A 563,289-nucleotide genomic window follows, 5' to 3' on the forward strand; every position below is an offset into this window, starting at 1 on the left:
AGCTGGGGGTGTTGATGACCTACAGGAAGCTCTGGTGTGGACTGCTCCATGAAGTCACGAAGAGTCAGAAGTGACTGAACGAATAAACAACAATCCTGTTTACAAGAACTTTGAAATCAGCATCACAGGTCTTAATATTTTCATGAGTTAGTTATTAACTGATCATATAAATATGATAGACAACTATATTAAATCTCATCACAAAAAAACATTTGGATACTAACTCAAAAGTATCTCTTGAAGTTAAGATTAACGGAATAATACTTTTGACTTACATGTTCACAGAAAATCAGAAACAATTCTTGAAAAACTTTTTAAGTAGGGAAATTTTCCAAGGCTTGGGGATGCTTGCCTCCATCTCAGCAACATCAGGGGAATAGGCATGATTTCTAATACACTATTAAATTGTTGGACATTTAATTTATGGAAACAAAAATCGTGTGAACATATTATCATTTCAAAGTACAGTAAATGAAAACATTTCTGCCCCATTTTTATTCAGTCTCAAAACTTGCAAGATCAGTCTGTTTTACATTTATATTTTGCAAGAATTAGATTTCTGTGGAAATGTACAAGAAAATAACAGTTCATCTATATGAAAAGAAGCTCACAGTCTAGCTCTCCAATGAACATCTGTCACAAGGATTCCTTACTTAAAATCTCAATTTTTTACAAGTTAATGTTATAGCACCTTCTGCATTGGCTTAAAGCTGTTCAGGTTATAAATCAGCAATTAAGAAACTGGGATTATATTACTATAGTTACTATGAGCCACAATAACAGTTCTTTTCCATTGTTCCAAGCCTGCTGATTAAAGGTACTATATCTTTTCCCATTTTTAATATGCAGTATTTGGAGGGGAAACTGGAAAGAGGAAACTCTGAAGCCATTTCATTGCAAATTTATTTGGACTTTCAGAGATCACTGAATTTGTCAAATGCTTACATTATTTTAAAACAATAAGGACATTATCTGGACAAGAAAGTACAATTTTGACTTTGTTATTCAGAACTGAAAACCAGCAGATCTCATCAGTGGAAAGGAAAAAGTAATTTTCACTCATTTTCACCCTCTGCAATCTTCCATATTGTTTCAGAGGTCATTTCCCCACCAATGGCTTCTACAATCTTTTAGAGTCACCCAGTTATTGTTACGCCAAAATAATAGCAATGAAGACAGTCTTTATATTACTTCAGGATGGATGGCAGGCAGGCAGGCAGGAAGACATTGTAAGTCAGTAGGTGAAATGACTCCAAGTCCTCTTGAACAGATTCATAGGGATTATAAGCAGCCTCAGGAAGATAGTGACGTCTGTTACTATAATCTCTTTTCTTAGCAGGAATGTATCCTTAAGTAGAACTCCAGTCATGCAACATGCTCCAGACAGTTGAAGCATTCTCCCACTCTTTCATAACTTTTTAGAGTTAACACCATGATCAATGAATAATTAGACAACTCTACACATTACAGCTAATGTAGTGTGGTTGGAATAGTGCTTTCCAAGTTTGTTAGAGCTGATAAAACATGCCACTATGGCTGAGGAGAGAGAAATGTCTGTGTGGTAGTAGTATTAAACTACTATGACACTACCCAAATGCTGATGGAACATTGACAATGCAATTAGTCTCGCTTTTACACCAAAAAGTGGATGGAGATACAGAAACAGTATGACAGAGATACTCAGACTGTTTGATTTGGGGGGCAGGGGATGTTGTTTTACATTTGGTTTTGAAAAAGGCAGCAAGACACGAAGTATCTTATGAATGAAGGAACGTTCTGAATAATTTACTTTTGCCTGCTCATGTCCTGTCTTCAATGTACAGGATATAAGGCAGATGTTTCCTGAAGTGCCAAATCATGACCCCAGACAATCCATAATAATAACTGCACTGATGTGCCCAAAGCTTTAGTATAAAACGTAGATAAATTTTGAACTCTTCCAAAAATACTTCTACTGGTATCACCTATGTCTTCCTCATGATGCCATTTGCTTTGCATATTTCTAACAAATTACTACAGCCATTGGTTGGATTCACCTGTCAAATTAGGTGGTTTGCATTATGTATGCACCTATCCACAGATGAATTGTTTTGCAACTATGGGACTCTCCATGGAGAGAATGCCTCACAGTTCTGGGAAGTGCCCACAATTAATGTAATTTAGAGGCCAGTTACATCTGAAAGATCCATATGAACTTTCTCATTACCTATGCTGGTACCTAGTGTCGTGCATAGACTGCAGATAAGATAAAAGGCACTAAATATTAGAAGTTTGTGAATCAGCCAAGATCTGGTTCTAAATTAAGATTGAAATGGCATGATTTAATTGTAATTTATGATTTGAGATTTAAAGGCAATTCTGTTTGGATAATATAAGATTCCATTAAATAAAATGTTTGACAAACTGTATTGGAGAAACATCAAAATGCTATAGCTACCTCCTTTTTTGCAAGGGGCAAGAATAAAACAGGATGAAAATACCAGGGATGGTAGACTCTTTAGAACTCATCTGCTGTATTGCAGTTTCCCTTCCATTTATGGGTACAACTAAAGTGGAGTTTATTTATTTATTTGTTAAATTTATATGGTTTATGTAATGGGATAGGCTGTATGATGCTGACTCAAGCAGATAGCTTCAAGGATTAACAGCAATACACTTTTGAAATAGTTTTCCCAACATCTTTCTTAATGTAGACACAGCAAGGAAGAGGACAGGACAGCACAGCAGCTTCCAAACTGTCCAGCCAAAAGCCCATTTAAAGTGGTTTTGAACCAATACATAAAATATCCTATTCCAACTTAAAAATTGTTCAAAAATGGTTGAAAAAATAGTTCTTACTGAAGATTGAAGATAATCTTTCATTTGCATAATCTTTTAACTATCTTTGCTTGCTAGACCCATTCCCTTGTATATTCAAGTCTCTAGTTTGCCTCCTATCCTATCCTATCCTATCCTATCCTATCCTATCCATTCAATTTCTATTCCTGCCCATCTCAAATTCATGACTCTTGATGACTATCAACAGTTTTGCCCTTTATATGATGATTGCATGCTAGTTATACTTGAGTTTTCCTGAGCAGCACTTCTGAAGTCCTTCCTTGCTATACCCATGGCATCCTCCCCATTCCTTGTTTGGAAATGCTAATCCCTCATCTCCATCTTTCTGTAACACAATTATTGGTATTAGACATGGTATACTGGTTCATATGCTAGGGAATATGTAGCATTCTTCTTTTTTGAAAAATATTTACAGTATGGTGAAATAAAGCTTTGTTCATTGTCAGCTGATTCTCCCCCATTCTGAAGTAGCGGTTTCCCTCTTCTGCTGGAGTACTGAACCTCCTATGTGCTTACTATACCATTTTTTCCATGCGTATCATGAAAGGTTTGCCTACTTCACTATGTTTTACTCCCAAACAGATAATCCACTGTTTTTCTCCAGTACATGACCACTTTCGGATTGCCAAGCAGAATGCTTCTGCATGCATAATCCAGTATGCATACAGTAGTTTCTCTTCTGGATGCATAATCCAGAGAGAAGTATAACCAGCAAGCAATTTTGTGATTGGTGGTTTATGTTTGATGAAGGATTATGTATTCATTTTTATTGTTGTTTTGCTACTAAAGCCTCTGTTATGCTGCTGCCTCTGCTGCTTGATAGACAGAGAATTGTGATATGTTATGGCTGCACTAACCCTTGATTATTGGTTGCCCTAATTAGTGAGATAATAGGATTATTTTGACACACTAATTTTCATTCATATGCTTGACCATGTAATGTGAGTTGTTCCAGGGATTTTAATGAAACAATTTGCTTGCATTTAAAACTGGAATAAGTAAGAATAATGGTGCCCTGAGGTACAAAGTCTGGGGAAAGGAAGGAATTTTTAATTTTTTATAAGGAAAACTATCATGATAGCAGTTCAAAACAGCCCCTAGATAAAGAAGCAGGTGGCAAATGACTATAAGAGCAGGAGCTGCATTTGAACAAATTCCACTTTCTTGTTTGAAATGTTGAATTGTCTTTCCAAAACTATTATATAAAATTTCCTTTGCTAAATATTCAATACACTTCCTTTCACAGTAGTTCATTGATGGATATTGTGTATGCCAACCTGGATATATTAAAAAAAAAAAAGAAAAAATCATTCTTTTTGGACTTTATTAGTTTCAAATATCACTGTTCCATTCTATCAATTTTAATGCTATACGTGTCATTTGTTACTCTTTTGCTGTACATAAACTTATATATTGTGACAAAAGCTGGTTTTCAGTTTTAAAACATATTTTTCAAATAGTGCAAGTGCTGGATGTGGGGGGAACCCAATGTCTCTCTTACAGTACATCTCTTGCTATTGTAGTAGACATATGGAACACTTGGAAGTCATGAGTACCATTAGGTATTCAGCTATTATAGTTAGGCATGTAAGTTTACAGTTAGGTATATAAGCTTTTGTGTTACCCAGTTCTCTAAAAAAGCTGTTGGGATATGTGTATGCAGTCTTGTCAATAATGATTAGCTATTTGAGAGAAGCAAAGGGCTGTTTACTATCTCCTGGTCATTGCTGAATATAAGAAGATAGAGATCCATCCATCTATCCATCCACCCATCCATCCATCCATCCTAGTGCTTTTTTACAATGTCTGGAAAAAGCACTCCCAAGTTTGAATGCTTGAACCTGGTATCTTCTTCATGCTAAGCATGTGCTCTACCATCAAACACAGCACTTTCCCCAAATCACTGATACACATTATTGTGTATTTGGCCTGAGTAATGCATAAACAGCTGGGTTGAATCTATTATTTGCATAATATTCCTGTTTTTGTGTGTCTAATTTTATGAACTTAGCTGCAAGAACATGAAACAAAACTGAAGAAATTAAGAAAGATGTTGATTGGAAACTTCATTATTATAATAAAGAGCAGAACATGTCTTGGAAAATTATAATAAAAAATCTAATGCAAAACTTAAAACTGTATTCTGTTCCTCCTTTTGATATTTAGCTCCCCTCCTTGCTAATTTTATCTTCCTCAGACTAAAAACATCTTAATAAACTTCACTTGCGGAAAGGATTGTTAAGGAAAATAAGTTTCAGTATTTGAAATATGGTATTTAAAAAGTAAAACCGAAAATAGGCTGTCTTTAATATTCAAACTTCCTAGGAAATCTTAGTCACAATAGCTAATAATATGTATCAAGAATAGAAATCTAATTAAAATCTACTTTTAAAAAAATCAATTGAAAGATACACATTTGAAGCTGGAAAAAATAGCAAGCTACACATTAAAGCAATGAAAGTAAGGATTGAAAAAGTCCATGGGAACATGAATAGGAAGGCCACTAATGCATTGCCAAAAAGAAGGTATGAACAAAAAAAGGACAAAAGAGTGCATAGATTTGCATAGATTTTAGTATACATAAATGCAAAACTTAAAATTGTTTCTTCATTAGGTAGAAATACAATATCACCAGAATAGAGGGGTTTTTAATGTTTCTCAGTCTGGTATCCAGGCCTCTGCTCTTCCTCCTCCTCTTCATTACGTTTGAACTGGGTAATCCGTCAAATTGAAGACTGACTTAGATCTTCAGAACGCTTACTAGGTAGTTTCTTTTTTTCCATCTGCCTTATTTCATGACTACCTAATTAAGGAACAGAGAACTCTACAATGCTGAACCTGAGAATTCTTGGCACACGATGATTTTCCATATGGCAGCTATCCAACAGTTCCTCATCTCTTTAACACAGACCTTATATTACCTCATATAATATCTCTATATTCATTGTTGCAGGTGATGTCTGGAGGTAACATGAAAGGGGCATTCTTCTTTCCCTCCCAAATGGCAACAACATTACGAATTAGCATCCTTGGAACTTTTAGCCTACCCAAAAATATCACCTCTTCCATATCTGCATCTAGATTCATAGAATCGTAGAGTTTGGAAGGGACCATAGAAGTCATCCAGACTAACCTGCTCAGTGAAGGATGTATTAAACATCTCTGACAATTCAGTCTCTGCTTTAAGACCTCTGAAAAGTTCCAGATAATTCCTTCTCCATATGAGAAAAAGAAATGAAAAGTTTTTTAAAAAATAGTTGAGAAATCTTTTAGGGTAGTAATATGGCAGGCATTAACAACAAATATGTATCCTTTTTGTGTTTCTATAGATGTACACATTTGGGATTGTGCACCACAAGCCAAATGTGGGAAAGTTGTAGAGTCTGGAAAGAAATCAAGGGTACAGATTCCTGTTGTTCTAGCTGGCACAACACCAAAAGGCAGGATAGTAATTTTCCATTCAGTTCAGTCCTTATAACTTCAGAAAATGTAGCACACTGACTTTTTATTTTGGTATATTTTACTTTGAACTTGCTTTGTGGATGTTTTTACGTTTTACTTACTGTTCTTGGATAAAGTTAGCAAACCCATTTTATGTAAATTCTGCAATGGTTTGCCTGGACCATTGGGCCTAATCTTGTAAAGAAAATGCTGTATTTATCTATTTGTTACTGCAGTATAATGTTTCTGCTTTGCATTTCATCTCTTCTTAACCAATTAGGTCAGAGGCCTGGTTCTGCTATTGTGTATTGGAAGAAGACAGTTTTAGCTAATGTGGTTACAGTTGCTATGAAAGGGAGGCTTCAAGCTAACAGTTTTAAAAAGACTAGAAGGAGCAGCTGCCCTTTGTTTACATAGCTACCATGCAGGCAGATAGTGTTAAAGAAAAAGCCATTTGGATTGGTCCAGGGATTGTGAAGATCTGGATTTGTCAGAACTTTGAAACAGGGTTGGGTTGGGTTTTTCAAAGAATAGATGGAGGTTGTCAGTTAACTGTGAGACGTTTGCTTGCTAGTGGTTGTTGTTAAAGGGAGTAGAAGTTGTGATGGAAGAGTAAGCTGCCCAAGCTGAACAAATTCTAGAGAAGTTTGAGGCTTCAGGGAACAAGAAACTGTTGTGGGATTGGACTGAAACTTCCAACAGTCCACAAAATCTAGCATCAGAAGGTTTTAGGAAGAGGTCTGAGCATAGGGAACAGCATCAATAATCTGTACATGACTGTGGAAGTCTCTGTTAATGCTGTGTGCACAGTATTAATTAAACATATTAAAGTACATTTAAGTAACAATGTAGTATATGAAAAGTGACATTTCATGCCACTGTGCCATCACCATAGGAAATTAGGCATTGAGATTCTAAGTTTCAAAAGACTTGATTTAGTGGCATCATTCAGGGTGCATTGCTTAAATGTGACCTTAGTTTGAGAACTTCATCTTTTAAAACACAGCTTTTCAGTTCCGTGGAAGCCATCTTCAAAAAAAATTTTTTTTTTAAAAGTGGGGGGTGACATTGGTAGAATATGTAATTGTTCCACCACAATTTTTATGAATCATTGCAAACTGGATGTAAACATAGGATAAGTCCATCTCCCAAACTATGGTTTGGCATCCTTTTTCTATCCAGGGCTTTTACTTTCCTTGTTTCTATTTTTGGGACTTCAGAAGTAAAATGTTGACATCAGTGAAGTGTGTATGACTGAAAATTTCAGCTTGGATTCTTTAAATTTTATATACCATATGTATGTATGTATGTTAATATTCTCAGAGGCTTACTAAAGCTATTTTAAGCGTTATATGATAAACATAAGAGAAAAATCACACTGCCTAAGACAGCTCTGTTGCCTCCAGATTTCAGCAACGCAGTGTTTGAGATCCTTGATGTATGACTAACTTTATCCACTTACTGGGTACTAGGTGTAGATAAACTTTGCAGAGGGACTTGGTACTTTTGACTTATTTCCCGGTCCAGAGGACTTCCTTTACATGTCTCTATGTAACAAGCTCCTATTATTTAGACTGATAAATTATCTCTGGGCTTTTATCACTTCTCTTCCCTTTCGGCTCCATTCTCTTCTTCTATCTTTGACCTCTGCAGTTCAGGTTCTTAACTTGACTCGTACTCTCCATAATGGAGAAAAGCAAACTGTAGACTCTCCACTGTAGATAAAATAACTTGAGTTTTCAATACATTCCTTCCTAAACAAGAGTCCCTCCTTGTGGGGGAGATGGGTAGTGATAAATTTGATAAATAAATAAACAATGTTTCATTTCGTTCTTTTTAATTAAGAAAAAATGAGAAGTGCAGCAGTGAGTTGTTCAAAGTAACTCAGTTATGAATGTTTTCATGGAAAACTATTTAATTTTTGAAATAGAGTTAAAAATAGAGACTCTGTGTATAACAAGATACCTAAAGAAATAAACACACGGATTTTAAGTATCATGGGTATACCTGTGGCACAGATAAACTGAATCAGCCTAAGGAATAGTTAACAATCTAAGGAAGTCTTGGAAAATATATACTGTAGGTATGCATGCATTATTCACACATACCCATCAACCCACACATATATAGAGCCCTATACATGTGTGCACGGAGGGTACTTGGAACGAACACTAGGTATCGACACCAAAATAGAATTAGATCTGGCTTAAGGGGAATTTCCATAAGAAATTAATGGAAATGGTAACCCTGATGTTGTAATTCTTTATTAAAATGGTATTTATTACTTGCTGAATAAATCTGCATCATCATACCCCCCCCCTTTTATTTGCATGCTGTACACAGCATGGGACTCCTAATTTTGCACTTGCTGTTGGATAGCATCCTGTGTCCAACGGAAAAAAAAAAGATCCATTTGAGCCCTTGTGCTTTTGCATTACAGCCAGGATATTGTCAGCCAGAATAACGTGCAAAAGCATATGATTTAAGTCATAATCTTATTTCAATATCAATTTATGCAGAACTAAAGGAAAACTTTATTGAGGTTTTGACCTAAGTAAACCACATGCTTCACTTTTCTTCCTCTGCCTATCACAAGATATGTGAATGATTCATAGGGGGAAGAGGAAGAGGAAAACCACTATTGAATTTTCCCTAAATGTGGTTGATCTGACAAATTCACCACATTAATCTTGACAATAACCTCAACACAAAGTTTAAATGAAAGCTGTTCTCATCGTAATGGATGTATTTGTTAATGTGCTATAACTAATTTTAGTTTGAGTCTGAAACAAAATAGGCATTTGTTTCAGTTATCTTCCCAAATAAACACACACATGCAAAGAGACACAAATTTACTAATTAAATACAACAAACATACATACATACATATATATTTTAAATTCTAGTTCAAAGGTCTTAAGACCACAGAAAAATCACTAGGATAAAGATGCCCTTACAGGGAGTTTTAACAACTAGAACTATCCAAAAGGACAATCCTTCTGCTAAATTAGTATCTTATAGCACTTTCCTCAAAAGCAATGAGCTGTTAGTTTACTTAATTTGTACATGTTTGAAACTAGCTAAAGTAAGTAATTTGTGTTTGTCAAATATATTGAGCTGTTGAATAAAGACTCAGATGAGGACTGAAAGTTCCATTTTAATAAACACCTCTGGATAAAGGCCTGTAGAAAATAAATTGACAAATTGCTGAATTTGTTTATTGTTATTTTACAATAAGATGGACAATACATGAACAGATTATTCATTTTTCTACATACTCAGTGTTTTTGGAATGAGATTTCTTTTTTTCCTATGTCTTACCAACTAATTAAACTATAGCATACGGTTTCATATTTTGTTTTGCTCCTTTGTGCTGAAGCCCATAAATGTTTGCCAGGACTGGGGTCATACAGCAGGCAAAATGTTGAGGTTAAGCCTTAACTCAGCTTGAGGCCCACAGGCTCAGTCCAGCAAGGATTCATCCAGAATCATGTCATAAAAACAGCAGAAACTTTTTTTTTCTATTACTGAACAGTTGGAGAAAGATTTGCAGTAGAGATTTACTTTGGGGCTAAAAAATCTGGCTTGCAAAAATTACAAAGACCACTAGATGGGAACATAGAGATTTGTTGCTTTCTAGAGGCTGTCTGAATTTTTTCAGTTTAGATCTGTTTGTCCTAGTTTATTTAACATTTAGAAGTGAGCTGAACAATGAAATTTATTGCCTAAGATCTCTTCATTTCATAAAATTACAACTAGGATTGCTCCTGAAATTAATTCAAGGTCCAAGTTTAAACTAGATCTTAAACTAATATATTAATTACATTAAATTACTTACATTGATGCACAATTTTTATATGCCATAATGGCCTTATCCAGACAATGCAATGCCATCAAGTCATATATTTGCTTTTGTCTTGTGTACCAACACCCAGTGTGGCTTATTATATGTGAAAAAGGTGACTAAGGATCATTAAACACAATATGACTTAAATAATATTGCATTACGTGTGAATATGGCAATGACTTATGCCATTTCCCACCATAAGTAAAGGTAAAGGTTTCCCTTGACATTAAGTCCAGTCATGTCTGACTCTAGGGGGCGGTGTTCATCTCCGTTTCAAAGCCGAAGAGACGGCATTTGTCCATAGACATTTCTGTGGTCATGTGGCCGGCATGACTAAACAGAACACCGTTACCTGCCCGCTGAAGCAGTACCTATTAATCTACTCAGATTTGCATGTTTTCGAACTGCTAGGGTGGCAGGAGCTGGGACTAGCAATGGGAGCTCACCCTGTCATGTGGATTTGAACCGCCGACCTTCTGATCAGCAAGCTCAGCAGCTCAGCAGTTTAACCCGCAGGGCCACTGCGTCCCTATTTCCCACCATAGTATACTAAATATCACTAGTGAAGACTAACAGCCCATATTCTTGCTACTTGAACTAATCTAAACTAGGTTAGTAAACTATTCCTATTCAGACTTCTGGCTGGAAACTCTTTATTTTCAAGAGCCTCCATGAAAATTCTAAATCAGCATGAAATCTCAAATAGTGTTCTTCCAACTTTGGGAACTGTGCAATTGTGCCACTGTGAAAATGCTCTTGACTAGATAGAGACAAAACCGTATTTCTTTCTTCAGTGAAAAAAATGAATAAACTTTTTTGTTTAATTCTCCTTCTCCACAACCATTCTCTTTCATAAGCAAAAAGTGAGCTTGGGGAAATGGACTAGGAGATAGCAGTATTTTCCCACAGGGCTGTTTTCCTCATAAAAAATGCTCTTTCATACACTGTAATTTGTCCCATTTGAAGACATGCTTAAGTACCATTGTCTTTACAATAAATACCATCAAGGGGATGATGGTTTTGTTTTAGAAAGCCATGCTGAATAAATTGTTACATATTCTTCCCACAATGTTTGGGAAGTTATCTAAAGGAAGAGCTTCACAGGTATAATTTGAATGACAAGTTAACAGTCCTGTCAACCCTCATCAATTTATCTAATCTGGAAGCACAATAAATTATTGGTTTTAGAAATAAGCAATCCCATCTGCATTGCAAATATGCAGATACTCACTAGGTGGTAGCAAAGAGTGGGAGTTCTCTGCATCTTTTTGCTGCCATGTAGTGCTCATGTGGTTTATGGTACATTATTAGATCTGTAGCCCTAAATTAGAATTATACAGAAAATGGGAAATAGGTTTCTTTTGAACCCAGAGCTAACTATAATAATCCAAAAGTTCTGCTGACCTATTTTGGATCAGCTCTGGTTCAACAGAAACAAAACTCAGAACATTACAGGCTTTGGCCAAAACAAAACCCAAAAAGATCCCTGAGGAGTCCATGAGTGATTTTATGAGATGAGCAAAGCAAGGCTAATGTGTATTGTCCCCTCTCCCCCCTCAGTAGTTCCTAGTGTCTTCCCTTCCCTCATTGTCTCAGTCACTTCCATTGCTTTAATGGCTGGTGAGTTTGTTCCTTACTGTGATGGTCTCTGCAGTAAGGAATAGACTCCCACTGCAGCATATACCACCAACTGTCCTGCCCACCCCTTTTCTTCCCAGCACATTCCCTTCCTTCCCCCTTCCACTCTCAGTTGCCACCACCAATATCCTTGGCTTTTTCCTACTTTTATCCAACTACTTCTGCCAAAAAGAGCTGCATTTGGGTCCATGTTCACAACAAAACTGCCTAATTTCATTCTGCATGCTGACCAAAATATCCAAAAGACACATGTTTCGGTTTGGGCACAGATGACCCAAAACTAGCTACATGGAATGGTTCATGCACAGAATGTTTTGAACTTCTTTATACTACAGGGATCTCCAGTTCAGGACCTCATTCAGCCCATTGCCATGGGATGATTAGTAGATAGCTTTGCACAGAAAAAGAATGCATATAGGTAGAAACCGTAATGATAGGAAAGAATATGTGGAGTTTGGAACACTCAAGTTTTTAAGACATTTTGATAGGACCTAAAGATACTAGCATCAAGGTAGCCATGCACTATATAGTCTCCAGTTGCCATTCCAGAGTATTTTCTTACAGAGAAAGACTTGTGACATAGCAAATTGTTTAGTGCCTGAATAGAAACCCTAAATGAATGACAGTCTTCATTGGCTGGCCAATGATATGCATTTAAGTATCTCTTTGACAGACAGTAAAAAATAAAAATATGAAGTATGGCACAATAGCTGTAATCTCCCAAATATTTTTGTATGTATGTTATATTATGCAGCACCATATGGTTTGGCAAACATGAGATACTTTGAAACTTCCATGCTAAAATGCACTTTGCTGGCCATTTTTATTCATACTCCTATGTATCACTGTCCATTCCTCATAGATAATATGAAGACTAACTTGAAAAACAGCTGAAGGAACTATGTGGATGATGGCCTAACAATTGTTAGATAACCCTGGTATGGCCTTCCAGTTCTTATCCCAGTACAGTCTTTGACACAAGCCTGCATTTCACTTTACAGTTTTTCTTGCTGCACAACTTCCATTCACCTGAAATCAGATATATACTTATATACGGATGAAATACAGAATGAGTGATCTTTTCCAAAGGAATAACAAGCTGTTATTTCTTTGCCTTCCATTTTCATTCACGTATAGAATGGAAATACAGTGTTCAGTTCAACCTTTTCCTTATATAGATCAGAGTCCAAATTCCCTCAAAATGTTATGCAGTTTCTAAGGGGCAGAGTAACAACATAAGATTCCCAGTTAAAATTTAGGGTATTTATATTCAGCTCATAGAAGTTACTGCTTTCATCATGGGGTGCAATGTATTCTGCCCAGCTTTCTTTTGTTTTCTACCCCACTTCCTCTCTTCCCAGTTATTTTCACTAGTGATGTCATCATCATAATTAATGCTTTCACAGCCACTGCCTGGGTATTAGCATTTTTCCTGGGAAAGATGTGAGACAATTGCTAACTGGCTTCCTGGAGGCTTTTCACATATGCACATAACAGATTTATATAGTGTTTTTCCACAAATGGGAAATCAGTACCTCTACAAACAGAATTCACCAATTTAAACAAAGCCATGTTTGCAGGTATTTTTCAGGTACACCTACAGTATATAGCCTCACCACATTACAAAAAGCAACATAGCTGTGGCTGCCACCAGCATATATGCTTGTGTTGAAATAATAGATTACTGTCATTCTACTAATGCCTATGAAGAGTTAACTGAACATTTCTTCATAAGAAAGGCTGAGAGCCCTCAGAGAAGCAGTAAGAGAAGAAAGAGGCAGTTGACAACTGGGCAGAATGAAGATGAAAAGAAAATGAAAAAGACTATGAAATTGGATAATCATTGTATAAATGTTCTTCTAAATAGAAACAACTTATATCCTATGTTATCTGCTCACACAGCGTTATTGTGAAATAAAGTTTAAATTGCTCATAATCAATGGGTCTTCTGAATAAACGATAGAATATAATCCCTCATGCTTAAAATATTACACTACTAGGAAAAGAATTGGTAAGAGAGGATATATACTGATATTAAGAACTTAACATATTGAGATAGTAGCAACAAGATTTTAAAGTATACTTTTTTATCCCCAAAATAAGTTTTAGATGGAATTATGCCATGTTTTTCCAAAGAAATCTGGTTTCACAACATTGTCGTGTTCAACATTGTAAAAAAAAGCAACAGAAAAAATAGAGATAGAAGGTAGTATTTGCATAGGGAATCAAGAGGAAGGATTTTTTGAAGTTTTTCTTTTTTATAAATTAGTTGTTTTCTTTGAAAAATATATTTTCTCAAAACATTTGATTTAGCAAAAAAAGACATTTAAAGCAACTCTTCTATTTTATGTTGCATCAGTTTTATAAATATTTTTGGTCCTCTTGTTCTGGCTGTGGAATTATCAAAGAACATGAGCTTGGAGTGTATTATTTTCTTTATTGTATATAGCACATTGATGAGTGCATGCAGGCATCAGGACTTTCCTTGTATGCTAAAAGAACTGACATTTACCCCACGTTAAAAAAAATGTCCAGTGTCTCATGAGTTGTTAACATTCTTATGCAAGATCACATGAGATCTTGGAGTGAGATTGCCAAGAATTTCTGAGACTTTGTAGGTTCACAAGATATTTATTTATGGGAATCCAGACAAAGTTGAAATACAGTAGTATCAAATCATACTCCTTACTTCTCTTGAATATTATTAGAATTTTAGTGTGTCCATCGTTTAAATAATATGCAGTCATCCACATGCAACATGGATGTTTCAGCAGATTTCCAGGAGACAAAAGTATGCAGATATTATTTAAACTTTAATTGAAAAATCGATCGAATTATCCATTCAGCCGTATCCGACCCTTGGCAATTCCATATGACTGAATGAATTGAAAAATAGGTTGGAGTAAACAGGAATATTCCACAGCACAGCATTTTTTGCAAGACTGATCTGTATATATTGACTGTTGTGTCAAGCTACTGTTACCTTATGACATCAGGGTACCACCTTTTTTAGTCCCAAGGGCCACATATTGAACATTTGGAATGGCAAGAAAAAATTGAATGTAGTCCAGAATATTCCCATTATTTTCCTTAAATCCCTACCATCTTTTCATGATTATTTCTGCATTTATTTATTAATTTTATATCCCACTTTTCATCCAGGTGCACAAGGCAGCTTACATGGGAATCTCACTTCATTGTACAGCCATTTAGTGGCTACCTCATTTAGCAAATACGACAGTCCTTTTTTTTTTAAATCATTTTCTGACCAATGCACACACTTACAACCAAATTTCTGCACCTGACAACAGCACACACCAGAGTGAAAGTAACACTGGTGTTGCTGCATGAGAGTGTCCTGCTCAGACTATGAGATGGCCAGGCAGTGTAATGGTTGCCTAATCCCAAATACTCAGTCTCACAAGCTCAGGCTTAAAGATAACTGATTTATTAAAGGAATAGTATGCAAATACAGAGAAAGCTGAGAATGAGCCAAAGCGCGCGAAATACAAACTTAAAAGCCTTGCCTTCAATTCAGTCCCGCCCCAAGCACCCGTCAGCACGCACCCCCTCCCAGGTGCTCGGATCCGTTACACGCGCCTGGGAAAGTAACCTTGAACAGGAGTGCAAACCCAAACATACATTCCACAGTTTCAAAACAAGGCAGAGCGCAGGAATGGAAAAACCCAGCCATGAGCAATGCGGGTATACACGGAAAATGGTCTGACATGTGAAACGTTACGATGTTAACAGAACATTGAAACGGGGAACATGACAGGCAGAGTTACTAATAAAATTCTTTATTGAGTAAACTATTTACAATAGCAAGTTCTTGCAATAGATTAGAGCATGTAACTCCATCAAGTCCACCCAGGTGGTAAGGGACACGTAGGCAACACTGCAGGGTCAGGCTGTGGCAAGGCAGCAAGGCAGAACTTAGCCAAATCTCTGATTGAAGCTGCAAGGCTGGAAGGAGCTAGGGTGCATGGCAAAGGAGAAGCTGAACACTCAGATTTGTGCCCTGGCACGCAGGCTGGATCAGGCTGGTACACAGAGCCTAAAGAAGGCTGGAGTATCTAGGCAAGGCTTGGTTCTGGAGACAAGACTGAACTGGGCTGGAACGTTTGGGCAAGGCTCAGATCTGGAGACAAGGCTGGACTGCACTGGAGAGTCTAGGCGAGGTTCGGCTTGGAAGGCAAGGCTGGACTGGACTGGAGCGTTTAGGCAAGGCTCGGATCTGGAGACAAGGCTGGACTGCACTGGAGCATCTAGGCAAGGCTTGGCTCTGGAGGCAAGGCTGGACTGGACTGGACTGGACTGGAGCATCTAACCGAGGCTTGAATCTGGGGACAAGGCTGGACTGCACTGGAGAGTTTAGGCAAGGCTGAGATCTGGAGGCACACCTGGATTCTGCTGGAATGATGTGGCAAGGCTTGGAGCTGGACACGAGGCTGTGCTCATCAGGGAAGGCAAGGAGAGGCTCCGAGTGGAGTGACTGATGCAGGAAGCAGATCTGCGATGGCAGAAGCAGCTGGCACTGGTTCCACGCTGGCTACAGGCAAGGCTTCTGACACTGGTAAGGACTCTTCCGCAGGTGCTGTGAGCTCAAAGCAGCTGTTGTCCCTGGTAGCTTGCTCTTGGTGGACCTGCCTTTTTATTTTCTCCTTTTTTGCACCATTTTCCTTTAGCAGCCAATCAGGCTTCTTTCTCTTTCTCATGCTTCTCTGCTGTCCTCTCTCGAGCACTGATTGGAGGCTTCAAATCTGTCATGAGCACTGATGGTGAGCAGGAGGGGGCCCCTATCCAGGGGGGAAAATGCATGCATAGTACTGAGGAGTTGAGCAACCATTCAAAGAGACACAGAACAGACCCGCCTTGACTTTTGGGGTTTATCTATCTGAGTTTTCCCACGCTTCTTCAGTTTGTTAGGCTTTTCTGTCTTATGTAGCAGTAATAAACACTAGAGACCTATTCCTCGTCTCAGCGTGGTTCCTGACTGTTAGGACAAAATCTTTCTCCAGAGTTTGTCCAATCAGAGTCTGCGATTTCTCCCGCTCTTCTGAATCACTTCTCAGTTTTGATTCTTCAAGACCTTCCTGTAAAGTTTCGTTTTCCCCTTCTGACTCTGAATAAGTGTCATTTTTGGAGTCAGAAGCAGGCTCAACCTCACAGAGGGACCTTTATCTAAATGAGGCAGCAGCAACCAGTGATCTTTGCAGCATCTCTCTGTCTCTAGTCGTGTTCACTTAGCAACCATCTCGCTTAGTGACCATTTTGCTGGAACAGATTGTGGTTTTTATTTTATTTATTTATTTATCATATTTTTATCACCGCCCATCTCCCCCACATGGGGGACCCTGGGCAGTTCACAGTAAAAACAATTTAAAACTCAATAAAAATAAATAATACTAATATTTCAATAAATATAAAATACAATAAAATCCAAATAAGGGCAGATCAAATTCAGCCCATAAGGGATAAGGCTGGTCCCTGCAGGGCTAGGGAACTAACCAGCCCCAGAATGGCTCCTCCTCTCCCCACTCCAAGCACGGTGACAAAACCAGGTTTTCAGCTGTTTTCTGAAGTCCAGAAGAGGGGGAGCTAACCACATTTCCCAGGGAAGGATGTTCCAAAGGGCAGGAGCTGCTGCAGAGAAGGCTCGCCTCCTGGACCCCACCCCATAGCATGCCCTCTCTACATGATCTGGTGGGACGGGTTGATGTGACGGGGTGAGACAGTCCCTTAGGTAACCTGGACCCATGCCATGTAGGGTGATAACCGTTAACAACTTGAATTGGACCCGGAAGCAAACCGGCACCCAATGCAGCTCATGGAGCAGCGGAGTTATATGTGCTGATGTTGAAGCACCTAAAATCATCAGCACGGCCGCATTTTGGACCAGCTGCAGCTTCCGGATACTCTTCAAGGGTAGCCCCATGTAGAACGCATTACAGTAGTCTATATGGGAGATGACCAGGGCATGAGTGACCAAAGGCCCTCTCGCTCCAGGATGGGGCATAACTGGCGCACAACACAAAGTTGTGCAAAGGCCCTTCTGGCCACGACTGCCACCTGTTCTTCAAGCAGGAGTCTTGAGTCCACAAGGACCCCCAAGTTATGCATCAGGTCTGTCTGGGGCAGTGCAACCCCATCCAGAACTAAAGATGGCAAATTCCTGGGAACCGAGGGGCCATTAACCCACAGCCACTCCATCTTACCAGGGTTCAGTTGAAGCCTGTTGTTCCCCATCCAGACCCCAACAGCCCCCAGGCAACTGGAAAGGGCAGCCACAGCATCACTTACTTCCCCCGGGATGGAAATGTACAGCTGAGTATCATCAGCATATTGATGATACCTCATCCCGTGGAGATGGATGATCTCACCCAATGGTTTCATGTAGATATTAAAAAGGGGAAGAGAGAGTACTGAACCCTGCGGCACCCCACAAAGGAGGGGCCGTGAGCCCGATCTCTCCTCCCCTATTAACACCAACTGGGATTGACCCTGGATGAAGGAGGTGAACCAGCGCAAAACTACGCCGCCCACCCCCAACTCCCTGAGCCGACCCAAAAGGATACCATGGTCAATGGTATTGAAAGCCGCTGAGAGGTCAAGGAAAGCCAGGATGGATGCACTGCCTCCATCCCTCTCCCACCAGAGATCATCCATAAGTGCAACCAATGCCGTTTCTGTTCCATATCCTGGCCTGAAACCTGACTGAAAGGGGTCCAGATAATCCACCAGATAATTGCTAAATGAGGAGATGGTGTATACAAGAATACGACTGGCCCAAAGTCATCCTGTGAATTTTCACAGGATGCCACAGTCCTAGTCAAATACTTTCAGTTCTATCCCATACTGCCTTCTCTTTTCTGTTCTCTGTTGTAATGATTGCCTAAACCCAAATACTCAGTCTCACAAGCTCGGGCTTAAAGATAACTGATTTATTTAAGGAATAGTATGCAAATACAGAGAAAGCTGAGAATGAGCAAAAGCGCGCCAAATACAAACTTAAAAGCCTTGCTTGTGGGCAGGTCCCGCCCGGTCGCCCGTCAGGACGCTCCCCCTCCCAGGTGCTGAACGCTGTTAGATGCGCCTGGGAAAGTAACCTTGAACAGGAGCGCAAACCCAAACATGCATTCCAAGCCCTCAAAACAAGGGAGGGCAACAGAATGGAAAAACCCCGGGTGAAGGGATACGGAACAGAGAATGACATGTGAAACGTTACAATGTTAACCAGACATTAGAATGTGAACATGACATATTGCCCCCCCAAAAGAAATTAGGGAGCCGGTTTGTCAGGATAGGCAGAGTGAAATTGGGCCACGAGACGAGGAGAATGCACGTCTGGAGCAGCAACCCATTCAGGATGAGGGAAATGTTTCCAGCGGACGAGGTATTGTAGAGTAGAGCGCTGGCGTCTGGAATCGAGAATAGATGCCACCTCGAAGTGTTGCTGGTTGTTGATCATGAGGGGAGGTGGAGGAGTGGGTTGCGGATGCCAACGGTGCGATGACAGGCAGGGTTTGAGCAAGCTACAATGGAAAACAGGATGTAAACGTTTAAGGTTGTGAGGTAAATCGAGTTTAAACGTAACAGGGTTGAGCTGAGCAACAATTGAAAAAGGACCGACAAATTTAGGACCAAGTTTCTTAGAGGGTTGTGGGGACTTGATAAACTTAGTTGATAAGTAGACTTTATCCCCGACTGCAAAGGATGGTTCTGGGGAACGCTTTGCATCAGCATGGCGTTTATAGGCAGCTTGGGCATGTTGGAGGGCAAGTAGAATATTAGACCATGAGTCTTTGAGAGAGTCCGCCCAGCCAGCGAGGGTGGCTGGGAGCGGTTGAGGATGAGGAAGTTCAGGAATGGGAACAAATTCACGTCCAAAAACTGTTTTAAAGGGAACTTGACCAGTGGTTTGATGAATGGAATTGTTGTAAGCGACCTCAGCAAATGGGAGTAGATCGACCCAGTTGTCTTGCTGGTAGTTAACAAAAGCTCTGAGGTATTGCTCCAAGGTAGAATTAACAGCCTCCGTAGATCCGTCCGTTTCTGGATGCCAAGCAGTAGAAAGTGATTGTTTCGTACCCAGAAGTTTCAAAAATGCGCGCCAAAATTGTGACGTAAATTGTGTGCCTCTGTCACTCACCAAACGGGCGGGGATACCGTGGAGACGGTACACGTGGATGAGGAAGAGGCGTGCCAGCTGTTGCGCGGTAGGGATAGAAGCGCATGGGATAAAGTGGGCTTGTTTGGAGAAAAAGTCTTTGACGACCCAAATGACAGTTTTGCGTTGACTAGGGGGTAGATCAACGATAAAATCAATGGAGATATCCTGCCAAGGGACCGACGGAGTGGCTACGGGTTGAAGGAGACCCTGGGGTTTGCCCGGTTTGCGCTTTATCGCCGCACATACAGGGCACGCAGTGACATATTCTTTTAAGTCTTTGAGTAAAGTTGGCCACCAGAATTGCCGGCGAACGAGGTGCAAAGTTTTCACGTAGCCGAAATGCCCAGCTAGCTTGTCATCGTGGCAGCGCTGGAGTATGGTTTTTCGCATAGCTGCGGGTATATAGAGACGATCGTTGCGCCAGGCAAGATCATCGGTGAAAGTTAACATGTGTCTGTTGGCTTGCAACCAAGTATCTGTTTTAAGGTGGGAGAGCAACTGTTGTTGCAAATCGGAGGGAATTGACAAGGGAGGTGAGCTGCTGGAAGGCTGAGCGGATGGAGGCGGAGCCGATTGTGCTCGAGTCTGGCTGCGAGTCACTGCTGCCAGACTTAATTGTTTGTCGGTCCAGACGGTGCCTTGGACCGTTGGCCCTGGGCCATCATCTTGGGGTCTGCGCGAGAGTGCATCAGCCAAAAAGTTTTTCTTGCCTGGTATAAATTTAAGAGTGAAGTCAAAGCGGCTGAAGAACTCAGCCCAGCGCAGCTGTTTAGGACTGAGTTTTCGGCTGGTGCTTAGAGCTTCCAGGTTTTTATGGTCAGTCCAGACTTCAAAAGGGTTGGAAGTACCTTCCAATAGGTGTCGCCACGTCTCTAAAGCCGTTTTTACAGCAAAAGCCTCCTTTTCCCAAACGTGCCATCGTCTCTCTGTTTCAGTGAATTTGCGAGAGAGGTAGGCACAGGGTTTTAAAGCGCCAGATTGGTCAGATTGTAACAAAATTGCGCCTATGGAAAAATCAGAAGCATCGACTTGTACAACGAAGGGTTTAGAGGGGTTTGGATGCTGTAAAATTGGTTCTGTGGTAAAAAGTTGTTTGAGCGTTTGGAACGCTTGCTGACAGGCTGGAGTCCATTTAAGGAGCGCGCCTGGGTTCTTCGAACGTCGCGTATCCCCCTGTCCTTTGGTTTTTAACAGTTCAGTAAGGGGGAGGGCGATTTCTGCAAAATTTTGGGCGAATGCCCGATAGAAATTAGAGAATCCAAGGAAACTTTGTAATTGTCTCCTGGTACGGGGAGGCTCCCATGCTACAATAGCTTCTACTTTTGCAGGGTCCATTTCAATGCCCTGAGCTGAAATTCGGTAGCCTAGGTAATCAATTTGCGACTGATGAAACGCACATTTTGACAGTTTTGCGTACAACTCTGCTTTTTCCAATTTAGCCAGTACCTGACGCACCAAGTGGATATGTTCTGACATGGTTTCAGTATAAATCAATACATCATCCAAATATACTAGTACCCCCTTAAATAGGTGGTCATGCAAGACCTCATTGATTAACTGCATAAAAACCCCGGGTGCCCCAGATAAACCGAATGGTAAAACTTTATATTGGAAAGCCCCAAGAGGACAGTTGAACGCTGTTTTCCACTCATCCCCCTCTCTTATGCGAATGCGAAAGTAAGCTTCTCTCAAATCCAGTTTTGAGAAAATTTTGCCTCTGGCCAGATGTGATAACATATCTTTGATCAGGGGCAAAGGATATTTATTTAATATTGAGACCGCATTGAGCCCGCGGAAATCGGTACAAAGCCTTAATGACCCATCCTTTTTTGGCCTGAATAGGACAGGAGCTCCTACCGGGGAATTAGCAGGCTCAATGAAACCCCTAGCCAGATTTTTGTCAATGAACTCCCTTAGCGTGGTAAGCTCTTTGGGAGACATGGGGTATATTTTTGGGTGAGGCAATTTTACATTTGGTAAAAACTCAATGGCACAGTCCGTTTTTCGGTGGGGTGGCAAGCGATCTGCTTCCTTTTCCCCAAATACTTCAGCAAAATCTTGGTACTGATTGGGTAGCCCCTCAAGAGGTTGAAGCGTTTGCACAGTGGTATACGCTACCCCTCCACCCACCATGTCCTCCAATAGGTCCTTTTCGGGTACTTTGTAAAATCCATCCACAAACGTCACAGTTCTATGCAGCCAGTTGATGAAAGGGTTTTGTTGCACAAACCAAGGCATCCCCAAAATTACCAGAGGACCCCCCACTGGAGCTACCACAAATGGCAGCTTTTCCTGATGGGAGCCCATCTGCAAGGCGACCAGTCCCGTGGAAAGATTGACTGCTTTCCCTCCCGCCATAGTTCCATCCAACTGGGTGAAAATCATGGGTCTTGGCAAAGGGAACGTGGGCAGTTCTAGAGCCGCTACGACATCAGGGTGCATTAGAGAACGGGAGCAACCCGAGTCTAGCATGGCCCACACTTCCACCGTTTTGGTTTGTGAGCCCAGTTTAACTTTAACAGTCAGTGTGGGAAAGTTTCCACTCACCGAATCATGGTTACGCCCGGTTTCTTCCACCTGCCCTAGGGCGCCCTTCAGGGCAGGTGGTAGGCTTTTCCCGCCGGCTGCTCGAATTGCAACTCTTCCTCCTCTTCTCCGAAGGGTAGGTCGGGGGGGTCCAGTTCCGCGAGGGCTGCCTTCAGTTTTCGCGGTGGAGCAGGAGCAGGCGTCTTTATCGCGGGTTTCGTCTGTCGTTCCTCTGGACGGCGTCTCGGGCACGACGTGGCTCGATGCCCTTCTTTCCCACATCGGAGGCACTGACCCTTGGAGAACCGTTGCTCCCTCTCTTCTTCCCAGGTTTTCGGTTTGGGGCGGCTGGCAAGTCCAGATGCGCGCGCTCCTCTAGCGAGACGTGTTTGTCTAAGCTCTTTGGTATGGGCATAGGTTCGTAGGGCATTTTCTGCGCTTCCCGCCAACTGAATCCACCCATATAGCGTTTTGGGATCATCTCTGCCCAGAGCCCATCGAAGGATTTCGGGTTCAAGCCCCTGCTTGAACAATTCGATGATTGTTGGCTCAGACCAGTCTTCCACTTTTCCTGCCAAAGCTTTAAACTCCAACGCATATTTGGCAACTGAGAGGGACCCTTGGTAAAGTTTCCGCAGGTCATTTTTAGCCGTTTCTTGAGCTAGGGGGTCTTCGAAATGCTCTTTAAGTGCCCACAAAAATTCATCGAAGTCCTCTAACTCAGTTGCCTCAGCTTGGCATAGTTGCACATACCAATCCGCTGCCCTTCCTCTCAGCTTGTTGGCAATGAAATTGACCTTGCCGTGTTCAGACCGAAAGCTCCGACCCCAATCTTCCATATAATGCTTGGCATTCGTAATAAAGAAGGAGAGCGTTGCGGGATCCCCATCAAACTTCACTCCAAATGGTGGGAAGGTTCTTGCCGGCTCAGCTGGCTGTGGCAGTGCCGCGAATGACAGCGTACGCCGAGCCCCCACAGCTGGTCGATCCCTAGGAGGTCTTGCCTCTCGCTCTCCCCTTTGATGGGCTGATCGAGTCTTACTTCTCCCCCGGGTCGACAGGGTGCTGTGCCTGGGGTACTGTGACGGCTCTTCCTCCCAATCCTCCGGGGTGGGCTCTGCCTCTCTGGGCTGATCCTCTCTGGGTAGATCCTTGAGGATCGTCACTATTAAATCCATTTTATCTTCCAATGCCCTCATACGGGCCGGAGTGACCGGCTCCTCCGGGGGTTGGTTGGTTATCACCACCTTCGGTGACAGAGGGACTTCGTGCTCCCAGGCCAATTGGGGAGACCCCCTCCCCGTGGTTCTTTCCATAACAGATCTCTGTTCACTCCTGAGACTCTCCTGTATGGATGTCAACAGCTCGTCCAATTGGGTATCTCGCAACTCCCGACGTGCTGCTCTTTGCGCTCTCGAGGTTAGCGCTGGCCGGCTTTTGACTACCTCCCGCTCTTCTTCGCCTCCCTCACTTACGCGAAGTTGAGGTTCTGTCATCGCTAGCGTTCCCTCTTATCCAAGGATTGGATGGGGCCAGCGGAAAATGGAAAAAATGATTCTCAGCTTTATGTAATGATTGCCTAAACCCAAATACTCAGTCTCACAAGCTCGGGCTTAAAGATAACTGATTTATTTAAGGAATAGTATGCAAATACAGAGAAAGCTGAGAATGAGCAAAAGCGCGCCAAATACAAACTTAAAAGCCTTGCTTGTGGGCAGGTCCCGCCCGGTCGCCCGTCAGGACGCTCCCCCTCCCAGGTGCTGAACGCTGTTAGATGCGCCTGGGAAAGTAACCTTGAACAGGAGCGCAAACCCAAACATGCATTCCAAGCCCTCAAAACAAGGGAGGGCAACAGAATGGAAAAACCCCGGGTGAAGGGATACGGAACAGAGAATGACATGTGAAACGTTACAATGTTAACCAGACATTAGAATGTGAACATGACATCTGTTTTCCACTTTCTCCAATTTTAAAACCACTAAGTTCCTGAAGAGTAGAATAATTATAACTCATTTTCAGCAATACATTAATGAAACAATATTCATTAACATTATAGTATGAATTTTTTTATGGTAGGAATGAATTCTGAGTTATATGGTACCAGTCTATGCTTGATTATTCAGGAAGTGGGAATTCTGGACCAAACTGACTACAATGAAGATGATGACAAGACTCACATGGACTTCAAGGACACCCAGCTTGCTCCTCATGGTATTGTCATTATCAGTATAGTGGTTGTGTGTCTCAAAAGAGCTACCCTGGCTTTTTTCCAAAGCAAATCTTCATTGAACCCATGGCCAACAAACATTGCTATAGCAACCACCACATGCTAACAAAAGTCAGTTCATGTATAATCAAGTGTCTCTATAGCAACAGCAGCTTCCAGGAAGAAAAAGAAAAGAATTCTAAAAGTGCCCTTGAATGAAAAGAGTTTTGTGCAGAAATAAGATTGGTCTAAAAAGGTTGTGGAGATAAAGCATGAGGTTAAAGCAATGAAAAGTGGATGTTGAGAATGTGCAAAAAGAATGGTTAAAAGAAAGACAGTAAAGAACAAAGTGCAGACAATGGGTTCCAAGTTAAACTGAAGAAAATGAGTTGAAATCAAAGAGGAATAATATGAATAAACTCTGGGGAATAGGTATTACCTTGGAAGCTGAATCTAACATGAGCAAGTGTAATTCCTTTATTGTTATTGCCTGCTCCTGCAAAAAGACCTAATTATTCAATATATTCTGTGAAACATGCAGTTTGTCACAAACTGTAACATAGGAATGAGTCTAAATTTTGTCTCTGAAGAGTCACATGTTTTTGCTAATTATTCCATGGATCACAATCAAAATCATCTTTCATCTCCTATTCTTTCATCACTGTACCATACACCTTTTATTATGTTTCATGGTAATCAAATTTTCTTTTAATAGAACTTTGTTTGCAAAATGTGTAAATGGATAAAATAACAAAAACGTGTTGTGTTTTTCAGTGCTGTATGTGTGTATGTGCTTCACGTTACCCAATTTTTCATACTTTTCAACATAGTTTAGCTGTCATCTAAAGATTACTTTCATAACGAGTAGGATTAATGTCTGTTTTTGGAAGTACGCCAAAATGTCTGCATTACTGAAGAGTTCAATTTAATATAACAGTTCCTGAGTTTCTAGTTATCTGAAGATGAACTGCAGGAGGAAGAGGAGGAGGAAGACAATATTCTTTAAAAATCTACCACAGGATTAGTATATGTGTTGTCTACTGTGGGACAGGTATTTGTTACATGTTTGTTACATGTTCTACTTGTTTATTTATACTTAATAAAATATCGCAATGATCCAATGCGCTTGCTCACAAAAGTAACCAAATGCTTTTGTATAACCCACAAAACTTGAAAGTGAGGAGAATGAAATCTTCATTTAAAAATTTCCATTGATATGGCAGGAAAAGCTGTCCCTGGTAAGTGGAGCCAAAGATGATTTATCCTGTTTCTAGCTAGATGGCTTTCCCTTGTGGACTTTGGTATCTTGGATCCAGGGAACAGAATAGCTACTCTTTCAGTTTTAAATTGGGACAGAGACTATGAGCCCAAAGCTCTTGGGAGAAAAGGTTCATGGCATGGTTCTGTAATTATATTTAAAATAGAACATAATTAATGAACACGTATATTACTGAAATGCAAATTTAAACAGATGTATTATTCATAATAAAACAGCAAAGGAATCAACATACCAGACAATATGTTTTGACATGTCTGTTACCAGGAAAATAACTGTACCTCTTTAATACCTTCTGGCAACATATTTGGAGACTGAAAATAAATTTATGATCTTCACAAAAATGTATTTAGTGTGTGATCCCAAGCTTGTTTAAAACCTATTTGAAGAAAATACCTTTTCCTTCTGAAATACTGGAAGGAAAAAGTGGGAGGCAAGATTGCAAGCAATTTGGATTTTTATTTTATATGCAAACAGAGCCCCCTAGTGGAATATTTCTCCTTGTTTTTTGTTACATTATGTCACAATTTCATACTGTACATCATACTAATACATTTACTTTTCCTGGTACAGCAGAACAACAGAGAAAAATAAGTGCAAGTTAAGAGCAAGGTAGTATGAGTGAATGGTGCTGCAATGATAGACTTGCATTTTAACAATGCAATTTTACACATTCTCAGAATTAAACCGTGAGACTTGCTCCAAGTTTAGTATAGGATCGCCATCGAAGTATTAACACAGATCCAGAAGAAACTTAGAGGTTGATGAGGACAGCAATATTTAAAGGGTAGAAATAAAGCCGGTGTGCCTTGGGGATCCCAGGTTGATGCAGAGCCCATCAAGTGATTTGTTTGAATTGTGTTGTTGCTGCCAGGCTGGTGGGGGTGTGGTGGGTTTTGTATTGGGAGTTTTATTTTTGTAAACCACCTGGAGTCACCAAGAGTGAGTTGGGCAGTCATATAAATCTCTTTAATAAATAAATAAAATAAATAAAAGCTGGGAAAATATTATTCTATGATGCTTAGAATTTGTTTACTTGTTATTTTATTACTATTGCTTTAGTAGAGTACAACATATAAATTGAATGCTTGTATTCATGTAAATCTTTGCCATATTTCAGAAGACACCAGGGATGCCCAATTCTCAGATGATGCATGGCAGCATGCAAAATGAAAGGTGGACCTGTGGACCATTCAGCCCCTTCTCCCTCTACCCACCCCATAACTCACCACAGATCAGAGCTGGAATCTGTAGCTTTTAGAAGGGACATCAAGATGGTACTGTTCGCATTTTTTTTTTTTTTACTGTCTCAATGAATAGCAACAAGTTAACCCCAAATTTGTAATCACACAGAGCAAAAGGTAAGCAAATGTTTGGAGTATCATACAACCCCATGCTATAATGAAGAGCAATTAAAGTGGATCCTAAATATAAATCCCAAATAAGATCAGAAAGAATAGCTTCACAATAACATTATAAACTTGTTTCCTTCTTAATAACAATCATGCTCTTACGCTGTAAAATAAAATAAAGCAAAACACACTGACCTATTCTGATGAAAGTGAGGAACAGGCTACGCCCCTAATTCATTTCAAATACACCTTCAGAAAAGAACAATGCTCCAATTCAATTGTCTTTCTCTTACAGTTAGATCTGGGAAGATGCCATTATTTCTTCATTTCTTAGCAATATCTATTTTCTGTAAACCTGATGATATCCTCTTTTGGTACCATTTCAGCTATTTGCTTCTAAACATAAAAAGAACAAGAAATTACTGACTAGTGAAAATTAGTGGTTTGCAATTGCTGTTATACAGAACCCTGTCATAAGCAACATTGTGGAAGAAGATAATCACATTCTCTGGAAGAGTGCTTTGGACCAAGTATCACTTTTTAAAGGAGTGAAACAGACACATCTTTTTATTTCCAGAGATCTCCACAAGCATATACATGCACAGCCACTTCCCTTTTTCCCAATGACGTGTCCATGCACATGTATGTAGAGACAGCTGCAAGCAACTTCCAAAGCAGCTGTGTGAGCTGGAAATGATTTGAAAAGAGGTGTTTCATATGCATAGTTTGGAGGACCATAGCCATATGGTTGAACAAACCATAGGAGTGGTGGTGTTTCCTTCATATCTTGTCTGTAGGGATAAAAAGCTGCCCATTCTGGAAAGCGTATGGATGAGATATCAAATTCTTATTATAATTTTATTGCACAGCACACCAAATTCTTTTGGGCTGTTCCTGAGCATTCAAAATAAAAATAAATACTATCTATCTATCTGTCATATAAATTGAGATGTGGTGTATCGAATCACTGCCAATATTAACAGATTGGCATATTCAGTTCAGCCTACATTGGTCTACCCATGCTTTGTGTATGTATATGTATGGATGTGTGTATGTGGACAGAGAGAGAGAGAATGCCCATTCCATCACATTTCTATCTCATTATGGGAGTTTTTAAAACCTAAAAAATAATTAGAATTTATGTTCAGTTTATGCATTTTGGGGCTCCAGCTTTGAACAAATGTTGAACTCACAAAACCTGGAAAAATTAAGTCTTAAGGATAATTGTTCTAATATGCACTTCTCAGCCTACAATACAAATTAATTACCAGAGATATGGATCAAATTAAATTATCCAACTTCCCTAGGTGCCTATAACATTCGAATGGGACACATACATTCATTAAGGTACATGAAATTTATTTATTTATTATTAGATTTATATCCTGCCTTTATTCTGTACCACCCAAGGCAGTGTACATAATATTTCTGCTTCCTATTTTCTCCACAACAACTCTGTGAGGTAGGTTGGACTGAGAGAGATTAGCTGGCCCAAAGTCACCCATCCAGCTTTGACCTCTAAAGGAGGACTAGAACTTACAGTCTCCTAGTTTCTCATCCAGCTCCTTAATCAGTACACCAAACTCACTCTCAGTATTAATTGCCAAGAGGTTAATACATTCAGCATGCAAAAATATAACAAAGTGTTATTGGATTTTGCATGTTGAATATATTAACAAAAACTCTTTTTCTTGGAGAATTGTGTTTTGACATTCATAGTGTCCTTACATGAAACAAAAATCATAGGTGCAAAATATTGTTTTACATATGTCTGCACTGTGTAAAAATGACTTTCTGTTCCTAAGACATTTAACACCAACTTGTTTTGAGTATTGGAATATAAGATATTTCTGAGTTTATTCTTCAGGGAAATATGAAATAAATGTTATTATACAAGAGAAGAAAACAGGCAGTTATCTCTGATTCCAGAGAGGTAGAAAAGATAAGATTTGGACAGCTATAAAGAGTTTAAGGCCTGATTGTAACTCTGTGTTGTTACTCCAAGAGTAACCCACATTGTCAGGTAGCCGGCTCAGGTTGACTCAGCCTTCCATCCTTCTGATGTCAGTAAAATGAGTACCCAACTTGCTGGGGAAGGCAATGGCAAACCACCCCGCGGTAGTCTGCCAAGAAAACATTCTAAAAGTGGCATCCCCCCAAAGGGTCAGACATGACTCGGTGCTTGCACAGGGGACCTTTCACCTTTCACCTCACCAACATCTGCAGTAGCTAACACTTTATAAAGAAAAAACAAAGGAAGAATGAAATTTAATTCCTTGTCTCTTCTTGTTCTTCTCTTGAACTCAGTGATTAGTTAGACAAATCCTTTCACCTTCCACCTTTTATCAGCTATTTCCAGTATGTCAACAGACAGCCATTTCACCTTCTTTGGCTTTTTCCTTTTCAATATATTTCGTTTGCTTCATCTCTAATGATGTCATGAATTTTAGTCTAGAGTTCTTAAAGCATTCTGTTATTCTATATTAGAACTACAGTAGATCAAAAGATCTAACAGCACCTATTTAACTAGGATTACAATTACATGATCTGGCATTTGGTCTTTGATAGTAATCCATTACATATTTCTTTAAAATTAAAATAATAATACAGAGGAAAAGCTTTAATGCAAGTGAATGTTTCCAATATCTGAATCAAATCCGTATTAGTACAGTAGGATACAAATGTTCAGAAAATAGTAAGATTCTGTGTGGTTTAAGTATTTCATCCAAACTGTTTTATAAAATCTCCTTTTTTTTAAAGAAAAAAATTATATATTCAGCAATTGCCAGTCATACATAAATAACTGACAAACTGGTCTTGTAATTATTTAACATCTTTCTAAATTAGCTCTTAGTTTTCTTTAAGAATTTTCTTCACAGGTAAATGATTATTTTTTTCTGATTATGTAACAAATAGCTACACATAAAAGCCTAAGGAAATGTCCTTTCATTTGTTATTTCTCTTCTGTTCTGAAACTCAGCGGTTGGGAATAGTCAATACATCCTTCTTCCAGGGCCAAGTTTATCACTGTCTTGCCTCTCTTCAATATTCCTCTACTTGTAAAATTCTTCTCTCACCCCTGTAAATCTATACATGTATTGGCATTAAAAAAATGAACATCCAAACTTGGAAAGTGCAAGCTATTTCCAGCTAAATCCCAAATCATTTATGGAAGAGTTAGTTCTGGAAAAAATGAACAGAAATAAAGTTTCTTGGCCAATATTGCCTTCTATGCTAGATTTGGGGGGAGTGCCAGGGGAAGGACTTTGTATACTGAGGGAAGACCTACTTATTTCTCAACTTTGTAGTCTAATTTTAGGAGTTTGAGACTCAGATATTCATAAATTTCCCAAAGAAGAGATGAGCTTATTTTCAATGGAGAGCTAATCAGCAATGGCTGAACTTATATTCACTGCTTAGGAAAAAATGCCTAGGAATGCAGCAAATGTGTATTTAGCCAATGTCCATTAACTCCCCATATGGAGGCTTGGAAATAGGCTCCAAATTCTTCTTTCAGAAGCTCAGAAAATAGTTTCATTGGTTCAAATCCAATGCTGAACTTCAATGTACTCTATGATATCATTGAAAGCATGATGAATTTCAGATCGCTTTCAATCTTCCCGAAGTCCAGCAATTTATATGCCCAACTGTCTGCCTCCTCCAGGCTCCTCCCCCATTACACTTAATTTTATGTTTGCTGCACTGGTGATAACTATGGCAGCAAAAGGGAAAGATCCAGAATGTACTCATTCCAATGGTATCATTAGAAGCAAACAAAGAGTTTATCCACCCTAAATTCTCAGATGACCATCTAACAGTCCTGCGCACTCAGTTGACTGTCTTCATCAAGCTCTTTCCCCTATACTCACTTTTGTTTTTGATCCAGTGGAATTTGGTAAAAAGGAAGTTTTTCCTAACATTCCTCATTTTTCATGTGCTGGTATGCTTTTGTGACTTTAGACAATGCAAACAAGTAATGTAGATTATGTGCTATTTTATCAGATGGTACCTTCCTATATACCTTTCCCAAGGTACAGATTAATCCTTGGGGAAAGTGTTATGCTCTGGAAAGCAGACCAATGTAAACTAGACTACTGAATCATTCCTTTCTTGTACTTTGCACTGTATTTTACCTCCAAAGAATTAGCTGTGGAGAACTTCCTGAAATAAGGGATGGGTAGGAACTGACCTTAGCAGGCACTCTTTAAGTTATTCAGATCAGATGGACAGATTCAATTTTGATAAGTGCCTCGTTCATTCTGCCGCTACGCTGTATACAGTTTTATAGATGATAACTAGACTTCTACATTGAGTCCAAAAGCTTAATTATAAACAGTGTTGTGATCTTAAAATCTGTGTTATCCTACACTGGTAAAGTTGCCCCACCAACAGTCTGGCTGCTGCATTCTGAACTAACTGCAGATGTTGAGTCATCTCCAAAGCAGTTCCATGATGAGTCTGTTACAATTGTTCAACCACATGGTACCCAAGGCCAGTCACCAAGGCATCCTAGTCTGGGTAGGATCATACCTGGTGCATCCTCTGTTTAAGCAGAGGACCTTGCAAATCACCAGCCAACTTCTTTGAGAGAAGTATATCCTCTTTATAATAATTGTCCAGACAGAGATTTTCAAATTCCCAGATGTTCAGTGACAAATAGCATCTCTATCTTGGTTACATTTCATATGACCTTGTTTTGCCCCATCCTGACTGATTCAGGCTTTCCATGGCTTTTCCAATTTAGCCCAGGATTGTGATATATAATTGGGTGTCATCATCATACTACTTCTCACCCAGAACCAATGATAACCTTTCCCAGTGGTTACAGAGATTTTAAGTAACATAAAAGAAAGCACTGTTTCTGCAGAACCCCACATGAAACCAATCAAGGTCTCTAGAGCTGAGCCACCATCATTATCCACTTGGATGTCTTCCTCAGATAGGAACAGAATCACAGTAAAAGTTATCCCCAACCCTTACAGACAGTCCAGCAAGATACCAGTATATTGTGTGAGTCCAGGCCTTTAGACTAATTAATTTAACCCAGGGTTAGTGTATTATGAGAGACAACACTGAAGACACTGAATTCAGGCTTCCCATTTGTATAACTGCAGGAGAAGAGTTCTAGAAATAATTAACCAACATTAAGTTTTCTTGCTGGGTACACACAGCAAGATATGATAAAATATCCCTGGCTCAATGCTTTTGCAAATTCAGCCGGAATACCTATTTTTTTTAGTTTATTGTGTTCTGTAAACACAGCAACTGGATTAATTCAGTAAATCACACCAAGGTAATCCATGGATAACCATGTTGTGTGAAGACAGTCTCCAAGGTCCTGCTTTAATGTTAATAAAACTTTAAAATTTAAAACAATAGTGGCCACTATTTTTTACTTAAAATATAACAATTTTATAATATACAGTATTTAGTGTTTCTTTACACTTTATTTTCTATCTATCTATCTATCTATCTATCTATCTATCTATCTATCTATCTATCTATCTATCTATCTATCTATCTATCTATCTCTGTTTGCAACAGCAAACACAGCCAACCCCTCCCTTCCTAAAGGAAAAAAGAAAACATTAGTGAAGCTTCAAGATAAAAAATGAGACAGGACAGCTTTAAGAAGAAAACAGGAAGTTGTAACCAGAATCCAGTTGAATTCTGAGCTGTGGCAGTGTGCCGAGAGGCTGCAAATAAAGCAGATGTGTTTGTTGTGCTTTTTTATGTGTCTAGACTTTTCTTTTACAAAAGCAGGCATTCAGTATTTAACCTGTGGAGTTTTCTTTTGTTTCCATTTTTCAGCTATTTTGTTAAGGAAGTTTATAGAGTAGTGCGAATAAAGCAAGATGAAGTTGAGGAAATTGCAGTCAATAAAAGATGAGGAACATTTTTATCATCAGGGTGCTGTGGAGCTGTTGGTCTTTAATTTTTTGCTCATCCTCACGATCCTTACAATCTGGCTGTTTAAAAATCACAGATTCCGCTTTTTGCACGAAACAGGAGGTGCCATGGTTTACGGTGAGTGTTTTCACTGAAAAAGCTGTGCTTTAGCATTTAAACTTTTTGCACAGAGGGCTTCATTAAATGTTTAAACTTATGTGTGAATAAAATCTCCAACAAGAAAAATGTGTTAATTTAAAAGTTGCAAGACTATTAAGAAGTAGAAGAAAGAAAAAAAGGCAATTCATCCCTTCTGTCTCTTTCACTCTCTCTTTTTTCTCTCATACGAAAAGTTAGAAGAAATCTTGTCAAGGAATCAAATGTCATGCACACACTGCCAACAAAATTGTTTTTGCTGAACATACTAAATTTCCAAACTAATTACTTACTGTAACACTAGTCCGGTTTAAAAAGACTGTATGTTTTAACAGTATGATCAAGAGTATTGGGTGACATTTGTCTATCATTATAACAGATGGTGGCAAATCAAGTCTTTATTAGAAGCAGGGAGAATTTTCTAGGGTTCAGCTTCATAGTCTGATGTAGTTTCAGAAATGTGAACATCTGTAGTGTTGTTGCTTGCTTGAAAAAAGACAGTGAAAAATGAGACTCTCCAGTTAGTTTTTACTCCCTCTTGCCTTTTGTAGCTTACTTTAAAAAAATGCTGTGGGTTTCCTGTGTTTCATGTGGAAACCGTATGTAAGGATCTTCTTCGAACACCACAGCTAAGAAACACATACTAAGTAAGTATAAGGTCTTATGTGTCATAGTGCGATGTAGATTGATTTTTAAAAAATTGTTCTTATGTTCATTTCCCTTTGTGGTGAGAAAATGAAGTCTTTTGCAACCAGCGAGATCTCAGCCTTGATAAACATATAAAAGAAGACAATAAAGTTCATGCATGTCTATGTATATATGAACAGATAGATACAAGCCAAGGATGGAGACTCTGGACCTCCAGCTATAGCTCCCAGCATGTTGCATCATTAGCCAGGCATCTAGAAGTTATACTTTATTAGCATCTGAAGGAACACATGTGCTCCATCCATATAAGCAATATTCAGTAGGTGCTTGTAAATAATTCACTGAGATGAAGTGCTCCCATAGATGCACTCATTAAGAGTATGGAACATCACAGCCAGTTAAATTTTGCAAGATTGCTTTGAAGAATTCCTGAAATTTTCTAGCTATGTGTATGAATGCCCCAAAGACTCTTCTACTAAGAAGGTGAAGTGTAGTGTCTTCTCTATATGCAAAAATAGCTATAGCTGTTTTATTGTTTCAAGGTGCAGGTCTAAAAGAGCACTTTGCTCCTTAAATGAGCAAATAAACCAATGTGAGTCCAAGAGCTCAGATCTGAGAAGAACTAGGAGAGCAAATACTGGTCCTATGCTGCTCTTTTTGGCCCTGTCTCTTGTACATTTTGAAGAAATTCTGCAGAATAGGCCAAGAGAAGGATTGAAGTATGTTCAACTGAACACACTCAGAACCTCCCTTCAGACTCATGCTCAGGGTATCAGTGGTGAGGGCTGATCTCAAGGATGGAATGTGGAGCTCCACAACCCATACCTTCCCCTTCCCCAGGTTAGCATCTACCACATCCTAGGTTTTCCAGCCAGCTTGGAGAATTGTACTATTCTGGGGTTTGAGTATTTTTCATTCTTCCTTTCACATAAGTCTGTTCAGTTTGGTGATATGTAATATACAGTAGATTTCAACATACCATTTCTCTAAGCCAACATGGCTGGGGAATTCTGGGAGTTGAAGTCCACACATCTTAAAAATTGCCAAGGTTGAGAAACACTGCTCTAAGCCCTCAGAATTTGCTACTTGGAAATGCATGACCTGGCAGCATTGCAGTATACCAAGCACTCAGTAGTGTTTGACAAGCAAGAAGGTGGTGTTGATGCTTGGAGGGGAGGGTTAGATCAGAGCTTGCAAGCAATCATGCTGTACCAAAGGCTGAAAGTTTTGGGGCCAGGGCCACATCTGGAACTTTGAAAGCCCATAGTGGGTACACCCACAAAATGGCTACCAACTAGTCACAAGCCAGTCATGTATCAAAACTCAGACTAGCCCCACTGTATGCTTTCTGCCATCCTAATTGGATGTTATTAGGGCCCAGAGGCATTCGTGAAAGCAAATATTTCATGTTTTTAATTCAAAGACTGGTGGGCAGGGAGCCTGACAGCATCAAAGGAGGTGTCAGGGAATACATAAGTGCTTGTAGAAGCAATGTTGCCTCTATACACAATAGTTTGTGGCTGAGTTCAGGCACCTTGCTAAATCATGATTTGTTTAAACCTTAAACAGCATGGTTTCTGGTTAAGTAATCTGGTTGATATGTTAGTTTACTGACCAAAATAACTGAATGCACACAATGCGTTTTGTCAAAAGTATATCACATTACATCTAATCCTCATTTAACGGGACCAGCAACTTGGTCATTAAGTGAGGCAGTTGCTAAGTGAAAAACCACATGACCATGCTTGTGCTTATGATTTTATACAGGACAACGTGTACTGACTGACTATAATGGCAAGCATGTGACTGAGAGAGATGCTGTGAAGGTTGTAAATGTGGGTGTTGGTTGCAAAGTTACTTTTTTGTCACCATCGTAACTGTGAGCAGTCACTGTCTGAGGCAGTCACTAAGCAAGGACTACCTGTATATATTAGTTCAGGGTGACAACACTTCCACAGGTTGGAGGGATGGATGTGACATTACCAAAGGGTGTTATATACAGGAAGTAGCAGAACTGATTGTTTTATGTACTTTGTGAGTTTTTCTAAGGTTTAAAAGTTGGGAATGCTTCCATTTGTACACTTCAGAATCATCCAAAATACCTGGAAATGACACCACTGAAATTCAGTGGCAAAATGTTTGAATGTTTGTCATGGAATTAAGGGGGTATTAAGGGTAGAAATTGAAGCAGTTTGCCTCCTAGAGGCCTTCCACTTCCATCCTCATCCTGACTTTTACAACAAAAAGTACCTCACTGAAAATTCACCATTTTGCCACCTAATTTCAAGGGCACAATCTTTGCCCTTGGATAGTGGGTCGCCACCATGGTCTTAGTGCAATGTATTAATGGAACAGAAATGTAACCATGCAAGACCACAGTCAGGAATATATTCATACTGGAATATTTTATGAGTCCTATTAAAGAATAACGTCAGTGCAAATAAGTTCATTAAAAGTTGATATTAAATAATTGTTTGCAATTCACATCTATTCTTTCACAATTGTTCTGCTTGAATTATCTTTTAACAAAGGGTTGTTTTTCATAAAATATATTATCCTTTTTATTTCTTGTATGTTATTTTTTTAAAATAAGTCTCTCAGTTAACAGTTGATAGAATTGTTGATATTCCACTGCGCTGACTACAGAAGTGTTTAGGCCTGAAAATTTTCATTTTTCTTTCCAAATTCAACAAAATATCCCAGATCACTGACTGTTGCATCCACATTCTTGTCTCTCTGAAATATTCATGAATTTGATTGGGTTCTTTTACAATATGTGAGGTAATGTAAGCAACCATTAACACTGGCCCCACTTTAAATTTTACACAAGGGAGATTTTATCAGCTGAGGCCTCCTTTAGTTTGCTTCCATTGCAAGTCATTCCTGGATGGAGCCCAAGAGTCTATGAATATCACACAGCATATGCTGTATCCCAAAACCAAAGGATCACACTTGATCCCCACATTTCTGAAGAATTTACTAGATTAATAGGAAAATATAAAATGACGTATTTAATCTAATCCCATTGTGTCAGTCACCTGACACTTTTCAAGCAGCACTGTGGCAGATAAGGTTTCATCTTTAGCTAAGTATCCTGGGGATAAAGCAGGAATGGCTGCTCTGTCATATAAACTTCTAACTTTAGTCTGTTTCCTTTGATCAATGGAACGTTACACTGGAGCTGCAGAATGAAAGAAACTATAGCAGTGATGAATAGCACTGCCCAAGAGGTGGCCAGCTGTAGGGATAAGCTAGAGCTTCTGCTAGGGTCCAATCCACATTGCTGGTTATCAGTGGCCCTCCTAGAGCTCTTCAGCTTCCTCACTGGGCCAGTGTTGTAGTTGCCCAGGATTTCAATGCTTTAGAACTCATGCCTTAGAAGTAGGGGCAGGGATGACTCAGGATTTCATGGCTTCCTTACTGACCATGGGTTGTACCAGTAATCTCAGCCCCATTTAATGAGAATGGACACACACTGATCTGATTTTCTTTTCAGACCAGATGAGATGTGATATGAAAATGAATCAGACATAACCATCTCTCCTTTGCTCTGTTCGGATCACTTTCTGGTCAAGCTGCATAACCCCCAAGGGTGGTGTACTTATTAGGATGATCTGCTCCCAGATGCCTAATAGATAGTTGCCTAAACTCTGTGTGGGGAATTTCTCATCCACATGATGGGCAGCTCAGTTCTGAATCTGACTGACCTCTGGTACAAGGAGACAATCAGTGCTCTTGACAAGAGTGCCCCTGTGAGACTTCTTTTCACTTGTTGATCTTATCCAGCTCCCTGGTTCTCAGAGATAAAGTGGGTAAAAAAATACAAAGAGCAATTGTGGCATAAAACTAGAAGTGTTTCTGACTGAGCACTGGCGTATACCTAAGTACTGTAGTGATAAGAGTGATGAAGCATTTTTTCCATTTGTATTCCATCTACAAATTCCCAACAGGAAGCCTTGTTCAGGACAGCCTGGATTTCATTGGGGAAGGATGAGGAGGATGAGGTGCCAGCAAGCCACTGTGACGTTCTGTGGGTTTCTTTGCAGATAAAATATTTGCTCAAGGTTAGACACCAATTGAGCAGAACCAGGTAAAATGAATAGGGCAACATCTTCTAACGTGAGCTAGGAGTGTTTAGAATTGTGGAACCCAAGGAAGTGGTAGGGAGATGTATAGAGAAAGTGGACGTAGTATAAGCTTCTCCACTTGTGGATTGTGCTCATGCCCACCCTGGTTTCTTCAGACAGAAGTGAGGGGTGACGTCAGCTGGATTTGGAATATGATTAATCTGTTCTCTCCTAAAGAGACCATTTCTCAATCCAACCATTTTGGACAACTTCCATTTAGACTCGTACCTTCTTCTCTTGGAAAAGGTCATTGAAAGGGAAAAGAAGAATCAGTTACAAGGGATTTTTTAGGAAACAATTTACTTTATCTAGATCCTTTTCAGTCAGGATTCAGGCTTGGACATGGAATGGAAAAAGTATTGGTCATTCTGGTAGGTGACCTTCATCGGGTTCCTGTTGGGAGGACTGTATCTCTCCTTGCTGTATTGGAAGTCTCAGCAGTCTTCAGTACCATCAACCATGGTATCCTTTGGGTACCAACTGTGAGGGTTGCAGTTGGAGGCACTGTTTACCATGGCTCCACTCCTACCTTTTTTGTGGGTGGAATTGATTGAATGATTGATGAACTAGGTACCACCAATCAATGGTTGGTATTGACTCTTAGCAACCATAGATAGGTTATACCCTGTTTAATGCAGGGTTTGGTAACATATGACCTTTCAGTTATTGCTAAAGTACAATTCTGAGCATTGTCATAAATGGCTTTCTTACTAATGAAATTGTACTTTGGCAAACTCTAGAGAATCATTTTGCCATCCCAGTTATGCTGCTTCATGAATGATTTGAACTCAGGAATAGAGGTGGAGGCTGAAGGCTGTATTTAATATTTATGATGAGGACAAACATCACATTGTATGGACAGTTATAAAAAAGGAGGGTGATTGTCTTATGCAGGTAAGTGGGACTGGGGTTTTCCATTTCTTTTTCCCATATGGTTGAGTCATTCCTTTTTAGTCTGCGTAAAGCCTATTTAGGGTTACTCAATAATGTTCTTGTCTTTTGTATGACAATGATGGGAAACCATACTCCTAATTCTCAGCAATTGCACCACGGAATTTTGGAGGTGGCTTTCAGTAGGGCACAATGGGTACTCTGCCCAGGACCTAATTAGCTCCCAAAGGCCTATGAAAATAATTTAACTCTGATAATACAAAAATGAAAATGAAAACAGCTAAATCAAACATTATAATTTGTCTTAATTGAATTACTTTACACCTTTTTATTAAAATAAGCATTTATTGTCAGGGATATGAATATGAGAATATCCAAGGTCCTTGAAGATTTTATTCTAGCACTTGCTCTGAGGGCTACAGAAAGTGGGGCTGGGGCTGCTTGCAGCCCTGAGGTTTCAGGTTGTCCACCCTGGTTTCAGTGAATGTGAGCAAGAGCCTTGGCTTGCTCCACCCCTGCTATGTGACTACATGAAGAAATGTAGTCTACTTGGACTGATATTTATTTTGTTTAGCATTATATTTGAATTGGGAATTCTGATTTAATTGCTCCTGTTACTATTATTAATTTAGCCTAATACTGTAATCAAACACATTCCAATTAGTTTAATCCAATTTTTCCTTTAAATCCATGATTTAATGCTGTCTTATTTAGCAAATGATCAGAGGGTAGAAAAAGTTGTCCCTGAAAACATGTGAACATTATAAAAAGCAAATGGATTTGTCCATGCCTGATTTTCTGTCCATTCTCCACTTATCTGTAATTTTTGTAACAGAAGATATAACTGGTAGCTTGGCCCTAGCTTCTCAGGAACTTTATGTAGTCATTCTTTGCTCCTTAACTCTCCCTTATCCAAACAATATTTCTTCATATTAATAAAAGTGTAATTCTATTTTTCATAATACTTTCGTATCTCATAATATAAAGCTGATCAATCAATCTTTTACCAAGAGAATATAGTTCAGTAAACCTTTGTACGTGGCGAGTTGCTGCACATATTATTTCAAAAGTGTCCCTGAAATATATAGGATTTCTCTTTTGCCTGTTATAATAGCAGTGATTTTCTTAGTAACTGACATGGTCCAGAACAAATACTGTACTTCTACCATGTGGATACAAGAAATGGGATGAATGTAAACTAAGATGTTTTCATGAAGACCTATAACAATCTTATTACATATAACAATAAGCTGAACTTTGAAGCAGAAAGGAATTGATGTGCTGTTTTAAAAGTTCAAGTCTGTTACTGATCAACCAGAAAGAAAGCATGAAAAAGAAATTAACTTTTTCATTTGGAAGTGAAATCCTTGTACTCGATCAAAGCCAGAATAGAAAAGTACATCTGGAGATTACTCACAGCACAACTAATTTGTCTTTGGGCTGTGCCTTCCTTGCAATCAAAATATAAATCTTATTTGCAGAGATCCCAATCCACAGACATACTGTTCTATCATAAGAATTGTGGAAATACATATAAAATTAGTACAACTTCTATATTGATCCACACTTTGGCATTTTCTTTTTTAAAACAAGATGGATGGAATAGAATTTTTATTTTGCCATTTTACATGATTGAAACTTTTCAGAAAACTATGGGTTGGTTACTTATTTAATTCCATAAGATAGGCAACCTGAAAGCAGAAGAAAGTACATGATGTGCAACCACATCAAAAAGAGACAAATCAGTGTTTTCCACAACCCACTCCCTTTTTGTAGTCTTACACTACATGATAAGCATTGAAAGCACTGCTCTGGAGGCCGCAGTCACTTCAAAGAAAGAGCCATGTGCTTCATAATTTATGATGCATGGGGGCCATGCCCAATATTGACTGGTAATGCTGAGCCACAGTGAGAATAAGGCCTAGAAGGCCACAACACTGCATTTATGAAATAACACTTTGGTGAATTGCAATACCTTTAAGAGCTATAAGAACTTTGGTAATACTTCTGCTTGGCATTTGTTTTGAATCAACTTTTTCACACATGTGATTAGATATACTGTAATACTCTCCTCCTCCTTCAAAATCAGAGGTATACTTTTCACACTATCTACCTTTTACTTCTATAGAAGACACACACATCCACTGTAAAAATGCTTGTTGTTTATTCGTTCAGTTGCTTCCGACTCTTCGTGACTTCATGGACCAGCCCACGCCAGAGCTTCCTGTCGGTCATCAACACCCCCAGCTCCCCCAGGGACGAGTCCATCACCTCTAGAATATCATCTATCCATCTTGCCCTTGGTCGGCCCTTCTTCCTTTTGCTTTCCATTCTCCCTAGCATCAGCATCTTCTCTAGGGTGTCCTGTCTTCTCATTATGTGGCCAAAGTATTTCAGTTTTGCCTTTAATATCATTCCCTCAAGTGAGCAGTCTGGCTTTATTTCCTGGAGGATGGACTGGTTTGATCTTCTTGCAGTCCAAGGCACTCTCAGAATTTTCCTCCAACACCACAGTTCAAAAGCATCGATCTTCCTTCGCTCAGCCTTCCTTATGGTCCAGCTCTCACAGCCATATGTTACTACAGGGAATACCATTGCTTTAACTCTGCGGACCTTTGTTGTCAGTGTGATGTCTCTGCTCTTCACTATTTTATCGAGATTTGTCATTGCTCTTCTCCCAAGGATTGAACGTCTTCTGATTTCCTGACTGCAGTCAGCATCTGCAGTAATCTTCGCACCTAGAAATACAAAGTTTTTCACTGCCTCTACGTTTTCTCCCTCTGTTTGCCAGTTATCAATCAAGCTGGTTGCCATAATCTTGGTTTTTTTGAGGTTTAGCTGCAAGCCAGCTTTTGCACTTTCTTCTTTCACCTTCATCATAAGGCTCCTCAGTTCCTCTGCGCTTTCAGCCATCAAAGTGGTATCATCTGCATATCTGAGATTGTTAATATTTCTTCCAGCAATTTTAATCCAGCCTTGGATTCCTCAAGCCCAAGGCTGGAGTTTGTTGCATGATGTGTTCTGCGTACAATTTGAATAGGTAGGGTCAGAGTATACAACCCTGCTGTACTTCTTTCCCAATCTTAAACCATTCCGTTGTTCCGTGGTCTGTTCTTACTGTTGCTACTTGGTCATTATACAGATTCCTCAGGAGACAGACAAGATGACTTGATATCCCCATACCGCTAAGAACTTGCCACAATTTGTTATGGTCCACACAGTCAAAGGCTTTAGAATAGTCAATAAAACAGAAATAGATGTTTTTTCTTAAACTCCCTGGCTTTCTCCATTATCCAGCGGATATTGGCAGTTTGGTCCCTAGTTCCTCTGCCTTTTCTAAACCCAGCTTGTACATCTGGCAATTCTCGCTCCATGAATTGCTGAAGTCTACCTTGCAGGATCTTGAGCATTACCTTACTGGCATGTGAAATGAGGGCCACTGTTCGATAGTTTAGTGTTTCCCTTTTTTGGTATGGGGATATAAGTTGATTTTTTCCAATCTGATGGCCATTCTTGTGTTTTCCAGATTTGCTGGCATATAGCATGCATTACCTTGACAGCATCATCTCATAATATTTTGAACAATTCAGCTGGGATACCGTCGTCTCCTGCTGCCTTGTTATTAGCGATGCTTCTTAAGGCCCACTCAACCTCACTCTTCAGGATGTCTGGCTCTAGCTCACTGACCACACCATCAAAGCTATCCCCGATATTGCTATCCTTCCTATACAGATCTTCTGTATATTCTTGCCACCTTTTCTTGATCTCTTCTTCTTCTGTTAGGTCCTTGCCATCTTCGTTTTTGATCATGCCCATTTTTGCCTGGAATTTACCTCCAATGTTTCTAATTTTCTGGAAGAGGTCTCTTGTCCTTCCTATTCTATTGTCTTCTTCCACTTCCATGCATTGCTTGTTTAAAAATAATTCCTTATCTCTTCTGGCTAGCCTCTGGAATTTTGCATTTAATTGAGCATATCTCCCCCTATCGCTGTTGCCTTTTGCTTTCCTTCTTTCTTGGGCTACTTCTAGTGTCTCAGCAGACAGCCATTTTGCCTTCTTGGTTTTCTCTTTCTTTGGGATGTATTTTGTTGCCGCCTCCTGAACAATGTTGCGGATTTCTGTCCATAGTTCCTCCGGGACCCTATCTACTAAGTCCAGTCCCTTAAATCGATTCTTCACCTCCACTGCATATTCCTTAGGAATATTAGTGAGCTCATATCTAGCTGATCTGTGGGTCTTCCCTAATCTCTTTAGTCTGATCCTAAATTGTGCAAGAAGCAGTTCGTGATCTGAACTACAGTCAGCTCCAGGTCTTGTTTTTACCAACTGTATAGATGTCCGCCACCTTTGGCTGCAAAGGATGTAGTCAATCTGATTTCGGTGTTGTCCATCTGGTGAAGTCCATGTATAAAGCCGTCCCTTAGGTTGTTGGAAGAGAGTGTTTGTTATGCAGAGTGAGTTGTCTTGGCAAAATTCTATCAGCCTATGTCCTGCTTCGTTTTGTTCTCCCAGGCCATGCTTACTTGTAATTCCAGGTGTCATTTGACTGCCCACCTTAGCATTCCAGTCTCCCGTGATGAAAATAACATGTCTTTTAGGCGTGTTGTCCAGTAGATGCTGCAGATCCTCATAGAACTGCTCTACTTCAGCTTCTTCAGCATCTGTGGTTGGGGCATATATTTGGATCACTGTGATGTTAGATCTCCCGTGATGAAAATAACATGTCTTTTAGGCGTGTTGTCCAGTAGATGCTGGACAACACGCCTCAATTTGAATTCAAATTGAGATCATTCTATCATTTTTTGGATTGTATCCAAGCACTGTTTTAGCCACTTTACTATTAATTATGAAGGCTACTCCATTTCTTCTGTGGTCCTCTTGTCCACAGTAGTAGATCTGGTGGTCATTTGATGTGAAGTGGCCCATTCCTGTCCATCTCAGTTCACTGATGCCCAAAATGTCTATCTTTAATCTTGACATCTCACCAATAACCACATCCAATTTGCCCTGGCTCATAGATCTTACATTCCAGGTTCCAATGGTGTGTTGATCCTTAGAACATCGGATTCGCCATTCACCACCAGCACCGTCAGCCTCTAGCCGTCCTTTCGGCATTGAGCTAGCTGCGTCATCACGTCTGGGGCTAGTTGAACTCATCCTCTGTTCCTCCCCAGTAGCATTTTGACCATCTTCCTACCTGGGAGTCTCATCTTCCAATGGTATACTGACATATCTCTGGTTGTACTGATCCATTTAGTTTTCACGGCAAGAATACTGGGGTGGGTTGCCATTACCTTCCCCAGGGATCACATTTAGTCTGACCTCTCTGTCATGACCTTCCCATCTTGGGTGGCCCTTCACAGTTTAGCTCATGACATCAATGAGGTGCTCAAGCTCCAGCACCACGACAAGGTAACGATCCTTTGCTGAAAAATGCTATGTTGGTTTATTAAAAGCATTTAGGAGAGTAAAGTTGAACATATAGCTTGTCATCCATTGAAGTTGTCTAAGGTATGGCTTACCTTCAATAAATTATACAAACAAAAATATGCTCTACCTTTTCTTCTTATGTGTCTTTCATGCCTTTTTTTTCTCTTTTCATTAATTCTGGTTAGCCATATTTGGCAAATCCAGTATTCTGGGAAATAGAGAGCTGGCATGGAGAAAGTCAACACTGTGATTATGGAGTTCTTAATCTTTGTGTGCCATGGACCTCTTTAAAAGTCTGGTGAAACCCTTTCTCAGAAAAGTGTACTTTTAACTGTACACTTTAACTGTACTTTTTATTTTAACTGCATAAAATAAAATATATACAGATTGTATTACATAGGAAACCAATTATGCTCAAATGAAGTGTGTTATTTATATATATATATATACACACATACACTGTATGTGTGTGTGTGTATAAATAATATAGGTGGTTCTTTATTAATTTCTTTATTAATGAATAACAATACAGTACCCTTTTCTGGGGTATAATTATTTTAGATAATGAGATTTATTGAAATTAACAAACATTTTTGGAATTTAGAGGCCATGCATTACTTTGTTTCCTACATGCATTATTGAACAAAAAGCTAAAATTCAGTAGAGGTTATTGAAGAGAAAGTTGTAATTTCTTTCCCATCCAAGTTCACAGACCCCTGAAATCTATCAATAGACTTCTAAGGTGTTCCTGGATGTCAGGTTAGGAACCCCTGCAATTGCGTAACAGAAGTTAATATTTGCAGTTTTTATATCCAGGGCAGGTAGGTTGATGTGTATATTGCAGTTCCATAATTATTGTTATGCAAGCACAGAATCTGGCATCCTGATGATCTCAGCTTTCACTTTTTTAAGCAGCCTTCTCCAGCTTTGTGCTGTCAAATATCTATTGGGACTACAACTCCCAGAATTCTATGCTTTTGGCCACACTAAGTTGGAATTTTTGTTTGTAAGTAATGCTTAATAAAATTTCAAAAGAAAAAGGCAGGAAAGGAGTTAGCCAGTATTCAGAAGAAATGGCTTCATTATTCAGTATTTCTAATGCAGTTTACACATGTTGTGACATGCTTTTTTTAAGAGAATGTGTGCTTATTGGCATTGTGCTTTGATATGCCATGATGCTGTGCAAATTATTTGAAAGAAGTACTTCAAAATGTGTGGGACCAGCCACAAAGCACATTAACTGATACAAAGGGTGGTGTGTTTTGTGAGTGTCCCATTAGCTGCATCATTTTCTAGGCTTGAGTAGCTGCTTCAGAAGCTGCTCCCAGCTGTCTCTCATGTATGTGCATGCACAGCCATTTTGCTTTGGGGAAAGACCCCTCTATTTTTAATGGGCTCTCTCTTTGCCTCTCTAGGTCTCATCATGGGATTAATTTTACGATATGCCACAACACCCTCTGATTTTGAAATTGGAAATGTCTATGACTGTGACAGGCTGAAGGCTGGCTTGCCCACCTTGCTTGTCAACATCACAAATCAAGTGTATGAATATCAGTACAGAAGGGAAATCAGCCAGCTTAATATCAATGCACACCAAGGGAATGCAATGCTGCAAAAGGTAAGATAATTGTCCTCTCAGTGTAGATGACCTTACATTAGTATTATTTCTGATTGATCATAATGCTCCTAAGAAGAAAACCAGAGTAACTTAAATGTATGGCCCAAGCAATTTATTCCCCAACTTGATTAATATTTACTTGCAATCAGAAAATAAGCAGATCTATTTCACCCCTGCTGCTTTCACACTTTGAAGGCTGCTATGAATATGAGAGGATTCTACATGGAAGTCATGTCATGCAAAAAAATGAGAAACAACCTATCAGTCTCTTTCTCAGCCTTCATAGCTTCAGTTCCACCATTCACTCTCTTCAGAAATCTGCAACCCACCAAGATAGAAACAGAAAAACCCACTTTGGGTTCCTAAGTCTAAACCACTCAGAGGCTTCTCTTTCTATTGAATTGCTCAGTTATTTTCCATGATGCATCCAGAGTGCTCTACCTTTGCCTGATTTTCTCTCTGTCTTTTCACTGTTTCCTCATTTTTGTAGGAGAATCACTAATTTAAGTTACTTCTACTTGCCACCAATGGTAAGGGCCTCTCTCTCTCTCTTTTGTTTGTTCATTAATTGATTACATGCCATCAAGTCTTTGTCAACTCTTAGCAACCACATAGATATTCTCCATGATTATCTATCCCTAACATGGTTTTTCAGTTCTTCCAATGGCACCTCCATTGCCACTGTAACTGAATCCATCCATCTTGCTGCTGATGGTCCTCTTCTTCTCTTTCTTTCTACCTTTCCCAGCATTACAGCCTTCTCCAGAGAGCTTGGTCTTCACATACTGTGTCCAAACTTGCTCATTTATGTAATCAGCACAGATTTTCAGTGCATGCATATCCATAAATATGCACATACGTTTAAGACAAGCACTATCTAAGACAAGAGAGCCAGTTTGGTGTAGTGGTTAAGGCAATCAGGCTAGAAACCGGGAGACCCTGAGTTCTACTCCCGCCTTAGGCACGAAGCCAGCTAGGTGACCTTGGGCCAGTCACTTTCTCTCAGCCCTAGGAAGCAGGCAATGGCAAACCACTTCTGAATAACCTTGCCAAGAAAACTGCAGGGATTTGTCTAGGCAATCTCCAAGAACTGGACACAACTGAACAGATAAAAAAAAATCTATGACAAACAATTCTTATGGAGATAAGTATTCTCCAGAATTGTCATGTATTTGATGTATCCCAAGTTTACTGCAGTTCACATGTGACAGAAGGCGCTAATTGCATACATATTTTGCCACTTAAATTTAAGTTCTACAACCACTAAAATTTTGCATGTAGTTGTATGCATGCACAATTCTATCCTGAAGAAAGTTGAGAGAATCCTTGGTACACTAACAATGTTCTATGCATTTTTGGAGACAGGAAGAGAATCTGCAGCATAAAATGAACATTCAGATACTGTTTTTCTTTTGCTTGGTCATTCTTCACTATGCTGTATTTGTGGCTATGACCATGTTACAACCTTTGAATAACAAGTGTGTCATTACTCTCCCCCAAGTTAGAGCAGAAAGGTGAATAAAATGCTTCTCTTGGTTTAATTTCTAGGTTAATGTACCATTTGAATGTGCCAGTACAAAACCCTCTAAATTATAAAGGTTCTTGCTCCTACATTTCCTCTGATAAAGTTGCCAATGCAGCAAAATTTACTTTTGCTGTTATTGCCCCACTAGTTGACATTAGTTTAGTAATTCAAAATAAGCAGAATAGCTTTAAAAAAGTGCTGAGCTTCCACTTCCTGTTTATCACTCAAGCTATCTGCTGGACAAAAGAAGAAGGAAGTCATTTTGTAGTCAGACTATATTGTTACAGAACTAAATAATTCATCCAGGATCATAACCCCATAAAAAAAAGGCACTTTATGGGAACAAAAAAGCTATAGATCATTTGGCTAATGACATGTTCATGCTTTTAAAGATATTAAATCTAGCAGAAACAATTGAAGATACAGTTGAATCCAAATCCTCATAAAAAGTTATTTTATATAGTGGGTTTCTGTTTTAGACTGTACAGTGATTACTAAAACTAAGTTTTAAAAAATGCAGTCTGCTGGCATAAAAATGCTGAATACAAGTATGAGTATATGGATTGCACTAGTAAACATGATATCAAAATTATTAATGCATTCATTAAAAATTTCCCATTCTCACCAGTGTTAAAAGAAAAGTAAAAGAGAGTGTGACTGAAGATCTCTAGATTTAAATTTCCCCAATGAAGGCTTAATAGTATCTGGCAACTAATACTCCTAGAAACAAGACAACATCTTTTAAAAGAAGCATGGTTTAATAGTTTGCAATTAACTAATGTAAATCCCATTGATTTTATTAGATCTATTCAAAGTATGACTGAAGTTTCTGGAGTAGGAATCTGTGACAAAATCACATATTTTAATGCAATCCAGAGTACTTCCTGTACCATCTGACGTCTCCTTTCCATGCTCTGAAACCTAGATATATTAGAGTTGATTATTACTTCCCCCATATGCTCTTTGGACTTTGGTTCTTTTCCACAAAACCATTTTAGATAAAACCGCTAATTTCCTTTATCATTGGCATCCTTGAAAAACCTCTCTCCCTCCTCCCCATAGAGGATCTTACTGTTTTGTCTAAGTGTTATTATTTCACAGCTCTTTGAAATACAGCAAACAGCACAGCACTTCTCCTTTCCCAACTACTGTTCACTCTAATTTTTGAAAAATCACTGGGAAAATGTTAAGAACATGAGATTAAAAACATAGAAGTTGCAAGGGAGAGGTTCACAACATCTAAGCAGGAGACCAAGATGCTACCTTCAAACTAACTTTTCTAAAATTAATTTACGTATCTTAGCCTCAAATTTTACTCAAGTAGATATCATTGATTAGCCAAATTGCACTAATTTTATTCCTTTTATTTGGAAATCTATGTGTGGGGTTCTTTTTTTAATTCTTCCTGCTTTTTCCATTTTTTTTCCAAATAAATTTTGTGTACGTGTGTCTGGATATTGTGCTGCTTATTTTAAAAATGAATGATGTAAACACCTCATGTGGAAGACTTCACAGTTGTTCTACAATCACTTATGTTATTTGAAATTTCACAAGATTTTATTAAATTTTGTGTTTCTGAGGTTGGGAAAGAAAAAAAAGGAAAATGAAAACACTTCATTTTTCTAAGAGTTAGCCTGAAGGGAAAATCCATTTGCAGAAGGCCTCAGACTCACCCAACTGGACAGACTAAGATGTGTCAGGAGATTCAACCTGACGGTGATTACTAGCCATACTTCTTTTTTACTAGAATGCCATCAGTAGGGAAAATCATCTTTCCATCTCAGATGCTTAACTGAAACTCTCTTCAAATGTCCCCTTGATAGTGACTAGAACATGGATCGTGAGCACAGACTCCCTACAATCTCCAACCTCTACATGTTCAATCAAGTTCTGAAGAGTATTTATCTTTGTGTCCATTCTTTACCTACTCCCTTATGCATTCTAACACGTTCAGACATACTGTATGTCTGAAGAAACCTAGGGAAAAGCAGGACATAATATCTTAAATGTTCAGGGTTATTTTACCAGATTTCTTAACATGATATAGAAGACAGTAACCTGGTTTATACATTGCACTATTCTATGGTTTGTTTAATCACAGGTAGCTGGGTTCACACAATACACTAAGCCGAAACCAGACCTCGTTATGATTTGCTACAATGTATGAACTAAAGCAAGTCAGTACAGATTAAGAAAACAATCTAGGTAACTGATCTGAAACATCCTTGCAATAGCCTGCTCTTTATTTAAGTATCTTGAACACTAGTAAGTGAAAGGTCCTTAGAGACAAAGAGGTACCATTGCCATAGTACCATGCATTTCCTGTTGGTCCAGGTGGGAATAGAAAACATAACAAAGGATTTTATGTTGCTACTAATGAGTAGAAACACTTGTTACTGAAATTTCAACTAATCTCTTTGTTAAATAAAATTTATTGACAATAATACGAACCTTTGGAAGGCAGAGTTCTTCAACTTTTACTCTCTCTGATAAGTGGATTTTAGGGACTATTTTGATATGTTGGGCCACCATCATTTCCATGAAAATTAGAGAAATTGTAGTCCAGCAAATCTAGAATGAATCTACTGGGGACATTATTCTACAAAAAGATCAGTGGAACTGAACAAACCATCTAGCTTTAAAGATCTTCATATTTATTAAAACCAAAATCTTCCCTTGTATAAAACTTTCAAAGCAAATAATCAAGAAGTGCTTCCTCATGATGACTTCCGGTGCGGACATGGCGGTCTGAACAGCTGTGTCTGCAGGCTCCGTGTTCAGAACTGACAATGTGGCAGGTTTTTTTGGCTCAGGCAGGTCTTTCCTGATGCCCTGGAGCATTTTCCTGGACAAAGAAAATGCTCAGAATTATCCCATCCATCCTCCAGAACTGTCGACTTGCAGCCGGAGGATCGCAAACAGCATTCGCACTGATCTGGTAAGAGTGCCAGGTGGCTGGGATGCCACCATTTCCAAGCCACACTGTAGCCTTAAAGGGACACTAAGACTGGCCACCCCATTTCTAAATCACCCAATTTATGTACCTTGAGAGAGGTTTTCTACAACAAGGGGAAGAGATCTCTCTTGGTGCTTATCATTATTTTTGGGATTAATTTTTTAAAAAAATCTTTTTAAGTTTCCTATCTAAATATTAAGGAGGACTGGAAGGAAATATTTGTCTCTCTGTTATTATTTTTGGGATTAATTTAAAGATTTTACTATTTTCTTATGTGTTGAATCTGCTGTTTTGAACCTTCAGCTTTCTGTTGCTATTTTTTCTGGAAAACTGCCTGTTACCAGACTCTCACTTTTATAAACACATTCTGAAAACTTTCCATTATCTTCTACTTTTGCTGGTTAAGTAGTTAAGGGGGCGCCATTATTTCCATGTGTGAGACATGGAAGATTTCAAGTGGACTTTCTCAGAGTTCCATTGAGACCTCAAACAGATCCTTTTGGATTCTTGTCAAGTTATTATGCAAGATATTTGGGACATTGAAGAAAACATTAGTTCTAAAATGTGTCATCTGGTTGGGGATGTTGTGGAAGAAACTGAAGAATTTAACAGTGATAGAAATGTCTCTACTAACAGCAAGATTGAGGCTTTTGCTGAATTGCCAGATTACCAGGCAGTCGACTTGAAGAAATTAAAGGGACAGACTGAATTGCAAACCATAAATGGAATCATCTTTCTGATGGAATGTTATGGGAAGGAAGGGGTTGTTATCTACAGATGGTTTTCTGCTGAGAAGTTGAAGTTCTTAAGGGAGGCAGGTGGGCTCTTTGATCTCTCTGTGAAAAATGCCTTGTGTTTATTGTGGAGCTACAGTATGTGAATGCTTTGGTCTATTTTGAAGTGGGGTAAGGGTTTGAGAATGTTTATCTGGATTGTTTTTAAGGCATGTTTGATGTCATTCTTTTGTAAGGATTTGGATTAAGATTAATAAGGTAAATAATAAATGTTTGGTTTTAGGTTTAATATGATTAAGTTTGTTATAATTGTAGTAGTATTAATTATAAGGGCAGAAAATTTATATGCTTTTTAATTTGATTATTATTATAGTGGACAGAAATGTATAGAATAATGGTAGGAAGGAAATAATTAAATAAGTGTTGTTTTGGGGGGAAGGCGTTTAGGAGGTTTATATGAATTCTTTTTCTTTTAATATAAGGGGAGGGAGTAACTGTACTTAGTGATTTTTATAATGTGCTAAAGGGGAATGATTTATAGAAATAATGTGATTTTGGTTTAACATAGAGTAAGGGATTAATTATGGAAAATTGGAGAGCCAGTTTGGTCTAGTGGTTAAGGCAACAGGCTAGAAACTGAGAGTTCTAGTCCTGCCTTAGGTATGAAAGCCAGCTAGGTGACTTTGGGCCAGTCAGTCTCTCTCTCAGCCCAACTCACCTCACAGGGTTGTTGTTATGGGAAAAATAGGAGGAGGAAGAAGTATTAAGTATGCCACCTTGAGTTATTTATAAAAATAAAGATGGGATAGAAAAGAAATAAATATTCTTGCTGTTCAAAGTTGGAAGTCACCTCTTTATGTAATATTTAAAAAAAAAGTCTTGTTGTATTTCTACACCTTTTTAGTGTTTTTCTTCTTTTTGTAGCTTTTTTCTTTTTTGTAGTTTTTGTCTTTGCTCTAAACTTAATAAAATTCTTATATATAAAAAAGAAATGCTTCCTGATGCAAAGATGGCCAATGCATTTTATTTCAAGTCTAGACATTAAGATATTTTTTTTAATCCGTTCAATTGTGTCCGATTCTTGGAGGATGCCTGGACAAGTCTGTGCAGTTTTCTTGGCAAGGTTTTTCAGAAGTCTTTCAGAACAAAAAGAGTGGTCACAGCATCACTTAAATCACCCAAGATGGAGATGTATAATTGAGTATAATCTGCATATTATGCTTGTTTCTGTGAAAATAGTAGCGGTCCTTATGCTTTACATATGGCATGAACACTGTGAGCTATGGCCACAATTTGTTTTATCACAATCACAATCCAGTTTGCTAGGTTAACAGAGCTAATGCTGTCAGTTTTTAATAGTATGTACTGTATGTCTGCAATAAATCTAATCTTATCCATGATTTAATTGTAGACAAGAGGGCAGATCTGGCTATGATACTGAGACTTGCTGGACCTCAGTGTGATCCATCCAGCCAAATTATATATATTGTATCAATCCTATCTCCAGGATGCAGGGGGTTTAGTGGAAATTGTGTATCAGGAGACCTTGGTTGTTGTGAGGAGCACTGTTCTACAGGTTATAGATGTAAGGCTATATTTATGAGTTTTGACCTGAGGGACAACCTTGGGGGTGCTGCTGTTATGCCATCCACTCCCTTGCATCCCTCTCCAATCTGCTTGATCTCATTGCAGGGATTTGTCCAGATGGATGGTCTTGGATCATTTTAATCTCCCCTCTCTGGGGTCAGAGTCGGTTCAGGAATTCATGGCTGCCACTTGTCCCATCTCAGATTGCTGACCACGCATTATATATGGCTATTACCTGAGAGCGGAAGTAATATGAACTGGTACTAGGAGACTTCTTTATCAGTCCCTTATTGTAGACAGATCACTTTCTCATAATAATTGGGTTAACTGAGCCAAGTGAGTTACCTGGAGCAACCAACCTTCACAAAAAGGAGGGGCAAATTAAGATAGCCCACTCCATTTACCTAATAGATCTGGAAGGTTTTCTGAAGGTGCTTGGAAAATTTCCTTGCAACCAGGAGAGCAGTTACGTTGGCACTTTGCTAGCCTGTGGAATATAGAGGTGACCAAGGGGCAGATATAATTGTTCCCAGGTGGACTCTCCCTACCCTCTGATCCTGAACAGCTCCCTGATTTTCTGAAGAACTCCAGAAGGTGAAATAATTGAAGATATGCCTGGGGCAACACTTATAGAAAATAACAAGCAAGTATGATTAGGCATGGGTATAAGATGACATTTGAGCCTATTCTGTAGTGAAAGGGATGTGCCTCCAACTCCAAACTCTTACTGGTAGCTCAGAAGAATAACATAGATAGCAGTACTGAAAATGTTTGAGAGGTCCAGAAGGATAGGATGGCAAAGTATTATTAGTTCTTATTAGTAGTAACGGGTTGTAGGGCCTGGACAGACAAAAAAAGGCTCTGATCAATCCAAGCAAGAACAGCTGGCTGAAAATTTCAGCAGGTGTAAAATGCAGCAGCCTGTGTACTTACTGGCCTGCCTTCTTAACCTTGGGGATCCATGGATAGATTTCAGGGAGTCCATGAACATGGATGGGAGATAAGTTACAGCTTTATTTTCACTATTTTATTTTATGCATTTACATACATTTTTCTGAGAAGGAATCCACAGGTTTCAACAGACTGTCAAAGGGGTTCATGTTACAAACAAGTTAAGAACCCCTGCTATAAAGACTCCTCTCCTCTGGAGCAGCTTGGTCCCCAAAGCAAGGATGACTCCCACTTTCCCAGCCTTCTGGAGGCTCATTAAAAACTTCCTGAGCTTTTCTGGAGGTTCAGGATTGATTCAGTATGAAGTCACTGGTGCCAGAAAGGTTTTTTTTTAATTACCATGTATATTATTTTATTGTGGTATTATTTTTATTCTTAATTTGTATTTTGTACATCACCTAGAATTCATTTTGGACTAGGGCAATAAATAAATCCCAAATAAAGTGGTTGAGAAGTTTTCTTTCACCATTCTGATGTTTCTCTCGCTCTCCATACTCCTCCATCTGAAAAACCCCAGTGGGAAATTTCCCCTTCTAATGTCTTCCCTTGGGATTTAATTGCTACTGTGTTGAAATAAATTTCAAAAGCAGTTTTTCCTTCATCACATTGAATAAGAACCAGTGGAGAAAAAATGGAGAACTTTTCTGCATGGCACAACTCTATACTGCAGTGTTCATGCACTCGTCCACTAGAGCAGTGCTTTCAATGCGTATCATGTAGTGTAAGACTACAAAAAGGGAGTGGGTTGTGGAAAACACGGATTTGCCTCTTTTTGATGTGGTTGCACATCATGTTCTTTCTTCTGCTTTCAGGTTGCCTATCTTCCTTTAATTACGGAATTAAATAAGTAACCAACCCATAGTTTTCTGAAAAGTTTCAATCGTGTAATATGGCAACATAAAAATTCTATTCCATCCATGTTGTTTTAAAAAGAAAATGCCAAAGTGTGGATCAATTCTTGGGCTTATACAAGAATATATATGCACATGTGGGTAACACATCAGCCCCCAGGGATGGAGCAATTACATTAGGCAGCAAGTGCTGAGTTACAGGCAACATCCACTCACCAAAAACACTGAGCCACTCAAGCAAGCTTGCTGCCCAGAATGCAAAAGAAACTGTCCTATCGCCAACACTGGAATAAGAGTCAGCAGCTACTATAACTGGGTTCTGTACATGAATAGATGAAGCAGCAACATCATACTCTTTGCCTTAAGTAGCAAAATATATCACCCTGGTTCCAGGTGCCAATTACTGGCAACTCATTTATAAGTAGCACCTGGATCATACCAAACTGCAAACTTCCAGAAACTCTTGCATAACAGTTGCATAAAAATGGAGGTTTAGCTGCTATAGTTTCACTGGTTAAACAAGAGTTGCCATAGAGTGGTTTAAACAAGTTTGCCCTAATCACCTTCAAGTCAAGATTTGCAGAAAATGAAATATGGCAAGATTCTTCTTCTTACTTTTGAATTTCATCTGAATAATTTGCTATTTTGTCATTCCATGGCTTATATATTTTTTCCTTCACTAGTATGAGTAATGGGCCAGAAGACTAGATTTTCCTAAATATTGATCAATGTAAATTAATGATGTAAAATGTGATACTTGAAAAGATCTAATTCTTAGTGAATGTTTCATGTTTCTTTATCTGTTTCTTCTTTCTGGCAGATGACCTTTGATCCTTCCATCTTCTTCAATGTTCTATTACCTCCCATTATATTTCATGCAGGATACAGTTTAAAAAAGGTAAATGGTGTCTTTTAACAATAGCAGACAGTCTGCTGCAGTTAACTGGGGCATCAATAGAACCAAAATGTTATAATTTGACCAGAGAGATCAAAAAAAGGAAAATAAAAATGTTTCTAACTACAAATTATCATTCTGATTCTTTTTATTGCACAGGTTAATCTTGTAGACTTTCCCCTCAAATGCTTAACTAAGTCTGTGATACAAAAAGTAGCAAAGCTACAGACTTATTCACCAAAAATTACAGGTTCAATCATGAGTTCACAGGCTCAATCCTGGCTGCATTCATTGACTGGATACTTTTTAAATCACAATATTGCAATACTCTAAACTCTTCAAGGCATTGTCTTTCTCGGGAAAATCACTCAGGTTTTCTAAACCCAAAGAAAAAGCAGTCTTCATAACCCAGAAAAGTGTCTCACCTTTCAAATAATACAACAAACAAACAGTTATTATTATGAAACTGAATTAAAGGTATTTAAATTTCAATGCAACACAAAATGCTACATCCTTCTTAAAATATTGAGACTATATAACCTGAGCATCCTTTAAAAAACATTCTGGATTCCACACCTGTTGCTATCACTTTGTGAATAAGTCAATCTTCAAATTATAGGAATTTCATAATGACATCATCATTAATAGTCCAGATAAATTCCTTCTAACAATCTTGCCTCTACCAGCCTCCTAGAAGACGTAGATAAGTGGCTTATCACAAAAGTGGACAGCTGTGTCCCTTCCATCTGTAATTCAAGAGACGCAACTGGAAGAAATGTGTTTTATTGCCCAGAAGCTTAAAGATGTATTGGAGAAGACATTTCTTACTTGTTGGAATGAAAGCATTCACAATTATAATTCATACTTAAATATAAAAAGTGGGTTGAGACCAGTATGTTTGGTATAGGATTTGGTAGACAGCATACAATAACATGATAAAGTATGCAGCATTCACAAGACTGTTTTTTATCTTTTTTTGTTTCACAGAGACACTTTTTTCGCAATTTAGGATCCATTTTAGCGTATGCTTTTTTGGGGACAGCTGTCTCTTGTATTGTAATAGGGTAAGTAAAATCCACTTTCCATTGTGTGCTGTGATGTCAAACTGGTACATAGCTATGTGGAAAATCTGTTTGAGGAATGCTTGTTTCAGTTCCACTTTTGAAAAATTACAATCAGCAAACATACAGGTAGTCCTCACTTAGCTACCACAATTGGGACCAGCAACTCTGTCGCTAAGCGCCATGGTCACTAAGCGGAAAATCACATGACCGTGATGGACTTATGTCACTTCCCATTCAGTCATTAAGCGAGTCACCATAGTCATTAAGCATGACATTTGCTCTTTGCCAACTGCATATAAAGTAACTAAAATGACAAAAATTGTTCTCACACATTAAGTATCGAGCAAAAATAGATGCAACAGGAGACATCAATTTCATTTTGATTTATTCATTTCATTTTTAATAAAATTGCAGTTTGGAGGAGGCTAGCTGCCAAAAGATGGAGGGAATCCTTTTGTCCCCAAAATATTTCTCCCTATTCAGATTGTATGCATGGGATCTTTCCCACTGAGTTCAAGTATGAGTAAGCAAGATTATATCTAAGATTCTAGTGGGACCACAACGAAGAGGACAATGATGTGTGTTTTTTAAGGATTTCCAGGAAAGTTGGTCTTTTGAAGGAATGGATAGTTGCTGCTGCTGCTGCTGCTATTGCCATTTTACAATGTGTTAAGCCTATTTTAGGGTTTCCGAAAGGCTCTAAAGACATAGCTCTATCAATGTGCCTGGGATCTGGTTATGGTTCAGAGTCTGCTGGATGCTTGTATTGATTGATGCTTGACTTGCACTTGCCTGCAAATTATGTTTTCTGGTCTTAATTTGGTTTTAATCTGGCTTTAAAGGAGTTATTGTTTTTACTGATATTTGTATTTTGTTTATTGGTTTGGTTGCTTAATTGTTTAATTATGTGAGCCACCCGAAGTCACAAATGTGAGATGGGTGGCTAAACAAATTGAGTAAAAAAATTCCCTTCTTATCTCCATGGTATGTGCCTTCCTCAACCTCAGATCCTCTACCAGAGGCCTGGGAGGGAGGGAGAATACACCCACCCACACAAACGTGTGTGTGTATATATATAAATAAAAACACTTCTTGGTGCATCTCAAACCTCAGAATGATAGGAGACCATACTACTGATTATTGACAATAGTGCACTAGTGTCACGGAAATTTGCTAGAGGCTCTAAAGGAAGGTTCAAGGGCCACATGTATTTATTTTTAATTATTCCATAACTTAAATTGTATTAAATCAGTTGATTATAACTCCTTCTTTTATATAGTCCACAGTATTTGCAAAGAATGAGAGAATGTATCCAGGGAAAGTACTACGTGATAGTTTGCATTCAGCGTGAAAGCACAGAATACTTAAAGAAGCTTTGAAGAACAGCTGTCGGGGATAAAATATCCCTATAATATTTTCAAATGGTAAAATGAGAGAGGGTGTATTTTGGCACTGTACAAGGGGAAGGAATTCTCAGCTTTTTGAAAAAGAAAAATGATGAACTTGTTTTCATAGCTAATAGCAGCCATATGTTTATCACCCACAGTTCCTTTTGTGTGTGATCCTGTGTGATAGAATGCCATCTGTCTGAAAATAATTACTATGGCAGCAAAGGGAGGCATCTCTGTTTGCACAAATAATGTAGAATAGTGTAAGGAAGGAAGGATTTCCTCCACTCACAGATATTTGCCCCAGAAAGTGAAACTGAAAGAATCAATATAATCTTACATATGAACCAATCTATTCTCTCCAGCTGCTTCCAGCCCTTTCATATGTCAGTGAATACCGAGAAAATGTATAGTTATTCATTTATCAACCTATGGCTGCAGTTTTCAACTATCTACTTAATGCTTGATGTTCTTAATTTTTTTTTGAGTTCTTTCCCTTTAGTTTTTCATTTTTGTAACTGCTGGTTACCTCAGACTGGCCACATTCTTTGATTCTCAGCTCTAGGTTTCAGTTGGCTAGAGTCTGGAAATCTTGAATGATTGCATAGTTAGGGCAAAATAGCAAGTGGGAGAGATTAAAAAAGAAAATGATTCAGATGGAAAAAGTTTTATCTTCTCCCATGCCTTGATCCCAATTAATGGGCCCAGTGTTGCTATTTGAAAACTTGAAAAAAAAAAAAAGAGAATATATGTGTTTCACATGACAGTAACTTTGGCCCTAAGTCAGTCCTAACTACATAAGTGTAAAATCTGTCACTGAAATTCTAAGTGAGCATTAGTCTCTTGTAACTGATAATCAGACATGGCTCTATGATCTCCAGGTCTTTCTTTATGGTATCTTTAATTTCTTCTGTAAAAGATTGCCACAAAACTGAATTCTGAAGTCCCTAGTCTTGGTTCTTTTACTAGTTCAAAATTTCTCTCCTGGTCAGGGATATAATAGAAGTCCACCACAATGCAATTGCAGATGCTTTTGAGTCACAGATGGGAAGCACTGAATGGAATTTATTTCAAAAATGGCACAAAGGAGCATATAAATGGGAAGAATGTACACAAAAGGAGATTATGAAGAATGAATTCATTTTTAAAGTATATAATTTATTAGCATAACAAAAAGCATATATGAAATACTGAAAACCTGAAATACTAAAATGCATTAGGGTGGCTTGACTAGGAATGAGTGAGAAAGAAATATGTAAATGTAAATTTGAGATAGCTCCATTCAAGGCTATAGTATAATTTAGGACAGAAGTGAATGAATGCAGATTTTCCAGCTTTAAAAAAAACAACCTTGGAAAAACAGAGTGATGGGCCAATTTTAAACTGATTTATACATTCCCTACTTCCAGGAAAATCTTCTAAAACATTCCTCACTGGATTTAATTGCCTTTCAGTGACAGAACTTTATAACTTTAGAGTCCCTTTTTGGGGGGGAGATGGGCGGTGATAGAAATTTGAAAAATAAATAAATAACAACTGCTTTATTTACAAGTATATATGCAGAGTATATTGACAGAAATGGTATCTTATAGCTAATCCTTTTATAGGCACCAATGCAGAGCAACTACTTGCATCAACCAGCTGCTTTCAGGCCAGATAAACTAGCATCTACACCTGCCTCCACCTACTACTTTTCTTTCTATTTGCTGTTCCTCTGCCATAAACTCTGATCACTGTCTCATTTCAAAGGCAAGAAGGAGAAGTTTCCATATAAGCAAAGAAAAAAATTCCCCAAATTTTTAAAAAGAGCATTATTTAACGAATGCCTGATTAGCTATGTGTTTGTCAAGTTAAACTGTTTTACCAGTGCTTTTTTGCTGCTTCAGACGTTATAAGTCACTTTGGCTTACAAACACAACATACAAATGCATAATAATAAAATAATCAAAAATTATTAATATATTAAACAAATACATTTGATATTGTATTAATATGTTAAACAAGTACAGTTGAATTATTCCAGAGTTCAACTGAGTTCTGTACTTATTGAGATGTGTGGGCTATACACAAAGACAGTCTCATATAGAGTATATCATAATAAAGCCTGGAAGTTATCAGCAAACCTACTCTTGTAAAGTTAAGTTCTTCCAGGAAGTGACACCTATCCAGCAAAGGTGATGTGATGAACTTAACCCTTTTAACCACGGACTTCAGTTCATTGCTGACATGATGAAACTAAGGGTACTTTTGCCCTGATCTTAAGTATTAACTTCAGTGTATGATAGCTATAAATGAGCCAAAACATGGGGTAGACACTGAGCATGTAGAACCAGATATTGGAGAAGATAAATTGTCCAATTTTACTGTAAAAAAGACAAATGACTAACATACTGTAGTTTTAGTTCTGTCAAAGTCAGCAAAGGATTGTTACTTCTAACAAAGTTTTAAACATTTATTGCCATTTAGGAAGACTTTGTTAGGAAATACTTTTTGGTAAGGATTTCCCAGCAGTTCATTGTTCAGTAAAGAGTTTTAAAAGTTTTCTTCCTTTACCTGAAAAAAACTTCCAAACTAAAATGCAGTTTCAGTGGGTTTCTTGCTTTCATTCATCTCTGAAAATTCAGGTCATATATAATACATTCAGAATTCTGGAGTACTTAGACTTCTTAGTATGCAACCCTGGTAAGCACCCAGGATATGACTTTCTAAAGTACTTTAGTTGTTTTGTAACTGTTAGCCATTTACAGACATGTAAAATAGACGTGCATATTGGCTGAATTTTTTTTTCTTTTCTCTGTCCCTCTCTTTCTCTGCCTTGGCCCAAGCATATAAAATTGTGAAATCTCACAACTATGGTTTTAAGCAATGTGTATTATATAAAGCCCATCCATTTTGCAATGAACTGGAAACCTCCCCTCTGTTGCTTTGTGCAAATGTTTTATTTTAGCTTAAAACTCTAAAAAAATAGATATTTTTTTTTTCCTTTTTGCCTCTGGAACATCCCCTGATTTATCTTTGTCAAAAAAATTTCTGATTCAGTGAAGATCCAGCTTGCATATTAAATGCACATTAAGGGAACAGTTTTATGTACACTATTACACAATTGGATAGTCCTTTATAGACCATGTAATCCGACCCACTTGTGCAGAAAATGCAAAGCTGGAGATGGCTGTTCAATTGTCTATTCTTTGTGTTGACGATAATCAGACTATTTTTATAGCCAAAAAGATTCTCTTGCACAGCTCATGAATACTTGGTGCTCCACAATGCTATAAAACCTGAAAGAGTGATTGGCCTTGTTCATTCAATTTAATGCAGCATTTTTGTTTTGTTTTGTTCTGCTTACCATGCCATGTGATTCCAGCACTGTAGTTGATAAGCCATTATTTATAGTTACCATTAAGGTGAATCCAGCAAGCTATGGTTTATTCAATACATCATGATTAAGCATGTATTGAAATACATGTCTACAGAAAAAAAGACAATTGTTTGACCAATCTAAATGCAGTTACATATAAAACTTTGCTTGTTTATTTTACTTACAAGGACTATTGGCTGCTCCAATCAGTGACTTTGAATGCTGTATGCTTGCCAAATACATAACTTTGGATTAAAAAACTAGTGTATAATCAAATTTGAAAACAAACCATACTTTGTCGTTGGATAAATTAAACTGGAAATCACATTCAGTACAATAAAAACCAGTTGCTTATTTGGAAGGATAGTCATAACAATTCAGCCCCCTGTAACTCAAGAAATAGCCAGGTTTTCATCAATTTTCTAAAAATCAGGAAGGGGGGATTCAGATATCTGGCTCCTGAAGATGACAACCCTAAATGCAGGGATACATAGACAGCATATCCTACTAGAGTTCATCAGGCAAGTGTTGCCAGGAGAAAGTGGCTATGCAGATACCTGGCTCCAAAATATGAAAGGCTTTAAAGGTGATAACGAGTACCTTGAATTGCACCCAGAAGCCAACTGACAACCAGTGCAGCTCTCAAAATAGAGGTGTTTCATGGGTGCCTTAGAGTGCTCCCATAAGTATTTGAGCTGCTGTTCTCTGGACCACTGTAGCTTCCAAACTTTCTTCAAGGACAGCCCCATGTAGAGTACATGGCAGTAGCCCAATTGAGAGCTGACAAAGACATGAGTGACTGTGAGTAACACCTCCCATTCCAGGAAAGGTTACACTTGGTGCACAAGACAGAGCTGTGACTAAATAATAGTTCTCTCCCAGAAACTTTCAACCCATCTGTTTCTCAGCTGGAAACTGGGAGAGGAGGAAGCATGTCTGCCTCTCCAGAGTGCAGGTCTGGTTTGAAATAGGTTTTCATTTGCTAATCCGTCTTTCCATCACTTTGTGAAATAGATTACTCAAGCAAAAAGGTGGGTATATAAGCAGCCGGAAAAGCAGTCTGTTATGGTAGGATACCTCTAATGGTCCAATCTTTAATTCAAAGAAAGGGGAGTTGAAGCTACACTTCCATGCACCCCTGCATACAACACAAACAAGCCTTAAGGTTGAAGATTAGAATGCATTTAGCATCAGTAGACCAATGTCCTCAGGGCTGGTTTCTTTCCCTCACAGGGGCGTGTTTATTGCAATATGGAGTGAGAGACTGGCAGGGAACATCCTTTATGCACCAATATTTGCTTTGTCAGAAAACACTGGTAACTGGAGTAAACAGAAACAAAGAAAGAAACAAATAAATATAGGAAAATAATGCAAATTAGTTACAATAGACAACAGGGAGAACTCACCCATCTCTACTTTTCAGCTGGTTGGAGGCTTGGTGTGTGGCAAAATCTTATTTCTCTCCCACCTTCTCTGAAATTTTATATTACATGCGTCTTGTGACTCATCAAGGTCTTTGGTCGATAGTTTGAGCACTTAAAAAAGCAGTTCTAATTTTTTCTATAATTACTCTTTAAATACATGTGTATATACCTATTTGGCACGCTCAGTAGGAAATTCTAAATGGAATTTAAAGAGGCATACAATGAATGAGTACTGGGGGATGTTAGAGAGAAAATGAAACCCATCAGTAGTTCCTAGTTAAGATTTAAATCCTTATTTTGAGTACTTTTTTAAAGGAGAGATACAGTACAATGGAACCAATTACCAAGAGGTGGTGGGCTTCATTTCATTGGATGTATTCAATTCACAAACAATATGAATGCTTTAATTTGGATTTCTGCACTGTTTGGGGGGTTGAACTGCCAATTCTATGATTCTACGACATCTAAAAGCTCTTACTAAGAAAAGACAGGCCATTTAAAAATAAATGTTTACAATAATCCTTTACCACCTACACCGATACAAATAATTACTCCAGGGTTGACATGCACAACGTGCTAATGCACTTTTAACTGACTACAGTTTGAAAATGTTTCAGCTCACATCCAGCCATGTTTATTGGGAACAAAGTTGACATAAGCAAGGAGGACAACTAGTATCTGGCAAAACAATGAGGATAAAATTAACTGCTTGTTAATGGGAAATCTCTCATTTATATAAAGATTTGGCTGAAGGTAGGATTAGAGAGTGCTTATTGGGAGGAACGTTTAAAACTGAATATGAGCTCCATTTAGTTTGGCTTCTTCATTTGGCTTCTATTATTTTGAGGTAAACCATCTCAGCCCTGGATTTTCTCCAAGCTCTTGTAGCAGGTTGTATCAACAATGATAATATTACACATGCACTGAGAATAGTGACATCAGAACAGTGTTTATAGTCAAGCATCTGCCTGTTCACACCTGACATCAGGGTACATTTGAGGCCCTAGGCCTTAAGTGGCTCCTACCAGCTTTGGATGCAGTCCTCAGAATCACTCCCAAAGCTCTACTGACTTACAATTTTTAAGGTAATAATAGGAAGTAATTATTAAATACATAGAAGATGAATTATACTGACCATAAATGGAATGGAACTAAATTAAATCACATTTAATTTTTTTATCCTAGCTCTACCTATTTATGTGTTTATTATTTATTTACTACTTTCATATCCACTTTTTTTTTCCTCCATTAGCTCAAGGTGATACACCTAGCATTTCTTCCCTTCAATTTTATCCCATGTTGAGGTAGGTTGGGCTGAGAAAGAACAAGTAGCCTCATGTCACCCAGTGAGTTCCAGGGCTGAAAGTAGATCTCTCTGGCTCTAGTTTAACATCATAATCACCACATCACATTGGCTCTTGTTCTCACCTCACTTAATTCCATTAAAGGCCAGATGCACCCTCAGTCAAGAACAATTACATACACCTTCGTGCACTATATTCTGCCAATGTAGAATTCAGGTTTTTTTTTAAAAGATTTAAAAAATGCCAAGTATGAACATGAAGACAGGTTTTGAAAACAGATGTATCATATAACTATTGTATATCTATCAAAAAGGGAATGATTTACCAGCAGTTCTCTGGTGGATGAATGCTTATTGGTAAATCCAGCTGGGCTGCCAGACTACCTGTTGGAATTCTACCTTTTTGAGATATGTTTCACAGAATCTGCTGCTGACCCTTCAATCAGGACTTTTTAATGATAGGACCTGAGTACTCTTTCAGTGAAGATTTAGTAGGCTTTCATCCAGTACAAGGAAAGGATGATATGATAACAATAGCAATAACTTAAAATCCTCAGGTTTTATTTCAGAGTCTCATGCTCATGAAGGAAGAACTCCAATTTTAGCCTATACTTCAGCAATTTCATCTCAGGAAATGCTCCTCATCAGCATTTTTTGAACAGGCCCTGTAGTGGTCTCATTAGTCCATTCATAAACAAATGTAGGTCAAGCTGTGCCTGCTATTACCTCCTATGTGGATGCCACAAGGAAGCTTCACTTGACCCACCCCTTGAACAACTGCCACCAGTCAACTTTCCCTTTCTCCTCCAAAGGTCAATCAAGTTTGCACAGATGAGGGTGGAGATTTACTTCAGTGATAGCACTGAGGTGACAGCTGCATTTGTATGACATGCTGAGATAGGCTAACCATAAATCTAGAATGTCATGTGAGCCCAAGCCATGGTAAAAAACCAAAACCAAGCACTATTTTTATTCAAAGTTAATCATAGGTTCACTTATTCTATATATGGTTTCATGAAGTTTAATCTGTTAACATTTCTTTCCAGTCACCAGATGCAGAGGCAGAAGATAATACTGGCCACAAAATGAGTCTGCTGTAGCCACCAAATCTTCTGCTGCCTTTTTAAAACTACCCTGTGCTAGGGAAATGAGATTCTAAAACAGTAGGGGGAAATAAAGTTTTACTTCACCCCATCCATAATGGTTCCAAATTCAATCAGGCCACTATTAATTTTTTGTTACAATTGTTTAAGAAGTGTCATTAGGCCAACTCCTATAAAGTTGACAAGAATACTGGTCATGGTTTCATTAACAATGGTTAGCACCAGACTAGTTTTGAGGTGTTGTAGGTTCATCTCTTACAAGTCTTTTTCCAAAGTTAAATAGCACTACATGCCAACACTGTCTTTTTTCTGTCCTTTTCTCAAAGTTAATGCTAATAGCACCACATACCTACACTATTATCCCAGCCTAATCCAAGCAATGAGCCCATAAAGCAACAAAATAGGTCAGTGCTTCAGGACCATGGATAGTTCCAAGTGCCCAATTTTGCTCCAAGAAAGTTTGGGGTATTTTTTAAGGTCTGCCTTTAGTCAACCCATTTTACTTCCCACCTGCTTTACTGGAAAATTGTAGCCTCTTAAAAAGTTTCTAATATGGATATAAATGTTTCTCTTTTGACTTCCACTGATGTTGGAATAGTTTCTTGCTCCACTGCAACTCAATGACTAGATTCACATATGGCACTCAGCCTGCCTTGACATGACTTTTTTGGTTATTGGCCTTTGAGTGGCATGCTAGGTGCTAAAATCCAAACCAACCAATGAACAAACCAACAAACAAACACTGGCCACATCCAGGAAATTTGACTGTATTTCCTTTAGATTCAAGTAAAATTTAATATAGTTACTATGAAATTAATATGTTTCCCTCTGTTATGTTGAAAATTACAATTTAGTAACAACCTATTAAGATCTCTGAGATCTACAACCAAGCATTTAGAGTGCGTCATATTTGGCCCTGGTTTATTTAATTATAGTTTCTTGAATAAAACACAATTGGTTATGTTCACATAATATTAGAATAATATATTTGAATATTAGCTTATTTATTTATTTGTTTATTTGTTCGTTCATTCATTCATTCATTCATTCATTCATTCATTCATTCAATTTATATAGCCACCCATCTCAAACCAGTGACTCTGGGCAGCTAACAATCATAAAAACAGTTAAACAATTAAAATAGTACCAAAAAAAAAAAGTGCTATGGTATCAGCCAAGGACTCTGCTTCTAATGCTGCTATTTGGATGTGCTTAGAATGTTTACATACACAAGTTACCAGGTTTATACACTGAGCTAAGCTATGGTTTGGTTGTTCTGTCATTTTTATTGAATTGGTGGGATTTGCACAATATGCTAAGCCATAAACAAGGGTTTTAGAAGACTATGACTAGATTTATATATTTTGCTAAGCCAAACCAATCCCCCCACTAAAAAAACCAAATATGCATTACCATGATGCACAAACCAGGCCAACAGCACTACAAAGTTTTCTCTATGTTTTTTTTTGGGGGGGGGGGGTACAGTTTATAATCTCATACTGGCCAAAGCAGATAAGTTTCCTGACATTTTGGATATCATTGGTTGATTCACAACTGTCATAGCACATTCATCTTCTTTACAGAGCCCACATAACATGGCCTTCTATCATGTGAAAGATCATCTTTTCAAGAAGGAATATTTTCACAGACTACTGAAGCATTAGTTCAGTATTACAGCAGCATCATTCCTGCTTATCAGTAAATGGAGAGATCTGTCAGCTCTGTAATTCACTACAGTATGTACTTTAAGACATGGCCCAATTTCTTACATTACTTAGATGTACTTTTCAAGAGTTGGACTTTATATGTTGTCACTCTTATTGCTACATTTAAAAAATAAACAGTAGGCAAAGAATATCCCAAAAACATTGAACAGCTGAGCAACTCTTTTTGTGTACATCCTTTCCAGTATAGCTAACCAGTCAGGACATGCCTGCGTTTGCTGTTGAATTCCCACTTAGTATAGAACCAAGTTGCAAAGCCTTCAACCTGACAAAGTAATAAAGTGTTTATTAGATAAAAACTGTCCCCACAGCAACACCTGATCATATCTGAGAGTACATTCACACAATCTAATAGCAAATTAAATAATAGAGCTATTTCAGATGAGGAACTTTCATCCAGACTCATGCTCATACAAGGATGCTGACATAAGGAGAGTTCCCCTTTATCTTTGAATCCCCTGAATTCCCCCAAAGTCACAGAAGAGGATAGAAAATCCTTCAGAAAGTCTGCAATATAAAAGAGAATCAGGGAAATTATTAAGAGGCAATTTCCCTCTAGCTATACCTAAAAGGTGACCTCAGAGGGATTTTGGAAAGGGGGTCAGGAATTAATGTTACTTTAGTTCCAACCCCAATATACACAATTCAGTATATATTGCCTCACTTCATATCCTTTTGAACTTCACTGACCAAGGTTACAATTCAACAGCATTTCCCCTTTATGCAAACTTTAGAGTAGGATTCAGGAAAGTGGGGCCCTCCAGATGCTGTTAAGCAACAGTTTCCAACATCCATCATCTGGGGCCACACTATCTGGAACTACTCGGACTTTTTTTTTATTTAAACAACGCCTGGGTGAAGACCTGCTATTACATTTCAGGGCATGGTTTGAAAGTATGTGATAAAGGCATTTGCTGGAACATGGCTGGCATGGAACTACTTGATGCCCATATGTGAGACCATATTTGAACATTATGAGTGGAATGAAAGACTACTTTGAGGTAAAAATGTTGTGCTTCTGATTTCTGACTACTGTTTTAATTATTGCTATCTTGCATTTTGTTATTTTTATATGAAGTTTGTGCATTCAAATAATCACCACTATTGCCATCATCATCATGGAAAAGTAGCACCAAGAAAACCTATACTCATCACTCTACCAGGCACCTACACTTCTTGTATCTCAGTTCTTGGCACACTTGGACCATTCCTTCAGCCACCATGCTTTGTGATATTTTGGCACTGATAGTTCCACTCTTCCTTAAAATGCCTCCTGGTTTTCCAGATCTTATCCAACCTCCACCACCACAAGTCTCTTAATCTCATAGTTCTCACAATAGCATTTCACTGGGCCAAAATGATATTTATCCCTTCACCACAGAAACCAGATTATGAATAATCTGTTTCTGAGTTTGTTTGTTTTGCCTGATCATTTCATCCTCAATTCTGTAGAACTGTCATGGCCTAACATGGGAAAAAGGGGGTTTCAGGATAAGCCCTCACCTGACATTGCTGCCCATGCTGAAGATACATAAGAGGACTTCCATTTTTTGCTAAAGCAGCAAGATCTTTTCCAATTTGTTCCTGACTTTTTGCTTCCTCCTGAATCCTGCCTGATGGGTTGGCTTTCAATGCTTACTATAGTGGCCCCATCTGAGACTGCTGCCTAAGCCCAGTCCTGATGTGTGACCACTGGACTGTTTGTGAGGCTGTGGGTATCATATGTTTTACAGTCACAAGCCCAGATACATAACATGGAGAGGTCGTCATTTTTAGTGCTAAAGGAAATATGTCTTCCTTGGCAAATCCACTAGATGGTGCTCATGCCAAAGGCAGGCAGCCATGCTTCTAGCAAAAATATTTTCCTTTTACTAAGTGGGTGATGGGGTGGCGGAGTGGGTGCGTGACTGGCTGAATTGAGGATTACCCACAATTCACTCAGAGTGAGGAAATAGAAATCTGATCCCAGAAGTTCTACATTTGAAAAGTCAGTGATAAGTTAGAGAGGATCCATTGGGAAATTGGGAAATTGATTTAGAAGAGCTATAAAAATAAAGTGAAAAAAAATGTCAGGTTGGTTGTTTTTTTATATTTTGCTCTGTTAAAAAGCTCAATAGCAGCTCAGAAGAAGGATGCAGACAGGAAAAATTCCTTGGCTTACCATCTGTGAGGTATTGTTACTTCTTTTCAGTGCTGGTGCAGCAGTTCCATTGTATGACTTATTTCAGTCTGAATCTTCCTTCCCTGCAATATTTTATTTTCTCCTCATCCCCACCCTTGCCAGTGTTCTCACTGGCAGTTTTTAAATTTTAAACTTTGTAATGTCTTGTCAGGTAGGAAAGGGACTCTTGCTTGTTGAATTTCAGGGAAGTGCATAACCTCAATTTACCATCACTGTTTGCAGCTTATGAGTTGCTCATGTGTTTCAAGTAGAGTTGTGATCCAATCTGGAGCACTGAACTCACTTAAGATGGAGCAGGCATTTCTAATTTCCTCCATTACTTACACAACATATTCCACAGGATCCCTTCTCTAATATGTCAGTTAGTGTACTGGAAAGGGCAGGACATTAATGAGAGATGCAGTTCCTTAAGCAGACAGGCTTTCTCTTTTAACAGTCAATGTCAACAGTTTAAACTGTGTTTAGTAAGCAATTTGCACATGAGAAATGCTGGAGTAGAAGAGACAAAAATTGGAATTAAAATTGCTAAAAGAAACAACAGTTTTGTCTTAATATGTTGTGCATTATCGAGCCCATGTGCTTTATAACCCAGGGTTTATGCTAAACATAGCCAACTGTGGTTTATGCAATATCAAACCTTGGTTCAATAAACTATGGTTTTGCCAAATATGTGAGCCAGATAATTATGTTTGCAAACTTCCCAAAGATCTTTACTCAGTGAATATTGGAAACAGAATCCTTGAAATAGACAGCATTCTATTCCAGAGGAGTTTGCTCAGTTATCAAACAGCTCATATCATTTCACTATGTTCAGTGAAAATCCCTTTCCTTAAATTCTATAGGAGCAAAGAAAACAAATTTCTTCTGTTACCAATAAATACATGTGTATTAGAGTACCAATTATTCTTAAGGTTTCCTCTTATCTGAGTAATATCCCAGTTAGATATGTATAAAACATTTTGCATTTAAACCATTTGGAATTCAAAACTCCTTGCCCCAATAGTTTTGAGAGCAAAACAGACTGTTCATATCATTTTAGAAGAGTTTCAAACCAGAAATAGCCTTAATCAAACAAACAGGTCAGTTGGGTATTTTTCTATTTAAAAATCTGTTTAAAGTTTGCTTGTAAGTAGAGAAAACAGAAGGAATCCATAAATACACAAACACTCAAGTCCCCGCAGCTGTTCTCTATTGTTAAAATAAATTTTGAAATTCAGGAATCAATCAAGACGAGTCTAAAATTCAGGCAACTGTATTTATATCATTGAGGTTTAAATGTTAGTTTTAATTCCTGACTGTCTTTATTTTAATTGTTGTGAACCGCTTTGGACTAAATTTCATAAAATCCAATAAATAAATAATCAATTTCAGATAGACAGACAGACAGACAGACAGACAGACGATCTGATCTCAAATCCCTGATGATAAACTATGAAGATTATTGGGTGACCTTGGACCAATCATTGTCTGAGTCTATCTTTGTAAGATGTACATGCCAAGGCATGCGCGTGTTCCTAAAACCTGGGACACTCACGGTATGAGTTCTGGAAGAGTGAAGCTGATCTCACAGCTTGACTTCTAGAGGTGATGGCCTCTTCTACAGGGGTAGAGTTGGTCATTATTATTTTGTGGTGACTTTTATTAAATTTCATAACATCCAGATAGAGATTTAATATTCAGTATGTTATATGATTATCAGTAACTTGTATCCAGCTATAATACATTCACATAAATAACACCTTGAGAATCAAATGGTTCATAATATCAGACATGATCAGCCCTTATTCTTAAATCATCTGTGGATGATTATTCAAAACTTCACCTTCCCACACATCAAAATCTAGTCTCCTGTTTCAAAATGAAATTCTTCTATATTGTTTCCATTAATCTGTTTGGAGCAAATGTCACAAGAAATATCATATTTTCATTTGTCAATGTTGATCTTAATTTCTCTGAACAGATATTGCAAGAGCAGATGATTTTTCAAACATGGCAGATTGGGTTAGTTGTGAAGAATGCCTAGAGGTAGGTTAAGTTACTTTGAAGCAAGGAGTCCCTTTTTTTAATGACATGCTGTGACGTGCTTCAGGGGAGAAAAAGAGAAGGCGACAGAAAATGCAGAACACTAAACTGCGATGTAAAAATGTCTGCATGTTCTGAAGTTTCTTTCATCTACACATTTTTTTTTGAGGTGTTGTTTAGGAGGCTCGTAGCAGTATTTCCATCAAATATAAATATGAAATATTTCCATCAAATATAAATATGAAAATCCCGCTGTATAAATAATATTTGAGTGATGTTTTATTATCTTGCAAAGACATTAATTGCAATATTACAAATCCTGACTTTAGACAGAAATTCTGTTGGTTTTTGCCCTAGGTGTTTCAGATTAGGCTTTAGATGAGATCTTGGGTATTGATTTTTTTCCTGTTAACTGAGATTTTAGTCAGACTTCCACAGTCATGTTTGTAGAAAGGAGAATGGGCAGGAAGGGTCAAAGCTCTGCATGGACACAACAGCTTTTTAGCCCACCCATTGGATGAAGTCTTTTCAAGCACCGTTTCTAAGACTACAGGGTTTATTCACCTTTAATGAAGATAAAACAGGCTCTTAAGAGAGCTAACTGGATGCTGACAGTTTGAATAGGCACCGGCATTAGAATTCAACACAATCACTTTCCAAGCTTGAACATCCAAATTCAGTAGCTAGCTATAACACAACTATTTCTAAGCAACCTATTGATGTACTGAAATGTGGGCATAACCAGCCAGTTATGAGTTGTTTGCTTGCTAGGCAGGGGGCTCACTTTGCTTCCTGTGCATCGCATCTCATCATGCCTTCACAGTATGAAATTTTCATATCATTATTTCACCCATGTGAAAACTGTGCTGAACTTCAAGGAGTCATTCTATAGCTGGATTTTCCCCCCCTATAGACTCCCTTTACAGATTAGATTGGTGGAGGCTTCAACCTGCTGCAAGTTAGCAAGTAAAATACAGGGTTTCCTATCATAATCTTCAAACTCTATTTCTGTTTTGCCTGCTCTTGACCTGTGTTCCAAGTGTATTTCTTTTTCACTTTTTCTGTATAAACTCTGCATTTCCAGAGTTTTGTTTTGGCTTTCCCAAAGTAAGCATATTTGTCATATGCAAGCTTTAGCAAAAGTATTCCCAGTATTTTTGAAATATGTATCTTGAAATAAATTAGCAGAATATTAAGAAACGCTGTAAAACCCTAACCGCCCAGAGTTCCCCTCTTTGGGGGAGATGGGTGGTAATAGAAATTTGAATAATAAATAAATCAATAAAACAAATTGAAACAAAGCATTGATTTCAGAGCACTGGTTTAAGAAAAAGCATATTACCAGTCGTTTACAAAAAAATTGCAAAGGGCTATAGCAGAATAAATACATTTATATATGTCTTTGAATAATGGAGCAAAGGAAAATGTAATTTTAAAGATAGTGTTTCACATTTCTGGAAAAAACAGTTCAAAAGGCAAAGCTATGGATGCAATTCTGTTAGCGGTTAAATGGGGTTATATTCTCTCAGCTGATCCTAGTCCTAGGAAAAGAACCATGAGAAATAGTCAAGGAGATTAAGCAAACTCTACATCTATTTCCCACACTAAATCTGTACATCGACAGTGCAAAGAGGAAGGACAAGGGAAATATCCTAGTGGCTGGGTTCAAGGGCACTTATCAGGCAAAATAAATCACAAATGTTCCAACCTCATAATGGCTGTTTCAGTTGTTCTGAGTGCAGAAAAAATGCATAAGTTTAGAGAGTTTTGTTTCAAAGTGAAAAGCAATTTTTTTTTCAAATGTGGCTGCTTTAAACAGCATTATTTTGAGTGTTTTGAGTATTCTCACCGCTGTAATTGAGCAGTTGTTTTGAGGCTAATGAATGGGTTGTTGTTGTTTTCAGATTCATTTCAACCTAGCCAATTTGGCGGCAGAGGCAGTCATATCTCTGATTGTGACTGGTTTAGACTGGATGCTCATGTAGGCTCGGTGGATGCTCTGATGACCTGTTGATGCTTTACATGAAAGTGCTTTTAACCATGCAAAGGTTATTTGCTTGTTGGAGCTGGTTTGTTAAAATTTGGCGGAGGGGGAGGGTCTACCCCAAGCATGCTTGTGTGTCTTGATGAGGCGGAGCTTTTTGGGTGGATTTAAAAATGCAAAGGTTTTTGGGGGTTAAGCCATGATTATGTATGTTTTTGTGCATGCTTCTTGTAATATTGTTATTCATGAAGTTAAGATGCTCCAGCTTCAGCAAAGGATCATTACCTTGTTGTGGTGCTGAAGCTTGAGCACCTCAGTGATGCCATGAGCTAAACCGTGAAGGGCCACCCAAGACGGGAAGGTCATGACAGAGAAGTCAGACTAAACGTGATCCCTGGGGAAGGTAATGGCAACCCACCCCAGTATTCTTGCCATGAAAACTAAATGGATCAGTACAACCAGAGACATGTCGGTATACCATCAGAAGATGAGACCTCCAGGTCGGAAGATGGTCAAAATGCTACTGGGGAGGAACAGAGGATGAGTTCAACTAGCCCCAGACATGATGACGCAGCTAGCTCAAAGCTGAAAGGACGGCTAGCGGCCAACAGTGCTGGTGGTGAACGGCGAATCCGATGTTCTAAGGATCAACACACCATTGGAACCTGGAATGTAAGATCTATGAGCCAGGGCAAATTGGATATGGTTATTGGTGAGATGTTAAGATTAAAAATAGACATTTTGGGCGTCAGTGAAATGAAATGGACTGGAATGGGCCACTTCACATCAAATGACCACCAGATCTACTACTGTGGACAAGAGGACCACAGAAGAAATGGAGTAGCCTTCATAATTAATAGTAAAGTGGCTAAAGCAGTGCTTGGATACAATCCAAAAAATGACAGAATGATCTCAATTCAAATTCAGGGCAAACCATCTAACATCACAGTGATCCAAATATACGCCCCAACCACAGATGCTGAAGAAGCTGAAGTAGAGCGGTTCTATGAGGATCTGCAGCACCTACTGGACAATACGCCTAAAAGAGACGTTATTTTCATCACAGGAGACTGGAATGCTAAGGTGGGCAGTCAAATGACACCTGGAATTACAGGTAAGCATGGCCTGGGAGAACAAAAGGAAGCAGGACATAGGCTGATAGAATTTTGCCAAGACAACTCACTCTGCATAACAAACACTCTCTTCCAACAACCTAAGAGACGGCTTTATACATGGACTTCACCAGATGGACAACACCGAAATCAGATTGACTACATCCTTTGCAGCCAAAGGTGGTGGACATCTATACAGTCGGTAAAAACAAGGCCTGGAGCTGACTGTAGTTCAGATCACGAACTTCTTCTTGCACAATTTAGGATCAGACTAAAGAGATTAGGGAAGACCCACAGATCAGCTAGATATGAGCTCACTAATATTCCTAAGGAATATGCAGTGGAGGTGAAGAATAGATTTATGGGACTAGACTTAGTAGATAGGGTCCCGGAAGAACTCTGGACAGAAGTTCACAACATTGTTGAGGAGGCGGCAACAAAATACATCCCAAAGAAAGAGAAAACCAAGAAGGCAAAATGGCTGTCTGCTGAGACACTAGAAGTAGCCCAAGAAAGAAGGAAAGCAAAAGGCAACAGTGATAGGGGGAGATATGCCCAGTTAAATGCAAAATTCCAGAGGTTAGCCAGAAGAGATAAGGAATTATTTTTAAACAAGCAATGCACAGAAGTGGAAGAAGACAACAGAATAGGAAGGACAAGAGACCTCTTCCAGAAAATTAGAACCATCGGAGGTAAATTCCAGGCAAAAATGGGCATGATCAAAAACGAAGATGGCAAGGACCTAACAGAAGAAGAAGAGATCAAGAAAAGTATGCAAGAATATACAGAAGACCTGTATAGGAAGGATAACAATATTGGGGATAGCTTTGACGGTGTGGTCAGTGAGCTAGAGCCAGACATCCTGAAGAGTGAGGTTGAATGGGCCTTAAGAAGCATTGCTAATAACAAGGCAGCAGGAGACGATGGCATCCCAGCTGAACTGTTCAAAATCTTGCAAGATGATGCTGTCAAGGTAATGCATGCTATATGCCAGCAAATCTGGAAAACACAAGAATGGCCATCAGATTGGAAAAAATCAACTTATATCCCCATACCAAAAAAGGGAAACACTAAACTATCGAACAGTGGCCCTCATTTCACATGCCAGTAAGGTAATGCGCAAGATCCTGCAAGGTAGACTTCAGCAATTCATGGAGTGAGAATTGCCAGATGTACATGCTGGGTTTAGAAAAGGCAGAGGACCACTTTGATGGCTGAAAGCGAAGAGGAACTGAGGAGCCTTATGATGAAGGTGAAAGAAGACAGTGCAAAAGCTGGCTTGCAGCTAAACCTCAAAAAAACCAAGATTATGGCAACCAGCTTGATTGATAACTGGCGAATAGAGGGAGAAAATGTAGAAGCAGTGAAAGACTTTGTATTTCTAGGTGCGAAGATTACTGCAGATGCTGACTGCAGTCAGGAAATCAGAAGACGCTTAACCCTTGGGAGAAGAGCAATGACAAATGTTGATAAAATAGTTAAGAGCAGAGACCTCACACTGACAACAAAGGCCCGCATAGTTAAAGCAATGGTGTTCCCTGTAGTAACATATGGCTGCGAGAGCTGGACCATAAGGAAGGCTGAGCGAAGGAAGATCAATGCTTTTGAACTGTGGTGTTGGAGGAAAATTCTGAGAGTGCCTTGGACTGCAAGAAGATCAAACCAGTCCATCCTCCAGGAAATAAAGCTAGACTGCTCACTTGAGGGAAGGATATTTAGGGCAAAACTGAAATACTCTGGCCACATAATGAGAAGACAGAACACCCTGGAGAAGATGCTGATGCTAGGGAGAGTGGAAGGCAAAAGAAGAGGGGCCAACCAAGGGCAAGATGGATGGATGATATTCTAGAGGTGACAGACTTGTCCCTGGGGGAGCTGGGGGTGTTGACCAACAGGAAGCTCTGGCGTGGGCTGGTCCATGAAGTCACGAAGAGTCGGAAGCAACTAAACGAATAAACAACAACAAGATGCTCCAGACTGTGCATACTAACCATCCTAGTATAGGTATGTGCCTGAATTTGCTAAGTAGATGGAGTGGCAGTACCTGCAGAAAAAAATGGCCAATAGGAAACCTCACAGGAATAGAAGAAAGGATCATTTGCTTGTCCAGTGCCTTTATCTTAAAGCCAGAGCTAGTTTAGAAGAGGTTCTAGTTAAAATGAACATTAAAGAGATTGGTTCTTTTGCCTTTTAATAAGTTGACTCAGCACTTCAGTTTAAAAAATAATGTTTGTTGAACTAAGAAGGGAGTAGAGGTTTTGGATAATGAATTCTGGCCTAAATTAATTGATTTTTCAATAGGTGAGAGCAGAACAGTGTTCCTATCATTTTCCCTTGGGGTGTGTGGATGGTTTCACTGCTTTCAAAAAGGTTTTCAAATCATGTCACTGCCCATTTTTCTGCAAGTTAATTGGCTGGCAGCAAGTATCATGGACAGCTATTCCATCATTTTTGTGATCTGCTGATGAAAAACAAGGAAAAGAGGGCTTGGCCCAAGTTTCCATTCTTTCTATGGCTGCATGAGAGCCAGTTCTCATACGTTCACAAGCAAACAGCCTGATAACCAGTCCATTACCAAAACAAAAGATAGGTGAGAATTGTCTCTCTTACTGAAAAGAGAGTGACTTCTAGCCTATTAAATATAGGCAGGAGAAAGAGATACAAGATTGAACTTTGATTTCATATATAAATTACATTTGATTTACAGCAGTCAGTGGAATTCTTTTGTAATGGGTTCATTAGATCTTCTACCATAAATTTACCCATCTGTGCTTTTGTGTCCTTGGATATCTCTTCTTTCCTAGTCAATTGAAAAAGCATGACAGGCTGAAAGACTAGTAACATCTCAATATTTTTTCTATCAGAAGACAGTCAACATGAAACATTTTGCTGGAATGTTTTAAGCTAGACTGCTTTGTTTCAAGTTGGAAACAAAATAGATTTCTCTTCACCTCTAATTGTAGTAGCCAATAAAATTGCTCAGGTGCTACTTTGAATATCTTTAGCTGTTGGGTGCATGGCAAGTCTTTGTGATTATTACAGGGTTTTTTGTTTTTTTGGTTTTTTTTGGCCAGGAAACATTAGATTGGGCTTTTTATTGTCAGAATGAAAACTTGGAGTCAGATTGCCATTGTCAAGGGCTGGAATCACTCTGGAAAAAAAAATTGAAAGAAGCAATCAAGTCATTGGAAGAAGGATATGCATGATAGCAATTGCTTGTAGTTCACAAACTTCCTAGCCTATATGCATTTTCCAAACAAAACTGAAATGTTGAGCCAAAATGTTTGCATAATACTAAATAAAATACACTGCATGAGATTAGGGAACCATCATGGCTGAGCAAAAGGAAGAGGGGCCGACCAAGGGCAAGATGGATGGATGATATTCTAGAGGTGACGGACTCGTCCCTGGGGGAGCTGGGGATGTTGACGACCGACAGGAAGCTCTGGCGTGGGCTGGTCCATGAAGTCACGAAGAGTCGGAAGCGACTAAACGAATAAACAACAAAAATGGCTGAGCTCCATTGTAACATAAGGTGAGATAAACAGATCCCAATCTTGCAGGATCTACTTTGCTTTTAGTAAAAGTCCAAGATTAGACAACTGGACAGTGGCAGAAAAGAAAATTTGTATTCTGAGTCCAAAAATTTGTTTGGCATATCAAAATAGTGCTAACAGACTCTCCATACATCTACTTAGCCTAAGCTGTCTTAATTTTACCAGTATAATTTATAATACAAGAAGATAATGTCATTGTATTGTTCCATAATCAGGAATCAAACATCCTTGTGTATATACCATTACTCACTTAGATATTTAATAACAGATCTAAATCTATGTTCTGTTGAACCCTATAACAGGGAATAAAACCATGGCACATACCAGGACTCAACTGGGTAAACACACCTAGGATTATGCTGTTGGTATATACAACTTCCCTGACAACATTACTTCCTTTTAAAGAATAACTTGAAAACCAGCCTCATTCCCACATCTTCAGGCTCCAAATCTTTGGATCTGGTATGGACCATACATTTTATATTTTCCATATAAGCTATCCAAATCAACTGTCAAGTTCTGCAACACACCTAGGATCACAGGCTTGCTGGGGTAGTTGCTTAGTATTCTTCTTGAAACAAAAGAATAGCTTTGAAACATGCACTCAGTTTAAATTCTACATCTGGAATTCTACATTTGTTCCTATTCCTACTAACTTGTGGTAGGGAGTTGCAGATGAATTCTGTCATCACTGTGAAAACATACTGGTAGATAAAAGACTCACAATTCTCTCATTTCAATCAGATGTGGGTTTCAGAAACTTTTTTTTTTTACATTAATATTTTAAACTTTAGAGTTGCTTTTCTGTGATCTGGACAGAAGATCCCAGTGTGGCTATTGTCCTTAAAACAAGAAGTAGCTATACAGCATGATTCCTTGAAAAGTGTAGCCATCATGCTGTTTGTCATGGAATGGATCTGTAAAATCTAATTCAAAGCCGAAGGGCTTCTCATCTATCATGCCAGATCTAGAACTTGATCCTTTTCAATGGGGCATCTTCTGAAAGAACAAGGGTTTTGTTTGTCTGTTCTAAAGGAGTATCATAAACTGAAAGCCAGATTAGGGTCTCTCAATCTGCCTATTAAGAAAAGGGTGTTTGTTTGTTTGTCTGTTTGTTTAAAAGACTTATATGGCCACCAATTTTATATACAATAACCCTAGGCTGTATACAGAATAAATTTTTTAAAAAAACCCGAACAATAATACTAACAACAAATACTCTACACAGATGTGTTAAGACTGCCCATCTCTGTTAACTGCTACATGTCTGATACAGCTCAAACGTGTATCAAAATCTGGGATATATAAACCAAAACTATAGATTTCTTTCCTAGAAATGTAACATGATCATCCACCACATGTTGTTGTTGTTTTTTTTTAAATGCTGGATTTAAGTCTTACTTACAAACTTAATTTAAATAAACCAGAAAGATTTTCTGTGATGGACAATTATTTATCACAATATGGTTTTTTTCCCCTCAGTCAGTATGCATGATTAGCAACTACCACCTATTATCCTTCTTTTGGCAGTTTGATTTTATGAAATAGCTATCACTGCCAAAAGGCATATGAACCAGGAGAAAATACTTTGCTTTATTAACTTATTCAATTTAGTTTGCACCTGATGTTTTAAGGTAAAACACTTTCAAAGCAATAAGTCCTATTGAACCACGTATCATTAATAAAGCAGTATAATAGACTTCTGGGGTAGAAATGGCAGAAGATGGCTCTGCACCTTCTATTTTATCTTTTTATTCTATTTTGTTGGTTTATCATTGCAATTGTAATTTTTAATAAAATTACTATTAAAAATAATAATAAAGCAGAATAATAAAACATACTGAGTTGAAAAAAAAATGTACCTGGAAGATATTTCTGACCTGTACTGGATAGAATAATATAAACTTCTGAGTAAATCTAACCCTTGTTCCAACAGGTAATGTGAGTTTCATATAACGAATATGTTGTATAATGTTATATCTGTTATGTTGTATATATCTTCATATTAACCCTGAAGCACCAGACTGGTGATTAGGGTGGTACAAACACTCTGAAAAAGGTGCTTCTCAGTGCACAAATATATCCACAAATAATGTGCCTCTCTTCAGATCATCCCTGTCCTGTATATGCGTGTCATGCATATACCATACATTGTCTCTGCATATGCATGTGGAGACAGCTGAGAGAAGCTTCTGAAACAGCCACGCAGACCTGTAAAGAGATGTAACTGCATATCCTTACCAGTTACATATGCTTTTATTGCATATGGAGACCAAAATGCCTTTTCTGCCAATGCTGGGATCATGCAAGTGGCAGCTTCTGGAAAAGGGATAACTATGTTTGAGAACATTTACTATCTAGCAGTAAACAAGAAGAAATCCCTGCCTTGTTTTAGGCTTTGTCTCTTCATCTTTCACTTGAATAATTCTTTGGACCACCCTGAGAACATTTCTTAGAATAACTTTTCAATAGTTCCATAGCATTGCTATATTTTGTATCATCTCAAGGAACGGATACCTAAATGCTGTTTACTTATTGCTTGACTCATTGATAATTTTGTCAGTTTATACACGGCCTTTCACCACAAGCAGCCCTAAGACAGCTTACAACAAAATACAAATAAATACAATTAAATATACAGTTTCATAACAACCATGGACTACAAAATAAAAGCAGCAGACAAGCTGATAAAAACAGCCATTGCTACAGATGAAGCACTTCAAATATCATCAAAATAGTAAGAGAAGGCCCAACAGATTCATGTGGGAGAAGGCAGTCTTTTTGACATCAATTTCACAGAGGCAGGAGAAAGGGAATATTTCTTCAGATGTCCTCCAAGGCTGGAAGATTTATACCTGTCACTGGTTCCATTTAATTAATTTATTAGATTTATATCCTGCCTTTCCTCTATTTTTCCTTCACAACAGCCAAGCTGAGAGATTATGACTAGTCCGAAGTCATCCTAACTCTAATCTTTTCTGAGCATAAATCTGAACCTGTCAGCCCCACAAGGTAGATCAGAAACTGACTCTCCAGGAAGGCTATAACTATATTTACTGTTAGGGTATAGTAACGGAATCTTGCAGGTCTGCTTGTATTTTACCTTTCCTCCCTGCCTGAGCCTCCTCCTAATACTATTTTCTTTCCCAGGGCTTAAAGAATACTTCTTGTTTCTGTAACAGCTTCTGAATATTCCCTTCAAGGCCATCTCCATGATGCCACACTGGCTTTTTATGCCATTTGCAGATCTCCTAATCAAAGAACCAACTTTGTACAATTTGCATCTTTGTAGATTATAATTCTAATCTTGTATGGAATTGGAAATGGAGACAGAGACCACAATCTTGATTTTCAGTTTGCATTCGTTTTTTTAAAAAATGAAAAAAGTGGAGAATATGAGATTTGATTCCAATGAATACTGGACTCATGAAGCTACCTGATGGGATAGTTTATGATTAAAATAAATGGCTAGATAGTTAATGTGAATCCCTAAAAGACAAAAGAGCTTACAGGTAATAGTTAACTGCTACCAAAAGTTTTTCTCCTGCAAAAAATGTGGTAATTCTGGATATTCCTAACAAGAATCAAGGCATTCTGAAGCTCTAAGCTGAGTTCAGAACAGTGGATGACTGAGCAGACCGATCTACCAAGAACTGCTTGGAGGAAGAGAAGATCGTGCCCCTCGCCATCAACTTTGCTTCCGTGCTGTCACACTGGAGACTCTTAATGCTCTATCAAATGTTTCCAGTTTCCAGAAGAGCACCAACCTCCTTGGAAGGCAGGCCTTAAGGTTCTTTTACTCAGTCATTCTACACTGTGGATAAGATTTGATCTTGGGAGTGGCTAAGGCTTCATATGGCTTATTCAACTGTAGGCATTATAAAGAGTGTTCTAGAGAGGCAAGTCATTTTTCATGTTACAGATTTCCCAGGTTTATATCTCTTCCTCTCTCTTTCTATCTTTAAATATGCATCTGGTTGTTTCTGCATCTAAAGACTAAAAGAATATTGCCAAAGTAGCAGAATTAATTCCAGTCTAGGTCTTTTCTTTTGATCATAGTATCTTCAGCAATTTTACAGAGTAAAACCATGCAAAATTCACATGGGTCTTAGTCCTATAATGCAACCTGTCCTTACTAAAAAAGTTGTTCAAAGCATCCTTCACTGGCGCCTTTAGCCTCAATTGCTGCTGCATCACATTAATGGCCTAGGCCCTCTGGGAATGAATGTAATAAATAGTAGTAAAAAACCACATAGAGGTGTACGTTACAGCATAACCATGATTTACTCTCCAGTGATATATATCTTTCTAGTTTTATATTCCTGTATAAAATACCTGCATTTCTTTTCCTTTATATGATGAGATAAAATAACACTTCAGAAGTGTGTAATGAAAGCAAAGCGTGGTGCTGTCAGGTAGCTCAATTTAGTTTTTATAAACAGATAACTCTGCAGAGCATTCTAGTGTGTTTGGTTCAGTCCACACAAATAATAGAATGTGGAAACAATAGTAGAAAATGTCAGTTCCCTTCTGACTTATTTTTAATCCTGCCATAAAAATGTAGAAAAAGCAATAATTGCTGCTATTACAGAGAATAGACTGATTTGCAATTCAGCAGCCCTCCAGTTTTAACAGTGATGTTGTCTTTTGTCAGAAAAATCATGACAGTTTTTAGCACCTATTTCTACAAAAACTGTTTCCAGATTAGATACAGCATCACTATATATCTATCAACTGCGTAGTATTTTCAGTTTCAGTGGATGGATTTGTGCTAAATCAGGGCAGCGCTGTAGTACACAACCTTCCCGACGATGTCCCCAGAATCCCAACCTTAATTTAAAACATTTTTAATTTAAAATGTAAAAGAATTTGAAATAATCTATGACATTCTAAACCTCATGAGATTTTGATGTTCTTCTCAGAAATCTTGGAGATGATAGTATGACAATTTTATTTTTTATTTTTTTTAAGTATCCTGAAACTGAAAAGAATACCAATATTTGCTCTGTATTAGAATGTGTTATAGCTTAACATACGGTACTGAATCTAGCCTTTGTGGCATGGAAACAGTGGTTTGGGCTTAATGTATAAACACCATCAGTTGTGGTTTATTCAACAAATCATGGGTTTGTGAACCAATTGGTATGGTTTCAATGCATTTAAATGCAAACTTTGACATAGTGAGTTTCTGGAAGTCTGAGTCTTCTGACTTGGGGCATGGCTTTATCATAAGGACAAAGGGGAAATCATTCATCCTATATTATTTTGCAAAAGGCTAAATATAGCTCTGACACATGCTAGTAAGTAAGCAGGTGTGGAAATACTGAATTATCTCACTTTTAATAAGGTAGATTAAATATTGGATTTATACTGGATAATTAATTTCTACGTGACATATAGATATTAAAGCCAAGGGAGACTTTTCTTCTACCTAAAGTTACTTCTTGAGAGCCAGTTTGGTCCAGTGGTTAAGATGCTAGACTAGGAGTGGGAGAATCTGAACCAGTTCTGCCTTAGGCATGGAAGCTGGCTGGGTGATTTCAGGCTAGTCATCTTTCTCAGCCCTAAGAAGGTGGTGATGATAAACCACTTCTGAAAATATCACTGAGAAAGCTGCAGCCCAGCAATCCATAAGCCAAGCATTCCACTAGTCAGAGGACTAATATTCAGATGGGACCTTTAACCAAGGATGTTAGAAGTTTCATAAAATTTCATTTGTACCGTAACTGATCCATTCTGCATTTCCTGAACTACTGTGTGCATGTTGGAATGCAGTTATCTTTTGGATTCCTAATTTCTAAAAAATTTATGAAGGAGTTCTTGGCTCAAAACTGCATACAGAATGCATGTATTAGGGAAAATAGTGGACCAAAAAAGTATATACTAGGTATGTACAAAATGCATCTGTCAGAAAAAATTGCATATGAGAATAAAGGTAAAGACCCTAGTATAGTAGCATGGGCCTGGATTCCTGTAAAAATACCTCTGACATTATTTGTTTGATGTTTCTTAATTCATGAGATTCTCCATTTCAGATTCATCTTCTGATAACGATTCTTTCAGAGGGCTACAGGAAGTAGAATTCAAAATGTGCAATTTATTTACTGATTTGGTATCCTGACATAATCTCAAATTGACTCCAACAACAAAAATGAAACATTAATGGGAAAAGTAAAACCATATAATAATTATAAAAGTACTGATGGAAAAACAACCAAACAGTTCCACCCCAATAATTTCCCAATTTGGGGGGGGGGGGAGTTCCATTTTAACCCTTTTCTGAGAAATTAAAAGAAAGGAGATTAATTTAACTTCTGGAGGGAGGCTATTCCACAGAACAGGGACTATCACCAAAAAGCAGTGTTTGGGGCTCTGTCCCCACCCCGCAATTTTACAAATGTAGGGAACTGCAAGCAGATTTTCCCAGAGTATAAATACCTGGTGGGTTGATTCCTGTTGGAAATCACAGTCCTGAATGTAAGTGGAAACCAAGCCCTATAGGGCTTGTGCAAGCTATTTTGATATCCATTGCTTTTAGATTTGGAAAACTGCATACTAAAATTTATTTGTTTAAATTATTCTTACAAGATTAACTCTGGTCAGGGTACAAGAGTAAAACATAACCATATAAACCATGATGCCTGAGGTCAAAACAATAAATCCAGTTCATAAAAGAAGCATTACCAGCAGAGCTTATCTAACCTCCTGACAGAAATGCCTGGAGGAACAGCCAGGTCCCCCTAGCCTCATGCTACTCTTTGGCAGGAGCTGTGAATCCAGAAGACCCCAAATTTTGCACCAACTCTGGCTGGGGACGTGCACCCTTTGGCAGAGTTAAACAATGGCAAATCTCCAGAGCTGGGGGGTGGGGGGGTGGAGTTTTAAAACCCACAGTCACTTAGTCTTGCTAGGGTTGAGCCAAAACCTGGTATCCCCCATCCAAGCCTATACAGCCTCCAGGCACTGGGAAAGGACCAGGCCTGGATGCTGGTAGACCCAACACAGGATATAATCAGCATACTTAGGATACCATACCCAGCACTGATAGATGTCACCCAGCTTCATGTAGATGTTAAAAAGGAGTGGGGAGAGGGTATCTCAAGGAACCTGCCCACTTTACCAGGACTTACAGGTTTGAACTCTTCCCATATAACTGGGCGAGACTGAGCCACATGCAATTGCATAGTGTCATGAGTGAGGATGGCGAGCAGGGGGCTCCCATCCAGGCTGTAAAGCGCATGCGTAGTACTGAGGAATTAGGTGGCCATTCAAAGAGACACAGATCGGGCCCGCCTTAGTCTTTGGGGTTTATATGTCTGGGTTTTTCCCACGCTTCTTCAGTTTGTTAGGATTTTCTGTTATGTAGCAGTAATAAAACACTAGAGACCTATTCCTTGTCTCAGCGTGGTTCCTGGCTGTTAGGACACATAGGACCTGTACAGCCAAATTTCAGCTCTGAGCAAATCCAACCAACTTATCCAACAGCTGTCTAGAATAGTCCTCACAACAGCCCTGCAATTAGTCCTGCAGCCCCTCCTAACCCAGAAAGAACAGGATTACCCCCAAAAGGGAGCCACCAGTTGACCTTCTGTGGTTGTGCCCTTATTGCCACAAGATAATCTTGAAGGAAGTCTCTTACCTGTGTTTATTCAGGTTCATTCTTTGTTTTCCTCCAATGGCACTCTAGGCATTTCTTATGCCATTTCATCACCCGAAGCATCTCTGAAAACCATGTGAGCTTCTGGCATCCATGTAAGAAAGTTCATATGAGGGTGATCCAGTCCAAAGCCAATATTTGTACATTTGAGAGCATTTCTCTGTTTCACTGCAGTCTCTGTTGCTATTTCACCATGAGTGCTACTGTGTTTTTACAGTGGCTACATAATTTTAATAATGAGTTCAGACTATTTTCTAGGCACATGATCTCAAAGTTCCTGGTTCTACTGTTATCTTCTTCCTATTTCTTTTCCTTCCCAGATACTAGGCACTCCTTCAGCAGAGGGAGAGAGAGAGAAAGGATATGAAAGAGTGAAAAAGAAAAGACTATATTGGGAATCCTTTATCTGATTCAGCCAATCGAGTTTCCATCATCCTTTGGGCTTGGGAGAATCTTTCTTCTCTTACGTATTGTTTCCTGTAGGAGACAATTATGCATTATTGCATATTGTACTTGATAACTTGCTAAATGTTTTAACTATGTGTTTTGTTTTATGTTATACAGTAGATTGAGTAGCCTTTGCTGACTGAGGGCTGCACTTAACGTTTGGGAGGAGTCAGAGAGTACATAATAATAATTCAAATGGCAGGCAAGAAGTTTAGCTTTGTAGTTAGAGCTAGGGTTTGGGAAGAATAATAAGGTTTTTAAAAAGATATGTTAAATTATAGCTTAGCCATAGTTTGCATGCCTCCTGTCTCAAAATAAGGGGAGAAGAAAATCACGTAACTGTTCATAGCAACTGTAGTCAGAATGAGTTCTAGGTGCCCACCCTGATGTATAGTAACCATTGGACATGCTGATTGACAGTCCTGAAAGTCATTATCCCAATACATCTGGAGGGCTTCAGGTTGTCAAAGGCTGTAAAAAAAAGTGTGTAAAGACCTGTGAGGGTTCTTTGCTTTCCAAGGACTGGATACACCACAGCATAGCAAATTGTACACAGTGCTTTATTGCAGCACACATCTTCCCCAACAACAGACTATTTGCTCTCTACCCATCTAGGACTTGCAATGTGATGTTGCTATGTAAATATGTCTTTAATACTCAGTCCTTTAATACTTCATTCAAGCAAAAGTCTATAAGTCTGTAAAGTGGCAGACAATCTTCACCTCCTTCCAAACATTCTTACTCTAGTTGGCATGAGGTGCTGCTTCAGTGTGGTTGTTGTTCTTCTAGTTGCCACTGAGCTCCCAGCAAAGCTCCAAGCTCCAGGCAGGACTCCCACCAGGATGTGCTGCTCACCATAACTTGAGCAGGTGAATGATAGTCCTGTGGCCTGCTTGTAATAGCTGCCAATCTCCAGACCTCACCTCCGCTTCCCCTTCTGTATGCCGGTCGCTCATCTCCTTTCCTCCTACGCACATCTCCCAACTCTATCTTAGCATTTGCTTTTGTAAGCTAAGAATCTGGGGTGGGGGGGTGAGGCTGACTCTGGACATCAGCACGTCCTTGAAAATGCCAGGGTGTGGCTCAATTATTACAGGCAGCTAGAATGTCCGCTTGGATGCTTGTGAGTAAAGTTGTGAGTTAATGAATGAATGTATGAGGGAAATGGGGTGAGAAGCATTTCTGCCTGGCTGCAGCTACTTTTCCCAGCTTCACTCCCTCACAAGAGCTATGCATGGAAAATAACCTTGGGGCTGGTGTGTTAATACATTTAGAGCCATTATCAGGTAATCCATATTTATACTTGAAGTGCGTTAACTAGATTTCCATTCTTGTATTGCCCAAAAGCCACATATTGCAAATTGTTCACAAAAACTGTTCTAAAAAGAACAACATTTTGTCGAAGGAATATAAAAATCCTTTCACACTTAAAAAAAAACAACTTGATGCATATTGTAAATGCTTGATGTAAAATACAACTGAAGTCTCGGTTGCATCTCCACTTCATCTGATTTAATTATCATTCATTTGCTTCACCCAGGAAGCATTTATGGCAATTTTCCACTTAATCATTTCAGCCAAAAAGGTACAGGACTAATGTAGATTTTAAAGATGCTTAAGTCATCAGAGCACTGAACTGTGCATTCTAATTACTGTTTAAACAAAATATATACCTGGTCTTACAAATTCAGTAGACTCAAGCTAGATGAACCCACAGGTGAATAGACTTAAGGTTGGCATAGAACTCCACAGCACAGTGACTATTCAAGAGAGTTCTGGGGATAGTTTCTCATGTATAATTGATTGTGGCTGTTTTAAGCAAAATGTGCACTGCTGGAAAAATGACATTTACATAAAAGGAATAATGCATGATGGCAGCCTGTGGGGAAAATATTAAAAAGAAATGGCATATAATTTGAAGTGGTTAGAGGAAGAAAAGGAACACATCTAGAGAGTATGGGCATTTACAGGAGAAATCTACTTATACAGGACTAAAGGCCATTCCACAGAGCTGTCTAGAATAGAGATTATTACCCATGACAAAATGGGGAAGCAATTTGTGGTTCCATAAATATATCCATATATAAACAAAGATACGTGTTTTATGACTAGGTTTCATAAACAGTCACAGATTATGATACACAGTCACAGCCATGCATGATTCAACCAACCCCTTTTCATAGTGAACTGGCTATGTGATAGGATATTGTCATAAAATTGGGGGTGGGAGGTGAACATTCCTAATAGTTGTTTCTCTGCCATTTATGTTGAAGCTACATGAAAAGCCACAGTGTGAACTGGACCGAAATTAATAATTCTTTTGACATAACTGGATATAATGAGGGAGGAGGTATGTAGGTATCTTTCCACTGTCTAGTGAAGGGTCATATAGATCTAGACAGCTTTTTTTTTCCCTCATTGGCATCCAGTTTGCTTTTTCCTTTCTACTGACTTTCTTTCCTGGTGAACTTACCTATTTCCCTTGTCCTACCTCCATTGTATTTTCTTCTTTTTTGTTGTTTTTTTCCACTGGAAAGCAAGTCGGGGGAAGTGATATGTGCTTGCATTTCTGTATAAAAGAGTAGGTTGTGTATGAGCCAGGTATCTCCATACATGTACATAACATAGATGAGAGTGAAATCTCCAGGAACTGGCTTCAACTGGAGTTGGCAATCCAAGACTGATAAGGTACAGAAACCAGGCATTGCACAGGACATTTGTCTGGAGATATCTATCTATCCATCCATCCATCCATCCATCCATCTTACTTCCTTTCCAGGATTGAGGAATTAAATTCATGATCACCTGCTTTTCAGTTAAGTTTGCCAGTTTGGTCTAGTGGTTAAGGCAACGGGCTAGAAACAAGGAGTCTGTGTGTTCTAGTCCCCACGAAAGCCGGCTGGGTGACTGTGGGCCAGTCACTCTCTCTCAGCCCAACTCACCTCACAGGGTTGCTGTTGTGGGGAAAATAAAAGGAGGAAGGAGTATTAGGTATGTTTGCTGCCTTGAGTTATTTATAAAAATAATAAAGGCAGAATAAAAATTAAATAAATAAATAAATATAGGACATGCAAAAAAATCTGGATTCATAGGATAAATGTTACATTTAGCTGTGCTGATAAACTGCTTCACTACATGCCTGCTTAATGAAGTTGGATATCAGTCTAAATTGAAAGCCAGAATCCGTTAAAAGGAAAAAGGCCAAACTAGTCCAAATGGCCCTGTGAGTGCTTGGCCTGCCTCCTTAGACCCCAGCTATGTCATGTTGAGGGGCAAGGTCAAAGTGCCACTATATCTATATTCATCTGAATGTAAGAAATCCCTGGGTGAGAGACAACCCATAATACTCAAGTAAATATGAACAAAATCCCTTGGCACAGCTTGTCCTTCAGCATTGTCCTTCAGGAACAAGAGGCGATGCACAGTAGGTCTTGAAGGTAGGACTATCATGAAGGTGAAATTAGTCAGCTGGAGATTTGGTGGAAGAGCACCCAGCAGATATTGTTTGGGAAACTGAATTCTTAGACATAATATTAAACAAACACCAAGGTGCAGTGCAACTCCTTTAGTATAACATTGGTGCTAGATTTATTTCTATTAAGTCAAAGTTCTCTTAAATTGGACACAATTCATCAAATATTAGTAAGATACCATTATAGCAGTTTTATTATCAATGTGTCTTTTTAAAAAGAAAACCATATTTTCTTATCAAGAGAAGGCCAATTAAAGATGTCAATGGAAGAGGAAAATAATCCATCCACCACAAGTTAAATAACTGCATCTTTAATTCTTGCTGTCTGCTAACTGATTCCTAATTAATATTCCCATGTCCTGATATGCTTTAATGACATTTTGTCTTTCAAATTTTCATTGTGTCTTTGAGTCTTATCCTCTGCCCTCATCAACCTCCATTGTACTTTTTATTTTCAAGAATGCTTCTGGCCCTGCATATTCCCTGGAGACTTTTTTAAAAAAATGTTGAAGCGATGGAGCTCAATATTCTTGAAAACAGTGTATCTTCTCAATAAATGTTTTCTAAATGACTAAGCCCACAATGGCAGCCATTTTATGGAAATCCTCATGTCATGCTCTCAAAATTTAACATATGTCCAGTGACGTATGAATTAAGAAAATAAGATGAAAGAGATCAGCGTTACATTCATGAATATGAGATGGGCAGCCTATGATTTTATTAAATAAATTTTGCATTCACATAAGCCTCAGGGAGTGGGGCAAATTGAGTTTCTTCTCTTTTGGCAGTATCAGCAGAAAAAAAAAGATAGAGTGACACGTTATTCAGGTCTGTAGATCTCTAAACAGGTTTTGTCAGATGCAGAGTGCTTTTTCCAATTGTTTTTTAACAGGGTTTAATTTTAAGCCATGGGTCATGCATGGAAAACTGAACCTCAACAGTTATTTTCGGTGCTAGTTCTGGAATTTTTGAAGAAAAAAAATACTCTGAAATGGTCACCAAACTGTTCCATGCATTTCTCCAACCTAAGTATTGAGGGAATATTTGTACATATAAGGGATTATGTAAATGACTCAAGTTGGAGGGGGCTTCTGAGTGTCATATCCATATCATTAGACTAGTCTTTGTCAGCAAAAGGGCACTGCACCTGAGTTTATCAGAAATATATATTCTAAAAGCTATTTGTTTCCAGCAGCTTTGGCAGAAAATTCAGATGTCACAGGAAAGAAGAGCAAAATGCTATTCTTCTTTAGGAGAGTTCCATACAGCTTGTGTTGTGTGTGTGTGTGTGTGTGTATTTATTCCATAACTATAACCATAAAGTATCTCTAAACCTTAACCATGAGGCATTCACACCTGAAGGCTATTCCAATATAATTCTGACACCCTTCTCCAATCCAGATATGTTATTGAGATTGCAGTTCCAGTTTCCCAGCCAATTGTATTGCCAGAACTGGAAGGTTTTGAGTATCATTGTCTCTCTTCCAACCTTCCTGATTCCCTTTTCATTTCATTCCTCTGTTCCACTGCATAAGGGAATCAGTTGGCTTTCTTTTAAAATCTCTCACAGAACAGATTTTTGGAATCTAGCATTCTTATGAAGAAAGAGACAGAAGCCAGCAGCAGTTTAAAAGGAGAAAGAAAAAAACTGAAGGACACTTTCTGGGGGGCTTCTCAACCGTGACTACTCTGGATCTATACCAAGTGATCTTACAATATAGTCCTAAGGGTATCAATGTTTCAAGCCAGCTTGAAAGCCATCTGGCTGGAAATTCTGGGATTTACAGTTGGGGAAGTCTGAGTTACAGTATTCAGATATATCCATATTGCTTCCTTGTATGATGATAACAATGATACCCACAGGGAAGAAGTTCCTGCAATAATAGGGATGTGTGAAGGGTGCTGCTATCTTATTGACAGTATCAATAACCCCTCTGCATCTGAAGGAGAGCTAGTAGTACAATCAGAAATTGAAGTGGGATAAGGCATAATAGAAATGAATGTAGAGCAAAAAGCAAACCATATAGTAATTGGGGCACCAAGTTATAGAGCTAGAAGAAACTAGTCTATGATGGGATGGGAAACAGAATGAATAGGCATTTAGAAACCATCTGGAACCAAAGAGAAAGGCTCTGACAAAGATGCCCCATTGCTTAAAAGGTTCTCTAATTGCCATACTGTAACTACTTGGTTATTGTGATAGCGCCTCAAAACTACTGTTTTGCTGGAATAAATCAAGAACTTAATGAGCATTATGCAATTACAGCATTCTTAATTTTCTTCACTGCTGTACTTTTTATAACACAGTTTATAGATTTGTCTCCTACATAATCAACTCATCCACTGGGGAATGCTTTCAAACATCCACAGGGGAAAAGGGAAATGCCCCAAAGCAACAATTTTTCAGTAAGTGGAAAGCCACCATGGCAGGCACCAGCTTTTACCTGGTACCTCTGCCTGGGAGATATTCCAGTGTGCAGTTTCAAACTTAATTATCTAACATTTGGCACTTCCCAAATGCCCCAACATGTTTCAGAGTTGAAAAATGCATATGTTGTGGGAGAGAGCCATTTTTAGAATGAGAGATGAAAGTATATTTAAATATGAATGATTTCTTTCTTTTTACAAAACTGCAAATTCTGGAAGAAATTAGCTGGTCCAGATATATGGATGAGCACATCTGAAGGTGGCATGAATTCAGATAACAGTTCATACTCCCTCAGAAGTATATCAGCTAATGGAAAGAAAATCTGTATTTCTCTTTCCGATGTGCTGGCCTGTAAGAATGTCCCATGGCTTCTCAATTATTTGGAGGGTGAGTCAGATTTAGTCATCCTGTCTATATATGTAGATTTAGTAATGGGAACATAGGATCACCCATCTAATTATGCAGGTGCCATAATCTATCACATTTTTAGAGCATCATACCTATCCTCACAACACTGTGACCTAAGCTGATAATGAGAGTCTAAAGGCCTATTAACACACATTGTGACTAAATGGTAACCTTATTCTCCATGTTTTTATCAGACCCTTCAGCATCCACACTTAACTACAATAAAACACTTGGTCATCAAACTCTCTAGGTGGGGGTTACAAGTAAAATCCTGCACGTGCATCATTTTTCTCATGCAGATAACTGATATTCCAAAATTGCTCACATGCTGTGGAGATTTTGAGAACCGCAGAGTTTGGAAGAATCATTTACAGATAAACTTTTTCAATAGAAGAGAATGTATGTAGCTTAGGGTTGAACTGTGGAGTCCTTGGTGTTCTCTCATAAACTGCACATTCGCTAGCACTGATGATATTACCTAGTCAGGTAATGAAATGTCTGCCAGCAAACAACCAAGCTCAGAGAGCACCAAGGACCCCAGAGAATACATTTTGTTGATGAGAGCTGACAGAAGGCAGTATTACAGTCTAGGTGCATAGAATCCTACATTATTTGACTAACTTATGGTTCTAAGATATTATCGTTCCTGGATTTTTTTTAAGCTGCACAAAAGAGCTTGGAGCCAATTGACATTACCAGGAGATAAAATGAATTCCATCATTAGGCTTAATTCATGATGGCAAAAACGAGAGCACACATTATATATTTTTCCCTAATTGTAAAAATTATTTTATATTGCTAGTAAATTATCTCTAATCCTATCATTTGTAACATCTCTCATAATAGTTAACATAAATTATCTAGCCATGACCTTGTAAGGTCATCCTTTTAAAATATTTTCTTTAAGTCATCCCATTTTCTAGTCATTTTTCTCTCTTATTAATGTCTCTGTGCTGTTTAGTTAATCCAATAAAAAAAATGAAAATAGGGTCAAACATGTTTTTATGGTTAAATTCATGCCAGATATTACAATGAGCTATTCCCTAATCTCATTTTCTATTACTCCAAAAGTCACAAAGTGATCTTAATTAGCTCTTTATGATAGTATAATTGCATTTTCCAGAAATAGTGGGGTTGCAATATAGCCAGATCTTGTTATAAAACAGCAAAAAAGTCCATTCCAGAGCATTTTGAGTAAAAATAAATAGGCTAGGTTTTAATAATAGGCTATTAGGATGTATAAAGTTGCAGATTCCTTAAAGTAAGCTCCACTGAATACTGAACTCTAAATCAGAAAAATATATGTATTTAACATAAACAGTAGTTGTGTAGTAAACCTATTTTAGCACTGTTTCACTTCAGAATTAGGAAACTGATTATTTGCCCATAGGAAAAAGAAAAGTTATAACACAGACTGGATTCACACATCATTCTTAACCATGAATAAATCATGCTAAGCCACAGCTTAGCCAGCCTCGTTACAACTTAGTATGTTATATGAACCTAACCACAGAAAACTGGTATTTCAGGAGAAAGCTAAATAAAACCATTTTGGCCAAAATACTTCTTACGCTGAGTACCATGGACACTGAAGGGAAAATAAGGTTCATACTCACTGAACTAATGGTCACTAGTTGGCCGATGGTTCTCTGTGCTCAATTATTGGTAAAGAAAGTTGAGTGGTGATTGGCCGTCAGTTCTCTGTGAGGACTACAGACCCATATACATATAAAGATACCCATGCCTGTAGCATCCAAAGTTCACAATAGTCTAACAGCCCAGATCGATTCCTGTTGCACTTTAAAGTGCAATCAGAAACTTGGGAAATAAGAAGAAAGGTTTGTTCTTTAACATTATTAAGGATTCCAGAGTCACAATAATTTGGTATAAAAATAAACCTAAAGGAGGGCAAATAGTTCTGTTTGATTCAAGTCTTCTTTTAACAGCTTTCTGAGACCTCTGTATTCTATACTTGACCACTACAAAAAACAATTCACTGATAGGGCATGGTTCCCATCAAGAATTTAAAAGGAATTCTACAAGTATTGGCAGCTAATCCAATGTTGGAGCAGGATTTGGACTTGAGAGGCACTTTGGAAAGCAACAAAGGAAGAATATTCTATTCTGGTACATAAAGCATACCAATCTGTTGGATTCTGGGTTCACACAACATGCTAAAGTATAGTTTGCTTCACAGTAGTTTAATGAACAGAACACACTCAGGCAAAACAGTACCAAATGTATCCAGGCCAAGTTTAATGTGTGAAGGCTATCTGAGTTACATAGGTGATACATTTATAATAAAAGAAATTGGACAGAGGTTGGGACTGAGTACTGGGTTCAAGTGACCGAGTGAGATGCATCAAAGTACTGTCAGCAATTTTTTTCAGACACAGTTTTATATAGTATGGATCTTTTCCAGTACTTACTGTTTTGAGAACCTGTCCCATCAAGGCCCCTTGAATTAACAAATTAATAAGATCATTTCTCAGGGCAATTTTTAAAAAAATTTATTCATCCATTCATTGGAAATGCATGCCAAAAGGTTCCTGAAGGTAGGTAGGTAGGTAGGTAGGTAGGTAGGTATTTATTTAATCTGTATGTTGCCAAATCCAAATAGACGCATAGTGCCTTGCGGAATAATAAAACATTTGCCACATAAACATCTATAGCACAACAATAAAATGTCCACAGTAAGTAACATAACATTAAAACAACCAGCAATAAAAACCCACAAAAACACTCTGAATTAACAATGAATAATATTAGTGTAATAACTCAGAAACAGTCCCTGAATAAAACTTATAGTGGTAATTTCACAGTTTCATTCAAGAGGACACTTCAGTCTCAAAGGACTTTCAAAAAAACTGTCTTTACCTGCCATCGCAGACAGGGCTAACCTAATATCTAAGAGGACAGTATTCTATATTAGGAAAGCCATGACATAAGAAGCATAACTCTGTGGCTTCCATTTCCCCTTACTTCACAAAAAGATAGGACCTTTAAGAACTTTTGGCCATGATGACCACAGCAGGTGGGTTGATTCTGGTTCGAGAAGGTAGTCCTGGAATTACCATGGCACCAAACCATATGAGGATGTATAGGTCAAAACCAGCACTTTGAATTGCACTTGAAAGCCTCTTGGCAACCACTGCAGGTGTCCTGACAGCCAGGAAACACACTGAGACAGGGAACTGTTCTCTAATATTTATTGCTAGTACTTAACAGGAATCCTAACAAACTGAAGAAGCGTGGGAAAAACCCAGACATATAAACCCCAAAGGTTAAGGCGGTCCCGATCTGTGTCTCTTTGAATGGCTGACCAATTCCTCAGTGCTACGCATGCGCTTAACAGTCTGGATGGGAGCCCCCTGCTCGCCATCCTTACTCATGACAGCAGGACCTTAATTACAGGTGTAATATGCTTTAAGTGGTAAAAACCTGCCAGGGTGCAGACCATACATTTACTATCCACTTCATCAGAATCTGCAGGACAAAAGGAATCTAAAATGTTGCTCCAGTCCCTAAAACAGACCCAAGAAGAATCAAGAACACAGTGAATCTGAGTTACTTTTTCAGCAAAATACTATGCAAATTGGTCCACTAGGGCCAAGCAGGAGAGCTATTTGTTCATTTCTCCCAAGAAAGCCACTCACATATTTAAACAAGATTGCTGGCTGATAATTCACCAGTGATGGACTCATACCTTGACTTGGTCAAGTTTGCTTTTGGCCTTCCTTCACTAATGCTGTAAGTGTCTCTTCTGCCATTTCATTTTTTGGAACTCCTTAATAAATCATTAACTCATTAATAAACCATGAAACCAACCAAGTTTGGCATGCAGTGAGATGTTCCTCAGGAACAATCATATTAAGAAGTTGCCGGTGGTTTCAGGAACTACCCTGGTTGCCATAAAACTCCAGGCTGTCCCAGACCCAATTACAAGGCATGGAAATTGAAGTCACTTCATACCAGAAGGAAAGGTGTTACCAACCCTGAGATCAAATCCAGGAGACTAGGTGTAATGATTGCCTAAACCCAAATACTCAGTCTCACAAGCTCGGGCTTAAAGATAACTGATTTATTAAAGGAATAGTATGCAAATACAGAGAAAGCTGAGAATGAGCAAAAGCGCGCCAAATACAAACTTAAAAGCCTTGCTTGTAAGCAGGTCCCGCCCCGTCGCCCGTCAGGACGCTCCCCCTCCCAGGTGCTGGAAGCCGTTAGCCGCGCCTGGGAAAGTAACCTTGAACAGGAGCGCAAACCCAAACATGCATTCCAAGCCCTCAAAACAATGGAGGGCGAAAGAATGGAAAAACCCCGGGTGAAGGAATACGGAACAGAGAATGACATGTGAAACGTTACAATGTTAACCAGACATTAGAATGAGAACATGACATATTGCCCCCCCAAAAGAAATTAGGGAGCCGGTTTGTCAGGATAGGCAGAGTGAAATTGGGCTACGAGACGAGGAGAATGCACGTCTGGAGCAGGAACCCATTCAGGATGAGGGAAATGTTTCCAGCGGACGAGGTAGTGTAAAGCGGAGCGCTGGCGTCTGGAGTCGAGGATAGATGTCACCTCGAAGTGTTGCTGGTTGTCAATCATGAGGGGAGGTGGAGGAGTGGGTTGTGGATGCCAACGGTCCGACGACAGGCAGGGTTTGAGTAAGCGAATCATGGTTACGCCCGGTTTCTTCCACCTGCCCTAGGGCGCCCTTCAGGGCAGGTGGTAGGCTTTTCCCGCCGGCTGCTTGAATTGCAACTCTTCCTCCTCTTCTCCGAAGGGAAGGTCTGGGGGGTCCAGTTCCGCGAGGGCTGCCTTCAGTTTTCGCGGTGGAGCAGGAGCAGGTGTCTTTACCGTGGGTTTCGTCTGTCGTTCCTCTGGACGGCGTCTTGGGCACGACGTGGCTCGATGTCCTTCTTTCCCACATCTGAGGCACTGACCCTTGGAGAACCGTTGCTCCCTCTCTTCTTCCCAGGTTTTTGGTTTGGGGCGGCTGGCAAGTCCAGATGTGCGCGCTCCTCTAGCGAGACGTGTTTGTCTAAGCTCTTTGGTATGGGCATAGGTTCGTAGGGCATTTTCTGCGCTGCCCGCCAACTGAATCCACCCATATAGCGTTTTAGGATCATCTCTGCCCAGAGCCCATCGAAGGATTTCGGGTTCAAGCCCCTGCTTGAACAATTCGATGATTGTTGGCTCAGACCAGTCTTCCACTTTTCCTGCCAAAGCTTTAAACTCCAACGCATATTTGGCAACTGAGAGGGACCCTTGGTAGAGTTTCCGCAGGTCATTTTTGGCCGTTTCTTGAGCTAGGGGGTCTTCGAAATGCTCTTTAAGTGCCCACAAAAATTCATCGAAGTCCTCTAACTCAGTTGCCTCAGCTTGGCATAGTTGCACATACCAATCCGCTGCCTTTCCTCTCAGCTTGTTGGCAATGAAATTGACCTTGCCATGTTCAGACCGAAAATTTCGACCCCAATCTTCTATATAGTGCTTGGCATTAGTAATAAAGAAGGAGAGCGTTGTGGGATCCCCATCGAACTTCACTCCAAATGGTGGGAAGGTTCTTGCCGGCTCAGCTGGCTGTGGCGGTGCCGCGAATGTCAGCGTGCGCCGAGCCCCCATGGGTGGTCGATCCCTAGGAGGTCTTGCCTCTCGCTCCCCCCCTTGACGGGCTGATCGAGTCTTGCTTCTCCCCCGGGTCGACATGGTACTATGCCTGGGGTACTGTGACGGCTCTTCCTCCCAATCCTCCAGGGTGGGCTCTGCCTCTCTGGGTAGATCCTCTTTGGGTAGATCCTTAAGGATCGTCACTATTAACTCCATTTTATCTTCTAATGCCCTCATTCGGGCCGGAGTGACTGGCTCCTCCGAGGGTTGGTTGGTTACCACCACCCTCGGTGACAAGGGGACTTCGTGCTCCCAGGTCAATTGTGGAGACCCCCTCCCCTGTGTTCTTTCCATAACGGTTCTATGATCACTCCTGAGACTCTCCTGCATGGATATCAGCAACTCGTCCAATTGGATATCTCGCAACTCCCGACGTGCTGCTCTTTGCGCTCTCGAAGTTAGCACTGGCCGGCTTTTGGCCGCCTCCCGCTCTTCTTCGCTTCCCTCACTTGCGCGAAGTTGAGGTTCTGTCATCGCTAGCGTTCCCTCTTATCCAATGATTGGATGGGGCTAGCGGAAAATGGATGAAATGATTCTCAGCTTTATGTAATGATTGCCTAAACCCAAATACTCAGTCTCACAAGCTCGGGCTTAAAGATAACTGATTTATTAAAGGAATAGTATGCAAATACAGAGAAAGCTGAGAATGAGCAAAAGCGCGCCAAATACAAACTTAAAAGCCTTGCTTGTAAGCAGGTCCCGCCCCGTCGCCCGTCAGGACGCTCCCCCTCCCAGGTGCTGGAAGCCGTTAGCCGCGCCTGGGAAAGTAACCTTGAACAGGAGCGCAAACCCAAACATGCATTCCAAGCCCTCAAAACAATGGAGGGCGAAAGAATGGAAAAACCCCGGGTGAAGGAATACGGAACAGAGAATGACATGTGAAACGTTACAATGTTAACCAGACATTAGAATGAGAACATGACACTAGGTAGGCATCTCAGGAGGAGCAGGGAAGATTGTACATATGTATAATTCCCAGCTTGTCTCAATTATGTATCAGAATGCTTTATCCAAGGAACATAATTTGATGGACAAGTGCAAATGAAGATTTAAATTATGTTGTATGAATGTGTATAGATATTTAACCAAGCAGTTTATGTTGATGAAGCATTTTCATATTGGTGCACATCTGGGAAAACCAGTCATTGTTCCACATTGTTACATTGTCACTAGCTTTTAGGTAATTTATTTTACAGCTTCTTTTGCTTTTCCTTTATTCTTCCTCTATGGAAGCCTTTCCAAATGCATTATTAATTGCTTGAGCTATAGTTGTAGTCCAAATTAGGTTCACTAGCTCTGATTAATTTCATTAGGTTATTCATTGGTCTGTATGAATGTTCTCTAAAAGTTCATTTAGTTAATATGTATATAACTGGCTCCTTTGAAAAATGTGAGGAAGCTTGTCTTGTGTTTCTACACTTTTTTAGGTTTTTTTTCTTTGTAGTTTTTTGTTTTTCTGTAGCTTTTATCTTTGTTTGAAACTTAATAAAATTCTTATATAAAAAAGAAAAATGTGGGAAAGCTATATTAGTAATCAAGGTAGGCTTTGATAGTTTGATTTAAAATTCAAATGATTTGGAGTAACGTGAAAAATTCAGCAACATGAAGTTTTGAACTGTCTACAGTTGATAGTGTTTCATGCTTCATTTGTCTTGGTAATTATGAGATTTCAGTCATTATTTAGAGACCAAGTATATATTCATAGCGGTACTTCAGATTTTATGTATATACTGAAATAAAGTCTCTAATGTAAATTGAGCTCCAAACCACTGTGTTCTTCAACTTGGCTTTTGTTCATTTACAGAAAAGTTTCAGATGTATTAAGCAGAACTCTACTTTTGACCTAGTATAAATTGATTTTCATATTCTTATCTAAAATGCTGCCAAAAATTTATGAATAGTAAAAAAAATAATCCAAATAATTTTTAATGTACAAAATATGGCCGTTTTATACCATGTGTTTAGGAAAAGTCTAGCCCTATTGGCTGAAAATGTATAAGGACTGATTAGAGCCTCCTGATATCATATCTGTCTCTCCTCTTATTTTCTCCATTCATTCATTCATTCATTCATTCATTCAAATGTGAGGTCTGAAGAGAAGATATAATTCTGTTGATTTTCAGTAAAGTTCTCTGCATGATTCTTTCCTAGAACTTTCTTTATTAGAAAGCTATAGTATGTTTCCCCTTCATTAGAGGCAGCAAAGAGTCCCCTGCCATCTGGGGGTCATCCAGATTTTCGCCATCCAGATCTGGTAATTCTACCCTTTAGACCAATTCCTTCAGTGCAAGAAGGTTGGTGAGAGCAAGAACCTACCCAGTTTGAAGCCATCACATTAAGAACACAGCATAGTGGGTCAGCTTATAGGATATTTAAAGCATGGACGGCCTGCATTCAGTATATCTGAGCAGGTAAATTACTCATAACAAATTAAGGTTTTGGGGGGAGCTACAGGGACATGGTGGCGCTGCGGGTTAAACCGCTGAGCTGCCGATCGGAAGGTCGGCGGTTCAAAACCGCGCGGCGGGGTGAGCTCCCGTTGCTTGTCCCAGCTCCTGCTCACCTTGCAGTTCGAAAACATGCCAATGTGAGTAGATCAATAGGTACCGCTTCAGCGGGAAGGTAACGGCGTTCCGAGTCGTCATGCTGGCCACATGACCCGGAAGTGTCTATGACAACGCCGGCTCCAAGGCTTAGAAATGGAGATGAGCACCGCCCCCTAGAGTCGGACACGACTGGACTTTACGTCAAGGGAAACCTTTACCTTTACTTTTTACTGCCTAACTGCTCATGAATATAGGAGTTATCGGGCTTCCAGTGGGACTGGAGGACTGAATGGCTGTGCCCACTGTTTTGGCGGGTGGAGCGGACAGCGCGGCAGCTTTTTTTTCGGCTCAGGCAGGGTTGCCTGAAGCCCCGAAACATTCTCTGGATCAAGGAGAATACTTGGAATTATCCCATTTGTCCTCCAGAATGGTGTCGTGCAGCCAGGAGATCGCAAACAGCATTTTGCAGTCAACGGTAAGAGCGCCCAGGAGGTGGGGACATCAATATTTCCAAGCTGCGGTGTATCCTTAAAGGGACACTAAGACCGGCCACCCCATTTCTAAAATGTTTTTTTTTAAGTATGTGTAGCCCAAGAGAGGATTTTTACAGTGAAGAGAAGCTGGTTCTCTTGGTGCTTAATTATTTTGGGGATTATTTTTTATTTATTTATTTTAGTTTTGGATTTCATTTTCCTTCCAAAAGAAATTTCAAAGATTGAGTAAATAATTGTCTTCCTGTTATTATTTTTATATTAAATTTGAAGATATTAGCATTTTCCTACACATTGAATCAGCTGATTTGAACCTTCATGTGAGGTTTGAGTCTGACCTTGACTCTGAAAATGAAACTTATCTTGAGCCAGAAGGGGAAAAAGAAACTTACTGGGAAAGAGTTGGGGAAATAGAAACTAGTAATGACTCAGTAGAGCGGGAAAATTCAGAGACAGTGACTGGGCAGAATCTGGAGGGAGGGAATTGGAGGGAATCCAATTAGTGCACAAGAGAAGAGAGCAGAGAAGCGAATGAAGCAAAAGGCAGCCCAATTGGCTACAGAGGAGAAATAGTGCGAAAAGGATCACATAAAAAGGCACCAGCGCCAGGAGCAAACTGCTGGAGACAACCGTTCTACTGCGCTTATGCTTCAACAGGAGAATCCTCACCAGGTAATGGAGCCTTGTCTGTAGCTGACACAGAATCAGTGCCAGCTCCCTCTACTGATGCAGATCTACCTCCTTCGCACCCAGATCCAGTTGCCTCCAGTACTGAGCTTCGTCTTGCTGTTCCAGCCAAGCCCAGTCTTGCCTCTAGTTCCAAGCCTTGTTTCATCATTCCAGCCAAGCCCAGTCTTGCTTCCAGTTCCAAGCCTCACCTTACCACTCCAGCTACGTCCAGCCTTTCCTCCAGTTCCGAGTCTCATCTCGCTGATCCAGCCATGCCCAGCCTTTCCTCTAGTTTCAATGCTTGTCTTGTGGCTCTAGCTAAGTCCAGCCCTGATTCCAGTTCCAAGCCTTGTCTTGCAGATCCAGCTAAGTCCAGCCTTGTCTCCAGTTCTAACCTTTGTCTTGTTGCTCCAGCAGAGTCTTGCCTAGTCTCCGTGGTCAAGCCTAGCCTTGCCTCCATGCTGTGTCCTGCAATCAAACCTCAAGCTACCTCTAGCCACGCCCGGTCTTGCTGATTCATTGAAACAGTTAGCCAAGTTCTGTCTTGCTGTGTTGCCACAATCTCCTGCTACTCTTGATCTTGAAGCCTTGCCCTGTGCTCCTCCATTGCCTGGGTGGACTTGATAGAATCATATTGCCTATTAATAAAAACTATTTTCTGTTGTAAATAGTTGGTTATAAATAAAGACTTCCCTTTTATAATCCTGCCTCGCCATCTCATAGTCTGAACAGGACACTTCACCTTTCTGTCTTCACTTTCCCTTGAGAACAGTCTGCTATTCACTCTCACTTTGTGTAAACAACTTTCAAACTTTCCCATATCTTCGACTTTTGCTGTTTATCTTCCTAGGGGGCACCATAATCTACTTGGTGAGACATGGAGGATTTCAAACAGATTCTTTCTGACCTTCACCAGGACTTCAAACAAATATCTTCTGACTTTTATCAAACCTTTATTCAAGATATCCAGGACATTGTGGAAAATATGAGAGCTAAAATGTGCCATCAGGTTGGGGATGTGGTAAATGAAATTGAGGAATCTAAGAGCAATAGAAAGGTTTTTTTTTTAAGAGTGAGATTGGGAGTTCTGTCAAGATACTGGATGAAGACTGGATAATGGAGTTGGAGAAATCTAGGGGAGAGAGTGATCTGCAAGTCATGAGTATGGTCAATCTCCTGGTGGAATGCCATGAAAAGAACCTGGAATTTTGGAGTGGGGGGGCAGCTGGGCTGTTTAATTTTCTTAAGAAGAAAGCTCTGTGGATATCTTGAGAATATGTAACTGCTCTAGTTTATTTTGAAGTGCAATAACTGTTGAAGAATGTTTATTTGGTTTGCTTTAAGGATCTGACACCAGGCTGCTCACTTGAGGGAATGATATTAAAGGCAAAACTGAAATACTTTGGCCACATAATGAGAAGACAGGACACCCTGGAGAAGATGCTGATGCTAGGGAGAGTGGAGGGCAAAAGGAAGAGGGGCTGACCAAGGGCAAGGTGGATGGATGATATTCTAGAGGTGACAGACTCGTCCCTGGGGGAGCTGGGGGTGTTGACGACCGACAGGAAGCTCTGGCGTGGGCTGGTCCATGAAGTCACGAAGAGTCGGAAGTGACTAAACAAATGAACAACAAGGATCTGACTGATGTTATTTGCCTTTAAACATTTGGATTTACTGTTTTGAATTGGCTTTGTTTTCTGTGTATATTAAGATTTTGGGTTTATTAAGATTTGGATTATTAAAATTGTTATATCATTAAGTTTAATAACTGACAACTTATGTGCCTTTCAATTTGATTTTTATTATAGTAGACAGAAATGTATAGAATAGTGATAGGGAATAATTTTTTTTTTTGAGGGGAGAAAAATGTTTAGGAGGTTTATATGATTTTTTTTCTTTATTTTAATATAAGAGGGAGGAGTAACTGTACTTAGCAATTTTTATTATGTGTTAAAGGGGAATGATTTATAGAAATAATGTGGTGTTTTGGTTTTATATAGAGTTAAGAGATCAATTATGGAAATTTTGTACATCCTTGCTGTTAAAAGTTGGAAGCCACATCTTCCTGTAAATTTTTTTTTCTTCTGTTGTGTCGCTGTACTTTTTTAGGTTTTTTTTTTTTGTAGTTTTTGGTTTTTATTGTAGTTTTTATTCTTTCTTTGAAACTTAATAAAATTTACTATGAATACAGGAGTTATCTTTTGGCAAGTACAATTTTTAAAAGCTTAGTTATCTTTTGCCAGATAAAACTAGCAATCTAGACTAGTGACTTCCAAAGCAAGAACAGGCAACAAGGTACTTACTCATAGGCACAATATGTTAAAAATCCCTCTCTTATTGCCCTCAAGTCTCTTAAGCTAGTATCTAGGCTCTGAGCTATACAAGGTATAGAGGTGATAAACAATACGTTGAATTGCATTCAGAAGCCTGTCTATTTGCCCATTAAAAAAAACAAATTGTTATACTGCAGTGACAGTATATGGGGGAAGGGTGGTGGTGATAGGGAGTGATGATATCAGTCTGCCTTCTGGTAAATAGGTCTTTTTACCAGACATTCCAAACATAACAACCATTTTATGCATCCACAATCACCCCAGCCAGTGGAAGCCATTTTGTAACATGCCCTTCAAATTCTAAATGTGCCTAATGGCTTGAGTTTGCTTAGCCTTATTGTACAAAATGAACAAATATCTTGTCCCTATATTGCCTCAGTTTTATTGTGTTATGTTTGCTCTGTACTGAGATAACAAACAAACAAATATTTCAACATATCTGAGTGTATGTTTTCACATAATAACAGCTATAAAGAAGCCTTAGGCTACACAATAATCATGTTCAGGAACAGAAAAATGCCTGAGGGCATCTTATAAGAGCAGAATACAATACTGGGTTAGAAAATACATTGGGCAACTGAGACGTGCATTAAAAACTGTGAAGCACACAACTCTGTTTAATACATTTTTAGTACAATCTAAATCCATTAAAGTTTTAGATAGATTACAAGAATAAGATACTATTTAACAATGGTTATTGCCTCTCCTTGACATACAGTCAATATATAGATTCAGGTGTCTGAACAAAGAGCATTCGGTGTGGTTCAACAGTATATAGAACAGACCGACATCTAAACAAAGATGTCAGCTCAATTTTATTTTTTTCTCTGTGGTTTTAAATGAATGCCAGCTTCAATACTGTGCAATTACTGTCTTCAGCTGAAAGAATTCAGCTGCTGGCTTTATTTGGTATTGCACCCTCACATAGTAAAGTCCATTTATTTTTAAACACAGAGAAACAAGTGAAGATGCCTCAGCTTTTTCTTAGCCAGTACTGAGAATTTATACAGATGAGTATAGCGTATGGTTCAGTGTGTTGTGTGAACTCAGTCAGTTGGGTTAATTAAACCATAGTTGAGAAAATAATCTGTTAAGTATATTGTGCAGTATATCAGTCACTTTGCTGGCAACTTGTTTCCTTGTACATTTAATGGAGGGAATACATATGATTCTTGCCTGTTAATTATAGTGTCCTTAATGAAAGAAAGAATAATTCTGTGTTGGAGACAGAGTCATCCAACAAAGAATTCAAAAAAGTCAAGATGGTGGCTATAACCATACTGTCATGTTCACTGTTTCAGTGTGCACTGTACATCGTAACGTTTCACATGCCATGGTGCTGACGCACGTTTCTGTTTGGGAGGGAGTTGCTGTGAAACCTTGTGCAAGCTCTGTATCTATGTTCATTTCAATGGAATGTGTTTGGGTTATGTGCTCTGCTCAAGGACTTTTCTCACGGACCATCAGAAGCCATTAGGAGCACCTGGGATTGTGAGCCTGGGAAGATTCTACGGGGGGAGGGATCTCATTTGTACCGAGGGTTTTTAGTTTGCATTTGGTGCGCTTTTTTCATTCTCAGCTTTCTTTGTGATCCTGCATACTATTCTTTAATAAATCAGATATCTTTGTGATCCTGCTCATGAGTCTGATGGTGTTCTAGAACAGGCAATCATTACACATACAATCAAAGCCCCTTCCCTGTTCAATGCATGTCTGGAGGGTCCCTTCTGAGATATTTACCATGCCCACCTTCCTGCTGCAGGCTAAGCTATCTCTTATCCAGCCATTCCCCTGACTGTGGCTCTTCCCCTTATCTCCCAAAGTCATTCCCCCATACCAAAACAAAAGTTCTAAAAAAGACTATCTCAGATATATACTACATATTAAAGTAAACCACAATTATATGTCATATTTATCCTTCCAGTGTGGTATTGTGTTTTGGCTACCCCTTCCCTTACATACAGAGTCTACATTTCTTAATGTCTTAATAATTTTAAACTACTGTGGATATACTCAAGAAGGCTATATGCATCCATGATAAGCAGGGGTGGCTCTGATATCATGCTTTGAGTTCTGTGAATTTTAATCCTAAATACTGCAATAGTAGAACAAGCCCAAAGAGTGAATGCTTCAACTTCTGAACTGTATCTATAACAGCAAGGAGAATGCAATCAGTCTTTACTAAACATTTACTCTGATGTACAATATACATAAATGTTTTGTTGTATCAACTATATTTTAATAGCAAAAGAGACTAGTTTCAGATTTTTTTAAAAAGCAATCTTACCAAAACAGGACATCAAAGTACACTTTTCCAAAGGTCACATAAATGTCGAAACAACAGGCCTATCATTGGTATGGACTCATCAGAAACTTATTGATATCCTTTCCTTCAGTGCCCTGGCAGTCTTACAAGCAAATTATTTATGTATCAGCATCATCAGTCCAGTTTCCAATCCTTTGCTACTTGCTGTGATCAGTTAGATTTGGAGGTCAAATTTCACTTCAGTCCTGAAATTATCAATCTTGTCTATACAGCCATGAATATGTAAGGAGGATGGGCAATATTTTTCTGGGAAAAAAAAAGATTAGGAAAAGGTGGTTTGTATATCTTTTAATCCCATCCCCAAATGTTGTTTATTAATTTCCTTCCAGAACTTGATGCTATGCATCTATCTGCTATGAAATATGCAATTATGACCTAAATAAATAAGCACAATATTAAATCTATTAAAGTTCTTTTAAACATTTATATTAGGGCATGATTAAATATATGGAAAGCTTTCACTGAATATGAGACAGAGTTTTTAATTTACCCTATGAATTACTAAAAGTAATTCAGTGAATCAACCCAATACAGATCATCTACAACTCTTAAAAACGTGTCTAAATTCCATCAGCTTACAGGCCAGATTCTAAAGTGGTGAAGGGACAATTAGGGAGAAATTTTCAAGGTATAAAATGGGGATAAAAAGTTGAAGGTATAAAATGGGTTCCTTAAGCATATGCAAGGTTCAAGGCATCCATATTATCTCTTAGACACACCACTACAAAGCAGAGTCCAAAATCTGATCCCTCTCTGAGGACTTTGAGTGCCACAGAATGGATGATGAGAGGCTGCACTTTTGCACCCTTATTCTAAGTATACAACAGCAAAATAACTTAATTCAACATAATTACTTTGGAATAAATATACTTAATTTATTCCAGCTGATAGATGATCAAATACTGGTCCTTGGTGAAGGATTAGATGAGGGTAGGTGGTAGGAATGAACAGCAGTAACATCACCTGCTATTCCCTGTGCCAATCCTGAGAAAAGCAGGATTGTATAAGGCATCTCCATTTCCCAGGGGGGGGGGGCTCAGGACTCTGACAAAGTATGGGCTAGGGATGGAAATAATGAAACAGGTGGCAAGACTAGCTGTATAAACCAGAGCAATCAAGGATGCTGACATCTTCCATGATAGGTCCTATGGGGCATGAATTCTGGTAGTGTAGCAATCCTTGCTAGTGCCCAGTTCTGTGAAAATTGTTTAGGATACAACAGGAAGAATTTAAATGCAATATTTACTTCCCTGGACTTCAGAAAGAGGCTAACTTTTGTCAGGTTTAAATATATTCATATACTCAGAAAGTGATAACACAGGAGAAAATAACATTAATAACATTTGTGTCAATCAAATGACCTAACTGCAAAAATTTTCTATTAGTGTTAAATGCACATTTGCCTTTTATCCTTCTTTCCCACCTTTCTGAAATTGGCAAGATTGATGTACAATTTTCAGTACTGACTTGTTGGTTGGTTGTTCTCAGAAATATTTAAAACCTATTTTTAGTGCCAAGCTTTAACACTTTAATATAGCCTGTACTTGTATCATTAGCATAAATAAATCAATAAAACACGAGAAGTTGCTAAAACAACCCTTTAGAGGCATCAGAAGTCATCAACACAACACCTCATGTTTTGCTAGTTCTGTGAAAGTTCTATAAGATTGGACAGACTGTCCCTGGTAATCTCTTCTTCAGTTTGCTTCATATTCTCAAAAATAAATGCTAAGTATATTATCATCTGTCACTAAGTGAGGAAACTGATAATAGTGAAAAAGGAGATTTGTTTTGGGGTTCTTTTGTTTCCCAAATGTCTAGAAAATTTTGATACAGTATTTCAGGGGTAAAATAGAAGTAGATTAATATGATAGTTGCAATTTCTGTGACAGCAACAACTGTACTGATAAGAAGTTGAAGAGTAGAACTTCATAGTTTAAACAGAAGTTTGTAAAAAGAAGAGCATTAAAACATGTCTTAATTGTTCTCAATAGCTTTTTCTTCTTCTTCCCCAATGCTGCAGGTTGATAATGTATGGCTTTGTAAAGGCTCTGGTCCATGTCAATCAGCTGAAGACTGGTGATTTTCACTTCACTGACTGTTTACTATTCGGTTCTTTCATGTCTGCTACAGATCCAGGTAATTATATATAATATCACATTAGAATTTTAGTCCACTATGATCTTCTGTTGAACTGAATAGGAATATTGATCTAGCAATTCTTTGTAATTTTCCAAAGTAAATGTATGCTGAGCTGATCAGGGATTTAGTTATCCAGTTCCCATCTTCCAGTTGGTACCTCCTTGAATGTTATTGTAAGAAATCAGAAATTGGAAAGTTGTATCCGTGTTTTAGGGTTCCAGTCAATTATCTTATTTGTCTAAAATAAATCAAGTTGACTTTCATCTCTTCCTGTATATTACTGAGAAACAGAATCAATCTCAAAATGCTTTAATGCAACTAAATGCAATGAGTTGTTACCTTAGTAAAGTAACGGTAATTTGGTAATGTGCAATTATTCAAAAGTGGAATAGAATACAGTTTGTTTTCTATCACAAGTTTGCTATATACATTTGCTATTGTTATATATTGAGAGTCTTCTCTGTATGTCATATTCAGGTTTTTCATTGCATGTATTTTTTGAAATGAAAAACAAATTTTATTCTTTTTATTTTTATAGTGCTACAGTAACACATTTTTTGAGAATATTAGTACCTTATTTATCTTGTTTAACCAGGAGCTCAATCTAAAGCAGTTTTTTTCCCAATATGAGATTGTCTAGCTCTGTTAACTTACTATTTCTATCATCCTCAGCAACACTAATTGAACTTTACGTTTGGGCTATATAATTAAATATGAAGACCTTGATCCTTAGTTGTGGATAGAAGCCATTTGTTATATTGTCTCTCTTCTTCCACCTGCTCCAAATAATAATAAATAATACATTTTAAAATTTTAAAAAATTTATCAATTAGTCAGTTGACCATATCGAAGCAATGGGTATCAGCCACAATAAGATACAATAAAACAAGATAAGGTAAGATACAGCAATGTAAGATAAAATAGACTAAGATAAGATAAGATAAAAAGATAATAAAGATAATAAAGTAAAATATAGTAAGGTGAGATAAAGATAAAAGAATGATATAAAACAGTATAAGATAAAATAGAATGTAGAGACACAAAATAAGATAAATATTAAAATACAAAACAGCATGTGTTTAGGTGAATTCATCACCTTTACATGCAACCTGAATGTGTTCTATAAAATGAGTTCTCAGTTGGACAGCCTTCAGCAAAGGATCGTTACCTTGTCGTGGTGCTGGAGCTTGAGCACCTCAATGATGCCATGAGCTAAACCGTGAAGGGCCACCCAAGACGGGAAGGTCATGACAGAGAGGTCAGACTAAATGCGATCCCTGGGGAAGGTAATGGCAACCCACCCCAGTATTCTTGCCGTGAAAACTAAATGGATCAGTACAACCAGAGATATGTCGGTATACCATCGGAAGGTGAGACCCCCAGGTCGGAAGATGGTCAAAATGCTACTGGGGAGGAACAGAGGATGAGCTCAACTAGCCCCAGACGTGATGATGCAGCTAGCTCAAAGCCGAAAGGACGGCTAGCGGCCGACGGTGCTGGTGGTGAACGGCGAATCCGATGTTCTAAGGATCAACACACCATTGGAACCTGGAATGTAAGATCTATGAGCCAGGGCAAATTGGATGTGGTTATTGGTGAGATGTCAAGATTAAAGATAGACATTCTGGGCGTCAGTGAACTGAAATGGACTGGAATGGGCCACTTCACATCAAATGACCACCAGATCTACTACTGTGGACAAGAGGACCACAGAAGAAATGGAGTAGCCTTCATAATTAATAGTAAAGTGGCTAAAGCAGTGCTTGGATACAACCCAAAAAACGACAGAATGATCTCAATTCGAATTCAGGGCAAGCCATCTAACATCACAGTGATCCAAATATACGCCCCAACCACAAATGCTGAAGAAGCTGAAGTAGAGCAGTTCTATGAGGATCTGCAGCACCTACTGGACAACACGCCTAAAAGAGATGTTATTTTCATCACAGGAGACTGGAATGCTAAGGTGGGCAGTCAAATGACACCTCGAATTACAGGTAAGTATGGCCTGGGAGAACAAAATGAAGCAGGACATAGGCTGATAGAATTTTGCCAAGACAATTCACTCTGCATAACAAACACTCTCTTCCAACAACCTAAGAGACGGCTTTATACATGGACTTCACCAGATGGACAACACCGAAATCAGATTGATTACATCCTTTGCAGCCAAAGGTGGCGGACATCTGTACAGTCGGTAAAAACAAGGCCTGGAGCTGACTGTAGTTCAGATCACGAACTTCTTCTTGCACAATTTAGGATCAGACTAAAGAGATTAGGGAAGACCCACAGATCAGCTAGATATGAGCTCACTAATATTCCTAAGGAATATGCAGTGGAGGTGAAGAATAGATTTAAGGGACTGGACTTAGTAGATAGGGTCCCGGAAGAACTCTGGACAGAAGTTGGCAGCATTGTTCAGGAGGCGGCAACAAAATACATCCCAAAGAAAGAGAAAACCAAGAAGGCAAAATGGCTGTCTGCTGAGACACTAGAAGTAGCCCAAGAAAGAAGGAAAGCAAAAGGCAACAGTGATAGGGGGAGATATGCCCAATTAAATGCAAAATTCCAGAGGTTAGCCAGAAGAGATAAGGAATTATTTTTAAACAAGCAATGCGCAGAAGTGGAAGAAGACAATAGAATAGGAAGGACAAGAGACCTCTTCCAGAAAATTAGAAACATTGGAGGTAAATTCCAGGCCAAAATGGGTATGATCAAAAACAAAGATGGCAAGGACCTAACAGAAGAAGAAGAGATCAAGAAAAGGTGGCAAGAATATACAGAAGACCTGTATAGGAAGGATAACAATATCGGGGATAGCTTTGACGGGGTGGTCAGTGAGCTAGAGCCAGACATCCTGAAGAGTGAGGTTGAGTGGGCCTTAAGAAGCATTGCTAATAACAAGGCAACAGGAGACGACGGCATCCCAGCTGAACTATTCAAAATCTTGCAAGATGATGCTGTCAAGGTAATGCATGCTATATGCCAGCAAATTTGGAAAACACAAGAATGGCCATCAGACTGGAAAAAATCAACTTATATCCCCATACCAAAAAAGGGAAACACTAAAGAATGTTCAAACTATCGAACAGTGGCACTCATTTCACATGCCAGTAAGGTAATGCTCAAGATCCTGCAAGGTAGACTTCAGCAGTTCATGGAGCGAGAATTGCCAGATGTACAAGCTGGGTTTAGAAAAGGCAGAGGAACTAGAGACCAAATTGCCAATATCCGCTGGATAATGGAAAAAGCCAGGGAGTTTCAGAAACACATCTATTTCTGTTTTATTGACTATTCTAAAGCCTTTGACTGTGTGGACCATAACAAATTGTGGCAAGTTCTTAGTGGTATGGGGATACCAAGTCATCTTGTATGCCTCCTGAAGAATCTGTATAACGGCCAAGTAGCAACAGTAAGAACAGACCACGGAACAACAGACTGGTTTAAGATTGGGAAAGGAGTACGGCAGGGCTGTATCCTCTCACCCTACCTATTCAACTTGTACGCAGAACACATCATGCGACAAGCTGGCCTTGAGGAATCCAAGGCTGGAGTTAAAATCTCTGGAAGAAACATTAACAATCTCAGATATGCAGATGATACCACTTTGATGGCTGAAAGCGAAGAGGAACTGAGGAGCCTTATGATGAAGGTGAAAGAAGAAAGTGCAAAAGCTGGTTTGCAGCTAAACCTCAAAAAAACCAAGATTATGGCAACCAGCTTGATTGATAACTGGCAAATAGAGGGAGAAAATGTAGAAGCAGTGAAAGACTTTGTATTCCTAGGTGCGAAGATTACTGCAGATGCTGACTGCAGTCAGGAAATCAGAAGACGCTTAATCCTTGGAAGAAGAGCAATGACAAATCTCGATAAAATAGTTAAGAGCAGAGACATCACACTGACAACAAAGGTCCGCATAGTTAAAGCAATGGTGTTCCCCGTAGTAACATATGGTTGCGAGAGCTGGACCATAAGGAAGGCTGAGCGAAGGAAGATCGATGCTTTTGAACTGTGGTGTTGGAGGAAAATTCTGAGAGTGCCTTGGACTGCAAGAAGATCAAACCAGTCCATCCTCCAGGAAATCAAGCCAGACTGCTCACTTGAGGGAATGATATTAAAGGCCAAACTGAAATACTTTGGCCACATAATGAGAAGACAGGACACCCTGGAGAAGATGCTGATGCTAGGGAGAGTGGAAGGCAAAAGGAAGAGGGGCCGACCAAGGGCAAGGTGGATGGATGATATTCTAGAGGTGACGGACTCGTCCCTGAGGAAGCTGGGGGTGTTGACGACCGACAGGAAGCTCTGGCGTGGGCTGGTCCATGAAGTCACGAAGAGTCGGAAGCGACTAAACGAATAAACAACAAAAAGTTGGACAGCTCTGACTATAAACCATTCTAATGACTATGTGTTTGTGCCCTGAAGGAATAATAATAATAATAAGATAATTTTTGATACAGTCCCAGTATATGTTTTGTCAAGTAGTGTCTGTAAATACTGAGCCATTGCTGGTGCAAATAATTGACAGTTGAATAGGACATGCACAATGTCTTCTATTTCTGGTGCTCCACAAACACATGTTCTCTCAGAACATGGCACTTGGTGGAACTGTTCTATGTAACCATAGAATCTAGCTGCTCAAATCTTGCTCTAGTAAGGGCCATCCTATGGTATTGAGCCAAACCCATTGTCAGGTATTTTTCTGTTTGAAAAGACATTTTATTTTTGGCCAGCCATTTCAATGACTGATGTTTGCAAGTGACTCAACATCAGTTTGGACATTAACAACCAAGACTCTTTGTTTGAATATTGCCTTGGCCTGATGTCCAGCTGAGAGTAGATATTGTGTTGAGAAGCCAAGCTGTGAAAAGATTTGGAGAAGTTTATTGATCCATGTGATAGGTTGAAATGTGCCCATCTGTTCATCAAGGCACATTTTTGGTAGTCTGTCAGGTTCCATTGGGAGAATCCTTCACAGTAGTTAAAGACTGATTACTATTAGACTATAAATGGAGTGTGTTAATATGTTTTCTACTACAGATTAAGGTTACTACGGTAACTAATCATTTTGGCCAGGTGAAGAGGTTGAATTTAATTGTCCCCCTTTCACGTGTTAATGGTTGCATTGCCTAAGGGAGGAACTTGCCTGAACTTGTTTTAGTTTCAGTTTCCCTTCTGTGTAGGCTTGCAGAAAGTATGCAGCTGAGAGAAATCTCTCCTCTCAGCAAACAGCCTTTAAATATGTTTGTTTTCTGTAAATAAAATTATTTTTATAGAAATGCCTGGTGTGTGGCTTTTCTGATCTCTCCTGGGCCAAATGCTTTCCTAGCACTCTGCCAACAGAGTGTCTGTTTCAGCTCTTACTACTGCTGCAGGTGTAGTCCTGTCAGTCGCCAGAACAGATCTTAAAAAGTGTGCTTGATTTTGTTCAAGTAGGGAGGCCCTTGATAGACCCCACAATTCTGCGCTATATGTTAGCACTCATGTAATTTTTGCCTGGTGGACCTTTAAAATGGAGAGCAGAGTACTTGGGCTGAGCAATAACTGAGCAATTTTGTCAATGTTTTAAAACTTGCTATGGCCTTTAATGAACTTTGTTTGAAGTGGTTAACACAAGGCCCTGTATCTATAAAATCTACCCCTAAATATGAGAAAGAATCTGTTTGTTCTATAGGCTCCCCACCCAGTTGTATCTGGCTCATCTTTTTCCAAAAACCACACTTTGGATTTAGTCTTATTAATATTCAAAGAATTAGAGGTGCAGTAGGCACCAAATTTCCCATCAGTCTTCTCAGGCCTACTTGGGAGTGTGCCATCAGAACCATGTCATCTGCATACAAAAGGATGTTGATATGTCTGTTAAGGCTCTTTGGCATATGAACATCTGTAGAGTAGAGGAATCCTGGGATGTAATTGACATAAAGGTCAAACAATATTGGGGCCAAGCTGCATCTTTGTCTAACACCTTTGTAAGTGGATATGTTCTGTGGGAGAGAGCCATTGACTCTGGTATGGACTTTCAGGTATGTATTTGTACAGAGGGCCTTTATCAGGTATAGAAATCTGGGTACCATATTTAGCTTGGCCAGCTTCTTCCATAAGGTATCTCTGTTTATGGAGTCAAATGCTGCACTATGAAAGATGTAAACAGGTGTTTATCATATGTTGAATATTTAGTAATAAGATGATGTAGAATGAAGCAGTTATCTATTCTCTATTTTTCTGAAATAGTTTCTTAATGTGTAACACAGATCGGCATACCGGGAAAAAATCCATTTCGGTCTTGAGTGGATGTAACAACCATTTTCAACCAGGACAGCTCTCTCAGAGTTCATAATGCTAGAAATTGCCTTGGTGTCCATTTTAGACCATTTGAGCCCTCTGGCTTGCCTCACTTCAAGGTTAATGAGTAGCCTCTTATCATGTGGTATGGGTAGTCTTAAATCAGAACTGCCATAAAAGTTAACCGCAATTGGTTGATGGTCACTGTCTTTGCTCACATAAACTTGAATGTCTGAGAATAAGTTGGTTTTGTCTGTTGAGACACATATGTAATCCAAGACACTACTACCTTTCCCAGCATGGAAGGTAAAGAGATATATGAAGTGACTGCCTGCTAGAATATGAAGATTGCATTTACTGTATATGTCCAGGAGATCAGTTTCGAGCCTGCCTTGTTCCTTTTAGAGTCTCTCGAGTGCCAGGATGGGTCATTGGATAAATAGTCCTCAGGTATGATGCCTAAGTGAGCATAATCATGCAAGGAAGCCCCCACCCTATAAGTCTCCCAGTAGGATCACAATGGTTTTGGGATGTCTTATATTTATCTCTAGGATTGTCTTTTCTAATTGCACTCAGATGTGAAACAGGGACAGGAATATGTGGATAGGTATACATTCAGTAGCAGAACTTCAGATAATTTGTATTTAAATTGAATAACTAGAAGGTAGAAGGCCAGTTCCTGCCCTTGCCAGCCCAATTCTGCCTTCGCAAGTATACATAATCCCCCTGAGGCCTGCCATTTAATCTTGAACTTACATCCTGGTGTGGACCAGGATCTAAAGCTTTTTCCTCATGAGTGGTCAACCATGTCTCTTGGAGTGCTATAATGTCAAACTTGGAGAGGAACTCCAACAGATCTCCATCTGACATTCTATTCTTCCATCATGTCAATAGCCAAATAGAGCTTCCCTGTTTATTGTCAGAAGGAGTAGCTGGAAATGTGCTGAGCTCTGTGATTGAATGGTGTGCCTCATGCAGTCATTCTGAAGGTGAGATCCAAAATTCCTTCAGTATCTAGACAGGCATACTGGTTGAAATTTGGCCTACCTTTTCCACTCTCTTGCTGCTGGCTGGGGTCAGGTAACTTTTGGGATGGCTTGCAGATAGGATGGTGAAAATTAGCAAATTGTTGTTTCATGTCTATGTCAGTGGCCAGAGGGGTTGTCTCAGCCCTGGGTGGTGGTCTTCTTCCTGCCTCAGAGGCTGCCTTTGTCATAATTTCCTCTGGTTCCTGGAGCAGAGGTTTGCCTGGAGAGCTGGAAAGCATACCAGTTATTGGATGTGTTAGGCTGCAAATATCCATCTCCTATTCCTGGTGTGACCTACCACCTAGCTCTAGTTGTAGTTCGTGGGCTTTTAGGCAGTCAAAACCTTCCTTTTGTCTATCAACACCATCCAACTTTTTGTTCTTTGAAGTTCCTGAGTATTGTGCTTTTTAACAGGGAACAAGGTGGAAGAGTTTGGATCTGCTCCAGGGGACTCTGTGTTGATGATCTGCATGTCTAGGTTCCACAAGGCAGGGAAAGGGGTATGGGTGCCAACATGTTGTTCCTCAAAGTAATTGCAGTTGCCTTGAGTAGTTGGTAAAACCAAATCAATTAGTGGTTCAGCTGCTTTGTGTGTTGCCACTAAAGTCTCTCTCAGATCATCCAGTCTTTTAATAATGTCTGCTTGTTCCAAGTCTGACAAGGCACTGGAAGAGTTAATCAGCTTTCCTTTCAGGGGATCATCTGTGCACTGTCTTGTTGTAGGTAGCACCAACTGTTTGCCTGGGCAGTCATCTCTCGGGGAATTGCTGGTGAGATGTCCTTGAGGTTCTCTGAAGTCGAGTTGTCACATTTGTTCTTTAAATGGGCCATGTTGGCTTAGCAGTGGGCTGAGTTCCTCTGAACGAAACACATGTATTAGGAAAATGGAAAAGGCCACATTTTATTTATTTTTTAAATTATTATTAAGAACTTTATTCAATTTCAACATATATAGTTAGAATACAATATAAAAAAATATAGAAAAGCAAGAAAAGATAGCTAAAGAACAAAGAAAATGGGAAAGGGCCTCATTTGAAACAGCATGCTAGAGATTGTGGATTGCCTGAATGTAAGTAAAATTCCCTCACAGCCTCCCCTGGATGGAAGCCATTCAGCCTTCTGTAAATCAATCAGCTGCTTTTTGCAGCATAGTAGTTGGCTTAAGAGTAAGATAATTACTTTTTTGATCTCCATCATCCTCTATTTCCTCTGTTATTTGATATTTGTGGAGTGATTTAATTAGGCTGTAAGTAATATTTGCGATTTATATGCCTCTCTCCCTTAGTAACATAACCACTAGGCACTTGCTTCTTACCCTTCCCCGCATGAGTGGTCTGCTGTCTCTGATCATTTCTCTTTCTCTCGGTGTAGGGGTAAGGTTGCCCATGACTTCCCTGCTGATTGCTTTTACGGCACACTTCGTGAAGGAGATTTGTGTTTTAACACTGTTGTCATTTGGTTTTCAATAAGCTTTACCAAGGCCTCTTTCAAAGAGTCCACTTCGTTTTTTACTGTGGGCAACAACTCAAAGATAGAGAGAACAGTTTGTGCTGTCAGCAGACTTTGCATGGTTAGAAAGTCTTCATTCTTTAGGTTTATCAAGTTTGTATTCACACCCTCATCCTGCAAAAGCTGTGCAGCTGCAGAGCAGATAGCAGCAGTCTGTTTGTGGGGGGCATCCTCTTCCATAGAAGAAGAGAGATCTATAAATTGTTGGCTTTCTATCTCTGTTTGTAAATCCCACTTTAGCTCATCATATCCATCAGAGAGATTGGAAGGATTGGATTACTTACAGGAAAGGGCTGCCTGCTTGTTAGGTAACTGTTGACTTTCATGTGCTTGGATGTAGCTTGTGTTGCTAACAGCACAGAGAATCCTGCCCACTTCCTTGGAAGTTATTATTCTCCTACCTGCAGTCTGATGTAGTTCTGGAAAAAATAGATCAGTTACTATCTTTAAGTAACATCATCCTTAGGGTATTAACCTTCTAGTCTAGAAATACTTCACATGGTTTTCACTTTCTTTTTGACATTCAAAGCTTAGAAAAAAACATTTGCATCAGGAAAGGTTTGCTGAAGCAGAACTGCTTTAAAACTACATGAACCTTCCTACCTTCATTAAGGCGGATGTTCAGAATACTCTTTTCTATTTGGTGTTTCTATGGTTACAGCTGTACAGCAGTGGGTTGTTCCTTCCTTGGAATTCTTTTTTTCCAAGTCCTACAAAATAGCTGAAAAATATTTGGTAAGTTGTAGAGGATGGAGAAAAAAACAAATAGCTTAGTAATTAAAATGCTTTATTGATGTTTCCTTTCTTCAGCAAAGCCTTGAGTGGGATGGCTGATTAGCAGAGCCAGGAATCTATAATTACAGTTTGAACTGTTATTTTTAGTATGCAGGTTTTCAGCATGGCTGGTTAAGTTGGGAAGCTTTTTATTCCCATTAGTCATTGAATTGAGCATTTTGAGCATGACTGATTGTTCTCTCTCAACTATAGATTAACAAATCAATCCCACTGTAAATTCCATTAATTTCAGTCATGATTGGTATCACTGTTTTAGAGGTCATGGCCATACTTTTCTTTTTCATCATCCTTGTACTTCTTGGTAAAAGAGAGAATTGAGGTGTAAATAACCATTGAAGGTACTGCAAGCAAGCAATAGGAAGCACTTTCCAGGTTCCACCAAAAAAAGCTCTTACCTCGACAGCATATGTCAGCAACATGATGCATATTGGTCCCTCTGGACCCCTAGACACTTTTGTGACCCAAAAGGAGGACCTTGCCCCATCTGACTTTTTTTAAAAAAAAAATTGAAGTGAATGAGGAAACCCCATTCCTTCAGGCAGGGCATGTTCAACCCTTCCATCATTCACTCAGCCATTTATCCAAGCCTGTGGTGCAATTATGCAAAATCCACATTCACCCAATACACATATCCCAGATGCCTGAACAGACAGGAAAGTTCATAATGACTACAAAATCCAAACCTCAAGGGTAAGGGAGGAAGAAACTTACCTGGGCTTGCCAATAGAGTCTCCTCAGTGCTTCTCTTGCCGGCAAAAAAAAAAAATTGTCTGGAGATAATGGGCAAGGAGACAACTGGACAATGTTGCAAACTAGCAAAGCTGCAGATACAGATGGCATAACTGGAGAAATACTGTAATATTAATATGGTTGCTTATGAAGTGTCAGTGCAAATGGTTCAACATGTATGTGAAAACAGGATTTGTGCCTGGTAAATGAAAGAAAGTGGTTATTGTCCCCTTAAACAAAAGATAAAGCAACAAAAGTGAATACAAAAAAAATAACCTGTAGGAAGATGAGCTTGTTAAATGTAGGTAAGAAGGGGGTTGGCAGAATTCTGATTAAAAGGGTAGAGGAGGTACTAACCACCAAAGTGTCCTGCAGCTTTATGCTAGGCAGGGGGTATGTAGACCATAGTTTACATCAGTCACTGAGAAATACAGTATATGAAATGAGAAATATTGTTTATTGTACATTTGTTCATTTAGAGAAAGCATATCAGAAAGTGAATTATAGAATATTTTATGTGAATATGGGGTTGAAGATTGGTTGTTGAATGTGATAGTTGAGCTTCTGATAGAAGTAAAGCATATGAGAATAAATGGTATGCTTAGTGAACAGTTCAACACTGAGCAGGGAGTATGACAAAGAAGTGTGATATCCTCTTGGTTGTTTAATATAATTATGGGTAAATGTATAAGAGATGCTAATGGTAACATTAGAGATGTGTTAGCTCTGAATCTGAATGCGTTGTAGCAAATGTTAGAGTTTATGATGCAGTGTAGAATATAGAACTAAAAATTAATGTATCAAAGACCAAGGTAGTTGTGTTTGACAGGAAAAATGACTGAGCTGTTGCAAATTACACATAAATAACAAAAATTAGAGCAAGCCAGTGAATTTGTATACCTTGGTAGGATGTTTATTAAAGATGGGAAAAATGGATGGAGAAATCTTAAGGCATGCAAATGCTGCTAGAAAATAGTAGGTAGAATGTTTCTACAAACACAACATGTTTGTTGCGTTTGTAAAAAGAGATGTTTGTAGATAGAAGCAAAAAATGGCCATGTATAACAGCATGCTTCTGTGTTATGAAAGTAAAAGTTGGGTATGTCACAAGAAACATAAAAATATACTGAATGCAGAAGAAATGGGGTGCTTAAGAGGTACATATGATAAAACAAGAAGAGATATAGTCAAGAATAAATGGGTGAATACAAAAAATAACCAGTACAAAAGGAATATGTTGAATTAGTTTGGTAACATAGGATAAATGAGGATCAAACTGCAAAACAAATATAGGAAGTAATAGTGAATGGGTAAAGAGGAAGGGGAAGACAGTGAAAGTCATGGTCAGATAGAGTTGATGAGATCCTCATAAAGAAATAATTGAAAAGTTAAAAGATCAAAAAGAAATGTATAAAGCAATTATATGGACATGGGGTAAATAACAATGGTTTGCAAAAATAAAAAGATATCGAGTGGTATAGAAAAATGTGCTGGTATAAACTAGATGTAGCTGCATTTCTTTTTCCTATCTCATAGATTTAATTTTGCTTACTTCAAAAAGGCATAACATGATTGGTATGTATGGCCTTTAATTCATTTAGTCGAAAGAAATCTGAGCATAACATATTTTCTTTTTTTATTTCTTCTAGTGACAGTCCTAGCTATTTTTCATGAGCTTCATGTTGATACAGATCTTTATACTCTCCTTTTTGGAGAAAGCGTCCTTAATGATGCTGTGGCTATAGTTCTCACATAGTAAGTGCAAAGTCTCTTTTGTTAAATTAAGTCAATGATTGATGCTTCTCAATGTTTCTGAATTTTTCTTTTCCTATACATTTAGAAAGAGAAATTTCACTTGTTGCTAAAAAGTTACTCATACTGTATATTAACACTCACTGTTCGTGTATGGTGCCTTTAAAGTAATATTTTTATTTTAACTCTGTCCTGATACCTCATTAAATATTTTATCTAAACTTAATGAAGCTGCACTGATTCATACTTGGCCATGCACTCAAATTTCCATGGAGTATCTGCAAAATAGATGCATTGTTTTATTTTAAATGCATAAGTAAGTGTACACTGATATGCCTTTAGACCATTAAACTAATTGTGAAATCCACTGGTGAAAGCTACTTCATCATGGGAAATCAGTGGATCAAAATAAATGGGGCTAAATAAAATATGACTGCTCCTGGTTGAATATTTTCTTGAATACTTTGAAGCATGTTCACACATTTGTTTAAAAAATTACTAAGCCTTTATACATAAAGCCATTCCTCATAGTCAATATACCTGTGTTCACACAATGGGCTAAGATATTATATGGCTTATTGGACTTTGCTTTAGTGTATTAAATTATCTATCAATATTTTATTTATTTGTGGTTAAACAAACTATGGCTAGATATATTGTGTTATCCCAGCCATAATGTGTGAACATATGCTTGTATGTGTTTTTTAGGAGATTTAAATAACAATATTATAATATTGCAACAGAAAATGAGGATTTTATGCTGACAGTTTTATTTGGTCTACGAGTAGAAAAATGCTGACTAGAATGTGATCTCCAGATATCTTGTTCTCATGGGATGTTTTCTCCTTTCCATGTATTAGATATCCACAGGACAGGGGCAAGGGATGTTGGCTGTGTCAACATAATGACACAGATTACAGAAATTACATACTTGCATCATTTTGTATCATGTTTTAACATAAAATTATGAAAGCATATAATTCACATCATTGGCATGGTGATGTCAGTTTTACACATTTTGAGGTCATCATAGCATCTATCAGACACTTGTGCTTTTACATACAGGGCTTCTGAAATACTATTCCCCCAGCAGCCAGGTTTTTAATTAAAAGAATAACAGAAAGATATGAGGTCCCATACCTTTTGTCTTTCCCTTTCATTATAGTTTTTAAAAGGATAGTGGGTAATATGGTTTGTTACAAATGGTGGGCAATGTGGATTTCAATACTGGCCTTCAAATGATTCTCTAAACAGCAATATAGACTATTTCCATTCTTAATGAGTAACTTTGTATGAGATTAATTAAAGTAGGAGAGGGTACCAGACCCTATTCATATCTGTCCTCAGTGTCAAAGCTTCTGTGATCAGAGACTTCTATCCACATTAAGTGAGTGTAAATCAAGATGGTTTTCAGTACAGTCATATACAGAATTAAGAAAAAAAAAACAAAAATCAGATGATTCACATGTGCAAAACGGCATTTCTCTGTATTTTTTTTCTTCCTAGCATTTTTTTCCACAAGTGCAGGATCTGCTTTTTTCTCTGTTTTTATTGTCATCTAAATTATATAATCTTACTTCAGAAGAGAGATTCCATACATTCTTCTAATAATACATTATGTTACAATGGGACAGCATCATATATTACTACATAAACTTTATTTGGTTCATCATTCCATTCCTGATCTCTTTACTATAAAAGTATTTTGAAAAAGTATAAGAAGCTGACAAAAATGAAAATAACATTTTAAATGTTTCTATAAATTTATCTCAAAATTTCCATATGCATCCAGAGATCAAACATTTTTACTCAGCCTCTAACTCAGGAAGCCATCAACATAATTAATACACTTAAACAGTTTAAAGTGTTTTGATTTCTTAAGAAAGGTTAGAGTAAAATGTAATTCTATAGTGCTGCAGTTCAAGGGCCATAAAAATAAGACCTTTGCAGTGGAGTGCAGGAAATACTCCTGAGTGCATTTTGAAGCTTCCCTAAAAATGGTCTGTCCCACATTTAGAATATTTTACATCCTTTTATTCTTTATTATTGTTTCAATTTTTATCATAAACTATCAAATTAATCATACTTTTAGATTAATTATTTTGCCATTGGTACCAATCTATGAATTTCTAATTTTGTACACACTACAACAATTCATATTTTCTGACATACATTTCAGCTCTTTCATTCAAAATTAAAGAAGGCAGTGGCAAACAACTTCTAAAATCTTGCCAAGAAAACTGCAAAGACTTGTCCAGGCAGTTGCCATGACCCCCCCCCCCAAATCACAAGCAATAGTTTATCAGCCACAGTTGCTGGTGATTTCCCCAGAATTACAGAAGTAGGTTTCCCTTCCACTGCCAGTGATATAATCTATCATGAAAAATGATGGGATTTTCAGCACTGTGTACTGAGATAGCTACAGAAGCCCTATCATTGCCTTGAGCTTGCTAACACTATACCTATCCTACTAGAAGAAATATGGGCTAATTATCCAATCAGAGGACTTACAGTAAACTAAGTTATACCGAAAAGGAGGATATCTAATGTCCAGTGCAATCCATTTGTTTCTTTGAAATGCTCATTCATTTAGAAACCATTGGAATACGAGTTAAATCGGTTTCTCGCACACCCAAATGGACACATTCTATCTGCCTGGACTTTGGGAGAATTTATCCCCACAATATGGGCAAACATGCTTTGCAATAATAATTATTTTGCACTTTCCAAACCTCAGTAGGTTTAACAAGCTAAACCTATGCAATCAGAAAGCAACACTGTTGAATTAAGTGGAGCAGCATGTATACTATAAATTTGTTATGCTATAAAGATTTAGTATAGCTTTGCTTCTGAGAAATCATGGGATATTCTTACAGCAGTTTAGATATTCTTTGAAGTTATGGTTTGTGCAAATAGGAGCTTCTGCACAAAAAATGTTATCGTTACACTACTAGAGGCAGCTTTAAATGGCCATCTTTCTTAATGGCCAAAACTGCCACAGAGAGTGTGCTCTTTCATGAGCATAACTCCTCATTTAGACAATCATTATTTGTACAACTGGAAAATCAAGTTGTGTGTATGTGTGTGTGTGTCTTTTTTTTTCCTAAAAGAGCAGGAGATCAGACAATGCCATCCAAGTTCACATGCTTCAGTCTGGGAATGGTCCACAGTCCTTATTTTTAAAAGTAGCACATCACAATTGTTCTGTACCAGCTCTATAACAGAAAGTATGCAAAATTGAAATGTATAAAAGGTAAAACTATATGAATCAAGTATCACTTCCTTTGATTCATATTCACAAACAGTGATCTTTTAAAGTGCATCTTAACTGATGTTGCCAGAGACCTAACTTGGGATCACAATATCAAAAACTTAACTGATCTGTCACTGAGCATTGGTCCTCCTCTCTTAAATAATGGATTTTATCTGATCAGATGATCAAATCAATCAAGATTTTTTGTTTTATTTTTGTTAATTTAAGGATTAACAAACCAACTATTACCTATCACCTGCTATAAAAATGTTCACTTATGGGTCTTGGCAAAGAAAATAGGAATGAACATGCTGTCTACTCATGGCAAACAGTCCTTCATATATCTTTAAAGTATGACAATTTAAAGTTTGAAATAGAATAATCAAAATCAGTAGGAACTTTGCCACATAGAAAGTGAACTGTCAATAGAAGTGAACTGTTACTTCTTTTGTCAGGCTTTAATTCCGAGTCATCTTTTGATATCATAGATTTAATATTCATGATAGATTTTCCCTTTCCAAATATACTTAAATGCTTCATGATTTGATTCCCATCTCTGTGAAATGGTAGTTTTTCTACATTCTGTTTCTAACCTACTGAAGAAAAGTTCCCAAGTTGAAGGACCTTGTAGAATTCTTCACAGACTCCCTCAATAATCTTTATATCAAGTATGCTCATTAAAATAGCAAAGATTTATATAGAAGCTAACAACTAATCTCCAGCTGCAAATTTGAAATCAGAATGTATTCTTTCAACTTCTTGCCCATCAAGTGCCAGTAATAAATACTCTAAAACTAGAACTCAGCTGACAGAGTTCTGATGATAATTGCAGCTAACTCTTCTAAAAGTATATAGGTTCAGCAGGGAAGTTTCGGAAGTGTGAGTAAATGCCTTGCAAATTCACAAGGAGTCAAATCTGGGCAAATAAAGACAAATCTGTCTTTCTCAAGTGGCCCTGATCATCAGGGACATCCCCATCGGATAAGCAGTTTTGAATTTGATTGCTTCCATTGGTCATGCTCTTGGGCACAATATCAGCCAAAGATTATTGTGGTAGCTACCAACAGTGCGAAATATTCAAATGTTGTGATCCTGAAGGATTCATTTATTGCAAAGCAAATAATGTCTAGGAATGGGTTTCTGGAATGATGGAAGATTTTGATCCAATGAAGGCTTCCAACAGCAGAACAGGGAGGAGTGTTTTCCAGTATTTTCTTTGAAGTCTCACATCCTCCAACAACCTCCCTGGAGCTACAGGGAGGAAACAGAATTGGTGAAAATTATATTTCTCCTTATTCTACTGACAAAAGATCAAAATTCTCATTTCATCTATCTCATAACATCACTGTTTTTTAGAACACAAAACCCCTAAACACTAGTGAAACCAAAGTTATTTTTCCTAAAGATAAAAACATTTTGTGCAATCTTTGGTTCCTCATGAAGCAGTATTTTTTTTTTTCAAAAGACAAAAATATGATAACCCTTCCTGACAGCCTTTCTGGTAAGAATGGAAGAATGCTACATTTCTACATGACAATGAATTTCACTAATACTATCTAGAACAAGCACAATTTGGTCTAGTGGTTAAGGCAACAGGCTAGAAACCAGGAGACTGAGAGTTCCAGCCCCACCTTAGGCATGAAAGCTGGCTGGGTGACCTTGGGCCAGTCACTCTCTCTCAGCCAAACTCACCACACAGGGTTGTTGTTGTGGGGAAAATAGGAGGAGGAAGGAGTACTAGGTATGTTTGTCGCCTTGAGTTATTTATAAAAATAATAAAGGCAGGATAAAAATTAAATAAATAAAATAAAATTTGTTTGTTCTCCCTCTATTTCTTTCCATGCTGCAAGTCCGATATTTCTTTGGAAAAGCACACCATGCATGACATGGTTCATATGTCCAACATTTCACAATATTGCTTGCTTGCTTGCTTGCTTGCTTGCTTGCTTGCTTGCTTGCTTGCTTGCTTGCTTGCTTGCTTGCTTGCTTTCTGATGGTGGTATTTCTGTGAGTCATGTCCAATGAATTCATCCTCTCAGAATCTCATTTATAACAAGTTCTCTTTACCAGATGTCACTGGGTGATCTGATTCAACTTGGAGGAAGCAGTCTCAGAGATATCCAGGCCCCATAATCCAAGCACATTCTCAACAACCTTCCCTTAAAAGTTTCATCAGTCCCAGGACACACACATGCTCAGATGAAAGGAAGTAGGGATCTGAGGATGGGCAGCAAGGTCAATTGTCCATTGAGCAATTAGAACGATAATCAGTGGTTGTTTGGTGTAATCAGCAAATGTCCTGTTTCCCAGCATAGAAATAGATATCTAATGACAGGTCACAATAGTAAGAAATGATATGGACAATGCAATACTAACATGAATAATGTTTCTCTGTGGTAGCACAGATTTGGATAATGACATGGTAGTTATTTGGAAGGGCTCTGAGTCTTTCCATTACAAGGCCTTTCACTCCTCCTTGCTTCCTATTCTGGAGGCTTTTGTGCCTTATACACTGAAGTGTATTAAGCTTTTAAGCAATTATCATTATTTTGGATTTTTAAAATATGAGAAGAAAGATAGATACAGAGGTACATCACACTTATAGTTTTGGGCTAATTTATCAATTCTACTATGAACAAGAACATAAAGAGATAAAAACCTAACCATTCATATACATTATAGAAGCTAGGATCATTTCACTGATTATCTGCATTCCTGACAGATTTTCAGAAACATATTTACCTCACATAACAGCTAGAGAGCTTTATTTTGCTCATAATATATCCACTAACAAAAAATAGTGACAGCCAACATGCAAGTGTCTGAAATAGGGAATCTAACAGGAACATTATCTTGAGGATATGATGCCCACAAAATTTGTTAGGCTAATAAGAAGATGTCACATTGCCTCCTTTCTCTATTATATAATAACATCATAAATGGATAGGGGAATCTTAATATAGCAGCTGAGGACCCCTACAATAGGGATATTTTGATCATGCACTATCACTGTATTCCATGAATTTTCACTCATTTCTAGTTTTGGTATTGACGGGGGAGACGTTGAACCCTCAGTCCCTCATCTGTGTGGTGGCTGAGGGACTGATGCTCTCTTCCCTCCTGTTTAGCATCTACATGAAACTACTGGGGGTTATCTGTCATCTGTCACTTCAGTGTCCAGTATCATCAATATGCAGATGGTACCAGTTAGTATATAAGCTGTCAATCTCCTGCCCAAGTGTCTAAAAGCCATACAGGTCTGGATGCCAGAGGGCAGAGTGGGACAGACTCGGGCTCAATCCTGCCAAGACTGAGTGCCTGTGAATATTTGCCCCCCACCCCCTGCCTCTGCCCCAAGTCTGGGGACTTTTCATCTTTAGTCTTGGATGGGGTTGTACTGGGGCGCAATATGGGGGCCACCTTGGATTCACAGCTCCTGCTTCTGCTCAAGAAGGCCTTTGCACACTTTATTAAACAAATGGATATGGCTGCCCATCTACCAGTAGGAACTCTTGGCCTCAAACAACAATAAAAACACAATACAATGATTAAAAAAAAATAAAGGAAAAACAGCATTGAGGCTCCCACAAAACTCACATCCCAGAGTGCCATCTAGTGCACCAATTGTGCCCATGCCTAGATTGGAGAGCCCTCAAGACAGTTACTCATGCCCTGGTCACCTGGACTATTGCAATGCGCTCTACATGGGGCTGCCCTTGAAGACCACTCAGTCATAGCTGGTCCAAAACACAGCAGTGCAGGCAGTGATGGGCATTCCTTGCTATGCCCATGTGACACCACTGCTCCACAAGCTGCACTGCTGCCAGTGAGTTTTCAGATACAATTCAACAGTAATTGCCTATAAAGCCCTACATGGCATAGGGCCAGGTTATTTGAGGGACCATCTATCTTCCATTTTTCTGCCCATCTGGTGAAATCAAGCAGAGATGGTCCCCTCAGTCAAACAACACCATCTGTTAGGAGCATGTGACTCCCACCCTGATAGTGTTCCTGAAGACTTGGCTGTTTTTAGGGTCCTTGGGTTAGGGTGGTTGCATAGTCTCTATTGGTTGTGCTTTTTGTGGGATATATAATGTGTTCTATCTGGCCATACATGGCTCTTTCATCTTTTTTTTTTCCTGTTCTTTTAAGGTGTAAGTCATGCAGAGTCATTCTAGGCTGTGTTGGGCAGCCTTTAAGCTAGATAGACAGACAGACAGACAGACAAACCCTTCTTTATAATTCACATCCTTGGTGTGCCCAACCCTTATATAAAATGAAAGAAGAAAACACAGGGGACAAATCGAAAGGTTTTGAATATTTAAAAGGATGTCAGAATGGTAAAAAAGAAACAATTCTGCCTATTGTAAGAGCAATTATGTAATGCAATAAAGTGCAGAGGGAAAATCAGTGATGGGGGGGCAGGGTTAGGCAATTACTTACCACAAATGTTTGAAATGAAATATAATCCTGTGTGATTCCTGATGTGCATGGTGTACATTCCAGAAGACATGAAGGGTGTGTTTCCCATGAAAGAAAGATTGACAGCCAATCTGGAATCCAAAAGGGTTAGTCTAGAACCATGGGAACCTTAATGGCTAGATCACCAGGATAGATTCAGGATAAGCTTTAAGTAGTGGTTTTTAATTTGTTCAAGTTGTGATGATGTCCATGAAACTAAATAGCTTCATAGTAGTTAAGTAAATTCATAGGGTAAGTTCCAGGATTAGAAGCAATGTGCTTCTGCATATCAGTTATTTGCCAAGAACAGAAGGCTGCTATCTATTACCATCATGGCATTTTGTGGATTTCCCATAGATATCTGTTTCACCATTGTGGAAAGAGCATCCTGGACTAAATAGTTCTTTCCTTATTTCTACTGTGTTTTGAGAAAGAGAATGTTATGAAAGAGGGGACCAACAGGAGTAATGGTGAAAGGCTTAAAAATACCAATTGAGTTAACATTGCAACAAAATCATTTTTCTATATGGTTAATGTAGCATTTTTAGTATAATTAAACTTAAGACTTTGGAATCATGTTATTTATTTTTCTGAAATTATGCAAATATAACAATCTGTAATTTCACATTCAACCTACGATCTGTAAACTAAATGGGTGTATTCCACTTCCAAATTTGACATTTCAGAAATACTATCAAACAATTTCATTTATGCATGTTTTGGGTTGAGGGGAGGTATCAGCCATTTAACAAAGTCTAGGTCAAGAAATACACACCACATGAAATACTGGAACTCTATTGTTATATGATACAGAATTTTGAAAGCCTGCCAGAGATTCTTCCAACAACCTAAGAGACGGCTTTATACATGGACTTCACCAGATGGACAACACCAAAATCAGACTGACTACATCCTTTGCAGCCAAAGGTGGCGGACATCTATACAGTCGGTAAAAACAAGACCTGGAGCTGACTGTAGTCCAGATCACGAACTTCTTATTGCACAATTTGGGATCAGACTAAAGAGATTAGGGAAGACCCACAAATCAGCTAGATATGAGCTCACTAATATTCCTAAGGAATATGCAGTGGGGGTGAAGAATAGATTTAAGGGACTGGACTTAGTAGATAGGGTCCCAGAAGAACTATGGCCAGAAGTTCGCAACATTGTTCAGGAGGCAGCAACAAAATACATCCCAAAGAAAGAGAAAACCAAGAAGGCAAAATGGCTGTCTGCTGAGACACTAGAAGTAGCCCAAAAAAGAAGGAAAGCAAAAGGCAACAGTGATAGGGGGAGATATGCCCAATTAAATGGAAAATTCCAGAGGTTAGCCAGAAGAGATAAGGAATTATTTTTAATCAAGCACTGCGCAGAAGTGGAAGAAGACAATAGAATAGGAAGGAAACCTCTTCCAGAAAATTAGAAACATTGGAGGTAAATTCCAGGCCAAAATGGGCATGATCAAAAACAAAGATGGCAAGGACCTAACAGAAGAAGAAGAGATCATGAAAAGGTGGCAAAAATATACAGAAGACCTGTATAGGAAGGATAGCAATATTGAGGATAGCTTTGATGGTGTGGTCAGTGAGCTAGAGCCGGACATCCTGAAGAGTGAGGTTGAGTGGGCCTTAAGAAGCATTGCTAATAACAAGGCAGCAGGAGATGACGGCATCCCAGCTGAATTGTTCAAAATCTTGCAAGATGATGCTGTCAAGGTAATGCACACTATATGCCAGCAAATTTGGAAAACACAAGAATGGCCATCAGATTGGAAAAAGTCAACTTATATCCCCATACCAAAAAAGGGAAACACTAAAGAACGTTCAAACTATCGAACAGTGGCACTCATTTCACATGCCAGTAAGGTAATGCTCAAGATCCTGCAAGGTAGACTTCAGCAATTCATGGAGCAAGAATTGCCAGATGTACAAGCTGAGTTTAGAAAAGGCAGAGGAACTAGGGACCAAATTGCCAATATCTGCTGGATAATGGAAAGAGCCAGGGAGTATCAGAAAAACATCTATTTCTGTTTTATTGACTATTATAAAGCCTTTGACTGTGTGGACTATAACAAATTGTGTGCTTTTGAACTGTGGTGTTGGAGGAAAATTCTGAGAGTGCCTTGGACTGCAAGAAGGTCAAACCAGTCCATCCTCCAGGAAATCAAGCCAGACTGCTCACTTGAGGGAATGATAGTAAAGGCAAAACTGAAATACTTTGGCCACATAATGAGAAGACAGGACACCCTGGAGAAGATGCTGATGCTAGGGAGAGTGGAGGGCAAAAGGAAGAGGGGCCAACCAAGGGCAAGGTGGATGGATGATATTCTAGAGGTGACAGACCCGTCCCTGGGGGAGCTGGGGGTGTTGACAACCGACAGGAAGCTCTGGCGTGGGCTGGTCCATGAAGTCACGAAGAGTCAGAAGCGACTAAACGAATAAACAACAAAAGCCAGAGATTCTATCTCTCCCGTCTAATATAAGAATCAAGAATCAAGAGGAAGTCTTGAGTTTTTGTCCTCACCCCCTCCTGTCTATCTGGGCTAAGTTGATATTTACATAAAGGTTCTTGAATTCCTTCTTTAAAGCTATGTTTTATATATATTATAAAAATTATATATATATATATATATATATATATATATATATATATATATATATACACACACACACACACACACACACACATACACATACATACACACACATACATACACCATAGTCTGTGTGTGTTTGTGTGTCAGTGTGTGTATAATTTTATATATGAATTATATATATTAAAGTATATTTTCTATATTTTTATATTGGAGGACACAATATTCAATCAGGTTTACCCATATTTGTTGAGTCATTACTGGTGGCTGTCCAAGATTCATTTCTAAACTATCATTATGCTATTGCTTAATTATATTGAGCTTTCTGGATAGATCAGATTACAACTCTAAATACAATCTAAATGCAACCATATGCTGCTGGATTACTTGCTTGTTAAATAAGGATGGATTTCAGTGAGTCCTGTCATACAGTTTTTCCTCAGGGTTGTCTGAAAATATAATTTAGCTTGAATCAGCCAGAATGCATACAGTTGCCATGTTCTATTGAATCAAATCAGCACACAGGTCTATCTATTTACTTATCCACACATAGATGGACAAACATTTTAAAATATGAAATTGCAGGTTAAGAATTTGGTATGCCATTTTGTAAGGCTTATGGTTTACCTCCAGAAGTCAATTATTTAGCAATATTTTAGTACCACCAACCATGTTGGCATCAAAGCTTTCTTCTTTTAGAGATTTCTGCTGAGAGTACTTCAAAACTCAAGTACAATCTGCTTTAGCTGAGCTTGTTTAGGAAGATATTTTTTTTCCCATTTCCTCTCCTGTGTTCATGTATTTCCAGACTTTGTTTTGCTTTTTTAAATAACCTTTCTTCCATAACATGGCAGTTTTTCTAAGACTAAGATAATTTGATATGGAGTTTAGCTCTACTGCACATTATTCCTACTGGGTCCGTAGAAGATTGAAGGATTCTGTAGTAGTTTAAGTAGCCTTCCCCAGTGAGCTCTTTAATATTGGTTCCTAGAATTAATATTCATAAAGGCTTGCTACTCTTTTTGACTGAAGAGATTACACATAGACAGATAGTTTTCTGTTTTGATTCATTGTTCTTCTACCGATAGCATATCTATGCAGTGTCTTAATGGGGGCAAGTAAGGAAAATCCATGTTAGGGGGCTGTAAGGCTCTGTCTACCATCAGGTCTGTTCTGTCTAGCCAGTAGAGCTGGGGGTGATGAAGCAGTTATGCACTCAACCAATATTTGATACCACCACATTTTTTCCTTCCCATCCATGTTATAGAAGCAAGTCCAAAAGAAGAAAAATAATTTCCCATTTCTGCTAACTGAGAACCACAAAGGAACCTTAAGCCAATATACATTGTCTGGAGAAGCTGAAGCTTTCCCAGGTATAATAGCAGATTGCCACTTCCCAAGACACAAACTATCAGAGATCTGTTTATTAGAAGAGAATATACATACCTCAGGGTTGAACTGTGGAGTCCTCTGAGCTTGATCGTTTGTTTGCAGACATTTCATTACCTAACTACGTAACATCATCATGGCAAAGAAGTGTGGGGTTTGTTCCCTGTTTATATACAGTGCAGGTAGTCCTTGTTTAATGACCACAATTGGTTCCAGTGACTTGGTCATTAAGTGAAGTGGATGCTAAGTGAAAATCACATGACTGCATCTGTGCTTACAATTTTACTTAAGTTGTCCTTTGCTTTCTAGTTTCAGAAGGGTAGGAAACCAAACAGCCTGGTGAGCCCAAACGTCGGAGAAGTTTTCTGGAACTCAACTCACAAGGAAGCCATGTAAAAGGGCAAATCTTATAGTCCTTTTCCCCCACTCGCCCTTTGGAATGCTCACCCTGGCACTGGGATAATTAGCAAGAAGAGAATTGATGTTTGTATTTACATTCGTTGGAAAGGAATGGATTACAAGAGAGTAGGCAGACACACACATTGAAAGGAATGTATTAGTGCCAGCTGTTTGCTTAGTGAGTCACTTAGGAGGCAAAAGAAAGCCTTTAGTGTGAAACCGATTAAGGTCTGGTCAATTTCAGGCAGCAGGCCATACTGGAGGGTTCTAATCAACTAATTAAGGCCGCAGAGCTGAACTTGTTAACTTGCCCTTAGCAGTTTTTACAGACCCACTACAGAGAAAAGCAGCTCAGGAAGAGATAGCTTGTTTAGGCAATCTCTCCACTCTGTGAGGAGGGGAGAAAAAAATGGGTCAGGCACAGGACAACATGTACTAACTGACTATAAGGACGAACACGTGACTCAGACAGAGATACTGCAAAGGTCAAAAATGTGGGATTGGTCACAAAGTTACTTTTTTATCACCATTGTAACTGTGAACATTCGCTGTCTGAGGCAGTCACTAAATGAGGACTACCTGTATACTAATTTAATAATCACAGCCCTGATACTATAATCCTTATATTCTTCTAGAGGGCCCATTTGTAAGTAAATATGTTAGCTGTTCTTTAATCTGAGTGAAGATTTATATCACATGTTTTGAAATTTTGTTCTGAATACTTAAGCCAGAAATGGTGGAGCATATTCTTGACACAATTCGAGTTGATTGCCATTCTCAAAAAAAACCCCCCAAAAGATATTTTTACTTTTATAAATGCAAAGCTAATACATGACTCTTATGCATTATTGGTTTTTGCATTAATATTGTTTTCTCATGCCAGTATTTTTTTAAATAATTTTTTTTCTTCTAAAACAGATAAGGCTAGATAACATAGGGAATAGCATGTGCTGAATACAAATAAGCATCATATTAGGGATTTGCCTTTATAAATTGCAGAAATCATGTCTAAAAATAACAATAACCAGAAATCTGTCTATATGTTATCTGAATGGTGATCATTAACACTGTACTGCTCAAAGGCTAAAAGTTAAATTGAAACTTTCCATTGGAAGCTTAGAGCATTTACTTTCCAAATGACACACAGCAAGACTTTTAACTCTTAATAATCTTTGCTGAATTAAAGTCCAGATACTGCTTTTATGTCTAGCATACTTAAACTATGGTTAATGCAATAGACCTTTGTGAGCTGCACTAAATTGAGAAGAAAAAATCTGGTTTTACCTCTGTCAGACAGATAAATATGTTCCTTGTTACCACTTAAACCCCCTGACATATTTGTTATGCCAAATTGGGGCTCAGAGTATATCTACTTTCTTCCATGCATACAGTACATACATAACATACCTCAGATCCTATAATAATCTGAACCTCCCAAAGTTTCTCCTCAGGTATCTAACATTTAGAATGGATTTTTCAGTCAACCGTGATTCTGGGAATATACCTTGGCTTTCAGGGTATCCACATTAACAATAAGAGTCCATCCATTGGCTCCAAGCTCCAGATGCAACTATTGAGAAGTCCTGCCTTTATTAGGGATTCATCAATCTAACCTAGGCTAACTATGTAGAGGTGTGGGGTCCTTCAGTTAACTGCCAAGAAATCTTGCATTTATTTTATCTTACATATAATCATACGGTTGATTCAATCAGGGGCATGGCCATGCCACATTTACACCCAAATTACATCCCTCCTTGGTTCTTTGAGTAAGTTTTGAGCATGAGAATTAAGAATCAGGCAGAATTTAATTCTTGTTTCTGTATTTGGCTGAAGAAGAAATTACAAAATTGAGCATTTGAAGTTTGGTCAAAATTGTAAAACTTAATGTCCTAATCTAAGAAGAGGAGGAGAGGAGAGAGGAGAGCATGAAGAAATGTCTCTAAATGTGTTTCTAATGTGGAGTGACTTCCTTTCTGCATTCTTTCTGATGTTAAATTCTCACCATCTGTCACACTTCAGTCTCTCAGAGGCAGGGTCTGGTGAAGAAGTGGGAAAAATGGGGACCTACAGAGGTTTGGAGCACAGTTGTCCTCTTCTTCTCCCTTGCCAGGTATCCCTTTTTAATTTGGGTATCCAATGTCCCACTTCAAAGCCATTCCACCCATTGGTTCTCTGTCCTTCTCCAAATACAGAGCACCCTCTTATTTCAGGACTCCATTCTTCTCCTATCTGAGCAAGTCATCTTTTGCTAGCTGTGCAGACTCCTTTCCTAGTAACAACTTGTAGTTAGCTACTTGTTTTGTGCTTTGGCTTATTGTGGTTAATAAGTATCCTGTTTTTTAACTGCAAAATCTATAGAAAGGGAAGATAAGATAATTCAGGTCCTCAGGTACTTTTGAAAAATTGTATCAAAGTAAGAATTGATGTTTTTGAAAATGATTTTGTCATGAGTAAGGATGGCGAGCAGGGGGCTCCCATCCAGACTGTTAAGCACATGCGTAGCACTGAGGAATTGGGCAGCCATTCAAAGAGACACAGATCGGGACCGCCTTAACCTTTGGGGTTTATATGTCTGGGTTTTTCCCACGCTTCTTCAGTTTGTTAGGATTCCCGTTATGTACTAGCAATAAACATTAGAGACCAGTTCCTTGTCTCAGCGTGTTTCCTGGCTGTTAGGACAGATTTCCTTCATTGCTTGTATCAGGTCATGAGACCAGGGTTAACAATGCTGCCTGCAAAATAACAACCAAACTGTCCAATGAAAAGGTAGTACTGCAATCAGTAGATACTGTTAGTATTATCTTACCTAAATTTGTTGAATCCTCTTTTAAAATGTGTCCAACCTGGTGAGCTACATATTGTGGGAGTGAATTCCCAGAAGTACAAAGACTTGTTTCCTTTCCTCTGTCTTAAATCCTCAAATGTTGGCTTTATGGGTAATAGAATATGGGGGGGAAAACTATTCCCTGACCATTTTCTTAAGCTACCTCCCCATCACATACACCCCAAATATTGCAGCCTTCCCTTATAGAGGAGCTGCTCCAAGTCCTAGATCATTTTAATTTCTGCAGTTATAAGTAATGAAAAGTACTTAGTGATTTGAAGAACTGAATGAAAAATATGGCAGAGATATTTCGCATAATATTTCATAAGGATAATTTGCAAGAGGCTATAAAGCTTCTATCCCATTTTAATTTTTGACTTACAGTCTGAATCTGAATATCCATCACAAAGTCTTTGCCGTCCATTCTGCTATTTTGCTATTATACAGAGGCCAGATCAGGCATCCATTTTTAAATTCATGCTAGAAATAAGAACATAATCTACATTCTTGTGATAGCAGCTGGTTTTTATGTCTTCAGTTCAACACTTAAAAAAAAATGAATTGCCATGGCAACAGCTGCAACCATATATTATAGAACTGTGGAAGTGGAACTAACAGTCATGAAGGCAGGAAGACTGTTAGAATAGCACATCATGCAGACAACGCCAATCATTTTGAATAAAATAGCCTTGTTTCTTTATTACGTACAAATATCTTTTAACATTACACGTAGATGACCAGAGATAGGCTGGTTTAATAACCTTATATAACTAGGGTCGTTTTTCCTGGTCCATCCCAGCACCATCTTGTCAGTTGTGGCTGGACAAATAAGTTTTAGAATTGATTTGGTATATCTGTATGTTATATGTGTGCACACACAAAACACAAAACAAAGTGAGCAATTCTGTATGCAATTTTGCTATCTCACTGCTCTTTTCAAGATGCAGAATTCTATTTGCAGTGGCATCAATCATCACAATGACAGTTCTTAGTGAGTTGTGACCCAGGGTTCCTCCTGTTATGGCTGTACTATCTAGAACACAAAATTCTGGCCTTGTTCCATAGTACCTTGGGTAACAAAATCCTTTGAAAAATCTCCACCCTGCATGTAAAAGGAAAGGGGCTTTAAATGTTTTAGAGCGGATGCAGGGTCAAATGTATAATAAATTTTGATCTCTAGTTAAAAACTGGCATATTAGCACTATTCCATGCCAGATTGTTTTATTATTTTATTTAAAATATCTATCTATCTATCTATCTATCTATCTATCTATTTCATCTATCTTCTTTACTAAAAAGTTCAAATCAAAAAACAAATAATATAAATAAAATTAAATGAGAACAATGAAGCCCTGTTCACATAAAAGCAGCAAATCCTACTTTAATCTCCCTCAGTATTATTTATTTATTTAAATTTATTATAGCCATCCACTCCTACAGACTGCCATAACATTGAGAGATTTAAACATACCAGTGTGTATCTTTGGGTTATCTTAAATATCTTAAATAAAATTTAAAAATAAAATTATTCTTTAAACTTTTCTCAGAAATGTTCAAATATCTTTGACATAGCTTACATGGCTCATTTATTTAATTTACATCTGGTTTTATATTTAAAAATAAGGCAAAAAGACACAGAGTTAAGCTTCACCTTTATCCTTAAATAGGGCAAAAACACACATCCTAGAACTATCCTTGATTGTGGTAGAGAGCTGAGGTGATTATTTTGCAAAAAAAATGTAAATCTAATAGTAAAATTTAGAGAGAAATACAAATCTAAAAGTAAAATGTGGAGAGAAAGATGCACGATATTTAACAACATCAGGGACAATATAATGGTTTCCATTCTTGCTTCAGAGTCTTCACACCAAGTAAGAAGCATCAATATCCTTGGCAATGGCCTTGAGTATGAAAGGAACTAAACTATTATATTATACAGATAGTGCTGCTCACACCATCTAATCCTATCTTTCTGTTTGTTCAAGCAGATTCAGGTACAATTCTCCTTTGGACTTCTCAGAAGTCAGAAAGAATAACAGGCAGGTCAATACATGCAGTCCTATTATTCACCCCCCTTCAAGCTTTCACACATTCAGTCAAATAAAGAGAGCTATTGACCATCACAGCATAAAATAACAGTAATATGTACTGTGGTACAAATTACTTCTACAGTCCCTTTTACCTTATAGGACAAAAGGGTAAGTTTATATGTCAAGTTTCAGATGCCTGTGAACCTTTTAAAAACAAGACACTTGTCTGTACACTCAAAGACCAGATGTCAAGAAAACAAATCACATTTTAAGAACTTAGATCACTCCATGTTATCTTCCTGCTCAGGGCTAAACTAGGCATGGCATGATGCTGTGTCCTGACTCCCAGGAAACACTCTGAGACAGGGAACTGTTCTCTAATGTTTTATTGCTCATACATAACAGTAATCCTAACAAACTGAACAAGCGTGGGAAAAACCCAGCCATATAAACCCTGCAGGTTAAGGCGGTCCCACTCTGTGCCTCTTGGAATGGCTCACCAATTCCTCAGTGCTACGCATGCGCTTAACAGTCTGGAAGGGAGCCCCCTGCTCACCATCCTTACTCATGACATGCTGAAGATGTTGTTGGTAATCATATCTATTTAAAGCCAACCACAAAAGCAGACATAGGAGAGAAGTTTTTAAGCAGGATTGCTGCTTCAAGGAAGAAGAAACCTATTCTCTCCTTCCCATCATGGTTCAGGACAAAGTCAAGCCTTCTGAACTGCAGTTAACTCCAGAAGGTACACTTTCACTGGCATTAGAATGTTGCTCTTAAGTAAAATACAACCTACAATGAAAAAGAAACTGACCTGGCCTTTGGCAAACTCTACATGACGTTGTAATAGTACCTTTTAAAGAATGTGATGCAAGAATTCCTGGGTAGTAACTGAGATGTAGGTTTAGTTCTATAAATAAAAATTCTTATGGTATATTATTCTGGGTTACTACAAGTAGTGTGGATAAGAGGTAACATTGATAAGAGATTATTTTACTTTATCCACTACTTTAGGATGATGGACTCTAAAGTTAGAAATCTATTGTAACATTAGGGAAAGCTGCTTCTTGTCCTGCTTTTTGCTTGTACTAGACATTTAAATCTCAATTCCTTTTCTCCTTGAGTTTAAGCTCTAATCTATACAGCAACTAAATTGTTGGGTTGCTTTGTTTGGAAATGAAGCTTCTAAAGTAACACAGAATGTCATGTTAAAATGTATAGATTTCATTACAGTAATTCAATTTTAAAACATTGATTTTCTCAGAATTATTTGTGGCTATGTACCAGCCTTTGAGCTTCCCCCAAACGTCCTCCTTTTCTACGAAATGAAAGAAATAGATGTGGATAGTATAAATGCATCAATTTGTTAAGGTAGCTGCTGCTGCAGAAACAAGATACTGTGCAAGGCCAAACAAGTATATTGTGTTTTTGTGATGCTGAATAAGGTTAAGGATATGTGGAATATTCTGTTAAGAGGAGTTATATGTCCGCCATTGCTATTGCACTCTGCCATGGAAAAACTTTCCAAATAGATATACCAATTGCCATAGTATAAAACAGAGCCATAAAGCATACCACAAGGACCATCATGAATTATAAAAAAGCAATTGTAAAATAGTTTATACTCTTTATATTCTTTATACTCTTAAAAATAGTAACATATAGTAACATAACAGTCCACACCTCTTTACACTCTTAAAAATAGTAATGTATAGAATAGGAAGTTGTAGGACTTCAGTTTCTTTCCTGGGTTTTGATTCTCTTAGATGTCAACCAGCTTTGCTGTCCTTCTGTTATATGCAGTTATTTGAGAGAAAACTTGGGGATCTGTCTGCAGAGACTGAAATTTTATTATATCCATGACATAATATAATAGTACATTTTCCACGACATGATACAGTTGGTATAGATATAAATGTATAGATAACATTTACAAGGCCAGGAACTGTAATGCCAAACAGTTAAATGCTCCAAGAATACAAATATAGAAATAATGAATGAAATGAAATAATGAATAATGAAAACTAATTTTTGCTGCCAGAAACAAAATGTCAGATAGCTCTTTCTCTCCACCAAATTAAGGAGCATAGTTCCTAAGGCCAGGCGAGTTATTTTGGTACCTGAGACAGATAATCTCACAAGATTCCCTTCTGTCCAGGGTAGTAAAAATGCAATAATTATAAAGTATTTTCCCTTCCCTTACATGACAGTCAGTTTGGCTGGCTGAGGCAGCTGCCCTCCTAGGCCTGAGAAAAGAGCTGTTGCTGAGGTCTATATAGGAATGTTAATGTATTTATGATAGATGAGGAGGCTGGCAATTGTCTGGTGCGTCCATGGCAGGCTTTTTGGGAATAGAATCCTCTGAGTCAGAAGCAGGCATGAAAGCTGGTGGTAAACCACTTTCTTATAATTGCCCTCTCAAAGTAGACTGACATCTTATAAAGTCATCAGTAGCTGAGCCTGACTCAAATGAGCCTTTCCTTTTGTATTTATATTGTTCATAATGGGGGTGTCTGCAGGGATGGTAAAAAAAGTTAAGAGGACAACAGACATAAAAATGGGCAGGGCTTCAGTTGCACCATCACAGCTGCCATCTTGTCTTTGTCTATCATACTCTGCAGAACTCCTGCTTTATACCAATTCTCAGACATTGCAAAAGGGCCATATCCAGCAGGCATACCTACGTAATTTTCTTTGGCCACACCTTGTACTGGCTTTGCAAGAGTGATGCCCAGTGTGCTTCTTCATGTTGCCTGTGGCCTTCAGCTGCATTCTGGCCTATAGCCAAAAACAGATCTGAAAGACAGTAAATGTTTACCTGTAGATTATTAATTTGGTGGGCTTTATTTGCCACTACTTCTGTTAAAATATTACTGAAACCCTTACTAACCCAGTACTGATAATGCTTATCTGTTTAGTCTCCTGTCCATAATTCAGTGAAGCCTAGTTCTAGTGTGTGTATGCTGTATTATTATTTTATTAAATTGCCAACTTTTTTCCTTAAATCCCTTTGGAAAATGTGAGAATTACTGACTAGCTAGAGGCAGAAATGTTCAAATTCTGAAAAGGGTGAGGTGCTTATCTTGTGCTGTACAAACCCTCTCCAGTAATCCCCCTGACTTCACAAACTTCCTTCAATCCATGAGGAAATTCCTCACATGGCCCCTTTTCAGACAAGGAAATGTGGGCCTCCAGGGAAGCTTCAGCTGCAGGAAAGATGTGCAACAGATCCAACACTGCCAGCTTCAGCAGTACAGTAAGTTCAAAAACACCACCAAGAGAAATCCAGAATTGTTCAGGCACTGAAGAAATAGCTGGAAATACAAAACAAGACAACATTTTTTCTTTGAGAAATGATGAAACCTTTGAGAAATTATGAAGCAGATTGTAGCACAACAATACTGTTTGTTGGGGGGAAAAAAACACAAATCTAGCGGCCCTGGAATTGCCCATTCCTTATCTTTTGGCTCCTGCTTGTTTCAGGTGGAAACCTTTTTTAATGAGTGGCTAAAGCTATTTTCAGCATTCATATATTTTTATTAGACAAGATCCACTACATATGTACATACTTAAAAATGCAAAAGTTAGATGAAACCACAATGAATGGTGACACTCTTTTTATTTCTGTTCATTTAAGCATGTGTTGCTTTGTAGCAGCATCAAAGAAAATTACACAGTTTAAAACAGTTACCTAGAAATGTTCTGCCAGGTCTCAGCTGTTTGACTTGCCCTCAATAATAAATTATATTAAAATGTGCTGCCTACTTTTGCTTTCTTTTTTCAGTTTTCACTCATGGATACTGACAAACACACCTACATATTTATATATTTGGGAAGATCCCCCTTTCTTGGGGGAGATGGGCGGTAATAGAAGTTTGAAGAATATATATATATAGAAAGAGAGAGAGAGAGAGAGAGAGAAGTGGCAGGAGATGGCAGTGACTCTCTTTCCTAGATTGGCAGCACAGAGCTGTGGGCATTAGAGCCTCCTACAGTACCCCTTAGTAGCACAGAATTATCTTGTGAGATCTTAGGGTTGAGACTGCTAAAATCATACATACATGCATGCACCTGCACACACACTGCAATGTGTTCAAAAGTTAAATATTGCAGCTACTTGCATTAAAGTTTGCATTTGGGGAATATTGGATTAAAATAGGAATATATTAGGGAAATTAACATTAAAAATGAAAATAAAATTGAATATATTTGGGTATTGCATTTATTGGGAAATTTGTAATACAAGATTTGCAGATTTTCTCCTGGTTGGGAAAATGCCCCCCAAAATTGATGACATAGTGAATATATCTGACACTGATTCTGATTAAATTTGACTGATAATTAAATTATTATTTATTTATTTCCTTCAGTTTAGGCGCCACATAACTCCAAACCAACCCTGGGTAGCTCACCATGTAATAAGCAATAAAATACAGTACAAAACAAAGCCAGATGGGGATTCTGTCCCTTGATACAAAAGGATAGATTAAAAACACATCCAGCAAGGGGTTCCATTCATTCTAATCCAAGCTTGGGAGAACAACCAGGCCTTCAGGACCTTACAGAATGCCAACAGGAATTCTGTATGCCACACAGCTTTCGGGGGGGGGGGGGTCTCATTCCAGAGGGCAGACATCATGACAAAGAAGGCACACTTCCTGGGTCCCAACAGATGGCACTGTTCAGTCAAACGAACCCCAAGAGCGCCAACTCTGCCAGCACATACCAGCCAAGCAGAAACCATGGGAGATTAGGGCTTATATCAGATGAAAAAGTTGTTCTTGTACTCTGAGAAAACTATAGATTAATTCTCATAGTATCTGCAGTGCAGGAATATACACTTATGCAAATCCTGATGTGAATCCAGCCAGTTGTTTTCTAAAAAAAGGGGAAATATAAGCTTCTCTTCCATTTCATAAAATATATATGTTTCTCTGATCTGGGGAATTGATTTTTTGCATGAGTCCATACTTGTGTAGACTTTTCCACATATTTAGTTTGAAACCCAGTGTCATCTTTACATTTAATTTGTTTAATTTTAGTCCAATTTTTTTCACTGTCAATCTGACAATATTATTAACATTCTAGGTCACTCATCTCTACTGTTGAGCAGGAAATTGAAATGTTTTGACAGATGATCTTCCCACTGCATAGCATTAATTTCCCATAAGTATATAATTTTGATGTCAACAGCCAAAGACTTGGGCGCAAAAAAGGAACTCTAGCAGAGACAACTATTTTCTTGCTTTGGAAGAAAATGTTTGATTTGTGTTTCCCTGGGGCTTCATACTGTGAAGCTGTTGACATGCTCCCAGTTTGGTTTATGAAGGGTAAAGCTATGAATGATACACCTGTAATAGTTTATAAGATCACAGCTAAAGATTTTATATGAACCATAATTTGTATTGTCCATGTGTGAGTGAGGTATAAAACTAGTGTTTTTATCAGGAGTATTTGTGAACATATAACTATTCAGAAGACATATGCCCAATAAATAATTCAAAGTTATCTAGCTTATCTGTAGATGTCTTACATACCTATCATGTTTTAAAGTCTAGTTGGATTGGAAATAATACTCTTTGTGATGTGAGCACAAAATATGTTTGTAGACCGGCAAAAAGTGACAGTGGCATATGATACTGCCTTGAAAAATAAAACCTTATTTCATCATGCCATGACATTTGGATTTAATAGCAGCCCCAAGGAGTAACTGCTAGTCTTTAGTAAAGTACATGCTTAAGTTCTTGATTTTAGTCTCTGTGCTATGTGATACAATGCATTATTCTTCTCTCCTTTTTGTCTTCATTTCAGTTCAATATCAATTTACAGTCCCAAGGAGAATCCTAACACTTTTGATGCTGCTGCCTTCTTCCAGTCGGTGGGGAATTTTTTAGGGATCTTTGCTGGATCTTTTTCTATGGGATCTGCCTATGCAATTGTCACTGCACTAATATCCTTTGATACCAAACAACCAAACTAGAGCATGTTTGGAAGATCAGGTGTTGTAAAATGCAACCGTTTCATGTTTCAATTTTTATAAGACTTCGTGTTTTAAGATTTTAGAGATGCCATAAATATAATCTCTTATGGCTCTATACTCACTTTTGGGATAAGTTGCAGCTGTAGATGAGCTTGAATACATATGCAGATTTTTTAATCTGACCATTGGAAGATGGGAAGAAAGAAAACCAGGGCAAATAGCCTTCTGTAATCATCTTCCACTTTCTTTGCCAATCACATCTTTCATGCACCCATTTCTTCTAACAACATGACTTTAGTCAATAACCACATCATGAATTTGTCCAGGCATAGTTAAAAGACTGGCTGACTTAAAGTAACTAACGTATTTACTCAATGTCTGTAATAAGCTAAACATTTACAGTGTTTGAAACCAAAACAGGTTCCTACATTTTTCTTGCTCTCCTTGCTCCTCATATTTCAGTTTTCCCTCAGTGCATGTCTCCTGTAGAAAAGGATGACATGTTTTGCCTTGAATTTGAAGTTTGTTTTTTGTTTTTATAAATTTAGAAGGTTTTTAATAAATAAACAAACCAATAAATCTGTGCTTCTTGGAGACACTTTTTCACAGAGTGCTCACATAGCAACATAGAATGAAAAATTGCTATAAGAGAAAGAGGAGTTAACAACTTATAAGTAACTTTTTTGCCCCTGTGGAGATAAAATCTGCTCCAAGGTAGGGTAGTACTTTGAGGAATGTGGATAAGGAGCGGGAGTTACAAAGCCTGTATAAGTATCTCCAGAGTAGCAATTTACAGCATCACCTGGGTATCACTGTCAATATAAAGCTTTCTTTAGGAAACAAAGGCTGGTTTATGCTATGAATTGCTAATGCAGAAGTTCTTGTGTGTTTTCCACTTCAACATATGGCTTCACTAGCTTTACTGCATTTTTTAAAAAGCAATAAAGAATCACATGGCACTGTAAAGACTAGTTTATTACCACTTTAGCTTTCACAGATCACAGTCCACTTCATCAGATGCAAATGGTCTATGATCCAGGAAAGGAAATGCTGCAGGGGCTCTTTTTCATTTGTTTGTTTGTTCATTTGCTGCAAAAGACTAAATGGACATTCCCCTGGAAACTATATTTTTTAAAGTCCCCTCAAAAATGCAATGGTTGTGCCTTTACCCTTCAGTAGACAAATTAAAACATTTTCATGCCAGCTCACCTTCATGTGTTTTGCTGCTATTTTGTCAACATTTATTTTTCTCCATCATAGTTTAGGAATGATTTTTTTTTTAGCTTGACGTTTTGGGGTTATATTGTTGGCTACCTTGGGTAATGAAGCAGATGTGCTTTTAAATTAAAAGTATATAACTATAGGCTCACCAAGGCAGGAAAATATTTCACAGCCCTTGGATGAATTATGTTTAAATATACAATGCATGGCTGTGAAATTTAACTGACATTACAAGTCTTTTCATTTTTTCATGCATCCTTTTCCCAGTTTATATTCTTCCTTGCTGGATGAGTTTCCTTTTGAAGAAGGAGCATGGTAACTTGACAGGTATTTAAAGGAATCATACAAGTTTAAAAGACATGCAGGAAAAGCAGGTATAATGAGGCTTCAGAGTCAGATGTCAAAGCCCCCCAACTGCATCAGCATCAGCATAAACATATCAGTTCTATACCTTTCCAAATATATTCTCAGAACAAGCAACTATTTTTATACTATAAACTGCTTATTGCTAAACCCCCTACTACTTTGTAAAATAAAAATAGAGAAGCTTGGCAAATAAATCAAAATCCATTTTATGATCATTTTTACAAGCTACAGAGAGAATAAAAATAAAAATCAATCTGTTCCATGTAACTGCAGAATGGACAATACAATAAAAACAAAGGAGCAGCAAAGTAGTAGAAGAAGAAACCATCTCAACACAAATACAGAGTCAACAAAATGAATGGAAGGGGAGGGATGGTATGTTGTCTCTTGTAAAAATGATGTCATCAAACAGAGGCTGAACATATAGGGCTGCCCGATCTGCACTGCAAAATCTAACTGCCACTATTTGACTATTAAACTGTTTGATCACTGCCAAAAAAATTTTAATCCAGTTTTGGTAGCCTTAATTAGTGTGTATCCTAGAAAGGGGATTTCATCAAGCTTAGTCTTCATCAGCTAATCTACAACAGTTCACACAGACACCGGACTTCAGTCAGCAAAAACAAAGCAGTAAAGGTATATTTTGGGTTGCTTGAAGCTAAGTCTTGTACCTTATCACCCACCAGATCATACCAAAATCCAAAGCCTTCTAGACCTTGTATAGATCAGTTTTATTTGAAGCTATTAAATAAATGTTAGAAAGCTCTTACAATCCCCTGAATACCTCCAGTTTGTACCACTAAAATTCAGCGGCAGAACTGCCAATTTTCAGAGGCATGATTTTTGGCTCTCTGCAACAGAAAAATGTGGTAAATTTCTATGAGTTGTTAATGCACTAATGTTTAATTTTAAATGCAAGCCAAAACTCCAAAGAGCAAACAGGCCACACAGCCACAGTGACATTACCATATTTTCATATAAAATGCTTACTCTTTTACACATTGCCATGTTGCCCTGGGCAATCAGTTAAGTGAAAGTAAAGGATTCTAGGTAATATATGCATCATGCTGCACAAATAATACCTTAACACAATGAAATGAATTGTCTCTAAACCAAATGTCTATATGCAATATTTCTTCCATTGATTTACTAAAATAAATCTTAATTCCCTTATTACTTCTTAAACTAATGCTAAATAAACTTCACTAAGCTATCTTGAAATAATATAATCCTTGAGCTCATTCTGAGTTGATCTTTTTTGCCATTTGACTTTACCACAGATGGATTTCTATGACCTGAAAACATTGAAAAGAGAAGTAGAACTAGACTTAGGTATCATATGAATTGAACTAATGCTGGGAAATTAAAATTACATCTAACCAAATCACTATAGTGATTTAGTCAACTATTTCAAACCATGAACAGTTACAAGCATAGCCAGGAATACTTTTCTTGAAGATGCATATGAAATAAATATTCATAAAGCATAATTAATTAAGTTTTTCCAGTACACTGTCAAAATCATAAACTTGCTGGAAATGGAAATTATTTATCACTGCAAATTATTTGTAACTGAAATATCTCCTTCCTTAAAATTCAAAGGGAAATTATCCACAGCATGAATAATTTTGTGACCTGGTCAAGACCAACTTTCCAAGACATGAGAAGATTTTTGTCCTATTTTTGTGTACAGTCAGGATTCTGAGAAACAAAAAGACTCATCAGAAAGTATTTTCCCTACTTGAGAGACTGATATACTAACTGCCTTGCACAGAGTCCCTTCCACTGTCCATGAAACAGCCACTGTGGAACATACACATTCAAATTGCTCTGGTTAGCTTCAGAGATCTAAATTAAAGTTCATTAAAATTTTGATGCTTCTTCCCTTTGCACCACTGAATTTATATTTTTCCACAGAAAATGACATATGAATTGGTTTACATCAAACATTTACTGCTTGATGTCCCCATCAAAGCAGCTCTCCAAAGCCCGCAGAACATCTACAAAAGGGGGCACCAAATCATAATGTAATAGTTGTGGACTACGTGGGAAATTATCATAATAACTAATTTAAAAGTATAGTCAATTATTTATTTTTATTTATTTATTTATCAAATTTCATCACCACCCATCTCCTCCAAAAGAGGGACTCTAGGCAGTTTACATTACATGTAAATTAATTAGAATCTAATAGAATCTAATTTCATTTATTTCTTGTTCTGTCCCTTCATACAGACACACACACACTTTGCAGTGTGACACTCATACCTCATATACCATTCAAAAGCTGAATATAGCCCTAAGCCCAAATAATATTGCACCCCCGTTTTCAGCCTTGGGTCCACAAATGTTTAACTACCATCCCTAATTATTTCAACCAGCATTACCAATGGTCAAGAATTTTCAGTAACATATGCAACCCAACCAATTGGGAGTCACTGGATGAAGTGAATTTTATGATGAGTTGTGTATTGAAGTGGCAGTTTGAACATCACAACTCTTAATTTTTAGTTCACTTCTGCAAAATTATAGAGCTGAGTTTGTAAGAAGGTTATTTTCTTCTCACACATGTACCTAATATTGTTAAGTCTGAATAAAATTAAGTCTGAAAGCTGAAATAGTTGCTTTTTTTCCTTACCATTTTTTTTCTTTTAGCACTTGACAAAGTTTACTAAGCTATGTGAGTTCCCCATGTTGGAAACTGGCCTGTTTTTCCTTTTGTCATGGAGTGCTTTCTTGTCTGCTGAAGCTGCTGGACTTACAGGTAAGTATTTCATGCCACTGAGATAATTAAGGGGTTTCAGTTCTCTGCTCTGTGACACAAAGATACGTGTGGAGTCGGAAACATATATTAAATGACAGCAAGGGATATTTTTTTATTTAAATAAATGGGGAAGTAATTGCAAGCAAGGAAGATGTGTACAACAGACATCTTATGCCTGAAACAGATCAATGGGCAGAATACTGTTTACGACTCTGGAGATAAAAAGCAGAATATTAACTAAGGAGGCTACAGGAAGTGTTCCATGTTGCTCATGTTTATTTTCATTGCAAAACTGTAGAGGAAATGCTTCTTTTCACCATATTCTTGATGCTACATATCCCTATATCACCTTCTTCCAACTTGTGCCATCCAATTGTGTTGAACTTTCACCCCCACCTCCCCCTATTCAGGCTATAAATTATGAGAGGTGAATTCAGTATATCTGGAGGACATCTGGTTGTGGTACATCATCCAATACATTAAACATGGCTAAAAGTCTTGCCAATACACAGAACTAAGGTTCTGTTGATAGGGTTCTCTTGATATTCTGCAGGATAAAAAGTGTCCCTTCAATTTTTTTATTCCATATATGAAGTCTCACCTCACTCCAAGCAGTAGTAACAGAAGGAAGAATATGTATATTTAAATAGTGAAATGCCTAAATAGGGCAGGTTTGGCTGTTTTATTTGTACTTTTCATTTTGTTTTTAAGTGAATGCAAAAACTACAGTGGAAATAGTTTGTTAGGTGTGTTTGGGAAGTTGTTTGCAATATTCCAACTGAAAGGGTACAAAAGATGATTGAGCAAAATTTGGGAAGTTCAGTGTGCTTTTATGACAGACAGGAGAAAAGCAGACCAGATTTTTCCTATTTACCAGCTCACTGAGAAATTTGTATATGTGAGAAAAAAATTATTATACATTACTTTATTTAGAGAAAGCATATAATAAGGCAAATAGAATTGAATTATGTAATGTTTTATTATATATGAAATTGAACGTTGATAGCTGAACGTGCTAAGAGCAGGAGATGCATGTATGAGAATAAAAGAAATACTTAAAGTGTTCAACACCGAGCAGGGAGTTACACGAGCACCTGCAATGTCCTCTTGGTTGTTTAGTGTAATTATTAGATGTATAAGAAATTCTTATACTAATGTTGGAGTTGTCTTCACTGGAGACATGAATATAAGAATAGTTTTGTCTGCAGATGATGCCAAGTTGTTGGTGAGAACTCTAATGATCTGCAGCAAATAGATAGAATGTATAATGCAACAATAAGTATAGAATTTGTGATTTATATATCAAAGTCCAAATTACTTATGTTTGACAGGATGCAAAGAATGAATAATTGCATATTATATATAAACAACAAAAATCTAAAACAAGTATATGAATTTGTGTACTTTGGTAGAATGTTTAACAAAGATCGAGAAATGGTCGGAGAGATTTTAGGATGTAAAAACGCTGGTAGAAAAGTAATGGTATAAATTAGTTTCAGTTATGTTTTATTTTTCTTATATCATGCTTTTGAATTTTTGGGGGTTGCTGTTTCTTATTTCTTTTCTCTGCTCTACATAACATTGCTAATCACAAAAAAGTATAGTGTGATGGGTATCTATGGAGAGAGAGAGAAAGAGATGTCTTAAGATCTAAAAATGGATTTTATGCTTACAGTGGCTGTACCTCCAGCAACAGAGAGATAGAGGTAGAGGTAGAGGTAGAAGTAGAGGTAGACAGAGAGATTAATCCATTCAGTCATGTCCAGTTCTAGGAGACTGCCTGGAGAAGTCCCTGCAGTTTTCTTGGCAATGTTTTTCAGAAGTAGTTTGCCATTGCCGCCTCCTGAGGGCTAAGAGAGAGGGACTGGCCCAAGGACACGCAGCTGGCTTTGTGCCTAAGGCGGGACTAGAACTCACGGTCTCCCAGTTTCTAGCCTGTGCCTTAACCACTCCATCAAACTGGCCCTCCTTGCAGATATATTTATTTATTTTATTTTATTATTTTATTTTCTATCCCACCTTTATTATTTTTATAAATAACTCAAGGTGGCGAACATCCCTAATACTCCTTCCTCCTCCTATTTTCCCCTCAACAGCAACCCTGTGTGGTGAGTTGGGCTGAGAGAGAGTGACTGGCCCAAGGTCACCCAGCCGGCTTTCATGCCTAAGGCAGGACTAGAACTCACAGTCTCCTGGTTTCTAGCCCAGAGCCTTAACCACTAGACCAAACTGGCTCTCATATACATACAATTAATTTCTTCTGATTCACAGCAAGCTAGGCAAACAAGTCTAGAAAATGACAAGTATTAAAATTAAGATTAAATCTTTTTAAATTTATGGAATAAATTGTATGAGTTGGATTAGTGGAATATTTGTAACTCATATAAAAGAACTAGTGAAGAGAACATAAAACTGACTTGTAGTAAATATAGAATAGAAACATTTATTGTTGATCTGATGTCAAGGTAAGCTCCTTATCTGGATTTTATATAATTTTTAAAAATCAGTCTTACCTCTGGAATAGAATATCTTTGTCTATTTCTGTTTTTTTAAAAATGCTTGAAAGCTTGGCCTTTCTTGTAATGAAACTAGAGAAGCTTTCAATGATAGTTTTGTTGCTGGAGGTACAGCCACTGTAAGCATAGAATCCATTTTTAGATCATAAGACATAGGGTACCACCAAACAGTATATAACTGGCAGATGTCATGTTTTCACACCCAAGTGACATACTGGTTTGGGAACTTTTTCCGGTTCACTTATGCTTCTGGAATAACAGTAATTTTAATTGCTACACTGCTCACAGATGGGTTTTGCATTTATATATCAGCTGTAAAAAATGTTTAGAAGCCCAGGTGTGAGTATTCCAGATCCAACTAGAAATATTTTTTTTAAAAAAAACCCATATGGAACATATGGATATTCAGAAATCTTTAGTCACTATCCCCTTTCATATTCAACCTATTTTACACATGTAGCATGCATTTATAGACACTATTGGAAGAGAATTGGAAATTATGCCACTTAAGACAGTATATTTCAGAATTAGATCTTGTGGAGGAGAGATTATGCCAGTGATATACAACTAAAGAGAATTATGATTCTCGTGTTCTATTCTTTATGGGACTGGGAAAAATCATTTATCACTTTGAAGTCCTTTCCAGTAGTATTCTTTTTATTCATGCTTTAAGAAAGTAATCCTTAAAACTTTCAGCTCAACTCTAGTACCTATATTTTTTATTTTACTTTATTTCTCCCTGAACTCACAGCAGTCAGAATTTATAATTCAACTTCCCCTGTGGAATCTATAACAAAATAGAACGCTCATCAGCTCTATAGACATCGTAGTGCGTAAATATGAGGGTGGTTAAATGAAGTGACAACACACCTTACAAACATAAACATATAAAAATTATCTGTATTTAAAGTAAGGGGCAGAAGTTGGCGCTCAGATGTGATGGTGAAGTGTTATGTCCTTATATAAGTGCCTGAAATGTTTCACTCAGCCACTTTCCTGATGCTTTTCTGGAGCTCTCTGATGAAAGTCTGCAAGTACTGTCAAGCTTTCCATTTTTCACTGGCACAGTTCAATTGACAAAAGCCTGAAAGCAATATTTTGTGTGAGACGTTCTAATTAAAACACTCCATGGAGATCTTGCCACCTTGGTTTTGGTGTGATACAAACTTGCCCAGAAGCACTTTCAGGTTATTTCAGGAGGACTTTTCTTACCCAGAAGAATCAGTCTAAAATTCCAGAGCAATGTATTTTCTCTTTTATAAAAAAATAGTTCTGTCAAACTTTTTCAATATAATTCTCATTTATAAGATTTAGGAGTTAGTTGAACCTCTATCATTTTCTTTTTCCTGATCATTTGTGGAGCCCAGAACAAAATTATTTTTCTGTTCTATTCTTTGATGGGGAAAAAAGATACAGCTAAAAATACCAGGTACTCATTCCAATCAATCAAGCCCCATGATTATTCAACAGATTTTTTTGTATTGTATATTTAGCACATTATTTGTTCTTCCACCGTGGCAATTCAACGTGGCACATACGTTTTCAGGAGTATCATAAGTTATGAATAACTCCACTACTTCGTCATAAGTAGCTTTAAGTGAATTAGACCTGAAAATCAACATCTGGGTCAAGCAGAGAAAGATCTAGAGTAGGCAATCAATGTGGATCAATTACATTTAACACTTCTAAGTTTCAAAAATGGATTAATGTTTTCAAGCTGAGGGCCTCACATCACTCCTGCATTCTAAAAACTAGACCAATAAAGGAAAAAGTGGTAAGTGAAACCAACACCAAAACCAGATTTTAAATTACCTTAAATCAATTAATGTAATTATAGTTATTATGTATAATTAGTACAATTAATAATACAATTTTAGTTTACTGCAGCAGAGATCTTGTCCAGGGCTTTCAAGGAATGTATGTGATCCTGTGTACTCAGAATTGCTTTAAGCAATTCTGAACTGGAATTGGAATAAATTAGCATTATTTGCTTTTTAAAGATTATTTCTAGGAACAATAATCTCAGTCCCCTCTTCTTGGAAACAGTGGTCCCAATTCAATAAAAGTAAATGTGGGTCATAACTAAATCCTACCTGAAAGCAATATTTTAGGTCCATGGTGAATAACCTCTGGTCCCAGGGCTGTGTATGGCCCTCAAAGACATTTTTGCAGCTCATGGAGTTACTTATAACAAAATTATAGAAGAGTGGCAATTATTTATTTATTTATTTATTTATCTATCATATTTTTATCACCACCCATCTCCCCCACACGGGGGACCCTGGGCAATGGTTTCCTAACATTTTGAAGTAGGGATGACACAAACATTGAGTGTAAGTACTATTATTTTAACATAGTCTTTTAGATGATGATGATGATGATGATGATGATGATGATGATGATGATGATGATGATGATGATTCTCTTTTTTCAAATCCAGGCCTAAAATTCCTGGCCACATCCATGTGTCTATGATTCGGTTATACATTTTGTACCCTTGTCCCACCTACTGTGGTCTTCCCCTCTCCTTCCCAGAATGGTTAATAAAGCCCTTGGCAACCAAAACATTTTCCTTACTTATTTCAATTTCTGAAAACTTTTTTTTAAAAAAGCTTGCAAAAATTGACTTCTCTCATCCTATCTCTTGTAAGAGAACCTTGCTGGGCCATGTGAGATAGGATGTGGGGATCGCAATGGCAAGGCTGAATTGCCCAAAGTCCAGTTGAATTGACCTGCACAAGCTAAACTAATCAAAACTCAATGTAGCATAGCAAAATCTTGAGAGTTAAATTATAACACAGTAATTTCAAGCTGCCTGCTTTGAAGAATTCTTTTCTTTTCTTTTGTGTATTGGGTATGTGTGATGGGGGGTTGGGTAGTCTGTCCTGATGAGATATATCCTTGGAGTGCAATGTTGCAGAAACAGCTGTGGAGGCTGTTTTTTGTAGGTGAAGCTAGGCGGTTAAGTGGGATTGGTGGATGATTTGTTGGCTGGGTCCATGGTTTGAGATTGGAATGACAGGGTATTTGGCAGGCTATAACATCTAGTTGATGGCAGACAGAGGAAAATATGGTGATAATCTAGGGGTGGCTGCATATGGGAAATATCAAGTTATGGTATCTTGATTGCTCCTTCTAGCCCCCAGAATTCAGCTCCTTCTAGCCCCTGAGGCCAGGTCACTGAGTCCTTGGTGGCCCCAGCCTCCAGTTGATGATGATGAATTATCCTAGATGAGATGATGACCTGGCATGTTTTACCAAGATTCAGGGGGTCTTCGAGGTTCAAGTATGGCACCAGCCATGAGACTGGGGCTGAATGGTTGGGGGTGGCAGTTGTCACTTGGGGAGCATTGATGGCTTCCAGAGGGTCTACACCACATATAACTGGATGTGGAACCCTTGGTTGAAGTTGGGCTCTAGGCAGCAGTTGGGCTTATTATTTCTGTACTAGCCTCTCACTGCCTGAACTGCTTGATTCCATTGGTGAGTTGGTGGTTGAATCCCCTAGTCTGATAATCTTAGATTTCAACCTCCCTTATGAGTCATTGAGTCAGGAGCAGCTCAAGAATTCTTGGCCACCATGGCAACCATAAACCTATTCCAAGTCATTGAGGATCTGACATACACAGGAAGTCATACTTCAGAACTGCTCTTTATCTTGGGGCAGTTCTGACATGATCTGAAGGTGAAAGACATTACCATCAATCTTTTGTTATGGTCTGATCACTCTCTAGTTACCTTTAAGCTTACTGGTGCTACCCTCCCCCACAAGGAGGTGGGGCCTATTAAAGTACCCCAGCCAGGTGCCTGGATTTCAGAGGGAGTGTGAGGTTTTTGCCAAGAATCTGGTGGGTATTTTGACTGAGGCCTTAGTCACCATCAAGAATGGACAGAGGCTGCAGCTTTGGACCAGATGGCTCCTATAGGTCCCCTCCTGTCTGTAGATCCTAAGGAATTCCTTGGTTTTCTGTGGAGTTCTGTGAGATGCAATGACAGACAAGATATATAGAGCACCATTGGAGAAAGACAGAAAGCAAATCTGACTAAACTCATCAGGGATTAAATTGTGCTGATACAAGAGGTGAAATTTTCTTCTTTCTCCAACATAACAGGCTTGCAGGTAGCTATCCAGTGAGATTGTTTAAAGTGATTCACTCCCTACTGGGTACAGATCCACAGGAACATCTGCAGAGTCATTGTGAGGAATATTCGAAGCACCCTAGCAGATAAAATTTCTTCAATTTGCTCAGAGTTGGACTCTAACTGGGCAAGTCCTGGTCAGTTAATTGAAGTTTCGTTTTGTCCTGTTATCTGGGAAGTGTCTGATCCTGTTACTTCTGAGGAAGTAGACAGGATTCTGTCAATCCTACCACCCATTTCTTAGACCCATGCCACTCCTGCTTAATTAAAGTATACCAGAAGGTGGCATGTAGTTATCCAGCTTGTGGTGGTCAGTGCTTTTTTGCCCTGAAAAGGCAGTAGTACACCCTCCTAAAGAAGCCATCACTGGACACAATGGTTCTGAATATCTTTCGCCTGATCACCAACCCTTCCCTTTTCAGGAATTTTGCTGAGAAAGTGATAAGGTTGCAGCTTTATAGAGGCCTTTTTTTGTTTATTCTTTCAGTCGCTTCCAACTTTGTGACTTCATGGACCAGCCCACGCCAGAGCTTCCTGTCAGTTGTCACCACCCCCAGCTCCCCCAAGGACAAGTCCGTCACCTCTAGAATATCATCTATCCATCTTGCTCTTGGCCGGCCCTCTTCCTTTTGCCCTCCACTCTCCCTAGCATCAGCATCTTCTCCAGGGTGTCCTGTCTTCTCATTATGTGGCCAAAGTATTTCAGTTTTGCCTTTAATATTCCATCAAGTGAGCAGTCTGGCTTTATTTCCTGGAGGATGGACTGGTTTGATCTTCTGGCAGTCCAAGGCACTCTCAGAATTTTCCTCCAACACCACAGTTCCAAAGCATCGATCTTCCTTCTCTCAGCCTTCCTTATGGTCCAGCTCTCGCAGCCATATGTTACTACAGGGAATACCATTGCTTTAACTCTGCGGACCTTTGTTGTCAGTGTGATGTCACTGCTCTTATTATAGAGGCCTAGTTAAAGTGAATGATCTGGATCCTTTCTAGTTGGGTTTCAGGCTAGGACAGAGTACCAAGCATCAATTGTCCTTGTGGATGTCCTCTGGTGGAATCAGGATGGGTTGGTTCTCCTTGATCTTCCAGCTTTTTTGAGACTGTTGATCATGGTATCTGGATCAGAATAGGAATAGGCAGAATAGGAATAGGCATAACCACCCAGAGTCCCTCTTTTGGGGGAGATGGGTGGTAATTAAATTTGAATAATAAATAAAAATAAATAAATAATGCAATGGTGCTTCTCCTTTTTGTCTGGTCAGTTCCAGTCAGAATTTTCAGGACGAGAGAGGATAAAACTTTGGCCCTTTGCTTGTGGGGTGTCTAAGGGATTAGCACTCTCATTTCTCCTGTTTAACATCTACATGAAACCTCTGTGTGAGGTCATCCACCAGCAGAGGGACTAATACTGGTGATACTCAGTTGTTCATCTCAACTCCAGGCCACCAGCCAATGATGCTGTCAAGGTCATAGCCTCCTGCCTGGAGGCTGTGAAGATTTGGATGGGGAAGAACAGGCTTAAACTCAACCCTGACCATATGGAGTGACTGTGATATTTCAGTTCCCCTTGTGCAGCCTCTCTAGGTTGTCCAGATCAGTAAACAGACTCCAGTCAGTCAGTCAAAGTTTATTTTGGTCAATGACCAGTGTAAAACAAAATGATTAACAAACTGTTTTAAAAGTAAAAGAGGAGGGGAATCACTTCCAATGAGGAATGGCGAACTGACATTCTGCGGATCATGGGCGACATTATGGCTGAAAAGGCAGCTGAATACTGGATATGGACTGTCGAAAACTCTCTCCAGACCTATCTATCGTCCGTCCATCCATCCATCTCTAAAAAGTGCAGAGAAAAACCAAAAGAAAAGAAAAGAGGAAGAAAAAACAGAAGAAACTTCCCCTTCATCCCCAGCAATAAATAAATGAATAAACTTCTATATTAGGTTGTTGTATTAGTTTTACTTGTTTCATATAATCCTCAATAAAAATTATTGGAGAAAATATAAAATAAAAGGGTCAAATATAAAACACAAGCTAAAGGAATAGTTCAGAATATTATTATCACTATTATTACCAGTATAAACTATGTCTCCAGAACTAAGAAACAGTGTGTTATTTATATAAAACTAAAACATGGACTAAAATTCTAAGATAGAGGTAGGATAAAATAAAACTAAACAAATTAAAATAAAATAAAAAAGATCTACTAAATAGACTTCACAAGCAGATAGAACTAAGCTTTACCAAGATAGGCTATATTAACAGAATCTTGCAAGCCTGACTGTTTGCCCCTACCTCTCCCCCTTATACCCTAATGAGTCAGAGAGGAGCCAGCCGGAGTCTCTTCTTAGCACTACCTCTTTTCCCAGAGCTTAAGGAACACTTCTGCCAACTTTTGAGCTGCTTGTCTATTAACAAAAATCCTTAGCAGGGCATTAGGAAACGTATTGTCTCATAAGATAACTCAGAGATGTCATTGTAGCAGTATATTTGTAGGTTATTCTGCTGGTTCCTTTCTCCTTGGTCTCATGTCATCTTTTGCAGGGGCAAATCCATTCTTTCAAATATATAATGCATAATAAAACATATTTATATAATAATAGCTATCGTCTTTAAAATCCCCACTTATTATCAAAGATGGTAATTTCACCATCTGAAAATAGATTGTTCATAAAACAATAAATCTTTTGATTTTCAAGTTGGGCAGGGGCAACTGCTTCGATCAGCTACAGTCAGTTTATATATATTGGGGGGGGGGGGTGCGTAAACAACAACTAATTAATTGAGAGTATTATACCTGCAGCCACATTTTTTTCTCCAAGTTGCCCCAATCAGTTCAGTATTCCTCTTAAACTGAACCTTTGGATTTTTTTCCTGAAAATGAACATGCAGCTTAATAAGATATTGTTCCCAATTGATATTTTTAGTTCCAGATACTGAAGGCTCCTCTAACTTCTAAAGAGAAAGAAACCAATGGATTTTTTTTTCTTTTGACAAATGCTATGTAGGCAATAGCATTTTGAAATAACAGCTGTAGGATGTCAAAAAATTTTTTTGAATATTTTCACTAATAAATCTTTCCATAAATATCTGCATATTTTAACTTTGCATGTTGTGCAAACCCAGTTCCAGAGTGCAATCTTACACATATTTACCTGAGAATGGATCCCAACGAAGTCAGGTGGCTTATTTCTGGATAGACATTGAGCAATTTCTTATAAATAACTAACTGGTATGGTGCAATAGAAATTAATCTTGGTGGCATAATCCTTTTTTTTTTTTTTCATTATCATTTTGTCATGCAATCTTGAATGTATCTACAAGAAGAACCTGAATTGTTGCTTTTGTTCAGGAATCACTGAATTAATTAGCACCAAAATCTGGAAAAAGCACTTCAAGAAATGTTTATTTTACCAGACAGCAGTCCTTCTGTTTGTATTAATAGTGTCACAGATATAAATATAAGAAGGAACCCCAATTTACCAAATGATGCATTATGCTGTTAAAAGACATCCTGATTAGAAAAGCTTGCCAGGTTTCCTGTGCACACTGCAACAGAGTGAGCCCAGCTGAAATACACCACACCCGCCTGTTATCATGTTAAAGGTCACTGTTGTATTTGGATGATTTCATAGTAGTTCTGAACAGTTAGACGTTCTTCAGACAACAAAGCCCTGTAGATGTATACTAAGCAGGTCACGTTACAGCAAGATGAGAGAGATTCCTGACCTCCAATTATTTTGATCAAAGCTGAATTCTAGTTCATTGAAGCAAATTATTATAATACCTTCCTTATGGCATTTTTTTATAGGCAGTTAATATTGTTTAATTATTTTTCAAGCAGGCAAATCCCTTCCCCTCCCTGGTCTTTTTGAATACACTCTAGGAGGAAATGAAAACAGCTAAATGTGTGTTGCTGTTGTTTTCTTTGTGTTTCAGGAATAGTGGCAGTTCTTTTTTGTGGAGTCACACAGGCCCATTATACGTACAACAATCTGTCAGCAGACTCCAAAATGAGAACTAAACAGGTAAAGTATGCAGTCTCCCAACTTTTCTGACCCCTGGCTTGCTTTGTATTTTCTGCAAGAGTAATTAGGTATCTCGCAAAGCTGACAATACAGCTGGAAGAGATTTCATTAAACCAAAGAACAAAGCTTGTATCTTTATTAAGGGAGAAGAATACCAACACTTATTTTTGCCAGGAAAGACGATGGCAGTTCTTCTGCTAAGCAAAATTTAAGAAAGGTCTGTTTTCCTTTTGAGGCCAGAAGCATCAAATGTCATTGTGGATATGAAGTACATAGAGCTGGTGATAGTTTTTAGTGCTTTTTATCAAGTCAGCCTGGGATTCTACTGGATATATGCTTTGCTCAAGGGCTTATAGCTTGATGGAGTTTCTGTCTTGTCTTTTGCTTGGAATCGCTGACACACATCTCCATGTCTTATCACAAATGGGAATTAAAAATCCTTCAAGTGAAGCGTGCTTTTCAAAACTAAGAACCATGGATTCATGGAACATAGCTCTATGGGTTTGTAGATTCTACTCATGAAGTGGATCTGCTTTGTTGCCAGAAATTGGTAGTGTGGTTAGGTAAGTTTAGACCATGTTTAATGATGTTGTGAGACCTAATTTGATGATAAGGTCTGTAATGTTATTTTTTTTCAAAATGTGGCAAGTCTATTTCAGGCACCTCCTGTTTATTCTAGCAACTTAGGCCCACTAAGTCCAGGTAAATACTACAGGTATCAAATTTTCAAATAAGGAAAAGTACAGGCCAAGGGGTTCTGTAGGGAATATAGCACGAGGGATAGATGAATTGTCTGAGTGTCCTCCAGGTCTGTCTCCCTTCATCTGTGTGTTGACACTTAATTTAGAAGTTGCAGTTTGGATAGCAAGGAAAGAGAACACCAAAGGAGATGCCAGGTTGGTGGTACATCTTAACAAAGATTTATTAAGAAATGCACCCAAATACTTACTGCACCAGGAGGATACGACCCCAAACAGCCAGGTGAGCCGAAACAGTGGGGAAGATTAATGCTCTGGAACTCAACTCACAAGGAAGCTGGGAAAAAGGTGTAGATCTTATAGCCCTCTTTTCCCCACTCCCCCACCCTTTGGAATCCTCACTTCAGTTCTGGGATAACTAGCAAGGGGAAATTAATGTTCGTATTTACATTCGTTGAAGAGGAAGAGATTACAGGAAAGTAAGCAAGTACACAGTGGGAGAATACAGACTGAAGGGCACGCCTTAGAGTACTCAGTGGGGGAACACCCATTGAAAGGAATGCCTTGGCGCTGCCTGCTTGCTTAGCATTCTGGCAGCTGCAAGCCCATAGCCATTTAAGAAAGCCTTTAGGGTGAAACTGATTAGGGTCTTTGTAAATTTCAGATAGCAGCACAAGCTGGCCAAGGGTGCTAATTAACTTGTGGCTGGCACCTTTTAGGGAAGTGCTGTGCTGAAGAGCAGCTCAGGAAGAGATAGCTTGTTTAAGCAATCTTTCCCTTCTGCAAGGGGGGCAAATTTGGGAAGGTAAAAAGGGTAAAGGTAAAAATACAAAAAATAGAAGTTAGGCAATCAACACAGGACAAGGTCCTAGAGAAAGAAAACGCTTGAAAATATAGGCTATTGGGGCAGAAATTTTGCAGGATCAGAAACTTTGAAATAGAAATTCCTATAATCAGTGAAAATAATGGGACACCTTAGTCTCAGTATCTAAGCATTCCATTTGTAACTCTCAAGTAAGTAACTGATGCTTTCCTTAGCTTCATTGTTCAACTTTCTTACCTTGTTAAGCTCTAGTGTCTTGAGTATCAGTTTTGATATGTCAGATCACTTCTAACTATTGCTTTTATAATCTTTTGGTTCAAAACCTATACCTGTTACTTCTCAGCTTTCTTTACTTTGTTTGGGAAGCAAATGTTCATCTTAATTGCCCATGAAATCCTGAACTGAAAACAACTTCATAAATAATTTCTCATGTGTTTATAGCTGGCTTTAGATTTTACAACAGAATAATCCTAAACTTCTGCTCCAAAGTCCTATCTTGACAGCAGCACAACAAATATTTCTATAGCTAGTCATATATCATCATCTTAGACTCCAATCCATGACTTCCCTTTCATAGGCTGAGTTATATATCCTATAAGAAGGATCAAATTGACCAGTATTATTTGGGGGGATTACATGAAAATACAACACTACATTCTGACCCAATCAAGCTTTGAGAATTAATCAAAGGCAAAGGCAATCTGTGTACAGTAAATTTTATATCTTTGTTACTTAGACCCATGTGTAGACCTGAGATGGAATATTATATAATAAAGCAAATGTTATCCAATCATCTGGCTTCATAGAAGTGGTTGGATGACTTGCTATTCCCTTATTTGACCACAGTGTTTGATCACTGCATCATAATTATTTTCTGAACTGTGATTTATCAATGTGGATACATTTTATGATGTGCCTGGTGGTAACTTAGAAAAGGATAGCAATGATAGTAGTGGCAAACGAAATATGTATGAATGGAATGGAATGGAATGGAATTCCTGCTCACCACTGCTGGGATTTCTTCCAGTTATAAAGCAGTGTATTTGATTCGTTCCTGGATAGCATGAACAGATTGTGAGATCACAGTCATCTTTGGTATCTGATTTCCTCTCTTGTGTCAAAAAATGCAGCCCAGCCAAACTATAGGAGATTGTCCATTAGGAGGTGAAGGCATCAGGATTCCAACCCTCAGCATTCTGTATGCCCTAACAAACATTGCTTTCAACTGCTTTTCTTCTAGTCAGGCTACTCAAGAATCCAGACAGCTATTCTGAAGTGCCTGAACTAGTAATATTTCAAAATATGTAGAATAAGTTAGGCATATAAATGTTTCATTACATGGAATAGAGAGCCAGTTTGGTGTAGTGGTGAAGGCATCAGGCTAGAAACCGGGAGACCGTGAGTTCTAGTCCTGCCTTAGGCACAAAGCCAGATGGGATACCTTGGGCCAGTCACTCTCTCTCAGCCCTGGGAAGCAGACAATGGCAAGCCAATCCCAAAATCTTGCCAAGAAAATTGCAGAGACATGTCCAGGCAGATGCCAGGAGTCAATACTGACTCAAAAGGCACCCCCACCCCCAAATGGCATAACATGAGGAGAAAAAATCCAACATGATAAAGGTTTCATTTTGTTGTCCTGCATAAAGTTATTTGGAGTCATGTTCAGAAGCCCGCATTTGACATGAAAGTGGGGAAAGTAGATAAAGTTATCCAGATGTTTCATCAAAACAACCACTTAGGGTGATTGACAACAGCATTAGAACTAGTAGATTCCTACTGCTCTTCCACAACTTCTGCTTTATTTGTTCTTTCATTGTACAGTGTGGGTATAATCTCTTTTAATCATGATCTTCTGAAAACAGAATTGGAGGTTGATATGATGCTTTTTCTGTGATAAAATACACAAATCAGGAAACTTATAATCACATTACCCATTTAAATTAAAGGCATCTAATTGAAATTCCATGAAAGAGACCATGGAAACGTTTTTTTAGCATCTGGCTGTAAAGAATGTTAGCCTGAATGTGGTAATTTCTTTGAGACCTTGAAATCCACATCAAAATAATACTAACATTCCACATTCTGTCAGAAGTACAATTTTTTGGAATGACTGTTCTAAGCACAACAGTCATTCATAGAAACTGTATGATAAAAGCTACCCTGCTGAGAGAAACTTATTGAATGAAATGAGTTGTAATGGATTTGCATCCTTTTTTAATATCTGTACTACATTCTTCATTTACATGGAAGTAAGCTCTTCTGAAAGTAGTGGATATGTATGTTGGATATTATTGTAATATACTACCATCTACCAATGCCTCATCTCCCTATCACTGGCTCAAGCTGACTTTTTCTTCAGTCAACCATTGAGAATAAGATAATTACATAAACTGATAGAATGTGAATAATAGTGTTATTTCAAGGATTGCTGACCTGGACAGTCAGTCTTTGTCGATCGCAGTGTGGTACTCTGAACAACTCTAAATACACAGACCCGATTTCCATTGAAATGAACACAGCAATATGCTCATGGATATGTGAGCCCTTACATTTGTGGCAGAGAACTTCAGAAAGGATCTATTTTACCAATTTTGTCATATGGGATTATTCAGTAGGAAAGGAAAGGACATTCCACATATATTTCAGTGAATAGTTTCAGAGTTATTATCATCATAAGACTCAGATCTTACAGCAGGGTTGAAGAACCTCTGACCCACCAGCCTAATCAGTCTGTGGAGTTTCTCCATCCGGCCTACAAAGAGGCCTTCTCTTCTTTCCTGAAATCCTGCACTACTGAAGATGGGATGAGTATAAAGGCAAAGGAGTAGCTATCTGGAAAGTCTGTGGCTGAACTACAGCTTCCAGCAGCTTAAGTCAGTATGGCCATTGGTGATTCAACATTTAAGGAGTCTTTAGTTCCCCAACCTTAATATACCGAAAAGGACAGTTCCTTTCTTGTTCAGACCAATGACTCTAAGATGGAAGACCTTGTGTAACCAAAATAATAAACTAAAATCACTAACTTCCTTGTCAGGTATGGCTAGGCTCCTTGAAGCTATGTACTTTGGCCAGAGCTGCATGGTGAATTTCCAAAGTCCTACTTCACAATCATCAATAAAGCTGAAGGCTTGATGTGGATTCTGAATCTGATAACTAGCGTTGACAGCTACTTCTTAGCATTAAGTATTTGTAAGAATATCCAAACAGCCATCCTTTTATATCTGGCATTCTATGGAATTATATGACATTTAGCTGGACAAGCAAATGGTCGTGTCTAAGACTGCCAAAAAGGCCTCATTCTTTTTAATAAAACCTTTCTGGACATGGTCCACTACCTTTTGCTGCAGTGCTAGATAGGGTAAGCCTTTTATAGACAATTAATCTGCCCTTCCCAAACTGAACAATCACCGCAATGTCAGAATTTATTGGTATTTATTGTACCACTGACTCTTGACTTTCAACAAAGTAGAAAACATTCTTGGTCTAGAGAGAGAATAAGGTGAAAGAGCTGATGGGTAGCAAGACTGTTTTTGCTGCAAGTAAAATATAGTTTATTATCTCCATGAATGAACTATTCATGCTGGAATTTTAAAGTAATTAATAACATCCTCAAATAGCTAGCATGCTTTCCTGTATGGATCAGAAGTAGAATGTTGCTATTGACTAATATCCACACTACGTTTTTAGGAAGGAAATGTAGTATAATAGTAGCAGTCTTTTAAAGAAATCAAACGTACAACATTCATTCATAGTCTTTATAAGGAAGGGCCACAATGAATTAACTTAGTTTAAGAAGGCAAAGAAAATTCAGCTTTCTACCAGTTCTTAATAAGAAATGCATTTCATAGTCATTTCTCAATAAAGCTTTATTTTGAATAAATATAGATTATTCAGTATATTAACATCTGAATTTGTATCCCTTTGACTTATTTGACCCTTATTCATTTCCCGTCTCCCCAGATATGTTAATATATTGATCAATCTTTTCTTTACTTACTGAAAATCAAGACCTATGTCAAAACATATTGTCCAAAAAATGTAATGCCATAGATTAGTGATGGCTCACTTCTATGGAGTGGTTTAGTCTGAGATATACTGTCCTTCTCAAACTTATTGAAAAAACTTCTGAAGGCTGTAGGCTTGGCTCTTTAGGGAAGTGTTCCAGAATATGGAGGCTTTAGCCTACCATAATGGGCAGTACTATTATGGTATATTGGTTAAGAATGATTTATGTGTTTAGATGTTTTTTAACCTATTATTTGGTACTCAGAGCCAGTGGGAAATGAGCATCATAAAAGCCTCAATAAATAAATAAAAATAAATTGATAGAATCAAATATGATTATAATAATTCAGTGGAGAGAGAGAGGGATAAGAGGTTCCAACGTAGCTTACCTTCCTTTATGAAAAAGAAATGGTGTAGCAAAGGAGGACTCCCAACTTCATTACACTGTTTCTTCTTTTTTTTAAGTATCTCTTTTAATCTATAACAAATGGAAACAAATAACCAAATACAAAATTACTAAATACAAAAAAAATAATACAAAGAGAAGGAAAAAGGAAGACACCATATGCAAACATTCATCAGATTTCAAATTAAATAATGAAGTAGACTTTGACTACATGGAATCATTATTTATCAGCCTTTGCAAGGTATCTGTAAAAGGTCAAGTCATCTGTGGAAAGATAACTGTCATCCAGGATTTTAAGTCTGGTGCAATAGTCTTAAGTCTGGTGCAATAGTCTTTCTGTCAGCATAAATGCTGTCTATACCAAAAAATAAAACCCAAAGTTCTTCATACTTTGGTGGGTTCCACATTTTCAGCATATAAATTAGCATTCCTTTGACTATTTGAACCTTATTCCTTTTTCCCAACTCCTATTTACAACCTTATGAACATTAAACCAAACTAATGTCAACATAAATAATCCTAAATATGTTAGTGTCCCTTCTGAAATATTAAATTTCCAACATAATAGAGGTTGAAATTCAACCCTTGTTACACATTCAATGGGATATTCTATAGATAAAAAGCATGGCTTTTAAATTAATTTCATCTTAAAATCATGCAATAGTAATGTAACATTCTTTAAAACTACCCACTGATATTTTAAAACAGGATATTCCATCTCATTATTCTAAACTACCTGCAAGTTTCCCATATGTACAGTATATTACTGGCCCATGGTCTGCCTACTTCTCAATTAGCCTTAAAAAACTGGTTCTTCCCCCAGACCTTGGGTTAATGTGTGGTTGTGCCCCTTTAAGTTTGGGAATGGGGTAAATGTTCTTTCTGATTTGCTTTTTCTTGGCAACTATTATTCTTTTATCTCTGTTTTTAATTGTGAAGCCACTCAGGGTCATTTTGGAGTTGGGCAGCTTAGACATTTGATGAATAAATAAATAATACCAACTAGGAGGTTCATGACATCTAGGAGTCTGTATGTTGTAGATTCCTTCTGAATCCTGTAAGTTTTCACCCCACAACTTTCTTTCTCATGGCCAGCTACTGTTAAAGGGGAAATTCAGAAGAACAAAAGCTTTCAGCAAGTCCCTACCTTATTATTTAACCTCAAGAAGAATTAAAGGTTGAAGGGATTAGTCTACTGGTCACTTGTGGGTACACTGTACTGTTGATCCAACACATACCTCTGGTACCTGCTTTGCTAGAGGTGCCTGTTACATCCCCCACATCTATGTGAAAACTCAGGATTAGTTAGAATCAAAACCAGCACAAATATTTTTGTGTTTCTAAAATTTTTGATTTTACAGAAAAATCAAATGAGCATGTTAATTTTAAGGATATATATAATAACAGGTGAAATCCTTCCTTCCCTGCACCCAATATAATCCAATCAAGAGGTGGCTCTTTACATAAGAACACAAGCAATGCCCTGCTGGATAGGACCCCTGGCCCATCCAGTCCAGCAGTCTGTTCTCATAGTGGCCAACGTACTGCACAAGGAAGCCCAATGGTCTCCCAGCATATGGCCTTCAAAGACAGTGACACTGCCATCGAGACTAAGAGGCATTGATCTCCATGATTTCCTGGAGTTGGTCCAAACCATTTTTGAAGCCAGTCATACTGGTAGCTAGTACCACATCATGGTAAGGCTCCATCTTTGAAAAAAAATCTCTCTTTGAATAGGACATCTGCCTTCCAAAGCATATAGTATTACAGTAATGCAGTCCATCTTTGTATTATGAATGCTACTGCTCCATAGATGTTAATGATGCAACATTCTGTAGTATATAACAAGAGCAAAGAAAACCTCTAGGCAGGCAACAGATAGCATTAAACAAGCAAGCACCTCAGTTGAATTTGGCTCACAGGAGGCAGAGGATATCCTCCTAACCTGAATTGCTAATAGCCTTTTTGTGTCAGACCACAATTTTTCTTTAAGGCCTTTGATTTATGGGAAATATAAAGATACCAGATGGCAAGTAGCCTTGGTAGCCCTTACGTTCTAACATATATAGAATTTTACCTAGAGCCAGGTAGTTTCACGTTTTATTTTAATTTCTTTTCTCTACAAAATAACATACTGAATAATTTATCAAGTTACAAAGATTGGATTTAAATAACCCATGTGTCTTGAATATGAGTAGTGTCTGAAATAATTAAAAACTTTGGAAATGATTTACTATTGCAAAGAAATTAGTCATACAATTTTTTGCTAGACAATTCTGTTTATTTGATTGGAAGGAGAAGAATGTGGATGTATGCCAAATATATCCTCTGAATAGATGTGCCAAAAGTTCTTAAGGAAACTGTAGTGATTATCAGAATCTTTTACAAAAAGTATGGGCAACACGTACTTTTTATTTTTAATATTTTAATATATATTTATTTTAACCAAAAATCCTCTTCTTGATTTGCCACCAGATTTTATTTATTTATTTATTTATTATTCAAATTTTGTTACCGCCCACCTCCCCCAAAAGAGGGACTCTGCGCAGTTTACAATAAAATTGATATTATAACAATAAACGTTAAAATCCCATAAAAGTAAAAACAAGTTACAAATATAAAATACAATATAAGTAAATATAGAATCCAATATGAATCTATGGTAACCTTTCAGTATCATGTACTGTATGAATTGCCAAAAAATTGTTTATATACAGTGATACACACACATTGCCATTGTGCATATAGAAAGACAGCACATTCAATTCAAGGGAGACAGCATATCTTCCTAAATGAAGAACTTGTCACAGTGATCTACTAGATCACTAAGGCAGTGTGGGATTAAGGGAACTCCGGTACCACTCAGAACATGCATATGCAGGAGAAATAATTAAATGTTGCTGCTGGTCAGATCAGTGCTTCCCAATTTTAGTACATTTTTAGAAAAAGTAAATAAAAATAGGAGGAAACAAAGTTATTGATGTGCTGGAACTGATAAAACCTAATGTAACCTTGGTACATACAATACGAAACATGTTATTCAACATGCTAGCCCCTGTAAGGATAGAATTTTCTGTTATTTTGCACAGATGAGGACTTTACTATAGCATAGTAGTATACCATACCATACCATACCATACCATACCATACCATACCATACCATACCATACCATACCATACCATACCATACCATACCATACCATACCATACCATACCATACCATACCATACCATACCATACCATACCATACCATACCATACCATACCATACCATACCATACCATACCATACCATACCATACCATACCATACCATACCATACCATACCATACCATACCATACCATACCATACCATACCATACCATACCATACCATACCATACCATACCATACCATACCAATATATTATTAGCAAAAAGCTATCTATCAACTATCTATCATCTATCTGTCTGTCTGTCTGTCTGTTATTGTCCATAGTATATAGCTTTCATGTCCAATCCATGGACTTTTGGTGCAATAAAAGGCTGGAGAAAAAAGTGTTGTGTACTTTTTGCCCAGTATAAAACCATAGTGCATTTCCCAAATTTTGTTCATTGTCACTTCTTGCACTCTTTCTGTCCTGTTCAGACTATGAGGCGGCCAGGCAGATTTACTATTAAATTCTTTATTTACAGTAACTATTTACAACAGCAAAAGTCCTTGTAATAGATTAGGCAATACAATTCAATCAACTCCACCCAGGGAGTAAAGGATGCCCAGGCAAGGCTGCTGGTTCAGGTTGTGGCAAAACAGCAAGGCAGAACTCAACTAGTTCTATTATCAAAGTTGCAAGACTCGATGGAGCTAGAGTGCATGGCAAAGAGGTGGCTGGAGGCAAAAGTCTGTGAATGGGTGTGCAGGTTGGACTAGGCTGGAACACAGAGGCTAGACAAGACTGGACTGGAATATCTAGGCAAGGCTTGGACCTGCAGACAAGGCTGGACTAGGCTGGGACATCTAGGCAAGGCTTGGACCTGGAGGCAAGGCTGGGCTGGGCCAGAGTGTCTAGGCAAGGCTCAGACCTGGAGACAAGGCAGGACTTTGCTGAAGCATCAAGGCAAGACTTGGATCTAGAGACAAGGCTGGACTTGGCTGGAACGTCACAACAAGGCTTGGAACTGGAGGCAAGCCCGAATCGCATTGAAACAACAAGATGAGGCTTGGAACTGGATGCAAGGCTGTGCTCAACAGGGATGGCAAGGAGAGGCTCGACTGGAGCAGCATGTGCAGGAAGCAGGTTCGCAACAACAGAAGGATCTGGCTCTGGTTCCACGCTGGCTACAGGCAAGGTTTTCGACTGGGGTAAGGACTCTTCCGCAGATGCAGTGAGCTCAAAGGATCAGTTGTCTCCGGCAGCTTGCTCTTGGTGCACCTGCCTTTTAACACGATCCTTTCTGCACCTTTTCTCACCTGCAGCCAATCAGGCTGCCTTTTGATTCGCGCGTTTCTCTGCTCATCTTTCACAAGCGCTGATTGGAGGATTTAAACCTCCCTCCGAAGTTTGTCCAATCAGCGCTTCTAGTTTCTCCTGCTCTGCTGAGTCACTTCTGGGTTTTATTTCTCGAAATCTTTCTGATAAGTTTCGATTTCCCCTCCTGACTCAAGATAAGTTTTGTTTTCTGAGTCAGAAGCAGACTCAAACCTCACACTTTCAAACAGAATTCTGCCAAAGACCTTCCCAAAGTCAGGCTGTACTTCCTATAGTTTTTGTATTCACTCTTGATTCCTAGGTGAAAAAAAATATTATTCTAATCATCTGGCACAGATGGAATCTTCACACACACATTAAACAACTCACACAGCCACTCAGTAAGCAGACCACATCCTTATTTTAACATTCCTCTCTATACCTGCAGGCATTTTAAAATATTTTTCCAGAGTCTTCATGACCTCTTTTTAATTTTATTCTTGGACACTAATACTTATAGCATTCATTTTGCTTCATTTCCAACTTTGGTATTCCAGTCTCCAAACACAAGCAGCACATCTTGCTTTTATGTTTTGTCAATTTCAGATTGAACTTTACCATAAAACTCACCAGTTTCATCTTCTTCTGCGTCAGTGGTTGAAGCATAAACTTGGATAACCATCATATTAAAGGGTTGTCCATGAAGTCTAATTGATATAATCCAGTCACTAACTAAATTGTATCCAAATATTGTTTTTGCTATATCCTTCCTGACTATGAAAGCAACACTATTCCTTTTTTCTTTTTATGTCCTGAGCAGTAAACAGTATGATCTTATAACTGAAAATATACTGTGCCAGTCCATTTCCATTTGCTGATGTCTAACATGTTAATATGTAATTGATTAATTTCATCTTCCACTGTGTTGAGTTTTCCATGTTCATGCTTATTACAGTCCATGTTCCCACTGCAATTCTCTTAGCAGCTTCAGGTTTTCTTTCCTGCATAACATCATCAGCAACTATATGTCCCAAAGGCTTTCATCAAATCACATCATAAGCATAATTGTTACTCTGAAAGATCCTCAGTTCTTCCTCAGTAGTACATTGGGTGCTATCTGACTTGAGAGGCATATCATCTGACACTATACAATCAATCATTTTATCTCATCTATCTATGTGGCTTTCTTGGTAAAATATAGGAGTGGATTACCATTGCCTTTTCCTGCATTGTATGAAATAATGCCTTTGCCTTTATCACTGAAGTGATCATCTGCCTCCAGCATCTACTTTATCACTGCTGCCCAATATAGGTCCCTGTTTGGTTTAGCTTAGCAGCTGGGATGAACTGCATGCCCGGCTGACCTGGCTGGGATTATATATTCTTGGCATACACTTCCAGCATTTTTTATTTATGCCTCCTAGGAAATACCTCCTCCACCCACCAGATGAAGCAACGTTTATTTATTTATGTTATTTAAACATAGCAGGATGTGGGGGGAGGAATAATCTACTCTCCTATACAAAGGAACATTGAAAACTGTCTTCTACCAAATGAGGTATGTTCAGCACCGGAAAATCATCAAGGGCCAGCAGAGGCCCTCCAGAGTTTCATGCAAGGGTCCTCTCACACCTACCTGTCCCTTGCTCATTCCACCAAGGAAAACCATCAGCTACCATCATAATGAGCAGCATAGTAGAACTTGAGGGAGTTTCTTTTCATGTTGGCATTTTAATTTTCTTCATCTGCACTGATTATTTTTTTCTTGAATAAAACAGGAAGCATTTTAGGTGCTAGCAGTCCAAAAAAACATGATGTCAGGTGCAACTGTTTCCAACTGGCTTTATAAAATATTTGACAATCTGTTTAAATACTTTTAAAAGTCCTTTAAATACCATTCTACAGATTGTTAAGGTGATAGTTCACACTACGGAAGTGGCAGACCCCTGTAGTTGGCTGGCAACAGTGAAATGTGATTTTTAAAATCTGAGCCATAGATGCTCAATTCATTTGTCATGACCAAGAGTGAAGGAAAGGCTACTATGTCCTTTCTCAATCTGAGTAGAGGCCAGCCTTTGGTGGGCTTATGCAGAGATTCTTAAAGTGTTGAAGTGTGATTGTAACATTGGTTTCTATGTGTGTACATATCAGGATGTGATTCATGCAATAGGCCATTTTTGCTGCTCCTCCTCTATAAACATCTTCTTCTTAAGCCTTGCCGAAGGTAAAGTAGCAACATGGCGGCTTTACTTTTTTGAGAACTTCAAAAGGCATTTTACCCAAAGCATCTTTGAAGAAAAGCACTTCTTTGAACCTTTGCACAGTCCTAGCAAATACAACACTCGACTACTGTCGATAGCATTATTTTATTATTTTATTTCTACAAATAGTTAGGACTGGGAAGTTTGTGTTTTTGTGGTTTTCCTGAGTTTTGAATAGGAGAAATCTTTAATTCTTTTTTTAAATAAGATTTTTGGACTTATATTACTGTGTAAATGTTTGTGTCTTAGAATGACAGAAAACTGCACCACCAATCATGGTCAGAGAAGGCATGAAAAAGGGGCTCAAAGACAGCTTAGCTGCCTACACCTGGCTTAGAAAACACCTAAAGAGGGATTTGCATTGTTTGAGTTGTGTTTGTTGAAGATTTAACTATTTTCTCATGAGTGCACAGATCTAACAACATTGCCCTTTTTATCTCATACATATTTTTAAAAGATAAAAGCACGAATTGAAATCCCGTTAAGTGCTGCTTCAAAGGACCTTGCATATTGGAAGTAGTTTCATGTAGAACTGTGACCTTTATTGCTGAGTGCTTCTTAAATAAATTGTTCTAAGCTGAATGTTTTCTTTCAGAATGATATCCAGCTTCTAAATGTTAAATATCTACTTTTAATATTAGAAATATGTTATGAGAAAACACATCTAAATCTGGCACTTGGAATGTCAAGATTATAAGCAGAAGTCAAAAACAAAGTCCAGAAACAACTACTTATAGCAGAATAACTTAGAAAACCATAAACAAGAATAAATTAGCTTTTCATTTGCTTCCCTGGTTTAAAAATAAAACTGCTTTATTTTTTTTGCACATAGCAGGACATATGGCTTATCTAATTGGGAGCTTTAGAGTTACCAGAGTTACTTTCAGATAATGTCCCTTTTCTATCATTTATTGTAATGGTTGCCTAATCCCAAATACTCAGTCTCACAAGCTCGGACTTAAAGATAACTGATTTATTAAAGAAATAGTATGCAAATACAAAGAAAGCTGAGAATGAGCAAAAGCGCACCAAATACAAACTTAAAAGCCTTGCCTTCAAGCCAGTCCCGCCCCAAGCACCCATCAGCCCACACCCCCTCCCAGGTGCTAGGAACCGTTACACGCGCCTGGGAAAGTAACCTTGAACAGGAGTGCAAACCCAAACATACATTCCAAAGATCCAAAACAAAGGAGAGTGCAGGAATGGAAAATCCCCAACATGAGCCAGGCAAATATACACGTAAAACGGGTTGACATGTGAAACGTTACAATGTTAACAGAACATTGAAAGGGGAAACATGACATATTGCCCCCCCAAAACAATGCTAAGGAGTGGGTTTGTCAGGATATGCAGAGTGGAAACGAGTAATTAGGCGGGGCGAGCGCACATCAGGAGCGGAAACCCATTCAGGATGAGGGAAATGTTTCCAGCGAACAAGGTACTGCAAAGCGGAACGCTGGCGGCGGGAGTCCAAGATTTCCGAAACCTCGAAGTGTTGTTGATTATCAATCATGAGAGGAGGCGGTGGAACCGGTTGGGGATGCCAGCGGTCCGACGGCAGATAGGGCTTGAGCAAACTGCAATGAAAGACAGGATGTAAACGTTTGAGGTTATGGGGTAAATCGAGTTTAAAGGTAACAGGGTTAATTTGAGCCACAATCGGAAAAGGACCGACAAACTTAGGACCCAGTTTCTTTGAGGGTTGTGGTGACTTGATGAACTTGGTAGACAAGTAGACTTTATCTCCCACAGCAAAAGTAGGTTCGCGGGAGCATTTGGCATCGGCATGACGTTTGTAGGTGGTTTGGGCATGTAGCAGAGCTTGTTGAATGCTTAGCCACGAGTCTTTGAGAGTGTCTGCCCAGTCAGTGAGAGAGGCTGGCAGGGGCTGTGGGTGCGGGAGTTCAGGGATCGGGACGAACTCCCGCCTGAAGACAGCCTTAAAGGGAACTTGACCAGTGCTCTGATGCACGGCGTTGTTATAAGCCACTTCAGCAAATGGGAGCAAGTCCACCCAGTTGTCCTGTTGGTAATTGACAAAAGCTCGAAGATATTGCTCGAGAGTAGAATTAACTGCCTCAGTGGATCCATCCGTCTCTGGATGCCAAGCAGTGGATAGGGCTTGCTTTGTGCCCAGGAGTTTTAAAAAAGCCCGCCAAAATTGTGACGTAAATTGCGTACCTCTGTCACTCACCAAACAGGCGGGGATACTGTGAAGGTGGTACACGTGAACGAGGAAGAGGCGTGCCAGCTGTTGCGCGGTGGGGATGGAAGCGCATGGGATGAAATGGGCTTGTTTTGAAAAAAAATCTTTGACCACCCAAATGACGGTTTTTCGTTGACTGGGGGGTAGGTCGACGATAAAGTCCATAGAGATGTCTTGCCACGGGAAGGACGGAGTGGCAACTGGTTGGAGGAGACCTTGAGGCTTGCCAGTCTTGCGCTTTGTGGCTGCACAGACAGGGCATGCCGTGACATAGGCTTTAAGGTCTTTTAGCAAAGTTGGCCACCAGAATTGATGCCGAATTAGATGAAGTGTTTTTAGATATCCGAAATGTCCAGCTAACTTGTCATTGTGTCAACACTGAAGGATTGTTTTCTGCAAAGCGTCAGGCACATAAAGATGATCGTTGCGCCAGGCAAAATTGTCAGTGAAAGTTACAGTGTGTAGGTTTGCCTGTAACCAAGTATCCTTTTTAAGGTGGAATAGCAACTGTTGTTGCAAATCTGATGGAATTGGCAAGCGCGGTGAGCGGCCGGGAGGCGGAGTGGCTTGAGGCTGCGTTTGGCGCACTCGCGTTTGGCTGCGTGTTACCACAGCCAAAGCCAATTGCTTTTCAGTCCAGACAGTACCTTGAATTGTTGGCCCTGGGCCAGCATCCTGGGGTCTGCGGGAGAGCGCATCGGCCAAGAAGTTTTTCTTGCCTGGTATGAATTTGAGGGTGAAATCAAAACGGCTGAAAAACTCAGCCCAGCGAAGTTGCTTGGGGCTGAGTTTACGACTGGTGCTTAGTGCCTCCAGGTTCTTATGGTCAGTCCAAACTTCAAAAGGGTTTGAAGCCCCCTCTAATAAGTGGCACCAAGTTTCTAAAGCAGTCTTTACAGCAAAAGCCTCTTTTTCCCAAACATGCCACCGTCTCTCTGTTTCGGTGAATTTGCGAGAGAGGTAAGCACAGGGTTTTAAGGTGCCAGACTGGTCTGACTGGAGCAGTAGCGCTCCTACGGAGAAATCGGAAGCATCCACTTGTACCACGAAAGGTTTGGTAGGGTCTGGATGCTGCAAAATTGGTTCGGTAGTGAAGATTTGTTTGAGCGCTTCGAATGCCTGCTGACAGGTTGGAGTCCATTTAAGGAGCGCTCCTGGGTTTTTTGAGCGCCGCGTATCCCCCTGAGCTTTAGTTTTCAACAGTTCAGTAAGGGGGAGGGCGATTTCAGCAAAATTTTGGGCAAATGCCCCATAGAAATTGGCGAATCCAAGGAAACTTTGTAATTGTCTCCTGGTACGTGGAGGCTCCCATGCTACAATAGCTTCCACTTTGGCAGGGTCCATTTCAATGCCCTTAGCGGAAATCCTATATCCCAGATAATCAATTTGTGATTGATGGAAGGCACACTTGGACAGTTTAGCATACAACTCCGCTTTTCTCAATTTAGCAAGCACTTGATGCACCAAGCGAATATGTTCTGACATGGTTTCAGTATAAATCAATACATCATCCAAATACACCAGTACTCCCTTAAATAGGTGGTCATGCAAGACCTCATTGATAAGTTGCATAGAAACCCCAGGTGCCCCCGATAAACCAAAGGGTAAGACCTTGTATTGAAAAGCCCCGAGAGGACAGTTAAACGCTGTTTTCCACTCGTCCCCTTCCCTTATACGAATGCGGAAATAGGCTTCTCTCAAATCCAATTTTGAGAAGATTTTGCCTCTGGCCAGATGTGATAACATATCTTTGATCAGGGGCAAAGGATATTTATTTAATATTGAGACTGCATTGAGCCCGCGGAAATCGGTACAGAGCCTCAATGAGCCATCCTTTTTTGGTCTAAAGAGGACAGGAGCCCCCACCGGGGAGTTAGCCGGCTCAATGAAACCCCTAGCCAGGTTTTTGTCAATGAACTCCCTCAGCGTAGCCAGCTCTTTGGGAGACATGGGGTAAATCTTTGGGTGAGGTAACTTTACATTAGGTAAGAACTCAATGGCACAGTCTGTTTTTCGGTGAGGTGGCAAGCGATCAGCTTCCTTCTCTCCAAACACATCAGCCAGATCCTGGTATTGGCTGGGTAGCCCTTCTAGTGGCGGAAGGGTTTGTACTGTAGTGTTAGCCACCCGACATCCCTCCATGTCCTCTAACAAGTCCTTTTCAGGTACTTTATAAAATCCATCCACAAACGTTACCGTTCTATGCAGCCAATTGATAAAAGGGTTCTGTTGCACAAACCAAGGCATTCCCAAAATCACCAAAGGCCCCCCCACCGGAGCTATGACAAAAGGCAATTTCTCCCAATGGGAGCCCAACTGTAAAGCTACCAGTCCTGTAGAGTGGGTGACTGCTTTCCCTCCCGCCATGGTCCCATCCAATTGCGTGAAGATCATGGGCCGTGGTAGAGGGAACATGGGCAGTTCTAGGGCAGCTACAACATCAGGATGCATCAGCGAACGAGAACAACCCGAGTCCAGCATGGCCCAGACTTCGACAGTCTTAGTTCTAGAGCCCAATTTTACTTTGACAGTCATTGTAGGGAAGTTCCCACTCACCAAATCGTGGTCGCGCCCGGTTTCTTCCACCTGTCCAACGGCGCCCTTTAGGACAGGTGGAAGGCGTTTCCCACCAGCTGGTCAAATTGTAATTCCTCGTCCTCCTCCCCGAATGGGAGGTCTGGAGGGTCGAGTGCAGTGCAGGCAGCCTTCATCTTGCACGGTAGGGATGGCGATTTTCCTGGCGCTTTCCCGGGTCGCTCTTCTGGTTGGCGCCTTGGGCACGAAGTAGCACGATGCCCATCTTTCCCGCATCTTAAACATTGCCCTTTCGCCAATCGCTGTTCCCTTTCTTCCTCCCAGGGTTTCGGTTTAGGGCGACTCGAAAATCCCGCTGCACGAGCCCCCTTTGCGGCTCGGGTCTGTCTCAGCTCCTTACTCTGGGCATACATTTGTAGGGCGCTTTCCGCACTACCTGCCAACTGTATCCAGCCGTACAACGTTTTGGGATCGTCCCTGCACAAAGCCCAACGGAAGATTTCCGTCTCCAGCCCTTGTTTGAACATCTCCACCAAAGTCGACTGGGACCAGTCTTCCACCTTCCCCGCCAGGGCTTTAAATTCTAAAGCGTAGTCTGCGACAGAGAGGGTCCCTTGGTAGAGTTTTCTTAGGGCGTTCTTCGCTCTCTCTTGGGCTAAGGGGTCTTCAAAGTGCTGTTTCAGCGCCCACAGAAACTCATCAAAGTCTTCTAACTCCGTGGCCTCAGCTTGGCACAGCTGTACATACCAATCAGCTGCCCTCCCCTTCAGCTTATTGGCAATGAAGTTAATCTTGCCTTGTTCAGAGCGGAAATTTCGACCCCAATCCTCCATATAATGTCTAGCATTGGTAATGAAGAAGGAAAGCGTGGCAGGGTCCCCATCAAACTTCACCCCAAAGGGCGGGAAGGTCCTTACCGGCTCCACCGGCTGTGGTGGCTCTGCAAACAACGTGCATCGAGCCGCCAGTGGTGGCCGGTCTCTGGATGCCCTTGACTCTCTTCCCCCCACTGGCCGGGGAACTCGAGTCTTGCTTCTCCCCCTAAATGACAGGGAACTCCGTCGGGGGGGAAGCAGCTGAGAGGGTTCCTCTTCCCAGTCTTCCTGTAGGGACCCCGAGCTTTTGGTGGCATCTTTGATGAGGGTCACTATCATTTCCATTTTGTCCTCTATTGCCTTCATGCGGGCAGGGGTGACAGGCTCTTCTAAGGGTCTATTGGTTACTACCACCCTCGGTGATAAAGGGATTTCGGGTTCCCAGGATGGTTGTGGAGATCCCCTCCCCGGTGCTGCTCCCACCTCGGGCTGGGGTTGGAGTATACCCCCTGTGGCACCCTGCACCACTGACAATAGATCATCCAGTTGGACATCTTGCCTCTCCCGACATGCTGCCCTTTGCGCTCTCGAAGTTGGAGCTATTAGGGTCCTCATCGGGTCCGGCTCTTCTTCGCTCCCTTCACTCTCGCGAAGCGGAGGTTCGATCATCGCTAGCGCTCCTCTCTACCCAACTTTGGATGGGGCTAGCGGAAGGATATAAATGATTCTCAGCTTTATGTAATGGTTGCCTAATCCCAAATACTCAGTCTCACAAGCTCGGGCTTAAAGATAACTGATTTATTAAAGGAATAGTATGCAAATACAAAGAAAGCTGAGAATGAGCAAAAGCGCGCCAAATACAAACTTAAAAGCCTTGCCTTCAAGCCAGTCCCGCCCCAAGCACCCATCAGCCCACACCCCCTCCCAGGTGCTAGGAACCGTTACACACGCCTGGGAAAGTAACCTTGAACAGGTTTGCAAACCCAAACATACATTCCAAAGATCCAAAACAAAGGAGAGTGCAGGAATGGAAAATCCCCAACATGAGCCAGGCGAGTATACACGTAAAACGGGTTGACATGTGAAACGTTACAATGTTAACAGAACATTGAAAGGGGAAACATGACATTTATTAATTTAATTAATTCAGATCTATACATCTTTTCTTCTCAGCCATTATAGAAAAACTATATGACAATACTATATCCTAGAATGTTCTGTGTACCCTTACTTTTATTAAAATTTAGGGTGGTTCTGGATCATGTTTTTGTACCACATTCACTTGCCTTACGCAGAACAATTTGTATGTGGGTATCATTATCTTCCCTTTGTAACTAGGAAATTTGGAGAAATCCATCACAGATCTTTCCAAATAACATAATTATTATCTGCTGAAGATGGAATATGTCATACCACAGAGCACTTCAAAATGTTGAATTCACCAAAATTTTAGAATTGCTTAAAATTATGTATAAAAATAGGCACCTCTGGAAGACCATTAAGTAAACAAATGTTTGTATTATAAAAGGATATGCATGCCAAGGAAAGTTGCATGTAAGAAACAATGTGGATTATTTTACTTGAAAAAAAAGCAGATAATGCACATTGAGCAGATTAAAATTGAAATACAGAAAAGATTAAGAATTGAATAGCAGAGATTATGAATTTGGGAGTTTGATAAAACACATGAAAAACTGGATATATTGTAGTATATCCGTGAAAAACTGGATATATTGTAGACCAAGATACATATAGTGCGATTTATAAATCCCTACTTGAGTGTTTTCCCATTTTATCAATATTTCTTTCCACAAGAGTGACTGAAAGAGGAGAGAGAATGTAATACCTCATCACTGTCCTCTAACTGGTGTCTAGGAACTCTCTATTTGAAATCATTTCTGACTGACACTGATTTTTCTGGCTTTGGATAATGCAGCCAATTCAAGTACCAAGCGTGTATGCAGCCCTGGTGAAATATCTTAGGCAGTTGTTCATGAGGTCACTATAAACTATCCTGTCAAGAAAAGAAGATAAACTCAAGTACAATATCCAGAAAAATTGAGAACCCAGACATATCTGACTGAAGCCTAAAATCCTAGGCACAAGCATGTCCCTTTGAACTGCGTGTGATTTAAAATGTAATAATATATTAGGAAATTACCTAATTGGGGGAAGAATCGTTCCAATAGTTTGCCTGTGGTACTTCAGCCTCTTTTCTATGGACAGTGTACATGGCTACTATGCACTTGGATGGATAATTTCCCTTTGATCCAAAAGTACATACATAATTGTGCATACAAAATTTATTCCAAATGTACCGCTTTCAGTCACCCCAGAATTCTCCCCATTCTTTGGATACACAGTATGGACTGCTGGAATAAACAGTGTACACATACTTACAGCTAGCACATGGCACCTAACATATACAAACAAACATACCAGGACATACATACTTCGTATGCCCCACTCCTGTTCCCTTTAGTGCTAGTTCAATATGGCATTTTCCTTTTCCTTCTGTTCATTTCTGAATACTCTATAATTAGCCCTTGTTATTTTCCACATTGTGCTGGTGGCCAATAGATGCCTTATTTAATGGCTTACATTAGGGGTGTTCATGCTTCAGAAAAGATTCAGAACTGCTTTGGATTTCACACAAGTGTGAGCACTGTGCCTCTCTGCTACTCATTAAAGCAGCCCACCGTTTTTTTTTCAAGCATCCATGTAGCCTGAAAAAAGAGGCTATTGTTCTAAGGCTTGAATTCACTTTAAAGAGTTGATTCCTTGAAGCAGACATTTGTGCAGAAGCTGAAAAAAATGAGCTGCTTTAATAAGTAGCAGAGAGATGCTTTTTCTGACATGAGGTCCAAATCACTTCTGACTCATTTTGTAATGTGCACAGCCTAATATTTGTGTATGTGTGTATATCATATGTATTTTTAAAAGAAAGTAAATTTCAATTTAAAATTTTAAAAAGTTACAATTAAAACTAAATAATAAATGTTTTAAAGGCCTCCTAAAGTGTGTCGCTTTGTGTGTATGTATGTATTCTTGTGTCCGTGTGTGTGTATACTATATAGCAGTGTTTCTCAACCTCAGCAACTTTAAGCATACTGGCTGGGGAATTCTGGGAGTTGAAGTCCACACATCTTAAAGTTGCTGAGGTTGAGAAAGACTGCTATATACTATAAAACTCTGCAAACAAGTTTCTCTTTCCTTCAGGCCATAGGTGAATATTCCTCCTAGCCAAGCAGACCATCCAATTCTTTAGAAAAATTGCATTTTTGACAATAGCTCCCATGCATTTTGTTGAGCATGTCTCTTTCTAAACACCACAGTAACTCACCCAGTAGTTTTAAAGACAGTAACAGGCAGATTCATCAAGTTTATTATAAGCTACTTATGTATAATAACCATGTTCAAAATGACTCACATCTTCAAAGAACATAAGTAATTGAAGTTGTGACTCATAACAAAAGTCAGTTCATGAACAAAATCATATATAATATTAAGGTAAATACACAGTATGTTATGATAATTACTGTATATCAAGGACAAACAACAGAAAAATATTGATTTTTGTGTCCAATAATACCCATAAAAGTCAGCAGTAGCAGACTTTATAGGTTGTGTCTAGACATCTCAACTTCCAGCCAGGTAAGAGCTGAGCAAGATGGAAGAGAGGAGACCAGGTCTATCAGAACTCGTAACTGGATGATTAGAAACAATATCAGAGAAAGTATGTCTCAGTTCCATAAATGAACAATATAAATAACTTCTAGATTTTTAATATCCACCCTCCTTTAATTCTTTAAAAAGCAATTTGTTTCTGAAATTTCTTTTAAAGGAAACTTTGATAAAAGTCTAATAGAAGAAATCTGATGTTCTTGCATTTATTTAGTTACAAAACAGCTGAAGGGTATAGTGTAATATGCAAGGGTGTCTGCATGGTATGGTCAAAAAAGTCAAGATGGTGGCCACTATGGTGCATTCGAAGCTTTGGCCAGTTTTTATGTGCACAGCTCATGCAACACAAATACACTACAAAAAAAGGAGTTTCTATCTCACCATCACAGTTGCCATCTTGACTTTTTTGACCATACCCTACAGATATCCCTGCTAATGTGTGAGTGCCATTTTTCATTGTACGGTCATGTTTTCAGCAGCCTGCAGCCTTCCTGGCTTCCTAGGCCTTTCAGGACTGAAAGACTATTAGAGCTAAGCTATAGTAATTTAGAATGTAATATCTATCAGGAAAGGAATCTTAGACTCATGACATACCAGCAACAGGTGATATCAGTGTTTTTAAAAATCAAGAAAACAAACTTGTTATCCTGAACTCAAAAGCTGTGGCATAGAATATATTCTGATATGTTAGACTGAAAGTTTTCCTTTCAGCAAATGGAAGGTAAATAAATTGTGTTCTATCTCTTCAGAAATAGAATTGATTGTGAGATGTTAGCACTATAAGAGCAAGTCACAAGAAAATGTTATATAGGGTGCTTGGAGAGAAAATGAGATTGATTTTTTTTTCTTTTGAACCATGAACAGTAACCTGTTCCATTAATCCTACTTTCAATGCAAAATAAAAAAGGTAAACATTTTTACCTTCTGGTCTTAGTGACTTGGGGGCAAGTGGTTTGCAAGGAAGACTTCTTTCTGGTGAACATACATATAGCAATGAAAGCTTCAGGCATTCACAGCTCCAACTGTCAGTTCAATGGCATAACAACCAAGAATTTGGCTTCAAATTATGTCTTTCGTTTTGCTGAAATCCACTTTTCCGAGCTCCCAAATCTCAAATAAGTGTATCCTTATATATATGTGGGGGTGTGGTAGCTCAGTGGTTAAGACACCAGGCTTGTTGACTGGAAGGTTGCAAGTTCGGTGGTTCGAGACCCGAGTGTCATGCATTGGAGTAAGCTTACGCACTCGCCCCAGCTCTTGCCAACCTAACAATTCGAAAGCATGCAAATGCGAGTAGATAAATGGGTACCACTCTGGCAGGAAGGTAATAGCGTTCCATGACTCTCAGGCTGGCCACATGACCGCAGAAGTGTCTTCAGACAACGCTGGCTCTTCGGCCATGAAATGGAGATGAGCACTTCCCCCTAATGTCAGACACAACTAAACAGGAACCTTACCTTTATTTTTACTTTTATATATATGCATGCAAATTGTGTCAAGTTTGACTGATTCCCATTGCATAATTCAGTTCCGCTAGCCCAGAGTCTGTTTGCTTCTGTAAGAAGGGTTGTGTGCACCTTTCTTCATAAATTGTAAGGAAGAACACCACAGTGAACAACTTTTAAAAGTTTGTGTGAGCATTCTCAGGTGCAAGCCATGTTGGAGCCTTCACATCACCAATTTGTCCCAAACAAACTGGCTACAAAGAAATTGAGTGAAGGAAGCCAATACCTCCATAAATTATTGTTTCCACTATTATATTGCTCTTACGGTTAGGAAGAGTTTTCCTAAGATTTTAAAAAGAATTACAGAATGGACCAATTGAGCAAGGAGAAAACCACACCCCTTCCAACACTGGCAGGGCTCACTACTGAATATAAGCAGGGACCAAACCCCACACTCACTCGCACTGAAGATGTTACCTCGTTGGGTAATGAAATGTCTGCAAGCAAACAACCAAGCTCAGAGGGCAACAAGGACTTTATGGAGCAAGTGAACAGAGTCTGCCTCCCATGATGTCCCAAGCATACAAGTTGTGCCTGGAACAGTTAAGTTTGGTCTGTAAAAATAGCTGGGGCTAAAACAAATAATGTTTTCACACAGGGAGAATCTCTCATGCTTGGGAAAGGAAAGAGGAGGTTGAAATGTGCGATGGACATAGCAGGATGGAAGCTGTGTCTAGATTGGGAGTAGACAGAGAAAATGGATGGCAAACCAAATGAGGTTTAGACAGTATTAGCTGCTGAAAATATGTGAATATAAAATGGACTAAAGACCACTGAAGATGGCTCCTGACTGAAGGGAAGAACACCAAAACTGGAAGAGGATCACACTTCAAGGGATCAGTCTACCCTGCACAGAATTCCTGAGGGAGAGGAGGATCTCAAGATCAATGTTCTGCTAGACATAAAAGGTTGGCAGCTAAGTTTTCCTGACTCCCTTGATTAATTCTAAAGGGAATTTAATATAGCTACCTATGACAATAACTTAGGCATGCTGACTTCAAAAGAAGAATCTCTTTGTAGACAGGGAAATAGTTAATCTCTGAATGGCAGAGCGATGAGAGTCATAAAGTAATTTGCTGCTTTTAGTACATTCTTTTTTATGTCAGTTAAGCCAGGAAAAAGAAAGGATATGTGAAGTTCTGGTTTTTTATTTGCTTTAGCTACATGCCACTTACAGAACCAACTAGCTCTAAAAGTAAACCTCTCAGAGAAACCCTTTTTATTTTGCAATACTATAAAGAAAGAAAAAAAATGAACTGGTTCACAAGATAGTTCTTGTGCACTGGGATCTTCTCTGTTCTGCACTTTAGGTTGATGGAAAAGTCATAATTTTTTTATGTCTGACATCTTTCCAGTTGGTTCAAAAGCAGTTTCGTATCCTCTTCAGTCTTTCTTTTTCAAGTGTAAACATGCATGTTGCTCAGAGCCTACAAGTTTCAAAGAATCTAGTGTGAAGCCAACATTTCCTCACTGCTGGAACCATAAGTATTCAATTGGGGTTGCTGAGGGAATGTTTTAATACCTATACACTCATCCCAGGGCATGGTGCCATATTTGACCAGAAATGGCACATTAGTAATTTCCCATTTCAGTCAGCTTGAAGAAAGCAAAGTGTGTTGTCAGCTTCCTGTTTGGGGGTCATTATTTAAAATCTTGCAGAAAATAAGAACTCTTAGATTGATAAAATTGGCTCTACTGGCTCTGAAGTTTATGACTGCTTCTATGCTAAATGGATGCATTAGTGACTTACTTCCTGGAATCTAGCCACTGTTGAATCAAAGTAGGTAAGACAAACTTCTCTAGGAATTAGTATAGTTTTCAGGGTTTATCCTTCAACCATAGTTTAGAAAGCACAGTGGCTGGGCTCATAGATCATACTATGTAATGAGGTGGTTTGTTTGATTTTTGCTTTGTCATTTGTGAATCCAGTCATGCTTTGTAAATCATGGGTTATAGTTTAGCAGTATATGTGAATCACATCACTGTAGCTTATTCAACAACCCATGATTTAAAATCATGAGTTAATATTAAGTGTAAATTTACTATTGCTTGGGAATAAGCAGTAAGATTTAAGCATGTGGGACAAGCATGCAAAAAGCTGGAGATTCCTGGTATAGTCCAGAAAACTAGCTGCCACCCAACATGCTGAAAAATTGGCCAAACGGTTTTTCAGAAAAATGTTTTTGAAAATATTCTTTAAAATCCCCATAGGAAACGGTTGGAGTAATTGTTTCCTATGGGGATTTTGAAAACTATAATTACAAAATAAAGTGGTTTGTGCTAGGCAACTAGTGTTTTCCAACATGATAAATCCTGTGGTAGTCAATACCATTTTAGCCAGCATACATAATGAATATATTGACAATTTTATAAGATTGCCCATTGGTTTTCTAACAGCACAGCTATACCTGTATTTTTGTCTGTTTGCTAAAACACTTTTACAGAAGTGGTATGGATTTTGAAGTGGGGCAGACAATGTGAGTTAATTCATAAAACAAGGCAAAGCTTTCACACATTTTTATTCATATACAAAGTACACCTGACATACGCTACAGTAGAAAATAATGGCTATTACTTAAGCAGATTTCTACATTTATCTAACATGACTGAGTTACTTGTTTGACCTCCATGTATTGGAGCTTAATGTTTTTAAAAATCTAAATTTATTGATTTGTGGATCATAAAATGAATGCCCAGTTCAGTATGTTTACCTTGTCTCAACTGATACTCCTTCACCTAGATGATAATTTTGTTTCTCTGTCATTTCAGTTGTTCGAGTTCATGAATTTTTTGGCTGAGAATGTAATTTTCTGCTATATGGGACTAGCATTGTTTACATTCCAAAATCATATTTTCAATGCTCTATTTTTATTTGGAGCATTTGTATCCTTTGTTCAAGTAACAGCAAAAATATACTACAGCAAACATATGGCATAAGGTATTTATTTTTATGATGTACAGATAAATTGCATAATTGGAGATATAAACCAGTATCTATTTATGCATGTAGAAAATAATGTTTCTGCTGTTCTTTTTTTCCTGTGCAAGAAAGCCAATTCTCCATCATACAGTTCCTAGGAAGTAAAGATACACTTTTGGCTTTACTCCTGGCATCAGGCATATTACATGTCCCATGTCTGGAGACCACTTTTGAATACATGGTCATTGAATAAACTGATATATGAACAGTTTCAACACAGACGTCTCTAGGTCAAAAATACCAGTGATGTGCTTGTGCTGTCGCAATGGTATGGGTTTTTTATTATTATTTATTATGTGCCATCAAGTCATTGTTGACTCTTAGTGACCACATAGATTTTCTGACCCTAACCTGGTCTTTCAGGTCTCCCAATGTTGCACACATTGCCACTGTAACTGAATCCATCCATCTTCCTGCTGGTGGTCCTCTTCTTCTCTTTCCTTCTACCTTTCCCAGCATTAGAGCCTTTTCCAGAGAGCTGGGTCTTTGCATAACATGTCTGAAGTAGAATGATTTGAGCCTGGTTGTTTGTGTGTTGAGTGAGAACTCTGGGTTTATTTGTTCAATGATCTATTTGTTTGTTTTCTTGGCTGTCCACAGAATTCTCAGGAGTCTTCTCCAATACCAAAGTTCAAAAGCATCAATACTTTTCCTACCCTGCTTCTTCAAAGTCCAACTTTCACTTCCATAGAGCATCACAGGGAATACCATGGTTTGCACAATTCTCATCTTTATAGGTATAGACACAGCACAGCATCTGAATATCTTTTCCATGGCCTTCATGGCTACTCTAGCAAGTGCTAATCTGTGGCATATTTCTTACTGCTTGTTCCTTTACTGTTGACGGTTGATCTTAAAAGCTGGTAGAAGCTATCTTATCAGTTCAATATCCTCATTGTCAGTTCTAAGGCTGATTCTTCTACCTGTTGTCATTAGTTTGGTCTTTATATTTAATTTTAGTCCCATTTTTTCACTTTACTCCTTAACTTTTATTACTAGAACTTGCAGATCCTTTGCATTTTCAGCTTTCAGGGCAGTGTCATCAACATAGCACAGATTACTGGTATTTCTTCCTCCAGTTTTAAAACCATGCCATCTTTTTTCCAATCCAGCTTTCCTTAATTCAGTATATAGGCTGAATAAATAAGGGGAGAGTATAGAGCCTTGTCTCACTACTTTGCCAATCTGGAGCCAGCCTCTGGCCTTCGCCATGTTCTGTCTGTACTGTGGCTTCCTGATCTGTATATACGTTTCCCATGTGGACAATGATATGTCCTGGGATTTACATTTTTTCTGAGCGTATTCCATAGCTTGACGTGGTCGTGTCATCCCTTGTAAACCAAACAAGAAACACAACTAGATGAACTAATTCTACTTTATTGTAATGCTACGTGGTGGCGCTGCGGGTTAAATCGCTGAGCTGCCGATCGGAAGGTCGGCGGTTCAAAACCGCGTGGCGGGGTGAGCTCCCGTTGCTAGTCCCAGCTCCTGCTCACCTAGCAGTTCGAAAACATGCAAATGTGAGTAGATCAATAGGTACCGCTTCGGCGGGAAGGTAATGGCGTTCCGTGTCGTCATGACCCGGAAGTGTCTAGGACAACGCTGGCTCTAAGGCTTAGAAACGGAGATGAGCACCGCCTCCTAGAGTCGGACTCGACTGGACTTTACGTCAAGGGAAACCTTTACCTTTACTTTACATTAACAGAATCCTGCAAGTCTGAAAGTCTGAAAATACAAATCTCCCACCCTCCCTATTTATTGCTTGAGTGGTAAGGCTGGGTCTTTCCTAAGTTTCTTCTTTAGACCATTACCCTCTTGTGGATTTCCTTTCACCTGATCATTCCCTAGGCAGCATCTCTTCACTCTGTCCTCCAAGGTCACCCTCGCATTCCATCACAGGTCAACACAATCAAAGCCCTTTCTGAAATGAATGAAGCACATGGTGACTTCTTTTTGATATTCTTTGCCTTTCTCGATTATCCAGCATGCATCAGCAATAATGTCTTGTGTTTCTTGGCCTTTTCTAAAGCTGGCTTGAACATTTGGCATCTCTTTTTTCCATGTAGGGCTCTAATCTGTGTTGGATGACTCTAAGCATTATTTTGCTAGCACAAGAAATTAAGGATATATTAGGATAGTTTGCACACCTGTTAAGTCTCCTCTCTCTCTTTCTTTTTAATTGGAATGTAGATTGACCTTTTCCAATCTGTTGGCCACTGTGTCATTCTCCAGATGTGGCATAGAAGCTGGCATAGCTTGATTAGAATCTTTACTGATTCTTCTTATTTTTATTATTATTAGATTTTTCTATCCTACCTTTTTATATATAACTCAAGGCAGTGAACATACCTAATACTCCTGCCTCCTATTTTCCCCACAACACCAGTCCTGTGAAATGGGTTGTGCTGAGAGAGAAGGACTGGCCCAAAGTCACCCAGCTGACTTTTATGTCTAAGGGAGACCTAGAACTCACAGTCTCCTGGTTTTTAGGCCAGCACCTTAACCCCTACACCAGACTGGCTCTCTTCTTCTTCTGTTTTGGTTTTGGTCTAAAGGGCCCCTGTTTTATCTGGAAAAAACATTTAAAGCAACTTTAGCATCAGTTACACAAAAGAGTAATGTGAATGCCAACCCAATTTTCTGAGTCTACAGAAATAATCAAAAGTGTGGGGGCAAACATTGAAGTGGAGAATATCAGGAAGAGACAGTATAAAACTCGAGGAAATAAGACTTTAAAATGTTCCAAAATACATTTAAGCTTTCTGAATTACTGTTTGAAGAAATAATATTGTTGGCAACTGAGCAATTTCTAGTGATGATTTCTCAGAGAGATTTAGGGACAAAGCATCTTGACGAAGATGGAATATGAATTCAGAGTGATTAAAATCAGGAGTTGGTGTGCAGTGTTCAAGAAAGAATTATAAAAAAAAGATTGTTTAAAAGAGTAGAATGATCATGGAAATGACAGACTGTGAGTAGCAGTGAGAATATTGTGTTTTTCCTATTCCACTGCCATCTAAACTTATCATTCTGCTTCTGATTTAAATAATATATTTGATTAATCTTGGTCTTGTATCATAGAGTCCTTTCTTATTTTCCTCAGCTTCTTATCCCAAATTACGTAGGTGGCGGTTTTCATAGCAAGAGCCTGTAACATATATCCAATTTCTTTCATTCTGAACCTGGGCCGAAAACAAAAAATTCCAAGGAACTTTCAACATATGATGATGTTCTCAGGTAAGCTGATTATTTCTACCATGATACAAAAAAAGAAAAAAAAACACTACTAGTTAGTACTAAATAATATGTTTTATTACTTGTAGTTTTCAAACTTGGAATTTTTTAAAAGGAACACAAACATCAACAGAAATGTTATCACTGTATCCCTTGCTTAAAAGAAGAACATGCAATGACAATTATACTTTGCTTGTAAGAAAAGGGGAGAAGTATGTTTTACTAGCAACTGAAAGAGAGCTGCTCTGTGATCTGTGGCATTCCCTTGGAAGGTTTATTATCATTTCAGAAAGGCTTGCCTCTGTCCTCTAATGATGATCTGCAATAATGATTTTAATCATTTTAATTAGCGAGGTGCAGCATGCCTATTATAAAAGTTTATGAAATGGACTTAAAAGTGACAGTTCAGTTGGGGAAATGAAATTCAGATGGTATAACCATATGGTTGTCTCATCTCTATTCTCTTGAGAACAGGCTTATTCATTTTGGAGGGTCTCTCTCTCATGTTAAAATAATGTCAGGTTTCCACTAGCTTTGATGAAATAGTCACCAGCTTAAGATTTCCTAGGCTATAATATGCTTTTAAATAATGCAAAAGTAAGCATGCATTTTTTTCACTCAATACACATTATGTAATCTGCATGCCTGTTATAATTATGTATTATGCATAATTATGTATTATCTTATACAACTGCCTAATATGTGTACGTTGTCAACCTTAGATTATTTTCTCACTTGAAATTAATATCTTACAGTAACACCCCATCTCTTTAAAGTGATGTAAAACCTATCTTCATTACTGTTATTTCTTTCTTTATCAGTATCAATCATACAGTATTTATAAGCTGTCACAATCAAAAATTACTCTCATCGGCTCACATAGAAAATACAGTATTAAAACAAACCCCATATAAAAATAAAAATACAATATATTAGTACAGTGATGGTTGGATAGCACTGTAAGACACTAATGAAGAAATGGCATTAAACAGAGCACATTTGGATATGGACCCCTGCGTGGAGCAATGATGACACACATTTCTTTGGAATTGCATTGGAATGCTGTGTCCTGTCAGGTGAAGACCTTCTCATTTCTCAAGCTTTTTCAAATATTGGTATTGCTTTGGCTTATGAGGTTGATTCTACTACCAATGGCCTATTTAAAAGGCCCCAGGCCCATCCAGAGTATAGTATAAGTCAGTATTTGAAATTATCTGATGGATGAATAGTGTACATGTTTTTATTCAAGTTAGGAAAATGGTTCAGTTGAAAGATCGTCCAGTTATTTCAATATTTCCAATTTCCCACACGTTCCTGATTATTCTGCTACTGACTTCAATGGAGAATAGGGGAAAAAATTACATGCAGCAACATGCAGCAAGATGAAAATTGAGTGGTGGACTATTCAAATTTTCTTCCTCTGAGACTCAGAGATTTTAAACAGCTACCACCACTGCTTTCAGCTTTTGCTTTGTTCTCATACTCCTATTCTTTCAGCAATGAAAACTTTCCTTGGCATGAGGTAACAGAAGCATATGTTTGCCTCTTTGTTTTTGTGACATATGGTTTATATGAGGGCCTAATGGGGATTGCAGCATTAGCATTGCAACAAATATTGCTTCTCCACTAGGTTGACAGGGGGAGAAAGAAATTGTCTATCTTTAAAATGTTGAATTCCAGTATCAACATTTTCACTGACTATCCCTCACTTACATCTAATTACATTTTCACTCAATGAATTAGAATACTCATAAGAGGATGGGGGGAGGAGGTCAAGATGTACCTCAAATATTTGCTGGTTACTAAAAAGCCCATTTATTTATTTATTTGTATTTATTCAATTTCTGTAGCTGCCCATGTCAACCAGTGACTCTGAATGCTGGTCTATCACAACAGGGTCTGCCAGATGAAGCTTTTTAAAGTTGTCTTGTTCTCCCATTATCCCTAAATCTTTTACAAAATCACAAGCTTGTAGAGGAAGACAAGTCCCATCACAACATATAATATTGTGAGAGTCTATATTTTCTTTATAAATCAACCTAAGCTCTTGTTTAGAAGAGTAAATTAAAAAAGACTCAAATGGGCCTTTGGAAGCAGAAATTATTACAGTCCAATTTGGGGGGGATCTATCATAGTTCGTTTTTGTGAGAAGGGTCTCCCAAAGAGGTGTTCTGTATCTAATGAAGGAATGGATAGAAGCCTTGTGGTTCAAGACCCAAATTCAGACCACACTCTTAGCAGATCTGGGATGAAAGATGCCTGGTAGAATGGTTACAGCCAAAATGTTAGGTGTAGTTAATGTACATTGTATTATCTATATATTAATGTACAGTTTTAAATAATCATTAATGATAACTAATGGTAGCTGAATTAAATAAAGATGGATGGATGGATGGATGGATTTGGGAAAGATATTAAATCCATAAAAGTTTGTACTATAATAACTAATAGTTTTTAAAGTATTCCAAGATCCTTTGTTGTTTTTGTGGTAGCAGACTAAGAGACTCATTTTTCTGGAAGTTTTAATGAACTTTGATCTTTATCATAGAATCATAGTGTAGGAACCATTTAGGCCATGAAGTTCAACTTCTGCCTTAGTGTGAGGACACCCAGTAAAGCTTCTCTAGGTGATGGCTTCCTGAAAAAAAAAAGGGGGGGGGGGTTGATGGCCTTTGGATATTTGCTGAAAAGCAACTGAACTTTGATTTCATTTTCTTTGTTTTCCAAAAGAGTCACATAAATTTTGTGTCAAATAACATAAAATATGTAAGAGATACAAGAAGAACTGCTGGTTCTTAAAGCAGTTAAAGCTGACAATTTTGTTCATTATTTATTAATTTTATATATGTACATTCTGAACAAAGTATCTGTAATCAATATATAATTAGATAGGATCTCACTAGGGCTATTGGTCATGGCTGTGTTTGTTTCTGAAGGAAGTTTCTAAAGTATAATAAAATAGTATGATTATATGAGGACAATGAGACAAAATTTAACCTATTCTGGGAAGCAAGGGAAGCAATGGCACTGCTAGTGGAACAAGAAAATACTTTGTAGATGTAAGTATTACAAAACCATGTCACCTTCTTTACCTTTCCCTTTTATTTTTTAGTTTCAACAGTAAGGAGAAAGAAAGAAGGTGGATGAAAACTGGAGGGGGGAAAATCATCAAAGGTTTTAATGAGATTGTACAATTCACTGTGTGTTTAGATAACCATTTTTGACAGTGAAGGCATGCTGTGACTCAGCTTCTAAACCTGGTTCTATGTAATAATGATGAAATTTTTCTCCTGGAAAACAATATTCTCCATGATGTGATTGTATGCTATGATGTTAAACAGATTTATTAGGAAGCATGACTCTTTAGCCTCCTAAAGTCCTTCTATGCTGCCTCATCACAATGCAGAGGTTGGAGTGTATTCCATGGAGAAATGAATGAAGAACACCAGGAGTATACGCCAAGAGTATGTATTCCCAGCTGAAAGCTCTAATAATGAAAATCAAGGATCACAGTGAAAAAAATGGGATTAAGATTAAATATAAAGGAGACCAAACTAATCACAACAGGTACAGCAACCACCTTAGAATTTACAGTTAAGACAGTGAAGTGGTGGTTAGCTTCTGCCTTTAGGATCGACTATCAACAATCAAGAAATACACCACGGATTGGCACTTGGTAGGGCAGCCATAAAGGTCTTGGAAAAGATATTCAGATGCAATGATGTGTCTATACCTACAAAGATCAGAACAGTGCAAAACAATGTTATTCCCTGTGACACTCTATGGAAGCAAAAGTTGGATTTTGAAGAAGCAGGATAGCAAGAGTATTAACACTTTTGTACTTGGTGTTGAAAAAGACTCTTGAGAATACCGTGGATAGCAAAGAAAAGAAACAAATGGATCATAGAGCAAATCAATCCATAGCTCTCACTTGAGGCACAAATGACAGGCTCAGATTACCATATTTTGGACACATTATGGGAAGACCCATCCTGATGAAGTGTTATTACAGTACCACCACCAAGTGGATTTACAAATAACTAATTTGCATAACACATGGTGTAACTAACAGAGCATCTGGAACAAAATTTGCCATAGCCAGATGTAGCACAGCAGCTGGCAGCCAGCCAATATATCTGCATCCTCATGGGAGTTTGCCAGAGAAATTCAGAGAAGCCCAGGATCGGTACCTGACTTTCATGTCTTAGTGTGAATTGTTTATGGTGGGTCAACCAGCATAATTTCCTCCAGATCACACCAAAGTGACTTTTTGTTCTGAGTTGGCTGTGCCCATTATTGAGAGCAATGATCCAGTCTTGGAAAATTACCAGAATTTCATGCAAAGGTTTCAAGTGCCATTTGACAATATAGCCAGAATAGCAACTGCAAAATGCAAGATCTGCAAGCTAGAGCAGGGTAACTGTAAAGAGTGTGCATATACAGTATATCAGATTTTCAACTTTTTGCCAGAGATATGATGTGGAAAGATTTGAGAAGCACTAGCTGATGAACTAAAAGATGAGTAGTAACTTAAGGCACCCCTGAAAACTTGTGTCTATTTGAAAGGTTCAGACATGGAGGAAATAGCATGAAATGAAAGGAAATGTATAGCCTCTCTTCACCACAGGTACACCTCCTGGTATCTTCCTTAGACTCCAGCACTGGATAACCCATGCAAATAGGAGCCAAAAGAGACTCCTGTCCTCAGCAAAGAAACAGAAAAAAAGATACCTCGGTTTATATTTCTACTGTGAAGCCCTCAGACATCTAGCCAAATCTTGGACTGCTAAAGCTCAAACCTCTGAATCAGCTGCTAAATGCCACACATGTGGAACTGCAGTCCATGTAACAAAAGTGCCCAAATTGCTCCAAAGACACGTGTTTGGGAAACTACACAGGCCCCCTTCTCAAAAGCTTGACAGGAGGCCCTCAGACAATTATGGAGAAGTCAGACAACTGACAACAGGCAACTGAATATTATTATTCCTCTTACTCAGCTCTTATAGACTCAGAGCCACAGCCAATTTCATAGGTGACATCACAGTGCAAAAGTTTAATTTACCCACTCAGGTACTAGAAACACTTGTGCTCATAGAAACAATTGACAAGCAAGTGCTTCAGGCTGATCTTGTGTTCCAACACACTACATGTCTATAATTGACAATACAGGATCACACAGAATTCTTACCTCTCTATGTTAGTACTTCCTTTCATGCTCCCATTGTGCTGAAGTTTGATGTGCACTGGGAGCAAGGAACCATTTCTTTCCCATTGCCAAAACGTCAACAGCACCAGTTGCAAGCTTTCTACTCTCATTCTTCATCCTCTTCTGCTCAGCTTGCTGTATCACCTAACTTGTTGGAAAAATACTTGGACTTCACCTATGTGTTTGGGGAGAAAGAAGCAACTGCATTGCCTCTTCATTGGATGTACTGTATAACTACACTATTAATTTAAAGCCAGGAGCCCAAATCCCAGCTAGGAGGCACTATCCCATGTCTACTCCACACTTGGCCACCTTAAACAGATTTCTAATGAGATTTGAAGAATGGATTTATTTGCCCTTCAAAATCTCCAGCATCTGCATTTCCATTTTTCATTCCCAAAACAGTTTATTCTTTGAGGGCTGTGAATGATGTGACTGTTAAGGACCACATCTATTACCTCTTATTTCAGAAGGCATTTGTTTTTACAAAATTGGACTTGAGAGGCATTTACAATTTGATCAGAATGAAAGAGGGCCACAAATACCTAACGGCAACTCAATATCAAGTATGACGAATTTTAACACACAGCAATACATTTAGCTTGGTGAATTGTGGGGCAGTCTTCTTCAGATTCATGAACAAAATATTTTCTGATATTTTGGGTTAGCATATAGTAATCTACATGGATACATTGCTGTTCTTTTTGGAAGACTGCATAAGATGCACATAAGAAATGTCATAGCCTCCTCAAATCCAAACTTTTTGCTAAGTTGGAGGAATGTGTGTTTGATCTTCCCCATATGGACCATTTGGGTTATCAGCTCTCTACAGAAGGAATACATATTAATCCTGCAAAAGTACAATCCATATTCTCATGGTGAACACCTACAAATGTAGAGGATGTACAGTGTTTTCTAGGCTTTGCTAATTTCTACGAAAAGGTAATTCCTAATTTTGCAGCCCATGTTAAGATGGTCTGCTCAAGAGTGAGTAACATTTCAGGAACTGAAAGCCCCTTTTTCTTCACAATCACTACTCAGGCACTTGGACTCCTCCCACTAGTTTGTGGTGCAGATGCATGAGACACTGCAGTAGGAGTCATTCTCTGGATAGAGACAGCGGGGAGGGAAGACTCTCCTGCCATGTATGTTTTATTTCAGGTTGCTTCTACCAGCTGAACAGAACTGGTAGTGGAGGCACTTCCTAGAAGGCACGGAACAGTAGTACAGATCATAAGAACTTGGAAAATCTAATTTAAAAAAAAATCCCCAACTTCTCATACCTTGACAAAGCAGGAGATGGGGAATGACTTCCCAGCAACATCTCTGTGCTGTAGGACTTGCTAGATAGACCTGGGGAGATACCAGAGGAAAATGGGGAGACTTAGTCCATCAAATTGCAAGAAAGGAGGGGGGACCTGCAAGATTTGCTTAGTGATCTGTGTCATGTTCACCATTTCAATGTTCTGTTAACATCGTAACGTTTCACATGTCAAACCATTATTCCATGTCTTACATGCTTGAACGTTTGCTGGTATTTTCCATTATTGCTGTGCTCTTTATTTTGCTACTTTGGAATGTATGTTTGGGTTTGCAACTCTGTTCAAGGTTACTTTCCCAGGCAGATGTAATGGTTGCTAGCACCTGGGAGGGGGTGGTTGCTAACGAGCGCTCGGGGTGGGACTGGGTTGGAAGCAAGGCTTTTAAGTTTGTATTTGGCGCTCTTTTGCTCATTTTCAGCTTTCTCTGTATTTGCATACTATTCCTTTAATAAATCAGTTATCTTTAAGCCCGGGCTTGTGAGACTGAGTATTTGGGATTAGGCAACCATTACATAAAGCTGAGAATCATTTATATCATCTTCCGCTAGCCCCATCCAAGTTTTGGGTAAAGGGGAGCGCTAGCGATGACAGAACCTCAACTACGCGAGAGTGATGGGAGCGAAGAGGAGCCGGACTCGACAAAGACCCTGGTAGCTCCAAGTTCGCGAGCCCAAAGGGCAGCACGTTGAGAGAAGCGGGATGCCCAATTGGATGACCTATTGTTGGCGGTGCAGGGTGCTACAAGGGGTGAACTCCAACCCGAGGTGGAAGCAAGAACGGGGAGGGAATCACCACAGCCATCCTGGGAACATGAAATCCCCTTATCACCGAGGGTGGTGGTGACAACTAGACCCTTAGAAGAGCCTGTCACCTCTGCCCGCATGAAGGCAATAGAGGATAAATGGACATGATAGTGGCCCTCCTGAAGGATATTCCCAGAGGGTTGGGGTCCCTACAGGAAGATTGGGAAGAAGACCCCTCCCAGCTGGCTTACCTGAGAGAGAGGTCCCCGTCACTCAGGGGAAGAAGTAGGACTCGGGCTTCCCGACAATCGAGGGGAAGGGAGTCGAGAACAACCAGGGATCGGCCACCACTGGGGGCTCGACATGCGTTGATGTTTACGGAGCCATCGCAGCTGGTGGAGCCGATAACCTTTCCACCGTTTGGGGTAAAGTTTGATGGCGACCCTACCACGCTCTCTTTTTTCATTACCAATGCTAGACATTATATGGATGATTGGGGGCGATGTTTTCGTTCGGAGCAGGGCAAAATTAATTTTATTGCCAACAAGTTGAAGGGGAGGGCAGCGGATTGGTATGTGCAGTTATGCCAAGCAGAAGCCACGGAGTTAGAGGACTTTGATGAGTTTCTGTGGGCACTAAAACAGCACTTTGAAGACCCCTTGGCCCAAGAGAGAGCGAAAAGCGCCCTGAAAAAACTTTATCAAGGAACCCTCTCCGTCGCAGACTACGCTTTGGAATTTAAAGCCCTGGTGGGAAAGGTGGAGGATTGGTCCCAGTCTACTTTAGTGGAAATGTTTAAACAAGGACTGGAGACGGAAGTCCTCCGGTGGGCTTTGTGTTGGGACGATCCCAAAACGTTGTATGGGTGGATTCAGTTGGCAGGCAGCGCGGAAAATGCTCTACAAACGTTCGCCCATAGCAAGGAACTGAGGCAAACCAGAGTTAGTAAGGGGGCTCGTGCCCTTGGATTTTCAAGCCGCCCTAAAATGAAAAGTTGGGAGGAAGAAAGAGAACGACGATTTGCGAAAGGTCAGTGCCTGAGATGCGGGAAGGAAGGGCATCGTGCCACTTCGTGCCTGAGACGCAGACCGGAGGAACGGCCAGGGAAAGCGTTGGGAAAATCGCCATCATTACCGCGTAAGATGAGGGCTGCCTGCGCAGAAGTCGACCCTTCAGACCTCCCATTTGGGGAAGAGGAGGAGGAATTACACTTCGAAGTTAAGGAAATCCTTGACTCACGCCGCCAGCACTCCACTTTGCGTATCTCATCCATTGGAAACATTTCCCTCATCCTGAGTGGGTTTCTGCTCACAATGTTCGCTCTCCCAACCTGGTTGCTCGTTTTCACTCTGCTTATCTGGACAAGCCGGCTCCTTAGCAATTTTTTTAGGGGGGCGATATGTCATGTTCACCATTTCAATGTTCTGTTAACATCGTAACGTTTCACATGTCAAACCGTTATTCCATGTCTTACATGCTTGAACGTTTGCTGGTATTTTCCATTATTGCTGTGCTCTTTATTTTGCTACTTTGGAATGTATGTTTGGGTTTGCAACTCTGTTCAAGATTACTTTCCCAGGCAGATGTAACGGTTGCTAACACCTGGGAGGGGGTGGTTGCTAACGAGCGCTCAGGGCGGGACTGGGTTGGAAGCAAGGCTTTTAAGTTTGTATTTGGCGCGCTTTTGCTCATTCTCAGCTTTCTCTGTATTTGCATACTATTCCTTTAATAAATCAGTTATCTTTAAGCCCGGGCTTGTGAGACTGAGTATTTGGGATTAGGCAACCATTACAATCTGAAAGAGCTGTCATTTGAGGGTGGGGGAGCAACTCTGTAGTTTGTTCCCATAACATTATTCCACTATTTTCTTTGTGCATGAGAGGTGAAACTGAGTCTAACAAGGGAGGTGGCATAGAGGAATACAGAGATGGCTTTGGAGGAGATATGCAGAGACTGTTAGAAAAACTTGAGCTCAGACCATTAGCAAAAGATTATCTCAGCCTGGGAAAATAAACGACATAAGAAAGAAATGTAGAGTTGGCCCACCTTGACTCTCTTTGGTATAGGAGAGAGGGAAGAGGAAATGTCAGACTTTCATGATTCTGTTATTACAGCCTACAGTAGAGTAGATTTCTAGTATTTCTGGTGGTACCTGTTTCCTGACCTGGCCTTTCTTGGAGCGCTGACACTTATGTCCTGATTCAGCAGAGGTCTTTCTACTTGCTTATGTGCTAAGGCATTCATCTGATGGGGATGGAGTTGTATGGATTCTATAGTTCTGAAACACGATTGAAATCTTTGTTACAATCTTCATTGAAAAAAACAAATGTTCACAACTGGGGGAATTTTAAATGTTTGGATAAGGGCACCTAATAAAAGGTTGATTTTAAGCTATGAAGATGCTTTTGCAGTCTTGTAACTAAGCTAAAGCTATACACCAATGCAGACAAAATAAATAAAATAGGAGAAAAATGTTGGGAATAGAGTCTGATCTATGAATCAACATTGATCCATACAATAAGTAAGCTAGGTGTGAGCCAACAGTGTGGCATATTTACAAGGAGCCTGTTGGGACAGAACCCCTCATGGGTTCTTAATATATAAAAGAAATGACTGTATTTTACACACGGAACAGGCCTTTTATGATGCCTACATTATTGTTTTCTGGAAGAAAATGTATGAAGGAAATTGTAATTTTAATGTAATGAGAAGTCTTCAAAATTAAACCAGTAATTCAAACAAGACGCTGAGATAACTTTATAGATATGTAGGGCTTAAAAAGAAAAAACGCTCCTATCATTCCACCAAGGAAGATAAGACCTAGTAGTTTGTTTCTCTAACCAATAAAATGAGCTGCATCTAAAAATCCTAAGGTGGCCCTTGAATATGCACAATTCTAAGATGAATGCCCATTCAGAAGAGGAAATAACTGTATCCAAATAAATGTCAAAGCACTATCAGGATACCTACAGTGTAATATTAATTCAAATTAAAATCTTCCTATAGAAAGAGATATATAAACCTGCTTTTGTAAACATGCTGTGTCCTTTCAGGTATATGCAGTGCACTCATTGTTGGACTTTATATTCACAAGAAAATTTCAGAAACACTTTGCCTTCAATTCTGTCTGCATGTGCCTTTGCTGTGCTGAAAAGCAGAACCATCGCAAGTAACATTAGATTCATCAAACTGTTTTATTTTTTTTAAATGACTTAAGATGAGTAGACCACAATAGGTTATGGCCATATCCAAGCTGAAAGTCTTCCTGCAATTCACTCTCACCAGAGGAGCAGGTAGCACCAATGAACATGTCTACATGCCCACTCAGGACTTTCATCCATTTTTCCCTGGAACATTGCCATTTATAGCATTTGTTTCATTTTATGAAACAAATTTCATAATCTAACCTTCAGCAAGCTAGATGACCTTAATTTATAATTTCTGTCATATCTTTCAGCCCCTTCATTTATAATTAAGCCAATACTTTCACATGTATTCACCAACTCCACTCAGGATTGCTACCTGAATTAATCAACATTCACTTCCATCTAATAATTTATGATGTTACATGAGGTCACTTGATTATATTTACTGCAGAATTTTTCTTGGTGTTTACAACAAGCCTCCATTTTAATAAAGGCAGCAGGAAGCTTGAGTTGTGGAATAGTTATGGACTATTAATAAAATAATTAACTGTGTTTATTTATTAGACATATTTCTATGCTGCCACAATCAAAAGACTCTAGGCAGCTTAGATGCAAGTTAAAATATCCATGGTACAAAATAAAAATGCACAACAATGAAAGAAATAAAAGAAATAAAAATGAAGATGGCAACATGAAATCAAAGGAAGGCTCTCTGAAATGGCTTGGCCTTCAAAAGTTTCCAAAAACCAGCAAAGAGGGAGCTAGCCAGATATCCACAGGGAGGCTATTCCACAGCATCAAGGCTGCCACAGGACAGCAGTACCTCCTTGTTTCACCTCTCAAAAGTGTGGTGCTGCGGGTAGGTATCCAGGTGCCAAATGATAAAGGGCTTTATAAGACAAAGCCAACACCTTAAATGGGACCCAGAAATCAATTAGCAACCAAAACAGGGTCTACAAAACTGATGCTATATATGCTGCTGATGCCAAGAGCCAGAAAGTGTGCAGGCTCCTGCATTTTGGACCAACTGCTGTTTCTGAATACTCTTTTAAGGGGAGCTCCAAGTAGAATGCATTGAAGTAGTGCTCCTTGCTTTATCTTGGCCTTTCTCTGGATTTTTCCACCCAAGCCTTATTTTCTCACCTTTATCTCCCATCCCTTGTCTCTAAGCCATCTCTCTCCTGTGTAATCATTTCTTTTCTCAGGACATAGTCTGGAATACTCTGCATTCTAAAATAAATATATATCTGAAACTTTGATCTTCTCTCCAAATTTTTAACAATACTTTTTATCCCCTTTCTGTTTTCTGAAGGTCTACGTGGTGCAATAGCATTTGCACTGGCTATACAGGACACAGAATCTCAGCCTAAGCAAATGATGTTTACAACTACTTTACTAATTGTGTTCTTCACAGTCTGGGTGTTAGGAGGAGGCACTACATCAATGCTTACATGGCTCCAAATCAGGTTAGTATTGTTAGTTTATAATCTCGTGTTAAAAAATAATAATTTGTTCATCCAACCAATTTTTTACATTTTTTCCTTTAGCAATACCCTCTTTTTGGAAGTCATATATATATATGAGAGATTGCCCTGAAGAATCCAGGGAGTTTTTTTTAAAAGGGATCTCAATATTGGTGGGTCCTGAAAGAGGCTTGAGCATGTTTCCTCTTCTCACTTACTTTCCCATTTGACTAGCTTTTCTGAAGTCTTTGTCTGGAGATGTGTTTCATGTAAATCAGCCCACTCCAGTTTGGCACCCCCAAGATGTGTTGGGACTACTATAGTCTCAGAATGTTCAGCTATTTTCATCCATTCTGGCTGTAGGTGCAGTACATTTGAAGAGTGCAAAGTTGAGAAAGACTGCTGTAAGCCAATACATTTATAGTCCTAATTTTAATCAGCATTGGTGCCACCTGCCAACTCTTTCAGAGTTAGATGACAAATTCTGTTTTTATTGCATATACTTTTCACATTGCTCATTTAATTTTCCTCTTGCTTCACACACAGAGCTGGAAACCTTAACTGACAAATCACTATTATTAATTGGTTAATTTATTAACTGTAAATTGAAAATGTGCCATTACACTGAGTTTTAATAGATGTTGTCTTTTTGAAGATGGAAGAGGTTTTTTTAGTAATGATTATGACATTGTATAATTTATATTTCTTGTAAACTTTAATTTAGATATATTATTCAGAATGACTTTTCTGATCACAAATCATTTGCCTTTGTTGTTTGGTAAAAACAAATCCAGATTTTAAAATGAAAGATTATCTAACTGAGTTATAGTAATATATACATTTCCTTTAAGCAAGGATAATTAATAGTGCTATTTACCAACCTTGCAGCAGTTTGGTGCATAGTTAGTTTTTTTTGGGGGGGGGGGTATCCTAGAAGACCCTGGTTCAATTCTTCTTACAAACTAGACCTATCAAACATTAGCTGCAAAAATCCAGATGTGGACTAGATGGCAGCAAAGAGTTATCTCTGTATCTCTTTGCTTCCATATGATGGTTACTTACATTCCTGTAGCCCTATTTAAATTCACTGGGTGGTTTTAAGAAGCCTGTTATCTTTTGGCTTTCACCCTCAATCTCACTTACACGGCTGTTGTAAGATATATATGATAACATGCAGAATACACTGTGTACACTTGGGGAATTTGTTTCATAGGTGTTAGCATATTACCTATATATGTTACCTATACTGAGTAGGTTAGGGACTTTTCTGACATGCAGATGATTTCTGTGGGACTTTGCTTCCATCCTACTTGTGTTTATGCCATTGAGGACCTTCCTTTGAATCCAGCTAGGAAATCTCAGCTTTAGAGAGCCCCCTGCAAGATGAATCTTAAAACAATATGACAGTGGCAACACAGACAATCCTTCAAGTGTTTAAATCTGGTTCAGACCAGCTGTCTAAAGCTTGGTGGTCATAGCTATCTAGCTGTCACAAAATAGATGTACCTCTGCAGCTTCCTGAAAGGGAAATAATACTTCTATTCATAATAAGCTGGGCTAGAGAGAGAAAACTTATGTCATTAACAAGCTTCTGCCTATCATGGTCAAAGAAGAGAACTGTTGTTGCAGTTCAGCAACATCTAGGGGATCACATATTCTATATACTAGACCATAGTTCACTGAAGAGAATAATGATAGCTATCTAAAACAGGATAAATATTTGGCAGTATTGTTGTTGCCCCTTTTCCTTCACGGTATTTTTGCAACAGAGATGATAATATCCCTTTTCTGTTATATTAGTATTTCCAGATCACAACATAATTCTAACCATCTCACATACACTGTCAGAAATGTTACAAGAGATCAAAAGTCTTCATTTCTGCTATCTCTCATTCAGAACAATTGAATAAAATTGAAGGGGCTAATGTTTCTGAGAAACATATGCAGAAGCATATGCTGTCTCATAATGCAGCTATTGAGATCAACAAATACCAGTGTTCAATGATACTGGATATATCCATAAAGGACTTTTTTTTAAAAAATCAGAATTCCTTTTTTCCCACTGTAACAGGTTAAGTTGAGAGATAGTGACTAGCCAAGTCACCCAGTGAGCTTCTTTAGCTGAGCTGGATTTGAAGCTGGTCTCTCCAGTCCTCGTCTAACACCGTAGCACAACATGTCTACAAATGAAATTCAATCAGCCTATTAGAAAGCAATAAAGAACTCAGAACAGTGAGAAATGTTGTCTGTTGCTCAGAGTGCTCCAACAACAGAGCACTGCATCATTTCTAAAGGCCTTACTGGCAATAGGGACATAGTGAAAAGTTGGTTCCTTCCATCATCCCATTGCCAAGCCTCCCCTTCAATGAGTTCCCAGTGTCAAGAGTTTTCAAGAATGGAAAAGTGAGCTTTAGAGACCAAGTAATAGGGAATTAGAAGCTGACATGAGTTTTTGCCTTCAAAAGTAGAGTTTAGATCATGGAAACCAAAGGATCCTGTGATTCCTGGGAAGCAGTTCCTGAAGCTATAGGCATACTGTATTGTTAATTAACTGATTAATCCAGAAGTTGCTTATAATTAATATTGTCAGTGTTTCAATTCTAGTGAAGTTGAGAAATAATTTTGATAAGAGTTTATGAAAAGAAAACAAGCAAGCCTTTGTAAACACAACCCATTCTTTTTTCCTTCTGTTTCTGATATTATTAAGCAACTGTTGCTGCACAGATCTAGCAGTATTATAGTGGTGATACATGGGAAGACCAATTATCATGAATACATCTCCTGTTTGTGTGGGAGGAAGAGGGAGAAAGATAATGATGTTGGGGTAGTAGAAATTACAACGTTGCTGAGTTTTGTTTGTTTCTGGTGGCAAAAAGGGACATGTTTAACCAGAAATTCAATATTGGCTTGGAACTTTAGTGGGATTTTGCATAATCTCCATAGGCATAGTATTATCATCTTCATCTTGCTTCAGTAGATAGGGCAGATTGAAAAAATGATAGATTAACTCTTGACTTTTTATACTCATATGTTTGAGCAGATATGAGCAGTGTGGTAAAGTTTGGCATAGTGAGCAACTTATGTTCCATTTAATATCTGTCTAGTCAATACTCCAAATGAAGTCAGCTGCTGACCAGAGTGAAGAAAGCTAACTGCATAGTTCTAGAAAAGGAAAAACATAGAAACATAGGTTCATTTTCTGCCTGGAAAAAGGATTTTTTAAAACTTGAAATCCATGCTTATTCTCTAAATCTGGCTTGGTTAACAGCAGGGAACTACCGTGAACTGAGCTTCAACAACAGTAATCATTCTATAACAGTGTGATCCTACTCTGATTCAGAATTGGAGACTGGATGACTTCCAAATCCCATTGAACCAACAGAACAAAATATATGGCTGTGCAGAGAAAATCAAACTAACAAGGTATGGAAGAGAGGGTGGCTAATAAGGGGATAGACAAAATCAGAGATAGTCTTCAGCCTGATATCTCTCTGATATGTTGGTCTTCAAATCTCATAATCCTTCAGACAGCCTGAGAAAATCTGGAACCTGAAGAAAAACACTTGTTGGGATCAACATAAATTGAAATTGTGAAAATTATGTAATTACATCATTTCAAGACACACATACAAACAAAAAATCATTTTTCATTCTCCCTGTAAAGTTGTGTTTATAACTGATCTATAGACAGATTGCTAGACTTGCTAAGTGGGCACAGTTTCTAGGATGGAGACACTGCCTGTTTCTATTGGCATAATGGCTCCCAGTACAGGGAGGAGACTGGGATATTTATCCAGCTGGTGGTCACTGCCTCTTTGACTGAATGAGAGGTTCCACCCATTCCACAAGACAAGACACCAGCCTTCAATATTAATGAATAAGTGTCATCCTATTGCCAACCTCCCCTTCTTGGGGAAGATCGTTGAGAAATGGGTGAGGCTACAATTATGACAGCTCTGAGAGATTCAAATTATCTGGACCCATGATAGTTTGGATTCAGGGATGGGCATGGGGTGGAAGCAGCATTGGTCACTCTCATTAAAGGCTTGTTGTTGGGTGTGATTGGTAGGACTAAGACCATCTTTGTCCTCCTGCAAGTCTATATACTATCAAACACAGTATCCTTCTGAATTGCCTGCAAGGGTTAGGAGTTGGAAACATCAAATTATGGTGATTCTTCTGCATTCTGAGTGGATGGATCCAGCTTGTGGTTGAAGGGGAGAGATCAGGCCCACAGTCAGTCCATTATTGGATGCCCCATGAATGAGCTTTTTCTCTAATCTTGCTTAATATCTGCATGAATTGAATAGGTAAAGTCATATGTCAATTTAAGGTGAGGTATTGTCAGTATGCAGATGATATCAGCTACATATTTTTACCACAGCCTGAATGGGAAATGGTTGAAATTAAGTGTCTTTATTATTATTATTGCCTACTGACACTTATCTTCTAGCTTAAAAACAGTTGTTGGTAGTACAACAGGATTGTTGATAGGGATATACAGTATACTGTATAGACAAGTGATGTCATGAGTACTGATGGTGAGCAGGAGTGGACCCCTGTCCAGGGGGGAAAACACATGTGTAGTTTAGAACTTTCCTTCAAAGAAACTCAGAGCGGACCCGCATGGGTTTATCTGTGTGGATTTATCATGGTCTTTCAGTTTGGCAGGATTTTCTGTCTACTAGAGTAGTTCAATAAACATTAGAGACCAAGATACTGTCTCAGAGTGGTTCTTCGCTATAAGTTAGGACACGTATGTACATTCATACATACATACATACACACACTGAATGCAGAGTTTTAAAACTCAGGCCCAAAGGGAGGAGTCTCCTAATCCAAGGAAAGAGGTAGAAAGTGTTTGAGGGTTTGAGATGGAGCTAGCTTATGGAGACAATTCCTATTAATAATAATTATTATTATTTTAATTAATTTTTAATTAAATTAAACATGTTAACATGTTAGTGGATTCTCTATTACAAAGGACATCATAGTCGGAAAATAGTGTTACAAAAGAGATAAAGGAAAAAACAAGTATAAAGAACATTGTTTTCCTAACCAGAACTCCATCAAAAGGAAGGGATGGGAATGTAGAGTTTCATGTATAACTTTTTTTTAATATGTGCCATAAAGTCAGTGTCAACTCTTAGTGATATTATTGTTAAAATATATCTGTGAACTCCAGATAAATCTAGCTATTTTATAGAATATTCAAGAAGTCATTTATATCATTTAATAGTGTCACCAAGGAAGTATGTGCTGGCATTACTGCCTTGTAATTCAACAATTTCTTAACATTGATTCTATATATAGTTCAAGCTTTGTTTGCTTGTTTACAGTCATGTCAGAATGTTGTGATAAAACACTAGCTGAAAATAACTGCATTGGAAGTATAATAAAGAGGCTTAGATAAACAACATGCTGACAAAATCTGGACTGGTGTAAAGAATAAACATAAATTGTCAGCACCCACATACTATGTATGAGAATTGTGTTCCTCGGATATTTTGATTGCTTTTTCTTATCTCCAATGTCAGCCAAGTTCATTGCAATTTGGAAATACAGCTCAAGTGTCCATCATCCTTATCAGATTTACCACAGTTTCATTGGACTCAGCCCATGAACCATTTCATTCATAGATAGATAGATAATTACACAAAGATTTAGCAGCAACAAAATCTCACAGCATCAAGCAACAGGCTTGCAAACAGAAACACAGCATATGAGTCTTCTGCAAATAGTTCCAGTAAACACTTTCATACGGGAGCATTTTATAGTGGATTTTCTTAGGAGATGCTCCTCTTTTACTATATTGTCACAAAGAATCATTCTTTTCCAAATGTTCTTCATTAAGAACTGGAGATTTCTTCTGCCATTACAACTATGGTTTTTTCATAAATAAACTTTTTACATCGTACATAATGAAGTATCTTGTTCACATCCTCCCTGCACACCACACCAGAAAATCTAATAAAAATTCACATAAGAAACTGCTCCTCCAAATTCTAAATATATAAATGTCAGATAAAATTTCCTTGTTTCCTTATAATCAACAATAGAATGTGTCTAAATTAAGACATTTTCTTTTGTTAACATGGTAATAGCTATCAATAGCTATCTGTCATAATTTTGTACGATACTTTATCTTAACAAACTGATGACCAAAGCCTCCATTGGTTTTGAAGTTAGTAAGGAAATATATATATATTTTTCTTATATAGAATTACAACTAATCAGTATTTTCAGTTAATGACATAGGCCTATACTACACTTAGACAGAGATACAGGTTGGATTGAACTTAAAACTGAATTTTCCTACCAAGTTATATTTAATTTTCTTCTGATTGATTCCTTCTCCATGAATAATGTTAAGGTATCAAATGCTGCCAATAGGACCAAAATGGGCACACTCCCCTCATATACAGTAGGTCACCTAAGGCTGTATCTATCCCATAATTGCATAGGTTCAGAACTGAACTCTTACGAATGATACAGTAAGTCACATGAATTTCTAGGGTGGGTTGTTGTTGTTGTTTACCATCATCACTCTAGGTGTCTTTTCAGTTGCTTCATTTCTCTAAGCATTTTGGTAAACCAAGAAGCTGGTTAGGATTTTTGACTGGGCAGAGGCCTCATAAAAGCATTCTCATCCAGCATTCTTACCATCTTCACTTTCCAGTAATTGAGCAGGTGTGAGATGGAACTGCCAGCCAATTTGTGTAATGGAAACTGTTGTACTTTCAGTGCCATATTTCACAATATCTCCCATTTCCCAGACATACTTTCTCCTTTTAGTCTTACCCAGACACTCTCAACAGGATTTCCATTTTCCAATTTATGAATTTCTGGGCAGGCATATACTGTATTTATGTCTTCTGTTTCCCATACTTGGTGTATGGATGTAGAAACATCTGAGACTGCAAGTGAAACTCCGTACTAGCCTCACTGCCTGAATAATTTCCTGCCTGAATAATACAGCTACCATAGAAACACCATGAATTTGACAATAGGAAAAGGTATGACCTGTGCCTACTTTGTGTAGTGATGTTGATTGGCAATTTTAAGTCCTTTGTTTTCCCTTGTTATGGTTCTTATATGTTAGCAAAGCATTTTCTATACCTCCTGGCTACCACCTCATGGTCATTCCAATTATGGCAGCCCAGAAAATTCTTTAGAGGATATTTTAAGATATAGTACTGTCTGAAAAAGGCTTCATATGGAGGGTATAAAAACATTTTCTAAATCACAAGCTGTATAATAGGGTTCCTTTTTGGTCCATAGAGTCTTTTTGAACCCTGCTTGTTGAAATGGTGAAATGACATCACAGAATTCAGTATAAATAAATCACTTTGTGTCCTAAATCAGAAGATATGAAAAATCAACAGCAAAGAACATAATTCAAGAACATAATTCTGGATATATTTATTGGCAGACATGAGTGTTTTCTTTGACAGATCAGGTACAGCTCATGGTTTTTAAAGTTATGAAGGACTATGAGCTGGAGAGAGCCGTCAGAATAGGCTTGGTTCAACAACATCACAGGTACCACTATAGCTGCAGTTCTAATTGCTGGATAAATATCTTGCACATTGCTCCTGAAGAGTTCCATTTTTAAGGGTTCATTTTGGAGACAATCTGGTCACACTGCTTCCACTGAATCAATGTGAGTACTAGCTAGCATTGCCTACACACCATATAAAATTTCTCATAATAAAATACTCCAGGCAGCATCTGAACTTAAAGCAAATAAAGGAGGGGTGTACATTTCATACTTCCAGTGCAGATATGAATTGTCCCCAGATGCAGTAACTTTGTCTCAAAGGGTTAACTATACACTTATCCTGCCAACAAGAGGTCATACTGGGTGCGCAGACAGGCTAGACAGTAAAATGGAGCAGCTATAAAATGCATTTTCATAGAGGAGCTCATGCTGCGAACTGGCAGGTTTTAATAGAGTTTGTGTATATTCACACACATACACACACACATACAGGATTTTATCCTGATCTACATATTGCATGCTATAGAAACTAAACAAAATAGTCATGTTGGCAGCATTTGGCTAACATTATTCCTCTGGCAGGTTTGTGGTATTTATGTTGATAAGAGATTTACCAAGCAATTCCAAATGGAGACACAGTGGGAAGCAATAAGGCAGATATCCCAGCAATTCTTTAGTATCTGAGAAATATCCATTCAATTTCTATTGCCGTCTTATTAAAGAAAGGCATAAAGGCTGTTGTTGTTTATTCGTTTAGTCGCTTCCGACTCTTCGTGACTTCATGGACCAGCCCATGCCAGAGCTTCCTGTCGGTCGTCAACACCCCCAGCTCCCCCAGGGACGAGTCCGTCACCTCTAGAATATCATCCATCCACCTTGCCCTTGGTCGGCCCCTCTTCCTTTTGCCCTCCACTCTCCCTTGCATCAGCATCTTCTCCAGGGTGTCCTGTCTTCTCATTCTTATGTGGCCAAAGTACTACAGTTTTGCCTTTAATATCCTTCCCTCAAGTGAGCAGTCTGGCTTTATTTCCTGGAGGATGGACTGGTTTGATCTTCTTGCAGTCCAAGGCACTCTCAGAATTTTCCTCCAACACCACAGTTCAAAAGCATCTATCTTCCTTCTCTCAGCCTTCCTTATGGTCCAGCTCTCGCAGCCATATGTTACTACGGGGAACACCATAGCTTTAACTATGCGGACCTTTGTTGTCAGTGTGATGTCTCTGCTCTTAACTATTTTATCGAGATTTGTCATTGCTCTTCTCCCAAGGATTAAGCGTCTTCTGATTTCCTGACTGCAGTCAGCATCTGCAGTAATCTTCTCACCCAGAAATACAAAGTCTTTCACTGCCTCTACGTTTTCTCCCTCTAAATGTATAAAGGCTGCATAAAGGCTACATTCATAAATACATTACTAAGTCATAATGTGGTTTGTTTCTTTGCAGTTTAGCATGCTTTGTGAACCTAGCTAATGTGGTTTACCAGCCTTGGTTTGTAGCTTAATGTGTGAACCGAGCAAATTAGATCTAGTTAGTAAACCCTTATTAAGCAAATTATATCTTACCATGTTATGTAATCACATTAGCTCTTTCCTTCATGAATATTTGGTGATGTGTATTCCCTATTCATTAAGGGAAAATAAATGTTTGATGAATAACTATGTAAGTGAGCATACATACATCCCTTTCAAGTCATCTCTCAAACTGACACTTTATACTTTATACTTGTACAGAACTTCAGATAGATTATACTTGATAGGAGATATAGAGTTTGGTATCTACCTAGCTGGCAAGTCTCTTTATAGCATACAAGAAATGTGAAGAAATTGCTACTCAGTTCTGGTCATGATAGAATTAAATGAAGGGAATACTTCTGCATGTAGGTGCCCTTATACTTATTATACCCAACTACAGGAATATGTAAACTAAGCAAATGTTGATGTCACTAGACACATTTAAGATTTTGAGAGGTAATTGTAGGTACTCTCATAGAATGGCTGCTATTGTGGATACAGGTAGTCTTAAGTGAATGTTTTCTAATAGAAAGCAAGTAGTAAATTACTCCATGTCACTCCCTCTTTTTAAGCATGCTTCTGATGTTCAGCTTGGGCCTAGAAACATTCTGGTAAATAGATTTGATTTTGGGAGATGACACAAACTTCCTATTTATTTATTTTTAATGTAAAAAGAAGTATTCCTCCAAATTTTTATCAGATGGGGCAGGGAACCTGCAAGCACCAAGAATTATATCTATGGTGTCTACCCCTAGATTATTAATACTGTGTGAAATAGTGGCTATCACATTTCAATGAAATGGGATTATTAATGCAATGCAACAAATGGAATGCATTACAGTATGGAAATGTTCCAGTTATCTCACAAAAGATTTCACTGCAACTCTCTGCCAAGTAGCTCCAGAAAAACAGTGAGTCTTTGATCTTTTTTGCTTCCCAGTCTCAAATTTGCTATACCGACCATACCGTACCATACCATACCATACCATACCATGTGTGTGTGTATTTGCTATACTGTTTATTTTTTATTTCTTTATTTATTTCTTAAAGAGTTAATGATTTATACATTCAGACTGGAGGAATCTTGTTGATTTCTTATAATTTGTTTTTGGGTTGATCTACCATCCCATGAATCAGTGGCATCAAAACCTGGTTTCAAAAGAATGTAAAGAAGCTTTGGATGTAATGTTGATAGAGCTGTAAGAAAATAGAAAGTGTGAATAACTCACTCACTATTCAGTCTTCTTCATCCTCTCTACACCTCTCACATCATTCAGCAGTCAACTATACAGCATGCCCTCCCTCCAGAATTTCTGTCATGTCTGACAGAACTCCCAGAGGGCTTCTTCCTCTGCTTTTGTTACTGCATGCAACTAGGCATGCCAGTAAGAAAAATGGGGAGGAAGATAAGCAAGATGCTAGGCAAGCATTCCAGGTGCTGGATTTTCCAGAGAGATCTGAATCTGTGCTCCAGAAAGGAGTTAGACATTTAATGTCAACAACATTAAATTAAGAGTATGGAAAGCCACTATATACCAGTATAAAATATAATATAGTGCAGATTCAGGCAGCTCTGCCTTACACTTAAACTTTATTGAAAAACTGTTGGAAGCACATTCTCTGCCACAAACTGTTTTCCTTCTCTAATTAATTGAATATTAATATTGGTTTTAGTAATAGTTGTCCATAGTAAAAATGTCCTGTATGTTCAGAAAGACCATGTTTGCATAACGCGCTTAGCACATAGTCTTGCAGTTTCACTAGGTAGATAATAGATAGCTTTGTAACTGCATATTTAAATGTTAATATCATACTTTAAATTCATCATATCCCTCTTAATAGAGATTACTTGATGTAGGCAGTAACTGAGCTGCTTAGAGTAATTCAAGCTTTGAAGTCCATCAGTGTTTTATATTCATTCTGTACTAAGGTTACAGGGATTCATGGAAGCTTTTCTGCTAAATTGAAAAGCAGTGGAAGAATCTCCTTTTAACAGTCTAGTGACATCATATATACTCATGATATTATTCCTTACATGGGGTATTTTCAAAACAGTCACATTCTAAATACTTCAGAAAAGAAAGGTTTTCCTGAAGACAGTTTTAATGTTCTCTTGGATTTTTATAAAAAGGGGAAGGGGGACATTTGTCAGAAGTAGAGCACATGATATGGATGCAAAATCACCACTGCAAATTTTATTTTATTTATTAAATACCACCAAGGTCTGTTTTAAAAAGACATAACCTGGGGGCCTTTTTAAAAGCTGACAAAGAGATTGTCTCCTCAGCCAGCAAGAAATTAATTGAAAAAAAACTGGAGCAGCAACAGAGAAGGTTCAACCCAAGTCCCCTCAAGAAAAATCCATCCAACCAAATGTGCATTTCCTCAGATGATCACAATGGATTAATGGGGAATTATACAGAAAGAGGTGTGTCATCAGTTACAGACCCAAATATGTTAGGGCTTTAAAGTAATACTCAGCATGTTCTCAAACCCTACCCCACTTCAAATAGTCTAAATAGCTTGACATTATTAAATGAAGGATTGAAATCATACCTCTGGGCTTATCTTTAGCTTTCTGCAGATCAGCTTCATGGGTAGCAGGAAAATCAATAATGATTTCAGATGGCCATAACAAGAAAGTAGTAATATTGTTAGATGATAATAATACCATCAAACATTTCAAATTATTCAGCAGTTCCTGCCATAGTTAATCAGCGATATTGAAATTCTGGAAGAATCCCACTTGAGCAATTGAGAAATAATCTAGTACTGCAGAAAGTTATAACTAGACCTGAATGGTTATTTTTTAATTTACTATCTTAGAGTATAGCATTAATTCTATGGTGGTGGTGTTTTAATTCCCTTATTTATGCTCTCCATGGAAGGCAAGGGAGATCAGTTATTCTGCAAGTCTCCTCCTAGTCTTGAAGAAGAATTCATCTGTGATCTTGCAGCTTGTTAACTAATTTTTTTAAAAAATTGTTTATTTGGTATATACACCATATTTATACTCAAATTTAAAGCAGCCCTTAATGTCTGGTCCTGAAGAGGATGTCATGGGGACAGCCAACCATCTCTCAGGGGATAATGTCATAATTGGTACTGTCACTTCAGGTGAAACAACTGCACTGTGAACCGAACCCACTGACAGAGCCCTAAGCAGAGCTCTCCAGCTGATCTCAGTGCATGAGTTAGATAGTATTGGGAGAATGATTTTTTAATTACTTAAGTCTTCAACCATATAGGGTTTTAAATTAATATCAACACCTTTAATTAATTAATTTAATTAATATCAACACAAGCAACTAATGCAGGATTTTCAGAACTAATGTTATATAATCCTATTTAGCCACTCCACTATGTTCTGAATGAGTTGTAACTCTCAGATCATGGCATTAATGCAGTTGAGGTGATATTAGGGCAAGGATCATTGAGACTAGCCTGATTAAGTCCAGAGAGAGCAGCAGTTGATTCATGGCTTCATTTGACCCTTTTGGCTCATCTCATCCTCCTGGCTCCTAGTTATCATATCCTGCTTTTAGCCCAACAGCTGCCTATAGTTTGGCATTCCAAGATATGTGATATCACAAGTGTTGCATGCAAAACTGTGATCTAGTCTATTCTTCTCCATTAAAAGGAAAAACAAAGCATCAAGCAATATCATTTATAATGAGCTAAAACTGATCAATGAGACATTAGTTACAAAACTCCTGAAAGTGCACCCAATTGTTTATCTTGTTAGCACATACTCATGTTTCCATTCATCATTATGAAGGAATGCCATTTTAAGAAATGGAAATGCAATTAAATGAGAGGAGATTTTCTTATAACTTAGTTCCATTCTCTCTTTCACACTTCCATTCAGCTAGTATCATTCTTCCATAGAGAGATGAAAAAATAATTTCCTCAGAATGATGCATACATTGATTTGCTATTGAAAAAGGAAATACTATTCTGGCTATAGTATTATATAGCAATACTATGTATGGCTATAATTTTCACCAACTATCACAGAGCAATGTCATTTTGATTAAATGCAATGTTTATTTAAAAACTGTTAACTGAAATTCTTATGTTATGAGCTTTTGCAGCACAATTCACAGTAATACACTGATTAATTTTCATTAAGTTAAAATCCTATAGAAATAGCTCAAACATCTTTCATACAAAAGATAGCACAAATTCATAAGCAAAGAATGTATGAACAAAGAATAGGAATTGAGATTAATAGGTGCTCCACATGAGCTTCTGTTTATTTGAGCTCAGATAAATTTGCAGATGAACCCACTGGATTTCTTTTCATCTTGCAGGTTACTGATCCATTTTCTTGAACCAAAACATATTCCTCACACTCCCATAAACAAGTTGAGAAATATATTCCATTAAACTCTCTTTAGTCTGGAATGTCATCTAGCACGATAAGACTCAGTTTAGTTTAAAAAAATCTCCCACCCCACTTTTGGTGCTTCAAAGATCCAGCAAAGCTGATAATTAAATGCAATGTGCCTAACAGTTAACACATTTGTTCTTTGTAGACCTGTAATCAAGACCAGACATGTGAATAGCTTGCTCCTGTAGACAGGAAAGCCATGCCATATTTTTCCCTATAAGGGTCTGAGCAGAGATACAATAAAAGTAACAAGGGGATAGATGGCTTGACCTGTTCTGTTTTATATATTTTTCACAGACTGGCTGTACTTATTGTTCTGTACTAATTGTTCAAAGACAATTTCACTAATTAATTTTGGAATTAGTGCCTGCCCAATATACCCTTGCCACAGCTTTCCATGTCTTCCATTAATGGCAGGGTGTTTTTCCCTTCAGTAAGCTATATGTATGAATGAAGTAATGCATATTAAAACTTCACACAGTTTTTCTTCAATTTTCAGCTTGTGATGCTGCTCATGATCATATCAGTGCTCCTTAGTAATGCCCATTTTACCAATTTCATTTCAGTTACACATTTAAGCTATGATTCATCTGTGGTTGCTTTTTGCTAACTTGCTAATCTTATCTTAAACAGAAAAAACAGCCAGAGGAGTAGATGCAAGAGACATCACCACAGTTAATATATACAAATCAACCACAAAGGTGTTCTATTTGAATATGGTAGACAGTTCGGTAGAACTATTATAGCTAAGCTAGGAAACAGTAAATAGATTACTTAAGAACAATTGTTAGGAATGAGTCTTAAGGGTTTCTTTGTATTGTTGGCTGAAATCAAAAACTGCTGCTGGAAAGGCAGAAGACTCAATAGACAAAGAAAAGTCTTTGGGTTAAAAAAGACTCAATGAAATGATAATTCAGATCTCTCAAGATCCAGTAGAAGAAGTTGATCAAGAACTGGCAGAGATAAAACAACATGACCAGACTACTAATCAAGTAGTACACGATTAAGACCAGCAAACTGGTAACTTGTTTCTGCAGCAATTTTCAGGCTCCAAACTAGAGATATTTTTAAAAAATCCTACCATGGATCCTTAATAGCACCAATGTGAGAATTTTATTTATATATATATATATAATTTTAAAAAGGAAGATAAAAACGAATACAAACTAATATAAAGTAAGAAAAGAAAAAAATCAAAGAGAAAACTAAAAGTGAAAGGGGGGAAAGTAAAAGAAAAATAGAAAAGAAAAAAGATACAAAAAAGTGGCTTCCAATCTTCTTTACAGCAGTTATAAGTATAATTATAAATTTACCTTTTACACTAAGGTTACAACATAACTCTCTTCTTTCTATAGTCTATCCTGTCTAATCATCAAAACTATAAATCATAAGTGTATTTTTTTGTGTTTTACACAAAAAGTCCATAAGGGGTTTTCAGTCAGCAATAAATGTAGACATTGCCTTTTCTCTGATCAAAGAAGTCAATTTAGCCACCTCAGCAAGTTCCATCATCTTCACCAACCATTTTTCCATTGTGGGTAATGCCAAATCTTTCCATCTTTATACATACAATAATCTTGCTGCAGTTATCATATACAAAAACAAAGTTCCATGACTTTTTTTCCCAACTGCTTGTCCATCAATCCCAAAAGAAAACCTTCTGGTCTCAGTTGTATATTAATCTTTAAAATCCTCATAATCAGTGTGTGTATTTGAATCCAAAATTTTCTAGCTTTTTTACATGTCCACCAAACATGATAAAATGTCCCTTCTTATTGTTTACATTTCCACCATAAATCTGAAGTGCCTTTATACATTCTAGACAATTTCTCTGGTAACATATACCAACGGTACATCATTTTATAAAAATTATCTGTAAGATTAACATAATGTAAATTTCAATCCTTTCAGCCACATATTTTCCCATTGTTCCATCTGTATCTTATAAAAAAATGTTTAGCCCACTTTATCATATGTTCTTTCACTTGTTCTTCTGTTTCAAATTTCAACAAAAGTTTATACATTTTTGCAATTACATGTTCATCATTTGTACACAATTCTGTTTCAAACTCAGTCTTAACAATGTTCAAAACCATAAACTCTTGTCTACTTTAAATCTTTCTAATAATTGTAAGTAAGAAAACCATTGGCAACTATATCCCTCTGCCACCAATTCTCCTGATTTTATTTTACATTTCCTTTAACAAAATTCTAGAATATCACAATAAGTTTAGCCATTTACATATGTTTGCCTATTATTTCTCACCTATAAAATGCTTCTTGTGCTGAGAGCCAGAGTGGTGTTTTCGGGCACAACCTGGATTTGGATCTATTCCATATTCTCAATATGGCATGTCAAACATAATGATTTCTAAAATCCACCTTAACCTTGAGTTTGTCATACCACAAATATCCATGCCATCCAAATCTCAGGTTATGTCCTTCTAACTCCAGGAGCTTTCTAATTCTCAGCAGCACTTACTCTTTCATTCAAACCAAACAGCAAGCTGTAAAATACAATTTCAGATCAGGTAGAGCCAATCCTCTCGTTCCTTTGCATTTTGTAACACCTTGTATTTAACTAACGTGAACATTTCAATGCATTGGGTCCTTGGTCAGCCATCATACCCTTGCTAAAACAAGACCATATTAATAATTCTGAGGAAAGCCAATAATGAGGGTGCCTGGCACACTTCCAGGGGCTGGGGGCCACTCAGGAGAAGGACAGCCTTTTTTACTGCAGCTTTTTAATTAAAAATTGGAACAAAAAATTGCCAGATCTGAATCTATCCCCAAAGTCAAACAATGGATGCCCTATTCCTCTAATCCCTATTTCACACTACAGCCTTAAACTATTCTCTTTGGTACATGCCTGATTGATTAACTTCTTATCTGAAGAGTGTAAGCCAGGCTGAATTGCTATAGTTGTTCATTTGCTAGCAAATTAGTGGGCAATGGGAAATCTATTCTACTTGTTATGCTAAAGTGAACAGTTGGTTGGTAGGTGTTATGCTGTGTGATTGATGTAATAAGTCATTCCATCAAAATTAATTTCATAGGCATATCAGAAAAGTCATAATTATTTATGGACTCTGAACTTGGACAGCTCCAAAACTCGTATGATAGATTTATTTTATGCTCAAAGCTGTTCCCGTGCATAATAATAAACTCATAAATATAGAGCCATGACATATATATTTAGGATTTTCATGAAATCATATGTATGCCCACATTAGCACACTAGCAAACATTGCACTTACAGTTTCCCTAACCACAAAACAATATCCCTTTCATAAATAATAATATTAATAAAAAATAGCATCCACATTCAGTTAGCAAGCTTTAAATTGATGAATCCAAATAAATAAAAGAGAATTAGTAGGATATATGTTATTATACAATTGTCACAGTATAAACTAGTTAAAATCAAAGTTTATCAGATCAGCAAAACTACCATTCTAGTCATATAAATACATTTTTGTACTCTTCCTGCTTTGATGGGAGGTAGGCACAGCATTTTCTGCTTCTCAGCCTACTCTTTCTTATTCCTTTTCAACTACACTGTTTTTTTAACTCCATTACTTTGCCCTCCTAAACAAGCTATGGTTCAAAGGAATTAGCTCCTGTGGACACTCCTGTTTTCCATGTGCCTTCCAGCTCTTTTTTTGCAATTTATGTTTACATAACTAGGGTTTTCTCCAGGTGTACATGATGGGATAATTACCATGTTTAAATAAAGCATTTCTAGGAATTTCTCAAGCAATTTCACCAATACCTTTTAAAAGCTGTGAATATGTCATATGTGTATGAAAATCCTTTGGTATTCCTGTGAATAAAATGTCAAGGTTTTTTTTCACATTGTTGCATTTATAGGAATTGTGGTGCATTTACAATCTATCCCCTTGCGATAAGGCCTGTGCCTTAGATAAGGTAGTGGGCATTGGTAAGTCCTGGGCACACTTACCAGGGAATAAGACTTACTGAATTCAATGGGAAGGTGTAGGATTGTACACTCTATAAATGATTGGATTATTGACTGAGCATATCTGCATGGTTGGATAAAGTCCATTAAAAACAATGGGGAAAAAAACAAACTCCATTAAAAACAAAAATTGTGCAGTACTGAGCACCATAAATGCCATACTGAATGCTCTAAAAGTTATGTTATCAAGCCTATAAAACTGTTCTATAATTGGCTGAATATAAAAAGGTTAATTAAGACAGCTCCTTAATAGGATACCTCTTAAAAACAGTCCTCTGTGGTGCAGGATGGATGAGAACATACAGTATAGTAAACAACTAATTATACTATAACATGGCATTTTATTGTTAATTTTCAAAGAAGTAAAATCTTGTCAATAATTGGTTAGTCAGTACGTTTGTGAGGTTTAAATGGGAAGTTACCTCTTGTCTCAGCAAGGTAGCACTTGGTTTCAGTACATTTAAACACAGCATACTAGTTGTGACATGTTCTTTTTGTTTATTCAAAGAGACATCTCAGTTATAGTATTTGTAGAAATGCAATCTTACAGGAACATCTGAAGTTCTTGGGGGTTTTTTTACAAAGTGCAAGAACATTCTGGTTTCTTTATTTTTCATTACTCATTGTTTGCTTTATATGGACACCTGTATGATCCAACTGGCACTGAAATCAAAACAGTGGTATGGAATTTAGCTCTATTATCTATTAACTTTTAGATTCAGTTTTCACTTCTTGAGGTTCTACCACATTAATGAGAAGGTAAATCCATATAGTCTTAATTGTAACACAGCTGATACAGTTTTGTTGTCACTGTGGAATATCCAAGTCTCAGCATGACTCATTTTGAAGGCTAATGTCATAAGAGATAAGCCTGACTTCTGGTTTGAGAATGCTCCCAGTGGTGTCCTGGGTAACTAGGCCCTTTCCCCAATCTTATTTCTTAATCAATGCAAGCAGCAGTAGCTACATCTTGATCAGCACAGGATAGGAGCACCATTTTAATTTACCACCATGTTCCCAAGGTAGTGTCTCCCTGGCATATATGGCAGAACTAAGATGGCTCTGTTCCGCATATATGGTTGAATTACAAGTTCTGGTATCCTTAGGAATCATGGTTAATGTTGAAGGTTGCTGAAAGCTGCACTTCCCATGTTGGGCAGTCTGGTCTAGAAACCATGATTTTAATTTCTCCCAAATTCCTCAGGAATAGGCACCAACCTGAGCCCAGCATATCCAGTTGCCTAATACTTGAGTTCATACTGGTGGGATGGAAGTAAAGGTTAACACCAAATTCCCACATTCTCATCCCCTGACATGGCTGCCTGCCCAATCTCTTGCCATACTTCCCCCCCTGCACCATCATTACCAATTTTGTCCCCTCCACCTCTACCCCATTAGCTACCTAACCCCATCTCTAATGTTGCCTTCATCCAGTCAGGGCACAGTGACACATGTCAGGTCTTATCCACAATGAGTGGCATACCAAGAGCAGGGCGATGGGAATGGTCAGCCCCAGGTGCAGGCAATAAGGGGTGCATTAGTCTGGTGACTTGGGGATGACAAGGAGGCTATCCAGAGGTGTGGAATTGGGTTGCTGCTCCCAGCACACCGATTGGCAGTTGGCAGCATGGTGCAGCAGCCATGGAGGAAGAGAGTATTTAAAAAGTATCTGTTCCAGGTGTCAAATATGCTGAATATGCTGTTGTTCACAATTAAATCATATTTGAGGCTAGATTTATTGCAGATAGACCTGGTGTTCTATAAGACTAGGGATGAATTTCTGCTCTAGTCATCCAAGGCAGGGAATTTGTGACTGCTTAACAGTACTAGGTACTGTTACTGGATCTGATTTAGTGCAGGCTTGCATGACATATGAGCCACCAAGCCAGAGGAAGCTCATCTGCCTCCTAAGTCGTTGTTAGTTTCTCTGTTTTTCAGCCTGTTTCTGGAGGCCATCAATGGCTCAGTAGATTACATTTATGTTCAGACTGCCAAATTGCAGGTTGTACAAGTCTGCAGTAGAGAACAATTGTGCAATCTCAGTTTCAGACTAATGTCTGACACCCTGTTGTAAAGAATATACTTTAAGTATTCTAACCAAATGCTTCAATAAAAAGATAAAGGCTTAAGAGATTGAAATGAAGGTGTGTTGTCAACCATACATTAGTGTCTCAGTTAATAAGTAGCATTTAACACGTGGTTGACTAAATTTGCTTGAGGGTGCTCATAAAAATGTGCAAGAACTGTTACGGGTAGTATAAAACTGACATGGACAAATGATCAGAAATAACTCCAAGTAAACTAAATGTAGTACAAATAAGAATTTCTGCTTTGTTATTAAAAAAAAAAAGTGATGCTTTATCCTACACAAGATAGCCTATGAATTACTGACAATATTTTTTCCTTAATATTTTTAAAAGATGGGCTTGTTCTACTTCATAAAGTATTCATCATGATCACAAATTATGATGGAGCATTATGTGGGCAGGCCGAATACAGTATCTGTATACAGGTATTCATCTGTATCTGTGTACAGCCTGGCAGTATCTTCCTTGTGATTTCAGGCTGTAATGGAACATGGCCAAGAAAGATTATTCTCCAGGGAAGACTGTTGGCAACTTCAGGGTTGTTTAGCATCCCCAACATGTGGCATGCTCCATTGTATCAGTTTTCAGTGTATATCTTAATAACTGTTCTCTGAAAAATGAATACTTCCAGCGCTAATGGTCTTGGTTTCTTCTGTTCCCTTCTTCTAGTATTTTTTTATTGATTACGTGCCATCAGTTTGGTGTTGACTCTTAGTGACCACATAAATTTTCTCCATAATGATCTGTCCCTATCCTAGTTTTTCAGGTCCTCCAATTGCTACTTTAACTTAGTCCATCACCTTACTGCTTGTCATCCTCTTCTTCTCTTTCCTTCCACCTTTCCCATCATTAGAGCCTTCTCCAGAGAGTCAGGTTTTTACATACTGTGTCCTGAGTAGGATAATTCAAGCCTACTTCTTCGAAATCCAACTTTCACTCCATAGAGTATCACAAGAAATACCATTTATTGCACTATTCTGATCTTTGTAGCCATGGACTCATCACAGCATCTGAATATCTTTTCCAAGGCCTTCATGGCTGCTCTACCAAGTGCTTGTCTATGATGTATCCCTTGATTGCTTGTTCCCTTACTGTCGATGGTTGATCCTAAAAGGCAGAAGCTATTTTCCATATGATTGTTATTTGAAAAGACAAGTTAATAATTTGAGTTAAAATGGAAGCTTGCATCTCAAATCACAAAATTATTATTACTATTATTGTTTATTATTATTATTATTAATTTAGTGATTCTTGATGAAAGATTCCATTTTTAGTACGTAGAGCTAAGGTCAAAAGCTGTGAGATGTAGTCCAGCCCTTTTTTCCAAAATAAATAAAAGCTGATGTCTCAAGAAATGTACATATGTATTTATTTTATTAATTAAATTTATATCACCGCCCATCTCCCCCAATGAGGGACTGAAATCTGTATTTAGAACTCATCAAGATTTGAATTTAAATTATTTAAATAATTAGCTAAGTTTTCATTAAAAAATTACCAAAGATGTTACCTAATCAGGTAATGAAACATCTGCAGGAAAACAACCAAGCTCAGAGAACCCCAACTCCACTGATAGGAATGCATGTTTAATGCCTTTCACATTATTTTTCAGCTGTGCACACAGTTCATGGTGGCAGGCACATCTTAACCATTTGTAAACTCTACATTCTGATTTCCTCTGTGTGAATGAAAAAAGATTGAACAAAGTAGAAGCAGTAATTTAGAAATAAGGGGTAGAGTAGGTTGTCCACACCTCATAATAAGTAGAATTGTCTATTCCGCATGGACTGTCTTGTACTACGTTAAGCTAGACTAGCATGCTGTTCTCACATATAGTGGTTAAAAATATTGTGCCATTGATAGAGTATTTAACAACTAATCTGGATATTATTCCACTGATCTTGGCCTCAGTCACATATAGCAAAATGACTTGGGCTTCCTCAGATGTAGAGCCTATCAAACTGGGAAGTAATATAAAAGAGGTTATAAAAGAGGATTTGTTCCATAATTATCAGAATTACTATATAACATGGATAGACATCCTGATCCCCTTCAGATATTTGCCATAATCATGTATAATTAAATATAATGGCTGGACATTATCAGAGCTGTCCAAAACATCAGGAAGGCACCCAGTTGCCCACTCCATTATACCAGAATTATATTTTGAACCTACAGATATAGAAGTGGAATGTCTCAAGTATTTAAAACTTCATTATAAATTATTTCAATACCCCCTTAATAGTTTTCCAAACTGAAGTAACTTTTGAAATAGTAAGCAGTATATGAACACAGATTCAATACCTAAGATATTAGTTTGCTATTGAATTCTGTTTCTTTTCATGTCCAACATCAAGATTTCCAGACCTGATTTTGAAAACGAGTGAAATAAATCTGCTTCAGAGTCAGTGAGAAAGCATGTATCCAGGACAAGAGAGTTGCATAAGCTTTGTAACCATTAACTTAATGAATATTCTGAATAGAATGTTTTTCAGTAATGTTATTCTGCATTTTCCCCAGTGCTGTCCATAACAGTTTTGTTTAAGATATCTGTATTCATGGGAGGCATCTCAATTATATGCTGTGCCTACCCAATTAAAGAGTCTTTGATTAAATCACAGCATTAGTTTTTGCTTTCAATTAATGCTGTGCTGTCGCTTTCAGACACCATCAGGAGAAAAGGAGGTGAAAGGATGTGGTCACCATTCCAGTAACCAATTATGATCTTGTTCTCCTATTTGAGAAAGGAAAGTTATGGAATATATGCAATGAGAATCTCAGATTTCTTGCACTGGGGACAGTCTCACCATTTCTTATCACAGAAGCTTAAAACAATAGCTATGATCTTTGTAACAGATCTTTAATTGTGTCCGCTGGATTGTTATAGAATTGCTAGTCCTGGTCTCCTCATTCCTGAGTTAGATAAGTATGTATATCTCTATATCATACTTATATAGATATATGATTGACATATGATTGAGTGAAAGTCACAGTTGAACAGTTATTTAAATACAATAACAGTTAAAATGTTGAATTATGTCAAACCAATTACAGTTCCTTTAAAGCCTATCAACATTTTAATGAGTGTAAGACAAACCAATATGTCAATTAATACCTAATCAGTAACACTAACATCATAAGCTACAATATTTATTTCAACAGTTCACATAGAAATCTTACAATAAGCACTCTTAATTGCACCATACAAAAAAAGATAGAAATATAAAGCATAAATCATATGTGTTCTATTTTAAGAAAGAAAAAAAAACATTCACCCTAACCTTCGTGAACTATACCGAACAATTCAAAGGCTTATCATGCAAGACATTAATGAAGAAACGTGCCTAAAGCCATTCATGAGTAGAGGTATAGTTTCCGAGCTGCTGTTTGAAGCTAGTTTCAGTTACTTTATTGCTTCTATATATTTTATAAATTTGGATGTGTGCATAAGGATTTCACCCTTAGTCGGGCATATAAAACATGCATTATTTTTAAAAATGCCCAGTCTCTAAAGTCAAATTAAATTTAGGACCATTTCAACTGTGACAAATTCTCACTCTAGGAGAGTACGTGTGAAAAACAGCATACTGAAATCAAAGTAAGGTTATTTATCTTGTGAAACACTGACAATACAACTGTACTGTTCAGTTAAAATAACAATACAATTTAATTGTATTAAATCCATTTTAATCCAATTTTAAAGAGAAGGGAAGGGAAACTATTTTATCAATCCTTTAAAAACATCTGAAAAAATTGAGGTCTGGTCAGATGCATTGAAAAGGCAAGAGGGATGACTGGGAAAGAGAACATTTTGCCACCACTAAGGTTGACTGAAGGTTAGAGAGGAGCAGTTCAATCTGTTTCTCATCTAGAACTGAATGTATCAATTCTTCATATGTTCACTCCTAACAAAGAAATCTATTCTTTTTTAATCTGCAAATTTGAAAATGAACTTTTCATTATGTATTTTTGAATGTATTTTCTCCAAATGTGCATTTCTAATTATATCATTTCAAAAGGTCTACTTTTAAACATCTCATCATGCATTTTTGGCTGAAACCTTCATTGCAATATTTGGGAAAGTGCAAACATCAGTGGAAATTAAAACATTCTAAATCATATTTTAGTCCAAATGATGCAGATAAGGTACGTCTGTATGATAATTTGCACTTGCTGAATTTCTCAAGCATCTTTGTATCAGATGCAAATGACAGATAAATTCAGCTAGTCAATCCAATAGAAATCTGGGATTATCTAAAGATTGGCAGAGCCTGTGTTTTTGGAAGCTTGAAGACGGGCTTTGCAGTAAAGATTGTAACTGCCTTTCTACATTAACTTATCTGCAACCCACATGGATTGTAGCTTTGCTTGCTTTGTAAACTTGCTCTCCTTGAACATACCTGCATGAAATATGCTAATCCTAACCTTGACCTTTAGCTTGTGTGCCAAATTTGAAGTAAGTAAAGAGTCAGCTGCCCCCTTTCTCCTGCCAATCTCCCAGATTCTGCTTTTTAAGGATGGGGGGATGGGCAATAGAAGCTGAGAAACAAAAGGTACAAATCCCTTCTTCCCACAAAAAAACTAAGGAGTTTGTCAGTTTCCAAGAAGCCATGCAGAATGGCTATTTATCTAAAATTCAGTGTTATTTATTTCTGCCTGCTGTTGTCTTTTTGTATTTATCCTTCTACTCAGCCCTAATCAAAATGACTATGAAAGGCAGTGCTGAGTGACCAGAGCAGAGGCAATATGCCTATACTAAAGTTAAGAAGTAGGCAAAAGTTGGGAAGAACTCAGATCATGAATGGATTAAAACCCATGTTGGTGACCTTATAGATGAGATACCACAGCTCATTCATATAGCAAGATGTGTCAGAAGAGGGAAAACACTATTTTTAAAATAGAACAGGTAAAGATTAATATAATTTGGCTATGTAGTGGGCTGGGAATGAGCTGAAGGCCATCTCATAGGCTTCAGAGCATCTTCCTGCCACAGCTAGATGGATAGGTGGATCAGCTTTCTAATATGAATTTCCTTCTCCATATTCCATACCCTGTTTCATATCTCCAAATAACTGAAAAAGGACAGTACTTGTGGCAATATGAAACTTCAGTGGTACAAATATAGTGAAAGCAGGGAGGTAACCATCTTAGAGCCTGAAAGCCTAAGAGGCCAAGTCAGCTCCCCTTGCTACCCACTCCTTCTCCAAGCCTTCAACAAGCTTTGCTGCAGAGACTAGAGCTACCATTTGGGAGCTTCAGAACACTAGAAGACAAGAAGTTTTCTGCATTTCATAGTTGCCTTGTCTTGTGGTTGTCTGGATTTTTGCTGCCCAAGTATGGAATATGAATAAGAGAGAGAGAGCCCTCATTGCTCCAGCTATCCCACTTTTTTTGTCCATTGAATTTCCCAAGTTAGTGGTCTCTTCAACAGCACCAATAGCATGTTTTGGCAATGAAGCCCTTGGAGGGCTCTACTTATACCCCAAAAGGCTGGTTGTGCATTTCTGGGGCTTCTGGTACACTAATCCAAGAGACATAGGACTAATCATATAGCTGTCTTTAAGGCTGGAGAAAGCATTCCAACTTTGGATGGAAAAATCAGATATCTGATCTGCCTTCCTATCTCCCTTCTAGCTTCCGAAGCTGACTTTTTCCAGCATTGGAAAGTTTCAAAATAAGTTATGGTTGGGGGTTGTGTGGGAATGCCTATGCTCGCCCTGCCTTCCAATATGTGAAGAAATGTTGACCAGCTTTTGTTTTCACTGAAGGGAAAGTTTTAAAAACATCTTGGCCAGAAAGAGACCAAAGAGACGAACATGTATTTCCACCCTCACTCTGGCCTTTCCAGTCTTCCATCAGCAGGACATACGTAGGAAATCTTAGAGCAGTAACAGTACTCTAAGTCAGGACCTCAAATTGCCTTACCCAGCTAATGAAGATGATGCCCATTTACCTCTTGCATGGATACTAATGCAAATTTTTCTGTTTTCCATGTTGCTATTTACTTTGGCTATGGCATACATGCCCATCATACTTTTCCCCTTTGGAGTAAACAACCTAATGCAAAATGCAGAAATGGAGGAAGAAATAATAATCCAAAGTTAATTAGGGCATAAGATATGAAAAAGGAAAGAAAATATATTTAAAACAGTTTGCACCAATACCATTCACTTTACCTCTCCATAACTTTCTATTCTTGCTCCTACGATGCCTAAGCACCTCTTCATACCTTGCCTTTTGCGCCTAAACTTCTCAATATCTTTTGCAGATCTCATCAACTCAATCCAGCTGTTAAAATAAATGATTTTATTGTAAAACTCTATTGTATACTTATTCTCATCTTCTAATACATATGTGTTTGATATGGTTGCAAAAATCATTTAACCTTTGAGGCATAACATCACATTGCTGATATTGTTTTCCCAGACTGGGAGCCCAAAGAAGTTGAAATTGGTCGCCTTATTTAAGCTAGCATCTCAAAAGTGCTTGGTGCATTTCCTTGGATTAATCATATCAACAGTAACATAATGCAGCTACAACCGCCTGGGCTTTCTTCTAAAGACTTGCTATTTTATATTCAAGAGAAAGAAAATACCCAAAGTGATTCAGAGAGCAAACATCATACAGTTTTAAAACAACTGACATAATTCACTAGAGGAATCTGTTAATTCTAAGCCAAGAATGAACTAGCATCATCTGTAGGGATTGTCAAAAATACATTGTTTTCTAGTGCTCAAGCAGATCTTTGTAAAGTCAGTCCTAATTTTTTCTGGCTGGTGAACCTCATTAGTAGTCAGAGTATGATGCCAACACAACAGCCTCTTTACTGGCCATCCCCCTCCCTTTAAAAATAAAATTACTGCATTCCTCTCTTAGTTCATAAATGCAGCAATTAGAACAATTGGGGAGGGTGTATTTCCTCACTGCATGTAAAAATTATTCTTCCTGTAGTATGACTGTGTTTCTGTCTATTTGCATTAGCAGAAAATGCATTTTTAATCATGCTTCAGATTGTCAATGTATTTTTATGATTAATATCATTTCAGAGTGGTGTATGAGAACATTTAATCTGTGGAATTACTCACAACACAAGGGAGGCCTTTGTTGTACATTAGCCTTTTAAAGCTTCAGATACAGTTGTTGCTATAGCTTTAAAGACCTTTTAGCATAACATGCTAAAATTATCCAAATTGCCTGACCCCATTTTAGCCTAAACCAGTGTGTTGGGTGAACCAATCCATTTTGCTGAGAAGTTTACTCTTTCAGTACTTTGCCCCAGAATAAATACAGATGTATGGAATGAACACATGTCCTTTTTATCACCAGGATATTTACTGTAAGTACACTTTCAGACTTCATGCATTCACAGTCAAACAGTTCATGGGACATTTGAGGCTATTCTATCAGTCCAGCTTGAATCAACTTGCAGTGAAGAAGTTCTGTATGATTTTGTTATCATGTCCTAGGCTGATGGGATGGTCCTGTTCAAACCCCATGCATGAAATTGTAACCTGCTGGATTCAGGGAGTTGAATCTCCCTTGGCTCAGCAGGTTTGATGATGCCAGGTAGCTGCATGGGTGACATATCAATAGATTGACTAGGTCTGAGTACCAGAGACATCTGGGCCAGTTGAGCGCAATCACTATCAGCTCCACATTCTGGTTTCAAACTAGTCTCGTGTATCTGAGGAAGACATGTGGCAACTCTTTGGACCAAGTGATGATGAAGAAGTTTGTTGCTTCTGTTCCCTGAGATGAGAAGCAGGAGATGAACTGTTATTGGTGGGAATTGCTAGGAGCTCCATCGATACAATTTGCTCCATCATGTTGCTATGATGGTGGCCACCTTGGCTAGGGAGGCTAGCCACTTCAGAATGTCCTAGCTGCACTGTAAGAAAAAGAAGTATCTTCTCTATGCAGGACAAGAGAGAGAGTCATCGTACCCCTCCCAGAATTTGCCCTGCAAGGAAAATATAAGTGCTAGAAGGATGCTTGAGGAGATAGGAGCAGATAATTTCCTTCTTTTATTTGGAAAATTTTTTTTTCACCATATAGGAGTGGGAATTAATTCCTCCTGCATGCAGCATCTTTGGGAGAAAGGAAGGTTTGAGGTATGGGATTTCTGAGCAAGCAGTTCCCCATCCCCATTCTTTCTCTACATAGTGTTTAAATTATTACAATGACTTGCCCAAGGCCAGTCAGAAAACTTAGTATTTTTTAGTTTATAAACAGAAAAAATGAGTAAATGGCCAGAAGAACAACATATTTACAAATGGCCATATCATCTAGATATAATACAGGCAGCTATTACTCAGCTCACTTCTATGTATAAAAATGCACTTGGAGGAATTTTAACTCGGGTTTTCCACCATGGATGTGATTGTGCTTAAAATATTTTCACCAACCCACACCCTATTCTGGATAAGAGTTTGGGAGGGCAATAATGGCAAATCTTATTTGTGCAAAGAAGGGTACATCACTCAGAATTCTGCTAAATTAAATACTGTACAGTGTTCTCAAAAGAGAAAGTGCTGATACTGTGGAGGACCATAGTATGGAGTTGTCACAGTCATGTAGAAAGGACTGGTGCTCCATGAATTCCTAATCCTTTCCTGAATATCTTTCAAATGTTCAATGGAGTTGCGTTAAGGTGATGCTATCAATGAGCTGAGTGTAGAGAAAATCCTAAAGAAGACAATGGAGAAGTTAGGTGCTTGGTTAGGGGACTCTGGGGAGTGGGATGAAGCACTGAGGAACCATCACTGATACTCCATGAGAGATCTGAGTTTGTCAGTTCCAAATGACAATGGAAAATCAAACGGTGTTCAAATGGTCTTTCAAAAATTTCATCTTTTTTGTGTATTAAAAAATATAGGGAAACTTTTTGTTTTGTCTTGCTTTTAAAGCACACTTCTCTTTTGATTATGAAAAATTCTCTAACAGCTTTTTAGTTATTCATGTCAGTACCCTAAAGTTATTTCTCTCACTTTTGCTGCTGCAAGTGTTGCTAGTTAGCTAATATTCTGCATGGTCCCCAGATGGGTCTGCATCTACTTCAAACAAGCAGTGAATTGGGTCTAAACCCACTCAGAGAAGGTGCTTTCTTATTCCTAGGGCCTGAAACTTTCTTAAGCAACTCATTAAAGCAGCTGTGTTGCAAAGAACAGCTGCATGATCCCAGAAGAAGATGCAGCTATTTAAATTGTTGCAAATGGGTTCTACATTCCTGCATCCTCCCAAACCCCTTTTCTGAATTATTTCCAAAGCACTGCATAGTCCTAGCAAGCTCTTGATATGACATCAGTTTGAGGACCTCTCAGAGCAATCACTATGAGACAACTGGACCACTAGAAAGAAGAAGGGAGAATGAATAGGAGAAAACACATTGGGGAAGAACTGCAGGTATAGCACCAGTGATAAAGTGGCAGATCCAGTGGTGGAATGGCAATGTGGCCTCATTTTAATATGCAGATTGTAGAACTCAAGAAAACAAAATTTCAGAGTTTTTTTCAGAATGTTTTGCTTAGAATGTAGTATACACAAATCCTTTTCCCATCACCCTGGCCCTTAACTTAGGAGACAATCAATATCAGATAGGTAGAGAGGCAGCAACTAACAGTAGCTGAATGTAGTTTCTTAAAGACACTTAGGGCTTTATCTTTCATAATCCAATCTCTACTTACAGGCCATTAAGTCAGTGCTTTATAAACCATTATAAAGAAATAAAAGAGCTGATTACAAATTTCCAGCTTCACGGTTCCCCTGATACATGTGCTATTTAACACTTTCTCACAGGCAGTAATCTTGTAATGGCAGCAGGCCAAATGACAGAATGAAGCCAATTACAACACCTGGCTGTTACTAAGTCACAGTGAAAGAAAGCAGGAAGACAAGAAGAAGAACAGGGTACTTACAGAGTGGCTTCACATATCACACTAAACTTAGCCACAGCCTGTTGATGTCATGACTTACAAGCCATAATGCTTGAAACACACAGCATACTAGACCAAAACCGAAGTAAACCACAATATGACTTAATGGAGTTAGTAAACCAAGTTACATATTTCACCCTAGTTAAAGCATGCAGCAAGTCAAAGGCCTATCATTGAGTTAGTCAAAGGCCTATTGACTTACATCAATTCTGTTAATGAATGGCAGTTATGCCCAACTGGTGCCCTTGAGATGTGTCCAGAGTATAATTTCCAGAATTCTGAGTCAGCATGTGGGTAAATCACAGGAGCTCATTCTGTGAATGCAAATAGAGCTCCTCTTTGGACCACCCATTCAAAGAGAGCAAGGAATCAGCAGGTCAGGATAAGGAAAGGGAAGGTCTAGTATGCGTAACTTCATACCCTCTAATGCAGAGATTCAGAGATAGGGAACTTTTAGCTGCAAGGCCACATGTGCCTTTTTTTCCTACCTCCCCATCCTCAAGCTCCTTCTGACCATCAAAGTTTGGCAGCACAATTGCTGAAAATCAGTGAAATGGTTCCCTGAAATGTTAGTGCCAGAAGCACAAAAAACTGGTAGTATTAGTCCTAAAAAAGATTAGTGTGGGTTAATTTCTTTAGAAAGCCCCCAATCCTCATCCTCCAATAGAAGGAGGAAAAAAACCCTAGATTGCCCACATATATGGTACAACCTCATTGAGGTTTGCATCTTTGCCTTGTCTATTGCAGTCCTTGGCTATTGCCCCACCCCATCATTCACTGCAGTCCCTAGTCACAAACTGTTGTCCGCCTTTGAGATGGTTAGAAGTCCTTCCCTCCTCTGACAATATTAAACTGTGTTTTCTTTCATGTCTCTTGATGAAATTAGTATTGTGTCTTGTGTGCTGCCTGGACAGCAAAATTGTGGGGTAAACTACAAGGAAGATAGATAAGCTGCCTGCCTCCCGCCCTCCATTCTATTACCCTCTAACTAATATCTAAGTAATCCCAGTTCAGAAATACCAATATGGTAATCTGAATATGATGACAACAGTTCCTATTCCCAACATTTGAACATTATTGAAAATAGTTCCCTCTTTTGTTATAGTCTACCCTTCCAGGTTGGATAACTTCAAGGTTTGGAGGGCATAGCTAATCCTCTTCTGGAAGGGTAGAGGATACCAACTCATGATTCAGTGCTATCACTTGGTAGGAGCTGAAATTGACCTTTCTTTTTAACTTTTAGAGTTTTAAGATAGAAAAAGGAAGGAATTTCTAACAGCTCTTTAGATTTCCTCCTGCTGCTTCCCTACTTACTTAGAAACCATCTTAGTATAAGGCAGGAAGTCTTTAAGAAGCAAACTATAGCTGTTTTTCAGCCTGCTGAGAGGCATTTCAAGAAAGAGGAGTGAGTTCTATAGGAAGGAAACTCCTACCAAGACTTCTCACTCTTAAATCCCACCTACCTGCCTCAAAAGGCCAAAATCATATTGCTCAAAGTCAGTATTTTGTCACTAATTCCAGCAGCACAATTACAGTTGTATGTAATCCACAGGCATTCATATCTAACCACAATGGTATGAAAATGACAAAACATTTGCTGTGATGTGACAACACAAGCTCTGCCATTTTGCCTTTTTGTGTTTGCACTGCAGCTTGGTGGTACACCATGTGTTTGCTTGAGGAATAATTTGAACTTCCATTTCTTCTGGTATCATTGCTAATAGCTCTTTAGATTTCCTCCTGCTGCTTCCCTACTTACTTAGAAACCATCTTAGTATAAGGCTTAATGTTTCATATTGCCCAAATCACATCATACCTACTGTGTTTTACTAAACAAATAATTTTCTTTTACGATCAAAGACTTTGGGTGTGTTCTTAAGAAGAAAGCAATGCATCTGATTGGAATTTAAGCAGTTCCTAATTTGGGGAGGCGATTCCAAAATATATGATAATATAGCCACTGTTTTGCTAGAAAAAGGTAGACCTCAATCTTTCTTTATTCTTTTTATTGCTTTTTAATTACAGAAAATTACAGAATAATTTTTATAAATTAATAATTACAGAATAATTACAGAAAAACAAAACAAAAAACAATAGACTTCAATCTTAATACAAGGATATGATAATTTGTGTTACAGATGCAAAGGAAAGGATTATTAGAATTTAAATAGCATATCTCACATTAGGACAGTAGATTAATACATGTCACCTCTTGACTAGGTTTATTATTAGATTAATTTTTGACAGCAATTTCAGTGTCCCAGTGGAAAGAGTGAGGTTGGCAAGGCAGGAATGAATCATTCCCATGCCAGAGAGAGCCCTTATCTCAACACAGAGCAGGTGCCTCCCAAGGCCATCAAGAGAACATCCAAGTGTCTGCAGCCTCAGAAAGACAGGAGGAAAAAAGCCTAGAATTTCTGCTAATTAAACCAAGTCCTGAATAAGGGTTTACAGGATTAGAGAGCTGAGATTCACACCTATGCATGTCTGAAGCCTGCATTCCTACACTGGATTCTTTATCTTTAAATGGGACTTTCAGTACAATATTAGCTTTGAGTATAAAACTAAACTCTATAGCTATCAGTCAGCTAGCTTCAGGGCTGAATGGTAATTTGAGGCTAGTTCTTGCCAATCCTGGCCCAATTTCTAAACTTTTTAGTATCTCACCAAATACTATGGAAGTTTATGCTTTTTTATACCACATTTCTATGTCATACACAGTGCAAGATACGGAGTGTACCTGTAGCCAAGGTACAGTTCCTGGCCCAGAAAGTGGGAAGACAGTCTACTGTGCATGATGTTGTATTCCTTTGAAAATAACAGGTGCACAACTTTGGAATATTATTTGATCTAACTTTATAACTGGAGTCCCAGTTGGACCCAGCAGTAAGGATAGTCCACATCCATTACCCTTGAGATTGTTTGGAGCCTTCAGTAGGCGCAGAACACCATCATTTAGTTACTGAAGTTACATTTATTTTCCCATGATCTGTACTGGAAAGCCTACTTGAAATAATGATTAAAGTTAACTTATAAAGAATTAAATGATCGTACACTTAAAGTCATAAATAGCCTCCTTTCTTCCAATGTGAACAAGCTCAACTTTTTGTGAGCTTTGAAGTCTCTGTATTTGGTAGCTTCAGTATTTTGGCTTCATCAGCTGTTACAGATGTACCTCTTCACTTGGGTCTTTAGATCATTTTGATGTAAAAGACTTTCATCTTTACTTTTCTGAACAGTTTACTTTATTTAGCGCTTGCTGCTGTTTGGACTTGATAAGTGTTTCATTTAGGTCTGTAATTTATATTAGAATTTGTATATCTTGTGACTGTGAAGGGGAATATAAGTTCTAATAATAGGAGTAGTAATATAGTCTTTCTTAATCTGGTGCTGTCTAGGTGTCTTGGGAATAGAAACGTTGAGAGTTCGATTTGCAACACACGTAGATGTGCTCTATCTGTGTTGCAAATTAGAGAAAGACTAGAGAAAACTGGTAGAATGTAACCACAGTGTGTGCTCAAGGTTGTCAGATCCCTTCTAGCTGATGTCACAGTCTTGTCTACAGATAATGCAATATGCCAAAATAAATAAGAGTTTTGTAAAATGATAGTTTCTTCCCCAGCCTTTAAATGAAGATACCAGACAGAGTTAAGAGTTTAAAAGAATGGGGAATATACAGCCACACCTAGGGAAGATGCTTTATGCGTTCTTTATTTATAAATTTACAGTCAAGGATCACATTAAAGCTGAGGCCAAGGTACTCCAGGTCAAGTTATGCTGGCCTCCAAAAGAGGCTATTACAGTAATGGAAATGCCTGGGTAACCTAAACTTCTGTTTTCTGTGGGCATACCCCCCATGTCACACAAGCTTAACACAGTAGAACCCACCCATCCCCACAACTGCTTAAGCCAGAAAGGGAAACACCGCCTGGCAGCCAGTCCCAAGTATTCAGATCAGGGTGTAAGTATTCAGGTCAGGGTGCCACATTTCACAAATGTGATTCTTAACAAAGCTGCAGCTGAGATGAGCTAAACTTTGCTCCAATGATCCCAGTGCATTCCATGATTTAGCTGGGACAAACTAAAGCAAATTGAAACAGGAAGGTCCCCTGACCCTGTGATTAACCATATGCCCAAAGCAGAGCTACAAAGGCAGCAATGAGGGAGTAGAAAATAAAAAAGACAATGAGCAAAAAAAAAAAAAATAGCTCAGAACTGGTATATGCTCATGCCACTGAATTAGAGGTGGGAAGGGCTCCCAAACAATGCATGGACTACAATTGCATGCTCATTTAAATTGCCCAAAGAGCTAACAAGTGTCTCTTTGCCTGAGTAGAAAAGGTATTTATTTATTCTTAGCAAGGCCTTCCAAATGCTTCTGGCATCAACCCAGGCAGGCAGTCCACTGAGTAACATATAGGGATATTTGGTGGGGGGAGGTATTTGATAATTTGTGCTTTCATGTCAGAAGATTTTTCTCAGATTATATTAGGATGTTTCAGATTTTGGAAACTATTAGCCTTGTTTGGAGGCCTTTGGGATCTCTCCCTGCTTTGAATAAAGAAGGAGCTTCACTTTGGTTTTGTGGTCAGATTTGGCTACTCGCATCTAGCCTTTAGTAGGACTTGAAGCTCAGTTCTTAAGCAGCTTGAAATCTACTGAGTTCTACGAGTTTCCTAAAATTTAATTGAATCGTACTCATTCTCTCTTTTTGGTGAGGATCAGAATTCACCATTTTAGTTTTAAATATTTCCAATTTCTTTCTGGACAGTTTTTCTACTAGCACTTTCTTGGATTCAGTGCTTTAAACTGGGAGGGAGGGTATAATCTGTCCATTCCCAACTGGGATAGATACTTGTTCTGAGACCTTCAGATCTGGTTATTTCCAATTTTCTTCTGAGTCCACAAGAAGCCTCTAGATTTTTAAATTTAATTTTGTTTTATTTGGGGGGTGGGGGTTCCATTGATACTGCAAGCACAGTACATTCCTACCTTTCATATATAGAAAAGTATTCACTGTTTTCCTGCTTTGAATTTATAAATAAATGTTTGAAATATAGTGTATATGTTCTGGACTATATTATATTCTCTTACCTACATTTTAATATGTGAGACACTGATAGGACTTCTGAACTATTTTTCTTTTTCTTTGGGTTTACTATTGAGGTTTTGGGAATTAATGATACATAGCCAGAGCTGTGGATGAGAGTAAAGGTGCTTAGAGCCTGAGATATCCAGTTGATATGCTTTGATGCAAGCTAATTTGTTGAGGATTGCTTCTTTCTCTTTTAAATTAGATATTGTTAAAAATAGCAACAAGAATAAAACCAGAAAATGCCAGTGTAAAATACTGAACACAATCAACTGCTTCCTTGAATCAAGCTGAACTCTTGGTGATTGCATCAATGCAGTTTTCTTGGCTTGGTTTGTCTAAAATATATAATTTCAAGAAAATTATACCACTGCCTTCCATGGGTGTCCACAGACGGAGTCAAGAGAGCAAATGATGGAATGTGCATGACAACATCATCATGCAAATGTCACAACTTACATACTTGCATCAGACACCGGGATGCAAGTACCTTACAGTGGCATTTACATGATGACAACACTGCATGTCATTTTGGCATTGTTACAGTTTTCTGTGGATGCCACTGCTGCTTTTTCCAAAACAGTGGAAGATTAGACATTCTTTAAAAAAAAAAACAGCCAGAGGCAAAGAAAGGACAGGAGTGAAAGGAAGCTACCTGCAAAGAGAGAATTACCTGTCTCAAGTGAAGACATGACCGTTGTAAAATACAAATAGATTGCATTTCCCATTTTGTTCGCAGCTTCTATTATTTTTAAAAAACGTCTTAACTATTTTGGTTTTGTCTCTCTACTAATTAAGATGAGTTCCTTCTAAAAAGTTTTAAAAATAGAATTCAAATAATAATTATTTTACATATAACTTCTACATACCCAAAGGCATTTTTTCCTCTAAGCACTAAATGTAAAAGGTCTTCTAACAAAGCTTCCATATGTGGACAATCAGAAGATTTCCAACCTTTAATGCAGATACACTGAACTTAATGCCCTCCAGAGATATTGTTTGGACTTCAAATCCCATGCCTTTCCAGTCTATCAATTATTTAAAGAATATAAAATCAACCAAATAGTGTAATTTTTTTAAATTTTAACCGAACACATAAGTAACTGCCTTATTTCTGGTAATTGCTGTGCCAAAATCCATCTTGCAGGCTCTCAGATATTTTATACTAAAAAAAGGAGGCTCTGTTTTTCTACTTTATTATCAGAGTGTGTGAGAATCTCTGTCAAATTTATATTGCTATTTCTGAGCTTAGTTTTTTGTTAGTGATGGCAGAGGATACTACTGTCTGTGGGTTTGGGCTTTTTTCATGTGACATATTGTATCTTCCCATCAATCTGAAATATCCCTGGCTTCCATGCTTCCCAATCTGAGCATGCCCAATGGGAGGAGTTATCTCATTAGGTCTTCCCATGGGATTTAATTCAAGCGTGGGAAATCATGCAGAGAGCAGGCCACAAGAGAAAGGATTGCATCATGAAAGACAAGAAGTTTACAACATGGCCTTTATAAGAAATCTGGGCCCAATGCAATACCAGATTGAGAACCCTTTCCCTCCATACACACAGCCCTAGATAAAAGCTGCAGAAGGAGATGTTAAAAGAAAGGAACGCCCACAAAATCAGAACTAGACATTAACAATATATCTAAAGAAACATATTGGATACAAAGTCAAAGTAGTCACTAGTGAAACTTTATTCTAATAGACTAATTGGGAGGGTGTCTATGATTAATAAATGTTAAATTAGAGAATACTCATGTACAGTGTTTTGTGTCATTTGTATGATGCAGTTGTGCAAATGACACAGAGTAGATAATTTGTTTCCATTTATGTCATTTGCATAATGAATTCAACTTACTTTTATGATTCATTTCTCCCAACAGATCACATAACTGTTACTTATATTAGTATTTCCACATCCTAAAACTTCTCCATCCATTTTCCCCTTCCTTAATAAATGTTTTACCAAGATACACAAATTAATCTACTTGCTCTTCCATTTATGTATAACTTGCAATTGTTCTCTCCATTTTCCTATCAAACACTTTGGCTTTTGTTATATGTATTTTAAGATCCACATTCCTCATTGCATCACAGTCTATCTAATATTTGCATCAAATAATTTGGTTCTAGTCCAATAACATAGCATCATCTGCATACACATAAATTCATATCCTCAACCAACACATTTCTACTGTTACCCCAAGCATTCCTTACATTTATAAACAAACAGGGAGGGAAATCACATATTCTTGTCTTGCTCCCTGGTCAGTGATGAACCATTTGCTAAGCATACTGCTTATTTTTATGCATGCTTTGCTTTCATCACATAAAAGTCTTATCATATGCAGCAATCAACCTTCAAATGAAAGTGTTATCATTTGATTACTTTTTATGTTAATCCAGAAAAAAATGTTACTCTCTTGCCACTCCATAATTCAAAGATTAATCTTAATACATTTTAATGCACAATTTTCAGGCAAAAAAATTATGCGCCTGCAGAATAGTGAAAATGGACTATTCTCCATTTCATCAGAGTAATCTTATATCAGTTCTCATAATCTTCTCTAAATCCATATCTTTTAATTCAAAGTTATTACTGGGAATGTTGCCATAATTATAAACATGATGACATGTTCGCTGTTTCAATGTATAGTATACATTGTAACGTTTCACATGAATTTAGAATTACTTCTAAAGCATTCTTTAGAAGAAAATATACATTTTTAATCTTGATTTATACTAAATTATAAATGGTATGAAGTGTTTTAAGAAATACTTTAAAAATATTATTTCTATCTAATAAATCTGCAGACATATCTGGCAATCAGATTTAAAGTAGAAATTTGCTGTACTAAGCCAATAGTTCTTACACATTTTTTCTGATCACTTAACAATGGTTAGCAATATTTGTAGGCTTTTAAAACTTTTGTTCAACAAATTAAAACACAAGTACAAGATTTTAATAATTTCTTTTTTTTTTCTACAGTCCTGGCATCATTATCAAAGTCAGTTCCCTCTGGAAATGAAACCCATAAACCAGGCTATTAAGAAGGATCCCATACCAGGTTCTTATTTCATCTCCCAGCCCTTATCAAAATGAGCTCTGTCTCCATCATCAGATAAAATAAATCAAATACATGGACAAGAATAATGACAGTTCCAACACCCAAACAACTATTCTATATTAGCTCCCAACTCATGAAATGCCACAAATAGAAGCTATTAAAAACAGTGATAACTGGATAATTAAGTAATCCTAATTGTGATAAAGTGTATCTGGCCCAAAGTCCCCCAGTGGGTTTCCATACCTGAAGGTAGACTTGAATGTGAATCTCCAAAATTAAATACTACCTGAAATTCATGGTTACCTTGTGAAATGAAAATCTGAAAGTTCTTGTGTATACTCTGTCTACCTTGTTTCTGCCAACAAAAGGTAACATACTATAGGTAAAAGGTGTATCAAATGAAGGCCCTCCACCATCATCTCCAAGCAAGCAAGTCACGTACAAGGAAACAATGCCATAATTTAAGCACGCATGTCAAGGGGCCTTCAAAATGGGGACATAACAATTAAGCATTTTTTCATAATGTCAAGTCAGGTTCTTAATGACTATTAGGAAATAATTACTTATAACAATATAATGCATTGCCATATAAGGTAGTTACATACATGTAGCCAGTAAAATAGATGCATTGTATTATGCTTGTCTTTTAACCTATAAATACCCTGTCATTGTTAACCCTGTCATATGTCTTGCGGGACAGGTCCCATAATATCATAGCTAAATATTTTTCTCTTTACTGGTTAGCTTCCTTTATTCATTGAGCATAGAATCAATGACACATAAATTGGGTTCTGCTTTTATGGAAATATGAGTAGTGAACATTTTGAATCAGAGAATGCTGATGTAGGAACAATGAATTCTCAGACACTTGAGGTTGCTTTGCTGGAAAGGCTGCCTCTGAGATTACCATATCAAAGGTTAGTTAAAAATAATTTATCTAGGGAGTCTTTCAAGTACAGTTTCAATGTAAGGTTTGTCCTTGGGGGATAAAAAAAAAATGCACATGAGGATTAATACAAGGTTGCCCTGAGATTTACTCTTGGAAGGAGTTTATAAAATAGAGAGAAAGGCTTTGCCATCACAAATAGACACATGAAAAAAGTCAAGATTAAGAACAACGCATCCTAATTAGTTTGACGTTAATCTTTGAAGTTTTCACTGTCAGGAAAGGCAATTAGAAGAAGGAATGATGTGCATGGCATCCTTTCTTGTGTCACTTTGCTCAGACTTAACAGGATATCTTTAACCAGTAACTCATGCTTACAGTGACATATTGTGATAAAACTGGAACTATATTTCATTAGGAAAAAAGCTGCTACTGAGAATGGTACATAAGGCATAGAACAGCTAGCTTTATATCCACATATAATTGCACAAAGTGCTTCCCTATAACTGTCAGCAGTACATAATTATGTGGAATGTAGAAATGGATGACAAAACAGCCACCTGAATGAACCAGTAAAATATACCAGACATTTTATTTGTTTGTTTGTTTGTTAAATTTTTATCACTGTCCATCTCCCCCCTAAGGAGGGACTCTGGGTGGTTTACAATAGAAATTTTACTTTTTTTCCTTTTGCTTATTTTATTTTATTAAAGATTGCATTGAATGTATAAATAAATAAAATTCTGCTTTGTTGTACAGTAGTTTTTAATTATGACTATCCTATCGGGATTCCAAAAATCTGAAGATGGGAGCAAAGTTAGGTGTTCTCTATATCACTATCCTTTCATCTACTAGTTGCCCAAATTTATAAACACATCTGTTTCACCAGACTTAAAATAATACTAAGATCATCTAACCACTTGATCAATAATTTCAGTATGTATTTTTAACTTTTGATAGTTGGAATGTTATCTATCTTGAGAATGTGAAATAAACCAAATACATAAATAAAGCAAGCCAGGATCCAGAAGGAAGCATCTCTGAAATGTTTTCTATAAATTTTGTTTTCTTTAAATTTTGCTTGTGCATGTTTTGCTAATTTTATGCCATTATCTGTGATGTTTTATAGAGAATTTTTGCTGTATTTAAGTCCACCTATCCTGCATTTAACATTTTCTTCCTTTCTTTTCTTCATAGGGTTGGAATTGATCCAGATGAGGATCAAAAGATAGAAACTGCTACTCAGGCAAGTTAAAATTTAAATATAAATATTAGAAAAGGAATTTATATTCAGATGTGGGGCTGAAGGCTTTAACTTTTACAATGTGTTTTCTAGATGCTTGGGAAAATCTTCAGTTCTGATCCTGAAAATCAGGAAGTCTTATATATCTTTTGTATATTCTATATTCATCCAGATTGTAAAATAATTTATCATTTTATTTTTGATGGCCACATGATGAACAATTTTAATTTTGATATTTTGATAGAAGAAATCCATTAGCCATTTCTCACTTCCATTTCTAAAAGGCATTTTGGAAAATTACGTACTTTGTAGAAATAAATCAGACACATTTATTATTCAGATTCTAAATTTTGAGAAATATTTCTTGCCACGGTTTCTTCAATTTCTTACACATTGTTTTATAGTTTTCTGAGTCTGAGCTACCAGACTGAGGACCATAATAAATATTGAAATATTGAAATTTGAAACTTAAATTTTATTACAGCCAAAGACCAGCATATAATAAGTATTCAGAGTACTCAGTAGTTGCTGGCATGAGTAGTTATGCTGGAACCAGAAACATCTAGACATATATGGACTGGACATTCTTTAAAGTCCACTTTGCAAAATACTTTCTCCTTTTTCTCCACTCTTTCCCTGATGGCACGCATCACTGAAATAAGCCCATGAAAGCTAATGCCACAATATATTTTTTAGATCATAAATTCAAAACCACAAATGGTATAGTAGTGTCCTTATATGGAGGACATCTATAAAAGCCTGTTTTTCTCTCACTTAGTGTCTACACATAGGCATGAAAGCAGGCCGGCAGGCCAGGTATTACAGTTTAGAGATCTGAATATAGCTTCCTTTTTCTCATATGCCCATTTCCTCCATAAGTGACTGCTCAGAAGAAAGGCAGAATTTGCTCAAGGTATTTTGCTACTTGTTTTGAAGAGCAAGCCTTTCAAACTGGATGCTATGTCCTCAACTTTTGTGCCTGGATTGTGTGGTGAAGCAGCAGGTTACTCAGGGAGTGCGAGTAGACTTAGTGACATCGCAGGCATCTGGGTTTGGGACAAGTAACAAAATATGTGTTGCGACTAACATAAGTTCCACCCCTTATTTACTTTCAGGCAACATCATGATGGAAGTACAAAAAGGCAGAACTTGCATGATAACATTCCAATAACACATTTTGTGTGTTATTTGATATCTTTTGTGGTTAAGAATAGTCACTTATGTGTGACATACATACACATTTCTCCCCTGCCAAATCTACACTTCTATATCCCAAGAACCTGATGCCTGAAGCAGCTGCCTCATTCTACCCCTAATAGTTGGGTTGGCCTCAAAAAAAAAAAAGGCTGAATAGGGAAAATCAGGTTTCATGTTCTCTGTTACGGCAACTGTACTGTCTGAGCGCAAATGAAGGGAATAAGATGAAATAAGGAGCAGCTGCTATTCTTTGTGGCTTTTATAGCTACCACTCTGGAAAGTGTTACTATGCTATTTATTTAAAGCATAGGGAAAAACCTGTGATAATCCCAATTTTGTATTGTCATAATTAGGAATGATGAAAACTGCAGTCCTGTAGTAGTTGGCAAACTACATTTTAATATTCCTGCTTTAAAACTTCCAAACCGGTTTTTGTTGTTTCCACTGTGTGAATGTTTCCAAGTATTGTACCATCAGTTTCTTTAAAGTGCAACTTCTTTTAAATTCACATTGGCCTAATCCTATTACTTTACACTCATCAAATCATTCAAAACTTTTTTGTGCCTTGCCAGATTTTCTATTCTCAGTACATTTATCATTTGACCTCTCATGGATTAGTAGCTCATTTATTTCCACTTATTCACTAATAGTTTTTCATAATGCAATATTGTGAGACCATCAATAATGTTCAGTAGTAATTGAAAGCCACTTCGCTGTTTCCAATTTTTCTAGAATACAAGGCACCCTTGATGCTCATTAGTGGAGAAGTTTAGCATTAAATTCTTTATTTATTCATTATTTTTTAATTTAAAAGTACATCTTGCTTTTTTAAAAAACCAGAAAAGCCTTCAAAATATGAAATACCAATAACAGAAAAGCAAAATAAGTAGCAACTTTATTGGCTTTTATTCATCAAACCTTAAAGCAGACATATACCACTTTTTCCACTCTGACAACCTGGTATGGTGTTGGAACTACAACTCCCAGAATTCCCAGCACGAGTCCATGCTGGCTTGGTATTTGGAGAATTGCAACCCAACACCTCTAAAGATGCCAGGGTGGTGACTGCTGCAATACTGTACATAAATAAGAAGCAATTCCCCAGCTCCAAATTCCCCGAAAGCCTACACTCCCTAATTGCCATTAATCATAGGAAAACAGGATAGAAATAGCCTGGCTTCTTCAAAAATAATGGTGATGTTTTGAGGTGAATATGTCTAAAGATGCAGTTTTCCAGATGAATGCATCCATGCCTAGTATCAGGGGCTTAGCAGCACTGGACAGCTGCCAGCTAAGAGTGCTCTATTAACTCTGCCTAAATCACAAACATTGGGATTTTTTTCTCAAACCAGACAGATTAAAAATGATGGCTATCCATGCTGAGCAGCAGAGTTACTCACAGTGCCTTAGGATTGTTCCATAGTACCCTATTTAAAGTTCCAGGGTCATTGTGGGAAAATTAAAATAGTAGTTGTTAGCAGTAACTAGCATTTTCTGAATAGACCAATGGTTTTCATTCCACTTTCTGGCACTGGTGTAGTAGCAGCAATTATGAGGACAGGATGTTTTATACATAATTAACAACTTCAAAATTGATAAAATAGAACCCCCACATCATACATGTAGAAACCACTGCCCTGCAAAAGGAAAGGTAGACAGTATATGGGGTGAATCCTATCTAAGACGTCCATAAAAACTTTGGCCATTACAAAAAATATTATGTCTTTAATAGCCAACTATCTAATCTCCAAGATCAGAGATCCTGTTGTTTCTGCCCATTCCCTAAGACTGGATAGAGTCAGTGTGCTCTGGATCCCATTAAGGAACATCATCTAATGGGACTTAGGAGATGTCCCTTCTCTGTCATGGTTCCTGCCCTCTGGAACAGCATCCCCTGGAAATTTGAATGGGCCACATCCTGCTTTCCTTTAAATGTGCCTTGAAACCCTAATCTTTCCCTGGGCTCTGGACAAGGATGAAATGCAGGCTCCCTGTATGAGTGGTTTTAAAAGGTTTTTGTAACGGTTGCCTCATTACCCAATAAGGCACGGACTCACTTAGATTGGGGCTAAGGATTTCCATTTATTGAATACAGAGTGCATACGCGCAAAAAGCCAGGAATGCGGGCATGGTTGCAGGGTACCCCGTATATACCCACGTGGCGGACCTTGTCCCCCTCCACCCCCTATTGTCCCTCGAGTTGGATCCGGATCCCTGATGGGCGATCTGGAAGCGATACTGGTCTGCTGATGAGTGATTAGGGTGATCACCGCTGGTTTCTTCTGTCTCCTCTTCCTTATCCGTTGCAGGTGCGTGCCCCGGGATAATGTGTGGAAGTTCCACCGATCTGTTGATGGCCCTTCTGGTTCTGGCAAAGGTGTGCCTCCTTTGTCCTTTGATTGCTTTTAGTGGTTGAGTGCTTAAAGGATTAGGGCTATCCCTTCCTTCTTCCTGAAAGGCATGTTCCCCGTTGTGATGCATGGATGCCTTGGAACGGGGAGCATGACATACTGCACCCCCCAAAAAAACTCTAGGGTGCCGGTTTGTCGGGGTATGCTTCGTGGAAGCGTTTGACAAGCCGCTGTGCTGATACCTCTCGCACTTGCACCCACTCCGGGTGGGGGAAATGTTCCCAGCGGACAAGGTACTGTAAGGTGCCCCTTAGTCTTCTGGAGTCTAGTACCTCCTTAATTTCGAAATGTTGTTGTCCATCTATCATGATGGGTGGGGGCAGGGGGGGGGGTTTGTGCCACTTTGAAGAGGTGACCGGTTTCAGTAGAGCACAGTGGAACACTGGGTGTATGCGTCTTAAGTTGTGTGGTAGGTCCAGCTTGAAAGTCACTGGGTTGATGATTTCCGTGATTGGGAACGGGCCAATGAATTTGGGTGCCAGTTTCTTCGAGGGCTGTGGAGACTTGATGAACTTCGTGGAGAGTTAGACCCTATCTCCCACCTTGAAGTTTGGCTGCGCTGCCCTGTGGTTGTCCACGAATGTTGCTTGAGCGTCTGAGAGAGCCAGCTGGATGACAGGCCAAACCATGGCCAGTTGCACTGCCCAATCATCTGGGGAACAGGGCGGGGTGTCTGGCTGGGGCAGTTCCAGGATTGGAACAAAGTCTCTACCATATACAACCTTGAATGGGGTGTGACCCGTACTCTGGTGCATTGCATTGTTGTAGGCCACCTCGGCAAAGGGTAGCAGGTCTACCCAGTCGTCCTGTTGATAATTTATAAATGAGCGTAAGAATTGCTCCAGGGTGGAGTTAAGAATCTCCGTAGAGCCATCCGTGTGGGGGTGCCAAGCCGTGGACAGTGCTTGCTTAGTTCCAATTAATTTTAAAAATGCCTTCCAGAATTTGGATGTGAATTGTGTGCCCCTATCCGTCACCAAATGGGAGGGAGCGCCGTGCAATTTATAGATGTGGTTTAAAAAGAGGCGTGCCAGCTGTTGCGCGGAGGGAATGGAGGTGCAGGGTACAAAGTGCGCCTGTTTGGAGAAATAGTCTTTTACCACCCAGATAACCATTTTTCTCTGGCTGGGTGGCAAGTCCACAATAAAGTCCATCAATATTTCTTCCCAGGGGCAGGAGGGGCTCGCTACCGGCTGCAACAGTCCCTGGGGCTTCCCCACTTTTCATTTGGCCATGGCACATGTGGGGCAAGCAGCGACGTATTCCTTTACATCCCGCCTAAGGGTGGGCCACCAGAATTGTCGTCTGACTAGATGCAGTGTTTTCACGAACCCGAAGTGCCCAGCTGTTTTGTCGTCATGTGAGCGGCTCAAAACCTCCGCTCGCAATTGTTCTGGCATGTACAAGTTATTCTGTTTCCAAGCCAGACCATTTGTGAGGAACATTGTGTTGGTTGGTTTGCAACCATGTATCTGTTTTGAGGGCTTGAGTGAACTGTTGTTGCAAGCTAGGTGAAATTGACATGCGTTTCCCTCCCCTTGCATGTGGCTGCGCTGGGGTGCGCTGTGTCCCGGTTTGGCTGCGCGTGACGGCTTGGCAACCCAGCTGTGTGTCGGTCCACACAGTGCCTACAATGTCGGATGCCTGACTGGCATCTTGGGGCCGCCTGGAGAGAGCGCCGGCTAGGAAATTCTTCCTCCCTGGTATGAATTTTAGTTTAAAGTCAAATCGGCTGAAGAACTGCGGCCAGCGAAACTGTTTGGGACTGAGGCGTTTTGGAGTGCTGAGAGCCTCTAGGTTTTTGTGGTCTGTCCATACCTCAAAGGGGCAGGTGGCCCCTTCCAGGAGGTGTCTCCATGCCTCTAGGGCGGCTTTGACGGCGAACGCCTCCTTTTCCCACACGTGCCATCTCCGTTCCATTTCGGAGAACTTGCGGGAAAGGTACGCGCATGGCTTCAGCTGATTGTCAGAATCCCGTTGAAGCAGGAGTGCCCCAATGGAAAAGTCGGAAGCGTCGACTTGTACTACAAAAGGCTTGGTGGGGTTGGGGTGTTGCAGCACTGGCTCTGCTGTACAGAGGCTTTTGAGGTGCTCAAAAGCCCTTTGACAGTCAGCAGTCCAGTTCAGGAGCGCTCCCGGGTTCCGTGACTTTTGCGTATCTCCCAAGCCCTTTGTACGGAGTAGGTTGGTTAGGGGCAGCACAATTTCTGCCAGTCCCTGGATAAAACCCCTGTAGAAATTCGTGAATCCGAGGAAACTTTGCAGTTGCCTCCTCGTGCGTGGGCGCTCCCATGGCTTGGACCTTACTTGGGTCCATCTCGATGCCCCTCACCGAGATTCTATAACCCAGGTAGTCAATTTGTGATTTATGAAACTCGCATTTAGAGAGCTTGGCAAATAGCTCTGCTTTGAGGAGTTTCCCGAGCACTTGCTTAACCAAGCGTTCATGCTCCTCTTCCATTTCTGAGTATATTAGTACATCGTCTAAGTAGATGAGGACCCCCTTGAACAAGTGGTCATGCAAGACCTCGTTAATCAGTTGCATAAATACCCCTGGTGCCCCTGCCTGTCATGAGTAAGGATGGTGAGCAGGGAGCTCCCATCCAGACTGTTAAGCACATGCGTAGCACTGAGGAATTGAGCAGCCATTCAAAGAGACACAGATCGGGACCGCCTTAACCTTTGGGGTTTATATGGCTGGGTTTTTCCCACGCTTCTTCAGTTTATTAGGATTCCTGTTATGTACAAGCAATAAAACATTAGAGACCAGTTCCTTGTCTCAGCGTGGTTCCTGGCTGTTAGGACACCGCCAGACCAAATGGTAATACCTTATATTGAAACGACCCCAGGGGGCAATTAAAAGCCATCTTCCATTTGTCCCCCTCCCGTATCCGTATGTGGAAATAAGCCTCCCGCAAGTCCAGTTTTGAGAATATTTTTCCCTTAGAGAGGTGTGCCAGGATGTCCTTGATGAGGGGTAAGGGGTATTTGTTTGAGATGGACGTGGCATTCAAGCCGCGGTAGTCTGTGCAAAGCCTCAATGTCCCGTCCTTTTTTTCCCTGAAAAGGACTGGGGCTCTGACTGGTGAGTTAGCAGGCTCAATGAAGCCGCATGCCAGATTTTTGTCCACGAATTCTCGCAATGCTGCCAGCTCCTTCTGGGTCATTGCATAAATTTTGGGCTTTGGTAAGGGTGTGTTGGGAACCAGTTCTATTGTACAGTCCATTTTTCGGGGGGGGGGGGAGTTTGTCTGCCTCTTTTTCCCCGAACACATCTGCAAAAGCCGTGTACCTTTCTGGCAAGCCTGCCAGGGCCACTTCTTCCAGATGTGTAATTGTGGACGCTGCCCTCCCCACCGCAGCACGGGGGACCTGATCCCCTGTAGGCGCTTGGTAGGAGCCGTCTGGGAAGGTGATTGTCCTGGTCTGCCAATTGATGTGTGGGTTCCGTCGCACCAACCACAGGATACCCAGGATTATTAGTGGTTGGCCCACCGGTGCCATGATAAATTGCAGGCTTTCCCGGTGGCCGCCGAGCTGCAGCGCTACTTCGTCGGTGTATTGGGTGACCGCCCCCCCCCCAACTGCTGATCTGTCCAATTGAGTGAATACAACATGGTGCTGAAGTGGATAGCAGCGGAGCTTTAAATCAGCCACCAGGTCCGGGTGCATTAAGCACCTGGAGCAGCCCGAGTCGATTAGGGCCCAAATTTTTACAGACTTCAGCTGTGATTTCAGTTCAACCTTGACATACAAGGTGGGGCAGTTTTCACCCACCCAGCTATTGCTGCGCCCTTCTTGATCCCTCACCTACCCCCTGGCGCTTCTTAGGGCAGGTGGTTGGCGTTTCCTGCCGGCTCGTCATCGTCGCTCACTGACTCTTCCATGGGGTAGGGAAAAGATTTCCATGTGACTTCTCCAGTAGCGGCTGGCATCTTTTTAGGCAGTGTTGGTGGTTTGCCCGGTGGTTTCCGCAGTCTGTTGTCGTTGGTTTTGGTGTTCAGGCAGGATGCGGCTTTGTGCCCCTCCTTCCCGCAACGGAGGCACTGCCCCTTGGCGAATCGCCATTCCCTCTCCTCCCTCCAGGATTGGGGTGCTGGTCTCGCTGGTCCGGCCGCAGTTCGGGGTCCCCTTGTCATTGTCGTTTGCAGGGCTGTTTGCTTTACTTCCAAAAAAGTTTCTTGGGCATTTTCTGCCTTTCCGGCTAGCCGTATCCACTCAATGAGAGTGGTAGGGTCGTCCCTGCATAACGCCCACCTCAAGACGTTCAAGTCCAGACCTTCCTTGAAACACTTGATCAGGGTCGATTGTGACCAGTCCTCCACCTTTCCAGCCAGGGCTTGGAATTCCATGGCATAGTCTGCCACAGAACATTGCCCCTGGCTGATTCCCCTTAATGCTCTTTTTGCTCTGTCCTTTTCAAGGGGATCTCTGAAATGTAGGTCGAGCGCCCATATGAAGTCGTTGACGTGATCTAGTTCTGGAGCACCTGCTTGGCACATCTGTACGTACCAATCAGCTGCCCTTCCCCGTAGTTTGTTTGCTATAGCGTGGATCTTGCCTTTTTCGGATCTGAAACATTGTCCATATTTATCCATGTAATTTTTTGTGTTGGTGATGAAGAAAGACAGCATGGTCGGGTCTCCATCGAACTTGACCCCGAGGTCTTTGACTCCTGCTCCTGGTGGGTTCCACCTCACCTCTGGGCATGTGGGCACTTCCCGGGCTGTCGGGGTTCTTCCTCCTCCCTGTGGGGATTCCCTCGGCCGGGTTCCGGGTGGTGTTGCTCCCGTCTTGTGCCTGCTCCACCCTCAACCCAGATGTCGCGTTTCTGGAATGGGGGGGGGGGAGACGACCTCCTCGGTTCGGCACGGAGACCTCTGCCTGGTTCCGCGTCTTCTTCTTGCCACCTCCGTCCCTGCCCCCGATGTCCCGTCTCGGATGTTGGGGGGGGTGATGTGCCTCTGGAGCCTGGTTCCAGCTCACCTCTCCCTCGGGTTGCCCACCCGATCGCCAACCTCAGGAGCAGCTGCTCTATTGACTCCAGCCTCGATTCCACCATGCTGAGCTGCTCATCAGCTGGGGAGCCATCCGCGGGCCATCCACTCTGCCGCCTTCCCTCCGCTCCTGGGGTTGTCATGCAGCGCTGTTCTTTCGCCTCTTTCGACGCCCCGAACGGTCCTGGCAGGGATCCCGCCGTCTCGTCCAGGGTGACCCACTCGCCTTGCGACTCTCGTGGCTTCAAGAGTCCCGCTCCTCCCGGTCTCCTCCTCCGAGCTCGATCCCGAACCTCTCCAGACTTCGTGGTGTCAGGGTGTATGGGTCCTGCCGATCGCTCTTTCCGTGGAGCCGGGTGACCTGTCGCCGGTCCTTGGGTCGCCGCCGCTCTGTCGGTGGATTCTGTCCATCGCCAACTCGGGTCCCTCACAGATCAGATCTGGATTGGTGCTGGCAGAAAATTTTTTTCGAGATTCCCGGCTTTATGTAACGGTTGCCTCGTTACCCAATAAGGCACGGACTCACTTAGATTGGGGCTAAGGATTTCCGTTTATTGAATACAGAGTGCATACGTGCAAAAAGCCAGGAATGCGGGCGTGGTTGCGGGGTACCCCGTATATACCCGCGTGGCGGACCTTGTCCCCCTCCACCCCCTATTGTCCCTCGAGTTGGATCCGGATCCCTGATGGGCGATCTGGAAGCGATACCGGTCTGCTGATGAGTGATTAGGGTGATCACCGCTGGTTTCTTCTGTCTCCTCTTCCTTATCCATTGCAGGTGCGTGCCCCGGGGTAATGTGTGGAAGTTCCGCCGATCTGTTGATGGCCCTTCTGGTTCTGGCAAAGGTGTGCCTCCTTTGTCCTTTGATTGCTTTTAGTGGTTGAGTGCTTAAAGGATTAGGGCTATCCCTTCCTTCTTCCTGAAAGGCATGTTCCCCGTTGTGATGCATGGATGCCTTGGAACGGGGAGCATGACATACTGCACCCCCCAAAAAAACTCTAGGGTGCCGGTTTGTCGGGGTATGCTTCGTGGAAGCGTTTGACAAGCCGCTGTGCTGATACCTCTCGCACTTGCACCCACTCCGGGTGGGGGAAATGTTCCCAGCGGACAAGGTACTGTAAGGTGCCCCTTAGTCTTCTGGAGTCTAGTACCTCCTTAATTTCGAAATGTTGTTGTCCATCTATCATGATGGGTGGGGGCAGGGGGGGGGGGTTTGTGCCACTTTGAAGAGGTGACCGGTTTCAGTAGAGCACAGTGGAACACTGGGTGTATGCGTCTTAAGTTGTGTGGTAGGTCCAGCTTGAAAGTCACTGGGTTGATGATTTCCGTGATTGGGAACGGGCCAATGAATTTGGGTGCCAGTTTCTTCGAGGGCTGTGGAGACTTGATGAACTTCGTGGAGAGTTAGACCCTATCTCCCACCTTGAAGTTTGGCTGCGCTGCCCTGTGGTTGTCCACGAATGTTGCTTGAGCGTCTGAGAGAGCCAGCTGGATGACAGGCCAAACCATGGCCAGTTGCACTGCCCAATCATCTGGGGAACAGGGCGGGGTGTCTGGCTGGGGCAGTTCCAGGATTGGAACAAAGTCTCTACCATATACAACCTTGAATGGGGTGTGACCCGTACTCTGGTGCATTGCATTGTTGTAGGCCACCTCGGCAAAGGGTAGCAGGTCTACCCAGTCGTCCTGTTGATAATTTATAAATGAGCGTAAGAATTGCTCCAGGGTGGAGTTAAGAATCTCCGTAGAGCCATCCGTGTGGGGGTGCCAAGCCGTGGACAGTGCTTGCTTAGTTCCAATTAATTTTAAAAATGCCTTCCAGAATTTGGATGTGAATTGTGTGCCCCTATCCGTCACCAAATGGGAGGGAGCGCCGTGCAATTTATAGATGTGGTTTAAAAAGAGGCGTGCCAGCTGTTGCGCGGAGGGAATGGAGGTGCAGGGTACAAAGTGCGCCTGTTTGGAGAAATAGTCTTTTATCACCCAGATAACCATTTTTCTCTGGCTGGGTGGCAAGTCCACAATAAAGTCCATCAATATTTCTTCCCAGGGGCAGGAGGGGCTCGCTACCGGCTGCAACAGTCCCTGGGGCTTCCCCACTTTTCATTTGGCCATGGCACATGTGGGGCAAGCAGCGACGTATTCCTTTACATCCCGCCTAAGGGTGGGCCACCAGAATTGTCGTCTGACTAGATGCAGTGTTTTCACGAACCCGAAGTGCCCAGCTGTTTTGTCGTCATGTGAGCGGCTCAAAACCTCCGCTCGCAATTGTTCTGGCATGTACAAGTTATTCTGTTTCCAAGCCAGACCATTTGTGAGGAACATTGTGTTGGTTGGTTTGCAACCATGTATCTGTTTTGAGGGCTTGAGTGAACTGTTGTTGCAAGCTAGGTGAAATTGACATGCGTTTCCCTCCCCTTGCATGTGGCTGCGCTGGGGTGCGCTGTGTCCCGGTTTGGCTGCGCGTGACGGCTTGGCAACCCAGCTGTGTGTCGGTCCACACAGTGCCTACAATGTCGGATGCCTGACTGGCATCTTGGGGCCGCCTGGAGAGAGCGCCGGCTAGGAAATTCTTCCTCCCTGGTATGAATTTTAGTTTAAAGTCAAATCGGCTGAAGAACTGCGGCCAGCGAAACTGTTTGGGACTGAGGCGTTTTGGAGTGCTGAGAGCCTCTAGGTTTTTGTGGTCTGTCCATACCTCAAAGGGGCAGGTGGCCCCTTCCAGGAGGTGTCTCCATGCCTCTAGGGCGGCTTTGACGGCGAACGCCTCCTTTTCCCACACGTGCCATCTCCGTTCCATTTCGGAGAACTTGCGGGAAAGGTACGCGCATGGCTTCAGCTGATTGTCAGAATCCCGTTGAAGCAGGAGTGCCCCAATGGAAAAGTCGGAAGCGTCGACTTGTACTACAAAAGGCTTGGTGGGGTTGGGGTGTTGCAGCACTGGCTCTGCTGTACAGAGGCTTTTGAGGTGCTCAAAAGCCCTTTGACAGTCAGCAGTCCAGTTCAGGAGCGCTCCCGGGTTCCGTGACTTTTGCGTATCTCCCAAGCCCTTTGTACGGAGTAGGTTGGTTAGGGGCAGCACAATTTCTGCCAGTCCCTGGATAAAACCCCTGTAGAAATTCGTGAATCCGAGGAAACTTTGCAGTTGCCTCCTCGTGCGTGGGCGCTCCCATGGCTTGGACCTTACTTGGGTCCATCTCGATGCCCCTCACCGAGATTCTATAACCCAGGTAGTCAATTTGTGATTTATGAAACTCGCATTTAGAGAGCTTGGCAAATAGCTCTGCTTTGAGGAGTTTCCCGAGCACTTGCTTAACCAAGCGTTCATGCTCCTCTTCCATTTCTGAGTATATTAGTACATCGTCTAAGTAGATGAGGACCCCCTTGAACAAGTGGTCATGCAAGACCTCGTTAATCAGTTGCATAAATACCCCTGGTGCCCCTGCCTGTCATGAGTAAGGATGGTGAGCAGGGAGCTCCCATCCAGACTGTTAAGCACATGCGTAGCACTGAGGAATTGAGCAGCCATTCAAAGAGACACAGATCGGGACCGCCTTAACCTTTGGGGTTTATATGGCTGGGTTTTTCCCACGCTTCTTCAGTTTATTAGGATTCCTGTTATGTACAAGCAATAAAACATTAGAGACCAGTTCCTTGTCTCAGCGTGGTTCCTGGCTGTTAGGACACCGCCAGACCAAATGGTAATACCTTATATTGAAACGACCCCAGGGGGCAATTAAAAGCCATCTTCCATTTGTCCCCCTCCCGTATCCGTATGTGGAAATAAGCCTCCCGCAAGTCCAGTTTTGAGAATATTTTTCCCTTAGAGAGGTGTGCCAGGATGTCCTTGATGAGGGGTAAGGGGTATTTGTTTGAGATGGACGTGGCATTCAAGCCGCGGTAGTCTGTGCAAAGCCTCAATGTCCCGTCCTTTTTTTCCCTGAAAAGGACTGGGGCTCTGACTGGTGAGTTAGCAGGCTCAATGAAGCCGCATGCCAGATTTTTGTCCACGAATTCTCGCAATGCTGCCAGCTCCTTCTGGGTCATTGCATAAATTTTGGGCTTTGGTAAGGGTGTGTTGGGAACCAGTTCTATTGTACAGTCCATTTTTCGGGGGGGGGGGGAGTTTGTCTGCCTCTTTTTCCCCGAACACATCTGCAAAAGCCGTGTACCTTTCTGGCAAGCCTGCCAGGGCCACTTCTTCCAGATGTGTAATTGTGGACGCTGCCCTCCCCACCGCAGCACGGGGGACCTGATCCCCTGTAGGCGCTTGGTAGGAGCCGTCTGGGAAGGTGATTGTCCTGGTCTGCCAATTGATGTGTGGGTTCCGTCGCACCAACCACAGGATACCCAGGATTATTAGTGGTTGGCCCACCGGTGCCATGATAAATTGCAGGCTTTCCCGGTGGCCGCCGAGCTGCAGCGCTACTTCGTCGGTGTATTGGGTGACCGCCCCCCCCCCAACTGCTGATCTGTCCAATTGAGTGAATACAACATGGTGCTGAAGTGGATAGCAGCGGAGCTTTAAATCAGCCACCAGGTCCGGGTGCATTAAGCACCTGGAGCAGCCCGAGTCGATTAGGGCCCAAATTTTTACAGACTTCAGCTGTGATTTCAGTTCAACCTTGACATACAAGGTGGGGCAGTTTTCACCCACCCAGCTATTGCTGCGCCCTTCTTGATCCCTCACCTACCCCCTGGCGCTTCTTAGGGCAGGTGGTTGGCGTTTCCTGCCGGCTCGTCATCGTCGCTCACTGACTCTTCCATGGGGTAGGGAAAAGATTTCCATGTGACTTCTCCAGTAGCGGCTGGCATCTTTTTAGGCAGTGTTGGTGGTTTGCCCGGTGGTTTCCGCAGTCTGTTGTCGTTGGTTTTGGTGTTCAGGCAGGATGCGGCTTTGTGCCCCTCCTTCCCGCAACGGAGGCACTGCCCCTTGGCGAATCGCCATTCCCTCTCCTCCCTCCAGGATTGGGGTGCTGGTCTCGCTGGTCCGGCCGCAGTTCGGGGTCCCCTTGTCATTGTCGTTTGCAGGGCTGTTTGCTTTACTTCCAAAAAAGTTTCTTGGGCATTTTCTGCCTTTCCGGCTAGCCGTATCCACTCAATGAGAGTGGTAGGGTCGTCCCTGCATAACGCCCACCTCAAGACGTTCAAGTCCAGACCTTCCTTGAAACACTTGATCAGGGTCGATTGTGACCAGTCCTCCACCTTTCCAGCCAGGGCTTGGAATTCCATGGCATAGTCTGCCACAGAACATTGCCCCTGGCTGATTCCCCTTAATGCTCTTTTTGCTCTGTCCTTTTCAAGGGGATCTCTGAAATGTAGGTCGAGCGCCCATATGAAGTTGTTGACGTGATCTAGTTCTGGAGCACCTGCTTGGCACATCTGTACGTACCAATCAGCTGCCCTTCCCCGTAGTTTGTTTGCTATAGCGTGGATCTTGCCTTTTTCGGATCTGAAACATTGTCCATATTTATCCATGTAATTTTTTGTGTTGGTGATGAAGAAAGACAGCATGGTCGGGTCTCCATCGAACTTGACCCCGAGGTCTTTGACTCCTGCTCCTGGTGGGTTCCACCTCACCTCTGGGCATGTGGGCACTTCCCGGGCTGTCGGGGTTCTTCCTCCTCCCTGTGGGGATTCCCTCGGCCGGGTTCCGGGTGGTGTTGCTCCCGTCTTGTGCCTGCTCCACCCTCAACCCAGATGTCGCGTTTCTGGAATGGGGGGGGGGGGAGACGACCTCCTCGGTTCGGCACGGAGACCTCTGCCTGGTTCCGCGTCTTCTTCTTGCCACCTCCGTCCCTGCCCCCGATGTCCCGTCTCGGATGTTGGGGGGGGTGATGTGCCTCTGGAGCCTGGTTCCAGCTCACCTCTCCCTCGGGTTGCCCACCCGATCGCCAACCTCAGGAGCAGCTGCTCTATTGACTCCAGCCTCGATTCCACCATGCTGAGCTGCTCATCAGCTGGGGAGCCATCCGCGGGCCATCCACTCTGCCGCCTTCCCTCCGCTCCTGGGGTTGTCATGCAGCGCTGTTCTTTCGCCTCTTTCGACGCCCCGAACGGTCCTGGCAGGGATCCCGCCGTCTCGTCCAGGGTGACCCACTCGCCTTGCGACTCTCGTGGCTTCAAGAGTCCCGCTCCTCCCGGTCTCCTCCTCCGAGCTCGATCCCGAACCTCTCCAGACTTCGTGGTGTCAGGGTGTATGGGTCCTGCCGATCGCTCTTTCCGTGGAGCCGGGTGACCTGTCGCCGGTCCTTGGGTCGCCGCCGCTCTGTCGGTGGATTCTGTCCATCGCCAACTCGGGTCCCTCACAGATCAGATCTGGATTGGTGCTGGCAGAAAATTTTTTTCGAGATTCCCGGCTTTATGTAACGGTTGCCTCGTTACCCAATAAGGCACGGACTCACTTAGATTGGGGCTAAGGATTTCCGTTTATTGAATACAGAGTGCATACGTGCAAAAAGCCAGGAATGCGGGCGTGGTTGCGGGGTACCCCGTATATACCCGCGTGGCGGACCTTGTCCCCCTCCACCCCCTATTGTCCCTCGAGTTGGATCCGGATCCCTGATGGGCGATCTGGAAGCGATACCGGTCTGCTGATGAGTGATTAGGGTGATCACCGCTGGTTTCTTCTGTCTCCTCTTCCTTATCCATTGCAGGTGCGTGCCCCGGGGTAATGTGTGGAAGTTCCGCCGATCTGTTGATGGCCCTTCTGGTTCTGGCAAAGGTGTGCCTCCTTTGTCCTTTGATTGCTTTTAGTGGTTGAGTGCTTAAAGGATTAGGGCTATCCCTTCCTTCTTCCTGAAAGGCATGTTCCCCATTGTGATGCATGGATGCCTTGCAACGGGGAGCATGACAGTTTTGGTGGATGTTTGTTAATGCAGGATGACCATCTTCCTTTTCTGTTTGTGGCTGTTATTCTATACCTTTGCTTATAATTCTGTATACCATTCAGAATCATCAACACGTAGGGCAGTCTTAGAAATATGGATTATGAATAAATACTGGATGAAGGTGCCATGAAGAGGGTTTTGTTACTGAGTTCATATCAGTCTACTTACTAAAGTTATTAGAAAAGATTAGTCGCTATCCTGCAACACTGTTAGTATGAAACAAGTAGAATTATCTATTTCCCTCAACAAATAGGGGCATTCAGTGAGAGCTGCTATTCAGTTGACTGACATGTTTTAGTGAACCTCCTAGGCACATTTTCTCAGAATGAAGATAGGCAATCTGGTGCTCTCCTGCTGTTTTGGACAGCAGTTTGTATACTCCTGTGATGTAATCCCATAATCCATTGTATTATTACCTGGAGTTACAGAGGTTGCAATATAAAACATTTGGAGGACACCAAATCACCTACCCCATCTCAGAAATTTTTATTGTGCATGTGCTTTGTGTATGAATTCTGGAAGAACAGTCTAGGTCTACTATTAGTCTCAGGAAAAAAAAGTGCTAGATAATTTAGTTAATAATATCTGGAAGAGTTTATTATTAAATAAAATTAACTGTTTTAAATTGAGAAGCTATTCATATTCCTTCCCTCACCTGTTTCAAATTCAACAGTCATAGTAAATCATAGAACTTAAGTGTACTTAATTCCTTTGGCTTTTGTGGCAGGCTACCACCTTGAAACAATATATTTTAGAATAAGTACAATTTATTTCACTAGCCAGATTGGGAAATCACCATAATTTAGTATGATATGAACAAGATTAAGTAAATCTTAATCTGACACATACTTTAGTCCCCTCCGGTCCTTCAGCACAGCCAAGAAAATTAATATGTAAGTTTTTGTTTGACATAACATCTGAACCAACAGACAATGGATAGTATTCTGGCTGCTCTGAAACAAGATTTCAAGCTGGCTTGTTTCATTAATATTAGTCAGCATACATGTTAGCCACAATTTGTTAGTTTGGTCAATAGAACAAGCTGTTGATAAACAGAATTTTGTCTTTAATTATAGCCAACATCCTCAAGTACTATGAAGCCTCTAATCATAGATTCTGTGATATACCAAACAATAACAGCCCTTCCGCTGATTTTAATATATTCATGTGTTTCTAAGAATAACTGCTAGTCTTAATTCATTAAATGTTTTATTGCAAGCCTTATTTTTATAACTTTTTCAGGACACCATATTTTATCACCACAAACATTTGCAAATTCAGCAGCACTATATTTTTGAAATATAGCTTTTCATTTACCATAAATTTAGTGCCCTTTTCCCCTTTAGTAATTTTCTTTGTCACTCCAGGGACTTCCCTGACAGAATTCTGACCAGTGTTTGTGTATTGTCCCTAAGCCCAGAAGAACCAAGGGCACCCTTGCTTCAACAAAAGGTAGAAGATAAAAATGCCCTCTGTGATAGTAAGAGCCTTTCCTTTACATACCATTGCACACAGGGACCTTGTTTCCCAGCCTGACATCAATACAGGTGTGGTGCAATTACACAGTTTCTCTGATTGGGAAAGGCTGCAGCAGACTAAGATTTATTATTGCAGGAATGTTCTCATTTAAGGCTGGAGTATACAATTTCAAAAGCAGGTAGGGCCAGGACCCATTTTTAGGGTTTTCAATGCTGAAATGAGTGCCTTAAATCTTTTCTGCATGGAATCTCTTTCATCCACCCAAAAGAGATGCTGCTTCCCCTGGCTCTTGTAAGCCTCAATCCTCCTCCAAATAATTGACTGGGCAATTTCTCTGCTGCTGAAGCCATCAGCCTCTCTCTCCTTCACTGGCTGAGTACTGCCAACTGAGCCTCCCTACTCCTTTGCACCCGTAAGCTTCCTATTCCCTGTTGGCAGCAGAGAAAGGAACCTTCACTGACCAAGGTGCTGCAGGGAGGAAAGATTTGTGCTTTCTCCTTTTTTGTTTCCTGCTTACTATAAGCACGCTTGCTTGCTTTAAAGCTTTGTCGCTTGTTTCCTTATCTCTTAGCCCTTTCCCGTTTCCTTTCATTCTTCTTCCCAGCCATGACACCAGGCTAAATGATGCTCCATTCCCTCCTCCCCAGGTATTTTCCATGCATCTAGCTCTACAGTTGTACAGTTATACCTTTCCTAATTATTCAGTTTCATATTTTACCTTGGAGTTTCTTAATTATAACTTCCTTCACTGACTCCAAACCATCTAATAGTATATACTTTATCTCTCCTTAATCTCCAACTCTTTGCTCCATCTAGACCTCCCCCATCCCCCATTCTGACTTTTTGATTACAAATCCAGACCTTGGCACCCAGGTTTTGACTTCCTAACTTCTCCTGGCAAATCCCTATCAGTTTGTTCCAATCATTCAGTTCAGTACAACCATTCTGGTTGCATTTATTTGTGAGGTTGCTGTTCTTTCCTCCAGGGACCCAAGGCAACATTTAACAAAACACAAAAAAAGGGGTCAACACTTGTACCTCATTTATTTGGCAGGGACTCCAAATAGAAGAGATGCTGGATGGCTGCACATTTTGCACCACTGTTCTCAAGTATAACCCAAAATGTGATCAAAACATGATCTGTTGTGAAAACATAGGTTTCACATGATCTCAGAGATCCCCTCAGAGGAAAAGGAAAGACGAATATTGGAGGTTTTCTCACTCTAGAAAGTCAATGCTGTGCTCAGGACTTACAGATCATTACTCATTTCTACTGGGTATGGTTAATTGCATAAAAATCAATTGAATTATGTTATTTGCCTTATGCTGCATACAGTAAAGAAAAACACGTCCTTTATTAGTTTACATTGTAAATATAGTGCAGCAAATTTAATTTCTCTAAAAATGATAACATAAAACGTCCATGAATAGTTTGGGTGATAGGACTGCACAGAAGAAGCTATAATTTTAATCCAAAAGAAAATCAAAAAATCAAAATAAGGATCCATAACTCAAGTATTGTGCATATGTGTACACTGCAGAACCATTCCCAAAATATTTGGAGAACTGTCCACAACATACTAGTAGTAATTGTTGTCCATATAAACTAAATAAGATTAAATGACATTAACAAGAGAAAATGAACTTTACAGCACAAGGTTGATATAATGGAGATGCATATTCACTCAGTAGGAAACAGCAAAATGAGAAACTTGGGATCTTACCCAGCTGGATAATCTGTGGCATCAATAAATGTAGACAAAAAACACAACACAGCAAATTTAGAAGTCAGAATTTATTCCAAAAGAAGTATCTTCTTCCCACAATCACAGGAGAGAACATGAAACTTAGCATAGATCACATATCCATGATTCACATTGCCAGAGGCTAGTCCAGGTGTAACTCAGAGATAGGACTTTGCAAGCACCCAGGAAGTGATAATAAATGGGAACAGAAGAACAGGTTTAAGAGAGTTTGTACAGAAGAGCTGTGTGATTTAGATCTATATCAAGCAGTCAAGTTGTTGAAACTAAAACTAATTTGGTTACTGCCTAGGTGGAAGAAATTCCAAAACACAATGTTTTGAATTCCATAAGTGAAGATCATCACAATATAAATGTTATAAATAAATAAATGATAGGTAGTTGTAGTAATATTTTAGCTTGTATTTGAGTACTGTTAACTGTTTTGTGAGCCTTTAAATATGTCCTTTCAAATAATTTATATTTTTTTAAATATTTTGCTTGTAAAATGTGGACATTTTTAATTGAAAAAAACACGATTATCAATATCATCATTGTGATTGTCATCTTCATTTTCAATATTATTGCAGGCTGCAAATAACTTGGAAAAAAGCACAACCAAAGCAGAAAGCGCTTGGCTGTTCAGGATATGGTATGGTTTTGATCATAAGTATCCTACTATTCTGTTAGCACTAAATATTCATAGAAATAATTTCATCAAAGCAGAAAATAATATAGATAAACTTGGTTAGGTAACTAGAACTTCTCCTTTTAAATACTGTATGAAATCAAATCATATTGTTGGTATGAAAAAGAAATGATGTCTGGGAGTTCAAAGGAAGCCCAGAAATTGGGAAAAGTTGAAAGGTACAACTTTTCAAAACAGTGATATGGAATAAGGCTTGGTATACTTAACTTAGTAAAAGCATATTTATATTAATACAAACAAATTAATAGCACTGATGTTCTTTAAATAAACTTGTTTATTATTTATTTTAATTTTTTTTAAAAAGAGGCATAGTAGGTTCCCAGGGAGGCTGGTACAGGATTCTGTAGATGATCCAAGTGACATGCAGCCAATGAGATCTGTGGAGAGAGACTTCCCTGGCAGAAGAACATTATTATTATTATTATTATTATTATTATTATTATTATTATTATTTAAATTTATAGATGAAGTCAACATGCAGTGAAGTTGAATGGACTTCAGTAGTTTGATGGGGAAGTCTGTGTATCCACAAAATCCTAAGTTCTTGTACCATAATGCCTAAAACCTGAGCTTAATTTAGTCCATTTGTTCCCACTGGTTTCAAACCAGTCCACTTAGCTACTGCTTTATACCTTTGTAAGCTAATAAATTTTTTAAAAGTAGTGGATATTCCCACCATGGCTTAAGCTAGCCTTCCCTAATCTGGTGCCATTTAAATGTTTCAGACTTCAATTTCCATCTTCCCTAGCCATTGGCCCCTTTAAAGACAGGCTGAATGAAGCAAGAGCAGCCAAAAAGCATCCTTCTCTCTAGTTAGAAATAAGTTAACATAAAACATGGTGGCTTCATAATGCACTTCCAGGCATAGCAAACATTTAATTTGCACTTCAGAATAAGGAAAAAGAAGGGCTTAAAAATTAATACCAAGTAGATCAGAGTAGGCTTTAGACATACATGCTGATTCTATTTCTTCTTCAGAATGGAATTTATTGAGAGTGGATATTTTGAAGGACATAAAATAGTCTATATCAATAGAGGCAGAATATTGAAAAGATGAGGATGTGGCATTGATGTGAACTCTATGCTACTATCCATTTCAAAGAAGGGGGAGGGAGGGGCTTACATGAATTACAAGTGTCCCTCTCCCTTTCCAGGAAGAGAGATGGCACACCCTGTCTCTTCCCCAAAAGTTCAAAAAATACAGCCGTCCTCCAAACTCAGGAAAGGTATTAAAGTAAGGTATTAAATGCAACCTTGGCCAGACAAGGGCCAAACTTGGCTTTTGAATGGCATGTCAGGGTTTGCAGTCCAAAAAATGGGAGGACTAAGACAAACTCCCAAACTGATATTATTTGACTTGATTTGATTTGATTTGATTTAACTGATATTCATGTGTAATTAAATATAATGAATTAGAACAGTAGATAGAATAAGCTTCATGTATTTAATAATTTTCCCTTTGTGATGCATTCAACATTTCAGTATGGCAGGAACTTTTGAAGAGGCTCTGGGGGCCTCATCCAAGGCTTTCATGGGCCATAGGCAGCCTGGAACTTCAGGTTGTTTACTTCTGCATTGTGGGACGAAAAGTGATCCAGAGGGGAAAACATTACATGACGCTGTTCCTCTTTATATTATTATTATTATTATTGTATACATTTTAGTTAATCTGGTATATATTAGATACAGTATGTATCTAAATGCCAGATGTTAGAAAACATGCAGGGAATGTCCTGCTTATGAGTTTTCCTATGGCATCTGGTTAGCCACTACTGATACAGAATACATGCTAATACAGAACACATGATAATTGGTGTGATCAAGCAAAACTCCTTTTCTGTTCTTATGTTGTCTGCTTCAAAATGTGAAACACGTCTGATTTTTTTTTTAAACCAAACATAAAGGATAGAAATACAGAACTTCATAAAATATGTAATCTGAATCTGAGAAAGAACTGATGAGGGATTTTCTCCGAAAGGATAGCAGAATCTCTGACAAAGACTCCTGAATAATGTTTTGTTCGTTTCTGGCTTCCCCTCATAATGCTTGAAATAGGCAGATGGAAGTCATATGGCTGGATTAATCTGCAATATTAAGCAGTACATAACTGAAAATTTATTATAGGCTTTTTATCACTAATTGATTCCCCAGGTTCTGTGTTTCAAATCAAACTTTTATATGCTCGATAATAATTTGCAAACTGTTTTTGAACTGAGGACAATTTACATTCTAACAAACTGTTTCTCCTCCCTGTCATAAGGATGAATCTTTCCTTAGTATTATTTAACACAACCACTGCCATGCCATTATTGTACAATTGTATTTTCATTTTAACAGATTTTTTGTTGTTGCATTTTGTTGCCACTGAAAACTATATGCTTAAATCTCTGAAGATATTAACAGTTCAGGTTGCTATTGTCAGGACTGAGAGATCTAAGCATTTTCATATGCTAAATCTTATTCTGGAAAAAGCCCCAGCTCCTTAGAGGCAGACCAATAATTGAAATGAAATGTTCCTGCAATCTGTTTGTCCTTCTTTTAGCAATAGTATGAATTTCTGCCTACAGAACACAGAAGCATTAAGCGATATATTCATCATGCATTATTTAAGAAAGGAAAACCTTTGCGCCTAGTTTTTCTCCAGATGATATAACTGGGGGTTGATACACATTGTGTTTGGAGATAGGAAAGATTTTTTTTCTATTAAGTTTAATAAAGTTTATTATTTTGTCCATTTATTTATTTATCTCGTTTCATGTCAGAAATGCAGGAAATAGAAAGGGGAAAAGAATTAAAAGTTAAAAAGTTAAAAACATTTAATAAAAATATAAAATTTATATAACTCTAGTCCAGTGCCAGGCCACATTGATGGCAGAGCTGTTTCCAACCAATAAGTCACTCTGTGTGCATGTTGGTTCCAAAGGGCACTGTAAAAGAGACGAGGTGATTCGGGCATGAAAATACTCGGGCAAGAAATCAAATGGCTCTTCCCTTGTAGCGCATATCTTCATGAGTTACTTGAACTGTTGCCTTTTAAGCATCATTTTTAAGGAAATATGCTATCCGTTCATGGTACAACATGGTCTGGATTGCAATAATTGTTTTATTCTATATGTGCAGATACATGTTGACTTCAACTTGTAGGTGGGGATCACATCTTTAAATGTCCACATGAAAATCCCGTTAATTCAGAACTAACATAGTTAGAGAACCAGTTTGGTATAGTGGTTAAAGGTACTGAGCTAGAAACTGGGAAACTGTGACTTCTACTGCCTTAGGCACAAAGCCAGCTGGATGACTTTGGGCCAGTTGCACTCTCTCTCTCTCTCAGCCCTAAGAAGAAGGCAATGGCAAACCATTTCCAAAAATGTTGCCAAGGAAACTGCAGGAACTTGTCCAGGCAGTCACCAAGAGTCAAGGATGATTTGAAGGTGGAAACTGGAAAATAAAAAGAGCTAAACTGAAATCTTTCTCCCTAGCTTTTAGTTTTCTATATAATTCAGAGTTCTACTGAGTCCTGTAAGCTCTTGCTTGAAATCTAAGATAGCACTGTCCAAAATTAGAATTACAACTCAAATTATCTATGAGGAGATGGTGAAAATTTTAAGTTATAATGGATGGATGAAAGGGGTACTGGACTGGATATACTTTTAGTCCCCTCCAAATCTATACTTTCCTGGAGAAAATCTGTGCAGTCACTGACTTGATGCCACATAATCATAAATAATCCATATTTTTATTATTTTCATGATAATGTACAGTATATGATGTAGGACTGAAACCAGGACTTTCTTCTTGGGACTAAAAGATAAACAGCTGGAAAAAAGTCATGGGACTTTGTTTTTATATATGATAACCACAGCAAGATTATTGTATGCACAAAATGGAAAGATTTGGCAATACCTACAATGTAGGAATGGTTGTTAAGAAGATAGAACTTGATGAGATGGCCAAATTGACCTATTTGATTAGAGAAAAGACAGTATCTATGGAAACACCTTATGGACTTTTTGCATAAAACAGAAAAAAAAGAACTTATGATCTATGGTTTTGATAATTAGATAGGATAGATTATAGAAAGAAGAGAATAATGATGTAACTTTAGAGAAAGAGGTAAAACTACAATTGTCTTATAACTGCTGTAAAGATCAGAAGCCACTTCTTTATATCTTTTTTCTTTCTTTTCTATTTTTCTTCTTTTTTTCTTTTTGCACTTTAGCTTTCTCTTTTATTTTTTCTTTCTTACTTTCTTTTAGTTTGTATTAATTTTTACTCTCGTTTTTAAAACTTTCAATAAAATCATTTAAATATAAATATGAATATGAATGTTGAGGGACAGCAACTCATATAATTTTAGACTATTTGCTGTGGGCATTGTAAGCTAACAGCATCTGGGCACCCAAGAAGAAGGATAGATCTATTCAGATATACTGTACATCTATAGGAATTTTATTTTCTATTTTTGAATTATGTTAATATTTTTGTGGCTTAATAATTTATTATATGGTTTTCTTCAGGTATCACAATATTTATACTTCAGTCTAGGAAAAGTCTTTATATAGTTCTTTTACCTTCTCCCAAATTATTTCTTACTTCCTCTATCACTGTTGTTTTACCCCATTTGTAGAAAAGAGATGAAACTTGTACAACATTCATGAGACTGTTGCTTATCTTTACCTCAGAACTGGAAATACCTCTGAATTATGGTTAGGGTATAGTTTTCAGAGCTTTCCAATTTATCCATAAATTTGGGGAGACACTGGGAATGTATTATTCCGAGAAACTCTAAAACCTGGCACCAGATGCCGCTAGAAAAAGCTGCATCTTCTGGATGCAAAGTGTTGAAAGCAGATCTTCCAGTGGGCAATTGCTGCAGTATTAATCAGTCCCTCTATGTTCAGAATTCAAATGTGAGCGCAATTGTTTATGCTTGTAAATGCTTTGGAGTACACCCAACATTTCAAGTGGAGCAAAAAAATTCCTTAGAAAAAAACTAAGCTGCTGGACATATCATGCCCAGATATAAAGTTGATTTTAGAATGCTGCAAAGTCCATGTTTTGAAGTAACCATATTCAGTATGCGGTGTTAGTAGATATTTTATAGTTTAGGAAGTTAAATATTACTCATGTCACAGTATATAATTTAAGGTTTGGGGACGGGGGGTTGTATTCAGTTTGTACTTTGTTGCATAGATGTCTTCCTTGGATTTAATCTGAATTCTATTTTGCCTGTAACACTTGTACACTTTGTCCTATTTAATCTACCAAAAGTTTTTAAAATTCCCTTCTTGCTTTTGAGTGTGGATAAAACATAAATATTGACAGCTTAAGATACTTTTTGTGCACTGCCTTATGAGAAAGCCTTTATCTTGCTTATTCAAAGTAATGCATTTGTGTTCCAGTGGAAGAAAAGTTGGCCATCAAAGGGAATTTCTTCCTATGATCTTGAACTGAATCTGCCCCTTATCATAGGTGTCAGTGTCATCCTATAGACAAAGACTTAGAAAGAGGAAGAACTTGTTTTATGAACAGTTCAGGAATAGAAAAGCAAGACTCCTTTATGTTTTAACTACAGAGAAGTAAATGCCTTGCAAATTAAACCACTTTGCAGACTCCGCAAGCTTGGATGTAGAAATGTCTTCACTTATAGAATGGGGAAATGCATGCAAATTCATAATAGTGTACAGTACTAACATTAAAAGGAACAAAAGCTTCTAGGAGCTCAGAGAACCATATATACTATCCCTCTCTTCCATACCCCTCTGAGTATCATTTGAAGCAGGAGAAGGCAATGGCAAACCTCCCCACTATAGTCTGCCAATAAAACGTCGCGAAAGTGGCATCCCCCCAAAGGGTCAGACATGACTCGGTGCTTGCAGCTTGCACAGGGGACCTTTCACCTTTCACCATATCAGGAAACAGACTCCACAAGAATGACTGGAACTGTACTGATAAAGGCAACAGCAACAGTGTCTTGAAAGCCTGACAGCATTTTCCCTCTCTTATGAGAGTTAAGGTGGAACTAGTCTGAGTTTCTTTCTGATGTTTTCTTTCTATCCTGGGCTTAAATCACATTTTTCTATCTGTTGTCACATAATTTCTCCCAGGTCATCTCTGTGGTTCTCTACGGTGAAATAGATCAGGCTGGAGATGTGAGAAGTGGCAGATCTGCCAACACCAACCTCTCTTCCAGTCGCAAATAGAATACTATTTAATTTTTCCAATTAGTTTGAGAATAATATATATTTTTCATTATATATGGGACCTTGTTTTTGTTTTCCTATCTTAATTAGCTTCATTGTTTCTGTATCTGTTAAAGAGATTTAGAAATCACTGAAAACTGGGATGGCATGGTATTTCTTATTATATCAGAATTGATCCATATCTTCATAAATAAATCATGATGTTACATCTGTTCACTTGAGACCTGTGAAAAGTTTGGATAGCTTTCACACTCACGAGCAAATCCGGCATGATGGTATCCATTCATCTGCAGGTTTTTAGCCTGGAGTGTTCTTGATGTAACCAGGTGTCATGTTCCCGTTCCGATGTTTATGGTTCCTTGTAACGTTTCACATGTCATATCTGCAGTTGCGTGCCTGCCTGGCCACGCTGGCAAATTTCCTTTGTGCTGACTTGTGATCTTCTGGAATGTATGTTTGGGTTATCTCTGCTGTTCAAGGTTACTTTCTCAGGCCGATTCTAACGGTTGCTAGCATCTGGGGTGGGTGGTTGCTATGCTAGCCTGAGGGGAGGGTTCGCAACTTTTTAAGTTTGTGTTTGGTGCGCTTTTGCTCATTCTCAGCTTTCTTCGTACTTTGCATACTATTCATTCAATAAATTAGTTTTCTCTAGTAATTACTGATGAGACTCCTTTTATTGGAATAGGCAATCATTACACCAGGGCCAGTTCTAGACATTTTGGCACCCAAGGCAAAGTCCTATTCTGGCAGCCCCATGGTTTGGCTCACCTTCCACTTTTGTTAGGAATTTCAAAAAGGCACCCTCTTGTTTCTTTTTTTCTTTGAGTTTTTGAGCTTTACACTTAGGATTTTCAGCCCCAGACAATTTTTTTTTTCTTTTCTTGGATATTTTCACCCTATTTACAAAGTAAGTAATTTTAATTGTATCAGCACCCATTGCTGTCATAGGGCAACAATTCTCCAAAATTATATATAACTCTCAAGTGGGTTTGCTGGCTCACGGAGTGTGCCATTATTGCTTTCCCCCCTTTTTATTGTGTTTTTCGGAAGACTTTTCAATTTTGGTGCCCCCTAAAATTTGGCACCCCTAGGCCAATGCCTACTCAGTCTTAGCCTAGAGCCAGCCCTGGATGTAACTGAAATAAGAATACAATGTTCATTTTACACACGCACACACACACTCACAATGCTGATACTATTTTATCTCTAAGGTAAATAGGGTAAATCATCATTGATCACTTATAATTTATACTTATGGAAATTATAATTTCAAATTGCATAATTTATATTTGTTGAAAAGTTTTTTTATGGAGAAGCTGTATTTGTTGTTTATGAACCCCAGAGAAAAGGGCAATTAATGGATAGAAGTAATGGATATTTAATTGTTGAATCTGAAGGATTTTTCTGGGAAGAGAAGAATCATAAATATTACAGGGTGAGATGCTGGCTGGGAAGAAAGAAAAAGTCAAAATTCAATGTAAGATAATAGTTCAGTCAGAATGCTGGAATAAAATGTATTGTCATGTGGACAAAACTGTATAGGATTTTAAGGAAATCAACCAAGTAAAGCATAGGTAAGAAAGGAACTAAGAAAGGAAAACCAACTCTTCATTTTTGCTGCTCTGAAATAAAGGAATACATTTTCACTGTAAGCCAGGGAATACATCTATGACTCCACTTGAAATTCACATGAACCTTTGTAAGATCTTTGTTATTGTACATAATACCTTCTACTCTCATTTAGAGAAAATTACTGCACTAAGGGAGAGTTTCTCCCATTATTTAAGCTATGCAGTGTATGACAGCTGGCTAATCTTATCAGTTATTCCATTAGTGTTAGGCTAAACTATATGTTTATATCAAAATTTCCAATATTACAATGCCACAGGCCAGCAGTGTGGATACAGTGTATACTGTGTACAGTTTAATTAATCTTACCTGAAGAAAGAATATTATAATGGTGGAAATGATGCAGAAAAGATTGGAATTGCCATCCTTCAAACTGACTACTTTTGCATACTTAGTTCTCAAAAAAAAAAAAAAACCTTCGAGAAAAAGAACACTGAAATAGTAAGCTTCTGTAATAGCAATGATTCCTAATCTGGAAGCAGAGAATACATCTCCCAGACACTGATTTACTACACCTATTCTGACTAGCTGGCCAACAGACAACCAGGTACTAATGTAATGATACCATGACAGTACTCTCCTGGTACAAAGGGTCATGAGATACCAGGCAAGAGAAAATTGCGGAGGTTTTCAAATGGTGATTTTTGACTCGGTTAACATCAGACTCCAATAATTACATTTGATTTAAGCACATGGTAGAAAATAGGGCTATGATTCTGTTATCCTAGTACTTCTTCATACTGTGCAGAGCTAAACTATAGAATTCCTGATCACAGGATGTACTAGCAGAATCTGTCAATCAGAGATCTGTGTAGCTCCCACCCAGATGGTGTTTGGAAATCTTTAAAACTTGGCTGTTCTTCCAGGCCTTCGAGTAGGGTGCTTGTGGAACCCTGTTGGTTATGTTTTCTATTTAAGGGAGCATATTTTTCCAAACGTATGGAAGTTCCTTTCTGTTGTTGTCTTTCTATTTTTCCTTATTAGTGTAAGCCACCCAGAGTGCTTTGGAATCAGGGAGCCTTTAAATCTTATAAATAAGCAAACAGACAAACAAGCACAAAGATGGAAGAATGCTGTCCTGCTCAGACTATGAGACAGCCAGGCAGAATTACTAATAAAATTCTTTATTGAGTAAACTATTTACAATAGCAAGTTCTTGCAATAGATTAGAGCATGTAATTCCATAAAGTCCACCCAGGTGGCAAGGGACACGCAGGAAACACTGCAGGGTCAGGCTGTGGCAAGGCAGCAAGGCAGAACTCGGCCAATTCTCTGATCGAAGCTGCAAGGCTGGAAGGAGCTAGGGTTCATGGCAAAGGAGAGGCTGAAGCCTCAGATTGGTATCCTGGCATGCAGGCTGGATCAGGCTGGCATATAGAGGCTAGACAAGGCTGGGCTGGAGTATCTGGGCAGGGCTTGGCTCTGGAGACAAGACTGGACTTGGCTGGATGCAAGGCTGTGCTCAACAGGGACAGCAGAGAGAGGCTCTACAGGAGCAACCCAAGCAGAAGCTGATCCGTGAAGGTAGGAGGCGCTGGCGCTGGTTCCACGCTGGCTACAGACAAGGCTTCCAACACTGGTAAGGATTCTTCCACAGGTGCTGTAAGCTCAAAGGAGCAATTGTCTCAGGCAGCTTGCTCTTGGCATGTGTGACTTTTTATTTTCTCCTTTTTGCTCATTTCCCTTACCAGCCAATCACGCTTCTTTTTCTTTCATGCACTACTCTGCTCTCCTCTCTCAAGCACTGATTGGAGGCTTCAAATCAAACTCCGGAGTTTGTCCAATCATCTCCTGCGATTTCTCCCACCCTGCTGAGTCACTTCCTGGTTTAGAGTCTTCAAGACCTTGCTGATAGGTTTAAGTTTCCCCTTCTGACTCTGAATAAGTTTTGTTTTCAGAGTCAGAAGCAGGCTCAAACCTCACAAATACAGAAATACCCACAATGGAGGAATGGATCAAGCAGATGGCAGAACTTGCAGAAATGGCTAAATTGACCTGTTTGATTAGGGAGGAAGGAACAACTACTTTTATAAAAGACTGGAAACCCTTTATGGATGTTTTGCTGAAAATGGATAAAAAATGAACTGATGATTTCTCAATTTACCGAATAATAAGGGTTGAAAATGGAAAGTTTGTTAAAGCACTTATGTGGTTTTTTTTCCTTCTTCTCTTTTTCTAATTAATTTTTTTTTTTAAATAAAAGGGTTGAATATTGGGAGAAGGGAACCATGTTATGTCATTTAGAAGGGGAGAAACAGTTTCAAGTATGTCTATACTGCTGTAAAGAAGATCAGAAGTCACTTAAAGTATTTTTTTTCTTTTTCTTTCTCTTTGCTTTCTATTGTTTTCAGCACTTTTTTAAATCTTTCTTACTTTTTTATATTGTTTTGTGTTTATCTTTTAACTTTGTAAACAACCTCTTTAGCAAAAATTATTAAAAACAAACACACACACACACACACACACCTTGAATGGCTTTAAAATAATGCCTGACAGAACTTCTTCTACCTTTCTTTCTGTCAGTGCTCACTTTTTTCAAGAGCGAAGAGAATTTTAGAATTCATTGGAAACATTTTTTTCATGTATTTAATTACACAGAAGCAAAGAGGTACATGAGAGACTATCCTGTGTTTATACCACAGTATCAGAGGTTACATGTTCTCAAAACAAATTTTAAAGAATATTTATTTATTGATCAAATTTGTTACCGCCCATCTCTTCCCACCGGAGGGACCCTGGGAGGTTTACAACATAATATGAGTAGGAAGCTGCTATAATTCTTATCTCTTGCTTTATTTTTATTTTCCTCAGTGGAAATGAATATGTCATTATATTCCGTGGGATATAAAGATTAGTGTTTCAGACACGTGAAGCATAGACTTGTTTTAGTCCACTCAAACATGAAATTATGGTTTTTAGCTAATAATATTTAGCAATCCTTAGAAGGCTTAAATATGATATAAATGTACTGAATGTTCAAAGCCCTGACTTAATTCATCAGTAGTTTCTTTTTAAGTCTCTTGTTTTTTCACTTACAACACTGAAAATGCTGAATATGCTTAACTTTGCTTTTATTGTGCCTAAAGCAGTTTAAATAGCTTCGTGCTTTCCCTGTTTAGGTTCAACACTTTCTTTTTTAAGTTGCTTTAAACAAGCTTCACTTTTTACTCAGAATATTTTGCTTTTCAAGTGTCACTCCTGTTGGTATGAAAGGTATAATAGCTGCTAATTAAAATCTTACCTAGTCAGGCAATTACTAACCCTAAAAGAATCTCATTATTAGTATAAATTATATTGGAATTTGACTAGGAATCATGTGAGTGAAAGGAATCTAGATTGATTAAGATAATGATCGGGAATGCAAATACACTTTGCCTTCTTAAGGTGATACTTAGAAGCAGTTCACATAAAATTGAAAGATACAGATTCAGAAACACAGTAGCTTTGTCAAGTGGACAAATGTAACTCTAAAATTTGAGCACCCGCGTCTTCATTTCTCAGTTTTTCTGACCAAGCTCTTGCATTGCTACATAATACAATATAAAGAAATCAACAGATCTGGGATAAACTTCATGTGTTCAATTTTCTGCTTGTCACACAACTGCTAGAAATAGACCTACGATGAAAAAATATAAAATATTGTATCCAGGTACTGCTTTTTCCTAATTCCTATTGCAAACTGGATAAGCAACAACTTTGACATACATCTAGACAGGCATCAATTACATTCATACTAGGAAAGGTCAAAAAGAAAAGCAGGTGTTCCCTGTTCTTGGCTGTCTTCCCTTCTTCCTTTCCATACAATTTTGCATACTATAAATGCATATTTAGAAATCATTGGATCTGTAGGATTCCACACATCTTCTGTCACACTCCATATGAGCCACAGCAATAAATCTCTATCTTTCAGAAATTCGACCCCACATTCATGAACCAGTTAACCAGTTTTTATGTATATTTTAATGTAATTTTTATCTGGCTATGTTTTAATGCTATTTATTGTAAACCGCCCAGAGTCCCCCATTGGGGGAGATGGGCGGTGATATAAATTTAATAAATAAATAAATAATACAGAAGCATTACAGATTCAACACAGCTAGATTAGATACTTAATTGAATTCAAGAAAGAAGTAATATATACACTAAAATGTGCCTCCTACTGCTGAACACAGTAATGTGTGTGTGAGTCTCAAGGTTTAAAACCACAGGCTTTCTTTCTTCCTGTCATTTTGAGTCAATTGGCTTTTGGCCATTTTTTTCCTGGCCTTTAAAGTAGGGATTAATTTGTTCCATAACAATTCTGAGCCTGAGAATTCTTGGTCCCCACCTCATCACTTTCATCCCTAACTTCATTCAGATTGCATTTCTAGTTTAGCTTTTACTCATCTGTGATTGTTCCTCCATTCATCCTCCAAAACAATCTGTTCCACTCCCACTTATTGTATCCTGGAGCAAGGGACATCCATTCAGTGCTGCTTTCTGTTACAGAGGGATGCTATTTATCAAAAGCTGGACTCAGATTTAGTCATAGTTTAGCAAAGCAACCTTCCCAAATTCCAATCCAACATGATTTCATTGCCAGGAATATCACTAGGCAGGACATAGTTTAATCATGAGGAATGATTCCAAATTTGTGTTAGTCCCTATGTTCATCTGAGTTCATAATGTCCACCTGTTCTTCATAGCTTTCATATTTTGTGTAACAGCCAAAATTAATTGTACCCAACACACACTGTGAATTTACCAAATTTATCATAAATTCATTATGACACTTTGGTATTGAAGTTGCTAATGACATTTCACTGGTATTCTCCATTTTGTCTTTCCAAAGTAGCTCTTAATTAAATAACAGATTAAAGAATCTGTTCTGGCCTATAGAGTATGTGGGTAGCACTTAGTGTTGTACTAGATTGAAAAGAACACTAGTCTGTATAAATGACTTTGAAGTATGTCTAATTTATGCAACAGAAAAGAAAAATTCCACTAGAGGCTTTCATATAAATACAAAAAGAGAACACATAGTGGGAATAACAAAAGCATTTTTAAATCATTTTTTTTCAAAATTCCAGCCAGGTGTGTTTTTTTTATAATGCTAGATTTTAGGATTATTAAATAATTGGACATTTTCAGCCTTCTATGCTGACACTTTTGTAAATTTTTTAAAATAATAGCAGTGTAATAGAAAAATCTTTGAGGGGCATTAATGTACCATGTTTAATATTTGAGGCATAATTCGTACATCCATTTGTGTATGTCTTTAATGACTTTACTGAAGTTATTCAATAATTGTCAATGTCCGATCTGGCTTTCAGAAGCCAAATAGTATGGCCTCAGCTGTAGAAAGGTTGTCTGCATGTGTTAAACAGTGATCTTAGCTTATTATTAGATTATATTAGAGCTCTGAAACAGGCAAAATATTACTTGTGAGCCACATGCAGCTTCCCAGTTTCATTTCTGGAGACAATGGACCTTTAAAAAAAGTATTCTAGCTATATTTCTCTGCCCCACTTAGAGAAAAATTATGCATATTCTCCTCTATTCTTGATTAAACTCACTAGTCATTAGAAACACAGGAGAGTATCTAATTTACCCACACTTTGTAACCATTGCTACAGACATTTGTTATCCATCCAATAAGCCAATAAGACTTGGTTAGTGATAAACTGAATCATCCTGTACATTTCCTTTATTTGAAGTACTATGCTCGATCTTCCAAGTGCCTTATTTCAAAAAAGAATTGAAAGGCTGATTAGAAAGAGATTTCTAAGGAGTTGCTAATAAATAATTGTGAAAAGCAATTTATATCAAGGGAAGGCAATGTGCTTTGTGCTTTTGTAACTACAGGAAGGATTAAATAGAGAGGAATGAAAAAAGAGATTCTGGGGATTGTTGAATCTTCCAACTATCTAATAGGCATGAATATAATAGTTCATTAGAGAAGTGCATATAACTTAGTATTTTATAAAACAAACTTAGATTAAGACCTGGGCAACTTTTTAAAGCTAGATCAGTATGAAGAACCATATCCAATGGGAGTTGTGGATTTTTATTTCTGAGATTTACAAGAAAAAAATTGCATATGTACAGTATATGTTAGGAGAACTTGCATTATGTTGGGGCACTGACACTAGAACAAAATGTTCTCTTTCATGGCCCCTCTCTCATCCCTTGAGATGAGACTTGCTCTGACATGATGGCCTTCCAAAAGATGGAGGTCATCCAAAGGCCTTTTCGAGTAGTTTAATTAGGATTACACCATTATAGGATGGTTTTTGCATGTTTCTCCAATCATTTTTAGGATGTATGTGGGCTAATACTATTAACTATTCATAATAATTCCATAATACTGTGGAAATTTTAATGTTATGTACAGCAGATGTTTTATACTGAATTGTATGGTTTTTTGATGGTGACAGTATAAACTTTGAATGACTCAATCAATCAATCAATATGCCAGCTTTGCATGTTGTTTTATAGCAGGCAGTTGAACAATGAGCACCTTCAGAATTCAATCACTGTTGGAGAACTCATTAGATGGTCCTGATATTTACTAATCATGAGCATAAATGACTTGAGGATTGAGCATATACATATACCACATGTGAAATAGACTATACAAAATGGAGAATCTTATCTAAAGCAGTCCAGCAAGTCAAATGTCTCAGAATATGGCTTTCTTGATCCTACAATGTAGGATGTATTATAGGGATGTTTTTTTCAATCTCATAGGTAGTTGAACGGTAGGAATATACAGAGGAAATTTGGACCTGCTTGATGCAATAGTTTATCACTGAGTTTAAAGGGAAGTACGTTTAAGCTTTTTGTTTTGTTTTTTGTTTTTGGGGTGGGGTCTTATCAGATCAAGAAGACAATAAATATAACCTGCCTATTAACAAATTCATGAAATTCTTACTCTATTACATCCTGCCACTCTTGATTCTCTTTATTCCTTTCTTATGCAGTTCTGAAAAATGTTGAGGTTTTGTTTTACAGTAGCAATTTCTTCATCAGCAGTGCAGAAAGGCACATTTTTGTCACAAACAATTCAGCTTTAAAATTCTTGATAGCTTATGCATTGAAATTTGCATTTATTAAGAGTGTATGAACTATTTTGGGTATGTATAAATGTAACACCTAATATAGAATTACATTATAATGGAATGTGCAATAATGCAAGGGCTCTTGATATGTAATCTGTGGTTAATCAGTGCATAATCTGGGGGTTCTCCTGGACTCACGACTCCTGCTCGAAGAGCAGGTGGCAGTCGTGGCCAGGAGGGCCTTTGCGCAACTTCGGGTTGTGCGCCAGTTACGCCCGTTCCTGGATCATGAAGCCCTCTGAACAGTCATTTATGCCCTGGTTATCTCCCATATAGACTACTGCAATGCGCTCTACATGGGGCTACCCCTGAAGAGTATCTGGAAGCTTCAGCTGGTCCAAAATGCAGCCACGCGGGCTATTTTTGGTGCACCGAGGTGGGCACATATAACACCGTTGCTGCGCGAGCTGCACTGGGTGCCAGTTTGCTTCTGGATCCAATTCAAGGTGTTGGTTATTACCTTTAAAGCCCTACATGGCACGGGCCCAGGTTACCTGAGGGACCATCTCATCCCCATTACATCGGCCCGCCCCACCCGATCATCCAGAGAGGGCATGTTACGGACCCCGTCCATAAGAGAATTTCATCTGGCGGGGTCCAGGAAGTGGGCCTTCTCTGTGGTGGCCCCCGCTGTCTGGAATATCTTGCCCCCAGGTGTGAGGCAGGCCCCTTCTCTCCTGATCTTCCGGAAGGCCCTGAAGACCTGGTTTTGCTGTCTCGCCTGGGGCGGGAAAGTGAATAACCATTCTTGGGGATGGCTCACACCCTAGAGTCCCTCCCACCAGCCTGGATTTTACATTTCTCTTGGATTTTATTTATTTATTGTGTTTTATTATAATTGTTTTATGTGATTTTAATGTTTATGTTTTATGTGGGATTTTATTGTAAATCTCCCAGAGTCCCTCTTCTGGGAGAGATGGGTGGTGGCTAAATATGAGTAATAAATAAATAAATAAATAAAATATGTACTGAAGGCATCCAAAAATTTAGACAAATAAAATACTACTACCTTTTCTGCACATTTAATTATAAGTCAAATTTGAAATAGGTAAGAATTTGTTATTTACCTCTGAAATGATATATGCCTTACTAGGATTCAGTGGACTGAGAGACTGAATACAGATATACCAGGCCTTTAAGTCAGAGAACCTTTGATCATCAGCCCATGCAGCTGAGTTAGATACACGTTGGCTGCTATCTCATCAAACTACCCTATTGCAGCATCATATTATACCCAAGCAATAAGAATTTCTCCCCAGATTTCTAGCCTTATACATAGCTGCCTTCTCTTCTTAATTAGAACTTTATTTGACATTTATGGAGAACAGATGCCAAAAGAAATGACATGACATGAAGGGATTTCAAAGGTTATATGATGCTATTTCTGGCCTTAGAAAGGCCAGATATGAAAGGAAGTATGGTTGGCATTGATTCTTGCTTCCTTCTTTAAGTGGGCATTTTTCCTACAACAGTATTCTTATAGACCGGTTTCCAGGGCTCTGAAGGCAGCTATGTTAGATAGTATACTGTGGGTGAACTTTAAACATGTATTTATATGTATTGCTTCACAATATATAATTAGAAAACTGATTCTGAAAAAGAGTTACAATATGCAAGATTCTTAATATTCTTCCTTAAGTTTGTTCCTAGCTTCCTTTTTTATATTCTGGAATTCCTTCCTTTTTTCTTCCAATGGATACTATATGGTGTGTTCTAACATCTGAAAGGCACAAGTATTTCTAATCAGGACAGCAATTTCACTGTAATTATTTCAGGATTTTTTTTTATATTTCTGAAACGGTTTCTTATGATTTTATTTAAAAACCCATCAAATAGTAACATATGGTCATAGCATGCAGGTTATCTTTTTGCTGCATCAGCACAATCATGCCAATGAGTCACAAAAGACTATATTGTCTGTGTTAACTAAGAAATGATGGTCTATGCAGTAGAATTATGTAGGGAAAAAAGCTATCATTGCCAGATGTGGCGAGAAAAAAAAAAGACTTAATAGCACTGCAGATGATGCAATCAAGTGGAATGAGACATGAAGCACCTGGTACATACTTTACGGTGGTGCTTGTTACTTCACATCATGCTTAGCACAAATGAAATTTAAGCAAAATGAGTAGCTAACGATCTATTGGACTGAGGAAACCTAAACACTCTCTGAGATATTCCAGTGTATATCCATTCCAGTGTAATGTCATTTATATGATACCAAATGAGGAACACAGAGCTTCCTCCACATATGAAAAAGAAGCCTTTAGAGAACCTCAGTGCCACAAGGGTTAGCCTAACTCACCACTGGAATTGTGTGCCATCTGGTGGGCATTCATGTAATGAGTTCTCTGTGTCTACATATGCATGAATTCTAATATTTAAAAGTGGCCAGGAATATATTCTCTCTGGCTACACATATGGCCACTTAGTTCCTTCTGTCCATGCTGCAATCAAGAAAGCAGTGGAAGGCTGAATTGTTGTTGCTGTGACACAGGGAAGATGGTGTCAGTTTGTATATGAGAGACCAGAAAGCTTCAATGCAGTGAAGTGCCCAGTCACATTGTTTCATTGAGCACAATACTTTCTGCCTTCTCATTTATCAGACATCAGTCATTCGTTAGTGAAGGAGAGAGATAGCACATGATTCCCATACTGAATACTGTATATCTCCAAGAATCCTTCTGAGTTCATGAAATGTAACCCCGCACCCAACTGTCTTGAAATTTCAGAGCGGATGAAATTATCTCAGACTTTAACAGATGAACTTTGACACCCAGTTACACAACTTAGGGAATTAGGAGCACCTGAGGCCTTTTACCACTTTAGATTGTGGTTCCCGAAGTCCCTTCAAAATTGTCACTAAATTGTAACTGTTAATATGTCAGAAATTGAAAAACCTTAATTGCATTTATTAGCTGTAGTTAATTAATTAGCTTTTCATCTCACACTCAGCCAAAAAGGGTTGTGAATCCCTTCTATGAAACAAAGATGTTGCATTTCAACCTTCTGGACCTAGCTCACTCTTTTCCCTAGTCTGTAAACTAGTGATGAAATAATGTATTTCTTCTTGAAAGCAGTGTCAATATCACTGAATATGAATCCTGGTAAACTGCATCTGATAGCTTAACCTTGCTAGCAAAGGACTTCAACATTCTAACATAGTGCTGCTATTGTTAGGAAGAGTTGAGAGCTTAAGTCTCTGTAAAATGTAAAATGTGTAAATCACTTTGATCTGTATTTTACAAGCTAATCTGAGGACCAGAATGTTGCTATTTTTTGGGTTTGGGAAATATTTGAAAGTCATAATGTCAATCTTAGGTCAAAATATGTCATACAGTGTTTCAGAATGCCTGTTTGAAAAGAAAATGTATAGTTTAAGGTTTAAACTGTCTGGATTATTTAAAGAAAAAACAAATAAACTGATTGACAAAAGAACCGGATGGAATGGATTGTGAAGGAACTGAAACTGACCAAAATGCTTTCTGCATTGCTAAGTACTGGAAAGTATTGAAAGACACAACACAAAAATGGTCATGCTTTAAGTAGAGCTTTTTAATACTTCCATCCCCATTCCTCAAGCTTATGCCCTTTTCATTTTTCTTTCTGCAAAATGGTGACCCTTTTTATCCTCCAACCAACCTTTTTCAAGGATCATTTGTCCCACACATTACCTTGTTTCTTTCTAACAGCATATGTATCTCCATTGTCTTATTTCCTGACTTTTTTGCTTCCCTAGATTTGTAACCCAGCTCCAGTAAAAAGCTAGACCTCTTAACCTGCCCAATACTGCTGTCTCTCTTCTGAGAGACATATCACAAATGCTTTTGTTATGTTTATAGCTATGAAAATTCCTATCACGGCCCTGCACCATATCTTGAACTTCTGATTTTTCTACTGGGTCTTTCATAACACAACCTTTGAGTTCTATTCTATCTACTGAAACACTTGCATTTAGTTAAACTGAAATAATAGCCACATGTCTACCTCCCTCACCCAAGTGGCCTTGTGTAAATTATAGATATGCAAGGAAGGACAAAATTCAACATTGTTGTATAGATGGATTAGATGGGTATTAAGGAGATAGATCATATACAGTATTACCTAGTAATGTCTAATAGAAGACAAGTTAATGATGATGCAATCAGAGGGAGTTAGATGAGCATGTATATTACCATAAGAAATATGCAGTCATTAAAAATTATAGCTAGGTCATCTCAGATTATAGTGTCAACTCACATTAATCTAGCATACAATTAAGTTACAATTTCACTCACAGTGTGCCTTTGCTATTATAATTAACCCTATATTTGTGTTTGTTTAAAAATTCAAAAGCAGAAGTTTTCAACAGCAATAGATGAAAAGTAGTACAACTGTATCTAGCATCATAAGAGAACTACTGCATAAGAACTATTCTGCCCCACTACAAATGCCAAAGTAGCCTTTGGTTTTATTTTAAGATAGTCATTTTAATAAAAGATTTACAGCACAATTCTATGGCTCAGTTCAAGCAGCATTTAAGTGATAATTTATTTCGTGGCATACCAGATATTGCTGAAATATAACTCCCAGTATCCTTGCCACTGGCCATGCTTCTTAAGGATGTTGGGACATGTAGTTCAGTGACATCTGGACCACTACAGGCTGTTTATTCTGTGCATAATATGCAAAATAGGCCACTAAGCGGATGCTTGATCTCAGCATGTTCATGTGGAAGTAAATGCTATTTGAATTTAAGTGTATTTTTTTTATTTGTTTGGCTTGATATACCACTGACTACTGAAGTGGTTTACAATAAAAAACAAATTTAAAATCAAGACATTAAGAACAGTTAAAATAGCAATTCAAACAAATTAGCAAAACAAGTGTAATTAATAATTAAAATTAACGGTTAAAATCAGCCATAAAAAGATGTGTTTTAATAGCCTTTTAAAAAGCTAATAAAGATGTTAGCTCTACAGAGAGGGCATGGGGGGGGGGGTGGACTGGAGATTCAGCCCTGAGTTACAGCTAGACAATCTTGCAGCAACCATAGGTAAACTTCCTCAGATGATTTTGGTAAGCCTAGAGTTCATATAGAAGAAAGAGTGCTCTCAAATAATGTGGACCTAAGCAGTGTAGAGTTTTAAAGGTAAAGACCAGCATTCTGTATTGTTCTTGGAAATGGATCAGCTAACAGTACAATGCTTTAAGTACAGGTATAATGTGGCCTTTTTGTATTTTTCCAAGACCAGCCTGGCTGCTAAGTTTTGTACAACTGAAATTTCCCAAATGGAGACACAAAGGCAGCCTTTTATAGAGCTAAAATGAAGCTTAGATATTTCATGCACCTATGGAAAAGCATTAGAGACAGAATGCAGCCCTGAGTGATACCATACAGTATTTCCATTGTGAGGAACAACTCTCTTCAAGTACTATCTAAAATCTGCCCAAGGTATGGGAACAAAACCAGTGCAAAGCCATGTCTCCTATTCCCAAATCTCTGAGAAAATACAAAAGAATACCACAGTCAAGAAGAGCCTATAGAGTTTCTCTCCCTCCATTGATCTCCAGAGTTCATACATCAGAGTGACTAAGGCAGTCTGAATCCCATAACCCACCATAAGCCAGTTTAAAATGGGTCAAGATAATTTGTTTTTCTCAGGGTTGACTGCAACTGAGAAAGTGCCATTTTTTCAATCACCGTACATCAGCCTTTCTCAACTTTTTGACCCTGGATGCACCCTTGAAATGTTTTTCAGGCCTCAGGGAACCCCTGCACATTCAGGTTCAAATATAGGCCAGAACTTAAAAGTCATTATATTTGTTTCACGTGTAGGCCTGTATATATGCAATAGCAGTATTCTTAAACTAAAGATAAAGAATGAAACTTACTTCTTTGATGTGAAGTTGCCCGAAATTGAAATAATTTTTTAAATAAATTGTGATTTCCCAGAAAACCTGTCATGAGTATGGATGGTAAGCAGGAGGAGGCCCCTATCCAGGGGGGAAAACGCGTAATTTAGAGACTTTGAACTGTCATTCAAAGAAACCCAGAACAGACCCCCCTTGAGTTTTGGGGTTTAACTGTCTGGGTTTTCCCATGCTTCTTCAGTTTGGTAGGATTTTCTGTCTACAATAGCAGTAAATAAAACACTAGAGACTTTCTCCTCATCTCGGCGTGGTCTTTGCTTAGTCAGGACAGAACCCCTAGTGATCTCTTGTGGAACCCTAGGATTCCACAGAACCCTGGTTGAGAAACTCTGCCTTACATAGTAGGTTAGGTATCAGCTTGTGCCAATCTTGGAAGGATCCAGAGCAGAATTACTGTATTTCCTTTAAAAAAGGAGACACCTTCCCTTTCTGCAGACAGGCATTTTGGATGTTAACTAAAGTATCTCTAATAATCTCTCAGATAGAAGTTATAAGTTATAAGTTTTGGAATGCATTCTCTCCTTTTTTTTGGTTATTCTTCTTAAATTGAACAGTTCTGAGGCTCATTTCAAAATCATGACATCTGAGCAGATTTGAAACCAACATAATCTGAAATTAGAACAGAAAGGCCTTGTCTAGTTATGCATTCATAGTATACTTTAACAAAACTGGGAAGGCAGGACATCAACACTGGTGGTGTGAACACTGAAAGCTATACAAGCAGTGGCTGTCCTCATGGGAATTCAGATGACTGACCACCAAGGCTGCAGCCAAATTTCCCAAGCTTCATTACAGTTAATAAAGTGATATAGTCATCTCCATTGATGGCAAGCACATTTTGTCTACATGGCTTGCTGAATTTCCAGTACTTCCATTGAATAGCCAAAACAATTTAAGATCATCCCAACTTGCATTACCAGTCAGACTCTCATCAGAATGGTTGATATCTATAAACCAAATCAATACAGCCCTTTCACTGATGCAGTTTGTAAAGAATGTTTTACCAGTAAGATCACTCATCATTTCCCATCAGAGTTACCTGTAACCCTCAGCATCTGCCTTGAAGTGTTCAGGCAAAGTGCTGGGAAGCATCTCAAAGGGTGGGGTGAGTGAAATGAAAACAGGTGGACCAGAAATAAATTGTTCAAAAATTCAGAGTAGAAGTAAATAGCCAGAGGACATGGAGTATGTGAAACAGAAAAATGCTATATACATAGGAAGTAATCACATTAATTATATATCATTTAGTAGATTTATTCAAAATTAACTTTTATCCTAGCCTCACCTTGATTTCAGAATGCAACCACTCTGGCCACAGCCTAGAAAAAGTTATCATCTACACTGATCATGATGCAGGTGCTTCAAGATGGACAAGTAGCAGCTAGTCCGTTTCTTTTTTCTTAATGGATTTGCTTTTTTTTTTTAGTTTAAAATGAAAGAAGCATTGGGAAAAGCTCCAGGTGGAAATAATATCCAGCATCCCTTCAGAATTCTGTGGAAGAAGTGGAGTCATTGTATAATATATCCCTTGTCTGGGAGAAATCAGGAGATCTTTATCTAATTCTCTAACATCAAATGGGGGAAGGATAATGGGCTGCTGAGGAGGATAATGGGCTGCTGGAACAAACTCCCAACTGGAAGGGTTTGTGGTTCAATGTCCAGCCTGCTATCTTGGTCCACACAGAGGCCATTACCTGGTATGCAGGGCTGCTGGTCCAACCCTGCCACACTTGAGAAGCTCCAGAAGAGTTAAAGCTTGTGGGTAAAGCTGTAGTGATATTGGAATAAAAGTATTTACCCTTCCTTATTCTATTTTTCTGAGGATTCTCAAAATTATGAGAATAATGCAGTAAGATAAAGCTCCAAATTAAGTCATTTGACTTCTCCCTCTTTTACTTAGTAACTTCATTGTATTGAAACACATTCCTGATTTCTGAAGCATCCTAGACAAGTGGCTACATTTTTTCAACCTTCAATTTTTACAACACTGGACAGGTTTCCTAATGATATCCTTAAAAGAAACTGAAAATTAAATTTGTATGCTGTCATCACTTTTTATTACCCTTCATCCATTCTTTTCTCACAAAGGATATTGGGTTTTTCTTGAGATAGCTGCTTCTTCAGCTAATACGAAAAGTGAGATACATGTCATTTGAAACACGAATAATAACAATGATAATAGTAGCAATAATAATAATGTGCTCATACATGACAAAGAAAAAAAACTGACTTAAAATGTACAATTCATGTCAATCAGCATCACCAGAATTCTGTCAAATTAAAATGTATTACAATATTTCAGAGTAAATAAACATCACATTCAAAATGAAGTGTAGCCATGCGGTTAACAATAGTGCAATGAAGTAATTTCAGAGTCTGAACTTAGCACTTTTATGAGGAGATGGGGAGACATTTACACAATATTTTATTATCTGAGTGGTGAAACACACAACTAACATTTTTCTTCTCCTCAGCTCTCACAATACCATTCCAAGTTTTAGAATCACTTCAAGACAACAAAATTGGCATGTCAGTGTGACCATGTGCAAATTTATACTTTAAACTTACAGTGTGGTCATAGGCAGTTTTACACTTCAATCTTAGCACCAACGAGATTTCTAGAATAAAATAAGTATTTTTTTCTGTTTTTCTAAATGACCCACTGACATGTGAATGAACACCAGGCAGTTGTCAGGAAGGCTGGCATCTTTTTTAAAAAAAAAGAATGAATGTCCATAAATATGTGCATGGTTGGTGGCCCACTCAAGATTTTTTAAGGTTCCTGTGATGAGTAGGATCAACCTGATGAGCCCTGAATTGCCCTTATTAGTGCAGGTACTCACACGAGATGTGTTTGCTGTGCTGTGACCAAACTCTCATCCTCCTGAACTCTATAAACCTGAACTTACGCCTGAAGTCCAATCCCAACTGTTATCACTAGCTATTAATAATACTTTCCTTTATTAGTTTCTAGAATCTGAAGTATATGGTGACAGTTTCTTTCCCTGCCCATGGTAGAAGATACAATCTCTTTGTTTCAGAAGGGGCATCTTCTTTCAAGGCAGCAGACACTCTTGCCTTTTACATTTGTGATTTGCTTTTTTATTGATTTTATTTATCTATGGTCGGCGGTTCGAAACCGCGCGGCGGGGTGAGCTCCCGTTGTTAATCCCAGCTCCTGCACACCAAGCAGTTCAAAAACATGCAAATGTGAGTAGATTAATTGGTACCGCTTCGGCGGGAAGGTAACGGCGTTCCGTGAGTCATGCTGGCCACATGACCCGGAAGTGTCTATGACAACGCCGGCTCCAAGGCTTAGAAACGGAGATGAGCACCGCCCCCTAGAGTCGGACACGACTGGACTTTACGTCAAGGGAAACCTTTACCTTTACCTTACAATCAATTTACTCTCAGTGGCTTATGTAGTAGAAGACAGATTTAAAAGGCCTATGGTGAGCTTATAAAGATAAAACAAAGTTTCATAAAAGTGAAATAAGTACAAAAAAACCCGAAAATAAAACAAAAGATAGACCCAAGAGGTTAAAAAACTCGCTGGAACAGTTCCATCTTCAACCTTTTTCTGAATATACTCAGGGATGGCACCAGCCTGGTGTCCTCCAGAAGTTTGGCACTACCATCAAAAAGCAGCACTTCCTTGCTTTAATCTCCCTATATCTCCCAGTGGTGGGAGTGATTTTTGGCATGGTGTACCAAATTGCCAGGATGTGGCATGGTTTAAACCTGCAGGTTGCACTAGATAATGTAGTGCACTGGAACGCCACTTCTTTGCAGTTCGTAAGTCAGAAGGAGTCCCAGACAGTATGACACAATGATCCCCTAACCACCATCAAAACCACACACATGAGGAGTCAAGATTCTGGTGAATCTGAGTGACTTTATTAGCAAAATGCTGTGCAAATTGATCACAGAGACCAGATGGAAAACCTTGCTGTTGACTTTCCCCTAATAGGGAATGAGTCACCCTAAATGAGAATGCTGGACAACATCACACCAATGCAAAAAGAGAGAAGTAAAGGTGCTTAACCTCTCTTATCAACACAGTGTAGGCCCAAACATGGGCACATACCTGTGCTCAGTCAGAACCACTTTTCCCCTTTCTCCACCAGTGCTCTAGGCTTCATCTCTGCTGCTTCATCTCCTGGAGTAACTCAATAAGCCAAGGGGCCAATTGGGATCAACTGAGCCCTGGGCTGACCTGCCCCCTTATGTAATGGGCAGAAGAAATACCCTTTTGCCCTTCTGGAAATACTCTTCTGGAACAGGAGAAAGAGCCACTATCAAAACAACTGTTGGATAAAAAAAACCTGAGTCTAGGCCAGAACTGTAAAATGTCTCAGACAAGACCCTCTCTAATTCTCACAAAGATACAGGGGAAGTGCATTTTGACTTGCAAGATTCCATTACCATAACCTTATAATAAAAGTAGTATTGTCCTGCATGACATTGGTTTGTTCTACCTCGATGGGTTGACAGATTGCTGGAGAAGTCCCTAGGCACCTTCTAGAAACCAGATGGATCCATCAGGCATCTGGGGCAGATCATCTGAATGGATCCCACTTTGAGGAAATCAGCAATTAATCAGAGCATGATCTGACCATGGCAAAGAGTTGATGAGAATCCTCTCCACTTGCAGATCACATAACATCTCCTCTTAGGAAAACACAAGATCTAATGTTAGGCCAAACATTACCTGGGACAAGATTATGATCTCCATGAAGACTATAAACTCCTGGTCTTCACCAGATCCCTCTCCCAAGGCATGAAGGTTGAAGTACCCCAGCACCAAGAGGTAGGTGTTCTCTGCTACCAACCCTGAGACTAGAGAGGGATCCTGCTGGGCATGGGGTGATAAGTACACCAGCAGGATCCCTGGCTTACCTCTATGGTTTTTCAGATGTAGGCACTCATACCCCAGTATCTCAGGAGCAGCATCCCTGATCACAGAGAGAGTGTCCCTAATGACTAATGCCACCACCACCCCCTCTCACCTTTACTGGCTGTGGCATTAGGATGTTGAAGGACCCAAAACCTCATGGGGCAGATTTCAGAGAATTCCAGCCAGAATATCCAAAGATCGTACTTGAATTCTGTGAGTTAAATACCAACTTATCTGGAGGGCCTTCGCTAGGGAAGGCTGAACACAAGAAGCCTAGGCTGATGGGTAGCAACAGCAAGCGAGAAAAGACTGACTGTTGCTATAGCCTAGCTAAGTTTATATCCAAAGGAAGAAGTGGAACCAAAGTGGAAGAACTGTAAATTTTTCCTGGACTGTGTATGCAGGCAGGCAGGCAGGCAGGAAAGAAATTAGTAATTTTTGTCTTCTTTTTTTAAAAACAAGTATGCATTTGCCTAATAAGAATGATAAATGAGTTTTAATAAGCAAATGAATAAATGAAATAAACTATTCGAAGACTGACATCCTAATATTCAAAAACAATTAGCTTTTTTAAAAAATTATATCATCCTGAACTTAATTACTCCTACTATAATAATATATTAAGGCCAGTGTTTATAAAACTGATGAAAAATATTACATAAGCTTCCATATCCCAAGGTTGGGTTACTCTACAATGGCAAGCAAGAAGATCTGCCATAAATTGTATGCACTGCTCATATTCATGCCCTATTCATCACTGTGAAAGTCAAGCACTGCTCTCTGAAGGGAAACAGGTCTTCCTGGGTTGCTGGAGCTGTCAATCATATTTAATAAAATATAGGTCATGATTTTTATTAGGTGGAGAAGAGGAGACATTTATATCATTTTTTTAAACATCAGCAGTAGTGCATTGCAACACTGGCACATGATTTGCACAGTGTTAACAATTTGTCATCTTCAGAGTCTGAAACACACAATTTGATATCTTAAGCAATAAACAGCCATGCTGGTGGAAAATGCAAGTTGGCTTAAGGTGAAGCCCTGGGAAATGTTGCATTGACAGATAAAACAGATATTTAACTTGCCCAGATCACAGCACTGTTGCGTGGGCTGCACTGGCTACCAGTTTCTTTCCAGGTGCAATTCAAGATGTTGATTATCATCCACACAGCATGGGACCAGGTTATTTGTGGGGCTGCCTCTCCCTGAGGGTATCTTCCCATTCCACCAGGTCAGTTGGACTGGGCACACTGCAGGCCCCTTCCCTTAAATATTTCCATCTAATAAGATATAGAAAGCATGACTTTTTTGTAATGGTTCCTATCCTGTGGAACACCCTCCGCCCAGCAATCCAGCAGACATTCACCCTTTTAGCCTTCTGAAAGGCCATAAAGAGTTGACTCTTCCCCCAGGCACTGGGGTAGAGTAAGATGGAGTATGTTGGATGCATCCCAGGACGACGGCTGAGGTACTGGGTTTTTTTAAATCATTGTTTGTATGGCTTGTTTACTGTTTTGTGGTTTTTACTGTTGTGAGCCGCCCAGAGTTGCGCTCTAAAATGGGCAGCCGTACAAATCTTTTAAATAAATAAAACAATAAAATAAAATAAATTATGGTTATCAAACCATGACGGTTGTGTTCCTACAAGATGTTAAACCATGAATTAAACAAATTCACATTCCTGGCATGAGCCAGACTTCTACTCATCCTGGCTCTGTTGTCTTCAGCTAGTGAACTTTCACATACTTTTTTCTATCCATCTGGTTCATTGGTTCACTGATTGTGAAAATCCAGTAGCTCCCAGAATTGCTAGATCATTTGATATTCTCGGCCTCTTACTCACTTGGTTAGTCCTAGAGTGATGAATCAAATGTGCAAAAGTCAAATTAATCTGCATTCCTATCCAAAGCAGGTACTGCCTGAATGCAGGCCATTCTTTTGTGACCATAGGACCCTCGTATGATTATGTTTTGCTGCTATGCTACCTGTCATCAGTCTTCCCCCCACATCAATTCACGTAATGAGATGGCGGGGAATTATGGGTAGTTGACATCCAACCTATTTGCAAGGCACTGTCAGAGACGACTGAACTACAGGCCTTTGCTGTCTTTATTGCTATGCCTATTTGACCTTTTAAATATATAAACAATACTATGAATGTAATAGTACGTTATCTAATGGAAATGGAAAATGCTTCTGGGTATAATACCAAACAGAATCTGAAGCTCGAAAAATAAGTCAACACATTTGAAAGTACAAAATAATGAAATCATTAACCTAGAGAACATTTTGAAAAGTCTCATATATGATAATAGCTAAAAATGCCTAAAACATCCAAATGACATGACTGCACTTTAGTTGTTCATTAACAGTAAATGACCTGTAAAGCAACCATGACTATACAATTCTTGAGCATCTTGAATTCTATTTCTGTGGGTATGATTTTTAAAACATTTGCTGGTATTTTGGTAATGGTATGAAGTTCACACCAACCTAGTAAACATTTGTATTTTTTATACTTTTTGTGATACTTATGAATGTCATATAGTTATGTAGAGTGTGCTTTTGCTACCGATAAGCACTGTAAAATTGCATATTATGAACTTATTATAATGTTTGCATTTTGTTTAGAATTAAGGTGAGGAACCCTTTTATTCAGGCAGGTTAACTTTTGTGTTCTTGTCCTATCAATTCAACTTAGAAGAATTTTATATATTAAAAAACCAAAAACCATTGGTGCTCTGAACGGCTCTTCATGCTACATGCTGGTGCCAACGAAATATATGTGAGTCCATTCTATGTGCAGTTCCTCTTCTGTCCATGACAGACAAAGTTGTGCATGCTTTGAAATGGTTTGGAAGAAGTGCTTTGAACCTCATGCAAGCAGAGAACCTCCCTGGTGTTCCATAAACTAGAGGCATCTCTTTTTCAGGCTCATGTGGACTCTTGAGAAAAGACTGGCTGCTTTAAAGAATAACAGGCAGGTTCTGTGGTCACACAAGTTCTGAAGCACCTTTTCTGAATCAGTTTCAAAGCATGGTTTCAACGCAGTCTGCTAGGTCCCTTTGGTTTCAGTAGTGAAGACCACCAAATGCTTAAAGCCCAAATGCAGGCATAGATAGGATTGAAAGTGGGCCTTTTTAAATTATGTTTCCTCCTTTTATTAAAAGACATCACAATCCAGTCCCTATTAGCACATGAAGACGACTAGATATGCACGTTGTCCATATTTCCATGCATCCAGGCTGTATCTCTGCACAGGATCTGAGGAACCCAAGGGGTGACATAAAATAAAGTAAAAATAAAATAAAATATAATAGGGTTAAAGTACATACAGAGAGACATAGATGTCTTTCTCATTGCTTCCTATATCAATGTATTTTTTTCTTTTTTTGTGCACTGGAATTAGTGGCCCAGTTAATAGGCCCCATTCACCAACTGCATGATTCTTACCATTGCCTTGTCACTGAGCATATCTGTATTTATTCTTTCCTTCAAAGAATTCACTGTCACATTTCTATTCTGTCCTTGAAAGAATTCACTGTCCTATTTCTTGTTGCTCAAAGGCTGCTTTTTATGTGAGAGCCTGAAAGCTGTTTCTGAGGTCCAGGCGTGCACAGCATCTTCTCTACCTCTTATTTCTAATGGTGTCTCACTGTTGGCTCCTGGGCCTGCTCTTTATTTGATTGTCTTCCTTACAGAGAGTCGGATATTTGGTCAGTGCCTGTTGTAGCACCTTTTTTGTGTGTTCTGATAAAACTTTATCCTCTTCTTCAGTTGAGGCTTGGCCATTCTCTGGTACTGATTTAACCAACCTTCTGTCTTTTTCATGCCTATTCATTCAATGCTTATTGTCTGTAAAATAATTAGGTGGGGGAACCCAAAACATAGAAATAATTATTGGGAGTACATTTGATTAGTTTTATTGCCTTGATTCTATCAGATCTTTTCATACACTGAGCCATAATTTAAGTAGGGATCCCTCCATGAGTATGGTCTGGAAACTGTGTTCCACTACACATACACACTGGCCCCCACCAAGTGCAACTGGAAAATCTTACAGGCAGCTCTGGTCAGCGGCAGGAAGTTTATTCAGATACATATGGAAATTGCTCCTCACTGATACTCACACAACCTCACTTGGTTTCAGTTTGCTGCTCACTTTTCTCTCTGTGCTTTTCCTCATGCTTTTGCCAAGTACCAGCCATCATACATGATGTTAACACTCCATATGTTCCATTAAGAAGCCCCTCTTTTCATATATCGAGCCTTCTGGACTTACAAGAATTCAGGGATGATGTAGTAGAATTCATATATTACACAGGTGTTTCTCAACCTTGGCAGCTTGAAGATGGGTGGACTTCAATTCCCAGAATTCCCAACCAGCATGCTGGCTGGAGAATTCTGGGAGTTGATGTCCACCCATCTTCAAGCTGCCAAGGTTGAGAAGCACTGTATTACACACTGAAGATCCAGATTCTATCTCTGGCTGAGCAGACAATGGAAAGGGCCCCTACAATGTCTGAGGTCTTTAAGCACAACACAGCAATCAGTTACAAAGAAGAAACAGCTCCCTGCCTGACATCAAAAGATGTTATCCATCCTAGATTTCCTGAAAGCTAGAGTGTATGTTTACCTAACCCACCAGAGCAATATGCAGTTATCACAAAACAAATACAAAAAGCAATACAAAGCTATATAATTTAGCTTCAAGGCTCAGTGAAAATATAAAAAATAAAACATCTCAATATTAGATAGCAGCTTTGGGATCCTCATAAAGATTAGGTATTACTGATGTTTAAAAGCTATTTTAAAAAAACTTTGACATAAATGGGGATGAGGAAAAGTAATGGCAGCTGTCGCTGCTGTAGGAAAACCAGGGAGTCATATATAGACTTACAATTAAGAGCTGGCATGGTTTAAACCAAAGAGAATTTCCTGTCCATCTGCAGAAGACAAAAGTGATAAATTGTGGAAAAGGCAAATGATTGCATGGTGGCCATGCAGGAAATGCTCAATGTTGAGTCTTCAATCTGGAGCTTGTATAGGGTAGTTTTTGGTTTGCTTCTCCTAAAATCTGCTCTGGAAATAGGGGGCAACCTCTAAAACAATGTGACATCAGGCACCAGGGGAGGGGGAGATGAAAGATGAAAGATGATTAGTGGAAGTCGCTGTGCACCCTCTTCCGCCAATGCAAAACTCAACTAAATCTCACTCTCTTCTACAAAGAGAAGGAACTCTCCTCCCTATGGGCGCAACCTTTTAGATTCAATCCAGCAGTTACTCATTTGAACTTTTTAAATCCAGGGTGGGCAAGCTTAAATTCAGGGTGGGCAGCCCATGGGATGTAGCCCTCTCCCAGTTCTCTTTTTGTAGCTCTTAAAGTCCCTTCTGGCCATGTTTACTGAAAATAGACAGTACAATTTGACATTTTGAAGTAGAAAACTGTAATATTAAATATTTCACTGTTAAAAAGGTTTTTTTTAATCCATTCAATCATGTCTGATTCTTGGAGACTGCCTGGACAATTCCTGCAGTTTGCTTGCCAAGATTTTTCAGAAGCGGTTTGCCATTGCCTCCTTCCTAAGGCTGAGAGAGAATGACTGGCCCAAAGTCAGCCAGCTGGCTTTGTACCTAAGGCAGGACGAGAACCCACGGTCTCCCAATTTCTAGCCCGATGCCTTAACCACTACATCAAACTGAGTCTTGTTAAAAATAAAATAAAATAAAATCCCTCAAATTCCCCCAACCCCCAGTTCCCCATCTCCCATAAGTGAGTGACTCCACCCACTGTGCAGCCAGCAGCAGCACCAAAAATATTAAATGTACCTTTTGGTCATCAAAAGTTTGCCCTGCTTTAGGATAGATATGCATACAGTACACTGATTCAGAAGATCCTAAAAACTAAAGTACAATTGAAACCAGACACTTTTCTTTTGGGATTAATGGACAGACAACTAAAAAAACATGGAACTTTGTTTTTATATATGACAACTGCAGCAAGATTACTATATGCTCAAAAGCGGAAAGGTTCAGCATTACTCACAATGGAGGAATGGTTGGTGAAGATGATGGAACTTGCAGAGATGGCTAAATTGACTTGATTAGAGAAAAGACAATATCCACGTTTATGGCTGACTGGAAAGCCCTTATGGACTTTTTGCATGAAATGGGAAAAAATGTGCTTACGATTTGAGATTCTGATGATTAGAGGAAAAAATGGGTAATAGAAAAAAGTGAGCTTTTTTTTGTAATCATAGAGTAAGAGATAATTTTGTAATACTTATAGCTGCTGCAAAGGAAATTGGAAGCTTCTTTCTATTCCTTTTTATCTTTTCTTTCTGCACTTTTCTTTATTTTCTTTATTCTTATTAGTTTGTGTTAGTTTTTATTTCTTCTTTAAAACTTTTAATAAAATATAAAAGTTTGCCCTGCTTTAAATCACAACAGCAATGTGGAAAAACCTCTTATTGATCCTGGAAAGATACGGTCCTGTGGCTAAATATAGAATGGGAAAAAGTTTCCCAAGGTCTTTGTAAACTCTTCCATACAGACCACAAGAAGGTTCCATCTAAGACTGGAACATAAATGCCCTTGTAATCTGTGGCAGACAGTGGACTTCTAGGTCCATTTTTAAACCACTTAAGCATGCAAGAGCAACTGGGCTCCTTTATCAGATGTTATTTCAGCTGGACCTCATGTTTAGAAGTACTGACCACTTGGAGCTCAACCATCCTTATCTCCATTCCCTCCTGCATGGCCTCCTGGAATATAGACCCAATGGTGAGCCTGAAAGATGCCTGAAACAGCAGCTCCACACAAATGTTCCAGGATATACATCAGGTCTCATTAAATTAAGTGGGAACTTACCTCTAAGCAAGTATGTCTAGGAATACATTGTGCTTTAAATGTACCTGTTTTGATTTCATTCTTTTACCTTTTTTCCTATCATTTTTTTCTAGAAATAGAAAAATATGACATGATTACATATAGCCATAGTAACCATACATGCAGTTGACTCTAACACTTACTAGAATGGTAGTATTATTTTGACAGGGATGACTCTTTTATTATGTATTTATACAATTTCTGTTTTGCCTTCCTACCCATAGGGGCTAAGTCTGATTTGTATCATTGCTTACCAATTTCCCAGAGGAAGTTTTGAGCAGTATTGCAACTTTCAATAAATGTATCTGCAACTAAGTTTCTAATACCCTATTGTATCTTAAGAGGATTTGTCTGTCCAGAAATGTATCTGTTGGGATTAGCAAGTGGTAATATAACAGCAATCACCAGATTAGTAAAGTGGCCCTTTTATTAGAAAATAAACATTATCAGGATAGATGCCATATGCCTGCTGTTCAGATTAGACACTGAAATATGGTTATAGTGTTCTTCTGAAGGCCCAAAACAGTGACATAAAATGCAGGAAGGCACACTGAGCAATCATAATGGGATACATAAACAAAAATGCTTGCAGGTAAAGAAAAAAGTTTTCACCAGCCATTAGAAATGACATTTGTAAACATGCTTCAGAACTTCAGTGTTGTATTAATAGTAGTAGTACTGCATCCATTTGTTTGCAATTCTCTGAGTATATAATTTTTATTCAGAATTTTTAATCATATCAATTATTTATTTGGAGTCCCTTTTTCCTCATTGTCTCTCTATTGTTTGAGGGAATGTATTAATGTTGTTTCAATATTTGCTCCTTGATTTGCATAGATTCCTTGGATGAGTTATTGCTCCAGTTTGAGTGTATGCATAGTGTCTAAAGGCTTGCTACCCTGAGCTAAATTGAAATTTATATTGGGTTCCAGTGAATGCAGTACACTTGTCTCATTTTGTTATATAATAACTGTTCAAGGGCACTTTTTCAGTATATGCAGTATAACGTTGTCTATATGCAATTAGCTATAGCTGAAGGATGTAAACAGTAGCACTAAGCCTACTATGGAGGAACTGGTAAACAGAGGTATTTACTACTAACATGGAAGGACAACCAATCCCTTTGTGCTAGCTTTGGTACTCTCTTCTGCCAGGCACAGCAAGGTTATGGGCAGAGAACAACTGTGGCCTTATCATGTTCTCTTTCAGAGTCTGATGTGAACTTTTTTTTTTAACTTTTGTAAGGAACCAAGGTTGACACAAAACTGCATGTAATTAATTATTTTAGAGAGAGATTTTGTGGAAGGCTATATAAGTTTGTTAAATACAGTACATAAATAAACAAACATCCTTCCCAGTTCTCAGTATATGTTTATTATTTGGGCTACCATCTCTAAATGAATCCATGTAAACAATGTTTAAGTCACAAGAAAAAAGAAACAATGAAACAATAGCCAAAAGTATATTTATTAATTGCTTTTTTGCCCATCTCTCTGCTAAGAAATTTAATTATTCTTAATATTTAATTAAATAATTATTTAATTATTTCCTATAGGCATCCACCATTGGTGTTGGTTTACTGCCCACACCCACCTCCATGGTAGATTTTTCCCAATGCACAATAATAAGAAACTGTCCTATCATTTATTTGTGGTGGCATTTTATATACACTAAATGAACATGATGCCACAGAACCATGATCAGAGGGTTTCTTCAAACGCTTTCAAAACAGTTGTGGAGGTGTCCAATTTTGATAAAAACAGTGGCATTGGAGAAGTTTCCAACTTCCCCATGAAGTTTGCCAAATCTAATGGCCCTATATTATGCAGCTGTTCTATCTATGAAAGAGGGGGGGAAAGTAATACTGCTTTAGCTATATTTAGCTATATTTATTCTACAATAGAACAATTTCTGAGAAGTCATTTGTAGAAAACAAATGTTCTCCACACAAGATCCAGTAGAACCACAGATACTAGTCTTTAAGCATGTAGGGTTGGAAAGACTTTTCATGTCATGTCAATGCCCCCAAGGTTCCCTGCCCCCTTTTCAAATAAATATAAGATGAAAACACAGAGAAAAAAGCAAGAATTTGTTTTTAACAATTTTAAATTTAACAAATTTAACAAATAACAATTTCTTATTTAAGCCTTATGAAAGTAAAAGTATATTTCATTACATTTTTTTAAAGCCCTAAACCCATGTCATATAACAACTTGAAAGAGGTCTCCAGGGGCCACATATCGTCATCAGAAAGGTTGCACATGGCCTACAGATTGTTGCCTGTACTTCAAATACAGCAACCACTGGGAGAACAATTGACGGTATTATGGGTCTGCTGCATTTTTCTCCTACCCAGAGGAGAACTGGGTCTGTCCTACACATAGGGCAATCTTCTCTCAAGGAACACACATTGTTTTTCAATACATGAAAGCAGCCAATCTTTACAGGTTATTGGACTATAACTGCCAAGGCAGGAGTATTTGTCAGAGCCCCAGCAGTCACGAAGTATAGTTCTGTTTTTAATTTCTTAAGATAAATATTCCCTTAGCTGCCCCCATGACAAAACCAAAAGATGGCTTGCAAGTTCTGAGAACAGGGGAAGTGTGTGGGGGATACTGGGTTCACAGGGAGAATTCTCTTCCGTAGACATACAGAATTGTGGGAGGCAACAGGCGTGATGATTTTCAGATTCGTTGCCTTTCTTTCCTTATTTTGTTAGATGTAATTGAGCATTTAGAATGCTAAAGCAAAATGTGTTGGAATGAGGTAAGCTGTTCTGCTTCTGAAACTTATGGGAATTTTTAAAACAGGAGCAACATTCCAGGAACAATCTTACCAACAAATTTGCTTTTTTAAATGACTGGCAAGTGGCCACCGTGAGAACTAGAAACAAAAGGGTCAAAACATTTTAGCTCAGGTGAAGTCCATTCCTTTAGAAAAACTCCAGATTTATTCATGGAAATGTTTTTAGTCAAGTGTAGGCTTCATTTAGAGCCTGGATTTATCAAACACAGCACAGACCCTACTTCCAAATTCCTGATCCATATTTTATCTATTTTCTCTTTCACAGCTTCTCTATTGACTTCCTACAATGTTTCTATAGAAGTACCTCTTGCTTTACTCCAGAGTTATTTCCTGTTAAGTGTGTTAATAATTGCAGACCAAAGGACAAGTACAAATCACAACAATAAACCTGTGTTTTTGAATGGTGCTTTTATATTGTATTTCTCCTAATAATAATACTGTCTAGACAGATGATATTTTAAAAACCAAATAAAATATAGGGTTAAAAAGAAAGGTCAATAGCAGAATAGGGTTTAAGAATAGCACAAAAAAAAAAAGTAGCAAAAAAAAAAATTTCCCAGCACCTTAAAATTCCCTGAATAATGGGTTTGAATCCTAAAATGTCTTCTGCTGCAGCCAAAATATAGCAACCTGAGTGCCAGACAAGCTTTCTTAGGGAAGACTTTCCCTAGATGCAATCAGTGGTAATGCCTTGTCTCTTGTGGCCATCCACCTAACTGCTCCTGGAAATGGTGCTTTGATGGTGATATAGGAAGGTACATGTAGGAGATGCACATAGGAAAATACACAAAGTAGAAGACACTGCTCTAGATTGTGGAATACAATGTGTAGCTTGTAGGACTTTTTTGCACTGCCCTTGGAGGCCATCCAATAATTACATCACTGAAATTCAGTTACAAGAATTATGGCAGGTGATTTTTCAGTGATTTTCTGGGGCAAAATTAAATGTTGTAATCCACCCAGAGAACTTTGATTACCCATCAGATTAGATCATTATCACCATACTAAAAAGATGTGTGCTTACTTTCTGACCATCCTAACATAGTAAAGGTAAAGGTTTCCCTTGACATTAAGTCCAGTCGTGTCCAACTCTAGGGGGCAGTGCTTATCTCCGTTTCAAAGCTGAAGGGCTGGCGATTGTCCGTAGACCATTCCGTGGTCATGTGGCCAGCATGACTAAACGGAACACCATTATCTGTCTGCAGAAGCGGTACCTATTAATCTACTCACATTTGCATGTTTTCAAACTGCTAGGTTGGCAGGAGCTGGGACTAGCAAAGGGAGCTCACCCCATCAAGCGGATTCGAACCACCAACCTTCCAATCGGCAAGCTCAGCAGCTCAGTGGTTTAACCTGCAGCACCACCACCAACATACTTATCACTTTTTAAAACAAAATCAAAAAGTTAGAAAATGGGCTAAACCCCTGCAACATCAATACTTTAAAATGGGCCTGAAAATGCTTTGGAAGTTGATGGCACTTTACCTAGTTATTAACTCTCAGCTCTATGACTTTTCAAAACCATTTTCAAAGATAGCCCCATATTAATGCATTACAATAGCTAACCACAATTTAACCCAAACACAGATATTTTTCTGTCCAGAAATATCATGGTCGCTTCCAGGCCCCAAAACCACTTATACTACAATCACAATGATAGCTAGAACATCCCCATGCAGTGCCCTTGAATCTTCAGAGATAGTCCAGTGCCTCTTCAAAATAGGCTTAATAGTTGGGTAGCTAAAATAACTACCAAAAAAACTTCTCACTCATCTTGAGTGAGCTTGAATGTATTAGTCCTCATCCAGTCCATTATTTTGCTCAACTTATTGGTAATCATCAGGAATAAAATGATGAGTTATTGCAGAGACCAATGCAAAGAAGCAAGCTTTGACCAATCTTCCTGCTGACCCCTCTTCTTAGACCATTTTTCTCTAGCTGGATATTTCTAATCCGATCCTGGCCGGAGAGAATTTATTTGCAGGGAGGAAAACATGGACTTCCCCTTCTGCTCACTACTAGCTGTTTCCCCATTGTACAGTAAGCGACAACCCTTCCAGAAATACTGTTTCTGCTGACACTACCGTAACCCTGACTAACCTTTGTCTTGCCTATTGTGCCAAAATCTGTCTTCAGATTTCCCAGTTTTCTTTCCACGCAGATTGAACTGAATGTTGTTCTCAAGATACTTTCACATTTTTTTAATGATACTTTAAGCTTGCTTTGTTAGTTGTTTTCATTATTTATCTCTCCATTACTTTGCCTGCTGAGTATTCTTGCTTCCTGATCTAAAAAAAGCAAAAACAACCAACCCTTCCTCCCACAAGGAATTCCTTATGATGAGTTCCTTTAAAATTGAATTAAAGGTTGGGAAGCCAGGAAAGAGAGAACACTCACAAATACAGCCTTCAGCCACTTCACATCTATAATAAGTGCAAGAAATCATTTTACCCATGGGAATTTCTCCTTAATTTTCTTTTCTGTTAAAAAAAAAATGGAAAGATTCAGCACAGTATGAATGTGTATACTCAATATCTTTGAAAAGGCATTTTCAAGACGGCATTCTATCTCAGATCAGACTGATGAGGCAGGTTTTGTTTTATCTTCCCTAACAATGTGTGCTATGGTTTTGTTGGTTTTTAATCCTAGATACATACATACACACAAACACACATACATACATAAAAAAACTGGTCAGCTTATAATGTTTACTATAAACTGTTTCCAAATCTTTTTTCCACCTCAATAAACACAGATACAGGTTTTGTTTTGATTCTAAAGATTAAATTAGATTTGAAGTTCATTCTGAATGCTATGATCTTCCATGTGTTTTGTTATAACAGATGCTGCTGGCTATGTAAATAGTGACTCTGGGGAGCCTTCAGGTGTCTCAAGACTAGGTGACATGAGGAAGTGAACACTGGCCCTTCAGTACCATGTCAGAGACTAGCAAACTCTTCTCTCTGAAGCTGCTATTTGCATTTCAGTGAAGCTCCAGGTTAGGGCTATCAGATCTGGGCTGCAGTGATCCTGATGATTATTAGATGGCAGCAAGGAGATAACAGAAAACTCTCCTCACTTTTTTCTAGCAGTCAGCCAGATTTTTGCAGCCCAGATCTGGTATCCATAGCATCCACTTCATTTTTAAAATCAGAACCGCCACTTTGGAGAGATTTAAATGTCACCACATGAGTGAGATAATTGCATTCATACAATGAACATCTCATTTGATGTGTCCAGAGAACAAAAATAATTGCTATGTTATTGTGCAATGGCCCATAACTTTTTTCAAGGCATAGAATGCTTTGAGTGGCACACTGAGGACTGCACTTGAGAACACAGGCAGGACCAAGACAAAGAAATGGTTAATGTTAAAACAAAAACTAAATTTGATTTAATGTAATTTCAACTTAATTAAAATTAATTTAATTAAATACATGATTACTTTCCCCATCCTTAATCATTTTCCCCTTCAGATTAAAAATTATAATGAGGTGGCAACTTTTGCAGAGGCTGGGAAACTGCTCTCATGGCTCTAGAGACTGCATGCAGCTGTGGGATAACCGATGATGCTTCGTTTGAGAGGAATAAGAGTTCAAAGATGCTGCCTTAAAAAGTACGTATCTTCCAGCACCTTGCACAGACTTCCTTCTCTGCATCATACTCCGCCCTTCAAGAATCATGGGAGTCAAAGCAATTAACTGCTGCTAGGTTTTTTAGGAAACAAAACATAGTGCCAGATTGTCACCAGACAAATAAAATCCTTCCTAAATATACATGCTATCCTTGCATTTTAATCCAACCTCAAACATCTGGCCATAGTCTAAATGAACCAAGTCTATCTAATTGTGGTTTGCATTTTTAAAAGCCCCATCAAATAAACATGGCTGCATGAGTCATTGGGTTTTCAGTTCATTATCTTTAGGAGCAGGGAAATTAGGACAACAAAGAACAGCCTCTTTCCGCTGATAGGTGGTGGTGGAGCAAGGATTGGTGCTAAAGTAGTAGGAATTGGAGGGGTCTTCACTGGAGAATGAATCAAGCATAGGATTTCTCCAGCTGGGCTGCAAAGAAATAGGCAATTGCTACATGGCAGAATGGAGATATGGAAAAATATAGCTCTTTGCTACCATATAGTGATTGTCTAGTTCTGCATCCCAGGTTTGTATGAATGGTGCTTACTTGTACAAGTGCTTCCTATTTCAACCAGGGTGTGAGAAGGTTTCAGTTAAGTTATGGTACAAATCACAGACCAGAAGGCTGAATCCTTTGCCTCTACTATGTATACAAGGTTTATTACACAAAATATACACTTCGACTGTGTTAAACCTAACATATACAACTAATCTTCTTGTCTGTACCTAATAATATATTTAGAAGTGACAATGTTATTGCTATAAGTGAAACTTGCATGGGGTGGGGATCAGTGCATTAATATCCAGAAGCTAAGAAAAAATAATTTTGAAGGTCTTTTGCTCTCTTTGTCACCTGACAATGTGGCAGTCTGGAATAAACATAAGCAACAATGAAATGGAGATAGATCAGAAAGAACTGGAATCAACTTCTTGCCATTTTGGGGCATATACTCTTTAGACATTTTTTTTTCTTGGATTTTATGATAAAAAAAGTCATTTAATTTTTGTCCGCATGTGTCTATTCAGAAACAAGCTACATTAAGATCAATAGGATTTACTTTCAAGTAAATGTTGTAGGATTTCACTCTAAACAAACACCTATCAGCTGTCTATTGAAGGTGAAAATCTTTATTAGAATGATACTCAATCTTTTAAAAATTTAAAATATAGCAGGATTCAGAGACTACTGCAGTTCTCTTTGAACACCATTCATTTCTATTCCAATGAAAACTAACAAAAACTTGTTTTTGGGACTCTTTAGAAAATTATTCAATAAACTCTGTATTAAACTTATTTAGCCACAATCTCCCAAACTTTCTGAGAAGCACAGTAGAGATTTCAGCATTTCAGATCTGATTTACAAATATTCCTTGTGCATTGATGTGATACTACACAATTCATTCCAGAACAAATCCATGATGGATTTGTTAATTTAAAATGATATTGAAAAAGTTGAGAAGGGCAGTAAAACTTTGCCTATAGTAAAATACTAACCTGAAATAGATTGATGAGTAATTGATGGCTAAAAGCACCAGTGACCACTTATTTTGCTTTCAACTTAGCCTTCAGCTCAAAGCAACCTCTAATTATTACGCTTTTATTTTATAATTTTATTATTCATGGAAGCAGGGAATGAACAAATGATGTTCTAAGCCAAATATGGATCTCCAGGCTTACATGGCATACCTCAATTTGCCCATGCTGCTGTTACTAACATCTGTTATCCTAATTATTTATACCTAGGCATGCAAGCTTAGGAAATGGGAAGTCCTACCAAGGATGGGCAAGTAAGTTGGGCATGCATGCTAACCGAGACCAGTCTGATGAGAGAAGCTTTCTCCTAAGGTCTGTGTTTATACTATCTATGATGGTTTCTTCGTCTGACTCCTCATTGGTCTAAACTCATGCATCCTGCCCATATGCAACTCTCCTTTCCTTGTTCTGAACTTTTCACGGTTTTTTTCAGAATTGCTTACAGCCTTGGTAACTTAGAGATTTCCCAGAATTGCTTGTAACTTTTGCAGACTTCAGAAAGCCTCTGAAACTTTCCATGTCACCAACTTGGTTTTCTAGGCTTTGGTCTCCTAGTAGGACCCATCTCTATGGTTCAGCAGACACTATTTTTGGACTGGGATTATCCTGCATATACAAACTACACTTAAGCAGGTTTTTGGAGTTTGCATTCTGATCCTTCCATATATCTTCTACATTCTCACATACATCTGTAACAATCAGGGTTCTGCTTCTCCATGTGATAAGCACTGTTCTTGACATTTTCTGATTACTGAATCTTTTGGGCAAACTATTTTATATAGTTTCACACTTGCATAAATGATAGTATACATTTTGGGGTCTGAGCCTTAGTCAGCTATGACTACAGTAATGACATATCTGCTGATTTTTTTTTCCCTTAAGTCAAAAGATAATTTCACTTTATCCTGGAATGGCAGGGAGAAAGAGAGAGATGAGAAGGGAAATTATACTTAAATTACACTTCTGATTTGAAAATGAAATTAACTCATCAGAAAACATTATTTAGTGATCATTGGACCCCTTAAAATATTTTAAAGTGGATAGACATTAGACTTTTTTACATTATAAGAAATATAAAAGTTTTTTAACTCATATCATTTGGTCCTGTCCAGTATTGCCTTGCTTTGGTTTCAAATTACTCTATATGGCAATACAATTTTGAGAAGAAATATTATAGTTAAGGATCTCAGTGTGATATTGAGCTATATTGCTAAAACATGGAACTTGTCATCTCATGGAGAACTTTGGCTCTGTCAAGCTGGGTGTGGCAAACAGGATAATTTTACATAACTGGAAAGAAATTTAGTTACTTGATTTTAAGGAATGAATCCAAGTTATGATATTGTTACCTATTTTTGAAAAGTCTTTGTGCTCTAACTTGAGAACATGCCACAAAATGTTGCCATATAGTCTAGATTTAACTATAAATTTAAGGATTTAATTGATGTTACATTTTTGTATAGTTATTATATGGATCTTCTTCTGGGGTTTTTTTTTTTTGGTCATGTTTATTTTAATTACAATAATATAGGTTTTTCTTCTTAAGTTTATAATCACTGTTTATGTTTTTTTTCCATTGGTGATATAGGGTTAGGGTTAGACAGAAGCTGAGTTTATACCACACACCAAGACCAAATAAACCACATTATGGCTTAGCATGCAAAGCATGAATTGTGACCTAGTGTCAGCTATGGTTTATTCATTAAACCATGGTTAAGTTAGTATGTTATATAAAACATGTCAAAGTCTACCTTCTGGTTTTGTTATTCTATCTGGATTGTTTCCTTTTTTCTAATTCCATTTTGAATATGCAGGATTTTTAGATTTTAGATTGTATCTTCGTTGAACTTAGCCTATCTCATTTTCTTGTACAAAAAAAAATAATAAATAAATTAGTAGACAAGGAGAATATTGTTCAATTCCTTTAGCCCTTGCTTATTGTTAAGTGTGTCCCTTTCTTAAAGATAACGTTTTGCCCTGAGATATATGTAATAACTAGTGTAACAGTTCAAGCATGATAGTCTGAGGCAAAGCACATTAATCCAGATGGATGTGTGAAGTATGCCCCTTTCCAATTTTAGATCCCCATCCACAAAATAAAAGCTGGCTGTGGCAGCTTTTGTTATCATAAAATTATGTGAAATCACACTCTCTCTTTGAATGGAGGAAGCTGCATGTTTTAAAAGCAATTTAGTTTTTCATAGATCATCTGGTAGAAAATGTTAAGGGAAAAATATAATTGCAAGACTCTTCCCTCAATTATACATATGCATTTATGGAGGCTGGTTTATTATTCTGTCAAAATCTTACATTTTTTCATTCTCATAACATACAAAGAGGCTGGCCATATGAATAAGTCACATTTAAGTCCTACAAACTAATCTGTGTGGCAGCTATCACCCTACAGTGGTATGCAGAAAGCTGCTATATATTTTTTATCTTGTCAGATGTTATCTACTTCAATAGATGGACATACTTTAATAGATGAACTACTTTAATAGATGGACATGGCATGGAATTTCTGCATGTGAAGCATGGCATCTATGACCGAATTATGGCCCTTGCTCATAGAGTATACAATCAGTAGGTCTAATTCTCTGTCTTTCAGTCCTACTAACTTTTCTCTTTTTAGTAGTAAATTATAAACCTACAAATAAATATAGCACAAATAAAATTACTGAAGAAATTTATAAGCATTACAATACATAGTCAAAGATACCTTTTTTAAAAAATATGAGATCTTCCCATTGTGATTGTAAAAGGGTGGAGTCTGGTACTAAGAGGAATTCATTCTAGACATGTTAGGTTGGTCCCTATGACAAACTAGCATGTACAGTAAATTGCAGATGTGATAGTTGCATCTCTTATTTGCAAGAAGTATCAGGTTGAGCCATAAGCAACTATCAAGTGACAGCCAGCCAAGCCAGGGAACCTATCAAGAGCCAGAACAAACCAAAGTGGAAGTTCTAGCTTAAACAAGACATCTTTATCTACCTTGTTTGGGAAAGCCCATGGCTATAAATACTTCCAAAATTCTAAAACCTGTCACTTCACTTTTAGAGGCTTGTCCATCAGAGCAGCTGACTACACACTTGTGTGTTCAGCTTCTAACTCATTAGATGCTGTCCAGAATGGGCATACCTTTAGTATCTATTTCAGTTATGCACACTGACTCATTTTTTTCAGCATCAATTTAAATATAGCCCATCTGTTTGCCCATTTCTTTATAAGCCCTTGTTGTGTAGAAAAATGGAAGGGAAGGAGTGCTACGCACTTCACTTTGAGCTAACAAAAGCTATCAAATAAATACACATACAAAAGCTGCCTGAATGAATGCATTGGTCCAAATATATCTTATTGCATCACTGCTAATTAACTGTAATTGTAATGTAATCAATTAATTGAAGGTAATAATTTTCATAAGTCTATAAACAGGTCTGTCAGGCTCTGCCTGCTACCCAGTAAAACACAGACACTAGTGTAGGCTTTAGGTTCTGGTTTTATTTGAGTATAGAATGCATGCCCTTGGAAAAGCTGAGAGTGAGTGGAGCGCGCCGGGACGGGATTTAAATAGCCCGCGCCGGTCAGCGCTCCACCCCTCCTTCTCTGAGTGCGCCCCGAGTCCCGTTTGTTCCATTGCCGGTAGGTGAGGGGTCGTGTAGCCCCTCCTGTGCCTCGGGTGTTTTCTTAATTGTTTTTCCCCGGCCGGTGATGGGTCATTGCCGGCGATCCGGCTCGTAATCTTTCTGACAGTTCGGGCGTGCCTCGTGGTCGGGTGTTGTCAATTTCCTCTTTTGCAACATTGTATCTCTTCCTTCCGCACCTCCGGCTAGGATCGATACTTTGTTGCCAGCACCTGTTGCTCTCTTTTGTTAGCTGGTTGCCTTTTTCCTTAATCCGCCCGGTGCTCATTTCTTTGTATTGTTATGTGAGCCATTGCGATGTCACAAGCATCGCAACGGTGATCATGACAAGGTCCAGTAACCCCCACTCCTCTTTAGGCGTCTGCTTCCTTGATTTCAGTACTGAACTGGAATATCTCATTTGTCGTCAATGTAATTGTATCTTGGTCTTCAATTTAAACATACCCCTAAGAAAAATATTTCTCCTTCAATTCCCTAAAATATTTTGATATCTGTAATCAAGCCCATATGAAGCAAGGAGGTCTCCTACATGCATTAAGTTTATGAACTGTGTTTTCTAAAGGTCTTTTTCTTGCTTTTCTCTGACTTCTACTACCCAGTTTTGTTACCCAGTTTTTTCTCCCACCTAAGAGCAGTAAATGGGGATCTTTCCTATGAGAGATAACCTTTGCCTTATAGCATCATTTCCCAGCAGAATGTCCCCTAATGTATAAGACTAGAATTTTCATCATTCAGGTATCCAATGGCCAGATTGATTGGGAATATGGGAATTCACATATTCAACACATATGTTCAACACATCCTTAACCTGGAAGTTGGTGGGTTGAGGATGAATACAGCGTAGTATGACCAATCTATTTATTTTGAGGCAGATCTGAGACGATCTAATTGATCAGTGGAAAACTACTCTGCATAATCCAAAATTTCCCCCAGAAGCTTCTAGTAGCTCTGGAGGTAAAAGGATAAAAAAGTACATGTGCTATATATGATGCTACAGGACAGATGAAAGAATGCAATCTAAGTAGGCAGAATTGCTCACTGTGACAACTTAGGTATTTTATTTCATGATTGGGGAGATAACTTCTTTGATAAGAACAGTATTTTCCCCTGTTTTTGAAGGCCTCTACCTTGGTCCACTTGAGCCATTTAGATTATTTGATTTATGAAGGAATCGGCATCTTTGGTGCCTTCAAGTCAGTCTTGACTCCTGACAACTGCCTGGACTAGTCCCTGCAGTATGCTTGGCAAGGTTTTGGAAGTGGTTTGCCATTGCCTGCTTCCTAGGGCTGAGAGAGAGGGTCTGATTTCCGGGTTTTTTTTTTAGCTAGTACCCATTCCATTTATCATTCTTGATGGACATCCAGCCCTAGGAAGGGTGTTAGAAACATACACTTAAGCCAAGATCTACAATTTTTTTTTCATCCACAGCCACTTGTAGGATTTGTGGTATGTGTTGGAAGCCTCCTGTAGGGTGCAAGGGAGAAATTTGGTTGGTCAAAGAACAAAGAGAGAATGAAGAACCTAGAGTGCTTTGTAAACCCACCAAAGAACTTCATCTATTGGGCAGTTTAAAAATTTTAAAAAATAAAAAATAAAAATAAAATGGGCCTTTACAGAGTAGAAATTGTGATTTTTAAAATGTTTTTTCATAAATTGAATTTTACATTCTCCATTCCCCTCTGATCTTATCTAGTCTTAAAATGACTGTTCAGCTTTAAATTGTTTGGTAAAAACTAACAGCAAATGAGAATGTTTATGTGCAGCCGATTTCCTGAATTTAATTGCTTCTCCACATTGATCTCATGGAGCTAGTCTCCCTGACAAGTTCACAAGAAGTTCCACATGTCATGTTTTGTAGAGTATGGGCCTGGATTGTGGCCATTATTTTTAGGGTCAAGATAGTTTGCTCCCCAAGAATCCCTTTTTCATATTTAGAATCCAACAAGGCTAACAGTTGACTCTTATTTCTGACTGAGTAACATTTATAGTTTTCCCTGAGGACAGCTAATTTAGGAGATATTTCATGCAGAGCTCTGTCCTCTAAGAAAGGAAAATAAAAAGAAATTCAGAAGCAACATTAAGATTATTATTCCCCCCATTAGCTGCCCTTTCAGGGGATTGCCTCACTCTCCCTAATGGTGGGACCAATGCCAACAAAGTCCCGAAACTGCTTTGCAAGAAAAGCTATTATTCTGGTGTGGTAAATTCTGGACAAATCAATAGGGAAGAGTGCTAGTTAGTTTCTTGTCAGGCTGTTCCTGTTTTAAATGCCACCTCAGTTAACAAACTCAGTAGGAATCCTTGTGCAGAACACTATTTCCCAGCATCTGGAGTGATAATGAGGCTGGCCTATCTTACAGAACTGTAAGGGTCATTGCAAGACATCAATGATAGACCATAATCTTGGCATCAGCTGTTTTTAAAGGATCAGGGAGCTAAAATGTAAAACGTGTGTGTATGTGTGTGTGTGTGTGTGTGTGTGTGTATGAATCAACTTTACACATATATCAGATATATGTGTGATATACTGTATATCAATCAGAGATCCTGGAGGCAACTGTCATTCAGAAAAACAATACTATAATATAAAATGCACATCATGGCAATACACAGTATACTAATCTGAATTAGGACCACCACATGTTGGGAAGGAGAAGCCCAACCTCTCATTTCTATGTCCTTGTTTTGAAAAACTTAAACACTCCGGTCTCCCACATGCACATTTCTGAAATATACATATCCAGGCTGTGGATGCTTATACTTTAGTAAAAAGCAGCATGATACAAATGTTATGAATCATGTAATTTACCTTTCAACTAGAGTAGGGAATGGACATCTTCAGCTTGCCAAGCCTACCTATTTGGTCCTGCCTCTTCCTTGAAATGGTCTTCCATGATTGCTCTGCTTCACAGTGCCTTTTAGTGCCATTTAACTCATGCGCCTCTTTTCCTGAAAGGGAAGGATACCAAGTGCCACACATATGTCTCATTCGTGTGCCTCACTCAGGTGTCACAGATGCTACTTTCTGCCCATTTGTCAAGTCTGCTTCACCCCAATCTCTGATATCATCTAGCCTATGGAGTCAGATGGGGTCCAGATCAGTCTCCAGGCCAAAAAAAATCCCCAGTCCAGTATGATCCTCAGATACTAGATCTAATGCTGCCCATGGAAGTTTTCTAGACACCCAACCATTCCTTCTCTCGCTCCCCACAACCTGTCCATTCTGACTGCTGAGAGGATTGCCCTCCCTTTTAGTGCACAGCAACTGTTCAGAGATAAAAGGCCATTAGAAAGTATGTGTAAGTGACTTAAGGAAAGGAGAAAGAACTCATCTGGGGGTTCTCTTCTTCACTGGCAGCTGCATGTTGAGCATTGGTTCAAAAGTGAGAAAAGCCTTTGACTCTTCTCTGCTTAGAATTACTGGACTTGGTGAGCAAAAAGAGCTAGCAATTTGCTATTCCTATTGCTATTGACTAACACTAGATACATGTTGTTTCTTAGTAAAACAAGAGTTGATAGTAAAGAAAGACATTGGATCACACTAATTTCAGTCTGCTAAATTGAGACCAGAAGCTATTATTTTGCTAATTCAGTAATGTTTCAAGCTGAGTTGTTCTAAAAGAAAACAGTATTTTTTCTAATCCATTGTCAGAGATTCTCAAACTTCTTTTGTTCACTGTCAAAATTAACACATTGAAAATAAGGATTTCAATAGTTCATTTGAGAAAAGGTTATTATTGTACCATGAGTACATGCATAACCCATTATTTAGTAACATGTTTTTCTATAGAGCCATCATCATAGTCATCATCATCATCAAAACCAATGGTATATTATAAAAATGAGGGTCCATAGGCCAGGGCTTTATTTGTCTGTGTTCAGTAGTATGACCTTCCCTTTATGGGTTCAGGACCAAATATAGACTTTGTTTACTGTCCCACAACTTCATTGTGGACCACTTGAATGGAACTCACAAAACATTTGAGGGTCTCCATTGCATGCAGTAAGGCAGTTTTCTTTAGCTAAAATTAAATACATTATGATGTACAGCTGAGTTTTGTTCTTATTTATGATCCCATATATTGAGAAAAAGATATATATGGTGGGCCATTGTATCCTTGATAAGGCTCAAGCTTTACTTTTGAGACATGCCACAAAATCTTGATAGGTCAGAATGCATTTATATATATGTAGGTCACATATGGCCTGATGAATATGACTTTAGTAAGTGTGGCATACAGCTTCTTATGCTCTATTCCATAACTTGATTGATTCAAATGAATCATAGGTTGTTTTTTGTACTGTAATGGTTATCTGGAGTCACTTAATTGCTCTACTATCAATTAATGCAAGAACAAGCACTTTTTCTTCTTTTAAATCAAATATGATTTTATTATATTCTCTATAAATGTTGAGCTTTTGGGCCAGTGCCACTATTAGAACAGATTTCTATATGGTGCACTAAAAGGCAAAAACAGAAGAAGTCGGCTATTTATCAGAAACATAAATAGCTTTTATAATCATCCTCTGTGGTTTCTTTTCTTTTTAAACCATCATCAAAGCCATAACAATTTGCAAGGCATTAAGTAGAAAGGCATTAAAAACAATATAAAAGTGTTTTAAAACGATGCCTATGATATACAACATTCCCAAGTAACATGCAGAACTAGACTTTCTGTTTTAATTTCAAACATTATAGCCTTTCTCAGACTAGAGAACAGAAAATACTGAAATATCTATATCTATCTTTCTATCATCTCCTTTGGGATCATGCCCAGGAAATTAAAGGTGAAACTCTGTAAGTTAAATGACCCATTGTCATTACTGTAGTCAACCTGTTAAGTTGAAATATTTTTTTTATACATATAATTTTATTAAATATTATGTTATACAAATAAAATTAATACACTCTACATAGAATAAAAATATATGAAAAAAGAAAAAGAGGAAAAAAAATAAATTAAAAAGTGCAGAAAAAAAAACCTCCCCCTCCTTCCCCAGCAAGTATAATCAACAGTAACAACTTATCACCCTCTCTTAAAAGAAAAAAACAATCACCTTTTCAACCCATATCTCACCCCAATCTCTATCATCAAATCTTTATGGCTTCATCACCCCATCTTAATTATCAAAAGTCCATTAAGGGTTATCAAAAATAACAACATACTACACAAATTACATTAATAAACTGGTTGAAATATTTTTTTCAACATAATACTTTTAATGGAATAAGCAAATAGTTCACAACTAGCTTCCCTGGTACAAGAAATCGGTATCATGGAAAAGTGGCAGAGAATACACCCAACTTAGCAAGTATCTTCTTTGATAGATACGAGGATGATATATTACTAAAGTTGAGCAGATTTTCTTTTATCCAGCTAAATCATTTTGGATGAAACGATTGGAAAGTCAGGTGCAAGACAAAAGCCTAAGCCTGTTTCTGTTGTATTTACATAATTTCGTATAGAGAAGCATTGAAGTATGAAGTGTAAAGCAAATGTGTTGAATTCTGAAAAAGAGTGTATTACTTAAATGACTTAACACTCATACTCCATCCCAGCTATAAAGTTACTTAATGTTTTATGAAATACATTTGTCTTGTGACAAGGAAAAAGGAGTATTGATTTGCTGGATGGGCACTTCAAAGGAAGTAGAAGATTCATAGCTATTACTAGCCATTTACTTCTTTTATGCAAAATGGTTCAAACAAACTGCATCTTCAGTGGGGTTCATGATTATTTAAGGATTAGCATGCCCTTTTCTGTGGGGCACCTTTTCAGGGCATCACAGATGAAAATAATACCCCAACTAGTTTGCTATATACAGTACATGCCCTGACTGGATTCCACCTGTTTTCTAATCACATTTCTGCTCAGAGTTTCGGACTTAATAAATTCCCACTGTTGCTTGATAGTCCAGGCTTGTTAATGGTGGCATGTTAGGGTTAGATAAACAGGCAACAGCTTAATGTGTTCCATTTACTACCTACAATGTCAAGGGATAATTTGCATCTTATCTTACTTATTTCACAATCCCTGCATCAGGTATTAGTGCATTCAGGATAGCACATATGCAGCGGTAACAGGGGATGTCCTGTTCAATACCCAGTATTTCTGCTTAAGTCCCATATACAGAGGTAGAAAGGATTGCTGCCTGAGACTCCAAGGAGCTACTGTTAATAACTGATTTCATAATCCAATTATCCAATTTATAGAAACAGCCAAGAACTCCAGAGCTTTCATTTTATCTGCAATCCTTTTAGGGAACTCCTCCTCCTCTATCATCATCATCTCAGTACTGCTCCACATTCAGAAAAAGAGGGGAAGAGGAAAGGGAGGCAAAGAAAAAGACATATTCAATTATAGAAAGAAAATCTGAGAATATTCATACATAGGATGCCTTCTGGAATTAAGTTAATTAATCCACCACTCATGTGGCAATAATATAGTGATTTATGTCCTAGCTGGCTACTATATCCCAACTGGTGGCTCTCATTTCTTTTTCAATAGTTCATCTGGAATAATGCTATGTTATAACATATCATGAGTCCATCTGCAGAGAAATATAGCAGCTCATATGGGCCACTAGTCACCTTAGTCACTAGTTGCACTAATGGTGCAGGTGCCTTTTTAAAAGAGAAAGAGAGAATAAAATACTGGTGCTAGAAGCATGTCATAGAATCTAAATCTGGCTCTGGGAATGGGGACAGGATGAGTGAACCATTAAGGGAGGAAGAGGTTCAAAGAAGATTACTCAGGCCTGGGAAAGAAGAAGGCATGAGAAAGAAACTCAGAATAACTCTGCTTTGATTTTGTTTAGTATAAGATGTAGTAGAAAGAAACCCTGACACGCTTTCAAGATTCTGTAATTATATCCTACAACAATAAACAATATTCCCCAAACCTTTGAGGCTCCTGTTTCCTGGCCTTGCCTACTTCAGTGTTGACAACACAGTACTCCAAATTTTAAGATTTCTCCCATTCCCTTGCCCCCCCCCAAAACTTGTTGGTATTTCTTACCAACACGTGGAATGGAAGAAACATTTTCAAGTCAGCATTTTAGTTTGCTCATGTGCATGCTGAGTCCTTGAAGACCACCTCCCATTCTTTCCCACAAGTTGCATGTGCCTATATGACTTCATCATCATCATGAATCTAAGGCATCTGGAGGGCACCAACTTTGGGAAGGTTGATCTGAATTATATCTATTAATAGCCCAATTCAGATGTTACTTTTAAAAAGGGTACAACTCATTATGTGAGTAGCATTGAGCAGTAAGCATGTAGTGGCATACATTGTGAAGGCTTTCACATGGGCTATAATCCTTCTAGTGCAAAATTCAGGATTGTATGGAAGACTTTGCAGGTATAGCTCTGGACATGAAGCTGCAGACTACTCTGCTGTTCTCATGGACACTAGCTCTTTCTGACATGGCCAGCATGATTTTACGGAGGAGATCTCTGACTCACATGGTAAGTTACACATTTCTTCATAACACCTAAACAGAGTTCCTGTTCTGTCCTTTTAGAAATATGATAGAATGAAGCATTTATAGACCTGGATGATATATAACATTAAACCATAATGTGGTTTATTTGAGCTTAGCAAAATATGTGAACGAACACCTTATGGCTCAGTTTATGTGCAAATCAGGCCACCAAAGTATAGTCAACAAACCATGGTTTAAGAAACTATAGCTCAGTGTGAAATGTGAACCTACACAGTTTTCTAGATTTTTTTTTATGCTATTCTTGTTCTGATGAGGATGAACATTAATGAGTATGTTTATGATAATATTGGTTCACAGAAGTACTGATGTTTTTCCATCATTCTAAATTCACAATTGACATTTTTAGAAATTTGCTTTATCTCTTTATTGATTTGCATAGCTTGCTTATAAATCATATATACAGCTGAAACAAATCCTGCAGCAAAGGTGAAAAATTACATCAAGTGTAGCTTGTAAAAGTAGACTAAAATATGCTATTTCTTTTTTTTTTTACGTGTTAATGATAACTCTCCATGTCTGATGTTTTATATATTACATTGCTATTATATATTTATACATTGCTATGATTGCAGGGCATAATAGCAACAGGTGTGCATACATATGAAAATAGACCTTAACAGATTTCACAGATATTTAAAGCCCATCCTCACCCATGCTGGCCCACCACTTACTACAACTTTACCAGAATGGTGTAATCCTGTAGCCAGGTTGCTGACTAGTCCTAGAGCCTATGGTGTAAGTATACAATTTCATGTGTACAATGTTTCACTATTTTTTACAGGGTGTGTTATACAGCTTTCACTATACCTGAAGTTGATACCCAGAGTGTTGCCATCCAATTAATATAATATGGGATCTTTCCTCCGTCATCCCTCTCAGACTAAAAGTTCTAGTTCTGTTTCTGGTTTTTCTGGCCACTTCACATAACAAAACTAATGTTTTCAATGAATTGAATAGACTTGAGCATATTTAGATTGGGAATATATTAAGCCACATATAAAGTAACTTTGTTCCATTATTGTTCCATTAAAGTCTCCTTCAAATCAAGCTCAGCTCTGTTATGGTAACTTTTAGAAGTGCTTTTTTGAACTCTTTAGGCTCTTCCAGAAAAGCACTAAAGCCATTTTAAAAATCACTTGAGAAGCAGCAGACACCCATGGAGATGAATAGTTGCTCAGTGTAGTAGAAAAGTTTGCAACCAGCACCTCATTTCTGTCAGCTGTTTTTAGAGATGTTTTTAAGCATGGGTTAAGCATTCTTCTGAAAGACAATGGTGGCAGGAGACTCTATTGTGACTATTCTTTACCCACCAGGCCTAAAACTGTACCTGATTTGTGGGGCGAGTTTGGATCCTTGTAGAGCAGGACCATCCTGCTTTACTGGGCAACCTATGCAACCTAGTAGGTTATCAGATGGGGAGGTCTGTCCAGTGAAGTAGGAGTAACTCTCCTCATTTATGGAATCTTCTGTCTGCCACTCCATGAATCAGTGCAGCCCCAACAACTGACCTGCCAGGAAACTTCACACTCTTACTAGTTTGGATCAACCATAAATAAATTATGCTTTGGACTCAGAACTTAATCTATATTCCAGTGAGACATGTATTGTATATACCAGTGTGTGAACAGAGTTCCTGGATTTACAAGCTTCCCTTACTTCAGTAGGAATGGCAGTTTGATCTGCACAAATCTCCAACGATTGGAGGTTCAGCATTATAAAACGATTAGATCACTTGTAAGCATTTGGTCCCCCTTCTATTACTCTGCTTCAAGAATGAGCAACATCATCAGTCTGCAGCCATATTGTCCCCAGAGTAATCTCTAAGGGGCGCATGTTGAATGGGCTGATATAAGCAGTGGGGGTGGCCAGAGCCAAACTAAAGGGAGAGACACTTTGTCACACTGACACTTCTTTCTCTCCCGCTATCTCTCCATCTTACTAGCTTTCTTTATCTGATCTTATTTCTCTTTTTTTCCAAGCAACACGCTATGTGGAAGGGACATCAAGCTTTTAGCAGACAAGTAATCTTTCAGGGAGCTTTTTGAATTAGACTCAGGAATGGAAGTTGTGCATCTCTGACCTGTATAGACAGACACATGCATGCATTGCTTCTACAGAGACAAGAAGGCCCTGGGTTCAGGAGTATTTTGAGTAACTTTATATGAAGTAAATTTTAATTACTTTTTAAATAATATTAAAATTCTCTGTGTTGTTCTAAACCTAAGAAATACGGATACAGTATCTATTTAATATATTGAATCATCTCATATTTGTCCCATTGCTAAGCAAATGTTTTCTTTCTCTATTCTTTATGACAAAAATGCCTAGGAGCAATTGAAGGATGAAGATGGGGACTTTATTGTCAATAATGATGAACTGACCCTGAATTATGATGCTTCAGACCTCTTTCCTGTGCCAGCACAGAACAGAACAGATTCACCTCATCCTGCTGGCAAAGAAAACATCTATGATGGAGACCTTGGCTTAGGAGGATATGAACTCCACTCTGAATCTACTCCAGGTCAATCCAAGTTTGCTTCCTCAGCCTGATGTCCATTGGAAAAAATATGTACTACAAATATCGGAAACAGGAGAGAAGCCGCATTTATTTTGCAGAATTAGCAAGAAGCTCGAAAATGTATTAAGGATATAAACAGAAAAGAAGTAAAACCTTGCTGAATTTCTCCCCAGAGCTGGGAAGAATGAGAATTTATTATAATTTGTACACATTATATAACTACACTTAATTTTTCTGATAGTGGCCATTTTTAACAATGCAATCAAAGGCATCATCTGTCTATTATTGGAACACTGCATATGTGCTTGTAGGCTGTGATCATGTTTCCTTATTTGCATATGCACAGAGCCTTTTGAATGTTTGTTTCTAATTAATTCAAGAGGAGAGAGAATGGGAATTAGGTGAACTAGTACATGCTTCCAGGATCACAGATATGTTCACACTGTTGTCATAAGATGGACACTTCTGTGCTACAAGCCATGATTTGCCTCCTTCAACAAGTGGCAAAATAGTCTTTTCACCTACTGTATGGTAGTCTGGCAGTAAGTCGTCCCCCAAAACTGGACACTGATGTATGAGCTGCTGAAACCTAAACAGATCAATACAAGGGTCCTTAGTTTTACTGTGATCAAGCATAACTGTCAGTGTAAATAGCAATTATGCTCCCTTCCCCAATCCATTTGCTCCTACTCCTATGCAACAGATTCATAACACAAATTCTGTGTGCTGGCTTTCCTCAAATCTCCTGATATTCTGTGCTTACACCTAGAATCTGGCAGGACAGAGACCATGAGTATCACATACAAGACTTCCAGAATAATATCTTCTATATTTCTTTATACATTTTCTACACAGTAAGAAATGATAGTGATAACTACTCTATGTTACACAGGGGAAAAAGTTGGCTGAATCATCCATTATGAACACACCGACTCACATACAGTATCAGGAAGGTTGGTGACAGCTTTTTTTTTTTTTTGAAGACAGTGCTCTGTGCCTTTATGAATTAGAGACTGACCTCTTGAAGAGGTCCATTATAGACAGGATCTCCTGATTGCACTTGCAACTCCTTTCATATCCAAATGAAACTGCCTTAGAGTGAGCCCATTGGTCCATCTAGTCCAGCTTCTACTTTAACTACCAGGGGCTCTCCAGTGTTTTAGTCCTGCCTAGAAATTGATTGATGAAATATTTTGCATGTAATATATATTTTATTCCTGAGTTACAGCCCTTTGCAGCCATCCATGTACACCACATTTCCAACTTAGTGCTCAGTATAGTGTTGTACTTAGCACTTATTCTGGGTTATTTAGCCATCTTCATTCAGTCTGATGGAAAAGAAATTACTTTTCAAATGTTTGCAATTCCAGTAAATACTCATGGGTGGGTGACATGGGATTCTTGAATGTATTTTAGTGCTGTGGTGGCTGGAGAGGGAGTGAGAGAGATTCTTACTTTTCCTTGCACAATTCTCTCTCCAGCAGGGCTTTTTCAGATTACAAAGCATGGGCAGCCAAGGAGGCTGCAGAATGATAGAAAGCTGTCTAGGAGAAAGCAACACCATCCACCACTTCCTAACAATAAACTAACCTCAAAAAACCTGCCTGAAGAATTCTAACCCCCACTTAGAATGAGATGGAAGAGAGCCAGTTTGGTCTAGTGGTTAAGGTTCTGGGCTTGGAACCAGGAGTCTGTGAGTTCTAGTCCCGCTTTAGGCATGAAAGCCGGCTGGGTGTCCTTGGGCTTCCTCTCAGCCCAACTCAGTGCAATGTAGACTAGCCTCCTCATGGTGCACCCCAGGCAACGTGACTTGTCACAGCTAAATAATCTACACATCTGACTGCTGGACCTCACAAGGATTTCCCAGCAAGAAAAAAAAAAGCAGCATGAACACCAAACTGCTATGCCGATAAAAAAAAAAAAAGATGGAAAAACAGACATCACCTTGACAGAAAAAGAAGTCTTTCTAAATGTTGACAAACCAATTTTGGCACAATATTAATTCAGTATCTGCTGAAATGGGAAATGGTTGCAGAATTGCAGAAGCTCTGGAGAAAGATTTAGGAAGAACTGCTGGTCAGAGAAGGGAACCCACCATTGCTATCAAGGGTTCCATTTTTTGAGACACATGATTTGTTGCCATCCAACACCCAATTACTATTTCTATCCTTCTGTTTTAAAAAAAAGAACATAACAGTAATACATACATTCAGGTATTGCACTGTTCTATTATTTTGGCTGATGCAGCATGTTTATTCAAGTTCTCCAAAACTCATGTCTGAGATAGTTACTTGACAAAACCAGAGGCCAGGGATTTGTAGAAAGTTGAGAAATTCCAAGAATCCATTTAACTGATGGCCTTCATCCTTCATATGTCACTTGTAAGATTTTTTTATCATACACATGCCTTTATTTAGATGAGGACAATTGCCTCTTTGCAACTGTATTCTGAATATTTTAATGTGAAATATTTTCAGGCCAAATGATGTTATTGTATATATTGTATTCTACAGTATATTAGAACTAACATATACTAGACCATGTGCCTAAAATCACTGCTGATTAATAAGAGTTTCTCATAAACAAATTATAATATTACCTCTGAGAAATTGTTTCTCCTTTTATTCAATGTCAGCACATGATTCTTCAGCACTTACATACCAACTGGCATGAAGTATCTGACATTCACAAATTGAATACTGCAAATACATGTCAAAGAGGTGTGTATTTACATATCCATCTCCATGGAAACCTCCTTGTCCACTGCCACATAACTGGAAGGTAGAGAAAGCAATCTCCTAGCAAACAGGGCTTAAAATCGCTTAGGACTGCACAGTTTAACAGTGTGTCTGTACCCTAGCACAGAGTACGATTTCCCATGTCTAGCTTCTGGGTAAATTGCCTATGTATTACATGTAACTTTTGTAATGCAGTTGAAATTAATGACAACTCAGTGTTTCTCAACCTTAGCAACTTTATGATGGGTGGACTTCAACTCCCAGAATTCCCCAGCCAGCATGCTGGCTGGGGAATTCTGGGAGTTGAAGTCCACCCATTGTAAAGTTGCTAAGGTTGAGAAACACCGCTCTAGCTAATATTTAATAATAGGGTATCACACACTATTTAGCCTATGCCAAGAAATGGGAACTGAAATCTGTGAACCAAAGGATAAGTAATTCTGTAGTTGCATCATTTCATCTATCTGGATTTGTCTGTAGTCAACTTGCCTGCTGAAGGTTAAAATAGTGAAGACATGAATTCAAGCCCAGCATCTTCAGTTATCAAGGTCATCTATAGATTTTCACATTATGAATGATAAAATTTGAAGGGAAGTTGCAAATTCCATTCACAAAGTTAATTAGAGACAAGTTCACACTCCAGGATATTTATAGGATAGGACTTGCAAGAATGGCCATACCCTACCATTGTTTAACCCTCCCATTGCATGATGCATTTCTACGGAAAAGTTTTCTCATCTCAGGAATGCAGCATGAAGTTGCTTACTACGCAGCTGTGAAAAAGTTATTGTTGTAGAAGCCAAGTGTTAAAGAAAGCTTACGGAACAAAAACTCATAACTTTAGAAATAATCAGTAGGACTAAATGCCAAGCCTTCTCAGTGAAACTGTGAATGATTGTAAACTGTAATGAGTTTTGGTTCCATCATAGATGAAAATGGCAACAAAAACTTAAATGTAATCAAGTTTTAATCTTGCTTTTTCAAGTCTAATCAATTGCCAGTTGAATGCGATAGTACAGCAGCTGTGTTAATCATATACTGAAAGCAGGAATCTTAAGATCGAAAAATGACATGTGTTTTTATTTAATTTTCTTTCAAAAGCATGAATCAAGCTGTTTCAAAGGAGCTTAGTTCCCATAATGAAAAATATATTTTCGCTTTTCTGATCATTAATCCAAATGAAAAGGTGTTACCCGTTCTTGCCACTTCCTGGGCTATCCCTGGCTGCTTTGGAAGAGATGGCAAGAGAGGAAATGAAGTGCTTTACACATTGGAGTGCTTGTGGAATTTAAGGCCACAAGACTAAGAAGAGGCTGGTTGCTGAGTGCCTCACAAAAGGAAGCAACTAGAATGTTCTTGACACATAATAGATGGACGGATGAGCTACCTTCCCCCAAAATCGCAGGTCCATAAAGAGTCCCTTTAAAATGTACAATTAAAAGTTCAGACTTATATTGAGATACAACCCTTATGCTAAGATATAACAATTAACAATTGGATTGTGTTGTATAGGTTCTGCAAATATTGCACAAATGACTGTGTTAGATACATTTTATGGATAACTCCTAACCAAAAGAGAATTATATTAGGCTGACTCAAGTGTTCTGAATTTTGTTGACTTTGATGCAGTTAAACTAACAGAATGAAACCTGTACTGTAGCTCCTCTTGCCCAGGATTTTCTGTCTTCATCTCAAATAAATTTTTCATAGCTCCTCACTGGGAGGAACAATTTTTAACAAGAACAGGAAGTACAAACTTATTGTCCATCCTAACTCCCACTCCACTGCTTGCCTTCCCCTTTCTCAGCCATAATGACCCTGAAATAACAGAGGGGAATTTTTTGGAGGAAAGGAGGGAGGGTGGATGGATGGAGTGGGGGAGAGACAGAGATCTTAATATCAGCTCAAATCATTCTGCTATAGGATAAAGGTCTCATCATTGAAGGTTCTACCTTCTGTAATCTACCACACTGGTCCAGTGCAGGTTGGTAGATAGATGTCTTTCAGCTTTGCAGTCTAGGGCTGAGAGTGACCATCCCAAAGTCATTCCGCCAGTTTCCATCCCTAGGGAACGACCATTACCTGGGTCTCCCACTCCTAGTCCAGCACCTTAACCACTATACTACACTGGTTTTTCATTTTCTCTGTCCACCAGTTTAAATATACACATACTGTACATTTACTAATATTAGAGTTTTTCGTACATTTCAAGTAATAGCTCACATACGGAATTTCCTTTCAACTAACTTAAAGACCTTGTTTAGGGTCATTATATGGCATTCATTATCCTTGCTTAATTAAATTAACCTGTTGTCTGATACTAGATATGCAACAATAGGGCTGTGCACACTTCAAAAATGTTTAGGAAAAAGTGTACTGAATCTAGCTCAAGCACAGCAAATCTGCTATTCAAGAAAAGCCTGATATTTTTCAGGCTTCCATACAAGTCTGAAAAAAAGGTGGTACTGCTCTAAGAGTTGCATTAACTTTAATGAGTGGATTCCTTAAAGGTGCAACATCTTTTTTTAAGTTTGGGTGGAAGCCTGAAAAATGTCAGATTTTTTAAATGAATAGCAGAGAAGTGCTGCATTAGTGCAAGATCCACGTTTTGAAGCATATAGAGCTATATTTGACAATCCTTCACTGTTACTGCAAGCAGCTATGTAACATCTTGGGAAGAAAAGATGCTAATTATATCGGTAAAGCATCACATGACCAGATTTATCCCCATTGTCATGGATTGTCGTATAATTATTGCTAAAACTACATAGAATAGGATTACAATAGCATGAAGGAGATCTTACCATTGTTAAAGAGACTTAACAGTCATGGCACATGGGACACCTGTGACAGGTACAGCAGAAGAATCATTCTATCAAGCTGTCTTGAGGAAATATTTATAAGAACATGTTAGCATTAGATGGATACAGGAAAATCCTATCTTGCACAGAATAGGATAGTTAACTATTGTCTGCTCTGATCTTTTTTAGATAGTGTGAATATTATCATATGCAATCAGATCATTTCCAACACAAAATACAAAATTAAGACCTTCCCTGTACTATCACTGTCTTATAACACTTCACAAAGCATAAGGAAAATCTATGTTCAAATAGCAGTTGTACACATGAACTACACTACAAATGTCTGGGGGTTTTAACCAATGCTGGGTAGCAGGGAGGGTGGTACACCAGCAGCAACCTCCCTTAACTTCAGAACAGAGCCTCTGAAAGCCTGTAACAACTCATGGATAACAGCTGCCACTCCTTGCTTTTCTCTACTATCTGAAAATCTCATATAAATTAGAGTATTTGCACATTAATTTTTTTTAATTTTTTTCCCCAAGAAAAATAAGTACAATCAACTAAGAAGGTTTAGTATGTTCTGTATTTAAAACATAATGCTGGGATAGGATGGCTATGAATCATAACCCAAAATTCCCCAATTGATACTGATAATTGTCTTTTGGCTACATAATTAAAATACCAGCACAGGCTAGTGGGAGCAGTCTAGGGATAAAATTATATGACTAGTGGACCATAATGGATGAGTTTTGCTTTTTTAAACTATTATTAGCCATTTCAATGGTAGGGATTTATAGCACCTTATAGCAACTTCCAGCCATCACTACAGCAATATATCACCAGTGAAGACAGGTTTTACATGACCATACCAATAGCCTAGTAACATTATAAGACCTATAAATCACCAGTGTGGAAATGAACATTACAGATCAGCTTTCACAATTTGGTGGGTCCACATATGTAAGGCTACAGCTTCTAAAATTCACAGATAGGTTAGGGAAATTTGTTAATGGATCAGAGTTTTGATTTCAGATTTTAGTGCAGCAGAGTAACTTAAGTTTTGCCAGAAAGATAAAAATAAATGCTTTCAGTGGCCTTCTGAGGGACTCCAGTTTTTTTCTTATCTCTGTGCCTATTGGCCATTTATGCACTGTTTTCTGTGAGCACAATTCATGCAAGTTTCAACAGGAAAGTGCAAGACCAATGAAAGATGCTAGTCCTTTTCCTTAGTTTTGTCATTCCGTATGATCACAAAGTGGAGTTTGCAACAGCACAGCATGGGAGCAGCAGACTCCAGTCTTTGGGGGTAGTAGTGAACTTCCTTTTGGTGGCATGAACCCAGTCAAGCCCTGGAAACCTGTTTATAATGTATCATTTTAAAGCAGTTTTGGGGGAAATGTGAGCCTTTCTTATGAAGATTCCTGACATATGCATTCTCTTTAACTTGGTACTCTTATCTTGTAAAACATTAGTTTTATTGCGAGGCAATCATAAGATGCCCTGAAGAGTTCTGTCATGTAGGCCCTTTATTATTTTTTTAGCTATTTAAAATATTTAATAAAGGCTGCAGCAAAAGGCAAAGCAGACTTCCATGTTTAGCAGATAATCTCTATTTTTGCAGCTGACTCTTAGAGTCTTTCAAAATACTAGCTTGAACACCAAAACAGGTTTGATATTCTAAGTGGTCATGTAGATTTCTGATGGCTGAAACTTTTTTTTTTTTTTGGCATATAGAGAAATCTGCCCAGCAAAATACATATTTGCCAGCAGAAGAGCCCCCCAACCAAACTCCCCCAAAAAGGATGGAGAAGGGTCAGAACAAGGGAGGAGCTGAGGTCTTCCCTGATAAGCTTACAGTACTGGTCAGCCATGGGTCCTAATTAATTTCCAACACAGGTAATCCATTAGAGCTCCTACAAAATAGACACCTCTTCTGAGCTTGAAGAAATTTGGATTCAGTACACATTCAACTTATGTAGCTATTTTGCTACATAAGATTTGCTGGATAGAGTTTTTGTCATTTCTCAGTACATAATATACTAACGCAAAAACACTGGCCATGATTTAGTGTTTAGCTGTCAGATTCAGAGATGAGCCTTTATACTCATCTGTCCCTAGACACTGCCATCTGTGCAACCATGTCATGGAACTTATCATGCTAAGCCAGGATTTATTGAATAAACTAAAACTGCCAGGCTCACTTAACATGCTAAGCCAAAGCCAAACCTAAACCAACCATATTATGGTTTAGTACAGCTCCCAGGGAATTGTGAGCAACCTAGAGAGGGGTCACAAGAAAAAAATCAAAGCTGATAGTCTTGCACAGGCAAAGCAAGTGTGCTATCAAAATTTACTCTCACTTTGCCTGAGTAAGCTTGCATTGAACCTACCAAGCAAAGCTTAGAGCAGTGTTCCTCAATCTCAGCAACTTTGAGAAATGTGGACTTCAGTTCCCAGAAGTCCACACACCTTAAAGTTTGAGAAACACTGGCTCAGAGAAAATATTGAGAGATGGTGTAGGAATTTATGTCAACTATTCTCCCACTGGCTGCCTTTCAGCTGTGGCCTTGCCCAGAAGCCATGGCTTCAAGAAATAGGTTTGAATACTATACATGTTTGTATATCTTATTAATGATATTAAAATTCAGCAAACACAACTAAATACAGATTACTTCTTAAAAACTGATTAATAATGAAGAAAAACCTATGCTGTGGTCATATGGACTCTGCAGGATGCTGCTTACATATCCTTCTTACAAACAGTTATAGGCAAAAAACACACTAACGATGTACATTGAGACAACTTCTCCAACCAGGGCCAAGAGAAACTAACTCTCAAAGATCCAGCAATTATAACCTTATAACCTTTCCAGAATACTCCCACCAACATAGAACATATACTGTTGCCTGAATTACAGCACCCCACCCCTGTTACACCTGATCATGACGTAACAATGCCCAGGATCAGATACGTTAACAGGTCAGAGTTAATAATGGTTATAATTAACTTGGTACATACAAAGAAAAATTTAACTCTTTCCAGATGTACAGAACTGGTTGACCCAAAGGAAATACTAGGAAGTTTCATTTTCCATCTAGATTACTATCAGCAGGTTAGAAGAAAGCAGAAACACAAAAGGACAAGTATATTCTAAAGGTCATAGGTTTGACGTAAGACGATATTGAACACAGTCAGGCAGAGTGACAATTGCTATACACTGGGTAATTCATTGGCAGATTAGTGGCACAATCTTTCCCTAGACTGCCTTTTCCTCCTTCGCCTGTTAAATATGGGGTCCCTGTAGCTATCCGTGAAATCACTAGGACTTAGCCCTTGGGGCAGCTAAAGTTTTACTGGGGCTAACTGGGCCGACTGAAAGCTCTACTCTCAGGGTCCTCCTCCTGGCTGTGACCTAGCCAGGCTTATCCCATCTTGCCTTGCAGCTGCTCTCTACCACCAGACCTCTCTGGTGGATTACTTGACTCCCACACTTGGCTGCTAGATAAGCCTCACCCAGGTACTCCCATCTAACCTTTCCTGCATCCATTGCTGCTCAGCCTCCTCCTGGTTTTGTTACTGCCTGTCTTCTGTTATCAGGTGTTGCACCTTCAGTCAAGCTCAGCCAGGCTGTCATTTCCCTCTGCTTCTTGACTAACCGACATGCTTTTCTCTGCTCAACTATTCAGGCTCTAACAACATCTCTCAGCTGAAGGAAAAACCTCTCCTTTTATCTTAACAACACACCCACGTTGCAGGTGGGACCATTTAAAAAGAACAGCAAGGGCTGCCGAACTCCTTTCTTCACCGGCCCATCTTTCCGCAGTGCACATGAGCATGAAAAATTACATGAAATAAAATGAGAAAAAATGGGCATTATGATAAAATATACATACAGCTAGAAGCCTAATCTCATTATAACCCAAAGGTGTTTGAAAGCAAATTCGAAGGAACAGTGTATTGGAGTTTGCTCTAAAGTGCAACTAAGATGCATTCAGGATATGTGTCTAACACAACGACAAGTGCACATTGATCATGAAGCCTGTGCACCAAAACTGTGAAGCCTTTGGATTGCCTACCACAAGGGAAATAGAAAACAAAACTCTTACAGATCCTTAAATCTACCCCACTCAAAAGGAAGAGAACATATGCTTAAAAAGCAAAAGGTTACAATCTTATTTAGGACTGAAAACAAGAAACTGATAGCACTAAGCAGGAAGAGGAAACAAGGCATCAAGCTAAGTCAAGACACCAGATACTGTATAAAGCTGGAAGCAGGATCCACAGTGATAGCTACAGGTTCTGCACCAGGGTTACCTGAAGCCTGAGCACATATTGATTCATAAGGAGAGTGTAGGTTTGAGGCAAGTAAACAAATATATTCATGTTTATCACAAGGTAGATCATAACTGATGTTTTTAAGGCCAGGAGTTTCCAGCAATGGCTAAACCCATGAGTCTAACCATCTGTCAGAATCAACCACCAATCACAGCAGTTTATTTATTATTTAATAATTCTGTTATTTAATTTTATTCATGAAGGGTCACACAAATTCATTTATTCATGGTGTCACAAAGTTTGAGAATCCCTGATTTAATACAAAGTGTAAACCAGCCAATGAGAACAAATATCTGTGTGCTCTAAACCTTTGCTCTAATCAAGCATTGCCTTGTTTATATACTGGTTAACCAAGGGCTCTTAACCTAAGTCTCCTCAAAGGATTGATTGATGATTAACATGGATCTTTGTGCCTTGATGTCATGTCCCCCGTTGCAATGCATACATACATCACAACTGGGAACATGCCTTTCCGGAGAAGGGAAGGAAAGAGGAAGGAATTAGTGATAATCCTTTAAGCACTAAAAGACAAATACCAATAAAGGACAAAGGAGCCATACCTTTGCCCTGACCCGAGAAGCCATCATCCTATCTCCCTGACATCTCTGCATCACCCCAGGGGACACACCTGCGCCGGACACAGGAAGAGGACAGAGGTGATCAGCACTAATCCCCCTGATCGCCCATGAAGACTCCGGAATTGCACCCTGATCGCCCATCAAGACTCCGGATCAGGACTTTGGGACAATGGGGGGTGGAGAAGAACCAGGTCCGCACCGCAGGTATTTACCGGCTACCTTGCACGCCATGTGCTCATTCCCGTCTTTTTCTATGTATGCATTCTATTCTCAATAAACCGGAAATCCTTAGCCCTGGCTAGTGGGTCTGTGCTTTATTGGAATAAGGGCAACCATCACACTTGAGCTCTTTAGAGAAAGGCAGGTTAGAAAAAAGCCAGCAAAAAAGAGAATATCTGAAATGGAAGAAATTATAAGGAGATATGGAAGAGACCTGTGTTGACCATGCTAAATTGTTTGCCCCACAACATTTTTTGAAGTCCTCAGAACCTTCTCATCCACTGAACCTCAGTGGTGTGATTGCCAAAAATAGTGGAACATCAGAGTTGTGCAATGGTCAAATCTACTCTCAGATACTATTTCTCAGCCTACAGTGTTCTTGTGGGGAAAAACTGAAGGAGGGAGTGCTTAGTTCCTGGAAGAGAGGTGGGATATCAATCTAAATAATAATAAAAATAGCAATATTTTGTGCTATTTGAATACAGGAATTCCTGCCTAAGCCCTCAGACCTTAGATGTTGGAGGTGGCATTAATTGAAAAGAACCAAGATGTCTAACAGGAAAAAAAAATATGGTAAATTCTAGCCCTATCCACATGTCCAATATGGCTTTGTATCACCCCATCCACTTTGGCTCTCCCTCATTCAAAACATTGCATACTCGTGATTTATATGATTTTCTTCTGTTGCATTTGCCTTAAGTGTAAAAATATGTGTTTCAAGCTTGAAACTGCACCATTTCAAGCTCAAAAAAGGTCCAGAATGATCAGAATTACCTCTTTTCAAATCAGAACAACTCTTTCAAGCTCAAAACCTTTCATACTCAGTGTGATGGTTGTCTTATTCATAAAAAACACAGACTCACCAGCCAGGGCTAAGGATATCTGGTTTATTGAGAATAGAATGCAGACACGGAGAAAGACGGGAATGAGCACATGGCGTGCGAGGTAGCCGGTAAATACCCGCGGTGCAGACCTGATCCTTCCCCACCCCCCATTGTCCCAAAGTCTTGACCGACTGTGAACCCGGAGTCTCGATGGGTGATCAGGGGGCGATTCCGGAGTCTCGATGGACGATCAGGGGGATTAGCGCTGATTACCTCTGTCCTCTTCCTGTGTCCGGAACAGGTGTGTCCCCCGTGGTAATGCAGAGATGTCAGGGAGATCGGATGATGGCTTCCCGGGTCAGGGCAAAGGTATGGCTCCTTTGTCCTTTATCTGTTTTGTCTTTCAGTGCTTATGGGATTAGCACTGATTCTTTCCTCCCCCCTCCCCTTCACCGGAAAGGCATGTTCACTGTTGTGATGTATGTATACATCACAACGTGGGACATGACACTCAAACGTTTTGCACACCACCACGAACAGTAGAAAGTCATCAGGACACATGGATTGACATTTCCTCCTAATATGTTCTTCTGAAAGTAGGAAGATGTATTGCAGCAAAACTTTAAATATAGGGTTATCTCATAACTTGCCAAATTCTTCAACTCCAACTTAATTTGCAAGATACTACAATTTAAATATGGTAACAAATGTTAAGCCAAAGGCCACGTGTTTGCACTGCCAACACTGTTCTCATCACCAGGAGATGATCAGTAAAGCATTTGCAATGAATTAGCTATGATTTTATCATTGCAAGCTGCTGTGGGGAGCCAATCTCAGCATGAGTCCCTAAGTCAGGGTTGTAGCAGTTGCAAGTACAGGTTTTATAGCTTTGGAGTTTGCCCATCAGATGTTCTAGGAGTCATGAATACTTCAAAGCTCATCTGTGGTTCTTCCTCCTCTTCTATCAGACTGACATTTAACTAACACCTGGAAGACTCTGCCAGCTGCACTGCTGTGTCTATCTTTGTAAACTCTTCTCAATAAATTATCTTCTATAGTTTAGCAATGTGTAATTAATTGTGGTCATAGTAGGTTTTTAATCAGCCTCTCTTTCCTGCTGCCTCATCAATAACCCCTATCCCTATAGGAGCTCTGTAAAAGAAAAAAGAAAAAAAGAATGATTCATAGCTGAGAAGGCATAAAGCCAAATACTCACAGCTTCTTCTGGACCTCTGTGTTGCCTTTTAAAATTCTCTTTTTTCTCTTTGTTGCCTCCTTCCATCCCTGTAAGGGAAAAATAGTATAAGGAGGCTTGAGATATATGCAAGTTTAATGTATAGTGATGCTTGTCTATTCTCTGTACAGACATCTATTGCTTCTGTTAGACTTAAAATATATTTAGTAAAAGTATGAAACATAGGGCTATGCAGTGCTTTGATTCCAGATCCAAAACGTATTTCAAAATGTGGGACTACAGACCCAACACCTGTAACTCTTTAAAGTAGCCACATCTTTATCTAGGATCACATTATAGCTCTATCTTCTCTTGGTATCATGGGACAATGTGATCCCAAGAGATGATGTGGCTATTTTAAAGAGTTGCAGAAAGGTGCTATTTTCATACTCTGGTAGACTCTGAAACACCTTTCACAAATAATTTCTGAAGTACTGCAGAGCCCAACTGAAGAATTCTGACCAGCTGCAAATTAAGTTTCCATCCCTACTGAGTTATACAGAAAAGTAGCAGCTAGGGATGTGGAAACATTTGTTGCTTTCAGTTTGAATGAAGTTACAAAATTTTGCATATTCATGCCAATTGAATTGAAACAGTTACCTTTTGAAACTTGGATTTCTCAAATGTTGCAGTCAATCTGCAACAGAAAAATTGAACAAAACTATATATATTAGAGAAAGTATATATGCACACACACATGTATTCCTGAAAGCAGATAAAGAACATTATGTTGAGAGAAAATGCTTGCAAAAATATGGATGTTTGGCAGAAATATTATTAAAATGAACTTAGAAAGGAAAATAGATCTGAATTCTCATGGAAAGTATTCTCAAATGATGCCAAAATTGGATGAATAAAATTTTATGGGGAAAAAAAGAGGAATTGAAATTCATCCAGCCTCAGTTCTAGCCCACAAGAAATAGGAAGGGATGTCTTTCTGGTTACAATTCCTTTTTCATTCTAACACAACTGTTAACAAAAACAAAAACATAGTTTCATAGACCCAAGATGTTCTCAGATCACACAGACAGAAGCATAGATTTTTATCATTTTCTTAAATTATCTGAAAACTTTTCTGACTTTTATGTACATCAACACTCTGCCATGAGAGAAATTGCGCTACTGACAATAATTATACTGCAAATGCTTCTTCTTCCTTGAAATAGTTTCCATCTTCTGAACCAGCGATTTATGCTTTTACAGATACAGTGGGCTATTTATTGCACCTGGGAGCTCAGTGGTATATACATGTAGCACATTAATTTATCACTACAATATTTAATCCTTGAAGAATAAGTTTAGTTTTACTAAATACGTGTTCTAGTAAACATGTACATAAGGCACCAACAAACTTTCCAAAAGTTATGGATAACTTCCCTGAGAATAACCTTTGTTTCTTCATGTCTATATTTTCTTTTGCAGGACTGAGATCATAATACTTCCTTATTGTAATGCTTGTTAATACTAACAAGTAATACTTGTTAATACTTTATTAACAATTGCCTTCTCTGAAATTTCATGAGTTTGAGAGAGTTCAAATGATCCTGCGAGTGTGGAACTTACAGGATTGTTTCAATTCTTGCAGTGGATTAGAGAGGCCTTAATAGCTGGACTATGCTGAAAATCTAAATGCTGGATCAGTGTGCTGTATATAGGAATACAGTACAATCTACACAAGCCATGCAGCTATTAGCCTTCATCTTTGGCAAGAGGAGCAAACAACATGAGAAATTTTGAACACTGGAAGATGGGGTAGTGAAGCAAGAAATTAAATGTACTTGAAACTTGTGTCAAAAAATAGCCAAGCACTACAGCTTCACAAAGCTGCTGGTGGAATCTACTAATACATCTGAAAGTGATTTGCAATAGATAAGCAGTCATTTCTGGTTTCCAAGATATCTAACAACTAATACATCCTTGTCTCTTAATTAGGTGGGAAAAGAAGTTGGGACATTTTTCCATTAAAGAACTTTAAAGCTTGGATCTGGTACCAACCACAAATTTCAGGACTGTGCATGTATTCAGAGAGATCCAACCTAAGCCATGATTTTGCTCCTAGCTCCACTAAGTGGATATTAGGGTTTTAGTAAATGAAATCACAATTACAAAGGAAATCTCTTAAGACTGACATCTGCCTACTAAGGTTCTGGCATGACTTCTATAGTGACAAACAACTGAAAGATTGTTTGCATCCTGAGAAAGTTGGAAACAAAATGACAGAGCCTCTGCTACCAGCTGCAGATGTTTATCATTACATATGAATATTGGAAATCTCAGAAAACATTTTGCAAACCAAATTTTATATACTAAAATTCAGTCACAATTATGTCCATTTGTGATGCCAAATCCATCATGCAAATGGGCCATCACTCTGTTATGAGATTTAAGCTAGCTATAAGAGGAAATTGTTTTTGACAATTGGAATAAATATTTCTTAATACTAATAAATCCTAAGGCAGTGATGGTAATTTGGAGGGAGACCTAGAGGCATGTGATGTGAAAGTGTAGGAACACAACACATCAAGACACATGTCATAAAGATAAGAGCTCAGCAATTCCTAGTTCAATTCATATTTTGTCAATGTTTCAGAATGGCATCACAGAGACCATAGGATCATCTACTTCCTCTTTTGACTTTAGAAACTTATAGTTCCCTCCCAGCTCTGTGGCTAGCGTTTCTGACAACAGAACTAGCTTTTCCCAATGTCCCCACCAACCACTAGCTCGCCCAAACTGTTATTGAATCTATACTACTCTTGAACCTCATGTGGATAGAGTACTATTCTATATGCATTTATTTGAAAATAACAGCCAAATGAAGAAGGGGAAATGCAAACATTTCTCTTCTTCCTCCGTCCAATATGATTGTTACATTTAAACATTCTACAGATGGGAAGGAGGAGTAACTTGTTCTTGGTGCAAAACCCTAGCACCTACTGTAAATTATATAACCAAGGCAATTTGTGTGTTTGTGAATTGCCATACTGGTTACCTTATCTCCTCTTATGCAAGGTGATTTAGACTCAGCTTCTTATTCTACTGATAAAACTCATGTCTCCAATCCAACATCTTGCTTTAATGCTGTGCCTTGATCTGTAGAGTGTTTCTCAGTAACAGATCAGTAGAGGATCCATTTTCAGGCTGTAGACAATAATGTGTGTGTTCTCTACTTTCCCATTCAGTAGTTGCTTACCAAAAAAGATGACGTGGAAGAGGAGACTGGTGACTAATCCTTTCATATCTTTATAGCTACTGTTTGTGTTTTCTTTATTATTGCATTTATTTCCTGCTTTCCTCTCAAGGCATCATATTAGCATATCATATGCTGTCATGAATGAAGCAGGGATTGCTTTATTCATGACAGCAATTCTGTGAAAGAGGTTGGACTGAGAGAAGGTGACAAAAACACCTAGTAACATCTTGTGCTCAGACTGAGACCTGAAGGTTAATCTTCCCAATCACAAGTTCAATATCTTAAACATTATAGTGTTGAATCAATATAGTATAATTGGGCCATGTATGTATTAACAATAAAAAATCAGACATCTGCTATCTGTTAAAATTCTTCCTATCAGTTTGGAGCAAGGATCGGCAACATAATTCTGCATTCATTAGCTCTAGCCACCATAGCCAATGGTGAAAGAAAACAGCAGTTGCAACACACCATCTGAAGAGTCTTATCCTGTCTAGCTCTAATCTACTGCTTTAAATTTCTATGCAGCAGAAAACTCAGAAATAATCACATTAGGGCAAGCATTTTTCCACTCTTCTAAGCATTTTTGGAAAACTAGACTGCTGAGGGTTGCACAGAGATCTTTCTTTTCTCCTACTTACTCACTTCTAAAGCATGTATTTCCATTCTCCTTTCAGATATACTTTTACATTTGCATAGCTGACTTGTTGTTTATTCGTTTAGTCGCTTCCGACTCTTCGTGACTTCATGGACCAGCCCATGCCAGAGCTTCCTGTCGGTCGTCAACACCCCCAGCTCCCCCAGGAACGAGTCCGTCACCTCTAGAATATCATCCATCCACCTTGCCCTTGGTCGGCCCCTCTTCCTTTTGCCCTCCACTCTCCCCAGCATCAGCATCTTCTCCAGGGTGTCCTGTCTTCTCATTATGTGGCCAAAGTATTTCAGTTTTGCCTTTAATATCATTCCCTCAAGTGAGCAGTCTGGCTTTATTTCCTGGAGGATGGACTGGTTTGACCTTCTTGCAGTCCAAGGCACTCTCAGAATTTTCCTCCAGCACCACAGTTCCAAAGCATCTATCTTCCTTCTCTCAGCCTTCCTTATGGTCCAGCTCTCGCAGCCATATGTTACTACAGGGAACACCATTGCTTTAACTATGCGGGCCTTTGTTGTCAGTGTGATGTCTCTGCTCTTAACTATTTTATCGAGATTTGTCATTGCTCTTCTCCCAAGGATTAAGCGTCTTCTGATTTCCTGACTGCAGTCAGCATCTGCAGTAATCTTCGCACCTAGAGATACAAAGTCTTTCACTGTTTCTACATTTTCTCCCTCTATTTGCCAGTTATCAATCAAGCTGGTTGCCATAATCCTGGTTTTTTTGAGGTTTAGCTGCAAGCCAGCTTTTGCACTTTTTTCTTTCACTTTCATCATAAGGCTCCTCAGTTCCTCTTCACTTTCAGCCATCAAAGTGGTATCATCTGCATATCTGAGATATGCATAGCTGACTAATGAAGTTTATTCTAGTTAGCTTTATCTAGAATTGCACATCATCCTGAACCCTTAAATGTTATAGAGATTAAAGGTAACAAGGATAGGATGCTGAGAGTGCTATATCTGTGCTAGATGTACAAGTGAAACATTTAAACCAATATGCTTTCTTGTTTGTTTTTAAAGCAGTAAAAGTATGCCAAAATTTTACATACAGAGACTTCCATATGATTTCCTTTCCCTGGATATGTAGCAGTCTTTTCCAAGTCCCGGAATTTTCTCAGGTCTCAGTGTCTGCACAGAACCCTACAGGGACGCAACTAGGGTCTCTGTCACTCAGGGCAAACATGGATTCTACGCCCATTTTGGTGCCCCCCAGCACTCATTTTGGCGCCCCCCTGTGCTCATTTTGGCACCCCACCAGCACGGCGCCCGGAGCACATGCCCCGGTTGCCCCCCCCTAGTTCCAGCCCTGGAACCCCATGCTGCAGCCAAGTTCATCTGAGAAAATTCAGGGACTTGGAAAAGAATTCAATAATTTACTGGTTGTTTTTGTCTTTGTGTGTCTCTCATTTTTTCCTGATACCCCCCCCCCAAAATATTGTCATATTCCAGTCCTGCTCACCAACCTTTTGTTGCCTTGGCTGGATTTCATCACCATTTCAGCTCTTCCTTGAATTATTTTCTCTTGGTAACAGCTGTCATTTGCATCAGATGCAAAGACTATCACATTGAAAGCCACAATATGATAAAGGCTTCAAACAACCAGGTTATTATATGGTAATTATAACCAGCATCTTGAATAGTGTTGGCAATCTCACCAGTCAAGTCTTTCAGAGCAAAACCTAGCACTGGTCTCCTGAACAAGAGTAAGTTAAAAAAACCACTTCTCCTGGGTTAGTAATAATGAACATTTGACAATCAGAAAATATTTATACCTACATTAATATCTACAAATTAATATATAAACAAGTGTTTGTATTGAATGCCAAAGAATCCCAACTATATCCTTGAGATTTTACAAGGTCCTCCAGCAGATAGAGTGTAGAACAAGCAAGAGGAGAAGACAATCTAGTTTAACCAAGGAATTCCTTTTAACCAAGAAATTAATATAGAAGTTGAACCATGGGGGCCAATAAGCACCCTTGCCTCACCCTTTCCTGAGTAAGAGTAAGTTTCTAACATTGACCCTGTTGGTTACACCTAATTCTAAAGCATGTGTTATCAAGTGGCCTGTAAGTATGACCAAGCACCTATGAATGGAAGATAATCCAAATTTTCTTCATACCTTATCCCTGGAAATGAACTCAAATTTATTTCTAAAGTCTACAGAGACTGCAGAATGTATTGGTCTATAACTGGTGGGTTGTTTTTCCTTCCCTTTTTATAAAAGAGAATGATAATTTACAGCTGTCATTCTTTTGAAACATTTACCTAAAACATAGGTAGGTAAGATTATAAAGTTGGCACCCATAATTCTATGTTAAGTTTAAAGAGTTCTGGGGGGTGAAATTTCTCCATGGGCTCTCCCTCTTTTTAGCTATATTAAAAGCTCTATCACAACTGGAGATTATTCAGGTAGGTGATCTAATCTGGGCACCATAGGTAACACACATTTGGAATCTTTTGTAAAAATGGGATGGAAATATTTTGTCGTACTTTGGCTGAAATTCAACATCCATCCTAGGCTCTTTTTACTGTAAATAAGTGCCACTTAAATGCCAGAAGACTGCAGAATTTTTCAGCTGGCAGCTGAAACTAGTCTTCACCAATCCTCCTTCTGAGCATTCATCTTTTTGCTTGTTCCTTAACAATAATACCACCCTCTTGAATCATAGTCTGTTTACTGCCAGAATTTGTGGTCCAGGCACCTTTCAGCAAAATTGGCTATTTAGAGCATACTCCCCAGGCTGACTACATTTTGTTTCAAGGGTTGTCAGGTATGCAAATGTCTTTCAATGCTTTAGCAATCCTGTTTTCCCTCTCTGGGTAAAGTTGTAGCCAAGAGATGTCATATCCCAAAGCATTTTGCCTGGACTGTCAACAGTAGCCATCTTGAAAGTTTGTAAAAAGTTATTTCTATTCCCAGCATAAGCTTTACAAATACACTGTGCACCTTTGGCTCCTATATTCTCCTTCAATCTTTAGTAGCAGCTCTTCAGACACACTGAGCTATTCTGCCGTACATGGAGTAACATGTAGAGTAAGGTGAATGGATAGACCTTATCATAGTTTTCCAAATATCCAGTAGTAATCTTTAATTCCAGAATTGCTGGTTAACAAACAACAAAAGCACGATGAGTAATTAAACAAGCTTTCATTTAGTTTGCTCTTAATACAACTTCCCCAATGTGGTGCCTTCCACAAATGTGGTATGTGGAGGGCAGCTAGTTGAAGGAAACAGTTGCTATCTTTGTTTCAGCTAAGAAAATATTTCACTGACATAAACTTTCAGTACCCTTTGGAAAAGTACCATTTGAACGGCAGGCCCAAAACATAGGTAATTTTCCATTTTATTTCAAAGAGCTTTTTAAACAGCCTTTCAAAGTGCAATATGTTCTCAAGCAGCCTACAAGTTGAATGCAACCCTATTAAATAAGTGAGGTGTTTTATCATTGCACCTTTAAGGAGCAAACCTTATTACCTTGGCATTGTTGCATGGTATTCACCTGGCCATATTCAATTGGAGTTAGGAGGAGCCAACGGAGCTGCATAGCTATCACCCCTGTCAATGTCAGTCCTGGGGGTAGCCCCCAAACTCCACCAAAGGCTGTTACCAAATTGCACTTTTTAAAATGACAGGAAAATTATTAGGAAGACTGCTGAAAAAGCTGAAGAACTAAACAATACACCTCTGAACAATACATTATGTGTTAGATTTCTTGCTGTAATGTTCACAGAGGTGTAACTGTTGTGTACAGAAGCCAGCTAGATATCTGCTGGATAGTTTGACTGAGATTTTTGAAATTCCCATGCATCCCTAACAAAGCTCTGTGCGCTGGAGTTTAAACAAGCATTTACAGAAACTGGCAAAAAACTAAATAGGATGAAAACACATTTAAGAGGGGTAAGTCTCACCTCTGCACAGCTGGGCTTCTAAGTCACATCATTCACAGCACAGTCAGCCATACAGTAGTTCTTGCAAAAATGATAGGTTTGAGTGTTTCTGTTAGTCTTTTCTTTGACAGTAGCAGCAGCAGCAGCTCTGAAGGAAGTTCCAAGGTTAAAGTATTTTTGGCAAACAAGCCAATTTGAAATGAGATATGAGATTAGCAGAATGCAAGTTTCAGAGGCACACTTTTTGGGAAGAGATGCACAAATCTGCCTTGTCTTCACAAGCTCCATTGGAATGGTGATTAGCATTGACTTTTGGCATTGGTGATGCTTTCACAGAGACACTTTAGGCAAAGGTGCGTGAAAAGGGTGGGGTCAATATTATACAGTGGCACACTAGAAAATTATAAAGGCTTTTTTTTTTTACTACAGATCACATCGTAGTAGTAGTATTGTTGATAATTGATTAAACCTATATTTATGGCTGTAATGAATTGCAAAAAAACTAAAACATATAGATTCACAGATTGGTGGTCTCCAATATGATTCAAAAGTCCTATATTTAATAGAAACAATGTTCTAAAAAATCTTGTATGTAGTATAAAGCACTTGCAGTTTTTAAATGTATATAAATTAAAGATAGAAACGTAATTAAATATTGCATTAACAGAATAAGAGAAGGGGCAACCCATCCACACAGAGGCGTATACTTAGAATGCATATCCTTGTTTCATGAATCTGGATCCATAATTTTAGAAGAACTGCCAATATAACTTTCAAATCACAGAGACAGATTTAGGTTAAATGTTAACATCATATTCAGCAAAAAGCAAGCTGCCTAGAGAGCGTGTATAACTTTATATAAGTGTGTCACGTAGACATCTATCCAAAACACTTTAAGAAGAAGAAATCTCACTTTAGAGAGAGGTACATTCTATAACTACAGTAGGTGGAGTGAGTCGAGCAGTGGCAGACAAAGCTCTCTACCGCTGTTGAAGCTCAAGAAATATGTATCACCTGGCCTATTTTGGGACTTCTTAACCAGCCTGCCACCTCAAATGTGGTAGCAGTTGCTATCGTACCACCATTTCTTAAAGTAGAATTTAATTTAGATTTAATCTAAATTTAATTTAAATTAAAATTTAATTTTGGTCCTTCCAAACCCATAAACATTCTTCCCTAGAATTTTCTTCTATTTTATGAATTTTGTATAAAGTATTGCAAAAAGCCTCATGTGGCACAGAGTGGTAGGCGGCAGTATTGCAACCAAAACTCCCCACAACCCGAGTTCAATCCCAGCGGAAGCTGGATTCTCGGGTAGCCAGCTCAGGTCGACTCAGCCTTCCATCTTTCTGAGGTTGGCAAAATGAGCCCCCAGCTTGCTGGGGAAGGTGACGACTGGGGAAGGCAATGGCAAACCACCCCACTACAGTCTGCCAAGAAAACGTCACGAAAGCAGCGTCCCCCCAAAGGGTCACCCATGACTTGGTGCTTGCACAGGGGACCTTTCACCTTTCACATTCAATATTTACACTTCAGTAATATTTCTAGACATTTATTTTCATATTTTTAATTTGAAAAGTGCAGGGGGGCAGGATATGCAAGGAACATTAAGTCTTGGTGAGAAATTTACTAGAAGTTGCCCCTTAAATTCTTTCTACAATTTCAATTCCAATAAAATTCCATAATGGCAGACAGGAGGCAGAGCAAAGAACAAGTCTCTCAAGCAAATTTGAGTGAATAGGTTTTGTTTAAGAACTATCCTCTTTTGATGAAGGGAGGAAATGGATACAGTGGATAGCCCTATACATGTCTTCCAATATACTGAATAGAACAGAAGGAGCCATAATTAATATTTATTATTTTGGGTTTTTTTAAAACTGATTCACTATGTTTATCTGAAAAAACACCAGATTCCTTTTCTAACTTGTTTACCTTTAAATTATAGTGTTGTCTTAGATTTACTGAGAATATACTAAAGGAGGCAGATGAGGATTTTTTCCTCCTATTCTCATCATTCCAGATCATCATCCTTTGAGATAAATATTGTATCTGAAATTCTGTAAGTTTTTTAATTAAAAATTATATCTATGAAATAAACCTGTTTAGACCAATAATCCTGGGAAAAAGGGAAGGTTATCCTTTGTCCCATGACATTTCTATCATCTAAATCTTCTTTTTCTACACTAATCAAAGTAGTATACTCAGGAGTGGGGAGATATAGATGCTAAACAATTGTTTTAGACTGTAGAAGTTAAGACTGAGAAAATAACTACAACCTGTTTCAAATATCATGAAGGACATAGATTCATCAATAATACATGGAAAGATTTTGCATCTGCATTTTTTTCATGATGTATTAAAGACAAAGACAAATCATAGTTGTCTTTCACAAGAAGTTTTATACCAGAAGAATCCAAATTTTGCATCAAGACTCAAATTCTGTTCTCAAGAAACAATGTGCAAATCAATATAAATAGTCTGGACCATCAAGTCATGCAACCTTTTCATGGAGAAAAATATATAGATTCAATACAAACACAACCTTGTTGTAAGTTATCTTTCTCTTGTTTTTGAAGAATTTGGTGCAGCATGGCTATATAAGTGGCTATCTGAGATATCTTAACTGAAATAGAAATTCATCCATATAGATGCAGTGGTTAAATGCTGTTTACCCTTTGTGACACTCTATGTTCAAAATTCCAGAAAAGATCAGACTGCACAGATATTGCTTGTTAAGATAACTTTCACTTACAAAGTTTCACAAGCCAATTTAGTTAAGCACAGTTGAGTTTGTACTGTATATAGACTTCAATTCATATATTATCTGAGGCATGACTTCATTTGCTTGCTTGCAATTTTTTTTCAAGTATTTTCTTGAAAATGTGAATATGAATTGGGTTTGTTTAAGGATCCTTAAAATATAAAGCATAAAATGCCTTGCTTACAAAATAATACCTTACCAAAAATTACTAATATATCTACTAATATCCTTGTAACAATGCCCCTTCTAGTTCAGTTGCTGGATTAAATGGGTCTCATTTACTCTCTTTGGGTCAATCATGCATTCATGAAACCAACAGATTTAAAATTAATCTCAGGACACTGCTGACTAAAATTCATTTTATTTAATGGCAACTTTGTGGCCTTTGAAAAATGAGACGATCTCTGTTTAGTCTGAAATCAATCACGATATCCTTCTGGATAAGCTCAAGCAAGTAAGAATGAGAGGCATGGGGTTTTGTTGGTTCTCCTCATTCCTTTAGGGCCAGTTCCAGTTAGTGTTTGTGGGGAAAACAGATCTAGCCCTAGAACCTTCCTTTGTGGGGTGCTACAGAGATATACATTCTCTCCCCTCCTGATTAACATGTATCTGAAGCTGTTGGGGGAGGTCATTTGGTTACATCGGTTAGATATCATCAGTATGCTGATGTTATCCAACTGTATGTCTCAGGCCCTGATTACCCAAGTAATGCTGTCAAAGTTCTGCCTCAGTGTCTCAAGTCTATGGGAATTTGAATAGGGAGGAACAAACAAGGCTCAATCCTAGCAAAATCAAGGGGCTGTGGTTTGGGGGCCAACAGATTTTCCATTTTTAGTTCTGGAAGGGGCCTCAGCCCAAGTCAGAACTGGTGTGCATTCAGGGGTCCTTCCAGATTCATGGCTCTTCCTTGAGAAACAAGTGGCAGCCATGGCTAAGAGGACATTTGCATAAATCTATCTTGTGGCACCAGCTGCACCTGTTCCTGGCTGAGGAGGCTGTTTGGGTTACTGCAATGCACTCTACATGCCCTTGAAGACCACTTGAAAACTATGGCTGATCCAAAATGTAGCAACACAAGTACTTAACACCACTACTGTGCAAGCTGAATGGTTATCACTAGGCTTCCAAGTACAATTAAAGATGCAGGTTGTCACTTGCAAATCCCTTTGTGACATAGGGCCAGGACATCTGAGACCATCTATCTTTGATTGTGTCTGCTAGGCCAACAAAATCAGACAGGTTGGCAAACTGCAGGTCCCATGTCTTAAACAGTGCCATCTAGTGGGACCCAAGAAGCATGACCTCTCTGTTGCTGTGCCTTCCCTGTGGAACAGCATTCTGCCCCCCACCCCCTAAGATACAGATTGGCAATTTGAATATTCATTTGCTGAAGCAAAATTGGGGGGATTATTGTTGAGGTTTTCCTACTAACGATTAAGACTGCTATTGTACCTAATCATTTTGGCCGGGTGAAGAGGTTGTATTTGATTGTCTCCTCGCACGTGCTTCATGCAAATTGCCTGGGGGGAGGATCCTGCCCAGACTTGTTTCTTACTTCCTCTTTTTTTCTCTGCTGGCAATGTAGCCAAGCAAGGCTTGCTCCAAAGGGGAGCTAAGTCCTTTAAATATGTTTTGCTTTTGTTTTGCTTTCTGTAAATAAATTATTTTTATAGAAATGCTTGGTGTGTGACTTTTTTGACCTCTCCTGGGCTAAAGGCTTTCCCAGCATCTGCCAACAGGTTATGTGCCCAGTGAGTAAGCCCAGTAAAACCCAGAGAGAAAAGAGAGATCAGCTCCACACCTCATGCACAATTTGAAGGCAGGTAGCAAAGACCTGTGAAGATTTTCTTTGGAGCCACCTGGAGATTTTCCAGCAACTGCTGGTCTACAGGACAAAGAAGCCAGCTGAGGTGACTTGCAAAAGAAGGAAGAAGCCATGGCTACCTCCCAGCCCTCAGCGATGCCTCTGGAGCACCTATCAGAGACCAACTATTTGAATTGGGCCCTGAAGATGGAAATGTATCTTCGCAGAGAGAATCTTTGGCTGCCAATTGGTGAGCAAAGCCCCCAAAATCCCAGTGCTGAATGGCTGAGACAGGATGAGCGGGCTAGAGCCACCATTATCTTGGGAGTTGAGGACAATCAGCTAGTCCACGTGCGAGGCATGCAGTCTGCAAAGCAACTTTGGGACGCTTTGAGAGACTTGTATGTAAAGGCAACAGCAGGGAGTAAAGTTACCCTGACAAAAAAGCTGTACAAAGCCTACCTTGCAGAAGGAGATAGCCTTCCTGAGCACCTGCATTATATTCAGCAGCTGTTTGTTGAGTTGCAGGAGAGAGGAATGGAATTTACACCTCTCACAAAATCCTATATCCTCCTGTCCTCACTAAATGCAACGTGGGACACGCTGATCTGTACCCTGGAGGCTACGCCTGAAGCAGACCTCACCCCATCATATGTTACACAGCGTTTACTCACTGAATGGGAGAAGAGAGAGGAAAGATCCCCCCCCATCTCTTCTGGAAAGCTGCAATACCAGAAAATGAGGGAAAAGAAGGGAAAGGAATCTGAGGCCACAGCACTAGCCAGCCAGCGATGCTTCGCTTGTGGTTCAGATGGACATTTGCAAAGAGACTGTGCCTTGAGACCCAAGAGTAGAAAGACAGAGAAGAAGAACACAAGGGCAACACAGAAGAAGGCTCTTCAGACAACCCAAATTGCACAGGTTGCTGAGAAGGGTAATTCTGATGTATGGGTGTTAGATTTTGGGGCCAGTTGTCATTTATGTAATTGTAAAAGCTCTTTTGTGTCACTGTCTAAAACTGAAAGACAAAGTGTATCTTTGGCTGATGGGTCTGTGACCAAAATTATGGGACAAGGTGACTTGTATTTATCCTGCTTAGGAGAAACTGTAAAAGGTGTGTTGTATGTGCCAAATTTACAATCAAACCTTTTATCTGTGGCACAATTGGCTGCAACAGGGTATATCATAACATTTAAGAAAAATGGTTGTGAGATACGAAAAAATGGGAAAGTGTGTGCTACTGGTATGTTAAAAGACTCCTTGTACATTGTGCAAAATGCAAGGAAGCCAAGCTGCAAGGCTGCAGTTGGCAACACTCCATATCATGACCAATGTGTACACCTGATGCACAGGAGATTTGGTCATGCTAATTTCAAGTATATAGCACAAATGCCACAGCTGTGTGCTGACCTAAAGATAAAACCCTGTGATAAATACTTAGACTGTGTAGTTTGCAAGGAATGCAAAACACTAAAAGCTCCTGTGAGTAAGCACAGTGACAGAGTTACAACTAGACCTTTGGAAATTGTACACTCTGACATTATTGGTCCTTTTGCTCCAAGTCTTGGACAAGCAAGGTATGCAACGACCATCATTGATGATTTCTCGAGATACACATTTATCTACATCTTAAAACATAAAGATGAAGCATTTGAGAAATTTAAAAGTTTTGTGACATGGGCAAATGGAAAATTCCCTAGGCCTGTATCTGCACTCCAATGTGATAGAGGAGGAGAATACCTTTCTCACAAATTCAGAAGGTTCCTAGTGGAAAAGGGGATAGAACAAATTCTTTCTAACCCTTACACCCCTCAGCAAAATGGTGTTGCTGAAAGAAAGGGCAGAACCTTGCAAAATGCAATGGAATGCATGATTAAAGATTCACAATTATCTTTTAAGTACTGGGGAGAGGCTATATCTACTGCCACTTATGTACAAAACAGGTTGTATAACTCTGTGATTCAGGACACTCCATTCCATTTGTTTTATGGTGTGAAACCAAAGGTAAGCCATCTTAGAGTGTTTGGTAGCACTGCTTGGGTTCATATTCCAAAACAGCAGAGAAGGAAAGAAGGCCCCACAACAAAGAAAGCCATCTTTGTTGGCTATGAACAAAGCCAGAAGAGCTACAGGTTCATAATGGGAGAGAAATTAATAATTAGCAAAAGCACTTCTTTTGCTGAACAAAACTGGGGGAGATTAAATTCTAGCTCTCCAGTTGATCTGACCACCACAAGAGAACAGCAAGGACTTGCTGATGGTGATCTTTAGCTTGATGAGGACATTAAACCAGAAAAGCAAACTGAAGATCTGTCTGATGAGATAGATGCTTCTCAGGAAAGTGATAGGAGTCAAAATTTAAGCCCTGTATTACCTCGCAGATCTCAGAGGAGTAATAAAGGCGTTCCTCCATCACGTTTTCAGGCTGAAACAGTAAAGGCTTTTCACATATTCACAGAACCTGAGTCTTTAGAACAAGTGAATGCTTTACCACCAGAGATTGCACAAAATTGGCATTCTGCCATGCAACAGGAATTAGCATCCTTGAAAGAAAATAAAACATGGAAACTGGTAAATCTACCTCCCAATGAACTCTGTCTGGGTTGTAGGTGGGTTTTCAAACTGAAAAGGGATGCTGATGGCAAAATCCAAAAATATAAAGCAAGGTTGGTTGCAAAAGGGTTCACTCAAAGGAAAGATTTAGACTTTGACAAGACTTTTGCACCAGTTACTAAAGGTGAATCAATTAGATTACTGTTAAAAGTTGCTGCACTAAAAGGAATGTCAGTTAACCACTATGACATTCAAACTGCATTTCTCTATGGAGATTTAGACCACAGATTATACATGCAGCAACCCCCTGGCTATGAAAAAGGGGAGAATCTAGCCTGTGAACTGCAGAAGTCAATCTATGGGTTAAGACAAGCTGCTAGATCCTGGAACCAAAAATTAGATGAAAAACTGCAGAATTTTGGTTTTGAAAAAGGAAAAGCAGATCCCTGTGTATATATAAAGAAGGACAAACAAGGCTGTATGTATCTGTGCATTTATGTTGATGATTTGCTGCTGTTCACATCAACAGAAAAACAAAGGCTTGATTTTGAAGCCTGCATGAAAAGCCATTTCACATTAAAAAGCCTTGGAATTATAACAACCTAGGTTTGGAAAAACACAGGAAGAAGAATGGTAGCTTTCTGTTAAACCAAAGGGGAGATAATGGTAAAGTAATGTGAATGGAAAGACATATACAGTTGTCAGAGATTGGTTTGCATCTTAATCTATAGTGTAAAAAGGGGAGTGTTGAGGTTTTCCTACTAACGATTAAGACTGCTATTGTACCTAATCATTTTGGCCGGGTTAAAAGGTTGTATTAGATTGTCTCCTCGCACGTGCTTCATGCAAATTGCCTGGGGGGAGGATCCTGCCCAGACTTGTTTCTTTCTTCCTCTTTTTTTCTCTGCCGGCAATGTAGCCAAGCAAGGCTTGCTCCAAAGGGGAGCTAAGTCCTTTAAATATGTTTTGCTTTTGTTTTGCTTTCTGTAAATAAATTATTTTTATAGAAATGCTTGGTGTGTGACTTTTTTGACCTCTCCTGGGCTAAAGGCTTTCCCAGCATTCTGCCAACAATTATTTCAACGAGACAATTTTAAGAATGTCCACAGAGGAAAATATGTAGCAAAAACATACTGACAAAATGAACCTGCAATATCCATTCCTTCACCATTTTTGTCTGTCTGGCCAATATCAACACTGCATGACCACTAAGCTTGTCCATTATTCCCATGGAAATATAAAGCCTGTAAAATGGTTACACTGTTTGTAAGTTTTGGAATGCACTCTCCTGTGTTTTTGTTTTATTTATAGTCTTTAACTGTTTCAATTGTATTTTAATGGTTTTGCTTTTTAATTGTTTTGATTGTTTGGTTTTTGTTATTTTAATCATGTGTGCTGCCATGTGAGAAGGGCAGCTATATAAATTTAATGAATAAAAATTCATCCAGTGCTACTGTTTCCAAAAGCCAGAATAATCTTGTCACCAAACGATTACAAGAACAGAATGCAACTCGCAAATTTAAAAGGTTCTCCTCTTACAAAGATAATATTGTAATATTGTAATTCTACGTGTGCTAAATAAGTCCTGCTATGATCAATGGCCCTTAATCCTTAGTAAGGATATTTAATAATGAGACATTACTTGGTCATTATTCTATATTTTTCATGACCTGCTTATAAATTTTCTAGCGGTCTCCAAACAGCCACTGTAGGACACAGATTTAATGAACAGGGATTCTAAAGTACTACCCTGATCATAACTGATGATTCAAAAATGTTAAAGGCAGTAGAGAAAACTTACCAAAACTGATAAGGCAAGTCTTCAATTGTAGCTATGTAGGAAACATTTCTAGAGCCTCATGTGGCACAGAGTGGTAGGCAGCAGTATTGCAACCGAAACTCTCCCCACGACCTGAGTTCGATCCCAGCAGAAGCTGGATTCTCGGGTAGCCGGCTCAGGTCGACTCAGCCTTCTATCCTTCCAAGGTCGGTAAAATGAGCACTCAGCTTGCTGGGGAAGGTGACAACTGAGGAAGGCAATGGCAAACCACCCCGCTATAGTCTGCCAGGAAAACGTTGCAAAAGCGGCATCCCCCCAAAGGGTCAGACATGACTCCGTGCTTGCACAGGGGACCTTTCACTTTCACACAGGAAACATTCTAATTGTTTGTAGATATGTCTCATGCATAAATGTGAAAATTATAAAGCACATTCTATCAGTCTTACTAATCGTATGTATGTATGTTTGTGTGCATGTGGTGTGTGTATTCAGAAAAACTACATGATCAATACATTTCTTCTGCTGAGCTTCAGGCTGTATTTCATGTATTTCAATAGTCTCTACCTTGATAAGATCCATGCATACAGAAAACTGTCAATCAGGAGGGAAAAAATACAATCTAACCTTCTTTCTGATAGGCTCTTTTCTTGCAGATCATTCAAACAAGAAATCTCCATTTCCTCTATCATTAGCAAGAAGAAAAAAATTATCATTTCTTTGTGCTAAATGTGTAAAATGCCCCTCAATTCTCAAATGTATAGCTTATATAACTTTACTTGGACTGCATGAAAAACCAAATGTTAGTTAACAGTTATGACCTCTTCTTTTGCAATATCTACTACCCTAAGAGAGATTTGAAATCTCCTCCCACCACACCACACCAGGTTTGGTTTTATTTAACAACTCAGCCTGAGAAAAATTAAAGTTTGTATTTAGAATAGTCCATATCTAGGAACCCTTAGAAAAACTGTGGCTTTCTTTGTTGCTCCTTAAACTAAAGCACAGAAGCTATCTGCATAGAAAATGAATTCCACAATACTTTGTTTGAAAAAAACCTAAGGTCCAGATGACTTCTTACCATTTTACCATTCAAGTCAGCCAAAGATTAGACCTTCACATATTCATAAAGAAACTGTTCCCACACTCCTTTCTGTTAGCAAAAATTCAGGGTTGCTTACAAGACTTGCTAACCTTTTACGTTAACCTCCAGGAAATTCCATACCCAGGAAGAGGTAGAATTTCATCTGCTGACATCAAGAAGCTAAAGCTCATTTCTAGGTAGGTGGTCTCAAAGCACAACATTCTGTGGATTCCTAACAATGTGCTGTTTTCTCTTTCTAGCCCCTGTGAAAAGTGGCAAGCTGATAATCTGTCTCTCAATGAATCCTTTGTAGTGTTATGTCATGACTGAGCACAGAAACCAAATGTGCAATCGGTATATCCAGCTGATATGAGTATTAGTGCAATCACACTAATTGCAGTAACCGTGAACTAGTTTTGCTTTGGTACAATGACAGATCTGTATTCACTGGATTACACATTGTCACCAGAATTCCAGCAACTCTGGGTTCTGTCAAAGTGGTTATGTAATAATATCTCATACTCCCTTTCACTCCACCTTTTATGACACAGTATATATAAACAAAAATATATATCCAGATAAGATGAATTGTCATTTCTGACCTGAAAACTTGTCTGCATGCTCTCTCTCTATTGTTCAGTGGGTGGGTGTGGGTGTACCCAGGTGCGGTTTTTTCCCCCATTTCTTTGTTATCTTAGACTATAGATCACATCCATGGTTAGAATACATTTCCTTTCAAACTATATATCCAATTAACAGACATTTGTCCTTTCTCCCAGTGATCCTAGGAAGAACAGCACTAAATCATCTCTATTATTCTGTGCAGAAAAGCAATGTTAGCCAATCTAGGTTACCAACTCTTATTGCTGGTTGCCTATAGCTTGTTTGGCTTACTTAATGTTTCAAAAAGGGCATGCTATGGACCCCATCTGTAAGAGAATTCCATCTGGCGGGATCCAGGAGGTGGGCCTTCTCTGTATCAGCTCCTGCCTTTTGGAACATTCTTCCCCCAGAAATGTGGCAAGCCCCGTCTCTCCTGGACTTCTGTAAAAAATTGAAGACCTGGTTTTGCCACCATGCTTGGCTCAGGGAGAGGAATAGCCATTCTTGGGGCTGGCTGGTTCCCTAGTCCTGCCCAGGACCGGCCTTACCAGCTTATGGACTGAATTAGATCTACTGTTACTTGGATTTGACTATATTTTATATATTTATTGATTATTGGTATTATTTATGATTTTTACTGAATTTTAAATTATTTTTATTATGACTGCCCAGGGTCCCTCCTTGTGGGGGAGATGGGCAGTGATAAAAATATGATAAATAAATACAAATAAATAAATAATCCTTCTGAATGCCACCAAAAATGAGAAGTCGGGGGGGGGGGAGAGAACAATGGAAAATATATTTTTCTATCTTTCTTCTGATCCTTCAGATTACTAGATTTCATTTTCACATTGTGCATGATTTAATTCAGAACAAATGACATAATCTATAATCAATAAACTTTGCTCCAAAACACCTTTGAACTTAGTGCAGAAAAACATCATCTAATAGATAACCATGAGATTTAGCAAGGCACCAGACACCACTCAAAAAATTACTTTGCAGTTGTATGAAGCCAGTTACATCCATTTTATTTCTATATCAACCATTTAAGATCTATGCACTAATCAGAAAGGCTTACAACAGTTTAAAATAACATCCATACCTAAACCAATCCATATACATCTTGCTTATGTATAGATGTATTCATATTTCATATTTACCCAAGGCTGAACTCCCCCTCTTCGCCATGAACTGGCAAGCCCATGAGCAACTATTTTAGCTTTCCAGACTTCAGTGTTCTTCTACGACTTGCAAAACCTGCTTTCTGTGTGGCTAGGAAGGATGCCATTACATGAGGAGAAAGCCTGAAATCCTCACTGGAATCACAGAATTAGTACATCTGTTCTTGGGATCCTGGCCAGCTACAAAAAGAAGAAAAGGAAAAAGAAAACCACCACTGAGCAATCTATTTTAAGACTGAAATTATCCATATTATACTGAGTGATGTAATAATTAATAATGTGACATATAGCTTGTAACTCACCAAGCAGTGTTTCAAAAGCTTCACATAATTGAACAAACAAAAAACCCACATTTAACTGCAAAAATATTTATAGGATTTCTCTTGTAGGGCCTCTTGTGGCGCAGAGTGGTAGGCAGCAGTATTGCAACCCAAACTCACCCCACAACTGAGTTCGATCCCAGCGGAAGCTGGATTCTCAGGTAACCGGTTCAGGTTGGTAAAATGAGCACCCAAATTGCTGGGGGAAAGGTAATTACAACTGGGGAAGGCAATGGCAAACCACCCTGCTCTATAGTCTGCCAAGAAAACGTCACGAAAACAGTGTCCCCCAAAGAGTTAGAGAATGACTTGGGGACCTTTCTTCTTTCTTCTTTCTTTCTCTTTTGCCATATGAAAGAGAATTCTGACAATTGTTTAATAGATATTTTATATCATATTACAGGTACATTATTCAGAATTTAGCATATCATTTGGCTTCCTGTGAGTTCTTCTGTGGTGATTTTAAAGGCACTAGTAGGAAAATGGAAGTAATTATAAATTGGAGTGATCAGAGTGGATCAAAGGATATACATCTGTATGCTATGGATTACATGATGGTTCACCTCCCACAGAATCTGTTGCCTGTCTCCAACTTTGCTTCCTTAAAATGTTCGGGTTAGCCAAAGCCCCATGCTAATTACATGTGATGCTAAACATGTCACACAGGTCAGGGTTTGTTTTGTGTTACTGATCACAGGGGCAGAGCAGCCCTGCAGATCCAGGCTCCCTTCTCTTCTTTCCCAATGTTAGACAGGAAGCCCTCAGAGTCCTGAAGAGACTCTCTCCAGCCTTTAGAACAGGGTTCCTCAACCTTGGCAATTCTAAGTTGTGCAGACTTCAATTCCCAGAATTCCCCAGCCAGCAAAGCTTAGAGTTGCCAAGGTTGAGGAACCCTGCTTTAGAAGACTTCAGGGCAGCAAAGGGAAACATCAAAGAATGATGTTTGCTTCTTACTATATATTTATAAAAAGATATAAACAGCTTACACTGAACATGCTGTGTGAAGTAATATTATTACACAGTTGTCACTGTTTATAAAAGCAAAGCAACTAATTATAATGGTGCCAAGGTTGTGTGTGTTCTAGCATGTAATGAATCAGACTTTAAAAACTGTACTCACTGTGCACAGGTTAAACAGCCAAGAATCTAATTAATTTTGACACACAGGGAGATAATAGAATGCAGATGTGTTTAATTCCAATTTAATCAGAATTTTTTCAGCCTTTTTTTGCTTCCAGTCTGGAGAAGGTAGCTTCATGTGTCCCAGGCATTCTTTACTGTGCAGTTTTTTCTATGTAGCTTCGGAAAAACTGCACCAACTGCAGTGCATATTTGATTTCTGCTATAAAAAGATGAAAGAAGTTTTGGTAGGGCAGAGAATGTAAGATGCTTTATGTGTTGTATTAACCTGAAAGACAACTCTAAATTTAAGACAATTCCCCAAAAAGGAAGACTGGGGGGGGGGGGGATATATAAACAATGTGCCCTGTCCAGCTTCCTCATCTTGTCAACTTAGAAATCCCACTCCTCCCTAGAAATTTGTGCACGTGACACATTTTATTTGTACATATATGCCATTCTTCCAAAAGGCAGGGTCATGAATGTAAAAATAAATAATTTTAATTAAATTGATAAGGGAGGTCGGATACAAAAGGGGTGGGGCTTCATCACCATGCCCTGCCCACTATCTTTAAAACTTTGAATCCCCCTGTAGATGCTACTAAACTGCCTATAAAAAAGGTATCCATTTGCAAAATTAATTAATCCACATCTGTCCACAGCAATCCTTCTCCCTCATACACACAGACCACACTCAAGGCATAGAAACATAAAAGTCCATGCACATGTAGAGAAGAACACCAAAAGAAAAGAAAAAATAGGATGGAGGAGGGATAAAGGAAGAGGTAATTGCCCTGGGAAGGAAGGGAAAGAGAAAAGATGGAAGAAAGAGAAGAGGTGAAGGGAAGTTACTAAACAAGGAAGGAAAAAGAAAAGCCCTGTTTAGGCACACAAACACGGCTTTCCAAGCAAAGCTGCTCCAGGTTAATCTTCAAAAGCAGATTGTACAACGTATTTCGGCAGCCATTTACTCTTCTTTATAATTCCTTTGCTTTCAGCAGGCTCTTTTATTCTTATATTATTTGGGAGTTATTCAGTTCACTGTATTATTTGGGGGAATTCATCTTCAGATCAAGATAAATATAGCATAAATACAGTAATGCCTTCCTGTACAAACGCATCTCAAAGCAGTTTACAGTAAAATTTTAAAATACAATGATAAAAATATGACAGTAATATTATGACTGTTAGGAGAAGAAAAACAAAAATAAAATAGAACCTTTCATCCAATACAGGGAAGTAAAGTAATAGGTTTTCAACTGACACTTAAAAACTGTAAGAGTCAACTTCCAGGGGAGGTATGGCAAACAAAGTTGACTCCAGGAAAGTGGAGCTGACAACCACAGCAAAGACCAAGGAACCGGTAAGCAGACTGATCCCTTGGAACCTCTCCAGATAAGGAGAGGATAGGAGATTGCCCACATGTGCTCTGGACAGCTGCTCCTCATGAGGAGACTGCTGGACAGACGTTTTCCATGGGTTTGAGCACCAGGAGACAAAGGGATTGGCCATCTTGCTCACAACCAAGGCAGAGCTTTTTAAAGGTCACTAAGTTCACAACCCTCACTTTCTAATCACTTTTGGAAATTGCCTATCAACCATTTTAAAGCTGTTAGAGACCTTCAGAATGACAAGTTTGAAATGTCTTCATCCGGTAAGTTTATCTTCAACTCTGAACAAAAGAAAAATTAATTATAAGCTTAAGAACTTAAAGAATCTGAAATAAACAACAAAAAGCTAAATAAGATTATGATCTTAGAAAGTTATAAATGGACTAAGGGTCCAGATAAATCTGGAATATCGAAATTTTTACAGTAAGACTTTGGATTTATTTATTTATTTATTTATTTATTTATTTATTTATTTATTTTCTATCCCCCCTTTATTATTTTCATAAATAACACAAGGCAGCAAACATACCTAATACTCCTTCCTCTTCCTATTTTCCCCACAACAGCAACCCTGTAAGGTGAGTTGGGCTGAGAGAGAGTGACTGGCCCAAGGTCTCCTGGTTTCTAGCCCAGCACCTTAACCACTAGACCATAAAGAACAAACAGCTTCTTGTGAGAAATAGATCTGTTTTGGATAAGCAATTCCATGATTAAGCTCTAAAGCTGTGTTTCTTTTGCTTAAGTTTCTAGAACAGTGTTTTTCAAACTTGGCAACTTGAAGATGTGTGGACTTCAACTCCCAGAATTCCATAGCATGCTGGCTAGGGAATTCTGGGAGTCGAAGTCTACACATCTTAAAGTCACCAAGGTTGAGAAACATTGCTCTACATCTTCAGATACAATGGAAGGGAACCAAGTTCAGAGAAAAATAGATATCACAGCAGGAAATAGAACTATAAGAGCCTCAGGACAAATTCCTATGGAAAGGCAGCCAATAGATGGTGGTCTTGAAACCAAACTTCCCTATGCAGCAATGCATAAGGGTTAGGGTTAGGGTCAACATACATGTTTAATCAATCGCTCTACAAAGAATTATGTATTTTCAGAACATCCCAAGCATAAAATAAGACATAGATAAATAATATCTATATTATATTTATATAAGTAAGTCTGCTGAGCCTTAAGGGATCCAGTTTGAAAGCAATCATATACATTTAAATAAACTTTTTTGCCTATTACTTATCCTACAGATGTAGACTGTGTGATTTAAGATGATAGTTGAATTCATACCTGTATAGCATCTAAATATGGAATAGTCATATAATACTGCTTCTCTGTGTTCAATCAGTGTTACAATTCAAGGCTGCAAGCTATCAGTCCTGGCTGGGCACTTGCAACAGACAATGTGAATACAGACAAATGAAAATAAGATTTCACTCTGTGTTATAGAGGAATAAGGAAGAAGGTATCGTAATTCCCATACAACATTGTCTATTGTCTGTAGGGTCATGCCAATTGAATTCATCACATCTGCAAATCATAAATTTCTAGCCTGACTCTTTTCATAAATCTCTTGCTCTCCTCCTCCTGGATGTGGCAAAACAGAATGGAACAAGTATTCTAAACCCTTCTCATCTCTTATATGGTCTATCTGTACAAACAAGTACAATTTTTTTCTAGAATTTTAGCAAGCAAATGGATACAACGCTCTGAGATAGAAAGGGGTTTTGTTTATCTTTCATTCTATTCATCCTGGACTATGCTAAGATAAATCAGGAGAATGGATATTTCTTGGAACCACCAGAGAAGGATGTTTTTTGTCAGATTGTCCAGGTTTTCTGTACTCCACTTAATATACTTGATTCAGAAACAATCTATGCTCAGGATCACTCAGATCATGGCCAGGAAGCATGGATATGGGCCAGGTTGGTCCACAGATAGTTACATTTTGCACTTATTTACTCAACAAGAAAGAGAACATATCCTGCTACAATGGATCTTTCTATGTCCCAAACATTGCATGAAAGTTTCTCATGAGAAACGTTATCGCTGAAGGTGATACCACATGACAGAATTGACTTTGCTATTGAAGGCTCAGTCAGTTGGGTAATCAAATACTACAGCCTTATGAAATTAATCTTAATTCCAAATGTACATATGCTTGTTACTTATTCAGAACCAATGTTGAGTATGGCAACTAAAAAGATTATTTCAAATGGAGAAATTTGAACATACTGTATGTAGGGTGAATTTCCAAATATTACTCCTCCAAAACAGTTTGTTTGTTTGTTTGATTTATATAGCTGCCCATTTCACTTTTATGCGACTAGGCTGCTTACAATCAAACAAATAAAATACATAAAATATACAATATAAAAAACAAATAACAATATTGCCAGTTAGCTGGCCAGAGAAGAGCCCTCTCATCACCTTAGCCTCTCCCCCTTCCCTGCATTCATCATTGATCAACTGGTTACAGAAAAGAAAAAAAAAATCAGTGATTCAAAACTGGTCCATTGAAGCATACCAATGATAACAAAGTAATGATATGAGTACTAAGATTCATAAAACTGGCAATAGTGAACAGGTCTTGAACAGAGTTACTGTCAGACCACATGTGCTGTGCTAAGTGAAACTGTGACCTCTTACAAGCCATTCAAAAGAAAAGTGCCAATAGGAAATATGAAGAGTAATATTTAAAAATGGGATTTCATGTCACTGGATATCTATTCTTCCCTACCCTCGCGGTAGTCAGAAATTTATTTTGAAGAGAGCAGCAAGTTTGTGCTAAAAGTTCTTGAATGTATGTCATGGGGTGCATCAAATAAATAAACACATAATTTTGGATTCTGCCCAGCAGAATCCCTACTTGAGCTGCTTGACCTGATCTCAAGGCAGGTCCTGGAGTGCCTGTTGGTGTTAGGCAATAGCAAGCCTCGTATCACAAGGCACAATCAAGAAAACAAAAATCACAGTGACTTCAATCAGGAGTTGTAATGCAAGAATTACAGGTAAAGTACAGGATCTTGGAAATGGCAATAGGAACCTCCAGTCCTTATTAGTGAATTCATTAAGGAACAGTCTCCTTGTATGTTTTGAATCTCTTCTTCCTGGTTTCTTTTTTTTTTTTTGCAGCCCAGACTAAGCTGTCATTCATATGATAAAGTACTAAAAAAACTCCTCGCCCAATTGCCAGCTGTTTATGTCAAACATTCCTCCTGTTGTTTTTCCCTCTTCTCACAGTCTCTCACAGGGGGTCCCAGTAAAGTGCCACAGCGTTTGGTTCTTTCCACCCTGACATTTAATACTTACATGAAGCTGCTAGAAGAAGTCATTTCTCAGCACAGTATCATCAGTAAGCTGATGATATCCAATTGTCATCACTAATCTAGCCACATAGAAGATACTGTAAATGACTTGACCCTGAGTCTTGAGGCTGACTAGGACTGCATAGGACAAAATAGATTGAAGTTGAATTTTAGTAAGGCAGAGTTTCTGCTTGTACATTGGGACATTTGACAGCTCCAGCGTTGTTTAGGGGTCCTCTTAGACTTACAGTTACTGCTGGATGGAGGCAGTTGTGGCAGGTACCCCAGTTGTGACCATATCCAGAGCAGGAGGACCACATGATGGTGACTCATACCTTCCTGACTACACATTTGGACTACTGCAATGTACTCTACATGGGCTGCCTTTGAAAAGTTCATGGAAACTACAATTGATGCAAAATGCTGCAGCCTATTTGTTGGCTGTCATATGTTGTCAAAAGCATGTTACATTGGCTTTTCAAGCCCTCATTGGCTCCCTGTCAGTTTCCAGTTGCAATTCAAAGACCTGATTTTAACCTTCATGGCTTACCACTGAAGTATCTGCAGAACCGTTTCTCCAACCAGATTTAATCCATCTAATTCACTCATCTCAGGCTGCCCATTTCTTCCCCAAAGATCTCTTGCAGCCTTCAAAAGGCCTTGATGCTGCACAACTATACAGATGTAAAAACTTGCAATATCTTATTTACCATGTAGAATTGATCGTGTATCAAAAATAGGCATCTATAACCCAAGAAAATTCCACTCGGCCAGCAAATGTTCTACAATAGTCTTCTTCAGCTTGATGCCTTCTGAAGCTATTGTCACTAGAATGTCCAGGCATGCTAGCTAGGAATTCTGAGAAATTTAATTCAACAACATTCATAGAACAACATCTGGAGGATGCTTTTTTATGGAAATTTACCATGAAATTGCAGGAAACAGTTTTTTGCTTAGTTCTAAACACAGGATTTCACAATGGCCTATTTATGCTGCCATCTTCCACTATTAATTCATTAAGTATAAAATAAAATTAGAAATATATGGTAGAGAGAGTATAAAACCAATCATTGAAAAGTAAAGTAAAAACACATACATGAAATTTACTTGAAATCATTTACATATAGAATGTTTATTATGATATCCAAATGGTAGAAGTAATGCAATTGGGTCCTACCATGAAGTTATGTTCCTATCCCCAGTGGGCTTCATGGATCACTACATATTGGCTTTATTATGATTCCACTGCAAAACTAATGATTCAATGGAGCAAATTATATTATCAGGCCTACCATGTGTGAGTTGATTATCTAAAGTGCTTTGTTGTCATTGTTGCTACTAATTTAGTCAGTACAATTCCAGCTGCCTGAACCGCTTAGATTGTTGTTTGAGAAATGTGTCATGAAGAATGCAATGCCTTCCTCCAGGCTGTGTATCTTTCAAAGATGGTATAACATAAATTAACTATGTTTGGAGAAATGGGGATTTATTTCTTCTTTATAACAGAGAATGGCTCAATCCAAATTTTATTTTACTGTGTGTTTTAGAGGAAGTATTTAATTACCCACCATGGAGGAAGAATAGGAAAGAAAAAAGAATCCATGTAAGAGAATGCTATAAAAATAGTATAAGGAGCAAAAACATAATATAAAAATCATCATGTTCAAGAATTCATGGGCAAGTTTTGCCTTGAATATTTTATAAAGTTTGCATTAATGAATTGCTGATGTTATGGGGACTGCAGAAGATATTTACATTTTTAAAAATTTCCAAAATACAAAATCTACTTAAAAAAAAAAAGAATAGTAGCAGTGTAATACTATTACTTTGGTGTGTAATTACTTCTGTTTCAATTGTGTTTTTAAAAAGCCATCCCAATGGGATGAGTGCATACACCATTTTTCCCTCAGTTATTTTATATAGCATTTTTACATATATGAACACTACAGTTAGCTGTTTCACAGGAGTAAGGTTGATTGATTTTTTGTTCTGGATGCAGTTTAATTTTCTCTTTTTTATACTGATCAATGACTGTAAATTAAGACCTCCCTATCCATCTCCTCAGGCAGCAGGATTTTTTTTTTTTTTTGCTTTGCCTTTCTTCCACCAAATCTGAGATACATCATCTGATGCAGTACTGAAATTACATTTCTTTTTGTTTTGTTTTTTATTTTAATAAGATTATTTATTATTTAATAGTATAAATAAGAACAATTAAGAACAGAGCTTGTTCATTTCATTTAAAAATATTAAATAAACACTATATACTTGAAAAAAAACTATGCAATACAAAGTAAAAACAAAAGAAAAAGAAAAGAAAGAGTAAAAAATAAAAACTATTACTATTACTATAGTGTAATTAAAATTTCACTACTTTTCTTTGACATTAAACGAGTAGCATTATATTGTAGTATTATATTTATACAAATCATTACAACTGACTATTTAAACAACATACTGAACCTAGACCAAATCATCTGAGGTTGCAATTCAGAAGGTTGGTTGAAATCAGCAGTAATTAGAGAAACTTCCTTAAAGTCTTTCGTGCAGTTCAGTTCTGATTACTTTTTATCTTGCCATAGTTTCCCATATTTTTAAAGCTGGTTTTGTATGATGCAGCCATGTTTTCAAGCATATGTGCTTTCTATAAGACTGAAAAAGATTGGTCCAAACTCTTAAAGACTTGTAACATCAGAATGTCCATTTAGCTTTTTATTTTATTTTTAGATCTAGATGTAGATCTTGTGTTTTATCAAAAAAAAGGCAGGCATAAAAACATGCTAAAGCATATATACACAGACACAGATACATGCAGACACATGCACAGAGAGAGAATAAGAATTTCAGTAAAAAGAAGAAGAGAAGGGACAAGGGGCTTTAAGCAGTGGGGATGTAATGAGATTGCCTGCATTCAACAAATGGCTGAGAGGAAGGGGTAGCCAATGTATGGTTCAGTATTTAAAAGTTCCATAAAAATCAATGCTTACATCCAAAATAATATGACTAGTCCCTTAAAATATAATCCCAAGAGATATTTCATTAACTCAGGTTTCCCCATCTATTTACTTGGCCATTGACTTCATTGGGCAAAAAATAATAAAGAAAAATGCATTCAGATTAAATCATTTAAGTACAGCCCCAGACCAATAAAACACAAGTACAGTACAAAATTTAAAATACAGGAAAAATACCAAATCTGAAAATATTAACAATGAGAAAAGAATATCAGCCAGCTTCTGCAAGCCATCATTATTGCTAGAAACTTAGCAGCCTTTATAGTGGTTATCCAAGTTAGGTATTGCAGAAGGAAGATTGTGAGTTTTTGATCAGAGAAACAACTGAAATTTCTTATCATCATGTTTATAAATGCCAGACACCATAGATAGTACAATGAGCAGTGTAACAATACATGGATTACTGACTCAACCTCTGTATCTGAGCAAACACACATACGATTTTTGTACTGGAGACTAGGATATTTGCCTATAGTCTTAGCAATAGGGAGCACACCAACCCAAGGTAAAAAAGCTCCTATGTGAAATATGTAAGAAATTATACATATAGCTAAGAATCATCTACGGAGAACCTGCAATTGTGCTGAAATAAAGATGGATAATTTAACCCTGTCATTTTGTAGATCTAAATCACAAATCCTATGTTTAAGTTCAATTAAGGCTTTATCTAGGCCAGGTGAATAGAATAGAATTCTATTCCTCCTCAGGAAGGAAGAAAACCTATCCAGTAGAGTGAGGTGAACAAGAGACTCACCCCAAAGGATATGTTTCAGCCAAATTCAGAGATGACAAAGTTTCAGGTGGGCCCCAAGAGAAATGTAGTCATCAAAAGGCATTTGAAGTTGAGTGAGGGTAGGGTATAAATATAGAGTGAATAGTTTCTAAAATAGGGGCATCCTTATATACACAAAGTTACGAAATAAAATACTAACATATTTTAACATTGCATTAGAAACTTTTGAGCTCTAACAGAAAGCTCACTCAATTGGTTAGTCCAGTGGATAGAGGGTTGGAAATGGTTGAAAGTGGTTGCACAGGTACTTGAGGTGCTTAACCTGATCAGTTGGTCTTTTATCATTTTCCCATTTAATAGGAAACTTAAAGTGCATTCTAGAGAAAACCAGAACCTTAGTTTTTGAATTTTTTTTAAAAAAAATCCTAGTAGGATGCTAAAGCAGTTTAGGCATCTATGAAAGCCCACTTGGGTTACAGATAAAATGGCCACATCATCTGCATACAAGACAATTGGAATAGGATGGTGCGTAAGTGTTGGAGAGTAAAATTCTGGTTCAGAAAGGGCTGCAATGATGTTGTGTATATAGAAGTTGAACAATAAGGGGGCCAGAATACAGCCCTGTTTGACTCTGCTCAAGTTAAATCACCATACAGTTGCCTCTAATCTCCACTGTAGTATTTTGTTATCAGAAAATTATCAACCTGAGAATGCAATGATCATGGATGTTGTGGATAATTTTCTCTATAGTTTTCCATGAGGAATGGAGTTGAAGGCTGCCCTTAAATCAATAAAAGCAACATAAAAGGTGCCTAGAGTATTTTTCAGCTAAAGGGTGAAAAATTGCACATTGATCCATGGTAGAATATCCCAATCTAAAACCTACTTGTTTGGGAGCTAAATATTCTCTGAATACCCAATCTAAAGGTTTATGACAGTGTTTCTCAACCTTGACAACTTTAAGATGCATGGACTTCAACTTCTAGGATTCCCCAGCCAGCATGCTGGCTGGGAAATTCTGGGAGTTGAAGTCTATGCATCTTAAAGTTGCCAAGGTTGAGAAACACTGGCTTATGGTATAAATATTGGGCATAAAGTTTGCTAATTATTGGGAGTAAACTAATTGGGCAATAGTTAGCTGGACCTTGCCTATAGCCTTCCTTGTACAGTATATTGGGAGAGTGACAGAATTAAGGCACTCTTTGGAGAACTACAATGAGTTATTAATAGCATTCATGGTCATTAATGGCAGTAAACAGGGAGGCTGACACAGAGGCCCACCAGTCAGGATTTATTTTCAGCAATTCTGGCAAAATCATATTTTTACCTGGTGCTTTGCCACTTTTCAAATCAGAAATTAGTTTTTGGATTTCTGATTATGAAACCGGGGGCCAATTGGTGTGGGGATCAGATAAAGGGAGGCCAAGAGAATCACCATGAAAAGGAACATTGAATAAGTTGCCAAAATATCTCATCCAGGACTGTAAAGAGATGAAATCATCGGCACTTGAGATAGGCTCATCTGAAGAGAGAGAAACAAGATGTCATGAGTAAGGATGGCGAGCAGGGGGCTCCCATCCAGACTGTCAAGCGCATGCGTAGCACTGAGGAATTGTTCAGCCATTCAAAGAGACACAGATCAGGACCGCCTTAACCCTTGGGGGTTATATGTCTGGGTTTTTCCCACGCTTCTTCAGTTTGTTAGGATTCCTGTTAAGTACTAGCAATAAATATTACAGACCAGTTCATTGTCTCAGTGTGTTTCCTGGTTGTTAGGACACAAGATGTCAGAACTATCATCCTTATTTGTTACTGCTTGTTGGAGTTTGCTCATTTTACTAATGAATAGTTTTGTTTTTTCTCTGTCAGAAGCTTCTTACACTCCTTTTTTAGTAGATGAAAAAATTCTCAAGAGGGAGAATCATTATAGAACTGCTCATTTTCCTAGGCTGAAATTACCACAGCCTTGGCTGAACAGTCTTTATCGAATCAAGGTTTAGAATGCTTATTAGAGTGATAGCAAGGATGGAGTTTGATTAGACTTTAAACAGTCCTGCATTAAACCAATAATTTTCTGAAAAGTGAGAAAAGTTTCTTGAATCTCACTAGCTGTGGTGAATGGTTGACCTGCAATGATTCAAGAACATGAACTGCAGCAGCTAACAGTTACTGGACCATACAGGCCAACTATACAGCTCCAGCTTTTAAAATATTCGCCAAAAGGAATATCAACAGAGGAATGGTCTGAAAAATTAGATTCACACAGGATACTTTGACAGGAAAGGAAGGGGGCTTGAAATGAACATTCTGCCCACTCAGTCCAGGCCTCTCAGATTCTAAAAAAAGTCATCAAAAACACAGAGAAGTGAAATCAAAGAGATAGCATCAGGCCAATAAACATAACAGGCACTTTGGAAACAAAATTGAATCTTTCCCTGGAGCAAACACAACTGTATAAATTAACTGCAATATTCCATTTCAGATCTGATGAAACTAAAGCCCAAAATAACAAATTCTCAGCAAGGTCAGAGCACAGAGAATTTTGCAGGCTCAGCATCCTTTTGAAATGTACAATTTTGGATAGCCTCAGCTGTGTGGTTGTTGTTTTGCTTCCTGCTACCGCTTTTCAGTTTCAAGTCAAATCTGAAATACACACTGGATTTGTTTCCAGAGAGTACTTGTTATCAGATTAAAAACATTTAGGCAAAACTAGGCTTATGTCCTGATTCAAAGCTGGGTTGGGGCAGCTTGAAATATTAAAATGGCAAGTTGCATGCTTCGGGGTTTACCAACAAAAAAAGAGGCTGCAAGTAACAGTTTGAGAAAAGGCCCTGTCAAATCTGGAATGAGGCCTCCTCTGAAGGAGGATCCTCTTTTGAGTTATAGCTTGGTAATTTTAGATAAAGGCTCTTAGAGGGAAGGTTCCTTTTTCTAGTTACATGCAGGGATTGGCAAGGTCACCGGGTCATCTGTTGTCCTCCCTCCCAAATGGCACTCTTCCCATCTTATAATAAAAATCAAATTCAAATAAATAGTGCAAGATTTTAGTGAATTGGACTGGAAAAAATGCCAGGATCTGACAAGATCTCAGAAACAGCTGGGTGCTCTTGCAAAAGTTTAGATCAATTTGGAAGGGGGGTGCCTACACCATCACCCAAGACTGCATATCCCTGACTTTGATAAGTTTGTCAACCCCTGTAATAAGTACTGCTTTACTTATTTCAAAATATGGTAAACCTGTTTTATTGCATTACATTGGCTTTTGGCCATGTAGGGTAGTATGACCAACAAAAAAGTGTGCCTCCAGAGCATAGGGGATCTTCGTTCTCTAATCTATCTGTATCCAGCTTTAGGGTAGCAACACCCAATCTGGTGCCAATTAAATGTTTAAAAGCAATGGTGTCTGAGAACTCTGTGAATTGTATTTGCAACACATTGGCAGGACAGCAGCTTAGGGTAGAGTAGTTTAGGGATTATAATAAGTCAGCCTGCAGGATTCAACAATGTTTTGTGATTGTGGAGCCAAATAGAAGCTAGGAGGCATCTTTTGTGCTTCAAAGTTTTCATCTTTTGTGCTTCAAAGTTTTCATTTCTATACAGCATTCCTGGAAGAGGGAAATGATATGCAAGCTGAAGCACAAGATTCATCCTTTCCCTTACCTAATCCTTCCATAACATGTGCCAGAGGTGTCCATAGGGTGTGGTAAAGGAAAAAGTCAAGATGATGACTGTAATGGTGCAATTGAAGTTCTGCCTTTTTATATATACAGAACTTCCATCATATTGTCAGAACTACCATCTTCTTTTTTTTTTTTTTACCATACCCTGCCGACACCCCTGTGTGTGCCTTTTTTTTAGGGGGGGTCAAGAGTGCTCTCCTCTGTGAATATTAACAGAATTGGAAAGGCTCCTACTCAGCCAATGGTTTTAAAAGAATGAAAGGCCATATGATCTGATAGACTACATGGAACCTGGCGTGGTATCTCTGCTCCGTTACCACAAGGGACAAAGAGGGATTGTGGAAACAAGGAGGAGAGGAAGTGATTATAGCCCTGAGAATATCAATCTAGCAACTAATTTGATGGTGTTACAGACAGAATGTAAAAGAGCTCCAAGAGGAGAACCCCTACATCTACTCATCCTATTGGTCAGCATGAAAGAAAATGCAGTACAGTAATGCATGTGGAAGTAGATCTTCAACTAATTTTTGTATGTCCAAATCCCCCATGTCACCATGTGACAGAAAATCTGGCAGCTGTTTCCCCAAGCAATCTGCCCCCGACCCAACATTATTCAATTTTAAAAATTTCAAAATGCTGTGTCTAGAGGGGAGTGTTTCTACAGTGTCATAAGTGAGTAATTTATCCTTGCTCTTGTTCAATAGTACTTCTCTCTGACACACACAAACACACACACCTCAGAATTCATTTCATCAACTGGTAGTCTGGAAAGGGGGGCGCTGCATTGATACTAAACAAATTGAGTCAGCAAACATCCCAGTATTCCTTTTCTGCTGAAGAGAACAGAACACATAAAGTTCAGCATAGCAATGCAGACATCTCAAACTAATCCAGCTGTGCTTAACTCCACATTTGAATAACTGGGCTCTTAAAGGCCTGGTTAGAAGTATTCAAAATGAAATACTGCCAATCACAATCCTGCTTTTGCACTTCCCCTGCTTCCTTTTAACTATGGCACAGACATGCACCAGCAACTTCTAATTTATGCTGTGTTCCCATGATATTGCTTTTATCTCATCCTTACCCAGAAGTGCAACAGGCTGAAGTTGACCTTACCTGTGCTGGTGCTTGGTTTGCTTGGTTTGCTTGGTTATGGTTTTCTTTTTAGCCTCACACCACCCACAGGCAGCCTCAGGGTATATAAAGTCTTTTAGGCTTTACACATTGCCTTGGAGGGAAGTCAGGTGAAAAAGAGGCAGGACAAGGATAGGCAATAACGACAATAGATTTCAAGCCAGTACAGTTTTGTTGAGTCAAGGCTGAGTGGAAAGTTCTTCAATTTGGTACTGGGGAAAGATCCTGTGTTTTGTTTACATATACAAGACAGACAATTATGTGCTCCTCAGGACTTCATGCTTCATTCCTCACATGCTTTGTTCTTCACATGAAGAATATAATCATCTATCTTGCATGTCTGAACTAGCTCTCAACAAGAGAAAAGAACAGTTGAAAAGGACCACAAGACCTTTAGATCTTACATGGATATCTCCTTGGGGGAAGACATATTTGTGTTAGACATATACAGATATGAAAGTTACCCAAACTTGATTGTTTGCAGCACTCTAGATATTGTACAATAAAATGTCAATTTGTTTTATGAATAATACTGTTCTGTGACATACACATGATACACAGATTTTGCTAACATAAAGTGGAATCTTCAAAACAGCTTTTGCTAGTCATAAGGTGGGCTGAACAAAACATCAATGGGTAGGCATCCAGTACCAGCCATAATGACATCACCCTCATTCTGACATCATCATGCAAATGATGAAAATTATATGATTTCTATATCTGCATGATAATGTAACGGTGTGTGACATCACTCCTCCCCCTCCCCTTTATTACTCTGTGCAGATGCCCATGCAGTTACACACAACACGGAGTCTCTACCTGAGTTACTAAACACCCTCAAAAATGAAAAACTAAATTCAATAGCAATTCTGCATTCTTGTAGGAGGAACGTGTAGAATTTTCCCTACCTAGTTCGTTATTGTCAGACAGGATGCTTCAGCTCATCATTTGTATTATTTATTTATTTATTTGTCATATTTCTTTACCACCCAACTCGTATTTGTAGTAAGAGATAAATATCATGTTCTGCCCTCTCAGTCTCATACAACTTTTTAAAGTTGTGAGAACACTGTGTCCTAACTATATTCAGTTGGAATTGTTTATTCCTGGATTCTTCTGCATTCAGTAATAATAGGAAAAGATGGGTTATAGCTAATCCATTATTTAGTCTATAATCAAGCTTGGAAAGCATCCTGCAACACAAAGCTGTATCATCAAAATTTTTCAGGCCTGGACAATGATATATCAGAATCTTTCCTTATTCCAGGACAACAAGCCCTGGCTTATTTTTCTGCTGTATTTTAGTCCATCCAAGTATTTCAGTAAAATCAGCTAACATTTCGGGCAGCTCTGGACTTGGTGAATTATTGTGGCCCAGGAGTGGGATAAGACAAGAACTTATTAATGGGGGGCATGGCTGGAAACAGATGTGAGCCAAGATCTTTGCGCTGCAGGATTTCAAAACCAAAATGACTAATCTACTGTTAATGATTTGAAAAAGCACAGATGTCTATTGTTGTGTACCATTTGCACAAGCAAAAGCTTAATCTCAGAAAATAAATACAGGCAAAGGGAGCTAGTCCTGCTTACCCATTAAGGGATTATTTGCATAACCACCATCTGGAATTTAAGTATAGTATTTTTCCCTGCTTCTCCAATAAATAACATGCACAAAGATCTTTCCTGTTTTCTGCTGTAGAGATTCCTTGAAATAGGCATTTGCTTTTATCTATTTAGAAAGTCAAAGACAGCATAATCTTTATTTATTTATTGTCTAACCATCCCTGAACACACCTCTCTTTCCCCCTAATTGCTTTCATTATTAGAAGGCTGATGATTCTGAACTCAGTGACGTCAATAGGAGTTTATGGCACAGATTTCGGGGAAAACAGAACTAGACCAATTAGTGGCAGCAAAATAAAAAATTATTAGGAAATACACACAATAAACTCTCTACTGCAGTAAACCATTCCATTCCAAATGCAGGAATGACTCTTGAAGTGTTTGATTGTTGAAACAGCCCTGTTGAAATTAGGGCAATTAGCAATATTGTATAGGTTATCAAGACCAAATGCTCTCACTGTAATAGATTTGGAAGGCTGCAGATACAATGAAAGAATATTTAATAACATTTAGTGATAGTAATAAAATCCATTTTACCAAGAATAATAAACACACAGCGCAGGAAAAATTATTCACCGCAGGATGTTCTGCTGCTCAGAGTGTTAAATCCTGCTCTAACTTTATAGTAAGCTATTCACACACTTTGTTTATGTAGCGTAGCTCTTCAAGTGAAAGTAGTACATATTTACCTACTCCGAAGTTGGAAAATATCTCATTTGCTAAGCTTTTGGATTTGGAATTGTACCAAGTATCTAAATTTTTCTACAGTAATATGGATAAAAATATGTGTAAATGCATTTTAGCTTATGTAATAGAAAGGTCTTATGTCTTCTTTAACTTAATATTCACCTTGAAATATTTTTTCCAATAAACTATGGAAGTTCTGAAACTGTTCAAAAATAAATTAGCTTTCTGTTAGACAAGAGATTGAAAGCCTACAAGCTGTCATCTCTATGATATAAAAATTAGCAATAAAGGTATCTGAACTTATTATACCTAGACTTCCAGGTCTTTTGAAAGATCTCCTTTCTTCTATAAACACATATTTTCAGGATGCCAAGAGGACTTAGATGTTTTCTTTCTTAGGAAAACAAAAAAAATCTGATGTAGTAATGAAGAAACCATTTTTCAATAATGAAGGAAATTTATCCATTCTTTAGATACATCCCCTAGAAGTTTTGGCTCCAAAGTATCTTTAGGTCTATCTCTTTCAAGCGGATTTCAGTACAGTCCTTGCAGGAAAAAACTACTGGCAGTCTTTTGTTTTATTTAGATGAGGAGAACAATGGTCCAGAAGCAAGTGATTTTTAGTAATGGCTCCTTCCATATGGAACCATCTCCCTCCAGAGACAAAGCTAGCACCTGGCTTGAGGGCTTTGCAAACAGTATTTAAGACTGAATTGTTTTTTAAGAGCCTTTGGGGAGTAAAAAAAGTAGACAGTCTTGGCATGGTTTATGTTGTTTGTCCTCCTGGGATTTGTTCTTTATTGCCTTGTTTTATTCTGTTTTTTCTATTCACACTGTGAACCACTGGGAGTCCTTGGTGATTAAAGTGGCATACAAGTTTGATAAATAAATATTGCACTCCTCTATCATCATTTACTCATATATGGCACCATCCAGCTATAGCACTGGAAAGCTTCAAGAAGAAAGGGAAGATTCTTAGGCTTTGTAGCATAGGTTAGTTTTTGCAATGTATTTTTTTTCCAATATTGTATTGCATTATTTGGATTTGAAAAGGTCAGTTATTTAATCCAAAACCTGTGGTGGAGGGGTTAAATTCTTGGGAAAACTAAGGTTCAAGGTCACTCTGAGACACATAAATTCACTGAGTAATGAATTCACTGGTCCAGTCTCCCTTTCTCAGCCTAGCCTATCTCACAGAGTATTTGCTGTGGAGAAAAATGGGAGGACAGAATGCTACGTCCTCTTCCTTTGGCTTCTAAAGGAAATGGAAATATAACAAATAAATACATTTTCCATTTCATTTTAGATCTGGCTTTGTATATGTTCTCCAATTCTCCTTTTTCTTTTCTATTTATATCTCATCATGCCTTTTATGATGAAGATAAAATTAAACAGTATCAGGGTTGCGAAATGAAAGGACTTTATTATTTAAAAGATTTATATGTTGGGGAAATTCAAAAAACACAAGAAAATATTTTATAGATGGAAGTGAATACCAAAGAAACTTAACTTGATGAATTCTAATATAAATCCCATGTGTTGGAGAAAATGTAAGTATAAAGAAATGGGTAAATAATATCAAATGTGGTGGCCTTTCATGGATTAATTCTTATGAAACCAAAATAAAAAATGAAATCAACATCTTTATAATGTCTACTTCAATTGGAAACATTTCCTGAAGCCAAGTAGTTTCAATTCAATTCAAATTCAATTACGCAAGACTGATCTTGCAGTTGAGTAGAGATTTTTTTTTTTCTTAAAATAGGACAAATCAAAACTCAACCATTATATTGGACCCTAAGCTGGTCTTACTAACACTTTCTGATAACCCAAAATATACAATACTTAGAGGAAAAAGAACAGGTTTTTTTGTTGATTGCAGCCAGACACACAATAGCAAGTTCTTGGAAAACAGGAAAAGGGTTGACTATTTCCAAATGGTGGCAAATATCTTAGAAAACTGCTCTAAATGCAAAAATTGAAAAAGTTATCAATATCATTATAATAAATAAGATTATTTTTATCCCACCTGGTTTAAACTTATTAATTAAGTGGAACAAAGGAATAATGATTATTTACTGCCTAGTTCCAGGTTCCTAGATAATTGAATTAAATAAGGCTATATGTATTTTGCTTTTATATTCATTTTCCTGTATAGTAAATAAAATTGAAGGAAATAAAAAAGACAAAAATTAAAAACTATACATAATTTGTCTGTACACATATGCAGAGAGAAAGTAGATATATTTATTGAGACTAAAAAGAAGTTTTAACACAAGTCACTACCTGCATAATGTTAGCCAAAAGAGCTAAGACTGAAAGACAAAAACCTGAAAATGAAGAAAATCGTTATGAAGCCTTCTGTGTTCCAGATTTCATTTGCCCAAACACCATTTACCAATTAATTAATTAATTAATGCATTTATGCCCCACTGCAATCCCACCAGACTCTCAGTGGCTTGACTGAAACATCCACAGCCCAGTTAAAATCATGAAAAGCCTGAAACATACAAATCAGAAAATCCAAAAAAAAAAAAACAATTCCACTCAATCCCCATATTCAAAACAGAGCAAGCAAACACACATACCCCTCAGTTCAGCTAGCAAAAATATAGCTTCGTGTTTATTAAACATCAGCAAAACCAAAAACATCTAACTGACGAAAACAGGACAAAAGGCCTGCAAAAGCAAGGACAGATAAAGAAATGAATAACAGACCAGAGATAAAAAGGCCTTAATATAAAACATCCACATAGCTCTATCTGTATCAAAAGGTGCACAGAACTTTCCAGAGCCACTGGAAACGATACTACAGCTAATTAGCATGGACGTTCCAAAGAGGAGTAGCCTTTGGTTATTCCAGCTTTAACCGTTTTAGGCATGCAGTGGCAGAATAGAGATGAAAGCAAGACGCTCCTCTATTATGCCTCATTAAAGAATGAATTTGATGGACACAGAAGATGTAGCTACCATTCTAAGTAACTGATGTTGCTATAGAAAAAAGTAGCTGCCCTACACCTCCCAAAAGTTTGGAACTGGCAGCTGCATTTCCCAGCAAGATCAAGTAGGTTGCACTGATTCTAATGGGCAAATGCAGTCCTGAAGGTAGCTTGGTACCAAGCTCTAAAGGGCTTTATTGATTAACATCAGCATTTTAAATGGTGCCCGGAAGCCAATGGGATGCTAGGCAGGGCCCACACCACAGGTGTAACACACAGGCTGCAGCATTTTGGGCCAAACGAAACTTCCAAAAATGAAATATGATGAGTATATATAATAGTCATAATTGCAGTATATTGATTGTGCAGTATTTTATGAAAGTACTCAGTGTATGAGAACCACATAAACTCTAGCCCAGGAAATGTGATTTAACAGCCAATTCTGAAATATACAGTGCATTTAACTTACTTGATAAAGCTTGGATAATGATGTGGTTTAATTTATGTTGTTTGCACTTGGGGAAAGGTGAGAAAATAAGTGAAATCCAAATGAGTCATGTGATCTGTTATATACAAAACTTTTCTTCATAATAAATAGCCATTTTTCCATTGTGTAATAACTATTTAGTGATGGAAGATTTCAAGAGAGAGACAGATATTTGCATGGGGATTCTACAATGGAAGCTTCTGCATACCAATGCAGAGTAATTGCAGCCAACACATTTTTCATGGATAAAATTGATAGTGTTTATTTATCCTAGATTGTTAGGGCTCCAGGTCAGTGTGGCATGGTGAATGATATCTGTCTTCGTTGATCCAACACTGTTAACCCTAAAGTAGCCACAGTAGATATGAGATCCATCCAGTGGTATGATGGAGCTGTTCGACGTTTACCAGCACACCACTGGATCCATCTGGTCAATATATGTGCTTGGATCTCCAGTTGCAATGCATGCATATTGGCACACTGTTTGCAAGAAACCACCATCTCTCTATGAGGGCAGTTTATAAGTTATGATGATATCCTTCTAATTAATTGTGCAATAAGTGACTCACCATACTTAATCAAAAGGAAGACCACCCTCGAAGAGGAAGGAAGACAGAAAAAAAATAGCCATAAAACTTGTGAAATACCAGCTTACCCCCAGTTTCCAACTCCAGCTGAAACCCCCTACCCCACTCCTGTCCAGTAAATACATGTATTTCAGAGACATGCTTGTATGTATGTGTGTATGTGTATACAGTTGCATGCAGATGTTTGGTACCACTGGTCAAATTGAATGTTTCAATTCATCTCTAGTAATCAGAAGTTGACACAAGCACAAAGCTAAACACAACCGCTTTCTGCATATTTGAATTCATACTTCCTATTTATGTATTGCTGTTCACTGATTCCAAATAAGAAAATATGATACATGCAGAAATTTGAACATCCTTCCAATTGATTTGGTCCTTTTAAAAAAAAAAAAAAACTGTAATAGTAAGGAACAAAGAAGTGGTTGAATTGACAGGCTTAAGTTAAGGCAAAGGGTGCAGCTATCAGTCAGATCACAGAGAATATTAGGTTGCAAAGAAAAATATAATTGATTTAGAGAAGTCATTGCTATCAGAATGCTTTATTACTAAAGCTAACAGATATATAGGAATGCTATAAATGCATGCTATATTTAGGTAAAGGTAAAGGTAAAGGTTTCCCTTGACATTAAGTCCAGTCGTGTCCGACTCTAGGGGGCGGTGCTCATCTCCATTTCAAATCCGAAGAGCCGGCGTTTGTCCGTAGACACTTCCATGGTCATGTGGCCAGCATGACTACACGGAACGCCATTACCTGCCCGTCGAAGCGGTACCTATTAATCTACTCACATTTGCATGTTTTCAAACTGCTAGGTTGGCAGGAGCTGGGACCAGCAATGGGAGCTCACCCCGTCACGCGGATTCAAACCGCCGATCTTCCGATCGGCAAGCTCAGCAGCTCAGCGGTTTAACCCACAGCACCACCACGTCCCATATGCTATATTTACTCTGACTCAAATAAACAAGTTTGCTAGAACCTTTGACAAGCATAAAAGGAGAATCATAGAGCTCCAAACTGACTAAATCAAGCCACCAACTTTATGATGGGTATGAGGAGGGCTTTATGAACAAAAGTCATGGTATTCATGGAAATAAGAATCATGTCTGAGGGAGAAAGGCAATTTGTTCAATGCTTTAAGTAACTCAGATTTTAATTTTGACAAATAATCTACTGAATTCTTCTGCATAAAAACCTCTCTAAACTCACTCCAAAATTGATGCACTCAGTAAAAATCAAGTGTATTGTCTAGTCAGTTAGCTCAGGATCCATTAGAGTTAACTCCCTTCCCATTATCACTTTGTATAGTAGTATCTGAGGCAGTTTCTGATGAATCGCATTTCAGACTATAATACACAATCAGATCTAAATAATGATTCATGGTTATAAAAGATATCCACTTTTCAATCATCCTGCTACAGTGCTAAATCAGTCTGCATACTAAGGCTTCTGTTTAAGCTTGATGAATGTGAAGGATAGCAGGGTGGGAGCTAGGAATGTTCTGTGCTAAGGCAGGCAAGAACTGCACTCAGAAATGAATCCTTTCTTATATGCGCAGTAGCAGCACCCGGAACAAATCCATAAGGACTGCTCTTTTGGATGGAATTATGAAGGGGACATCTGAACTATATGAGACGCTGCTTAGGACCAGAAAAGGTTACTAATCCCTAATCATGTGAGTTTTGGAAGATGAACTGCACATAAGATGTGCCGAAACTATTTTTCTTGAAAAGAGGACATTATAAGTACTTCTTCACCTTGAATTAAATTGGCTTGAAAGAAATTTTGATCACAATACATATACTTGGGAGTAAGCTTTGCACTGCATTCTGTGGGGCTTACATATACATGGAATTACTACATTACTTTTTGTAGTATTTCCTTGTATTATTTGTTTTAGGAACTACAGTTTTGTTAGGGTGCTGTGAATTATTTGAAGAAAACACTGACCCATATACAAATGTATAATTGCTTGGCTTCTTTAGTTGGGAACCATTACCTTTCAATGTTCTGTTTTTTGTTTTTGTTTTTTAATGATGTATACTTCATAGCGTTGTAAATATCTTTCAGACTTGGAAAGTAAATTTAAATGTAAAGTCGCTGTCAGTATGGCAGCCAACCCAACCTACATTCATGGAGCACATGAGAGCATTCCCACATACATTATGGTATTCTGCAAAATGTTATTCACATGATCAAGAACCTTATTATATGTGCAAGGGTGCCATGCAAGTATCTAATAAATGTATAGATCAAGATAAATCTGCCTTCCTATATTAACAACACTTGAAAAGGACTCTACTTTCAGATTTAGAATTATCCCTGAGCTCTTCCCTTATTCTTGTAAACCCATAAAGTTAACTAAACTGAGGCATGCCACTGAATAAGCATATAGAATAATATACACTATATTTTGTCTCTCTCTTCAAAACCAGACAGTGGCAAATGAACCTGATAAATAAACCCCTTAGCCTGACATAATCACTTCCAGATCAGCCGCCACCGCTACTGAATTCACTCTGTTGACTTTCCGACTCCTTTTATGTCACTTGGCTGAATTCATGGTGAAGAAGTAGCTTAAATAAACAAGAGTACCAAGGGGCAGCTGCAGGTTCAGGAACAGCCAAATAAACGAGACAGATTTGGTAATGTACCCAGTTTTATAATACATTAATTTAAATGGATGAATGAGCAGCTCCCTCAAAGAAATGACTGCCATGGCAAATGCAGATTTTCACACAAAGAAAAATATAAAATCACTGCCAGGACTGTTTCAGCCAAGTAGAAAAATGCCTTATAAATGCTTGTAAATTTTGGAAAGAATCCTTCCATTAAAAAAGAATGTGAATAACATTTTCAAGTACTGTCCCCCAAGCTCACACTTTGTATAAAAAGGCATAACAACATAGTAATGGTTAAAATATAGAGTATTTACAGAGTATTTTTGAAGTTGGTGACTGCTAACCCACAATACAGACATATACCTTCCCCATGACCTAAAACCAACATTCTCAATCTTTTAAGGCATATTTAGAATTTTGAAAGCATGTTATTTGTGCTCTCACAAAATGGCAGCCCAAATGGATATTGTAAGTCATCCACCATCTCCAATAGATAAATATCAACCCTCATAAGGAGCAAAACTTCTCTGTCCTTGCATGTACTGAGCACTGCTGAAGGAGATGTCACTGAGAGCGATTTTGATACCTCATAAAGAAAAGTGCCTTAGGAGACTTTACAAGCCAATTGACTTAATCCACAGGAATTCACTCATGGCCATCAGATGTTAGGATTTTTTTTCCCCCCCGTACTTTAAGGGCCAAGTCTACCATCAGATTAAGTAAGTGTGGCAACTGTTTCAAGTAGCAAATACTTCAGGAGAATAGCAGGAAGGTTATAGCTGCCTTTCAAAAAAAATTTAAAGCAAAAGGAAAATTAAAAGCAAAGTACTGTATACATTCTCCAGTAGGCAATTTTGACTTTATGTGCACAATGCTGGACTGTAGAAAACCAAGAAACACAAAGCTAGGATATGAATTAGTGTTAATATGCATACCAAGGATTTCTATTTGTTGCATATTAATAACATAGGACAAGTGATTGTTTCTTTAGCAGCTTATTGGCTCATGCTCAGACAGATCACAGATGTTTTATCCTACACATTTTTTTGGTTTGGTCAAAGAAATTATTCCTCAACTGCTATGCAGAACATTCATCAATGACATAAGTGTTGCTGAGAGCTATAATCTGAATGAAGATATGCCAATTCAAGAACATCTCAGAATGTGAAAAGTCTTGTTTTGTTGTTGTTTATTCGTTTAGTCGCTTCCGACTCTTCGTGACTTCATGGACCAGCCCACGCCAGAGCTTCCTGTCGGTCGTCAACACCCCCAGCTCCCCCAGGGACGAGTCCGTCACCTCTAGAATATCATCCATCCATCTTGCCCTTGGTCGGCCCCTCTTCCTTTTGCCCTCCACTCTCCCCAGCATCAGCACCTTCTCCAGGGTGTCCTGTCTTCTCATTATGTGGCCAAAGTATTTCAGTTTTGCCTTTAATATCATTCCCTCAAGTGAGCAGTCTGGCTTTATTTCCTGGAGGATGGACTGGTTTGATCTTCTTGCAGTCCAAGGCACTCTCAGAATTTTCCTCCAACACCACAGTTCAAAAGCATCGATCTTCCTTCGCTCAGCCTTCCTTATGGTCCAGCTCTCGCAGCCATATGTTACTACAGGGAACACCATTGCTTTAACTATGCGGGCCTTTGTTGTCAGTGTGATGTCTCTGCTCTTAACTATTTTATCGAGATTTGTCATTGCTCTTCTCCCAAGGATTAAGCGTCTTCTGATTTCCTGACTGCAGTCAGCATCTGCAGTAATCTTTGCACCTAGGAATACAAAGTCTTTCACTGCTTCTACATTTTCTCCCTCTATTTGCCAGTTATCAATCAAGCTGGTTGCCATAATCTTGGTTTTTTTCAGGTTTAGCTGCAAGCCAGCTTTTGCACTTTCTTCTTTCACCTTCATCATAAGGCTCCTCAGTTCCTCTTCACTTTCAGCCATCAAAGTGGTATCATCTGCATATCTGAGATTGTTAATGTTTCTTCCAGAGATTTTAACTCCAGCCTTGGATTCCTCAAGACCAGCTTGTCGCATGATGTGTTCTGCATACAAGTTGAATAGGTAGGGTGAGAGTATACAGCCCTGCCGTACTCCTTTCCCAATCTTAAACCAGTCCGTTGTTCCGTGGTCTGTTCTTACTGTTGCTACTTGGTCGTTATACAGATTCTTCAGGAGGCATACAAGATGACTTGGTATCCCCATACCACTAAGAACTTGCCACAATTTGTTATGGTCCACACAGTCAAAGGCTTTAGAATAGTCAATAAAACAGAAATAGATGTTTTTCTGAAACTCCCTGGCTTTTTCCATTATCCAGCGGATATTGGCAATTTGGTCTCTAGTTCCTCTGCCTTTTCTAAACCCAGCCTGTACATCTGGCAATTCTCGCTCCATGAACTGCTGAAGTCTACCTTGCAGGATCTTGAGCATTACCTTACTGGCATGAGAAATGAGTGCCACTGTTCGATAGTTTGAACATTCTTTAGTGTTTCCCTTTTTTGGTATGGGGATATAAGTTGATTTTTTCCAATCTGATGGCCATTCTTGTGTTTTCCAAATTTGCTGGCATATAGCATGCATTACCTTGACAGCATCATCTTGCAAGATTTTGAACAGTTCAGCTGGGATGCCGTCTTCTCCTGCTGCCTTGTTATTAGCAATGCTTCTTAAGGCCCACTCAACCTCACTCTTCAGGATGTCTGGCTCTAGCTCACTGACCACACTGTCAAAGCTATCCCCGATATTGTTATCCTTCCTATACAGGTCTTCTGTATATTCTTGCCACCTTTTCTTGATCTCTTCTTCTTCTGTTAGGTCCTTGCCATCTTTGTTTTTGATCATACCCATTTTTGCCTGGAATTTACCTCCAATGTTTCTAATTTTCTGGAAGAGGTCTCTTGTCCTTCCTATTCTATTGTCTTCTTCCACTTCCGCGCATTGCTTGTTTAAAAATAATTCCTTATCTCTTCTGGCTAACCTCTGGAATTTTGCATTTAATTGGGCATATCTCCCCCTATCGCTGTTGCCTTTTGCTTTCCTTCTTTCTTGGGCTACTTCTAGTGTCTCAGCAGACAGCCATTTTGCCTTCTTGGTTTTCTCTTTCTTTGGGATATATTTTGTTGCCGCCTCCTGAACAATGCTGCCAACTTCTGTCCAGAGTTCTTCCGGGACCCTATCTACTAAGTCCAGTCCCTTAAATCTATTCTTCACCTCCACTGCATATTCCTGAGGAATATTCGTGAGCTCATATCTAGCTGATCTGTGGGTCTTCCCTAATCTCTTTAGTCTGATCCTAAATTGTGCAAGAAGAAGTTCATGGTCTGAACTACAGTCAGCTCCAGGCCTAGTTTTTACCGACTGTACAGATGTCCGCCACCTTTGGCTGCAAAGGATGTAATCAATCTGATTTCGGTGTTGTCCATCTGGTGAAGTCCATGTGTAAAGCCGTCTCTTAGGTTGTTGGAAGAGAGTGTTTGTTATGCAGAGTGAATTGTCTTGGCAAAATTCTATCAGCCTATGTCCTGCTTCGTTTTGTTCTCCCAGGCCATACTTACCTGTAATTCCAGGTGTCATTTGACTGCCCACCTTAGCATTCCAGTCTCCTGTGATGAAAATAACATCTCTTTTAGGCGTGTTGTCCAGTAGGTGCTGCAGATCCTCATAGAACTGCTCTACTTCAGCTTCTTCAGCATTTGTGGTTGGGGCGTATATTTGGATCACTGTGATGTTAGATGGCTTGCCCTGAATTCGAATTGAGATCATTCTGTCGTTTTGGGGGTTGTATCCAAGCACTGCTTTAGCCACTTTACTATTAATTATGAAGGCTACTCCATTTCTTCTGTGGTCCTCTTGTCCACAGTAGTAGATCTGGTGGTCATTTGATGTGAAGTGGCCCATTCCAGTCCATTTCAGTTCACTGACGCCCAGAATGTCTATCTTTAATCTTGACATCTCACCAATAACTACATCCAATTTGCCCTGGCTCATAGATCTTACATTCCAGGTTCCAATGGTGTGTTGATCCTTAGAACATCGGATTCGCCGTTCACCACCAGCACCGTCGGTCGCTAACCGTCCTTTCGGCTTTGAGCTAGCTGCGTCATCACGACTGGGGCTAGTTGAGCTCATCCTCTGTTCCTCCCCAGTAGCATTTTGACCATCTTCCGACCTGGGGGTCTCATCTTCCGATGGTATACCGACATATCTCTGGTTGTACTGATCCATTTAGTTTTCACGGCAAGAATACTGGGGTGGATTGCCATTACCTTCCCCAGGGATCGCATTTAGTCTGACCTCTCTGTCATGACCTTCCCGTCTTGGGTGGCCCTTCACGGTTTAGCTCATGGCATCATTGAGGTGCTCAAGCTCCAGCACCACGACAAGGTAACGATCCTTTGCGGAGGTGAAAAGTCTTAACAAAATTAATTTTCCATACGTGTTCTTTTGCTAGTAGAACTTGTTTTATGCTTGTTTTATGCTTTTATAGGCACAAGAAGACCAGGTGCCTTTTAATTAAACATAAACCTTCATTATGATTATTTATGGATTTTTTAAAAAATCAAACACTGTTCATCTGTCATATTAGGATTTTTTCACATCCATGGTAATACAAATAAACTGAGCTATCTGACTTGTGGTTGCCTTATTCCTTTTCACATACACTTTGTTAAGCATTTTTTCAGGCAACATTAAGATCAGCTCAGCTTTCCTTACAGGCATTTGGAGAAAGGTTTTCCTATGTTGAATCTTGGTAGGAAAACATAAAGCACCTCCCTCTGAATTAAATCATACTAGAAATTTAAGGCAAAATTAGAGAAAACAGAGGCAAAGATATAATTCTATCTATGGGTAAAAAAGCTGAGGAAGGTTCAGAAGACTATAAGATTGTTGGGGTATCGCACTGCATTGGAGAAAAGGCTTTAGAATTATATAACAATCTCCCCAATATCTATCCAAATTCAACAGACAAGAGACAAGCGGAAACCTGTACTGCATTTAAAAATGTGAGCCCAAGAGAAGCCCTGTTTTTGAACAGTTCTAGTTTTGGCAACTTCCTTACGATGAGGCAGCAGGTACAGAGTCTTTTGTCACAGCTCTCAGAAAAAAATTCTAGTGTTGGGAATTTGGGGCATTCAGATCTAAGGCCTGGAAACAAAATTGTCTTCAGCATTTCAGACAGCAAGTCAGAGAGAAGCCCCTAGGAACCCTAATTTACTCCAGCACGATTTATTTCTGCAGAGTAAAGGCACAAGGGTTATAAAATAGCAATGACTGCACATATTAAGTCTTTGTTGTTAGGCTAAGCTCTTCAAGAAAAAGGCCTTCAGGCTTCTGCAGCAGACAATCTGGTACCTGCAAAAGGCAATCCCTACAGGAAAGGGGGAAATGCCCACAGACCCTGACAATATTCTATATTTAGGTGAAAATTGCAACAAGTATGTAGGGAGAAATCCTATGGTTAAAATATGCAGAGCACAATTTGAGTCTTCCTTCCAATCAAAGACCCAAATGCTCTGTTTTTGGAAGCAGTGACTAAGAACCAGCAAGCAAAACACACAAGTAATCCAGTGATTTTAACTGGCCTCCCAGTTTTTTTTTTTAAATTAGTCACTGGAGCCAATGCCAACAGAGTTCCCCACAAATTGCTAACTGCCTGCAAGATAATGTGCACAAAGCAAAAATAAATATACTTGGTTGCTTCAAGAGTATACTGTGGCTGCATGCGCTGTAGAAATGGTCCCAACACATACTAACTTTCTACATTACAGTCACCACTTCTAGCAGGTCAGCTTGTGCAGCTCTTTAGTTAATCAAAAAAATCTATACAATAATCAGAATTCCCCAATCAAGACAGAATAACCCTTCAGACCCTGCCCTGATGTTTCTGAAAGCCTCGGCTCTTTTCTGGGTATACATCACATTTATACAGACCCTACCACTCCATCAGTGGTGCATGAACAAAGGAAGATCCCACAAGAGAATCACGGGCAAAGTGAATAAACCAACGAAGGATTAGCCTGGTGGTCACACATTGAAAAAAAAGCATTGCTTGGTTTGAGACTTTTAACACGGCAATCAAACAACAATCCTAACCCTGAATTCCTACAGCAGAGATTTTGTACACTGAAACTCTGCTGGTCAAAAATAAGTAACCATTTTGTATTTTTAAAAAAGTTTACTGGAGTAGTGCTGGAAGCTAGATGCGAGCTTTTGAAAAACTCCTGATCTTCTATCTAGATACTCTGGCTGTGACCTTTTTGGTTTCCACAATGCAACATTATCCTCTAGTTCCTGCTTATTTCACTTTGTCTCTTCTTTCTGCTACTTGCCAAACATCCAGTAACCAACATTAAACTACATTTGGTTGCCAGTGGGGCTGAAACAATACAGCAAAGCTTTCCTTCACATTATTTGTCACTGCCATTGTTTGCTTAAGACTCCATTATAAAGTTCATTAATTTTATGAGGTTGTAATTCAAAAACCAACACTCAAGGTGAGCAGCTTTACATTTTTCAAATACCCTGCAAGTCAACTTTATCTACCTATCCCAGTGCAATCCTACTATGTATGAGCAAGCCCTTTTCTTCTGAGGGAAATAGGAGAATGCATGTTAATGAATCTTGACAGTGCTCAGGACTACACAAACAAGTGAGTGGGGTCACAGTTTTCCTCATTCTTCCATCCCTTTTTCCTCTGCTTGTCTCCTGTTCTGTGCATCAGGCCAGGGTACCTTACTCTTACCAACGTCTGAATTGTTATCTTGCAGAGGCCTTTTAAATCAAGCACCATAAAATTAGGTCAAGAGTTGCATGCAGCTTTAAGGTCACAGCTTGCTATCCTTGGTGTTGGTGGTTACCAGCACCTTTGAATTTTTACAAATGTGACAGAATATTAGGTACTGACCATGTTAAATTAAATAATGTACAAATAATTTGCAAATCTGTACTTGAGCTTTGGTGGTCTGGTCTACTCATCCACAGAGAAACCCGATTAGTTATAGTTTATTCATCTAGATTCTATTCTTGTTGTACAATTAAACAGGTTATGTCACTGTATTCCCTCTGCAGGCTAGCTTCCATAAACATGCAGCCAAATATTTTCTTACTGGACTTCAGTATGACATAAGGATTCCATCTTTCATCCTCTGCCAGGACAGCAGAGAATTATGGTTTGCAATTCAAATTCTGCCTCCTGCAGTAGTTCTAATTTGACTACAAGTAGTCCTCCTTCAGTGACTGCAATTGGGACTGGCAACTTGGTCATTAACTGAAGCACTTGCTAAGTGAAAAACCACATGATGACAATTGTGCCTACGATTTTACTTCAACTTTCCTTTGCTTTACAGCATCAGAAGGATCTGAGCCCAAACGGTGGGGAAGGTTTCTGGAACTCGACTCACGAGGAAGCCAGGTAAAAGGGCAGATCTCATAGCCCTTTTTCCCCACTACCCTGCCCTTGGAATGCTCACCCCGGCATTGGGATAATCAGCAAGAAGAAAATTGATGCTTGTGTTTATGTTCATTGGAGAGGAACAGATTACAAGAGAGTAAGCAGGCTCACAATGGGCAATACACATCAGAAGAAATGCGCTAGTGCCCGCTCTTTGCCTAGTGCAAGCCAGGACCCCCTTAGGAGACAAAAAAAAAATACCTTTGGTGTGAAACTGATTAGGGCCTTGTCAGTGTCAGGCAGCAGCTGTGAGCTGGCTGATTAAGGTCACAGAGCTGAGTTGTTAACTTGGGGTTAGCACTTTTTAGGATATCCTGTGCTGCAGAGCAACCAGCTCAGGAAGACATAGCTTGTTTAGACACTCTCCCTGCTCTGGGAGGCGGGGGAGAAGAAAAAAAATAGGTCAGGCACAGGTAGTTCTGGCTAGCTATAGTTCATTCTATTTTAATGTTTTTGTCCCTAAGTCAGGTTACTGAGAAAGTCAGTCCACCAGTTAACTCACCCTCCTGTTCTTCTCTTTAATGCAGCCGTGGTAGTTGTTTGTGTTTCACTGGGTTTTTAGAATGAGCCTAGTCCCAGTGAAGTGGAGCAACTATGCCAGACTTTTCCTATGGGACCCCTTATCCCCCATTTGCTAATGTGGTAGACATGCTGGCTAGAGATGACGGGTATCTGGAAGGTACTAAACTGGGAAAACTAAATTAATGCATTGTGTGGTTTAGTAGGTAATCCCCTAGGACAGTGTTTCTCAACCTTGGCAACTTTAAGAGGCGTGGACTTCAACTTTCAGAATTCTCCAGCCAGCTTGCTTTAGGACATCGAAGTAAGAAGAAACATGTGAATTTTCCAGAGGTACTCAAAACCTCATGGAAAACCAACTGGACCTCATTGAAGCTTAGCTGCAGTACAGAAAGGAAATCTAGGACCTAGACTGATTACATGTAATTTGTAAATAACGGAAGACATGACTCTATTTTATAGCATCTGTTGGGATAGGGGGAGTGAAATAATTCCATACTGCCAGGACAAATATTTATTATAGCAAACTACTGTTTACTCAGTAACAAAAAACAAAATAGTACATTGTAAAAAAAAAAGCCCCCAGAAATGAATTCATCCAGTCCCAAGCATTTTAAAAACATTCTTTACTGAAGCTTGGCATTCAAAGTTCATGCTATGGAGACTCAGAACTTTTAATATTATTAGATCCCAGATTAATATAGCTAACATATAAATGGAGCTCATGAGTCATTTGCTGCTGCACTTACTGCTCTCCTATATTCCATTCTGCCTTTTCTTCCAACTTCTCTTAATTATGTCTTATTAAGACTAGTGCTTGCTCTGGCAAATTACTTTTTTTTTTCCCCTTCTTTTCCTTTAACTCAGTGGGAAAGGGGTGGGCTTTGGGGAAAAGGTGTGGATGAGTTTTATGGACTACTCCTGCCATTTTTATTGTTTCAGTTTTTAAAAAAGCTAGTGTCAAATTTAAGAAGAGAAATATATTAACATGGTAATCATGCTACCATTTCAGACCAATCTTTACCAAATCAGCAGTTTTCAAAATAATATGTACTGTGCTGAAATTTCTTATGCTGACCAGAAATGTATGAGTTCTGCAAAATACTATAGATTACAATATGTATATGGTATATTATCAACACTAAGTAATATTATGAGTTTTTCTTCTAATCATCAGCCACTAAGAATCAGCTAGGAAGTAATTCTTAGTCTGCTTTCTTCATCTTTGTAAGGACTCCACCACACCCTTATTAGAATTAGAGATTTATTAATATGACTATTATTCCTAATAACTTTATTTGGAACTCAGTGGGAACTACTTCTGAACAAACATAGATAGGATTGGGTAGTACATCTGCAATCCTAAGTATACTTAGATCTATCCTAGGTTTTCAGCCCTGCTGAGACATTTCTTTTCCACAATCAAATGGAAGCAGATTTGAAATGGTAGCTCCACATGACACTGAATACGGTGCTATTTTATTAAGCAATTCTTGTTCTCTTGGCCCAGTTACTTTTCACAGGGTTACTCAGAAGTTCCACTTGGAAATTTTAAATAGAAATGTCCATCTTGAGATTCCTGTAACTAATAGTAGTGAAAATCAGCAAATGCTTTTTTTACCCTGGAGAAAGGTGCTTTAATTATTTGCTGTCATGGTTATCTTTTCACTCACTGGAAAATAAACACTAGAAAGAAAAATGGTAAAGAAAGCTCCCAATGAGCATACTAGCCCCTTCCCCCACCCCCAAAAAGAACAGAATACTTAAAGAATGGGTTATATAAATTATTCACTAGTAATTTCAGAAAAACAGGAAAGCTTTTTAAAAAGTACCATCATCACATTGAACATGAGCATGACGGGAACACTGCCCTACCATAAGGCAATGTATGTCTTTGTCTCAGTCAAGAGATGAAAAGGTGCTTGTCTGCATCTCTTCTTCCACAGTGGAAAGGCACCACCATCACCACTTGATGTGTTTTGGCAGCCAGTAGTAGCTGCTGACCCTCCCCAGACTGCCACCTCCAACATCTGTGGTCAATGTCTCACTCCAAGTCCAGTCTGGTAGCAAACAACACAGTAAGAGGTTCAATCAGCCCCACATCTCTGAAGAGCTGCACTGGCTGTTGGCCTTGTTCTCAGTTTCCTTTCTTAGATTGAGGCATTGTGGATGAGGTAACCAGGAGACCACCTGTTTTAATCCATAATGTCTCATTTTAAAAGGCAGTCCCTCACCCCAGTAGTAGGAAAATCAAGATTGCTTATGCTGACAGTGGTGAGGGAAAACAGAGGCGACGGTAGAGGTTGTGTTCTATTACAGCATTTATCCTGTTAGATTCATATCCCCCTATTATCCGCCCAGAGTCCCTCCGGTGGGAGGAGATGGGCAGTGACAAATTTGATAAATAAATAAAATAAAAATAAATGCAAGGCAACATAGCACTCCTTCCTCCCATTTTTTTTCCCAGAAAACCATGGAATGCAATACATTATCTGGATTCTCCATGAAATTACAGTAAATAAAAAGGAAAAAAATAACACCTGAATATTGCCACAATAAATGTGTTATTTCATTTTTGTATGCAGGGCTATTTGTTGCTTTTGTTGAGCAGACTAACAGCGTATCAGTTGTTGAACTTCCAAGTAAATATGATCTGGAAATGAAAAATATTTAGCTCCTGACTGAATCAGTTCCTTAAAAAAATAATGGATTCACATTGTTTAGTAACAAAGACAATTTTGTAAAATATAATATAGATTGTGAGACATTCAATTGCTTTTCCCTAGTGTTTAAAAGAAAGCTACAGCTATGAATTATTTAATTATAATAAACTGGGTTGTTGAACTGCAGAATTTTCTAGCAGTACATATAAAAATCCAGGGTTTCTTGCCTTTTTTTTTTTGTTCATTTTCAAGTCATCCACTAATATGCTATCTTCTCACAAGGTATGCTATAACTGCCATTTAATTTACTGATTTCTCCATCTCTGTTCGTTTACATGGATTTATCTGTCTTTTTTACTTTGGGGTAACAACAGAAATGAAAACAAACGTTATTGTTAACCCAAACAAAAAAGCACACTCCAAAAATGCACACTCAGAGAATTAGGTCAGATATTTATAAGTTGTTTCACATGGAACAGCCAGAACAGCTCAAGAGATTCAGATGCAGGGATAACAAATTATTTAGCTGCCAGTGACAGATATAGCATGATCAGCTGCTCTAAATCTGATGTGGCTCCCTCCAGATCCCTGTGCTTAAAGGCCAGACACAGTTTCCAAGCCCTTTTGTGATGCCCCACAATTTCTAAAAACCAGCAGCCCAGCTTTTTGTCATCTTGAAGCTGGAAGCACACAGAAATTATAATGGATGCCCTGAAATAAGGTTAATATAGTTTCAAAAACAAAACCTCCAGGACTTCCACTCAAAAATACAAGGGAAAAAAACCCAAAGCCTGACTTCTCCCCATGTGCACAATATTGCCCCCCACCAATGGCCAGGGGCCCCACTTTGCTAGTATTAATGTAATATATAAACTGACCATCAATACTTGCAGAGTGCCACCAACTTTTAATTCCAATGTTTGTTTAGGGACAAGGACACATTTGTGCTGTACATGTTTTTAAAATGTTTGGAAGAAGTGTTTTAGACCTTGTATAAGCCCATATCTCTCAGCTATTCATTAAAGCAGCCCAATTGTTTTTAGGTTTTCATGCAATGCTGAAAAAAAATGATGCTGCTTTAAGGAATACATTCATTAATGCAACTTTTTAGCTATAGCAGCTTTTCTTCAGGCACACAGGGAAGCTAGATTACTTTAATGAGTGGTAGAGAGCTGCTACACTTGCACTTGCATGAGATCCAAAAAATTCCTTCTGAATCATTTTCAAAGCATGCACAGCCCTAGGAGAGAGAGTTTGCCTTTTGAAAACTGCCAAGGGGATCTAATTTTACAGTCAGTTTTCCACATAAAAATATAACATGACTCAGGATTAGAAATATGGTAGTAATCTGGTTACACCTAAATCGGTGCATTTGCTGGAAGACTTAAGGTTAATTCTTCATAAGGTCTCACTGGAGTAATTTGTTACTGAGCAAGGAAAATTGGGCAAAGCAAGGCCAAGGTGACCGTGCTAGCTGGGGATGATGAGTGCTGTAGTCTAATACAGTCTAATGTAGTCCCTCTTGGGGGAGATAGGCAGTAACAAAATTTGAAATAAATAAATAAATAAATAAATAAAACATTTGGAGTTCAGTTTGGGGAAGGTGGAGCAATATTGTGATCTGGCTGGGGGTCAGAACCCCTAAAGTGAACTAGAAGAGTGTATGGGAGGACTATGATCTCCAGTAAAACAGCTTAAATGCCATACAAAAATCATTTTTGAATGAAGCTGTTTTTGCATCTATCTCCCATTTCAGGACCTGGAATGAACTTCAGTATTTTAACTCTGGTGCAGGAATGGAAATTTCCATAGACTGCCCAGGAGTTACAAGGGAGGGTTGAAGTGAGAGAGTTCTAGGCTGGCCAAATGTTCTTTTCTTTACAAGGAAAAAGGAATAAATGCCCTTTAACATGTAATTCCTGAGTTCAGATTCTGCTCTGACAATTAGAACTCTCCTTTTCCTTGGTGATCAAAGCAGAGATTAAAGAAACTCATTCTTTGCTTGGAGGAAACGTTCTTCTGTGCTCCAAGGACAGAAACATTTCTGGCTGGTATTTTTCCTATGTTCTAAGTAGCAGCTTCCTTTTGTCTGAAACCATGAAGAAAAAAGTTCCCACATAACATTCTGTAATAAGAGGCTAGAACTGAATGCAAATGTAATAATCTTATAACACAACATGCATCATGTCATATGGAAGGCTTCCCTGTTGATATGGTCAGCAGAAAGGAAACCAAAGCCTGTAATTAAAGTACTCAAACCATTCAGCGCTATAGAGGTATGTTTAAGCCTAGTTTGCTAGGGCATAGGACTTTCAGTCCTATGGGACGCGGTGGCGCTGCGGGTTAAACCGCTGAGCTGTCAATCGGAAGGTCGGCGGTTCGAAACCGCGCGGCGGGGTGAGCTTCCGTTGTTAATCCCAGCTCCTGCTCACCTAGCAGTTCGAAAACATGCAAATGTGAGTAGATCAATAGGTACCGCTTCGGTGGGAAGGTAACGGTGTTCCATGTCGTCATGCTGGCCACATGACCCGGAAGTGTCCTATGGACAACGCCGGCTCTAAGGCTTAGAAACGGAGATGAGCACCGCCCCCTAGAGTCGGACACGACTGGACTTTACATCAAGGGAAACCTTTACCTTTACCTAGGACTTTCAGATATTGGGAACCACACTGTACAAGGGAGTTCAAATTGAGGAGGTCATCCATTGGAACTTAGAAGAAAAAAGTCAAAAATATTGGCAAGCCCGCTTAATGAAGAAATGGAAGCTTCTAGCATCTTTCAGTTACTAAAATGCTAGGATGGGCAGCACATCCAATCACATGTGAAAATTCCAAGCCTTTGTATCAGATTTTGTTGGAGGGAGAAAGCAAATTATACGAAGATAGACACAGTTTACAAAGACCTGGAGAAGGTCCATAGAGCCATCACTATACATACATATTATTCTCTTTCTCTAATATGCCTTTTAATCACTCTGGCCTTTGGCTAAACAGATTTTCTAGGTTTCTGAAGCACTTACAAAAGTCTCCATCACTTATTCAATAGTGAGAAAGAACATTTGATTAGCGGGATAATGTGCAGTGTGGACAACAATATCAAGGAGACAACACATGCACTAAAACAATTATACAGGCTTTCCCAGGCCTTCCTTTGGAAATCTGGTTATTCATTCAATGCATCAGGTCACATGATACAAACCTGTAACAGCTCTTTTGTCCATGTTGATTGCACAGAAGTTCATTGAGATAATAGTAGAACCAGCAGAATGTTTCCTCTATAATACAAGATGCTGCAATGCTCTCATACAAACCTGAACAAACATTGTGACTGACTGTCAATGCCTCTGGGGTTTCATGGCTCTCCAACATCAACAAAAATGTAAATGGGCACAAGATTCAAGTTATGGAACAACGGTCCAAGAGAGGACTACTTGATCTTATCTCTGCTGGTCCTTTTGTAAGCAGCTAAGGCTTTGGGGGAATGCTGCTTCTCAATGGGCACATCCTCACTGCCCTTGTTTCTATTCTTCAATTCCTCAATAGAAGTTTGAAGGTTGTTTTTTCCCCCACTGATTTTACAGTGCTGAAACAAAAAACAGCAAAGACCCAGAGTCCTATACTCACTTCATACAAAAGGAAAATAGCTTGCAACTACCACCTATATCCTTTCTTCATATTGTATGCATTTGTCTGGTAGTATGCAAAAACACTGAGTGCAATGTACTGCAATTTCACATACACCATTTGAACTGAAATAAAGAGATTCAATTCTGGAACACCAGCAAAGTCATAGGATCACAAAAGTTCTCAGCTTATTTCAAACTGGTGCAGAGGCCTTGTGGTGAAGTGCCCAATACTGCCCAGGCTAAAGTGCAGATTGACTAGGTCCTATCCTTGCCCCTCCCAAGATCATTTGCATAAATAACTTCTCTCATTTAGTTTTCTTCATTCACCAAGGTCCAGTAATAAAATGTTACAGTCAGACGTCTGGTTGTCTTCAACAATTGAGAATACATGTCAAAAATTTAGATTAGAGTTATTGACAATGTCTTTTGCATAGTCTGTAGCAGTGTTTCTCCACCTTGGCAACTTGAAGAGGTGTGAATTTCAGCTCCTAGAATTCTGTGAGTTGAAGTCCACACCTCTTCAAATTGCCAAGGTTGAGAAACACTGGTCTATAGAATAAGGTTGACCTTTGAATTTTAGTACCTACTCCTGACAAAGAGAGATGGGTGAGGTATGGACCTAAGCACTGGAGCTGCAGGCAGAACAAAGCCTGAGAACCCATTTGAACACTAACTCTTAACTCAGCAAGATCAGAAAGCTCCTGTCCTTGGCAGAGCAGTCTGCATCTATTTTCCTAGAAAAAAAAAACTGAATTACAATTTCAGCAGAAGTAGCTCACCTCCCTAATTAAAACATCTGGAGAATAGGACACAGGCTTCAGAAGAAGGCACTTAATGAAATAGCAAATGAGGAGAGGGGAAAAAATAATACAGGCAATTCTAGGTCTACACAGGGTTAAATTCCACTGACTTCCACAATCTTTACTCCTCAATAATAGCAATTTTAAACCTCTAAAAGCAAGCATTGCCTTCAAGGATGGAATTCAAATGAACCATGGCAAACAGCCCAAGATACTAAGCCTGGAATACCCTTTAATTCAAATCTAAAATTCTGATGCAGTATCATTTAGTTTTGCTGTTAGGACAATCCAATTAAGATACATGTTGTTGATAATTAATTCTTTAATCCACTACTGGGGATCCCCAGAGCCATTTTCAAAGTTTCCAAGCTTTCTATACACACACAGAGAGAAAATGAGTGCTCCTGGCATGTAATCTTGCTTAACAACTGCTCATGAGCTATATTCAATGTTAGAACAGGAAGATCATTAAAACATTATCAGTACTGAAGTGAATCTTCTGCTTTCTCAGTGAAGTATACTAATTAATTTATTGCCAAATCTTAAATTTACTGAGTTCAATGAACCTTATCCCTAAGCCAACACAGAACTGGAGCCTTAGATAGCATTCACTTCTCAGCAGCAACTATTCTGCTATGAATGCATTAGCATTAAGCTGTAATACTAGGTGGGCGGGGGTTGCCTGAGGTTCTAGAACAGTGTTTTTCAAACTTGGCAACTTGAAGATGTGTGGACTTCAACTCCTGGAATTCCGCAGCATGCTTGATTCATTCTCTCATTGATTTAGAAAGAAAACCAGTAAGATCCAGTTAAACCCCGGAACTGCAACCAGAACTTGCTACAAATTATTTTGTTTAAAAAGAAAAAAAAACTTGGGAGAATAGTGACATAGCACCATAATCTTGCCATAAAAACACATAATTTTAGGTTTTCCAAGCCAAGGCTTCTACAGCAACAATAAAGCACTAAACATATAAAAGTTTATCAAATACAAGACTGTTGTGTGTTAAAAGTCCAGTGGGTGAGGCCTCACCCTAAATTCTTACTGAAGACTAAGGTTTTTGATCACAAGGAAGAAAAAAATGTTTCACTGCACTGTGTTAATGCTATCATTCTGGCATACTGCTTGACACTCAGCTTCCTTTTTATATTTCTCTAACAATGCTTTGCCAGAAATAAATGCATGGCTGTTTCCATTTATTTATATTCATAACATATTTGAAATATGTATACTTGCATACTTTGAATGTACAGTAGTTCCCAAACTTAACAACTTGCTAATTATAGCAAGACTGCCTTGTGTTTTCCTTAACAATCCTTTTGAGAATGGCCACTATTACTTAGGTAAGTAGCACAGTAAGTAACACATTTTTTTTAATCCGTTCAGTTGTGTCCATACTCCATACCATTTCCCTCTTGACCTCCCTGTTTACAGTGTAAAGTTTTAACAGGGTAACAGTTCAGGAATCTGATAAAAAGTTTATGCCATAATAAATTGGTTGTCCTTTAAGGTACCACCAAACACTATAATTTTTGCTGCAGAGTGGCATAAGGACATAAGGATGTAAAATTATTGTTTTAAGTAATGTTTTTCAACCCAGATCTTTCTGAATGGGAAACTATTTCTTTCCATTTACAGATACTTTGTAATGCTGCTTATCAATTTTTTACCTTTCATATGGACAGTAAAAACAAGACGCCATTTAGCTGCTCTCAAGAAAGTGAAAGCAGCATTCTTCTGACAATCAGCAGTACATCTAAAGGGCTTTCATTATAAGCATCATCAATATATGCATATATACATGTACAATCAAGTCACTGTAAAATGAGCATCTTTTATTGATTTCTTCATTACATTTAAACATTTATACAAAAGTTCAGTCCTCTGAATCTTGCTTTTCAGATTAGTTCCTTACCTCAGATGCCACTCAACCCTACCACAAATGTGCAAAGCCCTCATGATTACTATCACAACAAGAAGTATGTAAAGATTCTGGTACATACTAAATCATGTGCCTTGAACTTCTGGAGGGAAAAAAAGTCTTTACAAATACTTACTAAAGTCACTGTGTGTGTTTAAATTATAATAGCTAAGCAATGCAAAAATGTCCATGTGTGTAATTTTCAGTAGCCTCTGGAGAAGCAAATGAACAACATGTCTTTAAGAAAAAGCTGTATTTTGCATTCTTCCTCTCTTACGCCAATGTAACTGGAAGGTTGTAGATGGCTCTCTCTGTAGGTCCCTATCTGTCGAAAGGCACACATCCTTTTCACAGTCTTGGCTTCCTGAGCAAGGTTTTGCTAAGGTCCTTTACTTCTTCTGGGCTACTGGCTTTCTCATAGCCTAGGATGGCCATGGGCTGGTGGCAAAACTCTTCCACTTGCTTAATCTGATGAAAGCTCAATGCGGTCCTCCAGGCATTAACTGCCTGGCTAGCATTTCTGGCAGAGACCACAAAAGGTTTGGAAGAGTATCCAGGTCCACTCGTCATATTGAGGGCAAACTTTTCCATCTCTGGGCTCACCACTAAGTTGACAAATCCATAGACCTGCCGTAAAGTCTTGATGGGGTCCACAACCAGGTCCTCATACCGGACAGCCATATAATTCCCCTTCAGCCACTCAGGTGGGTGCAAAGCCGTTTGCAAAGTCTTTGCCATGCTGCCACAGATCACTTCCATAGCTCCTAAGGCATGGTAGTCTGAGCCACCTCCCCCTTCCTTCTTGCTGTTCAGCTTGTGGCCTGCATCCAGGAATGGCACTCGATGGATGCGGGGGTCCCTGCTCCTCACCACCTGTAAGCTCTCACGGATGAGCCCATGACGGGATTTGATCCTGGAACTAGCCACAGCCCGGGGGTCCCTGACCAGGTGGATAACTTTGAGAGCCAGGAACGGGTCTTGGATGAGTGGTGCTAAAACTGCAATGTCAAAGACCCGTACACCTTTGATGACTAGAGTGTGGTACCTGAGGCACTCCTCCTGCAAAAGACTGAGCTGACGTGGTGGGCACTTCTTGCACAACTTGTCATCCACCATGCCCACAGTTTGCTTGTGGTATGCTGGGCAGAGGGGTGAGGAGCAGATTACCTTGTTGGTGGCTGCACCAAAGATACCCAAGGTGGTGAGATTCTTCCCTGCTCCTGCAGTGCTGTAGAGCTGGAAGACAGAGAGGTCACAGCGGTAGAGGGAGCTCAACATGTCGCGAGCTGCACCTTGCAGGGAAACAGCATCTCCTGGGTACAACTTCTGCCACACATGCCACACAGGCTCATAAAGAAAGAAGACCTCTGGGTTCTGGTTGAAGAGCTCCCCAAAGAAGGACGAGCCTGAACGCCAAGTGGTGAAAACATAGACCAGCTGCCGCTTGCGGGCAAGGGGCACAGAAGGCCCATAGAGGGCCCGCGTGTCTGACCTGGACTGAGAGGCATAATAAGGCAGCTGCTGTGGATAGGGAGTGCGCCGGGCAGGCGAAGGGCCACTACACTGCTGTGGCCCCTTGTGCCACTTGTAGTCCAACAAGTTGAGCATAGTAAGCAGCAGCAGCAGCACATAGCCCAAGCAGAGCACCAGAGCCTTCCTGCGGAACACCTTCATGTTGCCAAGCTGGAGTCAGGACTGGAAACCAGCCCTGCCAACAGGGGCACATCACAGGCAAACGCTTCCAACAGCGAATTCGTGGAGGTGGGTCTGGATGTCCCAGCACTTTCCTCCCAGCAAGAAGGGCATCCCGCCGGCGTCACTGGACGGCCGCCTTCCTGCTCCTGCTCACTTGCCTGCACGTCGGGGCTCAGGAGAACTTCCCGTCCTTCCTACCTCCCATCGCTCCAGTGGTTTCCCTAGAAAAGCATCGATCCAAGGCGACTCCTCTGCACCAAGTCAATGCATCATCCCAGGCGAGGACTTAGCGTTCCTCCGTCCTTCCGCGCAGCCGGGGACTTTCCGCTCAGCAGCCAAGCGGCCGGCGAGGTCCGGAGACAGAGTCGGGGGAGCGGGCAAACTTTCAGAGGTCGCGGAGCCCCCGATTCCTGAGTAAGTGCATTGAGGGGAAGTCCAGGACCATCAACTCCTGCTCGCTCGGCGAAGCTTGGCTACCCCCGCCGCACGGATGAGGGGTCTCGGGGTGCCGAGCGAGGAAGTGGCCGAGGTGGCGTGAGAAGCGCCGCCGCTAAGGCGACGCGAAAGGGTCGTGGAATATCCCTTCTCCGAGGTGCCGACTGCCCATCGCTGCTGCTCCCCAACGTTCGCCAAGCCCCTGATCCTGCAGGAAAAGAAGAGGAGCAGAAGCCGGCCTCTCTGCACCAGCGGCAGGAGCCCCCGTCGGCTCCGCAGCGTTCAGACGATGACGCTCCATCGCAAGTCCATCGAGACTCTGGAAGAGAGCCACTTCTCGCCCGGCCCCCGAGATCCCAAAGCCGCGGAGCGGGCTGCAGGGAGGTCGACGCGGTCGGAACCAAAAAGCGGCGGCGGCGGCGGCGGCACCAGCGCCCTCCCAGCAGGCTCGCGTCCCCCTCTACTGAATGGCTGGGGAGCTGCAGCTTCCACGCCACCAGCCCTCGTTCGGCCCCCGTGGTCGTCCTGGTGTCTTCCCATTGGACGGCGCGCCTGCCACTCCGCGACTCTCTGCTCCCTCCGCTCCCTCCGCCTTTATTTCCGAAAGACCAGCGCTGCGCTGGTTTTCACGCTGGGCTACTGCGGCGGAAGGGTGGCTGGGTAGCCAGCCGTCTGGGCAGCAAAAGCAGGTTGGCTCAGCTGGCTGCCGCCCCGCCCCCCCGGGACCTCTGCCCCCAAAGCCTCCTTGGGGCAGCCTCGCTGCTCTCCCGGTCTTACACCGCCTCCGCTTCCGTCGAGAGACGGAAAAAGTTTTTGCAGCTGCAGCTGGGCAGCCCACCTTGCCAGCCGAGGTTTAGAGGGAAGCCCTTCGGGGTCGCCGGAAAGGAATCTTGGCTCTTCTGGCCAATGGATGGCTCCCCCGCATGACAGGGCAGGATTTCAGGCCGTTCCAATAGAATCCGAGGCTACAGATCCCTCCGTATTTGAAAGTTTGTTCTTGCAGGTTTCATTCCGTTGCTGCCACTCCCGCAGAGCGGTAACTTCTCCAAACGACAGCCGTGGGATGATCGTGATAGGAGCAACAGCAAATTGCGCCCTTCAAAAACAAGAGCCCAAAGCAGCGCTGTTGGAACATCCCTGGATGCTTATGACTGCCTGTAAATGATTGGGGGCGGGAGGCGGGGGTTCACTGCTTAAAGGAGGCCTGAAAGAAACAGGAAGCCTGTACGGTAGAGTATCTGTATTTCAATTCAGTGTGATGACGAGCTTGTCAGCAACTTCTTGTATAATGGAAGTAAAAGCAGTAGAAAGCAGCAAGGATCCTACATTGTTCATGGGAGACTCCAGCCAGGCATTTCAGGCCTCTGGACACTAAGGCAGAGTGCAAAAACCATGGGATGCAATTAAAAGAAATGCCCTTTTCTTCTAAATGGAACCTGTTTCTCCAAAGCTGCTTTCTTAATAACTAGATAATAACCCAGAAAATGAAACTATGTGGGAAACACAAAATACTGACATACGTTGCCTAATTCAAATGTCCTGAATAAAGCTCCCAATCCTGTTCAAATGCTGAGCCTCTGGGGTCTCCTCTGCTCATGGTCCTGGGGGCAATTCCCCAAATTGCCCCAAATTCCTAGATGGCTGCCCTGAGCTGCAGATCTCAGAAAAGCTCATCAGGATCAGAACTGACTCATTCATTTATTAGGTTTATGGCCCCCCTTTTTTCCAGCTCAGGTCAGCCTGATGACCATCCTGCATGTTATCCCCACAACAGCCCTTCTGTGATGCAGTTTGTTGAGAGAGAGGAGAGAGAGAGAGACTGGCTCAAAGGTGCTTAATGGGCTTCCATGGATGAAGGTGGATTAGAACCCACATTCCCCTGTTCTAGTCCTTAATCATTCCATCATACTAGCTTGGATAGGAGACCACCAGGGATTCCCATAGAAAGAAGGCAATGGCAAACCACGTTTATATTGTCACTGAGAAAATTACATGGGCATGTCCATGAAGTCACCAGGATTTGAGCTTGACAAAGGACACTACTTTGTACCTCTGCAAAAGGGCCTTTATTCTGACAATCAAGTGCTCTGATTATCCCATGGAAACAGACCAGTAGGGTGAAGATTGCACTTCCTGGCTCTTTTTGTCTGAAAAAAGAAAAGAAAATCCTACCATTGCACAAGCTAACCAAAAAAAATATTTGTCATGTGTGAGACATGGCCAAAAAGGGGGTTGGATCCAGCATATCCCCAACTCCATCCATGACCTCAAAATAGCCAGAGTGGGAGTCCAATGATAGATTCTACCTCCTGAGGTTAGACATCTCCCTTCAATCTTAAAAAAGCTCTGCTGTATCATACAGCTGCTTACACACTGCCCAAGGAACAAAAGCTTATTCCCTTATGTGTATGTTTGAATTTCTCACTTTTTTTTTTTACATAAGGCTGCGTTCCTATATGATTTAAACCTTCTTGTATAAAATCAGGGCCCACTAGGGCAAGGGAAATTGTCTTCTGTACAGATTGAATAGATTTGCACTGCAAAATCAACATGGAAGGAAGATATTTAACGTTTTCCTTCACCCATATACCCCTCCCAATCTATCACATCTGCCAGCAGTCTGAAGCTATCACTAGTTAGAAATAATGCATAGAAAAAGATAAGGAAAAAAGCCATTCCCTTTTATCAAACAAATTTGCAGCCTCTGTACCAGTATTAAACATTTTCTTAAAGGGTTATGAGAATCAAATATGAAAATCATATTTTATGGTTGGCCCTGATGGTCAGGTTAGAGATGATGTGAAAAAAATTCTGCAGTTCTTTCAGTTGATCAATTCCAAATGAGGTTGGCTGAATGAAATAACTGACTTCCACCTTCCCTCAGCATTGCTGTTTGTCCCTGTATATTTTTCCCCTTTGAGAAAAATGGAAGTTTTAATGATTTTCGTTTAGTAAACAGTACAGTAGAAAAAGATAAGCCCCTCTTTCCCATGGTAATGGTGCCCTTATAAATAAGGTGCCTTGCAGTAGCTATTCATTGTAAGTTATCATTCTACAACCTTGTTCTTTCCCAAGGTGTTGGACTTCATCTCCCATAATTTGGCTAAAAATTATGGGAGTTGAAATCCATCACACCTGAAATCTGAGGTTTCTTCTTGGATGTGCTCAGCTGCTGTCCTCCAGCCCTTGAGCTAGCAGAAAAGTATGCCAGTATAAATTGCACTGTCCCAATAGCTGAGTCCTATTCTTGTCCTTACAATTTTAATGCAGGAAAAGTAAAGGAAAGTGATTTTCCCACTTTCATTTCCTCTCCTACCAAGTATCACCTGCTGACATGAAAACCACCATCTATCACTCTCCTTAATGTGCAGTAAGGTGGGCTGGGCTGAGGTGATAGAGCTGGGTCGTCAGAATGGCAGGTTTAACCACCTGTCAAGTTGCCCATCTAACAGGTTGCAGGCAGGGAGGTATTCTGCAATAGGCCTAGTAACACAACTGGTGGAACCCAGTTGTTTTCTACAGTTAACTGACCTGCTGTGCAGGACAGGAATGGTGATGTCTCAGGACGGCTCTCTTCCTGTTTGTTAAATACAGGTCCAGCCCTTTTTCAAAACAGCACTAAACTTGGTCATATTTCAGGCTGTTGCATAATGCTTTCCGAAGCACCAGTCAGGCATGACATGGGCAGATCCCGCCTGCAGGCTAAGCCAAAATGGCCAATAAGAGAGGTGATCACAGAGGGCAGCCAGCTCACCCACAGCCAGGAGCTAGGCAGATCCAGCTCCTGACTCTGCCAATAACCATATCACAGGGGAAGCCTAGATTGGGTCTATGTCCAAAATTGCATTAGGAGAAGAAGGAACACACTACTTTAAAGCTGGAACATCTAAATAGAAATTTAGATTGTCTCCACTGTGGGCTGGAGATGAGACAAAATATATTTTTAATAATGATTGTTTTTATATATTTATTGTTTTAATTAACCATTGTATGCTGCCAAGAGACACTTTTTGTAAGATGGGCAGTGATATAAATTGATTGAGATCATAGATAGATAAATGATTGATAGATAGATAGATAGATAGATAGATAGATAGATAGATAGATAGATAGATAGTTAGTAAAGGTAAAGGTTTCCCTTGACATTAAGTCCAGTTGTGTCTGACTCTAGGGGGCAGTGCTCATCTCCCTTTCAAAGCCGAAGAGCCGGCGTTTGTCCGTAGACACTTCCATGGTCATGTGGCTGGCATGACTAAACAGAACGCCGTTACCTGCCCGCTGAAGTGGTAACTATTAATCTATTCACATTGGCATGTTTTCGAACTGCTAGGAGCTGGGACTAGCAACGGGAGCTCACCCCGTCACGCGGATTCGAACTGCCAACCTTCCGATCGGCAAGTTCAGCAGCTCAACGGTTTAACCCGCAGCGCCACCGCATCCCTAGATAGATAGATAGATAGATAGATAGATAGACAGACAGACAGACAGACAGACAGACAGACAGACAGATAGATAGATAGATAGATAGATGATAGAAATTTGATGAGGGCATATCAGGGCATCTGTGTGCCACAATTAGAGGGACATGAAGCTAAGCCTTGAGAAAGGTGATATAGAACTTTCTTTCATAGTTTCTTTTCTTCATAGTAAGAAAAATCTGCAGATTTGTACCAATTTGTGTTCTTTTCTGTACTTGAATGGTGTCAAGGTCTTTTTACAATTGTAGGAACACTTTGAGAACGCATGAGTTGAAGAATGTTGATTTTTGTAGTATGTCGAGGATTCTATTTACAGATAGGCCATATTATATGTAATTAGGTCCTAGCTCTAATAGGATCTAACACTTATTAGGGAATATGCCTCATTGACTTAATAGGATTTACTTCTGAATATAAAACGCTTTAGGTTGATTTGCATGTCTGCAACCGCAAGAACATCAAAGAGTTTTGTAGCAGCTTCAAGACGAGCCAGTTTGTCATGGCATTTGCTTTCTAAAGCCCTTGGCCTCAGAAAACTGGGATGAGAGACTCTTGGTGCTGGGGAAGAGTTTGCAAAATGATATTCAAAAATTGACAAACACCTTAAAACAAAAACAAAAAGATCCTATGTCCAGCCGTGGAAGTAATAAAAAAGCAACGAAATAAAGTTATTAAATTCTACATTGTAATATTGCATTTCTTTGGTTTTAAACGTAAGGCCTATCTAAACCCACAGGCCATGTAATCAATGTTATATATATGATGGGAAGCTGGGCATATTTGTTTTGTAATATTTTTTTTTAACACTATGGTTGAGTTTCTTTATCATGGCTTACTAACTTTAGTAACATGCTATTTGTTCTGTAAAGAAACAATTTTTAAACTACACACTTCTCTTTCTGTGGTGGACTTCTGATCTAATAACATCTTCAGTTAGTTTATCCACAGGAACCCAAAGTCACAGGACCACAGGAGTTCAGCCTCCAACCCTCTCAGAATAATGATGCTGAGCTGCAATTGGTAAAAAAAAGTTACTGAATTTGACTTTAAATTTATATTAAATGTAAATTTTGTTCTGGCCCCAGTCCTTTTGTTATTTTAACCCTGCTTTTTCTTTGGAATACAGTGTTTATAAAAAGTCTTTGAACTTTGTTTTTATATATGAAAACTGCAGCAAGACTATTATGTGCTCAAAAGTGGAAAAGTTCAACACTACCCACAATGGAGGAAAGGTTGGTGAAGATGATGGAGCTTGCTGAGTTGGGTAAATTGACTTCTTTGATTAGAGAAAAGACAATATCCACGTTTATGGCTGACTGGAAACCCCTTATGGACTTTTTGCATGAAACGGGGAAAAAATGCACTTATGACTTGTGGTTCTGATGGTTAGGGGAAAAAAAGGATAATAGAAAAAAGTTAGCTTCTTTTGTAATTGTAGAGTAAGAATTAATTTTGTAATTGTACTTATATTTGCTGCGAAGGAAATCAGAAGCATCTTCTATTTCTTTTTATTCTTTCTTTCTGAGCTTTTGCTTTTTTTCTTTCCCCTTTCTTTTTTGCTTCTTTTTTATTAGTTTGTGCTAGTTTTTATGTTCTTTGTAAAAATGTTAATAAAATTTATTTTAGAAAAAAGGAATACAGCATTTATTTATTTATTTATTTAATTTTATTTTATTTGTTAAATTTTATCACTGCCATCTCCCCCCTCAGGAGGGAAAATACTATTTAAAGACCAAGAGTGGCCCTTAACAAGTGATGTTTGGCTTTTTTCCTTTTCCTTTAAAAGGAGATTTATTCTTGAAATTCCACAGTCAAGTAATTGGGGGATGTGGTTAAAAGGAAAGGGGAACATTCCTCTGAAGCAACACTGAAGGCAGAGTCCATTTCATAGGACTGACTTCCCACAAATATTATATGTGTACACTCAGCATTCCATTAAATTCATGGAATTACTCTAAGGTATGACCAACAGGAAACTCTGGTGTGGGCTGGTCCATGAAGTCATGAAGAGTCAGAAGTGACTGAACAAATAAACAACAAATGTGTATATTGAAAGATAAGCTTTTCTCTGAGGTCCTTGCAATAAATCTTTACTTTCATCTGCCAGAAGAGAAAGAGAAGGGCAAAGGAAGACGCACATTTCAAGTTAGTCGTTATCAATAGTACTTTATTATGTGAAGATGCCCAATGAATTTTGATCAATAATATTCCTGAAGGGCAACAATCCTCCATAAGCCTTATTTCAATAAAAGGTAAAAATTCCTAGTCAAGCTCCACTCAGCTTAGTCTTTGTGATCAGCCAAGGCTGACAAAGTGCTACCACCTGCTGTGACCTCATTCAGTTACATCACTGTAACATATCAGAAGCTGCATTATATGGAACCATACAGCTGGACCATTCAGCTCAGTATACCTATTGGTGGTAAACCTCCATAGCTTCAGTCAGGACACTTTTTCAACACTATTTGGTGAACTCAAGTGATTGATCCTGGGACCATGCAAAGCATATGCTCCTCTGGTTGGTACAGAATGAAACTGTTGATTGCTCTATCCTGCCTAACCCTGAGTATATCCTCAGGATTTCATCTTGAATCCTGTGTTGAAGTACATATATAGGTCTCTTCTCCGTACCTCCAATAATATGCTTTCCTTCTGTTCTTGAGTGAAGCAAAGCCCCCATGGCCAAATGGGTGACAGCATTACTTCTGCAGGCCAATTGGAGCCTGGCAGGTTGCCAACTTCTCTCCTTCAAACTCTTCTTCCACATGAATCTGAACATTCCCATACAGGAGGTCTTGTAGTGTTGTCCACTGAAAAACATTAGTTTCCTGCCAGATCACCCTGATCTGCCTTTAGCCTGCCTCAGAGACAGACTGGCCCTGAAACAGAGGCTCCAGGGCGAGAACCTATCCTCTCAGGCCAATCAGGCCATATCAGAACTAAGACAAAGGGACTGTGTGGATGACTCTATATTTTGCCTTTCCTTCCTTGTTTTGTTGCCAAGATCCCCAGCATGCATAGATTGATGGTATTGGAAGGGACTGTAAGGGTTGACTCTGACTCTGACTCTGAACAAGGGGAAAACAAAACTTATGCTGAGCCAGACAACCAATCCATTGAGCTAACCGCTTCTTCAGGATTGTCCTTGCCAGAACCAGGGGCCTTGCCTGTAGCAGACACAGAACCAGTGACAGCTCCTTCCACCATCGCGGACTTACCTCCTTTGCACTCTCCTCCAGCCGAGTCCAGCCTTGCCTCCAGAGCCAAGCCTTGTCTTGCAGCCCCAACCAAGCCCTGCCTTGCCTTGGCAGTCAACCCTTGTCTTGCTGTTCCAGCCAAGTCCTGCCTTGCCTCCATAGCCAAGTCTTGCCTTGCCTCCTTACCTCATCCTTCAGCCAAACCTCATGCTTCATTCTTGCCATGCGCTCTGGCTACACCCCATCTTGCTTTGTTGCGAGGACTAGCCAAGTTCTGCCTTGCTGTGTTGCCACAAACTTCCTCTACTCCTAATCTTGCAGCCTTGCCTCGTTCTCCCCCACTGCCTGGGTGGACTTGAACTGTATTGCCTAATTAATAGACTCTTATCTGATGTAAATAGTTAATTGTAAATAAAGAATTCCTTCTAAAACCTGCCTGGCCATCTCATAGTCCAAACAGGACAGCAACCATTTAGGCCATCAAGTCCAATCCCATAGCCATCGTGGGGAACCAAATTAAAACATCCCCAACATATTCAGTGAAAGCAATCTCACCACCTCCCTTGAAACTGGTCTCAGTGTCAAATTGCTCTTACAATCAGAAACTTTTTCTAACATTCCCCTGGAATCTGCCTTCCTGTAACTTGTGCATTATTCTATGTCCTGCATTCTGAGACAAATAAAACAGGTCTTGACTTTCTTTGTAGCACTCTTTTGGATGCATGAATAATGTAGTATTAACATGTCCCCCTCAGTCACCTTTGCTCAAGGCCAGACGTGCCCAGTCTCTAGGCATTCCTTGTAACAACTTAATTTCATAATCATTCTCACTTTTCCTATGTCTTTTGGTTTCTCTGAATCTTTATTAATAGTATGGTGCCCAGAATGGGATGTGGTACTCAAGGTAGGTCTGACTAATGCAGATGACAATGAACTACTGTATTACTTCCCACAAACTGGAATCAGTGCTTCTGTTGATGCAACGCCAAGTTACCTTTGCCTTTTTAAAAGCTTTGCCCCCTAGCTTAGTCATCCTTCCATTTCTTTTCTTTCACTCCCTTATTACTTCATTTGGATTTGTGTCAGGTACATGTCAGTATTTTAATTAAAATTTTATAAATATAAAAAAAATAAAAACAGACAACGGGAGTAATTATTATTATTTTATTTACCAATTTATGTATTAGATTTATATATCACCTTTCCATCAACATCTCAAGGCAGCTCACAGAACAATCCCTCCTCTCGTTTTTCCCACAGCAACAACCCTATGAGGTTCAGCTGAAAGAGAGGAAGTGGCCCAAAGCTACCCAAAGAGGTGGAGTTGAACCTGGGTCTCTCCAAATCACTGCACCACAGTACCCATTATTTTTATCCATGACTAACTTTCCATAACAACTTCTGAAGGGAACTTGATCTTATCATCAAGGATGATGATGATGATGATGATGATGATGATGATGATGATGATGATGATAATTTAGGAGCCTATATGCTCTTAAAAGATAGTAAACACCCCTAGGAAAAATATAGTCATGTATAGATTTGGGAAAGTGTTTTATCAGTGGCAACATGTGCAGCACTTGTGTGTATTAAAACCAGTCTAAAATGACCAAACTACCTGTAAGTAATTGCTTTAGAGCAACTTTATTTACTGTTATGTATTCTAAAACTTTATATGCCAACCTTCAGAACAAAGTTTTCCAGGATAGCTTACAAAATATCCCCAAACCACAATTTTAGAAGTAAGCTAAAAATCGCAGGAATGGTTGAAGAATCACAATGCTAATAACCCATAGGATAAGGCAGGCTGTTAATTAAAAACTGGGGTTTTGTTGTTTATTCATTTAGTCGCTTCCAACTCTTCGTGGCTTCATGGAGCAGCCCACGCCAGAACTTTCTGTTGGTCGTCAACACCCCAGCTCCCCCAGGGACGAGTCCGTCACCTCTAGAATATCATCTATCCACCTTGCCCTTGGTTGGCCCCTCTTCCTTTCGCCCTCCACTCTCCCTAGCATCAGCATCTTCTCCAGGGTACCCTGTCTTCTCATTATGTGGCCAAAGTACTTCAGTTTTGCCTTTAATACCATTCCCTCAAGTGAGCAGTCTGGCTTTATTTCCTGGAGGATGGACTGGTTGGATCTTCTTGCAGTCCAAGGCACTCTCAGAATTTTCCTCCAACACCACAGTTCCAAAGCATCTATCTTCCTTCTCTCAGCCTTCCTTATGGTCCAGCTCTTGCAGCCATATGTTACTACGGGGAACACCATTGCTTTAACTATGCGGACCTTCGTTGTCAGTAAAAACTGGGGTACATAGACTAAAATATAATACCCTAATCTTAGTGTGTTAATATGCCAGGTTTAAACTATTGCTTTGATAACATTGTCTTGATTAACAGGGTTGTCATGTTTTTTTCTCCTCTTGCTACTGGTCTTCTCTTGTCTTTCAAAGTTGTCTAGTCTTTATCCCTTGGCTTGGTTCTGCCTAGCTTTGTATGCAGATCTGGCTCAGATTCAACAAGCTCATTTGTGTTCAGAGGCAGGTTTATTTCCCTTGCATAAATGAATTTTGCTCAGCTGTAGCATCATCTGAAGGTCTGTTTTCAATTGCCTTAACAGTTATCCACAAAATATTATGCTCTGTATTTTATAGGTTTCCATTTTAGCTGCTTCCTTGTTGACACAAAATTTTGCTATCCAGAAATTGCAATATGTTTTATTTTCAGGTGAGTGTCAGATTAGCCCTTCTGTAGGAGACTTGTTGTTGTTGTTTATTCATTTAGTCGCTTCCGACTCTTCGTGACTTCATGGACCAGCCCACGCCAGAGCTTCCTGTCGGTTGTCAACACCCCCAGCTCCCCCAGGGACGAGTCCGTCACCTCTAGAATACAGAGAATTCTGTAGGAGACTACTTGGGTGGAAATAATACAACCCAAAACGATTAAAGGAAAAATTCAGATCTGAACTGTCATTTGGATTCTTCAGATATCTGCACCATCAGTCTTGCATTAGTCTAGTACTGGCCCTTGCCATTCCCTTGGCAATACAATGAGAATTGCATGCCTTAATCTGGCACTCTGATCAAAAATCATTTGTAAAAAATTATGTTAGTCCAATATTAAACCACTTTCATGGCCTATAACATTTGCAAATCCACAAGAAAGAAGAAATCAACTGCCTACATGGTACTATCCATGTCTGCTCAGAAAGAACATCAGTGGATGTTATGCATGATCATCTAACTGTGGGTGGGATGGGCTTCCCAAGATTACCTGGGGGAAAACAACCACTGAATGGAGACATGCCTTGGGTTTCCCTGCTGAAGTGCAATTGTATGCTTATTTACTCTGAAGTAAATTTCTTAGTATTCTGCAGAGCTTAGTTTTTATAAAGAGTTGTAGGACAGCAGATATGAATGCTTTGTAGCAGAAATCCTTATATAACACTACAGTGATAACTGGAAAACCTACTCAGTAACATCCTCACTGAGTTGTACCTTCAATGATTCCATTATAGATTTCTTTTTTTCTTTCTGAATATGATTTTATCATCTTTATACCTTGCTTTTCTTTTTTATATTGTTTTATTGTATTATTATAAAGCACAAGTACATTATATTGTTTGAGTACACTGGTATTGATTGGAGATTATTCACAACTTTATGTTTATCAACATTAACATTTTAGAAATTTGTTGTGAGCCGCCCAGAGGCATGCACAAGATGGGCGGCAGAGAAATTTAATTAATTAATGACAATAATAAATAAATTATAGTTAATATTGATATAAACTTATTATGTTTCTTTACCTTTAAAGGTTTAAGTTATCTAAACATATTGTTAGGTGATTCTCACAATTATGAATCAGTGAAGGACTAAAGCCATGGTTTACACAACTTTTTTTTTTTTGCAGTGTTAGAAACTTAAGGCCCAGAGCCTGATGATCAGTGCTGTCATGCCAGAGACTGCATATGCTTTAGGAGAAGAGTCTACAAAACAAAAATAATAGCAAACGAATATGATGACCAGAGAATGCAAGCTGGTTGTCAGTGGAAGAAAAACCAGGAGGGGGAAATGGGTTGGAGCATCCTAGACTCTAGACAGGTATCACATGCTTCACAGAAATATTAAACTTGACTGCAGTAGCTGACTTTCACTCAGTCTATATATGAATGGGGTTTTTTAAGATATTTTTAACCAGCCTTTATTATTTTTATAAATAACTCAAGGCAGGGAACATACTATACCTAATACTCCTTCCTCCTCCTGTTTTCCCCACAACAACAACCCTGTGAGGTGAGTTTGGCTGAGATATGTTTGTGGTATATTTCAGTATGGCTCACCGTGGTTGATATTTTCTCACTTCCATTTAAATTATTTGACACTTGCAGTAAATGGCCCTGAGCTGCATGTTCATGCATGTTTGTGCATTGGGCTCAGACAGACAACTGCGTCTCTAAAATAGCAATTCTACCAGCATTTTGTTTTAATAATTTAATACGAACATTATAATTGCAGTTATCATCATCATCATCATCATCATCATCATGAAGGAGTCAGGGAGTCCTGTCATTAAGTAAAGCTGTTTGGTGGGTCTTTTAAACAGACTGTAAACTTGGTGGCAGCCAGCAGATTAGAATAAATAAGAGCATTTTTGCACGTTTTAAAGAAACTGGTGGGAGGTGCAGGAAGGGAAAACCAGGACACAAGAAAGTGAAGACACAATTTTATTTTTTGCCTCAGGCAGCAAAGCGTCTTTGAGCGAGTCCTGCTGCTGGAATGGTCTATTTGTTGAGGACAGATAAATGCTAATATAATTTCTGTGTTTACTCATTCTGTGTGCTAATATTCTATCAATTTGGCTTATAATACTATTATTTTTATGGTTTTCTTTCTCACACAAAAAAGTAGAATATGATGCATCTCTTTTCTGGCCCAGTCCTTATACTGTAAATGTTTATCTAAAATGGGGTACATGGACATTAGTGATATCCAAGGAACATTATCTTATTCCATTCGACCCAAACTTTGAATATTGTTGTGGTGAATGGCTTTGTTAATTTTACTAGTGTAGATTTATTGATGAACAAAAGAACCTGCTCCTGAATATTAGGTTCTCAATTAGGTTTCTCTATTTTTATTCAGTGGACCTTTGAATCTAATGGAATAAATGTCTGTATTCAGATTAACTGGGCAGTTTAGTAATACTACTTTATATTTGGGAAGTCTCAACCTCCTTTTGAATGGCATTTATACAGTGCATCATTGTTTCTCCTTGCCTTTTTTTAATGCACAAAATATATTACTCATTTACCATGTTTCTATTTTGTAGTTTGGGGAAAACATTTTTATATTTTTAGATGTATATATTTCTTTATTGTGTTATATTTATTTCTACATTTTAATTTTGCCTAGTCAAAACGGCTCTGATTGGACCAGTTATTAGGCCTGATATATTTAATTGGTTTGTTAAAAAAAATTTACTTTATTTTAAATCTTCCTTACTTAATGTTATCTATAGTCAAGCTTCTGGAAAAAGTGGCATTAATTCATGGATTGTATAAAGTTAATACATAGTCAGTATCTATTAACTTCTTGGAGTTAGACTGGGGCAGCAGATAAATCACATAAATAAAAAATAAAGACATATTTTGAGATATTTATATCAGCAATTCTTTAGGATGTTCAACATTCTTTCTAGACTATAAGCACCAGGTTGCATAAAACCAAACAGATGTCATTAGCAAAGATTTTCAATACATACATTAACTCTTAGCCCTCCAAACCCACATTCAAGTGTTAGGGTAGATATTTGGGAAAAGACATGTTTGTCCCTTAACTGAATTTAAATCCTTATGTGTGTAGTTAGAGGGGGTTCAAAAACATCTTTCAAAAATTTACTATTTGATGAAATCCTGTTAATACCACCATAACAAAAGAAGGTATAAATAGTCTAAGACAGGTATGGGAAACAGATTTAGGAACAACAGACATCTGAAAAGAGCTGAAATACTATGCAGAATATTTCATCATCTATAGTATGTGCCACTTGTCAGGTTATTCATTATAATTCTAGAATTTGCACAGTAAATGAAGCTAAGAAAATAGCATGCCCTTAAACCAGTTCCTTGGCTTTACTTTATTTGAACCCAGATCCCAAAGGCTTTTGGTCCAATGGATCAGATGTTTTATGAGCTGTTTCTGTATCATTCCATTTGCTATGGTGGAAAAGTGATTTTTCTGTCTACTAACAGATATGTTTTTCTTATAGATTTTCTCTTTCTTTTTTCTTTACAGATCTAACCTATTTTACAATAGTCTTGGCTCTGTAACTCGATTATGCCAAGAGGCCACCTGCTCGATAAAATGAGCTAAGTTCTGTTTCTCACTCTGCCTTCACCATTTCATGTAGCAACTCCTGCTGGGCTGATCAAGTCAACACCTTGCAGAACACTGCCTTCAAGAAGCTCTTTTCTTTAGGTACAGATATATCCCTACTTGGTTTATAGTAGCAGTGTGCCAAGTATCTTTTATACATTACAGTGTGCTAACTACCTTTTACATGTTTGTTTTTTAAAAGTTTGAATGTTTGACAGCTCCAGGGGGAATTTTCCATCTGGTTTTCTAACTAAACCAGCTAAAAAAAACCCTGCCTTTTACTGTCTTCATTTTTGGTCATCCTGCCATCATCAACTCTTCTTTTATATTTTGAATAACCATATTCTGGCTTAAGCACTTCTGATCCATCCATCCTCTCGTTCTTAGTCCTTAATACTTAGTCCAAATCAAAAATCCATTGTTAATAATTTATTTTAAAAACATAACCTGTTTTATTACTTTCTGAATATTTATGAAGAAATATGTTTCTTCAAAAAAATATACAGTATAACATATTTTTACGAATGTGTGAATGATTGGTTCATCACAGCATCATTCCTTCGTATTTACCATGAGCTACAATGGTTCAGGAGATCTGTGCTATATTAAAATCTCATCAACATCCAATAATGATGTTGTCCTTTACTGTCCTTTACTGACAATGCAGTTTTAGTAAGTGTTTTCAGTAATATGCCACATTAGCTAAGTGAGACATATGCCTTTCCCGGTTTGATGCTGGCTAGAAATTCTAGGACTTACAGTTTAATGTATTCAGCTGACACCAGCAAGGAAATCTCTTTAATTTAAATCAATAGACAGAAATACTTCTTTTGCAAGCTGGTTGCTCAGAGCTTTTCTTTCAATTCCTAAACAATTGTAAGTCATAATGTTGGCAGCCATTTTAAAGAAACTTTAGGATTAAGGCTAAACAATCTACAATTATGAATGAAAGTTCAATATTTATTCTGAGGTTCATTCCTTTCCCTAAATTATCTGATAATAAATTAAACATAGAATGCAAATAGAACCAGTCAGTGGCTGCACCATCCCCAGGTGTCATCTTGTGGTCTGTCTAGAATAATTATATTTCCTTTAGGATTTTTCTTGTTTAACTCATTTATGGCTCCTCTATTCTGTGATTTAAGCTACTCTATAACTTATGTCCTTCATGAAAAAATTTACATTTAATATTTGAAGTAAAAAAGTTGCATTGTATTTTTTTTTTCAATACAGCTTGGTTCCATGTATCTCTTATGAGATAGGTTTATCTCCTAAAAAAAGGGAGGAGGAGTTGAATTCTACACTATGGCCAGGAGGATACATTAAAAATAAAAATAAAAATCTTGACTTTTTAACTTGACTTTAAATCTTGGCATTTTAATCTCATGGTGTAAGAACCCTATCACTCTCACATACATAGTTTAGGAGGTAGATACTTGGTGAGATGACTCCTGAAAGATAGATGGTGGCAGCAGGAACTACCAAGCTGCTACCCCAAAACAGGAGGTAAGGCCAGGGTGTGAAGACACAGAGGGCTTCTGGAAGATAAAGTTTGAGTCCTCCAACCTTACAGCATCTGGACACAGCAGTCAGCTGCATCATATTTACCTGTTATTAGATGTAAGGGGCCACCTCACACCCTTTCCTTGCACAAGCAGAAGTTATGGAACACAGGGGCATAAGAGGTATGTTATTTCCTTCATTTCTACAGTTGCCATCTACACAAAGATAATGAGCAAAGTAACAAATATGTTTTATAATTTCATTCAGTTGACAAGAACTGGGATTAATTCTTTGCTTTGGTCCTACACATTATGCTGATAAACAGGATTATCCCTTTATCACTTTTATTCAGATGCAGTTTAGACCACAGGCTTTGGTCACACAATCTTATGCATAATTAACCATATTCTCATTAAATAACAGGAAACATATATTCATTCATATATATATATATATATATATATATATATATGATATGCAATTCAGCAGAAATCTGCTAGTAATACAGCATTCTGGACTATTGAGATTTTTTAAAAAATAAACATTTATAACCATTTACTTTCACAGATTCTTGTTGATTTATGTGGCACTGACACATATTTCTCTAGAACGATTTTTAATGCAAATTTCCCTGATGTCTCTGTTAAGTCAGTTTCTATGATACAGGATTTTTAATGTAAATGTTCTTGATGTAAACACTTTTTACATAATTGATGTATGAAAGGACCTTTCTCCTGGCTACATGGATGATGGTTGGCTTTCTCTGCTGTTGCGTATTTCAATCTTTCTTTATTATTTGTTTTATTTTTATTATTGTTCATCGCCCAAAGGCAGCTGTATTAATTGGATGGATGGATGGATGGATGGATGGATGGATGGATGGATGAATGGGAACTTTTCGCAATTTTCAGGATCTTATATTCCTTTTCTGGATTTTTGATTGGAGGGCAACAGATGATGGAGGATTTTGTTTAACACTAATGTGTGCATCAATTCAAAGTCCATTGGGAGTGGCTTGCACAAATGTTGAAATGACAAAGGTAGCAGATAGGTTGATTGACAATCTTTACCATTGTTAAACAGGTTGATCTTTGGCCATATTGTCAGGATGTTAAGGATTATGGTCCAATATGTTTCATTTGCAGAGGGGGAAAAAAGAGAGAATAGGAGAGTACAGTGTCTTAAGGGAGCAGAAGAGTAGATTCAATGTTCTTAAGCACTGTCAGGAAAGACTTTGCTCAGAAACCAATTCAGCAAGAAGTCTTGATGTTTATTTTGTTTTTACAAGCATGACCTTTTATTCAAACATCACAATTCTTTTCTACAGTGGCTATAACTGTAGAATGTTCACATGGTCATAACAACTGAAAATAGATGGTGTTATCGCTCATATGAAGTTGGAACTGCAGCAGGCAAATCTGGCTTATAAAGGCTCCCTCCTATTCTTTGTCCTCACCCCTGCCCTGCCTCTTTTGAGGACCAGTAATATTTTCAATATTGGAATATTTTAAAAATAATATCATCGTGGAAGCTTATAATAACTGATTAGCATGCAGCCATACAGTCATATATGTGTGTACACAGGACATTCATGAACATATAAAACAAATGTGCAGGGGAGTATTAAAAGCTGTTATATGTTTAGGGTTTGCAAATTGCATTCTTCCATAATTCAATTCTAAACTGCAAATCTCCCAGAAGGAAGGGAGGACTGATTGTGAATATAGTTCCTGAGTCAAGAGTTCTCTGTAGCAAGCCTAAACTCATCCATTATTAAGCAGCTGTCATTTGAGGCTACTATCCTATATGCATATTATAGTTGTAAATCTTACTGTACCCCAAAGGAATTTATTTCTGAATAGTCATATATAAGGATGGAGTGAATTGGAGAAATAACATCCAGTTCTGAAACTGAAAGTAAATGGAATACTTGCTTTCATCATTATGGATTAATCCCTTGTAAAACTACTGAGATTTCTCAAAAGCAAAAATCTTCAGGGTTTAAAAATAATCAGCAGGTTTTTATTTTACTTTATTTTTGAGTTGATAGGCAATACAAAATGCTGCTTTGTTATAACACTTCATCAAGAATTCTGAGGGCAAAATCCTGGAACTTCTGGAGGAAGAAATAGTGCGTTGAAGACGGCGCCATGAAAAGTGGAGCCGATGACTGTGGTGGAATGAAAAACCAGCAAGTAAACCGGCTCTATGATAATCCCTCTCCAGACAAGGAGAGGACTTGAGACTGCCCACAAGTGCTCCAGACATCTGCTCCTCATGAGGAGATCAAAAGATAGCCGTCTCTGGTGGGCTTAGAGTTCTGGGAGATAAGAGAATAGATATCTTGCTCAAACCGCGGTCAGCACCTTTGAAAGGACACTAAGTTTGCATACTTAATTTTCTAATCACTTTCTGAAATCGCTTGTTAACTGCTTTTCTACTATTAGAAACCTTTGGATCAACAAGTTTGACAGCACCTGGTGAGTTTCCTTCCATCCTTAGTGAAAGAAAGTTTTAAGTTTAAGAATGTAAAAAAATTTGGGGGGAGAATAAACAGCAAAAGGGTGATTAAAACTTTGATTTTAGAAAGTTACAAATGGACTAAGGGTCCAAATAAATCTGAAATAAGATTTTGGAATTAATTATAAAGAATCCGTCCCATTGGGAAATGCTTTTGTTTTGATTTTTTTTTAAAAAAACGTAAGATAACGTTTTAAAAATTGGACACTAGAGAGAACTAAAGATTACAATTAAAGGAGAGGAACACATAAACTTGACTTAAAGTTACAGAATGAAGCAAAATATGCTAATATTGGGCATACTGAAGGATATTTTTGAAAATTGGATGCAGAATTTAATATGAATAGTGTCAACAGAAATATCTGCCTCTACAGAGAGACTATATCTAAAAGATGTTATGGAAGAGGAACAAGTTTTACCTGACAAGATTGAGACTGAGTTGAAAGTTGATTTACAAATGACAGGCTACAAGAATGACGTGGAAAAAGATGTTACACTGGATGTACAAAAGAAACTGGCTGATATTATAATAATTAAAAGAGATATATAAACAATAAACCAAGAGTGACCTGGATAATTTTCCTATATTGGATTTATAAAAGAGTCTTGTTAAAATTTTGAAGAATCTCATGAGAAGGGACAAAGAAAAAATGAAAAGAAATCAAGTTCTACAACATTATTTGAATGGGCTAAAGATTAAATTTCGAAGTAAAAGGAAGGAATATAAAGTTGGTGTATTACATCAAGGTTAAAATAGATATGTTATTATTTCTGGTAACCCTTAATGGACTTTTGCTGACACCAGGACTGAAATGACGATGCTTTAAGGATTTGTTTATAGATAAGAGATGGGATATGGGAAGAAGAGATCATTTGTGGTATTTTAAGAGGATGTGATAAGTTACTAAAATTGTTTATACTTGTGATGAAGGTGGGAAGTCACTTCTTTATATATTTATTTTCTTTTTCTTTACTATATTCTTACTTTACTTTACTTTACTTTTCTTTCTTTTCTATTTCTATTTATAATTTTCCCTTTTATCTTTCCTTTCTGTACCTCCTATTCTTTCTTTTTATTCTTCTAACGTAGAGTCAGTGACAGATTTTGTATTTTTAGGCACAAAGATTACTGCAGACACTGACTGCAGCCAGGAAATCAGAAGATGTTTAATTCTTGCGAGGAGAGCAATGACAAATCTCAATAAATAGTTAAGAGCAGGGACATCACACTGACAACAAAGGTCCGCATAGTTAAAGCAAAGGTGTTCCCTGTAGTAACATATGGCTGCGAGAGCTGGACCATTAGGAAGGCTGAGAGAAGGAAGATAGATGCTTTAGAACTGTGGTGTTGGAGGAAAATTCTGAGAGCGTCTTGGACTGCAAGAAGATCAAACCAGTCCATCCTCCAGGAAATAAAGCCAAACTGCTCACTTGAGGGAATATTAAAGGCAAAACTGAAGTACTTTGGCCACATAATGAGAAGACAGGACACCCTGGAGAAGATGCTGATGCTAGGGAGAGTGGAGGGCAAAAGGAAGAGGGGCCGACCAAGGGCAAGGTGGATGGATGATATTCTAGAGGTGACGGACTCGACTTGGGGGAGCTGGGGGTGGTAACGACCAAAAGGAAGCTCTGGTGTGGGCTGGTCCATAAAGTCACGAAGAGTCAGAAGTGACTGAACGAATAAACAACAAAATCTTTCTTTTAGTTTGTATTAGTTTTTTACTATTGTAATTACAATCTTTAATAAAATTACTATTTAAAAAAAGAATTCTGAAGGCAAAATTCCTTACAGAAAATCCTTACTTTTTAAAAAAATGTATGTTTTCTTTGGGGAAATGTTCCCATATAACAACTAATGAGAAATCACAGAGAATACAGTACAGACTTTATAGATCCATTACTACCATCACAGAAGGATTTTCATATCAAGTATCACAGGACTATTCCTATCAGAGGAGATAGGAAATCACCTCTAATGTCAAAATACCCACTATTTTATCTCAAGGGAATCAAGGGACTCCTTTCTTCACAGTATTGGGATAGAGAAAATCTGAAGTCATATTTTGAAAAATACAATGGAGGAATGAAAAGGGGGAGGATTCTTTAGCATTTGTAATTGCATAAAAATGGCAGTGATATAAAGCCTATAAGTTTTTTGGGTTTACAGCACTGAATAAAATATACAGATTAAAAACTTAAACTGAACTAGCTTGTGGTTAGAATTTACCCTTGTTTCAACAAGATTTAGTATAGGTATTCTAACCCAAGCTTCCTCAGTTCAGGACAAACAATATAGAACCAAAACAGGAACACAACCACAACTTTTTCACCTTTTTTTCTTCAAATTATTTTAATGAGTCAATATTGTGTCAAACAACCCAAGATAATTTGAAACAACCAGTACTGATAGTTTCTTTTACAGATCAGAAGAAACATTATCAAATGTGTAAGAATAGACATTTAAATAGAGATTATTCCAGTGATTTTCCTAAATTTGGTCCTGCTGAGAAAATTCCATTTTGAAGAAGCTTGTTTTTTAGCTGTTCAGGCTCTAAGTCAGTTCTGTGAACTTGCGCATCTGATTAAATTCTGCTCTCATATCACCATTATAACAGAAAAAAATACTGCAACATCATATGACTCACACACACACGCACACACTTTTCATCTATTTTCAGCCTATTCTCACATTTCAATAATCAAGAGGTTTTGTGATTGAAAATTAGAAAATTAAACTACCTAATCTGCTTTCAGAGTCATTAGTTTCAAATTCCATGTTCAAGTTTTTTATGTCGAAAGGAGACTCATATTAATTCACAAAACCATTTATGAAATAGTAAGAATAATAAAAAATAATAATAAAACCATACAGTGAAGATCAGAGGCAGTAGATAAACACTCATGCAACTTCAGGAGCTTTAAAAACATCATAAATATATTAGCAACTGGAACTGTTGCTAAGGCTTGGCTGCTGAAATTAAGTACTCATCAGTCAGCATACAAATCAGTAGGAAATTTATTTGGACTTCCCTGGGTTGGAAATCCCACCATTAGGGTGCCACCACTAAAAAGTCTCTCCTTTTGCTAACAAACAGAGATTGTGTTCATACAACCTGCTAAACTATTATCTCTTTAACATTAGTTGACTGAATTAAATCATTATTGGATAAATTCACACAAGACATAAAGCCCAAACTATGCAGCCACTTCTCCTTTAGTGGGATGTATGAACCAAGCCAGAATGGAGGATGGTACATAGACAGATTCATATACACCTGACTGGATAACCTGGTTAACATTTTTAAATGGTTGGTCTGAAATGTTAACTTATTGGAGATAAATGCTGATTGCTTTACTGTATTATCTTTTAAAGTGTTCTAAGTCAACAGGTGGGATGGACCCAGAAGCAAATCTATTATATTAAATCAATCTTTGACTACAAGAAGGGTAACTATAGCTGGTCACTGAAAAATCTGAAGTCATCTTCCAGGGAACTAATGTGCGTTCTGATGACTTAACAGTCCAAATTTCAGCCCAATGCCAATTAAAATAATTGAGCTGTAAAGCTTTGATTAAATGTTTTAAAAGGAGCAAGAAAACTAGCTTCCATTTAATTGTACTCATAGCTTCTAATTTTATAGGTATAAACTATTCAGACTTTATTATTTTTATAGTGATTTTTACAGCCTGGTATATGAAACAGCTAAACAGCAGATTAGTGGCAAAGCTGCATGTTTCTGTGTCTCCATTTAGATGGAAGAGAGCTATTAATGTAACAAAAATAGATTCCATTCCTGCCAAGAGTCCATATATGCACAAGACTGACCATTTTTCACAGATACAAGTGCATAAGACCACGGCCTTACAATGCAATCCTATGCATATTTGCACACAGTAAGTTCCATGCTGTGTAGTTTGGCTGCTGTACCTGGGTAACAAAAATTGGGACAAGCACTAGATTTTTCTTTCTTTTCTGCCATCTGCTGGTTGACTGGATTTTTGCAGCCTAGATATAGTAGCAGTAAAGTGGAGTGTTACTTGGGAGTCCTCAAGATTATGACTTCCATCTATCTGGAGGTATTTTAGAGTTCACCAATTTGTTCCGAAAAAGGGAAAGGACTAACTCCCTCTGATTTGTCTACTTACCTTTCTTGCACTGTAGCCATTGAAAAGGCAATGGCCCCTCACCTCAAGCAAAATTCAGAATTCGGTTTTTCCCATATTGCTTTTTGGGTTACTTGATTTTCAGCAATGCTCAATATTCTTGCCGAGAAAGACAGAGCGAGAGAGAGAGAGATGTCAGCTAGCACCAAGCAATATTGTTCATTTAAGCAATAAACAAGTCTTTGTTTCCTCCTTTTATACATGCCACAGATCTCTCCAGACAGAAACAAGATGGACATTAATACATTTTGGCAGTCATAGGCATTACCATGTTATCAATAGCAATCAGAGGCATTCTAACCAACACAGGAAAAAAATACTAACAGAATAAAGCTTGCTAGTATGAGGGAGATTGATAGATGATAGATAGATAGATAGACAGACAGACAGACAGACAGACAGACAGACACACAGTTCATGGACATGATCTAACCTAAATTAAGCCACAATGTCCTATTGCTCACAACAGAAAATATTTAAGCTATATATTTCTTACTGATCCTACTGAAATCAATGAGAAAAACCCAATGGACCTAAATGTTTTCCAGGGAAATGAATGTGATTTGAAAAGGAAAAACTTTAATTGAACTGTGCTCCTTGTTCTTTTAGAAGTTATAGCCTTTCACAACTTTTCATACATAAATGGCTTGTGGATACATATGGAGCAAGTCATAAAAAATTGCCATGGAACATGGTAAATCAAAATATTCATTTAAGAACAGAAGTCTCATCCCAACTGATCTTGACTCCTGGTGATTTCATGGACATGCCCATGTAGTTTTCATTGCAGCAGAACAAAAGTCTTTTGCTATTCTAGGATTTTTTCTAGGTAGTATAGAGATAGTATATTATTTTATTAGTAGTATCATTTGATTGTGTTAGCAATAAAATAATACAATAAAACTAATTGGCAGCAATCACTCCACAATCAATTCCCAAAGCCCTTCCAGAAAAGCCAAATTTTTACCAACTTCTGGAAAGCCATGAGTGGGGCCATACTCACTTCAGGAGGCAAGCTGTTCCATTAAAGTGGAGCCATCACAGATGCTACTGCACCTGGTTCAAGCAGGAACCCAACTGCAATTATTTTCAACAGCTGGCTATCTCCTCTCTGCGAGGATGCTTCCAGTGATGCAGAGCCCACCCGCTTTCATCCCATATCCTATTGTGGTCATCCTCAGTAGTTTTCTCATTGGTCACTGTAGTCTTAAGTAGTGCCTTCCAAATTTGGGAAGCTGAACTCTTCAGTTACTGAGACTGTGCTATAAAATCACAACAAATGAATCCATATTCCACGCATAGTGATGAATTACTGCTGAAAGAGTTGTTTACTGATACACCTTTGAAATAATTCAAGAGATTATGTTGGAAGAAAAGGTAGGTGAGGGACAGTACAAATATGACTTACACTTTTTTGGGGGGGTAATGCTGTTCATATTTTTCAGTAATTTATTGGCCCTACTCACAGGACCTTCAGCAAAGGATCGTTACCTTGTCGTGGTGCTGGAGCTTGAGCACCTCAATGATGCCATGAGCTAAACCATGAAGGGCCACCCAAGATGGGAAGGTCATGACAGAGAGGTCAGACTAAATGCGATCCCTGGGGAAGGTAATGGCAACCCACCCCAGTATTCTTGCCGTGAAAACTCAATGGATCAGTACAACCAGAGATATGTCGGTATACCATCGGAAGATGAGACCCCCAGGTCAGAAGATGGTCAAAATGCTACTGGGGAGGAACAGAGGATGAGCTCAACTAGCCCCAGACGTGATGACACAGCTAGCTCAAAGCCGAAAGGACGGCTAGCGGCCGACGGTGCTGGCAGTGAACGGCGAATCCGATGTTCTAAGGATCAACACACCATTGGAACCTGGAATGTAAGATCTATGAGCCAGGGCAAATTGGATGTGGTTATTGGTGAGATGTCAAGATTAAAGATAGACATTTTGGATGTCAGTGAACTGAAATGGACTGGAATGGGCCACTTCACATCAAATGACCACCAGATCTACTACTGTGGACAAGAGGACCACAGAAGAAATGGAGTAGCCTTCATAATTAATAGTGAAGTGGCTAAAGCAGTGCTTGGATACAACCCAAAAAACGACAGAAAGATCTCAATTCAACTTCAGGGCAAACCATCTAACATCACAGTGATCCAAATATACGCCCCAACCACAAATGCTGAAGAAGCTGAAGTAGAGCAGTTCTATGAGGATCTGCAGCACCTACTGGACAACACACCTAAAAGAGATGTTATTTTCATCACAGGAGACTGGAATGCTAAGGTGGGCAGTCAAATGACACCTCGAATTACAGGTAAGTATGGCCTGGGAGAACAAAATGAAGCAGGACATAGGCTGATAGAATTTTGCCAAGACAATTCACTCTGCATAAGAAACACTCTCTTCCAACAACCTAAGAGACGGCTTTATACATGGACTTCACCAGATGGACAACACCGAAATCAGATTGATTACATCCTTTGCAGCCAAAGGTGGCGGACATCTGTACAGTCGATAAAAACAAGGCCTGGAGCTGACTGTAGTTCAGATCATGAACTTCTTCTTGCACAATTTAGGATCAGACTAAAGAGATTAGGGAAGACCCAGAGATCAGCTAGATATGAGCTCACTAATATTCCTAAGGAATATGCAGTGGAGGTGAAGAATAGATTTAAGGGACTGGACTTAGTAGATAGGGTCCCGGAAGAACTCTGGACAGAAGTTGGCAGCATTGTTCAGGAGGCGGCAACAAAATACATCCCAAAGAAAGAGAAAACCAAGAAGGCAAAATGGCTGTCTGCTGAGACACTAGAAGTAGCCCAAGAAAGAAGGAAAGCAAAAGGCAACAGTGATAGGGGGAGATATGCCCAATTAAATGCAAAATTCCAGAGGTTAGCCAGAAGAGATAAGGAATTATTTTTAAACAAGCAATGCACGGAAGTGGAAGAAGACAATAGAATAGGAAGGACAAGAGACCTCTTCCAGAAAATTAGAAACATTGGAGGTAAATTCCAGGCAAAAATGGGCATGATCAAAAACAAAGATGGCAAGGACCTAACAGAAGAAGAGATCAAGAAAAGGTGGCAAGAATATACAGAAGACCTGTATAGGAAGGATAACAATATCGGGGATAGCTTTGACGGTGTGGCCAGTGAGCTAGAGCCAGACATCCTGAAGAGTGAGGTTGAGTGGGCCTTAAGAAGCATTGCTAATAACAAGGCAGCAGGAGACGACGGCATCCCAGCTGAACTGTTCAAAATCTTGCAAGATGATGCTGTCAAGGTAATGCATGCTATATGCCAGCAAATTTGGAAAACACAAGAATGGCCATCAGATTGGAAAAAATCAACTTATATCCCCATACCAAAAAAGGGAAACACTAAAGAATGTTCAAACTATCGAACAGTGGCACTCATTTCACATGCCAGTAAGGTAATGTTCAAGATCCTGCAAGGTAGACTTCAGCAGTTCATGGAGCGAGAATTGCCAGATGTACAAGCTGGGTTTAGAAAAGGCAGAGGAACTAGAGACCAAATTGCCAATATCCGCTGGATAATGGAAAAAGCCAGGGAGTTTCAGAAAAACATCTATTTCTGTTTTATTGACTATTCTAAAGCCTTTGACTGTGTGGACCATAACAAATTGTGGCAAGTTCTTAGTGGTATGGGGATACCAAGTCATCTTGTCTGCCTCCTGAAGAATCTGTATAACGACCAAGTAGCAACAGTAAGAACAGACCACGGAACAACGGACTGGTTTAAGATAGGGAAAGGAGTACGGCAGGGCTGTATACTCTCACCCTACCTATTCAACTTGTATGCAGAACACATCATGCGACAAGCTGGCCTTGAGGAATCCAAGGCTGGAGTTAAAATCTCTGGAAGAAACATTAACTATCTCAGATATGCAGATGATACCACTTTGATGGCTGAAAGTGAAGAGGAACTGAGGAGCCTTATGATGAAGGTGAAAGAAGAAAGTGCGAAAGCTGGCTTGCAGCTAAACCTCAAAAAAACCAAGATTATGGCAACCAGCTTGATTGATAACTGGCAAATAGAGGGAGAAAATGTAGAAGCAGTGAAAGACTTTGTATTCCTAGGTGCAAAGATTACTGTAGATGCTGACTGCAGTCAGGAAATCAGAAGATGCTTAATCCTTGGGAGAAGAGCAATGACAAATCTCGATAAAATAGTTAAGAGCAGAGACATCACACTGACAACAATGGCCCGCATAGTTAAAGCAATGGTGTTCCCCGTAGTAACATATGGCTGCGAGAGCAGGACCATAAGGAAGGCTGAGAGAAGGAAGATCGATGCTTTGGAACTGTGGTGTTGGAGGAAAATTCTGAGAGTGCCTTGGACCGCAAGAAGATCAAACCAGTCCATCCTCCAGGAAATAAAGCCAGACTGCTCACTTGAGGGAATGGTATTAAAGGCAAAACTGAAATACTTTGGCCACGTAATGAGAAGACAGGACATCCTGGAGAAGATGCTGATGCTAGGGAGAGTGGAAGGCAAAAGGAAGAGGGGCCGACCAAGGGCAAGGTGGATGGATGATATTCTAGAGGTGATGGACTCGTCCCTGGGGGAGCTGGGGGTGTTGACGACCGACAGGAAGCTCTGGCGTGGGCTGGTCCATGAAGTCACGAAGAGTCAGAAGCGACTAAATGAATAAACAACAACTCACAGGACATGCTTAATAGGGTCAGGGACAGGATAAGTATATAGTATTGCTCAAACTGCAACACTGAGATAATTGATTCAGCCAATTAATTCAAAGGTTAGATTTGGATTCAAACACTCCCTCCATGTCATGCAAGCTACTTTTCCAAGGGTTAACTGTCCCTTCTGAAGTCCACCACCAAGATTAAGTCCTTGAAAATGGGACTTCTCTGGTCACTGTGTGGAGTGCTTTGAATTTGTTTTAAATCCCTCTGGAGGGAAAACAAATACAAATGGCAGATGGATGGAAAATGACAGCCCTCTAATCTCCTTAGTGGCAACTGGGAAGATGGTCCTCTATGGCCGCCGGATGACTGAGTCATCTGAGATTGTGTGCTGTGAGATAATTGTGAGAGAGTTAACTGGGAAAAGTGATGGCTGAGTTGTGTCCTCTAAATAGGATATTGATACACTTGATATTGTTGGTGGATGTTTGTATTCCTGAGTTCCAGTTATAATAATCTGTCCCCTAAAGCTTTCTATCTTGATAGACATCTAAAATGAATCACACTTAAGATGATGTTGCTGTGCTGAATACCATCTTCAGCATCCTAAATGAGAGGTGCTATGGGTACTGTATCTCCATCTAAGTTTCCTTTGATTTTATCATCATCTTTAAAGGTCTTCTCCAAATCCTGTTTTGACATTTTCCATTTGTATTCTGAAGTTGGCCAGGTTGGTGAAAGGATCCTGAGAGTCATGGTATACCTTTAGTCATATAACCTCCCTGGGGAAGCTCATGTGGCACCAAATCTAGATATACTATATTGTGGAGTAGGAATGCAAGTGAACAGAATTCTGATGCTTTTCATAACTGTTCCTAATCTATTGGGAATTATGCTATAGATCAGCACAGCTGCCTACATTTTTTAATTATGATACCACCAGTAATGTTGGTAATGTGAAAAATTATCCCCCAAATCCACTTAAAGAGCATTTTTAATTCTCTTTGAAATAAATTTTATATTATGAGTGGGATGACATGACTCTGTTGTGATGTGTGTAGCTATGATGACATCTTGAGGACAACTTTGAAAATTAAGAAAGTTTACAAGGAATCCAAAAATTCAAAAAAGGGTTTTGACAAAATATCCCATTAAAATAGCAAATAAATTTTGTTCAATCTAATAAAAATCAAATAAATACTTCCCTACAAAATCCTCTACTTCTATTCTTTGGTTTTATTGGGGGGTTTTTTTGGGGGGGGGTCATTGAAAATGCATTCTCAGGATCAGCTGAACCTGGAATTAAGTTGCAAAGATATTTTAAACTAGATTAGTCATTTAAGGAACAATCTGAAAGCTCATGCAACTGATGGTTTGCCTCAAATTTTTAAGCACTGCATCCTAGATCATGTTTTGATATATTTTAATCCAGCTCTTTTATCTCTAAAGGATGGAACAGTGAAATTATTAGGAGGAGGAATCTAAGTGGAATAGCCTTTTCAAAATGTTATTTTCAAATAACTTAACTGCTGCCACATCAAAGTTTTCAAGACAAATTCACAAGACAGAAGCATCAGTTATTAATTTTAAAAGGCAGAAGCTGGGGCAAGACAGTATCAGGTTAACCTTATGGAGACCTTTTGTTTTAAACTAGATCACTATAAAATAGCATGGAGGTCAATATAAAATAGAAACATTATCTTGAAACAATGTAGAAGGAAACTCTCTAGAAAAATGGGTGGATCCTTATGGAAGCCCCAGTGGCCTAGCAAAATAGATTTTTATTAGAAGAACAAAATAAAATAGAAAATTTTATTTAACTAACAGTAGTGATAGCTGTAATTTATGATACATAAGTAATTCACACACACCCAAAATGTGTGTAGCAGGCATGTTCCTTCTATCAATCAAACATTACTAATCTTTATATCTGCTCCAGATTTCAAGTTTCTTCACGCCTTGCCTCAAGAGGGTGCCCCCCACCAAACAACCTGGAAGTATGCATAACCGATTTGCTGGTGTATGGAATTCCCTGCATAGAGACATGCATCCAATCTTCAAAACTTGATTTACTACATCAAAAAGTGGGTTTGCCACTTCCATGATCCCACCTTTCCAAGAGCCATAAGTTTTTAAGCCTGTTCTTTATCTTTGATGTTTCATTGACATATTGCTTGCATTAATAAATGAAGCAAAAGAGATTTTTTAAAAATAGCTTCTAAATAAGACATGTCAGCTTTAAAAAGCACAGCTGTCTGACTGATATGGAAGGTCAGGACTCTGGTTTAAAAGTACAATATGCAGAAATTGGTTGCAGCTAACCAGGTCTCCCACTGCTTGAATGGAAGATTTACTAGAAAAGCTAAGTATTATTTTAACTGCCATGATAGGAAGACAAATGCAGAATACAAATACCATGTAACCATTTGGTAACATGAGTCTCAGGCACAGGTAGCCCTGACCTTTAATTTGTGGCAAGCCATCAAAATGAACTAATTAAGAGCTAAACACCAAGGAATTATTTTTTTGAACGATCACATTTTCAGAAGACAATTCGTAGGTCACTAGTTTGTCACTAAGCCAGGAACAAATTGAACAGGAAATATAATAGGCCACTGGGGATCTTATGGTTTGTGTGTTTCATGAGAGCAAACACTACAGCCATCCTACCTGGAACACTTTTACTTTTCATTCAAAAGGCTGTTCTTTGAACGTGTCATTTTTCAGTAGGAATCCTGGAAATTTCTCTTTGTAACTTTTTCTTTGGTTATCCCCACCACCACCACCATTCCCAGAGTTTATGGAGAACACAAAGTACACTCCAACAACAAATAACTTTTCTTTACATGAAGTATCTATTTTAAAAAACCTTATTAATTATGAAATCAAGCTTTGTGTATCTATTATGTTTTGTTTTTATCTGGATCATTGCTATATTAATCAAGTAATCATAATAATCAAATATCAAAAATTAGTATTATTAGTAAGCTGTGCATGAGGACAAATTGCAGAGATAAATAGCTACCCATCTTTAGAGCTGATACTCTGTGGAACACAGTAACTAAAATATGGATCTGCAAAATAAATGTTTATAAGCTGCCAGAAGCCAGCACAAAAAAATCAAATTAATTTGCTCCTATCATGATTAACATTTTTAGCTTGCAACGAGTAATTTTTATTGACCACGAAAGCTCCGATTATGTCTTTTGAGTTTTTCCAGCATTTTAAATAACATGCAGTACTAAAGGTGTAGAAATTACAGTTAAAGAAAAACAGTCATCTTGTTGAATTTCATTTGTTTGCCTCTTCAGTGTCTTGAATATTCCCCCAGAAATTCAGCTGAGATATCCCTGCCTCATTTCACAGGGGACATCTATCTACATATGAGAGAAGGCACAATAAAAGTCCAGGCCAAGGATGACATATCATTCAGCTCCTGAAAAAAATAATTCCAACATTTCAGTACTTTAAAGTTGTGTATTATTTTGAATTTCTTGAATAAAGGAAAGCATATATAGTTTATTGATAAATAACTAATTTTTAGTTGATTTGTTGCTTAGATTGACTAGATTAACTTTATTGTCTGAGAACTACTGTACTTTTAAAAATCAGAAGAATTTCTGGAAGCTTGTTGGAAGCCCCTTAGACAACTACAAAGGACATAAAAGTGTAAACTTTAGATATTTCCATTAATCAAAGACCCGTATTCAAAGCTGAACTACTATAAAATGTTAAAATCTTGTATTTCTGTTAGATAAGTATATACAGAATTGTAACTGGTTACTGCAATGATGTCATGTTTTTTCTTTTTGTTGCACTTTTTCTACTTTTTTGTAAAGGACTTTTTATGTTTTTTCCTCTTTATGACAATGTATGTAATCTCCATCTGTATTATGATTGTTTTTTTTCTTTTTTGTTAATTAAACAGCAATAAATAAATAAATAAAGTTAAATTCTTATATACAGCAGAAGAGAGTAGCCAGTCCTCTTTTACTAGGTAGGTAGATCATTTATCATTTCATTTATATAAAATTACATAATTATAAAATAATGCTTCATCAGAATCCAGTTCCCTTTAAACTCTGCATGTTTATTACAATTGTCCTCTCCTCCAGTAAACAAACAATGAACCTTTGTACTTTTTATTCATGGAAAAAAAAAATTAAGTGACTTAGAGGATATGTTATGCCAAAACTTTAACGCAGATTTTAAAACAAAAGAACATCCAAAACTAAGGGACCACAAGAGGGGGGAGTAGTACAATTATATTAGAAAAAGACACAAGTTAAAAAATCTGAATTCTGCTACTCTTTCAACAATTTGCACAGCCAAAGGATGAATTCAGTACAAAAAATGCATTTACAAGGTCATCTTCCAAAATAAAACTGACTTTATAAAGACAATTCATTATGTGTTTTTCTTTTATGATGATTTTGAGAGTATCTGTTGGGATAGGAGATATTTTCTGTTTCCTTTTCATAGCTTTCATGAAAAGAAACTCATACACTTAATACTGAGGTCTTAACACTATTTCATCTAAATGCCAATAGAGCTCTTCGTGTTCTATGAAGAACTATATAACTGGCAATATTCCTATGAAAAAGACACAGCTGTTCAAGTAAGAACTTCTTTACATCTTAGTTGCAGGGGGGAAAATGCATGCATGAAGAGTTTGTACAACAGAAATAAGCCAGAAGTGTTTATTAAAACTGCCCCAATTTAAATTTAAAAATTGAGATTTAAAATCTATTCTAATAATGAATGTGATGTTATAAATGGCTCAACAGTTCAAGGAATCAATGGAACAGAAGAGGTTGTAGAAGGAAAGTTTGGAAATAGATCTTCAGTGCCCACAACCTATTTTCTCTCATTTACCGTGTATTTCATTGCTCAGACATCTATAGCACCACACAAGTAGGAAGGAGCTGCAACAGTGATAACCTCTCTTTGCCAAATCATCATCATCTGGTTTTGGAAGTATGGATAAAGCAAGAGCCAACACTCACTGTAGTTGCCAAAATCTAAGCTTAGAGAGTAAGCTCTGATTGGAAATTCAAGGTACAGCCCAGAATAAGCATTTCACCAGATAATCTGTACTGAAAAGTTATACACTGTTCATCTCTTAAGAGTCAGTGTCAAGGAACAATGTTTATGTGGCAGATCCAGACATAATTGAAGAGCAATCTAACTTTACGAACAGATGGAAAAAGTCTGTATTAAGAGGTTTGCATTGGTAGCCCTGTGTGTTAGGAAGTTAAAGGGAAGGGGAATCAATGGAGAGGGACAAGGAAACACAATTTTTTTTTTACATTTCCTTTTCAGATTTTATTTCAAATCTAATTCAAATTGTCAAAGCTACAAAAAAAGGGACAAGGGAAACAATTATGGGTTTTTTTCCTAACTCACAACATTCTAAAACAAAGTATTACTACTGCCAGCAGATCAGTTACACATATTTCAGATGAAGTTTCTAAACACAAAATCTCATTCTGGGAAATAGCCACAATGAAGGTTTTGTACAATATAAAACAATGACAGGTCTACCAATGCAGTTACTCATGAATATACACGTGCATTCACAAAAAAAATTAGGAATGCTTTTTTCATTTGTTTGTTTAACAGACTGTTCAGGCACAAAACAAAACCGCATTTCCAGTGACAGCATCATAAAAATTAACAGTTTGTCAGTGTTTACTCTTCTTCGACTTCTTGTGGGATCTGTGTGGAGAACGGGACTGAGATCTGGATTTTTTTCCTGACTTTTTAGGTGATCTGGATCGTGATCTTCTTGATCTTTTCGGTGTCCTTGAACCAGATGGTGACCTAAAAATAAACTGTCTGGTGTCAGCACTTTTCTCATTTTATTTCTTTCTATCTATCCTTTTGCTGCTTTACAGAGACAATTGATAATGCTATACTCTGCTGGGTTTGATATACTGCTTTTCAAGCAAATTTAATTGTCTTACAAGACTCAAAAATACATGAAACTAGAATTTAAAAAAATACCATGCATATATTACATGTATCTTTATGCAACAGAAATTCATTTAGGTTGCAGTCCTATCAGAAATATCCACTGATAAGTTATTTTATTTATTTATTTTTATCCCACCTTAAATAATAAATAACTCAAGGCGGCAAACATACCTAATACCCCTTCCTCCTCCTATCACTAAACTTAGCAGAGACTGATTTAAATATGCGTAACAGTCTCATGTTAATGGCACACCACATGAACCAGGGTAGCTATTAAAATGTCCCCCTCAAATGTTCACGTCCACTTGTTAGGGTTGAATCATAGGATTGTTTTTAATTATAGCATCTTTCTCAAGTCATTGCCTGACCCCTTTATCCCTGCAACTATGTCTGCACGTAACATACTGTTTTCCCTACTGTTTTCTAGGTCCTGCCCTATTGGCCAAAGGAACATTACACACTACCAGTCAATCAATCAATCAATCAACCAGGCAATGAGTACTATAACAGAGAAGCTGGCCTTTTCAAGCACTCTCTCCAGCTATTTTTCTTAGCACAAAAAGTATATAAAATGCATTTCAATATTCCTAAGATATGGCTAACCTGGAAGTGTCAAGTTTAGTTCTAGTCCTGCCTTAGGCATGAAAACCATCTGGGTGACCTTAGGCCAGTCACTCCCTCTCAGCCAAACTCACCTCACAGGGTTGTTGTTGTGGGGAAAATAGGAGGAGGAAGGAATATTAGTTATGTTCACCGCCTTGAGTTATTTATAAAAATAATAAAGGCAGGATTAAAAAAATCTTTAAAAAACCCTTGCAAAATTGGGTCAGTTTTAAATTAAATTTAACTTTCAGATGTGAGTTGCCTGGGATTAATTAACTGTTTTAGGATTCCAATAACAAGCAGCACATACCATTTCAGTAGGATGAATCAAGCCATACAAGGGGAAGTTAAATTGTCTGTACTGTCTGTATATTTCTGCCATCATAAATAAAATCAAGACTTAAGATAATGTAAATTATATATTGTTTTCATCAGGTTTTTCTAGTCGCTCCATCTTCAAAATTTCCAATTAATCCCCAAATCCTCATACCTTCAGTTCCCCTATAACCTGTTCCCAACAAAAAAGGGATTCCCTTTCTCTAAATCTACTCTCCTGAACTGTAGTATGCTGGTGCTCTCCCACCTCTTATTACATTTATTTTAATCCATTCAATTGTGTCCGATTCTCTCTGCAGTATCCTTGGCAGGTTTTTCAGAAGTGGTTAGCCATTGCCTTCTTTCTAGGACTGGGAGAAAGTCACCCAGGTGGCTTTGTGCCTAAAGCAGGACTAGAGCTCAGTCTCCCAGTTTCTAGCCTGATGCCTTAACCACTACACCAAACTGGCTCTTTATTACATTATATAATCTCACCATTAAATAAAAATTTAAAAGATTATAAATGTCACTGAATAACAAAATAAATGACAATCTCAACTGTAAAACAACATCTGCTTTACCTCTTGGTTTTTTTACTGGCATCTCTGGGAGAATCCTTATGGGAAGATCTAGAACGTGAGCTTTCTTTATGAGATCTTTCAGATCGCTCAGATCGTTCAGATTTTGGTGATGGAGATTTTGCTCGCCTGCTTCCACTGCTGCGCGATGGGCTGGGTGATGTGCTATGTCGTCTTTTCCTTTTGCAGAAACAGTGGAAATTATCACCAGACACACAAAACAGTTTATCTCATTTTATAAACACAAGTTTCAGTTTTTAATAATGCCTTCAAGAACATTCAATCTTTCATACATTCTACATTTTCTTACATATACATTCATAGCAACAAGAGGTGTTTTTGCAAAACAACTAAGGTGGTAATATGACCAATGAAAATAGTACATATAAAGAAGTTTGGGACGTAATTTAGTTGCTAACCAAATGTCAAAAAGAAAAAAAAAGTCTTGTAAGGTCTGGAAACCTGTGGCATGAAATATTTTGAGTCACCCAAACAGATTTTTTATCAAGCTGGGACCAGCCACATAAACTACAATGTCACTTTAGGTTGACAGGGTCATCTTTTTTTCCCCCCCTCTATAGCTTGACAAATCAAGCAAAGTAGAAATAAAAATAACATTGCTTTACATATTCCAAATATTTAAATCGTGTTATTGGGAATGTCAAACTGTTCTCTGCACAAAAGGTAAGATGTTAAAAATACTAAATATTTGCATACCTCTGTTTGTAAACATTATATGCAATGGGCTGGGATTCTGGAACTAAAAGATCTAAACTAATGCAGCAAGGAAAATAATGTTCAATACCATGCATAATGCACACAGTTTTGTAAAACACAAGCACTTACAATCTAAAATTTTATACACAGGAACAGAAGAGTAAAAAGAGAGGAGCAGAGACAAGAATAAAAAAAGCAAGCGTATATTATGAAATGCTTGGGCCTAGTTCTACATTTAATTGCAATAAGGGATATTAATTTATTTAAGCATTTTACCTTTCTTTCCTTGTTGGCGTACATTCTTCCTTTTCCTTCTTCTCTTTGGACCTTGAATCAGATTTCTCTTTATCCTTCTTATCTCTTTCCCTTTCCCTTTCCAATTCCTTTTCTTTTTCCTAGATGTAAAACATAACAGAATCATGGAAGTAACCTTAGAGATCATCTAGTCCAATCCCTGCTCAGTGCAGAATTCACTGGAGCATCTCCGATAGATTATTCAGCCTCTCTGTTCAGAGACCTCCTGTGAAGAACTCACTACTTCAGTTTTAGCCAAGTTACAGTTTTCCAAATGGAAACTAGTGTACAAAACCAAGGGTGTGAAATACACTGAAGAAACAGGGACACAAGAACTGTTATACTGAACCAAAGCATTAACTTATCTAGGTGGCTTCTATCGCTTCTGTCTCCAATGTTCTGTTTCCAATGTTTCCAATACAAATCTTTCCACAAGTTACCTCACTAAATAGGGAATTAGTTGCTCAAACACTAGTTATTTGTTTCCCCCTGTAGTCAATGATTTATTAGAATTAAATGTAAACAATCGTTTTTTTCAAAAATCTTTAGTGTAATGGCATGAAACAGTCACTATGTTTGTTAAGAGCAAAGTGTCTTTACATAGGCCGAACTATGTATTATTAAAGGTATTTTTCACTAAGCCCAAAGTATAGTATAGTATAGTATAGTATAGTATAGTATAGTATAGTATAGTATAGTATAGTACAGTACAGTACAGTACAGTATAGTATAGTTTTATTTATTTATCAATCAATCAATCAATCAACCAAATTTGTCACTGCCCATCTCCTCCCACCAGAGGGACTCTGGGCGGTTTATCCATCCATCCAATTTATATAGCCGCCCATCTCACTTTTACAAGTGACTGGGCAGCTTACAACAAAGTTAAAACAGTAACAAATACCTAAAAATCACTATAATTAAAAACTTCAAAAAAAAAACCCCAAAAAACCTGTTGGCTCTGCTGATAAGAGGCAGCCTGAACGTTGAGAGCCTGGGCCATGTTCTTGGCTGTGCACTGTGTCCAGCTGCTCTGCTGCTCTCATTTCTTGATGGCCTGCTGCTCCCTGTGCAACTGGTATATACCTGCCTCTAAATCTTTATCTGAATTCACAGTTATGAACTGTATACACTCAGAATCTTATGCCATATTCTAAATTAACATAAACACAGCTCAGTCACAAAACACAGCTTTAAACATAGATCGATCACAGAACACCACTTAGTACACAAAAGACCTGTAGAGAACAGGTCGATAGACAACTGTTTAAAGATTCAGTATCTCTAGATAGGGAGATGTAACTTTCTGAAATTCTAAGCATCTACTACCAAATCTGTGAACACTAACCTGCATTGACTTATGGTCCGAGATGAATGGCACTGAAGTGCATTGACCTATGGCCTGAGGTTATATAAAGCAGGTTATTTTTGTTTGTTTAACCATGTTTCAATGTAGAAATATAAGCTATAGCTGTATACTTTTGCCTCCTATTCTGGCATGGTTGCAAGGAGGCCGTAAGATGTCTAATACCATTTAGCAAAAAAGAAACCTTGTTCCATCCAAACCAGAATAACCCTACTTCATTTGAACGATGGTTTCCTCAAATAAGCAAGAAAAAATTGTATGTTATGGCCTTTTTAGTATAAGAATATTACAATTAAGAAGCAGATGTCAAGTAACCGAAGTTTCTTACTTTGCATTTTATGTCATTCTCTCAAGCCAGAGTGGGGTGTGCAGAAGAAAGCATTTGCACGAGGTTCACTTCTTGTCATGCAAGTCACAATATACCATTGTTAGAGGGTAGTGGTGGCAGTATTACTATTACAATACATTTATCCAAGCCACTGAAAACTAACTTAAAATTCTAAGTTGTAAGCACTGCTTACTCTCTGGAGCAATTTGTCCCGGTAGTGTTCAACTTGTTCCTGAAGACTCTGGCCTTGCTTCTTCGGTCTTTTTCCAGATTCCAATTCATCTTGAAACTTCATTACTTTCAACTGAGACAAAACAATATTTTAAAAACACACTTATCTTCAAGTTTGTAAAAGACAAAAAAGCAGAATACTGTTTTTATTCAGTTTCAGCCCTGGTATATATGGCTGAAATATGCTCCTAAGCAGCTCTGCAATTGCAAATACACATAACAACTGGTACAATTCAAGTTTTAAATAATCTTGGTAAAACTCTGAATTTATTTTTAAGACTAATCTTGCACATTAGAGAATTATCTATCGAACTAGATAAAATAGTATTGCTTTATTACATTACCAGACCTTTATTTATTTGGATAGTGCATTTTTCCCTCTTCCACCATCACTAAGAGAATGGAAGCATATTTCTCTAAATTTAACCTAATTTAGAATAACATCTGAACAGAGACAAAAGTGAAACAAGCCAACTTCATGGACCATATTTTGAAGTTACCTTGCTTCAGTAACTATAGTTTGGTATTTAAGTGAGTGTTTCTCAATGTACTTCTCGTCTCTTCCTGTGTTCATATCAGATAAGGAGCACAATGTACACCATCCAAGGCTCATTTATATAAAATTAGGGTTAGAATTATACCTAAGTATAGCCACAATGTTTTAAAGATAAGAAAATAATCATTCATAACTATCCAGTTCTCAGCTAGTTTTGGGATGCCCTTTTTAAAAGCTTAATAGAAACTTGTAACAAAATAAGTGTCAAAATTCTATTACACACTAAATTATATTCAGTGGACTTTTTTACTTATAAAGCATATTTAAGCATATATTTGAAAGAATCTTTAAAATAATCTGTGAAGGTACTTTTTTAACATGGAAAGCACAGTACATGTCCTTTTTTCACAAGCAAAACCTACCCTACAATTTTCTAGCGACTATGACTAAAGCATTCCTTTATCCAATGGTTTTTCCTACTTGTTGTCAAGTAAAAAATTGCTATTCTCTTCAAACTTGGGTGGGTGAATATGAACATCAAAACTTTGAAATATTAATTCTGCAAAATAGGTTGTACATAGGTAAAGGTAAAGGTTTCCCTTGACGTAAAGTCCAGTCGAATCCGACTCTAGGGGGCGGTGCTCATCTCCGTTTCTAAGCCATGGAGCCGGCGTTGTCATAGACACTTCCGGGTCATGTGGCCAGCATGACGACTCGGAACGCCGTTACCTTCCCGCCGAAGCGGTACCTATTGATCTACTCACATTTGCATGTTTTCGAACTGCTAGGTGAGCAGGAGCTGGGACGAGCAACGGGAGCTCACCCCGCCGCGCGGTTTCGAACCGCCGACCTTCCGATCGGCAGCTCAGCGGTTTAACCCGCAGCGCCACCGCGTCCCTTAGGTTGTACATACTTTAGCTTTAAAGGCATAATATCCAAAGAACTGAACAATACCCTATTGCATCCTTTAAAAAGTTTAATTATAAAACCTTTAAAAATTAGTGCACATTTACTGTCTGTATCTATAAATAAGCTTTCTAACGGACTAAAGATTTCAAATCAACAGTTGGCAAGAGAGGAAGCTGGCACTATTTTCACTGTTAAACCCATTGTGCTGATCACCTGCTTTCATTTATCACCATTTATACAAGGACATGATTGAATGGATTAAAAAAATAGAAATTATATTTCTATCACTGTTTTCACAAACATACCTCAATCTCTCTGAGTTTGGCACGCTTTTCCTCACTCATTTCAGAGAATTTGCTTGACGACTTTGAATCAGGCATATCTTCTCTAATAGGATTGGAATATAGGTGATGCTCCTCAGATTTAGAACTTTGAGTATCCTCCTCATCTTCACTCTCTTCTTCTTGGCTTTAAAAAAAACAGAAATAACACAACAATTCTCTTAATTTATTCTCAATAGTAAGGTTTACAATGGACAGCACTTCCCAAGAAAGTACTTATCATAAATAAGAACACGTTGATGGGACCTCAAGGATATGTACTTTGTATCACTCTATCTTCCATTTACACAATCTACGTACAATTTTAAAAACTAAAAAAATTATAGTGAGGAGGGGAAGGTAAACAGTATATTTTTATCCTTCTTCTTTATACCTAAAGACAGCATAAAAGATAAACTATTTTACATACAAAAATTTGTTAAGATTGTAAGTCCAAAAGTCTTAAATGCAATACAGTGTAATAGCATAATATCAAAGTTTGCCCCAGATGACCTAGCATAATTCACAGTGGGTAAGGGGCAGGGAATAGGATTTTATCAGAACATATTGATGTAAGCTACTTAAAGTATGAGAAGAGAGGAACTGAAGATGTTGTGCAGTGGCATATGCTGGACTAAGGTTGGAGAATTACAGATTGAAATCCCCACTTAACCATGAAGCCTGTTGAATGCCTATAAGGCCAGTCCCTATCTCTTAGCCTAATCACTTTGGGATGAGATAGTGGTGGGGACAGAAATACATATACTATATATATTTTGTGGTCAAGAGGGTTGGAAGAACTTGAGAAGCAGAGACCAGAGGAACTGCATCTTGACAAGCATTGCATATAGCCTAAAATCATTCAGATAATTCAGAAGGGATTCTGGGTTATAAACTTCAGAATAATCAAGGATGTATAATTCATGCCATATACAAAAACAGGGATATTAAAGATAATGAAAGGGATAAGGCATTGTTGGATCCTTTGTTTCTTAGAAATGGGGTCCACCTCTATCAACGTTTTTGGATATTGTATTATGCAACTGTTAATGTTAAGCACAATTCAAAGAAAAACATATTTTAAGTAATTGTTATGCAGGTGTAACACTTTTAATAATTCAAGACTCTATTTTAATTTCAACCTGGATGTGTTATCAACTTATCATCCTATTAGGCAACTTTATAGGAGTTATCAGTGAAATTTGAGATTGTGGATTCCAGTGATACGAAGTCCTGCCTAAATTTCCTAAAATCCAAGAGCATCCAGATGATTCTGATAGTGGAAGCTGTGAAAAGCTTGTCCATTGCCTTTTCATATTCAAGGACAGCACAGAGAGGCTTGTCATGAGCTTGGAGAATGAATAGACATGTGTATTGCCTGAGCTTAAGACAAAAGGCAACAAACCAGGCTATGAAATATATTCAGAATGCATCCTTTACAGATCCAGCGCCTCTCTCTTTTCTAGAGACTTTCTTCCAAAATGCACAGCTCCTTTCAGTGGAGGATGAAACTTAGTTCAAGGACAACATGAAGCATGCCCTCCTCAAATTTATTAATCTATTCCTGCCCTTTCACAATGGCCACTTTGGCACACAGTTCCTTCATACCTACAGTCTGATAATGCAGGAAAAAAGCCCCAAAATTTATTTTTGAAAAAATTGCATTCATGTTTGCATGGATCCTCATTCTCGCAACTGTAACTGTAACTGAGCTGAAACTGTTGCTAATTTTGTTTCATTTTGGAAATGTGGAAGTAGCAATAGATATTGCACAAGATACTCTTTGGTTCTTCCTTCCTAAAGAGGAAGGTAGAATAATTACATTGGAAGAAATAGGCAGATTCTACTACTACTCCTTATATGAGGCTCCAAAAGTAACCACAGAAACTGTATTCTTTTATGAAAATCATAAAACATTTTTATTCCATTTATTATGCTTAACAGAGGGTAGCTAGGGAAAAAATTGTCTTACTTCTGATTTTCTTCTTCCTCTGATTCCTCATGCTGGTCAAACAGCTCCCATTTAGATGTTGTTACTGCTAGGATGACAATTCATAATTATGCAACAATGTCAATGTCCCATAAAAATATATAAGCATTTTAAGGTAAATTTGTAGTTACTCTAAATTCTTGTAACTTCCTAAACTTTTACTTAATGGCACTATTCAGAGTACGAGTGGTATCTATATACTTTTTTATTAAGCATGAAGTGCTGAAAATACTTAATAATACCAGTAAACAAAAGAAACAATAGGAGTTAAATAGGAACTAACCTTGAGCTTCAAGTGCAGACTCATCAACTGCTTCCCATTTTGAAGGGGCAACTTTAAATATTGGCTCATTCTTTTTAGATTCTTCAGATGCATCCACTGTTGAATAAAAGGATTAAGCAAAATGTGATGTAATACAGCCCTAAGTGTGCCCTATTTTAGGGCACTTCAACAAGAAAATCAAAATTTAAAAAGTTGAATCTTCACCATATTCGCCTGACATGCAAAAGAAACCTCTACGCAGGTTTAGTGAGAAGCTTGCCCCAACATGTTCAATAGACCTGAGCCCCTGGCAGGCTGCACTACATCCCGTACAAGCAGACTTCTACTCCCACAAAAGGAGCTTCCTTAGTTTGCCTCCTCCCTGCAATTCAGAATGCTGCCAAAAACAGTTCTGGAGGATCTCCCAACCTTCCAGAGGAAATCTGGGGCATGTGTGAAAGAATTCAGAGAGGTAATGTAATCTAAAATCCCACTGCTGTTTTCTGCTTACAGGCAGACAAAATGTCATCTCACCCTGCATGTTCACAATTCTGAAAATTTAGGAAAAGAACCTGATACAATCACAAAAGTACAGTAACTTCATATAAAAACATAAATGTCAACTAAATGTCCATTAGTTCTCTTTGCCTAGATATAAATATTATAGTATCTAGAGAGCCCTATATGTCCAATTTTAGCATCCAAACCTACCCAGATTCAGATCCAGAGCTTTGCAGGAACTGAAATGTTATTGAATTCATATTTTTAAAAAATATATATTATTTTGCATTAGATCAATTTTCGTATGTATTCAAATTAAGTCCACATGAAAGATCTTTCAACAGAGTTTTATTACAACTACTAGTGTTATGAAAATAAAATCTTGTTTATATTTCATATCTTTTAATGTTCTGAGAAGGTATCACAAAGGATTTCAAATGTTTGTAGTGGTATTTTTTTCATATTAAATTTCTCATTACTTTGTTATTTACTATATTGATTTGCACTGCAGACAATCCCAACAGAATTCTATCCCGTAAAACATGGCCTACAATTATTTGTATTAAAATTGGATCTAATAAATACTGCAATCCGAAAAGGTTATGTTTTTCATTTGCATGTAACAGAAAATTTTATAGTAAGATGTATGCTTCTAAGTACATGCTAAATTAAAACACTCCTTACAAGGTACTCCATCAAGATCATCATCAAGCGATTTAATAGGGATTCCATCAAGATCATCAATTGGAGCGACATCAATGGGAATTCCATCCACATCTTCTAGTGGAGCACCATCAAGTTCTTCTTCAATGGGAGCTCCATCAAGATCATCAGGCACTTCCTGAGAACAAAGCATAAATTGGGATTATTATAGTCCTAGTATTTTCTCAAGGGCTTGCTTCTTCATTTCACACATGCTTTTTTCAGCTTGTGACTTTAATTCAAAAATGTGGACAGTTAGCATACACATATCTGTTAATTTGGGCCAGTTCATAAATAAAGCAATTTCTCATACACAATAACAGAAGAAAAGCAAACTTCTGTGCCTATACCTCAAAATACAATTTAACGAACATCTGTACTATATACCCAAAATCAAATAAGCTTTCAAGCTCAAGAAAGGAATTAATGAATCTTACATACTTTATCACACAAATAGATACACATGAATATATGCATTACAGTCATGCTGTACATGCAGTGTGGAAGGTGAGCACAACCCAATACAGAATAATCTAACACTCAGTGTGCAAAGCTATTTCCTATTCATACACAGTTTTAAACTGCCAGAAATTCCGATTACAATTTTTTCTTAAAGATGCATAAGCTACATAGCAGATATTTTTAGTGGCTATGATTTACATCATAAAAATAGATATTAGACCATCTCCTATATTTCACATTTTACATGTTTATTTACAACAATTTAAACAGCAACTAATAGGTATTCATGGTAAGAGCGATTCAATCATTTTAAGCATCACATAGTGTTTTGTATCTTCCACTTTAATTACAAAATGAAACGTTTAATTCAGTCTTCAAACTGCTCCTCTTTGTACCCATGAGAAACTTCAGAGTAGGACTATAAGATAAAAAAAAATCTTGGCTCTAATGGTATCTTGAAGCAAATTCTAGATATTTAACACAATGCGAAGACAAATGCCTGTACAACAATGTCTTTTAAAGATCCTATTATTCCAACTGCACCCATAATATGGAAGAGGTGAGAGGCTGATTTCAAACATTCAGATATTTTAGAATTCTCTCTCCCTCTCACATCCAAACACACACCTGAAAACTGATAAAGAGGCAATGCACGTGCTTCAGGTTCCAAGCAATTTCCAATACGTAACAGGTAAATGAGCTAGTTCAAAGGCAAAGGTATGGACAATGTTAACATTCATAATCAGAAAAATATGTGTTTATGCAACCTCAAATCAAAGGGGAGTTTCAACTGGGAACCGAAAGAAGCCTTCCTATTCTAGAATCCTAGTACAAACCTCTGCCGCAAACCTCTTCCTTACCTCAAGGTTCTCTTGTTTGCTTCCAGACCAATATATCAATAATGATCTTATCTCATACTTACCTCTGTTTCTTTTTCTTCAATAATATTTACAAGCCCCAAGAAAATATTCTGTAGTTTGATCAAAAATGGTTCTGGATAAATCGCCCAGTCTTCCCATGCTCTGAAGCATGTCATTACCCGTTGCTAAAAGTAGTAAACAATGCTAGTCATTTGTATTGAGAAGTACTTTAAGAATAAATACAAGGCTATACATCTATTTAGCACTGTGCCTTTACAGCATACTCACTCCTGCTTTGATGGATTTGCTAATTTTGACTGGAAAATCATTCTAAACCATGGGATGCTGATTGCACTATTTATATTTAGTTTCAATATCCTTTTCAATACAGAACTTTAAAAAAAAACATGTCAGATGGCTAAATACAGCTTAGAGAATACCTAAAGAGACTGTCTTTCCTGTGACCTAATATGAAAGCATCAACTCAGACCACTGAAATACTGTAAATTTGTGTATATAAGTTGCTTATTAAAATCAATAATCGGTTTGTGGTCAAAGGCAAACTTAATGGTAGGAAATCTGAAAATATTTGGTATAAAATAGGTCTTCAGGCTTAACAGCTGAATAGAATTCTTGCTGGATAGGCATTTTGCTTCAGATAGTTATTGCCTTTTCAAGCCTGTTAAAAATTCAATATTTTATCTAGCCTTTATAACTTATGCTTATTTCTCAAGTAAATTATAATCTAACTCTCTAATGGGGGATTTCACATTTGTGGCAGCCTCCTTACAAAGTTCTCTCCCAAGAAAGGTTGTCCTGGCATCCACAACAATAATGCTTTGGTTCCTGGCAAAGATAATTTTCACCTAGTTTTTAAAATGATGATACAGTTACACACCTATGTTTATTTTGCTATTTATATTCTGTATTTATTGTTGTACTGTTTGAGTGGGCCGCATTGGAAATACTTAACACCCTCCTTGAAATTTGTTATCTATATAAATTATGAGGCATTCTGCTCATGTCACGTCAACAATAACCATGCACATACCTTAAAGTTTTCAGACTGTAAATGGCCTTGTATTGTTCGGTAGGTAGCATTCAGATCAGAAAATATCTGACATAGTTTTGTCTCAAAACTGAAAAGACAGTTTTCATATGTTAGACATGTTCTCATATGTTAGAAGTACTGCACTGTGAAAGTCAACCAACTTAATGAAGAATTACATAAACATGTCCCCAAGTTTCCACGCAAAGAAATTCTGAACACCTAGTTGGAAAATGGTGTCAAGTTATGAATAAGCCTTTAAGACTCTAGAATATAGTTGCTTTATAAATTTCAGTCCATCTTACTAAAAATATATTGTACATGTACATATACATGTACAAAACGTAATAGTAAGCTTTACTCTTTAGCTATCTCTAGCTGCAAGTTACAGAGGAAAACTTAAACTGACCAGAGGAGAAAAGTCAAGAGTCAACAGACACAAATGCTGTTTTGGTCAATATGCAATGTACACTTTTTTGCAAAAGTGGTGATTCCTGTAGGTTATGTCAAATGGCAATACAGAGCAACCAGACAGCATATGCACATTTTAAAGCCCACAAGTAGTATTTTTTTTTCAGAAGAGTTTAAAACTTTATACTTACAATTTTCTGTAATATGAAGCATTGGCAACTTTTGCAGAAGAATTGTACAACACATCAGAAACCAAATACAATCTTGCAATCTATAAGGAATACAGAATTAAGTTTACTACTACCAATTTTCATTATATAAAAAGAGGAGCATTATTTTACCCCATTAACAGGAGTGTAAAACAACACAAATACAGTAGACACCTTAGAAAAGCTCATTTTTAAAAAAGTGTAATACGGTACCAAGTACTGTTCAAGTATACCAAACTATCAGATTTTTTTCTATATTGGAAAAATATAATCATGTTATAACATTTTAAAAAATTGATTTTTTTCCCTGAAAAGGAAACAGAATGAAAATTGTATTAGAATAAAATTGTTATAGTCATTAACAGATTTATAGCCCTGAATCAAGAAAGTTTTGATTTAGTAAAAGGTACATTTTAGTAAAACGAATTGTCCTTTCATGGTTATTAAATAAAATGAACACCAATTCAATGTCAGTCAGAATCAAAACCATGATGGGCATGTAGATATCCAACATACCTTTTTAGGAAGTGGAGTTTTCAAGATGGACAATGACTCTGCAATACAGTCCACTATTTCTTCAGCAGCTTCAGCATTATTAAGACAGAAAACCATTGCATCTCCAATATCATTCTTACGCGGTGTTAACCCACGCAGGATTTCCTCTAATTTGTCCCTCTGTCTAAAATTTCAGTTTCAAATTTTTAGAACACTTAGCAACATATATTCTTTATATTTATAAATGAGTTATGTATATTACAGTATATTTCAGAATCAAAATAACTAAAAACAGTTTTTAGATTAGTTTTACTGAAACTAAGAACATATCCTTTCATCTTTACTCATCAAGGGAGAAAAAAACATGTTTAGAAGTTGGTTACTTATAAGGGACTTGGAATTACGAAATGCTACCCCAAAAAGAAAACATACAATTAGGTCTTTTTATAATAGAATTTGAATATTAGGTATTATTAAATATGGTGGAATACTGTAGATGGGCTATTTTATGTCTAGAGAAAAATCAGATACATTAGGCTCTTTAAAGATGCTTACTCCTCCTTAAGTGCACCCTTCTTGCTAGGCTCTTCTACAAATGCTTCAGGTTCCTGTTCTTCAGACATCCCATGGAGATATGGATTTAAAGGGGGTGGCCTCCAAAAGGAACCATTTTTAAACATACGAAAGTCTTCAGTTCTCCATTTGGTCGGAGCATCACCCTACAAATTGGAACAAAAAATAAAAGAGGGTAAAACAAATATTGGATCTGCAGAAAAGTATTTCCAATTTTCTAAGATCCCTCTCTTCTTTTTAAGCCCACAGTGTTCCAGCTAGTGGAGTCAACCTAATAATACTAGAAATAGTTGTAAAAATATTTCCTACCTGTAGGATTGAATAAAGCTTCCACCTGTAGTACACATGAGCTGGAGTCTGATTCTCAAATAAAAATCTAAACAAAAGGCAGAGTGGAATCAAAATACATTACTACAAAGAAAAAAAAGTGAGGTCCTAAAAGTAAGGCAAAGAGTATTTTAAAGTTTCAAAAGCAGTACAAAAAAGTTACTGCTTCCAATCAGTTTTGTAATACAATATTTTCTATCTAACAAAATTCACTTCAACAATTACACAATATATAATACCAAATGGAACTAAAGAAAATATTAAGTACCTGAACATTGGATTATTGATTTCTCTATTCATTATCATGGCTTCAAACATAGGTCCTTCACGCACCACAAATTCTATCATTCGATGTATTAGTGCAAGCAAATTCCTGCAACAGCAACACAGTTAAAGAAAAATTGATTCATACCTAACATTATGCAAGCTATGTACCACCTAAGGTATTTATAAATGAAAAAGATTATTTTTGCTGTACAGTTAAGAAGATTGCTCCAAATTCTTAAATTATATAATTATTCTAACTTTACATAATCAAAAGTAAATCTGGACAGTAGGACTTCATTATCAACATGAATATAAAGAAGTCCTAGAGCTCCTAGATTGTATTTTCAGTATAAAATCTCACTGGTTCTTTATATCTACTTGAGAAACTGTATATTGTACTTTGACTTATTTTGTATGATGCCTAGAGCAACTGGAGTGAGATAATTCATAATTCTTATAAATAAATATGAATACAACTAATGACATGCAATAAAAGATAGCATATTAACAGTTTCTTTATACAAATATATGCTCAAAATTATATTTTAACATTTCATAAGACCTTCTGTTTAAGTTCAGTAAAAAATTAAAAATGAAAACGTTGGTTAAAAATCCTGATGTTCAGTTATGTATAAATGTGAACAACAAAAATACAGGGTGGGGCAGGCTGGGAATAGCCTAAGAATAACTGTTCCTGCAACATTTTGGCAGCTACGATGACAGTTCCTTGAATCACTTGGAAGTCCCTGTGAGACTGTGATATATATTTTTTAAGAAATGCAACATTAGGGAGTAGGTTTTCTCCAGAAACATATTAAGAACTGATGAAAAGGAAGCTGTCATTAGTGTCAAACTGACTCACAAAATTCTAAACACTTTATACACTTATTATTCTTTACTGAGTATAACTTAAGAAATTCAAAGTGTTCATTATTAAGCATTACAAACTGCACTTAAAGATCTGAGGCTATACATAAGACGAAAATTAAAAATACAATACAATTTAGAGATTATTATTTGGGAATTTCTCAGATTTTCAGCAAGTTGCTTGAATCCAAAGGTAAGTTAACATTAAGAAGCTCACAGAAGGAGAAGGTTTTCATTCCCACCATATTTTCAAAAGTAGCTCTGGGAGGTCAGGGAGCTCTCTTCAACCAAAGGTAGTAAAGTGGAAAAAGTTCCTGTGCAAGTAGGAAGTCAGCTAAAATCAGGTTGGCCAATTTCTCTTTCGACCACCAACTCCTTGCCACACACACACACACACAACACACGTGTCTTTTAAGAGAGACGTATGTGGGGCAGATACTTTCCTTCTGTGAACTTCTTAAGTTAATTCATTTTAGGAAGCAGTTCCATTAATCCCAATCCAAAGAACTGCAAGCGGGAGATCCATACATAGTTAGCTACTGTTTTGTTTTATTTTAGATTTTCGAAATAGTAGTATCTTAGGCTGGACTAGACTGCAGTGTATGCTTTCCAGAGTTAAAAATATGTTCCTGATTTTATAAAGGAAAGGTGCTACATAAAAGTTCTAACATCTTTGCCACATATGTTCTCTTACGCACATGAAAAAGAGCTCACTGCATTGGGGTGCTCAGTTGTATACAAAGATAAGTTTCATAATATACAAGAGGTACTAGAACAATAAAAGCTCCTCATTCCCACTTATCCGCCCCTATTTCATTCTTGTGTGACTTGCATGAAACTGAAAGAATACTGGTTCTCTGGCACATCAAAAGGATTTTGTAACTACTAAATGAGCTATATAAGCTTAGGGTTTCAGGAATTTTTAGTGTGCAAAAAATTTTCACATCAAGGACCACAGAAAATGCACATTTGTTTTTAGAATATTATATAAGTGCTGAAAGGAAAAAAAACTCCTGTCTTAATTATTACTATGACTATCCTTATACAGTTAAAAGCTAACACTAATTACTAAAAGTAGCTTTTAAAGTGTTATCCTCTACTCATTTCTTAATTTCCTATCATCATCCTTGAAATTACTGCTCACAATATCCAAATAATTAAGTAATCATTTTAGTCACTGCAGAAGTCTAAGAGGAAATATTTGGTAATTGCATTTTGAAATGGCACTGCAAACCTAATTTCAGGTTCTGAATTTTAAGATTTTAGTTCTTTGTACTTCAAGGATTACCTATCTTACCTGTGAAATTACCTAAAACTCTTTCTTCAAGTGTACTGCCAAGTAAGACATGAAAAGTAGCTATAAGTAAAAGAACCTTTTTAGTGGTGGCATCCCATTTGCCTTCTCTATCAAAAGAAAAAAGGCCCAGAATTATTTTAGTTTGGTCTTAACTCTTAAAGTGTGTTATTTTACTCCTTTTTAAATCTGATTTTTAACTTATCTGATGCTGTTTTATTCCTGCATTTTATCTTACTGTATTTTACTGGGACTTTTTTTTTTCCTTTTCCTATTTTTAGGCCAGGACATCTTGACAGAATACAGCCTATAAATAATGCAAAGAACACAATGCAAATAAGCAACATGAACAAATTCACAGAATCCAAAGGTAAATTTCCCCCCTTTTCTTTTAAGCCCACTAAATTTACAATCCTAAATAATAACACCACAGACTCAGTGGGCTTTTTTCTTTTGGTAGGTATGTTGCTTCCAAAACATCTTGTCAATATGTTGGAAGGCCAAAATCATTTCATTTCAACAGTAAAGTGAAATGTCAATTTAACAGACTAATTGTGGGGATCAGTTGTTGTTATTTACAATTGTCTGTTAATCAGAATTTATATTATCCACAATCACTATCATTTGCATCATTTTACACCATTTGTATAATGACAATATTACACCAATGACATAAAATGACTTAATACAACAGGAATTCCCATCCACTGCATCTGAGATTTTCTAAATAGAGGTTTAACCACATTCTCAAATATACTTATTGATATACAAAGGAATACTTTCTATCCTTGAACTCTTAAAATGCTGCAGTGAGCAAAACTAGAACATTCCTTTTCTGTAAAAGGTTATGATGTTTTCAATGCTAAACAACAACAAAAATTAAGTAAACATTTGCAAACACATTCTCCTGGCTCTTATAAGTCATATCACATAGCTAGAACTCTTCAGCACTGAAAATTGTTATCTCCTCTTTTTAAAAAAAAAAGCATCATGGAAAAGATGCTTGCACTACTGTCTTCAAAACTTATAGCCTGGTTACAACTATTACGTTTATGATAAAAAACAATGTAAGACAAAAGGATAATAGTTTGTAAAACATCAATTTGGCCAACAAAAAGAAGTCTTTCAGTTATAATAAAACCACATTAATTGGAGCTGATCGTACCAATGTCTGGTCAAAAACTGTATACTTTCCCAATCCATCCCATGATGTTTTCCTGGTCCCCCGCTGCCGCAGACAGTTCAGCTGGTGTTGTTCACCAAGGCCAATGTCAAAGAGAATTTGGAAATCTCTGGTGCTCATTTATTTTAAACAAGTGTTTGTGTTGCTGTGTTTCAGAAAAGCTTTATGCTCGGCTGAGCAAGGATTTGCCTAACACATACTGTACTCCTTTTGCCCTGAATTACAATATACTAAATTATATCCTGATTATGAAAATTATATCCGCCATACAAGATACTCCTAATACTCTCACCTCATAATTCAGAGAAAGATAATTTAATTATGATTACTATGCTAAAGCCTTCAAAATATTACAGAAAAGTCAAGCTTTCATCCAAACCTCAATCATACAAGTCAACCAATGACCAACGATCAAAATCCTCCATGAAACCACATAACGAAAGATGATATTATAATAATTCTAGATATATATATAATTAAAATCTATTCAATATCTCCAGGCTTGTGGGATAAATGTGCCAGTAACAATACCCTTTGATCATTAAACAACAGGCAAGCCTAAAATCACTCTGATTTTTACTGAGATACATCAGTCCACCTTTTCACAACATGACAGCTCCAGATCTGCTGTATTACTACTGACCACCCCCAGCAATATGGTCCTGCATGCTATCCAGGAACAATGAAAGGTATAATCTAAAACATTTGGAAGGCACGAAGTTGGGAAAAACTGGACTTTCTTTGCATCCAAAATAATTCCAACTTTCATTCCATTTAATCCTACACCTAAACTGAAATACTAGTGAAGGGCAGCTTAATATAGATATTAAATCTCAACATTCTCACTCATACCTATAAAGCAACCATTGCTCAGTCAAGCCTAAGCTTTTCCTCAACATCACAATTTCTATAAATTCCAAATGGGATATTTGCTATATTTAGATCAGTAATAATAAAGAAAAACATGTACCTTTCTGTTGGGATAACCACTTTGACTATGGCTTGCGACAGAGTCTGTATATGAAGTCACATCAGATAATAAACATAGAATATGTGAGTATTGTTAACAAGTAACAAGCAAAAAATACATATGCATTGAAAATACTACACATCTATCACATGTTTTGCAGGCAATCACTGCTGCAAAGTTATAGACTATGCAATTACATAGCAAATTACTGTGTGTGGTGAACCACAAAAGGTTCACAAATTTCAAAGTACATTCCAAACAGAATGCACATCAGTGCACTGAATAGATACTATACTAGTATCAGCCCAAGGATTAGGCACAAATATCCATGTGTAAAGTACGGCTTTCACTTTTCTAAATAGCAATTTCCATCTTACTGCTCAATTGCTGTTTCCAGCATTATCTTCAGTTTGTGAAACAACTTCCCCATATAGCATAGAAAAGCTACTTAAAAAAACAAAAGCCTCACTGTACACAGACAAACCCACCACATGCATCTGAAGGGGCTTGCCAGATGAAGGCAAATATAGAAAATGGAATCATATTTTCTATTTCTATTTTGGTCCTATGCAAGCTAACATTTGTGGTGGTTCCACCATGTTTATGTGATCAGGCTATGGAATTAAATGCTCTAACTTGCCATCCCCTCCCTTCTGAGACTTAATTTTCCCAACCTTCATTATTGGTTTTTAGGGCTGTTTAAATCTTTTGAAAGCAGTGCTTTGGAACATGTGGGAGTCCATAGAAATCACCTCTTTTTGAATCATTAAAGCAGAGTATGCACAACCAGAAAGCAGCTGGGACCTGCTTACAAAACAGTTGTCTGAGTCTGGAGAAATGCATGGCTCTTTGATGATTTGGAAGGAGGGGCTTCATACAGTTCCCATGCATTCCAAAGGAGCTTTTCCAAAGGATCTGATAGCCCTACTGGTTTAATCACAGTTAAGCATCACACTGAGAGTGGCAACAGTTTAGGCTACCCAAGGCTCTTGCTTACCAGATTTTGAATCCTGCAAGGAACCCAGGATTTAAAGAATGCGTAGGGGAGCAGCCCCTGAGAAGTTTTCACCACAATTACTGTCACTGCCCAAGCAACACTTAACTATGTTAAAGCCAGCACTAGAATTTTGCAGTCCAAAATCAAAAGCTTGCCTGAGCAAGGCAACAAGAGAAAAAAAAATATAAGCAATCCTGCAGTCAGTTTGAACCAGGAGCTGTTATATTTGTACTGGCCATTAGTTCTCAACCCTTTCAAACCTAAGAAACTTCATGAAAGTATTAAAACAATGTAATATCACTTGTGTTTAAAAGTTACTTACCATTTACTAGTCTGTTAAAAAAATCCTTTTAAATATGCTGATAGTTATTCTCAACTACTGATTCAATGTCTGAAATAGCTTTTTACATAGAAACATGTGAGCTCATCCTAATTAATCAATCTGCCTGAACTGAAATGTAGCCTTTAAAATATCAATTTAGATACTGCAAATCTGGCAGCTAACAAAAGGGGGACAGAGGAGAAAAAAACCAGGGAGTGTGGAGGGGGAAAACACATGGTGGCCAGATTTAAAAGTGCAATTAAAAACAAAGCCCAATTATGTAGCCCAACATGCCAAGGGAATGAGGCTCCTTAAACTAAGGCAGGGAACAATTCAGTTAAACTGAGAATTGAATAGCACAATTCTATCACATAGTTTCAAATACTATATAAGATGTATGGCCCTGGGTAACTTTTTACCTTCTCAAAATCTTCTTTGTTTTTAGGTGGTGGCAACATTGGAGCATTAGGGTTCTTCAATCTCTCTCTGGGCTGAGCATTAAACGGCAGACCCGAAGGAGGTGGTGGAAGGGTATGTTCCATCATTGAAGGAGGAATGTATATAGGATGAGGAGGAATAGGAACGGCTTTGCCCCAGCCTAATTTCATTTCAAAAGACATGATCATCTTGCCTGGGGAATGAAGTTGTACTGTTTCAGAAATTGCATTATCATTATTTCAATGAAAATAGGTGCTCATATAGAAGCTCACTATAGTCTACCATATATATCATGCAACAGAAACAAACACCTGCATTAAATTCAGTCTTTTTAAAGATGTCTGACCAGGGATACTGAAATAACTAAGCACTGCAACCTCCAAAGATCAGTTCTCACATTAAAGTATTTTATAAATATAAAAATGGACATAGGACTTTGTGGACATGCATACATTTGCATGATTACAGTAACTGGATTTCAAACAATTCAAATACTACTATTAGAGCTAAATCCAGACTGGGCTTTTTCTTTTTTCAAAATCACAAACTAAATATCAAATACATTCCTCTAAGGAAAAACCTAGTTATATAAACATGGTAGGCAATCTGATAGATTAAGCCATCTGGCACCTACTAATGTGGTATCTTCAAAATTCTTAAAAGGTAAGGAAGATTTACTTTTTGTTTTGAAAATCTTTTGTTAAGATTTTCATAACAAAGTATAGATAAGTAAGTAAGTAAACCCTCCCCATCAGTGGAACACATGGCTTTTCTCAGTGTTCTTCCTGAGATGATATATATTAAAGTTAAGTTCAATCCTTCAGTACCATTTAAATTCTTTAGTGCACGTTCAGCATCTCTCCTGTTCATGAAGGCAACAAATCCACAATTCCTTTCTCTTGCTCTTTCTTCATCAGTCCTTGGCCACATAATTTTCACACTTGCCAAAGGTCCAAAGCGTCCAAATTCTTGGCATAACATCTCTTCGTTCATCTAGAGGTATAAAACAGAATGAGATATTTCTCAAATGGAAGTGCATTTCCTATATTCTGTGGATACAACCGGAAAGAAATTGAAAGACTTGTTAATAGAATGGTGTTATGATAAAAGACATCACAAGATCCAGATACAGCCTAGTGATTTGTTCTCACAGCAATAAAGCATGGTTCATAATCCAACAGTGCTAAATAACTTTGGGGTTGGAGTCTCAATTTTTAGATGCAATTGAGAAAGCTGCCTACTTATAAAATGGCTGATATAATGGACAGGACCAGTCTCTCTCTCTCTCACTCACACGCACACACACACAGTACAATGAACTAGCCCCATCAATCCAAGTGTTCTCTATAATCCTGTTGGGATCTCTGTTATATCCAAATGAATTTCTGCAAATGAACCTGAAGCTAGAGAGTAGTGTTTTGCTTTAGAACATGACAGTTTCTCATTTTGGCCATTTTTAAAATTATTGTTTAGTTTTTGGAAAAAAACAGAATGTTGACCCTACGCAGCTGGGGTAGATAACCTTTTCAGGACCCAGGGACACATTTAAAATTTTGAGAGCATGAAGTAAGCATCCTCACAACATAGCTGCCATAGAAAACATGACCAGTCAAAAATACCCATTAATCAAATGAGGAAATAGCAAAGCAGGATGCTCATGGAGGGACCTATGTCAGACCGAAAGGTTTTGCTGCAAATCAACACGTTGCTAGAGGCTGTTGCTTTGCAGTGCACCAGCTTTCTGTTCTGACAAGATAAACGTGCCTCCAGGCTCAGGAGAGATGTCAGGCATACATTATATATTCCTGCCATACTACAGCTAGTAGCAAGTTAACTTAAATCAGAGCCAGGAGGAGGAGCTGGTGCTGAAGGGGGGGTCAGAAATGGAAGTATAAGCAGACCTTGCTTAATGACCATTTAATGAAAGGTTCAGAGATACGACGGGGCTAAAAAAAGTTACTTACGGCCTGCCCTCAAAGTTATGACCATCACACCAGCCCCGCAGTCACATGATCGTGATTTGGGAGCTTGGCAACCAGCTCACATTTACAACCATTTGCAGGGTCCCACAGTCACTTGACCACAATTTGCGACCTTCCCAGCTGGCTTCCAACTCGAAAAATCAATTGGAAACAATTGATTTACAACTGTCACTATTCAATTTATGACTATGTGACTCCCTTTATGGCTGCTGCAAAAGTGGTCATAAAATTGGGTCTAGTCACATGGTTCCTCACTTAACGACCTCATTGCTTAGCAACTGAAATTCTGATCCCTATTGTGGTCGTTAACTACCTGTATATGTGTATAGGAAATGGGCCCACATATGGAATGATCAAGACAAAGCAGAGAAGCATAAAATTATATACAGACAGACAGACAGACAGATAGATAAAATAGTTAAGAGACAAGGCAGGGAACAAAACTTTTTCCTCCACTGTGTGGTTTTCCTTCAGAGACAATGAGATGCTTTTTTATCTAAATTCTTACTAGAGGAGAAAGAATAAGGAAGAAAAGATTCTTGTGAGAGTATAAAGTCAATTTGCATCATACCTTTGTCTTTGAACTGATGAATGTAAACAAAATTAATGTCTAACCTATTGAAAGCATCTAACAGATATTCTCTAGGTAAATTCATATATTTATCTATCTATTTCAATTTTAAAAATTATAGCTAACATCATGCACAGTCCAGCAGATATGGCTGAAATGAGAAGACCTGGAGTAAAATCTTTATTCAACCACTAATTCAAGCGATGACTTATACAAATCATTATCAAAATTCCCTTGCTCTCCAAAATATTTATATAAAGCATTCTGGGTAAACATACACAATAATATTTGCATACTTATGATATGAAAAACTGTATACAGAGTTCATAGGAACGAATGTTTTTTAACTCCTGTAATTATTACCTGGGGATTAATGTTTCCAAGATATAAATTTGTTGTACTTGGATCTCCAACATCATGTGAACCTGGAGCATAGTCATCCAGTACTAAAACAAAAGCAACAAAAAAAGATGTAATCCAATGCATCCATTTTAAAATAACTAAGCATTTAAGTAGTTATAAAACATTATTACTACCTGAAGATCTGTTTCTTCTTGAGGGTGCATCCACTAAAGGAAAGAAAGGATGTCTATTCAGTTTCAAGTTTTTGTAGAATTACAATACTGTAATAAAACTGTGATTACTTACTGGAACGGCGTTGGCCATCTGAATCTGACTGAGGTGGCTCAAAACGACTTAATCTACCTTTGGTTTTATGTCTTTCATCACGCTCTTCTTGAATTCTATAAGAGATATTTTATAAAAGTAGTAAGTGGCTTCAATTCTAACAGCCATCATATAATTAAAGGAATTTTTAAATCAATTTAACTTATTCTACCATTTGAAAACATCTATCCAAGCTTTAATGTAATAAGATAATTTTTCTTTTATAAGACAGAATTCATTTAGACCAGGGTTCTCCAAATATCGACCCCCAAGGACTATCCATTATTGTTGTTGTTATTATTCATAGTACTATTAGTTAAAGTAGTATTTATTAAATTATTTTCATATAACAAATGTCTGGTGGTGGATGAACAATCTGAAACTTCATGAACGGGTCAATGACCTGAAGAGGGGACCCCTGGTTTAGACCATGGGTAAATCTCTCTCAAACAAGCAGAATATTACTACTCACCATAAAAGCTTCCCTTCAATCTGAGATACCCAATATGAATTGTGCCTCTGCTTATTCCTTGGCAGACTGAAAATATTGTAACTTAGATGAAAGTACTGCTCTCTTATCCAATCTGACCACTCAGCTTGCAGCAGAAAAATAGCTTGCATGGTTAAGACAGTTGTAGAAATAGAAAATAGTTTTGAGAGTAACCCTAAGATTACAAACTCAAAAATGTCATCAAGTGCCCACTAAATATACAGAAAGAACAGCTATATAACATGTTAAAAAAATCTGTGCCCAGGTATTAAGATTCATAAATCAAAGTAATGCAGACTTCTATCCATTGGGTGTGTGTGGAATTACTTGTCCCAAGGAGCTTAGATGGAAGCATAATTAAAACATGGGGTGGGGATGGTGGGCAAAGAAAGAAATAATGGGAAGAGGTTCCCAAGATTGGTAAAAAGACATAAATACTATTAAGATCCAGATGTCACACTCCCTTGTGGAAGACAGATGTTTCCTAATTGATAAAACAATTGTTTATTACCCTTTTCAGGCATAGGAGATTATTAAGAACAGTATCATTTTGAGAGTAGGAAGGTACAAGCTGAGAGCTTTAAAGGATGGCTTTCTAAAGGATCAAAGGAAGGTATCAAAATAAGAAAAGCCATACTATGATCGGCCTGGTATCAGAGAGCTGAAAAAAATCTCTATGGATGAGACCTAGTGGTCTGAATAATACAAAAGAACACACAGAAACCTGCTATTAGAGCATGTAAGATTTGAGGCCTAATGTTCTTTTCTTTTTAAAAAAAAACCTCACCTATAACTGCCTTTGTGCAATCTATTTCTTTTTCCTACTCTAATTAATGAACCCTTTCCAAGAGGCTTTAGAGATCCAGTACTCCTTTCTGTGTGCTAGAACTGTATTCAGGAAAGACTTAATTTTAAGATGGCTGGGTATTCCACACTGAGACAGATTAAGATGAAATCCAGAAAGACACATACTACCCAGCCTGTTCTTAGATATCAAATTATTAGCTCTTTAACATTAAGATTTAATATTATTTATTCTGACAGAACTATAATTCTAGGTAGATACAGGATAACTGGACTGAGAAACAATGATTCCTACTAGATCACTGCACATTCAGCATAAAGACTTTAAAAGGGGCCTGTAAGCTCAGTCTATTGAATACAGTGCAAACTATGTCAGTTATTTTCATGAGGAATCCAGGAACTAGTGGTTAGATTCCTCTAAGAAACAATACCGAAATACTGGAAAGTGCTCAGGCGTGTCCCTGGGGCTTGAGAACTCTGGCGCCTTATTTCCATAGGGATGATTATACGAATACTATACTATACTATACTATACTATACTATACTATACTATACTATACTTCTAGAGGAAGAAAATTGCCTGTCTCGTCTTGGAGAGTCTTGATGACCACTTTTTATTAAGTTCTCCTGAAATGAAATGATTATTTTATTTTCTGCATACAGCCCTTGAGAAAAAGAAATGAGGGAAACTCAGAAAGAGGGTCTTGCTAAGAAAAAAAATATTCTGGGAAATTCTTCTTGCATCTGGAGAGATTTGGAAAATTAGTGATATGAAGAGTTTTGCTCCAGACTTCCAGTGCGGACAAGGCGGACTAAACAGCTGTGCCCACCAGCTCAATGGGCAGAACTGACAACATGGCAGTATTTTCAGGCTCAGGCAGGTTTTTCCTGAAGCACAAGAGTGTTTCTCCGGAAAAAGAAAAACACCTGGAATCACCCCATCTGTCTTCCAGATGTCTGCTTGCAGCCAGAAGATCGCAAATAATGTTTGCATTCAATTGGTAAGGGGTAACTGGGAGGCTGGGACGTCACCATTTCCAAGCGATGCTGTAGCCCTAAAGGGAAACTGGCCATCCCATCTCTAAATCACCCAATTTATATTTCTTTTAAGTACACGTACCCTATGAGAGGCTTTCTATAGCAAGGAGAAGCGGGTTCTCTTCGTGCTTATCATAATTTTTGGGATCAATTTTAAAAAAATAATTCTTTTTAAGTTTTGGACTTTGTTTTCCATCCAAATATTAAGGAGGATTGAGAGTAAATAATTGTCTCCGTTATTATTTTTGTACTAAATTTGAAGATATTAGCATTTTCCTACATGCTGAATCGTCTGTTTCGAACTTTCAGTTTTCTGCTTCTACTTTCCCTGGGGAACTGTCTGCATATCTCACTTTCCCTTGTGTAAACACATTCTCTTCAGCAAAGGATCGTTACCTTGTTGTGGTGCTGGAGCTTGAGCACCTCAATGATGCCATGAGCTAAACCGTGAAGGGCCACCCAAGACGGGAAGGTCATGACAGAGAGGTCAGACTAAATGCGATCCCTGGGGAAGGTAATGGCAACCCACCCCAGTATTCTTGCCATGAAAACTCAATGGATCAGTACAACCAGAGACATGTCGGTATACCATCGGAACATGAGACTCCCAGGTCGGAAGATGGTCAAAATGCTACTGGGGAGGACAGAGGATGAGTTCAACTAGCCCCAGACGTGATGACGCAGCTAGCTCAAAGCCGAAAGGACGGCTAGCAGCCACCGGTGCTGGTGGTGAACGGCGAATCCGATGTTCTAAGGATCAACACACCATTGGAACCTGGAATGTAAGATCTATGAGCCAGGGCAAATTGGATGTGGTTATTGGTGAGATGTCAAGATTAAAGATAGACATTTTGGGCATCAGGAACTGAAATGGACTGGAATGGGCCACTTCACATCAAATGACCACCAGATCTACTACTGTGGACAAGAGGACCACAGAAGAAATGGAGTAGCCTTCATAATTAATAGTAAAGTGGCTAAAGCAGTGCTTGGATACAATCCAAAAAACGATGGAATGATCTCAATTCGAATTCAGGGCAAGTCATCTAACATCACAGTGATCCAAATCTACGCCCCAACCACAGATGCTGAAGAAGCTGAAGTAGAGCAGTTCTATGAGGATCTGCAGCACCTACTGGACAAGATGCCAAAAAGAGATGTTATTTTCATCACAGGAGACTGGAATGCTAAGGTGGGCAGTCAAATGACACCTGGAATTACATGTAAGCATGGCCTCGGAGAACAAAACGAAGCAGGACATAGGCTGATAGAATTTTGCCAAGACAACTCACTCTGCATAACAAACGCTCTCTTCCAACAACCTAAGAGACAGCTTTATACACGGACTTCACCAGATGGACAACACTGAAATCAGATTGACTACATCCTTTGCAGCCAAAGGTGGCGGACATCTGTACAGTCGGTAAAAACAAGGCCTGGAGCTGACTGTAGTTCCAATCACGAACTTCTTACTGCACAATTTAGGATCAGACTCAAGAGATTAGGGAAGACCCACAGATCGGCTAGATATGAGCTCACTAATATTCCTAAGGAATATGCAGTGGAGGTGAAGAATAGATTTAAGGGACTGGACTTAGTAGATAGGGTCCCGGAAGAACTCTGGACAGAAGTTGGCAGCATTGTTCAGGAGGCGGCAACAAAATACATCTCAAAGAAAGAGAAAACCAAGAAGGCAAAATGGCTGTCTGCTGAGACACTAGAAGTAGCCCAAGAAAGAAGGAAAGCAAAAGGCAACAGTGATAGGGGGAGATATGCCCAATTAAAGGCAAAATTCCAGAGGTTAGCCAGAAGAGATAAGGAATTATTTTTAAACAAGCAATGTGCGGAAGTGGAAGAAGACAATAGAATAGGAAGGACAAGAGACCTCTTCCAGAAAATTAGAAACATTGGAGGTAAATTCCAGGCAAAAATGGGCATGATCAAAAACAAAGATGGCAAGGACCTCACAGAAGAAGAAATCAAGAAAAGGTGGCAAGAATATACGGAAGACCTGTATAGGAAGGATAACAATATCGGGGAAAGCTTTGACGGTGTGGTCAGTGAGCGAAAATGCCAGACATCCTGAAGAGTGAGGTTGAATGGGCCTTAAGAAGCATTGCTAATAACAAGGCAGCAGGAGATGACGGCATCCCAGCTGAACTGTTCAAAATCTTGCGAGATGATGCTGTCAAGGTAATGCATGCTATATGCCAGCAAATTTGGAAAACACAAGAATGGCCATCAGATTGGAAAAAATCAACTTATATCCCCATACCAAAAAAGGGAAACACTAAAGACTGTTCAAACTATCGAACAGTGGCACTCATTTCACATGCCAGTAAGGTAATGCTCAAGATCCTGCAAGGTAGACTTCAGCAGTTCATGGAGCGAGAATTGCCAGATGTACAAGCTGGCTTTAGAAAAGGCAGAGGAACTAGAGACCAAATTGCCAATATCCGCTGGATAATGGAAAAAGCCAACATCTATTTCTGTTTTATTGACTATTCTAAAGCTTTTGACTGTGTGGACCATAACAAATTGTGGCAAGTTCTTAGTGGTATGGGGATACCAAGTCATCTTGTATGCCTCCTGAAGAATCTGTATAACGACCAAGTAGCAACAGTAAGAACAGACCACGGAACAACGGACTGGTTTAAGATTGGAAAAGGAGTACGGCAGGGCTGTATACTCTCACCCTACCTATTCAACTTGTACACAGAACACATCATGCGACATGCTGGGCTTGAGGAATCCAAGGCTGGAGTTAAAATTGCTGGAAGAAACATTAACAATCTCAGATATGCAGATGATACCACTTTGATGGCTGAAAGCGAAGAGGAACTGAGGAGCCTTATGATGCAGGTGAAAGAAGAAAGTGCAAAAGCTGGTCCCCATAGTTAAAGCCATGGTGTTCCCCGTAGTAACATGGTTGTGAGAGCTGGACCATAAGGAAGGCTGAGAGAAGGAAGATCGATGCTTTGGAACTGTGGTGTTGGAGGAAAATTCTGAGAGTGCCTTGGACTGCAAGAAGATCAAACCAGTCCATCCTCCAGGAAATCAAGACAGACTGCTCACTTGAGGGAATGATATTAAAGGTAAAACTGAAATACTTTGACCACATAATGAGAAGACAGGACACCCTGGAGAAGATGCTGATGCTAGGGAGAGTGGAGGGCAAAAGGAAGAGGGGCCGACCAAGGGCCAGGTGGATGGATGATATTCTAGAGGTGACTGACTCATCCCTGGGGGAGCTGGGGGTGTTGACGACTGACAGGAAGCTCTGGCGTGGGCTGGTCCACGAAGTCACGAAGAGTCGGAAGCGACTAAACGAATAAACAACAAACACATTCTGGAATTCTTTCAAATCTTCGACTTTTGCTGGTTAAGCTCCTAGGGGGTGCCATAATCTACTGCTTGAGACATGGAGGATTTTAAACAGACTTTCTCTGACTTCCAACAAGATTTTAAACAGATTCTGATTCCTATCAAGTTTTTATGCAAGGCATTCAGGATATTGTGAACAATATGGGATCTAAAATCTGGTTGGGGATGTCGTGGATGAAACTGAGGAATTTAACAGCGACAGAAATGTCTCTTCTAAGAGTGAGATCGGGACTTCTATTGAAATGCTGGATGAAGATCAGATAGTCAAGTTGAAGAAATTAAAGGGAGAGATCAAGTTGCAAGCCATAAGTGAAATTGATCTTCTGATGGAACGCCATGGAAAAGAAGGGGTTATTATGTACAGGAGGTCTCCTGAAGAGAAGTCAGAGTTTTTGAGGAGGGCAATTGGGCTGTTCGATTTTTTTTTTTTTAAGAAAAAAGCTCTGTGCGCATTATGGGGATATGTAAGTGCTCTGGTTTATTTTGAAGTGGGATAAGTGTTTTAAAATATTTATCTGGATTGTTTTTAGGGTTTGGCTGATTTCATTTATCATTAACAATTTGGATTAAGGTTATTATGATATAATAAAAAAATAATAAATGTCTGGTTTTGGGTTTAACATGATTAAGATTATTAAAATTGTTGTATTATCAAGCACAATGGCAGACAATTCAAATTTTTTTTTAGTTTGTTCTTTATTATAGTAGACAGGAATGTATAGAATAGTAGTAGGAAGGAAATAATTAAATAAATGTTATCTTGGGGGGGGGGAGTTGATTCTGGGGTTTATATATGTATTTTTTCTTTTAATATAAGGGGAGGGAGCAACTGTATTTAATGACTTTTACAATGTGCCAATGGAATGATTTATAGAAATAATGTGATTTTGGTTTAATATAGAGTAAGGGATTGATTATGGAAAATTATTGTATATCCTTGCTGTTAAACTCGGGAGTCACCACTTTTTGTAATTTTGAAAATTTTTCTCTTGTCTTTCTGCACTTCTTTAGTTTTTTTTTTTGTTCTTTGTAGTTTTTTGTTTTTCTGTAGCTTTTAACTTTGCTTGAAACTTAATAGAATTCTTATAAAAAAAGAATTTTGCTCCAAAGACTTATTTAGAGACCACAGAAAGTTGTATCAGGGTTAGACAATCTTCTTATACCATTTGGCAGCTGAAGAAAAGGGCACTTTTGATTTCTCATAGGGCACAGAAGTATTTCCTTAAAATCTTAACAACTCTGTACTCTGGAAGTGATAGTGTCAGCCTTTTTGAAGATCTCTGAATCTCGTCTATAAATTGTGACGGGTAAGGAACTAAATTTGCAATCCAACGCTCAGAATTAATGGAGTTCTCTTCCACTAATTAGAAAGATCTCTGCAGCTGGTTTGTACTCAGAGATGACTTGAACAACTTCTGATCATACTGTTGACTAATGATTCAATTTTTTGCTTTTTGCTTTTCATTAACAGGCTTGCTATAAGTGCATTTGCCCATTAATGCCACTGCATATTGCTGAGGCAAAACGAACTGAAGAAAAAGCTTCTTATTTAAGAGAAGACAGGGAAGAAACAAGGAGGAAACTATGTTTTTGCCCAAAAAAAGGAAGGTAGAGATTTTGAGGTAAGCAGGAGAGGCACATAATTTTGGCCCTAAAAGAATACATGAAATGAATTTTAAAAAGAAGTCAAAAAGATGACAAAATGAACACAAGGATACCACATATGTGCTGGAAAAATCTGTACACCACCAGATGGCAGCAAAGAACCCTCTTTCTGTTATTTAGTACATGTAGTCCTCACTTACTGATAGTAACTGGGACTGGGAACTCCATCACTAAGCAATGTGGTTATAAGGCACAACATCATGTGACCATACTGACCTACGACAGCAGTTGCAGCAGACCCAGTTGCCATTATTAGGTGAATCCCGCGTGATTGCAGCATCCTACACTCACATGATCACCATTTGCAACCTCCTGCCAGCTTCCCCATTGACTTTGCTTGTCGGAAGCCAGCAGTGAAGGTCGCAAATGGTGATCACATGACCACGGGATGCTGCAACGTAATTGCAAGCTGGTTGCCAAGAGCCTGAGTCACAATCACAAGACTGCAGGAATGCTGCGACAGCTGCAACTATGAGGGTCCTTCATAAGTCCCCCTTGTTCAGCAGTGTCATAATTTTGAACAATCGCTTAATGAGTAGACATTAAGCAACAACTACCTGAAACTGGATATTTGCAGCCCAGCTATGGTTAAGCCTAATAAACCTAAATCACATCATTCTTGCCTTTTGAACAGCAGGAGACACAATTTACACTGGATGCCCAAACCCCAAGCCAAACTAACTTTCATCTTTCTTTGCATCAAAAATCTGACATTGGAATGATGATGAATACATAAAATTTGACACAGGATTCCTTCTTCTGCACTACAGTCACCAGCAGAGCTGAAAAAAAGCTTGCTTCATCCACAGAATTGTATTTTCTTATCAAGTTTTACCATAATGGACTATAGAAGATTAAACACCTCTGCTACCTTGGTGACTTCAAATTAATTATTTAATTTCTGGGGTTTATCATCTCCTAATCATGTTATTAGTGTATTCTTTTATAAGTTCAACCACTTCTCCCAAAATATTTCCTATAAAGTAGTCATAATTCTAATCCTTCTTAGCCCTCAGCCTTTGCTATTTAATATATTAATTTCAAATTTATTATTTACTTATTAATTTAATATATTAAATGAAAATTACTTAAGTTATATTTGACTTATTTATTACTATGATCTATTATTTTTGCTCTCCTTAACATAAAAGTTTTTATGCTTCATTTTACTATCTTTGTTGTGGTGGTTTGACTACTATGTTTTCTATTTTAATACTCTATTTTTTGTTTCATATGCTTTCCCAATTCAAAAGTTCACAGATGACATAAGATTGCTTCTACAGTTAAAAGCAAATGACTGGTGCCCTACCTATTACAAAACAAATCCTCTACATACATCAAAAAAATCTACTTCCACAACTACTTTGATTGTCCCTATTTCCCTATTTATTTTAATCTATAAATAAAATACTCACTGTTTTAGTTCTTCTTTAAAAAGCTCCAAATTGCTCTTTTTCTTTTCTTTTTCCCCCTTCTTCAAAGGCTGAAATAATTTGAACAATGTTTAATAATGAACACGATTACTATTTTTACAATTCTATCAATATAAATATTTAAGTGTATAGTTTTGAAAACCCATTCTGGAAAAAAGAAGGAGTAAGAAAATGTACACATTAAAAATAATATAGCTAAAACTTAAAAGCTCCTAAGTTGCTGCACTTGGAGTTTATTGTCACTGCAAGTATACAAATAATGTTATCAAGGGCAGTATCTAGAACTGAAATTAAATCATCAAAGGTCCTTTCCTTCCACCAATGATGCACTATAGAATATTAGGTGTCTCATAAAAGTTACAAAAGATAGAGCATAAAATAAATAAATAAAATGGATAAACTATATCAATGGCTCACAACAAAATAAAAATACAATGCTATCAATATCAGTTAAGTGAGCATCAAATATACTTGTAATCAGGCTGCACAGCTACAGTTCTAACACTCAGTTCCCACAGATTGCTACTTAAAACGGAGCTTAAACAGATTGTCATTTCTTTGGAGTAAGTTACATCAATTTTATCTGATCTCTAATGGACATCAACCCAAGAGTTTTGATTACAGAACAAGTATTTTTTAAAAAAATAAAATAAAATAAAATAAAATAAACAGGTAAGAAAGCAAATGCATTTCATAAATTATACTGTTTCAGGGTACAGCTAGGGGATCATACAGCTAAATGGAATAAAACTATTATGACTGAAAATTAGCAGAACAAAAGGAATATGGCCCCTGAATTTTGTTTTGGCTAGTGGCTAAACCAAGACAATATCCCCTTATTACTGGGCAAAAGGGGAAAATTAGCTGACTCCTACAGAAGCCTTTGCTTTTTCCTGAAAATATATCTTTATAACAGTTAGAATGATTATATAGACTTCCCTTATTTTACTAACAATATTTTTTTAATTAAAGGCAACCACAACTAATTAGATTATGGACCATTTCATGGTTAATTTCAAGTCATGGGTTGGCACTATAAGAATTTTCATAGAGACCCAGTTTGGAGTAGTGGTTAAGGCACCAGGCTAGAAACTGGGAGACCATGAGTGCTAGTCCCACCTTAGGCATGAAGTCAGCTGGATGACCTTGGGCCAGTCAGTCTCTCAGCCCTAGGAATAATGCAATGGCAAGCCACTTCCAAAATTCTTGCCAAGAAAACTGTAGGGAGTAGTCCAGGCAGTCACCAAGAGTCAACACAGACTGAAAGGCATTCTCTCTATAATTTTATACAAACAATTTTGTGAAATTCATTTGAAAAGCACTATATAACTATATAAAATAAGTAACCAATCTACTTGAATAGGGCAGGAACAAATTTTTCTAAAAAATCTAAACTTACTGGTTTTTTGGTTTCTATCACTAGAAGGGATGGAGGTCTCTCATTAGAAGATGACTGACTCTGCTGATTTTTTTGATCTGCAAATCGTGATGAAGGTTTGTAGATTTTTCCTCGCTTTTCATCTGTGTCATGTTCTACTACAACAAAATCATAAAAATAGCTAACTTGACCACTAGCAAGTTTCTAAAGAAATAGTTTAAGTGCACATACATGCTCAAAGCTGCCCTTTAAAAAAAGACTTCTGCCTGCCACATCCTACTCAAACTACTTCTGGAACGTATCTCCATTTCACAGAAGGACTACTGCCAGAAAAATGGAGAAGATAGGTTCAGCTATTTGAAAAGTATAAGGATAAATCACAAAAACAAGGAATTTTACATGGCATGCATTACAGTTTCTGAATCACTGATTATTTCTCCACTGAAGAAAATGCACTAGAAATGGTTTTTAATTTGAAAAAAAAACATATATCAAGAAATATATTAAATTCAATTTAAGTGAAACATAGTAAATCCTATGCATATAATGAAAAACATAATTATAACCATCTAGTTACTCGTGTGAAAAGTACCATTAACAGTATAGCAGCATCTTAATAAATACCCACTATTGTAATTGACTTGAAATACAAATTTGAAGGCAACACACAAAAAATTAAGTAAAACATAATAATTTATTTAAAATAACTCTTGGAACCTAATCTCTTTCCTAGATAGTACTGTAGTAAGCCTTACCTTTAGAGGCATTAACAATACCTCCTCTGACAAATGTTTTCACTTTATTGCCATCACTTCCTTCAAATGCAGCAAGGAATTCTTCATATATTTCTGCAGCTGCCTTCTCATCCTCCTATAGTACCAAAATGTTACACAAATTATCAGCATTAACAAAACCATCAGCTACATCCAGATTCCCACCCATAACATATTCCAGACATCTGCAGGGACCTCTCTACGATCAAGACCAGGTTTTCAGGCAATACAGGAAGCTGCATGGAAAAAAGTACTCTCATCAAATATGGTATTTCCAAGGCTTCAATTAACTCTTTTCAAAAGGATATTGCTTGCCTTGAACGTTTTTCCTTTGAATTTAAACAAAGGAAGTTTTATGACTTCTAAAATAGTCCAATCAAAATAATGTGCCACTAAGATTTGAATCTGAGTTTAACATTTAAACAATATTCAATGTGCTTAATGCAATCAATATGCTTATTTTTCCTAATCAAATATTTCATTTCAACTACCTGCTAATATTAACATGGTATATATCATTTACTAAATTTAAATCAAAACAAGCTAAGTTAGTTACCAGGAAATTTGTTCTAATTCAAGGTTTTTCATAAAGGCTACACCACTGAGAACAAATAATATGATAATAAAGTAGAGCAGGTAACCTTCCCTTCCAAGCAGATTCCAACCTGAAGATAAAACTTGAACTGGCTCACTTTTGGGTGAGTATATCACAAACCATTAACTTAACTAATAGTAAATATACTCTTACCTATTTTATCTCCAAGCAATCAGATTCAATTATTTTGACAACCTTAACAATCTCGAAATTTTTTTAAAGACACCATTACATTCGTTTTAACCAAAATCAGAAACAAGCATAACAAATGCTTTCCTCTCAACCAAAACTGGGCTGAGAGAAAATTTGAAAGCAGAGAACAGAACATGATCCCAAAGTCAATCCGTGTTCTTATTAAATCTTCCTTTCCATGGATTTTTTTTTTTTTTTTACTGAACCTGATTCATCCCTTAGAGGAACAGCGTGTGTTCATGAGGTCCAGCACAGAAATGCAGTTTTCTGGTTCCCATTCATCAGAACCCACTGAACCAATATTTGCAAGTTTCTATTTTTGGGGGCGGGGGGGCTACTAATAAAGTGTTTTTATTGATACTAGTCTAGGAAGAAAAACAATGAGTAAGTTTTCCTATTGCTCTCGGCTATCCTGTCACACATACACTCAGCCAGATATGATGTCCTTTCTAACTGACAAGAAACTCTGAGAATACAGAGACATCGTAGTTCTTCATAATGTTCTCATAGGAAAACGGGACTGTTGCTTAAGCTGGCAAAAGAGAAGACCGCTGGAAACTTAAAGAAAGTTTATTCTGGGAAGAAGAGGGAAGAAAGATGGAAGTATGATGGCGAGCAGACCAATACGGATTCTAAACAGCACTGACTGTTGAGGATGCTGTTTCCAGGTCACAAATAGTTTAGCCTAGGAATGCTTTGCAATGATATACCAGCGAAGTCTCCATTGATTTAACTTTGCTTCATAGACTTATTGCCATTTCTCAGCTATTGATAAGTAAGAAAGGTGGGAGAACTAAGTTGCTGTAATGAAACGTTACCTAAAACCAAACTTTACTTTGCTGTGTTGAAAAAAAAATTAACAAGAGGTGATTTGTCAAATCCCTTGTGATAAATACCTTCTTTTTCAATTCTTCCTGTTCCTTTTTGCTTAATGTTCTCTTGGCAGTGCTCATTTTGCCAATACTGAATGCCTTAAGTTTGCTTTCTAAGAGTGGCTAAAAAAAAAGAATATTAACAGGTTCATAACAATACAATTTTACCACCTGATGCAAAATTCTTCTGTTACATTTACAGAATACACATTGCCAATGTGACTGTAAACATGAAAGTGAGCTCTTTTGTACTCTAGTATGAAAGCAAAGTGACTTTTTCATCACCATCGTAACTGCGAATGGTCGCCAAGGCAGACGCTAAGCAAGGAACTATCTGTACACTTCCAGCCACAGCATGTCTTTGCACATCACTAAGCAAATCTGCCATGCCTCAAAGCTAAATGGAAATTCATAAATTATTTTGATTATATCCCAATAATCCCTCTTGCTGGTTTACATGAGATTAAACATTTCTACAAAGCACCTTAAATGCACAATCCATCACACAAACATTTACTTAACTGCTAGATTTATATCCCACCTTTTCTCCAGAAACTCTAAGTAGCATACGTTGCACCCCTTTTTTTTTCTCACAATAACCCTGGTGGTAGATTGGGCAGACAGAAAGTGATTGGCCCAAATCAACTAATGACCTTCTATGGTGAAGATGGACTAAAACCTGGCTCTTCCAGTCCTGGTTCAACAGTTTAATGCCTTACCACTTCATCCCATATGTTCAAACATAAAAGACAGTAGCAGTTAGTGTTTGTTCACATAATCAACTGAGTGCTCTTTGACCGGTCTGACTGTATAATTTAGAAGTAGCTTTGCATTCAGCATAGTTACTGGATGCAAAGATGGCCTAAGTATCCCTTCTTTGACTTTAGGCAGATATAGCAATAGCAAACCATCTATTCCAGGACAGCTCCCTTTCTATCATGCACACTCTAATAGTCTCTCATTTGGACTATACTGTATTCCATACAAAGCTGTCTGTGAAAATGGTATGCAAGGTTGAGTTACTGCAAAACAGGGAAGATTACTCCTTCAGGTAACCTGACCAAAACTATTTAGGGTTTTAAAGGATAATGCCATCTTCAGAGGAAGCTAGATGTCCTCACCAAATGTAGAGAGATATAGTTTTTTTTTTTAAGAAAAAAGCTTTATTACATACAATGTTGCAAACATCTTTGTGACAGCACAGACGGTAAAATGAAACAAGTAAGCCACTTTATTAACTGACCACTTGACTATTAAGCCTTCCCCAGTCATCACCTTCCCCAGCAAGCTGGGTACTCGTTTTACCGACTTCAGAAGGATGGAAGGCTGAGTCAATCTAAGGCAATGGCAAACCACCCCACTATAGTCTGCCAAGAAAATATCACGAAAGTGGCATCCCTCCAAAGGGTCGGACATGACTCGGTGCTTGCACAGGGGACCTTTCACCTTTTCTGACTATTAAGCAATCTCAATTTAATTATCTTCTTATCTACCTTGGAGTAACAAAATGTCTAAATGCGTACGTCCACCAGATTATGTGGGTGTACCCTTTAACAAGAGACCCACTGTTTTTACATTATTGCTTAGTATCTTTAACTATTTTACTCAGTTGACCCTTTGTTATAATAAAATTACTTCTTTACCTTAAACTAATATTGAATTTATGATTACTTTTGGACATATAATCACTTTTATTTTTATTAACTTCTTTACATTATTATATTTTACGAACTATATCTTATATAACTTAATACTGCAACAATTTTACTTGTACCTCTATAGTTTTTTTTTATGATTGCCTATGAATGAAATAAATAATTAAATGGTTTTTAATTAAAAAAAAGTAATTATTGTAATCAAAGTTCCACTATTATTAAACAGAAGTGGTATACAGGTAATCCTCGACTTATAACCATTCATTCAGCAACCATTTGAAGTTACAGCAGCGCTGAACAAAGAGACTTACCCCCGCAGTCACATGATCAAAATTTGGGTGCTTGACAGCCTGCCCAAACTTATGACCACCGGGATGCTTCGACTCCCCCTACCCACCTATCTCCCACCCATCTATGCCCTCTTGGCCCCCTACACTCTGAGGCCTCTGCCACCCCAGCTGACCTTCGCCATCTTCTTGCTCACACTGCAGGCAAGGCATCCACCCTGGCCCTTCATGAGGCAGCTGCTGGCCACACAAGGTTTTCTTCCCAAGGTCACGCACTGCAGTTTCCTCGCAAGACCAGGGGAAGATGGCCTCACATGGCCAGCAGCTGCTTCGAGAAGGGCCAGGGTGAACCTGCCTCTTCAGCAGAGGAAGCAAGAAGACGGCGAAGGTCAGCTGGGGTGGCAAGGGGCCTCAGAGTGCAGGGTGGCGAGGGCGACAGCAGCTGGGATTGGCTGGGGTGCTTCCTGGGACACTGTGGCTTTGAGCCACACTGCTGGGGCTTCCTGGGACACAGCAGCATTGCACCGCACTGCTATGCTGGGGCAGCTGATGTTTCCAGGGGCAGCTGCAGCTTCACGCTGTGGCTCAGGGCTTCTTGGAGCCCCAGAGCAGCAGCACACCAAAAGCCCCTGAGCTACAGAGTGGCAAGTAGCCACAGAGCTGCATGGTTCTGAGGCTGCTTGCCACCCTGCAAAGTAGGGTGCAGGGTGACCAAAGGGGCAGAGATGGAAGGAATAGATAGTTGGGGGAAGTTGAAGGGGAAGCAGTCCCTTACCTTGGAAGAACCGAGGCTCAAGGCTGGGAGGGATCAAGCCTGGAATGGCTTGGATTGGGATGGGTCATTGCCTAATGACCGGTGGAATTCACTTAATCATGGCAATGGGGAGTGACAGGATTGCTGTCGCTAAGCAATGCAATCACATGATGTCACGCTTTATGACCACATCACTTAGAGATGGAAATTCCGGTCCCATTTGTGGTCGTAAGTCAAGGACTACCTGTAGAACTATCCTTCTGCATAAACTGATTAGTGTAAAGCCACAGAAAAAAGTTAATCTTACAGGTAGATCTATAATTTATTTTCTAGTAGGTAATAGCTCACATGTATATATTAGTGTAAATCCACAACAGAAGCAGAGTTTCCATTTAGGCTATAAACTTACATGAGTCTCTGGAGATCCAGTGGCCCGTGTTGTATCTGGAAGTCTGGCCTAAAATTTACAGAAATACAACAATCACCATCAGGAAACACTTACTGATTTTCTATTTTTATATAGGCATGAAGTTTTCATTTTAACTATCTTCCAATATTAATCAAAATGCACAAGGGTTTACTTTACAATTTTCCAAGTGTAAAATTATTTGGAAAGTTCAACTCAGATTTCTCAGATTCTCCAATTGATATAAAACTTGTATAGTTAAATAAAGGATTTATTATTCCTCTAAAAATATGAAGCAGCAGCTTAAGGATGACTGAGTTGCCATCAGAACATGGAAAGGAGGAATATAAACTGTTTAACTATTGTTTTTTTCCAGAAAGGAAGATGATCCTAATAACTGACCTGTGAATTGAAAAGATATTCTTACTTTGCTCAGATTATAATAATAGAAGTCACTGTTGCAATCAAGTATGAATGGGCAAGATGCAAAAAATAAACTGCTTGAGAGAGTGCTTCATTTCATCCAATTCATAATACTACTTTCTTGGTTCATTGCTTAAAATTCAGAATAACTTAAGTTATTCCTTCAAGTTTTGAAGAGAATTTTCTAAAAAATTAGAAGTACAACAGCATGTATCTCAGAGACCTCAGCCTAATACTGTGTGATCTGTAGGATTAAAATACATTTTTCTTTATACATACATACATATAAGAATTTTTCAATGTAGTAAAATATACAAAACAAAGAACAAAGGTAGAAAATAAGAAAGAGAAAAAAAAATTTTAAAAGAAACATACAATTACACCTTCTACCCTTCTTCCTATTGAGTAATTGCCATCTTAAACTTTTCCACACCCTCTTCATTCCTTTGTAATCCCGAAATCCCAAAATCATCAATTAATATTTTTCTTCATTCAAAAAGAGCCAGTTCGGTCTAGTGGTTAAGGCAACGGGCTAGAAACCAGGAGACTGAGAGTTCTAGTCCTGCCTCAGGCATGAAAGCTGGCTGGGTGACCTTGAGCCAGTCACTCTCTCTTAGCCCAACTCACCTCACAGGGTTGTTGTTGTGGGGAAAATAGGAGGAGGAAGGAATATTAGGTATGTTTGCCACCTTGAGTTATTTATAAAAATAATAAAGGCCGGATAGAAAATAAATAAATAAATAAATAAGTCCACATAAGGTTTCTAGTTTTTCAAAAAAAGTCTTTATCATTTTTTCTCTGACCAAACTGGTCAGCTTTGCCATTTCTGCAAGTTCAGTTAATTTTATAATCCAATATTCCACTGTAGGCATTTCATTGCTTTTCCAATTTTTGCATACAATAAACTTATCGCAGTTACCATAAACCTAGCTAACAGAACAAATCAGGTCACATTATAGTTTGTCTTAATTTGTAAGCCAAACCCAGATGACAGTTCAGACTATGATTATAAAATCTCAGAGTTGGAAAGATCCACAGAGGCCACTAAGTTCAACTCCCTGTTCAGTGCAGGAATGCATATTAAAGCATCCCTGATAGGTGGCTGTCTAGTCTCAACGAAGGAAGCCCACCACCACTAATTAATTTTACTGTCAAACCATTCCTACTGTTAGGAACGTTTTTCAACTGGAATCTGCTTTCCTATAATTTAAATCCAGTATTTTTTGTCCTGCACTCTGGAGCAAGAGAGAGATCTTCCTCATTTATTCATTCACATAGATTTAAAGAATGCTTGATTCCCAATGACCCTGGGTGGTTTACATTATAAAAAGCCAGAACAGTGTATTAAAGGAACAAATGATGTGTATCCAGAAGGAGAAAATGTTTTATATAAATAAATACCTTAATTTTTTAAAATCCAACTATTCCTAACTAATTCACTAGTTATATCCTTTAATCTGATAGCCACCACCCAAAATTTGGCAGTTGCAAGAGTTACCTTCGTATCTCTGTCAGTCAGTAGGAACTTAGCATATTTAAAATAAGTTCTGCTTATTTTAAAGCAGATTAGATCCTGGTGAGCATTATATAAGCATTATAAACTAGGAGAACATGGTCCACCAACTACATCTTTACTATTGTAAAAAGAAAATCTTTGTGCAATAGGGATCCCCCCCACCAAACAAATCTATGTTTCAGTTTAGATGATGGTGAGCAATTAATCTAGCTTTAGTAAAAGCAATCCAGTATTTATAATGGATAAGATTATTTAAATAAGAAACCACCTAGAAGGCTATAGCAGATGCCCAAGCTCCACAATGACCAGGGTGATTTAACCTGATCTATTAGCTCCTGAAAAGAAATATTCCACATTTCACTAAGCAAAGATTAGTGATAAATGAAACAGACTTATAGCTCTTTTGAAATAAATCACCTGGCAACAGACCAGCATGGACAGTTTTTGAACTGTTAAACAGTCAAAGTGCTGGTAAAGTTATCAAGGTAGTGTCCTGATAATATGTTTTTCTAGTGTTAAAACTTTTTTCTCACTTTTTATTTAGATTCTACATTTTAGAGGGCACCAGAACTCTAATGCTGCATGCATGACACATATCTGCCCACCCAAGTCAGTAATAAGAGTTATCTCAGCTGAACTGTTTCTGCCTACAAACATGATTATAAGTAACTCCATGACAAAAAAACTAAAGTTAAATAGTTCTAAACATAAAAATACAGGAAACAGGTATCACAGAAGCCTACCTTTTGTATAGATATTAAAGAAAATATCTACGCACATCTACAATCATCACAACTACACTTTCCTTCTGCACAGGTAGCAAATTATATTCTTTTTCTACATGAAGCCTCATACTGGACAATCTGTCTTCCAAGAAGCAGACTTATTATTAGTATAGCTTTGCTGTTTCATTTAATATATTTTCATTTAATATTATCAGTGGCATTCAAAGACCATTAGCACAGACACATTTTAATAAAAAACAAACACTGGGGAGCACAATTTGAAGCTAAATATCACATGACAGGTTGGATGCTAAAAAAAAGATGAGTCAGAAACTAAGCTTCCCAGGCTGAAGGGGGTAGCAAGAGGGAAGCTCTGAAAAAGAGAGGCATTCATATCTAGGTAGACTCCAAGTATTTAAAAGTTTGATTCTCTGATACTACCCAGGCTGTACATTAAGATCAGATGGTCCCACTAGTTGGTTTGACTCATAGAAAGACAGCCAGGAGCAGAGCCTTCGCAGTGGCAGCACCCCAATTAAAGAACTCTCTTCCAAGGGCATTATGGACAGTCCCACCTGCCCACCCCTTTAGAGGCAACTGAAAGGACATCGTTCAGTCAGGCATGTGTAGAATAACAACACATTCCAGGGCCAAACAATATTTTAAATTACCACTAATATGTTTCTTCCTTAAAACGCACACTTTTAATAATATATTTACTGTTTTAAGCACTGCTGGCAATGCTTTACGATAGCTGTATTTAAAACAGTTTTCTTGTAAACCTCCCGGGCTTCCTCCGGAACATTTCGAATTAGAAATTAATGTAATAAGTTATGCAGAAGAAACAGAAACGTTTAAATGCATCCAAATCCCACAATCCTATTGCCTCTTCGGTACATATTGCAAAGAAAGGTATTCCATCTCTAGCCAGCGGATGATGGGAACTGTGGTCCATGACACCTAGAGGACATTAGTTTGGGTAAGGCTGGGTTAAATTATAAGAGAGCAGAAGAGAGGAAGTAGAGGCGCGGAGCACTTTCTAGGTCTCGGACAAAATAATTAACAGAAGGGGGGGACTCGGCCTTGTAATTTCAACTCACACAACTCCTCTTAACTTCCCGTTCAATCCAACGAGCTCTATCATCGGCTGGATCTTGGTGAGGGGAGGAGGCATGAATAGGCCACGAAGCCAACCTGCGAGTTTGCTCTCTCGCCTGCCTGCGCACCACCTCTCCGACGCGGCACACGGCTCCAAGCCACCTCCCCAGCAGCCCTTCGCATTTAACCAAGTATATTTCTTTCCGGCCTCCCACCTTCCTCGGAATCGCTGCGCGGCTAAGCCGACCCCCCCTAAACGGCCTCACCTTCCCACTGGCCTTCTGCGAACCGCCTGGCGTCTTGTCCGCCATCTTGCTCCTCTCCCCCGCTCAAACCCTTAGCGGCGGAGAATCGAGCACCGACTCCACTGATTGAATAGAGGACTCCAAGAGGAAAGAGTGGAAGGAGCCATGATGAGTCGATAGCCGGGCGGGAGATGTGGCAGATTCGGAAGCCTGTGCGACAAACTGAACTCCGCCTCTCCCCTCTCCCCGCGGGGTGGAAGGCGGGGAGTGCGTCAGAGAGCCCTTCCTGCGTCGAACCGGGGGCTTCCTTCGGGTGCAGCTGCTGGCTGACGCAGCGGCGTTACCGCTTTCTCCGAATGTTGATCTTCACCAAGTTTTGACTCAGCTGCTAATTCTCTAGAAAATAAAGAGAACGCAGAAAACCTTGCTTTTCGGTGAAATTGGGAAATTATGCGATAGAAAATGATAATTTCCTTTGTTTCTTGTAATACTCGCTCCCAAACTTCCTTTATCTTTTCATAATCCTACGGCATCCCATTTCCAACCTTGTGCCTCCCGGTGTATTGGATTTTAGGCACCGTAATCCCCAGCCACCCGGAGGGCTCAGAACTGGAAAAGGGCGTTGCACGCCACTGAATAGCACCAACAACTGTCAAACGACTGCGTGTGTAATCATAATTTTCACGGGGCAATCTTATTCTCTACTGATAACTTTAAAAGCATGTATTTACACTCATTAGGACTGCAGCCTAGAAGGACATAGCTTTATAGAAGATGTTCACATTTAAAAAAAAAAACACTAAAAATTGCAATCCTATGTAAGTTGCCAATCCCATCAAGGTTTCAGTTTGAAATTGTACTTCCCCCACAGTTTAGATGTGAATAAAAGAATTATTTTCAAATAAACATGCATGGGATGAATTTTTGAAAATATAGTCAAAATAACACAAAATGAACAGATGTTTCCATAATAATGGTAGGAGGCAAAAGAGCCAGAGTGGTATGATGGTTAAGGCAGTAAACTAGGATTAGGATGACTCAGGTTCAAGTCCATGCTCATCAAAGCCATCAATGACTTTGGGGTAGTCACTCTTTCTCGCAACCACCTATCCCACAGGGTTGTTGCAGTAGGAAAAAAATAGGAAGATATGGAATGTACACCACTTTGAACTCCTGGAGGAAAAGCAGGATACAAATCAAATAAATTACATCTTAGGCCAGTAAAATGTTACAAAACATTATGCAGCCTTTCAAGTTCATTGGAATTCCCTACAGCTTATTTAACAAAAAATAAAGGGTGGAAGAGAATATATGTTAGATGTTGTGAAAGTGAGATATTAATGTTCAAATTCTCCTTTATTTAAAAGAAAAGAAAAAAGAAACTCAGCAGGATCAGATCAAAGATCTATCCAGTTCAGCATCTTGATTTTCACAGTGAGCAACCAGGTAACCAAGAAAAGCCCAAACAGCACAATCCCACCTTTTTTTTTTTTTACATATTGTTCAGGGACTGCTGCCAGAGAAATCTGTCCCCTCCCTTATAAGTTTGATTAATAATAATGACTTGTAGTAATGACTTCTATTGGTGCAGCTATATCCAAAATGCTAACTCCAGCCTGAGCATAATACTCCCTAAAGAACAAGTTATATATAACAAAGCAGCAAGATTTAAGCACCAGCTGCGTTAATCAGATTACAGACTGATGGTTGGTGCCGAAAGGATCAAATAACTTACACCTGTCATAGGGGGTGCGTGAGAAAAATAAGTCATAGAAATAGGTAGGGAATAATACCAGTGAACAGACTGACCTTGGCTTTGCCTGACAAATAAGGAATTCCTGTTTAACTTTTTGCACCTTTTTTTAGCACTTATACTTAAAGAAGACTGTTCTATGGAATTTGAAATCTTGCTTACCCCATAGTTTAGGCATTAATAAAGGAAATGTTTTTGCATCATCAGCTTTGCATTTATACTAACACGTGAGCGTATGGCATTACCGAAATCTTTGAAGGCAGTGTCCTAGGTGACTCTTTGCCACTAGAGGGTGCAAGAACACGGATTTTCAAAGGAAAGCCATGTAAATATGCATATTCGTTTTTGGGAAAGTGTTAACTCCTACTTGGCAAAGCATATTACATTTCCTTAAGGCATCATCATTATTGTACTGCAGTTGATTGATCTATCTATCTATCTATCTATCTATCTATCTATCTATCTATCAAATTTAGCCATCGCCCATCTCCCCCAAAAGAGGGACTCTGGGCGGTTTAGTATTGTGTGTATGAACACAGTATTATGGTTTGTAAGCCGTGGCTTATGGGTTACTCTATTGAAGTCAACCAATTGTGGTTTAATCAGCAAACCATGAATAAGCAAGCTATAGCTTAGCATGGTCAGTGAATTAAGTCTATATATATATATAGTCTGCAACAGAGGTTTATTCCAAAACCAAAAAGTTTGTGTATTACCAAGCCATTGTATATCATTCATATGCTGCATCTTTCTTTGCAGGCAAGGCAATGAAGAGGCCATATCCTTACTGAAAAACAGTATTCTCTCCAGAGAGGTGGAATGATAAATAGTGCTTGCCACAGTGTTAGGAACATTTTAATGCGGAGGCTGCCTGCATTTCCTTCAGCAATCTGTTGGGCTAGGATAACTCTTCTTCTTTCTCTTAGCAATCTCCTCCTCCTCCTCCTTCCCATGGGATACTGCAGAAATCATTCTTGCCCAAAGCCTGAACTGATTACTTGACAAAGCATTTAAAATTAAAATAAAAGCAGTGTGTGAACTATCTGTAGGTTGAGTCATGGCAACTGGATTTCTTTCTTTTTGGTAGAAACATTTCGATGCTTGTCCAAGCAGCTTCAGTCTGGGCAAAGGTTGGTGAGGGGACCCATTTATGTCTTCCAGAGTGGCTGCATTGTCCCTATACCTGAATGGCTGTTAATTGTGCCATGGAGGTGTGGATTGTCTTTGAGATGTCTTACTCCTAGATCCTTTGTTCATCACCAAGTGGATCGTTAGGAGTGGCCTTCCTGGTGGTCTTAATCTTCCTAGGGACTGATGAAAGAGCAGCACGAAAAATGGGGGACAAGTTGTGTCCAAGGCCTCCACCTCTATTGAGGGAAGGATTTTCCACTTTGGCATGAATGGATTCCTTAACCCCTCTCTCAAACCACCTATCTTCTCTGTCCAAAATGTGAACATTGTTGTCCTCAAATGAGTGTCCTTTTTCTTTTAGATGGAGGTAAACTGCTGATTCTGGTCCTATGGTGTTGCTCCTCCTGTGTTGGGCCATCCTTTTGTGTAAAGGCTGTTTGGTTTCCCCAATGTAGAGCTCAGAACACTCCTCACTGCACTGGATTGCATATACTACGTTGCTCCTCTTATGTTTCAGTGTTGGATCTTTAGGGTGTACGAACCTCTGTCTCAGTGTGTCAGTGGGTTTGAAATATACCAGTATGTGGGGTTTTCCAAATATCCATTTTATCCTTTCCCACATGCTGGCCATGTAAGGAATGACCAGGTTCTTCCGTTGACTCTGGGTCTCAGCCCTGACTGCCGTTGTTTTAGGTCTAGGGGTAGACTTAGATTTAATGAAGGCCCAATTTGGATATCCACAGGCCTTCAGGACTGTCCTCAGGTGCTGGTTTTCTTTCTTTTTGGCATCCATGGAGGTGGGGATGGTTTCTGCCCTGTGAAGCAATGTCCTGATGACTCCTAGTTTGTGCTGCAGTGGATGGTGGGAGTCAAACATCAGGTATTGGTCTCTGTGTGTGGGTTTCCTGTAAATCTCTATTTCTGGCTTGCCACCAGTCCCAATAAGAACCTCACAGTCTAGGAATGCCAGCCTGTTGTCCTTGGTGGCTTCCCTGGTGAACCTAATGTTTGCACCTATGGTGTTTATATGGTCTGTGAAAGCCTGCACCTTCTGAGCCTTAATCTTAACCCAGGTGTCATCCACATACCTGAACCAGTGGGTGAGCGCCATACCCTGGAATGTGCTGAGTGCTTTCTTCTCCATTTCTTCTCTCCCACAGTGAGCAGAAACAAAGAACTGAAGAACCCACTGGGATTCTCCCCCTATCACTGTTGGTTTTTGCTTTCCTTCTTTCTTGGGCTACTTCTAGTGTCTCAGCAGACAGCCATTTTGCCTTCTTGGTTTTCTCTTTCTTTGGGATGTATTTTGTTGCCACCTCCTGAACAATGTTGTGAACTTCTGTCCATATTTCTTCCGGGACCCTATCTACTAAATCTAGTCATTTAAATATATTCTTCACCTCCACCGCATATTGATTAGGAATATTAGTGAGCTCATACCTAGCTGATCTGTGGGTTTTCCCTAATCTCTTTAGTCTGATCCTAAATTGTGCAAGAAGAAGTTCGTGATCTGAACTACAGTCAGCTCCAGGTCTTGTTTTTACCGACTGTATATATGTCCGCCACCTTTGGCTGCAAAGGATATAGTCAATCTGATTTCGGTGTTGTCCATCTGGTGAAGTCCATGTATAAAGCCATCTCTTAGGTTCTTGGAAGAGAGTGTTTGTTATGCACATTGAGTTGTCTTGGCAAAATTCTATCAGCCTATGTCCTGCTTCGTTTTGTTCACCCAGGCTATGCTTACCTGTAATTCCAGGTGTCATTTGACTGCCCACCTTAGCATTCCAGTCTCCTGTGATGAAAATAACATCTCTTTTTGGCATCTTGTCCAGTAGGTGCTGCAGATCCTCATAGAACTGCTCTACTTCAGCTTCTTCAGCATCTGTAGTTGGGGCATATATTTAGATCACTGTGATGTTAAATGGCTTACCTTGAATTCAAATTGAGATTATTCTATTGTTTTTTGGATTGTATCCAAGCACTGCTTTAGCCACTTTACTATTAATTATGAAGGCTACTCCATTTCTTCTGTGGTCCTCTTGTCCACAGTAGTAGATCTGGTGGTCATCTGATGTGAAGTGGCCCATTCCAATACATTTCAGTTCACTGACATCCAAAATGTCTATCTTTAATCTTGACATCTCACCAATAACCACATCCAATTTGCCTTGGCTCATAGATCTTACATTCCAGGTTCCAATGGTGTGTTGATCCTTAGAACATCGGATTCCCCGTTCACTGCCAGCACCGTCGGCCGCTAGCCGTCCTTTCGGCTTTGAGCTAGCTGCGTCATCACATCTGGGGTTAGTTGAACTCATCCTCTGTTCCTCCCCAGTAGCATTTCGACCATCTTCCAACCTGGGAGTCTCATCTTCTGATGGTATACCAACATATGTCTGGTTGTACTGATCCATTTAGTTTTCACGGCAAGAATACTGGGGTCGGTTGCCATTACCTTCCCCAGGGATCATATTTAGTCTTCAATTTAGTACTTAAAAAAGGTACTATTCATGTATAGTTTTAATCAGTCTGATTTTAATAGCCAACAATACATTTGGATTGAGACAGAAGAATTGTCTGGATTTTGTCAAGAAACAGTGAAAACTATCACTGTTAACATTTACCTACATTTTAAGGGCGTTGCCACAAGGAACATAGGAAAGCATAGTGAGAAACCTGTGTGTTATTTAATTTGATTTTATCTTATGGTTTTAACAAGTCTTTTACTGTGTTTTTACTGTGCTGTTGTGAACTACCTACAGTTTTTATAATTTGACAACATAATCATGTAAAATAGATAAACAAAATGCACATGTTCTCACCAATTCACAACAGAAATCCAGGTGAATTGTGTGTAGATTTAAGCACTTGAGGAGGGAATACCCAATTGTGCTCACTTGCACTGACCCTAACCCCTGTGTGTTCAACCAATATGATGATTGGCATCGGTATGTTATAGCTGAACGATTATCTTGCTTTTGTTGAGATCCCAGTACCACAGAAAAGTTATGAGCATATAGGCTTCAGTATGGCAATGGAGGCGGAGGTCAACGAATATGATTCCATTCTCCCCTTCAGGTTTGGATGCTGATGGCTGAATTTATACATCAAATGAAGATTACAGTTTAGCATCAACTTTCTGGTGGAGGCATGGTGAACTAAACATGTCTTTGAAAGAGTGGAGATGCTAGCCACAGCAAAGACCAAAGAACTGGCAAGTAAACCAGTTCTTCAGAATATCTCCAGATAAGGAGAAGACAGGAGATCACCCATATGCACTCCAGATGGCTGCTTCTCATGAGGAGACCGCAGGACAGTGGTCTCCTACTGGTCTGAGGGCCGGGGGATGAAGAGATCAGCCATCATGCATGCTGACAACCACAGCACAGCCTTTTAAAGGACACCGAGTTCGCTAACCTCACTTATAATCACTTTCAGAAGTTGCTTATTTACTATTCTAAGGCTATCAGAGATCTTCGGAATGACAAGTTTGAAAAGCCACCTGGTGAGTTTACCTTCCTCCTTGAACAAAAGAAAAATTAACTATAAGTTTAAGAATTTAAAGAATTGGAAGTAAACGGCAAAAAGCTGAATTAGATTTTGATCTAAGAAAGTTATAAACGAATTAAGGGTCCAGACAATGTTGGAACATTGAGACTTTTATTACAAGATTTTGAAAATAATTAAATATAACAAACAGCATTTCATGGAACCAGATTATTTTGTCTACTTTAAGTCATAACAGAAACTGGAGACTTTATGATCAGAAATTAGACACTAAAGGGGATTCAAGATTCCAGGCAGAAAAGGAAAAGGGAAAAAATGTGTACAGTTGCCTTTGGTTTCTGGGTTGCATGGGGATTTACAAAATGACACAAAATGCTTTAACTTTAGAACTAATTCAGGAGATTTTCAAAGAATGGGGCCAAACTTTAGTAGCTACAATATCAGAAATGTCAGCAATGATGTCTGTTTCCATGGATAGACTATGTCCAAAAGATGTCAAATCTGATGCAGAAATACTAGAACCAAAAATACTGGATAATAAGTGGATACAAATACTGAATAAAAAGTGTGGATTATAAAATAGAGAAGGCAGTTAAAGTGGAATTACAAATGATAAGCCAAGAGAATAACCCTGATAAGGACTTTTTTATTGGATATACAAAAGAAGTTGGTTAAAGTTTTGAAAATTAAAGTGGAAATACACATGACAAACCAAGACAATGACCTGGATAATGACTTTTTTATTGGATTTACAAAAGAGGTTTGCTAAAGCCTCAGAGAAGCCTCTGCAATGGGAAAAAGAAAAATTGAAGAGAGAACAAATCCTATGACAACATCTGAATGAATTACATTCCTTGCTTAATGTCCACAATTGGGACCAGAATTTTGGTTGCTAAGCGAAGCAGTCATTAAGCAAATCCAACCCAATTTTACCACCTTTTTTGTGGCAGTTGTTAAGCAAATCACTACAGGAGTTAAGCAAACCATATGGTCATTAAGCAAATTACGCAGTTTCCCATTGATTTTGCTTGCCAGAAGCTGGCTGGGAAGGTTGAAAATAGGGATCACATGATCATGGGACATTGCGATGGTCCTAAATGCAAACTGGTTGCCAATCATGATCATGATCACATGACCACAGGGACACTGCAACGGTCATAAATGTGAAGACCAGTCATAAGTTGTTTTTTTCAGCACCCTTCTAAGTCACTAAACGAATGGACATTAAGCAAGGACTACCTGTAAAGATCAAGATTGTTAAAAGTAAAAGGAAGGAATATAAGTTGGTTTGTTTAATCAAGATTAAAATAAGAGATTTTTATAAAGCTCTGGTAACACTTTATGGACTTCTTTGCTGACACCATGATTGAAAAGTTGATGATTTATGGATTTGCATATAGATAAGGGATGGGTTATAGAAAGAAGAGATATTTGTTTGTAATCTTATGGGGGCGAAGAGTTATTAAATTTGTTTTTATTTGTTGTGATGAAGATTGTAAGTCACTTCTTTACATATTTTTTTCTTTATCTTTCTTCTTTTTCTTTTTCTCTCTTTACAGTTTTTATTCTTTCAATTCCTTTTTCTTTTTCTGAGTTTAGTTTGTATTTGCTTTTACTATTGTAATTAAGATCTTCAATAAAAATTATGGAAAAAAAAGATTATATTTTAGCATCATCAGATACTGTAATCCATACTAGGGATTCCTTGGTACTAATGTGATGTGTGAACCTAATCAATATGATTTGTAAACTATGATTTATGGCTTAGTGCACTCACAAACTTTTTCCTGATTACTTACATACAGCTTAGACCTCATTAGCATATATGTGAAGTAAGGCACTATGGTTTAATGTGCTGAATGAAATATTCCATTTCTTTTACAGAGAACAGATCTCTCTCTGAAGATATTTTCTGCTTCAAAGAGAATCTATTCAATCTAAGTCTGTGTTGAAGAGAAAAAAATAAAAAAGGGCAAGGGTCTTGAAGTTACTTATCAATAATTAGCACACAGACAGCAGACTTTATTTTTTCATCTAGTCCTAAACCAAAGAGAGTCTAGTAAGATTAATTTTCTAGAAGCAAAACATTACGAACTAATTCAGCTTATAGTAGATTTGTGTAAAGAAGAAAAGGTGACGCAACAGAAGGAAAATGTATGGTTCTGATGAGCCCAACAGAATATGTTAGAGCTGATTCCCAGGTGTCCCCCCAGTGGGGGACATGGCAAACTGAACAGCTGTATCTGTGGCTCCGCGGACAAAACTGACAATGCGGCAATTTTTCCGGGCTCAGGCAGGTTTTCCCTGAAGCCCAGGAGCATTTTCAAGGACTAGAAAACCCTCGGAATCACCGCATTTGCTCTCCAGAATGGTGACTTGCAGCCTGATGATCGTAAATACTTTCACTCTAATCAGGTAAGAGCCGCCACGAGATGGGGATGCTATAATTTCCAAGCTGTGCTGTAGCCTTAAAGGGACACTAAGACTGGCCACTCCATTTCTAAATCACCCAATTTTTATCTTTTTAAGTTTATGTACCATAAGAGAGGCTTTTTATGGCAAGGAGTAGCAAGCTCTTTTGGTGCTTATCGTTATTTCTGGGATTTTTTTTAAAAAATCTTTTAAAGTTTTGGCTTGTTTCCATCCAAACACTGAGGAGGATTGAAAGTAAACATTTGTCTCCCTGTTATTATTTCTGTGCTGAATTTGAAGATTTTAATATTTTCCTACACGTTGAATTAGCTGTTTTGAATCTTCAGTTTTCTGCTGCTATTTTTCCCTGGGGAGCCTTTTACTTATGTAAACAGTTTCAGAAACTTTCCATTACATTCTACTTTCGCTGGTTAAGTCCTTAAGGAAGCACCATAATTTATTCCATGAGACATGGAAGATCTCAAGCAGACTTTCTCAGAGTTCCATCAAGACCTCAGAGCAATTTTTTCCAACTCTTGTCAAGTTATTATGCAAGATATTTGGAACATTGTTGAAAATATCAGCTTTGAAATGAGGCATCTGGCTGGGGATGCTGTGGAAGGAACTGAAGACCTTAACAACAACACAAAGGTTTCTACTAACTGTGAGATCGAGGCTTTTGTTGAAATGCCAGAAGATGATTCGATGGTTGACTGAAAGAAATTAAAAGAACAGACCAATGTTATGGAAAGGAAGGGGCTGTTATCTATGGGAGGCTTTTTGCTGAGAAGTTGGAGTATTTAAGGGGGGCAGTTGGGCTGTTTGATTTTTCTGTGAAAAATGCCCTGTGTGTATTTTGGAAATATGTGAATGCTTTGGTTTATTTCAAAGTGGGGCAAGGGTTTGAGAATGTTTATTTGGATTGCTTTTAAGGCTTGTTTGATGTTATTTTTCTTTAATGATTTGGATTGAGACTAATAAGGTAAATAATAATGTTTGGTTTTAGGTTTAATATGATTAAGATTGTAATAACTGTAGTATTATTAATTGTAAGACCAGAAAATTTATATTCTTTTTTTTTAGTTTGATCTTTATTGTAGTAGACAGAAATGTATAGAATAATAATAGGAAGGAAGTAATTAAATAAGTGTTGTTTTTTGGGGGGAGGTTGTTTAGGTGGTTTATATATTTTCTTTTCTTTTAATATAAAAGGAGGGAGCAATTGCATTGAGTGATCTTTATAATATGCTAATGGAATGATTTATAGAAATAATGTGATTTTGATTTATATAGAGTAAGGGATTGATTATGGGAAATTGTTGTATATTCTTGCTGTAAAAAGTTGGAAGTCATCTCTTTATGTAATCTTTAAAAAATCTTTTTCCGTCTTGTGTTTTCTAACTTTTTAGGGGGGGTTTGTAGCTTTTTGCTTTTTTGTAGTTTTTATCTTTGTTCTAAACTTAATAAAATTCTTACAAAAAAAAAGAATATGTTAGAAGTACAATGTTTGACAAAGGGAGAAGATTAAGAGAATAAAAATTTCCAAGGCATACAGGGTGGATCTGTCTTCTTTGGACATATTCCATTCATTTTATTTTATTTCATTAATCATTTTTAATTATCCTCATTGTCTAAAACAAACTGGTTTTTCTTCCAATTTTTGTACTTTCTCAGAATGAATAATCTGTGTCAAATTACAGGTAGAATGATTGATACCAAGCAATGCTGTGTAAAGATAAAGCACAGAAGGTCCATTATAGAAACCTAAACAGTCTTCCCCATTGAACAGTTATTTAGCCTGGCATTTGTGCTATCAGTAACACAGTATAGTATCATAGGTCTGGAAGGGATTTTAGAGGTTTTCTAATTCAACCTCCTGTTCAGAGCAGGATCCTCAAGCCATCCCAAATGGCTGTCCAACCTTTGCTTGAGAACCTTCAGTGATGGAGCACTCGCAACTCCAGGAAACAGGCTGTTCCGCTGCTTAATAACTCTTTCAGCCTGGAAAATTTCTCTTTATTCTGAGTGTGGATCTCCTCTGTAAAGCTAACACCCATTAGTTCTTCTCCTACCCCTTGGCACTATGGAGAATAAATCCACATACTTGTCCTTTGTGACAGCCTTCCATGTACTGGAACACTGCTATCATGTCTCCCCTTGGCCTTCTCTTCTTGAGGCTAAATGTACCCAGTTGTTTTAACTATTCTTGATAGGATTTAACATCCAAGCCCCTCACTATCTTTGTTGCTCTTCTCTGCACTCTTTCCATTTCTTCAGCATCTTTTTTGTACTGTGGCAACCAAAAGTGGACACAGTATTTCAGGTGTGGTCTGACCAGCACACTTCCTGTGATCTTGACATTATACCATAAGTTATGTGGCATAACTACTTTCCTGTATGCATCAGCAGTGTGGACTTGATCCCTGAATGATATCACTGTGTCAGATGTTTGGACAAGATCTTGCAGAAATATTGATGGCTAGACCACAACGAAACACTATTGAAGAATAGCATTTTGTTCTAGCGTGTCACTTTATATTTTAATAGAATGAAATGAGCTTGTCCAGATACATATGTTGCTTTCAAAGGAGGTGTCAAAAATATGTTAAAGGGAACTACTAGAAAAACTGCTGTCATAAATATGTCAAAGTGAAGGATGTGGCTATGTTTGGATGTCATACTAAACCAATTTGCAATCTAGTTCTGCAAATGAAAAATTGGCATTAAGATTTGCTGTGCATTAAAGTGCACCATCAGTGGCTTATTGTGTCTTCTGAACCTTTTGTCCTTCAGGCAGAGAGACAGGAAGTTTCATATTAGGAGTGATCTAGACAAAGTATCTCTTCTGCTCTGAGTTTTTATTCTTCATGTTCCTTAGAGGACACCAAGAGGGCAAAAAGTCTCATCCTTCTAATACCCTATCTCCAAACATTTCACCACCATTTGGGCCAATGCAATTTTAATGTTTTCATGATATTAATGTATTGATCTGCCAGTCATCACAAAGTTGATTGGCAAACTGGCAATTAGCGATTAGAGCTAGCCATGGCTTGCTATGTCATCTGGCTCTTGAACCAAGAGTAAACTTAATGCTTAATTTAAATTAGTGTGGGATAGGAATGTGCTGTATTGCTCAGTCTTTCATAATCTGGTCACCTATAGCTACAACTCACAGAATTTATAGCCAGATTAGGAAAGGCTGCTTCAAGTTATAAACAGTAATAATTAAATGCCTCTCTGAGATGTTGTCCACCTGCAGAGACTTCTGTGTTCATTACTCCTATTATTTTACTACTTTATTAAATATAGATACCATGAAATCATTGCTTCCTTTGGACCCATATCTACCTCTCCTGGGTATAGCATTCATCACTGATGAACAAAACAGAGGAATACTTAAAGGAATCAGGACTACAATACCTATTCTCTAAACATGAACAGCCTGGAATTTACAACTTTTCGAAGTTAAAAAACCCACATGGGGCAGCACAGCAGCACCATGGATAGCTCTGAGCAAGCAATTTGCTGCAGGAGCTGGAATTTCCATAGGCATCCCACCCATCCCTTTCCCCTTTCTCTGGAAGGTGAAAATCTTAAAGGATCAGCCTCTAGCCTAGAGCCTAAAGAAATGGGAGGCTGTGGGAAATGGGTGTCCAGTCCATACTCAAATACAGTCTGTTGTGTGAAAGAATAGTAATCTTCTAACAGGCTTAAAATAGGTCAGTGTGCAATATATTCTTATTGATGTGAGGTATTAAAATGCATGCTTAAAAGCAACCTAAGGAAGAGGCCTTTAATTAAACTGTTTAACCATCCTCACACTGTCTTTATTGTGCTTGCTGTTCCTACCAATTAGTAATCAGAGAAGATAAAGAAGTGACAGCCTTGCCTTCTACTCAACACCCCTGAGAATTGTAGCTGTGATCAAAATTCAGCCTTCCCATTATATCATGTTATAAACCTGTGATGGTTGTTTCCTATCCCAATCATGAACTGATATCCCTTGAGTTCAACTGAAATCTTGCATGTAATTACCCCATTTGAACACATCAACTTAATGACTATTTCATTCACTCACTCATTGGGGAAAGGACAGTATATGTTGATCTAAGAAAGGTCCTGTCCCCACTGGTGTGCCCTGACAACATCAACAGCTAATCTGGGAGACAGCCTCAAGTTGTCATCAGATGTACTGGTATAAAATACAATGCTCCCTGGATTATGCGAGACCTGACTTACATAACTGTATGCAAATGTTTCCAAAACTCACATCTAATGTTCCCTTCCTGCTCTCTCCTGGTTTGAGCCCCTCCCATCACCTGATTTTTATGACCAGATCCTGGCCCTTCAGTAGCTACCTTCATCTTGGTTCTTTCTATCATTTGCAGGTCCTTCCTCCATGGTGAACCAAGGTTTCCTTACACCCTCCTCGCTGGCTTGTTGTGAGGAAGATAAATGCACCTTTGTGAATATTATCACATGAGAGCAGAAGGCTCTCCCTAACTCCCTTTTCAGGGATTTCTCCTATTTCTGCATATGCAAAGGCACAAGACCTAGTATGGGCTAGGTTAAGTACCTATTCTAAACCTTAGCTGAATTATACAGTTGAGGAATAGCTTTAACAGTAAAGATTGAAAACATTATTTAGGCATTTGTTTGCTTTCCTTTGCAATTAATGGCCTTTCTAAAAGCAGGATGAGCTTTCTCTGAGACACCGTGTTGTACCACATTTTAGGGTTGTATATTTCTCTACTCTACAAGTTGAAGCTATACGCCAGTGCTTCTCAACCTCAGCAACTTTAAGATGTGTGGACTTCAACTCCCAGAATTCCCCCAGCCAGCTTGGGGTCTGGAGTTGAAGTCCACACATCTTAAAGTTGCTGAGGTTGAGAAGCCCTGCTATATGCCATAAAAAGTACAGTTTTCTTCACATCGAACTCAATTCCTGGTGACTCTAAAAACTCTAGAAACCAAGGCAAAAGGTACATCACACAAAAAACAAACCAACTGCTATAATATTTGAATTGCATATTTCATTCCTGGTGAGTGAATAAAACAAGGCCACTTAGTTCCTCTTCCATATTTCAGCATGTTCCTTGATAAAGGAATGTTATCTAAAACATGTTGGTATATAATTTGGAGATATAATGGCCACTTTCCTGCATACCCTTAGGAATCAACTTTCACTTGCTGCAATCATCTCAGTTAATCTGCTCCCTAAAATTGCTTAATTAAACATTTTTCCCCCTTGAAGAAAACTGCAGCAAAAGTATTCCTATGATGTAATTTATTTCCTGTAGGTTCTAGGCATTGTTTTAAATTTGATCAAATCGTAACTGAGCATAAAGAAAATTGTTTGTCTCATTTTTCTCAGAAGCTATTCCATATTCCTTAGGAACCACAAATGACACAACTTGCAGGATCTCTTTAGAATTACATATTCCAAGAATATTAGCAATAGTGAATTAAATTATTGTTGTCACATTAAAGAAGGGGTAGGCAACCCGATACCCTCCAGAGATTTGGGATTACAGTTTTTATAAATCCAGCCCAGCATGGTTAATACTCAGATTATTGGAACTACAGTACAGTCCAAAACATCTAGAGGACACCAGGTTGCCTATCCTTTTGTTAGAGAATATGTACTCTAGGATGTCTCTATGTTCTCTAAGGATGTAACCAATGTTTTCCTTCAACTTAAATGAAGTACTTTCCTTTTAATGTTACCCCCCACCCCCCTTGTGTTTTTTTAGATTCAAGCCAGGTAGCTCTGACCCAACTTTAACAAACACCAGTGTTTCCATGTGAATGCTGCCAATTCCAGAAAGTGAGGCTTACAAAAGGATGACAGTGCTGTGTGTGTCCATGGGCTGGGTTAATTCATATTATGTGCTTGAATTGAAGCACTTGAATGGATTTAATATTGCCAAACTTACCATGATTCACTCAAACTAGTGTTTACATGTCCTGCAAAGGGTTCTTCCCTTTTAATTATTGTAAACACATTTCTCCTCTGGTCAAGCTGATGATGGGCAGTCATCTATGCAATAGTGAAATAGGATTTTTGAGAATACTTTGTATGTATAGGCTATCATTATGATTGCCTAGCAGATTTTTTTTTAATGAGCACAGCTGGGAAGTGTGCTCCAGTAATCTCACAAATCGTAACCAGACAGTACTTGTGATTACCTGATCCATGCATTACATTTGTTTAGGCAAACTTCTATCCAGTGATGGCTAGTTTGCATAAACAAGGAAAATAATTTTGAGGTTGGGTCTAAAGAAGCATGTTGCCTTACAATGTCAAATAAGCCTTTCATTAAACAGATATTAAATGTGCCAATAAAGCAATATACAGTATATGATCTATGGAACTGCAGAAGAAATTGCTCTTAGAAATGACACAATGAAATTCTCATGGAGGCTAGGTTGTAAAAATAGTTTTAGTACATTATGATAAGAAAGAATTAAGTTTAAAGAGTCTACAAAACCATGATTAATTGAATAAACTGGGTGATTTTATACAATAAGCTATGCCATAAACTATGGTTTATAAACATTAATGCCTCAGTTTCAGCTTAGCCTTAGATAGCCCAGTCTGTATCTTCTTGGACTTTCTGCTTGAATCTAGTCTGTACAATGGGAAGGTAACTGCCTTAAACTAATTTTGAATTGTGGATTGTGTAGTCTACAACAGAAGTCTTGACACAGCCATGAATTCTCTAAACTCAATCCCCTACCCACCTGCCCTATGGGAATAGTAATGCTAATTTGCTTTGTATTAGACTGTTTTAAGAATTACTGACAGAAATTTGAAACATCCTGACTACATTAAAGTGCTATCTTATAATTGCCAAAGTATTGCAGCCTTTAATTATTCATCTTTAGTGGACATTTTATTGAACATCAATTGCACACAGTAATAGCTTTCTTCCTTTCAAAAATACTGTAAATCCAGTACCAATAATCTATTTACACGACTGATATTAGTACTGCTTCAATTTTAAAAAGAGAAGCCATGCTATATCTTTAGATATCTTTTATATATGGTGCAGTTGGTAATGCTGAGCACAAAAAAGGAATGCTTCCTTCAATGAGACCATAAAACTAGACTACTGTAATGCAGCTGCATGTGACACATAATTACTGATCTACCTCTACATCAGTTGTGAGCACCTTTCAAGATACATGTGGCAATTTGAGCTAACTACCCAGGATATAGGAATCAATTCTGTATTTAACAGACCTGAATAGGATATTAATAGAATATACATTGTTTCAAAGACTTCCCTGATGGAAATTTAAGAAATATTATTAGACAAGATTGGAAAATTTCCAATCTTGGGGAAGTTCATCAAACATTACGATATCAACAGATTTTTTTAAAGAAAGAAATGCTTTTTTATATATTAGCTCTGCCAAACTCTTGGAAAATGATATAGAAAATGACAGCTATAAGAACTCCATTTTTCCAGCACTATACTAGATAACACAGTCCCAATTACTGATTTGCCAGTAGAAAAAACATCAGACACACTGGCAGATACTCTGCAAGGAGATCTACAGTATTATTCTAACAAAGATACTCTATAAGAACAGAAACTCATGCATCCTATCCTGTAGCCCAAAAGTAAGAAACTTGAAGTCTACAAGATGTTTTGGACTACACTTACATAATTCCTGCCGTTGGTTGTGATAAACAGGGTTTATGGGAGTTGTGCCCAAACATCTGGAGGACACAAGTTTTGTAATCTTAAGAGCCCTAAATTCTGAAAGGTTAAAAAATAGCAATCACAGAATTAATGACATGAATCTTCATATTTGGAGAGCACCAGGCTGGGGAATCTGAGGTAAAAGTCTATACCAGGAATAGACAACCTTGGGTCCTCCAGAAGCTGGAGCTGCCTTTCAAATTTCTGTAGGGTATCAGTGGCCTCCTGTAATCTACAAAGGGAAATTAACTTTATAACACAGCGTGGCACTTAATCTGAGCCCTCCTCTTTCCTATTTAATAATACTCTAACCTCTATAGTACATTGATCAAGTACAATGTCAAATTATTCATGTAATGGAATAAAATGTTAGTAGCAGCACATGTCCTGCCTGTTGCAAATAATCCTTAGAACTCTTCAAACTTAAAATTTGCTATACTATCATGTAAATTATCTTTTATTTAATTATTTTTGCCACAGTACCAGAAATACCTCAAGGGTTATAAGACAGTGTTTGGGGAAAGACGTCCATTCCTGGAGAAATGGTTAAGAAACACTGCACTAACCAAAAATGTGATTTGGTTTGGGCTTATAATAATGCATGAACCTAATCATAGCGGTGTATAAAGTGAAAGTTATGGCTTAATAATGTTTGAATCCAACCGTGTTTATTCAAGAAACCATAATTAAAATTAACAACTGCTTAGTGCAATGTGCAAATCTTTCCAATGAATCCTTGGTAAAACAGCTCAACACTTCCATCCTTCAAGATTCCTGGCTCTACTAAGGAAATGTTTAATCAACTGGAATCTCTTTTTGTAAATAATGTTCCTGTGCCTTTTTAAACATTTATAGATATACATGTACACATACACACTTTATATCTTCACATTTCATTATTTCAAAATGAAATGAGTTGTATTCTTTATCATATACCAATTATTTCAAAACTACAGTGCAATAGTTTGTATTTCCTTGTTCAGTATAAAACACTTTGTCTTTACATGAAATGGAGACAGACAATACTAAATCCAAGGAATTGGCCTATACCAGTGTTTCTCAACTTTGGTCACTTTAAGATCTTTGAATGCCAACTCCCAGAATTCCCCAGCCACCTCTGCTGGCTGGAGAATTCTGGGAGTTGAAGTCCACACATCTTAAAGTGACCAGAGTTGAGAAACGCTGGCCTATACAATAGCCAGGCAGCAGATCTTATTAATTCAAGTTTTCTTTAAAAGCAGCTGTCAATAGCAAGAGAAGCTTATTCTATCTCTTCCACTGATTACATCACTGCACAGCTGATAAACATATCATCTGCCTTAGTCATCAATATGATATGCAGGTATCCCATATGGCATTTTATATCCCATGGGACATACCAAAGTAGGTTTACACACCATATGACTCTATGCAAGCCTTTTCCAGAATTTAAAATACTATTGGACAGTCCAGCGCCATCCCACAGGTTAATTATTAGAATATAAGAATTATTTTGGTGCAGCATCCCGGAGTGTGTTTTAATTGCAATTAAATTTGTAATAGTTGTCTCAGGATTTGCCATGCCATTGTGTTGTTTGTTCAAATTGCTTCTGTGCAATTTGAACAAACTTGCCCCATTGGGTTTGGGGTTTTTTTTGCTTGTTGCCACAAGAATAGGCCACTATAAAGCAGAAGTCCCAGTATACTATGGCCCTTATATCCAAATGAAATATCTAGAAAAAGAGCTGTACACATTTAATTTGATATACTGTATTTTGTTTAGCTATAGTTCTTAATGAGTTTATTTCAAAATGCTTGCCTTGTATTTTAAAATTCGGGATTGCTTTTTGTCAAAAATGCCAGTGTGGGATTGCTCCTTTTCCCTTGCTAAAACCATGCCAGCTTTCAAATAGGACAGTAACATACACAAAGACCACCATGTGAAAAGTTAAGGAAAATACGATGGGAATTCTTTGGCCTAAGTCTACCGCGTTTTTCGAAAAAGGCACCGAGGCGGCAAGAGCAGAGCGGCACTGCACTTTTGCTCCAGCCGGGGTATCAGATCAAACGTGGCTTGGGTGTCTTGAAGAAGACGCAGATGGGAAAGGGGGTCTTTCCCAGCTCTGGATTGAAGACACAGCGGCCGAGAGGGGCGTCTCACTGGGCCACAGCAAACCGTGGCCACACCGCGCCAGGCAAGGCTTGAATTACTGCAATGCTCCCCGCCGCTTCTTTCTGCAGGGACTGCCGCTCGCTGGCTGGGTGAGCAAGCCTGCTTCTCCTCGCCTCCCGTCCTTCCTGCGATGAATGATGCAGGAGAAAAAAGAGGCGGCGGTGGAAGAAGAGGAAGAGGAGGAGGAAGAAGAAGAGGGGGAGGGGGAGGGGGCTGCCACCGCCGAGGCTGCTCCCGTGAAGCACAAATCCTCTGCAACTCTTCCAGGAGGAGGAAAAGCGGCTTTGCCGTTGTGAGCTTACATCACAATCCCTGCTCGGGCTGCTGCCGCTTTTCTCAGCAGCAGCAGGCAGGCGGGGAGCATCGCAGCGAGCCTGGCGGGGACGGCCAGCGGCGACATCAGCGGCAGCAGCGCGAGACGCAGCGGAGGACGATGCCCGCGGGCGGAGCCGGCGAGGGCCAGGCGCCCCCTAGGGTTGCCCCGCCACAGCCGTCCCCTCACCCCGGCCGGCCTCTGCTCGCCGCCTCGCTGCCGTCGCCCCGGCGCGCCGGCTCCCTGTTGCGCTGGGACGAGGTGCCCGACGACTTCGTGGAATGCTTCATCCTGTCGGGTTACCGGAGGCTGCACTGCACGGCGCAGGAGTGCCTGGCCTCGGTGCTGCAGCCCACCAACGAGACGCTCAACTTCTGGACGCACTTCATCCCGCTGCTGCTCTTCGCCGGTAAGTTCTCCCGCCTGCTGCTGCTGCGCGGGGCCGGCGACCTGCCCTTCCATCACCCCTCGCTGCTGCCGCTGTGGTGCTACGCGTCGGGCGTGCTGCTCACCTTTGCCATGAGCTGCACAGCCCATGTGTTCAGCTGCCTCTCCATACGCCTACGTGCCGTCTTCTTCTACCTGGACTACGCCTCCATCAGCTATTACGGCTTCGCCAGCACGGTGGCCTATTACTACTACCTGTTACCCAAGCTGAGCCTGCTGGAGCCGCGCATGCTCAGTCGCTACCTGCAGCAGCGCCTCGGCTGGCACGTGGACTGCAGCGCGCCCATCGCCGCCTACAGCGCGTTGGTGCTGCCGGTCGCCTTCGCTTTGGCCGTGGCCTGCACCGTAGCCTGCTGCAAGAGCCGCTCCGAGTGGTGCGCCTACCCCTTCGCCATCCGCACCTTCGTCTTCGTCATGCCGCTCAGCATGGCCTGCCCCATCATGCTGGAAAGCCTCTTCTTCGACCTGCAGGGCCACAACCCCATCCTCTTCTTGTACTTCTACCGCCGCTACTTCTGGCTGCTGGTGGCCGCTTTCTTCAACGTCAGTAAGATCCCCGAGCGGATCCAGCCGGGCTTGTTCGACATAATCGGCCACAGCCACCAGCTTTTCCACATCTTTACGTTCCTTAGCATCTATGACCAGATGTTCTACGTTGAGGAGGGCTTGCAGCACTTCCTACAAAGCCCCCCGCCCGCCTCGCCTACCTTCGCGGGCACCATCGGCTACATGCTGGGCTTGATACTGTGCCTTGCCCTCGTCATCCGAAGATTTTTAAATAGCCAAGAGCTCTGCAAACAGGAATGAGGTAACTTTCCTTCAGGTTTTCTGTTGAAGTTTTTACTTAAATTACGGGTAGCTGTGGCTGCTGCTTCAGCTACAAGAATCCGAGAGTTCGGCTTTTCCTAGGGAAAGAAAGAGACCAAGCGCTCCGGGCCTGCCCTCACCCAACTCTTTTGAGAAAACAGCTGTTTCCCTCCAAACAAAACAGGTTTCACAGAAGAACCCTTAGGCCACCGTTCTGTAGGCAACCTTCTATTTATTGCTGCTTAGCATACAAGGAGAAGCCATGCTAGAGTTACTGCTTGAAATCTACAATTTGATCCTTATTGCATTATTTGTAAGTAATCCTTGTCTGAATCCAATTTAATGGACTCAAGATCATGGTTTTCAGGGGAAATAATATGCATCCACAATGCTAGCTGCTGGTTTCAGTCGGACTACTTGATGGTATTGTTACAGTTAGCAATAGATAATAGCTCTGCACTGACAAACAACTGATATTTATGATCTGATTTGCATGCACTTCTTGGAATTTTATGCACCCAGTAATGTGGGCATATGTGTTTTTTGAAGTCCTATACACTGGAACTGTGTTTTTAACAAGAGCAAATTGAGATCCATTTCTTTTTGCATTAACAATCTTGGCTCAAAGGCAAATACCGTGTGTACATATTTCTTCTTTATAGAGATTTATTTAAATGGTTGTGAATTACTGTAGAGACAGGCTATAATTTGATCACAAGTTTCTGGCCATACTGTGCGAACAAAGTTTACAGGTGATATAACTTCTTGCATAAGGCTGCTTTTGTAAGATGCTTTTATTCCAAATCTAATATCTATTTCCAAACTATATACCATACTGTTTGCTACTGACCATTTAAACAGAAGTTAGAGCTGCAGGGAGTGTCACCTTTAGAACAAACACGGTGACAGGATTTAGCCATAACATGGTTGCTTTGGTTTTGGCTTAGGTTAGCATGGTTTGTGACTCCAGCCAATTGTGATTCATTCAGCAAACCATGGTTAAGCAGTCCTAGCATGATGTATAGATCCAATAATTTGCACATTAGAACCAGGGTACAGAATATTCTGTAACCTTAAATACTGGACCATGAACCAGCAAATTTAAGAAGCTGTCATAATTAGTTTACATGGTCAGTTATCCTGGAATTGTTGCCCTGAAACACAGGGGTGAACTAAAATTTTGCTGAAAGAGAGACTTACAACAATCCATAGCAAAAGTTTGCCTCATCTCTCTGTTATGCTGGGATTTATGACAGCAACAAGGTTGTTTCCACCTGTAGGTGAAGTTTGTAGTTTCCAGAGAATATTATAACCTATAGATCGTCCACAAAGACAATGGAATTTATTTTCTTATTGATGGCAATTATTATCTCAGGACTACAACTTCAGTATAACAATTTCTGGATTTTGATTGTGTAAATAAGTCATTAGTAAGTTATAATGACAAAACTTGGTTGTATACAGATAAAATTCAAAATGGTACTATTTGAAGAAGAACAGTCATTTTAAAAAGCCTATCAGATTTATTATGTCTTGTGTTTTTATGTTCTAAAGCAGCATTTATCAACCTTTTGACCCTGGAGGAACCCTTGAAATATTTTTCAAGCCTTGGGGAATCCCTGCACATTCAGGCTCCAATACAGGCCAGAAGTTACAAAATTATTATGTTCTTTTCATGTGTAGGCCTGTATGTATGCATCAACAGTGTTCTTAAACTAAAAATAAAGAATGAAACTTACCTCTTTGATGTGAAGTTGCCCGAATTTGAAATAATTTTTTAAACGGTGATCTCCCAGGGAACCCCTAGTGACCTCTTGTGGAACCCTATTGGGCCATGGAACCCTGGTTGAGAAACCCTGTTCTAAAGCATTTCTTCATCAGATGTGTGAAGTATTGTCCTGATTTGGTTGATTTAGATATACATAATAGCATGAAACAGGTCAACCTAATCTGTAGTTTCTAGTTTGCATGTGGCCCTCCAAAGCTGTGGGTATGAAATCCACTATCCTTCCCACAAATTAATGCCAGTAATTTTAATTAAATTTAATCTTATTTTTTTCTTTTTGTCCCACTTACTTTTGGAGTGCACCCCCTCCATGCCACTCAGAAAATTCCACCGCACCAATATCTTTTGTAGAATACAATGATAACAGTAAATAACTAACCATTTGCCACTCTTTCAGGCAGCTACTTTATTCTGCCTAATAGCAGGGCTGGACTTGGTTGTAATATTGCTAGTTGCAGTTTGTATATAGTAACTGAGATTGCATCTGGATTTGTTATAGAGCCTGGGGGTGACAGTTTTTTGTTGCTGACTTTTTTTTCCCCCCAAGATTTTAGGTATCAAACATTCCTTCTCTATCCTATAAAGGTTGATGTAATCTAATACTTGCAATATTTAATTCATTCAGTCTGTAATGCCTACTGTTTGTGGCAGTGTGTTTTTTATTGCCCAGTTTATTGGCCACTTGATATTGGGTCACTGTCTGTAATACAACACAGGCTGATAACCCAAGACTTTGGAGAGAGAGGTTCCTTGTCTAAAATGGACTTCTCCCTTTTTACAGAAGATGGACAGAGGCCACTCCTTGCTTACAAACAGGGACATTTTGCTATATATCTAAAACAAACAGCTCAGTGTTTTCCCTCACAATTTTTGTATAGCTGATATTTTAAAAATTACAGCATTAAAACTTGAAAAGTTCTCTAACAAAAAAACTTCAAAGAACCTTTAGCATAGACTGCAAATTAGCATTTTTTGACATTGATATTATTAATTTATGGGAAAATGGAACCAAGATCTCTTCCATACTACTCATTGATTTCAAAATCTGGAAGATTATGAATGGTGACTATTTTGTTTTTTGTCTTTCAAATGCTTAAGCTTTTCTTCAAAACATTACAAGCTATTTTGCTTACCATTCAGATCTCAATTATTTTTAATTATGCATATAGTTGTATTAAAACCTATTGACTAAGAGCATCATTCATGCCTCTGATGAAATGGTGTCTAGTTAATTGTGCTGTAATAGAATTCTCAGATTTTATGGCTTTGGTTTTGTTTTATGACTTTAGTTTTTGGTTTATTTTAACTTATAATACAGCTATCCCTCAAACGTTATATCATATTTCTACTGTAGTTCCTTAACCCTGTAACTTTGGACTTGAATTCTGTTTCCCTAGCAGCAAAAGTAACATTAATTTCGGGTTGACCTGAATAAAATACTCCTGAAGTAAATGCAAGTACTGTATAGCAGCATTGACAGTCTTGGAAGTAGAGATTTTGGCAGTAATGCAGTTGAAGAGAAATGATACTCCTTTATTTCTTTCACATCATTTCTCAGTTTATCTGTTGTTTCCTAATTCTCTGTATTGCCATTCACGTTCTCAAGAGTCATGATGTGGTCTCTGTGTGTGTTTAAGATTCTGATTTACAGTTTCATATTGGTTTTATGGATAAAGAAGATTGCCAGTCTCCTTATGAAGAAAGGCTAGAGTAGTTCAGTCTACTGTATTTTGAAAAACAGTTTGTAATGAACAGCTGGTTTTATTTTTGATCAGACATTTTGTCAGTATTCAAAAGGCAGTAAAATCAGTCCTTTTTTGTAGGGGCACTGTAATCTAATTCCAGTACTGCATCGGAACAATGCAATTTACTACAAAGGCAAAACAAATGTGTGTTTTGAAGTTCAAGTGGCAAAACACTGATTCTGCTTCAGTAGCAGATTCTAATTCATTGAATTGAGAAAGTATCTCTTCATAGGCCAGTTCATAGACACACAGAAACATACCAGTCTAGAAAGATTTTCCTCCATTCAAACGTATTTTACAGATCTATTTTAACCATAAATGTTTTATATCAGTCAAGCCAACAACTGTAAATAATCATCATAGTAAAATAATAAGTAGAATATAAACCAAATGGCAGGCATTAAATCCCCTTAAGACCAAAAGTTGGTAAGTTATGGCAAATACAGCAAACTCCAAATAAAAATGTGAAGCTATGGTTTGAAGTTAATATGCAAACTATGATTTGTACTGACCATGATTAAACATTACACTTACATCAAACAAGTTTAAGTCCTATTATTTTGCAGTTCTCCAGCCATTGAACATGTGGAGAAGTTAGGACTTAGCACTTACTTGAGCAATTCATACTTGTGTGAGTTGTATCTATGTTTAGTTTCTCTTGAGACTAAATTTGCCCAGTGTCCAAATAGTAGTGTATGCTTGTAAGCTTTTGTATTTTTTTTCTTGATTTCAAAAAGATCTTTAAATGTGGTGATCAGTATGACTTCAGGCATACTTAAACTAAACGTTGTTTGGGATATAATACAGCCTAAATAATTATTGTAATGATTTTCCAGAAATGACTCACTCAGTCTTGAAATTATTTGAATTATTTATTTGAAATATTCATTTGGAAGATACCATTTAAAGCATCCATTTGACAATTAAGAAAGGCAGGATAAAAAGGAAAAGACCCAGAGTTAATGGTCTTTGTTTTTGGGTGAACTGAACTCTGTGTTCAAGCTAAATTTAAAGAAAGCCTTTAAAGTAAATTATACAATGAGTTTTTCATGCTTACCAGTTGTACTGTAATGAACATCTTGCAAAGCAAAGTGAGATTGTACTGAACAGTAAAAATACATTTGATATTTGGACCGTGTGATCTCTTCTATTTATAGTTCAATTACAGATAAAAGTTTATGGTGCTGAGTTGGTGCTAGCTATCATTAGAACTGTTGATTTTATTGTTCTTCCCACTTTTACACTTATAGATTTTGCTCAGAAATTTGATTTGTGTACAGTGTATTATTGCTTCTTGCTGAAGCATGCTAACAATCCTGGACCTCCTTAAGAAAGTACTTGTAACTTTTACTTGAAGTCTAACTTTTCATGATTTACTGGATTTATCGAAGACAAATACTTCTATTTAGAATTATCATCTTAATTTCTGAAAGAAAGCATTAAATATTTACAGTCCTATACTCCTCTGCAGGATTTCTATGTTGCAGCAAGTGCTTATTTTTAGTCTGCTGAAAGGCATGCACAGAGCAATGACAGACAAATTTGCTATTTGATGGTCAGTTGATGGACAAAAAAAAGAAGACAAAATATCTATAATGTGGAAACCAACGTTCTTGCTTTGTTTCTATTTTTTGAAGTCCATGGCAGAATCCCTGCAAATTATTTGTGGGTAACAGCCATTGCCCAGAGTATGAGCAAAGAGAAGAGCTTTCTAGTTACCCACTGGTATATGCAAATTCCAAATATCCGGTCTGCCCCTGAAGAGTATCTGGGCAACAGCTTTATGTAATGCTTGACTAGTCTGCATTTTAGATTATTTCTTAGACTTTCTGTAATGTATCCAAATTTTCCACTATGCTTAAAGTCATGGAGAGAAGAGCTGTTGTTCAGTGGTATAGGAAAAAGAGGTTTGCATATAAAAAAGAGTTCTGTAATAGACTGTAGAACAAGCTTTTCCAACCCAGTGTTCTTCAAATGTCTTGAACCATAACCTCTGTTATCACTAGTCACTGCAGCCAATTGCCATGCGCATTCGAAGTTAGGCTGTAGGCTAATACAACTGGAGGACAACACATTGGGGAAAACTGCTGGAGAGGTTAGCCACATTGCTTGCAGCTGTGTTTGGTGATGCCCACCTGCTTTGTATGTTACTCTCTTCACTATGGCCTGGAGCTTCCCCAAAATTTTAAGTGCAGGCTACAGCCCCTGACAACTCACCTACCCCAGTGGATGGGCTGATATAAGTTGGAAGTCCAGCCAGGGGCTCTTTGTAGGGAAGACAGGATAGTTTGGATGCAGTTCATCCCAGGCTATTGCTGGAACTTCATGGAGGTCTCTAGGTCATAGGTACCATTCCACTATGCGTAGTTTTATTTTTAGAGAGGCATCTTCATCTCATCATTCCTTGTCTGGTTAGCCACAATCCAAAGATTAACTGGAATCAGTGAAATCTATTTCTGAGAAAATGGATAATTTAGCCATTGCTTACAGTAAGGCTGATTCTAAAAACTCAAGAAAGATACATAGAAAAGGCCATGAATGGAGTTTTGTTCTATATGTTAAAGACATAGGAATAGAGTAGCCAGACAGAAAAAATACTATTCTGTCTTACACATTTTAACTTTCTTTTAGTCTCATGCTGTACTGTTCTGGAATTCCAATCCAGTTAGCCATTTTCAACCAAAAGTATGAATTGATCATTTTCTCTGACTACATCAATAAAAGTGGTTAAGGCAACGGGCTAGAATCCAGGAGACTGAGAGTTCTAGTCCTGCCTTAGGCATGAAAGCCAGCTGAGTGACCTTGGGCCAGTCACTCTCTTCAGCCCAACCCACCTCACAGGGTTGTTGTTGTGGGGAAAACAGGAGGAGGAAGGAATGTTAGATATGTTCCCCACCTTGAGTTATTTATAAAAATAATAAACATGGGATAAAAAATCTAAAAGAATAAAGCTATTTCACTATAATATTTATGTTAGCACGAGTACTGTATAAGAAAATGTTCTGCTAAGGCTTCAGAACTAATGAACGTTGTATAGGTATTGCCTGCATTGCTTTACAAGCATCATGCATGTAGCACTTGCCCAGAAATGCATCTTACAGCTTCTACCTAGATGATGGGAACATAGCATTAGACATGAGTTCTAGTGTAATGATTGCCCTAGCCCCAAATACTCAGACTCACAAGAGGATGCTGAATGAAATCTGATTTATTAAAGTACTAGAGACAAATACAGAGAAAGCTGAGAATGAGCAAAAGCGCGCCAAATACAAACTTAAACCCTTGCTTCAAACGTATCCCGCCCCCCTCGTAACAGCCCCGCCCGGCACAGGTGCTAGCAATCGTCAGAGTTGCTAGCCTGGGAAAGTAACCTTGAGCGCAGTAGATAATACAAATACATTCCAAAGCAAAGCCAAAAGATAATCGTTCCCATCCTCCCTAGACAACTGAAACACGCATCCAATTAATGACATGCGAAACGTTACGATGCATCAAAGACATTGAAACGGCGCACATGACATACCGCCTCCCTAAAAATACCCCTAGGGACCAGGTTTCGAGGGATAAGCGGAGTGGAAACGGGCCACTAGAACCGGGGAAGCCACATCTGGTGCAGCGACCCACTCAGGATGAGGGAAATGTTTCCAACGAACTAAATATTGCAAAGTATTGCGAAGGCGTCTAGAGTCGAGGATTTCTTTAACTTCGAAGTGTTGCTGACCATCAATCATGATGGGGGTGGGGGGTGGAGGTTGCCGATGCCAGCGATCAGAAGGAATAGTCGGTTTGAGTAAGCTGCAATGAAAAACAGGGTGTAAGCGTTTCAGGTTATGAGGCAAGTCAAGTTTAAAAGTCACAGGGTTAATCTGAGCAACGATCGGGAAAGGACCCACAAACTTAGGTGCCAGTTTCTTTGAAGGTTGTGCAGATTTGATAAACTTGGTAGAAAGGTAAACCGAGTCCCCAACTTGGAATGCAGGGTGTGGGGCACGCTTCCGATCAGCATAGAGTTTATAATCTGCTTGTGCATCAGCCAATGCCTGTTGAATCATTGGCCAAGAGTCAGCGAGTTGTGTTGACCAATCATCTGTAGTGACTGCACTGGCAGGAGGTTGTGGGAGATCAGTGATAGGTACAAAGTCTTTACCCAGAGCCACTCGAAACGGAGTTTGTCCAGTGCTTTGATGCACTGCATTGTTGTAAGCCACTTCAGCAAATGGTAAGAGGTCTACCCAATTGTCCTGCTGATAATTCACAAAAGCGCGCAGGTATTGCTCCAGAGTAGAGTTAACAGCCTCAGTGGCCCCGTCCGTCTGAGGATGCCAAGCCGTGGACAGGGCTTGCTTCGTGCCTAACAGCTTGAGAAAAGCCCGCCAAAACTGTGAGGTAAATTGTGTACCCCTGTCCGAAATCAAGCGGGAGGGACATCCGTGTAGCCTGTACACGTGTACAAGGAACAGGCGGGCCAATTGACGTGCTGACGGAATGGACACGCAAGGAATAAAGTGAGCTTGTTTGGAAAAATAGTCTTTGACCACCCAAATGACCGTTTTGCGTTGGCTGGGTGGAAGCTCTACAATAAAGTCCATGGAAATTTCTTCCCAAGGGGAAGAGGGGGTTGCTACCGGCTGCAGCAGTCCCTGGGGTTTGCCCACCTTGCGCTTGGACATTGCACAGACAGTGCATGAAGCAATGTAGTCTTTGACATCTTTGCGTAATGTGGGCCACCAGAATTGCCTCCGAACGAGGTGCAGGGTTTTCACAAACCCAAAGTGACCTGCGAGTTTGTCATCGTGGGAACGTGTTAACACATCTTTCCTGAGGGTTTCAGGAACGTAGAGGCGGTCGGATTTCCAAGCGAAGCCTCTGTCAAAAGTGACAGTATCTTTATTCGCAAGCAACCAAGTATCAGTTTTTAGCTCTTTTAGAAACTTTTGTTGCAATTGGGAGGGAATTGACAAAGTGCTTGGCTGAGCAGCGCTTGTGGTAGGCGGTTGCTGTGCGCGTGTTTGGCTTCGCGTCACAGCCTGCATGCCCAATTGGGGCGCCGTCCAGAGGGTGCTCACCACATCTGGCGCCGCCCCAGAATCCTGAGGTTGCCGGGACAAGGCATCAGCCAAGAAGTTCTTTTTCCCTGGAATAAATTTGAACTGAAAGTTGAAGCGATTGAAAAATTGAGCCCAACGAACCTGTTTAGGGCTCAGTTTTCGAGGGGTACTAAGAGCCTCCAAGTTTTTATGATCAGTCCAGACCTCAAAGGGATGATTTGCCCCTTCCAATAGATGCCGCCAAGCTTCTAATGCAGCTTTCACTGCAAATGCCTCCTTTTCCCAAACATGCCAGCGTCTCTCAGTCTCGGAGAATTTGCGGGATAGATAGGCACAGGGTTTGAGGCATCCTGCCTCATCTTTTTGCATCAATAATGCCCCAATAGAATAATCGGAGGCATCTGCCTGTACCACGAAAGGCTTGGAGGGATCAGGATGTTGTAGAATGGGCTCTTTGACGAACGCTGCTTTCAGCCGCTCAAACGCCGTTTGACAAGCGGGCGTCCACCTCAACAGCGCTCCGGGATTTTTGACTCTCCTAGTATCTCCCACCCCTTTTGTTCGAAGCAGCTCCGTTAGGGGCAAGGCAATCTCAGCGAACCCCCTGATGAACAATCTGTAGTAGTTGCTGAACCCCAAGAAACTTTGAAGTTGCCTGCGGGTGCGGGGACTCTCCCAGTCCATGATAGCCTGCACCTTGGCAGGGTCCATTTCTATACCTTTATCAGAAATCCTATACCCCAAGTAGTCAATTTGGGTCTGATGAAAGGCACATTTTGATAGCTTTGCATACAATTCAGCAGATCTGAGTTTACACAAGACTTTCTTTACCAGAGCTACATGCTCTTTCATGGTTTCCGTATAAATCAATACATCATCCAAATACACCAATACACCTTTAAACAGATGTTCATGCAAAACTTCATTGATTAATTGCATAAATACCCCAGGGGCCCCAGCCAACCCAAACGGCAACACCTTATACTGGAAGGCTCCCAACGGGCAATTGAATGCAGTTTTCCACTCATCACCCTCCTTGATTCGTACACGATAGTAGGCTTCTCTTAAATCCAGTTTAGAGAAGATCTTGCCCTTGGCCAGATGTGACAACATGTCCTTTATCAATGGCAAGGGATATTTGTTGGAAATTGAGACGGCATTTAATCCGCGGAAATCCGTACAAAGTCTCAATGTGCCGTCCTTTTTTGGGCGAAAAAGAACCGGCGCCCCCACGGGTGAATTCGCCGGCTCAATAAATCCGCGCTCCAAATTTTTGTCCACAAATTCCCTCAACAGGGTCAGTTCCTTTTGCGTCATGGAATAAATTTTTGGTTTAGGCAATTGAGTGTTGGGTAGCAGTTCTATGGCACAGTCCGTTTTTCGATGGGGAGGCAACTGGTCAGCTTCCTTTTCACCAAATACATCAGCAAACATCCTGTACTCAGCCGGCAAGCCTTCCAGAGGAGAGGCCGGGTAAGGCGGAGTCGCAGCTGCCGCAACCCCCACCATCTCCTCTGGGGCACCCTTCCCCTCTGCCGCTTGATAAAATCCATCCCTAAACGTGATAGTTCGGTAGACCCAGTTTATTTGGGGATTTTGCTGCACCAACCAGGGTACCCCCAACACCACCAATGGTCCCCCAACCGGAGCCACTACAAAAGATAACCCTTCCTGGTGACTGCCCAGTTGCAAGGCTACATGCCCTGTAAAATGGGTGACCGGTTTGCCCCCTGCCACGGACCCATCCAATTGAGTAAAAGCGATGGGTCGCTGTAAAGGGAACGTGGGGAGCTCCAAAGCTGCCACCACGTCGGGGTGCATAAGACACCGGGAACACCCCGAATCAATCATGGCCCATACTTCCACAGTCTTGGATTGGGAGCCCAATTTCAATTTCACCATGAGTATGCGGTAAGTGCCACTCACCGATGGAGGCTCGCGCCCGTCCTCTACCACCTGCCCAGCGGCGCCCTTTAGAGCAGGTGGCTGGCGTTTCCCGCCGGCTGCGGGATTTCGGTCTCCCCCTCAATTTCGAAGAACATCACATCGTCTCCCTCGGTTTCAGCCACCGCAGCTTTCTGTTTCCTCGGCAATGCAGGGGACTTTCCTGGCGGTTTTCCGGGCCGTTCCTCTACCTTCGCTTTTGGGCATGCTGCCACTCGATGCCCCTCCTTACCACATCTCAGACACAAGCCTTTTGCGTATCGCTTCTCCCGCTCCTCGTCCCAGGGTCGTTGTCCCGGTTTCCCCCCGGTGGTCGATGGGCGGCTGGGCTTCACCTCCCGCCCCGACTTGGCGGTCTTCCGCTGGGCAAAGATCTCCTGGGCATGTTCAGCCCTCCCCGCCAGCAGGATCCACTCATACAGCGTGTATGGGTCGTCCCTCCCCAGGGACCAGCGTAGCACTTCTGTATTCAAGCCATCCTTGAAGAGCTCGATAATGGTTGCTTGGGACCAGTCATCCACCTTCCCAGCTAGCGCTTTAAACTCCAAAGCATAATCGGCCACTGATCTGAACCCCTGCTTGAGTTCCTTCAGGGCTCGCTTTGCTCTCTCCTTTGCTAAGGGGTCCTCGAAGTGTTGCTTCAACGCCCCGAGGAACTCCTCGAGACTTTCCAGTTCAGGCGCCTCCGACTGGCACATCTGGACATACCAGTCTGCCGCCCTCCCCTTCAGTTTGGTGGCAATGGTGATGATCCTTGCCTTTTCCGATTGGAAAAACGCCCCCCATTCTTCCATGTAGGCTTTCGCGTTCGTCAGGAAGAACGAGAGTTTGGTCGGATCCCCATCAAACTTGACAGGGAAGTCTCGCATGCCGCCTCCCGCCGCGCTGCGCCCCACCACCGGTGCTGCCGCGGCTCGTGTTTCCCTGGCTCGGGGCGGTACGGGGCCCCGGGGCGATCGCCCTGGCGATGCTGCGATTTCCATCTGGACCGACTGGTCCCCTTCGCGCCTCCGCACCACCCGTCGCCGTTCCGGGGACAGCCCCTGGGAAGAGGGGGTTGAATGCCTTTGGCTTGATTCTTCTCGGACCTCTCGCAACGAGGTCACATCCAAGCTCAGCTGTTTCAATATAGCTTCCAACGAATCCATTTTGGACTCCAACACTCGGATCCGATCCGGAGTGGGTGAGCCCTCCGTTGGCTGCACCTGCACCACGTTGGGGGATAATGGGTATCTCTGCCTCCAGGAGGGACCCCCCGTTGCCGTGGCATCTCCTTGTGTCTCATCCCAGGTGAGCAGCTCGCCCGGCGAAGTTACGGTGGTCTCTGGGGCCGTTTTCAGCCCCCCGGCTTCACTCTCCGACTCGGAGCTCGCCTCCTCTCGGATGGCTGACAGCTCCCCACCCTGGGACGGTCGGCCGGACTGCCTCACGGTCGAGTCCGGTTCCCCTTCCTCCATCATCATGATGTCGGGTTCAGTCATCGCGGGCTCTCTCCCTCACAGGGTTAGACGCTTGTCTTTCCTGGACAGGGGCCAGCGGATTTAGGAACTTAGATTCTCAGCTTTATGTAATGATTGCCCTAGCCCCAAATACTCAGACTCACAAGAGGATGCTGAATGAAATCTGATTTATTAAAGTACTAGAGACAAATACAGAGAAAGCTGAGAATGAGCAAAAGCGCGCCAAATACAAACTTAAACCCTTGCTTCAAACGTATCCCGCCCCCCTCGTAACAGCCCCGCCCGGCACAGGTGCTAGCAATCGTCAGAGTTGCTAGCCTGGGAAAGTAACCTTGAGCGCAGTAGATAATACAAATACATTCCAAAGCAAAGCCAAAAGATAATCGTTCCCATCCTCCCTAGACAACTGAAACACGCATCCAATTAATGACATGCGAAACGTTACGATGCATCAAAGACATTGAAACGGCGCACATGACATCTAGAAATTCTAATCCCAGTTTGGTACTCAGGACTGATGTATTCATACACAAGTTATTCAGAAATACTGACCTTGGTCATTCAACATGCTAAGCATAGTTTAATGCAAACCATAGCTGGCATTCATACACAATTGTAGTGGGTGGCCTGCTGGCACTTTTAAGTTTTTAAAATGTGTGCTAGAAGCAATAAAAACTCATTGTGATCTAATCAGGCTTTGTTCCACTATGCATGGCAGAAGTTTTTCAAAAGAATGATTTTGTGTACCATAAAGTAGAAATAGAAGTGGAATAGCAGAGATGCTCCAGTAGAGATGCAGGAATACAGTAGCTTCAATTTATGGAAGCACCTGCACCCCACATCCTTTTCCTGGAGGACTAGTGGCTGCTTAACCATCAGTTGTCCTAGATTTGAACATCATGCTAAAATGTTAGCAGAATGAGGTATAAAATAAGTAATAGAAAGTTAGGTCTCTGAATCTCATTTATGTCTAATAGCATATTGTCTCTTATAATAAATGTGGCATATATATCCAAATTCTCAAATCAAATAAATCTTTATTATGGTCATAGGCCACCATATGAATGATCAAACATTTGAGGTTCCAGAGCCCTTTTATGTTAAACATTTTTTAAAAAAAGAATCCTTCTGGAATCTATACTCTCATTTAGAGGGGTCTTACGAAGCATAATGTAAACAGTGGGTATTTTTAACAAAATGTTTTAAGAAACAGAAAAATAGTAAGAAAAGAACTAAGTTTTTCTTTTCTTTTCGAACATTGATTAATAGGCACACCATGCATGTGCAGTATGAATAAGGTTTAGCTTTTTAATTGTTCTCTTTAAACAATGTATTTATTTAAGTTAGTTGCTTTGGTTTTCTTGGGGAAACTGTATCCAGAAAGCAGAGGCAATCAGAGAGAAGTGCTACCCAAAGTGACCTTGAGCATTACTCATAGTATTTAGAAAACAGCTACCAACTAGCATTTATTTAAAATATTAAAAGAAGCCACTTTAAGTTTGGTTGCATAGTGACTGTGAGCTTCAAATCAGTCACTCCAGTCAATGCTACTTTAGAGAAAGTAATTGGAATACTTATCTCTGATCACACAGCGCCTTTCTTTTTAAATAGCTTTTCTGAATGGTAGAAACAAGTGGTGCAGTTGAGGTGAGAAGGACAAAATACTCTGGGGAAACTTATTGAAAGCTGATATTAAAAAGATCTGGGGAGATTTGAAGGACAAGTGTGCTGCAGCCAATTTCAACAGAAGAATTTGGACTTATGCCAGGTTAAGAATTTGGATTTCAGCCAGTGATTTCCATTGGTCTGTGAGAGGAAATCCAGAGTCTGTTCAGGAGCTCATCGCTAGGTGTGATGCCAAGTTTGCATTTCAAGAGTATTTTAAGTTCAGTTGTTTTATACTCAGGTATTATATACATTATTTTTGCTAATTGTATTCTTTAAAGAAAACCACAATGTGCCAGCAAGTGCAGACTCTTCTGAAAAAGAAAAGATGTGGCTTTCTTTTGCTTCAGTATGTCTGTTCATAACAGCCCACAGGGAATTTCTTTTCTTTAACTCCTCTGAAATTAGTGGGAACTATCCACTCTTGTGTAAAATTATAAATGCATGATTGTGCAAATATAGTTCCCTATTTTCAGAATTTGTGGAAACCCATCCATGTTTGCATAAAGCAGTTAACTCCTCTGACAGGGACATTTTTAGCTTTTGGTATTTGTTTCTTCCCCTAAAACTGTCTTCCTGGAGCCAGTTTGACAACACCAATTGTGCAAGTGATGTAGTCCTCCCATGGACCTGTATCATCTCAAGCACTGGATTCTCCCTGATCAAGGGAGGGTTGCTTGATTATGTGCCATCAAGTCGTTTTTGATTCCTAGCGACCACACACATAGACTTTCTCCATGACAATCTGTCCCTAGCCTGGTCTTTCAGGTCTTCCAACATTGTACCCATCACCACTGTAACTGAGTCCATCCACCTTGCTGCTGATCGTCCTCTTCTTCTCTTTCCTTCCACCTTTCCCACCATCAGAGCCTTTTCTAGAGAGCTGGGTCTTTACATAATGTGTCTGAAGTAGGATAATTTGAGTCATTTGGAGAATAATAGGCTAGAAACAGCTTCTTTGTAATTGCCTGCCTATTTACTCTAGAGAGGGAAGCTGTGAATGCTTTATTTATTTGTAGGTAACTATTAGGGCAGAGTGTGAAACATGCATATGGAAAAAGTGTGTGTTTCCCTTAAGGAGAGCTTAACATATTTCCAGTAAAGTGCAGTGTCCCCCAGCTGAAAACATGGAATCTGTATGTATCATTGCTTTGCATTTCTCATTTTCAGTTTGGGGTAATGTATCAGGTGGGTCTGTGAGCAACCACAGAGATGGTCTGCTTGGGTTTGAGACCTACTTGCACATACTGTTTCCTTGCATGCCTTATTTTAATTTGTTTTCTGGGAGAGAGGTAAGGTGAAAAGCCTACCTAGAAACTAAGTTTCACTCTGTAATTGAGACTGGAAAATTGAAATGGAGACTTTTGACTCATCATCTACAAGACATTGTTTTGCATGCTTGTTTATTATTACCGTAGTGCTTAATACCACCTTTTTTTCCAAAGAGCCACCAAAACGGTGTCCAGCAAAACAAGAAAAAAATGCAAAGCAATTTTAAAAGCCTACTTTACAAGATGCACTTTAATACTCTTTCAGTAAAAATCAAAAGAGAAGAATCGTACTTCTGAATTAAGTGCATTTCACAGTTTGAGAGTAACAAGAAACACAATTCTCAAAGAAGGGGTTGTACCACAGTGGAAGAGAAGTCATCCATTTGGGACATGTAGTAGTTCCTTAAATTTTTAATTAACATACTATAAATGATACACACAATAACAGGATGCATCTAAACATAAAAATGTCTTTCTGGGAAAAAGTGTTTCTGTTCTAATGGGATCATAATTCTTTGATAGAGTGACTCTTAAGGTATGAAAAGTGGTGAACCACTAAAATAGGGTATTTCTGTGGCCTGTTCTGTGTGCCTTTCCTGTCTGCTGACAAGCCTGCCTCGGGGGATAGGGAGCAGCCTCAAGGACACTCTGCTTCAACTCTTAGCAATTGGGTTGGCTCATAATAAGACAAGTGATTTCTTGGATAGCAAGCCCTAAGCCTGGAAGACAATTAGCAAAACCCGAACTCTTTCAATATTTGTGTGAAACGAGCTTGATGACCTGCAGCCAGATTTTGTACCAGTGGAAGTTTTTGGATACTCTTCAAGGGTAGCCTTATATAGACCACATGTCAAATAGCCAGGGCTTGGCTAATTTCTATCAAATCACATCCAGCTCAGGAACAGTTGCAGCTTGCACACTAAATATAGATGTGCAAATGCTTTCCTTGGTGCCAGTACTTTCTGAACTGCAGAACAGTAGAGGATCAAGCGCACTTTTCAAGCTATTAAGTGGCTTTTTCAGGGGGGAGTACAACTCTTTCCAGAATAGGCTGAATGCACAGTCAGGTGCCAGGGAATATATTACTAATCCTTGTATGCTAATTGGTGTAATGAAATCTTTTTCTTCAGTCATTTTCAAGCCTCTTGATGTTGGAGCAGCAGTTCTCTGCCCTGTTTTTCTCCCTCCTCTGGTCATGGTGAAGGAACATATTATATGTACCATGCCAGTATCTTCTCATTTCAGTGGGAATTCTTCTGACCTGATGGTCAGCAGGGTCCCAATGAGCACAGCTCTATAAGGAGGGTCTATGCTGCAATGAGTAAATATTTTACAGGTTGCTGCTGCTGAAAGTACTCAAAAGAACTGTGGAGATTCTCCTTGAGTTTATCTTTTTATCTGCTGTTATGTTAAGTGTATATTTGTATATCACTGTTATTTTTAATTTCTGTATGTGAATCTGAATAAAAAGCATGCAAATACTCATTTTTGTTTTCAAAGGATTTTCTTCCCTGTAAAGTTTTGGTTGCTAATAGTATTATAAAAATATGCTGTGCAATTTTTCACAAAAGAAAAAAAATGTTCTAAATAAAATTGCTTCTGAAAAGTTTTTAAGTGACATGCGTATTTTATACAGTATATCAGTGTTGGAACTGCTAAAAGTTATTCCTACAACTTATGAGTAACTTATGGATTGGGCAATGTTAGCAATTCAGTCTAATTATATATAGGTGTTTTTCTTTTTGAAACATCATTTTTTTTCAGAATTGGGGGAAAATGAAAGAAATGCCGAGAGAGCATGGCGGTCTACAGAATTCCTGAATGCTCTAAGAAATGGAATTCCTGCCCTAGTCCAACCTACATAGTTCAGTTGTTGCTGCCATGGTTAGGAACCTGTCAGTTTAATTTACTGCTTAGTGTTAATGCACTATTGGGTAAACCAGTGTCAGTAATAGGCTCATAGAGAATTTAGACTACCTAATGCCCCAGGAGTACAGTAAAACCCGATAATTGCATCATCAAGATACTAAACAGCTTGTCAAGCAGGAATGGTTGTGCCACCCTTAACTACTGTTTTGTTAATGTCTGCTTGACTATAGATAACTCTCATTATTGATTTTTAATTTTTTTTATGTTTTATGTTCTGCATTTCATTTCCTTCTGACTTCTTACTGTTCCCCCATTCTTTATCCCTCTTCCCAGCATGTGTGTATATATGACACTTGTTCTCAGAACACTATTCCATGTGTCTGATGAAGTAGCTCACAAAAGTTTGTTCTACAGATATTAGTTTAAGATTCCTTATGACTTCAGAACTTTTGTGGTACTTGACTAACAACACTTTCCCTCTGAGACTCAGAATTAAAGAATTCTGCATTTAGAAATCTGTTCTGAATATTATAGTAAGCTCTTTGGCCTACAAATGATTGTAGCTTATACTTTTGTCCAAAAGCAAAATGTTCAGTTGATGGAAATTTGTCCTCTTAAGTTTTTGCTAGTAAGGTCTACTTAGTAAACATACAGTTATGGTTATTTGTTAATTGTTATTTTCTTTCTTCTCTCTCTTTTTGTTTAAATACAACTCAAGATCACAGCTGCTGATGTAGTAAGAGCCGAAAAATAATCATGTTTACTTGCCTTCTCATCACAATGAGCTCCTCAGTGTGGTCTTGCATACATTTTTGGTCAGCGTCCTTTGTTGTCTTTCTCCAGTGACACTCTAGGTGCCTCTTCTGATGCTTCAATTCCAAGAACTGCTCCAAAAGCCAAGGATTCTCCCAGATTCTATGCAGAGAGGCCATTCAGGTACAGTCTTATTCAAGGCTGCTGTGTTGCTCCCTTGTTCCAGGAGGTAACTAAGCACTCAGTCAAACTACCAACCAGAACTTTAGAAAACTCCAATCTCTCTGGAAGCCAAGCTATCCATTAGGTGCCTAGGTCAGAATAATCTAATAATGGGTGTTTGCCTTAGCATATATGAACTAACATCACTGTTCTCTGTTAAAAGTGAAGAAGTACTTTAAATATACATGAAAATTACATTTCACTTACGTTGGTCCAACCCTTTTTTAAAGCCAGCCGAGCACCGCAAATCATGGTAATGAATTCCAGAGCTGAGTTATACATACAAACATGTACACTATAAACATACATACAAACATGTACACTATAAAAGCTTGAGATAATTAACAAGAAGTAAAAGTAAATATAAACATGGGAACTTTAGGATAAAAAATGTATAGTGCAAATGCAGCCAGTGCAACTAGTTTGGTTAAGCAGCTGGGCTAATTCAGTGAACCCTGGTTGAAGTGAACACGTTGTAACACAGCCAGTGTTATTAAAAGAAAATTATTAAAGTTATTTAAACAAAAAAACCCAAAGCAGCTATTCAACAATTGACATCTCCTAGCAGTAAAAATAACACAATAAGCCAGTTGAAAAGTTAGAGGCTCTCCTAAATGAGAAGCCCCAAGAGCTCTCCTGAACAGGAAAGCCCTGTGGTGGGAGGCCATTAAAGAGGAGAGTTGAGCCTGTCTGGAAATAAATTCTAGAATCGCTGTAGCAGTTGCTGCCATCTAAACATCTTTTCATGACGGTTGAAATACACAAAATGTATTTTGCATAGATGCCATACTGTGGTTTGCTTGGCTTTGACTTAACGTACTGGCTGAATCACATTGGCTTATGTTGGGGGAAGCCAGTCCTTTTGGTGCCCAAGGAGTGCATTTTCTGTTTTTAGGAGCTTCAAGAGCTTCAGTATGAGTTGGGTCATATTACACCTGTGGACAAATCGGGGGTTTCTGAGGAGAATGTTGCAGGTTTCTTTGTGTGTGTGCTTTTTAAAAACAATTATAATCCCCATTTTTAAGGTGTACATCACTATTTTCATATGTTCTTATCTCAAAATGACAAGAAACTGCTGTCACTTTTTAATAACAAGATCTGAGCAGTAAAAACCAGGCTTGGAGGCCACATGTGGCTTTGAGTCTGAAGGCTGCCCACTCCTGGTTTATGACCAAGTGTCTTTTATGAACTTAGCCAATTTGATGTTTATTCAATAAACCATATACCAGGAGTTAGTACACTGTGTGAACCCAGCAAGCATTTTCTGTGGGACATGGAGATGGTTATTAACCCATCTGTTATTCTATCAGAAAAGAGCAATATATCTGACTTTATTAAAACTCTACCACGCATTTCTATTAAATCTTGTTGTATTTGTGTTTTGTATAATTTGGAGTGATGTTATATTATCATCTTGTGGCTTATACCAAGAAACTCCCTAATCAAATAGTTTTTACCGTTGTCTTAGTGATACTATCTGAATTATAATTTTTATTATAACGTGCTACTTGTACAAGCTAATAATGCATTAAATTGTTATATAGTATATGCTGAGTTGTTCTTATAATGCTAGCATATTATTAGCCATATTTTAGGTACCTAATCCTTCTCTGATTTTTAAATTTGTCACAGTAAAGACCTCTCAAAGGGAAAAAATCCTGTATCTTATTTTCCAGTTGAGAAAACACCATGACAAAAAAATATGCTTCCCTAAGAGAACTGAATTCTCATGTATAGCAGTCCCCTATAAACTAAACTTTGAGTTGTGCATGATGGCATATATTTGGAACTTATTTATGTCTATTCTTTAAAGCAAAATTAGAGCTTTAGGTATCACTATTGCTACTCCCCCACCTTTCTTATGTTTCTAAGAAATATTCCCAATTTCAGATCATTTCTCATTTGTAAAAATGTTGTCAGTTGTATGAGGATTGCTGGGCAAAAATTAAATTTAACCCCTGCCTGTTTTTAAAAAGCATTGCAGGCATTTGGGAGTGGAAGGAAAAACAGTAAATAGTTAACTTATGGTTACATCTTGCATGCAAGTTCTTAAACATAAGCAACAAGATTGTTGTATACTGCCTTGATGATTTACCAAACCAAAAAAAAAAAAGGATTGCTATACTTTAGAAGGTACTTGGGGTGGTTTGTGATTTGTGGGTCCTACTGGACTCACAGCTCTTGTTCATGGAGGTAGTGGCCTGTGGGGGAGGGGGAATTCCCTAGTTTTGGCTAGTGTATCAGTTATAGCCATACCTGGACCAGGATGTCCGTGCAACAATAATTACTCTGGTTGCCTCATGATTGAACTGCTGCTGTGTGCTTTGAATGGAGCTGCCCTCAAAGATGATCAGAAGCTGCAGTTAATGTAAAATGTGACAACCAGATTGATAGTTGGCTTTAATCTACCAGACTTGCTACCTTATTGCTTTCTATTCTAACATCTATATTTCTGTGGAATGAGCACTTCTTGGATAGATCCTTTTCAGCTCATTTAGAGAAATGCCTTTGAAATCTTGACAAGCCCTAGGGTCAACTTAGAGTAAACATGAGCTATATTTTCCAACTTTGAAAGCTGCCAACCATATCTGGTCATTAATAGGCAAGCAGTTAAATTTTGAGCCAGAATCACATCAGAAATTTGCATCGTGGAATAATCCAAATATCAAGATAGCAAGGAAAAGGTTTTATTGGAAGTCCTGATCCAAACAAGAGATAAATATCTTAAATTATTCATAATGGGTATTTTAAGGATTTTGAGAGACTGTGTTTTGTGTATAACTTATCTGATTTAATTGCTTGGCAGAATATACAATTAAAACATGTACTGACAAAACAAAATGGCCCAAAAGCTTCAGAGGTACCTGAAATATTAAGGTTTTTAATGGTTCTGTATTTGAAGCAAAATCAAAAAACCAATTCACCATGAAATAAAAAAAATAGGATAAAGGTTAATATTGGTAGTATATATGATACTAGAATGAGGAACTAGAATACCCAGTTTTGGAAAATCAGTGGGTCCAAGTTTTAAGAGGTATAAAATATTGAGGGAGGAAGATAACTCATCAGGAAATGTTCTGTGTTTACTGGACTCCTCAAAAAATGCTTTTTAAAGATTGGGGTATCAGATTTCCTCTGTTGATCTTGTAAGAAAGTAGAGGTCTGTATGAGCCAGTGATTTGGTCATGTCCAGCTATAGCTTTTTGGTTTCAGGTCATTACATATGTTAACATAACCTTGAGGAAAATACAGTTATTGAAGTTCTAAATGTGATGCTGAATTACACTCCCAAAATACGGAATTTGACATTTAACGAAGAACTCGCTCTGTCCTACCTGGGGCTTATCAAAGAGAAATGTCCTGCATAGTTCTAAAGAAATTTACACTTACGAAGTTAAAGACTAGATTCAAGAAATACATTCTTCATCCCTTTTTAAAATGTTTTTATATCCAAAAAATGAGAAGGTGGAGCAATATGCTTCTGTGTGATCTAGATTTACTAATATGTTAACTAGGTAACTAATTGCATTATTTTTATATTAGCTTTATGTGGACTTTTTTTTCTTCCCTTAAGCTGTAGTTTATTTTGATCATCTTTATGTCTATTTTTTAATTGTATTATCACTGTTGTCTTACTTTTTGTTACATTTCACCAATATAACAAAAAATAATTTGATTAAAAAAAATAGTTTAGGAAACCTGGCATTGCAGAATATCAGCTATTTTGGGATTGCTTCTTTGGTTACCAATAGGTTTCTGGACCCAATTTAAAGTTCTGGTTGGTGATTCAAAATGCCTGTTATTACTTTTATGGCATGGAAGTAGGATATGTCAGAGATTACCTTGCCAGATAGGATTCTGCCAGTCTAGACTGCACATCAAGAGAGGGCTTGCTAAAGATCCCACCCCCATGGGAAGTGAAGGTTGGTTAGACTAGGAGCAAGACCTTTTCAGTGGTAATGCCCACACTGAGGAATACACTATTCCCAGAGATGTGATTGACTCCTCCCCTCCTCGGTGGTAGTGATACATGGACATAAGGAAAAGCATCCATTACTGCTTATGCTGCTGTATTTTGAACCAACTGTGGCTTCCAGATGGTCTTCAAGGGCAGCCCCATGTAGAAAGTGTTTCAATAGTCTAATTGTGAGGTGACCAGGGTAAGATTGACCATCTGAAGGACTTCTCAGTGCAACTGGCACACAAGGTGAACCTCTGCAAAGACCTCCAGGCCACAGCTGCCACCTGCCCTTTTCAGTTTCAGTTAAAATTGCAATTCAAAAACTTTCAGAAGATTCTGGAGGCAGCACCCAAGCCTTTTAGGGGTACATGCATCTTTGTGAGCCCAGTTTATGCATCTCTGACCTGTGCTTACTTGGGCTTCATAGTTCCTGTTGGACACATTGCTAGGATATCATTGACTCTCAGTTGCTGTTTGTCCAACTTTAAAGCAATCTTAGAGTGCAGAATTGCAGAACCTCTGTCATGCCATTTGCTTGTGCTGGCTGGGAATTCCAAGAGTTGTAGTCTGAAAACATCTGTAGGATGCCAGGTTAAGGAAGGAGGGTAGAAATATCAAAGTGCATTATTCTCACAGAAGATGAGATGGTTTTCCATTTCACTTGATGTGACCTAATATGCAGTTTGTCTTGGAGTCAATTTGACTGAACGTCTACAGTGTCATACTAATATGCATCTGATATAGTTTCCAGTCAATCTAATCTGATTAAATGAAACATTAATGCTTTTACCAGGTTTCATACGGACTCACTTTAAAATTTAATGAGTTCTCTAAGCAATATGTTTTGCAGTGGGTTGTTTAGTGCAAATCAATAAAGTACATTTAGTCTGTGGTGCAGTATGAATTGTATTTCTCTAATATGTACTAATAAGCCAACCATGTATGGATTGTTTTCTCCCAATATTGCTTGGAAAGAAATAGGCTTGGATCTTGATATAAGTATTTATGAAGGAAGCTTATGTCTCTGCACCTTCCCCTCTCCCAAAGCTTCTCTAACCTAACTTCCTTAAATTAACATCTTCATATCCAATTCATTAATGTGCTAGTAAGTCAAATTGTAGTCAAGTCTTCATTACTCCTACAGCTCAATTTGCATGTTTTTTGTTTTTTTGAGAATAGCAAACAGTGGAGGGGTGGAAGGTAAAGGAAAGGATATAAAATTTTCTTAGAATTATTTTCATCTGATGCCTGCAGGCTTACACTTCTTTTTAAAGGTCAGTTTTTACTGGGATTGTCCCAATACAAAATAGATGTGACTACATCAGCACTGCCTTGCCTTGAACCTGCCCATCAGGTAGGAACCTTGTGAGAAGGCCTGCTTGGAATTCTCGTGCCACCTGGGCTGAGGGGTCTTGGACCACAGAGCAGGCCTCCTCCGTTGCAGCCTTCTCTTTCAAAGCTCCTTCCCTCTTGGCCTTTCAACACTTTTCCTATGCTCTTAATTAGGATTGAATGTATGCATTTTATGCATTTCTTTTTGTTTTATTCTCTAGTTTCACTCTTTTATATTCTGCGCATAACTTGTTCATTGGGACGGTGTGCACAAACTGTGAAATAAATGATTTTGTTTTGGAATTTGAAAAATAACATATTGTTATGGAAGATGTATATTGTATGCACTACAACTGCTTATATTCCATATGAACCACTCCAACCATTATCAAGTGTTATTAATTGTGTACTTATTTATTGATTAAAATTATTAATGAGTAAATACATCATTTTCAAAATTAAACTGGGATTTGAACAGTTTTTTAACCATGGCTGATCCTTGTGAAATGTAGTATTATATGTTTTATTCAAACAATACACACTTAGGTTTTCCCATCGATGTATTATTTGCCTATTTAATTTGCTTAACAGTTTTTTTTAATAGACACAGTTATTAAAATGTTGAATTTTCATTTGTTTCTGCATGCATACTTGTATAATACTAATCTGCCAAACACTTTTGCAGAGAACTTTCCATCTTCCAAGTAGAAGGGCCAGGACTATGACAGAGTTCAAAAAAAAAAAAAAGGTCTGAACAGATTCCAGAAAGATATAGGCACCAGGTAAGGTATGTAAAGCACTATTATATTTTCTTCCACGTAAAAAGAAAATTAAGCATATAAAATTACACAGAATAGATAATGGAAACTATTATATGCATTCCTCATTATAGAAATTTGGTAGGAATATAAATAACAGTAGGATAGCAATTAAGGCATTAGAGACCACCAAATATCCCTAGGAAGGAAATATATAGATATTTGAAACCGTGTTCTGAGAGCTTGAATCAAAAATACATTCCAAAAGCAATGATGAATAAGGCACCCTGTAGCAAGAAACACCGCAGCAAAACACAGCAGACATAAAATGATGGTTGCTCTTTAGCTAAGAGAAACCAAACTGAAAATAGAAATATTAACAGTACATCAAGGTATCAAGACATTTTATATTAAAGCAGGATGAGTACTGGAGCTCTGTAGAGCCTATGCTGTCCATGTAGAAGGTCTTAGTTTTAATCCCTACCACTATTGGCTAAAGCAGAAATATGTAATCAATTGTCCTTTGACTACAGATATTATTCAGTCTAATGCTCACTAGTGGCATTGGATGTGGTTCTCAGCAGCTTACTCCTGAGAAAGTGAAGCCTCAGTAGGAAAAGTATTGCCTCCTCCTGAATTGAAGGATCTCAAGTTACTGAGGTTGGGGACCTGGACAATCATTCTGCACCTGAAATCAAAATTCTAACAGACCCTTGATGTCTTAATAGGCTCATGGTATGTTGGGACAGCAACTTCCAGAATATTAAAAGCCTTGCTGGCTGCTAGGAATTCTGGGAGTTACATATCTTACAGGTACTAGGCTGGGGAAGGATGCCACTTGCTATTATTATCTTTGTGGAGTTCTTGATGCTCTCTGAGCTTGGTTGTTTGCTTGCAGACGTTTTGTTGCCCAGCTAGGCAACCACAACATCACTGAAGATGTTGTCTAGTCAGGCAATGAAACATCTGCAAGCAAACAGCTGAGCTCAGAGAGCACCAAGGACTCCACAATTCAACCCTGAGCTACTGATATTCTCTTCTATTACTATCTTTGCTCAAAATGGAATAAGCAGATTTTTTTTAAAGTGTGAAATATGTACATATACACAGACCTCTTTCTGTAGGAATAAAACCTTAAGTACTTCTGTAGTGCACAATAAACAGTTTAAAACAGTTACTGAAAAAGAAAGCCTGTAAGAGCAGGAGCGAGACTGAGATTCTTTAGAAAAGGCCTTCCTCAACATTGGAAGGAGGGCTAGATCCCAGATGGCAGGAGTGGGAAATCTTTTAAATAGACCACTAGGAGGCATACGAAGGCTATTCAGTGGTACACAATCACTGGAATTCTCTCCAGTGTGGTCAAGCAGTTCAGGCATAGGCAGATTTCTCAAGGTCATTGGCAGCTCAGAACATGGTCAGAAGATGGAGCTACTAAAGCAAAGGCATCTGAGCCTGTGTTTTCTGAGGAGATAAGTGGTTCAGTGGGCAAGCTTAAACGAGTGGAACTGATCCTTTTGTTGCTGTTTTGGAATCTGCTAGGTCAAATCCAAGAAGTCCAGCCCTAGCCATTTGCTTCAGTGGTGACATTGGATTTCCCCATGAAACTTAAGATGGTAAGAGTTTTTAAGTGAGTAGCATTACAGACATCTGGCAGAGCCATTAATGCCTGCCATAATAGTGTTTTGATTTCATCGTCATCAATCATTAATTTTTAAAAAAGGTGTTTGAGAAAGATAGGACCTTTGGTTTCTGTGGCTGAAAAAATGGTAAAGCTGCAGTAGCATCGGCAGCTGGAGTGTATAATAATCGGCCACAGAAACCCTGTGTATTCATTTAGAATTTATTGTTCTGATTCTTTTTCTGAGTAAACAACATTACACGAAGATGACACAATCCTAAGTGATGACAGGAATGTTTTAATACCCAGTAGGGTTGTGCTTACTTCGAAACAGATTCAGAAGTGCTTCAGCCTTGAGCGAGCACAGCATGTCTCTGTTTTTCATTAGGCATGTCCATCTTTTTATTTATTTATTTATTTAGAAACTTAAATGGTTGCCTATCTAATACAAGATAATCCTAGGTGTCTCACAATAATATTAAATAAAACCAGAATAAATAAAATAAACCAAACCCACAAAAGCACTACATATCCCAGGCACAATGCTGCGACATAGCAGAGACTCCCCATGTTCTTAGATTCCCTGGGCTCGCTCCTATCCTAGCCCAAAGCCTGCATGAAGAGCTAGGTCTTTGCAGCCCACAAAAAGGCTAATAGGGTGGGGCCCTCTGAATCTTGGGGGGGGAGGCTGTTCCAAAGGGTCAGGGCAGCCACAGAAAAGGTGCGTCTCTGAGGTCCCACTGGATGACATACTGTACATTTAAGGGACTGGACCTGGACCCTATCTGACCTAGTGGGATGGGCAGATATCCTCAGGGAGAGGCAGTCCCACAAATAACCTGGCTCCATGCCATTTAGGATTTTAAACTTGTAAACTTCAGGCATCTTGAATTGTACCCAGAAAGCAACTAGAAGCCACTGCAGCTAACACAGCAGCATTTGAACATGAGCAAAGCATGAAGCACCCAGAATTGCACATGCTGCCACATGCTGAACCAATTGTAACCTCTAGATAGACTTCAAGGGCAGCCCCATATGAAGTGTATTGCAGTAATCCAACTGAGAGGTGATCAAGATATGAGTGACAGTGAGCAATGCCTCCCAGTCCAGGAAAGTGTACTGTTGGTGCACAGGCCAAACCTGTGCAGAGGTTCCCCCTGGCCACAGCTGCTCCCTGCTCCCTAAGCAGGAGCTACAAGTCCAGAAGGTCCCTTAAATTGCACAATGCCTCTTTCCGGGGGAAGGCTATTCCATCAAGAGCCAAGGATAACAACTCACTGAATCCTGGGAGACCAAAAACCCAAATCCAGTCCTTGCCAGGGTTGATCCAGTTCCTCCCCATCTAGGCCCTCACATCCTTCAGGCACTAGGTGACCCCCTGAACAGCATCACCTACCTAGGACGGAGTGGAGATGTATAAGTGGGTATCATCCACATACTGATGATACCATACCATGTGCCATTGAATGACCTCACCCAGAATAGGTTAAATAGGATAGGGGAGAGACCAGAACCCTGGGGCAGCCCCATGTAAAGAAGGCCTAGGGGTGGATCTCTTCCCCCACTACCAACACTGACTGGAACCAGCCATGGAGGAAGGAGAATCACTTTAAAACAGTGTCCCGTACTCCTAACCCCAAAGCTGGTCCAGAATGATACCATGGCTGATGATACTGAAAGATCCAGGAGACACACCACCCCAATCCCAATCCCTCTAATGGTCATCCATAAGTGCAGCCAATGCTGTCTCTACTCCAAGGCTTTCAGGCTTGTACTTGAATGATTCTGTTGATTAAAGTAGCATCTTCTTTCAACTCCCATGGAAGCCTGAGAAAAGACACATGTGCTTTAATAAATAGAAGAGGGACACTGTGCTTGTAGTCATACACGATCCAAAGCACTTCTTCCAAATCATGTTGGAAGCATGCCCAGGCCTAACTGTGGGAATTAAATTGGAGCCAGAGTTTCTCGGGTTAGAAGTGTCAGTTATGAAAGCAACCAACAATTGTCTGTGTTTAAGAGCTAGAAGTACAGGGCAAATTGTCCATTAATCAATGGAAATAGTGGGAGAAGCACTAGAATTAAGCAACATAAAAGCAGAATCAATTAGCTGTCTCAGAGTGTAAAGCCAAATATAAGTCTAGAGCCTAGTCAAATTGTGCTGAGTCAAGTATTTGGAAAAGTGTGCTGAGGTCATGCCAGTAAGTCTAACACTAATAGTTTACTTCCAAAGGCCTGCTTGTCTTCTCCTCCCAGCCAGTGGATGATCTGGTGGTGTTTCTTCTGTTTTTCTGGTGTGTATATCCTTGTGTTAGCATGACACAGAGAACCCAAAGGTAGCCCATCCCATTTTAGACCAAGCATATTTTGTGCATCTAGCACATGTAGTTAATTTATGCTGTGTGTCTTGTGAACCCATGAAATGAGCTAATTCCTAAATTACAGTTCAGTTAACTCTGGATAATAGTGTCATGCAAATGTGTGTGTTTTCAGTGTGTGTTTTCAATTTCCATTCCATTAAATTCATATATTAGCTTGGAGACGATATAAGTTGTATCCTAGTACAGTACAGGAGAATATAGAGGAATGAAAGGCTGCAGGTTAAAAGCTGTTTTAACCTGGAACACCCTGTGTTTGGTTCTGGTGCTGATGGAAATACCAGTATTATTTCTGTGCCTCAGAGATTTGGATGACTATACGAAGGCATCCAGACAGTACCAAGGTATTTAGATTTCTCAGCTTTTAAAAAAATCACTGATTTTGACAGAATTTATTTCTGAGTAATTATATTTAGGATTACAGGGATAGTGGGAAAAGTAAAGAAATTATAAGTATGAACATGAGTACCATTCTAAATTGAATATGTGGACTGGGAATGAAAATTGCAATAGAGCATTCTATATTTAAAATCCTAAAAATACAACATTAGAATTAATACAAAGGGTATCTCACACTGAATCTGAATTCTTTGAAACTTAGCATGCTGCTGTGGGTGTTTGTGAGTCATCCCTTTATGCTGATTTTTTTTTTTAATTCTAGAACTTTTAATATGTTTATAGTAGAAATGAAATAATACATAACAGTACAGAACCCAGCATTGAAGTTACTATCTAATATATTGCTGTGGGCAGCTGTGAGCTAAGATGTAAGACTAAAAGTAGCACCCTCTTGGATCACGCCACAAATTCATCTAGTCCAGACTCCTGGGGATCCCCAAGACCCTTTCAGTGGGTCCGCAAAGTCAAATAAATATTTTATAATCTCAGTTTTAATTCCTAATACAGTAGAGTGCCTTGGACTGCAAGAAGATCAAACCAGTCCATCCTCCAGGAAATAAAGCCAGACTGTCATGAGTAAGGACACAGACTGCTCACTTGAGGGAATGATATTAAAGGCAAAACTGAAATACGTTGGCCACATAATGAGAAGACAGGACACCCTGGAGAAGATGCTGATGCTAGGGAGAGTGGAAGGCAAAAGGAAGAGGGGCTGACCAAGGGCAAGATGGATAGATGATATTCTAGAGGTGATGGATTCGTCCCTGGGGGAGCTGAGGGTGTTGACGACCGACAGGAAGCTCTGGTGTGGGCTGGTCCATGAAGTCACAAAGAGTCAGAAGCGACTAAATGAATAAACAACAAACCCACATAAATCAAAGCTCTTTGGGGTCTTCAATCATTTTTAAGAATATAAAGGAGTCCTGAAACAAAAAAGTTTGAGAACCACTGTTGTAGTCCAATATTTTGTACTGTACAATATTCAGGAAGTATATAAACATAAACACATTAACAGCTGCTCCCTAGTGGTTGATATTCTGGCTTTCATTCAGGAGACAGTATTCAGTCATCAGAAATAATATCTGCTGATAACCTTATTCTCCAAGAATTTGTGTCCTAACTGCCAGGAAACACGCTGAGACAAGGAACTGGTCTCTAATGTTTTATTGCTTGTACATAACAGGAATCCTAACAAACTGAAGAAGCGTGGGAAAAACCCAGCCATATAAACCCCAAAGGTTAAGGCGGTCCCGATCTGTGTCTCTTTGAATGGCTACCTAATTCCTCAGTGCTACGCATGCGCTTAACAGTCTGGATGGGAGCCCCCTGCTCGCCATCCTTACTCATAACATCACCCTCCCCTCCAGATTCACATTCCATTTCAGCCCCTTCCCCTCCAGAGTCTTGATAAGATTCACCGCCTGCTTCTAAGGTCCCATGGGAACTGGGCAACGATGGAAAGTCTTCAAAGGAAAACTCCTCCAAGGACGAATCAGTGCTGCTCTCCAGGTCTGATAACGCTTCTGGCCCAGGTGGCTGCTGCTGGAAAATAGCTAAATAATTAGAAAAGTCATCCCCCCTCCCCCTGGGAAATGTAAGCCTGAGGTGGAGGGCCACGGTTCCGCCACCTCCTCTGTAACTGGAGTCAAGGCTTCAGGCGGGGGGGGAGGTACACACTCATGAACTCTTCTGCTTGGGATTCTTCGGCCTGCTCAGCCGAAAGAGGAATCTCGGGTAGAGTGCGAGGCTTGGGTTAGTGAGGAAAAAGCTGATGGAAACGATGAACCAGTGCTGGAGCATGTACATCTTTGGCATTCTCCCACGTGCGCTCTTCCTCAGGGTACCCTTTCCAGTGTATGAAATATTGGATGCCCCTTCCCCTCCTCCTAGAGTCCAGAATGTCCTCAACTTCGTATTCCTCCTCCCCCTCCACAATTACTGGAGGTGGGGGGGCGGCCGGTTGCGATCGCAAGGCACTTGGGGGAGGGTCTTTGGCTAGCAAGGCTCTGTGAAACACTGGGTGGACTTTCATGGATGCTGGGAGCTGTAAACGATAAGCCACTGGATTTATCTGCTGCGCCACAGTGAAAGGGCCCACAAACTTAGAGTCCAATTTCTTGGAGGATCTGGTAGAGTTCAAAAACTTGGTAGAGAGCCACACTTTGTCTCCTACTGCAATCGCTGGCCCTTCCTGTCTGTGAGCATCTGCAGCCCTCTTGTAAGCACTCTTTGCCCTGTTCAGCTGCTCCTTTAACAACTCCTGTGCGGCTTGTTGCTCTTTAAGAAAATCAGCCGCGGCTGGAACAGTTCCCTGCTGGGAGGAGGTGGGCAACACCCAAGGGTTAACCCCGTACAGTGCCTGGAAAGGGGACATCTTGGTAGAGGACTGTACAGAATTATTATATGTAAATTCTGCCATGGGTAGCAGGGCTGGCCAATTGTCTTGCTGATAAGTGGTGTAACACCTGAGATACTGCTGTAACCATTGGTTAATTTTCTCGGCTTGCCCGTTACTAGCAGGATGATGCGCTGATGACAGGTGGATCTGGACCCCTAATGACTGGAAAAGTGCCCTCCAGAACCTGGAAGTGAACTGTGGGCCTCTGTCACTCACCAAGTGATTCACCATGCCTCTATACCTAAAAACGTGATCCATGAACAACTGCGCTGTGGCTGGTGCAGATGGGAGGCCCTTGCAAGGAATAAAATGTGCCATTTTTGTGAAAAGGTCCACCACCACTAGTATGGAAGTCAGCCCCTGGACCGGGGGTAAATCAGTGATGAAATCCATGGAGATAGTATCCCAAGGCCTACTGGGGGTGGGTAGGGGTTGCAGGAGTCCTGTGGGCTTCCCTGGGAGAGGCTTGGCTTGTCTACAGGTGTGACAAGAAGTAACGTAACCCTTGATGTCTGCAGCCATCTTAGGCCACCAGTAGTCTCTCAGAGCTCTATGGAGAGTTGAAAACACCTCCGTGGCCTGCCGTTTGATGGTCGTGGCAAAGTCTCAGTACTTCTTCCCTCAATGAAGGGGGAATATATAATCGCCCACTATGCCAGAGTATTCCTGCCTCCACATTGAATGGTGAGGCAGTGTCTTGCGGGGCCCTCTGGAGGTCATCCATCCGGGCCCTGTCATATGGGTCTTGTTGCTGCTGAGCTCTGACTCTTGTAAATAGGTCCTCTGCTTGTCTGCCTGCTGCTAAAATCTCTGTTTGGCTCCCCCTCATAGACTGATCAAAGTTGTGAGGTTGTAATATAGTAGCCTGTACCTCCTGGTGAGTGCTGGGGCTTGCCCGAAAGGATCGAGACAGGGCGTCTGCCAAGCAGTTTTGCGCCCCGGGCACATAAGAAATAACAAAATTGAAACGGGAGAAAAACTGGCTCCATCTAATTTGGCGTGGGGTGAGGGATCTGGTGTTTTGTAGAAGCTGTAAATTTTTGTGATCAGTACAAACTTTCACAGGAAAGGTCGCCCCTTCGAGCCAGTGCCTCCACTCTTGGAATGCTGCTTTAATTGCCAGCAACTCCTTGTTAAAAACATCATAGTTTCTCTCTGCTGGTGAGAGCAGGCGTGAAAAAAAGGCACAAGGAAGCAATGTGCTCTCGGTTTTGTTTGTATATTGCAATAACACTGCCCCAATGGCCATATCTGAAGCATCTGAATGCATTATGAATTGCTTCGTGGGATCAGGGTGTGTTAACAGCGGCTGGGATGCAAAGAGTTGCTTAAATTCTTGGAAGGCTGCTTGCTCTCTCTCCCCCCAAATGCATTTTGATCCTTTCTTCAAAAGCTGTGTGAGGGGTCTAGCCCTGTCACTAAAGTTTTTTATGAACCGTCTGTAAAAATTGGAAAATCCTAGAATTCTTTGTACATCTTTAACATTTCGGGGAGGTGGCCAAGAGAGAATTGCCTGGACCTTAGAAGGATCCATGGATATGCCTTCTGTTGATACTTTATAGCCCAGGAAATGTAATTCAGTTAAATCAAAGGCACACTTCTCTAGCTTGGCGAACAGCTTGTTCTCTCTCAGTCTTTGTAAGAGGTTACGTACATGGGTTACATGAGTTGTAGCATCCTCAGAGAAAATTAATCTGTCATCTAGATAAATGACCAGATACTTATCTAGTAAATCTGAGAAAACGTGATTCATAAATCTGGAAAATATGGCTCCTGCATTAGACAAGCCAAAGGACAAAACAAGGTACTCAAATTTACCAAACCTGGTGTCGAAGGCAGTCAGATATTCGTGCCCCTCTTTCACCCGGATCAGATTGTACACACTCCTGAGATCCAACCTGGTAAAAATGCGTGCCTTCTGTAAGCGATCTAGCAGATCCGAGATTAAGGGCAGAGGATAGGATTGTCTTTTTGTTTGTTTATTTAAAAAACTGAAGTCGTGGACCACTCTCACGGGTGTCTCCTGGGTTGCAGGTGCCAACGGGTCAGGCTTCTTTCGTACGAAGAAGGTAGGAGCAGATGCTGGGGAAGTAGATGGTCGGATGAAACCCTTTTGGAGATTAGAGTCCAAGTAATCCTTTAAGGTGGCTAGTTCCTTGGGAGACATGGGATATTGTTTCCTTGCTGGAACCCTGGCTCCTGGTATCAACTCAATGGTGCAGTCACAGTCCCTATGGGGGGGTAGTGCTGTGGCCTCTTGTTCGCTGAAATCTGCATACTTGGCTGGCAACTGGACCCCCCCTGCTTCAGTGACTGTGTTGGTTGCTGGGGAGCATGGAGCGGCTTGAATCTTGTGGTGCTGGCATTCCTTAGCTGGGAAGGAGATTGCTCCTATAGTCCAGTTCAGCAACGGGTTGTGGATCCTCAGCCAAGGCGTGCCTAGGATTACCAGCACATTAAGCGATGCAGTAACATAAAGCTGGATCCACTCAGTGTGGTCTCCCGTTGTCAGTTGCACCGGTTCTGTGAGTCTTCTAATCGGCCCTGCCTTGAGGGGCTGGCCGTCAATGGTCTCCACTTCTATGGGACATGGCAATTCTCTCGTCGGGATGTTGAAGTCTTGTACGGTCTGCACATCAATAAAATTTGTTGAAGCTCCGGAATCCACGATGGCCTCTAGCTTGACCTGGTGCTCTGGGCTGATGTGCATGATTATGGGTAAGTAGTAAAAGGCTTGCCTGGAATCCTCAGAATGAGCTCTCCTTAATTGATTGATGGTCTCCCTGCTGAGCTCTGTGGAGGGAGACCGATGGAGTTTCCCTGGTTGGAAGCAGAGGCGGAGATGGTTCCTGTTTCAGCTGCTTGCCTTGGGGGTCTTACTGAAGTTGCTTGGCCTCTCGCTGGGCAAGCTCTCACCATGTGCCCCTGGGCTCCGCAGTAGCAACAAAGGGCTCTCTCTCTCCTTCTCTGCCTCTCAGCCTCGGAAATCAGTCTCCTGCTCGCCCCAATCTGCATTGGTTCGTCTTGTGCTGAGTGAGTGGATGCTACGGAGAGAGCCGGAAATCCTGGAAACGCTCTGAGGGCCCTGTTTCTCCCCGGTTGCATCTGCCTGAGCTCCTCTAGTCTGGCATCTATGACCACCGATAACTGATATAAGGCTTCTAGGGTAGCTGGTGTTCCCTGGCGCACTAATTCATTCTTAATTTCCTCATCCAGCCCCTGTTTGAATTGGTCTTTTAATGCACTCTCGTTCCAGTCCAGATCTCCTGCTAACAACTTGAAATCAGCAACGTAGATTCCCACCCTCTTGTTACCTTGCTTGAGCTTCCGAATTTCCCGGCTGGCTGTGGCCTCTCTGATCGGGTTGTCAAAGTGTGCTTGGAACCCTGCCAAAAAGTTCTGGTAGTCATTGAGAATCGGGTTGTTGTTCTCCACCATGGGAATAGCCCATTTGGCTGCTGGTCCCTTTAGCAGGCCTAGGATGAAAGTGACTCTGGTTCTGTCTGTGGGAAACTCTGCTGGTCTGCTGTCGAAAAACATTGTGCACTGTGTGAGAAAGGTTCTCAACTGTCCTGCTTCTCCTCCAAACTTCTCTGGTAGACTGCCCTGGGATCTCAAGACTACTGGCGGGCATGCTGCTGCTGCTGCTGGCGCCGGTTGTGGGTTAATCAGAACTGGTTGTTGTAACTGCTGTAGCATGGCAGCTTGTAATGTGTTAACCTGTAGATCTACCTGTTGTTGGTGTTGCTGCAGGGCTGCTGCCAATTGTTGGATGGCGAGCCGCATTTCTTGGTTTTCTGAAGACATTTCCAAATGTCTCTCCTTAATTTCTTGTTCCTCCCTCTTTCGATGGGAGTAGGAGTTTGTTAGGATTGATGTCCTAACTGCCAGGAAACACGCTGAGACAAGGAACTGGTCTCTAATGTTTTATTGCTTGTACATAACAGGAATCCTAACAAACTGAAGAAGCGTGGGAAAAACCCAGCCATATAAACCCCAAAGGTTAAGGCGGTTCCGATCTGTGTCTCTTTGAATGGCTACCTAATTCCTCAGTGCTACGCATGCGCTTAACAGTCTGGATGGGAGCCCCCTGCTCGCCATCCTTACTCATGACAATTTGTCCAGTCTCCTTTTAAAATAATCTAATTTGGTGGCTATTACCGCATCTGAGGGCAATTATTTTCAGTCTTTTAAAAGCAAGGTTAGGTAGCTATGCATACACGTCTCTTCAGTTGTCTGCCTTTGTAATTGTATTGCTCCATTTTTCTTTCTCATCATAATGTTGCAATTACTTTTCCAAGGAAGACGAAAAAGCAATGATGAAGCAATTGTGGAGCTCCTTGTCCTAAAGTCACAGCCTATTCCTGTATTTCTTTTCCTGTGCCCTCCCATAGACTGATTGGGAGAACCCAACAACTGCTATTTGAGGATCCAGATAGGTTTTTAGAAACTATGTTTGCAAAAAAGTTATCTTGGGTTTTTTTTACTTGTCTTTATTCTTCTGTCTTGCAAACAGCTGGCAATTTAATGGAAATTCTATTGCATGCACACACTCTTTTTCTTACTAGGGTATCATTTTGCTCCATCCTTTCTGGTGTTTAAGACATTACCCTTTTGGCTCTTGAAATTAAATACAGAATAACGTCCTTCATCAGCTTTTTCCATATATATATTCAGCTTGTCTCAGCAGAGAATATTAAAGTACCCTTCAAATGCCAGCCCTAGTTTTTAAAGCAAATGAGTTTTGTCAACCAGTTAATCACATTGCTATAATAATAATACAATTAATTGAATAGATTTATTTGTTTTGTGGTTTCTGAACCTGTAACTTACATTGTAGAATACCACGTGATTCCATTTTTAGATGAAGCTAGCAGAAACTTCCTCCTGAGTTTTAGGAGATTTTGGAGGTTATAGTCTGAGAATTCAACACTGTCATTGGTCCGAGCACAGTATGGAATCTGGTGGAAGATAGTGATTTTATAAGACAGCTGAAGTTTTTTCTTAAGTGGTTCTTCTATGTGTGATTGACCCTAGATGTTACCAAAATTATAATTTGCTTTTATTGATGTCAATACTTTGCTACTCTCTCCAACCAGGAGACACATTTGGATGGGAGCTGCTGTAGTCTCCAGTGTTTAAGCAATATACAAGGCCTGTACAAACAAATTTCTGTAATGAGACTGCATAAATCCATCATTTCTGTACTGTGGCATGGGAATTCTCTGCACACACGTAAAGGGTAAATCATCCAGACATACCAGAAGGAACAGAATTAATTATATCCAGATAGGTATACCGGTGAATGTCACCATTCAGAGTCCAGAACAGATCCTAGATCACATTCTAGAATCAGAGAGAAATCTAGATGAAAAAAATACCAACTCAAATGTGTTGGTCCTTTTTTAAATAACAATTCTTCAGTTTTTACCTGCAAAGATTAGATAATATTATTTTCCCTTAAATTAACAACCTCAGAATCGGTAATAGGCTATTATTTCTCTTTTACAGAACTGTAGGAAAGGTTTCCATGGGAAGAGGAAAACAATGGCTCAAACCAGCTGATGCAAGCATCTAAATTATTGGTGGAATTTATAGAAGTGCTGCATAGATCAATAACCTTTGGCACAAAAGAATCACAGAATTACAGGATGTAAGGGTACAAAGGACCCATAGGGGTGATCTAATCCACAACTAGGACCCCCGTTTCAGTGTAGGAATCCACTACAATAGCATCCCCAGCATTTCGCCATTCAGACTCTGCTTAAGCATCTCCAGTAAAGGAGGATCCATAAGCTTCCATAAAGCAGGCTATTCCACTGTTGAGAGATTTTTCCTTATGTTCTACTTAAATTACTTCCATGTAACTCCAGGGATTAGTTCAGGAAATCTCTAGGAGTCGGCACTGACTCAAAGGCAAACACATACACACACAAAACCCATCTTCTCCGGTCATTAACATGCCTTTATGGGCTGAGACTGTAGTGGTTAATATATTGCTATTGGAGGCTAAGAAAGAGCCAAAGTTGCCTTCATTTCCCCCAAAACATTGTTAAGAGCAGCAGCGTATAAGCATGTTCTGGTTTCTTATTGAGTGTCAGGCTCTGCCTGCTAACCAGTAAAGACACAGACGCTGGCGTAGGCTTAGGTTCTGGCTTTATTGAGAAAACAGAGTGCATGCCTTTAAAAAGCTGAGAGTGAGGGGAGCGCGCCAGAACAGGATTTAAATAGCCTGCGCCGGTCAGCGCTCCACCCCACCTTATTCCAGGTGCGTCCCACGAGTCCCACCGGTTTCGTCCTTGTCAGGTGAGAGGTTGTTCAGCCCCCCTGTGCCCCGGGCGTCGCCTTGATCGCCTTCCTGAACGGTAATGATTCATTGCCGGGCGATCAGGCTCTTAATTCCTTTGACAGCTCGGGCGCGCCTCTCCTGTTGTTTTGTCAATTACCTTTTGGCAACTTTGTATCTTTGTCTTCCGTGCCACCGGCTTTGGTTGTTACTTAGTTTCCAGCACCTGTTGCTTTCTTTTTGATTCATGGTTGCCTTTTGCCTTAATCCGCCAGGGACCCATTTCCCTGTCTTGTCATGCGAGCCGTTGCGATGTCACAAGCATCGCAACGGTGATCATGACATAAAGTCCCCATATGTTTTCAGTGCCAAGTGGCAGACTTTGAAAAAGTGCTCATTACATTTCTCACTGTGTCTGAAACTAAATATAGAACAATGAAATAAAAGAAATATTAGCAAATGGAACCATCTATATACTACTAAAACTCATTGTGTTTATCTGTCTGTTTGTACCCTCAAGTTAGTCCAAATTGTGCATTATACTGCAACAATTTTTGAATCAAGGTAACTAAAATCCACTAACTTAAAGAATGCATGAAAAATCCAAGACCCATTTCTCCTGTTGAATTGAAATTTCCATGATGGTCACACCAGTTTTATTTGCAAAGTTATGGCCGTTGCAGCATCCCCACAGTCACATGATCGTGATTTCCGATGCTCCCTGCCAGCTCCCCACAAGCAAAGTCAATGGGGGAGCCAGCAGGAAGTCGGAGGTTGCTCCCATTCCCATTGCTTTTTTGCTCACCCGTGGTCATTTATCTGTTTATCTGTGTCATGAGTAAGGATGGCGAGCAGGGGGCTCCTTTCCAGACTGTTAAGCGCATGCGTAGCACTGAGGAATTGGTGAGCCATTCCAAGAGGCACAGATTGGGACCGCCTTAACCTGCGGGGTTTATATGGCTGGGTTTTTCCCACGCTTGTTCAGTTTGTTAGGATTACTGTTATGTATTAGCAATAAAACATTAGAGAACAGTTCCCTGTCTCAGAGTGTTTCCTGGGAGTCAGGACATCAATCCTAACAAACTCCTACTCCCATCGAAAGAGGGAGGAACAAGGAATTACGGAGATTTTTAGAAATGTCTTCAGAAAACCAAGAAATGCGGCTCACCATCCAGCAATTGGCAGCAGCCCTACAACAACACCAACAACAAGTAGATCTCCAGATCAACACATTACAAGCTGCCATGCTACAGCAGTTACAACAACCAGCTCCGATTAACCCACAACCGGCACCAGCAGCAGCAGCAGCAACAGCTCCACCAATAATGTTGAGATCCCAGGGCAGTCTACCAGAGAAATTTGGAGGAGAAGCAGGACAGCTGAGAATCTTTCTCACACAGTGTACTATGTTCTTCGATAGCAGATCCGCAGAGTTTCCCACAGACAGAACCAGAGTCACTTTCATCCTAGGCCTGCTAAAGGGACCAGCTGCCAAATGGGCTATTCCCATGGTGGAGAACAACGACCCGATTCTCAATGACTACCAGAACTTTTTGGCAGGGTTCCGAGCACACTTTGACGACCCCATCAGAGAAGCCACGGCCAGCCGGGAAATTCGGAAGCTCAAGCAAGGTAACAAGAGGATGGGAATCTACATTGCGGATTTCAAGTTATTAGCAGGAGATCTGGACTGGAATGAGAGTGCATTAAAAGACCAATTCAAACAGGGGCTGGATGAAGAGATTAAGAATGAATTAGTGCGCCAGGGAACACCAGCTACGTTAGAAGCCCTATATCAGTTATCGGTGGTCATAGATGCCAGACTAGAGGAGCTTAGGCAGATGCAACCGGGGAGAAACAGGACCCTCAGAGCGTTTTCAGGAATTCCAACCCTCCCTGTAGCAGCCGCTCATTCAACACAAGAGGAGCCAATGCAGATTGGGGCAAGCAGGAGACTGATTTCCGAAGCTGAGAGGCAGAGAAGGAGAGAGAGAGCCCTTTGTTTCTACTGTGGAGCCCAGGGGCACATGGTGAGAGCTTGCCCAGCGAGAGGCCAAGCAGCCTTAGTAAGACCCCCAGGGCAGGCAGCTGAAACAAGACCCATCCCCGCCTCTGTTTCCAATCAGGGAAACTCCGTCAGTCTCCCTCCACAGAGCTCAGCAGGAGACCATCAATCAATTAAGAAGGGCTCATTCCGAGGATTCCAGACAAGCCTTTTACTACCTACCAGTAATAATCCATGTCAACCCAGAGCACCAGGTCAAGCTAGAGGCCCTCGTGGATTCTGGAGCTTCAGCTAATTTTATTGATGCGCAGACCGTAAAAGACTGCAACATCCCAACCAGAGAATTACCATGCCCCATAGAAGTGGAGACCATTGACGGCCAGCCCCTCAAGGCAGGGCCGATTAGAAGACTCACAGAACCGGTGCAACTGACAACGGGAGACCACACTGAGTGGATCCAGCTTTATGTTACTGCATCGCTTAATGTGCCGGTAATCCTAGGCACACCTTGGCTGAGGATCCACAACCCCTTGCTGAACTGGACTACAGGAGCAATCTCCTTCCCAGCTGAGGAATGCCAGCACCACAAGATTCAAGCCGCCCCACGCTCTCCAGCAACCAATACAGTCACTGAAGCAGGGGGGGTCCAGTTGCCAGCCAAGTATGCGGATTTTGCAGACGTTTTCAGCGAACAGGAGGCCACAGCACTACCCCCCCATAGGGACTGTGACTGTACCATTGAGTTACTACCAGGAGCCAAGGTTCCAGCAAAGAAACAATATTCCATGTCTCCCAGGGAACTCGCCACCTTAAAGGATTACTTAGACTCTAATCTCCAAAGGGATTTATCCGACCATCTACTTCCCCAGCGTCTGCTCCGACCTTCTTCGTACCAAAGAAGCCTGACCCGTTGGCACCTGCACCCCAGGAGACACCCATGAGAGTAGTACACGATTTCAGTCCCCTCAATAAGGTAATAAAAAGAGAATCCTATCCTCTGCCATTAATCTCGGATCTGCTAGATCGCTTACAGAGGGCATGCATTTTTACCAAGTTGGATCTCAGGAGTGCGTACAATCTCATCCGGGTGAAGGAGGGCCACGAATACCTGACAGCCTTCAACACCAGGTTTGGCAAATTTGAGTACCTTGTTATGCCCTTTGGCTTGTCTAATGCAGGAGCCATATTTTCCAGATTTATGAATCACGTTTTTGCTGATTTATTAGATAAGTATCTGGTCGTTTATCTAGATGACATATTAATTTTCTCTGAGGATGCCACAACTCACGTAACCCATGTACGTAATGTTTTGCAAAGGCTGAGAGAGAACAGGTTGTTCGCCAAGCTAGAGAAGTGTGCCTTTGATTTAACTGAAGTACATTTCCTGGGCTATATAGTATCTACAGAAGGCATATCCATGGATCCTTCTAAGGTCCAGGCAATTCTCTCTTGGCCACCTCCCCGAAATGTCAAAGAGGTCCAAAGGTCGTTAGGGTTCTGTAATTTTTATCACCGTTTCATAAAAAATTACAGCGACCGTACTAGACCACTCACACAGCTTTTGAAGAAAGGCTCAAAATTCATCTGGGGGGAGAGACAGCAAGCAGCCTTCCAGGAATTTAAGCAGCTCTTTGCATCCCAGCCACTCTTAAGGCACCCTGATCCCACGAAGCAATTCATAAGGTATTCAGATGCTTCAGATATTGCCATTGGGGCAGTGTTATTGCAATATACAAACAAAGCCGAGAATACATTGCTTGCTTGTGCCTTTTTTTCACGCCTGCTCTCACCAGCAGAGAGAAACTATGATGTTTTCAACAAGGAGTTGCTGGCAATTAAAGCAGCATTCCAAGAGTGGAGGCACTGGCTCGAAGGGGCGACCTTTCCTGTGAAAGTTTGTACTGATCACAAAAATTTACAGCTTCTACAAAACACCAGATCCCTCACCCCACGCCAAATTAGATGGAGCCAGTTTTTCTCCCGTTTCAATTTTGTTATTTCTTATGTGCCCGGGGCGCAAAACTGCTTGGCAGACGCCCTGTCTCGATCCTTTCGGGCAAGCCCCAGCACTCACCAGGAGGTACAGGCTACTATATTACAACCGTACAACTTTGATCAGTCTATGAGGGGGAGCCAGACAGAGATTTTAGCAGCAGGCAGACAAGCAGAGGACCTATTTACAAGAGCCAGAGCTCAGCAGCAACAGGACCCATACGCCAGGGCCCGGATGGATGACCTCCAGAGGGCCCCGCAAGACAATGCCTCACATTTCAATGTGGAGGCAGGAATACTCTGGCATAGTGGGCGGTTGTATATCCCCCCTTCATTAAGGGAAGTAGTACTGAGACTTTGCCATGACCACCAAACGGCCGGCCATGGAGGCGTTTTCAAGACTCTCCATAGAGCTCTGAGAGACTACTGGTGGCCCAAGATGGTTGCAGACATAAAGGGTTATGTTGCCTCTTGTCACACTTGCAGACGAGCCAAGCCTCTCCCAGGGAGGCCCACAGGACTCTTGCAACCCCTACCCACCCCCAGTAGGCCTTGGGATACAATCTCCATGGATTTCATCACTGATTTACCCCCGGTCCAGGGGCTGACTTCCATACTAGTGGTGGTGGACCTTTTCACAAAAATGGCACATTTTATTCCTTGCAAGGGCCTCCCATCTGCACCAGCCACAGCACAGTTGTTCATGGACCACGTTTTTAGGTATAGAGGCATGGTGAATCACTTGGTGAGTGACAGAGGCCCACAGTTCTCTTCCAGGTTCTGGAGGGCACTTTTCCAGTCATTAGGGGTCCAGATCCACCTGTCATCAGCACATCATCCTGCCAGTAATGGGCAAGCAGAGAAAATTAACCAATGGTTACAGCAGTATCTCAGGTGTTACAGCACGTATCGGCAAGACAATTGGCCAGCCCTGCTCCCCATGGCAGAATTTACTTATAACAACTCTGTACAGTCATCTACCCAGATGTCTCCGTTCCAAGCACTCTACAGGGTTAACCCTCGGGTGTGCCCACCTCCTCCCAGCAGGGAGCTGTCCCAGCTGCGGCTGATTTTCTTAAAGAGCAACAAGCCACACAGGAGTTGTTAAAGGAGCAGCTGAACAGGGCAAAGAGTGCTTACAAGAGAGCTGCAGATGCTCACAGACAGGAAGGGCCAGCGATTGCAGTAGGAGACAAAGTGTGGCTCTCTACCAAGTTTTTGAACTCTACCAGATCCTCCAAGAAATTGGACTCTAAGTTTGTGGGCCCTTTCACTGTGGCGCAGCAGATAAATCCAGTGGCTTATCGTTTACAGCTGCCAGCATCCATGAAAGTCCACCCAGTGTTTCACAGAGCCTTGCTAGCTAAGGACCCTCCCCCAAGTGCCTTGCGATCGCAACCGGCCCCCCCCCCACCTCCAGTAATTGTGGAGGGGGAGGAGGAATATGAAGTTGAGGACATTCTGGACTCTAGGAGGAGGGGAAGGGGCATCCAATATTTCATACACTGGAAAGGGTACCCCGAGGAAGAGCGCACGTGGGAGAATGCCAGGGATGTACATGCTCCAGCACTGGTTCATCGTTTTCATCAGCTTTTCCCTCACAAACCCAAGCCTCGCGTTTTACCCGAGATTCCTCTTTCGCCTGAACAGGCCGAAGAAGCCCAAGCTGAGGAGTTTGTGAGTGTGTATTTTCCCCCGCCCCCGCCTGAAGCCTTGACTCCAGTTACAGAGGAGGTGGGGGAACCACAGCCCTCAACCTCGGGCTTACAGTTCCCAGGGGGGAGGGGGGCTGACCTTTCTAACTCTCTAGATGTTTTCCAGCAGCAGCCACCTGGCCCGGAGGCGTTATCTGACTTGGAGAGCAGTACTGCTTCGTCCTTGGAGGAGTTTTCTTTTGAAGACTTTCCATCCTTGCCCAGTTCCCATGGGACTTTAGAAGCAGACGGCAAATCTTATCAAGACTCTGGAGGGGAGGGGGATGAAATGGAATGTGAATCTGGAGGGGAGGGTGATGTCATGAGTAAGGATGGCGAGCAGGGGGCTCCTTTCCAGACTGTTAAGCGCATGCGTAGCACTGAGGAATTGGTGAGCCATTCCAAGAGGCACAGATCGGGACCACCTTAACCTTTGGGGTTTATATGGCTGGGTTTTTCCCACGCTTTTTCAGTTTGTTAGGATTACTGTTATGTATTAGCAATAAAACATTAGAGAACAGTTCCCTGTCTCAGAGTGTTTCCTGGGAGTCAGGACAATCTGCTTAGGTAAGTAAATATTGACTTATTCTTGAAGTTTGTTTGCCACTACAATTACATTTCTACTTATGATATATACTCTTCTTAGATGATCACGGGACCGTCCAGCATTGGAATAAAAAAAGATATGGTCGGCCTGAAATTTAATGTTCATTCCGGTCACATCAGACTATACTACCATTCTCTCAAGGATGACCCAACAGGTCACAGGGTTGTCTAATAAATATTAAGGAGAATCGGATCTTGAATGTCTTTGATTTCTACTGTTAGGGAATTTTCTGAAAAGTAAAACTAAGGATGAAGTGTTTTAAAGGAAAATTTATCACTCATAAAATAAGATCTTCAGCTACATAAATATTTTACAATCTGTGTTCCAAATTTGAAACTTTCCACCTGTGTTTGGCTTCAGGTTCCCCAGTTTTAACCCAACAAGCTATTGATTACATCTTCTCCCACTGTAAGCAGCTATCTCTGGTCTACTCCTCTGGACTGAATTTACTTGTTACCATTTAAAGGTGGTATTTACATAATTTTCATTTACCTAGCAGTGAATGTGGTAAAGGAAAATGGGCAAAAAACTTTGGGACTTCCCTTCTCTCATTTCATTGATGCTTTAGAAAAAACATAGCTATCTTTCAACTTTTCCTTCATATGAGCCAGAATTTCTTTTTTGCTTCCTGTTTTTAATGTTACTTTAATTATTGTTGCAATCTTTATAAGTTTTTATATTATTGTGCATTCTTATTTTACTCAGTTATTTTACTGTTAACATTAATGGTTATTTATTGGTTGATTGACAATTGCAGACTGGGAGCATGCACTATACAAGTATACTAAATAAGTAAGCAAATAAGTAAGATTGTTTATGTACCATCAAGTTGGTGTCAAGACTTAGCAACAATGTGGATAGATTTTCTCCATGATACTCTGTCCCTAACCTGGTCTTTCAGGTCTTCCAATGGTGCACTCATCGCCGTTGTAACTGAGTTCATCCACCTTGCTTCTGGTCATCCTCTTCTTTTCTTTCTTTCCACTTTTCCCATCCTTAGAATCTTTTCCAGAGAGCTAGGTCTCCACATCTTCAGCAAAGGATCGTTACCTTGTCGTGGTGCTGGAGCTTGAGCACCTCAATGATGCCATGAGCTAAACCGTGAAGGGCCACCCAAGACGGGAAGGTCATGACAGAGAGATCAGACTAAATGCGATCCCTGGGGTAGGTAATGGCAACCCACCCCAGTATTCTTGCCGTGAAAACTAAATGGATCAGTACAACCAGAGATATGTCAGTATACCATTGGAAGATGAGACCCCCAGGTTGGAAGATGGTCAAAATGCTACTGGGGAGGAACAGAGGATGAGCTCAACTAGCCCCAGACGTGATGACGCAGCTAGCTCAAAGCCGAAAGGACGGCTAGCGGCCGACAGTGCTGGTGGTGAATGGCAAATCCGATGTTCTAAGGATCAACACACCATTGGAACCTGGAATGTAAGACCTATGAGCCAGGGCAAATTGGATGTGGTTATTGGTGAGATGTCAAGATTAAAGATAGACATTCTGGGCGTCAGTGAACTGAAATGGGCCACTTCACATCAAATGACCACCAGATCTACTACTGTGGACAAGAGGACCACAGAAGAAATGGAGTAGCCTTCATAATTAATAGTAAAGTGGCTAAAGCAGTGCTTGGATACAACCCAAAAAACGATAGAATGATCTCAATTCGAATTCAGGGCAAGCCATCTAATATCACAGTGATCCAAATATACGCCCCAACCACAAATGCTGAAGAAGCTGAAGTAGAGCAGTTCTATGAGGATCTGCAGCACCTACTGGACAACACGCCTAAAAGAGATGTTATTTTCATCACAGGAGACTGGAATGCTAAGGTGGGCAGTCAAATGACACCTGGAATTACAGGTAAGTATGGCCTGGGAGAACAAAATGAAGCAGGACATAGGCTGATAGAATTTTGCCAAGACAATTCACTCTGCATAACAAACACTCTCTTCCAACAACCTAAGAGACGGCTTTATACATGGACTTCACCAGATGGACAACACCGAAATCAGATTGATTACATCCTTTGCAGCCAAAGGTGGCGGACATCTGTACAGTCGGTAAAAACAAGGCCTGGAGCTGACTGTAGTTCTGATCACGAACTTCTTCTTGCACAATTTAGGATCAGACTCAAGAGATTAGGGAAGACCCACAGATCAGCTAGATATGAGCTCACTAATATTCCTAAGGAATATGCAGTGGAGGTGAAGAATAGATTTAAGGGACTGGACTTAGTAGATAGGGTCCCGGAAGAACTCTGGACAGAAGTTGGCAGCATTGTTCAGGAGGCGGCAACAAAATACATCCCAAAGAAAGAGAAAACCAAGAAGGCAAAATGGCTGTCTGCTGAGACACTAGAAGTAGCCCAAGAAAGAAGGAAAGCAAAAGGCAACAGTGATAGGGGGATATATGCCCAATTAAATGCAAAATTCCAGAGGTTAGCCAGAAGAGATAAGGAATTATTTTTAAACAAGCAATGCACGGAAGGGGAAGAAGACAATAGAATAGGAAGGACAAGAGACCTCTTCCAGAAAATTAGAAACATTGGAGGTAAATTCCAGGCCAAAATGGGTATGATCAAAAACAAAGATGACAAGGACCTAACAGAAGAAGAAGAGATCAAGAAAAGGTGGCAAGAATATACAGAAGACCTGTATAGGAAGGATAACAATATCGGGGATAGCTTTGACGGTGTGGTCAGTGAGCTAGAGCCAGACATCCTGAAGAGTGAGGTTGAGGGGGCCTTAAGAAGCATTGCTAATAACAAGGCAGCAGGAGACGACAGCATCCCAGTTGAACTGTTCAAAATCTTGCGAGATGATGCTGTCAAGGTAATGCATGCTATATGCCAGCAAATTTGGAAAGCACAAGCATGGCCATCAGATTGGAAAAAATCAACTTATATCCCCATACCAAAAAAGGGGAACACTAAAGAATGTTCAAACTATCGAACAGTGGCACTCATTTCACATGCCAGTAAGGTAATGCTCAAGATCCTGCAAGGTAGACTTCAGCAGTTCATGGAGCGAGAATTGCCAGATGTACAAGCTGGGTTTAGAAAAGGCAGAGGAACTAGAGACCAAATTGCCGATATCCGCTGGATAATGGAAAAAGCCAGGGAGTTTCAGAAAAACATCTATTTCTGTTTTATTGACTATTCTAAAGCCTTTGACTGTGTGGACCATAACAAATTGTGGCAAGTTCTTAGTGGTATGGGGATACCAAGTCATCTTGTATGCCTCCTGAAGAATCTGTATAATGACCAAGTAGCAACAGTAAGAACAGACCACGGAACAACGGACTGGTTTAAGATAGGGAAAGGAGTACGGCAGGGCTGTATACTCTCACCCTACCTATTCAACTTGTATGGAGAACACATCATGCGACAAGCTGGCCTTGAGGAATCCAAGGCTGGAGTTAAAATCGCTGGAAGAAACATTAACAATCTCAGATATGCAGATGATACCACTTTGATGGCTGAAAGTGAAGAGGAACTGAGGAGCCTTATGATGAAGGTGAAAGAAGAAAGTGCAAAAGCTGGCTTGCAGCTAAACCTCAAAAAAACCAAGATTATGGCAACCAGCTTGATTGATAACTGGCAAATAGAGGGAGAAAATGTAGAAGCAGTGAAAGACTTTGTATTCCTAGGTGCAAAGATTACTGCAGATGCTGACTGCAGTCAGGAAATCAGAAGACGCTTAATCCTTGGGAGAAGAGCAATGACAAATCTTGATAAAATAGTTAAGAGCAGAGACATCACACTGACAACAAAGTCCCGCATAGTTAAAGCAATGGTGTTCCCTGTAGTAACATATGGCTGCGAGAGCTGGACCATAAGGAAGGCTGAGAGAAGGAAGATCGATGCTTTTGAACTGTGGTGTTGGGGGAAAATTCTGAGAGTGCCTTGGACTGCAAGAAGATCAAACCAGTCCATCCTCCAGGAAATAAAGCCAGACTGCTCACTTGAGGGAATGATATTAAAGGCAAAACTGAAATACTTTGGCCACGTAATGAGAAGACAGGACACCCTGGAGAAGATGCTGATGCTAGGGAGAGTGGAGGGCAAAAGGAAGAGGGGCCGACCAAGGGCAAGGTGGATGGATGATATTCTAGAGGTGATGGACTTGTCCCTGGGGGAGCTGGGGGTGTTGACGACCGACAGGAAGCTCTGGCGTGGGCTGGTCCATAAATTCACGAAGAGTCGGAAGCGACTAAACGAATAAACAACAACAGGTCTCCACATAATGTGTCTGAAGTAGAATAATTTAAGCCTGGTCATTTGTGTCTTGAGTGAGAACTTGGTGTTGATTTGTCCAATGATCCATTTGTTTGTTTTCTTGGCTTTCCATAGTATTCTCAAGCATCTGTTCCAACACTAAAGTTCAAAAGCATCAATACCCTTGCTATCTTGCTTTTTCAAAATCCAACTTTCACTTCCATAGAGTGTCACAGGGAATACCCTTGCTTGCACTATTCTGATCTTTCTATGTATAGATACATAATGCCATCTGAATATCTTTTCCAAGGCCTTCATGGGTGCTCTACCAAGTACTAGTATGGTATATTTCTTGACTGCTTGTTCCTTTACAAGGAAAGTTGATGGTTGATCCTAAATGGCAGAAGCTATCTACCACTTGAATATCTTCATTGTTAATTCTAAATCTCTCCATATGGTCTGCTTGGTAAAAATACAAGAGTGGTTTACCATTGCCTTCTCCTACACAATATTAATTGATGCTTTTGCCATTGTCATCTAAGTAATCATCAGCCTCCAGCATCTTCCTGTATTGCTGCTGACCAATATAGGTGTCTACTTGCTTTACCTGGGCAGTTTGGATGAGTAACGGTAATTCAGTCGTTAGGTTTCCAGTATTGGGCAATTATTGTTTTAGCTGCTAAAATTAAGTAAATAATAAGTTCCTTATTTTTAAGCTTGAGATTCAGTCCTGTAAATAAATGCATCAAGCCTAACTTGGGAGCACTGAATTCTTTGTTCGTACTTATCTCCCCCCAAATTTTATACCAAAAGGGTATAGTTTTATGACATGATCACTACAAATGAAAGAAAGACTCCTTTTTTTTTTTTTGACAATCTCTCCAACATTTGGAAGACTAATTCTTCTTATGTATGTTTTAATCTAACTGGAGTCAAGTACCAGCAACATATAATCTGCAGTTCTTACATTGAAGCTGAGATGTATCCACCCAATTTGCTTAATTCTTGCTAATTTATCTCCTGTATATCCCAGACCCAAGTATCCCAAGCTTCCTTTAAACCAGGGTTCCCCAAACTTCAGATCATCGACCCCTTCATGAAGTTTCAGATTGTTCATCAACTCCCAAACATTAATTATATGGAAATAATTTAATAAATCTATTTTAACTAATACTACTGCAAATAATAACAACATCAACAACAACAACAACAACAACCCCTTGAATAGTCCCATCAATCCTTGGGGGTCAATATTGACCACTTCGGAGAACCCTGCTTTAAACCATGGGGTGGATCTCATATTTCTAATCGCAGTAATAGCCTATACCTTCTGGTTATTCTAGATAGTTAAGTATTAAATTCCCAGAATTGGTGTTAAGGCTGAATAGCTGAAGCTCTAACATTCCTATTACACAAAAGAGATTTGAGTTTATAACAGAACTATGGTAACTTATCACCTATTCATTGCTCTAGCCAATCTTGAGAGGTTCCCTGTTGCTATAAAAATCTTTTAATCTTCAAAGATTGTGTCCTTTCAACAGTTTCATTTAAGCCAGACCATAATGATTATCCTGATCTGTATATGTTATTAAAGAAGTTAAAGGAGAAGTATCCTTCATCAAAACTACGTATTTACTCTTCCAGTTTTAAAGTATCGTTTTAGTGAAAACATTTACAGTCTTGTTTATTCTAGAAAAAAGTTTTGGGTGAAAAAAACCATTGATTTATAAAATTATTTGGCTCTAATAGTTTCAGTTTAGAAGGGTCTTCCATAATGAATGGAATCATATGCCCTAACTGTGCAGGTTGATAATATATTCTCAAATTGGGTATGCCCCAGCCTCCCTGTTTTTTAGGTGTGTATAAAATCCTTCCATGATGACGGAATCCAGCTATATGTCCAGGAAGGTGAGCTGCTTGGTTGGACCTTTGCACTAAACAAAACAATATCCTCCATTATGAGTTTGGCTTGGGGAATTAATACTTACTGTAGCACCTTTTAAGGGACTTTACTTCAATTCTGCATGAGTGAATTAATGCTAGAGATTTTGTTCTTTTAGATGGGAGGAGGCTACAACAGGGAGGGATAGAGGCACATGGAATGAAATGGGTTAGCTTGGAAGCAAAATCGCCTCTACGTGCCTGAACAGTTACAGGCTGAAATTCTGACCCGTTCTCATGATGATAAGGTGGCTGGGCATTTTGGGTTTGTGAAAACATTGCACCTGGTTAGGCACCAGTTTTGGTGGCCCACTCTGAGGCATGATGTAAAAGACTATGTGGCTTCCTGCACTGTGTGTGCCATGTCAAAACGAAAAGGGGGAAAAAAGCAAGGGCTCCTGCAGCCAGTGGCGAGCCCATCCCGCCCATGGGAGGAGATTTCTATGGATTTTATTGTTGACCTTCCAGCCAGAAGAAGACAGTAATTTGGGTAGTAAAGGATTATTTTTCCAAGCAAGCCCATTTCATTCCATGTGCCTCTATCCCTTCTGCCCCACAGTTGGCACGCCTTTTTCTAATTCACATCTATAGGCTCCACGGGAGCCCCTCCCGCTTGGTCATGGACCACGGGACACAGTTTACTTCCCAATTTTGGAAATCATTTTTGAAATTGGTGGGCACCAAGCAGGCATTGTCCACTGCATTGCATCCTGAGACTGACAGATCTACAGAGGTTTTAAATTCGACCCTTGAGCAATTTTTAAGGGCATTTATAAATTACCAGCAGGACTATTGGGTTGATTTGCTCCCTTTTGCTGAAGTGGCTTACAACAATGCTGTCCATCAGAGCACTGGGCACACCCCTTTTTGTGTAGTTTCGGGACGGGACTTTGTGCCCATCCCTGAGTTGCCACAACCTTCTACCCAGCCCTGTTCTGCTTCTGATTGGGCGGCCCAACTGGCTGATTCGTGGCTGGTAATTCAGGCTTTGGCTGATGCCCAGTCTGCTTACAAATTGCAAGCTGACAAGCGCAGAGATGTTCAGCCTGATTTTAAAGTTGGCGATCAGGTCTACCTGTCCACCAAGTTCATAAAGTCCACGCAGCCGTCACGGAAATTGGCGCCAAAATTTGTTGGACCTTTCCCCATTATTGGCATTGTGAATCCGGTCACTTTTAAGTTGGATTTGCCTCATAATCTGAAACGTTTGCATCCTGTTTTTCATTGCAGCTTGCTCAAGCCAGTCAGCCACTCTTCCCAGTGGCGTGCCCAGCCTCCCCCCCCTGCTCCGATCATGATTGACGGGCAGCAGCATTTCGAAGTGAAAGAAGTCCTTGATTCTCGCAGGCTCCGTGGCACACTTCAGTACCTTATCCACTGGAAGCATTTCACGCACCCTGAATGGGTGGCAGCTCGCAACGTTAACGCTCCTGTTTTAGTTAGACGCTTTCATTTAGCTTACCCTTTGAAGCCTGCTCCTTGATATTTTACTTTGTTTTGGGGGGGCGGTATGTCATGTTCACTGTTTCAATGTGCATTGTACATCATAACGTTTCGCATGTCAAACTAAGTTGCTGATGTGTGTTCTGTCTAGGAGGGGGCTGTGAACTCCTTCTGCTGGGTTTGTTATCTGTGTTCAGGGGAATAGAATGTGTTTGGGTTATCTACTGTGTTCAAGGTTTTCTTCCCAGGACATCAGCAGAACTCGTTACCAGCACCTGGGGTTGGGGAATTTGAAACGGTTGGGCGAGGGGAGGGATTACGTTTGTACCGAGGGTTTTTAGTTTGTATTTGGCGCACTTTTGCTCATTCTCAGCTTTCTCTGTATTTGCATACTATTCTTTAATAAACCAGATATTCTTAAGCTCCTGCTTCTGAGTCTGAGTCTGTTAGGATAGGCAATCATTACAAAAACAACAAAACTATATGTCATGTATCTAAAGTAGGCTAAGATTTAAAAGCTAATCTGTTAGCTTTGTTGCAAAGATAATACTGGAATGTTCTTGAAGGCTTTTCTGGTTTTGTTCTTTTTTAAGTTTTTAACTTCTAAATTGCATTAAATATGCAAACAAGGACCACCTTCCATTAAGGATTCATGTTTCTTTTATTATTTTTAAAATTACACTGCTGGAACAAAGTATTCCTTTTAGATGATGTTATAGAACATACAGTATGACACCTGTTTCTGCTTCTATTGAAAGCAACTGGAAGTGGGCAAGGTCTGTTATACCATAATCTGAAGAGTTCTCTCTTTCATCCAAAACCACGTGTGTTGAAAAGACAGCATGCATACAAGACATATCTTAAACTGCACTCCCCACCCCCAGGCAAATTGTGGGAAACGTATTGGTTGGTTGGTTGCCTGAAATTTTTTTTTTTATTATTTCTTTGTTAATTTGATAAACTGACCCATATTAACATTTGACAGCACTTCCTTAAAAGAACTTCTTGTAGTTTTATTTAATCTGTTGTTTCCATCATAATGGTATTTCATATTAGAAATACCTAACCATTTCTTGATTGGCAGGATTTGTACGCAAGAGAAACAACTTTCAACAAAAAATATATATAGGTATAACAATATTCTAATACTAAAAAAACTCTATTAGCTTTCTTATTTTAATTGAAATAAGCCTACTCAGATAAAAGGTAAGTTCATTTCTCTAATGTCTTTGAGCTTGACAAATATTAAATTTGTAATCAGTATTTTCTTCAAAACTTCTTGATAATGTGTATGGTTTATTTATTTTATTTTTCAAATTTCTATTACTGCCCATCTCCCCCCAAGGGGGGGGACTCTGGGCAGTTGGTGGTTTCCTAATTTTATCTTCACAACTCTGTGAATTAAATAAAAGACAGGTTTTTACCATGGTTTGAACACAATACTATCATGAACAAGCTTTACTTACATATTAGCATACAGTACATAATAAGTCAGAATGAATGGTTCATACATCATGCGAAGTCAAAAATAAGCCACATTATGGCCTAGGTTATTGTGGCCTGTTTCACATTATACTAAGCCATGTTGATTAAGCCACAATTGATTGGGTTCATTTCATATGTTAAGTCAAAATCAAACCATGTTATGGCTTAGTATATGTAAATGTTTGTGCGTGGTATGTGTAAGATATAAACTGGCCAGCCTATGGTCATCTTTGAACTTATTTAATTGACCACTGAATTCCTGTCCTCTGGTACCTACCCCTAAACTGTAAGTTTTTATAATACTTACAGGTATTGCTTGCTTAATAACTGCCCTGTTTAGTGACTGTTCAAAATTATGACAGCACTGAATACATAACTTTACACCTATCCTAGTAATTATGACCGTTCCAGTGTCCCTGCAGTCATATGATTGAGATTTGGGCGATCCACAGCTGATGGGTATTTACAATGGTCTCAGCATCCCACAGTCACATGATCAACATTTGCACACCTCACAGCCAACTTTCAACAAACAGAATCAATGGAGAAGCTGGCAGTAAAATTGCAAGTCATGGTCACATGATGTCTTGTTTAATGACTGGTGGAAGTGAGATTGTAAGTCCGTCACAGTCATGTGATGTCTTGCTTAATGACCACATCACTTAGTGATGGAGTTACTGGTCCCAGTTGTGGTAATTAAGCAAGGACTAGCTGTATTTAGTTTAAAAGATGCATTTTTAATGTAAATTACATGTGAACTGGGAAGGAGAGTAATAGAGGATGATGTTGAAAGCCAGTGAATAGGTGGATCTGCAGACTAACTGCCGAAGAAACGGAGTTTGGGAAGAAGCCACTGCCGTAAGGTTAAGCGTGCATCCTCTACCTGAAGAAAGGAAGTGCTTGGGTGGCCATATCTGAATGCAACAATCTGGAAAACCACTGGATTTTTGCAGAGTTCATATTTCCTGTAACGCTTTGCTGCCATCTACTGATCTCCAGAATTTGCAGCCCATATGTAGTAGCCCCATTGAACGTCAGCAATGAAGCTACTCTCCACAGAAATCAGAAGCCAGGAAAACCAGGTTCCTCAACTAGTGGAAAGTTTTCATTGACAGGCATTCACCCACTACACATAGAGGAGAACAAGAGGAGAATAAGCCTGGTTCAGTGACTGAAAAACCTAGGCCTAGGCCTATTTACTTGGGAATGAGAGGCATTAACTACGGGATAGCATAAGCATGCTCTGGTTTCTTCGTGTTAGCAACACAGCACAAAGACCAATATTGACAAGTACCCTCATTGCAAACAAAAACAACTTGATAAGCCAACAGACTCTTCCATAGCTCCTACCCCAACTATCACCGAATGAGCTAAGCTAAATAAATAAAGCTATATATGGATTAGCAGACTGCATACTTACCTGAGAGTAAGTCAGTTACTACTTAAAGAGTAAGCAAGTATGGTTTTATGCCCTCATTCCTGTAGACATCTTATTTTCTCTAAATATGTGTGTACCTGTGTGTACAAGAATAGTCTGTGTAATAACGGTTTTGGTATGTACATGTAGGAATAATTTTATAAATGGGGTGCCTTATTTTATAGATAATTAATTTTTATCTGTAGCATTTAACTCAACTGTCCAAAGTACAGGCTGGCTTTAGAAGGGGAAGAAAGACTCAAGATCACATTGCAAATGTTTGATGGAATATGGAATAAGCAAATGCATTTCAAAAGGATGCTTCATATAGCAAAGTCTTTGATTTCATTGAACATGAAAAATTATGTAAGTACCTGGAAGAAATGGACATTCCATAACACTTGATTCAGTTAATAAAATCATTGTACAACAACAACAAAACCACAGTCAGAACAACTTGGACATGGACTGGTTCAAGATTGGAAAAAGTGTGCAGCAGAGCTGTATTCTATCCCCATCTCTCTTCATTTATGCACAGAGACAATGTTGAGGAGCCTTAACATAGATGATTTGGAAACTGGAATAACAGTTGGTGGCAGAAACATTAACAACTGAAGAAGTGCAGGCACCGCTCTATTGGCAGAAAATGAAGAGAATATAAAACAGGCAAAAAGCGAAAAAGATTGCAGCTAAAAATCAAGAACACAACAGCTGGAAATGATGACCCCAGGATAAAAATCATGAACAAAGAAATTGAATCAGCCCAGGACTTCATTTCCCCAATTCCAAAATAAACCAAACAGGAGACAACAGAAACCAAACAGAAAGTAAATACAGAATATCACTTGGGCACACTGCAATGACTAGCTTGGAAAAGATCTGAAAAGCAAGGATATCAGTCTTAATATCAACTGCAGAACAGTAAATGCTATTGTTTTTCTTAGAACCACCTACGGTTGAGAAAATTGCAAAATAAAAACAACTAGAAGAAAACTCCTTCAAGTTAATGGGTATGGAGCTGGCCACTGCATATCTTGGACAGCAAAAACAATTAACAAGGTTTTAGACTACATCAATCAGAAATCTCACTGGAAGCTAAAATTACCAAGATTAAGCTGTCTTATTTTGGTCATATCATGACTTCAAATCCCTTAGAAAAATTAAGTAGATGAATGATTTGGTGATACTAGAAAATAAAGACAGCAAAGAACATACTGGATAGATACCATCAAGCAGGATAGTGGTTTAAACCTAGAAATATTACCTGAAGGTGTAAGACATCAGGAATAATGGACAGGGGCAATCTATAAAGTCTCTGAAAGTCAGATACAATTGAGCAGATGAAGAGAAAGATTTAACTCAAGTAATATTGATTTGGTTTTGTCTTGCCTTGCCCTTTTTCTGGAGTATAATCTCTGACCAGTTTGTTTAAAACATTTGTACATTGCTTAACCTGTTTCTGTCAGTCAAAAAGGAAGGCCTGGATGGGGGCGGGGAAGTGTCAGGGTGAAGCAATCCAGAAGCAATAGTTAATGGCATCTGGAGGTCACACCTGAGCATGGGTTAAGTAGTATTAGAGAAGTAGAGTTTAGACACATGTATAGAACAACGCTTGGAGCTTGGAGCACTGAAGAACAAAGGAGTGGGGAGGAGGAATGCATTCCATTCTCTGGCGTTAGAAAAAGTTTAGAGAAAGACTGTATCTCAAGGTTGCACTGATACTGTTTGGAACAAAGAGATGCCTGAATGGAAAGGAGACTTCACTAGACAGTTAATTGAAGAAAAAAGGAGGGGGGAAGTAGGAGAGTGACTGGAATGTTTGTAAGGAAAGCTTTTGGCCTGAAAATTCATCCATGGCAATGAAAGAGCTTGGAATCACATCCTAATAAATAACTTGTCATATATCCTTTATGGCGTGTATTGAGAGTTAATGTTAGGATTGTAAGGACCAGGACTTCACAAAGAGTCTTCAGCAGAGACCTCACAAAGGGTATTTGAGTGGTTAGTAACAGTTGATTACACTAGGAGCATCCCAAATCATGTAGCTCTTTTACTGACATTCCAGTTCCCATGTTCAGAAATCACTCACCCATAAACCTCTGATCTTGTGGAGATTCACTCTCTTCATTTATTGTTTGTTGTTTTTATCCTGTTTCTTGAAAGCTGCTCAGAATCACATTTTTTCAGCTGGGCAGCCATATGTTGTTGTTTATTCATTTAGTCGCTTCCGACTCTTCGTGACTTCATGGACCAGCCCACGCCAGAGCTTCCTGTCAGTGGGCAGCCATATAAATTCAATAAAAGGATAGGATAGGATAAGATAGGATGCCATCCAACAGTATTGCATCCAGGCATAAATTTAGGATATGCGCATCATCTCTTGATTCATTTCTTATCAAATAGTAGAGCTGGGTGTCATCAGCATATTGATGACACTTTACCCTACAGCTCTTGGTGGCTGTCCCAGTGCCTTGAAAGTATAATTACCAGGCTGCTCAAGCACAGATTATGAAACTGTATGTACAGATAAATTTGATTCTGAACCTTATCTCATAGAAGCAGATTAGAAGTCTACCATGTTTAACAGTATCAAAAGTTACTAGGAGATGCCTTATGCAAATGAGAATCCATCACAGTCACCGCCCCTTGGTAACTAAAATAAGCTAAGATGGGAATGTTGGCAACCAGATAGTTACATGTGTTCACATTTTGAGGTCTTAAAAAAATTACAACAAACCCACATAGCTGGATAGTGCACTGGACATCAATAGATAGTGGTCAAAAGCAGTGTAGAAGTCAACATGAAGACACGTAGTTTTATTTTTGTCTTGTAGATCTTTCACAGTAAGCTTTAGAAGGCTCGAACATGGATTGATTTTGGCAAGCTGTGTGTATCGTTAGTACACACACACATACACACACAGAGAGCTTATATACACCTGTGCACACATAAATGAGTGATGAGGGAAAATCTTAAAACTGTTTTCAGTGGGAGTTGACAATCCTAGTTGGCAAAGCAAAGAAGCTGGGCAGCATTCAAGAATGTGGGTTTGTAATCTTTGTCTAAGCTTTGGGGTGGGGTCATTTTACATTCATCTGAAATTTAAAATCTGGCTTCTAAAAAAGCATGCACAGAAGAAGAGGGGTGGAGAAGGATGCAAACTCCAGTTCCAGTTTTTAAAAGTTTCAGTTCTTACAACAACCAGATGGAATGGAAATAGTTCTGGTATTGTGATAGAATCACTGTTATTGGGTGGTGATTAAGAGAGAGAAAGCCAGTCACCTCCCAGTGCTTGCTTCTTTTCTCTCTCCTGCTGCAACTTGATTAAACTGATTTCACAGTGCTGTACGTTCGCAGGTGGTCTTTTCAGAAAAGTGGTATCACAAGGCCATTTACTGAAGCAACAATAGTTGGGACTGTATTTTTGCTTGAGAAATTCCTTGTTAATTAAGATGTATGTGGGATATTTGGATCCCTTGTCACTATCATTGCCAATGGAATATTTCTACCCAATCTCAAGCCCCCACCTTCATGATATCCAGGTGCAGCTTGCATGCTCTAATCTGGCACAGTTCAGTGCGTCTTAGATCATAATGTGGTTCCATTTTGGCTTAAAGTGTGGTTTGTTTATTAAATGATTTATTAAATATTTATGGATTAGTATATCATGTGAATGTAGGCAATTGTGGTTTATTCAGTAAACCATGGTTAAATAAATCATGGTGTGTAACCAGTCACAGTATTTTTTCTTTTTCGTTTTTGAAAAAATTGTCAGAATTAACAATGTCCTCATTTATCAAGTTAAGACTTGTATTTACTAAGGTTTTTAATGCTTGAGTTGTTCCCATTCTTAGTTTTTGTTAGAGACTTAATTGTGCCACTGCTTTTATTGCATAGTATGGATCCTTGTGCATTGCCTTAGTTGGGTTTTTTTTTATTAGAATTTGACTCATTCTTTATCTGATAATCTATTTTAAGGATTTAATTATAGGATGGTGGAAATTGTATTTTAAGTAAATTTTTAAAAATTAGCAAATGTAACAAAATGATTTAAAACTGACTTTGATTTGTTTAACTAGATGAACAGTCTTACAGCTCACTAGAAGATCATTCACACTACATGGAAAGGGCTTAAGGATCAATCCATAGTAGGACTATGGAAGACACTTGCCTGGAAACCAGGAGAATTGCTGTCTGTCAGTGTAAAAGAATAAATGGACCAATTATTAACTTGATGTAAGACAGTTTCTTGTGTTCCTATGCAGTTAAAAATGGGCATTTAGTCTTATTAGTGACTAGAGGGAAGATAAAGCTATAGTTCTTTTTTAGTTTCACTTGCATATTTGTTCTTTTGTTGCTTTTTGCAGTATATCAGGTTCATATTACAAGTCTGCAGTACTGTGAGCCAAGAGCTTCCCTAGTGAAATCAGGCAGCATCTAGTACAAACTTGGCCCTTGATCCACAATGCTAATAAAGATTTGAATGATTAAATGCTATGACTAGCCAAAGTAAGAAAACTGAAAACTCTTATATTAGAATGGAGCAATTGATTCGTCCATCTTCAAGCATTTCTTAAAGAAAACAGGCCTGTTCTCTATTCTGGGACCAAACTTATCCTATTGTTTTGCTAGCCGAATGGGCGATGTGTCTGGATTCAGCTTCAGAAGGGAAAAGAAGCATAAACAAGCAGAAGACTCATGAGAAGTGACCACTGTGTCCCCAAGGTCTCTGGAAACTCCATGAGCATTTTCCAGTTGGGCTATGCCAAATATGTTTATGCACCACCCAGATATAAAAGAAGCCTGGGACCTCAGTATGATAGGAACAGATTCTACTATAACAACCTGCATCAGTACATTCTGCCTGTTACAATTGCACTATTGCCAATCCACAGTCCTCCCAGGCAGGCATGCCAAACCTTTTATGCTGTTCCATAAACACTGCTTAGGAGCACAAGAAAATGGGAAATTATACCATACTGGGCTTATATAGCTTTTGGGATGAGATGCTTCAAAAGAGCGAAAGGGTTCCAGACAAACCTAGGGGTTGGGGGAAACTCACCTCTTGGAGGCAGCTAATCACATTTATAGCAGCATATTCCATCATTCCTGTGGTGGAAAAGGTTATGTCAGGGGCAAAACAGGCACTCCCTTGACTTCAGTCCAAAATGCAAACATGACTTCATATCAACCACTGCAGAATATGGGAATCCTACTCATCATGGGAGATTCGTCTTCCTTATTTTTCCTTTCTCAACAACAATACTGCACAGTGGAGTAATGGTGTCACGAGCCAAACTTTCCTACTAGAAAGAGAAGTATTCCACAACTAAGCAGATGAAAAGGGTTCTGTGTAGACCAATAGCCAACTGATTACATAGGAAAGTAACTAGTGCCCTGTTGGATTGGACCCCTGGCCCATCTAGCCCGGTAGTCTGTTCTTACAGTAGCCAATCAACTGCATAAGAAAACCCACTGGCCTCCCAGCAGATGGCCTTCAGAGACAGTGACACTGCCACCGAGGCTAAGAGCCATTGATCCCTATGACTTCCAGGAACTGGTCCAACCCTTTTTTGAAGCTAACCATGGTAGCAAATTTCAAATTTGAATTACGTGCTGTGTAAAAAAAAAAATTCCTTTTGTTTGATTCTTCCAGGATTCAATTTCATTGGGTGACCTCTAGTTCTAGTAATTTGGGAAGGGAAAAATAGCATCTCCTTGTCCACTTTATCTACACTCTGCATAATTTTGTACACCTCAGTCTTGTCCCTTCTCATTTGCCTCCTTTGTAGCCTAAAAACCCAAGTGTCGCATCCTTGCTTCATAGCTCCAGCCGCTTGATCACCTTAGTTGCCCTCCTCTGCACCTTCTCTAGCTCCACTATATTCTTTTTGAAGTGTGACCAGAACTGCACAAAATATTCTCTTCTATTGGTAACACAATATTCCATATGCAGTCACACCATGGGTTTATATAACAACATTATGATATTGGCACATCTATTTTCAATATTGTTTCTTCATATCCCTAACGTGCTCTTGGCATTTTTTACTGAGGATGCACACCGTCTTGACACTTCCATAAAATTGTTCACCATTACTTCAGGATCTCCTTCCTCATCAGTCACTGCCAGCTCTGATCCCATTAGTTTATATGAGTAGTTAGGATTATTGGCACCAATATGCATCACTTTACACTTGCTTACTTTGAATGACAACCCCTTGGAGCTCTTTGCAGTCCCTTATTGTTTTTACCACTCTGAACAATTTAGTGTCATCAGCAAACTTGGCTATTCCACTAGTCACAACTGATTCATTGTTCTACATGCATTTTGCTGAGTAGCATCATAACAGGATTCACTGCCCCTTCTTCTCATCAGCTGTCTTTCATTCTTACCATGTCTTCTTACCTCAGTTGCCTCATACATTTTGGGAACAGCACTGATCTGGAGTGTTTCTTGTATTTCATAAAATGTTTTATCAGCAAGTTGGAAAAAACTACTTCTAGCTGGGGAAAATGATGGCAGCAAATTATATTTTTACTGAAGAGCCAAGCCCCAATGTTTTAAATGGAAGGAAAGGCCAATCGTAATGGACATTGTATTTTAGTGAAATGCTTACAAGAAGGCAAAATAACTTGTTCTCCTGCATCCTGGAAGGATCACAGAATTTAATCTTCCATGCTATAATGTAGAGGGAATTGTTGTCTGGATGGAAAACCTGTCCTTGATTGATGGAGAGTTAAGTGGGTGATACAGGATGCAGAAATATTTAAAATAGGGATTTGTTCCAAACAAAAAAAGAAACTGCTGGGGATCTGTTCTGCTCCTGCTGCAAAGAATAGACATATCAATAACAGGTCAAATGTGGAGTTTCCTGGACTGAAGGATTGATTGATTGTTTTACAATACTGTATTTATAAACCACCCCTATCTTCAGATTCAGATTCTGGATACCATTCTGGTATAGTCAGCAAGAATATTTTACTTTCCATCATGTAGATCCCTAAATGAATTTGAGTGATCAATGTACCATTGCCAGATCTGTGATGTTAGATGCAGAAAAGGTTTGAATTTTGTAATTCTTTGCTTCTTTATCTACTAGATCACCACAGAACTGTCTGATATAATCTGAACAGTCTGGTTGCAGAGACAGCCCTGGAAGATCTGGAGGGTCTTCAAAACTGTGAAGAGCTCAAGTATAGGCAACTTGGATGCAGAAAATTTGAAACTGAGCTCCCCATCCAAATAAGGAGATGGAATGGTGGTGAGGACACAAATTGTGGAAGAAGGTGCAGATGCAATGCCTTTGGTGAGATTGTCTAAGTTTTGCATAGGAATACTTTGCCACAGCAGAACTACAAGGAAAAATTATGCTATGTCCATATCTGGTGAAATACCACCAAGTGTAAATGAGTGGAAAACTGAAGCTGCAGCTGCCATGTGGCCCAACAGTTGGAAAATGATGCAGACACTGACTTCTGTTAGGGAAAGGATCTTATATATGAGCCTTTGAAGTATATGGCATCATAATAATGGAAAACAGGAAGGCAATTCCTCAGATGATATTTATTGTCTCCCATATGAACTGGATAACCCCTTTTAGTCCCCCTTTTAGGGGGAGATGGGCAGTGATAGAAATGTGAATAATAAATAAAAAATAACCTTCAAAGGAAGGGCAGACTTTGCAAAACTGACCCAAAGACTGAAGTGCTGTAAAAGAGAAAAGATTTGAACTACATGGTAGAATAGCTTTCTACAGGAGTACATAGCAAAAAGCTTTTAATCTACATAAGAGAACAGAATTATGCCTTAGAAATGGAGGAAAATCATAGGTGCCATGCCCAGAAAATAATCTTTGGGCCATGAAAAAGCTAAATAATAAAACTCAAAGATGGTAGGTGGATCCACTTACATAAAGTGAAGGAAGAAATTAGGGTATGGTACTATGCAAATGTGAAAATAAGCATCCAGCAAGTCTATAGATGTAAGCCAACTTCAAGTAGGAAAGGGAGAATGGAAGTGATCAATATCATACTGAAATGGGAGATGTCTACATCCACCATCCTTTTTAGGGACAAAGCAAGAGCATTGTCCCCTGGAGGAATGCTCTTAATCACCATCTCTTTCTGTAAAATGAGAGAAACTTTCTATTCTCACACAATAGTAAAGATGCCTTGATAGCTAATGGACTGTTTGGTGAAGAGTTAGACTAAAACTCTATATGTAACCGTGAGGAACAAAAACCCACAGATTATGAGTTATGAAGGCCTTGAAAATGAGTGAAGTGCTTCCCAAATGACTAGTTTTGGGAAATATCAAGATTAAAAACATCATTTGGATCCCTGACATAGACATTTACAGATTTGCTAAGCAGGGCAGCAGATATTTTCCATCTGAAAAGCCTGATGTCTTTTTGAAAGCATGATACCATGGTAGCAGGAGAAGAAATTAAATAGATTGCTGAAGATCCCATTAGGGAGCTCTTGAATAAAACTTTTGGATTCTATCCACATTTTATAAATCTTATTGCTGAATACACCATCCTTGTCAAGTAGAACATTTTCAGTTTTAGCCTTAGCCTCACTGTGGAACAGAACCAGGCATGACAAGGCAAACCTTGGCTGCTTTGTCAGCTGCATAAGAAGCCATGTTTAGTTCCTGCCTGGCAAAAGGAGTTGCTTCCATCGGAAAAGTGTGGACTTTTTGCATCTTGTCCACTGGAAAATTAGATTGCAAGAGAGGTGCCTTGGTCCACTGAAAAATGACAGTACTTAATCATACAGGGTGAATAGTTGGCAATGCTTCAGCAAAGGACTGTTACCTTGTCATGGTGCTGGAGCTTGAGCACCTCAGTGATGCCATGAGCTAAACCATGAAGGGCCACCCAAGACAGGAAGGTCATGACAGAGAGGTCAGACTAAATGCGATCCCTGGGGAAGGTAATGGCAACCCACCCCAGTATTCTTGCCGTGAAAACTCAATGGATCAGTACAACCAGAGACATGTCGGTATACCATCGGAAGATGAGACCTCCAGGTCAGAAGATGGTCAAAATGCTACTGGGGAGGAACAGAGGATGAGCTCAACTAGCCCCAGATGTGATGACGCAGCTAGCTCAAAGCCGAAAGGACGGCTAGCGGCCGACAGTGCTGGCAGTGAACGGCGAATCCGATGTTCTAAGGATCAACACACCATTGGAACCTGGAATGTAAGATCTATGAGCCAGGGCAAATTGGATGTGGTTATTGGTGAGATGTCAAGATTAAAGATAGACATTCTGGGCGTCAGTGAACTGAAATGGACTGGAATGGGCCACTTCACATCAAATGACCACCAGATCTACTACTGTGGACAAGAGGACCACAGAAGAAATGGAGTAGCCTTCATAATTAATAGTAAAGTGGCTAAAGCAGTGCTTGGATACAATCAAAAAAACGATAGAATGATCTCAATTCAAATTCAGGGCAAGCCATCTAACATCACAGTGATCCAAATATACGCCCCAACCACAGATGCTGAAGAAGCTGAAGTAGAGCAGGTCTATGAGTATCTGCAGCACCTACTGGACAACACGCCTAAAAGAGATGTTATTTTCATCACAGGAGACTGGAATGCTAAGGTGGGCAGTCAAATGACACCTGGAATTACATGTAAGCATGGCCTGGGAGAACAAAACGAAGCAGGACACAGGCTGATAGAATTTTGCCAAGACAATTCACTCTGCATAACAAACTCTCTTCCAACAACCTAAGAGATGGCGTTATACATGGACTTCACCAGATGGACAACACCGAAATCAGATTGATTACATCCTTTGCAGCCAAAGGTGGCAGACATCTATACAGTCGGTAAAAACAAGACCTGGAGCTGACTGTAGTTCTGATCACGAACTTCTTCTTGCACAATTTAGGATCAGACTAAAGAGATTAGGGAAGACCCACAGATCAGCTAGATATGAGCTCACTAATATTCCTAAGGAATATGCAGTGGAGGTGAAGAATAGATTTAAGGGATTGGACTTAGTAGATAGGGTCCCGGAAGAACTATGGACAGAAGTCCGCAACATTGTTCAGGAGGCGGCAACAAAATACATTCCAAAGAAAGAGAAAACCAAGAAGGCAAAATGGCTGTCTGCTGAGACTGTCCTGACTACCAGGAAACACACTGAGACAATGACTTGGTCTCTAATATTTATTACTAGTACTTAACAAGAATCCTAACAAACTGAGGAAGCGTGGGAAAAACCCAGCCATATAAACCCCAAAGGTTAAGGCGGTCCCGATCTGTGTCTCTTTGAATGGCTGAACAGTTCCTCAGTGCTACGCATGCGCTTGACAGTCTGGGTGGGAGCCCCCTGCTCACCATCCTTACTCATGACATCACCCTCCCCTCCAGATTGATATTCCATTTCAGACCCCTCCCCTCCAGAGTCTTGATAAGATATGTTGTCTGCTTGTAAAGTCCCATGGGAACTGGGCAAAGAAGGCAATTCTTCAAAGGACAACTGCTCCACGGACGAAGCAGTGCTGCCCTCCCAATCCGATAACGCCTCTGAGCCAGGTGGCTGCTGCTGAAAAACATCTAGAGAGTTAGCAGGGTCAGCCCCCCTCCCCCCTGGGAAATGCACCTCCTCTGTAACTGGAGTCAAGGCTTCAGGCGGGGGCGGGGGGAAATACACACTCACAAACTCCTCAGCTTGGGCTTCTTCGGCCTGTTCAGGCGAAAGAGGAATCTCGGGTAAAACGCGAGGCTTGGGTTTGTGAGGGAAAAGCTGATGAAAACGATGAACCAGTGCTGGAGCATGTACATCCCTGGCATTCTCCCACGTGCGCTCTTCCTCGGGGTACCCTTTCCAGTTTATGAAATATTGGATGCCCCTTCCCCTCCTCCTAGAGTCCAGAATCTCCTCCACTTCGTACTCTTCCTCTCCCTCCACAATTACTGGAGGTGGGGGGGGGGTGTAGTTGCGATCGCAAGTTACTTGGGGGAGGGTCTTTGGCTAGCAAGGCTCTGTGAAACACTGGATGGATCTTCATGGATGGTGGGAGCTGTAAACGATAAGCTACTGGATTTATCTGCTGCACCACAGTGAAAGGGCCGACAAACTTAGAGTCCAATTTCTTGGAGGGTCTGGTAGAGATCAAAAACTTGGTAGAGAGCCACACTTTGTCTCCTACTGCAATCGCTGGCCCTTCCTGTCTGTGAGCATCTGCCACCCTTTTGTAAGCACTCTTTGCCCTGTTCAGCTGCTCCTTTAACAACGCCTGTGCGGCTTGTTGCTCTTTAAGAAAATCAGCTGCGGCTGGAACAGTTCCCTGCTGGGAGGAGGTGGGCAACACCCGAGGGTTAACCCCATAGAGCGCTTGGAATGGAGACATCTGGGTAGATGACTGCACAGAGTTGTTATAAGTGAATTCTGCCATGGGCAACAGGGCTGGCCAATTGTCTTGCCGATACGTGGTGTAACACCTGAGATACTGCTGTAACCACTGGTTAATTTTTTCGGCCTGCCCATTACTGGCAGGGTGATGCGCTGATGACAGGTGGATCTGGACCCCTAATGACTGGAAAAGGGCCCTCCAGAACCTGGAAGTGAACTGTGGGCCTCTGTCACTCACCAAGTGATTCACCATGCCTCTATACCTAAAAACGTGGTCTATGAACAACTGCGCTGTGGCTGGTGCAGATGGGAGGCCCTTGCAAGGAATAAAATGTGCCATCTTTGTGAAAAGGTCCACCACCACCAGTATGGAAGTCAGGCCCTGGACCGGGGGTAAATCAGTGATGAAATCCATGGAGATAGTATCCCAAGGCCTACTGGGGGTGGGTAGGGGCTGCAAGAGTCCTGTGGGCTTCCCTGGGAGAGGCTTGGCTCGTCTGCAGGTGTGACAAGAAGCAACGTAGCCCTTAATGTCTGCAACCATCTTAGGCCACCAGTAGTCTCTCAGAGCTCTATGGAGAGTTTTGAAAACGCCTCCGTGGCCTGCCGTTTGGTGGTCATGACACAGTCTCGGTACTTCTTCCCTCAATGAAGGGGGAATATACAATCGCCCACTATGCCAGAGGATTCCTGCCTCCACATTGAATGGGGAGGCAGTGTCTTGCGGGGCCCTCTGGAGGTCATCCATCCTGGCCCTGGCATACAGGTCCTGTTGCTGCTGAGCTCTGGCTCTTGAAAATAGGTTCTCTGCTTGGCTGCCTGCTGCTAAACTCTCTGTTTGGCTCCCCCTCATCGGCTGATCAAAGTTGTGAGGTTGTAATATAGCAGCCTGTACTTCCTGGTGAGTGGGGGGTTTTGCCTGAAAGGATCGAGACAGGGCGTCTGCCAAGCAGTTTTGCGCCCCGGGCACATAAGAAATAACAAAATTGAAACGGGAGAAAAACTGGCTCCATCTGATCTGGCGTGGGGTGAGGGATCTGGTGTTCTGTAGAAGCTGTAAATTCTTCTGATCGGTGCAAACTTTCACAGGAAAGGTCGCCCCTTCTAGCCAGTGCCTCCACTCTTGGAATGCTGCTTTAATTGCCAGCAACTCTCTGTTAAAAACATCATAGTTTCTCTCTGCTGGTGAGAGTAGGCGTGAAAAAAAGGCACAAGGAAGCAATGTATTCTCTGCCTTGTTTGTATATTGCAATAACACTGCCCCAATGGCAACATCTGAAGCATCTGAGTACATTATGAATGGCTTCGTGGGGTCAGGGTGCCTTAAGAGCAGTTGGGAAGCAAAAAGCTGCTTCAATTCCTGGAACGCTGCTTGCTCCCTCTCCCCCCATACGAATTTTGAGCCTTTCTTCAAGAGCTGTGTGAATGGTCTGGTCCGATCACTATAGGCCCGGACAAAACGGCGATAAAAATTACAGAATCCTAGCCATTTTTGTATATCTTTAACATTTCGGGGGGGTGGCCAAGAGAGAATTGCCTGGACCTTAGCAGGATCCATGGATATGCCTTCTGTGGATACTATATAGCCCAGGAAATGTACTTCAGTTAAATCAAAGGCACACTTCTCTAGCTTGGCGAACAGCCTGTTCTCTCTCAGTCTTTGCAAAACATTACGTACATGGGTTACGTGAGTTGTGGCATCCTCAGAGAAAATTAATATGTCATCTAGATAAACGACCATGTACTTGTCTAGTAAATCAGCAAAAACGTGATTCATAAATCTGGAAAATATGGCTCCTGCATTAGACAAGCCAAAGGGCATAACAAGGTACTCAAATTTGCCAAACCTGGTGTCGAAGGCAGTCAGGTATTCGTGCCCCTCTTTCACCCGGATCAGATTGTACGCACTCCTGAGATCCAACCTGGTAAACATGCGTGCCTTCTGCAAGCGATCTAGCAGCTCCGAGATTAAGGGCAGAGGATAGGATTCTCTCTTTGTTTGTTTATTTAAAAAACTGAAGTCGTGGACCACTCTCATGTGTGTCTCCTGGGTTGCAGGTGCCAACGGGTCGGGCTTCTTTGGTACGAAGAAGGTAGGAGCAGACGCTGGGGACGTAGATGGTCGGATGAAACCCTTTTGGAGATTGGAGTCCAAGTAATCCTTTAAGGTGGCTAACTCCTTGGGGGACATGGGATATTGTTTCCTTGCTGGGATCTTGGCTCCTGGTAACAACTCAATGGTGCAGTCACAGTCCCTATGGGGGGGTAGTGCTGTGGCCTCTTGTTCGCTGAAAACGTCTGCGAAATCTGCATACTTGGCTGGCAACTGGACCCCCCCTGCTTCCGTGACTGTGTTGGTTGCTGGAGAGCATGGAGCGGCTTGAATCTTGTGGTGCTGGCATTCCTTAGCTGGGAAGGAGATTGCTCCTGTAGTCCAGTTCAGCAAGGGGTTGTGGATCCTCAGCCAAGGCGTGCCTAGGATTACAGGCACATTAAGCGATGCAGTAACATAATGCTGGATCCACTCAGTGTGGTCACCCGTTGTCAGTTGCACCGGTTCTGTGAGCCTTCTAATCGGCCCTGCCTTGAGGGGCTGGCCATCAATGGTCTCCACTTCTATGGGGCATGGCAATTCTCTCGTCGGGATGTTGAAGTCTTGTACGGTCTGCACATCAATAAAATTTGTTGAAGCTCCGGAATCCACGATGGCCTCTAGCTTGACCTGGTGCTCTGGGCTGACGTGCATTATTACGGGTAAGTAGTAAAAGGCTTGCCTGGAATCCTCAGAATGAGCCCTCCTTAATTGATTGATGGTATCCCTGCTGAGCTCTGTGGAGGGAAACCGATGGAGTTTCCCTGGTTGGAAGCAGAGGCGGAGATGGCTCTTGTTTCAGCTGCTTGCCCTGGGGGTCTTACTGAAGTTGCTTGGCCTCTCGCTGGGCAAGCTCTCACCATGTGCCCCTGGGCTCCGCAGTAGAAACAAAGGGCTCTCTCTCTCCTTCTCTGCCTCTCAGCCTCGGAAATCAGCCTCCTGCTCGCCCCAATCTGCATTGGCTCCTCTGGTCCTGAGTGAGTGGATGCTACGGAGAGAGCCGGAAATCCTGGAAACGCTCTGAGGGCCCTGTTTCTCCCCAGCTGCATCTGTCTGAGCTCTTCTAGCCTGGCATCTATGACCACGGACAACTGATATAAGGCTTCTAGGGTAGCTGGTGTTCCCTGGCGCACTAATTCATTCTTAATTTCCTCATCCAGCCCCTGTTTGAATTGGTCTTTTAATGCACTCTCATTCCAGTTCAGATCTCCTGCTAACAACTTGAAATCAGCAATGTAGATTCCCACCCTCTTGTTACCTTGCTTAAGCTTCCGAATTTCCCGGCTGGCTGTGGCCTCTCTGATCAGGTCGTCAAAGTGTGCTCGGAACCCTGCCAAAAAGTTCTGGTAGTCGAGAATCGGGTTGTTGTTCTCCACCATGGGAATAGCCCATTTGGCTGCTGGTCCCTTTAGCAGGCTTAGGATGAAGGTGACTCTGGTTCTGTCTGTGGGAAACTCTGCTGGTCTGCTGTCGAAAAACATTGTGCACTGTGTGAGAAAGGTTCTCAACTGTCCTGCTTCTCCTCCAAACTTCTCTGGTAGACTGCCCTGGGATCTCAAGACTACTGGCGGGCATGCTGCTGCTGCTGCTGGCGCCGTTTGTGGGTTAATCGGAACTGGTTGTTGTAACTGCTGTAGCATGGCAGCTTGTAATGTGTTAACCTGTAGATCTACCTGTTGTTGGTGTTGCTGCAGGGCTGCTGCCAATTGTTGGATGGCGAGCCGCATTTCTTGGTTTTCTGAAGACATTTCCAAATGTCTCTCCTTAATTTCTTGTTCCTCCCTCTTTCGATGGGAGTAGGAGTTTGTTAGGATTGATGTCCTAACTGCCAGGAAACACGCTGAGACAAGGAACTGGTCTCTAGTGTTTTATTGTTGCTACATAACAGGGAAATCCTAACAAACTGAAGAAGCATGGGAAAAACCCAGACATATAAACCCCAAAGGTTAAGGCGGGCCCAATCGGTGTCTCTTGGAATGGCTACCTAATTCCTCAGTGCTACGCATGCGCTTAACAGTCTGGATGGGAGCCCCCTGCTCGCCATTCTTACTCATGACAGTTTCAATGTGCACTGTACATCGTAATGTTTCACATGCCATGGTGCTGACGTGCGTTTCTGTTGGGAGGGAGCTGCTGGGAAACCTTGTGCCAAGCTCTGTATCTATGTTCATTTCAATGGAACGTGTTTGGGTTATGTGCTCGGCTCAAGGACTTTTCCCGCGGACCATCAGGAGTCGTTAGGAGCACCTGGGATTGTAAGCCTGGGAAGATTCTACGGGGGGAGGGATCTCGTTCGCACGGAGGGTTTTTTAGTTTGCATTTGGCGCGCTTTTTCCATTCTCAGCTTTCTTTGTGATCCTGCATACTATTCTTTAATAAATCAGATATCTTTATGATTCTGTTTATGAGTCTGATGGTGTTTTAGAATAGGCAATCCTTACAGTGACACTGATAATTCAGGGGCTGCGCTTGTTGCTGGTTGGCCCAATTGAAATGGCTGGTTATTACCAATGAAGCCCTTAATGGCTCAGGTCCTGGCTATCTTCAGGACTGTCTGCTTCAAGTAGAAACTGCCCATGCAATAGATACAGGCCAAAATGGTGTGCTCCAGGTGCCCATCCTCCAGAAACTAAGGGGGATGATGCCCTAGAGGCTGGTTTTCTTGGTTTCAGCTTTCTTCCCTTCCAAAGTCAGATTGCTCCTTCTAGGTTGTTATTCAGAAAAATCAGTGAAGACCATGTTCTTCTGCAGTGCTTTAAGAGAATAAAGTGCTATATAAAACTGACAGCATCTTACTGGGAATAGCTGTTGGGTTTGGCTACCATATTGAAGCTTACTGTCTAATCTTGTGGTTATATGTATGTTTTACATTGTTTTATGAGTGTAAACTGCCTTGAATCTGTGGAGTAGGTAGTATACAAATCTATGTATAGATAAATATGGAAATATAATAATCTACTAATTTATTCACCACAGAAATTGAGACTTCTGAGAGTGAGCTGCATGCTTAGTTCCCAACTTGTGTGACAGTGTAAAAGGAGATGGTGAATAGATAGACAAGGTATTTAAAGCATTAAAATCTGAACCAAAAAAAATCATCATTAGAAGGTGCCTATGGTGCAACGTCAGCAGCTTAGGCGAGCTGAGGGCAAGCCGAAGTGTAGCGAGAATTAGAGTCCATGTACTCTTCAGATGGACAAATGGCTCAGCTCCAAAGTGAGGAAACTTTTCTCAAGAGGTATCTATCCCAAAGCCGCCCTTCTGAGAATAACCCCTAAGCCTGAAGAAGAGCTGGTGAGGACTGGGTGGTACACATTGGGGAGTTCATTAGAGAGGTGGAAGATAGAAATAGGATCAATTAAGCAGAAGAATTTTAAGGTGCCAAAGCTGGGATGGGGAAGTCAACAGGGCCTTTATCCTGTTTTTTTCTTTTTTTTTTTCCTTTTTGCCCTGATTAGAATTGGGTGAAATGGGCCTTCTGGAAGGATTTAAACCTTTAATGGGTAATTTTCTCAGAGTCAATATTGGTGCAGCAAACACCTGAAAACCCTCTGTGGGTGAAGGGATGTTGGTTGATATTTTGAGGAGATGAGGGAACTGCCCAAAATTTCTGTGACATAGTCAAAGGCTCAGTGGAGGGAGAAATAGTAACTTCAGAGTCTGCTGTTTTTGCAGCTTGCTTCCAAAGAGTATTCTGCAAGCAGGAGGTATGATTACAATGAGCCTACTTTATAAACAACCAGGAGCACCTAAAAGACTTTACTGTGTCACCTTCACTGAGGCAAAAAAGATGAAAATTATGCCTTTCCAAGGGGGGGAACTGTTTCTGCAGTGCTGGTATTCATTCACACTGCTATAAGGCCCATAAAGGTGAAGGCTGGGTGCCCATTACAGCTGTAAAGTTCCCTGAGAACAGATCTGTTCTGCAGATCCAGAAGAGATGAATAACAAAATAAATAAAATGATAATTTAAAAAGTAGGAATCTCAGTAGAATGAAGATCTCAAGAATGAACATGCTGTCCTAGTGGTGGTCTAAATCAAACAAGACGCACCTACCAGTGTAGTACATAAGGAGACAGGCTTCTGCCAAATCTCTCTGTAAGGTCTAGAAATTTCCAAATGGGTTTCTGTACAACGGCAACTACCAGAAGTCAAACAGGAAAGGTGGCAGATATAGCATTGTAATGCAAGTCCCACTCCTTTTGTATGTATGTGCATGTACAAAAGGGGTGTGGCTTACATAGTGATGCCATGTCCATCTTCTTGTCTGTTCGACCCCCTTCCTGTGAGTCACATAAACCATGATGAAGGACCAGAGGTTTTCTCCTGCTGACAAAAGAAGCCAAGCAAGACACCTGAGCAGCATTCCATCGGATATTTTTGTGAGGACACAATCAATGATTTGGTTCATTCAACACACTAAATAAATATTTTGGGCTTAGTGTGTTGTATGAACCCAGCCTTTGCTAACCAGGAGTTATGGTTCTGGGTGCTGTAACAAAACAGCCAATTGTGATTTATTATCTAAACCACTGTATTGTCTGTCTCAAGTTAGATATCAAGATGAGAGGAAGAGAGAAGAGAAATGTGGTTGTACATGTGCTCAGTTCCTGCCTATTGCTGTCATTGGTTAAGTAATTGTCTTGCTCTGCCTTGTTTGCAGTGCAGATCAGAAGTGAGGGAACATCTTATTTTTGCCCTCGATAGGACTTTAAAGCTAATTAAAAATGTTACTGAAGGCATTTTATTTTATGCCCCTGACAGGAATTGAATGTTTGTTTTTGATTTCCCATTCTTGTGTTCTGTGTGAGAAAGACTTAAATACTTTCAATGTACGTGTGCTCTCCACAAGCACTACCTCTCGCCAATTTTACTTATATTATCACTGTATCTGGGATGCATTTGTTATGGAGTTGGTGTATCTAGTCTTCCAAAATGGAATGGGATTTCTGCCAAATTCTGTATTCTTCAGCCAGCAGATTTGCAGTATAGGATTTTGGCCTAAATCTCGTGATAAATATGAAGTATCACTTTATTTACTAGACTAGAATCAAGTTTACATTCTCCAACTTTTGATTTATGCCATTGTATGATTTTTTTTTAACTTGTTCTGTGCTGCAGAGCCAAGTAGTTTAGGCACAATGTTTTCTTTAGCTTAATAACTTTGAATAAGAAACTGGCTGGTTTTGTATTTAGTATTCCTATCCATTATTGGAATAAAATCAACTTGTTTTCCATTTGCTTTACCCCCTACCATTCTCATTTAGTGTTATAGAGAAATGCTTTTCATCCCAAATAAAGGAAATAACTTCAAGATTAAACCCCATTCCTTAAAAAAAACCTCTTTGATCTTAAACAGTGTATTATTTTAATATGAAAAAAGTAGGGGGAGATACATTGTCACTGTACATATTCATTCAATGCAGAATGAACTGAATGGGAATAAATGTTAGATCTGATGAATCTTTGTGATTAATATTGACTCTCACCTGAAACTATGACCATTTCTGTAATTATACTACTATATAACATAACAAACAGCAACAGTGTTGTAAATTTAGCATCCATCATGCTAAGATTGATATTATTTCTGCTCCTTGTCTCCCAGACTAGGTCCTGTCCTATCTCCTGTCTTGACTGTTGACAAAAAGCACTTGCTTGACCTGTCTTATTACCTTCAGGAGACATCCTCAGAAGAGGCAATGCAAGATGAGTCCCTCTGGAATCTAAGATGAATAGGGCCTATAATATGCCCCTTAGGCCATCCTTGTCTTCTGACAAGAAGATATGACAACAGATATGGGGATTAATATTTGTCTCACCAACAACACAGTTTAGAGGACTGTATAAATTCTAGAAAGATGGCACTGAAAAACCCAATTGTATTTCATCCTGTTAAAATATTCATAGTTCATATACATATATACAAGCCCCTATACATGCCTTCTCTGAAGTAAGATCCATTGAGTTCAACAGTACTTCCCTAGTAAGCATGCATAAGATCACAATTAAAGTGTTGAAACTCAGAGCATACCTATATTTGTTCAGACTTAGCAACAGTTAGAGGCACAACTATTTGTTTACCTGCACTGCAACTTATCAGCTCTATGTTGCCCACATTAACTTTGATTGTTTTATATAGATGGACAGCAGAAAATTGCAAATATACGATGTACAATATTATCAATTGAATCATATAAACTAAACTAAACTATCCTCCATGTGTCTTCCAAACTTACTTATACTCTATTTTCTTCGTCCAATAGATAAGCATGCATAAATACTATCCATTATTGCATACATCCACCATTACTATAAAACGTTAAACAAGGACTGGTAATTGCGTGTGTGTGTGTGCGCGTGCATACACACACACACAGTTGCTAAACTGGAACCTAAAAATTCTGTACAATTACACTTACCAGTGAAGTGAAAGATGTCTCCTGTGTTATTGATGAATTTAAGCATCAATTGTGATTTTTCTAAAATTTAAATGGACAACCCTATAGAAACAAAACTATGCAAACACATTCCTAGGAAAAGCCACATTGACCCAGAGCAACACAAACAATCAAATCACAAATGCCTTCTAATATGAAAGCCCTGATCAGGAAAGGGGAAAAGGTGAACAAATGCAATGAAGTAGATAAACAAGGTGAGTCAGTATGACATCCATTGAAAGAAAGTAAGCTACTTTGTAGTTACATCTTTAATTAGTTATCTCAGCAGGTGTTTTCAAGGATGGAAACTATTCATAACAGAATTATTATGCATTTCCTATTGTTCATTTAACAAGCATAGTCAAGGGAATTTAATAATAGAATAACAGTCCAAGTTAAAAAAATATTATAAATGTTTAGGAAGGAAGTAGAGACACTTTACTGTGGAGTACTGGAAAAAGTAACAGTAACATCCCCATGAGAAAACATGATCTGAAATTAAATACAAAGCTGTTGTATGTAACACCTAGGGTATAGCAGCTATTATAGTGTATCATATTCATATAATAAAGTAGTGTTAATACTGAATAATACATATACTGACTGCTAAAAATGGGAATCTGGTTAATCATCTAATACCTGCAAAATCATACAGCTGACTACAAAACACAAAGCCAAGATCTATATAGGTTTCTCAAAGGTGGAAATTTAAAAAACTTCTCCATAAGACTGAGCCATTGTATCTATCAAGCAAAGATTTCACTTTTTTGCACAACCTAAGCTGAAATGGTATTGATATACAGAGTTACATGCTGTTTCAGTTTCTCCCAAGGCAACAACATACTCATCCTCAACAGTCCGTAAGGTGGCCATTCTTCAAATTCCATTGTTGCCCCACATTCTGGCTGATTGGTTCCACAGAAGGAGGAGATATTTGACCCCAAATTCAATCTCATTTGCTTGCATATGGAACAAATTATCACTATTAGAAATACAAAACCTATGGAATATAGAAGGTCTGTTGTGTCTCTGTTGGTTTCTACCTATACAATGTGAGTTCAATGAGAATTAAAATGTTATTTTGAAGAATTTTATTTACCCCCAGACTAGCATTAAAAATACTTCACTATTCTTGCTTCCATGACCTCTCCAGCTATGTAAGGCTTGGCACTGTGGATGAACCCTCTCTGGTTGAATGGGCAGTTGGGAATAATGGAGCCTCCAACTGGTTCATTAAATCAAAGTTTCACTGCATTTTAATTTGGAGTAGGTCATCAATGGTTGCATTTGTTCTATGGATAGAACTGTATATTCTGGATGCTCTGTGGTAGAAGGAAAACACATTTTCATTATGATGTATAAATGAACCATAGACTAACCCCATGACCTGACTTCACAAAAAGTGCTAGGCCAAAATTTGTCAGTCTTTGTGGCTCATGGCATCATGCAAACACAATCAATTTCTCAGATATGGAGGTACATGTTTTAGGGCTTATAGTTGGTGAATGAGTTTGGTCTAGTGGTTAAGGCATCAGCTAGGAACCGGGAGACCATGAGTTCTTGTCCCACCTGAGGCATGAAAGCCAGCTGGGTGACTTCGGGAAAGTCACTCTTTCTCAGCTCTAGGGAGGCAATGGCAAACCACTTTTGAAAAACCTTGCCAAGAAAACTGCAGGGACTAGTCCAGGCAGTTGCCGAGGAGTGGATGCAATTGAATGGCAGGGGAAAAAAAAGTTGGTGAATAATTAGTTTACTTTTTAAGGAACCTCTATAAAGTGTTACAGTATTTAAGTCATGCCCGAGACACGAATTATTTCAGTATCAGTAGTAATACTGACATCCTTGTTCCTTTCAGAGCCATCCAAAAGTTGGCTTTGTGTGAGGGTGGTCCTTTCAAGAGCTCTTTGAAGTTTGCTTTCCTGGGCTGTGGAAAAGCTTGCCCTGAAGTGCTCTATACAGATTGTGTCCAGTGGATAATTAAAGAATGTCACCTCCCTTTAATTTCAACTCTTTTTATGATATTTCTAAAAAGAAATGTAAACATTATTAAAGTGAATGACTTGCCTTTTAATTTACTTGGGTTAATAGCAAACAAGTTTCAGCATAAAGTAAAGATGCCCATAAATTGAGCTTGGCTCCTGGCAACTGCATCCATACAATTTTCTTGGCAACATTATGGAACTGGTTTGCTGTTACCTTCTTCCAGAATATTTTTTGACTTCCCAATCTAGCTAGTGGTCCTGGGACTTTCTGGCAGTCTCCTATCCAAATACTAACTAGATCTAACCCTTAGTAGTAGTTTTTTGGGGTTTTTTTAAGATCAAGTAAGGTCATTTAGGTTCTGCTACCTGCTGTAAATCTTCAACAGGGACTAGTATCAGGTAAAGTTGGTACTAATTGGCAACATGCATAGGATTGCAAATTCTTCCAAAAGTGTAATATTGGAGCTATTTGTAACATTTTAAATTGGACCTTATTATAGTAAGTAGCAAGTCATTGCATCACATAGGACTAAAATGCTATAAAATGCATTTGAGGCATAGATAGGAAAATAGTATATGTATTCCAGTGGCATTGCAGTAAGTCTTACAACTATATAAAATACATCCTGTTTATTTGTCTTGCAAATGTAACATAGCTGTTTACAAACATTTTAAGGTAACATTTTAAGAAAAAATGCAATAGCATTCATTTTTACATGTGGGGTTCCTACAATATTAAAATTAAATTGGTAAGATTGAATCTATTTTAAACAAATAACTGACCAAGGCCTTGTATGCTGGCCAAAATTTCAAATGCCTCCTTTTATAATAAAAATGGAACAAATCACTTTCCACAAAAAAAAATATAGATAACATAAACATTAAAATTTAAAAGACTGGTCAATTAATTTTAATGTGTTGAAACATATTATTAAAAGGTAGCATTTTACAATATCTTGTAATGAAAATATGAAGATCTGTCAAAGCAAATACTATTGAGTAGAAGCACTGATATGGTTGCTTTTTTATTTAGCCATTGCAAAAATTCAGAGAACCACTAGGTGGTAGCAGAGGGAGTTTTATATCTCTCTACTTCCATCTAGTGATTATTTGACTTCCATATTCCAGATCTGGTAATCTTCAAATAGGGAATTTTTCTCATACTTCAGTGTTACTTGGATTTAGTTAGCCTCAGGCTTCCAGGGAGGTCAGACAACATTTAACACCTGACCTGTGAAACCGGAGGTGGTATTAGCGTGTATCGCTAATGCCAAAAAATATCTTTTTTGAGTCTGTTACAAATATGGCTGGTTGGGGGTAGAAATCAAACCAATCATGATTCATACCAAGCATCTCATTTGATCCTTGTACAAACTTACAACTATGGAGAAAATTTCAGTCTAGATTATATAATTCTTGATACTATTTATGCAAAGATATGTCCTAATATTTGTGAAACTATATTTTGGTGATTATCTTCCATTATTTTCATGAATCAATCAAAAACATCCCTGACAACCATGTACAATTGGTTTTAAGTTGCCTCCTTCCAGATTTTTTTTCCAATTTCCAAAGTTTTCATACAGTTAGGAGATTTCTTGGTGGACTCACATCCAAGCACTAACCAGGACTGACCTTGTTAGCTTTTTTGAGGTCAGTGAAAGTCTGCCAGATGCTGCCACCTGCTGTTAGCCATTCCCAACAATTATTGTCAAAGAACTTGGGTCCCACCACGATAGAGCTAAAATTCCCTCTTTTTTTTTAAAAAAAAAAAGAACATTCATATATTCACATTCACTGTTATTATATTTATCATTTACACTAAGACTGAAGGATTAAAGTTTCTTTGATTTACCCCACGTTCCATCTAGATCATTTCTATGTCCTACGGTTGAGAACCATTTCTTAAGGTCATAAAGTATGTACCCATACAATTAAACTAGGACTTTGGGAGAGAAATGTCTTTTCCAACATTACTTGCTCTTTCAAGAACTAACAGTCCCAGAACCCCAAACAACAGGAACAGTTTGGATGGACAAATCTTCATATTAATTGTACAAACTGATCCCAAGGACAGTGGAATAGCGTGCTACTGATAAGACAAACAAAAATATATAAGCAAATGTCTGGTACATCCATCCATACTATATTTCTGGCTGGTAATTATACTTTAAATACAACCTGGAAACCAGAAATGTAAGGAGATTAAACAAAGGGAAATAAAAGAAGCTCAAAGACACCAATCAATTTTCCAGGTGTTCAAAGCAGATCAAATACAGTCTTTATGCAGGCTAGCACAGGCAAAACACTAATTTAAGAAGTAGAAAAGAAAACAAGGTTAAATGTTTTCGTTATAAAAACTGTGACTAAATATCCAGTCTAAAGCTCTCAAAAATCGTCAATAATATTGTTTACACCACTACATTCAGACTATATATGCCATGAATGCTGCCCGACGGCCCTGTTTAAAATAAGTCAATCCCTTTTGGGAAAGGTGGGCGCAGTGACCCACCTACAGGGCCATGCAGAGGAGTTTTCGGAGCATCTGCAAGACAAAATAGCTCGGATCCATTCTACGTTAGACTCCAAGCGTGATACATGGTCTGTGGAGATACCAAGGGAACGTACTTACCATGTTATCTGGGAACAGTTTGATCCTGCTGGACCCAAGGAAGTGGACAGGATCCTCAGGACAGTAAATGCCACCACTTGTCATCTAGACCCATGTCCCTCCTGGATGGTGAAGGCAGCTCGGGAGGTGATGTGTGGTTGGGTCCAGGCAATGGTCAATACATCCTTGAGGGAGGGGGTGTACCCAACTGTCTTTAAGGAGGTGTTGGTACAACCCCTCCTCAAGAAACCATTGCTGGATCCTACTGTGCTGGATAATTTTCGTCTAGTCTCCCACCTCCCCTTTTTGCGGAAGGTGGTTGAGAAAGTGGTGGCATTACAGCTCCAGAGGGTTCTGGAGGAAACGGATTATCTAGACCACTTTCAGTCA

General features: G+C 39.1%; 4 protein-coding genes across 9 annotated transcripts; 2 read left to right on the forward strand and 2 right to left on the reverse strand.

Annotated features, from left to right (window-relative positions):
- Positions 1-32,992: 32,992 nt before the first annotated feature.
- On the forward strand, positions 32,993-315,021 carry SLC9A9 (solute carrier family 9 member A9). The gene is made up of 16 exons (XM_063306631.1): positions 32,993-33,324; positions 45,854-46,056; positions 55,481-55,558; positions 56,543-56,619; positions 108,250-108,365; positions 120,361-120,466; positions 143,224-143,362; positions 147,638-147,743; positions 158,339-158,427; positions 184,579-184,692; positions 187,915-188,026; positions 199,753-199,906; positions 239,550-239,598; positions 258,903-258,982; positions 311,407-311,512; positions 313,106-315,021. Exons 1-16 carry the CDS (start codon positions 33,153-33,155, stop codon positions 313,325-313,327), a joined length of 1,923 nt encoding a protein of 640 aa, XP_063162701.1. The 5' UTR covers positions 32,993-33,152; the 3' UTR covers positions 313,328-315,021.
- Positions 315,022-386,040: 71,019 nt separating this feature from the next.
- Positions 386,041-388,690, reverse strand: CHST2 (carbohydrate sulfotransferase 2). The gene has a single exon (XM_063306632.1). The coding sequence runs from the start codon at positions 387,819-387,821 to the stop codon at positions 386,496-386,498; it is 1,326 nt and encodes a 441-aa protein (XP_063162702.1). The 5' UTR covers positions 387,822-388,690; the 3' UTR covers positions 386,041-386,495.
- Positions 388,691-419,261: 30,571 nt separating this feature from the next.
- U2SURP (U2 snRNP associated SURP domain containing) lies at positions 419,262-464,577 on the reverse strand. Of its 6 annotated transcripts, none has more exons than XM_063306633.1 (28): positions 464,476-464,566; positions 464,213-464,265; positions 460,452-460,499; positions 457,371-457,469; positions 455,670-455,784; positions 454,936-455,072; positions 453,519-453,586; positions 444,705-444,799; positions 444,593-444,625; positions 444,420-444,502; positions 442,331-442,496; positions 441,485-441,696; positions 439,747-439,790; positions 435,434-435,538; positions 435,148-435,214; positions 434,821-434,984; positions 434,287-434,449; positions 433,753-433,832; positions 433,154-433,241; positions 432,165-432,287; positions 430,763-430,919; positions 429,599-429,694; positions 429,298-429,364; positions 427,311-427,473; positions 425,563-425,673; positions 423,658-423,776; positions 422,668-422,844; positions 419,262-421,015 (listed from the first exon to the last, which is right to left on the reverse strand). In XM_063306633.1, the coding sequence occupies exons 1-28, from the start codon at positions 464,519-464,521 to the stop codon at positions 420,877-420,879; spliced, it is 3,018 nt and encodes a 1,005-aa protein (XP_063162703.1). In that variant the 5' UTR covers positions 464,522-464,566; the 3' UTR covers positions 419,262-420,876. The 6 variants fall into 6 exon arrangements, with proteins under 6 accessions (XP_063162703.1, XP_063162704.1, XP_063162706.1 ...); XM_063306634.1 differs by having other exon boundaries at positions 454,936-455,069; positions 464,476-464,552; XM_063306636.1 differs by lacking the exon at positions 464,213-464,265 and having other exon boundaries at positions 454,936-455,069; positions 464,477-464,577.
- Positions 464,578-483,542: 18,965 nt separating this feature from the next.
- On the forward strand, positions 483,543-484,812 carry PAQR9 (progestin and adipoQ receptor family member 9). The gene has a single exon (XM_063306101.1). The coding sequence runs from the start codon at positions 483,556-483,558 to the stop codon at positions 484,687-484,689; it is 1,134 nt and encodes a 377-aa protein (XP_063162171.1). The 5' UTR covers positions 483,543-483,555; the 3' UTR covers positions 484,690-484,812.
- The last annotated feature ends 78,477 nt before the right edge of the window (positions 484,813-563,289 follow it).

This window comes from Candoia aspera, chromosome 6 (assembly GCF_035149785.1).
Source record: "Candoia aspera isolate rCanAsp1 chromosome 6, rCanAsp1.hap2, whole genome shotgun sequence".
Lineage (NCBI taxonomy): Eukaryota > Metazoa > Chordata > Lepidosauria > Squamata > Boidae > Candoia > Candoia aspera.

Coding starts and splice junctions, on each gene's coding strand:
- SLC9A9 (XM_063306631.1), top strand. CDS start 33,153: ATGAAGTTGAGGAAATTGCAGTCAATAAAAGATGAGGAACATTTTTAT. Junction 158,428..184,578: donor CCAAAATGAGAACTAAACAG/GTAAAGTATGCA, acceptor CTGTCATTTCAG/TTGTTCGAGTTCATGAATTT. Junction 188,027..199,752: donor ACATATGATGATGTTCTCAG/GTAAGCTGATTA, acceptor TGTTTTCTGAAG/GTCTACGTGGTGCAATAGCA.
- CHST2 (XM_063306632.1), bottom strand. CDS start 387,821: ATGAAGGTGTTCCGCAGGAAGGCTCTGGTGCTCTGCTTGGGCTATGTG.
- U2SURP (XM_063306633.1), bottom strand. CDS start 464,521: ATGGCGGACAAGACGCCAGGCGGTTCGCAGAAGGCCAGTGGGAAGG. Junction 442,497..444,419: donor TTGGAAACATTAATCCCCAG/GTAATAATTACA, acceptor TTATACCTCTAG/ATGAACGAAGAGATGTTATG. Junction 441,697..442,330: donor TGCACTAAAGAATTTAAATG/GTACTGAAGGAT, acceptor TTCATTCCCCAG/GCAAGATGATCATGTCTTTT.
- PAQR9 (XM_063306101.1), top strand. CDS start 483,556: ATGCCCGCGGGCGGAGCCGGCGAGGGCCAGGCGCCCCCTAGGGTTGCC.